General features: G+C 49.6%; 207 protein-coding genes across 207 annotated transcripts; 106 read left to right on the plus strand and 101 right to left on the minus strand.

The window, feature by feature from the left end:
* Positions 1-1717: 1717 nt before the first annotated feature.
* N7519_011236 (PP2C family serine/threonine-protein phosphatase) lies at positions 1718-3139 on the minus strand (the record flags this gene model as incomplete). The annotated part of the gene is made up of 1 exon (XM_057298009.1): positions 1718-3139. The coding sequence occupies one exon, from the start codon at positions 3137-3139 to the stop codon at positions 1718-1720; it is 1422 nt and encodes a 473-aa protein (XP_057145891.1).
* A 788-nt stretch (positions 3140-3927) lies between these two features.
* On the minus strand, positions 3928-6273 carry N7519_011237 (MDR family MFS transporter; the record flags this gene model as incomplete). Its single annotated transcript, XM_057298010.1, has 13 exons — positions 3928-4123; positions 4177-4352; positions 4410-4517; positions 4571-4701; positions 4758-4868; positions 4927-4933; positions 4984-5145; positions 5203-5418; positions 5465-5534; positions 5586-5600; positions 5652-5956; positions 6011-6075; positions 6123-6273. 13 exons carry the CDS (start codon positions 6271-6273, stop codon positions 3928-3930), a joined length of 1713 nt encoding a protein of 570 aa, XP_057145892.1.
* Positions 6274-6948: 675 nt separating this feature from the next.
* N7519_011238 (uncharacterized protein) lies at positions 6949-8767 on the plus strand (the record flags this gene model as incomplete). The annotated part of the gene is made up of 13 exons (XM_057298011.1): positions 6949-7076; positions 7133-7303; positions 7354-7372; positions 7422-7490; positions 7544-7665; positions 7717-7770; positions 7821-7869; positions 7918-8175; positions 8224-8363; positions 8418-8431; positions 8493-8507; positions 8555-8563; positions 8613-8767. 13 exons carry the CDS (start codon positions 6949-6951, stop codon positions 8765-8767), a joined length of 1203 nt encoding a protein of 400 aa, XP_057145893.1.
* Positions 8768-8943: 176 nt separating this feature from the next.
* N7519_011239 (uncharacterized protein) lies at positions 8944-10295 on the minus strand (the record flags this gene model as incomplete). The annotated part of the gene is made up of 6 exons (XM_057298012.1): positions 8944-9132; positions 9186-9257; positions 9314-9610; positions 9662-9898; positions 9949-10054; positions 10108-10295. The coding sequence occupies 6 exons, from the start codon at positions 10293-10295 to the stop codon at positions 8944-8946; spliced, it is 1089 nt and encodes a 362-aa protein (XP_057145894.1).
* Positions 10296-11632: 1337 nt separating this feature from the next.
* N7519_011240 (GTP cyclohydrolase II) lies at positions 11633-12957 on the plus strand (the record flags this gene model as incomplete). Its single annotated transcript, XM_057298013.1, has 3 exons — positions 11633-11751; positions 11801-12600; positions 12650-12957. The coding sequence occupies 3 exons, from the start codon at positions 11633-11635 to the stop codon at positions 12955-12957; spliced, it is 1227 nt and encodes a 408-aa protein (XP_057145895.1).
* A 44-nt stretch (positions 12958-13001) lies between these two features.
* Positions 13002-14153, minus strand: N7519_011241 (ankyrin repeat domain-containing protein; the record flags this gene model as incomplete). The annotated part of the gene is made up of 1 exon (XM_057298014.1): positions 13002-14153. One exon carries the CDS (start codon positions 14151-14153, stop codon positions 13002-13004), a length of 1152 nt encoding a protein of 383 aa, XP_057145896.1.
* Positions 14154-15145: 992 nt separating this feature from the next.
* Positions 15146-18522, minus strand: N7519_011242 (formin-binding protein HOF1; the record flags this gene model as incomplete). Its single annotated transcript, XM_057298015.1, has 7 exons — positions 15146-15315; positions 15380-15901; positions 15957-17577; positions 17627-17938; positions 17986-18272; positions 18325-18429; positions 18480-18522. 7 exons carry the CDS (start codon positions 18520-18522, stop codon positions 15146-15148), a joined length of 3060 nt encoding a protein of 1019 aa, XP_057145897.1.
* A 506-nt stretch (positions 18523-19028) lies between these two features.
* N7519_011243 (aminoglycoside phosphotransferase family protein) lies at positions 19029-19758 on the minus strand (the record flags this gene model as incomplete). The annotated part of the gene is made up of 2 exons (XM_057298016.1): positions 19029-19199; positions 19288-19758. Coding segments are annotated over 2 exons (642 nt in total), but the record flags the coding sequence as incomplete, so codon positions are not given.
* Positions 19759-20896: 1138 nt separating this feature from the next.
* On the minus strand, positions 20897-21742 carry N7519_011244 (uncharacterized protein; the record flags this gene model as incomplete). The annotated part of the gene is made up of 1 exon (XM_057298017.1): positions 20897-21742. One exon carries the CDS (start codon positions 21740-21742, stop codon positions 20897-20899), a length of 846 nt encoding a protein of 281 aa, XP_057145899.1.
* Positions 21743-22312: 570 nt separating this feature from the next.
* Positions 22313-24564, minus strand: N7519_011245 (transcription factor TFIIIC subunit TFC6; the record flags this gene model as incomplete). The annotated part of the gene is made up of 2 exons (XM_057298018.1): positions 22313-23231; positions 23261-24564. The coding sequence occupies 2 exons, from the start codon at positions 24562-24564 to the stop codon at positions 22313-22315; spliced, it is 2223 nt and encodes a 740-aa protein (XP_057145900.1).
* Positions 24565-25335: 771 nt separating this feature from the next.
* On the minus strand, positions 25336-26301 carry N7519_011246 (alpha/beta hydrolase; the record flags this gene model as incomplete). Its single annotated transcript, XM_057298019.1, has 1 exon — positions 25336-26301. One exon carries the CDS (start codon positions 26299-26301, stop codon positions 25336-25338), a length of 966 nt encoding a protein of 321 aa, XP_057145901.1.
* A 360-nt stretch (positions 26302-26661) lies between these two features.
* Positions 26662-27746, plus strand: N7519_011247 (uncharacterized protein; the record flags this gene model as incomplete). The annotated part of the gene is made up of 2 exons (XM_057298020.1): positions 26662-26715; positions 26763-27746. The coding sequence occupies 2 exons, from the start codon at positions 26662-26664 to the stop codon at positions 27744-27746; spliced, it is 1038 nt and encodes a 345-aa protein (XP_057145902.1).
* A 248-nt stretch (positions 27747-27994) lies between these two features.
* Positions 27995-28798, minus strand: N7519_011248 (dolichyl-phosphate beta-D-mannosyltransferase; the record flags this gene model as incomplete). Its single annotated transcript, XM_057298021.1, has 2 exons — positions 27995-28628; positions 28695-28798. The coding sequence occupies 2 exons, from the start codon at positions 28796-28798 to the stop codon at positions 27995-27997; spliced, it is 738 nt and encodes a 245-aa protein (XP_057145903.1).
* Positions 28799-29081: 283 nt separating this feature from the next.
* Positions 29082-30626, plus strand: N7519_011249 (uncharacterized protein; the record flags this gene model as incomplete). The annotated part of the gene is made up of 5 exons (XM_057298022.1): positions 29082-29124; positions 29184-29232; positions 29287-30169; positions 30234-30359; positions 30432-30626. The coding sequence occupies 5 exons, from the start codon at positions 29082-29084 to the stop codon at positions 30624-30626; spliced, it is 1296 nt and encodes a 431-aa protein (XP_057145904.1).
* A 192-nt stretch (positions 30627-30818) lies between these two features.
* N7519_011250 (uncharacterized protein) lies at positions 30819-31820 on the minus strand (the record flags this gene model as incomplete). Its single annotated transcript, XM_057298023.1, has 2 exons — positions 30819-31683; positions 31744-31820. 2 exons carry the CDS (start codon positions 31818-31820, stop codon positions 30819-30821), a joined length of 942 nt encoding a protein of 313 aa, XP_057145905.1.
* A 314-nt stretch (positions 31821-32134) lies between these two features.
* On the plus strand, positions 32135-33098 carry N7519_011251 (hemolysin III family protein; the record flags this gene model as incomplete). The annotated part of the gene is made up of 2 exons (XM_057298024.1): positions 32135-32779; positions 32859-33098. 2 exons carry the CDS (start codon positions 32135-32137, stop codon positions 33096-33098), a joined length of 885 nt encoding a protein of 294 aa, XP_057145906.1.
* A 1044-nt stretch (positions 33099-34142) lies between these two features.
* N7519_011252 (Zn(II)2Cys6 transcription factor domain-containing protein) lies at positions 34143-35497 on the plus strand (the record flags this gene model as incomplete). The annotated part of the gene is made up of 2 exons (XM_057298025.1): positions 34143-34496; positions 34556-35497. 2 exons carry the CDS (start codon positions 34143-34145, stop codon positions 35495-35497), a joined length of 1296 nt encoding a protein of 431 aa, XP_057145907.1.
* Positions 35498-35864: 367 nt separating this feature from the next.
* Positions 35865-37005, plus strand: N7519_011253 (SDR family NAD(P)-dependent oxidoreductase; the record flags this gene model as incomplete). Its single annotated transcript, XM_057298026.1, has 4 exons — positions 35865-36036; positions 36107-36294; positions 36360-36511; positions 36615-37005. 4 exons carry the CDS (start codon positions 35865-35867, stop codon positions 37003-37005), a joined length of 903 nt encoding a protein of 300 aa, XP_057145908.1.
* Positions 37006-38213: 1208 nt separating this feature from the next.
* N7519_011254 (serine/threonine-protein kinase) lies at positions 38214-39515 on the minus strand (the record flags this gene model as incomplete). The annotated part of the gene is made up of 2 exons (XM_057298027.1): positions 38214-38857; positions 38918-39515. 2 exons carry the CDS (start codon positions 39513-39515, stop codon positions 38214-38216), a joined length of 1242 nt encoding a protein of 413 aa, XP_057145909.1.
* A 4599-nt stretch (positions 39516-44114) lies between these two features.
* N7519_011255 (putative serine/threonine protein kinase (Prp4)) lies at positions 44115-46643 on the minus strand (the record flags this gene model as incomplete). Its single annotated transcript, XM_057298028.1, has 1 exon — positions 44115-46643. One exon carries the CDS (start codon positions 46641-46643, stop codon positions 44115-44117), a length of 2529 nt encoding a protein of 842 aa, XP_057145910.1.
* Positions 46644-47364: 721 nt separating this feature from the next.
* On the plus strand, positions 47365-47692 carry N7519_011256 (translation machinery-associated protein 7; the record flags this gene model as incomplete). Its single annotated transcript, XM_057298029.1, has 3 exons — positions 47365-47386; positions 47450-47539; positions 47595-47692. 3 exons carry the CDS (start codon positions 47365-47367, stop codon positions 47690-47692), a joined length of 210 nt encoding a protein of 69 aa, XP_057145911.1.
* A 519-nt stretch (positions 47693-48211) lies between these two features.
* On the minus strand, positions 48212-49764 carry N7519_011257 (uncharacterized protein; the record flags this gene model as incomplete). Its single annotated transcript, XM_057298030.1, has 2 exons — positions 48212-49586; positions 49637-49764. 2 exons carry the CDS (start codon positions 49762-49764, stop codon positions 48212-48214), a joined length of 1503 nt encoding a protein of 500 aa, XP_057145912.1.
* Positions 49765-50565: 801 nt separating this feature from the next.
* Positions 50566-51111, plus strand: N7519_011258 (cytochrome b5-like heme/steroid binding domain-containing protein; the record flags this gene model as incomplete). The annotated part of the gene is made up of 2 exons (XM_057298031.1): positions 50566-50802; positions 50881-51111. 2 exons carry the CDS (start codon positions 50566-50568, stop codon positions 51109-51111), a joined length of 468 nt encoding a protein of 155 aa, XP_057145913.1.
* A 1957-nt stretch (positions 51112-53068) lies between these two features.
* Positions 53069-53662, minus strand: N7519_011259 (uncharacterized protein; the record flags this gene model as incomplete). Its single annotated transcript, XM_057298032.1, has 3 exons — positions 53069-53109; positions 53146-53363; positions 53478-53662. The coding sequence occupies 3 exons, from the start codon at positions 53660-53662 to the stop codon at positions 53069-53071; spliced, it is 444 nt and encodes a 147-aa protein (XP_057145914.1).
* Positions 53663-54521: 859 nt separating this feature from the next.
* ish1 (double-strand break repair enhancer MSC1) lies at positions 54522-56268 on the minus strand (the record flags this gene model as incomplete). Its single annotated transcript, XM_057298033.1, has 5 exons — positions 54522-54996; positions 55053-55832; positions 55881-56028; positions 56080-56130; positions 56184-56268. 5 exons carry the CDS (start codon positions 56266-56268, stop codon positions 54522-54524), a joined length of 1539 nt encoding a protein of 512 aa, XP_057145915.1.
* Positions 56269-56866: 598 nt separating this feature from the next.
* On the minus strand, positions 56867-61177 carry N7519_011261 (WD40 repeat domain-containing protein; the record flags this gene model as incomplete). Its single annotated transcript, XM_057298034.1, has 3 exons — positions 56867-59065; positions 59118-60702; positions 60762-61177. 3 exons carry the CDS (start codon positions 61175-61177, stop codon positions 56867-56869), a joined length of 4200 nt encoding a protein of 1399 aa, XP_057145916.1.
* A 1007-nt stretch (positions 61178-62184) lies between these two features.
* N7519_011262 (PQ-loop repeat-containing protein) lies at positions 62185-63256 on the plus strand (the record flags this gene model as incomplete). Its single annotated transcript, XM_057298035.1, has 3 exons — positions 62185-62252; positions 62307-62564; positions 62662-63256. The coding sequence occupies 3 exons, from the start codon at positions 62185-62187 to the stop codon at positions 63254-63256; spliced, it is 921 nt and encodes a 306-aa protein (XP_057145917.1).
* A 222-nt stretch (positions 63257-63478) lies between these two features.
* Positions 63479-64440, minus strand: N7519_011263 (nuclear transport factor 2 family protein; the record flags this gene model as incomplete). Its single annotated transcript, XM_057298036.1, has 6 exons — positions 63479-63645; positions 63708-63806; positions 63882-63953; positions 64030-64094; positions 64244-64261; positions 64434-64440. The coding sequence occupies 6 exons, from the start codon at positions 64438-64440 to the stop codon at positions 63529-63531; spliced, it is 378 nt and encodes a 125-aa protein (XP_057145918.1). The 3' UTR covers positions 63479-63528.
* Positions 64441-64772: 332 nt separating this feature from the next.
* Positions 64773-67119, minus strand: N7519_011264 (SWAP/Surp domain-containing protein; the record flags this gene model as incomplete). The annotated part of the gene is made up of 2 exons (XM_057298037.1): positions 64773-66714; positions 66767-67119. 2 exons carry the CDS (start codon positions 67117-67119, stop codon positions 64773-64775), a joined length of 2295 nt encoding a protein of 764 aa, XP_057145919.1.
* Positions 67120-68678: 1559 nt separating this feature from the next.
* On the minus strand, positions 68679-69838 carry N7519_011265 (uncharacterized protein; the record flags this gene model as incomplete). The annotated part of the gene is made up of 4 exons (XM_057298038.1): positions 68679-68954; positions 68981-69106; positions 69276-69319; positions 69802-69838. The coding sequence occupies 4 exons, from the start codon at positions 69836-69838 to the stop codon at positions 68679-68681; spliced, it is 483 nt and encodes a 160-aa protein (XP_057145920.1).
* Positions 69839-71527: 1689 nt separating this feature from the next.
* Positions 71528-73610, plus strand: N7519_011266 (uncharacterized protein; the record flags this gene model as incomplete). The annotated part of the gene is made up of 2 exons (XM_057298039.1): positions 71528-72626; positions 72655-73610. The coding sequence occupies 2 exons, from the start codon at positions 71528-71530 to the stop codon at positions 73608-73610; spliced, it is 2055 nt and encodes a 684-aa protein (XP_057145921.1).
* An 812-nt stretch (positions 73611-74422) lies between these two features.
* N7519_011267 (uncharacterized protein) lies at positions 74423-74757 on the minus strand (the record flags this gene model as incomplete). Its single annotated transcript, XM_057298040.1, is given in 2 exon segments — positions 74423-74630; positions 74648-74757. The coding sequence occupies 2 exon segments, from the start codon at positions 74755-74757 to the stop codon at positions 74423-74425; spliced, it is 318 nt and encodes a 105-aa protein (XP_057145922.1).
* A 112-nt stretch (positions 74758-74869) lies between these two features.
* Positions 74870-81941, plus strand: N7519_011268 (CCR4-NOT core subunit CDC39; the record flags this gene model as incomplete). Its single annotated transcript, XM_057298041.1, has 6 exons — positions 74870-75526; positions 75577-75901; positions 75952-78324; positions 78347-79767; positions 79794-81824; positions 81876-81941. 6 exons carry the CDS (start codon positions 74870-74872, stop codon positions 81939-81941), a joined length of 6873 nt encoding a protein of 2290 aa, XP_057145923.1.
* Positions 81942-82540: 599 nt separating this feature from the next.
* On the plus strand, positions 82541-82999 carry N7519_011269 (uncharacterized protein; the record flags this gene model as incomplete). Its single annotated transcript, XM_057298042.1, has 1 exon — positions 82541-82999. The coding sequence occupies one exon, from the start codon at positions 82541-82543 to the stop codon at positions 82997-82999; it is 459 nt and encodes a 152-aa protein (XP_057145924.1).
* A 656-nt stretch (positions 83000-83655) lies between these two features.
* On the plus strand, positions 83656-84867 carry N7519_011270 (seipin; the record flags this gene model as incomplete). The annotated part of the gene is made up of 4 exons (XM_057298043.1): positions 83656-83721; positions 83769-83953; positions 84009-84461; positions 84516-84867. 4 exons carry the CDS (start codon positions 83656-83658, stop codon positions 84865-84867), a joined length of 1056 nt encoding a protein of 351 aa, XP_057145925.1.
* A 147-nt stretch (positions 84868-85014) lies between these two features.
* N7519_011271 (uncharacterized protein) lies at positions 85015-87538 on the plus strand (the record flags this gene model as incomplete). The annotated part of the gene is made up of 4 exons (XM_057298044.1): positions 85015-85026; positions 85076-85980; positions 86031-86090; positions 86260-87538. 4 exons carry the CDS (start codon positions 85015-85017, stop codon positions 87536-87538), a joined length of 2256 nt encoding a protein of 751 aa, XP_057145926.1.
* Positions 87539-87718: 180 nt separating this feature from the next.
* Positions 87719-88933, minus strand: N7519_011272 (DUF453 domain protein; the record flags this gene model as incomplete). The annotated part of the gene is made up of 1 exon (XM_057298045.1): positions 87719-88933. One exon carries the CDS (start codon positions 88931-88933, stop codon positions 87719-87721), a length of 1215 nt encoding a protein of 404 aa, XP_057145927.1.
* Positions 88934-89160: 227 nt separating this feature from the next.
* N7519_011273 (uncharacterized protein) lies at positions 89161-90377 on the minus strand (the record flags this gene model as incomplete). The annotated part of the gene is made up of 4 exons (XM_057298046.1): positions 89161-89252; positions 89306-89593; positions 89646-89935; positions 89986-90377. The coding sequence occupies 4 exons, from the start codon at positions 90375-90377 to the stop codon at positions 89161-89163; spliced, it is 1062 nt and encodes a 353-aa protein (XP_057145928.1).
* A 341-nt stretch (positions 90378-90718) lies between these two features.
* pex14 (putative peroxisomal membrane anchor protein (Pex14)) lies at positions 90719-92068 on the minus strand (the record flags this gene model as incomplete). Its single annotated transcript, XM_057298047.1, has 5 exons — positions 90719-91450; positions 91503-91587; positions 91641-91899; positions 91921-91960; positions 92036-92068. 5 exons carry the CDS (start codon positions 92066-92068, stop codon positions 90719-90721), a joined length of 1149 nt encoding a protein of 382 aa, XP_057145929.1.
* Positions 92069-92446: 378 nt separating this feature from the next.
* On the plus strand, positions 92447-94705 carry N7519_011275 (kinetochore-associated Ndc80 complex subunit NDC80; the record flags this gene model as incomplete). Its single annotated transcript, XM_057298048.1, has 3 exons — positions 92447-92491; positions 92547-93360; positions 93411-94705. 3 exons carry the CDS (start codon positions 92447-92449, stop codon positions 94703-94705), a joined length of 2154 nt encoding a protein of 717 aa, XP_057145930.1.
* Positions 94706-97064: 2359 nt separating this feature from the next.
* On the plus strand, positions 97065-97688 carry N7519_011276 (uncharacterized protein; the record flags this gene model as incomplete). Its single annotated transcript, XM_057298049.1, has 2 exons — positions 97065-97136; positions 97200-97688. The coding sequence occupies 2 exons, from the start codon at positions 97065-97067 to the stop codon at positions 97686-97688; spliced, it is 561 nt and encodes a 186-aa protein (XP_057145931.1).
* Positions 97689-99898: 2210 nt separating this feature from the next.
* Positions 99899-102994, plus strand: N7519_011277 (uncharacterized protein; the record flags this gene model as incomplete). Its single annotated transcript, XM_057298050.1, has 1 exon — positions 99899-102994. One exon carries the CDS (start codon positions 99899-99901, stop codon positions 102992-102994), a length of 3096 nt encoding a protein of 1031 aa, XP_057145932.1.
* Positions 102995-103762: 768 nt separating this feature from the next.
* N7519_011278 (Zn(II)2Cys6 transcription factor) lies at positions 103763-106526 on the minus strand (the record flags this gene model as incomplete). The annotated part of the gene is made up of 4 exons (XM_057298051.1): positions 103763-105110; positions 105164-105894; positions 105947-106058; positions 106141-106526. The coding sequence occupies 4 exons, from the start codon at positions 106524-106526 to the stop codon at positions 103763-103765; spliced, it is 2577 nt and encodes an 858-aa protein (XP_057145933.1).
* A 666-nt stretch (positions 106527-107192) lies between these two features.
* N7519_011279 (uncharacterized protein) lies at positions 107193-108701 on the minus strand (the record flags this gene model as incomplete). Its single annotated transcript, XM_057298052.1, has 3 exons — positions 107193-107441; positions 107491-108256; positions 108313-108701. The coding sequence occupies 3 exons, from the start codon at positions 108699-108701 to the stop codon at positions 107193-107195; spliced, it is 1404 nt and encodes a 467-aa protein (XP_057145934.1).
* A 4095-nt stretch (positions 108702-112796) lies between these two features.
* Positions 112797-113465, plus strand: N7519_011280 (glutathione S-transferase family protein; the record flags this gene model as incomplete). Its single annotated transcript, XM_057298053.1, has 1 exon — positions 112797-113465. The coding sequence occupies one exon, from the start codon at positions 112797-112799 to the stop codon at positions 113463-113465; it is 669 nt and encodes a 222-aa protein (XP_057145935.1).
* Positions 113466-114011: 546 nt separating this feature from the next.
* N7519_011281 (adenosine deaminase family protein) lies at positions 114012-115109 on the minus strand (the record flags this gene model as incomplete). Its single annotated transcript, XM_057298054.1, has 1 exon — positions 114012-115109. The coding sequence occupies one exon, from the start codon at positions 115107-115109 to the stop codon at positions 114012-114014; it is 1098 nt and encodes a 365-aa protein (XP_057145936.1).
* Positions 115110-115451: 342 nt separating this feature from the next.
* On the plus strand, positions 115452-117056 carry N7519_011282 (uncharacterized protein; the record flags this gene model as incomplete). Its single annotated transcript, XM_057298055.1, has 4 exons — positions 115452-115625; positions 115675-115983; positions 116033-116657; positions 116698-117056. 4 exons carry the CDS (start codon positions 115452-115454, stop codon positions 117054-117056), a joined length of 1467 nt encoding a protein of 488 aa, XP_057145937.1.
* A 168-nt stretch (positions 117057-117224) lies between these two features.
* On the minus strand, positions 117225-118358 carry N7519_011283 (class I SAM-dependent methyltransferase; the record flags this gene model as incomplete). Its single annotated transcript, XM_057298056.1, has 2 exons — positions 117225-118206; positions 118258-118358. 2 exons carry the CDS (start codon positions 118356-118358, stop codon positions 117225-117227), a joined length of 1083 nt encoding a protein of 360 aa, XP_057145938.1.
* Positions 118359-118706: 348 nt separating this feature from the next.
* Positions 118707-120188, plus strand: N7519_011284 (NAD(P)/FAD-dependent oxidoreductase; the record flags this gene model as incomplete). Its single annotated transcript, XM_057298057.1, has 3 exons — positions 118707-118755; positions 118851-119826; positions 119897-120188. The coding sequence occupies 3 exons, from the start codon at positions 118707-118709 to the stop codon at positions 120186-120188; spliced, it is 1317 nt and encodes a 438-aa protein (XP_057145939.1).
* A 589-nt stretch (positions 120189-120777) lies between these two features.
* N7519_011285 (TBP family protein) lies at positions 120778-121769 on the minus strand (the record flags this gene model as incomplete). Its single annotated transcript, XM_057298058.1, has 4 exons — positions 120778-120794; positions 120850-121264; positions 121343-121430; positions 121492-121769. 4 exons carry the CDS (start codon positions 121767-121769, stop codon positions 120778-120780), a joined length of 798 nt encoding a protein of 265 aa, XP_057145940.1.
* A 2380-nt stretch (positions 121770-124149) lies between these two features.
* Positions 124150-126182, plus strand: N7519_011286 (electron-transferring-flavoprotein dehydrogenase; the record flags this gene model as incomplete). Its single annotated transcript, XM_057298059.1, has 3 exons — positions 124150-124444; positions 124506-126024; positions 126083-126182. The coding sequence occupies 3 exons, from the start codon at positions 124150-124152 to the stop codon at positions 126180-126182; spliced, it is 1914 nt and encodes a 637-aa protein (XP_057145941.1).
* A 317-nt stretch (positions 126183-126499) lies between these two features.
* Positions 126500-126832, plus strand: N7519_011287 (uncharacterized protein; the record flags this gene model as incomplete). Its single annotated transcript, XM_057298060.1, is given in 2 exon segments — positions 126500-126528; positions 126544-126832. 2 exon segments carry the CDS (start codon positions 126500-126502, stop codon positions 126830-126832), a joined length of 318 nt encoding a protein of 105 aa, XP_057145942.1.
* Positions 126833-126863: 31 nt separating this feature from the next.
* Positions 126864-128666, plus strand: N7519_011288 (uncharacterized protein; the record flags this gene model as incomplete). The annotated part of the gene is made up of 6 exons (XM_057298061.1): positions 126864-126915; positions 127198-127326; positions 127448-127605; positions 127990-128063; positions 128122-128218; positions 128274-128666. 6 exons carry the CDS (start codon positions 126864-126866, stop codon positions 128664-128666), a joined length of 903 nt encoding a protein of 300 aa, XP_057145943.1.
* Positions 128667-129822: 1156 nt separating this feature from the next.
* Positions 129823-130467, plus strand: N7519_011289 (uncharacterized protein; the record flags this gene model as incomplete). Its single annotated transcript, XM_057298062.1, has 2 exons — positions 129823-130018; positions 130334-130467. The coding sequence occupies 2 exons, from the start codon at positions 129823-129825 to the stop codon at positions 130465-130467; spliced, it is 330 nt and encodes a 109-aa protein (XP_057145944.1).
* Positions 130468-130471: 4 nt separating this feature from the next.
* N7519_011290 (AGC family serine/threonine-protein kinase) lies at positions 130472-132196 on the plus strand (the record flags this gene model as incomplete). Its single annotated transcript, XM_057298063.1, has 1 exon — positions 130472-132196. One exon carries the CDS (start codon positions 130472-130474, stop codon positions 132194-132196), a length of 1725 nt encoding a protein of 574 aa, XP_057145945.1.
* Positions 132197-132936: 740 nt separating this feature from the next.
* On the minus strand, positions 132937-133847 carry N7519_011291 (uncharacterized protein; the record flags this gene model as incomplete). Its single annotated transcript, XM_057298064.1, has 2 exons — positions 132937-133322; positions 133382-133847. 2 exons carry the CDS (start codon positions 133845-133847, stop codon positions 132937-132939), a joined length of 852 nt encoding a protein of 283 aa, XP_057145946.1.
* A 904-nt stretch (positions 133848-134751) lies between these two features.
* On the plus strand, positions 134752-135462 carry N7519_011292 (uncharacterized protein; the record flags this gene model as incomplete). The annotated part of the gene is made up of 3 exons (XM_057298065.1): positions 134752-134833; positions 134901-135161; positions 135224-135462. 3 exons carry the CDS (start codon positions 134752-134754, stop codon positions 135460-135462), a joined length of 582 nt encoding a protein of 193 aa, XP_057145947.1.
* Positions 135463-136326: 864 nt separating this feature from the next.
* On the minus strand, positions 136327-137832 carry N7519_011293 (uncharacterized protein; the record flags this gene model as incomplete). Its single annotated transcript, XM_057298066.1, has 1 exon — positions 136327-137832. One exon carries the CDS (start codon positions 137830-137832, stop codon positions 136327-136329), a length of 1506 nt encoding a protein of 501 aa, XP_057145948.1.
* Positions 137833-138472: 640 nt separating this feature from the next.
* N7519_011294 (ELL-associated factor) lies at positions 138473-139666 on the minus strand (the record flags this gene model as incomplete). The annotated part of the gene is made up of 1 exon (XM_057298067.1): positions 138473-139666. One exon carries the CDS (start codon positions 139664-139666, stop codon positions 138473-138475), a length of 1194 nt encoding a protein of 397 aa, XP_057145949.1.
* A 673-nt stretch (positions 139667-140339) lies between these two features.
* N7519_011295 (carbohydrate-binding module family 48 protein) lies at positions 140340-142160 on the minus strand (the record flags this gene model as incomplete). The annotated part of the gene is given in 5 exon segments (XM_057298068.1): positions 140340-140547; positions 140558-141411; positions 141428-141667; positions 141906-142038; positions 142138-142160. 5 exon segments carry the CDS (start codon positions 142158-142160, stop codon positions 140340-140342), a joined length of 1458 nt encoding a protein of 485 aa, XP_057145950.1.
* Positions 142161-143576: 1416 nt separating this feature from the next.
* Positions 143577-144819, plus strand: N7519_011296 (cyclic nucleotide-binding domain-containing protein; the record flags this gene model as incomplete). The annotated part of the gene is made up of 2 exons (XM_057298069.1): positions 143577-143753; positions 143803-144819. The coding sequence occupies 2 exons, from the start codon at positions 143577-143579 to the stop codon at positions 144817-144819; spliced, it is 1194 nt and encodes a 397-aa protein (XP_057145951.1).
* A 546-nt stretch (positions 144820-145365) lies between these two features.
* Positions 145366-146583, minus strand: N7519_011297 (uncharacterized protein; the record flags this gene model as incomplete). The annotated part of the gene is made up of 3 exons (XM_057298070.1): positions 145366-145658; positions 145884-146213; positions 146529-146583. 3 exons carry the CDS (start codon positions 146581-146583, stop codon positions 145366-145368), a joined length of 678 nt encoding a protein of 225 aa, XP_057145952.1.
* A 466-nt stretch (positions 146584-147049) lies between these two features.
* Positions 147050-150708, plus strand: N7519_011298 (forkhead domain protein; the record flags this gene model as incomplete). Its single annotated transcript, XM_057298071.1, has 2 exons — positions 147050-148446; positions 148518-150708. 2 exons carry the CDS (start codon positions 147050-147052, stop codon positions 150706-150708), a joined length of 3588 nt encoding a protein of 1195 aa, XP_057145953.1.
* A 1256-nt stretch (positions 150709-151964) lies between these two features.
* On the minus strand, positions 151965-153980 carry lcb2 (putative serine palmitoyltransferase 2; the record flags this gene model as incomplete). Its single annotated transcript, XM_057298072.1, has 1 exon — positions 151965-153980. The coding sequence occupies one exon, from the start codon at positions 153978-153980 to the stop codon at positions 151965-151967; it is 2016 nt and encodes a 671-aa protein (XP_057145954.1).
* A 1493-nt stretch (positions 153981-155473) lies between these two features.
* On the plus strand, positions 155474-157630 carry N7519_011300 (acetoacetate--CoA ligase family protein; the record flags this gene model as incomplete). The annotated part of the gene is made up of 2 exons (XM_057298073.1): positions 155474-155701; positions 155777-157630. The coding sequence occupies 2 exons, from the start codon at positions 155474-155476 to the stop codon at positions 157628-157630; spliced, it is 2082 nt and encodes a 693-aa protein (XP_057145955.1).
* A 499-nt stretch (positions 157631-158129) lies between these two features.
* N7519_011301 (uncharacterized protein) lies at positions 158130-158892 on the minus strand (the record flags this gene model as incomplete). The annotated part of the gene is made up of 2 exons (XM_057298074.1): positions 158130-158381; positions 158470-158892. The coding sequence occupies 2 exons, from the start codon at positions 158890-158892 to the stop codon at positions 158130-158132; spliced, it is 675 nt and encodes a 224-aa protein (XP_057145956.1).
* A 592-nt stretch (positions 158893-159484) lies between these two features.
* On the plus strand, positions 159485-160243 carry N7519_011302 (uncharacterized protein; the record flags this gene model as incomplete). The annotated part of the gene is made up of 1 exon (XM_057298075.1): positions 159485-160243. One exon carries the CDS (start codon positions 159485-159487, stop codon positions 160241-160243), a length of 759 nt encoding a protein of 252 aa, XP_057145957.1.
* Positions 160244-161080: 837 nt separating this feature from the next.
* N7519_011303 (mitochondrial-processing protease subunit alpha) lies at positions 161081-162902 on the plus strand (the record flags this gene model as incomplete). The annotated part of the gene is made up of 2 exons (XM_057298076.1): positions 161081-161182; positions 161253-162902. The coding sequence occupies 2 exons, from the start codon at positions 161081-161083 to the stop codon at positions 162900-162902; spliced, it is 1752 nt and encodes a 583-aa protein (XP_057145958.1).
* Positions 162903-163163: 261 nt separating this feature from the next.
* Positions 163164-164267, plus strand: N7519_011304 (mitochondrial import receptor subunit TOM22; the record flags this gene model as incomplete). Its single annotated transcript, XM_057298077.1, has 3 exons — positions 163164-163407; positions 163637-163926; positions 164175-164267. 3 exons carry the CDS (start codon positions 163164-163166, stop codon positions 164223-164225), a joined length of 585 nt encoding a protein of 194 aa, XP_057145959.1. The 3' UTR covers positions 164226-164267.
* A 725-nt stretch (positions 164268-164992) lies between these two features.
* On the minus strand, positions 164993-167153 carry N7519_011305 (uncharacterized protein; the record flags this gene model as incomplete). The annotated part of the gene is made up of 5 exons (XM_057298078.1): positions 164993-165007; positions 165061-165313; positions 165381-166197; positions 166246-166863; positions 166916-167153. The coding sequence occupies 5 exons, from the start codon at positions 167151-167153 to the stop codon at positions 164993-164995; spliced, it is 1941 nt and encodes a 646-aa protein (XP_057145960.1).
* Positions 167154-167820: 667 nt separating this feature from the next.
* N7519_011306 (uncharacterized protein) lies at positions 167821-168831 on the plus strand (the record flags this gene model as incomplete). Its single annotated transcript, XM_057298079.1, has 1 exon — positions 167821-168831. One exon carries the CDS (start codon positions 167821-167823, stop codon positions 168829-168831), a length of 1011 nt encoding a protein of 336 aa, XP_057145961.1.
* A 1226-nt stretch (positions 168832-170057) lies between these two features.
* On the plus strand, positions 170058-171801 carry N7519_011307 (putative MFS sugar transporter; the record flags this gene model as incomplete). Its single annotated transcript, XM_057298080.1, has 4 exons — positions 170058-170095; positions 170146-170486; positions 170544-170781; positions 170835-171801. 4 exons carry the CDS (start codon positions 170058-170060, stop codon positions 171799-171801), a joined length of 1584 nt encoding a protein of 527 aa, XP_057145962.1.
* A 471-nt stretch (positions 171802-172272) lies between these two features.
* Positions 172273-173415, minus strand: N7519_011308 (lipase family protein; the record flags this gene model as incomplete). The annotated part of the gene is made up of 6 exons (XM_057298081.1): positions 172273-172431; positions 172502-172546; positions 172598-172971; positions 173027-173090; positions 173139-173266; positions 173325-173415. 6 exons carry the CDS (start codon positions 173413-173415, stop codon positions 172273-172275), a joined length of 861 nt encoding a protein of 286 aa, XP_057145963.1.
* A 3226-nt stretch (positions 173416-176641) lies between these two features.
* On the plus strand, positions 176642-178006 carry N7519_011309 (TauD/TfdA family dioxygenase; the record flags this gene model as incomplete). Its single annotated transcript, XM_057298082.1, has 5 exons — positions 176642-176900; positions 176949-177435; positions 177488-177577; positions 177615-177794; positions 177856-178006. The coding sequence occupies 5 exons, from the start codon at positions 176642-176644 to the stop codon at positions 178004-178006; spliced, it is 1167 nt and encodes a 388-aa protein (XP_057145964.1).
* Positions 178007-178663: 657 nt separating this feature from the next.
* N7519_011310 (uncharacterized protein) lies at positions 178664-180339 on the plus strand (the record flags this gene model as incomplete). Its single annotated transcript, XM_057298083.1, has 7 exons — positions 178664-178915; positions 178965-179007; positions 179069-179164; positions 179216-179316; positions 179367-179638; positions 179698-180223; positions 180286-180339. 7 exons carry the CDS (start codon positions 178664-178666, stop codon positions 180337-180339), a joined length of 1344 nt encoding a protein of 447 aa, XP_057145965.1.
* Positions 180340-180957: 618 nt separating this feature from the next.
* N7519_011311 (uncharacterized protein) lies at positions 180958-181284 on the plus strand (the record flags this gene model as incomplete). Its single annotated transcript, XM_057298084.1, has 1 exon — positions 180958-181284. The coding sequence occupies one exon, from the start codon at positions 180958-180960 to the stop codon at positions 181282-181284; it is 327 nt and encodes a 108-aa protein (XP_057145966.1).
* A 710-nt stretch (positions 181285-181994) lies between these two features.
* On the plus strand, positions 181995-184364 carry N7519_011312 (uncharacterized protein; the record flags this gene model as incomplete). The annotated part of the gene is made up of 4 exons (XM_057298085.1): positions 181995-182019; positions 182091-182360; positions 182422-182500; positions 182561-184364. 4 exons carry the CDS (start codon positions 181995-181997, stop codon positions 184362-184364), a joined length of 2178 nt encoding a protein of 725 aa, XP_057145967.1.
* Positions 184365-185266: 902 nt separating this feature from the next.
* On the plus strand, positions 185267-185866 carry N7519_011313 (uncharacterized protein; the record flags this gene model as incomplete). The annotated part of the gene is made up of 1 exon (XM_057298086.1): positions 185267-185866. The coding sequence occupies one exon, from the start codon at positions 185267-185269 to the stop codon at positions 185864-185866; it is 600 nt and encodes a 199-aa protein (XP_057145968.1).
* A 709-nt stretch (positions 185867-186575) lies between these two features.
* Positions 186576-188900, minus strand: N7519_011314 (DUF3405 domain-containing protein; the record flags this gene model as incomplete). The annotated part of the gene is made up of 1 exon (XM_057298087.1): positions 186576-188900. The coding sequence occupies one exon, from the start codon at positions 188898-188900 to the stop codon at positions 186576-186578; it is 2325 nt and encodes a 774-aa protein (XP_057145969.1).
* A 728-nt stretch (positions 188901-189628) lies between these two features.
* Positions 189629-190678, minus strand: N7519_011315 (Fic family protein; the record flags this gene model as incomplete). The annotated part of the gene is made up of 1 exon (XM_057298088.1): positions 189629-190678. One exon carries the CDS (start codon positions 190676-190678, stop codon positions 189629-189631), a length of 1050 nt encoding a protein of 349 aa, XP_057145970.1.
* A 994-nt stretch (positions 190679-191672) lies between these two features.
* On the plus strand, positions 191673-193193 carry N7519_011316 (Aminoglycoside phosphotransferase; the record flags this gene model as incomplete). Its single annotated transcript, XM_057298089.1, has 3 exons — positions 191673-191768; positions 191822-192209; positions 192268-193193. 3 exons carry the CDS (start codon positions 191673-191675, stop codon positions 193191-193193), a joined length of 1410 nt encoding a protein of 469 aa, XP_057145971.1.
* Positions 193194-193880: 687 nt separating this feature from the next.
* On the minus strand, positions 193881-194672 carry arfA (putative ADP-ribosylation factor; the record flags this gene model as incomplete). Its single annotated transcript, XM_057298090.1, has 4 exons — positions 193881-193973; positions 194030-194095; positions 194162-194406; positions 194525-194672. The coding sequence occupies 4 exons, from the start codon at positions 194670-194672 to the stop codon at positions 193881-193883; spliced, it is 552 nt and encodes a 183-aa protein (XP_057145972.1).
* A 655-nt stretch (positions 194673-195327) lies between these two features.
* N7519_011318 (uncharacterized protein) lies at positions 195328-197487 on the minus strand (the record flags this gene model as incomplete). Its single annotated transcript, XM_057298091.1, has 8 exons — positions 195328-195651; positions 195703-196098; positions 196158-196483; positions 196548-196661; positions 196715-197003; positions 197060-197099; positions 197151-197179; positions 197245-197487. The coding sequence occupies 8 exons, from the start codon at positions 197485-197487 to the stop codon at positions 195328-195330; spliced, it is 1761 nt and encodes a 586-aa protein (XP_057145973.1).
* A 1080-nt stretch (positions 197488-198567) lies between these two features.
* On the minus strand, positions 198568-201137 carry N7519_011319 (uncharacterized protein; the record flags this gene model as incomplete). The annotated part of the gene is made up of 2 exons (XM_057298092.1): positions 198568-200968; positions 201013-201137. 2 exons carry the CDS (start codon positions 201135-201137, stop codon positions 198568-198570), a joined length of 2526 nt encoding a protein of 841 aa, XP_057145974.1.
* Positions 201138-201348: 211 nt separating this feature from the next.
* On the plus strand, positions 201349-202508 carry N7519_011320 (60S ribosomal uL1 domain-containing protein; the record flags this gene model as incomplete). Its single annotated transcript, XM_057298093.1, has 4 exons — positions 201349-201368; positions 201471-201586; positions 201651-201828; positions 201944-202508. 4 exons carry the CDS (start codon positions 201349-201351, stop codon positions 202413-202415), a joined length of 786 nt encoding a protein of 261 aa, XP_057145975.1. The 3' UTR covers positions 202416-202508.
* Positions 202509-202647: 139 nt separating this feature from the next.
* N7519_011321 (uncharacterized protein) lies at positions 202648-203916 on the minus strand (the record flags this gene model as incomplete). Its single annotated transcript, XM_057298094.1, has 1 exon — positions 202648-203916. One exon carries the CDS (start codon positions 203914-203916, stop codon positions 202648-202650), a length of 1269 nt encoding a protein of 422 aa, XP_057145976.1.
* Positions 203917-204154: 238 nt separating this feature from the next.
* On the plus strand, positions 204155-205525 carry N7519_011322 (putative proline-rich, actin-associated protein Vrp1; the record flags this gene model as incomplete). Its single annotated transcript, XM_057298095.1, has 2 exons — positions 204155-204193; positions 204350-205525. 2 exons carry the CDS (start codon positions 204155-204157, stop codon positions 205523-205525), a joined length of 1215 nt encoding a protein of 404 aa, XP_057145977.1.
* Positions 205526-206283: 758 nt separating this feature from the next.
* Positions 206284-206665, plus strand: N7519_011323 (U6 snRNA-associated Sm-like protein LSm8; the record flags this gene model as incomplete). Its single annotated transcript, XM_057298096.1, has 2 exons — positions 206284-206308; positions 206394-206665. 2 exons carry the CDS (start codon positions 206284-206286, stop codon positions 206663-206665), a joined length of 297 nt encoding a protein of 98 aa, XP_057145978.1.
* A 1371-nt stretch (positions 206666-208036) lies between these two features.
* N7519_011324 (uncharacterized protein) lies at positions 208037-209119 on the plus strand (the record flags this gene model as incomplete). Its single annotated transcript, XM_057298097.1, has 1 exon — positions 208037-209119. The coding sequence occupies one exon, from the start codon at positions 208037-208039 to the stop codon at positions 209117-209119; it is 1083 nt and encodes a 360-aa protein (XP_057145979.1).
* A 1311-nt stretch (positions 209120-210430) lies between these two features.
* On the minus strand, positions 210431-211688 carry N7519_011325 (protein ERV29; the record flags this gene model as incomplete). Its single annotated transcript, XM_057298098.1, has 5 exons — positions 210431-210503; positions 210557-210621; positions 210675-211168; positions 211278-211390; positions 211522-211688. 5 exons carry the CDS (start codon positions 211686-211688, stop codon positions 210431-210433), a joined length of 912 nt encoding a protein of 303 aa, XP_057145980.1.
* Positions 211689-212321: 633 nt separating this feature from the next.
* On the minus strand, positions 212322-213495 carry N7519_011326 (uncharacterized protein; the record flags this gene model as incomplete). The annotated part of the gene is made up of 4 exons (XM_057298099.1): positions 212322-212588; positions 212671-212940; positions 212982-213294; positions 213344-213495. The coding sequence occupies 4 exons, from the start codon at positions 213493-213495 to the stop codon at positions 212322-212324; spliced, it is 1002 nt and encodes a 333-aa protein (XP_057145981.1).
* Positions 213496-216237: 2742 nt separating this feature from the next.
* N7519_011327 (alpha/beta hydrolase) lies at positions 216238-216902 on the plus strand (the record flags this gene model as incomplete). Its single annotated transcript, XM_057298100.1, has 2 exons — positions 216238-216532; positions 216583-216902. 2 exons carry the CDS (start codon positions 216238-216240, stop codon positions 216900-216902), a joined length of 615 nt encoding a protein of 204 aa, XP_057145982.1.
* Positions 216903-217314: 412 nt separating this feature from the next.
* N7519_011328 (putative nucleoside hydrolase) lies at positions 217315-218903 on the plus strand (the record flags this gene model as incomplete). The annotated part of the gene is made up of 6 exons (XM_057298101.1): positions 217315-217374; positions 217427-217530; positions 217581-217750; positions 217802-217836; positions 217912-218211; positions 218274-218903. The coding sequence occupies exons 1-6, from the start codon at positions 217342-217344 to the stop codon at positions 218901-218903; spliced, it is 1272 nt and encodes a 423-aa protein (XP_057145983.1). The 5' UTR covers positions 217315-217341.
* Positions 218904-219799: 896 nt separating this feature from the next.
* Positions 219800-220189, plus strand: N7519_011329 (uncharacterized protein; the record flags this gene model as incomplete). Its single annotated transcript, XM_057298102.1, has 2 exons — positions 219800-220080; positions 220132-220189. 2 exons carry the CDS (start codon positions 219800-219802, stop codon positions 220187-220189), a joined length of 339 nt encoding a protein of 112 aa, XP_057145984.1.
* A 993-nt stretch (positions 220190-221182) lies between these two features.
* Positions 221183-222314, plus strand: N7519_011330 (uncharacterized protein; the record flags this gene model as incomplete). Its single annotated transcript, XM_057298103.1, has 2 exons — positions 221183-221728; positions 221784-222314. The coding sequence occupies 2 exons, from the start codon at positions 221183-221185 to the stop codon at positions 222312-222314; spliced, it is 1077 nt and encodes a 358-aa protein (XP_057145985.1).
* A 522-nt stretch (positions 222315-222836) lies between these two features.
* N7519_011331 (uncharacterized protein) lies at positions 222837-224788 on the plus strand (the record flags this gene model as incomplete). Its single annotated transcript, XM_057298104.1, is given in 3 exon segments — positions 222837-223661; positions 223740-223990; positions 224002-224788. The coding sequence occupies 3 exon segments, from the start codon at positions 222837-222839 to the stop codon at positions 224786-224788; spliced, it is 1863 nt and encodes a 620-aa protein (XP_057145986.1).
* A 370-nt stretch (positions 224789-225158) lies between these two features.
* On the plus strand, positions 225159-225818 carry N7519_011332 (uncharacterized protein; the record flags this gene model as incomplete). Its single annotated transcript, XM_057298105.1, has 2 exons — positions 225159-225504; positions 225583-225818. 2 exons carry the CDS (start codon positions 225159-225161, stop codon positions 225816-225818), a joined length of 582 nt encoding a protein of 193 aa, XP_057145987.1.
* Positions 225819-226007: 189 nt separating this feature from the next.
* N7519_011333 (uncharacterized protein) lies at positions 226008-228298 on the minus strand (the record flags this gene model as incomplete). The annotated part of the gene is made up of 4 exons (XM_057298106.1): positions 226008-226830; positions 226889-227861; positions 227914-228168; positions 228226-228298. 4 exons carry the CDS (start codon positions 228296-228298, stop codon positions 226008-226010), a joined length of 2124 nt encoding a protein of 707 aa, XP_057145988.1.
* Positions 228299-228724: 426 nt separating this feature from the next.
* N7519_011334 (MFS multidrug transporter) lies at positions 228725-233695 on the minus strand (the record flags this gene model as incomplete). Its single annotated transcript, XM_057298107.1, has 14 exons — positions 228725-229278; positions 229330-229377; positions 229433-229675; positions 229730-229859; positions 229918-230331; positions 230388-230526; positions 230588-230632; positions 231252-231777; positions 231831-232094; positions 232183-232302; positions 232360-232940; positions 233001-233095; positions 233146-233416; positions 233475-233695. The coding sequence occupies 14 exons, from the start codon at positions 233693-233695 to the stop codon at positions 228725-228727; spliced, it is 3651 nt and encodes a 1216-aa protein (XP_057145989.1).
* A 980-nt stretch (positions 233696-234675) lies between these two features.
* Positions 234676-236777, minus strand: N7519_011335 (putative flavin-binding monooxygenase; the record flags this gene model as incomplete). The annotated part of the gene is made up of 5 exons (XM_057298108.1): positions 234676-234810; positions 234869-235322; positions 235401-235936; positions 235999-236105; positions 236162-236777. 5 exons carry the CDS (start codon positions 236775-236777, stop codon positions 234676-234678), a joined length of 1848 nt encoding a protein of 615 aa, XP_057145990.1.
* A 1389-nt stretch (positions 236778-238166) lies between these two features.
* Positions 238167-240880, plus strand: N7519_011336 (uncharacterized protein; the record flags this gene model as incomplete). Its single annotated transcript, XM_057298109.1, has 4 exons — positions 238167-238349; positions 238399-239585; positions 240320-240553; positions 240574-240880. 4 exons carry the CDS (start codon positions 238167-238169, stop codon positions 240878-240880), a joined length of 1911 nt encoding a protein of 636 aa, XP_057145991.1.
* Positions 240881-240909: 29 nt separating this feature from the next.
* Positions 240910-241358, plus strand: N7519_011337 (uncharacterized protein; the record flags this gene model as incomplete). Its single annotated transcript, XM_057298110.1, is given in 2 exon segments — positions 240910-241016; positions 241034-241358. The coding sequence occupies 2 exon segments, from the start codon at positions 240910-240912 to the stop codon at positions 241356-241358; spliced, it is 432 nt and encodes a 143-aa protein (XP_057145992.1).
* A 143-nt stretch (positions 241359-241501) lies between these two features.
* Positions 241502-242668, minus strand: N7519_011338 (Gfo/Idh/MocA family protein; the record flags this gene model as incomplete). Its single annotated transcript, XM_057298111.1, has 2 exons — positions 241502-242562; positions 242632-242668. The coding sequence occupies 2 exons, from the start codon at positions 242666-242668 to the stop codon at positions 241502-241504; spliced, it is 1098 nt and encodes a 365-aa protein (XP_057145993.1).
* A 537-nt stretch (positions 242669-243205) lies between these two features.
* N7519_011339 (uncharacterized protein) lies at positions 243206-243820 on the minus strand (the record flags this gene model as incomplete). Its single annotated transcript, XM_057298112.1, has 1 exon — positions 243206-243820. One exon carries the CDS (start codon positions 243818-243820, stop codon positions 243206-243208), a length of 615 nt encoding a protein of 204 aa, XP_057145994.1.
* Positions 243821-245032: 1212 nt separating this feature from the next.
* Positions 245033-245968, plus strand: N7519_011340 (uncharacterized protein; the record flags this gene model as incomplete). Its single annotated transcript, XM_057298113.1, has 1 exon — positions 245033-245968. One exon carries the CDS (start codon positions 245033-245035, stop codon positions 245966-245968), a length of 936 nt encoding a protein of 311 aa, XP_057145995.1.
* Positions 245969-246835: 867 nt separating this feature from the next.
* N7519_011341 (CFEM domain-containing protein) lies at positions 246836-247338 on the minus strand (the record flags this gene model as incomplete). The annotated part of the gene is made up of 3 exons (XM_057298114.1): positions 246836-247008; positions 247070-247205; positions 247258-247338. 3 exons carry the CDS (start codon positions 247336-247338, stop codon positions 246836-246838), a joined length of 390 nt encoding a protein of 129 aa, XP_057145996.1.
* Positions 247339-248589: 1251 nt separating this feature from the next.
* On the plus strand, positions 248590-250276 carry N7519_011342 (cytochrome P450; the record flags this gene model as incomplete). The annotated part of the gene is made up of 2 exons (XM_057298115.1): positions 248590-249649; positions 249708-250276. 2 exons carry the CDS (start codon positions 248590-248592, stop codon positions 250274-250276), a joined length of 1629 nt encoding a protein of 542 aa, XP_057145997.1.
* Positions 250277-250493: 217 nt separating this feature from the next.
* On the minus strand, positions 250494-251486 carry N7519_011343 (uncharacterized protein; the record flags this gene model as incomplete). Its single annotated transcript, XM_057298116.1, has 1 exon — positions 250494-251486. The coding sequence occupies one exon, from the start codon at positions 251484-251486 to the stop codon at positions 250494-250496; it is 993 nt and encodes a 330-aa protein (XP_057145998.1).
* Positions 251487-251785: 299 nt separating this feature from the next.
* Positions 251786-253271, plus strand: N7519_011344 (FAD-binding oxidoreductase; the record flags this gene model as incomplete). The annotated part of the gene is made up of 4 exons (XM_057298117.1): positions 251786-252286; positions 252307-252685; positions 252777-253123; positions 253152-253271. The coding sequence occupies 4 exons, from the start codon at positions 251786-251788 to the stop codon at positions 253269-253271; spliced, it is 1347 nt and encodes a 448-aa protein (XP_057145999.1).
* A 547-nt stretch (positions 253272-253818) lies between these two features.
* On the minus strand, positions 253819-254742 carry N7519_011345 (uncharacterized protein; the record flags this gene model as incomplete). The annotated part of the gene is made up of 1 exon (XM_057298118.1): positions 253819-254742. The coding sequence occupies one exon, from the start codon at positions 254740-254742 to the stop codon at positions 253819-253821; it is 924 nt and encodes a 307-aa protein (XP_057146000.1).
* A 688-nt stretch (positions 254743-255430) lies between these two features.
* On the minus strand, positions 255431-256810 carry N7519_011346 (Zn(II)2Cys6 transcription factor; the record flags this gene model as incomplete). The annotated part of the gene is made up of 1 exon (XM_057298119.1): positions 255431-256810. The coding sequence occupies one exon, from the start codon at positions 256808-256810 to the stop codon at positions 255431-255433; it is 1380 nt and encodes a 459-aa protein (XP_057146001.1).
* A 990-nt stretch (positions 256811-257800) lies between these two features.
* N7519_011347 (sterol desaturase family protein) lies at positions 257801-258847 on the plus strand (the record flags this gene model as incomplete). Its single annotated transcript, XM_057298120.1, has 1 exon — positions 257801-258847. The coding sequence occupies one exon, from the start codon at positions 257801-257803 to the stop codon at positions 258845-258847; it is 1047 nt and encodes a 348-aa protein (XP_057146002.1).
* A 360-nt stretch (positions 258848-259207) lies between these two features.
* On the minus strand, positions 259208-259843 carry N7519_011348 (PaaI family thioesterase; the record flags this gene model as incomplete). Its single annotated transcript, XM_057298121.1, has 1 exon — positions 259208-259843. The coding sequence occupies one exon, from the start codon at positions 259841-259843 to the stop codon at positions 259208-259210; it is 636 nt and encodes a 211-aa protein (XP_057146003.1).
* A 957-nt stretch (positions 259844-260800) lies between these two features.
* On the minus strand, positions 260801-261598 carry N7519_011349 (uncharacterized protein; the record flags this gene model as incomplete). The annotated part of the gene is made up of 1 exon (XM_057298122.1): positions 260801-261598. The coding sequence occupies one exon, from the start codon at positions 261596-261598 to the stop codon at positions 260801-260803; it is 798 nt and encodes a 265-aa protein (XP_057146004.1).
* Positions 261599-261696: 98 nt separating this feature from the next.
* On the minus strand, positions 261697-262335 carry N7519_011350 (uncharacterized protein; the record flags this gene model as incomplete). Its single annotated transcript, XM_057298123.1, has 1 exon — positions 261697-262335. The coding sequence occupies one exon, from the start codon at positions 262333-262335 to the stop codon at positions 261697-261699; it is 639 nt and encodes a 212-aa protein (XP_057146005.1).
* A 76-nt stretch (positions 262336-262411) lies between these two features.
* N7519_011351 (CLASP family protein) lies at positions 262412-264910 on the minus strand (the record flags this gene model as incomplete). Its single annotated transcript, XM_057298124.1, has 3 exons — positions 262412-263948; positions 264119-264220; positions 264279-264910. 3 exons carry the CDS (start codon positions 264908-264910, stop codon positions 262412-262414), a joined length of 2271 nt encoding a protein of 756 aa, XP_057146006.1.
* A 1437-nt stretch (positions 264911-266347) lies between these two features.
* N7519_011352 (basic secretory family protein) lies at positions 266348-267403 on the plus strand (the record flags this gene model as incomplete). Its single annotated transcript, XM_057298125.1, has 1 exon — positions 266348-267403. The coding sequence occupies one exon, from the start codon at positions 266348-266350 to the stop codon at positions 267401-267403; it is 1056 nt and encodes a 351-aa protein (XP_057146007.1).
* Positions 267404-267784: 381 nt separating this feature from the next.
* On the minus strand, positions 267785-268995 carry N7519_011353 (mitochondrial 54S ribosomal protein mL44; the record flags this gene model as incomplete). Its single annotated transcript, XM_057298126.1, has 3 exons — positions 267785-268233; positions 268283-268797; positions 268901-268995. 3 exons carry the CDS (start codon positions 268993-268995, stop codon positions 267785-267787), a joined length of 1059 nt encoding a protein of 352 aa, XP_057146008.1.
* A 284-nt stretch (positions 268996-269279) lies between these two features.
* Positions 269280-269666, plus strand: N7519_011354 (uncharacterized protein; the record flags this gene model as incomplete). Its single annotated transcript, XM_057298127.1, has 3 exons — positions 269280-269302; positions 269359-269541; positions 269609-269666. 3 exons carry the CDS (start codon positions 269280-269282, stop codon positions 269664-269666), a joined length of 264 nt encoding a protein of 87 aa, XP_057146009.1.
* A 120-nt stretch (positions 269667-269786) lies between these two features.
* On the minus strand, positions 269787-271085 carry N7519_011355 (ribokinase family protein; the record flags this gene model as incomplete). The annotated part of the gene is made up of 3 exons (XM_057298128.1): positions 269787-270649; positions 270705-270965; positions 271025-271085. The coding sequence occupies 3 exons, from the start codon at positions 271083-271085 to the stop codon at positions 269787-269789; spliced, it is 1185 nt and encodes a 394-aa protein (XP_057146010.1).
* A 377-nt stretch (positions 271086-271462) lies between these two features.
* On the plus strand, positions 271463-273292 carry capA (adenylate cyclase-binding protein; the record flags this gene model as incomplete). The annotated part of the gene is made up of 5 exons (XM_057298129.1): positions 271463-271509; positions 271629-271700; positions 271769-271883; positions 271947-272248; positions 272308-273292. The coding sequence occupies 5 exons, from the start codon at positions 271463-271465 to the stop codon at positions 273290-273292; spliced, it is 1521 nt and encodes a 506-aa protein (XP_057146011.1).
* An 808-nt stretch (positions 273293-274100) lies between these two features.
* N7519_011357 (uncharacterized protein) lies at positions 274101-276543 on the minus strand (the record flags this gene model as incomplete). Its single annotated transcript, XM_057298130.1, has 2 exons — positions 274101-276156; positions 276251-276543. 2 exons carry the CDS (start codon positions 276541-276543, stop codon positions 274101-274103), a joined length of 2349 nt encoding a protein of 782 aa, XP_057146012.1.
* An 837-nt stretch (positions 276544-277380) lies between these two features.
* On the plus strand, positions 277381-278061 carry N7519_011358 (uncharacterized protein; the record flags this gene model as incomplete). The annotated part of the gene is given in 3 exon segments (XM_057298131.1): positions 277381-277507; positions 277564-277765; positions 277782-278061. The coding sequence occupies 3 exon segments, from the start codon at positions 277381-277383 to the stop codon at positions 278059-278061; spliced, it is 609 nt and encodes a 202-aa protein (XP_057146013.1).
* A 123-nt stretch (positions 278062-278184) lies between these two features.
* N7519_011359 (exocyst subunit SEC5) lies at positions 278185-281344 on the minus strand (the record flags this gene model as incomplete). The annotated part of the gene is made up of 4 exons (XM_057298132.1): positions 278185-278625; positions 278697-278936; positions 278986-279936; positions 280028-281344. 4 exons carry the CDS (start codon positions 281342-281344, stop codon positions 278185-278187), a joined length of 2949 nt encoding a protein of 982 aa, XP_057146014.1.
* A 180-nt stretch (positions 281345-281524) lies between these two features.
* On the plus strand, positions 281525-283213 carry N7519_011360 (isocitrate dehydrogenase (NAD(+)) IDH2; the record flags this gene model as incomplete). The annotated part of the gene is made up of 6 exons (XM_057298133.1): positions 281525-281740; positions 281810-281875; positions 282007-282093; positions 282150-282272; positions 282342-283061; positions 283124-283213. The coding sequence occupies 6 exons, from the start codon at positions 281525-281527 to the stop codon at positions 283193-283195; spliced, it is 1284 nt and encodes a 427-aa protein (XP_057146015.1). The 3' UTR covers positions 283196-283213.
* A 295-nt stretch (positions 283214-283508) lies between these two features.
* Positions 283509-284563, minus strand: N7519_011361 (EAF7 family protein; the record flags this gene model as incomplete). Its single annotated transcript, XM_057298134.1, has 4 exons — positions 283509-283834; positions 283899-284100; positions 284164-284309; positions 284368-284563. 4 exons carry the CDS (start codon positions 284561-284563, stop codon positions 283509-283511), a joined length of 870 nt encoding a protein of 289 aa, XP_057146016.1.
* A 195-nt stretch (positions 284564-284758) lies between these two features.
* On the plus strand, positions 284759-287676 carry N7519_011362 (tubulin gamma complex associated family protein; the record flags this gene model as incomplete). The annotated part of the gene is made up of 2 exons (XM_057298135.1): positions 284759-284876; positions 284933-287676. 2 exons carry the CDS (start codon positions 284759-284761, stop codon positions 287674-287676), a joined length of 2862 nt encoding a protein of 953 aa, XP_057146017.1.
* Positions 287677-287957: 281 nt separating this feature from the next.
* niaD (nitrate reductase NiaD) lies at positions 287958-290902 on the minus strand (the record flags this gene model as incomplete). The annotated part of the gene is made up of 8 exons (XM_057298136.1): positions 287958-288441; positions 288512-288848; positions 288902-289525; positions 289581-289804; positions 289855-290090; positions 290162-290420; positions 290483-290582; positions 290641-290902. 8 exons carry the CDS (start codon positions 290900-290902, stop codon positions 287958-287960), a joined length of 2526 nt encoding a protein of 841 aa, XP_057146018.1.
* Positions 290903-291556: 654 nt separating this feature from the next.
* Positions 291557-295258, plus strand: niiA (nitrite reductase niiA; the record flags this gene model as incomplete). Its single annotated transcript, XM_057298137.1, has 9 exons — positions 291557-291684; positions 291745-291892; positions 291956-292495; positions 292554-292636; positions 292687-293212; positions 293280-293466; positions 293520-293992; positions 294048-294205; positions 294256-295258. The coding sequence occupies 9 exons, from the start codon at positions 291557-291559 to the stop codon at positions 295256-295258; spliced, it is 3246 nt and encodes a 1081-aa protein (XP_057146019.1).
* A 668-nt stretch (positions 295259-295926) lies between these two features.
* On the plus strand, positions 295927-296424 carry N7519_011365 (uncharacterized protein; the record flags this gene model as incomplete). Its single annotated transcript, XM_057298138.1, has 1 exon — positions 295927-296424. The coding sequence occupies one exon, from the start codon at positions 295927-295929 to the stop codon at positions 296422-296424; it is 498 nt and encodes a 165-aa protein (XP_057146020.1).
* A 1761-nt stretch (positions 296425-298185) lies between these two features.
* Positions 298186-299907, plus strand: N7519_011366 (uncharacterized protein; the record flags this gene model as incomplete). The annotated part of the gene is made up of 1 exon (XM_057298139.1): positions 298186-299907. One exon carries the CDS (start codon positions 298186-298188, stop codon positions 299905-299907), a length of 1722 nt encoding a protein of 573 aa, XP_057146021.1.
* A 315-nt stretch (positions 299908-300222) lies between these two features.
* N7519_011367 (uncharacterized protein) lies at positions 300223-300408 on the plus strand (the record flags this gene model as incomplete). The annotated part of the gene is made up of 1 exon (XM_057298140.1): positions 300223-300408. One exon carries the CDS (start codon positions 300223-300225, stop codon positions 300406-300408), a length of 186 nt encoding a protein of 61 aa, XP_057146022.1.
* Positions 300409-302047: 1639 nt separating this feature from the next.
* Positions 302048-303823, plus strand: N7519_011368 (MFS transporter; the record flags this gene model as incomplete). Its single annotated transcript, XM_057298141.1, has 5 exons — positions 302048-302221; positions 302294-302373; positions 302428-302703; positions 302762-303582; positions 303642-303823. 5 exons carry the CDS (start codon positions 302048-302050, stop codon positions 303821-303823), a joined length of 1533 nt encoding a protein of 510 aa, XP_057146023.1.
* Positions 303824-304096: 273 nt separating this feature from the next.
* N7519_011369 (uncharacterized protein) lies at positions 304097-304914 on the minus strand (the record flags this gene model as incomplete). The annotated part of the gene is made up of 4 exons (XM_057298142.1): positions 304097-304167; positions 304226-304490; positions 304564-304681; positions 304718-304914. 4 exons carry the CDS (start codon positions 304912-304914, stop codon positions 304097-304099), a joined length of 651 nt encoding a protein of 216 aa, XP_057146024.1.
* Positions 304915-305809: 895 nt separating this feature from the next.
* On the minus strand, positions 305810-306665 carry N7519_011370 (uncharacterized protein; the record flags this gene model as incomplete). The annotated part of the gene is made up of 3 exons (XM_057298143.1): positions 305810-305976; positions 306076-306366; positions 306473-306665. 3 exons carry the CDS (start codon positions 306663-306665, stop codon positions 305810-305812), a joined length of 651 nt encoding a protein of 216 aa, XP_057146025.1.
* A 1342-nt stretch (positions 306666-308007) lies between these two features.
* N7519_011371 (uncharacterized protein) lies at positions 308008-308699 on the plus strand (the record flags this gene model as incomplete). Its single annotated transcript, XM_057298144.1, has 2 exons — positions 308008-308167; positions 308218-308699. 2 exons carry the CDS (start codon positions 308008-308010, stop codon positions 308697-308699), a joined length of 642 nt encoding a protein of 213 aa, XP_057146026.1.
* A 2063-nt stretch (positions 308700-310762) lies between these two features.
* On the minus strand, positions 310763-311406 carry N7519_011372 (uncharacterized protein; the record flags this gene model as incomplete). Its single annotated transcript, XM_057298145.1, has 3 exons — positions 310763-310899; positions 310979-311266; positions 311397-311406. 3 exons carry the CDS (start codon positions 311404-311406, stop codon positions 310763-310765), a joined length of 435 nt encoding a protein of 144 aa, XP_057146027.1.
* Positions 311407-311712: 306 nt separating this feature from the next.
* On the plus strand, positions 311713-312572 carry N7519_011373 (uncharacterized protein; the record flags this gene model as incomplete). Its single annotated transcript, XM_057298146.1, has 2 exons — positions 311713-311878; positions 311953-312572. The coding sequence occupies 2 exons, from the start codon at positions 311713-311715 to the stop codon at positions 312570-312572; spliced, it is 786 nt and encodes a 261-aa protein (XP_057146028.1).
* Positions 312573-312646: 74 nt separating this feature from the next.
* Positions 312647-313697, minus strand: N7519_011374 (uncharacterized protein; the record flags this gene model as incomplete). The annotated part of the gene is made up of 2 exons (XM_057298147.1): positions 312647-313558; positions 313644-313697. The coding sequence occupies 2 exons, from the start codon at positions 313695-313697 to the stop codon at positions 312647-312649; spliced, it is 966 nt and encodes a 321-aa protein (XP_057146029.1).
* Positions 313698-315659: 1962 nt separating this feature from the next.
* On the plus strand, positions 315660-316164 carry N7519_011375 (L-rhamnose mutarotase; the record flags this gene model as incomplete). The annotated part of the gene is made up of 3 exons (XM_057298148.1): positions 315660-315795; positions 315881-316017; positions 316081-316164. The coding sequence occupies 3 exons, from the start codon at positions 315660-315662 to the stop codon at positions 316162-316164; spliced, it is 357 nt and encodes a 118-aa protein (XP_057146030.1).
* Positions 316165-316230: 66 nt separating this feature from the next.
* N7519_011376 (phosphoglycerate mutase) lies at positions 316231-317074 on the minus strand (the record flags this gene model as incomplete). The annotated part of the gene is made up of 2 exons (XM_057298149.1): positions 316231-316957; positions 317019-317074. 2 exons carry the CDS (start codon positions 317072-317074, stop codon positions 316231-316233), a joined length of 783 nt encoding a protein of 260 aa, XP_057146031.1.
* Positions 317075-317616: 542 nt separating this feature from the next.
* On the minus strand, positions 317617-319036 carry N7519_011377 (uncharacterized protein; the record flags this gene model as incomplete). Its single annotated transcript, XM_057298150.1, has 5 exons — positions 317617-318032; positions 318095-318162; positions 318229-318602; positions 318706-318810; positions 318875-319036. Coding segments are annotated over 5 exons (1125 nt in total), but the record flags the coding sequence as incomplete, so codon positions are not given.
* Positions 319037-320005: 969 nt separating this feature from the next.
* On the plus strand, positions 320006-321049 carry N7519_011378 (alpha/beta fold hydrolase; the record flags this gene model as incomplete). The annotated part of the gene is made up of 1 exon (XM_057298151.1): positions 320006-321049. One exon carries the CDS (start codon positions 320006-320008, stop codon positions 321047-321049), a length of 1044 nt encoding a protein of 347 aa, XP_057146033.1.
* Positions 321050-322394: 1345 nt separating this feature from the next.
* On the plus strand, positions 322395-323409 carry N7519_011379 (uncharacterized protein; the record flags this gene model as incomplete). The annotated part of the gene is made up of 5 exons (XM_057298152.1): positions 322395-322529; positions 322586-322701; positions 322755-322931; positions 322992-323068; positions 323252-323409. 5 exons carry the CDS (start codon positions 322395-322397, stop codon positions 323407-323409), a joined length of 663 nt encoding a protein of 220 aa, XP_057146034.1.
* A 272-nt stretch (positions 323410-323681) lies between these two features.
* On the minus strand, positions 323682-325023 carry N7519_011380 (uncharacterized protein; the record flags this gene model as incomplete). The annotated part of the gene is made up of 2 exons (XM_057298153.1): positions 323682-324586; positions 324651-325023. The coding sequence occupies 2 exons, from the start codon at positions 325021-325023 to the stop codon at positions 323682-323684; spliced, it is 1278 nt and encodes a 425-aa protein (XP_057146035.1).
* Positions 325024-325200: 177 nt separating this feature from the next.
* Positions 325201-325386, plus strand: N7519_011381 (uncharacterized protein; the record flags this gene model as incomplete). Its single annotated transcript, XM_057298154.1, has 1 exon — positions 325201-325386. The coding sequence occupies one exon, from the start codon at positions 325201-325203 to the stop codon at positions 325384-325386; it is 186 nt and encodes a 61-aa protein (XP_057146036.1).
* Positions 325387-325764: 378 nt separating this feature from the next.
* N7519_011382 (uncharacterized protein) lies at positions 325765-326103 on the plus strand (the record flags this gene model as incomplete). Its single annotated transcript, XM_057298155.1, has 1 exon — positions 325765-326103. The coding sequence occupies one exon, from the start codon at positions 325765-325767 to the stop codon at positions 326101-326103; it is 339 nt and encodes a 112-aa protein (XP_057146037.1).
* A 299-nt stretch (positions 326104-326402) lies between these two features.
* On the minus strand, positions 326403-326666 carry N7519_011383 (uncharacterized protein; the record flags this gene model as incomplete). Its single annotated transcript, XM_057298156.1, has 1 exon — positions 326403-326666. One exon carries the CDS (start codon positions 326664-326666, stop codon positions 326403-326405), a length of 264 nt encoding a protein of 87 aa, XP_057146038.1.
* Positions 326667-327520: 854 nt separating this feature from the next.
* Positions 327521-328666, plus strand: N7519_011384 (uncharacterized protein; the record flags this gene model as incomplete). Its single annotated transcript, XM_057298157.1, has 4 exons — positions 327521-328057; positions 328118-328304; positions 328357-328470; positions 328524-328666. 4 exons carry the CDS (start codon positions 327521-327523, stop codon positions 328664-328666), a joined length of 981 nt encoding a protein of 326 aa, XP_057146039.1.
* A 1731-nt stretch (positions 328667-330397) lies between these two features.
* N7519_011385 (uncharacterized protein) lies at positions 330398-331495 on the plus strand (the record flags this gene model as incomplete). The annotated part of the gene is made up of 1 exon (XM_057298158.1): positions 330398-331495. The coding sequence occupies one exon, from the start codon at positions 330398-330400 to the stop codon at positions 331493-331495; it is 1098 nt and encodes a 365-aa protein (XP_057146040.1).
* Positions 331496-331671: 176 nt separating this feature from the next.
* On the minus strand, positions 331672-332320 carry N7519_011386 (uncharacterized protein; the record flags this gene model as incomplete). The annotated part of the gene is made up of 2 exons (XM_057298159.1): positions 331672-331795; positions 331863-332320. The coding sequence occupies 2 exons, from the start codon at positions 332318-332320 to the stop codon at positions 331672-331674; spliced, it is 582 nt and encodes a 193-aa protein (XP_057146041.1).
* A 668-nt stretch (positions 332321-332988) lies between these two features.
* Positions 332989-334111, minus strand: N7519_011387 (60S ribosomal protein uL18; the record flags this gene model as incomplete). Its single annotated transcript, XM_057298160.1, has 4 exons — positions 332989-333621; positions 333674-333851; positions 333922-333959; positions 334109-334111. 4 exons carry the CDS (start codon positions 334109-334111, stop codon positions 332989-332991), a joined length of 852 nt encoding a protein of 283 aa, XP_057146042.1.
* Positions 334112-334416: 305 nt separating this feature from the next.
* N7519_011388 (HAD family hydrolase) lies at positions 334417-335253 on the minus strand (the record flags this gene model as incomplete). Its single annotated transcript, XM_057298161.1, has 2 exons — positions 334417-335142; positions 335200-335253. 2 exons carry the CDS (start codon positions 335251-335253, stop codon positions 334417-334419), a joined length of 780 nt encoding a protein of 259 aa, XP_057146043.1.
* Positions 335254-335977: 724 nt separating this feature from the next.
* Positions 335978-336641, plus strand: N7519_011389 (kinetochore subunit FTA4 family protein; the record flags this gene model as incomplete). Its single annotated transcript, XM_057298162.1, has 3 exons — positions 335978-336144; positions 336202-336264; positions 336332-336641. 3 exons carry the CDS (start codon positions 335978-335980, stop codon positions 336639-336641), a joined length of 540 nt encoding a protein of 179 aa, XP_057146044.1.
* Positions 336642-337149: 508 nt separating this feature from the next.
* N7519_011390 (uncharacterized protein) lies at positions 337150-338153 on the plus strand (the record flags this gene model as incomplete). The annotated part of the gene is made up of 3 exons (XM_057298163.1): positions 337150-337938; positions 337996-338050; positions 338104-338153. 3 exons carry the CDS (start codon positions 337150-337152, stop codon positions 338151-338153), a joined length of 894 nt encoding a protein of 297 aa, XP_057146045.1.
* A 32-nt stretch (positions 338154-338185) lies between these two features.
* N7519_011391 (uncharacterized protein) lies at positions 338186-338557 on the plus strand (the record flags this gene model as incomplete). Its single annotated transcript, XM_057298164.1, has 1 exon — positions 338186-338557. The coding sequence occupies one exon, from the start codon at positions 338186-338188 to the stop codon at positions 338555-338557; it is 372 nt and encodes a 123-aa protein (XP_057146046.1).
* A 942-nt stretch (positions 338558-339499) lies between these two features.
* Positions 339500-343213, plus strand: N7519_011392 (putative cell wall biogenesis protein Mhp1; the record flags this gene model as incomplete). The annotated part of the gene is made up of 3 exons (XM_057298165.1): positions 339500-339523; positions 339672-342713; positions 342734-343213. 3 exons carry the CDS (start codon positions 339500-339502, stop codon positions 343211-343213), a joined length of 3546 nt encoding a protein of 1181 aa, XP_057146047.1.
* A 547-nt stretch (positions 343214-343760) lies between these two features.
* On the plus strand, positions 343761-346103 carry N7519_011393 (ATP-binding cassette long-chain fatty acid transporter PXA2; the record flags this gene model as incomplete). The annotated part of the gene is made up of 5 exons (XM_057298166.1): positions 343761-344267; positions 344362-344998; positions 345048-345259; positions 345340-345944; positions 346028-346103. 5 exons carry the CDS (start codon positions 343761-343763, stop codon positions 346101-346103), a joined length of 2037 nt encoding a protein of 678 aa, XP_057146048.1.
* Positions 346104-346546: 443 nt separating this feature from the next.
* On the plus strand, positions 346547-347790 carry N7519_011394 (uncharacterized protein; the record flags this gene model as incomplete). The annotated part of the gene is made up of 4 exons (XM_057298167.1): positions 346547-346604; positions 346723-347049; positions 347201-347589; positions 347680-347790. The coding sequence occupies 4 exons, from the start codon at positions 346547-346549 to the stop codon at positions 347788-347790; spliced, it is 885 nt and encodes a 294-aa protein (XP_057146049.1).
* Positions 347791-348203: 413 nt separating this feature from the next.
* Positions 348204-351269, minus strand: glpV (glycogen phosphorylase; the record flags this gene model as incomplete). The annotated part of the gene is made up of 9 exons (XM_057298168.1): positions 348204-348611; positions 348673-348864; positions 348927-350437; positions 350486-350563; positions 350613-350716; positions 350779-350840; positions 350894-350929; positions 350990-351002; positions 351061-351269. 9 exons carry the CDS (start codon positions 351267-351269, stop codon positions 348204-348206), a joined length of 2613 nt encoding a protein of 870 aa, XP_057146050.1.
* A 1794-nt stretch (positions 351270-353063) lies between these two features.
* On the plus strand, positions 353064-354116 carry N7519_011396 (uncharacterized protein; the record flags this gene model as incomplete). Its single annotated transcript, XM_057298169.1, is given in 4 exon segments — positions 353064-353165; positions 353223-353458; positions 353542-353813; positions 353833-354116. 4 exon segments carry the CDS (start codon positions 353064-353066, stop codon positions 354114-354116), a joined length of 894 nt encoding a protein of 297 aa, XP_057146051.1.
* Positions 354117-355343: 1227 nt separating this feature from the next.
* Positions 355344-356739, minus strand: gpaB (guanine nucleotide-binding protein subunit alpha gpaB; the record flags this gene model as incomplete). Its single annotated transcript, XM_057298170.1, has 6 exons — positions 355344-355463; positions 355537-355775; positions 355830-355959; positions 356016-356144; positions 356203-356548; positions 356613-356739. The coding sequence occupies 6 exons, from the start codon at positions 356737-356739 to the stop codon at positions 355364-355366; spliced, it is 1071 nt and encodes a 356-aa protein (XP_057146052.1). The 3' UTR covers positions 355344-355363.
* A 2805-nt stretch (positions 356740-359544) lies between these two features.
* On the plus strand, positions 359545-361141 carry sakA (mitogen-activated protein kinase HOG1; the record flags this gene model as incomplete). Its single annotated transcript, XM_057298171.1, has 9 exons — positions 359545-359600; positions 359687-359734; positions 359805-359934; positions 359987-360030; positions 360087-360186; positions 360241-360597; positions 360653-360731; positions 360790-360973; positions 361033-361141. 9 exons carry the CDS (start codon positions 359545-359547, stop codon positions 361139-361141), a joined length of 1107 nt encoding a protein of 368 aa, XP_057146053.1.
* A 606-nt stretch (positions 361142-361747) lies between these two features.
* Positions 361748-364574, plus strand: N7519_011399 (uncharacterized protein; the record flags this gene model as incomplete). Its single annotated transcript, XM_057298172.1, has 5 exons — positions 361748-361806; positions 361907-362011; positions 362128-362370; positions 362489-362516; positions 362568-364574. The coding sequence occupies 5 exons, from the start codon at positions 361748-361750 to the stop codon at positions 364572-364574; spliced, it is 2442 nt and encodes an 813-aa protein (XP_057146054.1).
* A 779-nt stretch (positions 364575-365353) lies between these two features.
* culA (cullin culA) lies at positions 365354-368045 on the minus strand (the record flags this gene model as incomplete). The annotated part of the gene is made up of 5 exons (XM_057298173.1): positions 365354-365542; positions 365603-367634; positions 367695-367711; positions 367791-367860; positions 367927-368045. The coding sequence occupies 5 exons, from the start codon at positions 368043-368045 to the stop codon at positions 365354-365356; spliced, it is 2427 nt and encodes an 808-aa protein (XP_057146055.1).
* Positions 368046-370130: 2085 nt separating this feature from the next.
* On the plus strand, positions 370131-370940 carry N7519_011401 (questin oxidase family protein; the record flags this gene model as incomplete). Its single annotated transcript, XM_057298174.1, has 3 exons — positions 370131-370284; positions 370333-370454; positions 370542-370940. The coding sequence occupies 3 exons, from the start codon at positions 370131-370133 to the stop codon at positions 370938-370940; spliced, it is 675 nt and encodes a 224-aa protein (XP_057146056.1).
* A 61-nt stretch (positions 370941-371001) lies between these two features.
* N7519_011402 (uncharacterized protein) lies at positions 371002-371959 on the plus strand (the record flags this gene model as incomplete). The annotated part of the gene is made up of 2 exons (XM_057298175.1): positions 371002-371052; positions 371141-371959. 2 exons carry the CDS (start codon positions 371002-371004, stop codon positions 371957-371959), a joined length of 870 nt encoding a protein of 289 aa, XP_057146057.1.
* Positions 371960-372924: 965 nt separating this feature from the next.
* Positions 372925-373791, plus strand: N7519_011403 (uncharacterized protein; the record flags this gene model as incomplete). Its single annotated transcript, XM_057298176.1, has 3 exons — positions 372925-373219; positions 373248-373459; positions 373519-373791. 3 exons carry the CDS (start codon positions 372925-372927, stop codon positions 373789-373791), a joined length of 780 nt encoding a protein of 259 aa, XP_057146058.1.
* A 604-nt stretch (positions 373792-374395) lies between these two features.
* On the plus strand, positions 374396-375280 carry N7519_011404 (aminoglycoside phosphotransferase family protein; the record flags this gene model as incomplete). The annotated part of the gene is made up of 1 exon (XM_057298177.1): positions 374396-375280. The coding sequence occupies one exon, from the start codon at positions 374396-374398 to the stop codon at positions 375278-375280; it is 885 nt and encodes a 294-aa protein (XP_057146059.1).
* Positions 375281-375970: 690 nt separating this feature from the next.
* N7519_011405 (cupin domain-containing protein) lies at positions 375971-376507 on the plus strand (the record flags this gene model as incomplete). Its single annotated transcript, XM_057298178.1, has 1 exon — positions 375971-376507. One exon carries the CDS (start codon positions 375971-375973, stop codon positions 376505-376507), a length of 537 nt encoding a protein of 178 aa, XP_057146060.1.
* Positions 376508-376599: 92 nt separating this feature from the next.
* On the minus strand, positions 376600-377829 carry N7519_011406 (phospholipase D regulator; the record flags this gene model as incomplete). The annotated part of the gene is made up of 3 exons (XM_057298179.1): positions 376600-376624; positions 376681-377548; positions 377607-377829. The coding sequence occupies 3 exons, from the start codon at positions 377827-377829 to the stop codon at positions 376600-376602; spliced, it is 1116 nt and encodes a 371-aa protein (XP_057146061.1).
* A 347-nt stretch (positions 377830-378176) lies between these two features.
* N7519_011407 (mitochondrial K+-H+ exchange-related family protein) lies at positions 378177-379118 on the plus strand (the record flags this gene model as incomplete). The annotated part of the gene is made up of 4 exons (XM_057298180.1): positions 378177-378476; positions 378539-378612; positions 378665-378720; positions 378772-379118. The coding sequence occupies 4 exons, from the start codon at positions 378177-378179 to the stop codon at positions 379116-379118; spliced, it is 777 nt and encodes a 258-aa protein (XP_057146062.1).
* A 283-nt stretch (positions 379119-379401) lies between these two features.
* end3 (cytoskeletal adaptor protein SagA) lies at positions 379402-380743 on the plus strand (the record flags this gene model as incomplete). The annotated part of the gene is made up of 3 exons (XM_057298181.1): positions 379402-379641; positions 379708-379942; positions 380004-380743. 3 exons carry the CDS (start codon positions 379402-379404, stop codon positions 380741-380743), a joined length of 1215 nt encoding a protein of 404 aa, XP_057146063.1.
* A 1307-nt stretch (positions 380744-382050) lies between these two features.
* N7519_011409 (putative SNF2 family helicase/ATPase PasG) lies at positions 382051-384866 on the minus strand (the record flags this gene model as incomplete). Its single annotated transcript, XM_057298182.1, has 4 exons — positions 382051-382901; positions 382953-383700; positions 383752-384576; positions 384642-384866. 4 exons carry the CDS (start codon positions 384864-384866, stop codon positions 382051-382053), a joined length of 2649 nt encoding a protein of 882 aa, XP_057146064.1.
* Positions 384867-384975: 109 nt separating this feature from the next.
* N7519_011410 (uncharacterized protein) lies at positions 384976-385294 on the minus strand (the record flags this gene model as incomplete). The annotated part of the gene is made up of 2 exons (XM_057298183.1): positions 384976-385202; positions 385255-385294. 2 exons carry the CDS (start codon positions 385292-385294, stop codon positions 384976-384978), a joined length of 267 nt encoding a protein of 88 aa, XP_057146065.1.
* Positions 385295-385342: 48 nt separating this feature from the next.
* On the minus strand, positions 385343-387372 carry N7519_011411 (uncharacterized protein; the record flags this gene model as incomplete). The annotated part of the gene is made up of 2 exons (XM_057298184.1): positions 385343-386749; positions 386809-387372. The coding sequence occupies 2 exons, from the start codon at positions 387370-387372 to the stop codon at positions 385343-385345; spliced, it is 1971 nt and encodes a 656-aa protein (XP_057146066.1).
* Positions 387373-388134: 762 nt separating this feature from the next.
* On the minus strand, positions 388135-389158 carry N7519_011412 (dual specificity protein phosphatase family protein; the record flags this gene model as incomplete). Its single annotated transcript, XM_057298185.1, has 2 exons — positions 388135-388263; positions 388319-389158. The coding sequence occupies 2 exons, from the start codon at positions 389156-389158 to the stop codon at positions 388135-388137; spliced, it is 969 nt and encodes a 322-aa protein (XP_057146067.1).
* Positions 389159-390038: 880 nt separating this feature from the next.
* N7519_011413 (alpha/beta hydrolase) lies at positions 390039-391784 on the plus strand (the record flags this gene model as incomplete). Its single annotated transcript, XM_057298186.1, has 1 exon — positions 390039-391784. One exon carries the CDS (start codon positions 390039-390041, stop codon positions 391782-391784), a length of 1746 nt encoding a protein of 581 aa, XP_057146068.1.
* Positions 391785-392607: 823 nt separating this feature from the next.
* On the minus strand, positions 392608-395336 carry N7519_011414 (putative cell wall proline rich protein; the record flags this gene model as incomplete). The annotated part of the gene is given in 2 exon segments (XM_057298187.1): positions 392608-393393; positions 393411-395336. The coding sequence occupies 2 exon segments, from the start codon at positions 395334-395336 to the stop codon at positions 392608-392610; spliced, it is 2712 nt and encodes a 903-aa protein (XP_057146069.1).
* A 2453-nt stretch (positions 395337-397789) lies between these two features.
* Positions 397790-399230, minus strand: N7519_011415 (phosphotransferase family protein; the record flags this gene model as incomplete). Its single annotated transcript, XM_057298188.1, has 3 exons — positions 397790-398526; positions 398675-399080; positions 399135-399230. 3 exons carry the CDS (start codon positions 399228-399230, stop codon positions 397790-397792), a joined length of 1239 nt encoding a protein of 412 aa, XP_057146070.1.
* A 1312-nt stretch (positions 399231-400542) lies between these two features.
* On the minus strand, positions 400543-402018 carry N7519_011416 (DMT family transporter; the record flags this gene model as incomplete). Its single annotated transcript, XM_057298189.1, has 3 exons — positions 400543-400802; positions 400859-401604; positions 401696-402018. 3 exons carry the CDS (start codon positions 402016-402018, stop codon positions 400543-400545), a joined length of 1329 nt encoding a protein of 442 aa, XP_057146071.1.
* A 798-nt stretch (positions 402019-402816) lies between these two features.
* N7519_011417 (aldo/keto reductase family protein) lies at positions 402817-403930 on the minus strand (the record flags this gene model as incomplete). Its single annotated transcript, XM_057298190.1, has 3 exons — positions 402817-403147; positions 403288-403327; positions 403396-403930. 3 exons carry the CDS (start codon positions 403928-403930, stop codon positions 402817-402819), a joined length of 906 nt encoding a protein of 301 aa, XP_057146072.1.
* A 418-nt stretch (positions 403931-404348) lies between these two features.
* Positions 404349-405263, plus strand: N7519_011418 (aspartate/glutamate racemase family protein; the record flags this gene model as incomplete). Its single annotated transcript, XM_057298191.1, has 1 exon — positions 404349-405263. One exon carries the CDS (start codon positions 404349-404351, stop codon positions 405261-405263), a length of 915 nt encoding a protein of 304 aa, XP_057146073.1.
* Positions 405264-405548: 285 nt separating this feature from the next.
* Positions 405549-407253, plus strand: N7519_011419 (gamma-tubulin mipA; the record flags this gene model as incomplete). The annotated part of the gene is made up of 4 exons (XM_057298192.1): positions 405549-405681; positions 405793-405911; positions 405989-406042; positions 406102-407253. 4 exons carry the CDS (start codon positions 405549-405551, stop codon positions 407251-407253), a joined length of 1458 nt encoding a protein of 485 aa, XP_057146074.1.
* Positions 407254-408959: 1706 nt separating this feature from the next.
* On the plus strand, positions 408960-409178 carry N7519_011420 (uncharacterized protein; the record flags this gene model as incomplete). Its single annotated transcript, XM_057298193.1, has 1 exon — positions 408960-409178. The coding sequence occupies one exon, from the start codon at positions 408960-408962 to the stop codon at positions 409176-409178; it is 219 nt and encodes a 72-aa protein (XP_057146075.1).
* An 801-nt stretch (positions 409179-409979) lies between these two features.
* N7519_011421 (DUF1754 domain-containing protein) lies at positions 409980-410554 on the minus strand (the record flags this gene model as incomplete). The annotated part of the gene is made up of 3 exons (XM_057298194.1): positions 409980-410001; positions 410075-410172; positions 410279-410554. The coding sequence occupies 3 exons, from the start codon at positions 410552-410554 to the stop codon at positions 409980-409982; spliced, it is 396 nt and encodes a 131-aa protein (XP_057146076.1).
* A 1225-nt stretch (positions 410555-411779) lies between these two features.
* N7519_011422 (uncharacterized protein) lies at positions 411780-412765 on the minus strand (the record flags this gene model as incomplete). Its single annotated transcript, XM_057298195.1, has 3 exons — positions 411780-411938; positions 412005-412406; positions 412577-412765. The coding sequence occupies 3 exons, from the start codon at positions 412763-412765 to the stop codon at positions 411780-411782; spliced, it is 750 nt and encodes a 249-aa protein (XP_057146077.1).
* Positions 412766-413272: 507 nt separating this feature from the next.
* N7519_011423 (uncharacterized protein) lies at positions 413273-414139 on the plus strand (the record flags this gene model as incomplete). The annotated part of the gene is made up of 1 exon (XM_057298196.1): positions 413273-414139. One exon carries the CDS (start codon positions 413273-413275, stop codon positions 414137-414139), a length of 867 nt encoding a protein of 288 aa, XP_057146078.1.
* Positions 414140-416008: 1869 nt separating this feature from the next.
* On the plus strand, positions 416009-417235 carry N7519_011424 (uncharacterized protein; the record flags this gene model as incomplete). The annotated part of the gene is made up of 2 exons (XM_057298197.1): positions 416009-416110; positions 416168-417235. The coding sequence occupies 2 exons, from the start codon at positions 416009-416011 to the stop codon at positions 417233-417235; spliced, it is 1170 nt and encodes a 389-aa protein (XP_057146079.1).
* A 450-nt stretch (positions 417236-417685) lies between these two features.
* N7519_011425 (serine/threonine-protein phosphatase 2A activator) lies at positions 417686-418945 on the minus strand (the record flags this gene model as incomplete). Its single annotated transcript, XM_057298198.1, has 1 exon — positions 417686-418945. The coding sequence occupies one exon, from the start codon at positions 418943-418945 to the stop codon at positions 417686-417688; it is 1260 nt and encodes a 419-aa protein (XP_057146080.1).
* Positions 418946-419552: 607 nt separating this feature from the next.
* N7519_011426 (uncharacterized protein) lies at positions 419553-420506 on the plus strand (the record flags this gene model as incomplete). The annotated part of the gene is made up of 3 exons (XM_057298199.1): positions 419553-419800; positions 419829-419998; positions 420070-420506. 3 exons carry the CDS (start codon positions 419553-419555, stop codon positions 420504-420506), a joined length of 855 nt encoding a protein of 284 aa, XP_057146081.1.
* Positions 420507-421098: 592 nt separating this feature from the next.
* Positions 421099-422663, minus strand: N7519_011427 (actin-related protein 2; the record flags this gene model as incomplete). The annotated part of the gene is made up of 7 exons (XM_057298200.1): positions 421099-421185; positions 421243-421299; positions 421378-421943; positions 422001-422226; positions 422331-422474; positions 422536-422582; positions 422645-422663. The coding sequence occupies 7 exons, from the start codon at positions 422661-422663 to the stop codon at positions 421099-421101; spliced, it is 1146 nt and encodes a 381-aa protein (XP_057146082.1).
* Positions 422664-423382: 719 nt separating this feature from the next.
* N7519_011428 (NAD(P)-dependent oxidoreductase) lies at positions 423383-424498 on the plus strand (the record flags this gene model as incomplete). The annotated part of the gene is made up of 4 exons (XM_057298201.1): positions 423383-423400; positions 423463-423651; positions 423708-424177; positions 424240-424498. 4 exons carry the CDS (start codon positions 423383-423385, stop codon positions 424496-424498), a joined length of 936 nt encoding a protein of 311 aa, XP_057146083.1.
* Positions 424499-424836: 338 nt separating this feature from the next.
* On the minus strand, positions 424837-426502 carry N7519_011429 (bZIP transcription factor; the record flags this gene model as incomplete). The annotated part of the gene is made up of 2 exons (XM_057298202.1): positions 424837-425978; positions 426028-426502. The coding sequence occupies 2 exons, from the start codon at positions 426500-426502 to the stop codon at positions 424837-424839; spliced, it is 1617 nt and encodes a 538-aa protein (XP_057146084.1).
* A 638-nt stretch (positions 426503-427140) lies between these two features.
* N7519_011430 (GTP cyclohydrolase II) lies at positions 427141-428203 on the minus strand (the record flags this gene model as incomplete). The annotated part of the gene is made up of 3 exons (XM_057298203.1): positions 427141-427776; positions 427815-428114; positions 428162-428203. 3 exons carry the CDS (start codon positions 428201-428203, stop codon positions 427141-427143), a joined length of 978 nt encoding a protein of 325 aa, XP_057146085.1.
* Positions 428204-429159: 956 nt separating this feature from the next.
* Positions 429160-430346, minus strand: N7519_011431 (SAGA-associated factor 29 family protein; the record flags this gene model as incomplete). The annotated part of the gene is made up of 4 exons (XM_057298204.1): positions 429160-429442; positions 429511-429680; positions 429733-430034; positions 430172-430346. The coding sequence occupies 4 exons, from the start codon at positions 430344-430346 to the stop codon at positions 429160-429162; spliced, it is 930 nt and encodes a 309-aa protein (XP_057146086.1).
* A 605-nt stretch (positions 430347-430951) lies between these two features.
* On the plus strand, positions 430952-432556 carry pmi1 (mannose-6-phosphate isomerase pmi1; the record flags this gene model as incomplete). Its single annotated transcript, XM_057298205.1, has 5 exons — positions 430952-430982; positions 431039-431059; positions 431114-431205; positions 431259-431496; positions 431562-432556. The coding sequence occupies 5 exons, from the start codon at positions 430952-430954 to the stop codon at positions 432554-432556; spliced, it is 1377 nt and encodes a 458-aa protein (XP_057146087.1).
* Positions 432557-433166: 610 nt separating this feature from the next.
* Positions 433167-434459, minus strand: N7519_011433 (NO-inducible flavohemoprotein; the record flags this gene model as incomplete). The annotated part of the gene is made up of 1 exon (XM_057298206.1): positions 433167-434459. One exon carries the CDS (start codon positions 434457-434459, stop codon positions 433167-433169), a length of 1293 nt encoding a protein of 430 aa, XP_057146088.1.
* Positions 434460-436096: 1637 nt separating this feature from the next.
* On the plus strand, positions 436097-437566 carry N7519_011434 (tetratricopeptide repeat protein; the record flags this gene model as incomplete). Its single annotated transcript, XM_057298207.1, has 4 exons — positions 436097-436404; positions 436506-437006; positions 437066-437298; positions 437367-437566. 4 exons carry the CDS (start codon positions 436097-436099, stop codon positions 437564-437566), a joined length of 1242 nt encoding a protein of 413 aa, XP_057146089.1.
* A 287-nt stretch (positions 437567-437853) lies between these two features.
* Positions 437854-439730, minus strand: N7519_011435 (PLP-dependent transferase; the record flags this gene model as incomplete). The annotated part of the gene is made up of 3 exons (XM_057298208.1): positions 437854-439474; positions 439532-439626; positions 439683-439730. 3 exons carry the CDS (start codon positions 439728-439730, stop codon positions 437854-437856), a joined length of 1764 nt encoding a protein of 587 aa, XP_057146090.1.
* Positions 439731-440531: 801 nt separating this feature from the next.
* N7519_011436 (type I polyketide synthase) lies at positions 440532-449248 on the minus strand (the record flags this gene model as incomplete). Its single annotated transcript, XM_057298209.1, has 13 exons — positions 440532-441371; positions 441435-441755; positions 441814-444082; positions 444159-445381; positions 445492-446118; positions 446270-446742; positions 446850-447555; positions 447608-447765; positions 447825-447905; positions 448077-448419; positions 448492-448760; positions 448831-448975; positions 449045-449248. The coding sequence occupies 13 exons, from the start codon at positions 449246-449248 to the stop codon at positions 440532-440534; spliced, it is 7659 nt and encodes a 2552-aa protein (XP_057146091.1).
* Positions 449249-450971: 1723 nt separating this feature from the next.
* On the plus strand, positions 450972-452564 carry N7519_011437 (trichothecene c-15 hydroxylase protein; the record flags this gene model as incomplete). The annotated part of the gene is made up of 3 exons (XM_057298210.1): positions 450972-452003; positions 452074-452252; positions 452366-452564. 3 exons carry the CDS (start codon positions 450972-450974, stop codon positions 452562-452564), a joined length of 1410 nt encoding a protein of 469 aa, XP_057146092.1.
* A 643-nt stretch (positions 452565-453207) lies between these two features.
* N7519_011438 (uncharacterized protein) lies at positions 453208-454158 on the minus strand (the record flags this gene model as incomplete). The annotated part of the gene is made up of 1 exon (XM_057298211.1): positions 453208-454158. The coding sequence occupies one exon, from the start codon at positions 454156-454158 to the stop codon at positions 453208-453210; it is 951 nt and encodes a 316-aa protein (XP_057146093.1).
* Positions 454159-454460: 302 nt separating this feature from the next.
* N7519_011439 (uncharacterized protein) lies at positions 454461-454869 on the plus strand (the record flags this gene model as incomplete). Its single annotated transcript, XM_057298212.1, has 2 exons — positions 454461-454522; positions 454578-454869. 2 exons carry the CDS (start codon positions 454461-454463, stop codon positions 454867-454869), a joined length of 354 nt encoding a protein of 117 aa, XP_057146094.1.
* A 694-nt stretch (positions 454870-455563) lies between these two features.
* Positions 455564-456844, plus strand: N7519_011440 (putative 6-hexanolactone hydrolase; the record flags this gene model as incomplete). The annotated part of the gene is made up of 3 exons (XM_057298213.1): positions 455564-455769; positions 455858-456003; positions 456132-456844. The coding sequence occupies 3 exons, from the start codon at positions 455564-455566 to the stop codon at positions 456842-456844; spliced, it is 1065 nt and encodes a 354-aa protein (XP_057146095.1).
* A 210-nt stretch (positions 456845-457054) lies between these two features.
* Positions 457055-458216, minus strand: N7519_011441 (putative Coatomer subunit epsilon; the record flags this gene model as incomplete). Its single annotated transcript, XM_057298214.1, has 6 exons — positions 457055-457163; positions 457235-457473; positions 457548-457683; positions 457755-457889; positions 457948-458134; positions 458192-458216. The coding sequence occupies 6 exons, from the start codon at positions 458214-458216 to the stop codon at positions 457055-457057; spliced, it is 831 nt and encodes a 276-aa protein (XP_057146096.1).
* A 1170-nt stretch (positions 458217-459386) lies between these two features.
* Positions 459387-460049, minus strand: N7519_011442 (uncharacterized protein; the record flags this gene model as incomplete). The annotated part of the gene is made up of 2 exons (XM_057298215.1): positions 459387-459909; positions 459961-460049. The coding sequence occupies 2 exons, from the start codon at positions 460047-460049 to the stop codon at positions 459387-459389; spliced, it is 612 nt and encodes a 203-aa protein (XP_057146097.1).
* Between the last annotated feature and the right edge of the window lie 1170 nt (positions 460050-461219).

The following is a 461219-nucleotide window of genomic DNA, read 5'->3' on the forward strand; positions in this document are numbered from 1 at the left end:
CTTGCGGCTCTGTATAGTCACGGCATGTTAGTTTAATATCATAACATCTTGTGGTTTTAAATGCTGGCATAGGTCTTACCACGGCCTTCTGTTTTGGCTTTCTTCAGGCTTAATCGGCTGAGACCTGCTCTTACCCGCGTGTAGCAGTTCTTGATCCAGCAGCCGACTACATCAAATACGCCAGACCTAGCAGGATAATGATACTTTTAGCATCATATTCTTACGATCATCCTGTTCATATTGTTCAGTGGTCATACATACTTCTTCAAGATAGCGCATGTCAACATGAACAACAGTATAACAATGAGTGATAGAAAAGTTATCAATAAATATCCGGCAGCCACCTCTGATGTTGAATCAGACTTGTCATTAGGAGCAGGAGCCATTCTTGGCAAATATAAAAATATCAGTGAAAGTGAGGTAGAGTGTGTCTTGAGGGCAGCCAAATCTATACATACTCTACGCCAGGTTTGCGTCAGCATGACCCATAGACCTATGTACATAATATCGGTAGTCCGGCCAGATTGATTCTAATTGAAACATGTTAGGGGTCATCATTGAAATACTGGTCTAACAATAACCTGGAAAGAGTGCTGGTTGACAAACCATTCAAATCTACCTAGGTAGTTGGGGACGTAGGTAGCTTCATGTGACTTTGATCACCGGGGTACTGGTACTGTTATGGAGCTGATTTTAGCACTCATTTCCCAGTTAAAGACACCTACTAGTCTACTCTTAACGCTGCTTTCAAAAGTGAGCTAGACGATTTAGCCTGAGTTTTCGTGTCTATAGAGCCATCACGGTAGCATCACATTCAGTATAACATCAAACTAGGAAAGCTAAGATAGAATGACCAAGCCAAGCAATATAGAAACGCCATTCCATTGTTTCTTGGTCCATTCTTATTCCTTCCCATTCTTCCAGACCAAATAACAGTCTTGTTATTCTTTATAGACGGGCAAGGGCTCCTCGAGATTGCTGTCGTCATAGCCTGGCGGACCTTCTCGGCGACCAGGTCTCATATATTCCATCCTGATAGCTCGCATCTCAATAGACTCTGAGCAAAGAAATTGCTAATTAGTGACTTGAAAGTACTTTGTCTAGATGGGGCTTACCAGGTGTGGTTTGCTGCTCGTCGGTGCCTTGAGGCGGTGTTTTTCGAACAAAAATGAAGCGGTATAACTTTCTAAACTCACTTATTATTAGACGGGGAGTCCCACAAATAGGATTGACAAGACTGGATTCCAAGGCCTGGTTAGTGTCTCTCCTTAATAGGAACTGGGAAACACGTTATCATCATCGCCCACGACTTACCAAGAATTTCCTCATCCGAACAAATACCCCAACACATACAGCGCCCGCATTTTGCAACAAGGACCATTATTAGGAACGGTATTGCGAGAAATACGGGAGGGCCGAAAAGTATGGATATTGTCACCCAAAAAAAGATCATGCTTTCTGAGGGAGCATCTGAGCGAGTGCGCAAAACAGCGCCTCCATTGCTCTGTGGCGTCTGTGTAATCAGGTGGGCAATAGAAGGCATTTTTGGCACTGTCCTTCTGTTCTTGTGATAAAAGTAGTTGAAAATATGTGACACATCAGTGGCAGCGGGCGTAATTATCTGTAATTATCTTTTGTCCTCCGTCGCCCGAAAAGGTTCGGAGGTACATAGTTTAGAGCTACACTTCTAAGTTCACATCAACCAAGAACTCGATATTTACTCTTCGGTATTAAAGAAAACAACTTGCACAGTGATATCGTCCCGTATCCTTCGAGAGAAAGGAGGGTCAAAGGCAAGCCGGCCTGCTATCAACTCGTGGTGATTTCCACCAAGGGAGTTGCGCATCAGATGTACTGCAGCATTATCATCTTGGGTTGTTGTTCTCTCTTCCTCAAACTTCCAGTTCACATCTGTCCAGAATCTGCCAAAGTCAAATTCTCGGTCTGTTGGCTCTGGTTTGCTCTTTTTCTCCGTAGTTTGTGGTTCCAACCAGTTCCCAACCAAATCAACACCCTGTTTACTGGAGAGGTAATCCCATAGTCCATCCGTTGCCATAATCAAGAACGATGGTTTGTTAGGATCGATCTTAGTGCTTGTCACAACCGGCTCGGCAGTCAAGTATGGGGGTGTGCGGACATCGTAACGTGGCGTCAGCGGTGACGGACCATTGAATTTCTGCTTCATTTCCTTTTGGAAATCCAGAGACCACTTCAAGAGACTGTCACCAAATGCTCGTGAGACCATGAGTCCAAGCACCCGTCCTCCTTTGGCTATGTTTTCCTCGCCAGGGTGCTCCTTGGAAATGCGGGTGATCTCTTCTTTGTTACTACCAGTTTGGTCGACTGACAAGGGAATGGCTTCCCACTTGCCGTCTGGGCCTTTTTGCCCCAGAACCGCTCTCGAGTCGCCAGTACACGCAACGTGGAGAGTGCTTGTGATAGGGTCATACAGAGATAACAACGCGCACGAACCAGCGTAAGCAGGAGCCAGTTTCTTAACCTTGTCTTGGAAGGATTCTTTGCTCTTAGATGTGTCCGGTGCAGTCTTGATGATGGAGTTGTCGAGGTCCACGAATCCTTTCATTATAGCTCGCTGGATCGACTCATTTGGCACCAGTTCGTCGTTTGAGGCTGGTTTAGCTTCGGACAATCTGCGTCGCACGAAAGGCAGCAGTTGCTTGGTCAACAGGTCCGCTGTCTGCCAACCTGAATGTCCATCGAAAACAGCCCAGGAAATCCATTGATCATCCTCATTCCACGGCGAAGAAAGTTGGCCATGAATAAACCGGTCCTCGCAGGGGCTATTGGATGCCAATTGAGCGCCATCGTATCTCTTGACGCCCGTAATATTCCTAACATGGAAAGAGTATGCCTCTTTCGATATCATATGCGTGACATCCTCTTTGGAGGGGCCCGGCTCAGGGACCAAGTGCTCCGCTGGCGGACTCTCGAGGCGGGGCACTTCATCCCTTGTAGCGGTCAACCACCACATGCCGGGTGCGCTGATCAAACCAGCAGTCGCGATGTAAATTTTCCAGTTTGAAGACAAGTTCTTTGTTGAAATGGGACGTTTGCTATGTGCCCGTACGATGGACGTGGTCACGCGCCCCAGACGCGGTCGCGCGAGACATGATAACATGGTGGCTAGTGGCGTAGAAGAAGGTAAAGCCAGAGAGGACTTTGAAGTCACTTGAAGTTTGCGCCAGCTTTCGTCAAGGCGGTAAGATTACGAGACTCTTTGCTGTACTCAGAGTGGAATAGGGGTAAGCCGAGCACTCCAAGGCACCTAGCCGGCTCTGTCTGAAATAGCCACATAGTCACCAAACCCCTGATTAACTCTTGGTTTGCTTGAACGGAACGTATTTAATTAGGTAAAGAGAGAATCGAGTGTTGCAATGTTTTCAGAAAAGAATAAATGGATTCACGGAGTTAACACTATATATATCCTCTAGTCCCACCCTACTCAATGTTTTCATCCCTATTTTGAGATTTGAGAATAACCTCATCGTCTCTCTGCAAGAAAAAACAGAAAAGATGCCCATAACTCATACAGGATAACTCATACAGGATATGAGTATTTTGCATGTTCCTTTCTTTCAATTGTTCTTCCTCACCGCACAATACCAAATTCAACGTTGCTAACCGATAACATTCCATATATCTTCAGGTCGAGTACAACACCAGAACTTCAATGCTGCAACACACTGATTCCACAATTCGTGTAGATTTTGGATTTTCGACAGGCACCTATACTGTTGAAAAGCCCTATGTATCGGACACGGGATTTACCAAAAATGCAGCCCTCGCTATAAGAGCCTTATTTTCCGACTCTTCAATTTCTAGAGTTGTATCACAAGGACATCCAGTGGTCCACTGTTTTGGGACAGTGCCCATTGAAACACCTTACTTTTAGCTGGACTAGAGTGGTCAAGTTTTTTCCGCCATAGGCGGTTGCCCGTCGGAGGTCATTAGCCGCTCTCCTGTCACGTCACCGCGCGGCATATTGCTTTCTGTTTCTGTTTCCGGCTTCTTCTTGATGTTGATATTCGAGATGAAGAGTGCGAATGCCAGCGAGAGAACGTTCGCTGGAACGCCGATGATGTAGACAACCGAGAGGGACTTGCTACAGGCAGGCGTTAGATCATAATCCACGGCGAGGAGCGCGGGCAGACTCACACATACGCACGCACGACTTTAGGGACCAGTGCCTCTGGAACCGCGGTATAGATCGATAGCGGGGACTGCTCTATTACTGCAAAAGGCGCGTCTGGCGCGTACTCGCGCAGATTTCGCGCGAGTTCGGACGAGAAAGTGGCTTCGGCGATGGCGAGACCAATCGTGCCACCGAGGAACTGCAAGATAAAGATCAATTATGAGCAGCAGGAATAAGCTATACGTGTGATACGTACCTGGCAGAAGTTCACCATACCGGTAGCCTGACTGATCAGCTTTGGTGTGTCATCGAACTCAGCCTGCATGGCAAACAGGATGTTCTGCAGAGTAGTGCCGATGCAGATCTGGTATATGGCTAGCATCAGAAGGACTATATGACATACGAGAAAGTGCTTACGCCGACGAGGATCTGGTAGCCGATCACAGCCTCATTTGAGGGCAACGCGGTCACAGTGTACATTAGTCCAGAACCGATGGCGCCAATCACCGGCCCGCCGACCAAGAACTGCCAATAGCGGCCGTAGCGACCTGTTGTCAAGAAAATCTATTAGTTGTCCGGCACCAACGGAAAACATGACACATACCGACGAGTTGTCCAGACACCACAATCGAGATGACGACTGAGAGCATGAGCGGGAGTAGGTCCACGCCACTTTTCGTCGCCGAATGGTGTCGGCCTGCCTGATAGTAGATCGCTGTGTACTGTGGTCAGCCGATAATATATGGGGACGGTGAAGTTAGAACCCGACGCACGAATATACTATAGAGGATGTCAGTGGTTGTAACACAAGAGATGTATATGAAACGCACGTATGTGAAGATCAAGTAGATGAAGCGGTTGAAGATCGCAAAGGAGCAGATTGAGTAAATAGACAGGCTCTTGAAGATTGCCAACGGAACCATAGCCCCATCCCCCATATATCGCTCCCAAAAGATGAACACAACTGTCAGCACAGGTGCAAGAACAAGGCACTAGTGCAAGTCAATTAGCAGTCCTTCCACAAATGCGGTATGCTTCGGAATACGTACTGCAATAACTTCTGCACTTCTCCATGCCTTTTCGTTTCCGCCCCACTGGAGGCCTAGAACAAGACTTGTGACGGCACCCAGACTGAGTATAGCGCCAATCCAGTCCAAGGCAGCCGTGCGCCACAACATGGTCTTAAATGAGCGATCATAGCCTTCGGATCCGAGCGGTGGTGGAGCGTCAAGGAGCAATATAATCGCTACAATAGACACGCCGCCCTGGGAGGAATTAGCAAGTGGCAAATAGCAACTGTGGCTGACGTACAATGGGTAAGTTAATATAGAAACACCACCGCCAGGTAACATGGTCCGTGAGAGCACCACCTACAAGGGGCCTGATAACGTTAGTTCAGTTGCGATGTGAACGAAGAAACATTTTCTCTTACCCAATGATTGAGGCACTGAAATACGATTAGCAGTCTATATATCAGGTTTCAAAAGCCGCAACGTACAATGCAAATACTGATTCGAAAAGGCTGAACAACATGGGTCGATCCTCTAATCGGGTAGCCTGAGCCATCACTTGGAGGATACCAGTGAGAATGCCGCCGGCACCGACACCAGAGAGCGCACGTCCGCCGATAAGTGTGTTGACATCCTGGGCGGCACCACACAAGGCTGATCCAACCTCAAAAATTACCACAGCTGCTAGAAGCACATATTTGGCTGGGTAGAGGCGAAGGACTTGGGCGAAGAAGAGGATGAAAGTGGTCTGCGTGAGGACGAACGAGGCGGCGACCCAGCCTTGTTGTGAGAACTACCGAGCGTCGTATATAAGTCCACGAACATGTGTCTTTCCTACATAACTAACCGCATTGAAGTCTGACGCTATGCGCGGTAGAGCAGTTGATAAAATAGTCTGGTCCAGCGCGATTACTACAATATTCAGTCGCGCGCCCGAAGATCAGGTTTAGTAAACGTACATAACAGGGCCAGTAGCATTGCTCCAAATGCAATGGACAATTTCTTGCCTGTCAACAGATGGCTATCGCCCACGCTCGGTAATACCACAATAGGTGCATCGTTTGTGTCGAGCTTAGAGGGGTGGGAACGCGTAGCATCATCGCCAGCCATGGTGGCTTACAAGTTGGCGTACTTATGGGAGAGATGGAAGGTGGGAACCTTGGGAAGGCCAGAAACGTGAAAAGTGACGAGGTTCGAGAAGCGAAGTGTGAGCACATGATAGGGACGTGAGCCTCCAGCCCAGGTGGAGCACCGACGGGCTCGCGAAACCCACAATGCGGAGAGACCCGTTTGAGTGGGTCCCTGCCAAGAACCTTGGAAGGAGCGAACCGCGGTCAGAAGAGCCCTGAGACCTCACATAGCCAGGGACCGGGATTACCATCTTGGAACTGATAAGCAGGTTCAGCCATATAGATGGATCAAAATAATACTGTATGTAATGTACCTGCCCCGTAATGTATGTAGTGTCGCCAAGATCTCACTACATACATTATGTAGCTCATCTCGGCCAAGCCGACACGGGAAAACAAAGAAAGTCCACAGGTACTTCGTACTTGCTAATCCCGGCCAATCTCACTCTGCAGGCTGCCTATAATGGTAGGCAAAGATGTAACAGTAACATAGTTGGCTATGCTTCGCCTAGAGTCATCGTACCCCACAAAAGGCTACAAGGTGGTAAAGAGTTAGGGCGGAGCGGTTTCGTTGTGTCCAAAAGTACATACGTGTATGTGTATCATGTTGTAAGAACCCTGTGAGAATGCTTGTTGCCTCCGGCGTTATAACGGGATGGATACCACACTGTCCTCGCAAGATCCCACAAACAAGCACTACCTAATACCAGATGTTGCCCCTTCGCACGACTGCAATGCCTCTAAAAAGGCTAAGCCACAAGATTGGTCCTCGTCTAATACACAGTAAGTAAGAAACCCCGATTCATGTATTATCGCGCTCACGCTGGCTTGTAGCTCAGCGACACAGGTCACCACTGGCCTTTGCCTTCGACATCGTTCGTGGCCCGCTCCGCCGTGGCAGCAAATATCACTGACCATAAACAGGATGGCGTGTTAATCCACGGACCCTCCGTACTTCCGGAGGCAAAGCGCGCCCTTGCAATACTAAACGGTGACAATAAGCAAGGAATGTAAGTTAAAAGTCATACGAAACGTGAACGAATACTGAGCATCGCGACAGCAAGATTCCATACATCATGGTGCAGTGGTACAGTCCTCTTGATTTACGTTTACTAAGACTGACGCTAGATGACGAACGGAGGGGGGTCGACCGAAGCAGACCGTGTTGCGAGGTTGAGCGCAGAGTTGGGCACCCAAGTGAGCGTCATTCCCGCACTTGTAGCCGAAGTGGGTATTTAATTGTCTTTCAGGTGCATCCAAACCAGATGGTCCAGTCACATACCGTACTCCGCTCGCTTGCACACAAGTACGCTGAAGAGCCAGTGCTCGTCCTGGGTGGTATCAACGAGGCAGTCCGTAAGGTGGCGGAAGGGTGAGTTCGTCCAGTCATACACATAATACAGTCACACTAAGCCTGCACTAGGTACGGCTTTAAGAAGAGTTATAGTGCTCTCGACGTTCTCGCGTCGAATCCGAGGTACGATGACCCGAGTAATAAACTGCAGACACCAATAACCGAGCATGTAGTGTATTCCCGTTCCATCGGATAACACCCGAAGAGCTCATGGCTGCTAAGGTTGGTTTCTGATTCTCTACCTGGAAGTCCAACTTACAGCTTTGTCAGCCCTTCGACCTCCCGAATACGGCCTTCCGCGCCGTCTTTGTCTTCTGCGACTCCCGCAACTGGGGTCTTGACATTCAAGTCATGATCGACGTGCTTCGTGCGCGAGGTGGGGTTATTGGGGCGCCTTACCGTGTCAAAGGAGACCCTCCCGTGGTCGAACTTGTATTCTGTAACCCAGACCTGCTCTGGCGAAATGACTTTCCGCAACATCGCTTCGCGCAAGGTGTCTTCAAGGAGTCATTCCAATCTGTGCACAAAGTGGGTGTCTTAACTTTGACACCATAGCGCACGTCTGACTATGTGTAGTTGATGACGGGGGAGACATACCCATACAAACAATTTGGCAAGCCAACTCCAGAGACGTACGACTTTGCAAAAGAGCTGTTGCTAGCCCATGCTACTGAGCTAGGTGGGCCCAAAGTACCTGGAGCGCCCGAGACGAGCGTGTAAGTTCCCGTCCAAGCATCATCTTGATCTCTGATACTAAAGTCCCTTCTCAGCTATATGGTCGGCGGTGAGTTAGCTGATGACTGACACGCCTTGTACTTCACTCACATCGCTTTTCCTTCTGCCAGATAATCCCGAGTCAGGTTAGTGATCCCGTTCCCTTTTTAGTGCTATCCTAACTTGAACACAGACATAGCTGGTAAGACCGCCAAAAATACCTGATCTATCGCCGTCTTACTTATTAACAGGTGCCAACGCCGCAAACTGGTCGTCGATCCTAGTGCACACTGGCGTGTACGACCCTTCACTCGGCCTTCCGCCTACTAGTAAACCTACGATCGAGCTTCAGAATGTGGAAGAAGCGGTTAAATGGGCTATGCAGCGTGAAGGGATGGAGATCTAGACCAAGGCAAAGTTGCGCAAGGATCGCGATTACATAGGCACTTATCATGGCATATATTTGAGCTTTCGTCAATTGGACGACACATATAACATCATTCTCTATGAAATATATCTTCAAAGTGTCTCACTCCTGTGGAGCAAACGACTACCGAGAGACTAAAGAGGCCTAATTAGGTACTAACTAAGATCCTTCATATACTGCTCTGCATCATGCCCCATCGCATTAATGACCACACGTGCGGAGTCGAAGGCGCGCTGTTTCGCATTGCGAAGGTCACGGTCGGGGAACATACCATGCGCGACGTCGAAGTCGTAAGGCTTGATAGCGGATATGATACCAGCAATGGCATTAGGAGTAAGAGGAATCTATGAAAGTGGTCAACGACACCCTTTTTTTTTAGTGATTTTCTAGTACTAACTGTATTGACATGCGACCATAGGAAGGCGTAATATGCCGTTCCAGGCTTGCGGTTGATATCCCAGAGGGCCGACTGCATTTAAGGAGTCAGATGTCAAGTTGAGTAGGACCGAAGAAAAAGACACTTACGCGCGTCACATGCAAGCTATCAGACACGAACATGCTCTTTTTGTAATGTAAGACAGAGCTGCCCGGAAAGTGGCCACCAGTCTTGATGCGCATGGCACCCGAGCCAGGTAGAAGCTCAAACTCCTTCTCCCTAACGAACCGCCTCACTCCGTGCACGTCCGGCCGAGACACGAGCTCTGCCTCCTCAGCAGAGAGGAAGACAGGTGCATTATTGAAGGCTCGGGACCAGGTAAGGTGAGTCGTCCAGAAGTGGGGGTGCGAGATGGAGATGGCATCCACACCACCCAGCGCGTTGATCTATTCGAAGTTATTGACAAAGCACATATTCACAAGAAAAGGTTAGCTTACCTCCTTCACTGTGGCGTCATCGATATAGGCAAGACAGTCCCAGAGAATGTTGCCCTTTGGTGTCCTAATCAAGAAGCATCGCTGGCCAATGCCAAGGATCGACTGGGTCTGGATAGTATAGATGTGCGGTTCATTTGGGTATTGCTGGCGAATGATGTTTTTGAACTTGCCGCTTGTTTGAGCCTGACCGAGCGTCGTCCATGCCTGGCCCGTTGCGGGGACAGACTCCCGAGGATCCTAGTACATGCATTAGGATGTGCTAGGCCTGTATCTCGTATGTAGCTCACGTTGCAAATGTGGCATTCATTCAGTCCGTCAGCTGCCTTCGCATCGTGCTGTGTACCGCACTGATTACAGACGAGAAGCTCGTCATCTTCATGCAGCCGCGTCAGACTGCAGCAAAGGTCATTAGTTTATTAAATGTAAGTAGGGGTGAATGTGCTCACGCCTTATCTATTACATCTTGACGCGATGCAGCAGTGTTGTGATTGCGAGTGATTGCGGCTGAGCCGCGACGAACCGTAAGAGTGCGGGTTCGAGGGATTGCTACTGTGCTCAGCGTTGCAATTCGTGCCACCGGCCTGCATATGGTCAACTGTCTAGAAAGCTGGAGAACAATTGTTAAAGTCCGCATCTTGCTTCCAAGTAGACAAAGGCGTGGAGAGTATAACAAGTAGTGGAGATCTTCTCTTCAGCCGAACGATTAGGGCAGTGCTCCTAATAGTGCAGAGATATTTAGAGTTTTAGGCCAGACTAGATCCACAACGATTTATCAATTCAATTTGTTCAAGGCAAAAGCGCTTACTAGCGCAAGTCCACCAAGGCCCCTCGGCGAAGTCCCTACAATATGTGTTTCAGGCCCCCCCGTTTCAACCCCACACTTCAGACTGCATACAATGGCGCATAAAGATGTAACAGTAATAGTATCCTTGATTATGCAAATACTTTACTGTTAATTTATCTAGCCAGGGCTAAACTTCGCATGTAAGACAAGTAGTAAAGACATTTCTTGTCAGCTAATACATTAAAGCGGTTTCTATTTCCTTGATAACTGTAGTCAATTCCCATCATTTATCACACATAGAATCTATATTGTTGTAATGCCGGGCGTAAGATTCGTGCCAAGACTGTTGATCTCGCTCACGCAGGGTACTTCACACAATCTTCACGTGTTGCATTGCAGGCTGGCCCTGTAAGCTGACCTACTTGTACCGTAAACCTGACCTGCCTATAAGCCGACGGAATCCGGTACATGGCTTAAAAACTAGTGAGGATGGAGTAGTGGGATAGATTTATGAGGTAGAGATCAACATAGATATGGAGCTAATCTCAAGAGATAAGGAAGCGAGACAAAACCACATCATCATTACTCTTAATACAGGGAAGAGTTACTATGCCACCCTTTAAGAACTCCCAGCTTTCAAATTTGAGATCCGGCCCTTTATTAGTCGAGAAATCCGGTCGTAATGCCCACTGACTACCTAGGTGCCTAGGGCTATGGTGTATCACGTGGGATCCCCAAAAATAAACTTCCAATGTTCCAAGGTTGCTCCCGAGGTCAGCCTCGGGGCCCCGCAAAATGCGGCTTGCGAGTTTAACGCTAACCCTAATTGGGGTTTCCGGGTTATCCATGGATCTCGCTGATATAAAGTACTTCAAACGATCTCTATCACGTTACTCGCAGCCCCGCTTTGCAAATCTGACTTGTATATCTGACCTGCATATCACCCTAGACTGGATTCGACGCAGCATCGTTTCTATAGGGTTCCAAAGTAGTGTGGTATTTTATGGGCGGAAATAATTTCATTGCTAAAGGATTCATCTGCAAGTGACCAGAAATTGCAATTCCATATGCCTAGTATAGCCATTTTGTTCAAACAATGTCACATATTATAATAAGTCAGATCCCCAATGAGTCAGTTAGTGCATAGAACAACTGGAGCCCTGCACTCTCAAGTCAATATACTCGCCATGCTCGCACAACGCTGCCTAAAAGCACCTACCTTGACAGCCCGCACCATTACCAAAGCCAGATGCTCAGCGCCTAAGCTAAGCCTTTGCTGTGTGTCCACCACTCGCGAGGCTATTCCGTGAGCTCACTGATAACCCGTGGATTGGCACCTACTGACATCTTGACAGACGCTCGTTGCTAGGGAGCAATGTCAAGAATGATAGGCGAGCCTATACCAGCATCAGCCCTCCCAAATCTGCTGCGGCCATAGATCCCTCCTCTCAACTTGACCCTACTACACAACCCGAAGTCCACGTCAAGTGTGTCGCGCGTGCCCGTATCCCCACACCCCATGGCCCGGCCTTCCTGCATCTTTACCACAACAACCGCGATGCAAAGGAGCACTTGGCCATAGTGATTGACTCTGCTCAGTTCTCCGATGGGCCGATGATCGCTCCCGCCATCCGCAGTGCCTCTTTAGACTCGGCGTGGGAAGAAGAGACCGCTATGGAACGGCTTATCCGTGGTGCATACACCGGCCGCCTCACGGAGAATGTGCGTACGCCCTCTGCCCCACAGTCAGACGTCTCCAGCACGATCGCCGCTGCCATTCCTCCTCCACTCGTGCGCATTCACTCCGAATGCTACACTGGCGAAACAATTGGCAGCATGCGCTGTGATTGCGGCGAACAGCTCGACGAAGCCATGAGGCAAATAGCTCAGCCAATTACTATCTCAACCGCTCCAGGTGTCTCACAGACCATACCCGGTCGCGGCGCGGTCATCTACCTACGCCAGGAGGGCCGTGGCATCGGTCTTGCGGCCAAGCTGCGCGCGTACAACCTCCAAGACATGGGGCACGACACGCTTTCGGCAAATTTGATGCTCGGTCATGGTGCTGACGAGCGCAGCTACGAGGTTGCTGCGGCCATCCTGGGTGACTTAGGCGTGACTGGGCCTCTCGGCAGCACTGCGAACAATAGCCAAGGTAAGTTGTCTTATGACATACAATGTTAGACTCTCATGGATTTTTGTAGCAAAAGGCATCCGTCTCCTGACGAATAATCCGGCGAAAGTGCAAGCCATGTCTGCTGCGGGAATCAACATCCTCGAGCGCGTTGAGATGGTCCCACGGAGCTGGAAATGCGATCACGACCATGACCACTCCAAATCGAATGCGCTGCATAGCACGCGCGAGGCGGCTGCTACTATGATTGGCGCCGGCGCGGCGCGCGGCGCAGACCTCGACAAGTATATCAAGGCCAAGGTTGAAAAGATGGGTCACATGCTGTCCGTGCCTCCAAGCGCTAAATCTATTCGAAACCCACTGCAGAGACGAGGGTGACCAGATGCACATTGGACTGCATAAGGACTGAGAGAAGAGTGTAATTAGAGACTGTCGTCATATGTCTGTTCTATTATCGGAACAGCTTCCATCACATTGATCCCAAGACCCTTCTTGTATCTCTCGGATATCTGCCACCGTACGTAATTGACCACGTCGTTCTTCTGCGGCAGATCTTCATAGGAGAATTCCGACAGAGAAAATTTATCCCTCTCCGCCGCCAGAACAAAGTCTGCTCTAGCTGGAAGTACACCCTTTGCTAGCAGAAGTTTCGCAATTTCGAAGTGGTCAAAGAATAAGGCAAACCCTATGGTTCCGTAAAATGACGAGTCTAACCCAGGATATATCATTTGCCATGATAGATGCGGGTTCGCTCCCTTGTCAATTAGCGATTCGACCATCTCATAATTCCCGTGGATGATCGCCATGAACAATGCCTGAGAGCCGAAAACATCTACCTCTAAGGCATTATATTTGACCAAAAGTTCATAGAGGTCCTTGTCATTTCGGCGGACTATATCGCACAGGGCCCCGTCAGAAACAAGCCGGATGCCGTGCTTCAGTAGAAGCTCGACGACTTGTCGCTGATTGGTATAGATGGCGTTCGCGATTGGGCACGGGTTTTCCCAATAGCCTGGTTGCGCCCCCTCCTTGAGAAGACGGGGGATTATAGAGTCGTAACCCGAGGCAACAGCAGCACCTAAGGCGGAGAACGGCCCATATCCAGCTGGGTCTAAGGGGGCCTTATAATCGATCATCAGCTCGACAAGCTCGTGATCACGAGAGTGGATAGCCCAGTGAAGGGCTGTACGTCGCTGAGCTGGTGAACAGGCCTGGCCAGGTCGTGTTTCCGAAAGCATAGTTTTGAGGGTGAGTATATGTCTTCCCTGAGCGGCAAATAGCAAAGGGTTTTGGGGGTCTTTTGAGAGACCAATTGTCTCTGCTGTAGTCTCAAATCCAGCTATATTTCCACCGGCATTGAGTAGTATTGCCGCCAGATTAGTATAGCCATTCCTCGCGGCCCAAAGTAAAGCTGAGGTTTGATGATACTTAATATTGCGTTGGCATAAGAAAACCTGAAGGCGGCGGTATAAACTGCGGTTGGTTTGCGTAAGAGAGTTGATATCTTTCTCGTTCGGCAAGTCCTCTGCAACGAGAAAAAGCAATTCGGAAAGCAGCTGGTCTAAACGCGCCATAGTGCGTTGTTGAATATTTAGCTGAAGCCGAAGAGAGTGGAAGAGATGGCAATCTTGATTTAACGCAGAATTTGCAAGATATCGGAAGATCGGTGCAAACACCTGGGTCTGTCTAGGGTACAGGGCTCAGAGGTGATAAGAGAGAAGAGCAGTGTGAACACGGAAAGAACGTAGATGAGAGAGAGCCCTGGAGAGCGATAGTGGATTAAGACATCTCTCAACTGTGCACCGATTCCAAAAGCGGCCATGGTACCCCTGGGACGTACCTGCACTATAAAGCTAAACTTAGAGTTTATCACATTCAATAGGAGGGTACGTCAGATATAGAGCCCACATACCTAGATACATGTACTATAAGAGCTCATCGTCAAACACACATACGAGACTGTCTTCAAGTCATTCAAGCTACTGCTGTTGTGATCCATATGGCTACTGCTTACATATATCATGGGAAATACATCGTAGAAACGAGAGCATCAATTAGAACAAAGCAAGTCGTATCCTGCATAACAGTTGAACGAGCGTCCAAAGATAGACCAAAAGAAACCACGAAGAACGGGGCAAGGGAAGGGGGAATAAGGAAATGAAAAGACCGCGGGATGCTAAGGTCTTCATGGGCCGAGATTGCCCATCATACAATTTCGTTCGAACAGATCTCTGTTGAGAGAAGGGGAGGGAAAAAGAAAAGAAAAGAATCCAACAAATTCACACGAAGCACATAGTAGAAATTCCCAGGACACACACGCTAAACTTTCCAAAAACATCCGCAAGAACAGAATAATAAGATTAAACAGGCTGTTCGATCATGTCAAGATGGGACTGTAGCATCATGTCGAGAATGAAAGAAAAATAGAAGTAGAGTTAGAAAGAAATCGTCAATGTGCAAAGAAAGTAGACGAAAGGCATGGTATCTACGTGAGAACATGAGGAAGAGCATCACCGTCAGGACGAAGGTTCTGAGGGTCGTGACGGGTCGTGAGATCAATGGGGTATTAGATGATTTGCAGATAGTTGCTTGGCACGAGACCAGGGTGGCCACGGCCGTTGGTGACTTCGGCCTCCCACCACCCGTCATCCTGCAGGCGGATAACAGAAAGGACATCGCCCTTGCCAAAGCTGAGCTCTTCGGGAATGGCGGCATTGTAGGTGTACATGGCACGAGCTGTGGGGTTGAAATCGGGTTAGATACTAAGAACGTATTGTCGGGAGGGGATATAAATGCTTACCGAAATGCAAGATTGGTCGTCCATCACGGCTAAATTTGCGTCCAGGCTCTGCAACAGCCATAGTACGGCTCCGCGATCGGCCAATAGGCGGTCCGTCACCATAAGTCGATGAGGGACGGCTGCTTCCTCGAACTGAGCCAGCGTACCCACCGGGACTGCTGGAACCGTACATATCGTGGGTTCCAGACAACTGCAGCTCCATGCCTCCAGCGCTAGAAGGACGAGCTTGCTGCCTGAACTGGGGCTGCGGGGATACAGCACGGTGGCTCATAGCAGGCGACGCCCTCCGAGCAAAGTCGTTTGGAGAGTAGGGTGGATCTTGTGTACGACGCGGAGTAGGCGATTGGCTGTATTGACTTCGCATGCTGTTAGACTGATAACTACTCGGACTAGGGCTCGGGCCCCTGCCACTGTTCTGGCTCATCCGGGTATCCACACGGGGAGAAGCGACCTGAGGGCTGACGCTCCGTCTCGGCGCTGGTGCTGGTGATCTAGCTCGGGGGGGCTTCTTGGGTTTGACCGCTATGTCTGGACCCCATGCTGTTGTTTTGTCCTCGAAGCATGCTCTGGGTTTGACCAGTATACTGCTGAGTTGTCTTGTTCATTTGCTTTGCTGTGAAGGCCGGTTGAGGTGCGCCAAGTCGCTTGACTGTGGGATCATTGTATGCTGGTGGCGGAGCAGCGACGCTGGCATTGCTGCCACCATAGGTGGAAGAATGTGCCGATGGAGTGGGTGTAGAGATGCCATGATATCTATCTGCTGACACCCGTGTCGCGGACTGCTTCCCGCTTGTCTTGAGATCTGCTAGAGCCCGCGCAATAGGATCCAAGTCATCTTCAGATGCCTGGTTTGTCTGTGATCCCTTCTGGGGTGAGCTCTTTTCTGGGGATGCAACGTCAAAGACATTGTTGCCGACATTGAGCTGGAAATTGGCTCGAGGATCGACAGGCTCCGGGCTATCGGAGACACGGCCCGAGGGGCCTGCCGGAGGCCTGACTGGGCTGACTTGTTTGGTCGGGCTACCCTGGTTGGGCGGACTCACTTGCTTGGTAGGGCTCACTTGCTTTGGCGGGCTCATTTGCTTGGGTGGGCTCACTTGCTTAGGCGGGCTCACTTGCTTGGCCGGGCTATTAACTTGTTTGGGCGGACTCATTTGTTTCGTCGGACTGATTTGCTTTGTTGGCGAATCCCAACCACGGCGAGAGACGGATTGGGGTGAAACAGCGGGCTGTGAGGAGATGGCTTGCTGCGAAGAAATAACCGGCCTTTCTTTGTCATGGCGACTCTTGCGCCGGAAGGGGCTGTTGCTAAAGAAAGCGCTCTTCTTTTTTGGTGACTTGTCATCTCCGGAACTTGGCACCGGGGCGCTGCTTGGTGGCTTTACTACAGACTTCTTGGTAGGGGTTTCCTCAACACTGGAGATAGACGTTGGGTTCGAAACTTCACTCTGAGAGTCACGGCTAGACGGACGATATGCGCTGGTCGCTGAGCTTCGCTCTGAGGGTGGCCCGGCCCGACAGAACATGGTCATACCATCTGTGGGGTACGCGTTGTGCGGAACCGCGCCAATCTCTCCATGTTGTTCAGGATCATAGTTCGGGGGCGGTGCGCCACCACGGCGGAAATCTAGAGGCGCGGGTTGCTCAGGTTGTGGCTGAAGCGGCGGTTGCTGTTGCAGGGGAGGCTGTTGACGTGTGAGAGGCTGCTGCTGCATGAGAGGCTGCTGTTGCATAAGAGGCTGCTGTTGCATAGGAGGCTGCTGCCGCATGATGGGCTGCTGCTGCATGACAGGCTGATGCTGGGTAGGAAGCTGCTGATGCATGAACTGCTGCTGTTGAGGGTGTGGCTGCTGTTGTGAGGGCAGCGGTTGTTGCTGAGGCGGCGGCGCGTTGTTAACGGCAGGAGGAGAAGGATGTCCCATTTGAGCCGCGAGGTCCGAGTGTGGGTCATGATGTGAATCGAATGTTGAGGGTTGAGGGGAGGATGTGCGGAATGCAGGGTTCATGGTGCGCTGGAACTGGGCCACCGAATAGCCGTCGGCTTCGTCTATATCAGAGCTCGAGTCATCATCCTTGGCGAAGTTGATGAATCGGGGAGGGTCTGGGATCTCCTGGCCAGTTCCTTGCTCCTTAATGAAATAGATAATATCCTTCTCCACTTCACAGTTCTCCAAAGAGAGACGGACTTTCTCGCACGACTATATATCGAATTAGTATTGAAATTAAGACCGGGCAGGATAAACATACGGCATCATCGCTGACACAAACAGTTGAAGCAATGTTCGCGTAGGTCCACAGACTGCTCTTTGTGAAGTCCAGACGCTCTTCTTCCAAATCTTGAAATTTATCGCATGCTGACTTCCACTCCTTATTCCAACGTCCAGTTGTCTCCTCGAGCTGTTTGACGGCCGCTTCATATTCCTGGCTATTTGATGCCAACTGGATCTGGGTCTTCTCCAGCTTTTGCTTGTTCTTGCGCTCCTCCTGGCCCATGACCATGTGGCCCTGCGCGAGGTATCCCTTGATGCGGAGACAGTCCTGTTCATAGCGATCACGCGTCTGTAGAATCAGTATTTTACCTCTTGCCATTCCATGAGTTTACTCACTTTGTTGACAAGCTGTGTCTGTTGCATTTTGGTCTTGTGTAAGCGCTCAATACACTGTTGAATAATTTTTCGTCGCTCCTTAATGCCACTAGCAAAAGCAGCAAGTGGCTCCTCCAATTCGGTCTTCATTTGTGCTGCAATGGCGGCGTGTGCCTTAGCAATGGCTTCAGTTTCGCCGCGAACCACGTCGAGTGAGGCTCGGAGTGACCCTATCTCGCGTGATCCCAGCGACTTGCGACATAGAGCTTGGAGTTTCCGTGCGTATTCATCTTCGATAGAGGCTCGAACTATAAAGGTGTTAGAATTTGATTTTATCGCGGTCGCATGCACGCCACGTACTGCTGTAGAAAACCTTCAGTTCGTCATTTGTGACCTTTGAACCATGCACGCGGTCCAACATTGGTTGAAGTCCTGCGTCATCTTTGCCCCAAAAATTGTTCGCAACTAGAATAATTGTCAGCGTGTGCAAGGATAATTAGTGTGGTACCACATACAAGACATGGAGACCGTAGGTCCATCTGCCACTGTCCCCGGCATTGTTATCGATGTCAAGCCTCGGCCAGCCTTTGCGCATGCGATTGAAGTGTGTTGAAATCAGAGGTACAAAGAAAAGAATAAGAACAATAATACTAAAGAATTGACAAAAGAAAAGATCATTGGAGGTCATGAAGTGTCCGAGTTGAATGTGAGAGGGATGATGCGCTGTTTACGGCCGCGTCTCTCGGGGCAACCACCGCGCGGCCCCCGATGCACCTGCCTTACATAAGCTCTTTATCTGCATGCCTACCTAGGTAGGTATCGAAAAAGGCCTAGCATTGTCAATATGATCATGGATCCTGATAATCTGGCTGTTATTAATTGTGCTATAATACAAACAGCGTTACAAGAAATGCTGCCATCTGCTCGATTCCACTATCTAGACTTCGTCTTTTTCCATTCCATGAACCATTCTGCAAATCGAGGGTAACCACGATCTTGGAGTTTCATTCTGAGTCGCTTTCTCCATTCGATCTCATCAATACCTGGGATTGGCGGACAAAAGTTTAGTCCCCGAGATACAGAAGGTTTCGTCGAGATCCAGAAACGCGGGTTCCAGCGCACTCCCAGTCAATAATTGCCGCGAGTCTCTGATTGTAAATAAGTATATTCCCTGGCCCTAGATCGGGGTGATATAGGTGGAACCTCTCTTCAATCTCCGGGTTCGGGTGGAGATCCTCCCGAAAAGAAGTATTCCTTGCTTTCACACACACTTAGCGGCTCTAGTGAATCCTTCCCCGAGTGAGCAAGGTAAGGTTATAATACTGGACCCCCAGATACATTTTGGAGTCGCTCCGAGGTGATAGAAGCGAGTCTCTCGCATGAATAAACAACCTCATTCAAAATTGAGTCTTGCTGGGTAGCGGACATAGTCCCCCAAGCATCCCTTAACGTTATACCCGGAACTCTTTTTAACACTAAGAAAGATCGCTCCCTATCCACCCAAGAATTGATGACTTCAGGTATAGGTACCTGGGGTGCCATTTTTTGAACGAATTTGATAGTTTCACTTTCTGAAGTGGTATCGGAGCTCCAGTGATGGACTTTGCAGATATCATTATTTCCAATAGCCCATACTGCCGACAGGGTGTCTCCCGTATGGATTAAACGGACCTCGTGCGAATCTGCAGGCGTAGCGTCGGGTGACTGCTCAGATGGTGCGGGTTGCTCAGATGCGGGTTGAAGAATATACCAGTTCTCTCCGTCTCTCCAGGCAGATGTGCATGTGTCGTCTGGTTCTGCAACTCGATGGCAATGGACTGTGCAGCCAAGACGCCAAGTGGAAGGAGATATTTGCACAACAGAATCCTGAATAGGCACTAATGCTGACATAAGAGCGGATAAGTATTTTTTATTGACCGGATTTGAAGTGTTGTAACAAATAAAAGTGGAAGCACTTGAGGTTGGATTCTGAAGGGAGACGTGTTAGACCATGAAATACTGCATTGCTTGTTCGACTGACATAGCGCTCTGGCCCCGCATTTCCCCACAATGTGATGAGTGATGAGACTAGTGGTGTGGGTAAGCGAACTTCGAGGCCTCTTCGAGGCTTACAGGACCCAAAAACTGCCGCGGAAGGGTGCAGATATCCAATCATTACTGGGTACGGAGTACACTCTGCCATCCTATCCACCGTGGACCGAGTGCTCAATAGATGCATCTGATCAGTCTCTGAGTGATCCAACCTCAATCAGTGAGCATTGGCCCTCACTGATGCATCACGTAATGACTCTGAACGCCATCATAAAAGCGGTGGCAGCTCAGATAGGAAAGCTCCGGCAGAGGAAATATGGTACTTATAGGTACCTAGGTAACCTTCCAAGTTGCGGAAAAGATATATTCTTGAAGGACTAAGTACGATACGAGAAATACTGTCATAAATGTATCCATTTCATTTTGTTATTCTCGGTGCATCGTGCAACCATTCTATGTAATTTGGGGACCCATCAAATATTGAAATCCAGTCTATGTAGGCCAAGCCAACGCGAAAACAACCCAGTCCCATATCCACAAAAAGTAAAAGACACATGAAGAAGTGTAGCAATTTCAAAATCGCTTCCGGTAAAAACGCCAGTCAAATATGCATCCCCAAAGCCGTAATGGGGATAAATCAAGTCATTCGCAATCGTTTCCTTTTCGTTGTTGCGATCATATCGTGCCATAAATCAAGGATTTCATCAGTTCATGGAAGGCTTGCTCGTGCTCCATTGTAAGCAGCTAAATCCGTCACCTGATGTTATCTTAGTAGGCCACGGGAGTGGCCGACGCCGAGAAGGTGCTGGAGACAGGCGAAGAGACACTGGAAGAGCCCCAGCTGCGGACACCACGGGCCACAAGAGTGGAAGATACAGAAGGTGTGGCAACAGAGGAGGCACTAGGGACGGAAGAGTACCAGCCATATTGTCCGCGGGCAGCTAAGAGGAGCAGCCGAAGTAGGGACGCTCGAGCTGGAGGGAGTGCCGGAGGGAGACACATAGAAGCCGCGAGCCACAAGGGGAGTCGCCGAGACAGAGGGGGTAGCAACAGAGGAGTACCAGCCACGAGCAACAAGGGGAGTCGCCGAGGAAGATGGGGTGGCGACAGAAGAGTACCAGCCACGAGCGACGAGAGGAGTGGCAGTGACGGAAGCGCTCAAGCTGGAAGAGGGTGAGACCGAAACAGAAGAGTACATATCAACGAAACCGCGAGCCACGAGCGAAGTAGGCGAAGCGGTAGGGGTGGCGACAGAGGGAGTACCAGAAGCAGAAGAGTACCAGCCACGAGCATAGAGAGACTCAGCGGCAGACGCGGTGGGGTACACCCTGGCATACAGCGAAGCAGAGGAGCTAGAGTACTCGCGAGCAAAGAGAGCGGGCTGACCAGCGGCTCTCAGGCCCCGGCGGAAGAAAGAGGAAGAGCCCGGGGTTGGAAGAAGACTAAGGATCTCCAAGCATGGAGTAGAGCTAGCCACAGCAGTCGAGGAGGGGGCCACGCTCGAAGGGGTAGCAGTCACAGTGACAGTGACAGGCACTGGGTTGGAACCGGGAGCAGTGACAGTGGAGGTTTCGAAGACAGTGTCGACTTCACGTGCAACAGAGCTGGAAGAGGTGTCTTCATCAGCATTGACCACGGAGTAGGTTGCGCGGCGAGCGAGGTCCTCGTTCTCGGGATTGGTGAAAGGCGCCGCGAAGGTCACGCTAATAGAGCAAAGGGCGAGGAGTGCAGCAGAAGAGAAATACATGATGACAGGAGGCAATTGAAGCCTGCAATAATAATTGAAAAGAGAAAGGCGCTTGAAATTGAAGACCGAAATGTAAACAAAGGAATGGAGATATGAGTGGTATAGATTTAGATGGGAGATGGAGAATTAAGAATGAGAACAGAAGGACCCAAGTCCAGGTTTAAAAGTCATACGAAAAATATCTACTATCACGGCGAAGTGTACTTCTATTGGGCCAAAAATAGGCGGCTGGGATCGACGGTGGCTGGGTTAGCGGCAGTCCAGCCAGGCTTTTATGTTTTTAATTTATTTTTAATTGGATTCTGCGGATGTTGATTGGGTGGATACAGATCTGATTGAACCCACATGGCCCATCTGCCAACCACGATGTTGTGGTGGGGTTTCCACGGCGACATTAAGTAAGCAATTGGTGTGGCTGGGGGCTGGGGGTCCACTGTGACACGGTATATTTCGTTTCACTGTCGCCTAGTTTCTTTTCATAGATCAACTATGATGTCTCCATGACCCTGATCGACAGGACGATCTAGGCAGATGTCCCGTCATCAACAATCCTGTCCTGACTGCCGCCAACTAGATGGCAAGATCTTCGACTCTCACCAGCCCACATCCCAGCGCAGCGCTGGCCCACGCTGCACACGGGCGGTTGGGGTTCCACCCGAGGGCTGTGACATGGGTGTTTTCTTCGAAGATCGTCGAGGTCCCCATACCATTGACGGGGTTGGTCTCGAACAGCTTGTTCTTTGCCAGCTTCTGGTTCTCTGCCCTGTATCCGTCATGAAACCGACTGGTTCCCATAGTGTCCGTCTTGGAAGTGGGAATCCATTCATGTGTGAACCATATCTGCTGCCAGATTTGCTCCTTGTTGTAAACCACTCGTCGGAAGGGATTTGTTCCTACGACCTCACCAGCGGCACTGCCAAACAGCGCACAGGGGTGATGATTGCTACATTGCGCCATGGCTGAGATGGTGCTGCTGAGCCGCGCAATGGTGGTGGTGGTAAAAAATCGTCGGATTGGAATTACGCGAGCGAATTCGTTTTCATCGCCGGCAACAACGGACTGGCAGATGGGAGAATAGCTGATGAAGGGGGAGGCCCCTCGCATGCGGCCCGTCGAGGCCATTTCACTGGTGGGATCGAGAACCGACCACATCCGCGTTTCACCGTCCATAGAAATAGTGATGACCAGTTGGGGATGGGCTGGGTATGCCGATGTGATATCGAGTACGTAGGTCGCGTGGAGTGGCCGATAGAAATAAGGTAGAGTTTCAGACGCAGAGGAAGGTTCGATGTTCCAGATAGCCACAAAGCCGTTACCACATCCCACTGCAAGGTCACTAGGGGATAGCCAAGTGACACATGTGCAAACCGTTGATGGCGGTCTTGCCTCAAATGCAGGCGATTCGATTTTCACTATATCTTGCACATTAGCGGGACTCGTGAAAATCACTCCAAAGGGAGACTCACGAAATTCTGTTTCCTGTGACCCTCTATCTGCTTTTATATCCAAAACTCTGACACATCCATCTCCCCAAACTGTCGCGAGTAAACCGATAGATTCTTTTTTTCTTCTTCTTTGTCCTCCGCTCGTTCGGTCCGGGGCAAAGTACACCATACCATGCGTCTCAGGTCTCCCCAGTCTGCACACAACACTTGTCGAAGCCGGGGTTTGGAATCCATATCGAGGGTCATTGTAGGTGTCTCGCTCGGTTTGCCTTTGAACTCCCAAATCTGCAGAGCGCTAGGGAAAGGCTCTGAGGGTTGAAATGATGAGATAGGCTCACTATCTTCGGATTTGTACTGGTTTTTCTGGTCTTCTGTGATCGGCGCCGCGATAGCAAGATACTGTGTCAGACCATTCTGGTTTGGAGCCCAAGCCATGCAATGTGCCTTGTGACCGATGTTTAACATCCAACCTTCTCGAATCCTTTTGGTCCCAGTTCCTGATCCGTCTGTTTTGGAAGCTGGTTCTTCCCAGGCTTTTCCAAAGTCGAAAGTCTCATGATAGCCCAGTTCGAAGAGTTGTTGATTATCATGCGGTCCCAATAAAACCCCGTGCTTTCGCGTATTGGGCTGAGGCAGGTAATTTTGGAAAGCCATTGACTCCTCAATCGTCTCAATGCGCTGCCTTTTCCGGAATCTTTCGCCAATGTCCCGGTCATAGTACCAGTCCCACCCACGGGTGCTTTCTTTCATAACATCATCTGGGTGAACACCAAATGTGGGCCCATATAGATATTCAGGCTTCTTATCCCTCTCCTCCAAGGTGAAGCGAGAGGGGAAAACAGCATCTATGCCCTTGTTCCATCGCATTCGGAAGTGGACGGCTGGCATCAGATCTCGATTGTCGGAACCGAAAGTGAGAGTGTAATAGGTGATTTTAGACAAATGATCTCTGGGTTCAATAATACCACGGATGTGCGTCTCTTCAGCGGATGGTACAACTGTACCATCAGCTCTTCGCTTCCTGGAGCTTGCGTCGTGTTGGTACGACGTAGAGCGCCCTTGTCTTGGAGTATTCTCGATGTCGTCGATCTCCATTTCGTCAAAGTCGGAGACATTGGCTTCTGATCCTACATCCTCTTCTAGTTCATCTTCTGGCTCCTCTTCCTCGATTCCCTCATCGGGTTCTTCGCCTGAGCCAGCAACAAATTCATTATCTGAGGCTGAATCTTCTGTCGGGGTGCGCTTCTTCTTCCCCTTGCCGGAGCTTTCCATTTTGATGGAGTCCTCATCATCACTGATCCCAGCTGCCTTAAATGGATCATCAACGTAGACTGCCCTTGGACCTTTCAAGCGGCCAGATCTGCGGCCGGAAGGCATGTTGCTTAGATAGGTCGCGTTCGTTAACGGCAGCCAATAACAGTAGTGTACAAGCGTAAAGTGTGTCAGGTTGCCCAAAGCTCAGTAATATAGTTTTTACTGAGCAAGCAATGCAGCAGCGATCTTGTGTATTGGAACGTCCACTATTTGATTTGAGAAATAGAGAAGCTTCAGCAATACACGAAGGTCAAGGGCGGTGGCGCTAGCCCCAACATGGCTAGCCTTATTGCCTTGTATTTCAGGCACCAACGGACCAAACCCTCATCTTAAATCACTCATCTTAACTCGACATCATTTTACTATCAAAAGGAAGAGATATTGTAATTCAGAATGACTTCCGGTCTATCTATTCAGGTTTACTAGCCATTTGTCGTGAAGTTGCCCAAGATCGAGGCTCACCAACAGTTCGCTTGATCAAAATGCCTTCCTAGGTACGGGGTAGTGTGGCACTAGTCCCTTCTCTTGTGTCTTTGCAGAAACTGAGACTATATTAACATCTCACAGCAGTAAACGAGTCCAGAGACTGCTTTTCCTATAGTTTGACAATATTGGAGTGATATCGCTGTCTGACCGCCAGTACCATCAGTCACTCTGTGATTGCAACAGAGACTGTCCGGGATGCTACAGCATCGCTGTCCCCGAACGAAACGCGATTCATAGACAATGGATTGAGTGGAGCAAAGGACATCGTATGATATTATACAACAGAATAGTGGAGTAGGGACGCCCTTTGTCCTAAATCAATGGCGCATCTAGGCTCTTTCCATCACGCTATGAGCTCTCAGGAATCAGTTCTGAGAGGATCTCGTCCAGATGCCTATGGACCGTGAAATGTGTATCGCCTTCGAAGACCCTGAAGGATGGCTTGTTAGAAAGAAGTTTGACATAGTATTCGGTCATAGGCAGCGGCGAATTCCAATCTTTCTCTGCATGCCAGATGTGGAGGTTGTTGTAAGTAATGTCGCCAAACTTAATGCCCCAGTCTTGTGACAATAGCTTCGCCTCGTACGCAGCGGGGCCAGTGCCCTGTGCAAACGGCTCAAATATTATGCGCAGCAATTGAGCTCTTCGTTCCTCGACCGATTCGTCATGTTGGTCCCTGTCCTTTAGCAGGTAGTCATTTATTCTCCGAGTTGCCATTTGTGTGTTCAGCCCATTTCTAAGAATCCACACCACAAAGGCCAACGAACCACGTAGTCCAGCCGGCCAGTGTTCCGCCGCTAGCATTGACACACGATAGATCCAAGGCATATGGTGGGCACCAGCCCTCCAGTCGCCCGCTCCGGCAAGTATACCGACTGCGGACATCATGTCTTCGGGAAGCATCCGCGCGCACGCTAATGCATAGGGCCCACCACCAGAGCCGCCCATGATTGCAAAACGCGAGAGGCTGAGATGGTGAGCGAGTGCTTGAACATCGGCGGGCCAGTCCATGATGCGCCGGTTGGGTTGGACTGTGGAGAGACCAAAGCCTGGGCGCTCTGGGGCAATCACACGAATTTTGCGTTGGCGAAAGATATGGTCTAGAGCAGAGGCCTCAAGGCGACATTGGGGATAGCCATGCATGAACATCAGTGGATAGCCTGTTTCACAGCCATATTCGGCATAGCCTAGGGTCCTCCCGTCCGATAACCGCATGGTTTGATCGATCCGCGAGCTTGTAGTTCCGATGTGTCGGCATTTTGTAGATCGCTGGATGCTTCTCATAGAAAAGCGCGTTTTTGCGGTCGGATTCATGGCTGAAAAATGAGTGAAAACCCACTTTACTAGGCAGAGGGGTTTTGAATGTCAGACAGTCAGACATCCGAGGTACATCGTATAGGGTTCACGCAGATCGTCCTTGGCGACATTGTGAACGTGGCTAAGCCTAAAACGTGTAGTATGAGCCGCTTTACGGAGTATTTCGAAGGTCGCAGAGCAAACTTAATTGGCATACTGTAAGCAAAAATATAAATACATATGTAAAGTGGTCAAGTTCGTGAGATCAGAGAGGGCCAATGTAGGGCAAATATGGCCGACCCCGCCTGCAAATGATAACGTCAACTACTGATCACCCACATTCACCCTTACCTTGTCAACAACCACCACGATTCAATCATGTCCTCACACGCTAGTCGCGGGCCGTCCCACGGTGGTGTCCTCCACGAATATGTATACACTACGCTATTCATTCTCTATGCCAAGCTAACCCCCCGCAGGCTCCCAAACTTGTGGCTTTTGAGTTCACCCCACCAACTGATGGGATCAACAAGATAAACAGCCTTATCTTCGTGGGCGGACTGACAGATGGATTGTGCACTGTTCCCTATGTCTCTAAGCTAGCCAACGCTCTGGAAAACACCGAATGGTCAGTCTTCTCTGTCCTCCTCTCGTCCTCCTATTCCGGATGGGGAGTCGGAAGCCTTGATCGCGATGTAGAAGAAATCGGACAATGCGTGCGGTTCATTCGCGATCTCAAGGCGTCGCGTCAACCGGGCGCAATGACAAAGGCCGGAAAGATTGCGATCATGGGACACTCAACTGGAAGTCAGGACGTGCTCCACTATCTTTATTCGCCCAACCCCGTGCCGCAAAAGGAGTTTGATTTTGGCCTTCAGCATATGGTCCGCCCAGAGCTCGATGGTGCAATTCTCCAGGCGCCTGTCTCTGATAGAGAGAGTCTGCTGGCTATTATCGAATCTTCTTCACAGCCCGATGAGCTTAGAAAGATCTACGATCAGCTTGTGAGCTCTGCCCAGGAGCAACCATACACAGCAGACAAGAAGGACTCAATTCTCCCAATGAATCTGACTGCGAAGCTTTCTTATCCGGCCGATGCACCTCTCAGTGCCAGGAGATTCTTGAGTCTAGTGAGCCCACATAGCCCCGACAACCCATCTGATGACGACCTGTTCAGCTCCGACTTGAGCGATAAGCGTTTGCAAGAGACATTTGGGATGGTGGGCACCCAGGGCATGGTCAAATCAAAGCTATTGGCCTTGTATTCTGGTAAAGATGAGTATTGCCCGCATTGGGTGGACAAGGAAAAGCTACTGCAGAGATGGCAGCAAGCCACCGAAGCAGGAGGCGCCAAGTGGGATGCGGAAAACAGCGGGGTCGTTCCTGGAGCCAGCCACAACGTTCGCGACGAGGGCCAGCAGGACCTGATTGATCGAGTTCTACGATACCTCCAGACCCTCTGAGCTCTGGAGGTTGATGATATTGAAGCATAGAGATATGAAACCAGAAGACAAGAGAACGTTGAATTGATATCGACAATAAATAGATCATTCAAACACCACCCAGAAGTGCACGGATTCGGCATAACAGAGGTCAGAAAAGGGTATATCACAGCACGGGCAGTAGGCAAGTCCACACATGGTACCATGTTGGATTTGAGGCAAAGATGAATCGAAGCATTGGGGCACCCAAGTTCAATGGAAAGACCCGATTAGACCTTAACCCACAAACTCAACACGCCCTTGAGGTAGTCGACAATCTCCGATCCACCTAGCTTGCTCTCGCCATATACACGGTCGACGAAGGTAATCGGACACTCAGACACCTTGTAGCCCATTGCCTTAGCACGGACCATCATTTCCATCTGGAAGCTGTAGCCCTTGCTCTCGGTATTGAGGATAACCTTCTCCAGCACTGACTTCTTGTACAGCCGGAAGCTACCAGTCAAGTCACTCACACCGGGCATCAACATGACGTCCGCGATGAGATTGGCAGTGCGCGAAGTGAACTTGCGGAACAGATCCCAGCCGTAGACACCACCCTTGATATCTCCACGGCTCGCATATCTGGTTCCGGTCACAATGTCGGCGTCGCTCTCTTTTTGAATTCGGATCATCTCAGGGATGAACTTGGGGTGGTGGCTGAAGTCAGCGTCCATGATGATGACAAAGTTGCCGGTGGTGTGTTTCAAGCCATGGACGTAAGCTGTACCCAGACCGAGTTTGCCCTGGCGGGGCTTAAGGACGATGTGTTCGGGGCCATAGAGTTTCTGGAGCTGCTTCGCGATCTCGAGGGTGCCATCAGGGGATCCGTCGTCGACGATAATAACCTCCCAATCCAACTTCCTATAATTGAAAAAAAAAAGATGTTAGCCCCCACTGCGCTTGGATTATACCAGTATAAGCGCATACTCCTGGTTGAAGGTCCTCTGGATCAGCCAGACGATGATAGGGAGGTTCCTCCGCTCATTGTAGGTGGGAAGAATGACCGAGTACTTGTTCTTGGCCGCCGCCATTGTGATAACCCACAAGTCAATTAATAAAGTATGGAGTGTTAAAAGATCGGAGCGAAGATCATATAAAAAGAAAAAGCGAAAAAAAGAAAAGTAGGGAACGTATGGCTGACAGCTTGTTGCATTCGGCAACGCCAGATCGCGGCCAAGTCGCCAGATCCGGAAGCCACCGCCCTGGCAGAATCCGATAGCTTATCGGGTGTTTTGCTTCGACTTCAATGGTAGAATACTTACATACTCTGCTTTTCATTCTAATTGCACTCAGAAACAGCTAAAAGCTATAGAGATGGATTCAGTACCAGACAAGCACATTCGGAACATCTCCAGGTGTAAGCGCTCACTCCATTCCCATTACATTTCGACCGTCCCTTACTGATTGCCTATGCAGCTTCTCGGCCCCGCAGCTCAACAAGAGGTCCTTTAGATGCATCAGATGAGTGAGCATGGTACCTTGGTTTCCACCTCTATATCTTTTCTCTTACATGATCCAGCCCTCTCGCTCTCCCCGAAACACCCATCTCGCCTATCAAACGCAAATCAATGCTTGCTGCCGACGACACCTTTTCTGGGGCATCCTTCTACGAGTTGGATCCGCTTGCGCCAGATGACCTACCTGAAACTCTAGAAAAAGACCTCTCGTTTCTACTCCACCATGGCAACTTCCATACACTCTCTCATCTTGACATCCCTCCGCCATTGCGATCCGAATTCCTTATCCTCAATCCAGGGGAACCCTTATCAACTTCTCTAGGCACCCTCGAAAAGCTATTAGCTGAAGGTCGATTTCTCATTGCCGCTCATTTTTCTGCTTCGATCTTGACCTCGTCATTGATATCTCCAACGGATATAAAGATCATATTCTCCCTTTTCTACACACGCTTAGCCTGCTTGGATCTGTCGGGCAATACAGTTCTCGCAGCGCAGGAATCGAAAGCCCTGGAGGATCTGAGTTCGACATTCTATTACATCGACCTGAAGCTTGAATCAGCTGCAGCTGATAATGATAAAGACCCAGAACATGAACAAGATCCTCGTCATATTGTTCCATGGCCGCTTCGCGTGCTGGCCGTGAGACTCCAAAGTATAGGGTTTGGTGATTCTCGCCGAAGCATTGGTGGCTTGTACGAGATCGGTCTGGAAGCACGCCGAGAGATCATGAGAAGTGAAGCTACTGAAGCTGAGCGAGAATTATGGAAGCAGCGATTGGCAGATCTTGGAGTTAGGAGCGTGAATGCGCTTATAGAGATGGGTGATTTTGATGCAGCCAGGAGATCACTTGATAGCCTCCGGGTGTCTGGGGCAGAGTCAAACATCACAAAGTTGAGGAAAGCGCTTTTGCTTTTGCGGATTGGCGATCTGGACGCAGCAAGCCAGGTATTTGGTGACGCTAATGAGACGAAAGAGGCTGCGTTATTGAAGCCTCTGATAAGCATGTCAGATGGTCGCTTTGCCGATGCAGCGGCTGAGTGGCGCATTCTCGGGGGAGGATAAGACAAGGACGGATGGGGCTCTGGTAGCTCAAAATCTGGCTGTGTGTCTTCTGTACATTGGACAACTGGATGAGGTATTTGATCCCTATATTCCATATACCTACTTGAAAGGTCATCTGAACCTTTAACTGATTGTTTGTTTCTAGTCTCGTCAGCTCCTTGAGGCCCAGGTCTCATCCAACCATTCGTTTGGTAGTTTGATTTTCAACCTGTCGACGGTCTACGAGCTTTGTACCGACAGTGCAACTCGCATGAAGGGTCAGCTGGCTGATACACTATCAAAACAGCCTATCGTCGGACAGACGAATTTAGACCGGCCAAACTCAGACCTGAAGTTATAACGCTTGAATTGAAAAATCACCCCTCCCTGGGGGGCATTGAATTCAACCTGTCTGCACACGATCTAAATAATAATTAATACTCCGTGAATGATATCCGTCTGCTAATGATACGACGTTTTTCCAACCAACGCCATGCAATGAAACGAACGCCATGAATGCTCTTGTCCAAAGAAAGTCTAGCCCGGGATGTACTCAGGCATTCGATGCGCTTGGCTCAGGCTTGGGAGGGGCCCTCTGCTTCAGTCGTTTGATGATAATCCTATCACCTTCCCGTTCCCAGCGGAGCTTCTCTTGCTCAACCAATTTCTCCCATGTCCAACTCTGTTCGTCTCCTGTGCAGCCACCCAAAATCCAGCTGATATGCACGCTGAGATAGGCACTACCCACAGCCTTGAGCGCATGCCTGCGAACTCGGTCTGCGGCCCAATTCATCACTGCGCGGATGTGAGAATCCACACTGTTGTGTAATTGCCAGAACACGACCCAATTATCGTGCATCAAGGCAGCCAAAACCTTATCCACTGTCTGTGACTGATAGGAATGCTCCTTCCGCGCCCGAGCACGCAGTTCAAACGCCGCTCTCATATCTCCCTGGCGACAGGCATAATCAAGAATCAAGTATGTGACCAGCTCACTGGCTTCAGCGCCGGGTAGTGGGTGAGATGTGGAGTGTAGTTTATCCAGAACGTATCGTAGGGAGGGGAAGTATGACGGTGGGTGATGCGCGAGAATGGACAGGCGAATAGAGAAGACATGGACTCGCTGTGAGAATTCTGCGGGTGTAGTCGTAGCTGTTGCCAGAACGGCTTCGCGCAGCTTCCGAAGGGAGAGAAGGAGTGTGGATAGCTCTGTTGATGGTGGCGGGACACCCTTCTGTGCGGGGTTTAATTTCAAGGGCGACCGGGAAGCGGGCGGGTTTGAAGTCGCATCGTTTGAAGGACTTGTTGGAAGGGAGCCTAATGCTGCATCGAGGTCTTTGGAGTGATTGGCACAAAATCGCATATATCGATCGACTATTTTGTCGAAGTACTGCGTCTGAGTCTTATAGTCCAACAGTCTGCGAATGTTAGCATGTTAGCCTGATTAGCATTACTTCGGAGGAGCATCTCAAGCGCACTTCTTATCCCCCTTTGACACAAATCCAACATTTTCCAGAGAGTCGGATACTGGGCGTAAGCGACTCATCTTTTCCATGTGTCGACATGCGTTGACATGGTGTGTATGTATGATATCAACCGTCATTTGGACCTGGGGAGGGTTGATATGATGTTTGTCTTGTTTGTTTCCTCTTCCCCCAACGGCGATTTCCCTCAACTGCCCAACGGCTGGGAATTCCTCTCATTCTTTTCTATATCTTTTCTGTATTTACTTCTACTTTATCTACTTTTATTGTCTTTTTCTTTTTGTATGCATTCTATCTGCTGACTTGTCTTACTTGGTCTATTGCGTTGGTCAACTCCAAAACTGGTTTCTGTAACTCATTGCATACTTGCATATCACATGTGATTATGCCTCGCCAGCGTCGCCCTATTGAGCACCAGAAAGTGCCCTCAGGTGGTCAGAGTCAGACTACAGAGATGGCTGCTGTCGGGGAGGAGGCTCAGATATTGGTAAAACAACTCCTGCATTGGGACGATTTACCCCACTGGCAACGCGACAACCATCACATCCATACTGGATATCGGCCAGCCTCGTCGTCATTTTTAAGTTCATTTCAATCGCTGGGTTACGTTCACAATGAGACGGTCAATATCTACACCCACCTCTTGCCAGCTGTGATTGCCGCCCCCGCTGCATATTGGCTCTACCACTTGCTTTCTCCGCGTTACCGGGATGCAGCCGATTCTGATATCCTCGCTTTTTCCTGTTTCTTCGCGGGGGCTGCCTTCTGTCTTGGCATGTCCGCAACCTATCACACCATTTCAAACCATTCACCTGTGGTTGCACGCATTGGAAATGCACTCGACTATATCGGTATCGTGGGACTTATTGTGGGGAGCTTTGTACCTAGTGTCTTCTACGGATTTTACTGTGTACCCGAACTCCAGCACAGATACTGGACCATGATCTGTACCATTGGGCTAGGTTGCGTGATTGTATCCGCTTCTCTCCCGGTTCCGCACACCTCGCTGGCGGCCGTTCCGCGCTACCATGTTCGTTGGGATGGGCTTGTCTGCTGTCTTTCCCGTACTCCATGGAGTTTCCGTCTTTGGGCTCGATCGCATGCAACAGCAGATCGGTTTGAACTGGCTCGTTTTCCAGGGTTTCTTGTATATACTTGGGGCCGGGATCTATGCGGCCCGGGTACCTGAGCGACTTATGCCCGGGAAATTCGACATTGTGGGGAGTTCGCATCAAATCTTCCACGTGCTAGTGGTCTGCGCAGCAGTAGCTCACCTGACAGGGTTGTTGAAGGCTTTCGATTATCGGCACAGCGGAGCTGCCGAGACCTGTCAGATTCCACGCGGCTGAGTTGGGGTCTGGCGCAACACAAGTTCGAGGTTGGACAACATGCTCATGGCATTTTTTTTTGAGGTAGCATGGAATGAAATGTTCACTTGTAGCGTAAGTGGCGCGGCTTATCAAGGATCTCTCTCAAGGGTCAAAGGTCCCCCTGCTGACGATGACTCGAATTAGTATGTGCAACAATGACACAATGACGAAGAAATGAATGAAGCGGTGAGCGCATACTTCACTTACAGGGACTAGACCCGGTCAGCCGATTGAAAAAAGGAGCCCTTTTTTTTGCTTCTATTTCACATGGTGCCTAGCGTTGTCCATTTGAGACTATTGTACTTGTGTTCCATTGAGGAAAGCAAGGCACCAGTGGCATAAGAGACCAACAGCCCTTGTTAGTAAAAGGTTTATTGGGTTTCCAATAACCACGAAACTTAACCCCGAAATTGGCGTTTACGATGTTGCATCAGGGTGTGACGACTAACAAAAGAACCCCTAGCCAGTTTCTCTTGGGGGACCCTGTTTTCTCCTATCACGAGCAGTGTTCGAAAATAGCGAACGCTTTCAATCAACATTCCTTTTGCCAGATCAGGTTGGATCAGATTGATGGATTTTGAGGGAAGATGCTTCTTTTTAACCTCGGAATACCGGTGCCAGTTGGCGTCCCATGCGTGGTGGATCAGATGGAAGCATCTGGGGTTTCACAGCGGCTGACCTCTATATGCGGCTGCCGTCGGTACTGAGTTTGAATGCCAGAGTGACATTCTTACTCCCTGAAGCTTGAGCTTGTTTATATATCATAGGAGTGGGTGTAGAGGGGGGGTGGTGAAGCGTCTACATCATTGGACATGGTATTATTGTATTGAACCTGGATTTCTATTTCTAATTTCCCCTTTTCTTTTCCTTTTTCCCCTTTTTCCTTTCCATCTATATCCATATATCACCGAACCCCGGGGCTATAGGTAGCCGTCATTGATATCGTGTTGGGAGATCCTACTAGCTTCTTTCGTATTTCCCATTCCCCAACTCCCCCCGTCCACGATCAGCACCAAACAGACAATGCTTGCAGAGTCCAATGGTAGTCCATATGCCGGCGGAGATACACCTAAACTCCGAACTGCGTGCGAAAACTGCAGGCAATCCAAGGTGAAATGCAACCTGTCTGGCAAGAGTGTCTGTACTCGTTGCCTGCGCCACGGCCTACAGTGCCAATACGGATTTGCAAATCGATCAGGCAAACCAAAGGGTAGCAAAAACAGAGCTACTCTCCGCAAACTAGGTCAGTTACAAGAAGAGAAGCCTACGATGCGTGGATTCCGCGGTAGTCGGCTTGTTGCTTCTGTGGCCGACATGGAACCTCTAGTTGGGAATAGCTACGGCAATCATATTCCTGACCCAGCAATTGACAACGACGTAAGTTTTACCTTCCACTTAACGATTCGGCACATTTATAATAATGTGCCGTTCTACAGGTCTGCTTGATATCAAATCAGCCGGGCTTCTGGGAAAGTCCCCGAAGCTTCGGCAACGCAACAACCCTAGAGTCATCCGTCTGCCCTGGGCAGTTGACGACAGTTGAGAGCTCTCCATTCACAGATCTCGTGGACCCGTGTCCTGCTCTCCCAGCTGGTCTGGGATATCCACATACACCCGTGACGCCGACATTTCTGTCCGGGGAACTCGCTGACGGGATGACCAGTCCATGTCTAGCCGGTTCCGTGGCTTCGCCGTATCCAATTCCACCATGCGAGTGTGTGGATATGCAGCTATTCCACATGAACCGGCTAAACCATCTACTCGCTGGATCAATGCCCCTGAGGCTCGATCACAGTCTGCAGACCATCAAATGCACATTTTGCGCCTGTCAGATGTTCCTGCAGTGCACTAAATGCGCAAAAGACAGCGCAAATCTACTGCTGACTATCTCGGTACTCAATCTCACCCTCCAGCTCTTTGAGTACTGGGTTTCGCGGGAGACGTCTCGCGCACCGCGGCCAGAACACGGGGTCGATATCCGCTACGGATACTATGAGATCTGCCACGAGGAAAACAGGCAGATACGCAATTTTCTACTCCGTGGCCTGTTGTTACAGTGCCGGGATGTGTTGCTGGCTCTGAAAAGCACCGCTAATGCTACCGAAGTTCAGATTCCCAAATTGGGCGACCATGAAGGTCCAGGTCCATCAGAACCGAAACTATCAGATGAGCACAGCAGCCAGCACTGGGCTCCTTCGGAGCATGTCGGCTTACTTCCTGACTTGGATACCGATATTCAGAGTGGTACACCCAGAAGTGAAGGGCTGCTTCCCATCATCGCAGGTTACGAAGCTACTGTGTCGGCGTTCTTACAATCGACTTCATGGGGTGAGTGTATCTGTGGATCTGGACTTGTGACGCATGACGAGTCTCTTTGAATTATACCCACATATGGGAGGTCAACTGTTTTTCTGTCGCTACTGTACGTTAGGGAGTGAATGTAGAGAGCGGAGAAGCCAGAATTGGATTCAGCTGGACAGTAAACGCAGATCGGCTATATTAACAGAAAATTGAAAAACATATCGCCTATATACGATATAATACTAAGAAAAGGAACTATGTATATGAAAATAAATTGGACTCATAAATCCCCATCCCTCGACTGTCACATCGATGTATACCCCACACAATCTCGGTCCGCGGTGAGCCTCGGCGATCCAAGAGCCGAGAGATCTGTTGTATAAGACCTCCCCCTCTTACAAAGCCCAACAACATTCACCCTTGTTTTATTCCATCATTTTAAAAATGGCTCCCTCTGACCGTCTCACTCAGGTGAATGAGCACCTTAACTACCCAGCCGGTCTGCTGGCAGGCCAAGTAGCCATCATTACCGGCGCAGGCCAAGGCATCGGCGCCGAAGCAGCACGACTATTCGCAAACGAAGGCGCAAAGGTCGTAGTCGCTGATATCGACGCCAGTACGAGACCCATAATTACACATTGACATCGTGTCCCTTTACAGTACCCACATATCTAACAAACAAACAGAAAAGGCCAACGCCGTCGCTGACGCGATCAACTCCGCAAAGGCCGGCCGCGCCCTCGCCGTCGTCGGCGATGTCCTCGATAGCAACTACATCACCGAGCTGGTAAAGAAAACTGCCGAGTTCGGCAATGGCAAAATCCACATTATCGTGAACAATGCCGGGTTCACATGGGATGGTGTTATTCACAAGGTGAGACGGTCTCGGCTTTAACATATACCAGCTAGCAGTGCACTAACAATCCAAATTCCCCACAGATGACAGACAAGCAATGGGAGACCATGCTAGCAGTTCACAACACCGCACCTTTCCAGCTCGTGCGCGCCGCAGCGCCCTACTTCCGGGTGAAAGACCAAGAGCCGCGCGTAGTGATCAACATCAGCAGCACGAGCGGAGTCCACGGCAATGCGTAAGTACCCGAAGTCCCAGCCCCAGTCCCCACTCTTTATCTTTGTCTACGCCCAACACTAAGTATCAAATTCTAATACATATGTACTAACCGGGCAAAACAGAGGCCAGGCCAATTACGCAGTAGCGAAGGCCGGTGTTGTCGGCCTGACCCGTACAATCGCCAAAGAATGGGGTCCATCCTTTGGCGTGCGGTCGAATACTATCGCCTTCGGCTTCGTGACGACCCGTCTGACGGCCGCGAAGGAAGAGGGCGCTTTCATCACTACGCCTGACGGTACGAAGGTCGCACTGGGAATTCCAGGCAAGCAGCTTGCGACTAAGAAGGGCTCCGACAACCAGGAGAAGAAGGCTGCTCCTACTTACCCTGATATTCCGCTGGGCAGACCTGCGACTCCGGAGGAGGCTGCGCGGGCAATTCTGGGTGTTGCGTCGCCGTGGTTCTCTTACGTTAATGGAGAGACGATTCGGGTTACTGGTGGGCGGAATATGTAGATCCTGTAGTAGCGGTGTGTATATATCCGGGTCCGGAGCTGAATATATACGAAATGAATGTATTGAATGGTACAGATCCGCTCTATTGAAGTCCGTGTATATATATCGTCGTTTTGACCTCGGGACGTTGGGATGTTCTATGTCACCCTATTGCATATATATGTCCGTGGACCACGAGCTGCACAGGGTTGATACTGTAAAACCTCATCCAACTCACCGCAGACCCATCTACCGTCGACTCGGAATGGATCTGTCCCGTCTAGCGTGCCACTTGGGCAGCCAGCGGTTTCACGGTGGCGCGGGCCCATCACACACAACGAAACACAAAACATCATCCCATGCCCAATCGAGTCTCGGCCGTTGTCGGACGGCGCAACGTTGCACGACAGTATACAAGAGGTTCCGGTTGGATCTTTTTGAAGCTGGTTAACTTTACAACGTTCGCAGGTGGAATGTGGAAATAGGCAGTAGAATGCAGTGGTGTAGATTGTAAAATGTCTCATGCCACACCGAGGTATCATATCGTAAGAATCAATGAAAGGGAACAAGACGTCCCGAAATGTTCCGCCAATGCGAACGAAAAAGTCTATGCACATATGAGTTGAAGAGAACTGAGATCACCCTTAGGTCGTCAAACAAAAAGCCTCCCCCCCAAAAAAATAAACAGAGAAGAATCAAAAAGCGTCAACGCCGTGTAAAAATGTCCAAATACACCAATCCAAAAAGATATAAGACCCCGTATTTCATCAGCCCTCCCAGGGGCGTATCTTCAAATCATGCTTCCCAGTGTAGTATCACGCCAGAAAAATGGAAACGTAAAAGGAAACCTCCAGGTATGTGTGGGAATATTAAAACAATAAGAAAGGAGACCCGATCGCAAGGGAGACACAGGACTGTGGTCAAACGGTCCATGCAAGGTCACAGTCGCTAAGCCAGGGAAGTGCCGTGGTCCAGACGGGGAAAAAAAAAATCAGTAAAGAAATATGTCCAAAGGAAAAAGAAAGCTGGTGGCCGAGTCCAGTGGATCATGATCAACGCGATCAACTTTTTTTGTGTTCGGCAGCTTCTAGGGAGTCCGCTTGGTGGAGGGAGGAGAGAAGAGAGTAAGGGACCCGAGATGTGTGAAAGGAGACACCCACAGAGCATTCGATCGAGGTATGGTGTAAAGAGAAGAGCGTCAAGTCATGCAGCTGCGAGGCAAGGAGCAATTAGACAGGAACCTCGAAGCCCTGTAGGTTGGGGTGAATGAGGCCATAAGCAAAGGGATCCGCGGGAAAGAAGGGCTCCGCGCAGACAGAAGGGAAGACCGGCTTGCAATCGGGGACCTGCTGGGAGACTGCAGGCGACATGGTATCGAAATCCGAGTAGTCCTCGGTGATAGCCGAACCGTCCGAAGCAGCAGACTGGGAGAAAGCCGAGTATTGCGCAGAGTCCAACGACGAGCCAGAGGTCTGGGCATACAGGGGTTCCATGGGGCCCATAAACATTGGCATCTGGGGCTGGGGAATGTAGTCGATCTGCTCCGGCACCCAGGGGGTTTGGACCATGGGATTCTCCGTGAAGCGGGGACACTCCAGAATGAGCTGGCGCAGCTCTGGGATGGAGATCCGCTTGATTGGGTCAAGCTCAAAGACGCGGCTCAATATACTAACCATCTCGGAAGAGAGGGGCAGAATAGTCTTCAAGAAGAATGGGTCCTTGAGGTAGGCCTGGAATGTGGAATCCTCGACCGAGGCACGTTTCCATGGGTTGCGACCGCAGGTTAGATTGACAAGAATCACGCCCAGACTCCAGACGTCGTTGGCCGCGGACATGTAGCAGGACAAGGGTCGGGCGTTGGATTGTTGGCATTCTATAAACATATCAAGTTAGCCACCAAGCCATAACAGAAAGAGGATAGTTGAGCGCTTACCAGGTGACATATAGAATGTGGAACCGCATCCAAAGTCCGTCGTATAATAATCTGTCGTCGCCAGGCCAAAGTCGGCAAGCTTGACGGTCATTCCATTTTCGGTAACAAGGACATTCTCAGGCTTGAGGTCCCGGTGGTAGATCCCAAGAGAATGGCAAAATTGTACAGCGTCCAGGATCTGGAGGAACACACTCTTGGCCAGGAAGTCATTGCCGACAAAGTTTCCCTTATCGGTAATGTTAGAGAACAGGTCTCCTTCTGGGCAATACTCCATAACGACGTAGGTACAATCCACGGAATCCATGATGCGGACTAAGCGAACCACGTTGCAGTGTTGGCTGGCCAGGTGATGAAGTTTAATCTCGCGCTGTTGGTACCTGAGTTGGCGGGCATCCAGACCGTCCTTGCAGAGAACCTTGACGGCATAGACTTCGTTGGTGTGAATGTCCACGGCAGTGTAAACGACGCCGTAGGCTCCGACACCCAGGACTCTGGTGAGTTCCAGCCGGTTGGCTAATACTAGTCCTAGGCGATCCTCGGGAGCATAGCGGCGGGGAGCCGGTGATGGTGGCGGCGTTGGTAGCATGGCCGGGTACATTATCCTTGGGGGTTGTATAGAGGGGATCCAATGGTCCTCTCCCGGGATGAGACGAGGAAAGAGTGAGAGAAGGAGGGCGCAAAGGGAGTCTGATCCAGGGAGATTATAACAAGAAGCCTAAATCCACGGATATTCAAAAGGCATCCATTCCAATCCAATGGGGGTTTCAAGATGGTCCGATCTAGGTCCGTTTGGTCCGGTCTGGTTGTGTTTGATAGAGTCGAGAAGGAGAGTTGTTGCACAAGGAACCAGAAGCAAGAACAACAAATTAATAAATAAAGAAAAACAAATTAAAAACAAAACAAAACAAAAAGAGGCAAGACCGTGGATATATAGAAGGAGATGTGAAATATACAAAGTCGTCAAAGTAGAGAGAGAAGGAAGATTATTATAGAAGGGATATCAGGCAGATGGCCGCCTCGTGGTTCGAGAGACAATAATAAAACAAAAGGGAAAGCGCGCTAGTCAAAAAGGAAATTATGTTAAATCCCGAAAGGGGAAGGATCGAATGGAATCTAAAAAAGAAATGAATAAATTAAAAATATATAAAATATATATAAAAAAACAAAAATAATCTATGATGCGTACAATATGGAGTGGCACTAGAAGAAATTATTAGAAAACAAAATAATTATAGGCCATGTGTACGAAGCGGTGTGCATGCCCGAGTGTGGTTAGACCAATTATAATGACTCGGTGTGTCTTTCCTGCAGCCGCCACAACCGATGATTGGACCATGGGTCATAACGATCGACTAGAACCTTGGAAACTGCAGAGTCTCCTATTTCCCTTTTTTTTCCCCCACTGCAACTGCCACTCTAAGGTTTCTTCCGTTCTAGGCCTAGTGTGGCAATGCACTCTGTCCACGTATCCTAACCCCTGTTCTCCCCAACGGTGTTTCTGCCTTGAAACCTCCTGACACACATTTGCCAACGCACCCGCCACTCGCATTCTGCCAATAAGCTCATGGCCCAGCCCCGCAAAGCGATGGCATTCTGAATCTGATCTTCCAAGGTTGGTGCCATATTATTTTATTATTTTTTTTACCATGGATCGAGGATGTTTGAATGCAGCGTGGCTGTCCTTTTTCCGTCGATGATAATGTATGATTATAATCTTATATGACAACCTAGGTATTAAGATATATACGACCCTCTCGAAACATCTCTTGACTTCCTACACCGTCCTTTGCACAGACGCCCAACTTTATCCCGAACCCCACCTGGCCCCCTCCCACCCCCGTTCTAGGCTGACTCGGGTTTAGACAGGACACTAAGGAAGTCAAGAGTGAGGCGATGATGGAGGGGCGCTATGGCCAACCATTTGTTCGAACTGTTCGTTTTTCGAGAAACTCCCCTAAGAGCAGCTGAGTGGGGGGGTTGGCGCTTCCCTGCTGACTAGTTCTGCACGGGCCATACACTTCATCCTTCTTCTCCTGGCGCTAATGTACCTTGACTATCTGGGACATCTACAATGAAAACTCGTATTATTATTGGCGTTGCCGTGGACTTACTATTCCTGTTGCCGTGTTTCCTTCTTGACGTTGGTCGTCTGTTGGTGGCTGGGCTAGTCTTTTTTGTCTGTCAGCACATAGCAAATACAACGTAGGTACTCCGTATGTTGTAGTTGGTGCACTCCATACAGCCCAGAGGCGAAAATAGCCCCTGCAAACATAAAGTTGCCTTGCCGAGTCTTCAATCTCACTACTTTTCCTTTGTCTGTATCTCACCACTTGCGTCATAGACAGGCAAGGGCCATGTACTGATCCGAGTCTGACTTATTCGAACTGTATTCCCGCCCCCAATCATCCTGGGCAAACTATGTTGTATGTTGTATAGCCAAGGTGTGAAGTGTGCCAGTACTCTGGTACGGAGTCATTACAACTCTCTCTACTGGTACTATATTGCGGTGAGCAAGACAAGAATGCAACTCAAATCAATATCCTACCCCAAAGCTCCCTAGATCGACCCTGCAAACCCGCAGTCAGTCCAATCACCTGATAGAGATTGGGGTTACGATTCATCACATCCGTTGTCGGTTCTCAGGACCCGAAACCTGTCCATGCATAGGTGCTGTACAAGAGCTACTAGTCCCATGTACATCTATGTACTCCGTACTCTGTATGTCGTACAAGGTGTAGAATATCCTGACTTGTGTGATATGATATGTGCCATATGTGATAGACGCCCGTTCCCCTTTGTGTACCGTGCCTTGCCTCCGAGCACAACGATGAATGTACCCCAGGATTGGCAATGCAGCTGGCTCGTCCAAAGATCAACAAATTTTCTCGTTTCTCGCTCGGAACCGGGCCGTTACTTTTTGCTTTTTTGCTTTTTCTTATGGTTCTGCGACCGGCAGATGTTGTGTTCAGTGTGAACTGTTGTATCGCTTTTGGTTTCGGCCTTTTGTTTCGGGGTCTACACCGCTAGTGATCTCAGGTCTGTGAGTAACTATATTGTATGTACAATATTATATTGTATACTTCATACTGTACTCCATACTACTGTGTGAGAGAATATTGTACAGAGTACGGATAGAAGCATGTATCTTTACATTGTAAAGCGGCCAACTTATTGGAAACAGATTACTCTATCCACAACGCAATGAGATTCAGCTGCGACCGCCACAGATCATCCATATCCCGTGCCCAAAAACCACATTTCCCTTTACAAACTATCATCTCCTTTACGGAGTATCCTTCCAAGGATTGTTTATCTTTGCCTCTGAACGCCGGACTCCTGTAGATGAATCGGTGCCCTGCAGGTGGCGGGACCCACAATATAAACACAACTCGACATCATGATTACTTGGTCTTAGTATGGCGCGAACATCCATGTCTAGTCCCGATCAATAGACCAATAGATCAACAAACCTGACGAAAGGAGGTCGGAGATTAAACGCCCGCTCTAGTCCTGATTTTTGCGGTCGCGGATTCTTTTGCCACGGGGCAATGCTCGTCTTGGATTTCGTGTACAAGCATATATGGCATTTTGACTCGTTCGGCCAGTGGATGTGGATTTCATACCCAGGCTCGTGGCAAGGGGCTCCTTTCTTCCGTTGATCGCCGTCGCCTTCTGGAACACTCCACTTCAACTCAATGATCCGATGGACCACACGTAATTGTATGAATGTGATCATAATTATGATGACGGTCGAAAAGTGAATGTGCTTCATATCATGGATTGATATGATGATGACTATGGTGTACATCGTATATCGAGTACGTGGGCTTGAAAGCAAACTAAACCATAAATCGACCGTAACAAACGCTAGAAAAACAATATCTTCTACTAGTTCATAACTAGCCAGCCCAAAAGCAAATCCAAGACAAAAAGAAAAAGAAAAAACGATCCTATCGGCACCTATCGGCACCCCAAGCCCAAGAAGCCAGCCGCACCATCCTCCCATTTGCCAACAATGAGCTCGATATGTCTTTCATCAATAGCCACCAACAGCCACCGACAGCCACCGGGAAACACGAGCGCAATCGAGGACTCCCGCCTTTGCCGCCCCTAGGAGAACAGACCCGCGGAAGGAGGCAATAATCCAGTCTAGTGTCCTGTGCTCCGTACTCCATACTTCAACATGCATGGCAGCAAAAGCATCGTGCCAATCGGATATTCTAGCATTTACCATCTGCCATCCCTCTACTCCGTACTCCCGTGGTCGAGGTAAGATAGACTTAGTCTCTTTCCCGAATCCAAGGCTCCCTTTCTACCCCCACAACCCAAAAATGAGAACCGAGCCCAAGAAGACTCGAAGGTTCCGGCTATTTATTACTGAACCGCGGATGTGGGCGGAACTAAGACTGAGTTTGGCAAAGAGGCGATCTAGAACTCTTCGTACAGAACACGGGGTCTTTGGTTCCATGGGTTTTGTCCGGTTTTGAGTTGAGTGTTGCCGTCTTTGGACTGGGGCTGGGCTTGAAGGTTTGGGGTTCTTTGTTTATGGGATATTGGGATCATACGATATTGTGGAGTTGTAGCTCGATTAGTTCCAGATCTATGTTACCAGGGTCTTGGGTTCGATAGGGGGCTAAAGCCGAAGGGGGCCGGGGCCGGGGGCCGGGGGCTGGGGCTTGTGTGTTTGTTTCTTTGTTCGTGATAGTGATGAATTAGATTCAGGATCGAGTTATCGCGCGCTACCGATGTGCTGGGTGTTGCAATTGGCGGCCAGGGGTTTGTTTTTGGCAAGAGCTGGTGGTCAATGTGGGACTACGGGATGATGCACGGAGTAACTCCGGATGGGTTTCTTTGTTGGCTACACTGAGCTATGTCTATGCTCTAATAAAAGGTTGGACAAATCCCAAGCCACCCCCAGTTTCGGTAGGAGCTTTGGGCGAGGATGGACAGGGGTTGATGAGTTGTAGGAATGTTACATACAACAAACATATGAACTTGATTTGAAAAGTTAAATGCTAAGTGACTGTCGCAGTCTGCATATTGACATTCGAAAAAACCACATAGATGAACTCTCCCCGGTAGCGCCGACCTTCCCAGCCGAGCTATGCCATTCCAGGACCAGGGTTGGACACCCTGGTAGACTCAGAGAAATCAAGATGAAATCCATGCAGTACAAACCCTTCATCACGCAACTTAGTTACACCCTAGGCGCCAGGAAGGGGTGTTTCAAAGCCTCTGCTGGCGTGATCCGTTTCTCAGGATTAAGACTCAAACACCGGTCGAGTAAGTCCAAGAACATTGTCAGCTCTTTGACCTCAGCATCGGGCATTCCGCGTGTTCCTTGTGGCATGAGGCGTGTTTTCAAGTCGCGCGTCGGTTTCTTGAAGTCCACAATCTTGGTGTGAAGACGGCCGGTGATCTTGTCTTCCTCCACGCTGTGGAAGTTTAGCATTTCATCAAAGTGATGAGGGGCCAGGGATCCGCGGCGAAGAAGCTTCGGCGGGTATTTGCCCCTGCACTCCATGATGGAGCGAAGCATCTGGTTGTTGTTTCGGCCAGTGAAAAGAATTTTGCCCGTGTACAGCTCAAAGAGGGTACAGCCAATGGACCAGACATCGATGGCGTAGTCGAAGGGGATACCTAGGATGATCTCCGGTGCACGGTAGAAACGACTGACGAGGTAAGGCGTAATCTCATTATCAGAGGCCGGCGACGCCGAACCCAGGTCACAAACTTTCAGAATGTTGCGTTGCTCGTTCACAAGAAGATTATCCGGTTTGAGATCTGCATGCAGGATGTTACACCGGCGAAGGAGACACAGCCCAAGGAAAATCTGTTGGCCATAGGCCCGAACAGCGCGCAGGTTCAAGCCAACATCCCTGCCGAACTTTTTCAGGATCTCACGCAGGTCCATACTAAGGTTCTCAAACACCATGCACAAGTGGCCCTTGTGATCGAAGTAGCGGTCGAACTTGATGAGGTGCATTTTATTTTGCGGGTCAGCTTCGTGTAGTTGTTCCAGGATGCCAATCTCCTTCATGCCGGCCTTGCGCATGATGGCGTTCTGGCGAATTATCTTGATTGCAACCAGACTTCCTGTCTGGGTGTCAGTTGCACGTACGACAGACGAGAACATTCCCTTGCCAAGGTTTTGATGGACATGGTATCGTCCGTTGATCAGCTCTCCGAGTCGAACGGCGTAATAGCCTTCCGAATCATCCCAGTTATCCATCATGCTGACGTCTAGTTCCTTGCCCTGCGGTACAGCTGTGGCCGAAGCATGCGCCGGCTTGACGTCAGGTGCTTCCTCGGCGAACATGTCATCGTCGTCTTCTGCAAACATGTCGAACACCTCGGTCTTTGGCGGTGGCGCTGGGGCAGCATCGGGGAGGAGAATATCCTGCTTGGCAGCCTTGGTTTCGTCGTATGCTGCAGAGGAAACGTCGTCCTTTCCATTCTGTACATCGCCATGTTTCTGTCTTTCTTTCTTCGTATCAAGAGTTGGATCGTAATCAGCAGCAGAGGGAGCATCCTTATCAGTATCGATAACAGGCGCATTGAAGACCATGTCCATGTCTTTTCCAATACTAAAACCAGCGAATGCCTCCCCGGGTTGCTCGAAGGGGGATGCCCGTGGAGAATCTGTTGAGTTCACAGGCGTCAGTTTCGTTAATACCAAGCTAAGCTTTTCTGAGCGAAACCCACCAGATGTCTCCTTTGCACTAGTTGGCTCAGTGCTAGGCGTGGATGAATCCGTTTCAACGTCACCGACATTTAGTGCTTTGAGATGCAGTGGGGTCGCCTGGCTTCGGTGTTTCGCCCGAATGGCTTCACGGCGTTTCCGGCGAGCTTCAAGTGCGTCAATTTCGTTAACGGGCTCAGCGAGCTCCGGCTCTTGCGCAACCTCTGGGTTAGGGGTGGATTCTCTGGGACAGAGGTCAGTCACGAATTCTTCCTCGTCAGTAACAGAACAAACATACTCGTCAGCCACATGGGCTTGAAGATTAGAAGAAGCCTGCACCTGATTCTTTCGTGTTTCAGCACCAAGCTTCACGTCCGGAGCGACGACCGAAGCCTTTCCTCGTTCCCTCACCAACTGTTCAGAGGACAAGGGCCTTCCAGTATCCACCGAAGGCCCGGGATTAACCACGTTTGAATCAAGTTCATCGCCTGAATACTGCTTGGGTTTTCTCGATTCACGGTAAGGGGATCGGCTGCGACTGCGGGTGCGTTGCCGCTTGTCCTTGTGTCGGTCATGTCGGTCGTAATCATCAGTGTATCTTAGCGGTTCTCCATGGGACTCTTCGCGATCATAATCGTAGTATGAGTTCGGGCGCCTGTTAGGAGCGGGTCTGTCACGGCGTCTGTCGTCGTACCTAGACCTGTAGCGTCTCGGGGGCTCATGGCGGGGTCGCCGGTCGTAACCACCATCATAGGACTCGGGAAGGTCGTCGTAACCGCGTTTTTGGGTCTTATTCTCTCTGTACGGGGAGCGAGAGCGGGATCTCGATAGGGACCTGGTCCGCGACCTCAGCCGGAGTGGCGATCGAGTGCCTTTCAACGACGCGGGAGATCTGGGGGCAGAGGATGGGCTATCTCTGGTGGGACGGTCAACGCTGGTGCCATTAAGAGGAGGTTTTGACGCAGTTGCCTTCGTCTCTGGGCCTGATTCGATGATCTCACCCTCAGAGGGGACCGATGGGGACCTCGACCTGGGATGCGACATGGTCGCTAACGCTCGAGGGATTCAAACAAGACGCGGGGACAATGCTCGTCTCTTGGGTTCACTTCTCTCGGCTATTGGAGGAAGCTTCAAGAATAAGGCTCAGTTAGCAAAAGCTCCAGCGACAATAAGTCTGCTCAGGGTTTGTGAAGTCCAACCGGCTGTAAAAGGCCTGCCTTCACACCAAAGCCTTGGAAAAGTGATTAAAATCCCAGGCACATTGCTTGCTGAGGAAACAGGCTTGATAAAAGCACGTGCACAGGATATCGATGACAACAGGAGATGGAAGAGAACATTCGAAGCCATAGCGGATGCGATGGTCGAGATAAGGCAGAATCGGCGCTTGTCCGGTTGTAGTAGGCGGTCGGTCTAAATTCTGCCGGTTTCCTGCGCTTGGCGGAGAACATTTTCTTTCGGGACTCCACTCGTAACCATTTACAGTATAGCCCCAAGTATTTCGAATACCAAGCCCATAAATAGCCTGATTCCTACATATGTATGTAGCATAATGAGTGTGTATGTGCCTGAAATAATACAAAATACTGTACCGCTAGTAACGTTCCCGAGAAATTGCCCCTACTTTGCCCCAGCCCAGGCCATAGTGGTGGCCAATAAGCACCACTCATGTAATATTTTTTTCCTCGTCGTCAACGCCGTCAAGTCACCCCGCCATACATATTAAACTCCTCTCAAACCCCTCTCCTAGTTACTTTATTCAGACAAAATGGGTGGTATCGGCAGAGAAGGTTCGGGTTACCTCGAATTCCAGTATTCTCGAAACCCAGTTACTAAAATTTCATGATTTACAGGTGGAAAGGCCAAGCCCTTGAAGGCTGCCAAGAAGGAGAAGAAGGAGCTCGATGAGGATGAGATCGCTCACCAGGCCAAGCTCAAGGCTGGTATGGCTTTTTGAACACCCTATTCAGAGCGCCACTAACTGATGAACTTCTTTAGATGCCAAGGCCCGCAAGGAGTTGCAGGAGGCGGCCAAGGGCAAGAAGGGTCCTCTCAACACCGGCCAGCAAGGCATCAAGAAGTCCGGCAAGAAATAAGCGGATCGAATACTCCTCGACGGATCACTTGCCGACAATCCCCACAACGAGCCTTGACACCAGGTTTCTTGAGTCCACATTCACGACCTACACGAGCCATGTTCAATGAGAGCGGAGGATGGGTGGCTTCGAATGTGTGATCGCGACAGCATCACTGCACTCATGGTTCGTTCCTATGGGTCTTTTGTATATGTTTAGCCACCAATACCATTTCGCGCTTGATCGCATTTTCATACATACGAGTTTCCTAGTATGATCGATTTCGTTGGGGAAAAAAACATTATGAGATTAATCGAACCAAAATACATCAACATAAACCGCCATATTCCGAATAATGTGGGTATCATCCTGCGATGCAGGGGAATCAAACGCTCAAAACACAACCATCATGCCCCAAATTCGGAAAAAGAAGAAGCAAACAGGAAACTATCAAGTCCACAGTAGCATTAGAGATGAGATCAAGATCAGCCGCGCATAGAGCATAGACCAAATCGCAATCCAACAGCCATCAAACCGCCACTAACTAGTGACTCGCTTCACCCAGAGATTATTGCCATCGCCAGAATTCTCCTTCTCGTCCAGGCGGCGCCACGCTCGAGAAATCTTCATACCAAGATCGTGCTCCTCCTTCTTGATATCTGCAATCTCGTCTTCTATGCTCTTGATGCTCTTCTGGGCCTCGGCTTTAGCAGCCAGATCATACACAGCCGATGTAGGCTGAATGACCTTATTCAATTCGAGAACCAACGCCTCCAGACTAAATCTGCGCTGAGTCAGGTCATCCTTCTTGGCCTCCATTGCTTCAATGCGGCCCTTCGCATCTAGTGGCACCTCAGGTGGAGGCGAAGGCGACTGCACGGCCGTCTGCGCGGCCTGCGCGACCTGGGATGGAGTGGGCTTTCGCACGGGTTTGGTCGAGTCGGGCTGCTTTTTCGATGTCGGCACCCCAGTTGGGACTGGGCGACGTCGGGCCATGATAGAGGATGTGGATACGTCGTCTGTAGACCGAGTTTCGAGGTGCATGCTCTCTCGCGGGCTTGCGTCTTGGCTGCCGGGTTCAGTGGCTGTGTGTGTAGTTGCACTGAAACGGCTCCTGGGCTCATGGCTGAGCATCATGTCGCCGAAATCGTCGTCGAACTTGAGTATTGGTTTGTCGTCCTTGGGCAGGCGGCTTGGAGCGTTCTCTGTTGCCGGTCTCCGGGGTAATGATACTGGACCACCGGCGGTGATAGTGGTTACAGTTGTAGGAGCGAAGCTAAAGTTATCGAGTTGAGGACTCGCCTTTCGCGCGTCGTTGCCGTTGCGCTTGCTGGAATGCTCTTCCACTGGGAACCCACGTGACGACGATCTACTTCTGGGTTCCTTTTTCGAAACATCTTCGGGCTTTGAGAAACTGCTGATCCGGTGTCGAGCTGCATTGAGGGTCTTCTTAGGATTGAATCCCTGGCCCCAGTTTAGTAGATTGGACGCATGGGCCCCGGAGGGTTTGAGGAAAGACGTGTTACGGGGATCAACCTGGCTAGCTCTACCAACATCACTCGAGGTCGGCTCGCCCGAAAAGTTATCCCAGCGTGTCGGTTTGCCGGAGATAAATCGCCTAGAGTCCTGGTCATGCTGGGGAGGCTGGACGGGTTGGACAGGCTGAACACGGGAATGAGAAGGTGTGTCAACATCTATCTTGGGAATAGGAGATGGCGATGATAAGGTCCCTGTCTCCTGTCGCGCATAATCAGAGAATTGGTCTCCGTCGCCAATGGGCGAGACACAGAAACTACTTTGGCTTGCCCGCCTCTGAGCTTCAAGCATTGGCGAAACAGCAGGCGAGACTTTGGAGTGTTTGTTATTGAGATCACCACACGGGACGGGATCGGGTTGCAATGGTGAATGCAATTCGCTGATTCTCATTAGTTATGTTATTCAACACGTAACAAACATAAGACTTACTCAGGCAGAGCGGGCAATGTTGCGACCATATCATGCACAGGGTCTGATGTGGTGGGTGGATTGCCGCTCAATATGGGGCCGCTGATCGAAGGCCGTTTGGGCTTGTGGAATGGTCTTTTAGACCACATATCGATTTTCTCACGTTCTAGACGTGACAGAAGGTTGGTTTTGGTCGGAAATGAAAGCGCTGAATCCACGCAAAACGATGAGCAAATTTAAGTCACAAAAGAAGGGATGGAAGGAACGAAAAGAGGCAAAGGAGTGTAAAATCTGGAAGGGGCTCTGTTTTCTAGGCCACGGTGTACAGCCTAACACGGAAGCCTGTGGAATATACAGAATAAGAACGCGAAAATTATACAAATAGAAATGGTTCGAACAGCTAAGCAGAAGCAAAGAAAGGAGAACTAAATAAGGAACTCAATGATTAAAAATAACATAAAATAACATGGCATCCGCTAATAGAAGTGGGCAGATTAAAACGGGGGCGATAGTCCAGTGGAGTTGAAACATTTCAGGGACTGCTTGGGCGTTTTACGTTTTATTTTTGAAGTCCGAGAGCCTAGTCTTTAATTAATTCACACGTGAGAGAAATAGGTAGGTAGATAAATTCCTAAATATAACCTGAAGAAGAAGAATGAAAGAGAAATGTCCATGTAATGGCCAATCACGTGGAGCGGGGGGGATATGTTGATGGTCGATGTCATCCCGAGATTCCGGACTTTCCACCTGCTCTCTCCAAGATAATTACAATCTGCCACAATGGGTATACGCATACTTGTCCCACGTTGCTCATGGTCTGAACATCCGCTAATCTAGAAAATACAGATTCCGCCCCACAGGCTGAAGTGTTCGTGTCCCCGGATCTCAACCGACCTCATACGCACGGATGATGAGACACCAACCCAACTAACCCCTCACTACCCAACAGGATGTCTATCGCCTCACCCATCAACCTGATCTTAGTCTCCCTCTTTGGAGTCTTGGTGTACTGGCACTTCCGTCCCAAGGCGCCAATCACTCTTCCCCGTGCTCCACCGCCAACCGTCTTCAAGACCTACACCCCCAAAACACTTATTGAGTTTAACGGCGAGGAAGGCCGTCCCGTTTACCTGTCCGTCCGTGGCCGCGTCTTCGATGTCAGCCCTGGCCGGAATTTCTATGGGCCGGTATGTTCTTGTACTTGGAATTGGGGAAACGCTAGTAAAGCCCCGTTGGAACCGAAGCTGACGATACAATTGGAATAGGGCGGACCTTACGAGAACTTTGCTGGCCGGGACGCCTCGCGTGGCTTGGCTTTCCAGAGCTTCGACGAAGAGATGCTGACCAAAGACCTGTCAGCGCCGTTGGATGATCTGAAGGATTTGGATGCGGAGCAGCTGGAGAACCTACAGTCGTGGGAAGACCGCTTTTCGGAGAAGTACCTGGTCGTTGGCAAGTTGGTGGCTGAGGGTGACCCTGAGGCTCCTAAATCGTGACCGCGCAGCAAAAGCATCTAGGGGATACATATTAAGAAGGGTGTGTACGACAATGACCGATATCTCACCTACAATGACCAGCGTGAGCTTCGAAAACACAAGGGATATGTGATTTATTTCTTCTTTTAGCATCAATTCAAAAGCGCCGCTGCCGAATCTCGGGTTTATTTGGAATATTATCTTTGGTCCGCGAATTGTGACCCAGCTGGCCAAGTTCTGCTACTAGCATTGACACTCGATATTACTACAGCTAAAACAGTGATCTTCCTAGTATTGGCCAAGATTTATATATATCCTAGAAGTAAATCATCATACATCATCGCCAGGATCAAATGCCCCGAAAGAAGTGGGAACACACGGATTCCAAGGTGTACAACTGGTGAACTTGGAAGTGATTTGATTGGATGAGACGGGGATCTGGGGAGGACGGGAGGCTGTAGATCATCAAATCACGTGCTTATAGGTAGGTATACATCCATTTGTTCACTGGATTATACAGTCTGCTGCTCATTACATATGTAACTTTTCAGGATACTAATAGTTGATATAGACACTCCAAGGATACTAACACCCCCTGTTTGAAAATTTTCAGTATTGCCTTTCTAATTAGGATTCTTCCAGCGGTTCTGCCACTCCATTGATTCTAGTTTGCATAGTAAACAATTGCGTGTTTGGTTGATTCCAGTGCTGATCTACTGAAATCCCCACTCTCCCAGCTCTGGCACATAGGACCAGAGAGCCGCTGGTCCTCTTTCAACCGACCCTGTTGGATCTTCGTGTCTTCATGTCTTCATGTCTTCATGGTACTTCATCACTTTAAGGAATGTGCCGAGTGTGGAACAGCTCTCACCACTATTGCAATTTCTCTTACTGAATGACGAGGGTCAGCCCTATTTGAAAAGTGTAGGAATGGTAGATTGATTACTCGAAACTATGTACATAAGATGGATATATACTAATTCCTTAACAACGCCCCTCAGCGGTATTAGCTTACCATCGCCGAGTTTGGCGGAATTCTCCGCTGAACAAAGATAGAAGATAGCCTCATATTTGCGGATAGTCGTTGTGAAGCCATGGATCCTGCAGTAGCTCCTTCGCCGTACTTCGCTCTTCGGGTTTCCATTTGATCATCCGGTTGACGAAGCTAATAAACATCCTCTTTTCTTTCCCCATTAAACTTGGAGAGGGTGCTTTCAAAGCTAAAGTTACTAGGGACAAGGTCTTCCCTTTTGAGTGTTCCTGAAATGCAGTGTTAGTTATATATAAGATATTTAATTGACTCACTTACCAGCAGGCGTATAGAACATCGATGTCCTCTTGCCGCGGCGAATAAAGTCTTTAGGGGCAGGACCTAAAAGTGACGTTATATACGAAAGATGCGTTTCGTCATCATAGTCTTCAACGGTACGTGGATCAACTGATTCAAACAGTGTTCGTCCTTCTAGAAAATCCCATAGCTTCATTCAATAGTTAGTTGTCTGCGCTAGCATATCGGAGGGGGACACTGTGTACCATAACTCCTAGGCTCCATATATCAGCACTATACGTGTACCCTCTATCAAGGATGACCTCTAGCGCACGATATACCTCCGCCTGGATACAGCCATCCTGAAGAATATTACCTTTGACTGCTAGGTCAAAGTCGACGACTTCAATCAGTCCGATATTGTCCTTCAGCGGTCCATAGTTCTTACGAGACTGATAGATGATACGTCCATCATTGCAATGCTTCTAAAGTAATGGGTTTTCAAACTCATCTCGAGCATCCCGGGATAAGAGTTCACGATCTTCCAGTCGTACCATGATGTTATCCGGCTTTAAGTCTGTTGCTTCTGAATGAGAACCATATTATTGACTAATACAAAAAAATATAAAATATAAAAAATAAATAAGAATTCTTACCGGTATGAATGATGTGACATTCAGTGTGGAGATAATCAAGCGCTTGGAGTATTTCTTAGAGGATTATTTTGAAAATCTCCGGTGGCATCACGCCATCTTGCCATCGTTAGCAGTATTTTCCTAGTGACTCACGTAAAGGTTCGAAGACGAGACATATATGACTCCCTGAGGTCCCCTGGACAGAAAAAGAGTCAAGTAATTTTCGAACGAAACCCCAGCCCTCGTGGTGACGGTTCGCTTTCGTAATATGTCGTAGAACCTCTAGCTCAATACCACTAGCAGTTTTCCGGGCGTGGGAATTATTAGAGTTAATTTTAAGAGCCATATATCGCTCGTTCGACCAACGCCACCTAAACTGTTTATATACCTTAAAATGTGATTAGACTAATACGAACTAGTGAAGGTCCCTTGCAAGCCATACACTCGATCTGCTTCCGTGGCCAAGCTTGGTCGCGATTTAATACCGGTCATTAAGGATTTCACCAATCCGCGGATAAAAATAGGCTGGTTCGTAGTAGGGAGAGTTCTCCTCTTCAACCAGTAAGGACGCGTCAATTCGGGATGGAAGGGCGGACGAAAATGCCCAGGGCGACTGGCGAAACGCCTTGAAGGGATGAATGAAGAAGGTATTAGGAAGATTCCGCGTCATTATTCTGCACAAAGCCAAAAAGATTGGTGCTGGTTCATATGGCCTTTATGGGGAGAAGGGTGTAGTCCGAACTTCGAGCTTTGAATATGGCTTCATGTTTATAGAGGCAGATCAGGTGATAAAAGGGGATCAACATAGGGCCGATCATAGAAATCATAGAAGGTACTCTAGGGCTGAGGTGGTTCGGGGGCTACCTAGGTATGTCTTTTACTATTGAAAACTGACTGCCAAGAGTGGCTCTTCCCAATTAGGTTAGACAACTGTGACAATAGGGTTTACCGTTTTTATTAGACTAAGAGTACTAGGCTGCTATATATACGCTAGTACGGGGACGTAGACTGTCCACTATAGTAGTATCACTATATACAGGTCTCTATAGTGACCGAGTACGTATACCTATATGATCTTATAAAGGTCTACGTATATGACAGGGCATAAAAAACACTTCCACTGCAGCATCCAATTGCATCATATGTAAACTTACTAGGAATATTGGAAGGCATGAGCGTCGTGGTAAAAGAAACTAGTATATATTGTACTATGGTTCTGAGACACATACTCCGTAATAAGGGCCTAACAGTACTATACTTCTCTGCTCTATTTCTCTGCGTCCCTCATCCATTACACGTACTTGTTCTACTTGCCTACAGTACCTACGTAGTCTACAAGAATCCATCTCAAGCTTTTCCATCTTGGAAATAGAAGACTATTGATAATCTACAATAGAAACCATGTAACTAAAAATGTTACAATCCAAATGTCATAATCTTCGTAGCTTAAAAGATATCACAAAACCAATGGTGCATTCCCACTTTGTTGCAGAAGAAAACAGGAAAGGTCTGAATATGAAAAGAGTACTTCAAAGTTCTCCACGCAGTCTCTCTGTGTGCTCGGAGACCTTCTTCTGGACCTTTTCAGCAGCTTCAGTGCCTTGGGCGCGGCCACTAGCAGCGCCGATCTTCAACTGATCCAAAACCCACTGCAAAGTATCCATGATCCTGGCATAGATGGTAGCTTGCGGACTTGCGGTGCCGTACTTAAAGTACTGGGCGTTGCGTCGGGCCGCAGCGCGGAGCTCGTTGATGCTCGAACCCTGATAGGTAGGAACGCCGTAGCTGTCCAGGTAACTCTTGAGTTCGGATTGCGACCATTGGTCGAAAGTGGTATCCTTGGCTCTGCCAGTCGCCTGCGCGAGGGCAGCAGTCGCAGAAGCGTACTGTTCGCCGCCAGCCTTGGAAGCCTTGGCGTAGGAGTCCTGGGCATTCTTAACAAGTTCTTCGCGTGAGGCATCAGCCTGCTGGGCCGCCTTGTGGTTCACGGCGGACAAGTAGTTCCTGGGAACGAAAGGTAAGCTAGTGAGATCATAATCAAAAGACAGATATGTACTTACACCAGATGTTCCCTATCCCAAGTATCGAAGTTGTACTGATTCCATCCACTGGCAGCCTTGTGCGCGTTGGCGCGGACCTTAGCAACAAGTTCATCGCGCTTGGTGTTCTGAGGGACGGGGATTCCTCGGGCATCAAGGAAGGCCTTCAGGCGAGAGTCAGACCAGCCATTCAACGCAGTCTCGAAAGCATCCTCGATCTTCAGCTTGGCATAATCGGTAGCGCGCGCATATTCGTTCCCAGCCTTGGTGGTAGCAGCGCCAAACGCATCCTCCACAGCGGAGGAGGCACTCGAGACCTGGCCAGAAAGATAGTTACGGTTCTTCCGTGCTAGAGCAATGAGTTCATTGCGCTTCGAGCCCTGAGGCACCTTGACATTGTGCGCGTCAAGGAATTCCTTCAGCTTCGAATCGGACCAGGCGTTGAAAAGCTGATCACTCAGAGTCTCCTTGGCAGCCTCGGCCTCAGCGGATGCAGATGCAGCAATGCTCTGGGACTGCAAACTGATAATGCGCGAGTTGCGGCGAACAGATGCAATGAGCTTGTCACGTTCGGACGGCTGGGGAACCGGCCATCCACGCTCGTCGAGCCATTGCTTGAGATCCGAGTCCGACCACTCCTCATACAGCCAGTCTCCGGGATAGGAAGCCGTTTGGCCAACCTTGGTGGCGATCTTCTCATAGTTCTCACGCGCGGTCTTGATCAAGAGGTCTCGCCTGCGGGGCTGGGGGGCAGGAATGCCATGGCGATCGAGGAATGCCTTCAACTGAGAGTCAGACCATCTATATCGGTCAGCTTTCATTCAAAATAGGGAAATGCGATCACCCTACGTATCAAAGACCCATTCTCTGGCATGGTGGAGCTCGTGATTGATGTCATCGGCAGCTTGTCCAAGGGGCTTCTGCACTTTGCTATCCCAGTTGGTCTTGACCAGGTTCTCCAGGTCGCGGCGGTCAGCAGGGCTGGGGTAGGGGATATCTGCATGAAGTGTGAGTATACGAGGTTGTTAGAAGGAGAAGTCCTACATACTATGGTCCGAGAGCCATCGCTCGAGCTCAGATTCATGCCACCTGTTGTAGACTGTTGATGGTATTAGCTTGCGAAAGGGAATTTCTGTACCCAAGACAACATACTAGCCTTGCTCCACCAACTGGAAGCTGCCACTACTTCAGTGGAAGCGAGCAAGCAGATGAGGCCAGTGGCCAAATTCAACTTCATCGTGTGTTGTGTTGGACAAAATGATAAAAGTATTTTGGGGTCTAGCAAGAATGAAGTATGAATGTACTAGTGAAGAGAGTATGAATGGAAGATTTTAAAGAGAGCTGTGAAAGCAAGGAAGGGCGGATGATTGCGCAGTGACGTAGTTGGGGAATTTGCCTTGGATTGAGCTGGAGTGCATGAATCATCAGTCCATTCTATTCCGCCCTGCTCTGGAACATTTGCCAAGATAGTCTCTGTGATTATTCAATAGAATATGGATACATAGATATTTATATTATGCCACTTTGTATCTATAATGCTCTCCTGCTCTATATCGTACCTAATCTATATGGATTACCTGATATGGTTTAGTGTGTCATTTTGGGTTTAGCGTGTTTGTTCCCTTTGCCATCCCTGCGCCTATAAAGTCACCTCTCGCGACTTCTTCCCTTTTACTTGCACTTATACGCTATTCGGGGGCATTTTCAACACCCCATATTGCAGAGCTCTGCTTCAGCTTACAAATTACTACATAATATGCACCAGAATATATACCTGACCTGCAAAGAAGCAACTTGGTATAAGAGACTCCCATCTAACTTCATTCACAAGACCACTAAGGACAGAATTTTATAAACAAAACCCTTCCTGATCCATACCCAAGCACAAGGACATTGCCATGGATCGTGAAGCAGCTGGGTCGGTACTCCAGAGGCAGCCATAATACCTTTAGGCGGTTGAAGGTCACCCAGCTTGACTTTAATATGGAAATCTCCACAGCATTCTCAGGGGAAATGGAAGTGTCCCAATACTCAGGATGAATGTCCACATACCCAAAACTAGTCTTTAAATATGAGCCATCTCCAGAGAACCTTACTCTGCGGGTATATCCCACAGACCTCCAAACCTGTTTTTGGTCTTCCGTGGCAATATCCAGGAGTGAGAGGTCCCGTCTATCCTCACCGATCAAGCAAGCGGCGATGAAACGGCCATTTGGAGAGAACGCCATATCGAAAGCTTCCATTGGACGGCATTGAAATGTTTTCTCCAAAGAGCCAGTTGTGGTGTTCCAAAGAGTGAGGGTGTGATCCCTTGAAGAAGTAGCTAGAAGCTGGCTGTTTGGCGAAAATGATAGAGGCCCCCAAAGGTGATCTGGATGTCCATCCAGAGTATGTCTCAGGCGCAGAGAGCCTGTCTCCGTGTCTACGTCCCAAAGCTGAATAGTGTCCCCCGAATGGGAGGCTAAAAAGCGGCTACAGGGAGAGAAGGTCAACTCGCGAACCTTACACGGCTTGTCTGTAGAATTCGGGCCCTGAAAGATGGGAATGGGCTCAATTGCAGACTTCGAAATTCTCCATAGTTTGATCTTGTCGATTGAAATAGAGGCGAGAACTTTGCCACTGGGCGCCAACGCAGCACATGGTCGACGTACACTAAGCGCCAATGGTTGCTTTTGGGATATACTGCCTATCTTCGGGTTCCATAGTGCAGCTGTTCCATCATCCGAGCAACTGACCAAGATCTCACCATCAGCAGAGAATGTTAATGAAGAAACCCTGCTTGAATGACCGTCAGAATACTGTTCCGGTTTTGGTACACCTGCACCAACATGCCAAATCTTAACTATTTTGTCAGCCGAGGCAGACGCAAGGAATTGACCGTTCGGGGAGAAAACCATAGATACAACACTGCCAGCGTGTGCACCAAAAGGAGCATGCGCAATACCCGTGGACATGTCCAACATCATGACTTGTGATTGGTCCCTTGCAAGGGCCAAGAATTTGCCATCAGGAGAGAATGCTTGATCATAATTGCGATATCTGCCTTCGAAGTCCTTCGTGAGAAGACCTGTGTCAGGATCCCAGAATGCTAATGAAAGTCCAGGTAACACAGTCACGAGAACGTTCTCAGTGGGTGAGAAGATTCCGCCAATTATCCGATGCGGAAGAATCTTCTCTGCATCGGTCGCGATATTCCAGATCCTGAATGTGAAATCCTTGCACTGTATCCCAAGAAACTGGCCAGTGTGAGAGAACGAGAGATGTGTTATTCTCTTTGTGTGGCCTTCCAGAGTCTTCTGAATACTTCCGGAAGCAATGTCCCACAACTTCAGTGAGCCATTCACTGATGCAAACGCTAAAAGCTGACTATTAGGGGAGAATGCTACACAATCAACATCTCCTAAGTTGTCGGCTGTTTCCTGCACAAAGCGATCTCCGATCAAGTCCCAGAGGAAGATTGCAGGGTGACCAGGCTCACAGGCAGGAGAAACCAAGAAGCGGCCGTCAGGAGAGAAAATCGGACGGCAAGGGGAGCACCGTGGATGGCTAAGCGTCCGCTGCAATGTACCTGCGGCGGGATCCCAAAGCTTAATAGTGCGATCAAAAGCGACGGACGCGAGGAGTTGGCCGTTTGGTGAAAAAGAAACCAAAGAAACGTCCTCTATATCCTGTGGATGCCGTTCCAAAGACTGCTTCAAGACTCCCGTCATGGCGTCCCGAAGCTTGATACTGCCATCATGGGCACCATATGCTAAGGTCCGGCTATCCGGAGAGAAGGATATTGGGAAAACCCGCCCTGAGAAGTCATCAAAAGACTGAACGTCTGCGCTCCAATTCGCTTCAACGCCTGAGACATCGGAAATCCACGTAGGAAGATACTTAGCGAAGGCCTTTCGTATAATCGAGTCTCTCGGAGCAAAGAGAAGACCCGAGCAATAAAGCTGGAGAGGGGCTTCATTTGCTATGACGGCATTCCTGGACGCAAATCGTCTGGCATCCTGTAAATACTCAGAAAGCTCACGGGAAATGTGGCTCTGCCTTGGTCAGTTTCGTCATGGATACATATCGAATAGCCAGGAAACTCACATCCACCCAAGAGTTTAGGAGGTCAATGATTCCTACCACTTCATGTGCAAGACCCAAGATCCCCATTGCCTCCATCCAGTGGAGGAAATGTGTCTTCAAGAAGGCAAAAATGTCCCGCAATGACTCCGGGTCGTCACCATGCGTGGAATGGTAGGCCCAGAAACGACACGAGTACTGAACCTCAGGAGGAAGGCAACGGCTGATAAGTGAAGTGTCAATCTCAGATCTTTGGGTCCCATCATGTTCAAGTCCACAGATGTTCTTTCGTAAACTTGAACAGGCCAAAAGGCACCTTATCGCCAATTTAGAGTGTGACGCCTTGCCATCTATCGCGAATGGAGTCTTCTCACACGTCTGTGGATCAAGGAGAAAATCTCTGAATGATAGGTGGAAAAGTCTCACCGGCATGTTTTCATTTTGCGGGATGCTCAGCACCGAGTTCAACGCGCTCAACCTCAGTTTGACGACACGTTCGGAAATACCAAGAAGCGCAGAAATCGAGATAACAGACAGAGGACTTTCAAGGATGATGATTGTACCGACCACGTCCTTAAACTCTTGTATAAGCTGCTTCTTTTGTTTGTCATTTTGGTTGAGAAGAAGTCGACTGAACACAGGGAGGTATGTTCCATCGAGACTAGCGGTCTCCCCTTGGCTAGCAAGGATCTCTTCGAGGCTGTCTATAGGGTCCCATTGGAGATCATCAAGTATACGACACATAGTAGCAGCAAAAATGAAGAGCGGAACAGATATTTTCCAAAGCTGTTGTGTTTTGATGTCTCCAGGCCAGTCATCAGATAATAAGCGCTCCTTTCGAATTTGGGCTAGTCGATGCTTCAGAAACAACAATATATCGTGTGCGATGACATCTTCCGGTAACTCATGGAGGATGAGGTTCTTGTAGTCCTCATTACCTATATTGGAAAACCCAACACGAATTGGCAGCTCCGGTCTACTGGTCAAGAAGACTCGAATCTGCACCGTTTTCGGCTCTCGAAGCTGTGGTATCAATTGAAGAATTGTCCGTATATCATTCTCTGATTCACACTCGTCTAGAGCATCAATCACGATCACCAATATCCGGTCTTCACTCGAGCTCTCGAGTCCTAGTAATGGTTCAAGCAGAAGCTTGTTGAATTGTTGCTTGAGCCCTCTCGTCGCAATAACAGGGTCTTCCTGGACTGCTTTTCGAATCGCGGGAGTCAATTCCGGAAGCATGTTCATGATTTGTTGCGTCAATGTCGTAAATAACATCGTCGCATTTCCTCGGTCCCCTTCACCTCTTTTGAAGAAGAAGCTTGCGCCCAGCTGCTTATTTTGTTTGAAAGACCGGGCTACTGTACGGGATATGGTCGATTTTCCAGTTCCAGCCATTCCGCTCAACCAGAAGATGCAATTGCCTTGTGGCGATGCTGCCCATGTTGCGATTTGTTGTCGGAGATCTGTTCTGGTCCCTTCAAGACACTCGTCTTCGTGTTGATCCATATAAGAATCAAATTCAGCCCCATGGGCGACGGGCAGCTTTTTTAGATCCATGTTTTTATCAATCAAGCTAGTCGTTCCAGCCATATCAGTAATGATTACCCTGGTAGATGAACGAGGTCAGCTTCATCATAAGAAACACTCAACGCAGCTAACACCCACATCTGATCGGCCTGCAGCGACAAAGAAAATGACGACTTATATCTCTCAATATGACCCATCACTTTTTCGACTTCTGAGCGCTTCAACGGCCATTTCAAGGCTCGAAACCCCAGCTTCCTCATCGCCTTTTTGCCCTTTCCCATATTAATTTTTCCTTCAAGGGCTTCTAGTGTCGAAAGACAAGTGCGGATCTCATCTTTCAACGCTGATGTTATAGACAACCTTGAATTCGGATTATCAAGCGCGTCCGCAAGCTTCTCGAGAACACTGACGAGACCCTGGATCGTCTGTTGGAGAGCAATGATGTCGGACCTAGCATCCTTCACATCTTGGATATAACCTCCACATAGCTTGGAAATAGCTCCAGCCAGCTGAATAATTCCAATAATACTGGCTGCCACTGAGAGGCCGTCCATTATGCGTTATGGAGGAGAGACCAATCTAGTGCATTATTGACCTGAGGCGGGGTAGTTATGGCCCCAATAATAAATATCATGAAGAATTACTTTCCACGCGCTAACCCAATCAGTATCAGCTCACTGTTCCTGAGAACACCTTGGAAGAGATAGTTATGTGTAACAAAAAGCTCAGCAACTCTTCGAACGGATTAAGGTTGGGAGAAGTCTTTACTATCTTTCTGCTATATATATCCGCCGGCCGCTCGCAGCGACTCCCAGACTCTGCGTTTTCAACTTTTAACATGTATACATTTTATAACCTTGTGTCTAGTTAATATATAGCCTTTGTCTGCTTTATTCCTTTCCACTCCACCTAGAGCACTATGTTTAAGAAGCAAGGATGCAACCTTGGAATATATTTCAAACAGTATCACCTCTCTTGGTTGGAAGGCAGATTTTCCACTACTCTTCAGTTAAACAGGAAACTTATTGGCAGCTTATTATGAAGACATTATTTATATGGAGCGCCTTCTAGAAAAGCTGATAGATAAGTCTATATATGTAGAGCTAAGATATCCTCGGTTACATCATGATATTATAAGCAAAAAAGCAATAAATAACACTTCCAAGGTTCTATATATGCACATGCCATGCTCATGTTCTTATCTACATACATATTTACATATTCTTGTATGTATCTACTAGTACGATGCACATGAGGCCCTTATGTACTAGTATAGTTCCAACCTTGGAAGGTATTTGACGCTAATCCGAACTAGGGATAGTGCATAATATTGACACCCTCTATCCAGACAGGGAGGGGTGCCCAACGAGGTACTCAAGTTTACAATACCTTGGGAATGCCTTCTTTTGTCTTTGGAAATAACAATCTCCCTCTCATGTTGATGAAGTAGAGAGAGAAACATCCGGTGTGACGACCTGGTGATCAGCTGTTGTCACGACCTCGGGAGCTCCCGCCCCCGACCTCCTCATCTGAGCTTCATACAATTTGTAAAGACACAACAATGGTCCCATTAACACCCTACTGCCGCGAGCTGGCCTCGCCAGGCATCTTCCAAACTGTGCTATCTGTGTACGTGTTCCTCAGAACTAAAACCAATAATCCCCAATCACTGACGTACCATAGCCTGATTATCCTCGGCATCCTCTGCTCATACCTCCCCCAACACATCCGCATCATCGCACGACGAAGCTCCTTCGGCATCTCCCCATACTTCATCCTCCTAGGAGTAACATCAGGGACATCGGCATTTGCCAATATCCTGGTATTCCCGTCCACCGCGCAAGATGTCGCCTGCTGCCAGGAGATCAGCGGGATTGCATGCTTCGCAGGACTACTGGGCGTCTTCCAGGTGGCCATGCAATGGCTCTGTTTCTTTTCCATGTGAGTCGAACGAAGCGCTCAAATGATTTCCGAGTCGATTCCGAATTCCCGACCGAACACCCCACACCCACACCCAGGCTTGTCTAACCATATCTAGTCTTTTGCTGTTCGTGATCTACTTCCCGCGCGCCACTTCCCCCACAGACCCAGTGAGCCCTGTGTCTTCCACCAATGGACCGACGTACCGCACCGCGCTCGCCATAACGGGGGCATGTGTACTGCACGCGCTCGTCACGATCATCATTTCCGTAGCGTTCAAGCTGCGCCAGCCGGCTGCTGTGGCGGCCTGGGCGAACTTCCTCGGTGTCCTTGCTGCGATCCTCGCGTCGATCCAGTACTTCCCGCAGATCTACACTACGTTCCGGCTGCGTTGTGTGGGGAGCTTGAGTATCCCCATGATGTGCATCCAGACGCCGGGAAGTCTTATCTGGGCTGGTAGCCTAGCTGCCCGCAAGGGTTGGAGTGGCTGGAGTATTTGGGGCGTGCTGGTTGTCACGGCCTGCTTGCAGGGTACCTTGTTGGCGATGGCAATCTATTTTGAGTACTTTGGACCCAACAACAAGCGAGAAGTTGGGCAGCTGGCTGGTCAGAATGGGGTGCTCAATGGATCGGCCTCTGCTGGTGAGAGCGCCCATCAAGAACCTGGCCATGAGGAGCGACCATCTGAAGAGACACCACTGCTTCAGAGCTAGTGAAGTGCGCTTAACAGATTTGCTGCGTGTTGCTTTTATATAGTGCTATTTCGTAGTTTGATGGAAACGAAATCCTATACAGTTCTAGAATGATCGGTGATCCAAAAAAATAAATTCTTAATAAATCGTTCCATGGGCATATCGCAAGTCGAGGGGTGTCACTTGCGACAAAACGACAGATATTTAACCCGGTCGCCTCCAAGGCATATCCTCTTCATGAGAAACACATCCTCCTGTCATGGCGTCGTGGTATTTGTTTCGGGGCCCATAATTTACTGGGCGCTGTAGATCAGACGGAAGACGTCGTTGAGCACGAAGTAGCTTCCGGCACCATCGGGCTGCAGCTTGAAGCACTGGGTGTAGTTCATGGGCTTCTGCTCCTCGTCGACCTGTTGATAGAGAAATTGTCGTTAGCTAAGAAAAGAGAAGAAGCTATGGGCATTCAACATACCAGGAGGGCGCCGGTAACAAGCACAACGATGCCATCTCCACTGGAGGGCTGGGCGTCGAAGGTGGCAATCTGGTGCTGAACCTTCTGGAAGGGCAGGCCCTAGAGTCACAAAATCAGTATTGGAATATTTCTTTCATATTGACCCCCATGGGCCAGGATTTGGGGCTGACGAACGCCGAGCTTCTCAGTGATGGCACCGACACCCTGGACCGAGCTGGTCTCGAAGGTAAGCATAGACTGGTCACGCTATTGGTTGATAATTGCTGTTAGTACACAATCACATATCGTTGGCCTGTAAGAATATCTCGGGAGCGGGGCTTACGTAGAGACCAGCCAGGCCAGCGCGGTTTGTGTCAAAGGTCTGGTAGTAGAACTGCACAAACTGTTCTGTGCAGGTTGATCACAAGTTAGAACACGACTCTTTGTGTATAATATGACACCCATCTAATGGAGAATCATTTCCACCCAGGATGACAGGTTTGTTGAGAACAGGCGCATTTCTAGATCCGAACTAGGAAAGTATGGGGATAACGTACGAGCGACGGTGTTGAAGTCTGTATAAATTGCCAAGGTGGTTAGTCAATTTCTCATCTTTATTCACATTGTTTCCTTCGTTTCCCATCGCATTGCGCAACATAGTCACAACTGCTGTCTGAGATCCAAACGATCAGGCCCCTCCATCGTATTTGAGAGGAGCATATATGAGCCAAGGAGAGAAAGACATACCAGCCATTTTGACTAAGTTGTAGAATTTGGAATAAAAGAAAGAAAAAGGTGATGCGATTGTGTTTGAAGGGTACAGAGAGTTGAGCGCGAAGGGAGAAAGGTATTTGTTGATGAGGGGTTGTGGGGCAGGAAATGTTCTGCCGATGATGCCTGGCTGCCTTATGTTGTTATTGAAGAGCCTCCCCTTGACAGGTCTTTTAACTACTACAACTGTCTCTATTTATACAAGAGAAAACATATTAAATAATCATTCATGGTTCATTCCTATTCATTACAAGTATCATTCAGGTATCGTTCCGATGCTATCCATAATTGGTACAATTACAATCATGCCCAACCTTACTCCGAATCCGAGGCGAACATGTCTTCAGCTTTGGGCCGTGGCTTCCGGCGCCGTGTTTCTGGCTCCTGCTGCCCAGCTGATTGTTCAGATTTGTCAGATGGAGTTGGGTGCTGAGGTGGGTGCTGAGCTAGCTGCTGGGTGACCTCGGTTTGGGTATCTTCAACGCCCGATGACGGCGCCTTGAGCATGGGCTCCCCGTCAACATTCTTCAAATCACAGATTTCCATTGCGGTCCCATCCTTTCCATTCACTGATTCGTCCACTGCGTAGACAGAGGTAGATGACTTGTTCTCATTCGCAGGGTGAGTAGGGTCAACCTTTCCACCACGCTCGTCATCAACTGTCTTCCATCGACTCTTGCTTTTGGCAAATGCAACAGCATTTTGCTCTGCCTGGGTCTTCTCCGTCTCCTTTTGCTTCTGTAATTCTGCCTCTGTAAGCGGTGGCCTTTCAAACACTTGGGTGAAATGTTCCTGGTTTGATTGCGTAAAACAACACCACCCTTCCCACTGATGTAAAAGGGTGCCAACACTGCGCTTCCACTTTTCTGCTTTCATTCGTCCCCATTTCATGTCCTTATCGAGTCGGCCAAGGTGTTCAAACACCTTGCGTGAGCGGAGGGCGTTTTCGAACAGCTGGCGGTATCGCCATGCATGGCGGACGCCACTAGTTGCCGACGCCGAGAGAATATCGGAGATGATGTAGAGACCGACCAGCTTGGCCGAGGACATATCCAGTTGTTCGTCGGATGGGGTTGCATTGTCGGTATCTGTAATCGCTAGTCTAGCAGCACTTGTTTCCAAGTCCAGATTTGGGTTGGCGCCGGTGTAAGCTAGTGGGCGAAAAACGTTGCGAATAGCCATGTCGACAACCTCAGGCGCCCCAATTGCCGCGTGATTGATGGCGAAGGCTGTGACTCGCGAGATATCTCCACGTCGGAGCTTCGCATGGGTCGTCGGAAGTCGTGCAAAAAGATGAGTAAGCTTGGCCATCTTCAAGGGGTTCAAGAAGTTAGGTTCATCGCTGTGGGAGTTGGATCCGTCCGGAGGTGCTCCACCAAGGTTGCGCCTTTCATGTTCTCCATCTGAATCTTCTTCGTCAGACGAGTCGTAGTCGGGGTGTGAGACAAGTTGGTCCATGCGAGTGGCGTTCTCAAACTTAAGATGCTGTTTGGGGGGTAACCAGAGCGGAGCACCTTCAAATATCATCGCCGGCTTATCGATGTTCTTTTTCTTGGGGTCTGTGATGATCTGCCACAGTTTCCACCGGTAGTAGACACCACCTGGCGACCTCGGATCAAACAGCCAGGCCCACTTTTCGTCCATCTGGACTTCTGGCCGACTCATCAACAATGCCTCAAATCCAGGACCTTGTTTCACGAGTTGCTCAATAGTCATGTGTATCTGTCTTAACTGTCTTATGTCTGTCGGTAGCTCCACCTGCACCTGCATGGTTGGGCCACTTCTACCAACGCTTGGTCCATACGAGCTTGGGGGTGCAAATCCCCCGCGATGTGGCCCTGGGGGTGGAGCTCGGCTCAAGCTTGTGCCGGAACTTTGTGGAATTTCTTTGGCGCCAAACGGATGAGAAGTAGTAGTCGACGAGAGGCCGGAGGGCAGATGCATGTTTGAATTCATTGCGGTAGAGGAAAGATGTCGGCAGAGGGTCAGATAGTAACCCCAGCCAAGATATTTGTTTTGCAGCGTGCTGACAGCTGTTTCGATATTAGAGGCGGGCGAGTCGCTTGCGAGGGTAACGAGCGCAGAAGAGGACTCCCGATGGGTTGGCAATTGTCCGGGTGGGGTGATAATCTTGACATTGTCCACAGTCAGGTTCGAGGGGATCAATGCCTTGATCACAGATGGAGATGTCCCCGGAGGAAGCGATGCGAGGTACAAGGTGGGTTTGGGAGCTGCCCTCTCCTCCTCCTCAAGTGCTCTGTCGGCTTCAGATGAAGTAAGCATGTTTTCAAATTTGAGATGGTCGCGACGGGGAGGGGGGGAAAGTTTCGTGAGAACGTTTGTGTGAGAGTGAAGGCGGCGGGGGCCCTAAGGGTCCATGGCCACTGCCGCGTGAAGAGGAAGCTGCGAAATGACGCCTGGGAGGACCACCCCCCCGGCCTCTAAATGTATTTGATCCTCCATCCAATGACTGGGGCACGACTGAATCATCCTCTTCGAACGACTTCACAAATTCTTCATAGACTGCAGCTGTCTCTGCTTTTTCCCGGGCGCGTTTGGCCTCCGCTTCGGCCTTCTGACGCTCAAAAAGTGATTTCTTTGGAAGCGCGGAGAGTTTCGCCGAGACGTCGGGGAAGCTCTTCCCCTTCGACTCGTCTGGCATGATGAGAATCAGCGGTAACTGCAATGAAACTAGCCAGTCTCAAATACAAGCAGGACGAAGTTATTTGAGAAAAATCAGACGGATAGTAGTTCTAGAAGAGCTGTAAGAGTAAACCTCTTGATCTCCGGATAACTTAACTAGGCTATAGTAGGCGGTCGGGCTTCATCCAATCACCGGGCGTTGTCTATTGGCACGTGCACGGCAGTATACTTCGCGCTAGTGTAGGCGGTGTGAGCTTAGGAGGTCATATAAACCGGGTTTATAGTCACTATGGGCACCCCTAAGTACCCCTAAGTACCCGGGTACAGTTCATCTGGCATGATGAGAATCAGCTGTAACTGCATGGAACTAGTCTGTCTCGAATACAAGCAGGATGAAGGTATTCGGGGAAAATCTGACCGATAGTGGTTCTAGAAGAGCTATAAGAGTAAACCTCTTGATCCCCGGATAACTCAATTTCGCTATAGCAGACGGTTAGGCTTCAGTAATCACGAGGCTAGTAGCATATGATTTATCGCTAGAATAGGCGGTGGATACCCTTATAGTCGAGTGAGATATGTAGGGCTTACAAGGACGTAGGACCTACGTTCATAGTCACTATAGGCACCAGTATGTACCTATAGGTACTATATTAGTGTATTTGGTATCAGCCTGCATATAGCACTTGCTCTATCATGGAGTACTCTGCTCCGACAAGATTCTCCGATGATGCTGAATACGGCAGACCCTGCGGTACTGGAAGTTCAAGAACAGTTCGCAGAAAGTCCATAGTAGCCGCCTCGCTGGCGGTTACACAGTGTAATGAGGAGGCCTGGCAATAGGAATAGGAATCCGCGCGATCACTTCACGGCTATTATTTACTCGTGGGAGAAACACTTTGTTAGTTAAAGCCTCACTCTACAAACTTAAAAATACCAGGGCAATAGCCTTGTGGTACTACTTAGCTGGCGATCCGTTGGAGTTTTGTTGGTCGTATCGACATATCGTTCAAATAAACGATCGGTCTCGTTGAATCTAGCTGCCGTTTGATAATTGTGATTAAATTAATAATAGACCTAACTAGGTACATCCATCGTCGTAATGTGTTTTGAAAGAATTCCTCGCGGAGTGTTGGGTTGGTGGATAAGTGATGGGAGGAATAGACCCATGGAATAGATGATATGCTTCTAGCAACAGCGAGTGTCTGGAGAAACTTTACCATTGGGAAATCAAAATATGCTTCCTGTGGGTTTACTTATGAGTCGACCGAAGGTGGGAATAGATGAGGTTCGCTCCATGCATGCCAGATAGCGCCGAAGACTGCCAAGCCCATAACCGGTACCTATAGGTCCTCTTGGAATCGTGGTTCCTATGTCAAATCAAGGAATTTGTGTTCTGTGCTAATACAGGAATGGCTGGGTATACAGACAGAATCGAGATGTTTGAGTCTCAATTTACACCGAGTCACAGGTTTTACATTCTTCTAGAACAAGGAATATGCGTAAGTACATTTGGAGAATTCTTACGCTGATAATAGATTGACAGAGTAGCCTAACATTTCCTTGATTCTTCAATTTGTCTCATCGCGCATTCGGCCTCGTCTCCTCAACTGTCTCGATTGTTGCAGTTGTAGACTTACTTTGAGCACGCTCCTCTAGCACAACATCCTTCCCCACGGAAATTATGACATTAAGCTCAGTGTTCCGGTGGCTATCCATGGCATCTTTATTAGAGACGTTCACGTAAACGGGAAAAGCCAATGCGAGAACAAAGCCTATCATTCGGATTCCATGGCAATGTGAGCATTCTTGTTTGTCTGCAGAGTGCACAACGTTAGTACTTGAAACTTGGAAACCCTAAAATCCAGGATGCGCAAACAAACCACAATAGCCATCATAGGAGGAAAGACCATGCCACCTGAGATGGCTGCAACAAGTAGAGAGCCACCGCGCATCGTGTGGCGACCAAGGCCACGAAGAGCTAGAGAGAGAATGGTTGCAAAGCAGCACTGTTGATAAATCTCGTTAACGACAGGGCTCAGTTTACTGATTCATCATGTACTCACCGACTTAAAACATAGAACAAGGATAACCATCGCCACTGAAGTATAGCCCCTTGTGGTCATGGCGGCCACCGAGAAGACTGCACAGAGAATTAAGTATACTGTCAGCATATACCGAGGCTTGAATGCTTTCGTCATCATCAATCCAGTAGCCACGAACTGTTGAACGCATAGAAGCCCTGCGCAATGGCAAGCAAGTCGGCTAGGAAAGCATAGTTAGCCTTCATTATATAGACATAGCCTTCTCTGTGTCACCTACGATGGGCTCCTTGGATTATCAACGAAAATAGAGGTCGGAAACAAGGTAGTCTTTATATCTAAACCCCGGATTTTCCCCAGCTTTGCAAGGAGCTGTTTGAAATATCCGGTCGACTATGGCTCATGCGGTAGGGTCAATTATTGGTCAAATATTAGATCGCCCGATGGATGGCCGTTAAGACTATGGACGGAGGTTCTAGAGGGAAATCAAGAAAGCGAAATTTCTTTTGCGTCCTTGCAGACACTCGAGTAAAGTGGAAGACCTTCTATACATCTGATATCTAGTACAACATATGTGTTGCGCGATAGAGTTGGATCTACATCGGATCATCGCCCCTACTCCACAAACTGGGGCCCTTGGTGGACCAGCTCGAATGTCTCACGGAATGCAGCAATGGGCTCCGCGACGCAGTGTGTCATGCTGATCGACCGGTCTGGATGCCCAGAAGAGCGTATAAACGCGATTATTGATAATATGGAATGCCTTATTAGCGTGTATATATTGACTTTGTAGATCTATAAATCATATTTCATCTTCTTATATCCTATCACAACATTTGGGTCAGATTCCTTTTTTTTCAGGAATAGCTGATTTGGGCTTCACCTTCCTCGCTGCATATGTTATGTAATTCTTTGATGGAGGAACCTTGATTGATTTAGGCGTGATTAAGGCTTGTATAATCTACCTAGGTACGACGTATTTAGTAGGTAGGGCACCAATAATCGTTCCGGTATTTACGCAATATCAAGTCTACATCTATGGAGTTCTATGATATTTGCTGATATAAAGAAAGGAGAATATGGAGAACTCTTTGGCAACGAGTAATTGGCCCAGTTGCAAGTGAGTTGCATAAAACATAAAATATTGACATTCTACAACAACGATCTATGTTGTAGATGCAAGTCATGAACTGAAATGCCCGTACATAAGGGCAAAGCGGAAACTAAAACCGTGTCAGATGGAGCCAGAGGCCCGTTACGCAACTCCGAGAGGGGCTGGACCTTGAAACGGTTGATCCTTACGGCCATTCCTCGGGCGAACGCCTGTGTCGAGACCGGAATATCATACTCTTCTCGGTAGGAGAGAGAGGCCTTCCATGGATATGATAGTCTCCAAGCCCTACAACCAAGGTACCAGTGGACGAATCAATTTTTGAGATCAAGAAATAGGTCCATCATCTATTCAAACGTGCAACATACTTTCCAGCAACATCTGTGAATAGTGTCCTAGGCGACCATCAGCTCGCATTCAAGTCACCATCATAGGTGAACAATTTTGCATTTTTTCGGATTACGATTATTCAAGATATTGGGTTCGAGATATCCGCTCTGGTGTCTGAACGCCCGGATTCACTTGAAATTGTTTTTTTTTTTTCCTCGCGAACCCGGCCTCGAGGTCACAGTTGTCCAGTTCGTGGATTTCAGCTCCAAAGACATAAAGAGGTTTGATATTCTCGCGTTGCGTGGCGAGACAAAGGAAACGTCGCAAATTCGATGCTGAAGCAAATAACATTGGAAAGTCTAGAATTAGAAGCTGGAATCTGTATTCGGTAAATGAGTGACGGAGAGAGCAGAGAATATCAAAATAGCACAATATTGCATGAGGAGAGTGGCGAAGCCAATTCAGGCCCACCGCAGACGGGATGGGCTCGCTAGTTGGTCGCCCTAGTCGTAGTAGCGTAGAGGAGTCGCAGACATGGAGTAGATCATAGTACATTATATGAAGAGTACGGAGTAACCAAGAGGATATTTTAAAGAAAGAAAGGGGAAAAAACAGAAAGTAAAGAAAGCAAAGAAAGCAAAGGAAAAGTGCAAATCAGAAAAAAGCCAAGAATTTCAGTTGGTCCGAGTGGTTGACTTCTCTTCCCCCCGACTCCCCTCAGTAAACTCGTCACACTAAAGTCTCAAACTCCTCCCTTCCCTTCCCCAACTTGACTTTCTCATCCATCTCTCTCAACTGTAATCAACTCCATCCTTCCAAGGTTACTCCTTAATATCTCGAAACTCTACTATATCTGCTTCCCCATTCCTCGCCCTATCTTCGCCGGGTAGCGAAACGGATTGATCAAACAACAAGGTGGCCCGACAGGGCTGCCAGACCGATAGGAAATGTCTGGTCATATCTCATCGGAGCATTCTCGCTCTAATTCACGATCCTCTCACACTCCACGACCCTCGGGGGAATCGACCCCTCGCCACTCCTTCGGTCGCACCTCCACCCCCAATCCAAATGTCTTCGCCGACGAATACTCACTAGAAACCATTGACTCCGACCGCATCGAACGCCCCAACAGCCCTTCTTCCATCGCATCCTCCTCTACTCTTCGTGAAAACAACCAGTCAAGGACCACTAGCACGGCCCCGACCGAGAATGAGAACCCTTTTGGCGATGACGCTCGGGTGTCCTTCGATGAACCTCATCGGTCAAGTCTGCCCCAAAAGGGGTACGCTTTCGCCAACAACCGTAATTCTACTTCCTCCCTCAACTCGACGCCTTCTATGATCCAGCGAAATCAAAGTGTTTCTTCTCGTTTCTCGATTCCCCGTGCTCTCAGCCCCTACACCGGAGCGACTGGACCCAGCCATCCATATGGTATGTATCCACAAGTTGGGGTTAGCCGGTCGCCCAGCGTAGGTAGTACTTCGACGATACGCCCAATCGAACGTCCTCTTGAAGAATCAACTGGTCCACAGCACCCCTACGCGATGTACTCGCAGAATGTGGTCGAGGAAGGAATGGATGATGATATCATCCCAGTCGGATTTCCAGGCCACAACCCACCATATCAACCGCCCGCTGGTCGCCCGGCTGATGATGTGGGTGATATCATTGGACCGGATGGTCACGCAGAGCCGCTACCACCTTATTCGCGATATCCAACTGGTGTCGTACCCAAACCTCCAGGGGCCGAGACGGCTGCCGATCTCAACACACCGCCGGAAGAACAGCGACTCAACAATGAAAGCCCAAGAGTGCCACCGGTTTCAGAAACCTCATCAAGGGCTTTGGTGGCTGACCATTCCGGCGATGCGAACGATGGTGGGAACGAGGAGGAAAGAGTCGCTGCGACCACAGGCATCATGGCCTTCGAAGAGAAGCTCAAACGCAAGGGGAAAAAGACCGCATGCTGTGGCCTGCCAGTGTGGACGTTGGTCCTCATTGCAACTGTTATGCTCATTGGAGGGTGTATTGGAGGTGTCATTGGTGGTGTTCTGGGAAACCAAGAAAGCTGCAGACGCCGCAAAGAAAGAAGACCAAGAAGCTCAAAAATCAAGTGGCTTGCCGATTATAACGGTCACTGCAACTCCCCAGATGGATGCGTCCTTGATATCTACCCCCACAAATATCAAAGAAATCCCAACCGGCCACTTTATGGTCCCTTCCGGTTATCAGAATGGATCGGGACTTTGTGTGGACGAGTCGAACTACGGCAAAGCCTGGAAATGCTTGCAAGCGCCTAGCAAAGTTGGCATTTCTATCGGCGAATCCCAAGGTCACCATTCCATTGTTTTCGACCACGGTACTCCAACCCCGACGTTTACATATGGTGCCCAGGCGCCATATTGGTCTGCTTCACCTACACAAGCTTTGAGTATGGCCATTGATACCACTGATATTGGCATGGGCCCTGCTCTGTTCTTCCTTTCGCCGTTCGACAAGCTGGTTATTGTCCCAGACGATACATTCTCTAACACCATTTCCAAGCGCGCGTGGGTGGAAGACGGGTGGGCAAATGCAAACGCCTACAAGAATCTAAAGCAGACTGCAGAAGTCGGGGACAAGCCGTGGTTCTGTTGGTGGAATAACACGATGATGGAGTTCTTCTTGTACGTTAACCAGTCGACGTCATATTCCTTGAGCGCCACCGCTTCCACCAACAGCAACATGCCAGCGAGCACAGCTGGCTCAACCCTTGACTCCAAACGCGACGACTCCATCCCCGATTACCCACGGAGGATCAAGATGGAGGAGCGCCGAGACGACCCATCACGCGAACCTCCCTACTGTCAGCAAATGCAAATTCGCAAAAACGGGGGTTTGGCGCTTCTCTCGGGCAACATCATCAACATCAAAGAGAATGAGCCCACACCGACCACTACCTACACCAATTATAAAGGTGGCACTGCCCAGACATACACTGCCCAGGCATCTTACGCCAGCCCGTGCTACTGTGTGTCTCTGACAGACTAGCCGGGCTCAACCTGAAACAATATCATTTATTCATTGTGGTCCCTCCTGCCGTGGACCTAGGCGTTGGCGTTGGACTGGCCAGCGAATTGGTCTCAAACTCATGTGCACATGATCGTCTTCCTTCTTGACTGTGTGATTTTATCTTTCTTTCGTCCCCGCAAGTTATTGGCCTTGTGGCATGTTTCATTTCTTGCATTATCCGTGACCATGCGTCCCCCTTCTTATTTTGCCCACTGTCATTGCGGTATGACATGATCCTCATTACTTTGCGAGTTATTCTTTCCATCTTTTCTGGGTTATATTTGCTCTATCTGTTGATCGGCCCTTCTTCTGGTTTCAACTGGCGTTCATAGGATTGGTGTGGTTCAGGTACTGCGATATGCTTGATCATATATCGTTCTCATCTACTATCTTCTTAGGATGTTACGTTGAATTTTATCCTGTCTTAGCACTTGATGGAGAACAGTTCTATCATCATCTCCCCCAATCATATTGCAAGATAGATGATATATCTTGGTTACGTACGTACATATTTAGGTACCCTATGTAAGATGACATAGCGTATTGGATATCAATGGGAATTTCCGCCCATGAATCTCTGAACAAGGACCTTTATGTATATGAGAGTGGAAGCCGATATACACCATACTCTAATATAGCCAGGATATTCTCAGACTACCTTCCGTATCGTAGGTTTTTTTTCATTAGGGTAGGTAGACATAGCCTTCACGGACCCGTGCAGCGACGTGTGGGTGGACCCCCGGGCCGCCAAATTAGATGACTCAGCTGCGCATCACGTGCCCATAAAGGCGTCACACGTGACCATCTTGCAACACCAGCATGCAGGTTGGAAAACGGTGGGCAATGACTAGTAAGGGAAGCAAAAACCGCACGATCATCAAGCCTAAAACGGTGTAAAGCTCAAGCAACCCTTTGATAATTGAAATACGGCAGGGTGTGTCTTGTATCGCACCCTGGTGCCTGATTGGGAGCTCCCACTCGACACCTGAGGCAGGCACACTTCCGACAACTCGCACCTTGCACCCCATTCCTCTTGTAACCTCTCCATCTCATCGTTCCCCCATCCATTCCTCTCCCACAGTGTCATCTTCTTTTTCCCGATACCCTCCTTCTCTCGATATCGCATGATCTCGCGTCTATTTCATTGATCTGCTTTATCGATTTCCCCCCGTTTATTGCGCCTGTGTCTCTTAAAAATCTGTCTTTGGACCTCCAGATCAAATGATCGCGTCTCCTAGATGACCTTCCCTCCCCCTCACCCTTCCGCCCAATCGTCGATTGCTTCTGGCACCGATAAATCTTCTTCGACCAGGACCGATATTGGTGCCTGGGGTCGGTCCGTGTCGCAGTCCGGCGCACGTCGTGGGTTGACTCCACTCGCGACCAACATATCCTCCGCCGCTCCCCCCACGGCTTCCCGGGGCTTGGACGCAGGCCTTGGGGTTTCGACACCGTCTTCTTTCTCCGCCGTGCTGAGCTCTGCCAGGGGTCTCTCCGGTGGAAGTCCCAAACACACATCTTCGCCCTTCACATCATTGCAATCTGGCTCGCAACAGCACGCAACAACCCTCTCATCTCCTAAATTCCGAGCTCACACCCCTTCCATAGGGTCCCATTTGGCCTCTGCTACAGGCTCCACCCCGGGTGGAGGAGGTACTGGGGGAGGAGGTGGTGGGCCGGGATCTTCCAGAGGCGTCTTCTCGCCGCTCTCGTCCGGAACAACCGTGAATTCTCCCACAGGCTTCGCTTCTGACAAGCCGGGCTCCACAGCTGCCCACTCGAGTCAATCGTCGCTCACCAAAATCTCCATTGCCCAGGTATTCCTGTTGCTGGATTCCATTACAGAGAAAGAAGGAAAAGAGAAGTGGGAGACAAAGGCTGCCCAAATACACAAGGTTGGTGGTGCTGCCACATATCTTCATCTACTCGATTCTAACAACCGCAGCTTGTGACATCGAACGGAATGGAGGTTTTTTCCAAATACTTTCGCCGCCTCCTAACAGGAAATGCGCCCCAAATCTTCCCGGGCGTCAACAAGTCCGTTGAGAATGCGGGCAACTACCCTCTCCTTGTCCAGGAGCTGCAGAAAGTGTCCTCGGACATGGAGCAGTCTCAGAAAATCGCAGAGACAGTAGATACTTCTGAAGGAGATATCTTCCGCGACTTCGACCTGTCTACTTTCTTGGATCATTTCCGACTCGACCCAGTCGTCAAGGTTGCACTTGCCTTGGCCTTTAAGCTAACTAGCAAGTCAGACCTTCGTGCTAAAGGTATGTTTGCTTCTTTCTGTCTCTGGATTAGTTCTAACCACACCCGTTAGCCGATGCCATCCTCTCGAATTCCATTGCCCCTTTCTTGCAGAGCTTGGCGAGTCCTACCGAAGTGACCAAGGATTACTCTAACTCCTTCCTTGGCATGACGATTGAACGTTTCATCTTATACCCTCCCCGCAACTTTACCGACGATGTCAAGGCGAAGCTGGTTTACGCCGCCAATCTGCGATACCAAAAACTTGGCTTGGATATGCCATTCGAAGTTTCCTCTGCCCTACAGATGTTCAATTTTGTCAACCCTCAATATGTCCTGGTGCGACAACTTCACGCCAAGGGACCTCGTGCTACTGCAAATATCGAGACGATAAGTGAAGTGCTTAATTCAGACCCGAAGAACTGGAGTGAAGAACATCTAGCCAGCGCCCTTCTCTTCATGATCTTGTCGCAATATTGGGAACAATTCTCGCTAGAGACATTCTTAAGTGCATATAACGACAAGCCAATCAATTGGCCCCTAGTGTTCCGCCACTTCGATCGTGAGGGCCTCCGAGTGGATCCGAAGCAATTCACCAAATTGTACAGCGTTCTTTCCGCCATGTCGGTCGACGACTCGTCTTTGGATGTTCAAAAGCTTTGGGGTGGAGACTGGGAGCATCGTGATACACAGATGTCATTCCTGACAGCTTTTGTGGCCTCTCGGATCGACCCATTGCAGATCACCAATCTTCGCGCAACCTTCCCCGCTGACTTCTTCGAGGACGCACCTGATATCGTCAAATTGCAAGGCGAGCGTGCGGCAAAGTCACCTCTTCGGTCCATGGACGCTATGAAGGCAATTTTCGACCTTGCCTTGTTCTCCCAGGCTTCGTGGGCTGCGACAGAAAGCCAGCTCCTTATAAAAGCGGTTGTTCAATATGATCTGCCTGTTTTCCTCGTTTCTGCTCTAGCTATTCCGCAGCCGTGGTCCAGTGTCCAGCAGAGCTTCGTGCTGCGCACATTCATTGTCTTCATCTCAAAGCAAGAGGATGGGTATCAGCTTGCTCTCCACGGCGCCTGGCGACAAGATCGACAGTGGGTAGCAGAGCAGCTTTTCACCACTTTCACTCAGGATCCCACGTCCACCGCTGTGATCTACGAGCACGCCGCTGCGTACGGGTGGCTCGATTATCTCCTTGGGTTCACCAACGGTCTTGCCCTCGATCTCGCCTGTTACTCCCACCGCAAGAGTCCCTTTGACCTTGAGCAGTGGGTTCGGAATGCCGCTCAGAAAGGCGCCATTGATATGGGTGGTCTGCTTTCTAAGTTCCTGCGAATCAAGGCTGAGGACGAATTGCACGTCCAGCGGAAGGAACAGTCTGCTCACCAAATGGTCAGCCTCGCGGTCAAAACTGTTTATACGCTTTTGTCTGTGTTGGAGGAATACGTCGGGGACCGCGAAAATCTCACACCTGTCCAGCGCATTTGCATTCAGACATACCCTCGCCTGATCAACTACGGTGAAGGATTCGATGATATCATCGACGCCAATGGCGAGAACGGTAACACGTTGCCCGACTCAATTGACAAGCAGATGCAAGAGCTCTTTGGTAAAATGTACCACGAGGAACTCTCGCTGCGTGAGATGCTGGAGTTGATGCGAAAATACAAGTCTTCGCGCGATCCCACAGAACAAGATCTGTTCGCCTGTATGGTGCACGGCCTGGTCGACGAATATCATTGCTACCACGAGTACCCGCTAGAGGCTCTGACCAAGACCGCGGTCATGTTTGGTGGCATCATCAACTTCCGTCTTGTTGACGGCATCACTCTGAAGGTCGGCCTCGGTATGATCCTCGAGGCTGTCCGCGAGCATGAACCCCACGACCCGATGTACAAGTTCGGCGTGGAAGCGATTGAGCAGTTGATCAACCGTCTTCCCGAGTGGGCTGGTTTCTGCCACCTGCTCTTCCAAATCCCCTCTCTTCAAGGCACCCCCATCTACCAAAAGGCAGAGGAGGTGCTCCGTGAACAAGGAAACCAGATCGGCGAGGCGGAGACAGGACCCTTCGATGGACTCGCTTCTGTACCTCTCACTAATGGCAATTCTGTCGGCTCCCCCATCGGCGATGGCTCCGTGCGCAAGTTCCGTTCTATTCAACTTGATCCACCTCTTCGATCTGAACTCTACGAAGACCCGGATGAAGACATTCAAGACAAGATTCTTTTCGTTCTTAACAATGTTTCCGAACAGAACATTGACGAGAAACTTGAGGATCTGCGAGAAGTTTTGCGTGACCAACACCACCAGTGGTTCGCCGCATACCTGGTGGAAGAACGTGCCAAGTTGCAGCCCAATTTCCAGCAGCTCTATCTTGACCTTCTTGGGCGCATTGGCGACAAGATCCTCTGGGCCGAGGTCCTGCGGGGAGACCTATGTCAGCGTCGCTAAGTTGATTAACTCAGAAGGCACCTTAAGCTCGTCTACCGATCGCGGCCACTTGAAGAACCTCGGTGCTTGGCTTGGTTCGCTGACTATTGCTAAAGACAAACCTATTAAGCACAAGAACATCTACTTCAAGGGCCTACTTCTGGAAGGCTATGACACCCAACGCCTCATGGTTACGATCCCCTTCACCTGTAAAGTTCTTGTGCAGGCTACCAAATCCACGGTCTTCAAGCCCCCCAACCCCTGGCTGATGGATATTTTGGGCCTGTTGTTGGAGCTTTATCATTTCGCCGAATTGAAGCTCAATCTCAAGTTCGAGATCGAAGTCCTCTGTAAGGACCTTGATCTTGACCACAAGACAATTGAGCCTGCAATCGTCATTCGCGATCGCGCTGCTCATGTCGAGGAACCGCTGCCTACTGTTAACGCCCCAGAGGGTCTTACTGAGCCATTTGAGGACTTGTCCCTCGGCGCTATCAACCCAGCCATCCGGAACGAGAGGTTGTCTCCGGCAGCCATCATGTCAACACTGCCGAGCCTTGACAAGATTCTTGTTCTGCCCTCCTCGGCCAGCAGCATGGTCGATCCCAGCATTCTCAAACAGATTGTGCACACCGCTGTCGAGCGGGCCATTGCCGAGATCATTACTCCTGTCGTTGAGCGCTCTGTTACCATTGCGTCCATTTCCACCGTACAGCTTGTCTCCAAGGACTTTGCTATGGAACCTGATGAAGAACGCGTGCGCCATGCCGCGGGCATTATGGTCCGACAACTTGCCGGTAGCTTGGCACTCGTCACCTGCAAAGAGCCTCTGAAGGTTAGCATGACTAACTACATCCGCATGATTCAGCAAGACTACTCCGAGCAACCTATGCCCGAGGGCTTGATTCTTATGTGTGTGAACGATAACCTGGATGCTGCCTGTGGCATTGTCGAGAAAGCTGCAGAAGAAAAGTCGTTGCCTGAGATCGAGAAGGTGATTGAGCCTCAATTGGAGGCTCGTCGTCGCCATCAGGCCAGCCGCTCTAACGACCCCTTCATTGATCCTTCAATGAACCGCTGGGGATTGTTCATTCCGGAACCTTACCGGCAAGCGCCTGGTGGTCTAAACAAGGAGCAACTCGCCATCTACGAAGAGTTTGCCCGTCAATCTCGCGGGCCGGCGCCATCCACTGATGCATCGGCCGGTCGTCAACTCCCCGACGTGCTTGGGGAATCCTACCCTGCTATTCCAAACCTTTCCACCCCGGCTGAACAGCCCGCCATTCCTCACAGAACTCCCCAGGCGCAGCCTGCTATCTCTCAAATGCCCCCCGTTCAGACCAACGGGTTCCTCGACGCCCAAAGCCCCCGGGAAGAGTGGAAAGCCTTGTCTCCGACCTCCAGCAGTCTGCTCGCAGCGCTCCTGAAGAACACGTCAAGGATCTTGGCAGAGACAGTGCGGTTCTTCAAGAATACAACCAGGCACTGCGTACCATCCTCCACTCAACGAATGGAGAGGAGCTGGCACGACTGACCTCTTTGAAAGTTTGCACCCTTCTGTATTCCCAGCCCCATGGTTCTCTTGAGATTGAAGTTCTCGTGCACCTTCTTGCCAAGCTGTGCGATATGTCCAGTCTCATTGCTCGGTACACGTGGGCACTGCTCTCCGAAGTTGATGATGAGCACATGTTCAATGTGCCGGTCACCGTTGCTCTCATTGACGCAGGCCTCCTGGACATCCGCCGGGTCGATACGAACCTGACCCGACTCATTCTATCCAGGAATGTTCCCGCTTTGGAGTTGCTGGGCAGCCTGATGGACCGCGTTCTCTTCAATGAAGAACCCTCTGCCCTTCGATCAGACTTCTCCGGCAGTCTAGATGCCATGAGCCAATGGCTTGCTGAGGATGCAAGCGTTGCTCCCGGTCTCGAAATCGTGCGAAAGCTGCGCGAGTCTGGTATTCCCGAGGTCGTCAACTCTCTCCTTGGCGACCAAGCCAGGTCCAAGCGAGACCAAATGGAGTACATCTTCAGCGAGTGGATCGGTATCTACAAGGCCCCCGGTGCGACTGACCGCACATTCCACTCTTTCCTTCAGGACCTCCACAACCGCCAAGTGATGAACAACCAGGAGGACTCCGCACTATTCTTCCGTCTCAGCATCGACATTTGCGTCGCCATGTTTGAGCATGAGTCTCAGAACCCCAACGGCAGCCTTGACGAGGCCTTCCTCTACATCGATGCCCTCGCTAAGCTCGTGATTCTTCTCATCAGATTCCAGGGCGAGAGCGCTGGCGCCGTCAAAGCCAATAAGGCTACGTACTTCAACTCCATTCTGTCTCTCTTGGTCCTGGTTCTCAATCACCACCAGGTCATGAGAGGAGAAGCTTTCAACCAGCGTGTATTCTTCCGTCTCTTCTCAAGCATTCTGTGTGAGTATTCTATGAATGGCCTCCAGCACACGGAGCAGCACCAGGGAATGATCTTCGCCTTGGCCAACAAATTCCTCTCCTTCCAGCCCCGTTACGTGCCTGGGTTTGTTTATGGCTGGCTTTGCTTGGTCTCCCACCGGGTGTTCATGTCTGACATGCTCAACATGCCCGATCGTGCAGGATGGGCTCCTTACTGCGAAATCATGCAAGCATTGCTGTCCTACATGGGCGAGCAACTAAAGGCTGCCAACATTACATACGTTGCTAAAGATCTTTACAAGGGCGTTCTCCGTATCTTGTTGATTCTGCACCACGATTTCCCCGAGTTCGTGGCTGAGAACCATTTCCAGTTCTGCAATGTGATCCCGGCTCATTGCGCTCAGCTCCGTAACCTTGTCCTCAGTGCATACCCCTCGTCATTCCAGAAACTTCCTGATCCTTTCCGCGAAGGCTTGAAGGTCGAGCGCATCGAGGAGATGCGGGAAATTCCCAAGATTGCCGGTGATATCGTTGCTCCTTTGCAGGCTGCCAACATCAAAGACATCGTTGACGGTGTGCTCCAAAACGAGAGCATCTCCGACCCTGCTGTTCGGCAGCTATGCGACGCCATTCTCAACCCCGAATCCAAGGACACTGGCCTCTTCTTTGTCCCCGTCGAGGTGGATGTTGTCCTTGTTAACGCGCTTGTCTTGTATATTGGTCAACAAGCTGCAGTGGAGCATGCATCCAAGGGCAACACCCGCAGCGCCTTTGAGAACTCGACTCACGCAGCTCTTCTGGAGAAGATCGCCCAAGTTCTGCGACCTGAAAGTCGCTACTACTTGCTTAGTGCAATGGCCAACCAGCTCCGCTACCCCAACAGCCACACCTACTTCTTCAGCTTCACGATTCTCCGTCTGTTTGGCGTGGACTACTCTGAGCAGGATGACTCGGATATCCGCCAGCAAATCATTCGTGTGTTGTTGGAGCGGCTGATTGTCCACCGCCCGCATCCGTGGGGTCTAATCATCACCCTGCAGGAGCTCCTCCAGAACCGGAGCTACTCATTCTTCCGTCTCCCCTTTATTCAGGCGGCACCTGAGGTAAGCTTATCACCAGTCTTTCACAATCTCGCGATACTAACTCTTCCTCAGATTGGCCGTCTTTTCGACGCTCTTCTCCAGCACATCCAACAACAGAGCCCTCGCCCCATTGCCTAGGCTTCTCTCGGCTTCTCATCCTCATCCTCTTCTTCCATATCTCTCCTCTAGTTCTTTCTCTGGTAACTCGGGCGGTACAGGAGTACTTCGTTGCATGTAATTTTCACGGGGTTCTCTTCCGCGATTGCTTTTGCGTTTTTTTTTTGCCATTTTTATCTTATCAGTTTCATGTTACGGCAGGGGTTAGCCGTGGTGATGGCATGCATATTTATTTTTCTCTTACGATTTCCGCATGACTTGAGGTTCCATGATATTTTTTTTTCGCGTCTCATGCTGCCCGCGACCTGTAATGATAAGACTGTAAAAGCTGGAGTTGACGGCGTCGTCATTATCTGCATAGGGCAATGCCAATTTACTATTCTAATGGTCATTGTAGCTTCATTTTGGGCCTTCCGTTCGGCTTCTTTTAGCATAATGGACTGCATCTCCTTCTGTCACTTGTCATCTTGGCGAGGTCTACTAGCAATTGTGATACTCATCCTGACACGTGACCCTAGGCATCCCTTTAGTTTCATTTTTGGTGGGAGATGTCCTTTTAGCAACCAACCCTTCTCCCCCTGGAATATTCCCTCTTGAAAAATCAGCAATTTGTCCTACAAATGGATTCGCCTTCCAGCTTAAGCCGAGCCAATTCCTTTATTGCGGCTGGTACAGTCTCGATAATCTATGCCGTTGACAATAATAATGTCATCAAAATCCGTCCCACAGCAGGGGAATTCGAACGTCAAGCTTACGAGATTGAAATTCGCTCTTATAAACGACTTGGACACCATAAACGCATCGCATCTTGCGAGGTGACCGAGGAAGGTCTCATACTAAAACGTGGAACTTGTCTTCGCGGCATGCTCCAGAGTGTTGGCGAATCTGCTATTCCTTGGCCCGTAAAGCTTCAGTGGGCGCTAGAAGCTGCAGAAGGCCTCTCGTATATCCATAGTAAGGGGATCATCCATGCAGACGTTGGCTGTCACAACATCATCGTGGATAATGCCAAACATATCAGGTTTATTGACTTCGCTGGCTCCGGTATCGACGGTGAAGCCCCCCTTAGTCTGCTATGAGTGGTGTAGCTTTAATCCTGGCATTGAAATTGGCATATTCTCAGATATATTTGCTTTGGGGTCAATGCTGTTCGAGCTTGAAACAGGTTGCGTCCCCTACCATGAGCTGGAAAGGACTCTGGAAAAGGGAGAGCTAGTGACAGCTGTTGAGGAGTACTTCCTACAGCAGGAGTTCCCACCTGTGAAGAGTTTAGCCTTCGGATCCGTCATTGCTGGTTGCTGGAATGGTAAATACACTTCAATTGATGAAGTCCATCGAGATATTGCATTGCTGTGAGAATTGAGGAAGGGTTGCACATGACGAGGCTAGCATATCACATTTTTCATATTCATGGAGCTTGCTTAGGCCACTTATCCCTACACTTGGTGAGCACTTAGTGAGCAAATTAGGGCGCTTAGATGATGATTAGTGAGTGGATTAGGGTGCGTAGGGGATGATTAGGTGATTCTCTGTGAGCAGATCACGTTGATTATATCCATGGATAATAGCCCGTGATCGAGCCAGGCATTATCCGGTACTCTCTACATACATGCACATATGTTGTATGTATGTAGTTGTATGGTTGAACAGACCTCGGTGCAGATAACGGAGATAACAGGATAAGCCTCATGGAACCTCAACTTCCAAGGCTGTTTCTGCCAACTATTCCGCCACAATGGCCGACTCAGAATTTGGTGACGAGTCAGAATATGGTCCATCTTCCACCAGGGCAGTCATCATGGTGCGTGCATTGATGCAAGTTTCTCAGTTGTAACTGACACAAGACAGGACGCGGTCCTCGCGCCATTCCGCGCGCTGGTATCGAAGTCCGCATTACGGCTATACCTGAACACGCTGCTGTTCATGGGCGCCGCAACGTTCCTAATTGGCATCTCCGCAATTGCCTATGGGGTCTTCTATTTCAAATTCATTCCCACGGTTGGGCTTGAGCGCGAAGTCCATCTACAATTCGGGTACGATATCATTCCCCACAACCAGATACACCCAGCTCAACTAACTTGCGCACAGCAATGGCAATCCGTGGGGTACAGCACACTTCGACTCGGAATTTGTGGCTCTGCAGCCCTACGACGTATCCGTGACGCTCGAGCTGCCACGCACGCCCTCAAACCTCGATACAGGCAACTTCATGCTCGACCTCACCCTCTTCTCTTCCCGCCCCGCATCGGCTCTCCTGCCCGGTCCAAATAACGCGCCCATTTCGCAGGCCCGTCGCCCTGCTATAATGACCTATGCTTCGCCGCTGGTGGATGTTGCCCGAAGAGTAGCGCGTATGCCGCTGTATGTTGTTGGCTTGCGCCGGGAGTCGGAGACGCTGGAGGTACCGATGATGGAACTGCTTGAGTTTACGAAAGGAACGCAGAATTTGCCGCAGAGTCTCCGGTTGGAGATTCAAAGTGACTCAAAGATGCAAATTTATACTGCTCGGGTGGAGTTCCGTGCTAGGCTTACGGGGCTTAGGTAGGTCTTCTTGGGGAATAAGATGCTTGTGAGGTATGGCTAACAGATGGGCAGATGGCTTATGTATCGCTGGAAGATTACTTCTTTTGTTGTCTTCAGCTCTCTGTTCTGGTCTGTCTCTGTGCTCTCTGCTGGCTTGACGTGGCTGGCGATGACTTGGGTTTTGGGGGCTATGCCTAAGAATGAGATCAAGGAGGAACCGGAAGACTCTATTAAAGAAGAGTCTGGGGACGGGGATACTTCCGATGAATCTTCCGATGTCAAAAAGGAGGAGCCGGAGGAGCATGAAAGATTGCTTTCTAGTTATCCGGCCGATGGTGATGAGGTTGGGACGGGGTCTGGACTAGAGAGCGTGGAAGCTCGTGGAGTACAGAGACGGCGAAGTCATTTGACACAAACAGACTGAAGTGATTTTGATTCTAGCTAGTTGATTATATGTAATGTCCTTATGATATAGTGTGAATGATATTGTGGATCATCTGGGCCGATTGCGACAAAAGCGGGGGGAACTTTCTTCCCCTCCATTCTTCACATCTCAACCACTCCGCCCTCAATGCATATCCTGGTAAGTACATATAGTTCTTACATCAATTTCGAGGCTCATCTCCATTTAGGTCACCAACGACGACGGTCCTCCGTCAAACCAGTCATCGCCGTACGTGCATTCGCTCGTCCACTCGCTCCAGTCCGCCGGCCACACGGTTTCGGTCATTCTCCCGCACCAGCAGCGATCATGGATCGGTAAAGCGCACATCGTAGGCGCATCCGTCAAACCTACCTACTTCCGGCCTGGCACACTCCACCAAGAAGATGGGACAATACACCGGCTGCCCCGGGGAAGTGATGGTGAACCAGACGAAGGCGACGAATGGGTTCTGATCGACTCGACTCCCGCGAGCTGTGTCCAGATCGGTCTATATCACTACTTCAAAGAACGTGGCCCTATCGATGTTATTGTCTCCGGTCCAAACTATGGTCGCAACACAACCGCACTGTTCGCATTGTCCAGTGGAACCATTGGCGCGGCGATGGAAGGTGCTTGCTGCGGCAAGCGCTCAATTGCTCTGTCATATGCTTTCAGCTCTCGAAACCACGACCCTGTTATCATCGCTGAGGCTGCGGGCCATTCAGTCAAGCTGATTGAGCATCTTTGCGCAAACTGGGCAGACGGGGTGCACCTCTATAGCGTCAATGTTCCCCTCGAACCTGGCGTCAGCGAGAATAAGGTTTTATATACCAATATGCTGCAGAATACGTGGACATCTGGGAGTTGTTTCCAGGCCGTCGACCCCACATCTGCAGACGACCCTGATTTGCAAGAAAAGCAGCTTCGCAACGAAGGCGAGGTGGCAGGAAAGAAGCCGGATCAGACTGTCGGTAACAGCGAGAAGTCATCCAGTGGACCCCGGATCCAGCACAAGCATTTCAAGTGGGCGCCTAGTTTCCAGGACGTTTACCGAAGTGTGGAGGAAAGTGAGCCTGGCAATGATGGCTGGACAGTTAAGGAGCAAATGACCAGGTTTGTCCAATGCCCTTTTTTTACTGCTGAACACCGACTGACTTTTACAGTGTCACGCCTCTTAAGGCCAATTTCATGCTCGCACCCGGTATTTCGGGGGAGATTAAGCTGTGAGTGAAGACGTTTGACGCGATGGGGGCATGGTATGGAGGGTTCTATCCGAAATCTACATGTTGCACGCACTTTAGATATCTGGCTTAGCTGTTAGATATCATGTCCCCTCCCCTTTGATTGGCTTTTCTTCAAGTATTGGTTTTCTGATAGACGGAGACTTTGTAGATCGGCCAATCAGCCTTCATTGTACTCCCTCGTCGACTGCGATGACCCCTACGTGCAAGAAATGGTCGACCGGGCATTGAATCGCCGCCTGGGAAGTGCCTCCAAGCGTGTGTCTTCTGTGTCCGAACTACCGGACTCTTCTGCACCGCTTTTCCAGTACCGCGAATATGAGCGCCTCGACTTCGATCATATCATGTCCAGACCCTCGACGTCTCTTTCCAGCGCATACATCATCCGGAAAGCTTTGATTCGCAAGCACTATCTCTCAAACACAGTGGCCAATTGGATCTCAAAACACCCAGATAGCGTCCTGCGACGCCACTTCAAGCCCGCCTTCGACTTCGAACTCGACTATGCCGAATTCCTCGACGACGCCCTGCTAGAAGCATACGAGCTGAACGAAAGCCTAGCCAAGAACGAAGAGCGCCCCGACTCCGAAAAAGAATGGTGGATCCTCAAGCCCGGCATGAGCGACCGAGGCCAGGGAATCCGCATCTTCAACAGCGAAGACCAGCTACGCGAGATCTTCGAGGAGTGGGAAGAAGACTCTGACGACGAGAGCGGATCCGAGACAAACGCGGACGACGCCGAAGGCGATGTCAGCACCGCCCTAGACACAGGCATCGTCACTTCACAGCTCCGCCACTTCCTCGCACAGCCCTATATCGACCCTCCCCTCCTCCTTCCATCATCCTCGAACCGCAAATTCCACATCCGCACCTACGTCCTCGCATCGGGCTCACTCAAGGTCTACGTCTTCAAGGAGATGCTCGCGCTCTTTGCTGCTAAGGCCTACTGCCCTCCGCACGAAGAAGACGACGTCGCCGACCTCGCACGCCATCTGACTAACACCTGTTTCCAGGAAGGCGGCAGCTCGAATGAAGGCAGTGTGCGCCGCTTCTGGGACCTGGACCATCACGTCCCCGGTCTCAGTGCAGACTGGAAGGAGAAGATCTTTGGGCAGATCTGCTCGGTGACGGGTGAGGTGTTTGAGGCTGCGGCCCGGGGTATGATGATTCATTTCCAGACTCTGCCTAATGCGTTTGAGCTGTTTGGTGTTGATTTCCTCGTTGATGCTAATGGGGATGTGTGGCTGCTGGAGCTCAATGCATACCCGGATTTCGCGCAGACTGGCGAGGATCTGAAGGAGGCTGTTGTTGGCCGCTTGTTTGAGGAGGTGGTTGATGTTGCTGTCAAGCCGTTCTTTGGTCTGGGTGATGGGGCTGGTACTGATGATATGAAACTGGTTGCTGATATTGATCTCGGGAGACATGCTTAAAGCTGGGGTTAGAATAGATGATGTAGATATACCACTTGTGATGTACAAGAATAAAAGTTTTGATTTGGATATCTCATATAATCAGGTCTTTTCCCTTCTCTTCACGGCGCTTGGTCTATCCAGTTATCTACATAGTCTTCTTGCCAACTATACTGTACAATTAAGATCCCGTTCTCTCGTTCAGGTATCATTCTTCCAGTAAATACGCCCCTCGAACAAACGACGCGCTGTGCGAAAGACAGTGGCAGAAGTCAACGCTCCATCTACATCGAAGTTGGCACCAACCAGCAGATTCCCACTGGCATGACCAATAGTAATGCCAGCACTATCGACAGGATCCTCATCCACAACGCCAGCCACCGTACTCTGCGGTACGCGAGCAGCAGCAGCAAGAGCCAAAGCGACAGTAATCGGGACCGCCCTATGCGGCTGTCCAACAGAAAGCGCACGAGCTAAAAGATCAACATCAGCAGACGTCTGTCTCTGCTCGATATCCCTGGAACCAGTCGTAGAAGGAGCAGCCACGACACAAATCTTAGGCACACTACCGGGCACCGCCGCAGTCTCATCTGCAATGCCCATTTTAACGCCCGCCTGCCGACGAATGGAGTCCAAGCGCGGCAGCAAATCCGGATGAGCAGTGATCTCATCAGGAGTCAGATTCCCACTCACGGCGAGATCAACCGCCTGCACAAAGACACACGGATTCCCGACGTCGATGCACGTAGCTCTGATTCCGTCAAAGATGTCGACGACCTTACCGGTAGGCAGGAGTTTACCCGTGACAGAGCCGGCGGGATTGATAAAGTCCAGCTGGACACGGGCAGCTGTACCAGCGACACCGTCTATGGCGAAGTTACCGCTAGCGGCGGCTTCGCCGTCGACAAGGGGGAAGGACGAATGGATGATTTTGCCGGTGTTGGTGTTGTGGATGCGTACCGAGGCTGAATCCGGGCTGGGATTTTGTAGCGGGAACACGTGTGCATCGACGGCGAAGGGGCCGACGGCAGCGCTCATGTTCCCGCAATTACTGGAATAGTCGACGTCGGTGTTCTTGATTCCGAGGGAGATGAAGGTGTAATCCACGTCGGCTTCATCGTGCGTCGATGCGCCTACTACGCAGACCTTCGAGAGGCTGGATAGTCCGCCCCCTAATCCGTCTAGTTGTCGGCCATGGGGATCTGGACTTCCGATTACACTGCGGAATATTGGGGCCCAGTCTTTTCTGTTCGGGGGCAGGTCTTCCTGCTTGAAGAAGACTGCGCGGGAGGTGCCGCCGCGGTAGTATGCTGCTGGTAGGGAGTGTTGCTTTTTGGTCTGAAGATATCGCCGGCTACCGGGTGCTAGTGGGGTCAATGTTGACCGGCATGGTAGGCGAGATAGTTGTTTGAACATGCTGGGTTTATAGTGACTCGCCCATTGTGTAAGGGAGATCGTGTTTGGTCTAAATACCTCGGAGTCACTCCGATAGCGGTGTCGGATCGTTCCGATGAAGCGGGTGGGCCGATTGGGAGAGCATGTATAGAGGTGTAGATCATATTTATATTATTGTTCTATGGACATAAGTAGAACACACAAGCGTATTCAAGTGAGAAGGCGCGTGGGCACGACCTTTCTAATTTTCAGCCGAATCGCTGCTTCGCCAGAGCTTGCAAGAAGCTCATAGTCTCCTGCTCCTTCTGTCGATATGCCTGCGCTCGTTCTTCGCGCTCCGCTGTACGTGCACGAAGAATTTCCTCCTCCGGATCTCACGCTCGTTCTTCTTACGTTGGTCTTTCTCCTTTTCCCGTTTCAATGCGGAAAGCTCATTGTCCCCGCCCAGTAAATCTTCATCCCGAGCTGCCTCGGGCGAACCACCGCGCGCATCCGCGAATGCACGATTGCTCGCAGCAGCTTCTCGCCGTTTCTCGAGCTGTCTCTCCCGTGTGCCCGGCTCAGCCCGCGGCGCAACCTCGTCTTCGAGATGGCGCAATGCAGATTTATGCGCACGAATTTCGGCGCGATACTGATCGCGGGACTCGCCGCGGGCAGCGATGGCATCTTCAATAGCCGATTCTGGCGGGAAGTCAGCATTCTGGTCATATTCGGGGGAAGTAGAAAAGCGTACCTCTTTTTAGCTCAAGATCTTGCATAGTTGGGATTGCAGGGCCCGCTTGTGGGCCGCCTCTCCCGGAGCCAGCTTGTGGCAGAGTAGGCCCGTACTCGTCATCATCATCCTCATCGTCATCGCCTACTGGTGGTTCTTGTCGAGCCTCGCCAGCCGCTCGCTGGCCTTGCGTATAATCAGGCGATTCGCGTCCACCTCTCGGGCCAGCTGCTGCTTCTTCTTCTGCACTTTTGCGTGCCTTGGCGAGCGTAGCGGGATCATACCATCCCTCCGCGAGCTCTCCACGGTTCCTGCGATGTCAGTAATTATCGCGCCAAGAAGAGAACACCCTCAGACCTACCATTTCTGCGTAAAGCTCTTCCACCGCCCTTTCACCTCATCTTCACTCAAGTCTTCAATATATTTCCCTTTTTGAATATCCAAGTACATGCCAAACATGGGCTCATAAACCTTCAGGTCGCGCCCTGAGAGCTCGCGCGCTTGGAAAGGGAGCACGACCGGTTTGGTTGGAGCATCTCGGTGCCGTCGCTCGTGGTGCCCACGGTCTTTGTCTTCGGCACGGCGGTGGTGACGGTCTGATCTGTGTCTGTCTGATCGGTGCGGAGAGCGTGACCGCGAGCTCTCCCGGTGCCGGTGGCGGTGGGAATGGCTGTGACGGCTGCGGTGATGGCGGCTTGAGGTTGGAGCAGAGGGAGACACAGCTCGGTGCGATGAGCGAGTTGGCGAAGGCATTTTTTGGCTGGTTTCCTTCGTCGTTGAACGGTTCTGGAAAGTCTGGAGGAATTTGTCTTCTGGGGGTGATAAGGAAAGACAAGCACTGAGGTCGGCTTATCAGTTCGGCCATCTGATTTCCCAGATTGTCCCCGGGTTTTCGATTCTAACGATTCCAACACATTCTTCATTTAGTTTTGTTGTTATTTAACTATGCTGTTTCTGGCAATCAACTTATACAGAAAGAAATACGGCTGTATTATGGAACAATTATTTCATCCAAGAAAAGACCTTCATTGTGATAAATACATCTAGGCGAAGAGGTATACAACGGTTAATAATTCAGCAAACCCAGTTCAACTTTAGCTGGCAGGAGCGCTTTGCTCCACGCTCGGGCTTGCGGTGTTTTCAGCAGGTGTGGCAGGTGTACTCGACTGCGAATTGGCCTTAGACCGGTTGGCCGCGGCCATTTGCCATGCCGGGATGGAGGCGGACCGACCAAGCTGCGAGAGTGGGTTGGGGCTCTGGCTTGTGCTCGCTGGGGCAGCAGCTTGAGTCGGCTCCTGTTCGGCTGGTGTCACAGTAGCAGCCAAACTGTTAGTGGCCGCAGGAGGAGCAGGAGTGGCGGGGGTCTCTTCCGGTGTCGGGCGAGGAGTACTGGGGATGGGAGAAGATCCAACGGTTCTGCCAGCGACAGGGCTAGCTCCGCTACCACCAAGTCGGTTGCCCAGCAAGGTCTTCAAGCTCTTGAGCTCAGTTCCGAGCTCCTTCAGTCGGTTCTCATTGCCTTCCCGGGCACCTTCGAGGGCCTTGGGAATGGCATCCTTCAATGACTTCACCTCGTCGCTAATGCGACGAGTCTCATCATCTCTTCGGCGGGATGAGTTCTTGAGATCAGCAACAAGATTCTCCACATCCTTGAGAGCCCCATCCAAGCGCTCAGTGCGGGCTTCCTCGGCGGTCTTCAATGCAGCAGTGTCGGTCGATAATTGTTCGATCAGAGTAAAAGCACGTGAAAACTGCTCATCGATGTTTTCCTTATCTTGCTCCAGCTGAGGAGGGGTCGGTGGGGCGATCAGAGGTGCGATATAACGCTGGATGGATTGATCAGCGCCATTAGTTTTGGAAGAGGGGGCAACTAGGTACCTTTGTGACGGTATACAACCCATAACCAACTCCACCCATCACTGTTGCCATAATAAACCAGTCACGCCAATCTCTCTTGGGTGGCCTTTTCATGTGATTAGTCTCTAGCACAGTGCCACGATCGATAGTCAAACGTACTCAGGAGGCGGCTGCCATTGATTATATGGAGGATAGCCATATCCTTGAGGCGGCTGTGGTTGCCGGTAAGGAACTGGCTGTGAGGAGTAGCTGGGCGCTGGGGATGCTGAAGCTGTAGCTGTAGCTGCGGCCGCGGCCGATGGGTCTTCGCCCACTCGCGATAAGGCAATGTCCACTTCCTCTTGAGTCAAGTTCTTAGATTGAAGGAATGAAACCCTCTTTTCAATGGGTGAAGATGCAACCGATGGGTCCTGGAGGACTAGATAAAGTCAGCGGTCACCACACATCAAGTTGTGTGCCTCGTAGTCCATACAGGTAACCTAGTGGACACATGAGTTAGCGGTAGCCCCGAAAGCGGATGATAATAGACATTAATGTCTCAATAGACAACTTACAGCTGAAGCAATCAGCTCCTCACGTGGAGCCATTATGATTGATGTCGACTACCAGTGAAGTGTAGGAGAGATGAAAGGAGAGAGGTGCGCTCACATCGGCAATCGCCATTTGGACCTCGGAACTCGCCCCAACGCCAAGACTTCCCCAGACCGGGAGTCTCGTGATTATCGGCGAGACTGTTTTTCCTTTTACCATACACCGCCTACCTCATTTGAAAGTGGCACGCATTTGTTTACATCGGCCGCCTCGTGCCTGCCAAACAACAGATCAAACCCCCTCCTTTTGGATTTTGTGGTGTTGCGCAACCCACTGGACTTTTGCATTTTTTGTCAAGGCCACAATCATATCCAAAATCCGCTTGGCAAAAGAAGCACCTTATCTATTGCCGCCTTGGCGGCTTGTGTATCACCATGTCGCAAGATACTGGGCTTTTCAGTATTAAGCGCCCCCGAGAAGTATAGATCCCTCTATCTAGCGCAAGACTTAAGGCTAATTTATATTGCGATCAAGACTCTCGGGAGTGTGCAGAATTTCTCCGCCATCCCCCAACCGCAGTCGGCATTGAAGCGCGCAAGCTCGATCGGATTTCAAAACGCCCCGTACAGCTCTCAGAACCACCGCACTTCCTTGATGGGCTCCACTGGTCGCCCGCAGCAGCCTAATTTTACGCGCATGTCAATTGGTGGACCATATGGCGCTGATGCCGGTCTTTCGTCGGTTCGCCGATCAGTGTCGAGTAACATGTTCAATGGCCCCAGTGCCAGTCGGCAGAGTTTCGCGCCAGGGTCTCTTTCCTCCAACCCTGCGCCCCCTCAAAACCCGCAGCGCAGAAGCAGTGTATTTTCGCGACCATCCACGGGAGGAGGACCGATGGGACATCAATCGTTCTTCACTCAAGTTCCCACCGTCGCCGGTGTTCCCAGAGACCCGCGCCCTCTCAGGGACCGATCTTTCCAGGCACGTATTGGCCAGGAACTGTTGGAGTATTTGACTATTCATGGGTTTGAGTTGGAAATGAAACATTCATTGGGGCAGAACACTCTTCGCTCACCGACCCAAAAGGATTTCAACTTTATCTTCCAGTGGCTCTATCATCGGATCGATCCAGGATACAAATTCCAAAAATCAATGGACTCCGAAGTACCGCCAATCCTGAAACAACTAAGGTACCCGTATGAGAAGGGCATTACAAAGTCACAAATTGCAGCCGTTGGTGGCCAGAACTGGTCGACCTTCCTCGGGATGCTACATTGGTTGATGCAGTTGGCACAAATGATGGATCGCTATCAGTCCGGCGAGTATGATGATGCCTGCGCCGAGGCGGGTGTGGATGTCTCCGGAGATCGTATTGTTTTTTCCGCTTCCTCACTCAAGCCTACCACGATTGGTTGCAGGGTGGCGAAGACGAGGATGATGACACCGCAGAGAAGCGGTTGATTCCTCACGTTGAAAACATGTCGCGAGAATTCGCTCTTGGCAACGAGCGGTACGTGCAGGAAATGGAGGCACTAGAGGCGGAAAACCGGGCTCTTCGCGACCAGATCGAAGAAGTGGAGAAGAGTGCTCCCGACATCGCCAAGTTGGATAAACACTTCCGCATCTTGGAGGACGACAAGAGGAAATTTGAGGATTATAACCAGAACGTCAAAGGCAAAATTGAAAAATACGAGACTCGCATCAAATTCCTCGACGCGGAGATCCAAAAGACCGATACCGATCTCCAGGCCACTGAAGCTGAGCGTTCTGATCTCCAGGCAAGTGTTGACCGCCAAGGCATCACTATCCAGGATATCGACCGCATGAACTCGGAGCGAGAACGCCTGCAGAAGAATCTCGAAGATACCGTGGCTCGCCTCGAAGAGGCCCATGCCCGTGTCATGGAGAAGGAAGCGGAAGCTAGCCAGAAACTGGAAGATCTGGAACAGATTGTGAAAGCTTACAATACTCTTGGATACCAGACTAGCTTGATTCCCGCGGGTGCCGAGAACGCCAAGGGCCAAGACTATGAGCTTCGTCTAAATATCACTGAGAGCAATTTCTCCGCGAGCCAGATTGGTGGCCCTCCCAGCCGAATTTCTCCCGAGGGTGATCGCCTATTGGCGGAGTCTTTCACTGGCTACCACCCGGCGCATTTGCTCAGTTTGGATCTACGGGGCTCTGTCCGAAACAGCCTGCAATCACTCCGGAAAGAGATCAATGAACGACGGAAGCAAGGGATCGATGACGACCTTGAGCGTCGTAATCTACTGGATAACATCAAAGAGGCAATGGATGAGAAAAGGAGCGAGGTTGAAGCCCTGGAGCATCGCCGCCGGGCAGCAGAGGAAGAGTTTGAACGAACAAAGGAAATCACGACTACTCAGAAGCTTGCCTCGGATGCCCAAATTGAGAAGATGGAGAAAGAGTTGGCGAAGATGCGCGCTACGCTCAGTGACAGTGTACAGTTGATGGAGCAGCGCGAGATGAACACCAATATCGAATACGAACAACTGACGCTTCGGGCAAATTCTCTCCGAGAAGAGTTGCACACTAACGTCGAAACAATGCTTAATGACGTGATTCGCTTCAAGGTACATGTTCAAAAAGGTCTTGAGGACTACGAGAGCTTTGTTGTCGATGAAGTGGAGCAAGAGCTTGGAGGTGAAGGGGTCATTGAAGAGGAGCTTTGAAGTTATTTTGTCACGATTTGACGATTTGGTGTTCAATTTAATTGTGTTGGTTTCATGTACAATACCCCCCGGATCAGTTCAGGACGCGCAATGCACATATTGTTTTATTTTAATGTCTTTCCTTTTTGTAAACACCAGGGCGCCACGGATCTTCACCCGCATCTTGGGAGTGAAATTGGGAGCGTCTAGTTATTCCAATGAATACCATTAGGGAACGTGACCATGGTTTCCTGGAGACAGATAGATTACCCTTCAGGGCTGGGAACATCGCTTGCAGCTTCAAAGCCCGGGCCTACCTAGGTAGGAAGATATGGTTCCCACAAGATAATGGACGCTGCGGGTTCTGTAAAGAGGCCGCTGGCTATATTTCATACTAACAAATACAACAATCATACCTGGGTAGGAACATTGAAGAGGATATGTACACTCCAGTTATTAGCATCCTTGTCTTTAGTCCATTAAGTGGACCTACATCCATTGTAATGAGATACATTCAACCATTGACCTACCAATCATTGCCGAGATTGAAGCGTCGATGTCCTTACATATGTAGTATACGAACAGATGCGATCAGTAGTTCGAAGGAACGCTTCGGGGTCAAGTTTTTAGAAGCAGAGAATATGAAATTCGCTGCAGCCAACGGCGAGGTTTCCAAACCAAAGATTCCAAATTTGTCGATCCAGAGACCCAGAAAAAATATATGGATTCTGTCCCTGGGGCTTGTAGAAAACTACTATCACTCGCACCACCCGAGAAGACGACGGTCAGTGGGCGGGTCAAAGAAACGGATTACTTTGGAAACTTGAATAGCACGCCTTACATCAACGGTGTTCTCTCAACGCCAGATATCAATCCGGTTATTTCCGGCCATTCAAGGATCAGGAACAGATGAAGCATGAAGTACTAGAGAGACCGGCCCAAACACAATCACCGCATTACATTCGCTTATTGCGAGAAATGGTCAATCGCACCCTTAGGAACCATTGAACTATCTTTACCCATAGAGATCTGCAGCCAAAGAATATATCTTATTGACTGGAATTTGTCCGGCTGGTACCCCGAGTACTGGGATTATTGAAACTCAACATTGTATTGTCAAAGACAACCGAGCTCATCCCAGACATATTTGTTCAGAACCCGGTGGAATATCTCATGATGCAAGTCGTATACTCGTCGATCTTTTACTGATGTTGCATTATGTCCATGTCGATAAAGTGATATAGGATACAATGGCAGCGGAGTCCGGAGCATATACTCTAAACCCTGGCGATTTTCACATGTAAGATTGCTATGATAGAGACACGATGTTACATTGTGTCTGCACATCTACGTAGGTGTGTGATTAACTCTCCCAATTGCATTCGCGTCGTTTTCCATGTAAGCTTTGGCTACTGCATGGCATGATTTCCGTGTGGTCGTTCTTCGAAAGTGGCTGGCAAGTAAGACTTTAACAGATCTATTATAATGTACTCCGTAAATAGTTCTTGCTTATCGAAAGGATTAGGCGATACGGGCCCCACAATATAGATTGCTATAGAGTGTTCCATAAAAAGCTATCTATACGAAGTATAGAATTTGTTCTAGACTGGAAAAGGCATACTCCGTACAATGTAAGGATTTATGTCTGGTCATATTTACTCCGTATGTACCACACCTATTTACAGCAATGATGATCATAAAAGAAATCATTCTACGGAGTACTCTGGGCAAAATAAATCCCACAAGTTATATTCTTAAAATGCTACAATGATATAGAATGTTGTCCAGGTGTATCTTCTAGACAGCCTTGGCGCGGGATGCCGCCTTTAGGGCTCCGCCAATCTCCATGTAGGCGAGGCACACCTCCTTCGTCAGATACATAAGTGATCGACAGGAGCGATGTGCAGAACAAGGTGGAGAACTATCATTCGCCCGTTTTATCCGTCTGGTTTTTGTCTGAAACAACTTGCTCCGCACAGTATACGGCCATCCCGTCTATCTGTACCGGAGTCCCTGGTTCCACTGCAATATGTTATCCTCCGGGTGATAGGGCTATTTTCCCATCCATGAAGATCCCTCCTGCTCAAATTCTTTCGCCACAGCATGAGACTGACTCCCCTGCAGATCTGTCTCCTCACGGAACACAAGGTGTTTCGGCGGTCTTTTGGCGGCCTTTTGACGGATTTTGACTCCCAACAATGAAACCCAAGGGTATATAACTAGCTGGAAGTTCCTACTCTCGAGGAATTTTTTTTTACCCCCAGTGCTGTGCACCTTCATTCCTTTCAAAAGCTTCAGGTCTTCTTTACATTGTTACCTCTAGCATCCATTCATTTCCCATTTCCACCTTTAAGTATCCAACAACTCTCAACACTTCAGTATGAAGTTCACCGCTGCCTTTGGCGTTGCTGCCCTATTCATGGCCCCGTCTGCCGCGGCCTGGAAGCTGCCTGTGAGTATCTACATCAGAATGAATCCTTATAGATCTCGTTCTTTGCTGACATTGTCTCCCCAGCACGCCAACGCCTTGGCTGCTACTCCTACCAGTTCTCCTAGTGGATTCCCATCCGGAACTCCTACTGGAACCCCATCTGGAACTCCCTCTGTCACTCCATCCGGAACCCCAACTGGATGGCCCACCGGATGGCCTACTGGATGGCCTATTCCGTGGCCTACTGGATTCTCCTTTGCCCGCCGAGCACCTGGTCACGGACCTGGTATCAAGGGACCCGGGCACCCCGGGCACGCAGGACACGTTCATGAATTCCCACACGCCGGCTTCACCAGCGCTCCTAGCGGCACTCCTTCCTGCACTCCTACGGGCACTCCTAGCGGCTCGCCTTCTGGGTTCCCTTCGTCTACCGGCGTCCCCTGTGGATCCCCTTCGTCTACTGGTGTCCCGTCCTCCAGTGGTTCCTTCGCCATTTTCCCTATCCCGGCCCCGACTGCTGCTGGTGAGCAGGGAGGCTTCGCTCGTCGTCATGCTCGTCAGATGTTGTTTTAGATTCTGCCCTTTGCAGCTTCGCTAGTGTGAAATGTGAGATAATCATTACTGTGTTTTCCGTGGCTGCTGGATCAGCTATAGAGAAGAGGTTGTTGCTATTTTGGAGATTTTCCCCGGGTTTCATGTAGAGTGATAGAGTAAAATGGTAAACACATAGAATTCATAATAGCATTAGGGAGTAGACTTGCAAAGTATAGCCATCCCCACATAACCCCAAAGGATCTGATACGCACGCCTCAAGAAACAGTGTCTTTAGCCCGGCGCACACCAAATTTCTTTTCCTTTTCGCATTTGAAATTAAAGGAGGGAGTTGGCATCAATCGAAAACCGCTATATGATCCAATTATGGTCCTATGGCCGAAAATAATGGTATAGCAGGCCATGGTCATCTCAGCTGCAGTTTCCTATAATCAATTTCTTATTTTAGGCTATTTATGGTTACTTAAGACTAAACTAAGCCCCCACCGGAGGCCCCTTAGTACCCCTGTTTTACCTTCCACGTCGGTTCTTTTTTACTTTTCCCTAGCAAATCCTTGTTCCTGAGATGTCTTGTTATTCGCCCGAAGCCAAAATCTATCACATTTATTACTAGCTGCATCGTCAGGCGGGACGGATTCGGACAAACTGCCGTTGAGATGCTGGCGGAGCTGTGAGGCCAGTTCACTTCTAGTATGGATTTTCGTGTTTCTAATTCTCTCGTTTGGACATCAGAACTTCGGAGGTTGCTCGGGAGATACATGGTAACGGTGTGTCTGCTTGTACGGAGGATTCATGGAGTTTTACCGGATCGTCGCCTTCCTTTGCTGTCCATGTCACGGACAAAGCCCCTATGACAAAACTTCATTGCGCTTCGTGGCATAAATCTGCCATGTCGGAATTTGTGGGGTATTTTCGATGCTAACATTCCGTGGGACTAGCTAATCTTTCTACATTCTTTGCCAATTCATAGGTGGATAGACTAATAGAACCTCCTTCATCTCTCCAGCACTCTTTGGTAGACCCCAAGATACCTAGGTATGCTTGATGTACTTTTATAGCAATGGTTATCTCTAAGCTCCGCGAAGAACTTCCAACGATCTTTGCTCCCAAGTATCCACCATTGCTAGCTCACAGTGACCTATGTTAGATGAACATCATTGTCAATCCCGAAGCAGGCAGTATGGTGTAACTGGGATTGTTGGGATGAGGCAAAGGTGTTGCCATTTGAAATGTCTCTCTGGGAATTTACAACATGCTCGGCACCATGAACTCAAGTGGTTGCAATCTAAGTGAGGCAAAGGCCACTAAAAGAAGACCTGATGCTCGGCCGGTCTCCATGAGATTTCTTCCTGTCAATAGTCGTCAGGCGGACAACAAGTCATGGTCTTGAAGCTGTACGGAGTAGGCTCTTCCTATATAGGTAATTTCTGTTCACGGTACATTCATTGTTGTTTTGCCCTACACCACAGAGGCGTGTTAAAGCGAAGTGGATAAAGCTCTCGACCAGTAAGGATGTCGGTAGATGCTGATAGTAATGGCGTTCTTAATCTAGGTAGTCCTGCCTGTAACAGTCGCCGTAGAACCCTCAATGCTCAGACCTCATATATCGCGTGACTCAGAGCTCACTGAGCAGGCAACGTACTAATTATACATATTATTAAATCCAAATAAGAATATAAGAATATCCTACAACCCAATCCCTCGATAGACATACGTTGGAGGTATAAGGAACTCCGCATTCTGTGCCCTCCGATTGGCTCATAGCTCGACGCTGACTCAGCAGTTCCTGATCTCCAAAATTCTCGAAACAACATTTACCATCTCCCTCACTTTTGGTCTTCATTTGCCCTTGTTGGTACGGGGTTCAATTGAATATCGCGAATATCCCGCTATGTACCTGTGAAAATCGACATGTATCACGCCAATCCCGTACCCATCGAGATTGCGAAACCTATACACCCGCCTTTGAGCCTCGTTGCGGTACCATGAGCAGGTGCTTGCGCCCCGGCATCCTGCCATTCGGTCGCAGGCCAGCTGCTTCACGTCTCCGTTTCCTCCCATATCGATCCGCGTCTCCTTTCTCCCGGCCGACTTGGACTCAGTTTACCCGGAAAACTCGCAATGACCAAAGAGAAATTAATTTCCCAGACGAAGTTCTTTTTCTACGCCGATACAATTTAATCAAACACCCTCGCCTCAGGCATGACCAGAAGAGGCATATTGACGAATGGATGCCAGTGCTGAGGGATTGTATTCCACCAAAAGTTGCCAAACCACCAGACGTCGCCCAACCTGCAGGACAGCCCAGGCGGCTTCGACCACTCCGCGAATCTGAACATGAGCTTGATCGGACCCATGCTCTACTGGGGTGCCTATGGGATGGGAGGATACATTTTGAATTTCAACTCCTTGCGCATCTCGGATTTGCGCACCATGAGTGGTCTAATGTGCAGGCTCTTTTAAACAGCATGATAGACACCTATGAGTTGCTAGCTCCTCATATGCCTCCTAAGCACCCTTCGGCTGGGCTTGATTGGAACAGACCGTTTCGCGTGCGTCGCGCAGATGAGTCAACATCCGACTTGGTGTCCCCCCTCACCTCAGAGATCTCCCTCAGCAAGCTGACGGGAGGCACAAAATCTGCATCCCCTTGGAAATGGTCTCGTCTGGAACCTCTCTCATCAGATAACATTTCTCTTGATACTCTGACGGTGGAACCTGCACCGAGATTCTTCGGAGAGAGAATTTTGGCTGAAGTACTCGCGAACCTCGGCTCTCTCGTTTTGTATGCTGCACGCAGTCGGTCAGATGATTCAAAGCATGCGATGTCCTGTGTATACCGAACCCTTGCCCGATTGCACCATGCAGGCATGATCTCTGACAGAGTTTACCAATATCCGAAACCAGATGCCAGCCAGATTGTGTTCCGTCCGCCAGGGCTCCATTTTTTGTCCAATTCCATAATGAGCGTTTTGTCCGACGCGGCGTGGCATGAGCATGAAACAGCGGTGGCCGCTGCGGCCGCTGATGCAGGAGAGCAGTCACCTTTCATTCCTTACACACCGGGAATTCGAGAGCTGGGCCCGGAGATCTGGCTCGAGCTCATTCTATGGTGTTGTGTGGAGCATGGATTTTGCAAAACTGGCACACTACTCGTGCATCAAATGACCCGGCTTAGCGAATGGAAAGCTGAGAGTTGGGCGCCTCTAATAAAAGACCTTAATATAGTACAAAAAACCAATGTCAGTATGGAGCAATCCTGGCGTCGGCCAGGCCAAATCGAGAAGTCCCCGACACTCAGGGGCCAGGAAAAAGCACCATTCAATGGACTTGGATTCCGAACTATCAGCTCTGAGGTGGTTGCATCGCTGCGGAGCGGCTTGGCGAACAAGGCCTATGTCGGAATGGGGGACCGTGGATATCTTCCTGAGGATCTCACCAATTTATCAGCCCCTCTGACTAAACTTATCGATCCTCCCGTTTCCAGCCGTGAGGAGCTTCGGCCAACAAACAGGTTCACCAATTGGCATATTGTACGGATATTGGAATCCGGCTGTTTAAAGCCGTCCTCGGATCCTGTTTCCTTCGAAGATCTCCTAAGGTCCCAGAACAATGTTGTTCCTCCGTGGGAAGGGAACGAGTTGAGCCTGGCACAAGTCTTGGATGGGAAAACGCGGGCGCAGTTCTACGATGAATCTGCCGCTATGACTGGCCTGGTCGAGTTCAATCTCAATTATTATGCTCGGGACAAGCAAAGCGGACGCCTTTTCCACGAATATGCTTGGCTTCAAAACATTGCCGATGCAAGCAAGGCACAGCACATCCAAAAGTTCTTTGAACGGATGAGCAAAGCCAGCGATGAAGAGGCTTCCTTGCTGTTTGATTTCAAATCTTTCGAACCTCAAGATATTTCCCAATCGTCTATCCCGCAGTTGTCGTGCGCAACTTTTGCTAATCTCCTTGACGTGGCGACAACAACCCACGCGTTTGACTTTGGCCATCAACTACTCCTGGACAATGACATTGATGGCCCTCCCATCCCTCAAAGCGCATATAGCAACCAGGCCTTGGCGCCATCTATTCTTCGATTTTCAAGTGCCACTTCTAATGTCGAGCTCGGTGAGCGTGTCATCGCGTCGCTCGCGGTCCCTCTTTCTGTGAACACCATTAAATCGTTGATCAACTTCAGCGTTGCACGAAAAGATTGGAACCGCGTGGTGCTGATGCTCAACTTCCTGACCGAGCACAGGGCTAAATCCTGGGGTTACATCAATATCGGCGCACTGGCAAGTGCCGTAATTCGGCTCGATGCCACCGTCAAGCATAAGACATCTACCGGCACCTTGACTCAGGCAGATACAGAAGACCTAGATCAGGCCACAAACATCTTGCTCCGCCTTTTCCGCGGCGAATGGCATGCTAAACATACTCGGGAGAGAGTCAGGAACTTCCAGCTTCGAACACTCTCTCGTATGCACCGCGTGCTCTCCGCCATCCCAGGTCCTCTACCGGACATCCTCAAACGAGTAGAGGCACCCAAGGAAATCACCGGACACCACAAAGCCACTTTGATCCCCCCAACCACCTTCCACGAGATCTTCGCCGCCGTCGTGGAAACGCAGGGCGCTATCGTCGGCAAGCAGCTCTGGGACAAAGTCTGTGTCGACTGGGTATCTCCCAAGCGCCAGCTCCAGTCTCCAGGCGGTGTTGCCCGGCTGCTGTTCAGCGATGAGCGGGCCAATTCACACGGTTCCCCAGGATGGGACCCAGATTATGTGAACCATGTCCGGAGCAAAGCCACGATAGCAGACCTTAACACCGTCCGCATCCTCGCACGAAGTGCCGTCCGGGAATATGCTGCATGCGTGCAACAAACAACGGACCAACAACCCCATAGCCCTAGCCCCAGTATACCCCAAACCAACACCACCTCTTCCTCTTCCTCCTCTACCTCCTTCGTCTACGACCCCACCACTCCATATACACCCTCCATCTCCCGCAAGGAATACCCCTACCAATTAAAGTCTGGCAAAATGCCACAAACAGAGCTCGAGTCCATTCTCGACTTCTGTCTCGAGACCTTCCTCAAATTCGGTCTCCCCGAAGACCAAGTCGACATCGAGATCCCTGGCCACATGCGCCGCATGCAGCTCAGAAAGGTCTTTTCTTCGCCTACACGCAGGCCTGTTAGGATGCGGATCAAGTACAACAGGTCCGATCCGTTCATGAGATCTCACTGGCCGAAGGAATTGGCGGAGACTTTGCCGAAGCCGGAACTGCCGTCGGAGTCAGAGCCGAAGTGGCCTTACGATAATCCCAAGATCTAGGATGTGGGAGAGACTTTCCTCCTGGGTCCTGTCTTGTATGTTTTTTTATTTCAAAGTAAAAACTATTCTCGAATGTATATACTACTTTTCTTCTTTACCATGGACCTTAGAAGGCCGTGTAATTGAGACAGGACGGTTCTTCGGATTGGATATTCGTTCTACACTGCTTATTGCACTTAAAAGGAATATGCTGCAAACAAACGCGATGGATCTGGTATCAGAAGTCCAGGTGCTAGGATTCAACTGATTCAACGCCAATAAACGCCCCAATGCCAACTAAAAACCAATCCCTAACGCCCAAAGCCCCTTGTGAGTCCAGCTCTTGATTGAGGCACCAAGGTATTGTTATATCGGTGGGCCATTATACACATGTGTAATGCAGAGATGTTCGCGGTAGATCAAAAGGGGAAAGGTTCATAAAATAGGGGGGAAAGAGAAATGGCATCACACCACATACGCATTAAGTGGATATGGAAATAGTAAAACACGGGTATGAGAAGAGAACGAGAGATGAAAAGATAAGAGGTAGGAATAGGTAAAATAGGGTCCTTAGGTATATTGTTAGGAAGCAGATGTTGCATCCATATGGAGACGGGATATGATAACGGGTAAAGCCCTGGAGAGCAATAATTGGGAATACCAGCCAAAAGAACAGGATGGTAAATAAGACACTCGCATGCTTTTGTCGTGTTCGTGCATGTTGTTCTCGTATACAAGGCATTCACGAGTATGGGTGATAATTGCATTTAACATTCCCAGTTCTCATCGTCATTGGAATGAGGGAAGAAAGAACGCATAAACTCCCCTGGTGATAGGATCATAGGGGAAGTACGAGTCCTGGGCCTCGGCGGTCAACGAGCTCGTCAGATCCGCGATCGTTATGCTGGGGTAGGTGTAGTGGTCTTCAGCGGGCGGTCCATCCGGAGCAGACACCGAGAGATCTTCTTGTAGAGGGGCCCAGTAATCGCCAGCAGTAGCAGAGTGAGCCATGGGCTGTCCGTGTGCGGGCTCCGAACTGATAGTGCTTCTAGGCTCTGGGGTGTACGGGTAGGAAGGCATGTCGCTGACGTCGTACTTCATGCCCTGGGCCAGTTTGCGGAGGCTGAGGTCGCAGAGCTGCCAGGCGCGTCGGGAGGCGATGCTCTGCCCGGACATTGCGAAGAGCCAGTGGACTGCCTTCTTAGACAGGATGATGAAGTTCTTCTCCTCTTCTGGCATGTGGACAGTGCCGAAGGATAGCTCGAGAAGGAGAACGGTCGCCGCTTGCATGAGATAGTGGAGGATACACCACCACGGAGCAATCCGGTACAGCTGGAGAGCATCCGGTTCATCAGGAATCAGATCTAGCATACACCGTGCAGAGTCCAGGGTCACCACTGCCATTTCGTGACTGAAGGAAGGGTTCGTGCCCTTTCGGCGCGCGTCACGCCGGCAGAGACAGGGACGGCCTAGTGTGATCCGCGCACTGTAGTAATGCAACGCTAAGTTCAGTTTGCAGCGAAGGATATCCGGCCCTTTATCTTCCTTGTCTGTGAAGTCAAGCCCGGGTGGAAGGTTGGATTTCCATGTCTCGGTTCGGGACTTGAGTTCACCAATCCGGCTCTCGATCTGTGCCCATGGCACCATCACGCAGTCCACTGAATAGACTTTGTTGACAATTTCTTGCGCGACAACTGCCAAGTCGCAATAGTAGAGGTAAAAGAGCCCGTAGTTGACAGGCAGGCTTTTGAGCCATTTGGTATCTCGTGCTCGAGTGTGGTGACTGCCATCCTTACCATTTGCCGGGTGGAGCGGCATTTGTCTAATACATGCACTTGCCATGACGTTATTGATCCGTTCGTCTCGTAGTGTAGTGTCTGTGAGTACTTCGAAGGCAGTGGGCTCTTGTAGCTGTTCTTCTTCAAACGGAAGCGGGAAAGGCGAGGTGCACACCCCGTCCTGGATACAAGTTGGGCGCCCAGTCATTATTCCAAGCATGTGCTCAAACATATACAGACACCACCAGACTCGGTAACGGGCTTCTTTCGAAATATCGGGGGTAGCCGGACTGCTGCTTTTCATGTTGATGCCAAGTGTGATTGCAGACCGCACTGCCAAAGCTGATATTCTCCACGCCCTACTTACGTGTTATTGCCCGCTCAAATTTGGAGAAGAGGTTCTTGAACTCACCGGTTCATTTGATCAGAAGCGAGAAGGTAGAAGGCAATCAAGCCCTCCACCTGGACTTGCTGGAGATCGGGATGGCTGAAGAGGACATCGCCGTTCATACTAAGGATCCTAGCCCTGGTTAGATATACCAAATGGTCCTTCTCGTTCCCACGCCATGGTGCGTCGATGAGATGGCCATATTTAGCCCCGATTGCGAATATCATGTTCAATATCGCGAGCCACTTGTCACCGGGTCGGGCAGCGCTATCGAAAAATGTCCGGTACTGTGCGGAGAAAAGGGGTTTGTTGATGATGGGGTAGAACGGATGCACGGTAGTCAAATAAGTCTCGAACATATGATCTGCCACCTCTCGAGGAGGCATGGCATATAGCTGTACCGGTCCGGGCACAGAAATCTCCAAGTCATCAAGATGATAATTGACCGCATGCAGAGATACTGCATTATCAGTCTTTGGATCCTGGCCAGGCTCCAGGCTTCCCGGAAGACCTTTGGCACGTTGTTCTGCCTCTCTATGGAGCCGTTGCATCCAGGTAATTTCCGAGTTCTTCCCCATATAACCAGTTGCTCTGGTATGTTCTGATCGATTGATGTCCTCTTCTACTCGATCAATCGCCTCAAGAGACCCAATAGACGAAGGCGAGGATGGTTCATCATTTTCCGGGACGTCATCCTGAGGGGTTAGTGATTGAGATTGGGAATTATGTGACGAATAATCCATGTCCGGGCCATGCTATAGTTGCGATTGTTAGCGCCACTCCGGTATTCCGAAAAGTAGAACAAACCTTGTCCAGCAAGCTCCTGATCCGCTCCGCGACACTGGAGTCAACAATACCACTCAAATCCTTCAGAAGATTCTCATATTCTTGCGCTTTCTCCGAGACAGTCTCCACTTGTCTGTAATCAGTCGGTCAGCATGCTTGCTCACGATTGAGTATTGTTCTAAAAAGAAAAGCATTATAGCCACAGATACACGTACTTTTTCAGTCTCTCACTCCAACCCTCAGGGTAGTTACACGTAGCCCTCAGCTCACGACATTGGCGACAAACCGGGGTGTCACCACTGCATTTCGTCTTGCGCTGCCTGCAGGATGCACAAGCGCGAGGCACTCGTCGATTATGGCGCGGGGCAGTTGCGACGCGTTGACGAGGAATGGCAACTTTAGTTTGTGCGGCAAGGGTCTTACTCGACCTAATGGGGGGTGTATTGGGGCTTTGGGCGCCTATCGTTGACCCTGTGTCTGCGACGGAGAGAGGGCGGAATCTGGCGGGGGCGAGGTCTGCTGTTGGTTGCTCGGCAGGCGCTTCGTTTTGAGGAATAACGTTGTCATAGTTTGCATGCGGGTGCGATTTTTCGACCGTCATTGTCGCAGAAGCCCTGTGTACGTCAACGAGAGTGTGTTTGGTGGTTCTCAAGCTCGCAATTGCGGTCCTGCGGCGCTATGCGGTATAGAGTTGCGACGAATGATAGGGCTGAATTTGCTGTCGAGAGATGGGATATATGTACAAGGAAGTTTTTGAGGCCCATTCATAGCAGTACGAATTTGTACCTCGGAAGTGGAAATACTGTAGAAATGTGAGGATGAAGTCGCCCAGGTGGCGGAATATGCGTAATCGGTCCATGGGGGACCCGTGGACCATCCACGGATGATAAGTTGCCCACTTTCCTAATTGGGCAACTGACTAATCAAGAACGCGTTTTCTCTTCTTCAGATGCAAAATGATGAATTTATGGGAAGAAACGCTAGTTATTTTGACACTTTTGGGTAAAGCCATTCCTCCAGTCGTGAATATCCTCCCAATCTACCCATCCAGGGTAAGTAAACCAAAAAACATATGTATATATACAAGAGAAAATAGGCATTAGCGAGGAAAAAGTAAGAGGGTGCGCCGAGAAGACAATGAACATATACAAGCGAGGTAAATAGATAAGGGAAAATGGCGGGTCGCAGCCCAGCCAAGAGTGGAGAGAAGGGGATGAACGAGAGGAAATATAAACCGAGATAAGTGGACTCGGTGGTCGAGGATAGTTTAGAATTCGCCAAACATCTCGTCGAGCTCATCGACTTCCACCATCTCTGGGTTCTGCAACTCTCTCCAGGATTCGAAGACGGACCCCGAGTTCAAAGAAACGGGCCGAGGAGTAAGGGTGAGCCTCTCGTGTGATTCCGTCAGGTCCGACATCTTCAGATCGACGTCCGGAAGGCCGCTGTTCAACATATCAAGCGAGCGCTTGAGGGTCGAAACAGGCGCGGCATCTGGATCTTCGGGAAGGCTGATCTGGGGGGGCAATCGGAGCGCCGGCAAGCTCCTCACCGTCCACACCGACATCTGTCAAAGCGCTCGTGCCAGACGAGACAGACGATGCAATGGAGGTGAGGGAGGGGGAGGGGGAGGTGCCGAACAGGGCAGTTGCGGCAGCCTCGTCCAGATCCTGGGCCATCTGGTCGGCGGGCATGTGAGAGAAGTAGTCACTATACTCTTCTTCAGACATGCCATCACCGTGCATAGACGGAGACACTGAACCACCATTCATAGGAGATTCAGAGATGCTCATATCGCGGTCCTCCGAGGCGCTCAGGCTCTCGGAAAGGATGGACTGGCTACGGCTCGACTCGGCTTTTTCCTCGGATGCGCGCTCACGCACGGCGCTGGCAGTTTGTGTAAACTCCTTCTCGTCGCCCTCCAGGGGCGGAGAAGCCGCGCGATGCGAGTTCATGAGACGCGTCAAATTACTAGCGTTGGGGAAGTGATCAGAAGAACCATGGCTAGTGGAGGTATTCAAATCACCATGCTCCTCGAAATCGGGAGAAGACAAGTCCACTTCGGGACTGGGGCTACGTTCCCGCACCATCGCGTCTTCCTCATCCTCGAGACTGGAAACACTGGGCGTGATGTGCTTGCTACCCACGGCGGATGCCAGATCGTCTGTCTCAGGAATGGGTTGGTGGGGAAACGTAGTAAGATAGTAGTACACTTTGCGCGGATGAATTAAAATAAGCTCCTTAGCCATAGGACACGGCGCGAGGGCCGTCCAAGGACGCTTCATATAGGCGGCTAACCGCGATGAGAGGAGCGCAGCGGGATTGGCGGAACTATTACAGGACATGTTAGTTATTGTGTTTCAAGAAGTCCCGATAGGGATACATACTTTGCGACATTGACATTTAGTGTGACCAGGACTGCGGCCAGTTCCTTCACAAGATGAGGGCGATTCCCGGTCTTCTCCAGTTGGTTAATTACAGCGACAACGATATCGTCGTTAATTCCTTCTGTGTCGATCTTGGGAGCAGGCGCTCCATCCATAGGCGAGGGAGGGGGTGTAATCTCAAGCAGTCCATGTCGGCCAGCGCGCGCAATAGTTTTTGGGTCGGATGGCTCGGGTGATAATGAAGTTGAACCATGCGATCTCTTGACTTTTTTTGTGGGTTGCTCGTCGGTATGCACTTTTGAGATAGAGGGAGAGCGACGAGTGGAATTTGGCAGCTGAATGCCCAAGGATGGGAGAGATAGTGACTTGCGACGAGTGTTGTACGGCATTGCGAGGAAAGTGAGAACAAAGATCAAGAATCAAAGGAGAGTAAGACACAAGGATATAATAGAAAAAGAAGCAAAAAGGATATAATAATAAACAGAATAATAAGAATAATAATAAAAAAAAGATTCTAAGATATTGGGGGGTGTTTAGTAGAAAGGGGGATGAGAAGGATAAACGGGGGGATCATCAAGATGCGACAAGAAGAGCTGTTTGGATGGCAAATTACCAACGGGGGCCTGAGGAATCTGCGGAAAAAAGTGGAAAATTGGAAAAAAAAAATTGAAGTGTAAATTACCGTATGGTATTTATGCCTTTAAATTTGGCAGCCTCCCGAATTGGTGTGACGATGATTGGTTGGACTGGGGCTTGTTTTTATTTTCCTTTCCTCTCACTCTTTAAGAATGTACATAGGAATGCCTATCTGTCCTTTTTTTTTATAGAAACTACCCAAGTACTCTGTACTCCGCACTATGTAAATAGTCCTACATTTGATCAAATATACTTCCAGTCCCTTTCTCACCGCCATGTTAAGACACGGGAATCAACATGCGACATGCGACACGCACAGGCAAAAAGCGAACAATCCCTAGGCGGTGGAGATCAACCCATTCCTTTTCAGGCCTTAGTATGATAATCCATAGTTCTTCCATTCTATCTTCGGTCTTAGCGCATACCAGAAGACTTCGGTGGGGTCGTGGCCATGTGTTCTATGACCCGAATAGGTCCAATTTTGGTGCTCCATCAACCTTGGCGTCTCCATCTACCCAACAACTCTAGTGGTTTCTCTATCCCGCATACATCGGATTCCGCTAATCACAACCCGATTCTTTGAATAATAAGAAGACCTACGGATCCATTGATTGGTAGTTGCACAGTGGATGTCGAATAATAGTAAAACTCGGAACCTTCCTGCTGCATGGATATGTACATTCAAAGTTGGTACCTGTGTAGGTAGATTATGTATTCGATCTGTCATCTGTTGGTTGCTAGGGTACCGAGGGGCACACCGCCGTTGATATATCAAAATATATGAATTTATACGAACTAATGTTGTAAATATGCAAGTACATACTAACTAAGCATGAACACACACGACATCCAATCCATTAAGCCTCGTAAACAAGCCTAATAACTTTGACCAAAAGAAAAAAGAAAAAAGTTGACAAGGCTTAAGCCGAGCCCTTCGGTCGGAAACACCGAGACCCAAAACAGCTCCCTAGCGCAACCGTTTACAAACAGAAAAAGAAAAAAAGGAAAAAGATATGAAGCAACCACTTAAACCTTGGAAGTCGACTAGGCCCCACTCCTGAGTGGATCTCAGGGACCCAATCGACGGGACAGCAATCAATCAGAGTCGGTGTATTGTATTGTACATGACGCTAGTAAGGGATGCTCACATTAGCGTCTCGGGGAGAAAAGGAGCGTTTGCCACCGATGATGCAGCTGAGACACTTGTTTTTATTCTATCTTATTTAGATCTATCGACTTTTTTAACATTTTAGATATCCAAAAAGTCAAACTTGCCGTAGCTGTCAAAAAGTGATGATGCCATGGGAAATAATATTCTATGTAGGTTTGTATGTACGTGTATATGATGACATCTTTCTCCTTACCTAGGTACCCTCTTTACTTTTGGTGATATGATGATTGGACGGGAGGATATTATTGTTTATCCTCCGTACAAAGTACTCCGTATATTGTACATCATATTGTACATCATATTGTACATCATATATTGTACATCATATATTGTACATCATAGCCCAATCTCCTTTAGGATACCTCGCATCCAGCAAGGGGTTTACATAGTACTGGGTACGAGCATTGCTGCCTAGGTGTGATGATGTAGTCTCGGTACTTAGTATTGAGGGAAACATCATTCCTTGAATTTAACCCTGCCATCTGTACGGAGTACTTTTGTACTCCGCATATTGTTGAGTATATAGTGACATATGTCGCATCTACTCTCTGGTGATCTCCGTTTTCATGACATCGACCACTCCGGCCCAGGGATGGGACCATCAACCATGGAAATAGCCAGCCCATTGTTACACCGGCCGAAGGGAACAATTGCTTTAGCGGGAGGTATATCTGATCGCATCTGATCTTATTCAACGTTGAATTATAAGGTTACCCCTTTAAGATGAGAATATTGAGAATGTTGTCAGACTGTACCTACATTGTACAGTATGCAGGTGCACGGGAATTCTCCGCACCTCCACAGCCGCAGGCACTACATAATGCCCACTTCTACTTTTATGTTTACATTACTATCTACAGAGTGTCTATTAAAAAATATATATATATCAGACTGAGAATAATCTTACAATATATATTGCATGGGTATGGAATGTTTTTTTTTCTAGTAACATTAATACCCGATATAGTATCTCAATCTAAACGGAACACATCCAACTCTACGGAGTAGATCTACCAATGAAAGTACATCTCGGTAACAGATGCATCAATATCCAAACCTTACCTGAAGCCATTACCCTTGGTTCCAACTTCCCCGCCACATAAGGACCAACCACCGGGGACCATTGCATCAAACAAAGAACAGATGCATCCAAACACGGAATAACCCTGCAAAAGATCTACACCTTGCATATAAATCATTGATGGTGATTACTAGCAAAACCTGTTTTAATGCGGGACAGTATCGACATTATCATCAGCCAATATCACCCGTGGAAAAAAGTGCCGAGTGGCTAGCGTATACTATGTTGTATGTCGCTCTACCGGATTCTAGGCCGTCGCGATTTTCCCAATCGGGGTGCTGCCGCTTTATAAGGGTGCTTAAGGGTCCTATCACTAAGTATTTCACAGCATAAGGCGGTTACTAGGTACTCAGGTAGGAAGTGAACACCCAGGATATACTCGGTTAGCACCCAAGTCGTGGGTACCAACAGACTGCGCCCAGTGCAGGTTTCATACCAGCTCCTTGGCACTTGATACGGCGGGAAATGAGATTAATGGGTCATTGAAGACGATAAGGCGAGAGGGAATAACACGGATCCAGAGGTATAATTCCGCATTGCTACGAGAAGAAACTACTAATGCGTGAGATATCCATGGATAGCCAAAAGGAGAAAATGCAGAGCGGGATAAACAACCCATATTATAAGAACAATAGCCCCGCATTAGGAAGTACATATGTAACGGGAAGACGGGAAGAAGGGTTTCTCTTGTCAACGCACCTGCCCTTCATATAAAGGATTCGATACTTTCGAATGAAGGAGCTGAAGTTCTTGTAGCTGGCTGCCATTCACTGGTTATTGTCTTCTTGAACCAGTCAAGAAACTTTTTTGATATTCTGATATTTGAGACCAAAGGTCTTTGAGACGGGCCGTGCACACAAACTAGACGATTGGCAAAAGTAGTGAGCACATCCTAAGACCGACCCTGTACCTAGGTAGGAGATGTCAGCTTACTTGATACTTGCAACTGCTTCCTGTCAATTTTCATTCCGTGTCTGGGGCACCAGAGACGGACATCATTCCCACAATTTCGAGTAAATCCGACTTCTAAGGTCACTATACAATATAGAAAGATTCTCGATGAGAGCGCTGGGGGTATCAGATCGTCGAATGTCTTTAATCAATTCGCTATTCATTATGATGATATCAAAAGTTATGAAATTGACAATTTTGTACAATACTAAACCCGTTTGCTCTGATTTTGGTTGGACTTCTGTAGGAAATGGTACGATAGTAAGAGAACATCCAGTTTTAGGAGTATTTATCTACTAGGCGACATCTTTTGAAAAAGATTTGGGGAATTGAACTGACCGACTGGATATCCGTAATTATCGCCGATTTCACAATTAGCCATGTATGCTTTCACTCTGCTCGTTCAAATTCCTCAAATTCCCATTATCAACCCGAAGACCGCTACGGGGATAAGACCCACCATTTCGGCGACTACTCTCTCCAAGGCTGTTTTCTATGAAATGGCTTAGAAATTCATTTCAATTTTGCTTACGGCCTATCTGAATTAGATTTCCTTCATAAATTATTATAAATAACATCCTTTTCTCCAGGGTGATTGTTTATCCAAACTTCCTTCACACTATCCCGAGGTCCTAAACCAATACGATGAAAGCAATCACCCTCTACTCCCATGCAATCGGCCCAAACCCGTGGAAAGTGGCCATTGTTCTCTCATCTCTTGGCCTTCCCTACGAGACTATTTTTGTCGACTTCAAAGACGTCAAACTCCCGCCATATATCGATCTCAACCCAAACGGCCGCCTCCCTACCATCATCGATCCCAACAACGGAACTCAGCTTTGGGAGTCCGGAGCAATTGTCCACTATCTCATTGAAACCTACGACCATGATCACAAGATCAGTTACGATAGCACCCCCGAGCGATTCCTCACCCAACAGTGGCTTCACTTCCAGGCGTCTGGTCAAGGCCCATACTATGGCCAACTAGGCTGGTTCGTTCGCCAAACTGAGAACCAAAACGTTGCTATTGAGCGTTATACCAATGAGGTTCGCAGGGTGACTGGAGTTCTGGATAAAGCCCTCTCCGGACGACAGTGGCTGGTGGGAGACAAGTGTACTTTTGCGGACCTGGCTTTTGTGCCGTGGCAGAATATGGTCGGCATGATCATTCAAGACAAAGATGTGGAGCAGGATTTTGCACGTTCATTTTCCAATGCCCAGGCATGGATGGAGCGCATGAAGCAAATGCCCGCGGTGATCAAGGTCTTGCAAGATAAAGACAACGCCATGGCTGAGATGATGAAAACCAATTAATATACCTGGTTAGGCACCTATAAGAAATATCTAAGTAGATCTATAGTAGTAGTTGAACAAAGATTGCATAGTTATCCAACCCCATGCGGTTTGATAGATGTGGATATTTTGAAGTATACCAAAGCTCGTATGGACTATGATCCTACTCTAAGAAACGGTCCATGCATTTTACACTAGAGCTGTAGTCAAACTTGCAAGGAAGTGGAAACGCAACGTACTACCTACATATGCTACCTATCCACTTCATAGACAAAATGGATCTCGGGGATATCGACCCACAATGTCGGCGACCTTGGCATTATAAACTCCCTACTTTCCGTTTTTGCCCCTGATACTTCTGACTGAAAATATCATAGTCATGCCTTCTTATTATGCCGAGGGTGACTTTGTATACAGTGTGTATGTCTTCTCTTACCCTGGCCCTTCGAAGGGATATGCAGGCTACCACAACTACATATATATCCGTGCACGTACGTATAATATACATAGCAGCCTATTCTTAATATATGGAGAGAAGAAGTTTCCAACAATCCCCTAGACAAGCCTTTATTCACAGACATCAACACCATCAAGTTCCTCATAGATAGCCCTTTTGATATCTTCCTCAGCCCAGCACATATCAACCGCATTCCTCACAAGCTGCACCATCTCCCTCCGACTAAACCCACAATAAGTATAGACTTTCTGTAAATTCCCATCAATCCAAACATCATGCATCAAAGTCGGATCATCACTATTAATACAAACCTTCACCCCCCTCTCCACCAACCTCCGAATCTTCGGAAACAAAACCTCAGTCGCCGTCCTCCGATGATAAGCATGCGGGCACAAAGTCAACCCAATCCCTCTATCCACCAACCCCCGCCACAACTCCTCACAATCCTCTGCATCCAACCCATGATCAATTCTCTCCGCTCCCCGACCCCCACAAACCTCAAAAATAGCCTCAGCCACATGCTGCCGCGTATCCTTCTGCCCAAAATCACAGTGCATAGTAACATGCAATCCATCCGCGCGCGCCAACGCAAACCCCTCCTCAAAAAGCATCGGCGGCCTCTCGTAAGCATTACTCGCTAACCCAACGGCATGAAACAGGCCCTTCCCGCCATCAACAGTCCCAGCAGCCCACGGCCTCGCCTCACGGTAAGCATCCAGACCCTGCTCGACAGGCTCGTCGCGCAAGAAGCACAGTATCCACCGTGAATGCACACCCAGCTGTGCGGCAGCATCGTGTTGCGCGCGCAGATAGCCGTCCATAACGGCTGCCGCGGGGATTCCGCGGCGAGTATGCGCCTGTAGATCGAAGAAGGGTTCCGTGTAGCGCACATTCATGGAGGCGCATCGGCGTAGGTAGGCCATGGCTAGATCGTAGAAGTCGGTTTCTGTATGGAGAGCTTCGCATCCGGCGAAATAGGCTTCGAGGAAGGTTGGGATGCCTGGTTGGCGGCCGTTTAGCTCGGGTCGGTGGTTGAGGGTTACTGCGTAGGAGGCTTGCAGCTCTGCGAAGGTGGTGTACGGGAGGGGGATATTGTTGCGGTGGGAGAGGTCCCAGCGGAGAGAAGGTGTTAGGGTGCCTTCGATGTGGACGTGGAGTTCCACCTTAGGGAGATTGGCTATGAACGGGGTGATTGTGAGGCCGTTCATGGTTACTGCCTAGGTGAGGTTTCACCACTTTATTTGGCTAAATAAAATGAAAGTTCTCCGTGGGAAGACGTTAACACTCAGAAGAGGGGTATGGGGTAGAAGAATAGCTCCGAGAAACTGCTCCGTACTCCGTACTCACTGCGACGGTATCACTTAGCTCCAGCCCTAAAGGACTTGGCTTCATCGTCCAATTGGCGAGGGATTCCTGCATTGATAACATGCAGGGTTTTGACCAATGAGAGGTGCGGGGAAAGATAACAGGGTATACGACCTTATAAAAAGAATTCAGGTTGTCTTGAATGGGATTCTCGGCATCCTCTTTTCTTTTTACTAGAAGTGGCCATGGACATAGCTACTTCTGAGGGAGAACGATGTACCGACCATGATATGGCAAAAAGGGTACTGAGGAAGATTGACAGACGATTGATACCACTGCTCTTCACAACATATATGTTCAATTTCATGGACAAAACCATCTTGTCGAGCGCGTCTGTCTTCGGGTTAAGGGACGATACTGTAAGAACATGTCCAGAGAAACAATGACCATAACTAAGACCATTTCTAGGCATTGGTTGGCCAGCAGTACAGCTGGGTATCATCGGTCTTCTACTTTGGCTACCTGGGATGGGTATATCCAACAACTTTACTTATTGCTCGTCTGCCCGCTGCCAAATATTTGACGGCCAACACGCTATTCTGGGGTGCTGTGGTGGCCCTTACTGCAGCCTGCACCAACTTCGGCGGTCTCGTAACAGTCCGCTTCTTGCTTGGAGTTGCTGAAGCAACCATCACGCCGGCGTTTATGTTTATCACATCGACCTGGTACACCCGCGACGAGATTCCTACCAGGACAGGTCTGTGGTTTGCTGGAAACGTATGTTGTTTCCTGCCGATATCTCGAATAAAAGCTTATCTTTACACAGAGTGTTGGTGGTATTATTTCAAGCCTTCTCGCCTACGGGCTGGGTCACATCAAAGATCACGTTGGGCCATGGAGGTGGATGTTCATCGTTCTCGGGTGGGGGACATTCCTCTGGGGATTCGCTGTTTGGACTCTACTACCAGACTCAATCTCCAAAGCCAAATTCCTATCGGAAGAGGAACGGCAGTTCGCAAGCAACAGAGCTGTCGTTGCAGGCACAGGCACGACAGAGAAGACCACTTGGAGATGGGGCCAGGTCGTTGAATGCCTGACGGATCCAAAGACATGGCTTATATTCGGGCTGGAGCTTTGTACGCAAATCCCCAACGGAGGGACGCAGAACTTTGCCAATCTGGTGATTGTCTCATTCGGGTTCACTAACCTGCAGTCGACGCTGCTCACCATCCCTTACTCGCTCATCACCGTGGCTACAATCACCGGAACGGGCTGGTTGGCCGGTCGTTTCCGCCAACTGAACTGTTTACTTATCGTAGCTGTTGTGCTCCCTTGCGTCGTAGGCAGCGCGATCATCTACTCCCGCGCGCATATCGTCTTGGGCGTGCAACTTTTTCGGATATTTCCTCTTATCGACTGGACCTGCAGCAATGCCGCTCGCTATGTCGCTGGTGCAGGCCAATTACCGTGGAGTCACTAAGAAAATGACAGTCACGGCAATGCTATTCCTGGCTTACTGCGCTGGGAACATTTCTGGGCCTCAGTTCTTTCTCAGTGAGGAGGCCCCGACTTATAACACTGCTTTCCGCACGATTATGATTTGCTATGCCCTAGCTGTCATCTTGGCACTGCTTCTGCGCTCCTACCTGCAGTGGACTAATGCTCGCCGTGTGCGTCTGGAGGGGTTTGAGGGTAGTGCTGGAAACGCAGGTGCTGTTGGTGGGAAGGGGCTGGATGCTGCTCGCGATTCGACGAATGTGGCGGATATGGTGAACCGAGTGCAGCTAGTATCTGATGACTATGAGGATATCACGGACTGGAACACACCAGGATTCAGGTATCGTTACTAAAAAGGCATGACGGGAGTTCAAATGGGACGTACAGGCCAGTCATGTTTTGCTATATAGTTGAGCAAAAAGAGGATAGTCTATCCCTGAATCCCATTTCTATCACGCCAAATAATCATACACATCTCCAGATTATGTTACATCCAAGCGGCTCCTGCCAAAGCCACAAGATCAGGACCGAGCCTTCTCGGTACTCTGCTTCGGTCTCAACACATAACGCCACGTAGTCCCCAGATGCCAACGCTTCTCCTCCACAATCTCCAAGCCACTCTCACGCACAATATCCCCAATATCACGGTTCCACCAACAACCATGCCGATCCGCATGAGCCGGAGCAAGATTATCCAAAATCCGATTAAGCCAATCATAATAAGAACGCCCATGCTCAAGCAACAAGATCCGCCCACTCGCAGGGTCCGTAACAGACCCCAGATGTCGCAGCGTAGCAACAGGATCCGGCATCGAGCAAAGACCCATAGTCTGCACAACGGTATCAAAGTAAACCGGCGCCTCCTGCATCTTCACCCCAGAACGCCCGAGATCAGATGGCTCAACTTTACCCGCATCACAAGCCCGGAACACCGCCGGGAACGCAGGATACAGTTTCTCGAACTTCTCCTTCGTGATAGCCACCATCTGCGGACTAAGATCGACAAATGTAACCGAGCGACAACCCAAAACCGCAGCGTGGCCATCGGCATCCAATCCGCGACGCTCGCCGAGCTCGTAGAATGGCAGATTGCGCCCCGTGCCGCAGCTGACTTCGAGTACGTGTCCGCGTGCCTGTCGGATTAGATCCCGCCGCTTCTTGCCGAGCCCCATTGCCTTTTCGGAGAGCTCGACGTCTGCGTCGAAGGTTGCCGCTGTTGTGTTGTAGCGGTCTGAGACATCGCGTGGCACGTTCAGAGTTTGTGCTTTGCTTACTTCGCGCGTGTATGACGCGTACAGGTAGCCGCAGTACGTGCTAATAGTGAGCGCTGAGATGCCCAGGAAGGTTAGGGCTCTGGGTGGGATGCCATGGCTTGGTTTTGCTGTGGTTCCAGCATTGGGGGTCTCGGGTTGAGTGCTCTGTGGGTTTGGGCGCTCTTGGTGGTGTTGGCGAGGCGGAGTTGCCTGTCGCCGTTTTATGGCCACTGGCTTTGGGCTTTTGGGACTGAGGGAGATATTAGTTTGAGTGGCTGATTGGGGAGATTTGGTTCCATACCTCGGCTTTGGGGGTCGAGGTGCTTTGCTTGATGCACTGCGGCAGGGTGGGACGGGCCACTTTGCAACTAATGGCACTCTGCGCAATTGATTTACGTTCATTATGATGTTTTGAACTAGCAGAATGAACTGCCGAGGGCTTTTCTGCAGGGCTTGTGCATATATGGTTTGATGCGAGCAAAGATTGAGTGCTTACGCGACAGGGTTGTTCGCACCCCGCAATACCAAGAGTAGATGGAGCCTCCAAGAAAGGAAACTGAACTGATCAATGTATAGTCGTAAGCTCAATTGTATTCCATTCCGTATAGATCGGAGTGGCGATATCGACCAGTGAAGAAGAAAAGTTGGGAGGTGGAGCGAGGCCGTTATCGGCGTGGACTGTTATCAAATTGGAGAAATCCCCCGGATCTCCAATTATTTGGTGTTAAACTCCCACACATAATTTTGAAAATGGCATTGCCGCCCAGGATCCTGATTGTCGGAGGGGGTGTGTTTGGATGTGAGTATCAGCAATCTCTTGGAACCCCTAGCACTAGTCTACACTGTCACACTACATATTTTATACCAATTTCCACACCTGCTAACATTCCCCAGTATCCACCGCCCTCTCCCTGTCAAAGCGACACCCAGAATCCAAAGTAACAGTAGTAGAGTCCTCACCAACAATCCCCAACCCCCACGGGTCATCCGTTGACACGTCCCGGATCGTGCGAGCCGACTATGCCAACGCAGCATACTCCAAGCTCGCCGCAGCAGCCATCCACCGCTGGCGCAGCACAGACTGGGGCCGCGACGGCCGGTACACGCAGAACGGCCTGCTACTCGTGTACCCAGAAGACAGCGCCAGCGCCAAGGAGTACGCACGCAAGAGCTACGCCAACGTGCGCCAGATCGAGGGCGACAATGTCACCTTCCTACCCACCCAAGCGGACGTCCTCAGCGTCGTCCCCGCCTACGGCTCGACCCTTGATGTCGCCGGCGGCTACGTGAACTGGGGGTCTGGATGGTCCGATGCTGCGGCTAGCGTGCGCTATGCTAAGACCCTCCTCGACACCGAAGGGAAGGTTATCTTCCGCACTGGTGATGTCGAGCGTGTGCTATACGACACGAATGGCGCGAAGCCTAAAGCTACCGGTGTCGTCTTGACGGACGGGTCGACCGTCGAGGCGGATCTGGTTGTGCTGGCGACTGGCGCGTGGACGCCGAAACTGGTGGACCTGCGTGGTCGGGCTGTTGCGACCGGTCAGGCCATTGCTTATATGCGGATCTCTGACGAGGAGCAGCGTGAGTTGGAGAATTTGCCTACGATTTTGAACTTTGCGACGGGGATCTTCATTATCCCGCCCCGGGATAATCTGCTGAAGATTGCGCGACATGCTTATGGGTATCGCAATCCGGTTGAGGTGCCGGTTCCTGGGGCTTCGGGCTCGATGGTGGTTAGTCTGCCTGAAAAGGGGGTTCCTGTGCCGCTTGAAGGACAGGATGCGTTCCGGTTTGCGTTGAGACAGCTTTTGCCGCGGTTTGCGGAGAGGGAGTTCGTTGATACTAGGATTTGTTGGTATACTGATACGTGAGTTTGGTCCTTCGGTTGCCAGCTGCGAGTTGGATGGTTGTTGTTGGTGCTAATTTTGTTTGAACAGGCCCACGGGTGACTTCATTGTTTCTTACCACCCTGACCATGAGGGTCTTTTCCTTGCTACCGGTGGTAGTGGCCATGGGTTCAAGTTTTTCCCTGTTATTGGAGACAAGATTGTTGATGCCCTGGAGGGCACACTTGATTCCGAGTTGAGTAAGATGTGGAAGTGGCCTGAGGCTGCTGTGCCGGACGAAGAGGACTTCGACGGCGACGGTAGTCGGTCTGGGGAGAGGAGAGCGATCTTGAAAGACGAGTTGGCGAAGACAAAGAAGGCTTCACGGAGCAGTATGCTTTAGGATGTAGACCTTGGTGGTTGTGATGTATATAACATGGAGATTGCATGTACAAAGGCATTTACACTATGAACCAAGCGCAAGCAAAAGATCCTGAGGCTTAGAGCTGCGAACTACATCTACTAGAGCATATAAAGGAAATTTTTTTTTCAAGACATTTTCATTTGACTACTCAAAGGTAGTATCACGGCAAAAGCCGGTCCAGCAAGCCCATATAGGGAAAGCAAGGACGGAACTGAATCTAGCAGACTGCCTTGGGTCACCATGAAATTTTTTTTGGGCCTGTGGGAATAGAATCCTCCACAGATGAAACCGTAGAACGATAAATGATTAAATCGAGGCAGTCATCGACCGGCGCACAACCGCCTCACTGCGGTGTGCAGCAATCTAATTGTGTGGAAGAACGCGAAAGTGTGAGGAAAACCGGGGATCATCCGAATCGCTAAAAACGCCCAACTATGCTTGCATGAAAAGAGTCGTAAGAACGGAAGGAAAAGCAAGGTACAGGCAGACCGAAGCCAACTGTCCTAGCGAAGGGAAAAAGCAATGTTAATACAGGGTTGAAATGCATAGTGATCTCTCTGGCACTTTCTTAGACCTTGCGGAAATCTGGGAGCATGAGTTAGTAAGGTTTAATGGTAGCAAATCCAGAAAGACAGCATACCAGAAAGTACAGGGTAGATCAGCTCGAAAGCCTGGTAGATCTCCTCGCGGACTTTAGCACCAGTCAGTACAATCTTGCCACTGACGAAGATCAAAAGAACGATCTTGGGCTTCATCATGCGATAGATCAGACCAGGGAACAACTCAGGCTCGTAGGAACTGAAGTTGTGATGACGAGAGGCCAACCCCTCCAGACGGATGGGGAACTTGATGTCGCAAGAGCCGACGATGTTCTGGATCTTGAAATCGGTAAACTTGGCGTTGAAACCAAGCTTCTGGATAATACGCGCATACTTGCGCGAAGCCAGCTTCGAATCATCCTCGGACTTGGCACCGGTGACGACCATCTTGCCAGAGGCGAAGATAAGAGCGGTGGTCTTAGGTTCACGGATACGCATGATCACGGCAGCGAAACGCTAATGAGAGAACCAAGTTCAGCCACATTGTTCCCTGATGGGTGCCCTCTCAGAGCAATGTGAGGAGTTGATAAATACCTTTGGGTTGTACTCGGCGTTGCGTGCGTGCAACGCGATGGTCTTCAGATCAAGGCGGCAGTCAAGGTTGACAGTAGCAACGATGTTCCTTTTGGAATAACTAGTTCAGCCATTCTGGTCACCCAGAAAAACGTCCAGAGTATACTCACTGCAAGGTAGGGACAATGCCACTGCTTCCCGTGGTTGCGCCAGGGGTCGCGGCGGGGGTTGCAGGAGAAGCGGGAGTCACCCCGGTGCCATTAATGGCATTTCCTCCGGCCTGCTGGACATTCATACCATTTCCGCCCTGTGCGCCCTGTGCCATGGCCTCCTTCTCAGAGTTGGGAGGGGTCAGATCCCCAGCGCCACCAGGGAAAGACAGCGACGAGGTAGCAGTGAAGGCACGAGCCTGCTGCGCATTGGAGGGATGGGTTGTCAGAGAATCCATTTTGATGGAATACTCGATTTGCGACAAGGGATAAAGATGGAACTATGATAAGGAGATGTGAGCTTCAGTCGCGAAAAGTCGCGGGAGATGAAAGTGACGCGTTCGCGGAGGAGGGGAAAGAGAATAAGCACGTGAGAGGGGAGAAGCCATCAACGCAGGGAAAGAGCATCCACAAGGAAGGAGTCCTTCGAAGGAAGGTGCAAAGGACAGAAAAGGAAGGAGGCTCTTTCTTACCTGGGAGATGGACAACTCAATGTATCCCCCTACGAGGTGTTCGCACGTAACCTCTCGTGAATCAGGCACGAGATAGTGTAGGCAACGAAACCAACGCAGTCGACTTGGTGAACGAATCAAGAAAAAAATCACACTGAAGTGTTTTTCCAAGATAGGCGCGACGGCGATATTATGGACGGGAAGGACGGCAAATTTTTTTTTCTTTCGAAATGTTTTCTTTTGCGCTGTTTTTGTAAAATGGGATTGTCTATCTGCGCGATCTGAAAAAAAGAGAGAGTGGTGAAGCGAAACCTGAGGCTCGACTTCTATGGTGATTAGGTCCGTGGACAAAAAAACCTTTTTTTTCCCCTAAAAAAAAAATAGAATCAAGGGTCCAGAGAATAATCAAAGATCTGGGTGAGATAGATCTGATTAGTAAGGAGAAAGCCAGCAGATATCAAGATCTTGATGATCGGGCTTTTTGAGGAGGAGCGGAGGGAAGAAGAATTTCCGAAATAAGATCCGCCAAGACCGAGACAAAATTCCCAAGGTAAATTGGGGGGAGGTTGGGCCTTTATATAGTGCTGAGTCACAGCCCGGTCAGGGGAGGCTGGGCCGCCGGTGGCGCTAAAAGCGGCAAGACTTTTCTCCCTTCAACCTTGGCTTCATTGCCCGCTAGCGGCTCTGGGAAACCACATCGCCAACCAATCACAGCTACGCAACATCTCTAGTGACTTTTATTCGCCCAACGCACTCCGCTAATATCTCTGTGTCGGCCCCTGACTGGTTCAAACACCCTTGCTTTATCCTCCGGTGCCATGGTTGCAGGCGCTGGGTTTGCCAGTCCGCGCTCCTCCTGCAGCTGATAGTCCATCCGTCCCACGCCAGTCCAATCATCGTCATCGACTAGCCTCGGTCACTCCATGTACGACGCGCTATCCTCTTGCCGCTTTAACGGATGGCAACTGAACAAAAATTCTGATTTTTTTGCCTTGTTTCTTCCCCTACCTCTCTGACCTCACCGCACCAGGGGAATCAAGTATAGTCACTATGATATAGCGGATATTATTGGTATACTAACTTTGAAAGGAAGAGATATTGCTCACAGCTTATATTTGATTCGACTATCCTTTTTTTCTTTTTTTGGATTTCAAAAGAGCGACTCTCCCCAGAGATTTTGATTTGGACAGGTGGCCGTTTCGATTCTGCCTCAACAGGCGGTGGCGTCCAGTGTCGATCCACTGTCCGCCAAGGCTGGATGAATCTCATGGCATGCAATCCGGCGATGATCGGTCATTTCTTAGCTTGTTCGGTTCTATTATTTACAATATAGATCTACCAACTATAGTTCTTGAAACTCTGTTATTCCGGATAACCCCTCAAATCACATCATGGTATTATTTTTGCATTTTCTAGAGGATTCCGGTATGCTGGTATGGTATAGTATGCTGAATACCATACCCGAAGCGTCACCGCCGTCACATTCCGCGAAATGCAGTAATAATACGGACGGGAAACTGCAGTCTGGTCTGCCCTGATCGGGGTTTGACACCCTTAGAGCAGTTAATATGACTCGAGTATTTAAGGTTGTTTTCTGGCATATGAATATGCAGGATAAGTCTGGAGCTGTCAACATTGGAATATTTCGTTATCACAAGTGAAGCCAAGCATGTGATGCATGTGATCAGTACAAACTACAGAGTATCTATGCCGTATTAAACATGAGGCGCTTAGATGTGATGAGAATTGAGCCAATACTATACTACATACGGAATCCTCCATATTAATTTTGAAATACTATACATTAACAAAAACATCCCCAGGCTAAAAGTCAGGTTCCATCAAGCTGCGGATGATACATAGGACCCTGGCTAGAGGCTACTTCCGCTTTGGGACACCCATCCATCCATTTCTGCCTCAGGCCTCAATGTTGGATAATCGCCGAGTTTGCTATTGGCCGAGCGAGCTGAGCCGAGGGTAGGCGGTTTTTCGGCGTTTTGTCACTTCCACTCAAAATTCGGGTACTCGAGGACGCTGGGTACATTCGGGATCTACGACCTAAATATCTTGAGTCTCCGCATTCACCCTTTCGATCTGGTTATGCCGATTGCTTGTCGCTACTAGTAATCCTGGTCTCAGCCTCCGATCTCCGATCTCACATACCGCGATGGCATCAAAAGGTGCCGTCTTGCCTCTATTGAGGCGAGAGATTCGATCCTCCCGATTCTCACGAGCTACCTCCTCCATCTCCGCCATTGCTACACCAGCTCGCCAGTCAGCCAGTCCCTTCACAACTACCGGGCGACGTCTAGCTCGGCGAACGGCATTATTCACCGCGCCAACCCAGACACGAGCCTTTTCGCAATCGCTGTCAAGGCGCTTCACCGACGAGAATGGCGACTTCGATCCTCGCACATTGGAGCGGGAGTCCGACGACGTGGATGTGTGCATCGTTGGCGGTGGTACGTTCGTCCGCGTTGGCTTCTCCCGAAAGCAATCTAACTAGGCTTTGATTCACTGCAGGTCCCGCCGGTCTCGCCGCCGCAATTCGCTTGAAGCAGCTTGCCAACGAGGCAGGCAACGAAGAGTTCCGAGTTATTCTACTAGAGAAGGCTGGTGAATTGGGCGCCCATATTGTCTCAGGGAACGTTTTGCAACCAACCGCTCTCAATGAGCTGTTCCCCGACTGGCTGTCCGAGGACAACCCTTCGCGCTTTGAGGGTGCAACCCCCGCCAAAAGTGACAAGATGCGTTTCCTGACGAAGAATGGCTCGTACCCGCTGCCCACGCCCCCACAGATGCACAACGAAGGGAACTATATCGTCAGTCTGAATGAGCTTACCAAGTGGTTGGGAGAGCGTGCGGAAGAGGTTGGTGTGGAGGTGTACCCTGGTTTCGCAGCCAGTGAGATGGTCTATAGCTCAGATGGCTCAGTCAAGGGCGTTGCGACCAATGATCTGGGACTCGCTCGGGATGGCAAGCCCAAGGAGACATTTGAGAGAGGAATGGAGTTCCATGCCCGCGTCACGCTTCTTGCTGAGGGCTGCCACGGCAGCTTGACCAAGCAGGTGATGAAGAAGTACGATCTTCGACGAGACAGCCAGCCCCAGACATATGGTCTTGGAATTAAGGAAGTCTGGGAGATTCAGCCCGAGAAGTTCCGATCAGGCGAAATTACCCACTCGCTGGGATACCCTCTTCCCAAGGACACGTACGGTGGAGCTTGGATGTACCACTTTGGGGACAACATGGTGAGTATCGGTCTGGTGGTAGGATTGGACTACCCGAACCCATGGCTTTCGCCATACGGGGAATTCCAGAAGATGAAACATCACCCCATGTTCAAGGAGGTTCTCGAGGGCGGCAAGTGCATTTCTTACGGGGCCCGAGCACTCAATGAGGGTGGTTTCCAGTCGATCCCCAAGTGCGCATTCCCTGGAGGTGCCTTGATTGGTGACACGGCTGGCTTTTTAAACGTCCCGAAAATCAAGGGTACCCACACCGCAATGAAATCGGGCATGTTAGCCGCTGAGGCTGCATTCTCGGCGCTTAAGGGTGAGAACCAAGGAACCGTCTTCTTGTTTGACTACGAGAAATCTCTGCGCGATTCATCCATTTGGAAAGAACTCTCCGAGGTCCGTAACATCCGGCCCTCATTCAATACCCCACTGGGCTTCTTCGGTGGACTTCTCTACTCCGGCCTGGAGGCCTACGTGTTCAAGGGCCGAGTGCCATGGACGCTCAGCCACCACGGCACTGACGCAGCGGCTACCAAGCCTGCCTCTCAATACGAAAAGATCGTTTACCCCAAGCCGGACGGAGAGCTCAGTTTCGATATTTTGACCAGCGTGAGCCGGACCGGCACCAACCACGAGGAGGACCAACCGGTTCATCTCCAGGTGGAGGACTTGGATAAACACACGGACCTTGCATGGCCTGTTTACAAGGGTGTAGAAAACCGGTTCTGCCCTGCCGGTGTCTACGAGTATGTGGAGGACCCTAGCAAAAAGGACGGGGTCCGATTCCAGATCAACTCACAAAAGTAAGTGTCTACTGCCATCTGAGTCACCTTATATACACATATACTAATCATTTACCAGCTGCATTCACTGCAAGACTTGCGATATCAAGGTGCCTACACAAGATATTAACTGGCAGACGCCTCAAGGTGGAGAGGGACCTAAATACGTGATGACGTGATATCAGGACGTCGGGATAGGCTCTTATAATCAGGGGATTTAATAAAGAATGGATATTAGGGGGGAAAAGAAACCCTTGGAATGTATATAGATGCCCCAAATAGGCAAAAAAGCATATGAACCAAAAAAAGACCCCATGGGGTTGGCAGAACCGTGGAATGCCAGTGGAGAGAGTCCACGAGGGATAAGGCTTACTTCCCCTTTTGAACTATGTAGGATCTATGTATTTATTCCAACATGTATTCAACATACTATATACTACATTTTATAAATATAATTCTTGAATTGGTTTATCATCTTTTCCCTTCTCTATTTTCTATGGTGGAACCACGTGGATCACGAAAAAAGTGAGGCGGCCAAAGTTTCAAGTCCACCGTCCACCTTCCACCGCCAGACGGTACTTTCTCTCTTTTCTTCCCCTCTCGCTTCTCTCTTCTGTATCTTTTGTATTTGTTTTGCTGTTCGGCTGCCCGGCTGCTCGGCTGTTCTACTTTGCAGTACACCTGCTCTCTGATCGTGTGTCGTTTGTCGGGTTACACCTTACACGCTTTCCTGCAGCAGCGCCGCAGTTCACCACTTCTCTCTGCATTCCCGCCTTTTCGATCTCTCCCATATTCTCTGGCATTTCCTCTAGCCAGATTTTTTTTCTAATATCCCATCAATCGATTATTTCAGACCAGCCATGACTGAGGTGTCCTCAACCCGCCTTTATCTTGGGAACCTTCCCCGCAACGGTATGCTGGCACCTGACCGTCCCTCTTCCCTGAGCTTTAGAGAACACACGCACCACCATGCATGATCCGGTCGCTTCGCTGGTTCCCAGAGTCCCATGGGCTCCGATCCCTCATATGCTCATGTGGAATGCCACCCTCGGCCCACCCTTTGCAGGGTGAGCAAATGAGAGCTTCAGCTACCCACATGGAACAGCTTTCGCCGCGGATGGCCGTCTAACCGGTGCTTTTGGAGTCACCATTTGAAAAGTGATCCGCTAATCTCTTTCTTATTTCTTATCACAGTGACTAAGAGTGACATCGAGGAACATTTCAGCAGCCATGGCTCCGGTAAGATCACGGAGATCAAGTTGATGAATGGTTTTGGCTTCATCGAATATGACGACCAGCTGGATGCCAGAGATATTGTGCCCGGTAAGAACGGCTCATGATATTCCATTTATTTACACAGACTTGCTAACATTATTTTCCTGCAGCATTCCGTATGCCCCCATGACTTGTCCACCGAATGACCTCTCGCTTATCAATACCACAGACGGCAGTGAGTTCAAAGGCGAGCGACTTACCGTTCAGTTCGCGCGCGGTCCTCGCCGCAAGGAGGCCTTAGGCCCGCCAGACCGCAATGCTCTTCCTCGTCCACGTCGCACTATCTTCCGCATGCAGATTTCCGGTCTTCCAGAAACAAGTTGGCAGGTTAGCAGCCCAAGTCCATTCCTTTCCGGAGTTCCTGACATAGATTCCTCAACCCCGTCTCTCTACTCAGCCCACACATGCTTCCAGTCCATTGTCCTTGAGGCCATCGGTTGAACCAAGGATCCTGGTGTACTAACCTCTAGCACTCCTCTTCTTCTATGGCTTTTCCCTTTGCCTTGAGAGTTGAGAAGTGCTCCTTGATCTGCGTACTCACCAAGCATTGTTGTCAGACCCCATGGAGCCTTTCCTGGGACTTTTGGATGCTGATATAAGACCATTCTGGATACACCTCCTCGGACTGGACATGGAGTGCTTACATCCTTCTCTCCACATTTGCCGGACACCTTACCTTTCCTGGATCTGGACTCACCATGCATTCAATAGGACTTGAAAGACTTCGCCCGCCAGTCTGGACTGGACGTTGTTTACTCTGAGACTGGCCGAGAACAGGGCCGAGGGTGGGTAAACCATTGTATTCCGCATGAGACCCTTCCAATCCATTGACTTTTGACCAAGGTTTGTGGAATTTGAAACCGCCAACGACCTGAAGACCGCCGTGGAAAAACTGGACCAGCGAGAGTTCAAGGGCTCCGTCGTATCCTGTGTCGCCGATGTAAGCGCCCAACCTGGCTCGGACCTGGAGGAACCCCCGTCTCACCAACTCCCAGATTCAAAGCTTTGAGGAACGCCCCATGCGTGACCCCTACCGGTCTCGTTCCCCACCACGTCGCCCCTACCCTGCCACCATGGAGGAGTACGACCGCCGGATCCCTCCCCCACGTGGCTACAGTCCTCGGGAGCACTACCGTGAGCGGTCACCGATTCCTATCCGCCGCGATCCCTACTATGAACGGGATGGCTATGCCCGCCGGACTCCCCCTCGTCCTCGGATGGAAGACTACCCACCCCCACGTCGTCCCTACGAAGACCCGTATGAGGCTCGACCTCCCCCACCTCCTCGCCACTATGATGATCCCTACCTAGCTGCCCGGGGTTATGGTCGTCCTCGCTCTCCGCCGAGAGGCGAGTATGTGCCTTACGACCGTCCTCGCTACTGGTAGATGGCGCCGGGTCGTCGTTGATTGGATTTACTGCATATTCTTCCGTTCTACCATCATTTTTTGACCTCCTTCGCCAAATACCCGCAACGTCTCATACTGATTTCATGGTGTCATGATCTTTTTTCCACCTGCCGAGGTTTCGTTCAGCGTGTTCTCGCGGCCGGGGGCTTCCATTTCTCCCTGGCGACTGGACAGGCCGAGTTCTCAATCGTTTCTTTTTCCTTCCTAGTGGTTTTGGGATGGCGGGAAGCTAGGTGGTCATCGCCCTTTAGTCTTTCTTGTCCGTCCTGGACTATTGTATGTGTGTTAGCATCTGAAAATCTTAGTTTTTTTTTCCTTTGGTCTGTTTCCTCTCCTGTAATATTCCCGAGATCCCGTCGCTCTATGTCCTGGCATGGCCTTCCCCTAAATAGCTGGTTGGGTGACAGTAGTTCAAGAGTTGTCTTTATTTCTGTCATTCTCTATGTTGAAACTGAGATATATATTGAGATGGTAGTTATGCTCCCACCAAACCCCAATACTAGCCCTTATAACTAAAAGAAGTATATACAATATCCCACAAGGTACTTCCAGTACTTCCTATTTAGTCAACGGATATAAACCAAAATGCGGAAATGCCTGTCCATAGCAGTGGTTTCTACCAAGGCCGAGCAGCCAAGTGCTCTCACTTTTGTCCAGCGGTCTGGTGTAGAGATTACTCGCTTGAAGTATTTGTGCAAGAGTCGCTAAGTGCCATGGAAGTGGTTTTCATGTTATACTGGAGGCTGCAGTATACAGATCGACAGTCATACGAAATTGGTGGCTGTTGTATTGAGGCTGATGGGGGTTGTCTTAGGCAGATCTGTAGAACCACTTGGTAATATATCGGACTAGCCAAAGCAGAAGAGACTGTAATATCATCCAATATCATGGTAATATCAAGATAACATCAAGATAACATCAAGATAATACCAACCTTGGAAGTAGATTCGATCAATAAGATCATGTTAATGTCAGCATCTGACACGTGAAATCCCAATTGGGATTAGTGGCTTCAGCCCCCGGATCTGCGCCTGAAATCTGATTTTCTGCAAGATCTCGCGGTTTTCTTGCTTTGTTTCACTTCCTGGGGAAGAAAAAACTGTTAATCTCTTATTTGCCAAAATCTCCATCCTCTATGTGCCTATCTGTGCCTCCGTCTTCGCTCGCTTTGATTTCGCTCACTGGCTTCCTAGCCAACCTTGATCCATATCCATCCCTTCTGAACGACTCGCCTGCTCCTGACATTTCCCTGCCGGCACACCCAGTGCTTTCTCCTTTCGCGTTGGCCTTCGACTTCTCGGCCAGCGAGGTGACTTGGCTAGGGGTCCCGGGTCCGTCCTGAAGAAGGGCGGACGATAAACCTGCTCGAGAGATTCACTGGTCTATTGACTAGCTCGGGCACTCAAGGAAAACAGTGCTTTGGTACAATAACTCTGCAAGCTGAAGTACGTCTCTTTGATCTGCGTTCAATTTGCTATTTTTGTTTCATTTTTTCCCCAATTTCTTTTACGTTTTACCTTGGCGAATTAGTGGGGGCGTGAAAACCCTCACCTGCCCCTCCATTCTTTCTTTACGGTCGATAATCTAAAGATCGAGGGGACTGAGACTAACTAGGTTTCTCCATGTGAACAGTGACTGCGAGATAGGTATTCTGAATACCTTGCTACCACCCTTTACGACCGAGGTCAATTGTCGACCCTGCGGTTATCGCCGGCGCTTACACCTAAATCCGGGATATTTCGCTTCACTCGCGGAGCTATCACAGGTGATACAAAAATAGCATAATGCCTTCCTCGACCACCGACGACCTGTCGGTCGGGGATGTGTTCGCTCCGCAGGCCGATAGCGAGCAGTCCGTCATTGACATCCCAGCCAATCACCGTCGCCCCAATGCACACATGGGCACTATGCCACCCCCGGAGCAGACAAAGGGTTTCAATGGGTTTGCAAACCAGGCTCTTAGCGATAACAAGCAGCGACGGAAGAAGAAGAATAACCAATTCGGCCCAGCGTGCGCAACCGTTCGCGGTTTCACTCTGGCATCCGGCGACGAGGAATCGGACTTCTCCGCTGCGAGCTCACGTACACCCTCTCGACCTCCCACTGCGCTTGATGGCGCTAGCCCACTGGCACAGGCGTCCACAGGTCATGGTGTCAGTGCGCTGAAGCTTCAACTCAGCACTCTGAATCTGTCTGAGAACGCAGCTGGCAGCGGGCTTGTCTCCCAGACCCCCAGTGTTGCCAGTGTCTACTCCGACAGCGACCAAACTGAGATTCTGACCAGCTATGAAATCCCTTTGGATCAGGACTTCGTTAGTTCTGACGCAGTGCAACCAGAGACACTGGACGACCGCAACACGGATGTCACAGGCATGAATTCAGAGTTGCGCAATCAATTGTGCCGCAAGATGACCGCGGAGGACTTTGTGCCTATCCTATGTCTGGGCAAGGGCTCATTCGGAACCGTGTTGCTGGTGCGACACGTCGTCACAGGCAAGCTGTATGCCCAGAAACAATTCCGGAAGGCTTCCATCACTGTCCACAAAAAGCTAGTCGAGCAGACAAAGACAGAGCGCACAATCCTGGAAAGTGTCAACCGCCACCCCTTTGTTGTCAAGCTATTCTATGCTTTCCAAGACCATGAGAAACTCTATTTGATCCTGGAGTACGCGCAAGGCGGCGAACTCTTCCACCACCTAGCCATGGAACGCATGTTCGAAGAAGACGCGGCAGCCTTCTACATGGCAGAGATGGTACTTGCACTGGCACACCTGCACCAAAACGTCGGCGTTCTCTACCGCGACCTGAAGCCCGAGAACTGCCTCCTCGATGCGCAAGGCCACCTCCTGCTCACCGATTTCGGCCTCAGCAAGATCTCGCTCAGCGATGACGACCGCTGCAACTCCCTTCTGGGCACAATCGACTACATGGCACCAGAAGTGATCCAAGGCAAGCCATACGGCAAAGCATGCGACTGGTGGTCCCTCGGCGCACTGGGCTACGACCTCCTCACCGGCTCGCCCCCATTCCGCGGAAACAACCACGCCAAGCTACAAGAGAAGATCGTCAAGCAAAAGCTCGTGCTCCCCTACTTCCTCGGGCCCGATGCAAAGGACCTCCTCACCCGTCTTCTCCGCAAAGAACCCTCCAAGCGCCTCGGCTACCACATGCAGAAGGACCTGCAGATAATCAAGAAGCATCGCTTCTTCCGCAAAATCGATTGGGCTGCCCTCGAGCGTCGCGAGCTCGACCCGCCTATCCAGCCTGTTGTCACGGACCCTGCACTCGCCGAGAACTTCTCTGTCGATTTCACCCATCTCCCGCTCAGCCCGACGGTTACTACCGCCGGTTTCGACGAGTACTATGGGAAGGGACAGGATTTCCCGGCTGGCAAGGAAACGGAAGGCAACGAGGTTGGTGCTGAGAGTAACCCGTTCGGTGGGTTTAGCTATGTTGCTTCGAGCAGCTTGCTGGATCATGGGTTGGGGGTTATGACTGCTGGATATTGAATTGTGGTTGAGAATTTACTGGGGAGAATTGAGAAGGCAAATATTCACGTTAAGGAGTCCCGGCGTTGTCGGTTTTCGTACATTTGCATGTCATGCATTACACAGGTGTCTTGGTACATGTATCATTTTGCTGCTGAGTGACTTCAACGTTGTCTTGTCCTGAAGCAATATAATACAGTAGGACCTCACCGCAACCAATAGTACTTCGCGTCGCATATCTGTTCTTTACATGTGAGTTTCGGCCTTGCTCCCTAATCGGCATAGTTTATGGTTAAGACTACGACGGTATCTGATCGTCTTCGATCCCCTAAATTATCATTCTGTAACTATTCTGAGTGTAGAGCTTGAGATATACCCGGATGCAAATCAATGGGGGAAAAAGACAACCCCTTTGCGCCACCTTCTCGCCTAGTACAGTGGCATAAGAAAAGGCGAAAAGTAAAATATTGGGTATGCCAGGCTTGCTCTCGACGAGCAGAGCCGCAAAATATCTAGATCCATATGCAGTATCAAGATAGGGAAGTACCCTACCGCATGCCACCCTGCATCAATTGCTGGCGTAACAGCATGATCTGGCTTCTTTCCATGGGAGACAAAGTGTGGGAAAGGGCAATAAGCTGCGGACCGGGTTCAACACATCACTTTGTAGGCTGTTCGTTTCATGCGAAACGTACCCGGAGTGGGAGACACGAGGAGTTAGGTTAGTCAGGTTTGCGCAGAAGTAGCAGAAATACCACCGATCAGCCATTTTGACGTTGGGGGACGTTGGAGGAATCAGGTGGGAATCTGATGGAAGGTTTCCCACCTTTGGGGCCATAGCCGAGCTTGCGGTACTTTGCTTTTAGGGCTTCGAGCTTCAGGAAACTTTTGGGCAAGAGGTCCCTTGCCGTTTCATAAGTTATAAGGCCGTCTCGGATCTGCTGTCTGAGATAACAGACCTTCTTCCTGGTGTTGTAGAGAATGACTCTGTCGAAGAAGTCGATGAAGAATTGATCCTCGTCTGGAAGGCATGCAAGAACATCGCGGAGGAGACCCAGCAGGTAGGCATATTGGATTAGAAAGTAGGAGGAAATTTGACCGTTCAGCTCCTCGTCGGCATGGCGCTGAGCAACAGCGTCAATAATTGCTACCGAAGAAGAATTGTTAGCGTTAAGTTTCTTTAGATATACCCATAAGAAAACGCACCTCGAAGATAAACTAGCTTGAAGGGGAAACGGTAACCCGTGTCCGGAACGAGAAACGTGGTTGTAGTGAAAGATTCTGGACTCAAATCGAGATGCCAAAAGGTTGCTGGTATTATAATGGTGCTTGTGGCCCAGTACCTATCGGGACCGTCGTCAGGATCGGCTTCGTGAGGTACAAACCGATAGCCAGGCCAACCTGTCGAGCTTTCCTTGGTTGCATCACTGAAGAACCGAAGATGTGTCTGGGGCAGCTCGTCAAACCCATGTGAGGCCAGAGCAGTCCTGGCCAACTCCAGTTGGTCGTCCGCAACCGCGAAGTACATGTCAGTCAGGAGTAAGGGACCGCCGAGGGCCATAACGACGAGATCTCCAACCACGCAGTATCTCACGCCAGCCGCTTCAAGAACTTGCATAGGTGGCGAGATAGTTGGCTGCAAGCGAGTGAATCGCACATTGTAGTCGCCCATGATGTTTGGGATACTGAGTTTCATCGATGGATAATTGCAAGGTTCCAAGGTTATCATGTCGTGATGAGACAGCCCGGAAAAACAATCTGACTCACAAAGTCAACCAACCTTGGAAGGTAAAGTACGAATCAAGAAGCAACATTGTTCAGCGAGCTGTCTCTAGTATAGGTAAAACGAAGCTTTTAGGCCCCTACAAATATAGTTATGCATCTGCAATTTTCAAGGGAATTTACTAGCTCTGGCTGGCATATATGAAAATGAGGCTTTTTCTCCCATACAAATCTCTACATCTCCAATTTTCGAGGTGGTTTACAAGTCTCCATATAGACTACCGTTGAGTGGACTCCTCTGCGGTATTGTAAAATAATCCGGCGTACTCAAGGAGGATTGCTGGTTGCAAGCCATTTTTGACATCCCATCCTACATCGATGCCTAATCATAGTGGCAGACTGAGCGCTTTTGCGTGTCGATACAGGCCTCTATAAAATGGCCCTGCTTTGCTAGTTTGAATACCAAGAGTTTCTTCGTCCTCCATCTCCCTGGGAGCATATAGGCTCGAGAGACATAAGAAAGGAGATAGAAGTGAGAGAGAAGTGAATTGGGGGAGGGGAAGGGGGTTGTGAGTTAGGAAGGTACGAGGGACGACAAACACAGTTCCCAATTAGGGAAGTTGAGAGCCAACCTTGGAAGTATACCCAAGTTCTCGTTCTCTTCTCCTTCAGCTGCGAACAACCCACGGCTGTTGAATCTCATCCAACTCTTCCTGTTCAGGAATCAGAGCAAATCATTCCATCCACTGTGCAGCCGAGGTAAGTTAAGGATATTGGATCTCATAAACCCCAAGGCAAAAGGCTAAATTATTCATCCTGCAACCTGAACAGCAGTTATACCTCGATCCGTCACCATGTCCTCGCTGATTGAAGAGAATGACAAGAGCCGAGCTATCCATCTCCGCGTTGATGAACTAGGCGTTGCCTCAAAGACCGGTTCATACTGATTTTGGTGGCGCGGCGATGGTACTTCTAGGGAGCCAGCGTCCAACAAGTGATGTAGACATCCTTGTTCCAAGCTGCGAAGATACCGCCGCTCTGTTTTCTTTCCTCGCGGCAGATAAATCCTTCTCTAACGAAAGCGGCCAGCTCCGATTCCAGCATTCCGGCTTCTCGCCTTCACTGGACATTCTGACCATTGCTGTTGAGGCCATTACCTTCGAACAAGCCCGCCCTTATTGCCTCAATGTCGAGGAAGTGAAGGTCTTGAGACCTGACTACAGCCTGGCGATGAAGGTCCAGTGCTTTTGCCTACGACAAGATGGTAAGAACGGCAAAAGGAAAAGAGCGGGCGACCTCGCTGACATCAGATTTCTATGCAGTGAGATGGTCAAAGATCGGAGCTCATAAGCGATGACTGTGCCGAAAAGTTCAAGTTTGGTTATTACCATTTGCTTGAGCTCCGTCAAGAACTCGGAGCAGAGCACATCGCAAATTTTATCAGGGTCGGTGGCAGAAAGCTAATGCTCCCATGGAACCAGAACTCGGAAGATCAGAAGGAATACTTCTCCTGCTTCGCTGAGCCGGGTGCCGATCCGTTCACTGTGGAGCTCGAGGAGAGATGAGGGATGGAAAGTGCAGCGAATGGAAACGATGACTACATATCTGGGGGGTCACGGTTCGGGGGATTGTTGATGGAAGGGTTTAGGAAGGGTCCCACATGAATTTGTTTTTAGCCTTACGAGGGGAGTCGCAGGTTCACATGGTAGCTACTCCGCAGAGTGGCACGTGTAATGTACGATATGGGAGCCACTCTGCTCGAATGATTGTTGCCGAAGACATACGGCGCTTCCACTGGATCTGCACGTCACTAGCCACTCTAACAGCGCCCTTATGGGATATTACTAGCCGTAACCTCGCCTCTCATACGTACTCCACCCCTCAGCCTTGCCTATACTAGTATTATTACGTAGGTAATAATAAGATAGGATTCAAAGTTATCAGTGCTGAGACTATTCGTTACGGCTGACTGCCTGCGCAATCCCCTAGGGAGTTCTTCAGGAACAGTGGAAACAGAAGAAAGTAGAGACAGAGAATCTAGAATCTCTCTATAGGTATAGGTAGAGCGCCCGTCAACGGGCACTTAGATTGTCATCCATGGATAGGTGGCCAGCCCTAAATGCCCTAGGGCCAATAGGAACCAAGGGAAATATGGGGCACCCAGGTACTCAAAAAGTCTTGCTTACATCATCACATATAATCCCCGTTTCGACTTGGAATTGGGATTACATCTTTTGACATTGGATCTTCATAGAATGCTTCGTCTACGGTAGTAAAATCAGGACAAAGGTAAAGTTGGTAGATTAAGCAAAAGAGAAATTTCATTCTCCGTGGATTTCATTCTCACTCATAAGTAGTATTTCCCCAATTTCAATGTCCACGCTTCCACAACGGCGACTTGATGAAACCCAAATCATAGATCTCAGGTCTTAGATCTCGCCTTCCTCACTTCCAGCACGATCATCATCGTCAGCCTCGCCCTCTTCTCTCTCCTCTCCCTGGGAGTCTAATTTACTCCGATAATCCACATCCGCCATAGACGGGGGAGCAGGTCGAGGGGGATGCGCGACTGGAATGACATGTTGCTGTTTTTCATGGAGTTCGCCTTCTTCGCTGGACTCTTCTTTCGGAGGAGGGTGTGCGGAGGATTCCGGTTCCGACCCCGGCTTCTCCTTCTCCGCCTTGATTGACAAGGAACTGAAATGAGGCGTGGCTTTTGTTTGGGATAGTGCGGCTGCGGGGACGCGCGGGCGGGAGGGTGCTGGAGGGTGTGGTTTTTGGACGGTGGGGAGGGTTGCTTCGTTGGAGGGGGTTATGGTTCGCTGGCGCTTAGGGGATCGAGTGCTGTCGCCGTTCCCGTTGAGGGTTGAAGGGGGTTTGTTTTGTGGGGAGGGTGGGCGAGGGTGTGATTCTGTGTTGTTGTGAGAGTCGGGTTCGCGCGAGCGTTTGCGGCCATTTGGCGCCGTGTCTGAGGTGACGGTGAGGGCTGGAGGGGTGGAGGTTGATTGTTGCTCTGAGGCGGATTTTGTCGGGTCTGTGTCGAAGATGCGGGTTGGGTCGTTGGGGTGGGAGGTTGAGTCTGAAAGTGCGAATTCCGGGTAGCCCTTGCTGAGGCTTTGCTGGACACGCTCGTAGATCTTGACGATGAAGGTGCAGGCGCGGATGAGGTCGTCGAGGCGGACGTCGATCTGCTCCCACCAGGGTCGGCCTTCGGCGTCATCGGGGAAGGCAACTTTACAGTGGCGAGCTGCGGCGTACAGGGCTGCGGCGGCGATGACGCGGGGTGGAAATTGGAGACAGAGGACGGTGTAGGTTGAGTCGTTAAGGAAGGAGTAGGTGGAGTGTCGCAAAGCTCTGTTGTCGCCGACACCCAGGAAGACAGAGTAGTCCCAGAGAATGCGGTACGGGGACTCGACTTGTAGGTCAAAGCAGAGGTATTCAAGCATGACGCTCTCGTTCTGCAGAATCAGGTCTCGCCATTTCCAGTAATCTTTGGACTGCTCGTCGACAATCAGGTTCGGCTGTTTCATGGCGACGCGGCAGCATGCGATGACGAAGTCTTTCATGCGGCGCATGGCCTCGTCCACTTTGAACGCGACGAACAGGGCCACCGCGGCGATCACTTTCGGGTGCATCAGATCAGACCCCATCTCCGGATATTGGCCCATCAACGAATAGCGCATGAGGAAGCGGTGCATATACACCGTGGCGGTCATTGATGTTTGCGGTGGCATCTTCAACATCACGCTCACTTGCCAAATGAACTCGACTGCGCGGTGCCGAATGTAGTCTTCTTTCCCGCGTTCGATCTTATCAATGCGCGATGGCGTGCGCTCGAATTCCTCCTCGGTGAATAACCATTTCTGCTGCTCCGCTTCCAACACAGGGTTCGGCAGGCCGGGGATTCGTCGCTTCGGCGGTGCTGAGGAAGCCATGGTTGTGCGAGGTGAAGAGGGGGAAAGACGAATAAGATCGACGAGGGGTGGTTCACACAATGGCGGCAGAGATGAAGCGCATTCGGCGCGCCTGATAAGGAATAGCTCGCGCGAGGGCTAACAATAATCGTTATCGTTCCGAACGTCACAGTCGTTTGGCCAAATCTAGCATGGCGGAGCTTTCTATCGCATCGCGGATATGGTAGTGCACGGCGGGAGATGTTCGGAGAATTGGAGAAGGGGAGTCAGGGATAAGCAATATATAAACAACAGAGCGGTGCCTAAATATCAAGCACTATCAGATAACCTGCAAGGCGGCAAGGATCTCCGTATTGACGCAGTCGACAAGGGAAGCTTTTAGTCGGAACAATGGTTTTCCGAGAGGAAGTATTTATCCGCCTCAATGTATGAGATGCGAGTTATTACAATAAACAGTCATTATACTATATGGATCCATCAATGGAGGAAAGAAATGAAGTTTAAAACGTTCTCATGTAAATCCCATTGGTCATTGCTATGCAATTACACTCCTTGAAACAATCCCTATAACAATTACGATTGGTATCTAGTACTCTGGAAACAAAGTCCGTCCTGGCGCCACGCTGATAGATGCAATAAACAATCAACCCCAAACAGGCATTTACTCCTCCTCACTAACCTCGCTCTCATCATCGCTGGGAACATATTGTCTGGTCGTGGTCTGACTGTAATGGTGGTTCCGAGCCTCCTCTTCACGAGCACTTTCTTCGAAAGCGGCTTCCATCTCCGCCGCCAAAGCATCATCATCTTCCACTTCGTCATCTTGAGCCGTGTCCGTATGTGTTGAGACAGGTGGAGCTGTATTGCCGACCGGGGAGGGTAAACTAAACTCCCCGATGTCTTCATCCCCGTCGTCCTCTGCTGGGGTGTTATTGGACGAGAAGTACGTCCGGTCAACGAGTGGGCGCGGAGGTGGAGATCCCATATCAATAATAAGATCTCCATCAACAATGATGTTCGATCCGGGAGACTGCCCAGCTTGTTGTGATCCCGTGCCTGCATCGGACGGCGACGAGCGAGAGTCCTCATGGTCAGGTGGGTCGGGATAGCTGACAGGTTCGCTTGGCTTCGTGGGCGGATGTGGTTTGGCTGGTGGTTTGGCTGGTGGTTTCTTCTGTCGCAGCGGGTTTGTTTGTGTTTTGGTTTGAGGCGCAGATCGAGGCGCAGGTCTGGCAGCCGGGATCAAGGGTGTACTGCCCCTGCTGGTGGCAAGTTCTGGGGTGCTGTGGCCTGAGGGTGGCTTGTCATCCTCCCGGCGATTCTTCGGGAGGAAATGTCGGAAGTCGTAAGGATTGCTCTCGTCGGCCGGTCCCTCGTCCTCACTGGTGCTCCCTCCGGGGCGGTCTTCTCCCGAGGTTGCTGGCTCATCCTCTTCCTTTATCTGCAGTTGTTCGTATTGCTCGCGGACTTGCTTTTCCGTCTTTCCTGGAGCCGACCGTAGGTTAAAGTTCAAGGTTGTCGAGACTGGCTCCAGAACAAAGACTTTCCGCTCCGGGTCGAAGATCAGAACCAGGCTGCGCTCACCCGATGGGTCCTCGCTGCCTTTGTATAAATAGGTTAATGTTTGATCGGCGTTCGGGGCCTTATCAGTAACGGCGAGGTCATAGAGGCCGTCCGATCGGGAGTGATTGATGGTCGAACGTTGCTGTGGGGTAGCGGACTTGGATTTGTGGTTGTAGTTGACGTTGATCAGCCGGCTCGTGTTTGGGTTCCGAGCAAGCCTCTCCCCCAGCACAATTGGGTATTCGGCCTGCTTTGTCGGGTCGATCATGGCGGACAATGTGGGGGCAGCCATATTTGTGCTCACGCGTAGTGAAGTGGCCCCCAAAATCAAAGTGGTTCGTACAATGCAGAGGATAAGGGAGGAACCTTGGAATATGGGAGAAGAAGATTGGAAATCCCCAAAGTCGGGGAAAGGTTGAGGTGGAGAAGAGCGGAATTAGGAAATGGCCTTCCAAGGTTCTCCCCACTCATATGACAAGGCAGTTTATACAACATAGAATCTTCGATTGGTTAAAACCGCTTCTTTCTTCCGTTCTTAGCAAGAATTCTAGGATTCTATCGGGATTGGATATCTCATGTTTCATGTTTCACGTTGAATCAACATGCTTATACTCCGAGTTCTGTACTACATTTTACGCAGGCTTCAGCTCCGACTTCGGCCCAGATATAAATACAACATTGAAGACATAAGAGTACTAATATTCTAACAATTAAAAGCATAAAGCAAAGTACTTCCATTAGACGATAATTACTAGCTGAGGCATAAACAAAAAAGCGGCTTGCAGGAATACAATGCAGGAATACAATGCAGTAAAGCAGGGCAGGAGGAGGTATCCAGAAACAAAGAACATGAGGCATCGGAGAAAAAGCAGAATATCTGTCAGCTTCTACAGCCAAGACTATACCACCCAGGACTGGAATCAAAGAACAGATTCCAATGTCGGAAATTTAACATGTCCAAGTGTTTACTTAAGCTTCTCCTTGAGCCTGCCGAAGAAGCCACTCAGGCGGTGCTTCTTCTTCTTGTCAACAGTAGAAGCACCTTCAGTGCTTTGGGACTGTTTGGCAGACTGCTCTGCGGGCTTTGCGGTCGAAGTAGCAGGTGTCTCCGTAGACTCAGCCCCAGTCGTTACAGTGGGACCGGGGGGGGTTTGGGGTCGAAGTAGTAGGTGTCTGAGCAGACGCAACTCCTGTCGTCACAGTGGGACCTCCGGGTTCCGCAGTCGTGGAGCCAGTGGTTTCAGGAGCCGAGGTTTCGGCAGTAGGAGTAGCCTTAGGGCCAGTTGTGACAGTAGGCCCACTGGACTCAGTGTTCTTCAGTGCCGAAGATGGGGTAGCAGCAACATTGCGGCCGGCCGGAGGGGTCGAAAGCGGCGACACATCTGCCGAGTCTACACCAGTACCAGCAGTGAGATGGGGCGCAACAGGCTGGGTGGCCGCAGTGACAGTAGGCGCCGGAGCACCGGCAGACTCTGCAACGGGGACCTTCTTGTGCAGTTCCTCCTCGATAGCATGCTTCTCATCTACCGCTTCCTGGTTCGCAGCAGCCTCCGGGTCCTTGTGGGCCTCGGACAATGAGTCCTTCACCAACTGAGGGACCTCTTCGACGGGCTTGTCGCCGTTAGTTTGCTTGTCCTTCGACTCTAGTGGCACACCAGCAGCTAGTGCTGCCGTGGTCGAGTTAGGGCCAGCAGACTGGATGTGGTATCCGGGATCGGTCATCGCTGCCTGCTGCGCTGGACCGCCGGTATAAGTCGGCTCGGTCGCACTGGTTGCGGCGCGTTGCGCGGGTCCACCGATCGGAAGGCTGGACTCAGGAATCATGTTGTTCGTGACTGGGGGGATGGCAAATGCGAAAGCGCCAGGGTCAGTGTCGGTATTCTGGGTCCCAGCGCCAAGAGGGAGAGTTTGGCCCTTCTCATATGACTCTTTATCCAAAGTGACATTCGAGTCAACAGTGTTGTTGTGAAGTGTGTTGTGATGAGGGACTTTCTCGCCCGGCTTCAGGCTGACGGGGTTGCCATAAACCCCCGGAAGCTGGGATGGGATCCACGGAAAAGGTCTGTTCGGATTCCTGTCCCGGAGTCTCTGGGAAGCTACCAGGAAGATCCCCATTGGGCTCCTTGGGAACGTTGGCAGCGAGAGCCGCGGTTGTAGAATCGGGGGTCACGCCAGACATGGGTGCGAAGTCGGACTTGATCTCTTCAGGTAGAAGCACGTTGTTGATGTTGTTATTCCCGTCGTCTTCCTCACGGACGTTGGGATCTGTAGTCCAAATACCGTCGACAACGAACTTTTTTTTTTAAACAATTTTCAGTCAGCACAAAAATAAGTCTTGAAATCTTGGAACCTTGGGGATTCCCGGGAGTTGCGACTTTATAAACGGGGGGAAAGCGGCACAGATGACGTCAGTGGAAAATCCCCTGTTGCCTAAGGCTCACCGCCAAATCTACAGAGGGGAAAAGGTCGAAAAGGTCCAAGGGCAAAGGCAAGAAGGTGCGAGAAAATAAAAAGGAATTGTAAGCCCATACCTTGTAGTGAATCTTTTGTACAGGAGATATAGTCACTTCCTTGACGAATATGTCGCCCATCCGGTCCAGTTTCACTGTCTTACCCCAATCATCGAAAGTGCCTGTAACGAACACCTCGCTCGCCTTGTGAGGCCTGCAAGTAACCGTCTCAGCATTGTCCCACGAGGAATTCAAGGGGTACCGAGATACCGAGAACTCTAGGTAGAGGGATCAAGTTGGAAGCTTGACTTACCACTGAAATGTAAAAGTACCCATATTGGTTCCGAGGGAGAATTGGAAGAGATTTGGAAAGAAGGTAGGGAAAAAGGTTCGGAGTACCGGAGTAGTGAATTTGGATTAAACCAGTGGGGGGGTGACACAGACCAGTACCTGACCCTGGAGGACTTAGCGCTATATAATTCACCTGCATCCAACTAGTACTCCGTAGATAAGAGTCCTATTGCCCATATATCAAGGGGCTGGGGCGAACCGTGGTCTATGTGATCTAGACTTTCCGTTTATGTGACGCCATGTCAGAGCTTTGGGTTATATAGTAACCTACCTAGGTAGGTTATGCACTTAATACTAGGTAGTTTATAGCTCTAGCTGAGCTATGGCACTTCGAAGGTTAGTATAATACGAGAACATTATATAATAGGAGAACATTAACTACATTATAATAATTGACTTTCCAGAGATTACCTAGGTAACTTGGAACTGAAGCTTTAAAGTTTCCAAGAAATTGTTCTGCAGATATTTTCAAGAGAAAAATTATTAAAAGGTGACATTTGCAAGGCGAGTCTATGACATATGTGACCTGGGCCACTTCTTCCCGTTGCCACTTGGGTGGCGATGCAATTCTAGAAGACACTTAGAAGGCTTAAAAGCTTCCTTTTTTTTTTTTACTTTCTTAATGCTCAATCTTATTACTATACCACATTTAAATAATTATGGGATGTCGATCACTATTGCTCCATACATCCATAGCACATAATAGAATACCACATAGTCCAACATAGTACATATAGTCCATAACTAGTACTATGTAGTGAAATTCAATGTTTGAAGCATGATCGACGAAGCTCAGACCAACTTTAGTGTGTCTCTACCCCTCATCTTTCCAATTTCAATTCTCCAGTTCAATTATTTCCAATATCTCCCCCTTTGCCTTCAACTCTCTTTTACAAGTAAAGCTGTAAAGCTTGGAAGCTTCCGGACTCAGCTTCCTTTTAGCAAAGACACAGGTAATTTCCCGGTTTCACTTGCTTTTGCTATTTTCTTTTCATTTGCAATATTCACATTTTATTTTCCGAGACATGAGAAAGAAAGAGAAAAAGAGACAAGAGACAAAAGGAAAAAAAAGAAGAGAGAGAGAGTGAGAGAGTGAGTGAGACAGAGAAGGACAGAAGAGGTCATGCAGTATCCCTACAATTAGACTCCAACCAATAATTCCCCACTGTCTGCCCCTCCGTTGCTTCCTCATTACTCTTCTTACCCTTTTCTACCTCAACTTTCTCTTTTTGCTACATTTCCTACATTTTCCTTCTCCTTTCCTCAATCTCATCTACTTAAATTCATTCCTTTCTAATACCTACAGATATCATCTCTGTTTCGCCCATCCCACATCCAGCCCACTCAGCTTCAACCCCGGAGTTGCGGCCTCTCTGGCCCTCGACCCCTCCAAACGCCATCATGGCACAGAACTCTGCTCCTGATTCGACCCCGGTCATCAACACCAGAACTGGCGACAAATCTGCCGGCACCCCCAAAATCTCCGAGGACGACGAGTTCGAGGTGACGTCACCAACCAACCTGACATTCCGACAGTCTAACTCGGGTGCTGTGCCCCCGGAACTGCTCTGTTCGGAGGTAGTGCATCCACCGAAGGAGGATCACAAACGGGAGGATCGTTATTCAGCCGGAGTCCCTTCCAGGATCCCGAGGGGAGGAGGACGAGCAGGAGGGGAGCTGGCCCCCCTTCCCGGGACGATCCGCAGAGCAAGGGTTCCCTACCAACTACGCGCTTGGTCGTCGGACATCTGTCTCAGCGGAATCTTTAAATCCCACTGAAGCTGGTTCAGATAGCTGGTCGCCTCCTCACCACCCAAAGACCGAAGAGCAGGTCTCCCGGCTTAAGAGCGCCGTCAGTAGCAACTTCCTCTTCTCCCATCTCGACGATGATCAATCCTTGACTGTTCTCAACGCTCTCGTTGAGAAGCCCATTCCTGCGAAGGATATCAAGGTTATCTCCCAAGGTGATGCCGGCGATTACTTCTACATTGTGGAAAAAGGAAACTTTGACGTCTATATCCACCCCTCTGGCGCCGTGCAGCCTGGCCCTGATGGCTTGGGCAACAAGGTCGCCAGCATTGGACCCGGAGGATCTTTCGGCGAGTTAGCTCTGATGTACAATGCCCCGCGTGCTGCGACAGTTATCTCCACCGAGCCGAAGAGCACCTTGTGGGCCCTTGACCGCATCACCTTCCGCCGCATCCTAATGGACTCGGCATTCCAACGCCGTCGTATGTACGAGGCTTTCCTGGAGGAAGTCCCGCTGCTTTCTTCTCTAAAGCCATATGAGCGCTCGAAGATCGCGGATGCTCTGGACACCATCAAGTACACGGCTAATTCCACCATCATCCACGAAGGCGATCCCGGAGATGCTTTCTATCTTTTGGAGTCGGGTGAAGCCGAGGCTACCAAGAACGGCGTCTCAGGACCCGTCAAGAACTATCGCCGAGGTGATTACTTCGGCGAGCTTGCATTGCTAGACGACAAGCCACGTCAGGCTAGCATTACCACCAAGACGGATGTGAAGGTGGCGCGGTTGGGCCGGGACGGATTTAAGCGGCTTCTCGGTCCTGTGGAGGGAATGATGAGAGGGGCCGAGTACGAACTGGATTCGAAGAGGTCTCCTGTTTCCAAGGCAGCATGATATGATTACAATGAAATTGAATCTTGGGGATTTTGAGTCAGGAAATTAGACTCCTCGTTGGCGAGATCCAACCAATTGTCATCTGTCATTTTGTCGAGTTTCAAAACTCATCTGCTATCCCAATAACTGATGATCTACTTTTTCCCCCATGTTCATTATTTGTCTCCCATCTCCTCGTTCCCCAGCAAACTTTCCACTCTTTACGACTATTTGACTTGTATCTACAACTTCTTGTCTCTTCTATGCGTGCCATCTGTGACAGGGACCTACTGTCGTCCTTGTTCATATTTTCTTTTGCTACTGTGTTATCCAACTCGATTGGACCCTTCAATACTTAGGTATGATCCAGCAGAATGATTAGAATTTGTGCTTGATAAATTCCCAAATGCATGTGTATATAACCCAAACGCCCAGCCCTGGAGGGCATTCCCAGTCGAAATCGCGTGGGAGCCTGCCCACTACGATTATGCTATGTTCCATATGTCTATGTAAAATACTGCCCCTCGCCAACCTTGGAACTCCCCAAATGCAATCAACACCAGTATATCACCTCGGAACAACCAAATCACTCCTCAATACCCACTTCTCCCCTCCAGTAACTTCGGCCCCCTCATGTATCATACATTGATCTCCATGTCGGTGCAACAGTGCCATCCCAACCTCCGGCGCAACAGCTATCGGCTCGGGATCACGGTTCGCGCGCGTCGGCTCCGGGTAGAAGATAGTTTCGCCGCCTGTGCAGGACGTCAGATAGACCAGCAGAGTCCAAGTTGTGCGAGCGGGTGTTGCTTTTGAGCGCGAGTTCGGTGGGGGAAGGGTAATGTTGTTGGCCTCGTCGTCTGTAGGTTAACGGGTGTTAGTGCTAGTTCTAGCTTGGATGTATGTGTAGCTCCTATGCATAGGAACTGTTATAATCCAAATCAGCCCAGGACCAAGAGCTTACAATGTTGTCCAAAAAAACTGTCCAGCAGAGTATCGATAAATGCGAATATTAGGATTCAACCCCAACGGCTCCCCGCCCCAGAGTTGACGTGCCCGTGCAGCAAGGGCAGACGAGCTAGTACTCTCATCTTCTTCTGCGTGGTCGTACCCATACTCGTCTTCTTCGAAGCGCGTCGTGACAAGCTCCTTCAGCGCTGTTGTGCTCCATAGCATCTCCGCGAACCGTGCATCGTCGATCTGGAATCGGTCGTTGACGCGTAATGCCTCGTCTTTCTTTGGGATTCCCGGTGTTGTTGTTAGTGGTAGCGAGGCGAGGAATGAGGCGTAGGTTTTGCAGAGGGTGCCTGAGAGGAAGTTGCGGATTAGGTAGATTTGGTCGGGGAGGAGGGGGGTCAGGGTTAGATCGGCGGCGGGGGAGGGGGGCGGAGGGGAGGCCAGTTTGGGGTTGTGGTCTTTGGTTGAGGTTTTGGATCGGGCTTTTTGAATTTCGGGGCCATTTTGGGTTTTGGTAGGTGAAGGTACAAGGTGTAAGTAGAGGTGAAGGTAGAGTAGAAAGGGTTGAGGTTTATCGCGATAAAGATGATCCTTACAGGTATAGACAATATTGGAAGGCTACATATGTAATCTTCTACATATATACAACAATGTGTAATATGTGTACATATATACTCCGCTTCCCCAGAATATGTAGTATCATACACCCCTTGCATATACACTTGATATGAATTGAATTTGCCCAAAGTACATATGTACCTGTAAATAATTACTATGGTTTCCCCTCACCTCATTAAACCTTGGAATATCAAAGAGGTCCAAGGCCATAGACGATAGACCGAGAAAATATGAGATAATAGAACAAGAGCAATCATACTCCTTTGCAACCAACTCCAACATATACATATGTAGATCTAGGCTCTTTAAAACAAGATCGGTGAGGAACTGCAGTCTACTCCGTACCAAATAGGTGGATCAAGTCGGAGAGAATATGGATTTGGGCGGGGCGGGAAAGAAAATTTGTCCCGGAAGAGGATCATCGGCGCTTTTCCAACCAACCTTTCCAGATTCATATTTGCTGAATCCCTCAAGTCAAACCGATATTTTGAGAACCGAAGAAAAAGACCAACGAAAAGGAAAAAAAGAGAGAGAAAAAAAAAAAGAACATGGCTCAGCGGTGACTACGGCCATCTGCAGCGACCAAATCGGCCACCGCTCACCGCCCGGTCTGAAGTTGAGAACTTCCCTTCTTATTGGAACTTCATTCCTCTCCCTTCCCCAGCACCAGCCTGTCATGTCGTCGCAGACTATGACTGCGCCAGCCGTGGGCCATCGACCGCCTGACCCAGGCCCCGATAGCCCCATATACGACTATGGCGGCTCACCAGACACTGCACCCCCTAGCAATCCTCGAGAGGACTCCGCAATCCGCGCCATGCAGAATAATTCTGCCCCGTCAACTCCCAACGGGATGTCCGCCCCGGACGTCGCAATCAAAACTGAATACTCGGACAGTCACGACTTTTCAACTGCGCAACATCAACAAGATGCAAATACCCAAAATGCCGCAAGTGCGCTCCTAGCACAACTTCTTGGAAATCAGCCAGCCGCAAACTCCACCCCTACCACGATACAACCTGCACAACAGGACGAGGATCAGGATATCCGCATGGATATCAAGATGGACGACTCGATTTCCCCGTCATACAACATGCCAGCTCAAACCCACGCGCCCATCGACCCGAGCTTACACCGAGACACAGGCTCAACATCTCGCGAGATCCAGGATTTGCTAAGTGGGAAAGCTTTAGGTGATGGGCACATGGGGACAAACCCTGCACACCAGGGTACGAACCATACGGGATTTAACTCATCTGATGCTGTGGGAAGCTTGTCCGACCCCATGAACCCGAAATTGGACGCTGAGCAGCCCTCCCTCCTTCCGCCCTTGGATTTTTCCGCCGCCCCGAAAAATGCCTTTGAAGCTCTTCACCAAAACGAACTGCTCACAGCCGCCTTCCTTTCGCAAAACGCCGATCTGTCAGCCCTGGGATATCAAGATGTGGCGGCCTCAATTGCTGGATCGGAACCTAAGATCCAAGCATTTGCCAAGTTGGAGTTTGATGATGGGCATTTTTACGTCAATACCTACTCATTCATCCTAGGGCGAGACGTGCGCGCCGCACGCGCCGCCCATCACCGAGAGTTCCAGTACCGGCAGGCCGTGCGAAGCACTCGGGCGAAGAGTTCAAGTGGAGGAAATACATCCCACACCCCGAACCGTATGAAGCGGGAGGAAAGCGCTGCCATGATGGGTAGTGTTGTCAGTGATCGGGGAGGTATTATGGGGTTTGATCCAGATATACCCCCGCATCTTCCGAACAATATGAACGTGAGCCGACGATCATCAAAATCATCCTTTGACGAGGCTGTCGTACCATTGCATGCAAACCCGGCTCAACTACAATCGACAACCGACTACAATGCGCTTGCCATGCAATCTTTGCAAGATGGAAACGGAGATGCAAAGCCGGTTGATGCGCTAGCTTTGCTCCCATCCCCTGATTCTTGCCCACCATTCCCATTCACCCCCCAACGACCGTTGACGGCAGTGCCGCAGGCCATCGAGGGATTTCTCGGAGACATGTCCGGATCTCATACAACTTTGACCGTAACTTGTTTGAAATGGAGGTAATGGGACGTAATGGAGCGTTCATTGGGGCTGATTGGCTATCGCCCGGACAAGTTCGTCCGTTACATAGCGGCGACTACATCCAAATTGGAGGTGTGCGTATCCGGTTTTTGCTGCCAGACGTCCCCATTGGCGAAACTGGAGCCGACCGCATGGAAGAAAAATTGGCAGAGAATGGCGAAGAGGAGGAAGAGAAAGATGCCCGTGCTTCGATCGAAGTGGATGACGACGTTGATGAATCTGAGAGACTCGGAAGTGAGAGCGGCGAGAGCAGGGAACCTTCCAAGAAGATCATCCTCAAGACAAAGGATTCTAAATCGGCTCAAGCAATGGATTCTATCGAGAATGGGGATAACGATTCGCAGCCGGCCCGCCGCCGGGGACCAGGACGTCCTCCCAAAGATGGGATCATGTCTAAGCGCGAGCGAGCTGAGCTTGCCCGGGAGCAGAAAATTGCAGCTAAGCGCGAAGCCAACGGAGGTATCACGCCACCCCCACTCAAAGTGCCCAAGGCCGGAAAGACAGTTGCCAAAGAATCTGTCGTTCCCGAGTCGCCAACAAACAAACCGTCCGAGAAGCGGAAGTACACCAAGAGAAAGAAGCCGGATGGTACACCAATGGATTCTCCCCTTCCCTCAACGGAAGGCGGCCAAATGTCTGCAGAGCCTCCACAAGAATATGTCAAACCCCCACCGGTCAAAAAACGCAAACCATCACGATCACCATCCCCCAATTATCCTCCGGAGTCTGCTTACAATGCCGAGGATTTGGCGAAGCCACCGTACAACTACGCCGTTCTCATCTTTGATGCTCTGACGGAAGCCGGAACGCCAATGACGTTGAAGCAGATCTATCGTGCGCTGAAACTGAAATATCCGTACTTCCGCTTCAAGTGTGAGACTGAGGGCTGGACATCCAGTGTACGGCACAACCTGAACGGCAATGGGCATTTGTTCATGCACGCAGAGCGAGATGGCAAGGGTTGGTCATGGCAACTTATTCCCGGCGCGTCGGTTGAGAAGGAAAAGAAGCGACGCCCTTCGCCGCCGCCGCAGGTGTCCCACCCTCCTGCACCTGCTCCCCAGCAGTACATGCCTCAGATGTCCCATTCTTATGCACCACCTCAGGGCCCACCACAGGTGCCAAATCCGCCACAGCATTTCCAATTCCCTTCTATACCGCCTGCTCCTTTCCCGGCATCTGTTAACGTGGGAGGACCTCCACGAGCCAGTCCCTACCCACCTCAATCGAAGGCCCCTGCACCTACACCCGCCGCTCCTCCTGCTCCACGGGTTCAAGCTCCTGCTCCGCCCCCGCCACAGGCTGCGACACCGGCACCGGCAGCGGCACCTCCGCCGGTGCCTACACCTGCCCCTGTCTCTGCTCCTACCCCGTCTCCAGCGCCAACACCTACTCCGGCTGCTATGCCCGCGTCTGCACCCGCACCCGCACCCGCGTCAGTACCGGCGGCACCGGTGTCGACACCGGCACCAGCACCAGTTCCAACACCAGTGCCACCTATAAACCCAGCTGCATCATTCCCCATCCCCAGTCAACTCCGCAACAACCTCCCAGCTGCATTCGCGGCGACAATCCCTTCAACCTACACTTCGCCCTACGCATCTGCCCCTGCTCCGACAGGCGGCCAGCAGCAACAGTTGCAGACCCCACGACCCCCTCACGGACCCCCCTCAGCATCATTCCCTTACTCCCAACAAAAGCCGCCATCCTCTCAACCTCCTCACAACAACCCGCAGCCTCGGGCCTACCCTCCATCTGGTGGAACACAATTCCAACACCAGCCTCAGCATCCGCGTCCACATCAGCCACCAGTCCAACCCCAGTCGCAGCCGCTGTCGCATCCTCCTCAGCAGCAACATCCGCTACCTCACCACCAGCATCAGCCGCAGCATCAACATCAACACCCACACCAACATCAGCACCAGCAGCATCCGCCTCCAGGCCTCCCGGCCCATTCTCACCATCAACAACAGCAACACCCTGTTCAGCAGAACCCTGCACCAGGGCCACCAGAGTCATCCTCGTTCATTGATAGAGCGAACAAGGCAATCGATGACTTTGAAGCTGTTCTCATGGAAGACTACGAGGACAAGAACTACATCCGGGAAGTCCTGCGGAGTGCGCGCGCACGGGTGTTGGGCGATGCGCCAGAAAGCTCCTTCCCAGGCGGCGAGCCAAAGGACGAAGCCGTCATCATGGACGTGCTACGCAATTTGGTCGGAAGTCTGAAAGAAGAGTGAATGGCTTCAATGTTCCTGGAGATTTTACATCTACTGGTGGAGGGAATGGTTTTCCCCCCTGACGACTTATCGAGTATACGAGTCTTACGGTTTTGCTTTCTTCTCTTTTCTCTCTTTTCTTCTTTTCCCCATTCAATTTATCCTTTTTCAAATTGTTGTTTGCGACATGTCTGGATTCTTTGAATCTTAATGATATCCCTCTGTTTTTGCTGACAGGCGTTTTCTTGCGTCTTGTCTTTTTTTTTTTTGTCGCGCTTAAAATCTTCTCTTCCCTGTTCTCCTTTTTCTCGGCTCTTCACAGCCCACTGTTTCGGAGGTGCAGAGGGACTTCCATCTTCTGGAATGATCCCGTCTTGCTTTTGTTCTTTTTGTTTTCATCCTGGCGTGACCCGTCGGATATAAAAGCGTAAAAGCTCATGATAGAAATACCATTCACCTTGATCGGACTAGATACATGTATATATACTCCTTCAGCACATGGATAGATAGATATTGTATTATTTATCAATAGCGTTGCTGTTTACCAAGCAACGGCTTACACAGCTGCTATATTGTTCCTGGCGGCATTGGCTGTACCTCCGTACTAGCAAGGCAATCTAGGATACGATGTTCGAAGTTATTCTCTTGGACGGGGTGAATTTCATTTGTGGTTTCAATCTCGCACTTGAACTCGTAGGGATATGGACTTCATTTTGTATGGAAGCAGGCAGGGATGAGGAATGTGTGACCGTAAACATAAGTGATCTGGCAGGTGAGTACCTCCCTATATCCAGCCTTAGGTCCTAACAATTGATCCGAAATACTACCTAGGTATAGTAAAATACATTAAAAAGCCAATAGGGGGAACAATATTAGGCAATATCTTAAGAATAAGAACAGTGAAGTAAGAAAGTAACATGAAATATTGTATGCAAACAGGAAGCAATAGGATCATAGGAAACGGGGCATATTCATTCGTTCGAATAACTCATGACCGTTTTGGTTCTTTTTGTTTTCTCCGAGTTCCCCTTTTCTTTCTAGTCTGAGCGAGTTCACTCACTTTTATGTGCCTTAGGAGCAAAGTCCAGCGAAAGTCACAATCGTAGCAACTCAGAGCGAAGATCGAGGGGACATGTGCAATTAAGACCCCGGCACAGTGTGACCAGCAACAACCGTGCTTGTGGAAAAAAACGATCCCGACGGAAGACACATCTTGAAGCCTAGCGAACTCAAGACAACGTCATGTCAACCGGCAGAAGAAAGAAGCCAATCTAGTACTAGTACAAGGGATTCTTGACATCCTGGACTCCGCGTCGGATGACATCCTCGACGCGCCAACGGGGAGGAGAAATATTGTCCGAGCGCCTGCGGTGCCATTCCTTTTCCAGCTCTGGTGGAGGAGCCGGCTGTTCGGCAGCAGGCAGTGCACCACCCGCGATACCAGTAGAGAATTTCAACTGGAGGACATTGCCAATTTCATCGCAAGCGGTCAGCACACGGTCAAGATCCTCCTTGGTGTGGGCAGCAGAGACACAGAAACGAGCACGGGACGAGACCAGCGGAGTGGCCGGGTAACCAACAACAACGACGGAGATCTTTCGCCGGAGCATCTCGTGAGAGAATGCAGGCATCTTAGCAGGGTTAAAGAGAAGGACTGGAACGATTGGTGAATCGTCGTGGCCATACACTATAAAGCCAAGACGCTTCAATCCGAGACGGAGATACCGCGAGTTAAAAGCCAATCGCTGCAATCGCTCCTCGCCCTGACCGGGAACGAGCTCACCGTTGATGATCCGCAGAGCAGAAGAGATCTGGGCAAGAACTGCAGGCGCAGGAGACTCTCCGTAGTAGACACCGGGGTTGGTGGCACGAAGTGCGTCGATCATCACCTTGTCTGCCGCAATGTAGCCACCGTTGGCACCGAATGACTTGGTCAGTGTGCCCATCAGGATATCCACCTCGGAAGTATCGATACTGAAGTAGTCACAAACACCACGTCCCTTGGGACCAATGGCTCCGATGGAGTGGGCCTCATCAACGAACAGGTTGAACTTGTACCGGCGCTTCAATTGCACAAGGCCAGGAAGGTTACACATGGAACCTTCCATGGAGTAGAGTCCCTCGACCACGACTAGAATCTTCTTCCAGGGACGGTGAGTACGGGGTTGTCCCTGGGAGATAGCCTCTCGAAGTTTCAATTCCAGGTCCTTCATGTCATTGTGCTTGAACATAGCAATGGAGGCCCCGGAGAGACGCGCACCGAAACGGATCGACGCGTGGTTCAGTTCGTCGGAGATGAGAAGACATCCCTTCGAGACCAAGGCGGGGAAGATGGTTGCGTTGGTGCCGAAGCCCATGGAGAAAATCATCGACGATTCTTTGCCCACAAACCTGGCAACCAGATCCTCTACTTCCACGTGCAAATCCTGTGTGCCGGACTCTGCGCGCGTGCTGGGTGCTGCAATGCCATACTTCTTGATGGAGTCTTCCGCAATATCCGCACAAGGGCCATCCGACTGAGCGAAACCCAGGTAGTTGTACGAGCTCAGATTGAGGGTGTCGGTAGTGGTACCTGTCAGGTAGAAGTGCTGGTTGTGGTCATCCGTGGCCCGATCGATAAGAGTAATGGTGCGGCCGGGAACGCCAGTCACGGGGCGCTCGAAGCAGTCGTTGATGCGCAATTTCAAACGACGCACATAGAAGTTGTCGAAATCGCTGTTGAGAGCACCATAGCCATTGCGAGGCTTGAGATGGCGGTAGTGTTCCTCGCGGAATCGCTTGCCAAAGAAATCACGGACATGTCCGAAAGCGATTAGGATTAAGTAACTGATATAGGTGGTGAGCAGGTAATAATACGGCGGCTCGTCCATCACCGGCTCGGGGAAGACACCACCAGGGTGTCGACTGGAGTATCGGTGGCTGGGATGACCGATCGGACCAAACTGGGCATGTTGCTTGGCCAGCCGACGAGCCTCCTCAGGGGACGGAGGCTGGAAGAGTGTGGTAGGCAGCTCGTCCATATTGGGATTATCCGCAGTGGCTGTTGAAAGAGAGATTGTCGGTAGGGACAGTGAGGCCAGGCTTATCGGCGGAGAAGAATTGCTAGGTTGCGGATGCCCACTCTGTACAGTTTCCGTCTTTGACTTTGGCGAGGCCGAGAATAACTGAGAAAGGCGATTGGACTTGACCGTGGGGGCCTTGATGGAGATACCGCCCTTTCCCGAAGAAGGTGAAAAGGACGGCGGGTTGGTAGAGGTGTCGTTGGAAGAGTTACTGCTAAATCGACGAGGCATCGCAGGAGGAAACAGCGTAAAGTTTCCGGCACGGGTCTTATTTTTGTGCACGTCAAGATCGAGGGGCGCTTTGGGTTGGCGTCCGGATTGACGAATTTAAGGCAGGGGCTACCGGAAGGGTAGATAATTGACGTGTTCGAGTAGGCTGTGCTTCTTGGGGGACTTCGGTCTTGGTCGATAACCTCAATGTGTTCAATCTGGAAACCGCAGCCAATTAGTTGATGGTTCTAGACCAGGCATCCACGCGACACCCCTGAGCCACGCTCCGTTCCCAAATAAACCATACCCAGGAACTTTCCAGGTCATAAGTTCCACAGGATCGAGACGTACCACAAGGTTGATTCAAGGTAGGTAGAAGCCGAATACTCCGAAAGGGCTTAAAAATTGCGGGCACGTGGAAGGCAAGAGACACGAAGGGGCAAAGAGCCCTACGTTCAGATGACGAAGTGACCAATGTTGCCCTACAAAGATGATGAAGCACCAAAACGAGTATATGGAAGAAACAAGAAGGAGAGTCTGAGAAGATAAATAAGAGAGCGTGTGTTTCCCTAAGCCCATCGACCCATGCGACCTCCTGGTATTAATTAAAAACAGATGCAGTACGGTGATAATACAGTGATAAATAGGTATGATTGGTTTATCTTTCCTGGAAAGGAGGTAATATTACCACATCAATACTAAAGGTTTTTTTTTTCCCGCACTAAAATTTCGGGCCCGAAAAGGCCCAAAGGCCAGAAGATAAGAGGAGAAGTCGTATTCGTATGTATTCCAATGCACATCGGATTTATGAATTGTATAATCTGATGCATCATGATGTATACCTAGGTATACTCCGTACAACATACTGGGGAACAAAAGATGAGAAAAAAGGGGCATTTCATCCTCCGGTATATCCGACTCAAAACCGTTTGGACCAAATAGACATATTGTAGTCACATCATGTCGACTTCTTCAAGGTCTGTGACACCTACATCACGAGATGTGACGTTGAAGTATCTACGGAGTAGCCTAGGAAGGCTTTATGAAAACGGCAAGATGCCTGAGGCAGCAAATGTCACTTTCTAATGTGACATCTGGAGTAATTGGAATATACAATATACGCATACCAGAGGAGCTTTCAATTCGTTAAAATTCACATTCACGTCCAGGACTTTTTATATGAGAAATTCCTGTAGCCGCGGAGATCGGCAACTTAATACCCGATCATTCCCGCTCCCGCCTGGGGTATTTGCACTGAACTTCCAATGACTTCCAAGATTCTTGCCTTGTTCAAGCTTTGACCCCTGTGAACATCTGAAGCCCTATCAGATTCTTCAAATCTGTTGGGAATATTGAAGTCTATTGCCACATTATTGGGGTTCTACCAAGTGTGACAATTATATTGAATCTTTCAATCTCAACCTAACAACAGTCTACAGGCTACATACATACTCCACCACTCCCTCAATTTCCCCTGCCTTACTCTGTGACTGTTTCTACAAACACCATTAGGTATGCCTCATATCGACGTAAACGTCGTGCCAGAGGCCAAGAAGCTCTGGCGGCCCTCTTCTCCTGAGACAACCCAGATCTATGATTTCATGATTAAAGTGAACAAGAAGTACGGCTTGTCACTGAATGACTACGACACACTCTGGAAATGGAGTGTCTCTGAACCAGCCCAGTTCTGGGAGGAAATCTGGCACTATACAAAGATCAACGCCCACAATCCATACCAACACGTGAGTAATTTCCATTTCGAGCCTGGATCCACCATCCTGGACATGAGATATCCGATCCTAATCCGATCTACATAGGTCCTTGATTCAAAGGATGTACTATTTCCTAGACCTTCATTCTTCCAAGGGAGCACTTTGAACTTCGCCGAGAATCTGTTGTATCCCGCCACCTCGCCGGATGAAGATTCCGTAGCAGTGATTGGCGCCACTGAAGCAGCCCGCGAATTCGTCTCGTGGAAGGAGCTACGGGAGCGAGTTCGACTGTGCGCAAATGCTCTGAAAGAAGCAGGTCTGAAGACCGGCGATCGGGTCGCTGGCTTCGTGGGCAATCATGCTAATACCGTCGTGGCAATGTTGGCCGCTGCTTCAATCGGGGCCTTTTGGACTGGCGTGTCACCTGACACTGGTGTGCATGCCGTTTTGGAGCGCTTGAAGCAGATCCAACCTAAGATCCTCTTTGCGGACAATGGATCCTTCTACAATGGCAAGGTGCATAGCTCACATGCCAAAGTACGGGAGATTGTCTCTGAATTGCCGGACCTTGAGCTTTTGGTGCTTCTTATTACTACCCCGGAACTTGAACTTAACCTAGATGACCTTCGACCTGCAAATGGAAAAGCAAAAGTTTATGGTGATTTCGTGTCCGAGGTCAAGAACTCTCAGGCGCCATTAGAGTTTGCAAGCTTGAGACCAGATCATCCCGTCTATATCCTGTACTCGTCCGGTACAACAGGGGCTCCCAAACCTATCGTCCATGGGTCTCTGGGCACATTGTTGCAACACAAGAAAGAACATCTTCTTCACTGCGACATTCGACCAGGTGATCGCTTGTTCTACTTCACAACGACAACCTGGATGATGTGGCACTGGCTGGTGTCGGGCTTGGCCAGCGGAGCAACAATCGTCCTGTACGATGGCTCACCCTTCCGACCCTTTGATGCTGAAGGCGGGAAGGGAGAAATGGCCATGCCGCGGCTGATCGAAGAGCTTCAAATTACCCATTTCGGTACATCAGCCAAATATCTCTCTCTCCTCGAACAAGCCGCTTTGAACCCGCGCAAGCATGCCCATAGACCAGTGTCGTTGAAGACCCTAAGGGCCATCTTCAGTACTGGATCCCCGTTGGCACCATCAACATTCGAATACGTTTATTCCTCTTTCCACCACGACATCATGCTTGGTTCCATCACCGGTGGCACAGATATCCTCTCTCTGTTCGCTTCCGGCTGCCCCATTCTCCCAGTTTACAAAGGAGAAATCCAATGTCGCTCGTTGGGGATGGACATCTCAGTGTTTGACTATTCTGGCAAGGACATTAGTGCAACAGGTGAACCCGGTGATCTTGTCTGCGTCACACCCTTCCCCGCCCAACCAGTCATGTTCTGGCCCCCGGGACCAACAGGCTTGGAGAAGTATCGGAAAAGTTACTTCGATGTGTTTGGGTCCTCAGTCTGGCACCATGGAGACTACGTGCGCTTGAACCCACAAACCGGAGGTGTGGTCATGCTAGGCCGCAGCGACGGCGTCCTGAAGCCATCCGGAGTGCGATTTGGAAGTGCCGAGATATACAATATTCTACTTAAGCATTTCGCCGAAGATGTGGAAGACTCCCTTTGCATTGGTCGGAGGCGAGATGGCGTTGACACCGATGAGACGGTCGTTCTGTTTGTCCGACTTGCTTCTGGCAACGAGTCCGGTATGCCGGCGGATCTCGCGGCACGCATTCAGTCCACTATTCGGAAGGAGCTTAGCCCCCGCCATGTGCCTGGAATTATCGATGCATGTCCCGAGATTCCGGTGACTTCAAATGGCAAGAAGGTCGAAAATGCTGTGAAGCAGATTTTGTGCGGGCTTAACATCAAGATTGGTGCGAGTGTTGCGAATGCTTCATGTCTTGATTGGTATAGAAACTGGGCTTCGGAAAACCCCTAGTTATTGAATTCTTTATTACATAGAAAAATTGATGATTCATTGTTATTTGCTACATATTAATGTCATCAAAATTCCACATCCACATGTCCATGAGTATGTATTCGAGCCCTATAAGGTCTTGGCCGTGACGGCAGTTGAGCTAACTGACAGAAATCAGGTGTAAAGTGAGCGTACTGTACCAATCACAATGTGTAAATTCTCTAACTAAAATGAACACTTATAGAGCGCATCAGAATATCACTTACAGCAATCTTGATATTATTAAGTGCTAAAATGATCTCTGAACTTCGAACTTCCCCATGCTTTGTCTCCTTCGCTCGCTGTCAGGATGTATGTTGTTTCTTTCACTCTGCACTGCCCGGCTAATGTGCCTCTAATTCCACTACTGATTATAACTGGGACAGCATTCTACATACACACAGGGGCAGGTTATTTCCTAATCTTGCCTCATAACATTGTTCTTTCTTTTCTTCCTCCTTTTCCGACTTCCACCCTCCCCCTATTGCTTTCGAGCGGCCATTGCTGGCTTCTGCCCTATGACAAGATGGAAATATGAATAAAGCCGCCGATCCTTTTGCTGTAATTCCTCCTGCACCCGATTAATCAGGGCATCAGTGTCTTCCTTTGACCAGCCCAATGTCTTGGTGAATAGACGTAGCGTGTATCCCTCCAGCGCGCACTGCATCTGGTACACATAGAAACTCCCAATGCTTTTCAGATTTGGGTCGTCACTCCACTTGCCAAAGGGAACCTAGTGGCAGGCACTCAAAAGTCAGCTGCTTAGGCTACAATACACACGGATTATCTTTGAATTGTTGTTCCATTTTAGGCTCACCTACTCTGAGTACCTGTTCGTCGACTTGCACAAAGCCAGCTGAGTGCATCAGCTCCTTCTGCTCGGCTGCCACGTTGATTTGCTTGTCAAACTTAGCCGCTGCCTCGTGTATCAGCGCCTCCCACTCCCTTAGTGCCACTAGCCGGGCTTCATCCTGAGCGTTATCAGTAAAGAAGCGCAGGCCATTCTCCCACACCTCTAACCACCCCCCGGGGAGAAGATGCCGGAACGCGTTAGCGTAGAACCTATTATAGTCGGTAATAACCCCGCCTAGCGACTGCGCATGGATCAAATGAAATGCCTGTTTTGTAGTAAACGGCCAATCGCCCTCAAGCTCGTGGTGTTCGAAATACGGGAGATCTGGAGACATATCAGTCGGGTCCACGCCCGTTAAGCGCGGGGCAGTATGATGCCGGTCTAGCGCCATGATCGTCCAGGAGCCGCTACGGGTAGCGAACTCGAGGAACTTATGGTTTTTCTTGACCGGGTCTAGGGGGGGCAATAAAGGTTCTGCCGTCTAGAAGATGATGCCAGGTTGTGCTGATCATCGCGTGTGCTGTGGTAGCGTTTTCGTCGTCTGGAAAGGGGAATTCGGCCTTGAAGTCATAATAGCGGCAAGTGGCAGAGCTCTTGCAAGGGTGTCATGTCTCCAACAAAAGCAGTGTAGTCCCCAAATTTTCGTATGTGTGGTTATTGCGTGCAGTCAGCCAATTCGATTCCAGTTTTCCTTTTCGGGAAATCGGGAATCTAGCCCTCAACTCGGGTATATATAATCGGGGTTGCTACCCGTAGCCCGTGGACGACTTCGGGTACTAACTTGCAGGGATCGTGACTTGGAAGTTCTAAAACCGATTAAGTCCGAAGTGGGATGCATCCTATAACTCCGTTAAGACCTTAAGACCTATTCTTTGTTTGTGATATTTGATATCAGGTATCAGTTGACCACCCATTGCCTTCCCATCAACATCGACAAATACATTACAACATTTTTCATCCCTTCAAATACAAACATTCCCACAATGGCCGCCGTCACTAAGCCCTTGGTTCTGATCACCGGTGCAAACCAGGGCCTGGGATTGGCGACAGCACAACAGCTTGCCAGCACTGGCCAATATAATCTTCTTGTTGCCGCCCGCTCTCAGGAAAAAGCCGAAGGTGCAGTCAAGCAACTACGAGGGTCTGGCACTGGGTCTTTGACGCCTATTGTTATCGATCTTGACCAAGACGAATCCATCACTGCCGCAGCGAAGTTCGTTGAAGAGCGATTCGGATCGCTGGATATCCTCATCAACAACGCTGGCATCAACAGATCGTCTGACCCAAATGCTACTCTACGCGAGAGCTACCGAGCTGTGTTTGAAACAAATGTTTTCGGCGTGGCAGTGATGACAGCAGCTTTCCTACCACTCCTGCGCGCATCGAAGTACCATGACCGACGTATTGTCAACGTGACGAGCGGCCTTGGTCAAATTGGCATCGCGTACTCGCCAACTTCAGAGTACAGTGCTAAGATGTGGGAGCTGCCCATCTACCGCAGTAGCAAGTCTGCGATCAATATGATTAGTGCTGTTGATGCTGTCAGTCTCGAGAAGGAGAACATTCTCGCTGTTCTAGCTGCCCCAGGCTTCTGTCGCACCAACTTTGGAGGTGGTCAGGGCGTCAAATCGGCAGAGGAGGGGGCTCGACCTATTGTGCGGGCTGCTACAGAGGGTTCGCCAAAAGAACTATTTGGAAAGCTTGTGGACGACGAGAACACGCTGGTCGAGTTCGGCTGGTAGATTACATTGTCATGGGGACTGTGAGCGATGAGACTGCGGCATCAAGCTACTCAACAAGACCGAAACAAAGAGTAGAAAGTGCTGCCTTTGGGACGGGATTGGGACCAAATATCGACAGCGAGAGGCCGACGCAAAGCTCGCCTGGCGCGGTAGATGCGCACAGGAGCCATTTTGGTCGCTTCTATGGACCCATCTCGCAGCATCATTAAATATATGGACAGAGAAATATTCAGTTTGCGGCGGTAACGCGGGCACCGAGGAAACTCCCTTTCTGGAATCTGAAATCCTCATTCAAACTGTTGGTATCCCAGAATAGTGTTCAATTAGTTTTGGGCGCGGATTCATTCATCCCTTTAAGACTGCGAGACTCTTCGCCGTTTGTTTGTTCCATGATCTGGAGTTGGATTAACTTGGAGTGGGATAAGGTCGGGTCTGCAACTCCGAAGTCCTGTAAGATTCTATATCCACATGTCCATGAATGAGCATGGATGTATTCGAGCCCTGCAGGGTCTTGGGCCTGGGGTAAGCGGACTACCTGAGACACCTGGGCAGCCCTGCTGCGTCTAGACACGAATGATGACAAAAATAAATGAAACACGGCCTCTTCTTAGAAACATTTATAATTTGATCGTAAAAGGTTTATCCACTTCAAACTGATATGTCAAAGAAGAACATCTGGCCATCATTCGACGGATTAGCTAAGCATTTCGGATCGAGGCTCCATTACGATTCTTCGCCGACAATCCGTCCGAGCTACATCACCTCTTCCGGATATATTCGGTGCACCAAGAAATCCCGAATTGACCAGGCTGTCGGATTTGTACAGAAATAACCATCATGCGCCGCACAGCATTGCGGGCCATTGAGGCCGCGAAGCCATTGACACGAGCTCCTCGCGCCGTGTCAAGAAGCCTCTCTACCATCAATGACTCGGCCAAGGTAAGAAAGGCTTGTTAGCTACTGCAAAATAGCATTATTGTTAACTGACAAATTGTTCGTTTATCCACAGGATCCCGCCGAGCTAGAACAAATCACCACACTTCCAAATGGAGTTCGCGTCGCCACGGAATCATTACCGGGTCCCTTCGCTGGTGTCGGAGTCTACGTCGATGCCGGATCTCGTTACGAAGACGAGAGCCTACGCGGAGTCAGCCACATTATGGACCGTTTAGCGTTCAAGTCAACCAAGGCGCGCACCGGAGATGAAATGCTCGAGATTCTTGAGTCCCTAGGCGGGAACATCCAGTGTGCCTCATCTCGGGAATCGTTGATGTACCAGTCTGCCAGTTTCAACTCCGCAGTCCCTACCACGCTCGGTTTACTTGCGGAGACCATCCGCGATCCCCTCATCACCGAAGAGGAAGTTATCCAGCAGCTCGCAACAGCGGAGTACGAAATCGGCGAGATTTGGGCGAAACCGGAACTCATCCTTCCGGAATTGGTTCACATGACTGCCTATGCCAACAACACTCTTGGAAACCCGCTATTGTGTCCGGAAGAACGGTTAGGCGAAATCAACAAGGCAGTTGTGGAGCGGTATAGGGAGCTCTTCTTCAACCCGGATCGCATGGTGGTTGCGTTTGCCGGAGTGCCACACGGGGAGGCTGTTAAGCTCACGGAGCAGTACTTTGGCGACATGAAGTCGAGGGACATCAACAAAGCCAAGGGTCCTGTACTGTCAGGCAGTGGAATCGAAACCACACTGTCTGATTCTCAAGCGGCCGCCCGCGAGGGCCAGGTGCCGACCGTTCCTTCCTTCACACCCTCATCGACAATCAGCAGCCCGGCTGCTTCCCAAAAAACACACACTTCGCTCTTGTCGAAGCTTCCATTCCTCAAGAACCTCTCTTCCAAGGACTCTACAGTAGAGCCTCTTCACTCATCCCTGGTTGAGCCATCTGCGCTAAACCTCCGCCAACCTGCTCATTATACGGGTGGCTTCATTGCCCTCCCCTCGATTCCTCCGCCAGCGAGCCCCATGCTTCCTCGCCTGAGTCACATCCACCTTGCATTTGAGGCTCTCCCCATCTCCTCGCCTGATATCTATGCTCTCGCTACTCTCCAGACCCTCCTTGGTGGTGGTGGCTCATTCTCGGCCGGTGGCCCTGGAAAGGGTATGTACTCGCGACTCTACACTAATGTGCTAAACCAGCACGGCTGGGTCGAGAGCTGCATTGCTTTCAATCACAGCTACACGGATAGTGGAATTTTCGGAATCTCCGCATCCTGCAGCCCGACCCGGATCACGGAGATGGTCGAGGTCATGTGCCGTGAGTTGCAGTCCCTGACTTTGGACACTGGCTACAGCTCGCTGCAAGCACAGGAAGTCAACCGTGCGAAGAACCAGCTCCGTTCCTCGCTGCTCATGAACCTAGAGTCTCGCATGGTCGAGCTTGAGGATCTCGGGCGCCAGGTGCAGGTCCACGGCCGCAAGGTCAGTGTTCGGGAGATGTGTGAGCAAATTGAGGCCCTCACTGTCGAGGACCTCCGCCGTGTGGCTCGCCAAGTCTTTGGTGGCCAGGTCCACAATGAGGGCAAGGGCACTGGTAAGCCTACTGTTGTGCTGCAGGAGGGCGAGTTGGAAGGCTACAAGCTCCGGAAATTCCCCTGGGAGGAGATTCAAGAACGGATTTCCCGGTGGAAGCTTGGCCGATGGTAAATAGATGATTCTATGCCTCTGGACTTGCGTGAATGTGTCGAACATAAAGGTCATGTGGTGAAGTGGTCGCATCTAAAGGATAATCTGTAATTATAGACTATGGCCAGCATTTCGCCTCTGTAGAATACACCTCTCTTTTAAACAGACTTTATATGAACAACCTAGCATTTCTAAATTCGCATTTCTCATTTCTATTCTTTCACCTTTTCTATGTATTCTCCATTTCATATTTCCACCAACTCCAGTTCATATCAAAAGCAAATGACATCGTTGTCGGTGGGTCCAAGCTCCTCGCCGCTTTTCGGCAAAAAAGTCGGAGCGAAACCAGAGCGTCCTTCCATCATTCAACCATCACCTTTAACTAGATCCCTTTCGTTATTCTCATCCAAATCGCCCAAAATGGTCAAGCTTACTGAAGTCGAAGATGAGCACTTCACCGATAAGCCCGCTGCCCCCAAGCACGACGCTCTCCTGGTCTCTGATGATGAGGACTACTCAGACACTGGTTAGTACCGCTCGAACACCCGTACCCAGACGGAACTCGCATCGCGCCATTGTCATTTGCAGGGGGGATTGCTCTGATGGGAGGATATACTACTCCCTGGATTTCCTCCTGTCGTCTCAGTCCCCAATCCCAATCCCTCAACCACGCGACCTCGAAACCCCAGAATAAACACATCAATCGCGAATAACCATCAAGAACATTATCTGACATGGAAATCAATGAACAACAGACTCCGAAATCTCCGACGACGAGGATGTCGAGCTCGAGGCCGAGTCGCTCTACGAGCGTGTCGCCGCTCTGAAAGACATGGTTCCCCCCTCCGCCCGCCGCACCGTCTGCAGCACCGTCTCTTCCATCACAGACCTCACCAAGGCCACCTTTTCATTCAGTGGAAAGGCCCTCTGGGTTATCAGCACCAGTGCTTTCCTGCTCGGTGTGCCATTCGCCTTGGCCTACGCCGAGGAGGAGCAGTACATCCAGATGGAGCGCGAGCAGGGAATGATCAAGGGAGCTAACGAGGTATGTGTCTTGTGTTTTCTTCTGGTTTCGTTTTCTTGGTTTTATCGGAATTGCAACATCTATTTTGAATCCCGGTTCTTGCTGTCATTGGCACTTTTGACACCGTGTACATTGCCTCGGGTATTCGCATCTCGGCAATCTTCAAAATTCTTTTTTTCCCTTAACACCATCATCCCATGTCATTCTCGTGCTTTTCACCGGCTTCCCAGTCTTTGAAATATTATACTGATTATGATTCCTACTCGCAGATGCTCACCCCCGGCTCCGAACCTGAGAAGGTGGCTCAACCCACTCTGTAAATTAATACCAATTCGGAAAGCAGAGAGATTGACTAAGGATCCAGCGACGCGATTATCGACGTTGAGGGTGTGCTGCAAATAGCATACCCAAGCGGATATCGGCGTGATTCTATTAAGTCCTGGGATTTCCAACCTATCTTGGACAGATCTCAAGAATCAGGACTAAAAGCACTCGGAAGGAGTTGGTTTCCGATTCTCTTCTTGTCTTGTCTTGTTCGGATCTTTGTTATACTTCTTGTTTTTTTTACTTCCTTTTTTTCATCTCCTCGCATCTCTCATGCTTTCTGACATTTTGGCTCCGGCAGCTTATGCATGCATGTATTTGTACAACCCCAATCATCTTTCTTCCTGTTTCTCTATACACCTTTTTTTTCTCTTCCCATGTGCATGTCCAGGTAATGAAAACGGATGGTTTTGGTTATCTTTGCATTGTGTAGTCCTAGATTTCTTACAGGGGCTGGTCAAAGGAGGCCTATAGGCATTGGATAAGATATTAAGTATGCTCTTGGAAAATAGTTCCTTGAAATAGCCAGCATGCTACCTACTGCTATGCCGAGCATGACTGCACATGACTGGGGAATGTGCAAACAAAGACAAGAAAAAGGGTATCATTGTGCAAGGTCGAGCACCGGAGAAGGAAAGTGAAGTGACAAAACTAGGTAGTTACAAGGGTCGTAGTCTTCATGGAAGTTCATGATTAAGCCATTCGAGGACCCCTGGACATGTAGTGGCCCTCGGGTGAACTGGCTCTGGATATGATCATTTCATCATCCGTAGATAGACTGGAGGACAATTAGCATGTGGAAGGACTTAAACAAAACACACAAGAACATACCTCTTTCTCGCGAGCAGACTTGAGATTAATGTGGAAGTCACGCCAAAGCTTATCGACTTCACCAGTTCCAGTCATGCTATCGAGGACATCATTTGCATTTCGCGTCTTCCGCTTGACGCTCATATCATTTCGTCTGAGGATCTCGTCGTCATCCATGTGGCCCGTACGCTCAAGGTAATCGATGACCCATTCATTAAGATGGTAACGCCAATGGGTGAGGGTGTGGGCGAGCTGGGCTCTCGCCTTGCATTGTCTGTCGAAACAAAAGCAAACGGTTAGAGGGTGAGCTCGATTGAAATGACTGTCCAAGCCGAACTTACTTTCCTAGGTAATACCGGACATTTTCCGGAGGAATGACATGGCCATCCCGGTCGCGATCCTTCCCATCGTTGTGCTTGGAATCCTCATCACTGTCGTCGCTATCATCATTGTCGTCTTCCAGCGGCTCCAGCGTCTGCAAGGAATACGCCTTCCCGTAGAGCTTTATATCACTAGAAGCGGGATGTCCAGAGCGCCTGCACGCATCGCAGGGATGGTTCTCCTCTGTTGGGAAGGCGGAGATGTCTATGTGTGGCCGGGCCTGGAGGGCATAGACGAAACTGGGGTTCCAAACGGAGGAGATCAGCTGTGAACCAGCCCGACCCTTGACTTCATCTTCTAGCTTCATGAATGCCATCTTGTACATGTCGTCAGAGCGAGGGAAGGCCGGGTTCAGTTTATTTTGAACCATCCAGCCGATCACGTCGCGGAAGTATTCCTTCGGCTGCTTATATGCATGTCGGGTGAACTCGAAGGGAATCTCCTCAGTGGGCACGCCGAGGTCGTTCACCTCGTCTTCCAGGACGAAGTCGTCTTCGTACCGATCAAGATTCTCATTGGGGTCGATGTTTGATTCTATGTCGCTGTCATCGTCGTGATGACGCCAGAGACCACGGCCAGAGGGACTGCCATCGCTGCCAGGTCGTTTAATCTCTTGCACATCGGAATTATATTTGTCCTCATCATCGTCTTCCTCTTCTTCGTCGTCCTCCTCATCTTTCACTCCAGCCCGTCTGCGACGGAGGGCTTCAAGGTGCTTCATTCTCTTGTCTCGGGCAGATTCGACATTCCGGCCGCGAGTTCGGCTTTTCTTAACAACTGCACATGACAGGCATTAGCATAAATAAACGAGCCTCGTTCGCTAACTGGTTCCTACCTGAATCCTGAAGATCCTCCAAATCCTCTGCGATATCAAGTCGGTCCTGTTTCGAGATGTGGCGGGGGTGGTGGGAGCCTTGGGAGTTTCTTTCTCCTGTCCACGGCGGAGCCTCTTCACTGGCGAAGAAGCCAATGGTTCGTCCGAGTCATCATCGTCACTTTTGGACATAGCGGCTGGCCTTGCTACCCTGCGCCTCTTGGCGGTCGAAGGGGCCACTGACTCGTTTGAATCATCGTCGCTGAGTATCACAGGTGAGCTTGAAGCATTACCACCTCGGGTAGACCTGCGCCGTTTGGCGACCGAGGAGGCCACAGGCTCGTCCGAGTCGCTATCAATTGGTGAGCTTGCGGCCTTTCGCTTGAGTGTTCGCCGCGGCCGAGATAGCTCCTCCGAATCAGAATCGTTTTTGTTCTCAGTCTGTGCCTTTGAGAATTGTAATGACCTCTGTGATTTGCGCGAACGGGATTTCTTCGCATCTTGGGGTTCATCGGGCTTTGCTAGGTCGAGGTTATCGGGTTGCGCGGCTTGCTTTCTCTTCTGGGAGGCAGGCATGATAGGTTCATCTAAGGATTCATCGCCCGATTGATCTTCTATAAACAGTTTGTCTTTTGGATCTTAGCTTTCTGGTTGTGTTGAGGATAGATAGCATCAGCGTACTGGCGGGTTTATCATTGGACCTCTTCTTGGCGGGGAGCTTTGGCCGTTTCTTCTCGGGCGAAGTTTCCGGCTTGCTTTTGAGAGACTTTGGAGGACGGTATGTGCCCAAACTTGGGTTGTCGTATGTGAGTGTTGCATATCGGCTGCTTTGTTCGGGGCTGACATCCGCTGAAGGCGAAGCGGTTGTAGCGGCAAAGGCAAGTCGCGTCTGCTTTTTCTTGGATTTGCGGGGTGGCATGGCGAGAGGTCAAGATGGCAGATCAGGATGGATAAGATGGCAGATTGTTGGGCTCATATAGCTAGGTATGTCATGGCAAACTCAAAGCAAAGGAATATGTTCAAAGAAGTCTGAATGAAGCTTGAATCTGTCACATCAGAGTTCAATCTGTCAGATCAGAGCGGGACCGTCACTGTCGCGGATCGCGTTTGGGAAATTCACGAGAGCACGTGATATGTATGCTATGCTGCAGTGACAATTGGACATTTGGATTGTTATGATAAGGACATCTGGAGACCATTAAAAGGACCACTAGAAAGGCCCCTAGAAAGACATATAAAAAGGCATATAAAAAGACTATCGGAGAAGGCTACCTAGGGAGACTAGGCCAACCTTGGAAGGGGTATCTCCCTTTTTACCTCTGTAGTTGCTAGAGGTATTTTCTGTAACCTTGGATTAAGAAGTACCGGCGATATATATCGGAAAGGTGTTCGCGTTTTACCGGCTTGCGCCTTTGTATACATCTGAAAAGACATCGAAAAATGTATATAATGTCTCTAACATCATCCTGGATAATAAACAAGCTGCTGCCTGATTAATTCAACCTTGACTCCTTCACTTCCACTCATTCTTCTGCACTCGCCCCGGGTTTTCGACTATAAACGGCCGCCCGCCTCATTTTGTGACAATGGGCGATGCCTTGCGCCCAGGTGATGATGGATTCAACCAGGTCATTCACGAGAGTCTCGGGACATGGACTTCGTATTTAGCTACCGAGAAAAAAGAACACCAACTCCCCCGGCAAGCCATAAACATGAGACCTCTCGTCAGCCAAACCCCGCCTTTTCTCGGTGATGGATTTGCTTCGTTCAATGAGACAATTTCGTTCGCTTGTGAGGAGAAGGAATCAGCACAGGGGAAGGACAATTTCTTCGTCAAAGGCAAGTCAACTTGGAGGACTTCTAAAGGAATCTGTGACCCACAGCCAAAAGTCCTGCCTAACCAGCTTCTATTAGCAGTTGGAAGTCGAGTAAATGTGGAATTGTCTGAAGATTCTCCTCTCTCAGACTGGCCCGGAGTTCAGGGACTTTCGGGCTATGACGAGGGAAACTATTTATCAATCCTTTACTTTGCATGGGCCTATATAATATCTACTCGATGGGCTGAGCTGCTTAGTCGCTCTGCTGACCACGAATGTCATATGAGCTACACTGCGGATAGCGATAGCATGGAGGGCCTATTGCTGGAGTGGGACAACCAATCTATGGTTGAAATTGCCATCGGTGATGATGCTTCTGAGGAGGAAGTCCTCTGGTGGCGCACTATCTTGTGTTCTGACGATGGCTGGGATGCGACCGCTAAGTACAATGGCCATGTTTATTTATCGCCATGGTCGATCTCGGCAAAGAAGAAGGGATTTACCTTAGCTACCAAGAACTTTTTGGGCGCCAAATCAGAGGCCCCATCGTCAGGGGCCGCTCTCAACTACCTCTCTCGTTTCTGTGTTCACCACCGGCTTTACGCTCAGTGCTTAGTCGCTCCTACTGGGGTACTCTACATTCCATTCCTTAGGGGGAGAATAACATCACTCCCGCTTGTAAGACAAGCTTCTCGACCGGAACCGACACAGCGTGTTAAAGATTCGCCTGTTTCCATTCCAGATCTTCTTATTGAGTATGACGAATTGCTTCCTTCCTAAGTATATGACGTTAAGCTCTAATACGTGGGGTTTGCGTTCTGTTCTATGCAGTACCTCTCTCAATCCAGCCCTGGAGATATTAAGTGTAACTTTGTTAGCGCCTGGCTGAATCCGGCTTTTGCGATGATCGATTCGATCTCTTCCAGGAAGAACGAATTACCCGCCTTTTTGACCAATCGAAATCCTCTACTCGACACCTTCAATACAGACATACAGTCGATTTTAGCGGGTCGTGAACGTTACTGTGCACCGGACAGAGACCGGCTTTGGCAAATTGCCGCAGACCACCGTACGTTTTGGGGTGAGTCAATGTCGACGTGTTTATCGGTTGGCTGGTATAGTTTTTTTTTTATGATTCTCTCGTACGATCTAATGTATAATACTTAATACTTAATACTTAATATTTAACCAATAATATTCTTCAAGAACAGGTAGGTACATCTTACTAACTAGACGAGATACCAAAAGGCCGTAATATCAATAGGCATATAAGAAGCAATAAAGGTTGCCTACTCTACTCCGTACATCTCTTGGCATAAGAAACCAGCCCTCTCTCCCTAAGAGTATCACCTAAAAGTATCACGGAAGCCCAGTCGCTTATCTTTTGCTTGTTTAGTTTAGCTCAAATGTCTTAAGTCTAATGTGATCCTTCACCATTTACCCTATTGGTGGACTTGACTTTCTCCCCAGCCATTTGTCCTCCAGCCCACCGATTCGTGGAAACTCCACCCACTTCATCTCGCTGGAACAAAAAGCTTGAAAAATATCCTCGAACCCCAGAGATCCCCATTACCCCAGGTCCGGCCCGCGCATGTGATAAGGTCTCAAGCCAATGAGAAACGGAATAGCCATGAGATACACGTTGCCCCATGTGCCATTGACTCCCGACCCCCCAACACCCAGCGATCCTGAGTGGACTCCCCGTTATCTAAAGTGTCAAAATACTCTTAGCACATCCGGGGTTTGTTGATTCTGGGGATGGTCTGATCCACCTTGTCTTTGCTCACATGGGGGTTTCAGTTTTCCCCGGAATGTGCCCTAATTGTCTCTTGTACTTTATATACCGGCGGTCTCCGCCCACTCAGGTGCCCCCCTAGTTCATCTTAACTGTTCTTTCATTATTCGAGGGCTACTGTCACAGCCCGATTCTTTAAATACATTAGAGTGTGGTAGTATCTGGGGAAAGATCTTCGACCTCACTGTTACCTTAATCCCCTCCCATCAAAATGGGTCTTTTAATGAGCCGCAAGAGAGCGTACAATTGGTCGGTGCAGCAATCTACTCTACTGAATATACTCTGACTCAACTTTCTAGGTACATCTCTTGTGTTGCAGCATCATGCATGGTGCTCTACGGCTACGATGCATCTGTCTTCAACTCCGTCCAAGGTTCCAAGAACTGGCTGGCTTGGATGAACAACCCAAACGCGAACACAATCGGCTCAATTAATACTGCATACACGGTCGGCGCGATCTTTGGTGGTTTCTTCCTGGGAGGACCCTGTGCAGATTTCCTAGGCCGCAAGCTTGGAATGGGCATTGGCTGTCTTTTGGTCATTGTTGCTACCTTCATGCAAACCTTCACTCCACGACACAATCTTGCTTGCTTCCTTGCGGGTAGATGTATTATCGGTATCGGTCAGGGTATTGCATTGAGTAAGTCTTGTTGTTCGCGTGGTTTCAGTGACATGAACTGATGGAGCTACTTTGCAGCTGCTGGCCCTATCTACATTGGTGAACTGGCTCCGCCAGAGATCCGTGGTAAGATCATGACTTTCTGGCAGATGTTCTACTCTGTTGGATCGTTCATCTGTTTCTGGATCAACTTTGCCTGCACCAAGAATGTTCCCAAGCTTGGTGAGTGGGATTGGAAGTTGGTTGTCATTTTCCAGCTTTTGGTCCCTACAATGATCCTTGCCCTCCTGCCGACCATCCCCGGCAGCCCTCGTTGGTAAGTCCCTTTTGGTGACTCTTATTAGTTCTGAAAATACTGATTATCACCAGGTATATCCAGAGAGGCAACAATATCGAGAGGGCTCGTGAAGCCCTGCAAAGAGTTCGTGATACCGAGGAGGAAGTCGAGAAAGAGCTGCTGGAGATCCGCGAGGCCATCGAATACGAGAAGGAAGCCATCTCTGGCAATTACTCTGCTCTCTGGAAGGACAAGTCTCTCCGCAAGCGTATGGCTCTGGCTCTGGTTCTCAATGCCGGTCAACAGGTCACCGGACAAGGCTCGCTCAACTCATACTCTACCAAGATCTACCAGAAGGTGTTTACCAGCGACAGCAAGATTGCCCTGATCAACGCTCTGAACGCCACCTTTGGAATTCTCTTCACCCTGAACGCCGTCTGGATTATTGATCGTTTCGGAAGAAAGTTCCTCTTGATTGTCGGTGGTATCGGTATGGGTCTCTGCATGATTATCGTCGCTGCCGTCGAAACAGAAACACCACAGCTCCCCAACGGAGCCAAGTCAGAACCTGTCGGTATATCGATTGTGTTCCTTATGTTCTTGTTCATCTTCTTCTGTAAGTCATCTACTCACTATTCCCCCGTTAATGAAACTCCACTAACATTATTTCCCAGACAAACCATCTTGGGGCGCAACGGTATGGATTTGGACGTCCGAGATTTTCTCAATGAATGTCCGTGCCCAGGCTGTGGGCATGGCGTCGCAGACGCAGAACATCGCCAATGCCATCGTCCAGCAATTCTTTCCCTTTTCCTCGCTAACGAGGGCTTTTACGCTTTCTATATGTTTGCCGGTATCAACTTCCTACTCGCAGTCTTTGTTTGGTTCCTCGTTCCAGAAACCAAGCAGGTTCCCCTTGAGGAGATCGATATTCTGTTTGGTGGTGCCAACCACGTTGCCCAGGGAGAGGAGGTGCTGGCACACCACAAGGGGGCTCAGATGAACCAAGAAGAAAATGAGAAGCCTGGTGCTGTTAATGTGGAGCATGCTCGGAACTAGGTGATTTGCGTTTCATACCATGTGAGGTGTTTTGTCTGAAAATATTATAAATGATACTGTTTAGCAAGCAAGCTTTAATGCAGGTGCTCCGTGCCCTATCTATAAAGCCCGTTTAGTCAGACACACCTAGGCGGAGCTACCCCTTAGATGTGATTGATAGAGGCTGAAGCCTCTAGCAGGCAAAGTTCAGTACAGCAGAATATTGTGAAATACTAGATTCGTATGTGAGTGTATACATGGGGCAAAACCAATGATCATTGACTAGTAACAGAAGCAGTAATACATTCGATGATGCTAGTCATGTTGAATGGCCAACTATCAAGTACAGGTAACCTAGCCAAATTAGCAGTCCCGTTTTCCTTCGCCAGCGAGAGAGGACAAACCGGACTGCCTAAGTGCAGGCGCAAGCCAATCCAAAATAACTTGTTCAACAAGCGCTCCAAAAGCCTTTCATGGTAGTCCTCTTGCACCTCACAGGATAGAGCGGCATCCAGCAACGCCCATTCCAATACCAAAGCTCTGGAAGTGACCAGCAGTGACACCGTACATGCCATTTCCAGCAGAGCAAGCACGGTCGCGCTGTCCATCGCACTTGCGAGTGGTGGCCCGGAGTCCAGAGCTATAGATTTCCTACATAGATTGCGCGTAAGTGACTGCGTCTATACCCATACAGGAATTCAAATATAACGGGATTACTTACGGTTCCATAGTGCTTGAAGTTGAGAGGAAGGCCCACATACATGTTCTGGATGTATGGTTAGTAGGTGGCTGGAATATCACAATTCATAAAACTTACAGGAACACCATCGGCAATGTTGTTACCACGGTACATGGTACCCTTAGCCTGCGAGGAGGCAAAGCTGGCCCAGGCATCATTACCAATAGGGAAAGCAGCCAAAGCATAGCTGGTGATCTGCTTCTCGGGGAAGTTCTGGGCCAGCGCCACGTGCGAAATATATGTCAAGGAGCCACCCAGAGAGTGTCCAGTCGCCTCCAAGGTGTAGTCCGGATACTTTGCGATAAGGGACTTTACTTCGGAGATGACATCGTCGTGCACAGCCTTCCAAGGGCGGTCGATACCGCTCATGATCTTCACTCCAGAGGGGAAGTCGACGCCAGAGAAGGACGGCGTGACGAGGTTGGTGCTGATGTCGTTGATGATATCGGTCACTATAGGAGTTAGTAATGGAAATCCTGTGGCATATGGAATCACCATGAGTCTCACTAGAAGTCGAGCCCTTCATGACGACAGCGATCGTCTTCTTCTCCGACGAGTATCCAACATATCCCTAGTCAAATCAGTTTGGTTCTGGTTGACAATGAATTGCATTGCTTACTTGTGCATCAGTCAAGGTATCATGGAGTTTCTTGGTGATGGTGATATCAAAAGCCGTGCCGGTACAGCCACTGTACGCAGCGGAGGAAAGCTGGGCTGCGCGTTGAAGGGGATCCCAGAACGACGTGTCTTCAATTGAGGTTAGTAAATGCCATAGAAACTAATGGTTGCAATCGGGCTACTATACCAATGCTTGCTCTTTCTTCCAGCAGAGGCGCAGCGAAAGCCTGGGAGACCAGGGCAACTCCGGCCAGAACAGTTCGGGTATCAAACAACATTTTGAATAGAAGGATATATAGAAAAGACGGACTTGTGAATGGTTATTGAACAAGAGAAACTGAATGTGCTGAGTGTCTGCTGGAGAAAGGACATCTCAGCTGGCCATCCTCCTCTTTAAATACTTCTAGTACCCTTTCGATGTTTCATTCTCATCATCTGTGCGCCCTACATATTCCGAAATCCATGCCCGATACATGACCACGAGATTTGAATCGGAGGTCTTTTCTGAATCAGGAAGTGGGCGTGCCAGTCTAAAACTGACTAACGTATGGGGGATGCCTAGGTATGCACACCTACGGGGAAATCTCCGTTCCGGCACTTGAGACCTTGGCCAGGTGGAGCCGAAGAGAACGACAATTCCAGAACCTTGTCATACTTGGAAGCAATCGTGTGTATTGATCTCTGAAGACGACCAAATTACGGGGGATGATAACCCAATGCTTCGAATTTGCTTTGCAGACGTATATGAATTGCAGAATGAAGAATGATTGGTCCACCACACGTGGCTACCAATTTTCAAGGCGTTGAAGGAGCTATCCTAATCCGGTTGGAAAGTTGAGGCTAAATCGTTCGTGTGGGGTTGCTGGATCTCCAAAACGAGTCATTACTCTCGAATCAGCCTCGGTCGATTGGCAAATATCAAAGCTTTGGCTGGTGCCCAACTCGGGTGACTCGGGTGTTGAGAATCCCTAGACTCAACAGGTGCCACGCATCAGACATCACTTGCGGAATATTGGATAGATTGAGATTGATACGGGACTTAGAGAAGCCGAAATTCAGCCGATCCCATTTTGAGACATAACAATTGGACAAATCCAACTGCCACGCTACCTTAGGGCTGTGAGGCCTGAAACGACGAATGGGACTTTTGGACCGGTGGAGACTCGACTTTGCATAGATGAAACCTCACTTTAAACCTTGGCGGGAAGATCGAGTCTGAATCTGTGTCTGTCCAATTGGACTTGATGGTTCACACCCAAGGCCAATCGGTAGTTGACAGTTCGGCAGTTGGGGACCGAGGCTCCTCTCACATATGTAGATATATTGCATATCTGCAGGAATTTATATTAAAAATACGGGGTTGATGTCCGTGACGACAGATCACCTGGGCCTGGGATGAGGTAAAATTTTATCTCTCAGTGTTGCATAGGTTCCTCCTACTCTCAATAGCAACAAATGAATACCGATCAATTATTTAGCCATAAATTCAAAGGTTCGAGGACAAGTCTTCTAGTTGAGGTAACGTTCTCTACCTAGAATCCTCTGCAAAGGGAAAAACGTGAGTAGAGCAGTAAGCTAGCGTTACCGATTTGCGGGATTTCTTAGCTGATTGCATATTGTGTGTACCTAGGTATGGGGTGCAGATGGTCTTAACGCTCCGTGTCTATGTGGCTCTAGTCCTCGCAGATCTGTCGACCACAATGCTGGGGTTATGCGGGGTCTAGAGGGATGTGGCATCTCAAAATATTCTAAAGACCGAGGCTGTTGCAGTTTATGCCGGTAGTTGATACTATGTGTCCGGCGCTTTGAAGATGCGGGGAAGTGTTAACCAAAATAGTTAAGCGATATTGGAAGTTCAGGGCTTTGACTATCTTAATTGCCTTTTCCGAAATGCTTTCTTCTTTCTGTTTAAAGCCAATATTTGAGAGTTGTCCCACGTAAAGATGTTTACTTTGAATACTTCATACTTGTTGTTTGCACACTGGAGTTTCAAGAGACACGTGTATAGGGATATGCGCATAGAGAGTTTATTTTAACCGATCTTGATATCGTAGCGAAGACCACAATCCTCTCCACTTCTAACATTCGAAAAAGTCTCGACGGCCTAGATTCCAGTACGTGTAACAATGCCGTCCCGTCTCAGTCTCTGCGTGTTGGGATTGTTGAGTAAATGAGGTCTGGAGATTATGCATTCGTGAACATGACATAGGTCCAGATTTCTTTACCATACCGATAAAAATCGATACTAGTAATGTCCTCCACTGGGTTTCGAACTGCATTCAATTCGTTTTGTTTGGCAAGGATGAAAGTCTTGAGTTCCGGCACCTCCATAAGCTCCGAAAACATTATATGCAAAGCATAAAATGGTGGTATTCCTCCGTTGAGATCTGACAATATTTGATACCGGCATTCGAGAGCACTGACGAACTGCTCGCTTGTTGAGAACTCGCTTCGTGTCGTTGTATGGAAGTCCGTCATTGCGATCTTCAACGCACAGTGTCTCTCGCCCTCCATATGCTTCTTGAGCTCTTCCATGAACTCATCAGCAAAGCCAGTACGATTGCCACGAGCATAGACCTCGTACAAAAGGTCTCTGTCCAAACTATTCGCCAGCCAGCTTCTCACTTGCTTCGACAGCGTCTCCCACTTCTGGCCATCTGGATTGTTTCTCATTGGCCAGGGGATAGACTTGTTGATCAAGTTGTGGAGATTGTGGGTTTGGAGGATCCTTTCCGCCTTGTCAATCCACATGTCCAATTCCTCTCTTTCATAGGCGGGGTGATGTTGTAGAGGGTAAAACTTCCGATTTCTGGAATGCCAACTGCCTGATCGGTAACAATGACATCGTCCTCTTCGTGCCAATTGTTGTTGTCGGCGGATTGGGTTTTGGGGACTTGGGCTGCTCCAGCCATGTTGGAAAGAATACAGTGCTTTCTAGCACTTGGCCAAAGAAAGTTGATGAAAAAGATAGATATAGCACTGCCGAGTGCTATTCTTGACGAAACTTGATGAAATCAGGGGTAGGCTTCACAACCTGTTGAGGGTTCCCAGGAGAGAGGAGGAAGGAAGGAAGAAATCATCATTCAAACTAGTAAGAGCAAGGTATTTATACCTTCAATGTTGCTATCTAGCAAACAAATCTGCAGAATCAGGCATGGGAGATCAGCTCATCTCAACTATTATCTACTATATTGCAATACAATAATGTACCTGCAATGACCCGGAGGGTACCTAGGTAGGAAATTGTGCTGGTATAAGATTGATAATTATGAAGCTGACTGGGCCATGATGTACTGCTGTGAAGACTTTCTAATGCTGTTCAGCTGTTGAAGTGTTGATCTCGCGCTTTGCGGGGTCAATGTCGTGACAGCCAACACATTCTGAGTAACAGTACATGGCGCAATCACAAGCCCTGAACACGCAAAGCTGATAAATCTGCGTCACTTAAATGACATTTCGTATCTGACATCTGCTGTTTCTTTGCTTGCCTACCGCATAACCAACATGTCCGCCGTTCAGACCATCACTGTGCCCACCCAGCCCGATATTCAGTACCACCCTGAATATGAAAAGTACAAGGAGCGTACTCGTCGTCGAAAGGAGACCGAGACCCTGCAGTCCACTTTGCCTGAGAACTTCCCGGAGAAGTTGGTATCGCCACTGGTCTGGGAAGGAAAAGACGTTGAGAAACGGGACGACTGGGTTTATCAGTTGAGCGATGATCAGCTGGATGAACTCGACGCTGCGTTGACGAGCTTCAAAGGTGGGTAATGACGTCCACAATGTTCATACACCATTGCTAACCTAACAGCACTCAATCTTTCCTTGGGACATATCAACCAGTCGACTTTCCCTCTACCTACCCTTCGCCCTGCTCTCCGAGACCTTTCGAAAGAGATTCACACCGGTCGAGGATTCGTCGTTCTCCGGGGTTTACGTATCGACGATTACTCCCGAGAAGACAACATCATCATCTACGTCGGTGTATCTTCTCACATTGGCAATATCCGAGGACGTCAGCAGGAAGCGCGGCTGGCAGATGGCAGTTCACCCGTGATATCCCATATCAAAGACCTCACTAGAAATACCGAGAAGAAGCTCATCGGAGCCCCTTCAAATACGGCTGATAAGCAGGTTTTCCATACTGACGCGGGCGATATAATCTCACTCCTCTGTCTGAACCGAGCCGCAGAGGGAGGAGAAAGTTACCTTTCTAGCAGCTGGCATGTGTATAACATCCTGGCTAAGGAAAGACCCGATCTTATTCACACTCTGTCCCAGGATTGGCCAGTCGATGGGTAAGAATCACTAACCGCCAAGGGAACGTACCTGCAAATTAACACTGTTCAGCTTCAATAACCCGGCCAGGCCTTACAGCCTCCGCCCACTTCTATACCACCAACCTGCCACTGCCACCACCCCTGAAAGGGTCCTAATTCAGTACGCAAGACGATACTTCACTGGTTTCCTGGCTCAGCCCCGGTCGAAGGATATCCCCCCCTATCACGGAAGCGCAAGCCGAGGCGCTCGATGCTTTACACTTCTTGGCGGAAGAGCACAGTGCCGCTTTGGATTTCCAGAAAGGCGATGTGCAGTATGTGAATAATCTTAGCATTTTCCATGCGCGGAATGGCTTCAAAGATGAGCCCGGTAAAGAGTACGTTCTTCTTCCGCATGTGCTTCGTTTTATGTGTACGCTGACAGTTTGGTTGTATTAGGCGTCATTTGTTGAGACTCTGGCTTCGAGACCCTGAGAATGCATGGGAAACACCTCGGGAACTCCAGGAACGCTGGGATATAGTCTACAAAGACGTTGTCGAGGATAAGCAGGCGTTCCCATTGGAGCCGACTATTCGCAAGAATGTCTGATCATGGTAATCATGATAAGATCGAGTCCTCGTCATATTTAGCTTAGCATTTGAATTCAATATTCGGCTATATTTATATCGGTTATTCCGCCATCATGCTGATTGTATTCAGGAGTCTCCTGCACGGCAAGACGCGGTATCATTCCGGGTACCGTTCCGTCATCATAAATAGGATCGGCTTCACTGGCCACAGACTTGACATTCCAACGCCACGTCAAATCCTAAATTGCAAACAAATACCCGCTGACGAACGGATTTAATATTCCAGACCTCGATCTAGATTCCTCTAACTCAGTTAATAGGCTCGCAAGCGTCTAGCCTTCAGCAAACCTGCGATCACATACTCGGTATAGACCAAGCTAAGCTTAAATACGAGCCTGGCCACCAAGCTACGTACCTTGCTAACACTAAGCTGGGCTTTCTTGGCATTCCAGGGAGCGGAATGAAATACCGACTGCGATCGAAGAATGCGGAATGAATCAACGCAACATAGTGCGGGTTCACAGTGCGGGTTTATAGTGCGGGGCCCCGGATTTCCCCAGACGCGACTATGTATATAGCGACTCTAAATTATTTAAAAGGAGCTTTGGCTCCACCATATCCCTGGATCATCCCGGTGGTCTCAGATTAATTCGAGGCCCTTCTGAAAATATCCAAGATGGACCAGGAAAAAATATCCCAGGAGACAGTCGAGGATGTCAAGTCCACGGATTCCGTGCCAGACATAGATCCAGCGGCCGAGAAACGACTCCTACTAAAACTCGATATTCATGTCGTGCCAATTCTCATGTTTCTATTCCTACTCGCCTTCCTTGATCGGATCAATATCGGTAACGCGCGAATTCAGGGCCTCGAAAAGGATTTGGGGATGAAGGGACATGATTACAATATCGCGCTATTCATCTTCTTCGTTCCCTATATCTCTTTTCGAGGTTCCTAGCAATCTAATTTTGAAAAAGGTCCCGCCCTCTTGGTGGTTGAGTGGGATCATGTTTTGTTGGGGTATGTTGGGAATCGATATACATGCAGGTTAACGAATTGGGACTGACCTCGACGATATTAGGTGTTGTCACAACATGCCAAGGCGTTGTAAAGGGCTTTGGTGGCCTCGTTGCATGTCGATTCTTGTTGGGTTTGTTTGAGGCTGGGTTGATGCCAGGTTGGATAGCCCTTTGTCCCTTGATGCACAAGTGCTAATGGTACAATGCAGGCTGCATCTATTTGATTGCTATGTACTATAAGCGCCACGAGTTACAGTGGCGATTCAATATCTTCTTCAGCGCTAGTATTCTGGCTGGTGCAGTCAGCGGAGTATGTACGGCCTTGCATGAAGATTTCATTCTATACTAATTCTTTCCTAGCTTCTTGCATACGCAATAGCCAAGATGGATGGCATCGGAGGATACAGCGGCTGGCGCTGGATCTTCATCATCGAAGGTCTACTTACAGTATGCACTGGAATTGCTGCCAAGTTCCTTGTCGTCGACTGGCCCGAAACGTCTACTTTCCTAAACGAGGAGGAGCGTGCTCTGCTGCTTCGGCGTCTATCGGAAGACCGCGGCGAAGCACAAATGAATCGCTTTGACAAGCCGGCAATCAAGCGCACATTCTCAGATGTCAAGATTTATCTTGGGTAAGCTTGAGTCCCTATATCCCATGAAAAGGTTTCCACTAACAATGAGTCACTTCTAGTGCTATTATGTACTTTGGGATTGTCAATACAGGCTATGCAACGTCATTCTTCACCCCCACCATCCTCCGCCAGCTCGGCTGGACATCTGTCCGAGCTCAAGTGATGAGTATCCCAATCTACATTGTCGCGACAGTAATCGCACTAGCTACAGCCTTTATTAGCGACCGACTGCGCCACCGATTCACCTTCACATTGCTGGGATGTGTCATCGCCACCATTGGGTATGTTATTCTCATCTGTCAGGAGTCAGTGCCAGTTGCTGCCCGATACTTCGCCCTATTCGCAATCACGGGCGGAGGATATATGACGCAGCCGATCTTGTTGGGCTGGGTGAGTAACAACATGGCTGGGCATTACAAGCAATCTATCGCTTCAGCCATGCAGATCGGCTTTGGTAACTGTGGCGGTCTGGTCGCTAGTAATGTGTTCTTTGACTCGGAAGCTCCAACCTACAGAACCGGGTTCGGTACCAGTCTAGGGATGGTCTGGATCTGTGGTGTGGCATGTATTGTCTTCTTTGGTTATGTATATCGTGAAAATCGGCTGCGGGAGCAAGGTAAGAGGGATCATCGGTACCATTGGCACAGGAGGAGTTGGAGAATGCTGGGGATGATCATCCCAGTTTCCGGTTTACTTATTAAGTATGAAAATTGAACTGGTTCTGAAATAGTTGTAAACCAGTCTAGATGTATAGAAGTATAGATGTCTAGTGTAATATAATTCTGTCACCTGCTCTTTTTATACTTTCCACGCCTTATGATCAACCTTGGTTACTTTATTTTATTCGATTTTCTTCGATTTCTATTCGTTCCCATTTGTTCAAAAGTACCATCTTCCCTGGGACACTTTGCGCCAAGACCATTGCGAAGACCAACGTCTCCCAGTATGACGTAGACCCGTGAACGCTTCAGAATTTTGTTGGCCATTGTATGTGGATGGCATCCATATTTTCCAAGTGAGCCCCAATAGTCGATCAGCCTTAGTACATGTGCATCTGCCGATCATGACCCACGAAGTATCTGTGGGGGAAGTATAGCGAACTACTGCGTGTTAAATGGGGATGGATCACTGGGGATCCAATGATACTTACAGGACATGTCTCGCGGGTCCCGCGGAGTTAGATATGCCCAGAGTAATAATTTAGCTCTAGGGCTATATATATTGTACATACTTGCTCAAAATCCCATCCCTCTCCCCAATCCCCCCCATCTTAAATAGTCTCAGATGCATCGAACTCCCCCAACCCAATATCGCGAACAATGTCAAGAACACTGTCTCCGCGCAAGAAGCCCGTTCAATCCGTGACTTCCGACTATCCATGGAGATCCGACAACCCATTCGGTCCTCCTCAAGTACAGCGGTCCGTCCCTAGCGGTATCAAACGACTCCGAGACACCCTCTCAAAGCTGTCGCCATCCGCCTTTGCAGAAAAGGACCTCCTCCGAAAGAAGAGCCAGTACAAAACCCCTCTAACAGAGAGAAACGTCGACACCTTGGTCACCGAGCAAGAATGCAATGCAGCCTACAAGCCCAATCTACACTCGCCCGAGATCCAAGTCACTGAATGGTTACAGCGAGTCTCGTGAGTCTGAAAGTACCATTCGCATACGGACCGGAATGGAAACTAGCACGAGTACGAGCACGAGGATGTGAACGTCAATGCGAATAAAGAGTTCCGCTAGGCTATTCTCGAACTTTCTCGACCTCTTCCCCCTCCCCCCAAGTACGGGGAAACTCAATCCTGGTTCTAAAGCCTTTTTCCGACCAGAACCCCCGTCATGGTTGCTCCATGGGGAATTTGAACCCCTGTTGAGGTTATGCTTGGCGTTAACGTCATGATTTGCTGGTATGCATGCCGAAAGCGTTATGTTCCGCCTTTTTGGTTGGAATTTAAAGGAGTGTACAAGGTACAAAGTACATCGATGTATACATGTATACATGTCTAAATAATGTGTGGGTTATAAAAGGTTACGATGTGGGTATAGCGGCGATGGAGTTTACAGTCCATCTTCTACTTTTATTATTATTGTGAACTTAGTACATATGTAACTAATTGTTATACACTGTAATACATCAAATTCAAAAGATCCTTTATATTCAAATAGTAGAACTAGTTTTATATCAAAATAGAAGGAGACGCGAGTTGTTTCCCAAGTGGATATAAGCGGGGTAAGTCTAGCGACAACTCGAGTCTGCCTTGTATGACTTCCAACATTAGTATATGGAAAGATACACACCAAAGGAGATGCAATAGGTCTCTCTATACATTCCTAGGCATATCACCTCCAATCCCAGGATGTCAAAGAAAGTAGCAATAATCGGTGAGTCAACCCCGCACAAGTCTACCTAAGTATATCCCCGTATCCGAGCTCACATTGACATCCCATCCCAGGTGCCGGCCCCTCAGGCCTAGTCACAGCCAAAACCCTTCTTCATAATTTCCCCGGGACATTCTCTCCAATCATCTTCGACAGCCAAAACAAAGTCGGAGGTCTGTGGTCAAGTCACCTTCATCCCCCCAATCAGGTCAATGGCCCCCCGGTTACACTAGACCCTCGAATGAGGACCAACCTCAGCCGCTTCACGGTTGCTTTTTCGGATCTTGCCTGGGAGTCGGTGATCCCTAACGCGGATATTCCGATTTTTTCCTCAGGCCAGACAGGTTGGAGAATACCTGGCCTGTTATGCAGAGCGGTATATCCCAACCCATGTGCTCAGGCTAGGGTGTAGAGTGGTACGAACGATACGGAAGGTTGAGGATGAAGGTGATCCGAAATGGAATGTTCATTGGGTTCAGGAGGGGTATGTTGGAATTTGCTTGTGTATATATCGAGGTGGACGTTGACTAACAGCCATATATAGTGCCGAGCATGATGGAGTGTCTTCAGAAGATTTCGACCTGATTGTCATCGCCTCCGGATATTTTGCCCAACAGTATATTCCAGATATACCAGGTCTAGAGCAATTCCAAGGCCGAATCGTCCACAGCTCTTCGCTCCATTATGAACGAGAGCAGCTGTTTTTTAACGAAACCAAAGATGTCAATGACCAGATCCTTGTCATTGGCGGCAGCATGTCAGGCGTCGAAGCCGCATCTGCTGTGGCTCTCCGCCAATCCTCATCTACACTCTCGACAAACAGAATCCCACATACCCAAGAGACAAAAGTGCATCATATACATTCAAGACCTTTCTGGGCCTTACCAACTTATCTGCCCCACGAGTCTCCCGACGGAAGTCCGTCGTTTTTACCGTTGGATTTGGCCATGTACGACCTAGGCCGCCGACCCCCGGGCCCAATAGACTACGCCTTGGGTCCCATCCCAGAAGAAAAAGCAGTCAAAACGAACAGTTACTTCCACTCCTTGCTTGGGAGTGACTACGAGAAATATGCGCATATGCACTCACATCGTGCCGAACAATCCAGAACCCAGCCACCATGGGTCGCCACAGGCAATGAGTACGCCGAGTTCGTCCGCTGTGGAGTGATACAAACCTCGATGGGCCGGGTAACTTCTGTGAATCCTGACCCAGATACTAAAAAAGCTTCTGTTCAGTACGAAGGGCCCGACGGGAAAATGAAGACGATCGACAATGTGGCGGCGATAGTCATGGCCACCGGATTCATGCCGTACAAGTCCCTGTCATTGCTACCAGATGAAGTATTGACAGCACTCGAATATTCCAAGATGGATCCCTTCTCACCGTTAATTCTGGACAAGGGAGGTACCGTCCGCTCAGAAATCCCCGACGTCGGATTCGTCGGATTTTACCGCGGCCCGTACTGGGGCGTGATGGAGATGCAAGCAAGGTTCCTCGGGAAACTCTGGGGTGGAGAGAACAACGGCATGGTCTGTGAGACAGACAACCAGAAACAAAGTCTTCGCAGTCTCAGATTGGCACACCCAGATCTAGCCCGCGGCCAGTTCCCCATGGGCGACTATGTGGGATTGATGGAATCGTTCGCCAAGGATCTGGAGATTAGTCGCTCAGCATTGGAATCGGGCGATGGTCGGTCTGGGCCTGCTGTTCCAGCGAGGTATATTTATGGCGATACCCCAACGCCAGGTATAGAGAGCGAGGCGGAGAGGACTCTCCGTGCATTGCGCGACGCTCTTCTCCCTGGCCACGAGACAGCACAGAAGGCCGCAGCGTCGGCTATCTTTCGGGCTCTGCATGGGACTTGGAAATCTTCTGTGCAGACAGTAGGTGCGACTAGATGTGAGACATCTGGGACTTTAGCCTTTTACCCGCGGTATCCGACTAGCACGGCATATGATAGGGAATATGTATGCGTGGAGACCGGACGGGAACAGCCTAAGCAAGAGAAAGTGTGGTTCATGCGGTTGGCAGAAGCGGGAGATATTGCCACTCCCCGAATTGGGGTATGGTCTGGCTTGGCGGATAAGCTGTCGGTCGATCGACTTGTCCAGGTCTGGGAGTTGATGCCTCTTTACCGGGAGACGAAAGAGGGGTGTTCTATTCCTGGGGAGTATGTTATCTCCGCCAAGAGTGTTGATCTGGGTTCTGGGGTCGAGTATTTGTATACTTTCCATTTCAAAGGGGTTTCTATCTCGTCCTGGGAATGCGTGGGTAGTTTGGAGGATAAGGATATAGTAAGCAAAGGGAAGTGGGAGCTGACTTCCTATTCCTATGTGAGATACTGATGGAGTTGGGATCAGAGATTTTGAGTACTGCATATTGGAGACTAGGAGAGGGATGCCGAGCTTCCGGTCGAACAGGATAGACATAGCCGGATAAAAGAGTGAAGACTCGGAAATAGAGGAAAAGCTTAATTGTGCAAAGGTTAATATACGATATACTACATAACTACATAAGAGATAGAAGAGATGTTCCTGTCTATGCATACCCGCGATGTTCTAGACCAATGTAACCGTCACTCTATCACTCTTCTATATTTTCTATTGCAACGGCAAAAGACTTTAATCTAAGAGACATCTAGAATTAACCTTTTTTTGACAGTTGACAGTTCAAGAGACAGCTGGATCTACACAGATATTTCCCCAATTGGCAGGTCAAAGAGAAGAAACTCCTCGTGGCGTTCCCGGGGTAGATCCATGGTATATGGATACCTCGGCTTGAAGAAGAACGAGTCTAGGCTGATCTGTTTGGACGAGAGGCAAAGGAGTTATGATCCCGACCAATGACTGTGTAGATTGAGGCTTGGTTCGGTCCGGGGTGGATGGATATGTTCTATGATATCTGAGACTTCGGCTGGTGGTTTCTACTTCGGCTTCATTACTCCGTACATCTCTATATATTCCATATATTCCCTATATTCTACATGTTCTTGGTTCTTTTTCTAAAAACATAGCCATCCCAAGGACTGCAGTCCAATCAAACCTGCAATTCCAATCAAAAGAACCCAAGTTAGGGTTGTGAAGGCAATACTTCTACATTCGCCACACCCTCCTCTCAACTATACACCACATACAACATATACAATTTCGATCAAACCCTCAAACCCTCAAACCCTCAAAACCACACATATCACCATACCACCAACCAAACCAACACACCAACACACAAACACACAAACACACCAATAATGTCCCCAAGCAAAACCTCAACACCACTAGACCCAATCTCCACCTGGCGCGCCTGTCAAACCCTCACAATAATCTACACAAACCTACTAAACCGACAAATCCGGCGACGGTGGCTCCTCGAACAAAAATGCATGCAAAACAGACCCCTCCGCGAACGCTTCCGACCCGTGATCTTCCTCGAACCCATCCCAACCCTACGCAAACCCAACACAAAAACAAAAGAAACCAACCCTTTCAACGAAACCACAATGGAAAAACTCCGCACGCGAGTCGCGCTGCTCCGCGCGCGCGTCGAAAAGGGAAAAGAACTCGCTTCTGAGATCGAGCGTCGCATGGTGCAGGATCCGCCCATTCGCTTTCCGACGCATTTCTGTCATACTTGTGTTGAGGATGGGGAGAGGGTTGGGGTTTTGCTTACGACGTGTGGACATCGGGTTTGTAGGACTTGTATTGAATATGGGGTTGATGAGAATGGGGTTTATGAGTGTAGTATTTGTTTTGCGCCGACGGGTTTCGTGGCGCGTAGTCCTGTCGTGTTTGTTAAGGATTATCCTGGGGAGGTTGTGCCGATTTTGAAGGAGGGGGAGGTTGTGGTTTGATGGAGATGAGGAAGGAGAGGGAGAGGGAGTGGGAAGTTGTCTTGGATGTTAACTTAAGGTTGGCGTTGGGTTATATTTGCATCTTATATGGGCATGTGTATTTCTAGCGATATCTCACGTTCTACTTAATATCAGAACTCATAATGAAACCAAAAGTATGAATTATGTGCAAGGGACAATTTATAACCAAAATAGCCCTCTCAGGCTGGAAGAAGTCCATCTTGTCCTTCTCGTCCAGTCCAAGTCAAAACCAAAAACAAAAATTCTTTCAGAACACAATCTAACCTCTATTGACTAGACCAGGGAAAATCCAGAATGCATCGTGAGCCATAAGCTATCCAGGCCATGGCAACGCCTTTTTCGCACCGAAATTGAGAAACGGGAATCCAAAACGTGGGGACACTATGCCCGGGGAATGAGGGGGGTCATTATACAGTAATTATGAGAATGCAAAGCAAATAAGCATCTACCCCAAAAGCGTGCATGAATCCTGGAGATGACAGGAAGAGAAGATGGTGTGAGGGACAACGCCCACGACACGAATTGCAGCAGCAATTCCGAGAGAAATCATATATAATCCGTCTGTCATCAGCGGTCCTCTGCTTTCTCTCCACCGTCAATGACCATATTGACTTCTTTGACGGGATGCAACAGCATAGGAGGAAGACACATGCGGCCCTCGCCAGCCAGCTCCTGCTGCTCACCGCCGTCATTGTCGACACGGCAGACCAAGCCAGCGGCGCCAGATATTCGGCGAGAAGCCCGCCGAGTAGAACCAGGTCGTACCACGGAAGTTGTGTTCACGATCGCCGAAGATAGACGTGCGAGCGCCACCAGAGGCTCCGTTGCGACCGGCATTGAACACTGATTCCAGATAACGGGTCGGCCAGCGGCGGTCGATGTAGACAGCGTGCGGGACAAAGACAGCCTTGAAGCCATGGTGCAGTGCCGTGGTCGCGGGCCACATCTCCGAGAACATGCTGTGGCGCTTGAGGCTGCATTCGCGGTGCATGGTGGTGAGCAGCTTGCGGGAGATTCGCGACGCGGTGATGATCGCGGTACGTCGTGGTGGCATGCCATTCTCTCTGTTGTAGCCTGTCACGTCATCGCGCAGCAGCCAGGTCGTGCCCTCGGGGTCGTAGAGCGGATTGAACACGACAAGGTCGGCGTCCTCACCCACACCCCATTGGTACTGGTCCTTATCCATGCTGGTGGGTGGAATGCCCTCACCCTCGACCTCAAAGATGTCCCGTTCGTCGGGGCGCTCGGGGCCCCAAATAGACTTGTCACCCTTTTGGTGCATTGCGCCTCGCGTGTTGCCTCCCGCGTTGGCAGCGCTCCATATGTTGTTAGCCGAGTTGGTACCGCTTTCGGTCTGCACGCGGACCATCTGCCGGAAGTCTTCCCATGAGCCGTGGACGGACGGAACATAGAAGCGAGCATTGCGCTCCCATAGACCCTTTCGTGGCTGCTTTTTCGCCCACTCGCCGACCTTGTCGAAGAGGTGGTACCATTGACCCGTGTAACGCGCATCCATCTCCCAGTTCCAGAAGTAATCGTACTCGGGATGTTGGAAGGCGAAGTACTGCATGGGCATGTACGTGCTGCGGTAGACACCGTGGATTGGCAAACCGCGAGTCAGAGTCTCCTCCAATCCGGGATACATCAGGGCCATCTGCGGCTCGGACCAGAGAGTTCCCATGCCGCGGAACTCCTGTGGCAGCGCGTCATCGAGCACACGCTGGTATGTCTCGTCATCCGACCAGATCTGCAGGTTGGTATCCTTGACATGAACCAAGAAGTGAACAGTATACTCGCCACCGGACATAAGCGAGAGCTCTGAGATGATAGAGCGCATATACATAATGTCCTCCGGGGTATAATTGAAATCGTGCCATGTGCGAATAACCACTGCAGTACGCGGCAGACGCTCAGATCCAACCTTGGGCGGTTCCTTGCGGCTATCTTCCACAGGCGGGATGTTCACTTTGGGAACACCCACAGGCATAGAAACAAAGCGGTTGAGACGCGGCTCCGGCAGCTCGGTAAAGCGATGGCGGTTAGCCGAGTGACAGCGATGTTGCGCAGCAGCCCAGTCCACATGCCGGAAATCCACTGGCGGGACATCCTCCCACACGCGGTCGGCGCCGTCACGATGGCCCTCCATGCCCGCGCCGATGCCGCCTTTCTTGGCCCCGTATCCCAACCCGTATGGACCCAATCGACCAAACCGATCAAAGCACATGTCGTCCCGAATACCCAACATCGTATTCGAGCCTAGCGCTGGATCCGGGAAGCCCTTTGGCACTCCGGGGTAGCTTTGGATAGGCGGAACCCGTAGCGAGTTCTCCTCGTTGAGGAAACACTCGAGCTTTTCGCCGTATTTCGCTATATAATCCGGCGACTGGTAGTCAGGATAAGGATCGAACACCTTACTCAACATGTTTGGGTGTAAATCCCTCCTGGTCACTTTGTTGGCTTCCTGCTCCTGCTCCTGCTCCTGCTCCTTCTGCTCGTCGCTTTCGTCAGTCCGCATAGCCAGATCCTCAGAGCCATCGCCGGGGTACTCAGGCACATTTTCAGAGCGTGGAACCAAGGAAGAGATACCGCCCTCGTAGCGACTGAGGAACGGGAAGCTCTCCCATTGTGGCGGCTTCGGGGCGCCGACCTTGGGCAGTTCGACGGCGACTTGTGAAACGGAGGAGGAGATGGTAAAGCGGAAGAGGGTGAGGACGAAGAGGACGAGGGCAACGAAAAGAGCGAGGCAGAGCCAGCGCATGATCCGCTGGGGCACGCGAAAGCCAACGCTAGCGTGGGGGCGGCGAAGACTGCCGCCAGCTACGATGGGCGGCGGGTAGGAGTCCGCGACATTGTTATCGTCCAGCGACTCGTCGTCAGAATCGGGGTCATCGCTCAGGTGGTGATGATATGTGTGGCGCCCGGTGGTGGGTTGTTTTTCGATGTCTGTATCTCGTGAATTATAGGGTGATGGGGACTTGTAGGCTGCGGAGGGCCTCCTAGCCTGGACGGTCATGATTCCAGACAAGGTGTCAACATTGAATGAGTGGGGTAATTGTCCAAAATCACTCAATCACCAACCCATCTATTTAATAAGTGTAATGATAGAACAATCGGTCAAGTATTGCCCAGATCAGGGGTGAATGTTGGAGGTAGGGAGTGGCACGCGATGCGCTGTGTTGTTGATCGTCGGCCAGGCAATGGGCCTTTGAGTTGGTGTCGCTTTGCGGAGGTCAGAGGTGAAAAGGTGAAAACAGTGGGAAACAGCAGAAAATAGTATAATAGTATAATTTTGCCTAAGACTAGACAATATTCCAATCCTCCGTAAACAAAAAAAAAGATCAACAGACCAGGGTCCAAGTATTTTCCCAGTAATTTCTGCAGTTAAAGTGCCAAGACAGTTGGCGCTGCCCAAAACAGAGGGATTACGCAGTCTCCAAATGGACTGGTCTAAGCCCTAGATCAGCCCTGTAATTTTCCTTTTCCCCTTTTTTTCTATTTTTATCTATCTTGTATAGGCATCTTTAATAGCCTTTTTTATAGGCCTTCTATACAACTCTGCTTATATATGCTAGATTTGGATGGATAGAATATAAACAATGCCGCATAAGCGACTATTCTTCTGTAGTTCACACATATTCATAACTCTATACAGCATACTCCAGGCTCCTTGGCTCGTGACATCCTGCAAAGAAGAAAGATTGAAAATACTTGAACCATAGCCAATCCACCAGTTCCTAGACTTCATTGTGCCACAGCACTAACCAACTCGGTCATACTCTTCTTCACATGACCTAAAACATAACTGGCCAGCTCTTTGTACAGCTTGGGCTTCTCTTCTTCCTCGGCATCTTCGTATAATTTTTCAAGAGCTCCTCCGTTCATAGCGATTTCCATATAGATCGATCGATCATCTTCGTCTACCCCAATACAAGCAATGAAGGCCCCGAACTTTAGCAATATCGAGTTGAGAATCAAACGGCACATTCGGCCGTTACCATCAATAAATGGGTGAATATTCACGAATATGTGCGTATACTTCGAGGCCAAGGCGATAGGGTCGATTGTCCCATTTGTCGTAGCTTCTTTCAGGTCACACTTGAGCTCGTGGAACATGGACTTCGTTTTATATGGGACCAGGGAGGGATGAGGAAATGCATGTAGGCCCGCACTCACTTCGTGTGATCGGTACACGCCACTATATTCCATCCAGAGGGTAGTCTCGGCGTCAACTTTGTAGGTCAGGATGCGATGGGCGTCGAGGATGATTTGCTCGCTCAGGTCCTGGCCACGGATGCACAGCTGGTCGATCATAAATGCTGCAGCTTTGGCATGTTGTACTACCTCCTGTCGACTACGCAGGACAGCCGAAGTGTCTGCAGGAAGGTTTTGGCTTATGAGACTCTCCTTGAGTGACAAGTACTCTTGGTCTTGCTCTTCAATCTCCTCGGGAACCTCTTTACCGCAGAAGATGGCGAGACAGAGTTTGAGAGTAATTTCTGAGTTACTTCCAGCTTTCTCGATCTTATTTGAGCCGTACACCATCCATGCGAGTGAGTGCAGAATATGGTTCACGAATGCCGCTTCTTGGCGAGGTGTGAGTCCAGTTTTAAATACATTGGACAGCTCATTTGCAAGGGTGGCCATCTCGCGGAAGACCGTATCGGGGTTGAAATCTTCGTGACCGATCTTTGACTCATAGGAGTCCTCCATGGCCACGGTAAAACAAGTCTCGACTCCGCGTAGAGCATGAGCAAACATGGTTCCTTGATCGAGGTGAAGTGTAGATATCATTGAATAGATGTGAGTTTTGAAGAAGAAGCGTAGTGATGATGAGCAGAACAACTACGGAGTACATGTATAGATGATGTGGACCTGTCATTCAAGTACCTACATGTATGGGTCCATGGATGAAAGTACCAAGGTAATGTTCTGATGGAAAGAGCCTCGGAAGGCACGCGATATATAGGGAAAGAACTACCTAGGTACCTACTAGTACATTTTAGGAACATTATACAGCCAACATAACCTTCCAAGGTTGGAAGGTGCCTTCCTTAGTGCCTTCCAAGGTTTTTCCCCGATGCTTTTATTGGGGCCTGGGGTCCCAGCCCTGGATGGGACGCTTGGGCTCAGTCAGCAGCTTGGACTCAGCAGCTTGGACTTCCAAGCTAACCCCTTCCAACATCGCACTTTCGCATGGCACTCTCCCGGGCCATTCGACAAGATGGCAATGCGAATTTTTTCTAGGATTTCTTGGGCCAATTGGAAAACCAACATACACGCGTTTTCTTACTCTCGACCTCAACATATGAGCTTCTTCGCGTCATCTCGCCTCAGGCAACACTACGTACCTCACTCTCCTGGGCTCTATACTGAAACCAAGAACGGCAAAGGTAATCATGTCATAGTAGAAAGCACATTATCCCGCTCAGTTACGCTAAATAGCTGATTACTTCTCTTCTAGACGAGAAGATAACTGAGGAAGATCTGCACCGATACACCAGACACCGATGGCTGTAAGCTACCTACGCCTGACGTTCTGGGTTAAGACAATGCTTATAGCTTGACTCAAATTTCAAGGTTTAATGAAGCAAAAGAACTCTCTGATCGTTACGTGGAATTCGACCTACAGCAACTGGTTCGGGTTGCCGTCGGTGTTTGCGAGGGAGCTCAATCCTGTGCGTTACTATCCTTCGGGATTCGCAACATACATATTCTAATATCCACGATAGGCACCAAAGTCACAAAATGTCCAGAAGGCCTACATAATAAAGCATTCATTTTGACAATGGATAATGGTTGCGAGGTTTTCGCAAAGCTCCCAAATCCCAACGCCGGGGCTACTCGTTTCACAATTGCATCCGAGATCGCCACGCGCAAGTTAGTAAGACTGCCGACTCATCTTTGCTATGTCCAATTCCATAACCAGATCTACAGCTTTCCGACGTGTTGAACGTCCCTGTCCCTCGAGTCCTAGCATGGTCCTTTGACGCGTCAAGTACTCCTGTCGGGGCTGAGTATATCATTGAAGAAAAAGCGCCCGGTGCTCGTCTCGGCTCTGTTTGGAGTCAATGGCCTCGAAGTTCGAAGCTCCAATTGATCACGCAAGTGGTTGATATTCAGAACACTTTAGCCGGCGTGAATTTCGGTATGCACGGCTGTATTTACTTCAAGGATGATCTTCGCTTCCTAGGCGAGGAACCTAAAGAAGCCAACATTCAGTCTGATACGACCGACATCCCTGATATATTTGCCATTGGACCTCTCACTACCAGCGAATTGTGGAACGGGGTAAGGAGTGGCATGGATTTGGATCGTGGTCCCTGTAAGTCAAAGAGTCGACAGGCTAGTGTAAAGCCGCTAATCCTTTACCAAAAATATAGGGAAGGATCCCAGTGACTATATTCGCGCATTAGGGCGCAACGAGATTGCGTATATCAAGTCACATGCAATTCCTCGGATGAACTATCATCGGTCACTAAAAACCAAGGAAGATCCCGAGGACGGCCTTGCTCTTCTGGACAAATATATGAAAGTCGCTCCTTATCTTACTCCTCAGCCTACCAACGGAGCAGCGTCCGAGGGAGCACCGTCTAACAACGTTCTAATGCACCCCGATCTTCATCTGGACAACATCTTCGTCGATCCAGAGACCCTGCAAATCACACGTATTGTGGATTGGCAATCGGCACGTGTTGCGCCGTTATTCTATCACGCCGATGTTCCGAGGATGTGTGCCCACCGTGGACCTCTCCCGGAAGGCTGGGCCGTCCCCGAAAGACCAGAAGACTTTGGTATCCTAAGTGCGGAAGAACAACGCAAGATCGACGATGATCTGGAAAGCCAGATCCTCCACAAATACTACGAGGCCCAGGTGTATAGACGATCACCTCGTTACTGGTCTGTCCTCAAAGATATGAGGATCCCTATCTTCCGAAAACCAGTTTGGCTTGTCACGGGAGCGTGGGAGAACCGCGATCTATTTTTCCTTCGCGAATCACTCATGTCGCTCTTTGCGCATTGGGAAGAGCTTGTCCCAGGTGTACCATGTCCGATTAATTTTACCATTGAGGATGTCGAGCTTCACTCCGAGGAAGAAGAGAATATAAATGGTGTTGGGGAGATGCTGAGATTGTTCCGAGATGAATCCGTGCTCCCGGTTGATGGCATGGTGGAGCCCAAAGACTATGATATCGCCCAGAAAAACAGCCGGGAATTGAAAGACACCTTCATCGGACTGGCGAAAGATGACGAAGAGAGAGAATTATTCACGAGACTCTGGCCGTACCAGGAACCCGCCGATACTTAGTGTTCATAAGTCTACTTCGACAATCAGAGCTGTGTATGTTTATATTTTCAGGTAGTTATATGCTTTTGTCCTATAGATCCAGGGCACTCCATCTGTCCGCATTAGCCCTAGTTATCCTACTGCAATGCATATTGCACATGTCCCACCATAATCTCAGCACTATATACTCTCGGCATAAGACCAAATAAAAACAACCGTATAGATGGCTGCCAAAGCCTAGTTCGGGCTGAGTCGGGTTCAGGTACCATCACGTGATAAACTACAACATTCCTAAAACGGCCAAGATAGGAAAGCAGACAGAAAGCAGGTGGAAAGTATCGAAATCTCTGCTCATTTGTTCCTCTTGTTCTCTCTCTCCTTGCCCAATATGAGATTCTGAGATTTTACAATTTTGAGTACTTATACAGATCTCTCGGGGTTCCAAGGCAGAGAAGTAATTTTGGAGCGACGCCGGAGAGAAGAAAAACAAATGAGGCTAATAGCATAGCGTAGAGGAAAAAGAGACGTTTGAAGAGAGAACATCAAAAGAAGTAGCGAACCAGTTGCAGAACCCCTTTCCTTGCAGAGATCAATGTCATGTGTGGCCAAAGAACTCCCCGCCATTCATCATCATCAATCCATCATTTGCAGATTTCGGTATTCTCCTTCACCCAGCTACACGTCCGATTCAAATTTGCATTATAAACCTTAATCGCGGTTGGTTTTCCGGAGAGCATCGGCGAGCCACTCCAGACCTTCGTACAGACCGTCACCAGTAGTGGCGCAGGTAGATTGGATGAACTGGACCGATCGTTAGTGAATCTGTACATATCTCATACATCGAGGATGTCACTTACCCAAGCACGACGGGTAAGGCTCTGGAGACCAAGCTGCTGCGTGATCTCGGCGGGGCTCATAGCGTTCTAGACAAAAGCGGGGGAGGTCAGCATGAGATTCATCAAAACATTTTCTCCGATCCAGGTCCTTACGGGCAAATCCTGCTTGTTGGCGAACACCAGGAGGAGAGCATCACGGAGCTCGTCCTCGTTCAACATGCGCTGCAACTCCTCACGGGCCTCGACGATACGATCCCGATCGTTGCTGTCAACCACGAAGATGATACCCTGGGTGTTCTGGAAGTAGTGGCGCCACAGAGGACGAATCTTATCCTGACCACCGACATCCCACACGGTGAACTGAATGTTCTTGTATTCGACAGTCTCGACGTTGAATCCTGCACTAGGCGTCAGTTTCCGGGAAGGGGGGGGGCTTCAACGGTTCCCACGCGGCTTATGAAATTGCGAAGAGCGCATCACGGTGTCGCCGGTGGAAGGGTCGGGGAGCGGACTAACCGATCGTGGGGATGGTGGTGACGATTTCACCGAGCTTGAGCTTGTACAGGATGGTGGTCTTACCGGCGGCGTCAAGACCGACCATCAGGATGCGCATCTCCTTGCGGCCCCATAGCCGGTCGAACAACCGCGAGAAAGTAATACCCATATTGTCGGTAGCGAGATAAACCTCGGATCCTGGGGAGGAGTGGATAGGTCAGAGAGATATATCGAGGGATGTGGGTGAAAGGGGAAAAGCGGAGGGGTTGGAAAACGTGTTGTGGACTTGTCGGTCAGAGATCCAGGGGGGGCAAATCTGGGCACGAGCCAGTTAAACCTGCATCACTTACCGGCAGAAAAAAGGTATAAGTTTTTTTTGGATTGAGAAGGTAAAGAGATGCAAGTTCAGGGGAATTATCGAAAGAAGTCAGAAGGGGAAATTCAAAGGTTTCGTTTTTGTTTTGAATACGCAGAAATACGCTGACCGATGGCGGTGGGCGTAGTCTTCGTCACCCGTTTTTGACTTGGAAGAACACGCAACAGTTCGAGAAAATGAGGAGAGGAGATACAAAAAGAACTTATGATTCTACGACTTTTTCGGGATATATATGGTATAACTTATGATAATAGTTCTGCCTATATAGACTATGGAAATGTATATATCTCCTTGGAAGAGGACACGGTGTTGGCCCCGTAAGTGAAATACCAAACCTTGAAAGTCCGGGCGAAGACCCTCAACGGTCCCACCGTGTCTGATAGGCCGATAGGCACCCTTTCTTTGGTGCGTCATATGTTTTCAATTCAATGCTTTCAATGTTTTTCTCTTATTCCCGTCGTCGTGACATTTTCTGGCGAGAATTCCGGAAGAATGTTCGTACCATTGACCGATAAATCGTCTTCCCTTCGACGGTATCGCTGGCGTAACCGAAAACGGTCAAGAGCAAGACGGAAGCAACGAAGATCACTGCGAAACTGACCCAGTAATCCGTCTTGGTGTACCCATTCTTCACGCCAATGAGTTCCGTCGAGAAGTATGCACTCATCAAGCTAACTGGCAGGAACAAAATGGTTGCCTTGGCCAGCAAGATAGTGATCCGAGTGAGCTTCTCAACAGCCTGTGAGTCCTTGAGCGCAATCAAGTTGAAATTCTAGGCCACGTCAGCAGGGATTCTCCGAATAGAGACCGGCAAAGCGCTTACCAGGAACGTCAAGGACTCTTTCTCATTGAGGCAGTTCTCAATCTCGCTCAAACAATACAGGTTGATACGATCGACCAACCGTTCGAAGCGCGCCACAGCCGTCGAGCTCAGCTGCACCCCGACCGATTTCTCTGTTGTGTTGTGGAAACTGGAATTGCTCACGACACTCGACTGGCGCATATCCACGAACTCCATATCGCCAAAGGTGGCTCCATACGAGATTGCGGCTGGTTGAGCCGAACGCGCTTCGTCGCGGAGCATGCGTTGCCGTTGCAGGAGTCGCCGCATGATAAGCTCATAGCTCTGATACAATCGTTTGAGAACGGCGAGTCGCCGACCCAGCCAGTGCAACTCGTTTACCAAATCCACCACCGGACGCTCGAGCATTTGGCCTCTCTGCGCGGAGTTAGCCATAAACAGACACACATCAAACTGGCTACAAGAACGATACTAACCAAGTTCTCCAAAGCAACACCATACTTGTGTTCTCGCTTTGCGATGAGCCCATAACTCGACACCCAGTCGTCGAAGATATAGTAGAAGAGCAAACTCGGTCCATCCTCCTGCTTGATATTGGCTTGATCCGGTCCGAGGTCACTAAAATGTCGCACGCGGATGGTGATTAAGGACTCGCTCTCGGACATGGCAAAGTGCTGTCTCGAAACGCCAGCGAAAATAAAGCGGATATTCCGACGCACGATGTCGAGGACTGGCTTGGCTTCGTCTATCGGCACTCCCTTTCGTCTTGGGAATGGGTTCTCTTGGATTGAGATTATTGTGCCTGCAAACAAGTCAACGGCTGCACTCGAGGTCCGAGAATGCGCGTGTCGCCGCGCGGCTCATACCATCATCGCACTGCACCAGCCAGGTCCAAAGCCGTTTTCCATCCGGGAGATCTTTGCCATTCGGTTGTGATAGTGTGGGGATCACAAACAACGTATTATAGCCGATACACGTGTCTGATGGGTTGTTTAACGTTTATGCTCACTCAAATTTGGTGTGGTATACTCACATCGAGGACCGTGGTCTACAGAAGAGAAGTGCCAGATTTGATCCGTGACTTGTGCAAAGGTGAGATTCTTGAAGGATGCCGACTCGCGGGACCTATCTTGCTCGGTGAGATGCTTGAGTGCATTCTCCGGGTCATCCACTTCATGCTGGAATGACGGCGCAACACTGGGCGATTGCGAAGTCCTTTTTGTTGGTACTGGTGTAGTAGCTTTGGCTTCAGGATGATGCACTGGCTCTGTGCACATCATCCCCTGTAGTCGTTCCGACACCCCGTAGTGTTTGGTAATCGCCTGGGAATGGTCAGTCTATACTGCTGCTCATATGTGAATGAAATTGAACATCCTACCCTTATGCTTTCCTTCTGCTCCTCTGGCGCCCATATATTACTATGATCGCGTCAGTATACACTCAACTACATCTGAGAACTTAGCTCTTACATCCACCGTGTACCGAAGCATTTGTCTCTCTGTATCATGTCAGACCTTGGATATTGGATAGAATTCAACCAAGCTGAATGTGAAAATGACATACCGGTTTACTCAGCAATAGTTTCAGTTCATTGGTACCCAGATCAGATGCACACCATGCCTCTTCGTTGCCAAAATCGAGCACAAAATTCTGAGTAAGAGGATCCTGTAGGCGACGCATAGCAGTGTAAAACTGCGTTTTATCGTCGATATTCTTAAATCTTTCCACAAGCGAGCCCTCATCGTCAAGACTTGCGTAGTAATCCTGAGGCGCAGTTGACTCGCGCGAATCTGTTGTATAAGACATGATGAAAGCAAACTTGTTTTCCAGACGCTGGATCAGGAGGAAATGACTTGTATATAAGTCGGGGAAATATTAATAGCCAATAGTCGAAAGATCAGCTGTCAAGTCAGGAGGGGGTATATCACCCGGGCATTAGGTCAAGCGACGGGAATCATAGAAACAACCTTAACCAGATAATGGAAACCCGGGATATATCACAGAAAAGAATAAACAGAAAGCCAAGTTTAAATATCTTAACCTCACCGGGGCGCAGCCTTAGTTAAATACTACAAAATGGCCAACCCTGGTGACCAGTCATCTGAGGCTGACACTGCCGCCCGTCACGTTTAAGCGCTGCGATCACCTGCAGCCCCCGCTCATGTCAAGTATTGTTTCATCTGGCGAGATTCGTCCTAAAATAGAAAAATAAGTATAGTAACTTCCTCTTTGCTCACTTTGTGGGTTGCTGTTATGTATCCGTCTACTTAGCAAAAGCTTGTATTTCGGTCAACGGACTATATCGGACTATATATATTGTGCGAGGTCAGAAGAAGATAATGACGATTGTTGAAGATCTTTCTAGTATATATGCATCCAATAATTAATACACGTAAGCTAGCTTGCGAACCTTGGAAAATGACTTTATTTATCAGTTGGACTATTATGCGCCTGGTTAATAAGTAACTCGTGCCTGTGGCTGATCTACATATGGATAAAATACAGGGTTCGTCAATCTCTGCCTATTCGGTATGTACTAATTATATGTATGTATTACCATAACTCGATGCAGAGCATTGTACTTTTCCGGGAAAAAAAAAGAAAAGAAAAGAAAAAGGCTGTGGACTTTAAACAGGTAATCAATGGTAGTGCTACTACGCGGAGATGAATCCCAACGCTGGATGGAATTTGATTGTAGCAACTAGTAATGTACCTATGTTGTATTACACCGGATGTGGGTATTCTGACATAGCCTGGTTTGTTATTCGAGTGCCTTACATGAGATCTCATTTCACCATGGCAATTACCATATCTGGGTATGCGAATTGTTGAAGCTAGGAGCGAAGCTGCTCCGAAAAAGAAGTCGTAATGCCATGTGCCACTAGCCTAAGCTATTGGGATCCCAGTCATGAGCGAGGCGAGAACCTTTGGCTCCAAAACCTCTTCAATGTCAAACCAATAGCGAAACTCGTCAGACATGCCCTTATCAGAATCAATCTCATCCTGGATTGGCTTTTTGTTCTTGCAGAAAACCCTCAGCTCCTTGCATGCCACATCTCCATTCTTCTGCAGATACTCCTGCATGATATCGCCACAGTTCTTGACAATTTGACTGTGAATCTGAGTGCCAGTCTTGACAGAAAGTCCCATTGCACGCGCATCTTGTGCTGAGCCTCGCGCAATGTGATGGACTAGAAGCCCAATGATTCCGGTGTGATATTCATCGGGCATACAGCTAGTCGGCACAAATTGGTCAAAATTGCGGTGCTCTTTCGCTTTGATCAGACTCAGCAGCTCCAGGGAGCGCTTGTGCATGCCGAAGTAGTTGAACAAGAGTAAAGGCTCCTCTTCGAACAACTTCCTTTTCAGAAGCATGAGAAGTTGCAGGGTGCCGAAGTTGCGGGTATGGGACCACTTCTGTTGAAACATGATGTCCGGATTGGAGGACTGAAGCTCCTTGCTGGTCACCTTGAGACTCGGTTCCTGCGAAAGTATATCCAGAACAGTGCCAATGTTTCTAATGCCGTCAACGCCAGCGACGTATTGGTCCCGGAACAAGTTCGCGACCGTCGTTGTTGGCGTCAGTACTCTGGGTTTCTTTTTGTCAGAGCGATGAAGATATTCTCTGTTGCGGGAATTCCTGGCAAACCTGGCAACGGAAGAGATGCCTGTGGCCAATTCAAGCCTATTCAAAGACTCGGTAACATTCTTTGGACGAGAACCAATGAATATATGAGACTCGCCATGAATCTTAACGAAAGCCTCCATATCAGGCCAGCTCAAGTCCTTATGCGATTCGGTCTTCGCAAGATTGTACAAGAAAGCCAGTTGCAGAACATCATACCATTGACTCACAAGCTGTTGGCCAATAGACTGCATCCGGGTATTGACATGAAACAAGACTAAGCCGCAGAGAATGGCATGCTGGGAGAAAAGCACATGTTTTTCTGGTTCAATATCGCCTGGCTTCGAGATACCTTTTCGTCTCAGTTCTGATAATGGATCCCGGATGATCCATGAAACCACGGCTAAGTGTATAGCTTTGATTTCTTCATCACCCTCCTTAGGCCAAAATCTGAGCGGCGGGTGCGGTTTGGAAACCTGCAAGTACTCATCAATGGTTTTCTGAATACGCAGCCCAGACACCCGAAGGTCTCCAAATGCACCCAAAGTGCTGTAACGCATGATGTGGTGAACATCAAGGAGGACCTGAGAAGCGAAACAAAGCCATGGAGTAACCTTTTTCGTCTTGAAAAGCTCAACAAGACCTGCAGTAATTGCATCCCGGGCAAGCATATGAATACCAGACATATGAATCAGAAAGAACTCCGGCAGTAGCTGGAGAAGGATGAGGTAGTCTTCGTTGAATTTCTGGCCCACGGACATTCCCTCTCTGTTCGCCTTGGGATCGTAAGTACCAGAACAACCTTTCTTGAAGACTGGTATATGGTTATCCTGCAGCACACCTATGAACGATTCCAGTATGGTCCGTGTTGGCAAGTAGTACCAGTAGGCTACATCGGAAATTTCTTTGCCGTATGGCAGACCGGTTTCAGAAGATGGGGTCACATCGATTCCACTGTTGTGACAAGCGAGATTAAAGACCAGCTTCTGAAGACCATCAACATATGAAGGGGCGGAAGCACTCCAGTCATCAATCACCTCCTGCACAAGATCTCGTGCAAGTTGCAAAGCACTATCGGTCACAACGGCAGCGTTCATAAGGTCGATCTTCTTGTCTCGGTATTCTGACCAGGTATGAGAGATAAAAGCCCGCATTTTGTACAAATCCTGGAACAAGCAGTATGCCTTGAATAATATGACGCGGCACTGTGAGTCCGTTGCCTCATCCTCGTCATTGTCAACCAGCTCCGCCTTCACAACATTCTTCAATTCGGGGGATTTCCGCTGTCCCTGTTGAGGCTCTTGTGGTTCCTCAACGGCGAGTACAGAAAATTTGTTGACAAACATGTCGAGGTTGGTGTCGCCACCTCCAGCCTCAGGGATTGGAGATTGTTCGTTATCTCTGTTGAAAGGGTTGTTCATCTTCGATTCCAGGGTCTCACAGACTTTCTCCAGCGCAGAGATAAAATGTGCGTGTCGCTTGTTATCCTCGGAGTCACCTTGCCCCAGAAACCAAGAAGTGACGTGTTTCCTCAATTTGATCGCTCGTTTGACGATGATGATAACTGGTTTAGGCACAGTGAGAGCAGACTCGGCCACAACATCAGCCAGCAATTGAAGATCCTTAACAGTGATTTTGTATTGAAGTGAATCTGAAGGATTTCTGGCCTTAGTTTTGCTCTTGCCTTCCCCTTGTTTAAAGTGGACGCGGTAGAAGTGAGGCCGGGCGGTTGGTAGCCACATTTGTCGGCTGCGTTAAGGAGCCAAGTTGCGAAGCTGTTGGTGTCATCCTTGTAGCGAGTGTAGCTGCTTTGCAAGGATTTGGGCAACATGATGACTTGTAGCACCCAAATTCCTCAGTTGCTGAGATTGGGGGGTAAATGTACAAGTCATGTTTCATGAGTATCTGCACCCAGTACTTCGGAAGCCATCCATTTTTTGCCGGAAGAACTTTTATTCATTCTCATGCTATGCGGCTATATATATAGATATGTGTGTATATATAATATGGTATACTAGCAGTAATAGACAGGGCGGAAGTACATGAAACATGATATCGATTTGTATGTATCTATGGATGCCTTAGGCGACAAGATATGTCATCAAAGGAAAATTTAGGGCACAGCTAAGCCCAATTCAGACTAGCGCTAACCCACACCCACAAGCGGAGAAATTCACGGCCCTCACAATTTCTTTTCTCAAGCATTCAGCGCAGAGCCATACCATAAGAATTTCAACTTCTTTTGGAAGACTGTAGCAATCATGTCTAAGATCACAGTCGGTACGTTTCAACTCATGCTATTACCTACAGGATCTTGCCACTAACTGCTATTGTCTCCTTACAGCCGGAGTGCGCCAGAATGTCGAGAACCTTCTCAACTACTCTCTCAATGAGAAGAAGCGTAACTTCAACGAGACCGTCGAGCTTCAGATCGGTCTGAAGAACTACGACCCCCAGCGTGACAAGCGTTTCTCTGGCACCATCAAGCTGCCTACCGTCCCCCGCCCCAACATGGCCATCTGGTGCGTTTCCCCTCGACAACCCCTCCCGCGGCGCAGACTTTTACATCGGTGATGCGCAACGGCGAGGGTCATCTACAAGTCAAATGAACTCGGAGCTAACAGACTAAACTTACAGTATTCTTGGTGACCAGCACGATCTTGACCGTGCTAAGCACCACAACATCGATGCCATGTCCGTTGACGATCTCAAGAAGCTCAACAAGAACAAGAAGCTCATCAAGAAGCTTGCTCGCAAGTACGATGCCTTCCTTGCTTCCGAGGGTCTGATCAAGCAGATTCCCCGTCTCCTCGGTCCCGGTCTGTCCAAGGCCGGAAAGTTCCCTACCCCCGTCTCCCACGCTGAGGACATGGCCGCCAAGGTCACCGACGTCAAGTCCACCATCAAGTTCCAGCTCAAGAAGGTTCTGTGCCTCGGTGTTGCCATCGGTCACGTCTCTATGGAGAAGGAGGCCCTTGTTGCCAACCTGATGCTCGCCATCAACTACCTTGTCTCCCTCCTCAAGAAGGGCTGGCAGAACGTTGGCAGTCTTGTCATCAAGGCTTCCATGTCTCCTCCCACCGTGTCTACTAGATTATCTGTCGCTTAACTGCGCCGGTGTTTTCTAGTTTGGGCCTGAGAACTGGGTTTATGTCATAGTCTCACGACTGAAAATAAAAATGAAGCTCATGATCGGTCTCAATTTGCTACCTCGATATCGTAATTACTTCTAATAGAAGTATACGGAGTAATGTAGTTGTAGATATATTTTAGAGTTGTACTTTACATTGATCATTATGTGTGAAACAAGAGACTATTTATGATACATGCAGGGAATCAATTTACTCCATGCCTTCCATCAACTCGGTTTTATCCAGAATCATGCCCCGCATGCCAATGAACTCACGGAGACTTTCCCACTCCTCGCCAACTTCCTCACCTCTCATATAAGGATCCTTGAAACCCCACGCGACAGCAACTCTATCCATGGCAGCACGCTCTTCCTCGCGCAACCACCGTTGTCGCAGAGGGATACCAGGAATCCAGACCACACGCTCCATCTGATCGTTAGCCGTAGTAATGGCTAAGATGCCCATGGAGGATGTACCGCCAACATAAGCCAGAGTAGCGGCGAACGCAATCCCAGTCGCTACATTCGGATCCATTGTATTCTGGAATGTTGCGGCCCATGACGCGAGAGCATAGCAAGCAGCCGGGGCAGCTGCAAGGCCGGTTAGAGGGACACCGGCTTTCTTGAAGATTTTCGCGCGGTGGAAGGCGGGGGCGCAGAAAGTGTTATCGATGATGGCTAGCACGAGCGAGAGGTTTTTCTGTGCAATGGCAACCCCAAGAGCCATGTTAGCCAACTCCGCCGGAACGGCGCTGTTGACACTCTTGGGATTCGCCTTCAGCAACTTTACCGGAGAGCTGCCCTCCTCTGGGACAGGCTTGTAGGCATAAAGGTGGAAGATCTCGGGGAAATGCTCAGCCCGTCGCAGCAGAGTCAGGGTCTCGGTGCAGGAGGCCAGCGCTTCAGGCGAAATGAAGACCTTCTCGTCCTTCATAATTTCAATGACAATTTGTGAGACTGCATCTGCCAGTCGTGGGTCTGAGTGCTGTGAGGGTTGTGGTTTGCCTTTGTTCTTCGCCGCGGTTTGCTTCTCTTCCAGGTCCAGTAAAGAAGAGATCGCGTTGCCCTCGCCTTTTGAGGACCCCTCGCTTTGATCCCGTTCCCGCGAGACGAGGGACTCAGCGACTCGCTGGCATCTTTGGAGTAATTCTACTACCACCTCGCTGGAGGCTGCAGCGTTTGATTGGTGCACGGCAGATGCATCCCGTGCAATCTCTTTGATTACAGCCTCTGGGCTCGTCTTGGTTGTTGCAGCGGAAGCATATCGGCGGGAAATAAGTAGAGGAGAGTCCAATACCAATCTATCGGTTCGTTTCCAGGGCTGTAAACGGAGATTGGAGGCCGTAGCCCGGCTTGCGCGCGCGGGTAGACGCGCGATAGGGAGGCCACGACGGGGTGCTGAAGTCGAGAATTGACATAATTGACAGATTGGGCCCTGTGGCCGGGAGCCTTTACTGGCTGTTAGAGCAACTCTTTTCATGGCTGTGGTGATGGGTGACGTTGCGAGGCAGCTGTATTTTTTTTCGATGGCAGAGTCCAGGCGGAGACTTCGCCCCGACGCTGTCCACTTCCCCGTACTCGCACCCTGACGTCTTCTTACTTCTCTGCCTAACAACTCCATGTTCCCTTTTATTCTGGGAACACACCATTCCGACCTGATTGTTTTCTGAATTATATGCAACTGTCTATCTGATAAACCCATTATTTGATCCCTAACCATGCCACCTCCTCCCCACCGCCGCCGCCGCCGCCGGGAGGTTTGGGCGGTCCTCCCCCGCCGCCCCCTCCAGGTAGCCTCCCAAGCAGACCTCCTAAAGGGCAGGCCAAGGACAGGGTAGGTAAATGCGATGCTTCAATTTCACTGCCACAAGCAGCTTGTCGCCCAAGGAACTCGGTAGCTAACCTATGGATAGGGCGCACTTCTTTCTGATATCCATAAGGGCGCGAAGCTGAAGAAGGCTGTCACCAATGATCGATCAGCACCTCAAATCGGAAGCTCAGGAGGCGTCTCAGCAGCCCCTCCCGTCGCGGGTGCGCCACCTGTTCCTGGCGCGAGGCCGCCTCCAAGCGGACTTGCACCGCCCGTACCATCCGGCCCAGCCGCGAATCGATTACGAAGTAACAGCGAAGGAGTTTCTGGGACAGATGGTGCAGCCAGTGCAACGCCACCTCAATTAGGTGGTCTATTTGCTGGTGGGATGCCCAAACTACGCAGCCGTGGAGGTGTCGATACAGGTGCCAATCGAGACTCGCCATATATCTCTGATTCCGAAGGTGCACCTCGACCACCCGCTGCGGCAGCTCCCAAGCCTCCAACAGCTCCCCGGCCTCCTGGGACCAGGCCGCCTCCCCGTCCATCATCAACCGATTCACCGCCTGCACCACCGGTCAATTCCTTGGTTGCCGGCTTGAAGAAGCCTCCCCCGAGACCTGCTTCACGACCCTCATCTGCAGTTTCAGCGTCAGCTACAAAGGCCCCTGAAGTGCCACCTCCACGCGCACCTCCTCCCCCTCCAGCACCGGGCAAGCTTCCACCACCGCCTACATCAAGAAAGCCGTCCGGACCCCCACCACCTCCCCCATCAGCCCCCGCGACTCGGGCACCTCCTCCCCCACCGGCTGCTTCTAGATCGACACCACCCCCTCCCCCATCAGTAGCCCCGCCTTCAATTGCTGCGCAGGCTGCCCGTTCCGCCCTGGGACATTCTTCGCCTTCGGCACCTCCCCCGCCACCCCCATCAGCTGCCCCAGGTGCTCCTCCACCACCGCCTCCAACTTCACTTCCTGCAGCTCCGCCAAGTGAGCCGCCATCCCGACCACCCCCTGTTTCCTCTCGCCCTGTCTCCCACGAACCTATTGCATCGCTGGACCCTAGCGCTTATACACTTTCCAATGGTGGATCGCCTGGACCAAGCTCACGAAGCCCTTCAACACATGGACATGGCGCAGTCCGAATAGAAGACCCGCGATTCAAATTCCAAAGCGATGGGCTGCTCCCCAAACCACGCCAATTTATCGGTGGAGAACGCCGATATCGTGCTGGGAGAGGCAGCAGTGTTCCTTTGGATCTGAGTGCATTGCAAGGCTGATTGGAGTGCATGGGAAATTGCGGGCGATATCGTGCACACATAGTGAATTGCTACATAAATCCTTTTACGTTAGAGTCATCTATGTAGCTCATTGTCACTGTAGCCAAGTTTGTACAAAAGAATGTCCTTTTCTTATAAGACTCATCTCCTTTCATCAAACAGTATAAAATGATGTGGTATCCACCTCTCCCATAAGCTTCAGCACGTGATCCAAATCGGGGATGTCAATCGATTTATCGTGGAAAACGACCATGAAGCACCAAGACACGTGCTGCCACCAATCCCTTCGCTATCAGTCGATATCACCGACTCGCGTTCTCCAGCATTTTATTGTTATCGTCCAGGAGTATTCTCGCAATCTTCACTTGATATTCGACAAACAACATCGACCCGCTTTGCGCCATTGCCATCATTTAACATTCAATTGGCCTCGAACTCTCAACGGAGCTCCTACAGCTTTGGGTTTCTCTCGGCCAGCTTGAGGATTTTCAGCAAGTCAATTGCCACGCTACGACCAACCGCGACCAATCCGGCTCTTTACCTCGGCGAACACGTTTTGCGCGAAGTGACGGACTCCGAAGTTGGACGAGGATCCACGAACCCTCCCTGATCACGCAAAGCAAAAGAGCTACTCCAAGCTTAGTGACGGGACCACCGAGCTCGAGACACAGCTCGATCCCGACTCAGCGGTGTATCTACCTGTACCTGATCAACCGCAAAATTGACATACCCTTGACCTCGTTACACTCTCATCCAACATGTCTCTCCACTTTTACGTCAATAGTGAGTTTTGCAGTTAGCTGAGATGCCTTGCACATCCAATCTCAGGGGTATGTAGACCAAGTGCTGACCAACCTCGACTGAATAGAAAAAGTCCTCATCCTCACCGTTGACGGCCGCACACTCATCGGCGATCTTCTGTCAACCGACCAAACGACCAATCTTGTGCTCGCCAATACCGTTGAACGCATCATCCGCACCCCAGAAGACGACGAGCCCTCCACCGAAATTGAGCATGGGCTGTACCTGATCCGCGGTGACAATGTCGTGGTATGCGGTGAAATAGACGAAAAAATGGACGGAGACATCGACTGGTCCAAGGTGAAGGGCGAGGTAATCCGAGACACGAAGAATGCATGAGCGGGGATTTTTTGCACGGTGCTATTTTCCATTGTCATTTTTCGGGCGTTTTGGGGAAAACCATTTGCATGCGATACAACGATTCAGCAAGCCGATCTATCCTGGAGTTTGCCAGCGTTGCGTGGCCCTTTACTATTGAATTCGCCGTTGCAGGCTTGGCCCTTGGCCCTACAACGATGCGCAGATACGCTGTTGAATGTCGATCCGCCATGCTTTGATTACTTTCCGTTGCGAACCTACGAACTTCCCAAGCTGTCGATGTTGCTTTGACATCTTTGTGCAATGATGCAATGGCCAAAGCATATAGGAGGGGCTGCACATGGGGGGGTTTGCCATCAACTCGGCATTCTTGCCCCTCGAATGACTTTGCGGGGGGGGGGAAGAGCACAGACGAGGCTGGGCACCAAGACAGTGAATTTACAGGAGGATTCTAACTACTTGCCTCTCCCAAGTATGAAATGTCGAGGACCCCTACGTTCTTCGATCCAGAGCGGAATGTGAATTTACATCAGAGCAGTATGATTCGATATAGGTGGAATTACCATTCCGACTTTCTACATTCTCCTTTAAAAAAAGGAGTAATTAGGAGTAATTTCGTACCGTTTGCAGCCACATTCCTCGACTCCACGCGGGAAGATGCCAAGGCTACCTCGTTCGTATGGATTACGGAGTACCCTCGTAGAAAGAAAGAAAGAATCCCATAAAGAGAGGATATACTCCGTAGGTTGTAGCGAACGTAGGCAGTCATGTTACAGACGTACAGGCATAGTCAGTCAGGTCTGTAACTATGATTTTGTATGTTGTACTTGCTGGTCTCTCAAGCCCCCCCCTGGGGACTTGGCGCAGCAAGTTAGGAGGCTACATGCTGTGGCAATGTGATGTGTACAAGGGTATTTAAAAGATTCAAAAGAACAAGAGTAAAACTATTCAAACAAATTGTTCATACAACATATATCTTTACATATATGTATACCCAGCTCAGGCCGCAAGCAGTAATATCGAAAAGCCTAAAGGCGAAACAGGCAGAAACCACCGCCCCCCTCAGAATCCTCAGATCTCCCCTAATTGCCATTTCATCCTTTTTCTTACTTTCTCTCCCAACTATTTTTTACCCTCTCTTGGCTCTACAGATCGCTGGGCGATCTCCAATTCCTACGTCTTCCTTTCTATCCCCCTTTCCGCTGTTTCCCCCCTTTATCCCGCTCAGCCCTTCATGTGTCCGATAGTATCACTACAACACAACGAGCGAATACCGGGTCAATTCTACCAGTTCTCCCGGGCTGATAGCCCGTCTTGAATGACGGTGTACAACTCCTAGCCACAAAAGCCCCAATAAACCGATATTCCCCACTCACCCCCCCCGCGCCAGCCATGTGGCTCTATCGGGGCGCCCAGTCCGCAGTCTTCTACTATGCCAGTTGCACCCCCTGCGCCGAAAATATCGATCGTCGGAAACGTAGAAAGGATGCTACCCGGATCCAACGGGAGAAGGAGAAGGAGCGACGCAACAACGAAATCGTCACCGACCAACCCCGTCCATTCGCCCAACCAACCCCTTTCAGCACCAATGTAGGCTGGCGGGAGGAAATCTCCCTAGGCCCTGGTCCCCCAGCCCGTCGAGGTGGTCACCGCAATGTCCAACGAACGGATAGCTGGAATACCGACCAGAGCTCACAACTCAAGAAAGACAAGACTGGTGGCCTGATGCATCCACTCGGCGAGAAGTGGAAGTCGATGCGCTACCAACGGGAAGATGAGCCTCTTTGGGGACAGCAGGAAGTCCGCGGATCGTCCATTGGATTCTCTGGACGCGGTCGCGCAGACCCGAATGAAACCTCCAAGTACTACATCCCCCGCGTGCCGCCGGTGAACGATCTCCACCCGCCCATTGTTAGTGGGCCGTGTAGCCGCGCCGAAACCAGATGGATGCTCCAGCCACCACCAAGTGCCCGGGTGATGGCCGGTAAAGCAGACGTTACTTCGCCGATTCGTGGTAGCGCCTGCGGACTTGATACCATATCCCGGGCTCCTAAGAATGTTGTGATCAGGGAGACCGAGACTGAAAGAATCAACGAGACTGGTGACGGCGCTGTCGATGACACCACTCAGAACCATCAACCTCGACCATCGCTGACTCGACTCCGTATCGACTCCGATGGTCCGGATCCAGAATCACATTCTCGAACTGACTCTATGTTCTCCACAACAAACTCGGACTCTCCGAGTCTTGAATGGAAATACCCTGACACACCGGCATCCCGCCCTCAATCGAAAGCCACAGATGACACTGACAAGTTCTACCGTCCACATATCTCGAAGACCCTATCCACAATGCACCGGGACAACAAGAAGGTCCACATGCTACACCTAGAGATCAATGACGACAACCGCGACGATATTGGCCTGGGTCAATTACAGCCCATCCGCCCATGGCGTTGGAGCATGGACATCTAAAATCCTTTCGAACACAAAGTCCACAACACTCATCCTCGAAAAACCTCTTATCCCTCTTCCATTCTATACGGCGTTTGAAGCATTAAGACCAGCCAGCATTTGCTTTTTCTGTCTTCTATTTTTCCTCGACCTGATCCCTCAAAGCAAACACCCACCCTCTTGCTGTCGGGACCTCATATCCGACACAGGCATGTACCTGGCTGGTCCAGTAGAAAAGCGAAATGCCTTACATCGCCTGCAAAAGTTCCTCTGTTAATTCAGCGCAACAAGAGCACGGGCGAGTTCATCGCGACAGCACTCCTTCCTATCATTTCATGTTTCTTTTCCTTGTCTTTTGCTTGTTTCAGCACTTTGTGGCCCTCCAGACTTTTTTTCTTCTTCTATTCTTCTCTCTCCTTCATTCCTAGATATTATCACTTTCTTGTACCATAATCACTCCCTCCCAGTACATAGCGTTTGACCAGCAATGAATTTTTTTCATCCTTTTAGACATTGAATCACTAGAATACAACGTAAATAACGCAAGTAGATTACAATGCTTTCGACTCGATCATCCTTAGACGGCTCCTCCAGAAGCTGCAGTCTCAATCTAGATCTGGGCCGTGATGGTCTCAGCATATGTGAATACACATTGTATAAAACTGGATATACGCAACATATCTCTAATAGATCATAGGTCCCCTATACAGCAGGACATAAAAAGTGTCCGGCGTATACTAATCACTAAGTAAGATCTTACGAAAGTATGTATTGGGTCCTAAGAATAGCCAAAGAGATATATAGAGGGGTAGCTTTCAAGCTCCGCTGACTACTTATTATGTGTCATTCGACACAGCTATTGTAGATTACTATTGTTGCATACAAGGCAAAGGATTATGCAGATATGCCTCGCATTCAGCGTTAGATTTTCGATTCAACTTGTCTTCGTGATAGATGCAATTCAAATGCACATCAAAAACATCGTATGCAGAGGACATGTGGTTTTGGTCTCGATGAAACAAGAGATCGGACACAAAAGTTCGAGATAGAACAGCTCAAAAAGAAAAGACGCAAAAGAGAGTCGATCGTTGGATCTCCTCGGCGTTTCAAAAATATCCCAAATGCAAACAACGCCCAACCCGGCCACGCATAGCCTCTGTAAACCAGCCAAGGGTTTGAGGGGGCCCGTATCGAAATGCTCGGAGCCCGCGGAGCACCAGCCAGACCGCCCCTTTGTTAATTCCTGTCCCTCTTCGTTGTGTTTGCTAGGTGGATGCAGATGCCGGGAGATATATAGAGAGAAGGGAAATCGCGTTTCGATTCACTTCTACTCTAGTAGACCTTCTTCTTCTCGTCCATGCTCAATTGGCCGGGGCCCATGTTGACGAGTAGGACCAGACCACCACTGTAAAAATTATTAGCGTTGAAGATGTTCACTGTTTGGGAAAGGAGACGTACACAATCGACAAGATTTGGAAGAAGTCGTACTTGGCGAAATCCTTTTGCGGGTGGTGGGCATGCAGCTAGACAAATCATCAGCAACGGAAGATAATAATCGATTGTTCAAAAAACATACCGTCCAGAAGTTGTTCACAAACACGTTGAACAGACTCAACAGGACCACAAGAATGATGGCGCTCCACTTGGCCTTGAAGCCAACAACGACCATGACGCAAGCGACGAGACCAAACAAGCTAACCAGAATGCGCCAGAAGCTCCACTCGCCGGAGAAAACGAATCCAACAAAGAGGAAGATCAGCAAAACACGACCAGCGAACTGGACATACATCTTGCGGTCCTTCTCATCGAGCTGGGGCAGACCGGCCGGGACGAACTTCTTGCGCACCCACGAATCAGACAGGACCATGAGCAGACCACCGACAACACTCAGATTGCGAAGGAAGAAGTTCAAGTCGAAGATGAGACCGTATCCAAGACCCTGTGTGATGACGACGCCGAGCAATCCCGCGACGGCGAATTCGGTGCGCTTGCGGGCGATGACCAGAGTCGAACAAACAGCCATGGCGACGACATTAACGATAAGGAAAGTGTGCGTAATTCCCCACGGAACTAAAGCCAGCACGAGAAAAGCGCGTTAGACAACGAAATAGACGTAGCGTGGGACCCTCGGCCCTAGGTCGCGCGGATCAGGGTCCCGAGAGTAAGGGTGTTATCTTACTCTTCCGGAAATCACGAAGGTAGAGTAGTTGATCGCTCCATTGTGTGAGGATGCGCAGCGAGTCTTCGATGAAGGTCACTACAATCAGGAATCGGCCGATGGCGGGGAGGTAGCTAGAGCGAAAGAACAGGGTGTTAGTGTATGGCTCGAATCCCCTTGTTTTGAGCTCTCTCGCGACTTCGACCACAACACGGGAGGAAAAAGAAGATCAAAACAAAGAGTGGCACTGGAACATGGCACATACGGCTTCACTGGGTCGGCCAAAGTGTCCAACCAATCCTCAATCTTGCTGGTCTGCTCACGGATTGCGTCCAGCGGACTTGGGTCGCTGGTGGCATCTGCGCTACCGGGCCCGCCAAATGGGTTCTGGTGGCCGAGGTTGTAGCCCGCAGTGCCACGAATTTGGGCCATGACGGGAAAATAAAACTAAAAAGAAAGGAGATTGAGGAGAAGAAGAAATCGGAGTTGAGATCTCACGAGTTGGGGAAGAAGAATTCAAAGACAGGAGCAAATACCAAGGAGTTGTATACAAAGCAACTTCAGGCCACGATAACCGGAACTAGCCGCTAAACCGCTTTTGGAATAGTGACGACACAGGACTTGATGATGATCTATATACTATTGAAGATTCAAAGCTCTACATTCTTGTTTATTCTTTTCTAGATCAAGCATTTTAGACCAAGCATTGGTTATGATTTCATTGCAATACATATTTTGCCAGTTAGACTAACAAAGAGAAAAAAAAAGAGAACTTGCAAAAAAACACAGCGTCAGATCCATACCCGCAATTCTGCTTTTGTTTCCGCAGTGCAGTTCTTCCTCCTTGCACAACTTGCAAGGGAATGTACCAATTCCGCTCCTAATGCGTGGTGGCAATCTCCCAGGGCCCGCTTGTAGTTAAGGGGAGGGAGAGTGCTCAAATGATGTGACACCCCCAGAACGCCAAAAACAAAAAAAAAAGAAGACACAAACAAAAAAAGGGTAATAAATACAGTTCAAGATGAAGAGAGAATGGGAGAAAGACTTCATGACAGAGGAAACTGCTCACGCAGCCCAGTCAGAGTCCAGTGGGTGGCCCTTCTCACGCGAGCGCAAGATGTCAGGGAGATAGGTAGGGGTCACCGTCACACGGGGCTCAACAGGGGCAGGAGCAACAGGGGTGGACTGGTTCTCCGAGGCACTGGTTTCGCTGACACTCTCATCAGACTTGGCACCCTTCTTCTTGGGCTGCTTCTTGGAGACAGTGGTCCATTCGTCATCGCCCTTGGCAGCTCCCAAGAGGCGCATCTGCTCCTCCTCTGAGGGGAGGTTCTGAGCCCACTTAGTAGGAGCGGGGGCAGCAGGGGGACTCAAAGGTATCCAGGAGGCCCTGAGAGGCGGAGGTGGCAGGGACGGCGGGGGCGGGGTGGGATCCGCCATTGCCGTTGGTCTTCACTGGAGCAGCGTTTCCCTTAGTCTGCCATGCGTTGGCAGCGGGGGCGGTTGATCGGGCAGCCTCACGGCGCTCAGCCTCGCGAGCGGTGTGCAGCTGCTTCTCAAGCAGCTTCTTGCGCTCAACTTCAGCCTCCTGAACTTGCTGCTTGCGGGCCTCGTTCTTGAGACGCTGCTGGCGCTGCTTCTTGGTCTCCACCTCCTTAAAAGCCTGAGGCTTCTGCTTCTTGGTCTGGCTCTCAACATTGCCAGTGACGCGGAGCACAGATGCACCGGGGCGGGGGCCTCCAGCATGTCGGAAACATATCCGGCCGAGGGGACAGTGGCGTTCACCGAGGGAGATCCGGCGGAAGACAGATCGTCGTCAGCCTCAGCGCCAGTGGTCGAGGAGGCACGGGTGTCGCTGACGTCGAGCTGCGCGGCCTTCTTCTTGTTCTTCTTCTGGCTCTTGGTGGGAGCGGGCTTGGTGGGAGCAGGCTGGGCGGGAGCGTTGGTCTTGAGACCGGCCATGCGGCGGGCCATCTCCTTGCGATCGATTTCCTCATCTGGCTTCTCATCCTCGGTGGTGGGGGGGCGAGACGACGGTCTGCACCTCCGGCTTCTTGGCGGCAACCGGCTCGGGGGCAGGCTTAGACTTGCGCTTCGACTTCTTGGGTGCTACGGTGGTCTCTGTTTTCTCCACGGCAGTTCGAATCACGTTGGCCTTGGGGGTTGTGCCATTGGTGTAGTACCAGCCGAGGCCACCAGCCACGACCAGCAAGATCGCCCAGCTAATGTAGGGATTCATGTTCACGGAGCTGTGCACTCATAAGTCAGTACCATCAACGTTGTCAAGGTAATTTCGAGCATAGAACTTACTGTCCGAGTAAAACCTGCGTAGGCGGAGGATGAGGCGTCGAGAGGGGACGGATCAAAGTTGCCGGATGAGAGGGTAGGACAATTGCGCACGCGCACTTTGAAATTGACACGCGCACCGGAAGCCGAGACGATTGCGCTCAGCTACAGAAGCTTTCTGTCTCCGGAGGGTGGAGATTCCAAGGCGTCGGTCAATTGACCGGAGTGCGCTTGGATGGGAAGAATGCGGGTGACAATGCCGCGTACAGGAGTAATAGGAATAGCGCAATAGCGCAAAAGGAAACAAGAGAAGAGGTTGAAGAGAGTAGGAAGAGAAAGGAGGAAAGACGAGGAGTAGAGGAAAGGGCAACCGTGGCAGATCCACTTCGTACCGTGACGGTAATGGTAAGTTACCAAGCCCTTGGCTTTGGAGTAATTGCACATATTCTGTGCCTTGTCTACTTGGCGTCTCTGTTTTTTTTCCTACATTATTGATGGGTTTTACCATATATCATCTCAATGTTCACTGGGGTTTCAACTTGGAGGAACTTGGCGATGAAGAATGCGATGTTACGGTATGGAGATCTGAGCATTGACTGCCGTACTGCAAGCTGTCATCATATATTTGTATTCGTACAATTACTCCGTACCTGGGGAACAGTGCTCTGGCTAATATCATTGAAAGCTAACTAGGTAATAGTTCCAATATTGAGACACACTTTCACTGAACAGGCCACGTCTCCGCCTCTGTTTTCTCCCTCTAAACCGATTTATATCTTACTAGCGCGTTCTGGGTCGTAAAGGACCTCCTGAGCATATATTTTTTTTGGTTTGATTAATCGACTCTTCCGGGAGCCGGAAAGCTTGGAGATTGCCGATCCGGCTCTCTTCAAATGTTCTTTCACCCCTTATAGGATCCCTCAGGCGGAAAAGAGTTGTGTAAGTTGTGTATCGGTCACGGACAACCCGGCCGAATTGATGGTCCAAGTGTATTTGACGCCCTAGGCATGTTGAATCTTGGCCAGTCTAAGACCTGCAGTGTGCAGCGGCACGTTGAAAGAAAGGCCGGGATTGGTTCGACGGCCATGCACTCCTTAAAATGCAATCTGAATATCTAAGTCTTCGGCATATCAGACTAATTTCTTATTCCTTTATGTCCGATTGGCCATACCCCTGATATTATTCTTTGTTCTTATTATTGCCTTCTGTTCCACTATTTTCCAGGATTCCCCACGCTATATGATTCCTTTGACCTGCTGCCTATTAAGACCTTGGGAACCTTGGAAGCCATTGTGATGGTAATAGCCCCTCAACTGGTTTCGATTGTCGTAAAAGATATATCCGAAAGATACCAACTATATAGACCTTACAGGAATATCGTCCGAGAAATATGTCTACGACTTGGGTGTTGAGTTATGCAGATATATAAAGTGCATGTGATGGAGGTAAAAGCTCGAACAATTATGAGGTTGAGATGAAGAAGTGAACTAGTCTACTTCGCATATATTGAAAGTCACTTCCAAGTCTCTTGATTGGCATGGAATTATAGCAGCACTGAGTGAAAGGGTGGTAAATTAGAAATAGCAATGTCGCAGGGGTAATAGATGGAGCGGGGCATAATCGTGACACCGCCTTCACCAAACATGAGCCCCACCGGATCCCATTTTCTCACTGGATCCCAGATTCGCAAGATTAGGTACCTTTTGTATGGAGTCGCCATACAAAGGGTACTTAAGTATAACGTAAGTATAACATCAATTCTCTCAACATTAAAAAGGGTGAGAGATATAATAAGACATATATACAATGTAAATAGTGCCCTGATTATATGCTATTTTATTATAGTAAGAAATTCCTAGTATGTAATATAAGAGTACGTACTGTGTCTTTATGCGATGTTTATACGTGGCTTTTTCTACAAAAGTGCACTGTCCACTTCTATATAATGTATTTAGAATTTATTTTAGTAGTAGATTGATTTAAATAGACTCATATTAAGCTTCGCCATTTTATTTTCCTTTACCTATTATAAGACTTGAGTTATGCTTACATTATGGTTAAGTACCTTTTGTATAGAGTCGCCATACAGAAGATACTTAATTCGCAAATCTGGGATCCGGTGAGAAAATGGGATCCGGCGGGGCTCACCAACACCGGGTAGGTGTTTCGGTGTCACGATTATTCGAACGACATCCCCAGGGCGGGTCCACGGGTGTCAGAATTGCTTACATACGCTTCAGAATCCATAAATCTTTCTTAAACAGTCCGAAGATCTTATATTGAACTATCGCAAAAAGGAAAATCTTTCTGATATTCGGGTCCCTCAAAGCCCTTGCAAGGCCCAAGTCAATATAACGTTCCCTAGAACCAATATAGACGGTGACTATGCATCAAAACAAAGAACTCACAGCTAGCGTATCGGCGAGAGTCGCCGAGGTTGAGGCGTCAACCGCATCTGACCTTACTCCCAAGGCTATAGCAGCTCGAGGGAAAGAGATCACTGGGCTGAGAATTTTCAGACCAGGGTAGAGGAGCTCTTTTTAGCAATGAACACCGACCAGCCAACCGGAGGCGTGGACATGACATATGGAAATGGGAATCCCCAGCATCTACGCTTTTGGAAGCCCAAATCCTCCAACGCCCCGCCCCGATCATCCTCTTTGTTCATGGTTGCAGTTGGCAATCAGGGACATATATGGACTCGACTGGGTCGGCCAAAGTTGCTCATTTGACCAGCCAGGGCTATGCCTTTGTCACTGACAAATGTACACTCGTCCCATCTGTGACCGTGGAGGAGCAAGTGCAGGTGGCCGACTCGCTAGGTTACCTAGTCAGAAATGCGGCCAGACTAGACTTTGATCCCCAACGAATCATCCTGATGGGATACAGTTCCGGTGCACACGTTGTTACGTTACTAGGGACTGACGGAATATATCTGGAGAAGGCAGGAATCGATATCCATACCGTGCGGGCTGCCATCTTTCTCGACGGTTCAAATTACAACGCAGTAGCGGAGATCACCGATAGCCGGGGCCGATAGCAGACAGCACAATTAAAGGTCTCGGCACTGATCCGAGACAGCTGCAGGCTATGTCACCTACTTACCATGCCCGCGCGCCAAATGCAGGCGCTTTTCTGCTCCTCTATGTCCACAGACAAGGTGATGTCCGCCAGGCTGTCGAGCTATCGGCGGCGCTGGAAGCTGCAGGTACCGATGGCGCTTTGCACGTGTTCGAGGGCGAAGGTTTTGAGGGCCACATGCAAATGCTTCTACGGCTTGGCGATCCCACCTATCCTGCGACCTTGGTTATGGATAACTGGCTCAAGGTGCATGTTCCAGTAACAATTTCAAGTACCTGATCATTTCCATCCCTTCAAAAGTGCTCTCCACAGCAGATATTGGCGGGCAGGTACTATATTGTTACCAGTAGACATTTATCCCGAGCCTAGGCATTCATCTGCCATTTGGTGGGGCACAGTTGTGTTGATAACGGGGGCTGGGGTTGGCACTCCGGGGGCCGTCGGTCACCGGAATTTCGGGCCCAAGCCTGGACTAGCATGTATTTCTTCATTATACGCATATACCATGATCAGCATCGCTTAGCACCGGACTCTGCAACGTAAATATCATTTCAGTAACAGTGGGGTCGGTAATATAAGCGTTGAAAGTGTTTAATATATGATTTGCCTCCACCTGCAGGGCTACGAGGGGTTTTACGAAACCCCCGCAGCCCGATAACCGTCGATAAGCTCCCACTTCTGTCACTCTTCCAACATTTGAAGGTCAACAACATTCACCATGGGAAAGAAAATTATCATTGACACCGATCCGGTATGCTACCTCGTAATCCATTGTCATAGCTTTGATATTGACCGTAGCACAGGGCATTGACGATATCCTCGCCCTTTTGCTGGCTCTGTCCGCCACCCCAGAGGAGGTAGAGGTTCTCCTCATCTCGTTGACATTCGGTAACATCGAGGTGCAGAAGTAAGGGATCATTCTATTTGGAAAATTGCATTGACTGACCCGATATCCAGCTGTCTCCGAAATGCAGTGTCAATGTTCCACATCATCGAGCGGGAGATGCAGTGGCGTCGCGATAACGGCCGGCCCGAAGGCTTTGGCAGCTTGAAAGCTTGCCGTCCTATATTGGCTGTTGGTGCAGCAGATCCCCTTGCAGATCAGAAAATGCTTGCAGACTATTTCCGTATGTATTGCTCTACCATACTCTAGACACGGTTTACTGACAAACCCGCAGATGGGATCGACGGACTTGGTGGTATCCACGCAACGGTGTGTGAAGCTCTGTATAACACCGGGCCTTTGCTATGGCCTAGAACAAAGCGAAATATGCTGACTTCTGAATAGCACCCGCATCTCACTGCTAGTAAGGCGTGGGTGCACCTCTTCGCTAAAACTATAGAGGGCGAGGGAATTGAGCCTGTCGAGGACTGCACAGGCCCTAACGACCACGCATTCACCCCATCCAAGCGTCCGGCATATAAGGAGATTCTCCGCGCGCTTCGTGATAATGAGCCAGACACAGTGACTCTGGTAGCAGTGGGTCCGCTCACTAATCTGGCTGTAGCTGCAGCAGAAGATCCCGAGACATTCCTCCGCGTGAAAGAGGTGGTCGTCATGGGCGGTGCTATCAACGAGCCAGGAAATGTGAGCTAAGCCTTTTCCAGACCTGAGAAATATCGAGACAGATTGGCTGACATTGTTAATAGGTGACACCAACGGGCGAGTTCAACGCCTACGCAGACGCAGTGGCAGCTGCGCGTATCTTCGCACTCACCTCGCCCAACCCGCACACGACAGTCCCACCCACAAAGAACGACCGACTCCCACCGTACCCCAAAACCCTCAGCCGGCAACTGACTCTGCGCCTTTTCCCGCTGGACATTACGCTCCGCCACAATCTATCTCGCGGCCAGTTCCGGGAGGCCATTACGCCTCTTCTGGATGCCGGCTCTCCGCTTGCCGAGTGGGTGCATGCCTTCATGGGACACACCTTCAGGACACTGGAGCGCCTGCACCCTGGGCATGTCGGTGACGATGCTATGCTGAGTCTGCACGACCCTGTGTGCGTCTGGTACGCTATGACATCCGAAGACCCGAAGTGGGTTTACTCGGCGAACTCCCCTGAGGATATCCGAATCGACACCTGTGGACAATGGACTCGGGGTATGTGCGTTATCGACCGCCGCAACCGTCACCGCATCGAAGGTGAGGAGGAGAGCTCGAGTGACCATGGTCTCTGGCTGAGTGGCCGCGCTGGCAATCGTATCTGGCGGATGGATGGGTCTCCTGGGGAGGAGAACTTTGGTAATGTCATCATTGAGAGGCTCTTCAAGTAATTTCCGTTTGATAGATAAAGCGGAACGCATCTGGTAGGTATAGACGCATATAGCTGTTGATTTACTATAGAGACTGGAATCTGCTTTCTCTTCTTGGACTCCGGGAGTATTACCCAAACCACTCGAGCATTGCTTGCCGTGGCCGATCTATATTTTGGTACACGAATGCTAGTGAACCATTGGCTAAATAGCAAGAGCTAGTAATGCGCCAAAATACCTCTCAGCCATGCCATCTGGGGAAGTTGGTCCGTACTCCTGTCATGTCAAGCCATACATAACGCCTATCCACTATAACGCCGGACGAAGCCAAGCGTGACGCCAGGGCTCTCTTCTATTTTCTCCCTTTGAGTATGATTGGGTTAATGACCGGAGATAGTCACCCGCTGGAATGTAGGACTATGTGAAGTGTTGGCAGAACTACGCCAAGGCGCGCAAGACATGCCCTATTGCACCCGTGTGAGTAACTGCGATCCACTAATCAACAGCCAAGCCTTGGACTATATTGTACCTAAATCACCAGAGTACTTGGCTCTGTTCAATACGTGAAGTCACAATATAGGTGTCAAATTGTGACGGGAGGCGGGGACCCCAAAATCCACAGGAATGTGGAATGCCATGGCCTGGAGATCGACCGTGGCACTTACCACTATAGTCCTACCAAACTCGCCGACATGCAACATTGTACAATCCAGGAGGCCTTTCCCCAGGATGTTCGGGGATTGACAGCCACCCCCCAGATGACTGAAGCCGTCAAGACGTTTCTATATAAGACGAGCCCGGGACCCAGGGATAAGACTCTCATAGCAACTGACCTCACCTTGAATCTCAGCATCAGATCAATTCCCACACCTTTCTAGCTTAATTCTTATTCTTCATATTCTTCTCCACTTACCACCATGCAGCTCACAACCCTCTTCACCGTCTGCGTGGCTGCCCTGACCACCACCACTGCTGCAATGCCCCATCTCTCCGGGGCGTACCACGGTGCCCGCATCGCTGTCCGTGTCCCTGGCAATGCAACTTCCCACAATGCCACTGCAACGGGTACACGGGGCAAAGCTCCCCTGTCGACGGGATCGTCTCATAAGAATCGCGTTAATGTCAACCGTTGCCATGAGCTGTGCTCTTTGCAGTCTCAGGCTTGCTCGATTGCTGTACCGGATGATGATAAGTTCTGGTGAGTGTCGTCGACCTTCTTTTGTGAATTGTGCTAATATTTAGCTTTTAGCTGGTCTGTTTACTTGCAATGCACAGAGAAGTGCAACCCTGAGAATTTCTACAAATAAAATCGGAGGGAATTGGAGGGAAGTATATGGACGAAGGAGATTATTGAGTGTTATGGACCATGTGATATGAATGAAGGATCTTGTTTTTTTAATAAAAGTGAATTGAATGTTTTTATTACAGTTTCTCGTTATGTCTTACACATCAAGGATAAGACCGATTTCACCCGGGGATACACCGTATAAAGTAGACTATAAAAATGGAAAGGCTAATAGGCTTTCTACCGGTAGGCCAATAGCTGTGGCAGTCGCAGATCAAATTGAAACATCGGGGGTTTCTAAACTTGCCCAGATAAAATATGAGCTCTCTGAGATAAGGATCGTCACTGGGCCTGGGCAGCTTCCAATGTCTCTGGTACCCACAATTGGACTGAGAGTCCGGAGATGAAGCACGTGCCATGTGTGAGAGAGGAAGGGGCACTCGGGGATACGGATGAAATGCCCTCTTATGTTAGAAGGATTGGAAGTTCCAAGTTGGACTCTCAACTTGTAACCGTGGCTTAAGACAGAATTAGGCTTTTCAAGCCAATAGAGAAGATATAAATGTTACAGCCGCAAAAAGTGCACATGCCCAGATATGCTCTGGAAGCATAAAGGTGAGTCCGTGTAATGGAGAGAGCCTTGGAGAAGGGCTGTCCTCCAATTAATACACGTGCTGGGCTACCTCAATTGAAGTAATGAGTACCAAGTACATTATAGTAGGCCCCTATTCCTACCTTAATTTAAGTATTCAGTACCTACCAATAAGCTCCCCAGGCCCCACTCTTTACTCCAGCAAATGCCCGTTGTTCCCTGGAGCACGAGTCTCCACTGGACCAATCAGCATCGCCAATTATGGCTCGTGGGCACAACCTTTGGAAGCACGCGACACTATCTATAACCTGGCCCTGGAGGACGTTCACGGTTATATAGTCTGCACCCCTTGCTGTACAACTCTACACGAATCTATTTACTTCCCCTCTCTCCATTCAATTTTTTATATATAACAACCTTGGAATGTCACGACTTCCAACCCCAGCCATGTCGGGCGGATTCACTATCAAAGATAAGCCCGACGGCGATACCTTCACATTACCTCCTGCTGCATTGAGCAATGCCAGTCGGAGGTCCTCCCGATCAGACCCTTCCTATGTCCCAGCATCCCCGACCTCCCCAGAGCTCTCTGGTCGCCGTACAAGTCACACCTCACGGTCGGGTACATCTATCAAACGCCCACTCGAGGACTTTGATTTGCCTCCGCCCCCAACTAGAACTCGCAAGATCATCCAGATGAAGCCAAAGTCGCCTTCAAAAGCTCCCAAGACAAGGGAAACTGCCAAGGGTTCACAGAGTTCAGAAGACCCAGTTCCCAACCCCACATCGAACTCTAAGAGAAAGCAGCCAAGTGCGACTAGTGCTGCAGGACGCAAGATCGCCCGCAAGACCGCACACAGTTTAATTGAGCGTCGACGACGGTCCAAGATGAACGAGGAGTTTGGAACGTTGAAGGATATGATTCCAGCATGCACCGGGCAGGAAATGCACAAACTGGCCATTCTTCAGGTATGACATCCACATTCCTTTTGGGAATCTTGCATTATACTAACCATCCCGATAGGCAAGCATTGACTATGTCAATTACCTTGAGAAATGTATCCGCGACATGAAGACTGGAGGATCAACCCACACTCCTGCCGCACCGCCCTCACCGACATCCCCAGAGTTCATCGCAGAAACAGGCGAGCCCATGCAAAGAGATAACTCCTCTACTTATTCATACTCCACCTCTGCGTCACCGGAGTTGTACACTGCTCCCACAGAATTTCCTGATACATCCCCATCTTTCTCTCCCCGCACTCAAGTCCCCTCAGCCAATATCCCACAGGATGCTTCATCTATCCTTCCTAGCCCGGCACTGGGCCCGATATGGGCATCCAATGAAAAGATGCAAGAGTTCCAGGGTGTTGATCACGAGGCTTCAGCTGCCTTGCTTATGTTGACTCAGGACCGGAGAGGGACTGCTGATTCGATCAGTGAGAATTTCCCTGGGAGCACGACACTGTCAAATTCCTTGGAAGAGTCTCCAGCTGTGTCTTCTGAGGGACAAAGGAGGAAGGGCATGAGTGTCCGCGATCTTCTTATCTCATAATCTCACGGTTTTTGTGTTTCGGTTTTCATTGGGCGGAGAATTGGCGCTCTTGATGCTTCTGGAAATGGTCCAGAGGCCTTTTTATTAGCGTTGTCTATATTTAGCATCTGTTTTAAGGGTACTCGGCGCATATGTCGATTAGTGTGTCTGTTTTGTTACTTGGTCGATGAAGGTGGGATATTGGATCCACCTCGGGGGACACGATGTGAACAGAAGATTGAATAAAATTGAATCACAAAGATCTTGAGGCTATTCTATTCACAATGTAACCACTGATTTACCTAGGTAGGATATGAGTTGTCTTGATGAACAGTTGCCAGTCGAGGAGAGGCCCCACAATTTCGGACTATCGGCAATTCACGAACGACCGAACACCGAACTTGCGTCACCAGATCGAGGCTAGATCATTGATACCTAGGTATATCGCAGAAGCCAGGATCTGATAAAGAAATTCTCCTCGACCTTATTACCCAGACCCTTCAATCTGCGCTGGCTTTCCTATCGCTGCACCAGGACAGGACCATGAGCCAACGCCGATACAACGTAGAACGATCATGTCTACGCTGCCATGCGCACAAGATCAAATGCGACAAGAACTCACCATGCGGCAAATGCATGCGGCTGAATATAGCCTGCCAGTATCCAGGTCCCAGTCGTGTCAAGCGCCAATCCCCAAAGAAGAGCACAGGCGATGTTGCGGCACGGCTGGAGCAACTTGAACAGTTAATTGCGGCGATGATCAAGGAACGCTCGACCAGGAATAGTCAAAACCAAGACCCAAGTACGGTCTTACCCGGCCGATCCGCTGCAGCAGACCGCCCTACCCACCAAGGGTTCCTAGACAAAGACGGCCGGTATATCAATGAGCCTCTCCTCTCGCGGGTGCTGGAGAAGGAGCAGGAACTGAAGTCCGCAATTGGATCACCCATTGGCGCAACAAGTCCGCGTCGACCACCGGCCTTAAGGGCAGATGGCCTCTTCACGAACCCGCTGTCACCTCAGCTTGACATCCAGGAGCTATATCCGAGTCAGTGGCAGGCAGTTTTGCTCTGGCAGGCATTTCTCAGTTGTGTAGAGCCCTTGGTGAAGGTCATTCATGTTCCAACGGCGCAGTCACGTATTTTTGCTGCGATTAACCGACCTGAGAGTGTGCGTGCTGATGTACGTGCTTTGCTCTTCGCTATTTGTTTTGCCGCTACAACAACGTTTCTTTCGGATGATCCTCATAATGAAGTCCTGCATGCCAATCTGCGGCGGTATCAACATGGGATGGAATTGTCTTTGTATCACTCCGAGTTTTTGGATGCTCCGACCCTTACTTCGTTGCAAGCGATGGTAATATATCAGGTGAGATAATGCTTCTTCAAGTAACCTTGAATCAATATTTCCTATGCCTGGCATCGCTGACATACACTTTCCTTCTAGGCGTGCTTTCGGTTTAGCAATAGCGGCCGGTCTGGCTGGACATTACATGGCGTAACTATTCGAGCCGCGCAGTCCATTGGACTCCAGCGCGACGGGAAAAACTTCAAACTCTCACAATTGGAATGCGAGCAACGGCGACGAACCTGGGGACATATCCAATCGGCCGATACCCGAGTGGCGGAAGATCATGGGCTCAGCGTCCCGGAAAACGACTACGGCGACACCGAACTCCCGCTGAATATCGACGACCAGTGCTTATCAGAGACGAACTCCGCCCAGCCGTATCGCAGAACCGATGGACCGAGACCACATTCTCTCTAATCGTAATAGAAATCAATCGGGGACGGCCGGCTTTACATCGAAGCTTAGTGGGAGCAGCCGATCCAGAGCGACTCATCGCCGAGTTTAGAGGCGCAATAGAGGAGAAATACCTACGCCACAGCGACCCAGACATCCCGATCCAGCGCTTCGGCTTCCTCCTCGGACGGCTGCTCCTCACAAAGACCGAAGTGTGCCTCCGACAAAAACAACTGCAGTCACAGGGGCCGGCGGCCTGCTCACTCGACCACAACCTTGTCCAAGAGACACTGGCACAGGCCTGCTATGGCATGGAAATTGGTCTCGAGATGCACAATAGTGAATTACTGCGTGGCTTCCGTTGGCTGATGATGACTTTCACACAATATCACCTCTTCACCTTCATTCTCTGGACTCTGTGTGTTTATCCAACCGGCCCGCATGTCGAACGAGCCTGGCGCGCTATCGATATGCAGTTTGCTCTGATTGATGACCCCTCTTGGCCGGACCCCGGACCTAAGTGGCCGATGATTGTGCAGTTGCGTGACAAGGCGCGGCGTATTCGTCAGACGCACGATTCTGCGGAACAGAGTCAGCAAATCGTCCACGATAGTTGTGCTGCTTGTGCTGATGGGGTGGGGACTGGGGATCCTCGGCTTGAGGCAGGCTTTGATATCGATAGTTGGGATCCCAACTTTGTCGACTTTTCCGATTGGAATAGCCTGGCTCAGAATCTTTCCCTGTTAAGCTGACGATGTCTTCAGACCGGTTCATAGTCCATGTGTGTGTACATACTGAAGCCGATGGACATCACATACTGTGACGAAATCATATAGACGAGTTCGTTCCCTGCATATGTGCCTTTGTCTTAAGGCGCCTGCTTTACCGTATGATTTGTTTCCTTCCGTACAGTTGCAAGGCGGTATCTTCTCAAAGAGAACATTGCCTGATCACTTTACCGCGCCCTCCACCGCTTCTTGAATCAATGCAGAATCTGTTCTACACATGTAACAACAACACGCGACGCGTGACGCGATGTATCTCAGAAAATATAACAACCCGTACAGGGACTTAACCTCCGTCCTTCTTCTCATGACTTCACATCCTTCTGCAACTGCAAATATGCCTTCACCTGAGCAGGCAGATAACTTGCGTCTCCTACTGGATGCAACTCATGGCCTACCAACCTACCGACTAGAGGCTATCCTGCATGATATCATCAAGCAGAGTCCGGAAGGCCGCAAAATAGCCTCCGAATGGCTACTAGAAGATAAGGTTGAAGCAAAGTACAACCCAATTGTCCCCAGCTCTACTGCTCCTGGCGCTTCTGCCCTACCCTCCAAGCATGAGTCCATCTCCGAAGCTATGGCCAAGGACCCGATGCCCCCCCAGATCGAAAACTGCATCTACTGCATGGCGGATTTTGATGTCGCCCAAAACTCGGAGACAAGCTGCAAATATCATGTTGGTATGTATATCCATATCCCATAAACACATCTATTTACATGGCCAGATGGGAACGTAACTAATCCATGACACCTGACAGAGGAAGATGTTGTTGACGAAGAGTTTTTCAAGGATGAAATTGCTGGTGGACTTGATGTCGACAATAAGGAGTATCGCATAGTTTGGCCGGATAAGTTTTACTATCCTTGCTGTGGAAGGGACTTGATGGATGAGCAGTGTCAGATTGGTTGGCATAAGGCTGCGGACCCGGGTGACCGTCCTCGCAAGCGATTTACTCGAAAGACATGGTCTGAAGTTGATGGAGCTTTCATCTGAAGTTTGGGATGTGTCCCTGGGGTTTGATGCCAGCTTGTGGTTATTCCATTCTCATGTAGGCTGTTTGGTCTATTTTGCTTCCAATATGTATGTATGACTCTCGAGCCATCAACAAGCCAATAAGCCAATTCATTTCATCCTCATTGTGATAAATATTCTCAATTAACCAGGCCCAGCCCGAGTCATTTACTAAACATGATTACTGCAACGGGCAGTCCGGAAGATCCTCCTCGGAAGACCACCCTCCGGACTCTCACCTTCAGGCAAACCATCTCGCCTCCGCTGCTCCCGCCGCTGCTCCTCAGCATCTACAAACCGTCGCATCCGCCTTGCATCCGGCTGCTCACCTGGCTGAAGACGGAGCATTTCATTAGCCATGGCGGCTACCTGCCATTGACCCTGACGGCGCATGTCGCGCTGAAACTCGGAGAGAAAGAATGTGCGGAGGACGTTATCCGCGGGACTCCGTTCCGCGTGTGGTGTCGGTGAGGGCATAGATGGGGCTGCTGGTGCGGCTGTTGATTCGACTGCAGTCGAAGATGTCATAGCAGACGTTACTGGCACTCCCGGGTTGAGCTTTACATGGTCTATCACCGCACGAAGGAGGTTCCACCGCATCTCACTGTGTTTCTGCCAGATGAATCGCTGCCATGGGATAGTTGGACCGACATATACCATGTTCGGGTGCTCGCTTGCTAATGGCCAGTAGTCTTCGAGTTCTGATGTCTGCGATGCTAGTAGGGAATAGAGATCACTCCATACAAGGCTCCCGAGAATTCGCATCTGGCCGTTGAAGCCTGGAGACTCGTCAGGTCGTGAAATACCCTCCTGTGGGTCAAAATCCGGATCAATGGCCAGAAGGAACCCGGAGAAGTCACCAGGGATGAGCTGGGATGTTGCGGGACTGTAGGAATTGGTGGTATATGAGGCAAAGGATGCGGAGTCAACGACGAGGAAAGCACGATTTTGTATGTTTGACCAGTCCTCGTCATCTTTTATGTTCTTGAAGTGCCTGATTGGCTTGTTAGCTTGAAAATGCACGAAAGAAAGACAGGGAAAGGTACGCTCACTGCTTAGATGCATCGATGTCGCTCTCTGAAAAACCCAATTCCTTCCCATCCAGCCAGTGGAGTTTTAGATGCTCCTTGATAGTACTGCTTCCTGTTTGACCTTTGCCCCAATCGGAAACATGCGCTTCCACTTTGCGAACGAATTCGGTCCATTCAGACTCCGTCTGCCCATAAGTCAACCGATACACAGCGAACCCATACTTTTCGTCCTTTCCCTTCTCCTTCCCAGATTTCATCTCTGAAGCGCAAGCAGTAATCCAAGGCTCGCGCGAAACAGGTTCAAGAGGTGCACCACGCACCTCTTTTCTCAATTTGTTCAGACCTTCGATCTGGCTTAGGGATGTCGCGTGGTACGACTCTCCAGACGAAAGAAATGAACCTGTCCGCGCTGCTGCATTACAAGACATCGCTTCTCGAGTAAGGAGGCTCAAACGCTCATGGTACGCTTTACTTCTCGCCAGCAGATTCGCCGCATGAAGTGTCGCGGGACCATTTCGCGGCGGAGCCGAGTACCCTTTGTAACCGTTCATGGGGATCATGATGGTAAAATCCGCATTGCCGATGATTTCCGTCACCATGTGCAGCGAATCAGTAATTTTCCACTGCACAGCATCAGGCTCGTGTAATGGGCCGCCATCAACCCCCGGTGGCCGATATTCCAAGAGAGCCTGCAGCAATGGGGCCCGCAGGGTATTGGCATGCACGGTGACCCATCTATGCGCGCGCTCGGTCATCATCTCGAAATGCGCGGTCATGTACTGTGTCCAGAGACCCGCGACACTAACGCGCTCTTTACCTTGCTCTTCTCTACGCTTGTTGAGAACAGTGTCGAGCGCTGTCCAATGGTCGTAGATGTGATTGAACGTGTCGCGTAGATACAATCGCACGGTTGGCACATTCAAATACTGGAATACGGCGATCACGGCCGATAGATGCTGACAAGCGAAATCGAAATATTCTGGCCGGTCGAGGCCTTTTTCTTGCCAGAGCTGCTCGCTCAGGGGGGATAATGCCTTCCCATAGACGGGACTTGAGGGACTGGATGTTCTTTCCGACCAGACAGAGACGGCTTGAATCTCGGTCGGATCCGATGCGCGCCATGACACTCGCCATTATGGGCTCCCCATCTGTGTCAGGGGGAATGTTTTGGTCATGTTCGAAGAAGGAGGCTTCCTCCACTGACAGGCGCTCGCTGTTGGGTTGACTACCATTTGGTAGGGGCTTACCGAACGCAAATTCTAGGAAATGTGCGATGGTTTGAGGCTCAAGGATGCGATCGACTTGATCGGCGGTGTCCGGTTAGTACTAATATTGACGTGGAGAATTGGGGCGCGAACCAACTGGTAGGTTCTGTGCCTTGCAATGAGCGATTGTTACTGAAGTGCCTTCAGCTGGAATATGTGAGTACATTGCGAATGCAGAATAAAGCAAGAATCCCAAGAATCCCAAGAATCCCAAGAATCCCAAGAATATTAAGAAAACCAGGACGCGGTCTCGGACCCTTTGAAAGTGGAGCGAAACGATTTTCAAGCAAGGCAACTCGACGTTCTGGTTGGTGTTCCATTTTAGCGTGGCTATTAGATCGAAATCTCGATGGGGTTTGGATTGTATTTTCTTTCTTTTGGTAGTATTCTATGACATTGACCCCTTATATGGTCAAATGTTGCCTGATATAAGAAAAAAGGGGAAATAATAACTGGGGGTATACGGCACAGAGTACTTATGTACTTGTATAGACTGTAAATCGTAATCTTCATTATAAATTAGCTATCAAGTCATTATTTCATACTTATTTCTTATAAACCAGAACCCCGAAAGCAAAATCAAGAACCGCTTTTATACATGCGCAGGTGTATTCAACCCACTAGCCCTGAGTTTCTCCTCCAAAATCAGCCTCTGACAGAAGGGACTTCTCTCCCGAATCCAAGGCCCCCAGCGCATCAAAGCAAAAGGAATGGGTATGCAAGCAAAACTAACAAACGCAAGGAGGGAAGTAGCCCAAGAAACCCCAAAAGATTCATAGAGCGGATCAGCAGCCAGCGGGAAGAGCGCTCCAGCAATGCTCCGTAAAATAACGGAAGCGGCCAGTGCGCTGGCAGAGTAGATCTTGTATGCATCGGTCACGTAGGTAAGAAGTGAGATGAAGATGGTCTGGAATCCATACCCGAAGATGAACCCTGACATCACGGGTGCTGCCCAGTGGACGGTGGACTTAGCTGTCCAGGCGAGCCAGAACATGCTTACTGTTAGGCATGGCCCGGCGATGCAGCACATGGGGAGTCGGTGGTACTCTGGGCTGGAAGTCCAGGCTTTGTTGAGCTTTTTGGCTTTTTCGTAGATTATGTCGTAGTAGAGGGCGACGAAGCCGGAAGATGCAGCGCCGACGCCAACTGTGATGGGTTAGTTGTGTTTGGAAATATAAACGGGGTGAGTAGACGTACTTGGGATGTATGTGAGGGAAGTTTGCTCGACGGTGAAGTTATAGACACCTGTTAATCTATGTTAGTATTGGATATGATATGGGAATTCCTGGTGGAGCATTACCTCCAAAGATGATGGGATAAGCCTGGAAGTAAAAGAAGACCAGACTATATGCGAGGGCAATATAGATGGATGTTGAGGTGATGATAGGCTCAAAGAAGAGCATCGCGATGGGACGAGTGATAATCTCCATCGGAGTGAATCTCGAGTCCAGGTTGAGCTCCTGACGAGAGAAGTATCGATTGGATCCCGAATCCTTTCTCAATTTGGCAGATTGTCGCTTCAAGAGTGCCGGACCAAAAGTTTCTATTTTGATTCGAGATTAGCTGATGCCACAGTTAGGCCAAGTGATAACCATACCAGACGTGAAGAGCAGAGCCAACCAGGTAACGCCCGTCAGAATGAGGTCGATTCTAAAAGTCCATCTCCAACCGTACTTGACCGAGCATCCAGAGATAATTGGGCCTAGAATGGGACCAAAACTGCAGGCCTGGGAGGTATCAGTACTATTCAAACATACCATCCCGTGGAGGTAATTGATCACATACCGACATATACATCGCCATCGCACGACCACGACTTCGCAGATCGAAGAACAAGTCCGCATAAATGCCACCGACAACCGTCTGAGGAGCAGCCCCTGCAAGACCACAAATAGTCCGAAAGACAAGAAGAGAAGACCAATTTGGCGCCAGAGCGCAGCCAAGTGTAGCGAGGACAAAAACAGTGAAAGACCAGAGGAGAACGGGTTTCCGTCCAATTGTTTCACTCAATGGACTGAACAGCAGGGGGCCAATCACATAGCCAATCAGAAAGACGGCAGTTGGTAAGACCTTTTGCTGGTCTCCGGACTCGTGGAAGTCCTGCATGATAGCGGGGACTGCATTGCTAGGAAGTGCGGAAGATATGCCGCTATTGAGGACAATAAATAGCCCCACAACTGCATTGTAGAATTTTTTGCTCTATTTGATTCGTTAGTGGATATCCTTCATATAGATGTATATAGATATGTGCGTACAAAGGCCCAGTTTGGTGGGTTTTTGGGTGAGTCCTCCTGAAACTCGACAAGTAGTTCATTTTGAGACAGTTCAACTATTTGGTATTCACCATTTGAATTTTGATTATTCTCCGTTGAAGCAAGAGACCTCTTGTCAGAACTCTCATTCTTGTCTAAACCATGTTTAGAACAGACCCGGAAATATCAGAGGTTGAGCTCACCTGAAGAAAGGATGGCGGCTATCTGAGCCGTTAAGGATTTCGTTTCTGACGCCATATTGCACCATCAAATAAGTGGGGTAAGCTAGAACAAAAAGGAAGAAGATAGGAAGTTTGTTTTTTTATATTTTGATTCTGAAGAACTCCGGTAGATGAGGGCTGAAGCGCTATATAAGCCACATAAGAATATTTCTGTTCCCATTGCAACCGGCGGACCCAGAGTGAAAACCCTGACGATTCTTTGAGTCACCATGGCTAGAACCTGTTGATCCTGCATAATACCTCTATCTATCATGTCAGAGTATGTAATAAGCCAATGGGAGACTGGTATACTTCAATTTCTTTTGCACGGGAAACCGGGGCCGGTACGGGGCCGGGTCTTAGGGCAATCCCGCCGACGGCGCCGGGTAGGATCCGGCCATGGATGGCTGCCCCTATGCACAAATTGATTGCTAAGATGAATTTTCAGTGGAGATCTAGACTGGCGTGACTAAAAACATGTGAAAAAAGCATACTGGCTTGCGCGTTGCGGCCCAATTTATTGTTCGCTGGGGACAAGTATCAGGGTTGATCTACAAGGCTAGAACTTGGTCCTCGCGAGAATCACTCATAAGTTTGGACACTGGCATTGGAATGATCTAAGACTTCATTAGGTATTTATTGTTACTGTGGCATCGCTGGCATCATAGGCAAGAAATCAAAGATATCGTTCTGCCCCTCCTCAAACAGACCAAAAGAATCTGCAATGGAGTTCGATACAGTCCAGTTGGGTGCTTCCATCGTGCCGGATAGCCGAGATACGGGCGCTCTGGCCACCGCAGATGGGTCGCTGCTTGGCATTGAGACCATATTTGGATCTTTATCGCCCTGAATAGCCGGGCCAGTTCTGTAGCGGAGATCGTCGAGGGGACCCACTCCTGATGGAGGCGGGCCGTTGATCATGGGGTTACCAGTTCCCTCGAATGGTGGACCCTCACTTTGAGGCAGGATGGGTACATCTGTACTGTGATTGCTCTGCGGACGCTGACTCGCAATCAAGGCGCGTGCATAGTTCACGAAGATGGAGACAGTCCGGTGGATATCGGGATATGGGGGTTGTTTGAGGAAATCGCAGATTCTTTCTGCTCTTTCAAGTAGGAGACTTTGATTGATCAAATTCGGCCGCCATCTGGCGACCCGAAGAGCAAATGTTGCTAAGCCTATATTAGCAAATTGTATGTGGTGACTGAGGAAATGATCAACTTACTGACGAAAGCGATGGTGAGAGCCGGATACGTTGGCGCCCAGGGTAATTGACAGCGATAGGCTGGCTCGTTGATCAAAAAGCCTAATTGGTCCATGATTGTTGTCACAAGGGACTGCCACAGATTCATCACATCCTGGTCGAGGATTTCGGAGCTTGAATCCGTGTACGTCGGTTCTAATTTCTGAATTCGTGCGAGTGAAGCACAGAAAACAAAAATCCTGGCGTAGTGAAGCATAAGCTTGAGGCTGCTGCGTTGAAACGCCCCTATATGAAAACCATTGTCTTCAAGGTTTGTTCAAGTTAGAATTAATCCAGATGACGGGTGTACTCCAAGCGAGAAAGGTCAGCGTACTTTCATGGATCTCATCCCACGTCGTCCACCAGGTTTGCAATCTTGTCATTATGGCCGGTAGTTCTGTAGACACAATATCGCCAATAGTTGAGGTGTTGTCAATAATCACACGAGAATTACCTGCCATACGTTAGACATTTGACAGATGAATCACAAGCGCAGTTTTGTTCGCGTTACCTCGAAGTTGATGAAGCTCAATAATACACACAGTACGCATATCAAAGGGCAGGGAGAGTGGATAGTCAAGGAATTTGCGCAGCTTTACCACGTCGACTTCGGCAATGCGTGATTTGCGTCCCGTGCCAGATGCGACATCCAACTCCAATATGAAAGTGATTAACCAGGTTCTTGTTTTCCACACTAGTTCACGTTCAGCCATGGAAGCCGAGAGTGAACTTCGGGGTACATTCTCTTGTGACAACAAAGTGTCCAAAGATTTCTCCAATCCAGAATCCAAGGCGGTGCGAAGAATAAGGGCTATAGAGAACCATGTCTTTTCGGAGTAGGCAGCTAGGAGAATCATTCCTTGGACTGTCTCCAGTTTAGTGGGTCGCTCAAAGAAACTGTCTTCGGCTAAACGCTGTGCCTCATCTTGTAGAACCCGTTGCATATGCGTGTCTCCGCGCAGATCTGTCACCGCGCGACTAGCTAGATAGATAATTACGGTAAAACAAAACAAGGATCTTGAACGGACAGAGTCGAATGTGTCTCTGATCGGATCAAAAAGAGGGAGAAAGTTTTTCGATCCGCCCGTAAATCTGTAGCAGAAGAGTTAGACTTGATATGGCTGCATTTTCATTTGGCTGTTAGTACCATACCTCTCATACATGACACGAGCAAGCTCCTCACTGACGATTCCTCTAGCGACAATATCTCCTCTAGAGTCACCCTTGGCTGAATTTTCCATGAAGATCTTGGTCTATTAGATCGATACCAATTGTTTAAAAGGTATGACTGACTCACATCATTAGTGTCTAGCAAATTCACAGACATAGAGTGTACCGCTGATGCAGGCGCGATCATTTCATTAGGGCTGAGCTGCTGAGATTCCGGTCCATTCGCATCAGACGTATAAGATCGCTGGAGACTGCTTAATCCAGTCGAATCAGGTAAAGAATCAATCGGAGTGTCAAATCCACCATCTTGCACAGTGGCAGGTGAGAACCCCTGATCTCTTGATGCCGGAGTGTGATATCCGGTCCTAGGGTCCAGCGGTGAAGCAGTGTTTTGGTTTCTTTGGCAGTATATTAGCTTATTGGATTCATATGCAGGATCAATAATTCAGTTGTCACCTTGCGGGGGTTGTTGTTTTCCGCCGACGATCATTCCGTCGCCGGCCATCTTCGATCGGATCCAGAATGCAGTCCCGGCCGCTCGAGCGACAACGGAAACAAGGGACTTGGCTACGCGCATCGCATCGCATCTTTTGCCTTCTGCACCATCGGCATGCTTTAAAGAAGCGAACCGGTACATTTTCCGCTCGGTAGACGATTTCCGACCCTCTTTCGCTCATTTCTGTGGCTTTGCATGCGATTATAATAACAAAACGCTAGCAAAATAAGCCCTGTAGTAATATACGCGAAGACTAGCCAATGTGTATCGAGCGTAGGCTGTGGCTTAGTCCGAATGCCTGTCAAATGCCTGATGGGGATATGTTTGCCGGTTAACGAAAAGCCGGTCACGTGTCCGGTTATCTCTTCTCTTTCAGGAAGGTCAACAACAACGCCTTGTGTGGCTGATTGAAGACGAAATTATCCAAAATTTGCCCCAATAACTGCTGTTGGCTCATCTGTGCATAATTTCAGGCACAGAAGAATTTCCCGCCTAAAGAAGAGAACGACGGGCCCCTGGCGGATCAACCCGAGGCAGGGAGGACAGCTAGATGCCATTGCGATGAGAACATCATTGAGAGGGTGATCCAAGTGTCTACTCTCCTTTGCAGTCTCCCTTCCCTCTCTTCACAATCCTCGGTTTACAAAGTGCCTCTTATTGTTATTAGTCTACCTATCGTGAGTGCTGTTCCCTCAGGCCAATATGCCTGTTGCTCATAGTGCACCTCTTGTTTGCTGCATTTTTATTACCCTGAGGACCCCTACGCCTACGTCGCTCACGGATCGAGATGCAAGGATTAGTGAAATCAGCAGATGATAAACATTCTGGGGCGGCGCTTCTATTCACAATAGAAGTTTTATGAGACCCAAAAGATGATGATATTGCAATACATTCCTGACTTTAACAACAGGATAGAAGAATATATTTTTATGGTGCACAGCCACCCCCAGAAATACAAGATGTCATTCGTGATGCTTTCACGGGAGATACATATGAGGAGGAGCTAGAAACTGAGAGGCTATTGTGGTACGACACGCCGTTTGGAATATGACACATCGTCGGAGTGTATGCATACATCAGAATCTGCATAGTTATATATTACTGTTCCAAATTGCAGTTTAGACAAGCAAAGCCATGTACGAGCGAAGTTCCTGTCTGCGTCTACTGTCGTACACCTTTTGATATTCCGGACTCGACAGCCTTGATTTGAAGCGCCAAGAACTTGGAGTAGATCCGGCACAAGGCGAGGTTTCCGCCGAAGTACCAGAAGCCCGGATGGCCACTGGGGCGCCACATCTGAACAGTATAATTAGCATATAACCCAAAAAGATCACCAATGAACATGACGACTTACAGCTTGAAGCTCTCCTTCTGCATCTAGATCCCAAACGTCCGTACACCGATCAGCGACCTTGTCACCTAGGACTTTTCTCACTGTCGTGCGCATATTATCGTATCCAGTAGCAAGGACAACAACATCCGCTGGAAGAGAGTCGCCGTTCGCCAAAAGCAGCTCGCGATTCCCAAAGCCATTGATACCGCCCGGGCTGTGATTGACCTTGATCTTGCCATCGATGATAAGCTGACTGCATCCGACATCGATATAATAACCTCCGCCGCGCGTAAAGTATGCGCGTGAAATTCCAGCCCCATCTATCCCGAAATCAAGTTCAAAGCCAGCGCGACGGAGGCCGTCTAGTGTCTCCTTTTCGGCGTCGGCAATTCGCTTCGTCATGTGCACATTCAAAGCAAATTGAACGGGCCAGGGAAGACTCTCGCAGGCGATATCGCATTCTTCAGTTGGTGGACTGCACGGTTCGTGTTAGTATTATGTGAATCTCGGAATGGGAGGTAAGAAAGAGATGGGAAACACGTTGGAATCGTACCCGCCATCCTCATGCATTCCACTGTGCATCATAAAGACACCCTTATCGGCGGTTATAACATATGTCCCACTGCGCTGCAGCATGGTGACATCTGCACCGTTCTCATAATAGTTCTGCGCGATGTCATGACCGCTGTTACCAGTCCCGACGACGACAACCTTCTTGCCACGAACATCACTTTCCGACGCATCGCGGTGCTGGCTGCCATGGTACACATTACCCTGGAAAGATTCTTGTCCCGGGAAGGAGGGAACCTTAGCCTCGCCTGAATGTCCTGTACACCATACAAGGTGACGAGGCCGGAGGGTGCGTTGGGACCCATCGCCACGAGCGAGGACAACCGCCCACTGGCCTGCAGCTTCGTCGTACTCGGCTGAAACGATTGATGTCTGCATCCAGATATTCAACTCCATAATGCTGGCGTATGCTTCAAACCAGTCACCCAGCTTATCTTTCGGCGTAAATTGTGGCCAATTTTGCGGGAAGGGCAGATAGGCCATGTGTGTGAATTCGGCCGGATCGTGCGTGACAAGTGTCTGCATCAAAAAATCAGTATTTCTCTCCATAGCATAAATCAAGTTCCTCCAATGTCATTTACCCGGTACCGGTTACGCCAGTTATCCCCAACGCGCTCATTTTTGTCGACGATCAAGCACGACACGCCGAGGCTCTGCAAACGCGCACCCATATTCAATCCCGCTTGTCCTATTGACTAGTTAGCATTCCAATAATAGACACTAATCTTAACAGAAATTCCTTACCAGCCCCAACAACCAAAGTAGTGGGCTCCTCATCCAAAAATTCCTTCTGGCGATTCCTGCGCTCGATCCATGTGCCCCCAGCCAGACCACCAGTCATCGACTCTGTCGTCCCTTCAGCCCGTCGCTTTCCGAGGGGCTCCTGAGCCGAGCTGAGCTCCTGCAACGACGTATACATAGCATAAGCCTTCCAAACCCCATCCTCCGCCTGCGTCAGGCGCAGCATGCCAGTTCCAGTACCAACAGCAGTCTCGAAGAAGAACATGGAAGACACCCAGTTCAACCCGTCAACAACCTGCTCTAATCGTGGCTGGAACTTGCCCGTGTCCTGGAGTTTAAATTTGGACAGTTGTGCCTTGGTCTGTTGCTTGCATAGGAAGTTTTGAATCTCAGTGGCTGTGTGTACGGTGCGCATGTCCCAGTCTAGCGCCAGCATGTCGCGCCACCAGGACTCATCGTGGAATAGCTCCTTGATGTTCAAGTTCTCTGAACGGGAGAGCTGGGCTTCGAGGGCCGAGAGCCATTGCTGGGCGATGCTTCGCGGGTCGGAGGGTACGTCGGAGGGCGTCTTGGGCAGTCGGATAATGTGTGGGTTCCCACCGGTTAATGTCGTTGCCATTTTGAGGACGGTTCGGAGATTTCCTCGGCCGACTTGAACGGGCGTTACGGCGGTATAATTCGGGCAGCGATGTAGAACGGTGCTTTCTGCTTCAATTGCGGACCCTTGTTGGCAGTTCTTATACCCTCTGTGTTCCCCTCTATTTCCATGTTGCCGGATTAGCCTGTCACAGGCAACTAAGCCGAGTTCCACGGCGTGCCTCCGAGCGAGGGGCAGTTGGAGGCGTGGAGTACAATTCAATATCCAGGTGGAGTCGCCTAACGTCAGTCACCCCGGCCTCCTCCCCGAGATTCTGGGGCAGATCGGAAGAATGAACCCCGAGCTGACCATTGAGGCAGGTTAGCCGACCGGACCAGCCCCAACAGGAAAATCTGGCGATGGGTTCTAGAAACTTGCTGAATCTGGTATCTGCAGGCTCACTTTACTCTTCTGGGATATCCATATGGTAGACCCTACTCAGACAGCATCTCTAACCCCTTTGGGGTTTTAGCTCTTCGCTCAGTTTGCAATACGAGTGCCATTTTCTATAGCATGGCAATTGTTAAAAAACACAGCCTGCGATCACCCCAGCCACATGGTACTTGCATACTCGACACTTCTATATTTATCCCCTTGTCAGCTACTTGCTGTTAAAAGACATAATAACGTCCCTTCTTTTGAAGCAACCTCCACGCCTAACGAATTTCGTGAAGTGAGTGATACCAACCCCTTGGTTCCTCAATTTCCATAGGTTTTGAGCTTCTCGACATTCCCGGAAGTGTTCCATGAACTCGTCGGAGGAGTACACTTTGTCCCGTAGAATATAAGTATTAGACCGAACCCCTTGATGACCTAACATGCCAGCTCAGCTGATAAGTGGCCTAAATTAGCGCATAGTAACACCAATACATCATAATACCCTTAGCCAGGTGACGATCCTATTTGGCTCTTGCATGAGATAGAAAACAAAGTACGATATTTACCAGTAGCTTGCATATGCTGCAATGCTGAGGTGCGGTGGCAAATGCAAGACCCTGCATATGTAGCTAGAATTCTACTCCGTACATAGCAGAAAGATTGAGCATGCATTAGTAAATTTGCACATTGAGAATCATGGGAAATGACATTCCTGTTTAACCACAGCTTTCCTAGAGGAGGAATTGTTCAGCCAATTTAAATGGCAGTACTACGTATGTGCCACTCGAAGCCAAAATGGGTAAATCTTGGATAATTTCAAACTCAAATTTCTGGAAGATTGTTGACTGACACATTTACTCCGATCACATTGTTACTGTGCGGCGCATCGCTTTGGTCACGAGTATATGTACTGCACTCGCCCAATCAAGAAAGGGTCTCATCCTTATTCCGTTCCTTTTTCTTAGAGCCTTCCTCGCCGCTCCCTGTCTGAAAATGGAGGGCCCCGATTTGGGCTCTTCAAAGTATGCTTGCAAGAGTATCAGCTCTTTAGGGAATTACAGTACCATCTATACGGGCTTGGTCGTCGATGACGTGCTAGATTCGTCTATTTTGAAAGGGAAACTTACCGAGCTGGTTGGATTATGGCCAATACTTGGCGGTGGTTTGATCAAAGATGTGAGTCCGTCTCCCCATTACTACGGCCTGCTTATATATCTCCCCTAAGACAAAACCATGGTCCTTCACCTGTGGCTCTACGGTCGATTATGCCAGCAGGGCTATTGACCAACCACTGGCTACCCATCTTCCAATTTATCACGAACAGCATAGAAAAGAGCCGAGCATCATGGAAAGCTCTGAACTATCCGCAGTTGATGAACAATTTATATTCAATGTCTCTTCCAATCCCGTGAATAGTTTCCGCCTTCGTGTTACTCTCCTACAGGATGCTACTTTGCTCTGTTTTGGAATATCACACCATATATGCGACGGCAATGATTGTTGGGAAGTGGTCAAAGCATTTTGTGACCTATTGTCTAATAGGCCAATTTCTTCATTTGCTCTTCCGCCTGACACTGGGGGTGTTCGAATGTCTGATCTGGTGAAAGTCAAAAATGAGTGTTCCGAAGCCGAATCGATTCTCCACTACCAAAGACATGCGCAGCATTATGACAATGGAATATTCAATCTGGCAGTGACTGTGTGGCGCGTGCTGCTGACAATTCTTGCTGTGAAGTTCGGATTCCTTGCGGAGCTCGCAGCCAAGTTTATCTATATTCCAGGCGCATGGGTTGACGAACTGCGGGTCAAATCACAGGCGGAGCTGAAAGACTGCTCTCCTGATATTCAACTCACACGAAACGATGTTATCGCTGCATGGTATCTGAAATCCGTCTATTCCCCTCAACCAACAACCATGTCCGCTGATCCAGTGGACTACTTTGGGATTATCAACCTTCGCCGCTTTATTGAGCCCCCAAAGTCCGGAACATACTACATTCGTTGTAGTATTGGCGCCTTTCGGTGTTTTTTCTCTGTTCAGCAGCTGAAAGAAGAGTCGGTTGCTGAGATTGCACGGAATATACGTCTCGCAACACTGCAATATACATCCACCGAATCCGTCCGCCAGGGTCTTCGATTCTCAGAAGATCATGCATCCAAATCTCTCACTTTAGCGCTGCGTGGCACTATGAGCCTAGGGGTTGCTGTGGTATCTCACTGGACAACATTCGATTATGTTGGCCTTGATTTCTCCGGCGCCAGCCTTAATGGAAAAAAAGCGTCAGTCATATTTGTCAACCCCATGGTTGTAAACAACTGGCACCTCACGATAGCACCTGTGGCTATCGTCATGAAGAACGGGTCTGGAGGCTACTGGATGCGCGCTACGAATACATCAACTGGCTGGGAATGGTTCGGCCAATCTAACAGCATGGAAAGTCTGCTTCCTACCTAGTGATCGGAGGTTTGTCTTGGTTGTTTGCAAATCATAGTTCTACTAGCATGTTTTCTTTCATCTGAAATGCTCCAAATGAGAAAATTGCCGTGTAGCCTGTTGAAGCCTGAGGCAACCACATCAAACATCCCTCTCTCTCTCTCCAGTGTTTCCTTTCTCTCCGGATCATTTTCATTGCAAATGAATACATTTCCCCTACCGCGGCTATGTTGCCCCCGAAATGTTGCTACATGAATAATAACAATCAAGCTTTTCCTGCAGGGCGCAGCTATACAGGATTGTGGGGACCGATCCAAGACATCTAAACCCTCATCGACTGGTGGATGGTGAATCTCGGAGCATTGTAGGGTCAGTCAAGGATGATCCGCTAAGCTGATGAGAGGACTGCCCGCTACCTTTCCGAAAATGAGGCTTGTTTGGCCCCAACACAGCCGGGGGCCATCGCAAATTGTGATTTAACAGTTAAGTCGAAGGTATGCTCCATTTAACCCAGAGTTCTTCAACGGCCCGTGTGGTCCTGTGAAATGACAAGCTTGTAGGAGAGTGATGCCTCAAACATCTCTCTCTCCTTCATGGTTCGCAAGAGGAGCATTTGATTAACGGGGAGGGACATATCCCGCTGGACAGTGAGTGTCAGACAAACTTTCGCAGGTCTGCCTTGCCATCAATATTGACAAGCTTCTCATTGCAGGCATCCTTCCATCGTGGACCAAAAGACATACCAACTGGTCAGCGAATGCGATACCCCGGACTGTGAAGCGGCAGATAACGATCCACAGGGTTCTCCAACCCCGACCACTGCCGACCAAGAAGAAATAGATTACCGGGTTGCTACTTTGCACATTGGGAGTGGCACTGGCGCTACTCGCCCATGTTATTCTCACGGTCAAATTGGCGCTTCTGGTGGCTATGGATGGGGTTCCTCGTCGGCCGTTATCTACGAAGGCACATGCCACCAGGCAATCAAATCGCGACCGGCCTCCATATTCTTATCAACATCATTGTGTTGACTTTGGCCACCACAAGCAGCTACGGCAATCAAGTCCTGGCAGCACCGTCGCGCGCAAGAATCAATGTTGCCCACGCTCAACGGGTGTGGGTATCGATCGGGTCCTCCAGTTTTACGAACGTCTGGTATGCGCTCATGTGGCGCAAGACACTATGGCTCTTGGTTCTTGGGATCATTCGTTATACCATACCCAGTTTTACCCAATGGGTTATCTGGGAGTTATTGCTACAGTGTTGGCTGTGAACGTGCCCAGGCTGTCATCACGGTAGTCTATGTGGTCTCCAACAACACTCTCACTCGAATGTGCCGCTGAATACGACGGTTTCGGCGTTCGAGTCTCATTTCCCCTGGAGAACAACGCTCAACATACTACCTTTCTGTGCCATACCGGTACAGTGTGCCATTTCTCGTGCTATCCACTCTTGCCCATGGCTCACTGTGGTCGTGGCGATTCTTGATGTTTCGGAGGTTCAAATCGGCCGCCATGCCGATTGCAATGAACTCCAGCGCGGTCATCAGTGCAGCTTGCCATCCACCCTCAGACGATGTTGATGCCGCGGAGAAGCCTGTGATGTGGGGACAGGCTGAAACGGAAATTGCGAGTCTTCGTACGTTCCTTGGGCTGGTGTCGCGGAGATCGAGACAAGATGCTGCCGTACTACCTTCACGTCGAAAGACGTTGCCGAGCCAAGTCCTCAATTTGTGTACTACAAGAATATAAGAAGAGGAAGTCAATGCACTTTTGTCCCCTTCAAATTATTACAGAATCTGATATGCTTTATTGTCGGAGTTCACTACCAAGTCCGCATGGCCCCTTGAGAGACCAACACCCGAAGCTGATAAAGAGGCAAATCCAGAGTCTCATCACTCTCCAGGATAGACTGTGTTGCCCTGTCGTCGGATTTCGTCCATGATCTCCATCATATACAGTGTTTCGGCCCACGGCATAATCCTGCTCTCCTTCCGGCCTTCAAGGATATCAAGTGCCGTTCGTTCCGCCTCATGGACAAAGCCACGGCCCAGGGTTGGAAACTCATATTTCTTCCCTTGACACATCTCCCTCGGGAAAAACGCACGATCTGGATTCCCTTCTTGCTTGCTCCACACAGTAAAGGATTCCGGCGCAGATGGCGTCCTCCCTTCAATCTCAACATACCCATCGGTCCCGTGTACAACAGCAAACACTTCACCAGGAGCACCGAGAGCTTTAGTTGTTGAAGTGACAATACCCTGCTTTCCAGTTTTGGGATACCGCAGAATTGTACTGGTGGTCACTTCAACTCCTTCCTCGTGTGTTTGTGCGGCCATAATTCGCGGCATCTCTGCTTGATCAGGTGTACTCCCTCCCAGGGCCATTCTCGCCCAAGTAAGCGAATAAACCCCAATATCCAGCAATGACCCCGCTCCCAATTCAAGGTTGCGGTATCGGGAGGTTGGTGGAAGTGAGGCGATATCAACACCAGACGCAAAATCCGAGAACACCCGGAAGACATCCCCAATGACCATTTCTTCGTGGAGCAATCGCTTGAGCTCGGTAAAAAGTGGTCGATGCCGGAGCCACATTGCCTCTGCGACATAGACATTCTTTTCGCGGGCGGCATTGAATATCTCCTTCGCTTGTTTGGCATTCAGGGTAAAGGATTTCTCGCACAAGACATTCTTGCCTGCAGAGATTGCCTCCATGCAATCGCGATAATGAAACCCGTGGGGAGTTCCGATATATACGATATCAACTTCCGAATCGCGGTAGACTTCTTCATAAGAGCTATAGACCTTTGGGTTCTGTTTCGGGCAGTATGTTCTCGCAAATTCTTGGCCCTTTTCAATACTTGAAGTGCCAATAGCTTGGATAACATGCTCTACTTTGCCCTCTGGCCAGTCGAGAACCAGGTCTTCCACAAACCATTGGGATATCATTCCGGTAGCTTATGAGAGGTGTTAGTTTACATCCACAATCAACACCGAGAACCCTCGGAAATGAACCCAGAACTTACTAATGATACCCCAACGAACCTTGGGTAAGCAAGACATGATGTATATGTCTTTAGCAGCGGAATGTTGCAAGAAAGAATGTCTAATATATTGTAGAAGACGGAAAGAGATGCGATTTGCCACGATGTTCTGGGGTTCGTAGACAGCTCTTTTATTGGAATTCAGCACTACATCTGGAAATCAAAACCCGAACCCCTCCTATGATTTAAACTAATACGTGGAGCTCCCAGAAAGAACGAGTTCGTCTCTTGCCCGAACTCCCGTGAACCCCTCATGTTGTCTGAAGCCTCGGGAACCAAAATCCGCATGAGAAACGGACAATAACCGATAAACAATGACATCAAATTGTTCTTGTTCTCATTTACTTCACTACTTTATTTTATCGCTACTTATGTTGTATGGTTATGGGGAGAGTACTATTTATGCACTGTAGATTTTAGGTTAGGACAAATTGGCATTCTTTTGGGTCTATTTCAACAGCACTAGGCACCTCTTGGATCGCGCATCAAATATAAGAGAAAAGACAAAAGACCAGTAAATGACTACCCATACTTACCACTAGAGATTAACTGATCTCTACATCTCACCAGGGAACCAAGACTCGACCCCAAGCTTAATGATAAAAGCCCCTTTAACAATTACCTCGGGCGGCGCATCAAGCATCCACCTCCAGAGATCCTCCAGAGCCTCCTGATCACGCTTCTTCTCCTTAGGGTTAACAGCATAAAGCTTATACATATCAAGGTTGTTGGGCTTCCGAATCCACATGACACGGACTGGTGAGGCAGGAAGATCTAAAGTGCGCGAAGTATTCCCGTGGATCTCCCAGCTCTTAGAGAACTGTCTCCACTGTGGGCGGAACATCTCGAATGTATCTTTCCACTCGGGATCGATATTACTATCCGCAAGAAGAGCACACATGCTCCAAACTAAGTGGGTCGCGCTGACATACTTCTCGAGGTAACCGACAAGACCGGGCTGAACCCCGTTCTCTCGGTGGATCTGGAAACGGAACTGGTTAAGAGTCGTCTCAGGTGCAGGGTCTGGGAAGTAGCAAAGGAGATTACCAGGGGGAGACCCTGTACGGTACATCTGACGGTACATGTCCTCTTCGGGCTCGAAGGCTTCCGCTGCCTCGAGTGGGAAACGCTCATTGGGAGCCTTGTCCTTGCCGGACTTCCAGAACTTCATGGTTGCAAGTTGTATGGCACTGTTGAGTTGTTAGTAATTGTTAGGATGTATGAGAAGAATGCTGGTAAGTACGATAGTCGGAATTGGGGTTGATGAGGTATAATCTTCGAGGCGAACAGGACGCTTTATATAGTCAGGACAGACTATATACATACTTTGGCTCCTTATGTCTGAACGTTTTACTTCGTCCCAATAATTGTCTTTGTCGTCTTTGTATCTAGACTTTTGAGCACAATACCTTTGTACACGAGGAGTTTTCCTCTTTGTTTATAACGAGCAAGCATACCAAGCCTTTTGAAATGGGCAACAAAGAGCCTCTTTGTATGTCATGCTAGCGTGGTTTATATGTGCCGGTGGGCTGTACTACAGAAACAGAGAAGGCACTGCCGCTAACAATGACATGTACTATGCCTAGTACCATAGAAATCCCCAGGTTTTGGACTCTCTTTCTACTTTAACCGGCTAAAAGCAGAAGTCATACTATATATCCACACATTTGGAGTATAAACCATCTTAGGGAACCTAGTTCTACAATGGTATCTCCTTTCCATTGTACTGATTTAGACCTTGCACGTTTTCCCACCCAGGTAAATGGATGTTGGAAAAGCGACCATTGCCATCCTGACCAGTCTTGTAAAAGATATATAAGACAGAGCTCACACCGACGCCGAAGATCAGTCTCCAGCCACTAGAATCTGGTCATTAGTTTATTCCAAAAACTGTGGAATTCACCCACTTACGCCAGGGCTGACGCAGAATACTATAAATCCTTCATTTTCTAGTTCACTGACATAGACCAACGTAAGCATGTTCAATGCAGCCTTGGTGATCTTATAGGAAGGAACAGTCACAACGCGCTTGCTGTGTTGCAGAGATATAGAACCCAGAGTAGTGGAGCTGCAGAATATGTTAACGGTTATATCCTAATGAGATCCATCCAGGAAATGACTGACATGCCCAGTGTTCATCTCCTTTCCTAATGGTCTTCGGATTATAGAAGTTCCAGTTATTCCTTCCGAAGTTCCAAGGTTTCCATCTATGAAATCTTGGTTCGCCCCACTATGCCCCACCGTACCGGCCTGAAGCGGGGCTAGCGGAAAGACATTCACCGTTTCTATCAACATCTCGTTCCTTTATGTTAGTTCTAAGTGTTTCCAAGTGTCTTGTCTCATAATTTCTCACGATATTTATTAGCCCTTCATTTCACTCACAATGCAGCCGTTTCAGCTCACCCTCTCCAACAATGGCACCGTGACAGGTCTCCAATCTATCCCACCATTATCGGCACTGTCTGCTGATAACCGTCCCTTGATTGTTGGACTCCACGGCGGAGGCTATGATAGTCAATATTTCGATGCCACTCCCAAGTATTCTGCCTCCTTGGCGAGTATTGCATTCGGGGTGCCTTTTGTGTCCATCGATCGTCCTTCTTATGGAGGAACCAGCTCGATTCTGCCCATTCCAGAGGGATCTGACTTCCCCCAAGAGACTGGTATCTGGTTGCACCGCTACATCCTGCCGGAAATTTGGACCGAGATTGGCGTACCCAACAAATGCAACTGTGTCGTCCTCTTTTGCCATAGCCTAGGGGGCATGGGAGGGATAGTCGCCGCAGCTTTGCACGCTCAAGACGATACACCGTTATACCCACTTGGTGGTATGATTTCAAGTGGCTTGGGCAACAATCAGCCTGAATCGATGAAGAATTTTACCCCATCTTTCTTGCCTGTTGATGCCGAGCACGGATTATTTCCTGTGAATGACAAAGATGCTGTGATGTTCAAACCAGGGACTGTTTCCCCAGAGGTTTTGGAGCAAAGTGAACGCCTCAATGCCGTGTCTCCATATGCGGAAACTCCTCACTTTGCACCTGTGTGGCTCCCCGAATGGAAAGAGAAGTGGGCGGCGCATGTGTTAGTGCCCGTGATGTTTGCTCTTGTGGAGGATGATCCCTTTTTTGTTAGTTCGGAGGAAGAACTTGAGGCCTGCGCGCAGGCGTTCAAGAATAGTCCTCGTGTTGATAAGAGTTTGATTAGAAGTGCGCCTCATTGCATCGAGCTAAGCCACTGGTCGCAAGGGTGGTATGCTCGAGGCTTTGGTTTCGCGCTGGAATGTTCTGCCAGTTTGGCGAATGACGGGACATCCTAGCCAGGGTGCTTGAAGAGGGGCGGGCGGTCTAATAGCCTAGCACGATCTACGCACACCACCTTCCCTGTCAACCATTTCCTTCGTAGCGTCTCTCTTCATTTGCATTTTACTTGAGGTCTGTGCTGGTTTTGTGGATGACTAGATATGTTTCTGAATAATTCTTATATACAGACATGCCTCAGAACGTCACACAAGTAACATTTATCATGTTGAAAATCCTAGTTAATTCCTATTAACACTGCCCTTTTCCATTATGCAACGCTAACCCTAATTGGGGTTTTGCAATGCAGATCCTAGGCATGCAGGATCTGCACCCAGACTCCTGCTAGAAGAAGCCTGGATTCCTTGGCTATATGCAGGTTGGTCATGACATTGCTGTCTTCAGTACGGAGTATACATGTCATTATCTCACTGCATCAGCGCCTAGGCATTTCAATTGAGCCTGCTTTCAGTCAGTTTTTGCTTCTTCTTGTTGTTGTTGATTCTCACCGCTTCCTGTTGATTCTTTCTAATCTGTCATCTGTATTCAACATATCATTCTCGCCCACCCTGCCACTTCCTCTGTGGGTAGTTCTCGCCCCTATCTACCAGCTCGACTGCATTATCCTTATGCCCGTCAGCAGTCGTAAATGTATCCTTACGTGTGACAGACTTCTGGGTCCTATTGCTGCCCGAAAGGGGAGTATTGTTGTAATTGTAATTGTAAGAGGGATTGGTGCTACCGAATATTGTGGGGAGGACTCGGCGGAGGGTGGAAAGTAGGGCGGGCATGTAGCAGCACATAATCGGAACGTTACACTCGATCACACTGTACGTTGCTACCATGACGTTGTTGTCTTGTATACGCTGGTTAGCTCGAGCTCGAAATTAAAGTAAACGCTGAGAAGGGTAGGGCTCGGCCTTGTATGTCATGTTTGACGTCGTAGAGTACTTCAGCAGACCCGAGAACCGGACAATACTAATAACTGTGATACTATCGACGGCAAGACTCTTGTCACGGACCGGCCACTGGCAGAGCGTAGCCGTGGCATTTTGGGACTCTGAAGATAGTGAGTTGTCTAGGTCAGAGAATAGTACGAGGGTTAGAATCCTAGGGCATACGAAGTCCTTCAATCACGGTGCAGGCCCTCAGTGAGCAAGCCTCGACATTGGCCACCAATGTATTGTCAGCGCATATGCACTCGGCGTCCGTCGCGGTACAGCTTGAATCCTTGAGACTCTTGGCGAGACAGTTGGCCTGGCGGTCATTATCAGCCGTGTCTTGTTTTCGCCATCGAGCACTTTCATACCGCGCATTCTGGCATGTTCTGGGCGCCAGCGCTGGCCGCGAAGGCCGCGAAGGCAAACGTTAGCCATGTTGCCAACCGCATTGTGACTCCTCCGTCACTCGATTGGAAGTTCTGTAATGAATACACGCACACAGACACCGGAGGAAAGCAGAGGGAATAAGGACTCGAATAAGTGCCTGGGATCCCGTCTCTTTGCTATATGTACGTCTATCTGTTTCCAACAGCAGAGGAGGATTCGACGGCGGCTTCACGTTAGAACTTGGTCTTAACCACCGTTTAGCCTCAGGTTTGAATGGCCAGCCACTGAATCTTTACAATTTCTTTTCTTTTCTTTCTTTTCTTTGGGGGGTGGGGTTGGGGGGGGGGGGGGATATTCTAGCCATCCTGCCCTCGGATAGGTAAAATTGGAATCCACCTGGACAGGCTCACGTATGACAGCTAGCGGCCCGTGTGTGGGCCGTTTCTCCGACTCCCCGGCAACTCCAAGGAATGGGTAATTTTACGTTAAAGGGCTTAGTGCTCCTATTTCAGCGAATAGGAAGGTTAACCGTGAACTGGGACCAGAGCTAGCCAAAGAGGAAGACCGGAGACCGTTAGCCTAGCCCTAACCTTCCAAGAATGGAAGTAAGCAGACTACTTACCTAGGTAGGTACTATCAAAAGTACCTTACTGCTGTTGACCAGGCTAATACAAATAGTGCTAGTGTCGGCACTTGGCAGGTGCCGAAAACAGGGAATCATCCTCCATCCCTAACGAAAGCAATCACTCTGAATATTAATTCCTTCTCCACATAAGATGGAACAATAATACCAGTCAGTCATCCATGCCTGCCCACTCACTGATACCAGGCCCGCTTTCCAGCCGTGTCCCCCCTACCGCTAATGTATACTAACGTGTTGGAGTGGGGATTGGAAGCCAACAGCGAGCCGTGTAAGAGGATCACAAGGATCGCACGATGCACTCACGCCTCTTCACGCATGGGACACGGTCCACCATCAGGTGTGTCTTACTTCTCCTAGCCCTGATGGGCCAGTATCCCCCACCCTGACTACGAGACCAGTATGGTGCTGCTGTTGAAGGATCCAAAAAGCCTTCCGGGCGATCCTAATCAGCCTAATGAGCCCAATGAGCCCAATGAGCATGTAGATAATTGCGCGCACTCGTTGGCCCCCTGCACAATGATACTACCCCACCATACGCTACAGACCCGGCGGAGAGAAAGAGACACCGTACGTAATCTGGCCTGCTTGGTCTGCTCGCCGCCGTCCCTGCATACCGTCGCACTGGCAGTCACAGTCGCACCCCTTCACCTCGTCCCACAGCTCCAGCAAAATGCCCGGCTTCGCAACCTATCTACTCGGCGCTCTCAGCGCGATCGTAATCGCCCGCCTTGTCCTCTCACTCGTCAAACGCCCCTCGCTGCCCCTACCACCAGGACCCAAACCCGCCCTTCTAATTGGAAATATTCACCAGCTGCCCAAGAGCCTCCAGTGGCTGGAGCTCTACCACTGGAGCAAGAAATATGGCCCCGTCATGCACCTCAGCATGGGCGGGCAGCCTCTCATCATCCTCTCCACCCACCAGGCCGCACACGATCTCCTCAACCGCCGCAGCTCGCGATACTCAGACCGCCCACGCATGGTCATGGCCGGCGAGCTGGTCACTAAGGGCATGCACATACTCCTCCGACCATACAACGACCAGTACAGGCTCCACCAGAAGATGGAGGCCCCACTCCTAAACCTACGCGCCTCGAGCAAGTACCGCGCGCTACAGGACCTCGAGTCGCAGCAACTGCTATGGGACGTGCTGAGCGAGTGGGACGAGTTCGGCGAGAAGGGCGTAGACTTCCACCACCACTTCGAGCGCGCAATGGCTAGCACCATCTACTGTCTGAACTACGGCTACCGGCTACAAACAGGATACGAGAAGGAGTTGATGGATGGGAAGCGTGTGCAGGCGGAGTTCGCGCGCACCGGGCAGGTGGGCGCGTACATTGTCGACTCGTTCCCGTCGCTGAATTACCTGCCTAGATTTCTGGCGCCGTGGAAGAAGGAGGGCGAAGAGCTGTTTGAGCTGGAGCGCCAGCTGCATGTTGGGAACTTGAAGAAGGGGCTGAGTAACCGCACGTGGAACTGGGCGAAGCATATGAAAGACTCGCCGGAGGCTGCAGGAATGCCAGAGATTGAGCTCGCTTTTAATCTGGGGATTCTTGCTGATGCTGGTTTAGATACTTCAACTGTTGCGCTGGACTGGTTTATCGTTGCTTGGATTACGTCGGGCTCGCGTGGCTGGGTGAAGAAGGCGCAACAGCTGCTGGACGAGGTTGTCGGTAAGAACCGCCTACCTAGCTTTGAAGACCGCCCCAAACTGGCCTATATCGACGCTATTGGTGAGTTTCACTTTTGATTCGAATAATGGACAAGATCTGACAGTATATGACATGACAGCCAGCGAGACCCTCCGCTGGCGCCCTGTCGTTGTTCAGGGCGTGCCACACTTCACCAAGGTTGAGGACGAGTACATGGGGTACCACATCCCCGCCAACTCAACTGTCCTTCCCAACGCATTTGCCATCACCCGCGATGAGGCTGTCTTCGGCGAGGACGTCGACAACTTCATCCCGGAGCGGTGGCTCGCCGAGGAATCCGACAAGGAGCACATCGACATCTGTGGCTTTAACACGTCTGCCCTCAAGGACCTACCGCATACGGGCTTCGGGTTCGGGCGCAGAGTCTGTACGGGCCGTCTCATCGCGCGCAATCAGCTGTTCATCCAGATGGCGCGAGTGCTGTGGTCATTTGATGTCGAGGCTGGCGTCGTGGACGAGGCCACGGGCGCAAGACACAAGGTCCATGATATGGACTGTACGGAGGGCTTTATCACCCAGCCCAAGCCGTTTAGGTCTGTGATGCGTCCGAGGGGGGAGTGGGTGCGTGATGCGATCCTGAAGGCGGGCACCACGCATAACCTGGATCACTCGGCCATTTTGGAGGCGGCAAAGATTGAAAAGACCTGAGAATGGATAATTTTCCTTTTTCCTTCCATGGTGTATGTTTACACAGCGGTCTAAAATAACAAGTTAAGCCCATGGTTCTCCCTGGATTTGGCTCATGCTATATACCAAAACTGAGCGCCCGGGGCCGACAACCACAGATGTAAGCGACCTTGTCGGTCGACCTACAAGCCTACAAGCACAATATGAATGCAGGCCTGGGTCATTTCTACGAAACTATTCATTCGAGCCAGGCCTTCAGAATGTCCTGGACTGCATTCCACAACCACTCATCCCTCAGCTTTGCTGAATGATCAAACCCATGCTCCCCGTCCCGTACGATGAGTTTGAAGTTCAGTTCAGGATCAGTCTCAGCAAGCTTTCTCGCCAGCCCATAGCTTTGTTCTACCGGCGCCACAGTATCATCCTTTGCATGTAGCACGAGAACTCCGCCTCTTGGAAAGCGAGCGCCCTGGTCCAGCTTCTTGAGGGGGTACGGGGCTATTGTGTTGTCAGGAAAGAAACTGCCCAGTCGTCCAAGTTGGCAGAGCGAGAACATCAATTCCAGCCGTTCATTACCAGCCCCGGATGATACAATCACCGGCTTTTGCGTGAGTGTTTCCTGTCGTTTAACCTCTTCCATGTGGCGCTCAAGGCAGTCTCGGGGGAAGGTCGGCATGTTAAACACCGGTCTTTCTTGCCCGTTGCAAAAGTACGGACTCTTGAAGTCCACCACGGGATACACCGCGTTGATGGCGCGAATCTCGGACGGGTGGTTGAGGCCCATCTGTAAGCTAAGATATCCACCGGCACTATCACCGACGCACATAATCCGGCTCAGGTCTGGTTGGATGGTTCCTTGTGTCTGCTGCTTGAGGAAAGCGGGCAGGGCTTGGTGTATCCACTTCCAGTTGTCCTCAACGTCTTCAAGGATTTCCATAACAGAGGACTCAGGAAGCAGTCGGTAGTCCGGGGACACAATGATGGCTGAGTTCTCTTTGGCCAGCTCAAGATACCAAGGGTTGAAAAAGCCGGGATAGAGGCTGTAACCGCCAACCAGGCCCCCGCCATGATAGCGGAGGAGGACTGGACAAGTGCGCAATTGTTGGGATAACTCATTCAGGCTCTTGGGGTAGAGCAGGTTGACCGTGAGCTCATGATTGTGTACTGTCTTGTAGGTGGCAGTCAGAATGACGAAGTCATCGAAACGTGACATGTCGGTTTCGAGGTCCATGATGTAAGCAAAGTGCCGGTCCACATGTGTTGACCTTGGAAGATTGGCATCACAGCATGGCCCCTGTAGTCTTCTTATAGCTCTTTGTCGGTAAAATTTAGTCAATGGAATCTCTAAGTTTCAGATATCGCATTCTGACCTAAAAAGGAAACTCAGGTGGATCCAAATTGATCTTTAAGCTCGCATCGGTGTGGGTCTTGCATTTCCGAGTGAATTATTTCCGAGTGAATTGACGTCACGAAATGTACTAGTTCACCAGGTACATTATGCCCAGGTGTTCTTCCTGACACAGATCAAAAATGGCAATGACAGAAGCATCCCTAGTACCTATCTTGAGGCGTCTCATTCCTGGCCTGTCGATTTACACTTCGGGCAATTCCAACTTCCAAGATTGCCTTAAGTTTTATAACCATGCCTTGGACGAGCAACCTTTGGTCTGTGTTAAACCTGTAATAGACCAGGAGGTTGCCCAGGTGATTCAATTTTGCAACACAAGTGGTATCCCATTTTGCGTTCGCTCCGGCGGCCATGACTTTTTCGGTCGCTCTTTGATTAAGGGTGGCGTTCTTATCGACATGCGCGCAATCGATTCAATTATAGTTGAACCAGGTCGAGCCAGTGCGCGAGTCGGCGGGGGTGTGATTGCCGGCACCCTGCAAGAAACACTTGGCTCCCAGGGCCTGTTCACCCCGACTGGACAGACAAATACTGTGGGATATGTTTCATGGGCTTGTGGTGGGGGATATGGCTTCTACGTTGGAACCTACGGTTTCGGGGTCGACCAGATCCTCGGGGCTAGGGTGGTCCTGGCAGGGGACAGATTGTTAACACCGATCAAGATCCGGAATTGCTCTGGGCGCTACGAGGCGCCGGCGCAGGCACATTCGGCATTGTGACCGAGCTTCGAGTGAAGGTCTACCCGGCACCCGACTTGTATGCTGGGCTCCTTGCTTTCCCCTTAAGCGATGCTGCGGCTGTTATGGACCGAATCGACAAGCTCTTAGATAAGGACTTCCCCGATGAATTTAGCGGAGACGCTATTGCCGCGCATCCTGAAATGATTCCGATGCCACTATCCGAGCCTTGCTTGGTTCTGTTTTGGTGCTGGACTGTGACCAACGAGGGCCTTGCACCAGCAAAAAGATTCCTCGACCAGATGGTCCAGGTCGGCAAGGTTTTGGGAAATACAGTCACGGAGAGTAAGTACTGCGACATGCATCCAGGCTATGACCAGCCGAACCCGTTCCTGAAAGGCAGATAGTCAAGCTGACTTGCACGCTCGGTCTCCAGCTACCCCAACCGCCTATGGCGCAGGAGATACATCATCACCCACTTTCGTTCGCAGTCGGAACGTTGACCGGATGCAACACAAAGTCGGCGCCATCCTTGCACAGCAGCCTCCTCCCTATCCGATGTCCATAGTCATCTTTCACAATAACCATGGGAAGGGGGTTCGGGATGGAATCGCGGATGAAGTCGGGGCGGCCTTTGCGAATCGATACAAACATGTCATTCTTGGGTTCCATGGTGGCACAAAATCTGGATCTGCTGACGCCCAGGACGTTTCCGACGCGGCCACATGGGTCACAGAACTGAGAGATGCGATTGATAAGGGACGAGCTTGCCTTGCAAGGAGGGTTCCCTAGCTTCTTTCCTCCTGAACAGGTGGATGTAGAACAGTTCTTCGGGGCAGAGGGGGCGGCAAGACTGCGGCGTCTGAAAGCACGGCTGGACCCGGACAATATATTTTGCCATGCACTGCCGGGTCTCGGGCAGGCTAAATAGGGAGAGAGAGCCGAGCGTTTCCTTATCTAAAAGTGGGCAATCTTATAGACGGCCTGAATGGATATAGGATTGCAAATAAAGTTTAGGAGTTCCTCTACTATTGACAATAGTAAGTGGTATCTAGCAAATGCTATAGACTGGGAGCTAGTTCTAGCTTCCCTATCAAAGATGGCTGAAGATCAGGAATCTTAGAACAGGGAAAGCATAGAATCTGATTCTTCATGATCAATTCTATTGTTACTTAGAGTACTCAGATTGTTCTCTCTTTGACAAGTTACAATCCCTACCGTTGCGGGTTCTACCATTGCTTCTACTACGGCCGTTTTGTTTCAAATTGGAATTGGGTTGACAATATCCAGTACTTCGCACAGTGATACAACCTTCCGATACTTCAAATAAGCAATTTATCATTCATCCAATAAACACTAGACGAAAGATGAGGCATACGTGCTATAGCAACCTGGATGGTTTGCTCGGGTTTGATCATAAGGAACAAGCACTTTATAGTGGCGTATAAACAATCCAATTCGACGATACCAAGATTACTTCATTTGTTTTCACCAGCTTCAGATTGGTCCAGGAACTCTTCGACACTGGTGGCGCGCAACCCTTGGAGGACCCCGGTACCCCATTCCAACGCCTTCCCCTTGGGGTTATGATTCGCATTCGTAAATCCCAGAATCCTCATCTGGTGGATGGCTACAAGGGCATCATTCGCCTTCAGTCCTTCATGAATAGCATTGAGAACCTCCACAAAGGTGACCGGGTTAGATTTCCAGGCTGGATCGCGGGTCCTAATCAGCTGGAAAAGGTCTCTGTAGGTCAGAGTCTGCCCAGCCAAGTGCGTAACTGGCGGCAGATCAGCACCGGTGCTGATGCTATCCCGCAACACAGCCAGAACCGCCCGCGCTGCATCTGCAGTAGATGTCAAAGTCACCTTTTGCAGGCCATCGGCATATATGTCGAAAACTTTAGTGCTATGGTTCATCGCCCATGCGAGTCCGATCTCGCGAAGCGGGTTCTTCCCCGTAGGCAGAACATATTCCATGAACCAGCCGTGGCAGATCATCGTCCACTTGATATCATTTTGGGACCGTAGTTTGTTGCGAACAACCTCGTGCGTGGCAGCGCTGAACATCGGCTGATCTGGGAAATCCTCGATGTTGATGTTCCATTCAGAAGGGATGAAGTGTTTGCACTTGCGCGACTGGCGGCATGCTTCGAGGATATTGGAGTGTGCGGAAATGTAGAACTCGTTGGGGCCGCTGAGGGTTGACACAACCGCGTCGCAATCATCGAGGTTTTTCTTCAAATCGTCGACGGAGTAATCGGTGAGGCGAATCTCGGCTTTGAGGTGTTTGAGGCTCGGTTTCACGGTACTAGTGAGAACCACAACTTCGTCCTCTGATTTGCAAAATTCTGTTGCAAGGCAAAGGCCAACTTCGCCAGCACCAATAAGAGCAATCTTCATTGTTGCTGAAACGTATGTAGGAGGGGAAATGGAGGCACGTCAAGTAGTAAGTGAGACGGGAGTTCGTCGAGTTGACTAGAGGAGTCTGGAAAGTAGAATCAGACTTGTGAACTTTGGCAAGCTATATAGGTTAGTGTGGATCTGTTCGGTGTACCTCCGAGCTACTGTAGCCACAGGTCCGTAATATACTGACAAAGGTTCTGTCACAGTGGAGTGTATCATCAGGCCTATCGTACATGTTATTAATATGTGTTTTAGCCTGTAGATGTAGTTTATGTCATAAGGATAACAAATGTTAACTCCTGCATAAGTGAGCAGAAATGGACCAGGGCTCTATTGCAATTGACGTGAGTTGTTGACATTGAATACATAGCAACATGTCCACAGATATTACTGTTGTTGATTTATTTTGTCTTAGCCTTTCCCTAATGACGAACGCCTCGCGATGCAGCCGAAAGAGGAAGGCAGAGTGGGTCAGGGCCGTTTGGCAGAGGGTCCACGGGTGTCGCATTCTAACTAAATGGGTAGGCGCAGTGGGCCTAGCCTGGATCAGTGACCAATTAGGCTGATATTTTGTGAAATTAAGTTTTTAGGTACTTTCCAGAGATCGTATCACGTGAAAATGCAGTATATCGTTGGGTTATAAGGTTATACTAATATATATTTACAGAATCAGCTGTTGGTATCGTCATCCCAGAAGCAGTCGCCATCCCTTGTGTAGCATGTGGTGCAACCAGGAAGATGAACTGCCGTTATCACGCAAAATCCAGAGTTCCTCGAGGAGTTGAACGACGTGGAGATTTACAGGCAGCCGGTTAAGGGAGTACACGGCTCGTAATCTCTGCAAAACCTGATTTCGCAGACAGCAATCCGTCCTTTTCAGCTCTGACCCAGCGGTCAAGAGTGGAAGTGACTGGAAGTTCAAATAGTTCGAGGTCATGGGAATCTCGAGAAGATGATGCACAGTTTCTACAGCATAATTATGGATCAAGCCCTCCAAGCTAAGATCCTTCAAATCCAGATTAGAAAAGTATCCACTGCATCGACAGGTTCGGTAGAGAAATATGAGGCCATGCTTGCGTAAAGCCTCATATAAGTGCTCCAAGGAAGAGTTGGCGGAGCACGCGTTCCACTTCAAGAGCTGCTGTTCCAATATGGCCTCCCGAATGGGATTGCATCGCGGCGAATGCAGGACCTGCCGACAGTGACGACCCACATTCATCAATATAAAGAGAAGTTCTGTGCCATACCCGTACATTGGGTGATGCCAGCGGCCCATTCTTTGAACCGCGATGGACAAGTTCAGTATGTTGAACTCCGGTTCTTCGTTTGGATCCACAAGAAACGCAGTGCACATCTCCCAGTAGAGATACATCCCGAAACACAACCGGGACAGGTCGTCATGCTCAAAAAGATGAGACGAGTGCTGGAGTAATTTGTTGATCAAAATGCGTGCTGCGAATAAGTGTTGCTTTCCAAAATCTGCCATGTCGTCATCGGCTCCGTGCGACAGTGCCAGTAGCATAGCAGTAAGTAGCGATGCTTGTGGTGCAGTCTTTGGCCCGTCTATTTCCTTCCGGAAGGATGCTAGGGCTTTACCTCTCTCCTCAAGGGCAATTACGGATGCCTGTGCAGAAAAGTATTGTTCATGACAGGCGCTGATTGACTGGATTATATGCATCAACGCGCATGATTTTGTAATATAGCCCAATATGGGAAATGAATAGGGGTTGTCATCCGGGTCAAGCACCAGTATCTGGCTCACTCTTTCGAGCCAATATTGGAGGAGCCGTCGATTGATGATAGCGTCCATCGGTGACGAGACCCAGTATGTCTCGTATTGCCACGGCGTCAGGCGGGGGGTCGAGGAGCAAATCAGACCCTGCCGTCGGCAACGGAGGCATACTGGGAAGGTCTCATCACATTTCACTCGCTTTGTTTTGCATTGTCGACAACCGAGTTTGCTCTTCGCTCTCCGCCTCAAATTGGGCAGCTCCTGGTGTGTCCTCCGTGCTTCATGTTCTGGCATGCAGTTGACTGGCTGAAAACGCACACGGAAAGAAGACATTCTTGTGTCCGCTGAAGTATATTGAAACCCGACCGCCGACTTCTCACACCCGCGATGGAAAGTGACCCGGACAAGTCGGTTAATCACGGCGACTCGCCTGTGGAGCAGAATTCTGCCGCTGGATATCTTCCAAGGTTAATTTATGCTTAGTAAGATGTCTTGCATTGCCCAAAAAGGCAGGTCAAGTGGGTCATGGGAGAAAGATTAAGGCGAACGACATCGAGCATTAAAGTGCTGCCATAAAGATTGATTGGGACCAAGCGAACACAAGCATTTGACACTGGAAACGTCAAAAGCAATTCTAGGAGCTGTGTATCCCCTGGGGATTACTCTCTATAGCTCTTGGGACTATTTCCCATTTTTGGGAAACTAAAATTCCTAGGATCTTCACCCTCAGTTCCTAGATGAACGTGAAATTGGCTTTGAGAACACATTGGATCTATGTAAACTGTCTACAATGTTTTTCTTCCAAGATTGCCACCTCGGGAGGGGAAGGGTCAGGGTGACAACAACTGTGAACTGTATAATGCCAACCTTGGAATATTTAACCCATTGTGGACTTAATAAGCTTGTAATTGTTAGTATAACTACTATGTAACTATACAGTCATGGGGTATGCTTAGCATTCCCCTCGGCATCTGATGCTCTGATCAACATAACGGAAAATTATATCCACCATCTTTGGCTTCGTAAATACGCATGGTCGGCAGTAAGTTGCACATCAACTAGCCTTTATATCATTTCCCATTTGCTATTATTACACTGTCCAGGCCGAAAGATCATTAATCAGTAAAAAGCATTATAAGTAGGGAAGTGATCCGCGTACCCACACCTCGGTTTCACGTCGAGTCTTCTTTTGTTGGCAAGTTGACCCCTCTTCCCATGTATTTCAAAATTTGAAAATGGATATAAAATTCATCCAGAGTGCGAGGGGTGACAGATGTACTTTTCATTCTTTTGCCCATAATCCTTCACCATTGTTACCTTAGGATGGCTACCGCAATGCGTAACCCAAAGGACTCAATGACGTCCACCTGGCGTTCATGGGATCGCTCACAGTGGAATGCCGGTCACTGGCTTCTGGAGGTCCTAAACGTGCACCACCTTGAACTTGATCAAGAAGTCCCGGTTCATCAGAAGACGGAAAAGGTCCCTTATGCACCAGAGCTGCAGTTTCATCGCTGGGTCCTTATCCACGCTAGTCTCCCACTCCTCCTTCATCAACTCTATATCAAATACTTCGGTCACCCTTCAGCCTTGCTGGCGTTTGTTTTCTACAGCCTAGCCTTGGAATTCATTGCCGTGCACGAAACACACGTCCTCCGCCGCGTCGGCCACAATATCGGCTTCTTCGACGGGGACAAGCATGCTCGCGACGGTGTACCCGACGTGGGTGTCGGGAAGACCGTGAAGTCTCTCCTGTCCGTTATCGCATTCCGTCCGATGTTGGCCGTCTTCCTCGCCTATCGCGTCGACGAAGGCCCATCATCCATCCGATGGGGATGGCTCATCTTCGAGACCGGCGTGTATGCTCTCGTGCTCGACTTCTGGTATTATATCTTTCACCGCTCCGCGCACGAGACCGAACACCTCTGGAGATTCCACCGCACCCACCACCTGACCAAACACCCTAATCCTCTCTTAACTGCGTATGCGGACACGGTGCAAGAGTTTATTGACATCGTCGGCACGCCTCTCGTCACGTACGGCACAATGAAGCTGATGGGGTTTCCCCTAGGCTTCTATGAGTTGTGGATATGCCAGCAATACGTGGTGTTCACGGAGGTTTTGGGCCACAGCGGCTTGCGTATGCTCGCCACGGCGGTGAATCCCTGGACGTGGCTGCTAAGGTTGTGCGATATGGAGCTTGTTATTGAGGATCATGATCTTCATCATCGCAAGGGCTGGAGGAACAGTCATAATTACGGTAAACAAACCCGGGTGTGGGATCGGCTGTTCAACACGTCTATTCCTCGTGTGGAGGGGCACCGGGACAATATTGACTATGTCAACACGGCGAAAATTCCTTTGCTGTAATATCCAGGACTACCCCCTTTAAGCGCGGATGTTGCTCGATTGGGTTTCTTCATCGAGATATTCAAGGCAATCCCCGTTCTGCTATCGGCGAGGACCCTGGAAGGCAAGGGTGGATATAAAAAGAAACGGAGTAATTCACAATAAAGATATGAATTGAATGTCTGGATTTTTCATTATTCATAGGAAGAGTCCCGAGAGCGTAGCCGGAGAGGTTCAGTCAGGCAGTCCGTTCATAGTGAAAAGGCAGCTCCGCAGATGCTGCCGTACCAGTCTTGCATTCCACAGCTGGAAGACTAGATGTGACTGACTATATCATGGCTAGCAGCAAGTTGTATTTTCATACGTCCATTGCATGGATCTCTATAGCGCAGGTTTCAGCCCTATGTACAGTGATTTCGCCTCCGCTTTCAGCAAACCGTCTTGGTCCAGAAGCTGTGCCTCAAGGAACCACTTCCTACCTTCCTTCCGCCTCACCCACGTTTTAATGACAACCGCACTCGGAGTACGCACAGGGGAGCGGTATGACACTTCAAGACTCGCTGTCAATAGATGCCCGCCTTCTTCTGAGACGAAGACCCGGTAGGACTCGGCACAGAGACCTAATGTCTCATCAAACAGAGCTGCCAGCACTCCTCCGTGTGCGGTATCGATGTAACCGTTCACCCCGGACTCAATTTGGCAAAATGTAATGAAAAATGGATTTTCTGCGCTTTGTGACAGCTCTGTGCCGTCTCCGTCTGTCGGTGGGCTATGCAGGGAACCTGGCCTTTGCATGAAAGCCAGAGCCCTTGGGATGGTGTCGTGCGACTTGATTGCTCTGTTGAAGAACTTGTCGGATAAGTCACCCTTGTCGTATCTTGAGACGAAGGGAACGGGCTGGTAGAGACTCGTGTTGTCCATGTAGGGACGGGCGAAAGGCATGTTGGCGAAGAAATCGACATCTTCCTGGGAGACTTGGAGCTTGGTGATCAGCTCTTTATAGGCGTGATTATACATGGCAGTTTGAAAAGATTGATAAGGTAGAATGATTGAGATTGGTCGCAAATTAGTAAATATATATTTGCTTTATGACTCCTTGCCGAACAACCGCGGCTCCGGCTCCTGCGGGGGGGGGAGCTCTCAGCCCTGGTGATCATGTCTGACAGACCCTATGCGATGTGCGTCTGCATAGCATTCTATAATGTTCGTTTCAACAGGCCCACTGGCATACTATTAATATCTCCCTCAGGGAGATATTGGAGATATTACGATCCATCTGCTTTGCGAAGCCGCGCACCTTCGGGTGTTCGGGACTATTACCTGCACTAAAGACTACCTAGGTAGAGACCCCTCTTCTAGAACGACTACCTATTAAATAGGTCGCTACGAGGCCTATATTAAACACCGGATAGTGGAGTTTAGCTATTTATAACCCAGAGAGAGCAAACACTCTATATGGCTCTGCATATACGGCTTCTCTTTTCCTTCCCTTTGGAAACATCAAAGCAGTTCTCAATTCAACACCCATCCACCCTTCAGCATCATGCGGTCGGTTGTCAGGGGCCAAGTAATTTGTATCCAAGGACACCAAGCCCCCCGTGCGCCCGCCGCCAATCATGGACCGCAGTGGAGGAGACAACCTCAGACTGGTCAGGACTACGTCGCTGCCTGTTCCTGAGACCGCATGACTCTTTTCCAGTGAGAACGGCAAACAGCTTGGTTATCGCTGACTGCCTCGATGGCAATGACTGTCGCTTTTGCATCAGTGGCGCTGAGTGACGGCTGAACAACCGAGAATATCGAAATGCTATATACCGGAAAGGAAATAAACATACAAGCAATGGATTTTCAAAATAAAATGTATGGAACAAGAACCTATGTACACCGGAAATCCCACGGCCTGACACGCCACCACGCTACCGAGAGTTATTAAACACATACGCATGTAGTCCTGAGCCGATAAGAAATAAACAATTACTGAGTCCGTCGGGCCATGAAGTAGGTCAGAAGGTTAAGGGATCCCTCACGAGGAGGCTGGGTGACTTTTTGTACTCGCTCGGATCCAAAGGTGATGTTCAAGAACGTGCAGAGCTCAGTGGCATTCTTTCTGACACCGGGGCGCGGGTGCCCGAGTTGTTGCATCACCACAGCACCGATGCGAGCCAGAAGCTCATCGTCGATGTCGATACCGGGACGCGATAGTGACTGCTGGATAGTACTCAAGCCCATGATGGTGGACCGGTACGTCTCGTCATTTTCTGCGTCAGCTCCGAGATCCAGTCCCTGCAGGACACCGATTATCGCCGTCTGAGGCAGGGTCAAAAACACCAGTTTGTCTGCGACTTCCTCTAGGCAAGTGACAAAGTGGGAAGTGGATTCGTAGTGGCGGCGGACCCGGATAATAGCTGCCATGGCACGAGTGTCATAGGGGTGGAAATGCTCGCGGGTTCGTAGAAGCATGGAACGGATAGTGGCCAAAACCTGTGTTTTCACGTCATGATCCTTGCGGTTGGAAGGGATCGCTTCCAGTTCCGCAAATAGAGCTTCCAGCAATGTATTGTAGTCCTGGTTTTGAGACACAATCTCGTCGCCGTGGTATTGGATAAGTCCCTGTAGCTTCCTATATCCCGATGGCTCCATGGTCCTCGAAACAATACGAGCGAGGCCTTTGCGGATCATTTCCTTGGCATTCACCGGGTCCTTCGAACGCGGGCTAGGGCTGCGGTGACGATCAGCCCACTTTCGAGTGCGTCGTGTGGAATCATCAGACATTGTTGATTGAGACAACGTCGACTGGGAGAGCGATTGAGGTATTGACTCAAACGATCTCTGTCTCGCTTCTGGCGAACGCGGTGTAGCTTCGTTTGCCGTCACTTCTTCGAGGGCACTCGGCTTAGCTGCAGACCGGGGGGCGGGGGCAAGTCTACAGTCTTGGTCAGGCGAGGAGTCGCATTCTCATTATTGCCATCCGCCCCGTTCGTCCCCGCATGAGGCTCTTGGGGAAGCACGACATCAATATCCATGATATTAGAAGCCGCTGGCTGAACACGGCCCCTCGTCGGTGATGGACTTGGCTGAAGCGGTGCTCGGCGTGTTGGAGATGGAGTCCGAACTTCAAAGTTCAGGCCAGATTCCTGCATAGGTGCCAAATCTGGTGTAGGCTTCCTAGTCGAAGCGACCACCGGCGCAGAGATATCCTCGGGGATGGGTTGAGTCTCTGCTTGGCCATGTTCGGGTTGATCAGAGCGACTAGGCGACGGCTTTGAAGGGGTGGGATTACCCGCAGAGGCGGCGTACCCAAGAGTCTCATTTTTGTCTCCAGTGGGCGTGGTAGGATCTTCGTAGATCACCATTGACTCCGGCCGGGGTTTGACAGCAGATACAGGACCAGAACCAAATTCTAGATCTGGATGCTGGCGAACAGGAGACACAGGCGCCGGGGAAACTGCAAGATCTGGTTCAGGGATAGAGGGTGAAGGTGCAGTAATAACAGGTTCTTCCAGCATCATTGGTTCTGATTCTTCGAGAGGAACTGAATCGGCATGAGGCCCATGCGGTGCTGAGTACAGAAGAGGCTGTGATGCATTAAGGGGAGGACTTTCCAACTCGGTTGAGGGAGGGGATTGTTGGTCCTCCGATGCACTGAGGTAATTTCCGTGACGGGGGGGTCCTCGCAGATGGCTGATTGGCCAGGCTTTCGTTCGAGTCACTACGAGCACGGCTCGCGGCGGCCATAAGATCGTTATGAGACTTGGACTTGGACAAATCAAGTTTCTTCGGCCTGCCCTTTGCGGTAGCAGCTTGTGCCGGTTCACGCGGGCGGGTTCGAGGTGCCGTTAGAGGCGCTTGTGACGTAGGTGTTGATGGTTTGGATCTCGCAGCCCTGGGGGAAGTGGTCGCTTGTCGGGTAGATTGGGTAGTACTAGACTGGGCTCGTGACTCAGGGCGAAGAGCATAGGGGTCTGCCGTTGCAGGACGACTAATTTCCGCCCGTCGGGGCTTCATGCCGGGTCTCATAGGCGCAGAAGATAGAGATGAGAGGGGGGCGCCAGTGGGTACACTCCGAGTGGACTTGGAGGAAGGAGCAGGTTGCTTCGCCTCAGCAAAGGTTGGCTGAGCCGATTCGGGTCGAGAAGGCATCTGGGCCCTCTTTCGAGCAGCAATAGCTTCTTGTAAAGCGGAGCGACTCTTGGCGGGGCTCTTTGCAGGCAATGCAGGTGCACCTTTTGACGGGGGGTTGGGGTTTGATGAATCCTTTTCCAGCAAGTTCCGCGACTTGGGGTCGAGCGTGTCTGCTATCACATTGGCTCGCTCCGGCCACACACCGTAGAACGTCCAGAAGGTGCTCCGGGATGCTTCGCGCACACCAGGGTTCGCATCCCCCAATCCTTTCGTGATCGACTTCTCGATGAGATCAAGACCTCCATTATGTTCAACTGCGCTTTTATGATGAGCCTGGCGGATGATCAAAGCTTTTAGCCACCCTGTGGCGAACAGACGCACTCCAACATTTTTATCATGGACCGCGAAAGAGACATGCTGCAGGATGCGAATGCTAAATGAAACATTTTGAATGACGACGTCGACAGTGGCATTTCCGTGTTGAGCGGCGATCTTTTTCAACGAGGAGCAAAGCTTCAACAGGTTCTGCATGATAATCTCGACCATTGAATCAATTCTAGGGCCACATGTTCGGGCAATATCTTGGACCAAAAGACAGGCGTTGGTAGACATTGTGGTTCGTAGAGAGTTCAGAACCTTCAAGATGCCGTCAAGGAGTGTCTTTACTGCATTGATATAGGTCTGCGAGAAGTCGTGTGGCGCGTTGCCTCGAGTCAGTCTGCGGAACAGAATTACATTCTTTTCACGCTTTAACCAATTCTCCTCGGATTCTTTCCCTTCGAACCAGGGCAGCATATCGCGCACAAGGTCATCGACGTCCCTCGCCGAAGCAATATCGAACGGTTCCAGGCCATCTTCGTCTGGCAACGATTGCTGGGATGCTGGTGTCGGAGCCGGTGTGCGTGGTCGGTTGACAATCGGTGGCTCTGCAGGTGCGGGAGGAGGCTGTCGGCCGCTCACGATGAGCTCCAGAAGCTGGGCGGCTCTTTGCAGGCTCCATCTCTGCAATCAAGTTAGAACCAGCGCAAAACTTAAAGTATACAAATAGAATAAAAGTACTAACCATCGTCAGTCTGTTCCATGGCATGCGAACGCGACGACATCACCGAAATCGAGCGTTCAGCTCGGGAGATTGGACGGGTAGAGGATGCAGTCTCGGGTTCAACAGACCCTAAGCCAATGCCCGAAAGGATAGCATTCGCGATAGATTTCCTCACACTGCGTGCCGCCATTTGCTTCTGCAGGTCAGACTTCGCTCTTGCGGGGCCGTTTCTGAGTTTGGTCAGAAGGCATTCAATGAATGTAATAGTTGGGGAGTAGCTTCACTCACCGGAACAGATCGATCACGACCAACTTCGCCGTGTCTCTAACAGCGCTGTCGGCGTCCTCTAAGCACGAAACCAGGGAAGGAACATATTGGCGGAATAACAAACCGTGGTTCTTCGTCATCTGCAGGTCGAGATTAGCAGCTAAGACAAACAAGCCTTGCAGGATGCATAAACCTACATTTGCCAACCAAAGCATGCTCATTTCTTTCGCCCGATGATTTTTCCCAACCAGGGCAACTTCCAGAACATGATATTCGACTTCGTTGCCTGCAAATGGCCACAGTTCGGTGAAAATGGATGCCGCCTGAGCTCTTATACGTTCTTTGGGGTCATTCAGTCGCTCTAGAAGAATAGGGTACAAGCTATGGGCCTGGTGGACAATCCATTGTTGTTGTTCTTGGATTGCAAGGCGCTTCAGGAGGTGGCCAAGTGTGGAGAACCCCGCCCCGAGAACAGAGTAGTGTTGGGAGCCGACGGCGAGGCGCAATGTTTCGAAAATGGGGCGAATTGCTCCTTCTGGAACATTTTTCTGTTTGATATCGGACTTCACACTAGAAAGGTAGGCGATCTTTGAATCAACAGACAGGTTGGGGTTCTTAAAAGCCGCCTGAAGTTCTGCTGCCTTCGCCTCCATTCTCAACACCGAGCGATGGATCTCAACTCGGGTCAGACACCGAAGGGAATGGACAGAAGAATGCGTGTGTATGTAGTGGACGATCCAGGGGGCTCAAAATGCGGCACGGCCAATATCGGATAGGAGGACGGACTCGGGTCTCGATTTGTCACTAGCCATGACAGAAGTTAGCAGCAGATTCTGCCAGCGCAAGAGAGTAGTGGTTATAAAAGGCAGAGTGATTGCGATTGCGATAAAGAAAAAGATAGCATGGACGCGTGTGTGGGCAGTGAGAGCATCGGATGATTATGGGATGGGATCGTCGCAAAAGGGCAGCATATCGGGTATAGACGAATCGCGAGGAGCACAAGGGTTCGGAAGAGGAGAGGGTAACAACTTGGAACATACAGAATCCGACGAAATAGCGACAAAGACGAATGTGAGGAAGAGCGCAAAGTGACCTCGATATGGTGGGGATGTTGAAAAGCGGACGGAGGGAAAACAAGGATAAGCGCGTGACGATAAGCGCGAGGGATATAGAGGGATATTAAAAGGGGTTGCCCTTAGGTCCTTAGGTCCTTTTTGATTGGAAATCGCTGTTTCCTAAAAGCCATCTAACCTAGGTATGTTTACACCTCTCTACTCCTATCTTACATGGCAAGGTTGTGCCCAAAAGGATGTTAACAGCCCAACACTGTGGTTTGTTTATTAATTTGGGATCACTCGTCGCATGGGCAACCCAACAGCGTCATGTTTACAACATCTCAATGTCAATATTTAGATGGAAAATTTTCAGAATAGTGTTTGTTGTGTATGTTAACTCCGTATTTGCCTATTGTGTTGCCCAAAAAAAAATCGTAGCAAAATGGGAAATAAAGCCATAGTAAAAGACTGGGAGCTGTTTACTACAAAGGATGTCTAACACGCGTTAAAATATCAATATAAGACCCAACTGACATGCAGTCAATGACATCTTACTCCATACATATCTTTCACTCCAATCAATATGAATCAAAGCGTCCTAGCACCCCACGAGATCGCCAAAGTGGAGCATGGCGCCTGTTCAGGACCACCAGCGCTGACACAGTGTGTATATGAGGGGTCCACGGGTGCTATAGAGTAGATTGGAGCTTTCGAGTTTATATCTGTGGATGACAGCCTTTATAGGAGTTCATATTGTTTTATATATGCGATATATTTGGTATCCATGGATACCTACATGAATATATATGTAACTAGGAACTCATACGTATGTTATTTAGCCCCAGGATGAATGCCTACCTACATGTACTTACCTACCTGGGTATCTAGGTACCGACCTAGTCAGCGTAACGTTGGCTCTTACCGAGAACCCCCCGCCCTCACCAAGCATTCCATACACCTCAGACCAATATAGACAGTTAAAGGACTTGAACCAAAAGACCATTCCCAATTGATGTCAACCAAACCAAATACACTATGACGAGCTCCGCCCCCGCACCTCATCCCTCCGCAATCCCGAAAGGCAACACCCAGGAGCAAGAGCCGCAGGCCTCGAGCAGCAAAGAAAAGCAAACAGACGTAACATCCAATCTCACCCCACAAATGCCCCGGCCAAAGCTCCGCCTTCATGTGGAAGACCTACGCCATCCAGCCTCAAGCGCCTTCCTCGCCTTCATTCCAGACGTCGCAGCAACACTCGACAGAGCCCTAGCGAACATCATCAAATACCTATATACTTCACCCCCAAAGTCCAAGAACCCGCACCAGCCCACCTTCACGCCCAGCATCCCACCAACAAGATCCGTAACAGTCTTCCTCCGCGATTACAGCGGCGTAGCCTACACGACAGGCACAGAGCTTGACGATGCGCACAAGGAAATCCACGTCTCGCTCCCGTACATCCAGCATTGTACATCCGGCCCATCTGCCAAAGATGACCCGCTCCACGAGCTAGTCGGGGTCTTGACCCACGAGCTCGTGCATTGCTATCAGCACACCGCGCCGCCTAGCTCCCATGAAAACAGTGACGGGGACATCCCCCGTCCGCCAGGCGGACTAATCGAGGGCATAGCCGATTTCGTGCGGCTTAAGGCTGGCCTGGAACCGCCGCACTGGAAGCGTCCTCTATCTGCTGCGGAACGGCCGCCAAAGTGGGATATGGGGTATCAGCATACGGCGTATTTTCTGGCGTGGCTTGAAGATGTTAGGGTTGGGAGGGGCGCTGTGGGGATGTTGAATGATCGGCTTTTGAGAGTTGGGTATGTTGGTGAAGGGGAGGGCGAGGACGCGGACAAACAGGGTACCGGGTTCTGGAAGGGTCTTTTCGGGGTTAGGGTTGGGGAGCTGTGGGAAGAGTATGGGCGGTATCTGGATAATCCTACAGAGGTGGGTGTCGGAAGGAGCAGTGGGAACTGGGAGGATGAGATTCTTAACCCTGAGTTATGGGATGGACGTAACGTCCAGATGAATAAGATCGGTAGTTCCAGTCGATGGTCAACTAGAGATATACAACTAGCAAGATCGAAAGACTAGAGCTTCCATTAACATTCATTTTGTATGCATTCAATAGATGTCTGTGAGCGGCTCTATATTTGGATGGCAGGGCCAAAACGAAGGCCATGGCATGCCTAGTTTTGCCCGATGTCTAACTGGAGAAGAGTAGAACAGAGGGAAAGAAAACAATAAGGGAAATTTCGAAAAAGACACCAGATGAATCGAAGGGATTGGAATACCCATAATGTACAGGATCCAGTCATGCAGAAGACAGGATAGATGACTCTTTTTACCGCCGGCCAGCTTCCCATGCGAAAGAATAGCACACCGGAAAAAGAAAAGCGAGATGACAAAAAAAAAGGGACATGAAATAATATGTTACTGTGCCTTGAACCAAGGCATCCCATTGCACCAAATACCTTAAACAATGACCTCGCCCAGGTCAACGTGGACCGGCTTCCACGGCAAAGCGGATGGCTCCTCCATTGAACTGGGGACGCGCACGGAAAGCGGGCTGTAGAGGTACCAACCCTTGAGCGCAGCAACAGCAGCACGCTCGCGGGCCTCCATCAGACTGGCGCCAGCGCCCTCCCCAAGTTTGTCCTGGCCAGAGAAGATACCGACCACAAAGACGGGGTGTCTGCTCTTACGACCTGTCTCACTAATGACCTTAGCGACTGGACGCTCGAAGCTCTCGCGAGCGCACAACCGTGTCAGGTCACGGGCTGGCGCCTGGAAGTTGAACAATTCTGAGATGTTGAGGTGTCGTGAAAGGAAGTGTTGCTCGAAGAATCGCTTGGCAGCGGCGCGGCCAGCGTGCAGGTAGATGGCGCCCATAACAGCTCGGACGAACTCAGCGCTCGCTTGCTCTGTGGTGACACCTGCTGGAGAGTGCTTGGCCCCCCTTGAGCGGGTCACCGAATTCATCATCATAGAAAATCTTAGAAGTGACCGTTTTCCTCCAGTTCTTCTGCGCTTCATATGGGCGTGCTGTCGGGTGGGTCGGGCCTGAGGGAAGCTCGGTGCCAGGCTCGAGCCTCTGGAACTGCAACAGACCGGGATCGACCTCTCCACCGGGCAACGCAGCCAGGTCAACACCCCATTCTCGTGCCATCGCAGCAAGGGTCTTAGGCCCAACGTATGCATACATCGCGGCAAAGATCACGGTCAAGGGCAGGCGAGGGTAGGTGCAAATAAGGTGCTCGGTTGCGTAGTAGGAAAGGAGGTCGTGACCGAGTGTGGCCAGCGAGGCATTGTTGAAATTCGGGTTCGGATCTGCTGATGTATCGACTAGTGTCCGTGCAAGTGTCTCGATAGGTAATCTGGAGGGTAGGTAGAGTCGAGCGTGGAGAGCGGCAAGTTTTGCAGATTGTCGAGCTGCTTCGACTGGGGGGAGAGGGATATTGGAGCTGCGAGTGGCGGGTGTGGGAGTCCTTGACAATTTGAGCCAATTGCTCATCCAAAGGTGATGATTCCTCAAAAATCGCTGTGGTCTGGTCATCACGGGTTTGGACCGGGGGAGCGGTCGATTGGTACCGTTGCCCGTAGATGTGTTGGTGCAGACGGTTAACAGTCCGAGCCCGCGGCGAAAGGACTGAACTGCTCCATCTTTGGAGTTGCAGTCTCTTCATTTGGGCGATTGTGGTATTCGGAGGGCCGTAAAAGAAATTATACAATGGACTGGAGGGAGAATCGCGACGCAATCAATTAGCATACCATCAACGAGAGAGAAGAGAAATTGTCGCGGCAGTCACGGGATGGCCAAGTCGTGTGAGGTCGCGCTAAACCCAATATAGGGTTAGCGGCTTGGCATTAGACCTGCGACCACGGCCCTTTCGGCTTCCACCTTCGAGAACTACCAGCCGTACGCTCGCTGTATTTTTCAAACAAACCCTTCAATTGCATCTTCGTCACAATGGGTGGAGGTGGAAAGATCCCGTATGCGCCCGTCCTTTTGATAACCCCACCAAGCGCTAATGGATCCGATCTGGCAGGTACCCCAAGGAAGTCTGGTCCCCCTCTGGTGGTTGGTACGCCCAGCCAGCTAACTGGAGGGCCAACACTGCAATCATGGGCGCCTTTGTGATTGGTGTCGCTGCTGTCGCCTTCAGCATCAGCGCTGATCGGGAATATCGCGACAAGATGCCCGAGCCCGGCCGTTTCTTCCCCAGCCGATAGTCCGTCACCCGAACCCCATGTCACTCGGTATATCTTATGCTGACCTTTACGTTTCTCCATTTATAGCTGGAGCAGGCAAATTCGGGAACACGAGCAGCAACAAGCCGCGAAGAACGATTCATAAAGAAGGTCCGGTTGTAGGCGGATTTTCAGCAGGACAGAACCTTTTCTTTTTGTTTTTCCTACTATTTGATCACTTGTGTGCTGTACGACAATAAAAGGGCGTTCCTCATTCGGCCATTGGTCAATTGACCAACAGATGTCTCTGAGGAGACTCTTCAAGTGTCCTCAATAATCGCTGCGTGTACAGGCGGACACGTTCCGTGAATTCAGTCTGATTCCACAATTCCTTTCCGTTTCCATCAACATCGATCTGCGGCACACCAATTTGCTCGACCACAAAGCCAGCTGCCACGGTTGCGCAGATGAGCGCCATAGGATAATGTTGGTAATCACCCCAAGACTCAATGGCTTTATTCCAAGTTTTAGAGTTTGATAGAACAGAGCCAATGACCTGGAATGGCTCTCGGCCGGCAGTCACCATGCCCTGGGCTAGAGCACCAAGGAAAGAGTTGCCCGCACCCGTGGGGTCGATCACAGTCGTAGCACCCGAGGCATCGGGTTGGTGATATGCGGGGAGCCAAATCTTGCCAGACTTTGAGTAGGCGTAGCTACCCTCCTTTCCTGCCCTGATAACCAGCATACCATTTCCGTCGGGGCCAATGCCGGAGTCTGTAATCCTTTGGACTAACTGCTGGCCTAGTTGGCTCTCCTCAGTCCAACCTGGATGATCGAACATCATGCCGAGCTCCATGTGGTTAGGACTCACCACATCCACGACTTTATTTGCGGCGAAGAACTTATCCTGTTCTTCTGGGGTGCAGAGATCCGGGACTGGCTCCCAGACGAAGATAGGACGCTTGAAAGCATGAGCGGCAGGCGGCGCTTTCCCTGCCTTTTGCAATTCATCTCGTCGCTGCAGAATATCCTGCACTATAGAAATACAACGAGACGCAGAACAAACCATATGGAATGTCTTGGACCACACCTGTGAATCGGACAACATTTCAGGCTCGAGTCTCAATTTCGGAGTCAGGTATTTGAAGTCTGCCCGGTCAGGTCAGCGCGTGCATTCCTTCAAGAGATATCACCGGAAACTTACCTCGTTTCTCGTCGGGGTGATACCCGTTCCAGGCCCTCGTTGTTAGCCTGCTAGGGTCCTCTCTAAAAACGCAAGCTGTGTTCCATGACTTGATTACATCAAGCGTCTCAGCAGGAAAATCGGAGCCAACATCCACGATCCAGCTCACGGATCGTGCATACTTCGAGCCTGAGACCAAGCGGGCGCCCACGACTGCAAATGATGCTGCGCCTCCGATGATATTCTTGACACCGGGTCTTGTATCCCCGAAATCAATGTCATCTGAATAACGATGCAGCTGTGAGTCTACATCCCACTTTGAGGGGCGAAGTAAACCATACCAATTATGAACATTCCCAAGGTGCAGAACTCGACCTCAATGGGCTGATCTTGGGTCACCATATTTGCAGCTAAGGCTATGTATAGATACCACAAAGAAGATGGTTGTTCAGAGAGACAAAGAATCGAACATTGAGATGTTAGAGAGTTCAAATGTTTCGACTATTTACGGGTTGTAACAGATTTACCAAATTTACCCCGCAACGTCATTTCCGCCTGCAGATTCCGCTGTAACATACCATACCACGTCTAGGTCATCTGCGGACCTCAGGAGCTCCGTCTTCTTTTCACTCCTTATCATCCCGTTCTTTTTGGAACTCGAGGGCCTAAATCTTAATAGCAGGAGATTTTGCTTTTTGACAGTCCCCGTATATCAACCTATTCAAATCACCCTCTTTTCACCTTTCCACTGCGACCGTTGGAGCTACGTGTTGCCTATCATGGCGTCCGGCGGCCATATGCATAATTTCACCACCCTCATCAAGCGGTATGTATCTTTGGTGCTAGAAGTGTCTGACCTATGGCCTCTTATTTTTGGTTTAAGGCCCGCTAAGCTGTTTGAATCCTAAATCTGCCACACTTAACTGACATTGGACTCATCTACAGGCTCGAGGCAGCGACCTCACGCTTGGAGGATATGGCGATGTCATTCGATGACTCTAGCGCATCAAAGTCCTTGTCCGGCTCTCCCTCTTCAGCGCCCACTATTCCACCGCCCCCTAAGGCCTCCCCTTCCCCGCCCGCAGCCCTGCGGCGGCCCCGGTTCCGCCGCAGATCCAGGACTTTGATGCTTTGATCAAGGGAGATGTTCAGAACTTTGTCAACCTAGGAGAGAAGATTGGTGGTCTTGTTGCTGAGCAAGTATGTTTTTGCGGAATTGGGGAGAACTTGGTCTGCCGGAGTAATTGCTGACTCGATCTATAGTCCAAAGCTGTCCTTCAAGCCTTCCAAGCCGAACGCACCTATCTCTTCGTTGTCACAAAGGCCAAGAAGCCTGATACCCAGCCCCCGGAGTTAATGACGGATCTGCACAAAGCATCTGATAGCATTAACAACATTCGCGAATCAAACAGAGCATCGCCGTTATTCAACCACCTGAGCGCTGTTGCGGAGGGTATTGTCGCCCTTGCTTGGTTCTTTGAGAGCAAGCCCGCGGAGTTTGTCACGGACATGATCGGTGGCATCGAATACTACGGAAATAAGGTGCTGAAGGAGTACAAGGACAAGTGAGCACTCCTGTTACTGACGTTTTGAAGGAATCCCATGGATGTTGACAGCTTGATAGGGACAAGGCGCATGTCGAATACATCAAAGCCTACTATCAAAACTTCAAGGCTCTTGCAGAGTACCTGAAGAAGCACTTCCCCCAGGGTCTTACGTGGAACAATGAGTCTGGCATTGATGCCTTGGAAGCTTTGAAGCAGGCCAAGGGAGGACCTGCTCCAGTCAGCGGCGGTACGCCTCCTCCTCCTCCCCCTCCTCCCCCTGTCCCAGCTCTCAACGTCCCCGGTGGTGGCGCTCCCTCCCCACCTCCGCCTCCTGGTATTCCCCCTGCTCCGGCCCCCGCCGCACCGGCACCAGACATGGGTGCTGTCTTCAACCAGCTCAACCAGGGCGAAGGTATCACCGCCAGCCTCCGCAAGGTCGACAAATCGGAGATGACACACAAGAACCCCAACCTGCGTGCCGGATCAATCGTTCCGGATTCCGAGGGCTCCAGCGCCGCGCGCGGCAAGTCACCAGCACCTAGCAAAAAGCCTAAGCCCGAAAACATGCGCGCGCGCAAGCCGCCCCGCAAGGAGCTCGAGGGCAGCAAGTGGCTCATCGAGAACTTTGATGCCCCTGGCGAGATCATCGAGATCCCCGCGCAGCAGAACCAGTCCATCCTCATCAGCCGCTGCAACAAGACCATCATCAAGGTCACAAACAAGGCCAACGCCATCGCCATCGACAACTGCGTTGGTCTCTCGCTCATCGTGGACTCTCTCGTCAGCAGTCTTGACATCATCAAGTGCCCCAAGTTTGCTGTGCAGATCGACGGCACGGTCCCCACTTTGCTGATGGATCAGGTCGATGGTGCTGCCGTCTACCTTGGCCAGCAGAGCCTCAGCACTGAGGTCTTTACTAGCAAGTGCTCCGCTGTTAACATCAACCTTCCGCCACCGGAGGGCACCGACGGAGACACCAAGGAGTGCCCTCTGCCTGAGCAGTTCAAGAGCTACATCAAGAACGGCGTGCTGGTGAGCGAGATTGTCGAGCATGCTGGTTAATCTAAGCTCGTTGGTTGAAGAGGACTAGGAAAGTATATTTTCCTGGACTCGAAGGAATTGTAATATGTCATGTCGGCCGGGTATAGTCCTCTTCCTGGGTCAACTGGTGGCTTGACACTTGTTATTTGGATAATTTAGTTGCTGTATCTAGCGCTCTGTAGATATAAATTGCAGTAACTCAAACTCGCCTGTTCTTACACATTTCACAAAACCTTACTTGATTTCATCAAGATTCTTGAATGTGGCAGCTTCTAGATATATATATCTGTTGTTCATATACGCTGTTGGCAGACACAAACGCCAAAATCGCGCAGCAACGCAAATCACATGGCGAAATTTATATAACCAATTCAAATTCACCAAGGTAACCTAACTAACATACGAACTTAGTATAAACGCCAAAACCACACTGAGAGGCGAGGAGATGCCAAAAATAAATAGAGGAAGTGGTATAGAGCCAACGACCCATGCGCCTGGGCTCCCCAGTATATCCATAAAGCACAAACAATGAAAGCAGATCAACTGGACGTCCAAGTGGCAATGAAAAGAAATACACACATCGCTTGGGTGTCGACCAGGATGCATAAAAAAATACTCGGCGCTATTATGTGGGTTAGTATAAACAAGGGATCGGCTGCAAACCAGTGCGCCTCTTCTCATGCTGTTCTGTGCTGTTCTCTGAGGATGGTGTAGACAGGGAAATGAGGATATATGTCAAAGTCAGGTCAAATACACGGGCAAGATAGGTGATGTTACTGCTATACTGAATGGCGAGGTAGACGTTCTGGGAGTATTGCACTGGGCTCGTTCACCGAGGGCGGTGGTTGTGAGTGGGAGATGGTCGATCATAAAAGCCCAATTTGCGCGGATGTCGTTCATCTACTGTGGCCTCCGGCCTGTGCACATCGAGGCCTCGGAGTCTCTTGGCGAGCAGGCTCTCGCCGCCTTCTGGGCTGTTTGGATTTGAGAGGCGAGCGTGACGTCCGTAATCGTCGTTGCCCCTCGCGAGGTCGTTGTACCGAGATGCACCATGCGAGGGAGGGGTATTTTCAGGGCCACCCGTAACATCCATGGGTCTTGGCACATCTAGCTGTGAGGGGAACTCGCTTGGAGATGATATATGAGGGTTGAGGTGAGGGATTGCTCCCTGGCCCACACTCCGTCTGCGGGAAGATTGTTCCATCCGCAGGCGCGTATTTGCGCCCGCATTACTCGAGATGGAAGACTCCCGGGAGGGCTTGTACGGAGTGTACCGAGGCTCGGGGATTTGTATCTCATTCCGTAGTTTCTCCTTGCCGTCCGGGACGCGGTTTGCAAACACCACGCGAATGGTCGAATGTAGGTAGAAGCGACCGCGTGCGGGACAGCAGATATTTAGATGAATGAGGTATCGCAAAGTGGGTTTGTCCTGAGGGTCTTCTGTGGGATTCAAAGAAGCTTCAGGGCGATCAGTTCCAAAATTCTTCCGTGCACTGAGCGGCATATCGATGATCGGACCTGCCGAATAACTGCGTTGCCGAATAAAGGTTTTTGTGCCAGGTTCCATATCACTGAGGTCGTATGGAACTAGGAAAAGCTTAACCGCAGTCTTGTGCGGGTTTTTGATTATGATTTGCAGTTGACCTTGTTGCGGAATCCGGTAAGAGCCCCCTGGGGGACATTTGGGCGATTCTGACCTGCGATTCTTCTTTTCCCGGCGGCGTAGTGATTCAGCACCACAGGTAGGGCTATCATTTGCCCCACCCGTGGCGGGAGTGCCTTCACGGGGTCCTGCAGGACTCGGATGTCGCCTGCGACGTCGAGTAGGATTGGGATTCTCCTTTGGTAGGGAATTTTCCAGGTCAATTTGTCCCACATATGGACTCGGATTGTCGTCTGAAATCGACCGGCCGAACCCTGAAGTCGGATAGCTGTAGAAAACCACGGGAAATGGCACTGTAACATGTGGCGGACATTTGAGATGACCTTTACATTGTCCCTTGCCGAGGACACCGATCTGAGCCATGAAATCCAGCGGCTTGGAAGGATTCATGGACATTCTTCCGCGCAATATTGACTCTTCGTAAGACCCTACCAGCGGTGCGTGCGTATTTGACGAGAGGTCAGAGACAAAAGACGGCCTTCTTACCCGCGATGGTGGGATCTGCCCACCAGGCGACGGTGCCAGTTGAAGACTATATGCTGAAGTCAATGACCGGCGAGGCAAAGAGTTTTGATTGGCGAAGACATCCTGCCGGCCGGGTGGAGATGGACTGGTAAGGTCGGGAATTCGATTGTTTGGCAGGGAGAATTGGAGATTCCCAAAGGTCTCAGGTGGCAAAGTACGGCGACGGTTCTTTCTCTCCAAAGACTCCGAGACGTCCACATGGTCAACACGGGGCGAAAAGTCCAAGTCGGTATTATTTGCTTGGTGTACCAGAGGGCTGGTAGGAGCTTTCAGAACATAGCTTGATGAGAATGAGCCCACCGACGGTGCACGAGCACGAGCATTCACAATAACATCGGACTGCGAATTCTCATTCGAGGTGCTTGTTTTTGGCAAACCGGGTGGCAAAGCCGGTGCTCCAAACCAAGGAGTAGTGGGAGAGGAGCTTAAATGAGCAAAGGGAGAAGCCGAGCTCGGCTTCGTATAGGGAGATCGAGGAGCGTGTGAGTCATGGGGATCTGTGGCGCCTTCCCCTGAAATCACCCGAGTGCAACGCTGACCGAGGTCTCTGGATATCGGCCGGCGATCCCAGTTCCTCTGTCGGTTTAATGTGATGTTCTTGGTTAAGAGTGCGGTCTTCATGCTCTTTTGCTGCTGTTTGTGGCTGGCCGTTTGAGGTTCTCGAGATGAATAAATCATTGTTGTCCTTATCCGGGGACTATTGGCATGTCAGTCTATATATACTTAAGAGATTCGTCGGACTATGAAAGAAAAGATAAGGACAACAAGACAAAACCACAGCAAGGAAAGACTTGAGAGAGATCCAGATACCACAAAGAGGTCCACATACCATGTGTTGGAGTCTCCAAGGCGAAGATTCTTTGATACGGTGTATCAACTCCTCCCGATCATTCGCCCACGACTTGGGCGGGTTCAACGCCGTCGAATGCATATAGTCGGTTTCCATTTCGGTAGCAGCTATCTCACGGTCATTGAGGTCATTTAGCTGGGGCTGCGAGGACCCTGTGGTCGGCTGTTCACGATTGCCATGGTCGGGTGACCATAGATAATGGCGCCGCCGATCCGGATCACGAAATAGGGGCATGGTGGCGTGATAAGGACAGACTATAATGCCTGAAACGGTAAAGGGGACATTTCAGGAGCCCACAGAGGTAGCACCTTTTGAAACTAGAGCCGAGCTGTGCCTTTGTGGGGGGGTCCAAGTTGGATGCGGTGTACCGAGATGATTCGGGTATATGCCGTCAGTGATTTTACTGAAGAAGATAGCGGTTATATAAAAGAAAGTATGTATGTCACACTTGTGGGCTTGGCTTTTGCTGTCTTAAAAGTATGAATGCCCAGTTTATGCCTCAAAAATGGTGAAAATGTTGAGTAGGGGAAGAAAGTATTGAGCAGATCGTGCATTGTGTCGTTGAATGGGGTGGACACCCGTCGATCTCGGAGATCCGGACTGAGAACGTCATGTGATGGACCAGTGACGTTGTGTTGCAGTTGGGTACTCCAGGGCGATATTATTGTATCTTGGATAAATTGCATTCTTTTGGGTCTCAATAAAGAAATCAAGGCCCAATGCCCGAAACACCTGAGAGATGTTGGGGAGAAATAGCGAAAAGAAGGCAGACAATGCGCAGATCAGCAAAAATGAGAATAAATCGATGATAATGCCAGGTATATTGAGCATGTAGACATTCTAGACGATATTAGAAAGGATCGTAAATACTTCCCCTTATCATCTCAAATCTGTTAGAACCAAAGTCGAGAAGGGAAAACCCGTTGTATATTGTCCGAAAAGTTCATACTTGCTAGTGGCCGAGACCGATGTTCCGTGCGGAGATCGCCACTTTTTTTTCTTCTTCTCCGACAGTCTTTCGATTTCAACACACATCGGGGTAAAACACATCTGTTTTGCTTGAATATCGACATGGCACCTAAACGTACCCACGACGGTGATGCTGCTCCAGCTTCAAAGGGCGAGCCCGCGATCAAGAAGCGCAAGGGTTTTAGCGTTGGACCCGCAAACCTCCCAGATGGCACATATCGTCGCAAGAGTAAGCATGCCCGAAAACCATGGCTTGAACGAAACTGACAAAATGATTAACAACAGCTCAAAAAATAAAAAATGACTTGATTCACAAAGCCAAAGTGAAAAAGGCCTATGCCAAGATCAAGGCCGAAGAGCTTGCCAAAGCGCCTAAGAAATCCGTGTACGATACCGCCGAGGGGGAAGAAATCGAAACTGGCAAAAACAAGGAAGAGGCTGGCGAAGAAACCCCAACTCTGGAACTCCATCCGGATCGCATAGCCATGTTGAACGAGCCCGAGGCCGAGCCGGCACCTGCACCTGAGACCAGAGCGGCGCCCACGAGGCGATGGCAAACAGAGGGAGCGCCGGCCAAAGCCTTCTGCATTCACAAAGGAGATGGAAATTGCAGAGAAGCGGAGGAAAGCGGAGGAAGCACGACGGAAGGATCGCGAGGCCAAACAAAATGAGCGTGAGGCACTGCTGCGCGCGAAGCGGCCGGACCAGTTTGGGAAGAGGAGATTAGGTAGGGAGAGCAACGTGTTGCTCAGTCGCGTGCAACGGATGGTTGGTCAGAATTAGAGAGGAAAGGCAAGAGCTACACATGCATGGTGTGGACTATGTTTCCATGATACCCGGGATATGAAAAAAGTTATTATTCAAAGCATTCAATATACGATTCTTTAATAGCACTGCTTGCTAAACCTATGTCGAGGTCGCTGCGGAAGACTTGGAGCCACCATTTGCACCTCCGCCGCTTCTCGGCTTTTTGAAACAAGCAAACTCGCCCTTAGTCCGATCTCTGAGTCGTTTCAGGATAACCCGCATTTCTCCTAGTTCGGCCTTCAGTTTTGTGCGAGCTTCGTTTGTGGTACGACAATCCAGTTCGACGTAGATCTGGCTTTGCACATTCGATGCCTCCTCGGTTATGTACGGGCTAAGAGTCTGTGCAATGAACTCGGTATCCAAGGTAGCTTGCATCAAAGCTGGCAGCGAGAAGGAGGACCGAGCACGGAAGGCATCAAGCAGCGAGGAAGAAATTTGAGAAAGGAGATGTGTCAATACAGTGGCCAGCAGCGAGGAAGGTGAACTTGATGGAGCGCGACTAGCAGCTGATGACACGGTAGACGGAATAGTTGTGGAGATCTCGGTGTGGACAAGCACCATGGTCAGCATGGCGTTGTAGACGTATGGGCGAACTTGTCCGGCCTGTCAACGGACGGCTCCCAATCTGGAGATGCAATGCCAGTGGTGATAGTTTTGTTTAATGAGGCAGTAGTCGGGGTGATATATGATTGGAATAGCCTGGCTTCAATCTGGCTCAGCACGTCCCGGACAGTCTTCGCCTCTTCCGTCAGCTTGACCGAGAAGGATGTCTCAAAGTTCGAGATAAGTTGTGGGACATGGTCAGCCTGTAGAGCCTTGAGGTTTGAAAGCGTGAGAAGGATTCGAACATTCTGTTCTGTGGTCAGTATGCGGACATCATATTGAACAGGACCGACTTACCCGATTCCAAGAATCGACTGAATCAGCCGAGAGGACCGACAAAGCAGCGTCAGTCGCTTGACTTGTCATTGCTGGTCGAGCAATAATCCATTCGTTTTCCTCATCTACCGTTGACAGGTGCTCTGCGTTTTCGACCAGCCCGCTCAACGCTTTGTAAACACTCGATACGAACTGAGAGCGGACCATTTGAAGCAGTTTCGCAGGCGGCGGAGTGACAACATCCACGGAACCTGGCTTCGCCATAGCTTCCGAAATGTAAAGGATCTTTTGCATGCCCCCAAGGATAGCACTCTCGAAAGCCACAAAGAACCCGGGCATCTTAGTCAAATCACGCTTCTCCGAATCGCGTGTCCAGTCTTCCAACATTTTGCATACCTCTGCATCTTTACTCCAGGCAGCACACGCCACGCGTGCACATCGTTCCCGGGAAATGCTGACAAGGGTCTTGAGGAGGTCATACGTTTTTCCAGAGCCGCCAATCGGCCTTAGGGCTGCCATTTCGCTCGCAGCGGTGCCCACAGTGATGAGGAATTTACTTAAGTAGTGCACTCCACTAAGCGAATTGGAAAATGGTGGCCAGAATGCGAAATCCTCCCAGTGCTCTCCAAGCTTTGGGGGAGGATATGGTAGGTTCTTCGGATCCAGCTTGAAGCGGGACTCTGTCGGAGTGATACCCCTCGACTCTGGAGTTGATGGACTTGCTGGAATCGGCGAGAAGAGTATGGAGATATCTTCGGTTGGGGGTTCCGTGAAGAGCGCCACGACGCTCTCTCGAATAATATTGACCAACACCGCAATACCTTCCTCTAACTCCTTAATATTGTCATCGGAAAGACGGTGATGCTTGCGACTCTCCCCTTCAAACCCGGCAGGCAAAAGCCGTTGTCGATTGCCATCAACGAATGATTGTGCGACTTCCCAGAAATCCAACACCTCGCCCAGCAAACCAGTCTGCGAGGACAGAAGTCGGGTTAGGAACGTTTGTATGCATTCCCACAGCTCAATGACTTGATCGGTGCTCTAGCCTCTCTGGCATTTCCACCGCACCATCACGAGGTGCCAGGCGGAGATAGGATGCTGTAGCCTGTGGATTTGGTCTTTCTCCACCAGCAAGTCTTCTTCTTAAAATTTCAATTTCGACCTTGCATCGTTCACAGAAGCCGGTGATCTTTGTTTTTAAGAATTCGACACGACTCTGAAGCCATGTCCAGATAGGGTTGTCCTCGACACCGAGTTCTAACAAGGCCCCGATCAACTCCATGTGTTCTTCCACGGGCCCTAAGGCGGTGCTTGTGGTTGAAGTGGTGGGGGCATCGGCAAGACGTCTCCAGAGATCACGCTTAAAGTCGTGGATTTGTTGGTCAACATCCATCCACATCCGGCCCATGGCCAGAATGGTGTGTGTCTCAGAGTCGTTCAGTTGCCGGCGAGAACTGGATGCCTGCTCCGCGATATTCTTAGCCCGATTTGCGAGCGTTCTCGCTTTGGTATACTGCCCAAAGACAGCATCGTAATCGCGCTGCTGGATTGACTTGGATAAATGGCTTCCAATTTCATAGACCTCGCGGTGTTTCTCCATCGTTTCCACCACCGACTTCAGTACCTTCTCTCGTTCCCGACCCCCAAGAGCTGGCCCCCACACCTCTTCGGCCTTGACAGAAGCCTCGACCAAAGGACCCCTAATACCCTTCAAGCCGAACTCGCTCTCCTTGACAAGAGCGGTCTTCTTGGCAGCCATTGGGGCAGGAGATATGCTCCGTTGGTGACCTGAGTAGCTCCGGAAATGCCCCGACCTGCGTGGACTCAGACGCGGTTCCTTATCAACGCCCTGGTTCCTCATCTCGGTATAGACGCTATCGATAGTTGCCTTAGCACGAACGAAGCGCTCAAAGTTGGCTTCCACCAGTACTTTCAGCGACGCTGACTTCTGGTCGATTGAATGTGACAGGTTATCCAGGCCGCTCATCAGCGATTCCATAGAGGCCGAGTGATGCGCTTGTGATAGGAATAGTGCGGGCGAGAATGATGTCGATGACAGTAGGAACCGTGATTTGCCTTCTTCCTCCAAGGGCACTCCTCGCTGCTTGAGAATCCGGAGAACGCTGTCACTTGTACCCAAGGGGTCGGGCTCGTCTTCCCGCGCATTGTCTCTGCTTTCCTTCCCTCTTCGTGAACCAAAGTTGCTTCTCCAATCACTGGGACTGCGTTCGAGGGCTATGTATCGTGATTTGCGTGGACGGGAGTCTGTTCGCTGAACCGGCTGTTCTTCTGGCTCATCGGCCACGTCTAATGATGCCGGCCATTCCTCGGGGAACTTGGAGGGTAGGTTGTAGTGGCTTGCGACGTCGAGGTCAGCCATGATTGCCAAGTGGAGCGTAGGAGCTAGGACGAATTGAAATGCAAAATAGAATCATAAGCTCTCTGCAGGTGACCGAGATCTGATAGCAGAACCCTAATCAAATGCTGAGACCCTATGGTAGTCAAGAGTGGACACCAGGCAAAAGAGTGGACTCGGGCCGTGGGGGAAATGAAACCACCAATGCGGTCTGAGGGCCGGTCGGATCGGTACGGCGCCGAGAGATTTGATTCTTCTCCCCTTCTCCTTCTTCCATTCCTCCCCCTCACCACCTCTAATCTTCTCCCAAAGAAATTGAAGGGATCTTTCAAGATGATCGCTGCCCGGAACTTCTCTGTTGCTCGCCAGTGCATGCGCCCGTCCCGCGTGGCCCCCCGATTTGCTGCTCCTATCGCGCAGGTACCAACCCCCTCTGGATACTCAATCGCTATTGAAGCTCAATTGACTAAATTTCGACCTTTTAAATAGGTCCGCTTCTACGCTAGCCCTGCACAGGAAGCTGTTGCCAAGTTCAAGGGTCAGAAGGGTCCTGATGTACGTTTTTCTCCCACCGAACCCGTTTTTTCATCTATGCCGGTGCCAGCCGCGCACCCACCGACCATTTCGAGAACCATCACCACGTGTATAATTACGGCAATGCTAATTGATCTGCTTTTTTGAAATAGGGCAAGTACACTGTTACTCTGATTGAGGGTGACGGTATTGGTCCTGAGATCTCTCAGTCCATCAAGGACATCTTCGAGGCCGCAAAGGTAGCGATTTCTCAACATATGAACTCTTCATGATCGAAATACTAAGTCAATTACAGGCCCCCATCAAGTGGGAGTCCGTTGATGTCACCCCTATCCTGAAGGATGGCAAGACCGCCATTCCCGACGATGCCATTGCCAGTGTGCGCCGCAACTACGTCGCCCTCAAGGGTCCTCTCGCTGTATGTTCCAGCTTCAAATTGCCCGTATATATCACGTCTGGACTGCGATACTAAACTTCCCTTTTCCAGACCCCCGTTGGCAAGGGTCACGTCTCCCTGAACCTGACTCTCCGCCGTACTTTCAACCTGTTCGCCAACCTGCGTCCTTGCCGCTCCATTGCTGGCTACAAGACTCCCTACGACAACGTCGACACTGTTCTCATCCGTGAGAACACCGAGGGTGAATACTCCGGTATTGAGCACGTTGTCGTTGACGGTGTCGTGCAGAGCATCAAGCTCATCACCCGCGAAGCTTCTGAGCGTGTCCTCCGCTTCGCCTTCCAGTACGCGCAGTCCATCAACAAGAAGAAGGTCCGCGTTGTCCACAAGGCCACCATCATGAAGATGTCCGACGGTCTGTTCCTCAACACCGCTCGTGAGATCGCCAAGGAATTCCCCGATATCGAGTTCGACGCTGAGCTGCTGGACAACTCATGCCTGCGTATCGTCACCGACCCCACCCCTTACAACGACAAGGTCCTCGTCATGCCCAACCTGTACGGTGACATTCTGTCCGACATGTGCGCCGGTCTGATCGGTGGTCTCGGTCTCACTCCCTCCGGTAACATTGGTGACGAGTGCTCCATCTTCGAGGCCGTCCACGGCTCCGCCCCCGATATTGCTGGCAAGAGCCTCGCCAACCCCACTGCTTTGCTTCTCAGCAGTATCATGATGCTGCAGCACATGGGTCTCCACGACCACGCTAACCGCATCCAGAAGGCTACCTTCGACACTCTCGCCGAGGGCAAGGTGAGTTTTTATATCCATTCCCTACAGTTACCGCACGTTACTGACCCATGACCTTTATTTAGACCCTCACCGGTGATCTTGGCGGCAACTCCAAGACCCACGAGTACGCTGGGGCTATCATCAAGCGCTTGTAAACCAAGCGCTGTTAAGACTCCTTGTACTATGACCCCCCTGATCTATTCCCTTTGTACCCTTCGAACGACATTAGACCTATAGCGATCGAAATATACCTATTTTTGGTTACCTGGAGGCGCCTGATTCAAACAACCTCAACCATCTTGGTCGTATATTGGTAGATCTGTATCGTAGATTGATCGGTTCTGCTAATGTAGCAATAAAGTACAAGATGCCTGCATAGTCATACACATAACTATAACAAAAGAAAACGCCATCCCCGAAACTCCACAGGTATCAAAGTCCGAACCCCATATCGACAACTTGGCTATGTTAACGCCGTCGGGCAGTCCTGCGTGTCGCAGTGCCAGTCGAAGGCCTCTTATCTTTGGCTTTCGATCGAGATGTCTGCGCTCGGGTGCTCCGTGGACCACCTTTCTCGCCCTCGTCCTCATCTTCGTCAGTATTGCCCTCAGAGCCCTCCTCGCCTTCCTCGTCATCCTCATCATTCGCACCAGTGTCTTCCGAATCGCCCCCTTCATCTGATCCCTTTCCTTGACTCCCTGGACCGATTTCCACTTGCAACCGAGTTGAGCGTGTTCCACGTGTGGAGGGACGGGATTTGCGACCTCGAGACGGGGCAGGAGAAGACCGTGGTTCTGGGGTGGGCAAGACGTCAGTTTATGAGTTGTAGACCAGACTGTAATTCATATCACTCCTTACCGTCTGTATCCGCGACTGTGCTTCCTCGCCGCGATCCGCCTGCGCGACTGGCACGGCTGGTGACGGGTGATAATGACTCTTCCATCGCAAGCCGCCTTTCAAACATCATATCGCCGTACTCGTCATACGGAAGCTCAAACGAGCAATACATCTCGCCAGATCCTTCATCGTCTTCATTGACATCGGTGATCACGGAATCTTCCTATAAAGGTAACGCTAATCAGCAAATTGAACCAGCACAGACAAAACATCGATGACGGCTTACCCGCTCGTCAAGAGCCTCCAAATTGTATAATGAGCCGAGCTTTTTCCAAATCCCTGGAATCCGCATATGCTCCGCCGTCGAGGGTGCGTATCCTTGGCTCTTTAGGTAATCTGAGATTGCGAGCATCCGAAAGTGTTTGTGTATGCCTATGGGGCCAGACGGTTAGCTGCGTTGTCGACTCAATAGAGGTGGGATTGAACTCACCGACTGGCTTCCATTTTATGATCGCTTTGAGTAGCGCAGTTTCTTGCTCATCTGTCCAGGGATCTGTGATGAGGTCGTAGTCTGTGTCTGACTTGTCGGCGCTGTCGCTTGACAGTGTATTTGCGCTCGACTCCGCCATGGTATCGTCTTGGGGCGTGGGCGAGTGCGCACGCTTGGTCTTCTTTTTTGGAGGCATTGTAGCTTAGATGCAATATCCGAGAACCACGGGAAGTAGGAAGGATTGAATTGGAGAGGGGAGATAATGAGCTTCGAGCAGGGCGAGGGCACTTTCTGTTATCAAGGGTCTGTGCACGGCGATAGCCATCTCCGTCGCGGGACCTTGGGAACTTGTACGCGTCAAACGTCTTGCTCATCTGAGCATGGTCTCACTATGGATTATGACCACGAGCTGGATCCTTTCTCCAGTGAAAGCCTCTGGAGACTCTCCAAATTCAGCATAGAAGCTCTACAGCCATTGGAATCGCTACCATGGAACACTACTCTAAGTGGTAAGCGTCAACCGCAGATTTCCTAGAACCTTCAATAACACATCTTTTCTCTATAGACGATGCTACGTCTTGCTTCGAGTTATTCCCACAGCCCTCGGATAAGATTGACCCTGTATGGAAGCTGGATCTTTTCCCAACCGGCTTGGAAAAGCCCGAATCATTTACCGACTCGATCATCAATCCCTCAATAGACGGCGAGTCTGATGCCACGGGTGACTCTTTGAAAGACATCTCAGGCGATGATAACGACATATGGAGCTTGGATTTACTTCAGGAAGACCCTGGTCAACTACCTCCGCCGAAATCATGGGAAAGGTATCAGCACAGGTCTTTCCGAGAGCCCGTGTCTGTCTACTTTAGTGAATCTGGGGCAAAGGGTTTCGATGCAGCTTTGGAACAGCAAAAGGCTGCAAAAACAAATGGTGTACCAAATCGAATGGTTCGAACAGATGTGTTCATTCGATCACTGCTTCGTCTCGGGCTTGGCTGGAGTTCTGCGTTCTTTAGCTACGATCAACGCACCAACCAATTTGAAAGATACTTGAAGGATATCTCTGTCTCTGGTATTAGCCCATTGGCATTGGAAAATGCGATCGAATATGTGGTACAATGTGGTACCAACATGCAGCGCATGCGGTTGTTTGCGCAAGACCCGCCAGCCAAATGCAGAGAACTTCCTGCTTTGGTCACGTTAAGCAGCACAGTTGTGATAATAATCTTCAACCTTGAACAACAGATTTCAGATCATTCGAAAAAAATTGGCTCGCTCTTACAAGTAAAGGCACTCTTCCATCGATGCGGGGATTTGGTAGGTGTCCTGGCAGATATTGTTGATGCTGCGCAAAGGGCTGTCTCGGACGCACAAGTCATGTCGATTGTGACGGAGCGTGCAGCCATTTTTGCCCAGAATTTTGGCTGGATGGAGAACCTTTTGCATGAGATTGTGATTCGAGTGACTCGGCCATGGTTCAAATTCATCGAGACTTGGATTGGGCTTAGACCCGAAGACACAGATCTCAAAGAATCCATGACAAGCGGCAAAACCTTCGTCCGACTGGAAACTCAGGATCCTGGCAAGTTCAAGACTGGGCAAGCACGAATCGACCACATATATCTAGCGGATCATATGCCGTCATTCATCCCGGCCGATCAAGCACGTTCCATCTTTGAAAGTGGAAGAAGCCTCCAACTCTTGAAACGATCCCATCCTCGTCATCCCATCGCGCAGCGTGATGTTCTCTTGCGAACCGGTGGTCTTCATCTGCATTGTGCGACTACCTGGGCTGGTATTGAGCAGATTCAAACCAAAGCTCAAGAGTACGAGTCAAGGCTCCGCGCTGAAATCAAGAAATATCATAAAGGTGATACGGGTTTGCACGATTCACCATCAAACGTGGCCACGCAGTATGTCGATCAGACGACCAGCACAGAAGTTACAACGGCAGCCTTTGAACTCTTCGATATAGATGATGAAAAAAGCACTTCAGGCCCGGTCACAGATCACAAGGCTCTTTCAAAAGACCATCTGAAGCAACTACTCGATAAAGCCCGAGGATTTGAAACTGAAAACAACACCAATGAAGGAAGCTACCTTGGTCCTGAATTGGCATCCGGCCTCCATCTATCTCTTGCACCCATTCTTTCGTCACAGGCCCTTCTCATCGACTACTCTTGCCTGCACCTTCTCTTCAAAGAGAATCGAATTCGCCATCATCTGAACATGCAATGGCGTTTCCAGTTGCTAGGAGAGGGATCGTTTGTCGCCCGCCTTTCTAATTCCCTATTCGACCCGGAAATGGAAAGTGGCGAGCGGAAGGCTGGCAAAATTCGCAGTGGTGTTGACACTGGTCTACGCCTTGGCAGCCGTGACACATGGCCACCAGCTAGTTCAGAGTTGCGACTCGTGCTGATTGGCTTGCTGGGAGATTGTTACTTTGGCAGCGCAAATACAGAGGATGATGAGAAGACCCACGTTCAACAGGATAACGAGTTGCCGGGTGGCCTGAGCTTCGGCATTCGAGAATTGACCGACAAAGAAATCGAACGATGTAAAAATCCGAATGCAATAGAGGCTTTGGACTTCCTTCGTCTGCAGTACACGCCACCAGAAGTCCTTGGATCCCTCATTACTGCGCGCTCTTTGGATAAGTATGATCGTCTCTTCAAGCATTTGCTTTGGTTACTCCGCATGGTTTCTGTCGTCAAAGGACTTATTCGTGATTCTACTTCTCGAGTGTCTCTATCAGGAGACACACACAATGTATACCAGAAGTTTAGAGTGGATGCCCAGCACTTTGTGCTAGCGGTCAGTGATTACTGCTTCCACGTCGGCATTGGGTCCATCTGGCAGCGCTTCCAAGACACACTTACCAAAATCGAGAACTGCCTTAACCGCGGCGACATCGACGGTACGATTGAAGCGGCGCACTCGGTACCACGGCTTCGAGACTACCACGAAGACATCCTTGACCAGATGCTGTTCGCGTTATTCCTCAGCAAGCGCCATGCGCAGGCGGCCAAACTACTTGAATCCATTTTCGGCACTATTCTCGGCTTCAGCCATCTTTCTAGAGCAGATGGAATCGGGATGCGCAACGAAAGTGAAGGAGCTGTTCTTCATCTGTATCAGTCCTTTAGAAAACAGACCTCTGCCTTTGTCAACTACCTTCGCAGCCTGGAGTCCGGAAAGGCCACTTCGAAATCTATGGCAAAGTCAGGGGAATTCTTCTCTTCGCGGACCGACCCGATCAGTGTCTTTGAGCATCTACGGGTGCGACTAGACATCAAGAACTACTATTGATCGAAGGAAGCAGTCCCTACACTCAAATGTGTAAAGAACAACCTACTGGATCTTAGGTGGAACGTTTGCTACTCAGATTTATCCAGACTGTTTGGATACGTTATGATTCATGATTGATGAGATTACTTCAAAATTCACTTCGTTTCTATGTAAATGAAAGTCCAATGTCTTTATACCCTTCCGTCTCGCGTGTCTCATATCAATTACCATTGTACAAGTCAAACTCCACAAACGCCCCAAGCTCTAATGCGCAAAATAGATATCCCAAGCCCGCACCAAACCTAGAAGAAGTGAAGATCCGGCTCGGCCCAACCTTGGGCAAGAAGAATTTCGCGAGCAGACTTCTCCATAGGCCCAGGCCCACAGACCAGAACCATACTCTGCTCTTCTGGAGCCGCGTACTCCGCGAGGAGTTCCTTAGAAATGCGTCCCCGACGACCAGTCCACGTATCAGACCCTTTAGTCAACGTGTGCACGACAGTGCATTTCCGAGAATCGGTCTCGACATAAGCATCAAGGTCAGAACGACACAAGATATCTTCCTCCTGCCTGTTTCCGTCTAGCACAACACACGTCGTGGGATCTTGCGTGTCTTGCATAACAGCTCGCAAAACCTGGAAGACTGGTGTGATGCCAGTTCCTCCACAGATCATCTTGAAAGAGCGGACATGGCGCTCTTTACCGCTGATGGAAACCCGGCCGTTGCCGAGATATTCAAACCGGCCTGTTGGGCCCTTGCAGTCGATCTTTGAGCCTAGGGGGAAGCTTGTCGAGAGCCATGGTCATTTTTCCTCCTGGAATGCTTTCCGTTGGGAAGTAGATCTTCACGAGTAACTCCATCTTGCCTATCAGGTTTGTGTCTGACATGGGCGTATAGGATCTGATAATCGCTTCGTTATTGGATGGATCTTGGACTTTGATCATCAAATGCTGGCCGATCGGTAGGCCGAGAGTCTGCTTCTCATGTTCCAGGTCGAATACGAAGAGACGCGTATCCCAGGATACATCCTTCTTCTCCGTGAGGGTGGCTTTTGTCCATTTCCGCGACTGAAGGAACACTGCGCGTGCCTCATCAGAACCAGCAGTTGAATCGTCTTCCAGCGCTCCGAGGGATGCCTTGTCTAATGTGCCAATATGGTAATCCGGCATCATTGCCTTCGCAGTTTCACTGTCTGGGAGGGAGTTAGCGGTGCAATAGTCTGATGGTATTTTAACTGTGACTCACGGATTGCAAGGAAATCCTCCGATACATCCAAACCAGCAGAAGATGTAATACTGATGGCTCCTCCAGGATGGCCTTCGAGGAAGGCTGTGCCATCATATACTTCGCCATTAACAACAAACCAGGGTTTCTCGCTGCTGCTATTAGCCTTTAACTCTTGCAGATCGATTTGTCTGTTCACGCCATCTTTCTTCATGTTTATCTCCTTCACAGGCTCCGGTTCGAAGGGCTCCTCGCCTTCAACCCTTTCACCCCAGTTACCATTGAGCAAGTCACCACCCGTCTTCTTGACTCTTTCCATCCACCCGCCTGCTTTGGCTGGATGTGTGGGATGTTCAAATTTCAACGTATTCCCTTGTTTCGTGATTGCCACTCTGAACCATGGGTTATTCATCATGCCCAAGACAGACCAGTACATGTCACGCGGCATGGCGCTCAATGCCTCATCCACTGCACGAACTAGAATTGCATCGCTGGTCTCAAGGTCTGCCACTGGGACGTCCAACGACCAGAAAGACCAACAGAAAGATGCCTCCCTCCACCACATGTCTACCTTGCCGCCGAACAGCTCGCCGTCAAAGTCGCGGTATTTATCTTCTGCGTATTCGATCTCAGAGAGGCGCCATGCTAGAGGACCAGAGATGTTAGCCACGTTCCATCCTTGGGTCCAGGGTATAAATACATTTGCCTCTGTCTAGCGAAACTTCAACTTTTGTTATCCTCCGGCCACCGCCGGCGTATGCATATCCTTTGACTGTATACGTGGGTCCCGCCGTGGACAGGTCAATTTCTTCCTCGTGTTGGGGATACACAGCCACCGAATTCACGTTGAGTTCATAAATGGCATATCGCTCATCGGTCCACCACTTGCGATTCTCGGCGGACATCTCCGGTGTCACCATGGTCCTGGCACTGTTAGCACAAGCCACTGCATGACCGTCCAACGTGACACTTACGGGAGCACTCGATTATCATTGATATGATACCAGTTATCACTTGGGGCATCGGTCAGAATCAACTTCTTTAGCCACTTCACGCTCCGGCCTCCGATTTGACCAGGCACCACTGCCCTCAAGGGACGGCCATGGTCTGGCCGGAGGTCTTCGCCATTCATCTTATGTGCCAACATGATTCCTCGGTTTGGGTCCATGGCCCAGTTCAATTTGACCGAGGTTCCGTAGAATCCATTCGGCTATGGGATGTGTCAGTTTCGATTCGAGGATGGTTCCTGACATATCCAGGGCCAATGTAGGGAAGTCTCACCAGTTTATCAGCACCCTCCATGCAGACATACTTTGCTTGTCGAAGTGGCTTTGCACTGCGCAGAATATCCGCCATCATAGGCCCTGTGAATAGCGCCGTCGATAAACCAGCCGCACCCCATGAGAAGCCCTTTGACTTCCGGACTGTGTTCTGTTCTTTGCGTCTGTTGCCCGCACAGACGAGTGTGATTGGTGCGGTGATCTGGTCATATTTCTGAAGCACTTCGCGGAAGTTCAGGACTAATGGCTTCTCCACCAACCTGGTTCATCAATCAGTTTCCTGGGACACGAAGCCTGCAAGAGTAATCTCAATAGAACTCACCCTTCTATACTAATTTCCCAATTCGGGATATCCTCATCACGGACCTGTGGCACTGGCCCGTGGTTCCGAACATAGAACAGTTCCGGGGATGTGAGAAACCCTTGGGTATTGGTTTAGCTTGTCGGCTTCGGTATACCACATGGGAATGGATACCATACCTTCTTTGTACAATGCTGTCAATGGGGGCTCCACATTGAATGGATGAACTCCCGTCAGCCGAATCAGTCGTGGATCTCGAGGTACATGGTTATCCGGTGTGCCTTTGTCCAGATCCAAGATGTCGACGGGGTTCTTTGACGGTGGAGGGAGTGGAATATCGGGCTCTCCTGGAGTTGGGATGATATCCTCGACTGTGATCTGGGCATTTTTGAAAGAGATTGTTTCGGGTTCTGTTATCGTTTGCGTGGTTATGCTGGCCATGTTGACACGAGGCTTCTACGCTGCTCTGTGCTATCAAACTGTTGGTATATAATGAAAACTGTTGAAATTGCTTCTCGAAGTAAGACAAATAACTTGATAAAAAACTGAGTAGAATAAATCGGAACAGTCTTTACGTCCAAATACCCACATTTCACTGCAAATAGCAGTATGTACCCAGGCCGAAAGCCCTCAGCCCCATTCCAATATCACCATCAGAGTATGAGCACTTTTCAGATCTCCGCGGATCCTAAACCCCCCACATTCCTAGAATATCATCGAGTCAAAGCAATTGGACCCATGTATGTACCCATGTACCCATGTAGGTAATCTTCATTCTTATCTCCAGACGTTAAGATAAGCAAAACCCTAACACAACCTAATCGGACCAATCACAGCCGACATAAAACCACTCATCTCCGCGGAGATTCCACCCAACTTCTCAACCGACTTATCCGAGTTATCTCCTGATGAAATGCACTCCTGTTTCTTCCGACATGCTCTGATTAGCCTTAATTCGTACGACTCACATCGTAGTGTCACAGACGTAGTATCAGAGTGGAATGAGGTATTTATTTTTCTTAAAATTAGAATGAGTGCCGTGTTCCGTAGCCATTGCTAGTATTATACTCATCTTCACATTGTTTAGTCTCAGCCATGCCTGTGATGCCTGTGCTGGATGGATTACGATATGGGGAGCCAGTGGATGGCAGTCCTAGTCCCAACCATATCCAGCGCCAGAAGATTGTAATAGTTGGGCTTGGAATGGTGGCTATTTCACTCATGTAAGGGGATTCCAACAACGGACAGGAAAGAATTCCTCTAACAATCTTGGGAACAAACAGCGAGAAGATTATCAAACAGGATACGGAAAGAAAATACGACATCGTCGTCATCGGCGAAGAGTCCCACGTAGCATACAACCGTGTCGGACTTTCGACGTTTTTCGAACATCGCAAGATCGAGGATCTATACCTCAATCCAGCGGAATGGGTGAGTCCTCGATTATTCAAGAGCGACAGAGAAAAATAAGACCTAATAAATAACGCTCCATAGTACGACTCGTTCAAAGAACGAGCATTCAACTACCACCTCAACACACGAGTAACAGCAATCAATCCCGCGGAGAAAACAGTCCAAACATCCACCGGTGTCACAACATCTTATGACATCCTCGTCCTCGCAACAGGCTCCGATGCCACCCTCCCAACACACACACCCGGCTACGATGCCAAGGGCGTCTTTGTATATCGGACCATCTCAGATCTAGAACGCCTTATCGACTTCGCGGCCCAGCATAAAGGCCAAACGGCCGTTACAGTCGGGGGTGGACTGCTAGGCTTAGAAGCTGCGAAGGCGATGACAGATCTAGAGGACTTCGGAAATGTCAAATTGATCGATCGGAATAAATGGGTGCTGGCGCGACAACTCGATGGAGATGCCGGGACGTTGGTAACTCGCAAGATTAGGGAGTTAGGACTTGATGTTCTCCACCAGAAGCGGGTGAAGATTGTTCATACAGACGACGAAAATAATGTGATCGGAATTACATTCGAGGATGGCGAAAGGATCGACTGCTGCTGTATTTGTTTTGCGGTATGTGTCCTTCTTTCTCGCCTCCACTCTGCTGATAAATGTGCTGACTGGGTTGTAGATTGGAGTTCAACCTCGAGATGAGCTGGGTCGAGACATTGGAATCCAGTGTGGTGAGCGCGGTGGATTCGTGATCGATGAAAGGTTCGTCTATCGGTAGTCCTGGATCATCAGTTCCCAACTAACCTTCATAGTCTGCAAACCTCGATCCCAGATATATACGCCGTCGGAGAATGCGCAAGCTGGGAGAACCAGACATTCGGAATCATTGCCCCGGGAATTGAAATGGCCGATGTGCTCGCCTTCAACCTGACCAACCCGGATAAACAGCCCAAGAGTTTCACACGGCCGGATCTCAGCACAAAGCTGAAGCTGCTCGGGGTTGATGTCGCTAGTTTCGGTGACTTTTTTGCCGACAGGGACGGGCCAAAGTTCCTTCCCGGTCGTCGACCTTCCATTGCCCCTGGCTTGGGAGGGGATACTTCACGAGAGGAACCTCCTGTCAAGGCCTTGACATATAAGGACCCCTTCAGTGGAGTGTATAAGAAGTATTTGTTCACCATGGACGGCAAATTCTTGCTTGGTGGGATGATGATTGGAGATACCAAAGACTATCTGAAGCTGAATCAGATGGTTAAGCTACAGAAAGAACTCGAGGGTTCCCCCGAGTCAATTCATCCTTGGTGCACAGAATGGTGGGGAGGAAAATGCGGACGACCTGTGAGTATCGTTAGCACTGCTATTTGGAATATATTCTAACCCATTCTACAGTGATGACAGCACCCAGATCTGTTCATGCCACAATGTCACCAAGGGAGACGTGGTAGATAATGTGAAGAACGGCACATGCACAACAATTGCACAGGTCAAGTCTTGCACGAAAGCAGGAACAGGCTGTGGTGGTTGCATGCCTCTTGTTCAGTCAATTTTCAACAAGACAATGCTCGAAATGGGACAAGAGGTATCAAACAACCGTAAGTAATATCAGCTTTCCAGGACTAGCTCTTTTCACCACTAACATGTTTAGTGTGCTCACATATCCCCTACTCCCGAGCCGATCTATACAATATTGTTGCGATCAAGCAACTGAAATCCTTCGTCGATATCATGAAAGAAGTCGGGAAGAATCCAGAATCTCTCGGCTGCGAACTCTGCAAGCCCGCTATTGCATCCATTCTATCCAGTCTGTTCAATCCGCACATCATGGACAAGGGAGTCAACGACTTGCAGGAAACAAACGACAAGTTCCTTGCCAACATCCAAAGAAACGGCACATTCTCTGTGGTACCCCGAATCCCAGGTGGTGAAATCACAGCCGATAAGCTCATTGCTATTGGTTCCGTAGCCAAGAAATACGGCCTTTATTGCAAAATCACCGGTGCCCAGCGCATCGACATGTTTGGTGCGAAGAAGCAGGATCTTCTGAATATCTGGACGGAACTCGTAGATGCGGGTATGGAGAGTGGACACGCCTATGCAAAGGCTCTTCGAGCAATCAAGGTACGTTAGGTCAATTATCTTTTCAAGAGACGACCAGCTGACAGTGAACATTCAGAGTTGCGTTGGAACCACATGGTGTCGTTTCGGTGTGGGTGACAGTGTCGGCATGGCAATTCGACTGGAAGAGCGATACAAGAGTATTCGTGCGCCACACAAGTTCAAGGGAGCTGTATCTGGCTGCGTGCGAGAATGTGCCGAGGCCCAAAACAAAGAGTGAGTGCAAATGGACCCCACTGGTACAATCGCAGAACTAACGGCTGCAGCTTCGGACTTATTGCCACGGAAACCGGGTTCAACATCTTTGTTGGAGGCAACGGAGGTGCAAAACCCAGACACGCCGAACTCCTCGCTACAGATGTACCACCGGAGATGGTGATGCCTATAATCGACCGCTACTTGATCTTCTACATCCGCACCGCCGACAAACTGCAGCGAACAGCACGATGGATCGAGAATCTCCCCGGCGGGATCAAGTACCTCAAAGAAGTGATCGTGGATGACAAACTCGGAATCTGCGCCGACATGGAAAGGCAAATGCACGAACTAGTCGATAGTTACTTCTGCGAGTGGACCGAGACCGTCAAAGATCCCAAGCGCCGAAAAGTCTTCCAACAATTCTCCAACACAGACGAAACCGTCGAGACGGTAGAAGTCATCCAAGAACGATCTCAGCAACGACCCACATACTGGCCCAAGGATACTGCCGAGCGCGAGGATTTCAAAGGCCACAAGTGGTCAAGTGTCTCCTGGCAGCCGGTTGTCCGAGCAGATCATTTCTCCGACGAGCCGCCTCAAGTCTCATCGGCGAATGTCAAGCGCGGAGATACACAGCTTGCTGTCTTCAAGATCAAGGGCAAGTTCTATGCGACGCAGCAGATGTGTCCACACAAGCGAGCTTTTGTTCTTTCTGATGGTCTTGTTGGTGATGACGATGCTGGGAAATATTGGGTGTCGTGTCCGTATCACAAGCGCAACTTTGAGCTCAACGGTGAGCAGGCGGGTCGGTGCTCAAATGATGAGAGTATGAATATTGCTACGTTCCCTGTTGAGGAGAGGGATGATGGCTGGGTATATCTCAAGCTTCCGCCGATTGAGGAGTTGGATTCGGTCCTGGGGACGGAGAAGTGGAAAGTTCGTAAGGGTGAGGCGGAGGATCCTTTCCATAAGGTTGATAAGAAGTTTAAGGGTATGAAGGGGAAGAAGGTGGCTGATGGTTTCTTGACTCGTGCACCAGCGGTGCAGCCAGCTAAGTCGATTGACTGGTGATGTGCATGTCTGTTTCTTTGTCATTTTGCGGCGGGACAGGTTGGCGTATGGGAGATAATTAATGACCTTATGAGTTCACTTTAGAATGTATGTGATTTACATTTCTTTGTTTTCTCGCCTCAAAGCGATGGAAGATCATATCTTTTGTAAACATTGTCAAAGAAGCTAGTATATATTGTTAAATATCTCTTTTAATCTCGCCCTTTTAACTTGCCTTACTATGAAATTGTTCTTATTTTTTCTTCTCACTTCTCACTTCTCACTTAAGCTCTGTATAGGTTCTTACACTCTATTTTCCGAGCTATCTCTCTTATTTATATGAGTTATCAAGGATGCTGCTAAGTCCTACCTAAATTGCTCTCTATGTTGTAGAACCGGAAACTATATAATATATAGTCACGAAAGGAGAGCGTCCTTTCCACCGTTCCCTCTTGTTAAGGTGAGGTGACAGTCGCACCTTCCTCGTGAAAATGCGCCTTCCCTCTTCGTAGAGGAACTGCTATTTAAGATCCTTCGAATCTTCTTTCTTGCTTCAACATTCTCGCACATCTCCACGAGTCATACGCATCCCCATTCCAACCAGACAAGGTACCATATCCTACATATCTTTCACTCCGAGCACCAACCAGTGAGTTACGCCCCTTCATTCCATTCAATGCCTTTCAAGCATGAAGTTGGCAAGGGAAAAGTGGGTGATGGTCAGCGGCTTACGGCCAGAGCGACGACCAGCTCGAGCGTCTAGCCCAACCATGATTTCCGGGTCGTTCTCACGCACGATTTCGCCGAAGAAACTCCCAAGAGGGCTCTCGGATTATAGAATCTGTGCAGGTTTTAATTGCATCCACCTACCCATCACAGTGGCTCGCCGTGCAACTCTGGGAAATGGAGACCAGGATGCGATACCGGATGAAAGTACCGACACAATCTGGACGATTAGGGGCGGATACGAAGAAACACTGGAAAGAATAGCCGGCGCCTTTCTATTCTCGACTGCCAGAGCCGCCGAGCCCTTCTTCACAAAGGAGATTGTTAAGAGGGTTATTCAAAATGATGTTCCCAATGGGCAGTTTATAATAGGGTTTGATAAACTGACACCATGGATCGGTAAACATATCCAGATGAAACAATATTTTCGATTGATCACCTGCGAGCCGGCGAATCGGTGAAGACTGAGGTCAACGATGAGATACCGAGGAGAGTCAATGGTGGTGGACCGTATGGGATTTGTCGACACAGAATTTTCCCCAAGACACTTGCCCACTGAAGAGCGTTGGGTACAAAGATTGTTCTTTAAACCCCGGGGGTGTCTAACTGCCTATATCATCAACTATCACTTTCTTCTTACTTCTCGTTGAGATCATCTTTCACTAGCCTCTCCACTACGATCATTTTGTTAGAATATACAGGGTAGATGGGGTCAGCGCAATGGCTCGCAGGGTTCACACCATATTCAAATTATATCTAGTCAGTCCGTCTCAACGCATCAATCCCAACCTGGCACCCGAGGAATATGGCAAGTAATGATCTTGCCAATATGACGAGCAGACGCCTCCGCCAGATCCAGTCGTTCGAAACCTAGATGAGGAAAATGGAGACGACGAGGAGATGAAGATGATACAATGTGTTATTGTATTGGTGACAGATTTTTGTGGAGAACTATGTAAAAAAGGGAAGAACACCCCCCACGATCAATGGCACATATATCAGTAGTGGTCAAGGTCTTTTCGCACTACGCTCACTTGTACGGAAGTCTGAGGTATTTTGTTTCCAGGTGAGGTCTGAAATATTTGACTAGGTAGCTGGTTGTTTTGTCGCAAACCCTGGTTACAGGTCAATGTGTTATAGCTTTCGCAGTTCGAAGTCGGAACCCAGGAACTGGAACCTAACAATCTGCTACCATGAGCTCTGTTGGATGCCTGGATGCCTCAGGCATCACAATGTAGATAGAACCCATAGTCTCTGTCTCTCTCTCTCTTTCTCCTCTTCGTCCACCCCGAATACATACATTGTTTCTCATACTGATTCCACACTGTATCTGTATTCCATGAAGCTCACGTCTATATTGCTTCATGGAACAAAGAAAACAAAGACACAAAGCCTAGAAAGTTCTAGCGAAAGAGGAGACCAATGGAGGCTGAAAGAGTTCATTGCTTCTACCACCTGATGAAGTTGCATGATAGTAGCTCCAAAATATGAATTGATGTCTCGATCCAACGCTTCGATTCGACAAAATTGGTTCAAGGCGGCACGGCACGTCCAGAGGCAATATTCGTTGCCGATGCCAACTGGCTTTGTCGGCCCCTTTATCCTGCATGAGCTCGAGTCAGGCATCCTCGCCTACTGCAAAGTGCGACTGGATGGAAGAAAAGTAAATAACATAAATGACGGGACGGGACAGGTGTAATTCCGGCTGACACATCCCGAGTTTAATCCACCTGGGCATGGACCCATCCATGGATAGCACCTTGGAAAGCGGTCTGCATGACTACCAGTATATGTTGCTTTGGGCAGAAATGGATCACAGGATTGCAGTACGCGCTCGTACTGCGAGAATCATTGAACGGGTTGATTGAAGAACTATCCTGGTGATCGTTGTTGAGAGTGTCTTAGAGCCTGAGACGCCTGTATTAGCGCGTTACCGGGTATTCCGAATTGACCTGGTTTAATACAATGTATGGAGTTGGTAGTCCCTCAATCATCCAGTTCCTTTGTAGTGGGAAACTACCACCTCTCACTCGCCACGATACCCTGAAGAGCGAAGGGAGTTCACTCGAAAGAGCCAAACTCAAATATCCAGAAATGTCTTGTCTCATCCTTCTGCTTCGCCCCACTGCAGGATCCAACGGAGAATGGATATGAGGTGCTTCCGGCAGTTCCTTTTCCTTTCCTTTTTTCCCCCCCAATCTACCTTGGCCAGTGAACGCAACATGTCCTCTTTCTCATCTGTCAAATCCTTACTTCTTGCTGGATGCCTGTCGGCATCTACCGCTTTTGCCAGTCTTCAATGGTCACCCTGTTCTTCAAATCCAGCGTTGGATTGCGCAACCCTCCGAGTGCCGCTTGAGTATGCCGAGCCGTCAGATCAGAGGTCTGCCTCTATTCCGCTTGTTCGATACAAGGCCACGGTAGCCACATCCCAGCACAAAGGCTCGCTTCTCACGAATCCTGGTGGCCCTGGTGCGTCCGGTGCCTCCTTCGTCCTGAACGGCGCTGGGAAGGCAATCTCGAATATCACCGGAGGGTCTTACGATATAATTGGGTGGGACCCACGCGGCGTGGGCTCTGCTCAACCTGTCCTGCAATGTTTTGCTAGTGCGGGAGAGGAGTACAAAGCGTCCAACGAGCTTCCATCCGCGGCAGAGGTGGCATACGGCCAATTCAGCAACCAATCCTACATGCCCTCTTACAACGCTGCGATGCAGGAGTTTGACAGTAAGACTGCACCACTTGCCGCCGCATGTGCTTCTTACAATTCGACAGCTTTGTACACGTCTAGCGCGGCTTACGTCGTTCGTGACATGGCGGCTATTGTCGATGAATTGGACGGCAAAGATGCCCCTTTGAACTACTGGGGTCTCTCTTACGGGACCATCTTTGGGGTAGAATTTATTCAGACCTACCCGGAGAGGGCGGGAAAGATCGTCCTGGATGGCGTCTTTGATGCTACAGCCAATGCTGAGACCTATGTCGCCCAGCTTCCCAATGACCAACTCTCCGTGCGGGATGCTATCAACGATATGGTGTCGTTTTGCGAACAAGCCGGCGCAGCTGGCTGTGCTCTTAGTGTCCCTCCCGCAAAGGTGACTGCCGACCTGACCACACGACTTGCTAATTTACAAGACTCACTCTATGAACATCCCATTGCGGTCTCGCAAGGGTTCTCCATCACTGTTGGCATCTTCAGCTCATTCATGTGGTCCTTTTCCCGAGTGCCGACCACTTGGCCCCTTATCTCCTCCGTTATCAGCGCCCTTGAGCAAGGAGATGCGACTCCAATGGTCGCCATCCTCAATGCAACTGCTGCCAGCCCGCCAGGCAATCCCAGTGCGCCAGACACCGGGTCTCTAGCCGAATGGCCTCTGCAATGTGTAGACAATGCGCCGTCAAGTGGCATCACATTGGCGGAGGTCGCTGCGCTAGTACTCAAAGTTTCTCTCAGCGAGGGTACCCCTTGGCTGAATGCTGATGTGACTCCCCTCTCCTTCTGCCGCAACTTTCCGGACATCCGCCCGAGAATCCCGAACTTGGGAGCCTCGAAACTCAGCAACGCAAACTCCATCCTCACTCAACGAAACGCCACAGTTCTGATTGTGAATGGTGAAAATGACCCGGTGACTCCGTTGGCCTCTGCGAAGCGTTTGCAGAGTCAACTTCCTACCGCGTCCCGGTTGGTGACCAGACGAGGCCCAGGCCATACAACAATCAGCGTTGCATCGTTAGGGCTAGTAGAGACCATCCGCACCTACTTCATCGACGGTACCCTCCCAACCAGCGCTGCTTACGACCTCAGTCAGCTGGTATTCTCCTCGGCAATTGATGCCGGGAAATTGGCCCCTGCTCCGGTGTTCAATGGGACATACAGTGATGCCGAACTGACTCTATTGAACTCCACATATAATATTTTGTTGGCGTTCCTCAGCCTGGCATAAGGAGTAAGCACATTTAGTTTGGATAGTATGTACAGTACTGTGGAATATATTGGCCCATAGAAGATAGAGATATGAGTGAGAAAGAAAAAGAGTCTTTGTGAGAGGTTTCCTCGTCTCGGCTCTTGTTGGCTTGACCAGCCCTTGAGATCTTTCCGTCCTCGCTGGTTCTAGTTCTAGTTTGTGGTACCACTTTGTCTCCGTTATCAGTGTTAGGAAGTGCAACGGGATACGGTGATATGGAGGACAGTCCGCCAGTGCCTGTTTCGACTCTTTCATTGTCGCAACCTTTAGCGAACAGTCCTGGCTGACTGGGAAATGCCCGCCGCCGCAGTTGCCGACAAGGTCGTGGAGCGATCAGGAGTATGGCTACGCCACTTCAAAATGGATGACGGAGCAAATGGTATCGGCGGCGTGTTAGCGCGGAGCCAACCTTGGAAGGCGTGGGCCCTGGGGTGCCCACAGGTCCGTGGACGGGTCCACGCCGGGGCCCCGGGCCGGTAATCTTGGGGTTATGTAAGAGCCCAGCCCCCCGCAGGGGCCAGGGCCAGTTTTGCATTATATAATCTCAGGATATTTTAAACCAGCAGAATCTTCTCTGGAAAGGCGGCAAGCAAGGTCCAGCCAATAATATTAAGACGATAATAAAAGTCACGAGGGCGGTAAGCCTTCCAAAAAGCCATCTGTAATATAAGAGCACTAAGCCTAATTAGGTAGGCTTAGCGCTCTCAACTATGTATAGAGGACAAAGCCAGTATAGAGGTTTACAAAACAGTATGGCCAATTATATTGAAGTGCCCACTAGCCTCGGGACTACAGATGCATATTGCTAGTCAGATTGTTGGTTCGAATTCCCTGTTTTCGTGACATTTTATGAGATAGTTACATATCACCAAAAATACCATAATTGTGGTACTGCCAGCTTTCTGTCAGACATTAGCAAAGTCAACAGATCCGACCTGGTATCTTAATCTCGCGTATTGTTGTACATTCAGCCAGTCGATTGGTACGTAGGTATGTATCCATGGAGACCATATATGTATGTTGGTTATTCAGCGGATGTGCAAACCTTCCTTGAATATTTCTCGCACAGTCAATGTCTAAATCTCTTATCTCAGTATATTTTGGACATAGAACTTGGTACACACTAAGATTACCCAGGGAGGCAAAAAAGACCCGTGTACACTGATTGTTAAGAAGCGCTTGCGTTACTGTACTAAAAAAAAGAAGCCCTAATTCTGAAGCCGGGGACGATACTAGATCTTAGACAGAGGTTCATCCCCAGAGACCCAGAGCCAATTGACTAGAATAACAGTGAGATTTAAGTATTTCCGCGGAGCTCAGATCGACATGCTTCAACGTAAAGACCCGCCGGGCTGAGTTCGTTCTTCGGTCCCTATCGCGGTAGGCTTGGCGTCCAATGAGGAGGCTCACGTTTATCAACGATATGAATTTTTGGCCACCGTAGAGTTAAAGGCCCACCCCAGACTCGATATAATGGTACGCCGATAAGCTTTAAATCGTCAATTGAAGGTCCGCGGAGTTACATGAAGCAGATTGATTCATATCTTCGCTGTTCGCCTCCCATCTTGGCTCTGGGCATAGTATACATCCTAGACCGTTATAGGTTCTAATGCATACCTTATCTCTATCAAAATTTCATTGCCGGGTACTGCGGAAGTTCTAGGGATGAACTCTGGGACAAAGGAGTTAAGTTTAACATTCAAGGTTCGGATGATCCTTGCTGCAGCCTTGTCCTTGCGTTGTATCAAATCAGTGATCTCAGATATAATCGATGATAACCCTTGACTAACCGTTTTCAATTGACAGCACCCGGCTATCCACGCTAATTGGACAATCCGGCACGCAGCGGGGATATCAGACTGATTGTTGTTCCATGTGTCATGACAAGATGTATCTGAGATATACAACATATGCTTCAGCAACAGAGCATAGTAAACATCTATATAGATACGAAGGTCTATTCAACTTTCCAACTTCCATCGTTCTTCTAAATCTCCAAATAACTCTTGTTTACATTTAATTAACAAGACTATATCAAGTTATCTGAGCCTTTTTATAGAATATCAGATCCTGGGCCTACCTCTACCTCAACGCTCGATTGTACAAAGAGCCTGCCAAAATGGCAACAAACTTCGTTAAACACCTCTTTCTATCACCGGAAATCAACCCAAGTACTCGCAAAGCCAAATCCATTCCCGCATTAAACCCTTTCGATCAATATGGACGGGTGTTCTTCTTCTCATGGCTTGGTTTCATGGTGGCATTCCTATCATGGTACGCCTTTCCACCGCTGGTAAGTTCATGATACAATTGCAACGAGTTTGATACACGGAAAGAATAAAATCTCTAATCCCACCTTTTCTAGTTGAGCGTGACCATCAAAAAAGACTTGAATATGACTCAAGAAGATGTCGCCAACTCAAACATCGTCGCACTTTTGGCAACGTAAGTACCAGAGGATGGAACCCGATCGAAGGAATATCTCTCTGACCGCTACAGACTACTCGTCCGATTTATTGCAGGGCCACTCTGTGATCGCTATGGCCCACGCTTGGTCTTCGTGGGGCTACTCCTATGCGGGGCCATTCCTACAGCCATGGCCGGTCTGGTCACGGGCCCCAAAGGTCTGATAGCCTTACGATTTTTCGTTGGAATTCTGGGAGGAACTTTCGTCCCATGCCAGGTCTGGTGCACTGGCTTCTTCGACAAAAGTATTGTCGGTACTGCCAATTCCCTCGCTGGAGGCTGGGGTAATGCAGGTGGAGGAATCACATAGTGAGTGTCTCCCTTTTCTTCTTTCCATCCTATGAATATACTAACAGAATCAATCTAGCTTTTTGATGCCCGCCATCTACGACTCTCTCGTCCACTCCCGCGGTCTCCCTTCTCACAAAGCATGGCGTGTCGCCTACGTCGTTCCTTTCATCATCATCACCACTATTGCCTTAGGCATGTTGTTCCTCTGCGAGGATACGCCAACTGGAAAGTGGTCTGAGAGACACCTCTGGGCGAAAGAGTCAAACAACACCACCGTGGTCGCCGACGGCAACATCGTCGACGTCAACACCGGCACTTTCTCTAGCGGAATGACGACCCCCTACAACGCCGCTACAACCGACATCGAAAAGAAAGGCGCCCAGTCACCACGGGTCCTAGATGCCGATGCATCAACAATGGGCCAGATGGACATCTTCAAACAAGAGACAGTCGTGTCCCCAACTCGCCGCGAAGCACTGAGCGTGGCCCTGAGTCTGTCCACCATGGCTCTGGCAATCCCATACGCCTGCTCATTCGGCGCAGAGCTAGCAATCAACTCGATCCTGGGATCCTACTACACAAAGAACTTCCCACACATGGGGCAAACAAAATCAGGACAGTGGGCTGCCATGTTCGGCCTGTTGAACGTCGTCTTCCGACCGGCAGGTGGTCTATTCGGAGACTTGGTTTACCGTTACACAGACAAGGTCTGGTCTAAAAAGCTTCTGATCACCTTTTTGGGTGTTGCGATGGGAGCCTTCCAGCTTGCGATCGGATTATCGAACCCGTCCACCGAGGCGGCTATGTTCGGTCTCGTCGCAGGGATGGCTTTCTTCCTTGAAGCATCTAATGGTGCCAACTTTGCTCTTGTGCCTCATGTTCACCCTTCTGCTAATGGTATGTGGCCCCTTTTTTACTCTCTAAATCGCATTTTGAAGCTAACATCTTGTCACTAGGTATTGTCTCTGGGATTGTTGGTGGCTTCGGTAATCTCGGGGGGATCATCTTTGCTATCATCTTCAGATACAACGGGTCAAGTTACGAGCGATCGATGTGGATCATCGGTGCTATATGTTTGGCGGCTAATATGGCCGTCTCCTGGATCCGTCCAGTTCCTAAGAGTCAGATGCAATCATGAGCGAGATTTACGGGCGTTTATAATTACGGATACCAATTTCAGTACACTAATGATTTTCAATGCATTTCGCTTATACAAAAGTAGAGGTTAATTAGGTCTTGACAGCCTCTGCGTAAGGGTTCTGAGCAAAACCATCATCCCTTCCATAGTAGCAGCCATGCTATCAATTCGAGCTTCAAGCCTGGTGATATCTTCCTTTTTAGCCCCGGTTGAGGCCTCAAGAGCTTCTCGAGTATTGACCAGACTAAGAAACAACGCCATTTCTGTTTGTAGTTATAGTGATGGCGACGAAGGAGATGGCGAGGGAGGTAGCCTTCGTGGCCGGGCTTTTGGACGCTCATTTTCTATATTATAATCAGAAAAATATAACCTTGGAACATAAATATGTTACTTCCAACATACCTTCCCGCGGAGAATTTTCCGGACTTCTAGGCCTTTTGTCCCTTGCTCGTTGCACTAATTCATCGGCTCTATCATCCCGCACAGAGTCGGTATGTGTCTGAGCCTTAGTAACTGCACGAGCAACGAGATCCTTTCGTCGTGCCTCTGCTACTGAATGCTCTTGTAGCGCTTCGTATATCTTGCCGGCATACTCAAAAATAGAATCTTCGGTAGCGTTCCTTTTAGGACGGCTAGTTTCCGGTACAGCAAGTATAGCGGAATGCTCCTTTTAGCCTATCAGTGACGTGCTTATGAACCGTTTGATGACTGATTTTGCGCCCAGTATCGGCCCTCCATACTTTTGCAATCGCCTCATAAAGAACGTAATTACCCTTCATGGTAGTAAACCGATCTTTAAAGTCAACGGCAATGCGGAGTAGATTGAGATCATCCTCGGTGGTAAGGGGTGAAGTTCTGCTAGTAATTTCCTAGCATTTGGACTAGCAATTCGACCAGTTGGACTGGCGGTTTGACCAGGGGTTGGCCTTCCTGGGGGGGCCGAATTGCATCTGCCAGGGGGCTGGTCGGGCGTGCCAACCCCTAATCACAGGGGGCATTGAGTCTGGTTGAGATTCAAAGGCGGTGTTCTCGTGGCCGGGAGGAGCATCGCCCGAGGAAGTTGTCCACCGGGTTTCTGTTTCGTCGGCCATAGTTGGAAGTGCGGTACTGAGGCATAGAATTTCAGACAGTCCAAAAATATCCCCAGGGCCGACCTCAGCAGCATTTGGTGAAATGCTCGTTAACGCCAAGAAATATAGAGTGAATATTGAATTGCTCTCCGCCTTCCCAATTGGCTAAACAGTGGCGTAACCGAGTCATCGCGAACCGAGACGAACCGAGCATCAGAGGTCTTCTTAGGTACATTGTTCTAACGTATTCTATAAGCGAGCTGGCCAGACAAGCGAGCTGATGTGAAGGGAAAGACATTATAGAGATAGGACTAAGGATCTAGATATATATTTGACTTCTTTATACCGAGTTGCTTTATTATTTACCGAGGGACACTTATATAATTGTCCTAAGTACCTAAAAGGGGCTCAGAAGCTAGATTAATATATTATCGTGATATATACGATTTAGGGGCGAGGAGGTACGAAAATGCCTCCCTCTTAAGGACTTGGTCTTAGCAAGAATTATTGTCTGCACAAGGAATACCATTCATTTCCCCCCATTGTTCGACTCGCCTAACCAACAGGACTAGCCAGGCAAGTATTCTTTACAAAGTACTATACAGCTAAGGAAGTTTAGGGATTGTGCTTTTTACTAAAAGGATAGTATAGCAAATAGCACTCGTATTAGAAACAGAATACTAAGATAGACCTATCCTAACTAGATTTGACTATACCAATTGCAAAATCGATGTGCCAACAGTGTCTCCCTTATTAAAAAAAGACGCATGTTTGAACATGGTTGTTATTCGTCTCTTCACGTTTAATTTCCTAAGAATTTCAACGCGAGAAGTTCGCCAATTCTTCATCACTGACCTTATGCCCGCCTCCTGAACACACATATCCACCTTCTGTCCTTTTCCATGAGTAGCCTCGCTTATTTACCCATAGCTTTGAGCTTCTCCTGGTTCTTCTGCTCGTCATTTTCCTGTTCACACGGAACGGCCTTATCAAACCTATACTGGCCAGTACCGTGATTCCAGGTCTGCTGGACATCAGGTCTTCGCCCTGAGTTCTCCCATGAGATGAGAATAGTTTGCTGTCCTGTTTAGCGGACATGTAATTAGCCAATGTCCAGGACTTTTGAGAGTTATGCCTCTAATGGAAAATAGCAGCTCGCGATCAAAGTCGCATCTGACCTACCTTCTGGGATTTTGAATGTGCCATGGGACCATCCTTTCTTCATGCATTCGTTCGCATCTTTGCCACAGTCATCTTCTCCCAGGCTTAGAGAAGACGGAATGTCAGAGGTTTTTCCAAGGAGAGTGTTGACCAGATAGACTGTAAACTGCTCATATACGTGCTGGTCACCAGTGATGGTTAGGATAGTCGGGGAATCAAATGACGGGGTCAACACGTAGGACTCCGGGTTTTTAGGTTTCTTGGACTTCTCCGTCCACTCAAGCTTAAAGGACGTCCAATCTTGAACCGTAGCTAAACAGGTTTGTGATGGTGAAATTCCAGTCTCTGTCGCGGTGCTGCTTTACCATGCTGTTAGACTAAAGGTATTTGATCATATCAAGCGGTAGTACTGCATTACCTTGTCGGTGTTGCGCATGAAGGGCATGGAGTGCATGACGGGCATTCGGTGGGTGTAATTGTTGTAGTGGTTTTTGACGTCGACGTCGACGTCGACGTTGAAGTTGTAGTTGTAGTTGAAGTTGTTTTGCAGTTGATAATAGTGGTGCAATCTGCTTCTTGTGTAAGGCTGGGAACCGTATTTGCCAGCACATGTTGTAAGCTAGCAAGGCTGCCCAAGAGAAGAATAGTGTATAAAGATACCATTTTCGCAAGTACCGCCGAGTTCAGAAGATAATTGTTTATGAGCTGATAGAGGACCGTTAGGGGGGCGGGGGGGGTAGATGACCTGCTTTTTATACTAATAACTCCCTATGTATGTGAGCCGAGCACAGGCGTTAATAGATTGGCACACACATACATGTGCTCCTTTGGAAACAAGACTAGCTTGTCTGTACACTTAGTGCCCTAAGAGAGTGGTTATGTCACTATCCAGTTCTTTGCGTAAAGTAAGTTATCCTATTATTTGAGTTTTATTTTTGTTGTATGGTTACACCACTGGGAATACTACAGGAATATTTTTACTAGACCTTTCTGTTCCTCCAAGCTACCGCTTAACGTATCATCAATTAGTATTGATGAGTTGACGGTGTTATAGTGGTGACATCAACGCAGGCTTGACGAACATAACAACAGGAGTGTATTACTCCTCTTTACGGCAAAAGCCGAGGTTAGAGAACTTCTAGATCAATACAAGCTTTTGTATGATATTGTTACCCTGAATATATTACAGTCAATTTTGCTGTAACCATCTTGACATGTTCAGTGTGGCTATTGCACAAATGTTTACTTTTTCCAATTCCTAGGATATAAAGTGCTGTACGTCATAAAAGAGTGCGAATACTCTGTTCAGCACGTCATTATCTTAGATACTACTTATTTATGAAGTGTTATGAATTCCTGGATGTTTTATCCAAGAACCCTCGTTGGCTAGATAGTTGTTGGGAGCTTGCTTCCCCCTTTCCCAATACAACTCTCTCCTCTCTGCTTCTTTGGTCCCTACACCGTAGAGCCCGACATGAAGTCATAACTACATACAGAGCTCTGGAGCAAATGTAACCCAGACCTTAGGAACGGTGTGCTTAGTCTAAGAGCAATAAGCAGCTCCCAGAGTCTAGATTAAACAGCACTTTTTCCTTGAAGTTGTTGGATTAATGATATCTACACGACTGGTTTCATAGACATTGTGGGATATTCACCAAATGACATCTTCTATTTTCCTCATTTAGTTGCACAACCAAGCAAACGATAGATTAAACTTCTGGGCTAGTAGTGTTTTGCCCTGAACATTAGGATGATGATTCAATATGCTACAACAGATCGGAGAGAACCATGAAGTGGCTAATGTAACCTTCCACGAAATTCACTTGCTGGTTGCATTGAGAGCTATCAGCAGCAAACATTATAAATTTGAAGATCTCTATACTTCTTGAAGAACATCAACCTCATTTCATTTTTCTTATATTCTGCAATCAGACTTGCGTCAATTGTTAAATCATGCATTTAGCAACTCCTCAAATTCTAGGCGTGGCCGCGCTGGCTTTCCTCACCTATCCAACGTGCGTTTCAGCGGGTGGTGTTTGCGACGAGGTGGGAAATTGTCTTCCTAAGACGGTTGTAATGGACCAATGGAAGCTAGATTGTGGTATGGTTGGTGGTGAGTCTTACCTTCGCTTACACACGACCAATCTGTTAATATCATCAAAGAGGAGTGGCAGTGTAAGGTGGCAGGTGGGCCATCTCCAGGCCCGCCGATCACTGGTACCAAAACCGGAACCCAAACTGGAACCCAGACTGGAACCCAGCCAACTGGAATAACCGGAGCGTTGGCCAAAGCGGATTTCAACACAATTTGCCCAAAGTATTCTGGTGAGGTGTTTGAAACAACCAACACCGATGGCACTTCCAGTAAATGGAAGATTCATTGCAATACCGGTGTATCACTAGCGCCCGCTGGCTGGAGGTGGAACTATCATATTTGCAAACATTCCTCTGTTATCGACTATCTGAAAGAATATGGAGAAGACAGAAATGGGTATAAAGGACTTTGGTTTGACCATCATTACGGGGACAACCCGAATGTGGGCCCAGGTTGCAATCAGATCGTCGGTATTACGTCGTTTTATCAGGGAGCTGTGCCATATGTGGACGGAATTAGCCCTAAACATTTCATCGAGCGTGTTACCTAAAGTTACGAGATTGAATGTGAAATGAGACATCCTGTGACCTAACCTATTTCTGCCTATTCTATTTTCAATTCTCTTCTTATTTCACCGACACATATCCTGTTGATTTCTACTTCTACTAGTATGGCGGAATCCCATCTCCTAGAAGTGCTCTTTGTATCCCCAGGGAAAACCTATCTGCTGAACTAGAAGGAAATGGTGTTAAACGTATCGACCTATACCTGTATAAGTGGCGCTAATTGGACTCCTTAATAAGAGATATTTGGAGGGAAAAGATAATTTCGTAGGGGACGTGGTGATTTTAAGTTAAAGTTGCGGGCGGACTAAGGCGAGAGCCGGCCCGCCTACCTGGACTTCGGGACCTCAGGTGGCAGCGGTGGAGATTTGTAGCCCAGGATTGATCCGGGACTGAAGGCGGTATTCTGTGGCAGCAATCCGGGAAGTATAAGCCGGCTCTCTCCCACCGTTACCCAGCTAGAAGTTAATACTATCTCGTTAGTCAGTTGAAACCGATTCGTAGGCCTGTGTGGCCGTCTATTCTAGTAGTTGTCTTTAAGCCTTGCCGGCGGTTCAGTTGTTAGTCTGTCACAACTTCTCAAGCGACCACGGGTTCTTGATAAATATTACATAAGCGTAAAACCCAAGCACGTGACTTCCAATGTTGCCATAGCGACGCCAGCGCCGGCAACCGAAAATCCATCTGATGACACTCTTTTTGTTGTACCTTAAGATTTTTTTCGCTAATGTGGCATAGGGATGATGGCGTATAAAAAGTACAGGTGCATTTTGCCTGATACCGACTATGCCTCGGATGATTTTCGTGAGTATCCGACATCATACATCGAAATCCTCGGAAATAAAATACAGGTGAAAATGCCCCAAAATCATATATAGTCGGGCCTAAACGCCTATGTATTTCCAATTAAGACCGTTTAAGCAGCACCGCTGAACTATTATTCTGAAAACGGAGCCGATCCAATTGGGTGGCTTCCCTATCCAAAAATGCACAAGCGGGAAGATAAGTATGGTCACAGTCACCAATCCTACTAGCGGTTTGTCGGGGAGGACAGCTATTGTCTGATTGGGATACTGATCCAGTACGGTGCAGACGCGGGAGCGCAAAGCTAGGCCTTAATGAAAGCATTGTGATATGAAAAGGCTACTAAATTTCGATTCCTTGTAGAGAATGGGGCAAGTCTGTTTGCGAAATTTCGCAGGACATCTGTCGTTTCTATGGTGATGAGATTCGGGTTCCAACCAATTATCGCTATTTGTCTGGAGCAGGGAACTGCCCCTGATATGAATTCTTGATACAAAAGCCTGTCTGCTGTGATCAGGCTCTAGCTAGCTCCTTTCTTATTTTTTGGTTTTTGTCGGGCGATCTCATAGGTATCAGATGTAATGAAAGCTTGGGGAGAAAACAACAGATTTCTTCCAATTTAAGTACAGCAATCATACATCAGGTAAAGGAATCCCAGTCCGGGAGATTCAATCAAAATTGAAAAATAAAGTTTATCTCGTTCCAGAGAATCGCTGTTATATGAGAAGAGTTCGGAATATAGATAGACATGTCTTCAGGCAAGTTTCCACCATGCTTTTTCTTCTGTCACCGCTCATATAAACGGGTAAGGAAGATAAGAGCTAGGCTAGGTAGGTAAGTAAGTAACCAGCGTTACTCTACCTACCAAATGTGCGTGGTAGTCTCATAGGACGAATACCATGATGTAGGTTCCTGCCTACTCGCCTCGCGTGTTTTTTGCCGGGCCTCATAGTAAAACGACAGTGGCAGCTTCATGAACCAGACCAACACTCCAAAAACTGCTCCCGCAGCTGCTGCGGATTTGTACTCGCAGACATGGAAACCTATTACGTCCTTTCTGAGCGAAGCACTCGTTGCTGATTTGAAAAAAAAAAAGAAAGAAAAAAAAAGAAAAAGGAAAAGGCAGATAAGATGAAATTCGTTTCTCGGGGGTGCTTACTGTAGTTCTGGGCAACACGTGCGAATGTGTAACCGCTCAGTGCATCCCAGCCTACTGCTTGTATTGAAGCCACTGGCCCTGATCGAGTTATTGTGTCAACAGCTGGGTGCTGCGAGAGTGTTCGGAGAAATGAGGATCATACATACCAGAAGCATGCAGTGCCGCTGTGCCTGCTGTCAGAGGAGCCCCGGCAGCGACGGCGGCTATAAGCAACTCATCTGGTACTGGAGACAATTTACCCAAATCAGCAGGAACATATTATTGCATGTGCACAAGTTACGAATTGATAGTCGGCAACCTTACCATCTCCTAGTGATTTCATGGCTACGATCGAGGTAGCAAGGACTGCTGACCCAAAGGAAGAGCCGGCAAACGCAATCAGCACATGGAGAAAGATGTTGTTCGAAGTCAGACCCAATAAAGCGGCTGCATTGAGGATGCCAGACTTGATCAAGCCTCCAAGAGCACCAAGGCGTAGTATTTGGGCCGTGGTCGCGTTCCCGTTAACGTGGGCGCCTGTGGCTGCTGCAGCCGCTCCAGCAGCTGCACTTATCCCCAGGTCCAGCACCGAGAGTGCAAGGTGGATTGCCACTCAGGAACAATAAGCATCTGATGACTGCCAAAGACAGAACCTTGCGATGACATACCATTGGCAACTAGGGGGTACTCTAACATCTGGTTAGCCCAAGACAGGCCTAGGGGAAAAATCCACGTGTCGAACCTGGATCCATGTTGACTGACGGGCGAGCCTTGACGAGGAATAATGTTCTGCACTGCACAAGTGAGACCTGAAGGACTACTTGCGGCTCTTATACTTATACTCGCACTCGCACTATGCACTGCCTCAATTTTTGAAGGATAAATAGTGTTTGCTTTAGGGTGTGCCAAGAGCACAGCCTGACTATCACGCTACGTCTGTGCGGTGCCCTTCTCGGATTCATTTACATCTGCAGGGATCTGCTGTATGAATACGAACTAGGTTCCCCCTCCCCCCAATCTCTCCCCTTTTTTCATTGAATATTGTTGTGTACATTCAGATGAGTCAGACCTCATATTCTGTGAAGCAGACCTCTTTTCCGACCCCTTGGGGGGTACGGTACTTCAAGCGCGTAGAGGAACGGACAGGACACTACACATCCAGTCGCAGTGAGTCACGCTATGGAAGCGGGATAAACTATTCTTGGTCCTCAAAGTCAGTCACAGGTCTGTAGTGCGCTTGTTTGGCTCCCGTTTTGAGAGAGAATCGCACAGCTCACACTCACGCTCATGATATCCAGCATCGTCATATTCATGCTATAAAGCGCATTATCCGCTTCTTTACGAAAAGCTGAAATCACCCAGGGCTGCGCGCAAAAACTTCAAAGACTGGAAGGCAAGCGTCGTGCAGCTACCGCCGGAAACTCGCCCTGCGCTGCCGCCGCAAGAGCTTACCTTCACCGAGCTCAAGCCGATGACGGACAAGCGCGGAGAGCTTCTCGTCCTCTCGTGTAGCCTTCAGCCGAGCTATCCCAATTTTGCCTTGACTTGCACGACAGAGTTCACGGACCGGCGCGAGGTGCGCAACGGGACGGTCCTCTCTAATTTGCGCGGCGCAGGCGTAGTAATATCCACGACGGCAAATTCATGGAGGATTTTGATCGAGTGGATGGGGTGGAACGGTGATATGCTTCGGGATGCGCTGGGAAGTGAAACCATGGACTCGCTGGAAGAAGTGAAAGCCGTGCGAAAAGGGGACAGCGCCGTTGCTCCAACTACGGCGCAGTTTGACAAGAAGGTCACCGTGCCTAGCGAGTATGAGGTTGATCGGATATGGTCAAAGACGAAGGGGTTCTATAATGTGGAAATTTACATTCCAAAGAGGACGTACAAACATAAACTCTTGGGCACACGTTGGTGATAACTGGTTTTTCTCCACAAGATTATGGAATCTATTGTAAATACATGTCATGTCAATTATTTCTGTGCTGAGTTCTAATCTGCCATTGATAACCTTTCGGGCATGCTAAACCGTCCCCTTGCCACCGCGGCCTCGAATCCTCCCCCTCCCCCTCCCCGCCTATAAGAATTATCACTCGGCTTCATCTTCACCTTGCCCAGCAGCAGCGACACAGATTCTATCAGCGGCCCGATGAGCATCATCATGGCGAGAACCTGCCCAAAAGTCCAGTCCGCGATGTTCGGAAGCAGTTCGTTCCTCCGGATAATCAACTCCAGCATCACCATCATATAGATGCTCGCACCCAGCTGGCCAAGCATGCGTATAAACTGGCTCCAGGCATTAGCATGCGCCGCCCCGGCGTAATCATCATACAACCCGTCGTCCGCACCCAGTTCCGATTCGCGATCATCGCTGCTGCTGCGTCCGCATCCACAGTCGAGCGCCAGGCAGCATGCCGCGCCGGACATACACGCGAGCCACATGACAAGCCCCAGCGCCAGCATGGCGAAGATCGCGACGAAGATCCAGCGGATAACGGCGTTGGTCGCCTGGATGTCCACGCCGGAAAGGACGTACTTGGTTTTGTGATTGCACTCGGGCTGGTTTCCAAAGTGTGGCGCGTTTGCGAAGACGTAGATGAAATATATGAGCGAGCCGCTGACGGCGAAAACATACAGGACGAGCAATGTCGTGGTGCGGACGACGGTTGCGGGGTAGTGGCCCTTGGGGCGGATGGAGATGCCTACGAGGCCGAGCAGGTGGAGGACGCAGAGGGCGTGGAAGAGCGCGATGCTGCCGAGTGCAGTCTGGATGACGGTTGTGAGGAGGAGCGCGAGCCCTGTTACGCCTAGGGAGGATTCGATGGAGCCGGACAGCTCGGTGGAGTGAAGGAAGAAAGAGATCAGTGGGCTCGCCAGACTGAGGACATAGATGGAAATTCGGATCTAGGTAGAGCTTGTTAGCCGATCGAGTACGTACGATGGCTCCTCTGCATAAGAGGTGTTTTATCAAGTCAGGAGATGTTCTTACGCCGATTCCAATAATGTCTGGATTAGGGTCGATTAGACATCCATCGACATCCATTTTTGGAGGGAGGCAGCCACAGAAATCGAACCAGATGAATCAAAACTGTAAGTTTTGCAGCTTATAATAACTCCATAAAAAAAGATCAGAGGGGTTATTAGGTGTGGCTCTCTGCATAAAGGAATAAAAGAACAGGCCCTGTTAGTTATAAATCGCGGTCGTGGCGAAGCAACTTGGCTGTCCGCACAGCCTAAGAGTCAAGCAATGCAGATTTTCCTCAAAACCATCCCTGTAAGGATGGGATATCTTAAACGAGTTCAACTGCGCAAGACAGGGCACCGAATATCAAAAGGTCGGTTTCTATGAAAAAGTGAGGTTAAACGTATTACAATTTGGCGACGACGGCGCTATACGGAGTACTGACAAGGCATTTGTCCGGGTGACATCCTAGAGCACCCACCATGACACGGCGTCTTCAAGTGAATATGAGGATCGGCGCACTTTCGAAAAGCTACCTGTGTCAATTGGTCAAAGGCTGACAGAGCCGGCCGGCCAAGTTCAAGGCCAAGAGACAAGCTAATCTGATAGTTCGTGTAGGCGGCAATTCTTTTGTGGCTATGTCAGGGTCGTGAGGGTCACTCTTGGCGGGTCGCGGTCCGGGTCGTCAGGGTGACCCGCGGGTCGGGGCGAGGTCTTTCATCGAGATACTTCGAAGCGGCCATTGAGCCTCACATAACAAATTTTACAAGGTGTGGTTGACTTTGCCAAGGTGATGCCCATGCATGCATCGCCATTAAGAGCGCCCAGCAAACCTTGCCAAGCAAAGAGCGGCTCTGTGTACCTTGAACCGTTCTAGCTCGACAGGCAGATCCTGCATTCTGCCTCGTAGCCTTAAACAGAAAGTTGTCGCGGACGTAGCGTTCAGATATCCCTCCCCATTTCCTATCGCTCTGCCTGCCCATTGTCTTCGGTCGCGAAGGCACGAGCAACACTAGCGCACCACGATGCAAAATAAACTTCCGCCTACTAACAGGAGACCATGGCAAATCCAACCCCTTTTACTGTTGGTGTTGGCGGCTATGGCAGCGACCGTGGCAGCTAACACTCTTTATATTTATAGCTTAACAATATACCACCAAACCTCGACGAGTTTGAGTCGTGGATGGATGACCTGTTCAATTCCGGTGACAATAAAGCCAGTTAGGTGGACCGGCCTTTATATGCTACTGAGATCCTTGAGGAAAGCGCTATTCCGGCGACAGATTCAATCCATGCTAGTACCCCTTAGCCACGCCTTAGAATATCGTCACCTAAAAACATATCTACACCTGAGCTCGATGGGCGAGCTTCCTACTATCCGACACCGTCTACCATTTGTGCCGAAACTCCCCGGATGGGAGAGCCACTCACCCTCCTAGGATTTGGAGCTACTATAGTCAGCCAAGCATCTGACACGCACGGACTAACCAGCGACCTAGGGAGATAATCGAAGACTCCGTCAATTGCTAACAGCTTAACCTAGGTTATCCTTCACTTATTACGTTCTTACAGTAGCTCACTCGAAGATACTCGAATTCGGAGGACCCTGAAGCGGAGCATCATATCCTCGCGTAGGATATTAATGGAAAAGCATAGAATTATATAAGAAAAGTCTCATTTGTATACGCTCGTATATAGATCAATATGATTGGGTACCAAAAGAGAAAGTCTTGGCTAAGTGGCCCGGGGTGTTTGCAGAATTATATTATTGACTTCCATATTGACTTTTATTTCGCGAATATATTCTTTTGTCTCAAAGCCTACTGCAAGTTATCTACACTTAGTATGTACTACTAGTAGTATCCATGGATCTACAGTATTGTGACTGTATTTGTTCAAGCCTCCATGTGGATATATGCCAAGCTTCTCGGGTTAGCGCACTCCGAGTGCGGGTTGAAGCTAAAGCGAGAGTGCCATAAAAGGCAACTTAGTTTTCTCTTACATTCTGCTCTAATTCCAATATTTTATACTAAAGATCCCATCATGGCTCACACTCAACCCCGCCGCTTCGCCCAAATCGTCCACCTCAAGCCTTCCGCTGTCGCGGCATACAAAGAATGCCACGCCAATGTCTGGCCCGAGATCCTTCAAAAGATTAAGGAGTGCAACATCGTAGACTGTAAGTTTTAATGTCAAAAATACATCTATGTATAAACATAATGTATGTTTAAATTGGCTGACATGGTGTATTTCTGTCGCTGCAGACTCGATCTACTTCGATAACGATCGGACTCTATTCGCGACCTTTAAGTATATCGGAACAGACATCGAAGCTGACATGAAGAACATGGCATCGCTGCCGAAGATGAGAGAGTGGTGGGCCATGACTGATGAGATGCAGGTATGTTGAAGATGTGACGAAAATGCAGAGATATAGACACTAATCCGAAGAACCTGGTATTAGGAGAGCCCTATTCCCGGAGCCGTGAGTAGTGCTGAGGGTCCAGGGTGGTGGAAGCCCCTGGAGGAAGTGTTTCACACAGATTGAATCTTCCGGCCATGGCGAAGATAGTTGAACTTGTACATAGCTATAGACTCGTCGTTAAACGGTCGCTTATTGGAAAAACTGATCAATCCTCTTTTGTTTCGCATCATGCGCAGCGGTTCCGATGCCGCCCTTAGTACGGCGGAGATTGGCAAGGTGTTTCTTGTCGTCAATACCCAGAACAACAAATGCGAAGTTTGGCATGACAGAAGGCAGCACGGTCCTTTCTGTCAGGTTTGGGGCGATCAATATGGTCATATAGCCAGTGTTTGACCAGACAGGCCCCTTATGAAGCGTAGTCATGTTGGTGTCACAGATTCCGGGTGCAACATCAGTGTCCGCTGGATTGAAAATCTCAATAAAATATGACCACAGCTCTTGGAGGATAATGCCGTGGGCAACGACTGCGATGTTTTGTTGGCTGTGGGGGTCACGCATCAATAGTGGGAGCAGGTGCTTGTTGAAAAAGTTTTCAGCCCTCTGTCTCATCGACGCTTTTGACTCAGGCATGACCCAGTCTCGCGGCCTTGGCGATGGAGGAGAGGTGTTCCAGAAGCGGCCTTCCATCGATCCGTAACCTTTCTCTCTCAAATTCCGAGTCAATATCGGCTGTAAGGGTGTTTTATCAGAGGGTGAGACCTGAGCATGACAGACCCCCTCGGCTGTGATTCTTGCTCGGCTTAAGTCTGAAGAGAACACCGTCGTGAATTTAGTTGAATTGGAGACGAAATAATGAGCAAGGCAATTGACCTGAGCCACCCCATGGTTGGTCAGTGCCGAGTCGGTGGTACCGGCCCTATCACAAGCAGTCAGTGTGAGTCAAGTGAGAATGTCAATGCAGGAACCTGGCTCCCTACAGGACTTTCCCAACATTGTGCACTGTTTCCGCATGGCGAATGAGATATAGCTGCATTGCAATATAAGAAGCTGGTAAAGTTAAAGCAGGGGGAAGTCCGTATTCTGGGAGACTGAGGAAGACTAGGGATTGAGATGAAGAGGGGCTTATATAAGTGAGGTGCTAGAAACAAACATTGTGGCCCTGCGGCCATCAACAAAGAATGAGAGTTCCAAAGGTGAAACAAGTGGCCATGACGCAGTAAAAACGCTAGCCCGCTTTAGGAAATATCTGTCGCCTCAGGATTCAGGCCTTATTTAGCCAGGCCCTGCAACGAATAGCATTTAGTTATGCCTACCTGCCTCATATACTGTCGGCCATAATATATATGAGTGATTTAAAAGTACACAGAGACTGCCCCATCTAACAGCCTTCCAAGGAATTTGAGGGCGCTGAAATTATCCGATTACGGCCAGAATATAAGGACATGACTTGTGGAATCGTCCCCGAACATGACCATTATCCATTGAACGGATTTAGCGAGGACCTAGAGTACGATAAGCATATCAGTATTTGTATACCTATGACCCCAAAGGTTATTCTGCCTATGTATTCATACCTAGAGACGTATTCGCCTCGACGGCGATTTTTCGTTTGGAATAAGAGACATGATATTCTGTGACCTTCGTGATGCCCGTTGCATTTTGATACTGGGCTTCGTCGCCCTGGCTAGACGGGAGGATTTGGTCTGTGCTATCCTCTGAGGGACGGGTTTGGGAATTGCTGATTTGGTTCATACTGATGCTGGGCTTCGTATCGGGCTGTGCATGAACCGAGTTCCAGTCGCTTCGAGGCTGCGAGGTGACTTGAAGTCCTGAGTTCCTGGTCGCCGAGCTTCCATATCTGTCGGTGCCGTGTTCTACGGAGAAAAAGGAGGGAAAGAGCCTAGCAAGTGGCATCCACATCATCGGCAGGCAGGCACAGGTGATCGCCACGTTTTCTTCCATCATCGTCCATACTGAGGAGGCGATATCATCTGTGGGGGTATATGTGAATGCCTGAGCAAAATCAACCCTGAGGGACTATGAGGACACTTACAGGTAGTGTCAGGACTGGTTGACGAGAAGTCCAGGGTCCGCATCCGGAGAATGCTCGTAACAGCGACACTTGGAATTCCGGGTCAGTCTTGAGTTGACGCCTCGTCTGCCGCACCAAGGTATTTAGGGGCTTACAAGGCGCCGAGGGCAAACACCCCCATCAGGGCGATTTTCCGCTTCAACACTATTTTCGACTTGTAGAGCGGATACATCGGGAGCGTCAATATGACGATATCGGTAGCGATCGAGAAGCCGGCGTTGGCGTACCAGTTGGTGGTTATGTTGATGCACGATCCTGGAATGGACTTGTTCCAGGCTCGGGCCACTGGTGTGCATTGAAATATGGAGGCGAAGAAGGCGGCCACCATGTAGAAGGTGATGATAACCAAGAGCGCGTAACAGGTGATGCGGAACCAACGCTGGATAAAGATGCGCAGATATAACAACAGGATCGACATCTTTGTCATGTTCATGGTGAGCTTGTAGAAAGCTTGACTAACGAAGAAGAGCTGGCAGGACTGAGGTTAGTAGCCCACACGGACCTAAAGGGCTAGCGATCCGTGGCCACAACATATAACTGGAGGGCTACATCGAGGGCAATCCCAAACGTACCTTTAGGGTCATTAGCTTATTCGTTGCTGTGAGATTCGCGATGTGTTGGCCAAAGCCATAGGCACAGGACCCCAGCATGAGGGCCATGACGATAACCGCAAACACCTGGTGATAGCAGTATTAGGTCTGTCTGTATGAGGCAGTTCAATCTCACGCATGAAGAACTCACGGAGGAAGCCAAAATGGTCCAGTCGTCCCAGCCCAGGCCCGACTTAGACTTGACTCGGGACCAGAGTCGGATAGCCACAAAGGCTGGCGTGGTGACAAGAAAGACTATACATGGCACTTGGATTTCCAAGGCCCTGCTTGATCCTGGAATATTTTCGGACATAGCAAATTGCTAGAGGTCGCCTAGAGTAGCTAGTATGGTCTTGTGAAACCGATTGAGGCGAAGGTCGATACATATGTACTAATCTCAAGGCCATCTCAGTTGTAAATTTTCTTCTTTTTTGTCGTCCATCTTCCCTGCATAAGCACATTCCCGCATTACCGGCGGGATAGCGTGTTAGGACACGCGTGTTATGCAGCAGAGTCACATCGACACTGACAAGGGTCCCATTCGCGGAAGTTTTCGCTGGCTTGGCATCGAGTAATATCGCGTGGGCTAATCGGAGCATTGGCCTGTTTCATCCGAGACCCTTGTCAAAAGTGGATGGCTAGGCCGCGGGGGTTGGAAGATTGGACGTGATTAATTTACGCTGCATGGCGTTAAAGGCGCTAGTTTGGGAATTGTTGGGGGCCAACTTGGGTCAGGACTGGACAGTCGGTTGATGTCAGGTACATTTGCACACTGAGCCAGTGAAAACAAAAATACTTCAGACAAATTATTACCAAGAAGAAATAATTTGCCTTTTGGATTGCTCAAGGACAAGGCCGGAATCCCTCAATCAACTGACCAATTACTCAGCACAGCGTCTCCCCGGGGCCCCGGGCCCCCCCCAACGGCACCAAGTACGTGCTAGTGAAATTTGCAGATTAGAAACACCGAGTCTTTGCGAATGAAATTGCAATTAACAGGCCCCCTATCCGATCGAAAAGCAAAACAGGAAAGGCTGCACGGAATAGTCGGCCCCTAGATAACTAACCACATATAGGTAGCAACGCGGCATCTGTGCCCCTGGCTCTGTTGCAACACTGGGATCCGCCTTTATTTACACTAAAATATTTCTCAAGCTATATATATATATGTTTGCATCGGGAGACGAACAATTAGGTCTGTTCTTCTCCTATACGATCGATAGAGACCGTGCTCTTTAAACGGCAGTCACTAAGAGAACTTGGTGCTTGTGCGAACCACATCATGAAGATCTTCTCCTTCTTCACTGCCGTCTCGGCAATTCTATCATGTACGGCTGTCGTCTCCGCGCAGTCCGACCCCGATCCGATTGGCACCATCTACGATGGCCATGTGCCAGCCAATCTATATGGATCGAGCTACCCCTACCCTTGGCCGGTGAAGCTGTTCAACTTCTACAATCAGCGCCAGAACCTTACGATGGCGTTCATGGACATCCCGGCAAGGAAACACAACAAGCATACGAAGACCGCCGTCTTGCTGCACGGTGGGAACTTCTGCGGCGTCACATGGTCCGATACGGCGCGCCAACTGTCGGCCGCGGGCTACCGAGTGATCTTGCCCGACGACATCGGCTTCTGCAAATCGAGCAAGCCACAAGGCTATTCTTACAACGTACAGCAGCAGGCGTTGAACATCCACAGCCTCCTCACTGCGCTAGGCATCGACCAAGTCACCGTAATCGGCCATTCGATGGGTGGCATGATTGCCGCTCGCTACGGTCTCATGTACCCAAACAACGTTCGACAGCTTTTCCTCGTTAATCCCCTGGGCCTGGAGGACTGGGTAGCGAAGGGTGTTCCCTATCTGTCAATCGACGCGTCGTACGAGAGCGGTGTTGTGTCGAATTTCACCACTCTCAAGGCCTATGAGCACGCCAACTACTTTCCCAATGCCCCCTGGAAGCCTGAATATGATGCCTGGGTCCACATGCTAGCCGATATCTACGCCGGCGACTATGGCTCCGAGTATTCGTATGTGATGGCTCTTGTCACCGATGCCTTACTCAGTCAACCTGTCATCTACCAGCTGCCTCTCCTGCAGACACGTACCTATCTCTTGGTAGGAGACAGCGACGTCTCGGCGCTTGGCAAAGCGTGGTCATCCCCTGCTGTCGCTGCGAAACTCGGCCATTATCATGAGCTCGGTCCTGCTGCCGCTGCCATGATCCCCAACTGCAAGCTCCACATGTTCCCCGGTCTAGGACATGCGCCCTTCCTCCAGGACCCCAAAACGTTTTACGACGTGCTGCTTTCTTGGCTGGACTAGATTGGATTTGCAATTTGCATACCATAACATTTGATACAATAGTTTCAGACGAGAACGATGTTGCGAATAATTTCCCGTCTTAGCCAGGCATCTGCGGTTGCATGCCATCAGCTAGGAACCAGCAGGGCAGATGGCAAAGGTCTTCCCGTACTAAGGGTGGAAGACTTGTGTCAACCATTGTACATAGAAGCACTTTAGAATAGCCATACTAAAAGCTAGTGACTTGCGATTTTGGTGGAACCAATTTAGAGTTCTATACTTGACCCTGAAACTCCTATTTCCAGTTGCGTCTCAGGCTACTCACTGAGTGGCTAGCTGAACACGTGCATACCTGGCATTGCTTTCAAGGTTAATGGCATCAGCAATTTATTTTCGATACGAGACCTAAAATAATACACATAGTGATAGAATAAATATAACGAGTAAGCCATCTAATGGGGAAAAGGGAAGGTCGGTCGACTGTTAACTCGCTATTTCCGCGCTCGGAAGAACCAGTATCAGTGAGCTTCTAGAGCGGAAAGATCCCTCCGAACTGTGTAAAGCTAACTTGTTATATCGTTTGCTTCGCACCGCTTCAGCAAATCAGTGGACAAAATACATTGGGCCTACACGCGATATGTCATGCCCCTTTTGCGGCGGCAGTGGCTGGCCGAGATATCCGAAGTAAGCAAGACGTTGTAGTTCGGATCCTCCAGGGGTACAAGACAGGGAAAGATGAGGTCCTTTTACTTATTAAACTGAGCCAAGGTTGCCTGAGACATGAGCCTTGAATGTGCTGAACCTAGGTTATTATGAAGGAACCTTACGAAAACGGATTCAGTCGAGGGACTTCGTTCTCGGGTTTTGCTGGTATATAGGGATCGTCTACCTCTAATTTCCTCTAGGTGCTCGTCGTATAGTTTATAGAAGTTATAAAGCTAATAACTAAAACAATTTAGCTTTTATTCTTTATATCGTCAAGTTTCCTTTCCCCCAAAGTGAGAAGTTCATATTTGAACAAAGGCATTGATATTTTGCAACACAGCTGCCGGGAGTATCAGGGCACCTGCAACTTGTAATGGGCTGTTCTCCATCAGGCCATCTACTAAATCGACATCTATGGATGGTATAGTTGTGAATTCGCCGTGAGTTTCCAGTCAATTATTCCACAGCATTTCTCTAATTTCTCTAACTCGGTCATTAATCAGTCACTTCGATGTTGTGGGATTGTTCGGCCGCAGTTTGTCAGATCTTCATCATCTTGCCTCTCATATACTTTAGATCTCAGCGACAATTCTACAGCGTTCCCGTCAAAGATCATCTATCCACTTGACTTTTTCCCCACAGCAGCCCCCAGCATCAAGCCATGGTGGATGAATTTGTTGGAGTTCTCGAGAGCTTTTTGGGGACTAAGCGGGTGAATATTAGTCTCGCTGAGAGATGGGAACAGTGCCCCCCGTCGGAGGCGAACGGAAAGCCACTGAAGCAATACCTGTCCAAGGTTTGTATTCAATTCACTCACTAATTTGGAGCAGAAACTAACTTTGTACCACGCAGAGTGCGTTCTGGTCTATGTGCTATGACTACTATCACGGATTTGACGACTTCCGATCAATATATAGCTCCAAATATGGGAAGCTTCCTTTCGAGGGTCCAGTCTTGCATTATAGATGGTAAGGTTTGATTATTATCAAGCAAAAAGAAAATCTAACACTCCATGTCTTAGGGAAATCGGCAAAGAGGTTACTCCCGACGAGTACAATACATACCGTGAAGAACTGAAAGTATTCCAGAGATGGTTTGACGAAAACATCTTCTCACAAGATCCAAACACCCTATCTGAGGCCATCATGATCATGCCATATGGCTCTGCTAACCCGAAATATCGGGATACCCCTAATGAGTCGTTCCCCGCTCCCTTGAACTTTCCATAATTTACCTGAAAACTGACTAGATGACCTAGGAGCCCATCAAGTGCTGGAACCATTGGTGAAAAGTTCATCTCTCCTGTTCTCGGAATCCCTCAGCTTGTGCTACCTTGTGAGTACTTTCAGCGCTTATCTCTTATTCTCGCTCTTCTCATTCTTGTAAATTACTCACAATCGTCGTCTTCAGTTGGACAAATGCCCTATCAATCACGAATCTCAGGCAGACTTGAGCACAGGCCGATCGGGAGCACTATTCTTGGTGTAAAAGGAAGCGATCTAATGCTCATAAAGCTAGCCGAAGCTGCATTCCGGGCAGCGTCGTGGCCTACAAGCGTCGACGTCGGAAGAGATATGTTTCCTTTAGCAGACAACGTCCGTAATGTTGCTCCCGTCGACGGGAATTCCAAGGAGCAAGGCTTGCTGCAACTGCAAGCACTGAATAGCAAGTTTTAAGGCTACTAGGAAGCGGGATTCGCACGGGTAATTCTTTAGCTCTTCCGGGTTGGAATCCTACATGATGCTTTCTATGGTCCTCTAGTTTTACATTAATTTGCAGCCCGGGAGCAAATGTCCGCATACATAGGCGATAGGCGATGCTGAGACCGAACATGCCCAGAGTCTGGATAATATTTTTCACACAACTGCCCAAGAGAAATTACCCTCATTGCCTCGCCTTGTTGATACGCATCTCACCCGCTCGCCCCCAGTCGCGCGGCGAACGGCGATCACCCGTTCCTCTGCCCGGCTAGTCGGCACTTTTCGAACTCAGGCAGAGCCCACTTCACCATCCATTCTGAATCAAGGATTTGCCTTGCAGTTGGACGACTTTCGGGCCTGAATACAAGCATTGACCGCAGCATCGAAAAAATGGCATCCCGCTCCGCCGGTTCAATAGGTGGCATGCCTTCTTCCTGCCGAGGCCCCTGCACACTGTCTTCGAATCGGTCTTCCCACGATCGATAAGACTTTCGATTTATCGGCTTCCCATCCTCAGTGAACCTACCATGTCGTCCCTCCCATTGGCACCACCATTCCGGAGGCAATATGCCAAGCGCCTCGACTTGCTCACAGGTTAAATCATCCTCACTTATAATGTACTGGTCGAAAAGTGGACTCTGGGCAATGATATTCCATATAGCGCAACCGAGTGACCATACATCCGACGGAAAGGAAATAGACTTGTGTGGTTCGAATCGAACCTCCGGTGGACGGTTTATAAGTGGGGTGTGAGACTCGTAAATTTGTTGCTTAGTAGGGGAGAAAGCCTCGCCAAAATCACCGAGCAAAATTTTAGCTTCCGGAAGACTAAGCTTATCGCTTGCTTCTCCAAACCATATAGGTATAACAGCATGCGACGGGATAGTTAGTGGGAGGGGTTTCCCATCAAAGCGTCTTATCGCCTCGGCTTGCGGCTCGCCGCACTTTTGATATAGCTCCTCGATAGTCAATGGATCCAAGTTATACGGTAGCCGGAGCAGAACGTTTCCATAGTGAAGGTCCCCGTGAACAAACCCTTGGGAATGCACATATTCGACCGCGATCACTAGTTGTGCCACTAAAGCGCGGGCAACCTCCAGTTGAAAAAGGCGATTATATGATTCATCCTTTGCCTCTGACAGGCTCATCCTGGCTGGGGTAGTCACATAGCAGACGTGCGTCCCGTTTGGGCCATGGATATTGAATGCGTCCAATACCGAAGGAATCATCGCCCTTCCTGAGACTGATACCCTGGGTCTGTTGCGAAGGAATCACCGCCCTTCCTGGGCTGGTACCCTGGCTTTGTTGCGGGCTGGAAAGTTCGGAAAGTACGTCAGGTTCGCGTGGATTCGAATCTGCAGTGCACACTTTGACTGCGACGTATCTATTGAATTTTCGGTCTTGAGCCAGCCAGACCGTTGAGTATGTACCGTGGCCGAGCTTGTGAACTACCCGATAGCGATCGTGAAATTGGTCCCCGATTGCTATGGGGTGATAGCCACCCACCCTGTAGCTTTCCAATTTCTCTACTGCCTCGATGGGCTCATAAAGATGGCAGAATGAAGCATCTTTCCCTGGCGTTTGAGACATGGAACGCAGAGTGCGGAAAAGGCCACGGGTTTGATTATGGTTATGCAGGGGCCTCGGGGCTTTGCTGGAAGCAGGATAAACGAGAGAGAAGAATAAAGGCGAGCGAAAAGGGTTAAGGGGCAATAAGGTCAGATTTTTCATGCTTTAACCAGCTCAATGCCCGTATTTGATTTCGAAATGAATATCACAAAGGTGTTATCGGGGGGTTTGTCCGAGGTTGCTCCTCAGCGCGTAAATTACTGGCCCTCGTTGGAGGTTGGAAGGAGGCGGGACCTGAGTGAGGCTGAGCATGAACCTTTTCCCGAGCGAGTTGATCACCACGGCGCCAAGTGTAACATCGCGGCTCAACAACGCTTCGAATAAGTGGGCCCAATTCTTTCGCCTTCCCTCAGCGGAGCTGCATATCCAATGAATAGAATGGGGAAATGGCTCCCAGTTTTTGCTTGGCTAGCAGCCCTTTTAATTGGGCGCATATGTGCAGTCACAGCGGTTTTATTCGATGAATGTCTACTTGCGAGGCGCCTTACCACAGGTCTGTGCCACGGCAATAGCTAGTAAACCAATGATGGATGGCAGTCTTGATCAGACTAGCCTTGGAATGTTGCTTGGATAAACCGTGTACTCCACGAAAGACATAAAAGCTGCTGGCATCCGGCTTTTATTTTTCTAATTTTCTGTCTTTCACGGGAAGACGCCAGGTTGAATTTCTACAAGTTATATATACCAACTCCAACAAGCAAGATGTCCACCGTCAACATGGTCAGATATTATTTCTACAAGGGCATGCTTCCCAAGACTGAAGAACGTACCACTAGCATCAACGGCATACGACAGAAAGATCCGTTGGGGCAGCACGTCACGCTCTGCTATAAAGATGAGAATCAGCTTCTACAGGGTACTCATGTGGCTAGCCATGGCTACGTTAAGGACGAAGTCAGCGTGGAGTTTGTTCAAGCAACGCATCACCCAGAGAAGCCCGATTCGGCAAAGAGGCAAAGAGGAACGAAAACCGTATGGCCATCGGAAGACCAGCTTGTCGCTGCTCCTGAGATTGGCTATGGACATCTTCCGAGTGAATAGAGGTGAAAGCATCTGGCATTCTCATTACCCTGGGGTGACGAATTTCTTGGGAGGATATTATGTTTCTTTTTGCCAGACAACTCATGTAAATGAACTATGTTTCCTTGGGGGCATGGATGTCAAATGAGCCCACATCCATGGATGTCGACTATCCATGCATCACCCAAATTCCCAGCCTAGAATAGAACAACAATCACATCGCCATGTCGTTAAGAGCCGGCTTTTCATGATGCCAAAATAAATAAACACAGTGAGAGTTTCGGGGGCCTCTCGCTCTGTACGGAATCTGGAAAAGGTCATTACCGCTTACTGGCGACCGCAGACTGACTGTCTTGGTGATCGTGACGGTGGCTGTGACAGCCAGATCGAGGCGTCCACAGGTATGGTTCAGGAAAAATAATCCAGAGGGTAAGCCGGGCAGATGCACCGGAGATGTTGTGGCCGGTGAGCCACTGGATGATGACGAGGTGGGTGTTGAAACTGATACCAATACCAGTGGAGCTACCAACAGGCAGCCGGTTCAGCCCAGTCAGCCCTGGCCGCCCGGTAAGATCGGGCAGCATTCCCCTGGCGCGTAGCACACCGATGGCAGCAAGAGGGCCGACGCTGAGGGAGGTCGAGGCATTCTCGGTGATACCAACTGAGCAGGAAGAGAACCGCCAGCAATATTGGAATACGTAGGTAGGTCTATGAAGTAGCGACCAGGGAAATTTATTATATAAGCTTATGGTTTAGAGAAGAATGAAGAGCGAAAAGGGTGAAAGAGCGAAAAGATTGGATTTTTCATGCTTTCCAGTTCCCATCCCTGGAGCCTGTATTTGATGAAATCAATTATCACGATTCATGGATGTTATTGTAGACGAGTCTCAGGTCGCGTAAATTCCAGGCGTGATCGGATCTTGCCACGGAGTACGCACCTTATCGTAACTTAACTTAACCACCCATTATATCTGCAATGGATACTCCTATTCCAAGGTCTGGCTTCCTTTTAGAGGTTAATTAGTAATTTGATACGTACCTAGGTATAATTTATATAGATCTAGTGTTGTTGCCGTGTTCCGTATAAATATATCTCAACTCCGAGCTTGGCCTCGTTTAGGCTTCCACCGGGAGGCCCCGACTTTACTATTGTTAACCCACTTCGCCGCGTGGAGCCCGGCCTTAACATACTTATATCGGAACGGATAATATACTATCCTAGCTCTTAAAGTAGCCTGCTAGTATCATAGCGTTAAGGCCACTTGTATAGGGAAATCTGACGCCCCAGCCGGACTTAGCGGACTTTGCGGTTCGAACTTTGTGTTATGACCGAATAACTGATAAACTCGTCTATTGCTTTTGTATAACAGTTATTTAGTCACTAGTAAATCCCATCAAACTGGGGTTCTTTCCTCTTTCCTGGATTAATTTGTCGACCATGGCTCCGTACGGTGCTGACACCACGGCCACCCAGTTGGTCAACGACTACGCCGACCTTATCAAAGACAAAGTCGTTCTGGCAACTGGTATCTCTGCAGGTTCTCTGGGCGGGTATTTCATCCAAGCCATCGCCAAGGCAGGCCCATCATGCCTTATTCTCGCCGCCCGCAACCCAGACAAAGCCCAGCAGACGGCCAACGAGGTCAGCGCTGCACAACCAAATGTGAAGACTCGCATCCTCCAATTGGATCTCGGTTTATTCAAGAACGTCCGCCAGGCGGCAGCTGAAGTCAACTCCTGGGATGATGTCCCGGTTATTGACGTGCTGGTCAACAATGCAGGCATCATGGCTCCGGAGTACAAGGTCACTGACGACGGCTTTGAATCCCAGCTGGCGACTAACCATCTTGGCCCTTTTCTGTTTACCAATCTCATTATGAAGAAGATCCTGGCCTCCGAGAGCCCCCGTGTGGTCATGGTGAGCAGCGATGGCCATCGCCTTAATCCCTTCCGGTTTGACGACTACAATTTCGATGTAAGACATGGAGCTTGAACTCCTTCTCAAGTGTACGGGTCACTAACTAAAAATACTCAGGACGGGAAGAGTTACAACAAATGGTATGCTTATGGCCAGTCAAAAACTGCCAACATGTTGATGTCCATCTCACTCGCGGAAAAACTTGGCATCAAGCATAATCTTCTCGCCTTCAGTCTTCATCCTGGTGTGATCTGGACCAATATCGCCAACCACTTGGATATGGAAACGGATTTTGATGGACTGCGTAAGTATCAATATACTCATTTCCCAATTGGAAAAATTACTTACTGGCGTAGGTGACGCCGATAAAGCTTTAGGAAACCGTGAAGGCTGGGGGGAACTCAAAGTGAAAACTCCAGATCAAGGTGTGGCGACTCACGTATACGCAGCGTTTGATCCGGGTCTGAATGGTAAAGTGAATTCCTTGTTGATGGACTGGATAAGAAGCTAAGTACTTGGATAGCCCATAACGGTGCGTATCTGATAGATTGTCGGATCGGTAATCCTCTAGCAGACACGATCAAGTCCTGGGCAACCAGCAGCCTGGAAGCGAAGAGACTTTGGCATTTGAGCAAAAAGCTTGTTGGCCAGGAGTTTGCCTACTAGCCATTCTGTAGTGGTGCAAGTCCTGGTATGAACGAAGTCTAAATGGAATGGTTGTCAAATGGCTATAAATAGTGGTCACCTACGTACTCTACTGTTCATGTACGGTAGCTTAGTGAGATATGAGGATGCATGTGTATCACCCACAACCTTTCTCCTTAGAAAAGAAACATTGGTAGGGACAATGCTTTGTTCATTTCTACTTTTCCATACTTAGTTTCACTCATTGGGGTAGCAGTTCACTAAATGTGGACCGAAAGGGCTAAGAATTATCTCCGGATTAAGATGATAAATGTTCCCAGGAGCTAGCTAAAGCATGGTCTTATAGCACTTTAGATAAATACCTCGCTTTTGCTCAAGTTATAACCTACGTAGTATACAAGAATAGTAAGCCGCTTATACAGCCTCGTTATATCTGTTTTGGTTGTCTTTTTACATGCCCGTTTTCGCTATGGATTTCCTTAGGTATCTTATGTATTTATAGGTTTCCTTCGCTTGATTAGTGCTATATCTATATGGGCAAGAAGAATTAACCGCCACGATTTGCATATCATATACTTTCCAAGTCATATGCCAGAGACCGGTTAGGACTAGTAGCTTTACATTGAACCCAAGCAATTTATAAAGTCATATGGAAATAACTAAACTTATGTCCGGGTACATTACTATTTTCTGCAGAGCAGAAACCGGTTGTCTGTACGGAGTGGACATGGACGGGATCGTCCAGCCCCAAAACGCGTCGCGTCGCGTATCTCCCCACATTTCAATTAAGTTTTGCTTCCACCTGCATCATCTTTATGACAGCCGAATGACCTATCATAGAAATATTCCTTGATGCTATACATGCTAGTGACAGTCATTCGAGGATTGAAACAAAAAGACCCGGAGATATCAGAACTGTATGCATATGCGCCCTCCAGTGCTTATATCCAGTCCACTTCGATCTGGACTTCTATGAGCCTCTAAGTATATCCCAGTTCCGATGTATGAGAAATGTCATATTATCGTTTCACCTTTTGTACCTAGCTAATCACCAATTTTGTAAGACGCGACACGTTCTCCAACTTTGCTCGCTTCGCCTTTCTTCCACAGCCTATCTTATATCTCATACCTCTTCAATATGTCGGACCAGGTCATAGACTTAACGGGTATGCCAATTATCAGAATATTCCATATGGTGTCATATGCTAATCCTCGACTCGCTAGGCCCTCACCCTGGCCCGTCACTGATCCCAACATTCCCCGAGCCATCTGCCACCACGAGCCCACCAATCCAGCATGGATTGGATGATTTGACCACCATCCATCATGGGTGTTAAACCTGTCTCAGCAGCTAGATCTTCTGCGAATCTGCGTCGCGCACAAACACTTGTACACAGAGCGGCGAGGCAATAATGCTTATTTGCGCCATGTTACTTCTGAGTTTGACAACTCGGGCTGGAACTTGAATCATGCAGGAAGTACGTGCAAGAGAAGATCCGACAATTTCCTACGATTCCTCGCAAAGTTCCTAATGGTCAAATGAGACAACTCTTGCAGGAACTTATCTCCCAGATAGAGCTTGTCGACGCGACGCTCTCTATTAGCTCCCGTCGCCCACGACCACGCCCATCCTTTCCCTTTGGGCCCCTGCATACCATCTCTGGTAGTTCTTCTGTGGACACGTGCCCTCAACATCCTTTTACGCACTCTCGTCCTGCTTCGACGGAACACTCAGACGAAGAACTCATCGCGATGAGCGAGGAGGCAGCAATGCAGTTTGACTATGATGAAGCCAAGTCTCGGTTGCTTCAGGTCTCAGACAAGACAGTTCGTGATCAGCGCTTCGAGGAATTGGACGCGGCTCGCCATGCTCGAATCCAACTCAACAGAGAATTGGAAAGGCAGGCCAAAGAAGCCGAGCTGGAAGAGGACTGGGAAACGGCCAAGTCCCTATTATCTCGCATTGAGGGCAAGGAAGGCCCTTTCCTTCTCCTGGCGTTGGAGTACAGTCGAAGACGGCCGGACTGGGGCTTGAGTGAACCGGAGGAAGTGATGGAGCAGCTTAAAAAGGAATACCCCGATCCACGCCTCGAGCAAGTTGAGCTTGATGAAAATTACGAGAATGCGAGAATGACCGGCCACCCGCAGAGGATCGGTCATTATCGTGGGCTGCTTCGTGCCAACAGACGGAAGATTGGCACCTTCTGGGAAGCACCTGATGACTATCGCAAGGTATTCCAGATGATGGCTGAAGACATGCGCGAGGCTAGTGACAAGGCCTGGTACGCAGCCCCAGCTCCACCTGGGGAGATAGAGCTTCGAGCCCAATCGCAATCTGAACCTCAACGACGGAATGTCGCCGAAGGACTCCGCCTGCTACAAAGGGCGCGAGAACAAACCGAACCTCAGCCGGATATTGACGAAGAACTCCGCTTGTTAGACAAGGCACGGGAAGAGATAGTCAAGGGGCATGACAAGGCTAAAGCTATCCTACGCCAGGGATCGACCGAAGACTCCCAAGAAGCCCTCAAAGCAGTGGAGAGAGGTGGATGGATGATGCTCGCCGACTTGGAGGAGACTGAGACTTCACTCGTGGCCCAGGCTGATGATGTGTCTGAGGAATGGACACTCGAAGCTCAAATGACATTGCTGTTTCTCATGGAAGAAGAGTCGAGAGCCAGGCTTGAGAGGGCCAGGTCCCTACTGGCTCCATACTCGCATAGCAGCCAAGCCAGGAGCCTCCGCAAGAAAATTGACCAAGCGCAGGCTAAGAAGAAACGCTATTTTCAGAGATGCAGGGATACGCTTCTCGCAGGTAGAAGACTCGAAGATGTAGAGGAAGAACAGTGACTCAAATCGTGCATCAGAGACGCTGATGACGATAGATAATGGGAATGACTGGAGTCAGAATGGATCGATGAAATACTATGTTCAATGGAAACTTGAGCAGAGCAAAATCGTGAGATCTGTAGTCTAATGTGAATGTTTTGACTCGATCTATTTCAACCAAGTCTTTCTCAAGACTGCTATAACTCCCTCACATTCAACTCCGGAGAGCCAATCTTTTCATCGCCGGGGATTCCAGACACCCCAGGCGTACCTAGCTGAGAGCGCCAATCTTCCATGGGTGGTGGGCTCCATTCCGCAGCACTATACAACCCCCGTCAGCACAAGGACGAACCGGCCATAACCAAAGCCATCAACTAGAAACGCCTACCCATGCTCCCGATCCTCAACCTCCTTCGTCCACTGCTCAGGAAGCGGCGGACGCGGCGGATCTGACGCTGTATTCAAGCCATCATGCCCAGCAGTCCTTCCCATATTGTACCGCGCATAATTTGAATCGGATTGCGGCCCTGGATTCTCTTCGTCGTTCGCGTCCGGAGCTGAATCTGGAGTCTGTGACTCGAGCGGGGTACCGGCAGCCTGGTCTTCGATGGGAACGTCAGAGCTCTCGTGAGCTATCCGACGGCCGACTGGTGTCGATGTAGCGTTTGCTCTGCTGGTTCTACCATTGTCTGAGCCCTTTGCGGAGTGCTTGCTGCTGTGCTGGTTCTGGTGGTTCTGAGGTGTTGTGCTTTCTGGTCGGTGAGGGGTTTGGCACCAAGGGCAATCGAATTTATCTGCGTAGGCGCGGTGCCAGCTTGCGTGGGTATGTTGTTGATATCTTCTCATGATGGATATGTGGATATGGCTATGTAGATGGGGGGAATATATATGTACAAGGGGTGAAATTATTATGATCTCATGATTTCGGGGACCAAAAGGCTTTTTAAAAGCGGGGATTGATGGATTGATGGTAAACAATGGAACTATCTAGTTCCCCTTTCTTTTTTTCTTTTCTTTTCTTTTTCTGCATCCTTGCTGGTTGAACAGCCAGTTGCTGTGCTGGCAATGCACTGGGGCTGGGGGCCACTTATCACAATAGTACTGGCGCTTGTGCATGGCGTCGATCTAATTTTAATTAGGCTAGTTTTTTTTTTTGGGTCTCGCACTAGCACAATGGCATGATGCAATTACAATCATACTCAACATATACTCAGGTTAAACTACGCTTTACAGATCCCAGCTACAGGCAGATGCACATGAGACAAATGAGGGAACAAGACAGATGTGGACATTGGCAGGGGAGCAGTTAGAACTGAGTAAAGAAAATTGCCTTAAATGAACACCGAACTAATTGCTCCCAAGGAAAAACCCCTTCCGATAATAAAAATAAAAAGTGGTATGTGCCATGATCCGTCAAAAAACTACATCACATGAATAAAACGCCGGCAGTAGCCCATTCCCTCAATTGAAATATTGGTAGGAACTTTTGGTCGAAAAGATAAGAAGCGAGACGCTTAAGCAGCAAGCTGGCGGATCTTCTCCTCGACGCGAGCCTTGCGCTGCTCGCGGGTGAGACGGGCGACCTTGTACTTCTTGGACTCGGCCTTCCACTCCTCCTTGGTCTTCTTGGGGCCAGCGTTCTCATCGGCCTTGAAGGGGTCCTCGCGGATGGCCTTGTGGGCATCAGCGTAGATCTCCTCGAGGTCACCAGCATCAATCTCGTTCTCGATGTACTTGACGAACTGGGACTTGTAGCGCTCCTCATCCTCATCGGCGAGGGTCTCCATGTACTCGGAGACGTGAGAGCCGTGGATGTAACCCTTGAGGGTCTCGGCGTCGAGCTCCTCGGACTCGATGTCGTAACCGGGGAAACGGCGCTCGGAGTGGGGGATGAAGATACCACCGTCGGAGGCACCCTTCATGGCAGCGAAGACGCGGTTACCGGTGGAGGTGCGGACAAGACCGACATCGAGGAAGGCCTTGAAGGGGCGGCGCTCGCCATCCTCGGTCTCGATGGCCTCGGTGAGAGTGTGCTCACCGTCAGCCTCCTCGACACCCTTGAACTGCTCGTCAAGGTTGAGCTTCTTGAGGACACGGCGGGCAAGGAGCAGACCGGTAGCGTAAGCGGCAGCCCAGTTGGTAAGACCCTGGTCGATACCGTAGCGGGGGGAGCTCGTGGGCGTAGGCAGCGGCGAGGACCTTGTCACCGGTGACCTCAGAGTAGACAATCTGGGTGACGATGTCGCGGTTGGTGAAGCGAACGACCATGCGGTACTTGGGCGCATTGTACTTGTTCTTGGCCTGGGTGATCAGGCGCTTGCGAGCATAGTAGTCGGTCTTACCCTCGCGGCGGCGACGGTACTTAGTCTGGAAGCGACTATAATTGGAAAAGTCAGCAAACGTAGGTCCCAAAAGATTTTCAAGGAATTAGAATATTTTTAACTCACCTGAAGTAGGCGTTGTTCTTGACGGTCTTGGTGAAAGGCTGTAAAGCAAGATCGCGAGTCAGCAATTAACGCTTCAGAAATTACGCCGAAGCAACTTGCAGGGACCCGGCTCCGATATGGATCGGAGAGAGAATAAAATGCAAAGGGAATACATAATGACTTTTTTTTAGCCATCAGCGATACTCACCATTTTGACGGGGTGTCGAGGGGCGCTGGGGATGGACGAAGAAGAGGAAGTGAGAAATTTCGTGGGTCGACTTTGTGCGGGATTTCGCTTAGCGTGGCTGCATCCCCCTCCAGAAAGTGAGGTCGGCGACGAGTGGGAACATCAATTTTCTTGACTATGGGGGGAAAAAAAGAGAAAAAGAACAATAAATTCGGAAAAATTGAGAAAAATTAAGAAAGTCTTCTGAATTCTTATTCTCCATCCTTTCTACATATAATACTGATATTCATCTCGAAATAACCAACTTTCTATGTACAACATACAACGCCTCACAATCGTGCCTTGTCCTCGTCCAGCAACTGAAGGCCTGTGATCTTCTCCAGCTCTTTAACCGCATCTTGGGTCTTTCCAAGTGTGACTTTGACCGTGCGCATGCCAGCTTTCTTCGCCCCCTTCAAGTTCTCGCCAATGTCATCGAAGAAAACAACGTCGTCGGGATTAGATCCGGCCAATCCTCGTCTCTTAGCTAAAGTGTCCATCTCCTGTAACGCCACCTGGTAGATTTTCGGGTCGGGCTTTCGAAGGCCTGTGTGCGCAGACGAGATAAAGAAATCAAATTGGTTCTTAACGTCAGATGCATTATTGTATTCATGTCCGTCGGGGAATATAACGGTGTTGGATAGAGCGCCCATCAGGAACTGTCCCGATTCTCTCAGTTTCTTCAGAGCTGGGTACATATATCTGTCTGGTGTGCGAGATATCCGCATCATCTCCCAGAATAGCCATTCTGCATCCACCGTCGGTAGTGGAGGGATGGTAGAACCACCTGTGCCTTGTTTCTTTTGAAGTTGTTGGTGGAATTGTTTCCATAGCTCGGGGTTTCTTAGGTCCGCGTTGAACCCCGCAAAGAAGTCGGCGTCCAGCTTGATGTCGCCTCGCTCGAGCTTGTGCCAGCTACCGTTCGGCGATGTTCGCGAGATACTGAAATTGACCCATCCTGGTGGGATGTTGTGGGCAATTTCATAGTCAAGAATAGCCTGGAACGGAGATACAACCTAGAGAATTGTCAGAAATATATGTCTTCAATGGTCCGGGTCAAGTGGTCGACTTACACACACTCCTCCAATGTCAAACAGTAGGCCCACTGGCCGCTTGATCTCTGCCATCTTGGGGCGATAATGAGGCTGCTGGCGATAATAGGGCTCACTATAAGATATACTGTATGTAAGGTCTGACTCGTAAGCCAAAGGAGTTGCGATGACCTTGGAATCGCGACGAATTGAATTACTTGGAAGGCGATCTGGGCCTACAACATAAAAGACGGTCAGATTGCCGAGGTACATACATCTCTAGACCGAGGATATACTCCACACCAAAAGACTTCATTAAATAATTATCATTTTAGAGCCATATTTAAATGATTATACTATTGTTTAACCTGTATTCTTTAAATCATTTCCCTCATTTTTCATGGTGGTTTATTACTCAAATCGGTATTGGCCATCCCGCGAAATCACATTCGTGGAGAGGCACGTGATGTCTTATCGATAAGGATGCGCTCAGAGAAGATCGCGGGACTTTTGGAGATTCAACAATGGTTCTTCTCTAACACCATTTGAATTGTGTTCGAGATGGATTCAACTCGAACTATATCTGAATTGAAATCTGCATTTATCTGGAGTCAAGTCCGCATCTTCTCCGAGAACCTTGATTTACCCGAAGACTGGCGAAACTATGCTCCTGAAACCACGGAAGGTGATCTGAGTGACAAGGTGATTGAAGAGGTTCTACACAAAGGTCAGAGCACGAATTGCAATTAAACAGCATAGTTATCTACGCATTTGTGCCCATATATACGAGATGAATATGATACTCATAGTCCTATAGTAAATGCAGCTGCTAAGCAGCACAATCGCGTTGTTTATTCCTCCCAAGCGATACACCATGTCGCCCCAACAGATTGCGAACCTGTACTGGTCGTCGGTCAGTCAAGAGGCACGTCGTGGAGATGCTTTTTCTCGAGGTATCGAAAAAACAACGGATTTGTCAAGGGAGATGTAAGATTTCATCAGCTCTATAGTAGAAGTTATGACAACACTGACTATATGGTTTAGGAACATCGCAAAGATGCCTGTTGACTTGGAAAACCAGGAAGCAAGCGAAGAGGAGCATGCAAGGTCAGTTTACAGACACATCCGGATTTTTTCCGATTGAGGTTCCACCTGCCTTACACCAGTCGCACAGATACCGGGAGCTCCGTGAGCGGCTCCTGAGCCTCGACAGTCAACGGCAGCAACGGCAACGGCGCCTTGATCAGTTGCAGCATCTTCGACGATTACTCGAGCCATTTGAAGATCCCCAAAAGGATATTCAGCCTAATCTTATTACGAATGATGGAGAACTTGTTAAGGAATTGGAGAAAATGCGCATGCTCGTAGCCAGAGTTGGGGATCGGATTGCACAGCAGAAAAAAAGCAGCGGTGTCCCTGAAACTTATAATTACTCACTTCCAGGCTCTGATCAGAGATTGGAAGCCCTGTTGGATATGCCTTGACGAAACCAAAATACCCCATGCCCCCCCATGTGCATACAATGAAGTTACTTGCGATACGACATAAATACACACTTTCGATGCCTCTAATTTATCTTATAGATGGTAGTTTCCTTGATTTTATACTTGGATTTCGAGCACGTTGCCCCGGCTACAATGTTCCAATGTCTATGTACCTTCCATCAAGGGTAAGACATAGTATAGCCTCATAGATGTCAACAAAGGGCCATAAGAAAGGCAAGTACGTGTCAATTATGACTTGCAGACCTTCAATTATAGACTTCATAGAGCACGTGCCATTGCACCGAAGATTGAAGATTTCATACTGGGCGAGGGCCAACTTTCTCTCCAAATCTCGACCGTCATTGATCCATTACACTTACACACTCGTCCTCCGCCGGTCGGAAAAAAATAGCCTTCGCCCCACCGGTATGTTGGAAAACCGACTCCCCTAGATGACCGTTTTCTGTCGATCTTCCTTGCAGCTACATAGTCGTTATTTTCTATCTGAATGAGTGCCCTCAAGAAGATGAGGGAGCTTGTTGGAATGGGGCCGTCACGTGAATCCCCCCAATCACGTGTTGACCCAACACTAGCCCCACCTGCTAGCGTGAGCTCCCAGCACAACACGATTGTCAACTGCCTAGTAGAGACCTGTGATTCTGATCAGAGCTCCTTGGACGAGATTGCCATTGTTTCAGACTCGAGTGACAGTGACGATACTGTCCCTGGTTTGAGTGCACCCGCCACCATCGAGGGCGACACTTCCCCCTCCCCTTCCAAGGCTTTCACGCGTGGGCATCGCCGTCGCTCCACGCACGTTACTCGCCGTGACCTTGAGAAGTTTCAATCGGAGGTCCTAGGCGTTCAAAACCACGCCTCTTGGTTCGACGAAGATAACGGCACAAGCACTCCGCGATCCTTCACCCCTGACGACCCTCAACTAGAGGAACTGAACCGCGCTTTTGCCGACGCCGACGTGTCTATGAACAACTCTAGTATGACTACCAACGGTACCGGATCCGGCAATTTCTCGGGTTATGCCGAAAACAGTACTAGCGCAATGAACATGCCCAACATACCTCCCCGCCAGACTCCATCCCCTTCTCCCTCTCACACTTCGGTCACCACCCAGATCAATGGCGGCGGAATGGGCGCCATGGGTGCGGCAATTCCGATGAACGCTGGCCACCAGATGGATTTGCACCACCTCTACGAGATGGTTGTGGAATTGAGCGATGTGTTGAAGAACAACCGGGATGTGACCAAAAACATCGTCGCGAATGCAGAGGAGATTGTGGTATGTGGGAACGAAGAACATTCATTGATATTGGATATTCAGCTAACACACATGTAGAAGAACGGCATTGTCGATAGCTCTAGTGCGAATGGCCAGCATGGCGACAATCTCAGTATGTTGACCCGGGGAATATTGCTTCACATCGTTTACTAACGTCTAGAACAGCCGCCCGGATTGCCGAACTCGAGCGTGCCCTGGCCAAGAAAAGCTTGTGAGTGCTGATCACAAGCACCATCGTGAGGAAAACATGAAGATGGTCCGGGAGTTTGAGAGCGCCGTGGGTATCATGGTCGAGCAAATCCGCAACTACTGCCAGAACAACAACATGCACTACCTTGCCCAGAAGAAGCATTATAATAATCTCCTCCAAGCTGAGCGCGACGCCCATCTGGAAAGCAGACTCGACCGGGACTACTGGCATGCCCAAACCATGAAATGTGCCGAAATGATCCGCACCGCCTACCGTCTCAAATGCGAAGAAGATGATGTCCCTACCCGTGTCATCACTGGTCTGCAGAATGAAGTTCGTGCCTATCGCTTTGCGCTTGGTATGGAACCCGAGAAACCTGAAGAGGAGTATGGCTGGGAATACCTCAAGAATATTCCCGGTCTGGAGTAAATAGGCGCTTGGGTGCGGAAGGACTGCGGAATGTCCCCCGATTCCCGAGGTCCGCTTGACGCCGTGATGACTATTTCTTTTTCATCGCATACCCCTCGGAGGCGTTCGTGATTTGTTTTTCTTTTCCTTTTTTTGTGTCTGCTCGGCCCTTCTCTCTCTCTTTTTTTTCCCACAGGACATGGTGTGGCGTCTTTAGGTGTTTTCATAGCGGATACCCGTAGTTATTGAGCGTTATGGTGTTCGGCACCAGTATCCTCCATTTTTTTTTAGGTCGAAACTAAAGTCCTCTTGAACATTCCCGCTCCCCCACCTCATCCACTGAAAACTCCACGATGTACAAGTGTATGTAGCCATGTATGTGTGTGTTCCGCCACCGGAGAACCGAACATTCTCCGGGACCCAATTCCCCTATTAACTTCCCCAATGAAAATACACTTCTCAACAGTTATTAGCCGTAAATTAGGTTACATACTCACGTGCCCCGATTATGTCACCCCAGTATGCTTAATTGAGGTGCATCCGGAAAGTCTCTCAATGTCACTTTTCCTATCCCCTTTTAGTAACCTCTTGCATGATTTCGCTATGCATTTCTTGCTAAAAGAAGCAATGACGTTGTGTCATTTACTGTAGTGTACTTTTAACGCATCTGGAGAGCTCTCGGTCGCAGATCATACGGCATATTCCACCATTTCCCAGCATTTCCACCTTATTCGTTGGCATCGGGCCTCTAGTGTTGAAAAGTTGTCCACCTGATTCTCCTTTGGAAACGTTTTGCGATCATCAGTGGAAAGTGGGGGACCAGCCAATTATGCGTCGTTCGATCTAGTTCTATCCAGTCTTTGCGCTCTTGATACGACGCCACACCGCTGATAAACCTTCGACGACTATCTGGGCACTGCGAAGTTACTTCATTTTGTTTCTGACTTCCGAGGGATTTTCAAAATGGAAGGAGTTCAGTCTGTGGACGTGAGCTGGCTTCATCATTCACAAAAAGGCGAGTCCCACTTTTTATGCTAGCACCTCTCCCCAGGTTATGGCAGGGTTGTTGGAGATCCGAAATCGGGACAGCTTCTGACACTCCCGAGTCTCTCCAGATCATTTGTCTCGCACCAAGTCAGTATCTGCGAGCGATAAGCCTGGCACTGAGGCCGAGCCAACGACTTCTCAATCTAAGTCGCACCGGAGATCTCGTTCCAACAGTAACCCGACACGCCCAACACCGGCCCCCTCCACATCAGAACCAAAGCAAGCTCCCCGGAACGATACAGCGCCAGTACAGGCGAAACCACCACCAGTTGAGAAGAATGAGGAGTCAAAGCCATCTACGCCATCACCAGTATCGCGGAAGACGGACCCCAAACCCATCGGACGACGAAACTCATGGATTACTAGTCTAAGCTCAAAGTTTTCGTCTGGATCTACCCCACCATCACAACCTAGTCTGAAGGCCAGTCCCGCGAGCCCGAAAACAACTTCACCCCTCGACACGCATAATCCATTTGGCGCCGCCTACTCCCCGAGGGACAAGGAGGAAGAGAGGAAAGATGACTCAAATCCCTTTACTGCGTCATCACCTAAGGGGCCCTCGTTTATCCACAATGCACTGCGCAAGTTCTCGTCCAACTCCGGTGGGTTGCCCAAGTTGAACCCCAATGACTCGATCTGTCCACGTCGCGTGATGAACATCGACCAACATCGCCACCGATGCAAGATTGCGGACTTGAACCAGGCCAAACTCAACCGAGTAGCGTTCTGTGTGGATGTTGAAATCGCGGGTATATCCCACCGGGATGACGACGAGGAGGCTCCCCCGACCAATCAATTACGGCAGCCTTTACCTGAGTCTAATAGCCACAAGTCTAAGAAGGCCGATCTCAAATTGAAGGAACAAGATGAAGCTGGAGCTTTGAAGCACCCCCAGGCTACATTGGCTGAGAAGGACAGCGCATCTCCGGCTCCTGCTCCGGCCACCGGTGATGCGAAGGACCAGTCTAGCTCTCCGACAAATACCACCAGCAAGCCATCTACTGAATCCACACCCGGCGGGGAAGGGACTGATCCAACAAGGAAACAAGAGAAGAAAAAAAGGTCTGAGGCAGAGCGGAAAGAACGGAAGGAGAGAAAGCGAAGACAGGCAGTCGCAAATGGTTCTGTTCCATTGCAACTCGATGCAGAGAATGACGAAGAGTATCCCCGAGGCCCAGCACCAGGTATCTCTCGGACCAAAACGCAAAGTCACCCGACGACCGATCCTGTCCGTATCTATCGCCGCTGTTGCCAGCTACGTGAGACGCCTGTTCTAAAAAGAGTGGTCGATGAGATCTCCAAGCCTTCATCAACACTGGCCGAGTCACCTGGCACGGTAGCAGCTTTGGATCTGAGCAATTTCCCAATGACCTCACAGGATTTGGCAACGTTCAGCGACTGGCTCGCGGTCGTTCCTGTCCGTAAACTCATTCTTGAAAATTGTGCATTGACAGATACTTCTGTGCGATCCATCCTTTCAGCCCTACTCGCCACCAAGACGATAGAGCAGATGCGCTATCGACGGAGACGATCGCGAAGGCCAGATTCTCCAGACTCATACGATCATGAACGATACGGTGTTGTGGAAAAGCTTTCTCTGAAGGACAATCCGAAGATCGGACGGGAAGGATGGCGCCACATCAGCCTTTTTATTCACCTGGCGAAATCCTTGAAAGCTATCGATTTGTCGGGCATTCCTTTCCCCCAAGGCCAGGTTGCGATCGATGGTTCTGGGACAACAGGCCAACCCCAGTCGCCTATGGCCGACGTGAGCATTGTTTTCGCGAGTGCACTAGCAGAGCGCTTTGCTGGAGATCATCTTGAAGAACTGCTTATGAGCGAGTGTTATCCTTCGGTCAACGCTGTAAAGCAGATCTGCCAGGCGACCACCAAAATGGGTCTGCGAAGACTCGGCTTTGCGAATAATGGTCTGACGAGAGACGGTCTGGAGCATGTGGCTGAGTACCTCAATGCCGGGCAGTGCGAAGGGCTGGATCTAGGTGGCAACGCTATAAAGGATGATCTCGATCTCATCACGGACGCGATTGAACCTGAAACACCGCTTTACGCGCTGAGTCTGGCGGATTGTTCCCTCAACCCGTCAGTAATTTGCCCATTGCTCCAATCGCTTGCGCAGATTCATAACCTCCGGTTCATCGATTTCTCTCACAATCGTGAATTATTCTCGTCGCGGCCCAACGCGTTGGGGGCTTTCCGTCGCTTCCTGCCGAAAATGCCGTCTTTGAAGCGCTTTCATCTCGCTGATGTCAACTTGTCACCGGATCATGTCATTGGCCTTGCTGAGGTATTACCGGAGTGCCCCAGTCTGTGTCATCTGAACATTCTGGAGAATCAGCAAATTATGGATTTGGCGTCTACCACAGACTCGGTTGCTCAGGAAGAAGCATGTGCTGTGTATGCGTCTATGATGGCAGCTGTCCGTGTTTCACGGACAATCATTGCAGTGGATATCGATGTTCCCAGCGCCGAAAACAACGAAGTTGTCAAAGCTCTAGGGTCGCAGATTGTGGCCTACTCGCTGCGGAACCTTGAAGGCGGCGCCATTGCAGAAGAGCTTTCTGACTCTACTTCTCCACTTGTGGATATCCCTGTACCAGACATCCTACAGCATATTGTCGGACACTCTGGTATTTCTGAGGAGCTTCATGATGATGAAGATGAGGCAGCTCCCGATGAGGATTATGTTATTGGTGGCACAGGTGTTGTCAAAGCATTGGGTGTTTGTCTCGGGAATTTGGACCAGCACGGTCTCGATGTTCTTGGGGAGCAATCTTTACCAGCAAGTGGTACCACAACACCCCGACGCCGCAAGTCTCGAGGTGTTCCTACCAAGCGGCCTCGCGACATGTCGAAGAATCTGCTGGAATCTGCCCGCAATATCAGAGTCCGGATCCAGTCGGCTCTTATTCGCGAAGATCGTGCTGGTAATGACGCGAATTATCGCCGCCTGCAATTTTTGGACGTGACCTTGCATAGGATGATCCAACGCTTCGAGGATGAATACCCAGAAACTCGTATTGTTCCTCAACTCCCGCCCGCTGCCCTGTCCCCGACACTATCTCCCAACACTCTGGTGATGATGATGGAAGCGGGTCTATCGCTGCTGGCGGTAATCTAAACAGCAGTCAGCTTGATGAGACTGGCGGTGATGAGGAAGACACCGACCAATATGCCGTTCGCCTTTCTCGCACTAGCTCCATGACTTCCCTCCACTCTCGGGCCATGACCTCCCAAGAAGGACACATCCACCGCATTGGCCAGAACCTCCGCCGCGATTTCCTCAAGCCGTCTCTAGTTCCTGGCGACCGTGACGAAGATTTCGACCACGAGGACAATAATTCGCATATTGCCGCTCTCCGGCAAAAGCTTGACCTTCTTCACGATGAGCAGTCTCTGTCTCAATTCGATGACTTTGACGCCGACATGGCCTTTAACCATCTCGGGACCACCGTCGATGAGCTCTATGCTGCTCAGCAGCAAGACGCTGAAGGATTCGAGCGCTTCAAGCAGTCTCAGATTGCCGCCCAGATCAACAGCGGTCTTCGTCCCAGGGATAAGGTAGAACCCAGGACCGGCTGCGACGAATCCGAGAGCAAGACCTCATCTTAAGTTTTCTTATTTTCATTTATTATCATATTGAGTCATGATCTTGGTCCCTTATGTATTCTTTTGCGAGCTTGCTTCTTATTATACCTGTACATACTCCATGTGCGCATGTCTCTCTAGGGGTATTATCTACATACTCAGCCCGGTTTTTTGTATATACGTGGCGGGCACGAGAAGGGCGGAATCCTGTTACCATTAGCATCGTTGCCACTACCTTGTTTCTGCATGACTATGTATCTACATGTGGTTATTTCAGGGCTGTATCAATCTCTATAATTAAATTCCCCCGTCTCTATATATGTTTTTTCCTTGTTAAATTGGTTATTGCGAGTACATCTAAATAATATGGTGTTGCTGCCTTAGGCCAGTAAGGTTACTTGAAAGTGGGTTCCTCGGCTGGACATCCCCAGTTTCCTGGGGTATCACATGTCACTCCGTCATGGCAATGGCCTTCTCCTCAACTCTCTCCACTCCTTCAACTCCCTCAACTCACTCAACAGCGGACATGTTTGCGGCCGAATCTGGCTGATTAGCATCTAACAGCTCCGCCATGGCCGCTCAGTCCAAACTACTACCGCCCGAACGCTCCATAAAGCAGATCCTCTCCAGCCTAACATCCCTCTACCTACGAAACCGCACCCGCATCTCACGCGCCGTATATCTCGCCCTCTTTGCTGCGCTCGCCAAACGAATCCACAATGCCATCTCCGAACAGAAAGCCGCGTCGCAACAAGTAGAGCTGCGCCGACGGCCTGGCACCAGCAGTCTAGGCGATGAGGAACAACCCCGTAAGAAGCGCGTGGAGATCAACCGAGAATTCTTCAGGAACCTGCTTCGTTTACTGAAGATTGTCATACCCGGATGGCGAAGCAAGGAGCTAAGGCTGCTGGTGAGCCACAGCGTCTTCCTGGTGCTGCGGACCGTACTTAGTTTATACGTCGCCGAGCTGGACGGAAGACTTGTGAGCAACTTAGTCCGCGGTAAAGGGAAGGATTTCTTGCTCGGTCTTGTCTGGTGGATGATCGTGGCTGTCCCCGCTACTTTCACGAATTCTATGGTAAGTCCCCGGTGATGGGACCGAGGTTTTCGGTCTCCGGTGCTGGCATGCGACCGTTCAATACATTTGCTGACTCGATGATTTACTGCGTTAGCTCTCATACCATCAATGCAAGCTTGCTCTCAGCTACCGCAAGCGTCTTACGGACTATATCCACGACAAGTACCTGTCTAACATGACTTTCTATGCCATCTCCGCCTTGGACGATCGAATAAAGAATCCCGACCAGCTCGTCACAGTCGATGTCTCTCGCTTCTCGGACAGTCTGGCAGAACTGTATTCCAATCTAGCTAAGCCCATCCTCGATATGGCTATTTATAACTACTCGCTCTCCAAGAACGTGGGAGGTGAAGGGTTATTCATCATGAGTCTGCTAGTGCAGTTGTCCGCCAACGTCATGCGTATGCTGACTCCGCCATTTGGCAAATATGTTGCCGATGAGGCCCGGCTGGAGGGCGAGTTCCGTTTCCTCCATTCACGGCTTATTGATTACAGCGAAGAAGTCGCGCTTTACCATGGCCATGAGGCCGAGAAGGACACCCTGGACAAGGGTTATTTCACCTTGATCAAGCACGTGAACCGCATTCTGCGACGGCGTCTTTACCATGGATTTATGGAGGACTTTGTGATCAAGTATTTCTGGGGAGCTTTGGGCTTAGTACTCTGTAGTGTTCCTGTCTTCTTCAAGATTCCCGGCCAGGCTACTCACAGCATGGGAGATCGCACTGAAAGTAAGTTTTTGTCCTTCGATGTCGAAGTTTATATTCTGATTACTCTCAGGCTTCGTCACAAATCGTCGAATGTTGCTTTCCTCCTCGGATGCTTTTGGCCGATTGATGTTCTCCTACAAAGAGATCTCGGAGCTGGCTGGCTACACTTCGCGTGTCTCCTCATTACTGGAGGTGATGGACGACCTCCTCGCTGGGAGGTTCGAGAAGAAGTTGGTGTCTTCCGCTTCTACAGAGGAAAATGCGGAGGTGCTGTCTGGTCGGGTACAGTCATAGAAAGTGACTCAATTGAGTTTACCGACGTACCGATCGTATCCCCAAACGGTGACGTATTGATCCGTAAGCTTTCTTTCACCGTTAACCCCGGTGATCATCTTCTGATCGTCGGACCCAACGGGTGCGGCAAGTCATCTCTCTTCCGGATCCTGGGCGGGCTCTGGCCGGTATACGGAGGCACGGTGAAGAAACCCCCTTTCCAGGATATTTTCTACATTCCCCAGCGACCATATCTGTCCCGCGGGACCCTACGACAGCAAGTGATCTACCCAGATGGAGTGCGCGAGATGCGCGCCAAGGGTGTCACTGACGCCGATCTCTACGAGGTCCTATCAGTGGTTGAGATCGCGTCCGTCGTAGACCGTCCTGGAGGCTGGGATGCAGAGGAAGAATGGCGCGATGTTCTATCCGGTGGTTTGCAGCAGCGCATTGCTATGGCTCGGTTATTCTACCACCGACCCAAGTTTGCCATTTTGGACGAGTGCACATCGTCGGTGACGCTGGAGATTGAGAAGGTCATGTATGAGACGGCCAAGAAGCTTGGCACCACACTCATGACTGTCTCGCACCGACGGAGTCTCTGGAAGTATCACCAGAAAATATTACAGTTTGACGGACAGGGCGGCTACATCTTCACCGGTCTAGACTGGGAGCGACGCTTGAAACTCGAAGAGTAAGTTTCCCCAGTTCCCGATTTCCCCGACCTTTCCGATTATCCGAATTTTCCATGCGGAACGCCTATTAACTATCTCGCAGTGAGAAGGAAGAGTTGGACTTGCAGTTACGGGCTGTTCCGGAATTGCAACGCCGAGTTGCCGAGTTAACGGCTTAGTTTCCTCAATACCATTTCATATACCATTTCATATACCATTTGACTGTTAGCGTTGAAATGTATGATGCCTCGTGAAGTCCAAGATCCACTTTCAATGATATTGGCCAATCCGATCAAAGACTTGGCCTCAGCATTCCATGGTTCCACCATTCGGCTTTTTTATATGTGGACCCTTAATGACAGCCAATCAGCGTCTGTTATATCACCATTCGAATTCTCACGATGTTCAAATGAGCCCCCTCAACGCGGCCCACACTGATGTCGTTAGATGTCCCTACGTCATATTCCTCATCTATCTTGTTTGCCACGATGCCTCGGAAGTTCGTGAATACTTAGGATCGTGACTTTGCTCTTTTGCTTCATTTTCTTTTTTAACTTGTACTCTGTATTACACTCTCTCAATATATCCGCCGTATAACACAAACCCTAAGGTCTATACCAAAATGGCTATATCGCAGACACCCCCGAACAGTCAAAAGAGAAAGATTATCATCTTCTCTGGTATGAAGCCTCCATTCGTATATGTCCCAATTCCCAGTCTAATCCCTCCAACCCCAACCACCAAGCCCTAAACTCACATAACATAACCAAAGAACACACCCAAACTAACAAACCCCAGACTTCGACGGCACAATCTTCCTACAGGATACCGGCCACATCCTAGTAGACCATCTCGGCTGCGGCGCCGCCTACCGCAACAAACTCGAAGAACAATTCAAATCCGGCGAGCGAACCTTCCGCGACATCTCAGACGACATGTGGGGATCCCTCAGCATCCCCTTCGGCGACGGCTTCGACATAATGGAAAAGAACCTCAAAATGGACCCCGGCTTCCGCGAATTCCACCAGTACTGCGTTCGGGAAGGCTTCCCCTTCAACGTGATCAGCGCAGGCCTAAAGCCCGTTCTCCAGCGCACGCTGGATATGTTCCTAGGCGAGAAAGAGGGTATGTTCCCCTTATTCGAAAAGATCTCCACCCAAACCAGCAAACCACGAATGAACCAATGCTACATCCACATCCATATCCCATTACCATCACAATATACTAATACCATTGCAGGCCTCCTCAATCGAAATCGTCGCAAACGACCTCAAAGCACCCGGCGGCATCCCCTGGAAACCCGTCTGGCGCGACAACACGGCCTCAGGCCACGACAAGGCCGCGAGCGTGAACCTAGCGCGCGTAAAAGCACAGGAAGAATGCGAGCCGGATGAGATCCCGTTGATTGTATTTATCGGCGACGGCGTCTCCGATCTCGCCGCCGCCCGTGAGGCAGATGTCCTCTTTGCTCGCCGTGGTCTCCGTCTTGAGGAGTACTGTATCGAACACGGGATCCCGTATATCCCGTTCGACAGCTTTGCTGATGTTAAGAGGGAGGTTGAGGCGATTAGTCTTGAGGACCAGAAGAAGACTGGTGGGGTTGGGAAGCCGGTGCGGTATAACCCGCGTGCGAATATGTGGAGGCGGATTTCTAGTAAGGAGGCTGTATGTGTTGACATCTTTATTTATTTATTTCTTTTTCTTTTAAAAAATGGAAGGCCGTCTCGCGGGGCCTTTCGCTAACGGTCATTGCAGGTTCCGACGCTTATGGCTACGGCTACGCCTACGCGCGATGAGAAGATGGCGCTTTGGCCGGATTATTTCTCCGAGCCTAAACAACATACTGAGCCGACGATTCAGGAGTGAGATTGCTTTCGGATTTTGACGGATTTATGGCTTGACGTTGTCATGTTTGGATATCATTTTGGTTTCGCGTTGCTTTGGCATGGAGTGGGTGTTCCAAGGTTGGTTCGATATTTTCAGTCATTACTGCCTCGAGGGTCTTCTCTTTTGGGTTTGTACACTGCTGTATATCGAGATTGGGTTGTATATATACCTAGTTCTGTCTAGACCAATTGCATATAAATTCTTATCGAATGGACTGAATACCAGATGTGGATGACTTACTCAATTAAACTTATAAAGAAATTGATATACTATTAGTGCTAAGGATATTGAACAAACCAATGCGTGGAAGCTCGCAGAACCAATGAAAAGTGCATGTGGATAACCAAACCAAATGAAGAGTGTCTTAGCACTGATGTCAAACCGCAGTCTGTTTAGTCCGTAACATCCAGAGGCTCGACATTCCAGATACTATCAGCGTACTCATTAGTAACACGATCCATAGAGAAGAATCCCATGCGCGCGACAGAGGTAATCGACTTGGCCAGCCACTCCTCCTGATTCTGGAAGGCCTCGTCGACCATCTCGTGCGTGGTGATGTAGGAGTTGAAATCGTCCGAGACGAGGTAGTAGTCACCGTGCTCTTCGATGGAGCTTGTGAGCGCAGAGAAGTCGGTCTTGTCGCCGAACATGTTGTCTTTGATTGCGTCGAAGACACGCTCCAGCTGTGGGTCCAGCTTGAAGCCCCCGTAGAAGTGTCGGTGGCGCAGGTCCTCGACGTCTTCGGCGAGATTGCCGAAGAGGAAGATGTTCTGCTCGCCGATTTCGCGGGTGATTTCGATCTGTCAGTTGTGTTAGTATTACTGGGATGGAAGCAGGTCATACAGGTGAAAAATGACTTACGTTGGCTCCATCGCAGGTGCCGATGATCAGACCGCCGTTCAGGACGAACTTCATGTTACTCGTGCCACTGCCTTCGGTGCCGGCAGTTGAGATGTGCTCGCTGATATCCGAAGCAGGACAGATAATCTCCGCCTTGCTGACGTTGTAATCCGCGATGAAGATAACCTTCAAAAGGTCGCCAACCTCCGGGTCCTTGTTCACTACATCGGCCACATTGTTGATGAGATGGATGATGGTCTTCGCCATCCAGTAACCAGGGGCTGCCTTGCCTCCGAAAATGGAAACCCGAGGCACCACCTTTTCTTCTCTTCGGCTGACATGGCTTTGATGCTCAAGTAGCGGTGGATGACTCCAAAGATGTTCAGCTGCTGGCGCTTGTACTCATGGATACGCTTTACCTGCACATCAAAGAGGGCATTGGGATTAACATCGTATCCTGTGGTGGCCTTGATGTGTCTGGCTAGGCGGAGTTTGTTCTCCCGCTTGATGACCGCCCACTCCTCGCGGAAGGCTTTGTCGTCGACAAAGACTTCTATCTTGTCAAGAAGCGTGAGGTCCTTCAAGAAGTCATAACCTCCAAGCTTCTCTGCAATCAATGCAGACAACCTGGGGTTGGCCTGGTGGAGCCAGCGTCTCGGGGTGATACCATTGGTAACATTGGTGAAACGGTCCGGTCCGTAAATCTTCACAAAGTCTTTGAAGAGAGTGCTCTTGAGCAGGTCTGAATGCAGCTCGGCCACACCGTTGACTTTGTGAGAACCAATGATGGCCAGATAGGCCATGCGCACCATCTTTGGATGCGACTCTTCAATGATAGAGACACGCGACAGGATATCCCGATCATTGGGGAATCGCTTTTCAACAGATTGCAGGAAGAACAGATTCACCTCGTAGATAATTTGCAAGTGTCGCGGAAGCAGGTTCTGCATTAGTGGGACAGACCATTTCTCCAGCGCTTCGGGAAGGACAGTGTGATTAGTATATCCAAATGTCTTTGTCACGATACTCCACGCCTCATCCCATTCCAAACCCTCTATATCAATCAAAATGCGCTGCAACTCAACGATTGCAAGGGTTGGGTGGGTGTCGTTAAGCTGGATGGCGATTTGATCAGGGAACTCGGCCCAGGCCCGTTTTGTCTTCTTGAACCGCCGAACGATGTCAAACAGCGAGGCAGCACACCAGAAGTACTGCTGCTTTAGACGCAGTTCTTTACCTTGCTCGAGGTTATCATTGGGATATAGAACAGCGGAGATTGTTTCCGCCCTCTGCTGGTCCGCCACTGCGCTTTCATAGTCTCCAGCATTGAACTTCTGGAAGTCGAACTCCCCGCTACTGGCCTTGCTAGACCATAGACGAAGGTTGTTGGTGGTCTTCGTGCCGTACCCCGGAATGGGGACATCGTACGCGATGGCTTGAACAATCTCACCATCCTCCCACGAGTTCAAGATCCTGCCATTCTCGTCCTGGTATTTTTTGACGTTACCGTAGAACTGGATGTCGACTGTGATTTCGTGTCGCGGGAATTCCCAAGGGTTGTTATCCAGCCAGTAGTCTGGAATCTCCACCTGGTAGCCGTTGATAATCTCCTGCTTGAAGATACCATAGCGGTATCGCAGGCCGTACCCCCAGGCTGGGTAGTTCAGCGTGGCCATACTGTCCATAAAGCACGCCGCTAGACGTCCCAGACCGCCGTTGCCCAACGCTGCATCGTGCTCCTGGTTGATGACGTCCTCGATGCGGAACCCAAGATCGCTCAATCCATCTGATATCATCAGCGATAATCCAGATCACAGATCATCTTGGCGCTTACCTCGAGCAACATCCTTCAAGCCAACATTCAGCATGGCATTGTCCAAAGTACGTCCCATGAGGAACTCAAGCGACAAATCTACACCAGCGGTTAGCTATTGTCTTCTGCCACGGGGCTGGACACATACAGTAGACTCGCTTCTGATCGGTGAATGTCTGACGCTGCTGAGTCCTGTTCCACTCGATGATCAACCGGTCTCTAAAAGCAAGCGCGGTGCCCGAGTACGCGGCCCTATAGAAAGCCCCCGGTCAGCAGGAATCGCTGAGGTCGAATCAAGGCCACGAAGCACATACAACTCATCGCAATTATAAAGCGAGCGAGCGAGAGTGGTTTCGACATGGCGCACGAAATATTTCTGCGAGAGGCGTTAAACCCGAAGTATCAAATGCGAATACAGGTCGGACTCACCTCGAAATCTTCCTTACTGGTGAATTCAGTAGCCGACTAAATTGGCTCGAACCATTAGTACTCCAGTCTCGAATTCCGGGTTTTGTTTCAACATACGTGCTTTCTCCAGCTGCGAGAATTGTGGTCAGTCTAGACTATAAAGTACTAAGGCAGGTGCAGGTACTCACGCCTCTCGCAGTGGCTCAGGAATGCTAGCTTCAACATTCTTAATCTCGGCAGGTCCGAATCCGGTGAATGTGCGCTTGTGCTTGGGACGACTAAATCCCGGGCCGACTGGTCCCTGGAGATCGGCGATAGGAGCTCCTACGGAAGGTCTTCGCTCCCGACGAGGTTGGGTCTCGGTCGGTGCAACCGAATCTGGGTTGGTTGTTGGCATGGTGAGAAGAGAAGGAAATGAAATTTGGAGAGAAAGTCCAGTACAGAAGGGAAACAAGGACTGAAAGTATACTTAAAAAGAGAAAAGAGGGGAAGTTCATGTAGTCATGACTTTTGAAGTGACACCGGACATTCTTTTTTTAGTTTTTCTTTTTATTATAATTGTTATAATTATTATTATACTACCTAGCTACCTACATATGTAGGTAGTTAGTACTTTTTTTAGCCTGTTTTTGGAGTACTACTGCATATAGAAATACGTCATCTATTATATCCTTGATTCTACTAACAACATACATAGGATACATAGGATGGTCCAAGCTATGTACATATGTAGGTATGTACATGTGACTATTTAAGACACATCATGCCATTTCTATTTCTCTTGCATTAAAAGACCCCAGTACCTCCAAAGTCAATATAAATCCCAGGGCACTCGAAGCCCAGCTCTTCCGGCTTCAGTTGATTGGCCAGCTATCTCTCCCGAAACCATCCACTTAGGTACCAACTACTACAACTACTAACCATTCAGCCCATATGTACATCTGTAGCCATTTCTCATTACTGTTCGATAATTATAAGCCAACCTGCGAGCTCAATGCCTACAAACCTAGATACCCCGCGAACGCCAACGCACAGACGCATTGCATGAAACGCGTACCGTGCGCCGAGGCCCCAGTGCCTGCCTGCATTACACGACGATATAGGCTTGTGGGAGGTTCTAGCCCAGACCTTGGAGACTCTATTATCAGGAAGATCAGTAGTGGGGGTTGTTGCTGTGATGTGGGTGGCTGTGTGGTGAGACGGGGGTGTTTTAGTCTACACGGGGATTGGATTTGGTTCCAAAGAGGGGTGTTGTAAGGTTTATGGGAGATATATTGGTATATTCTCTCATTCCTCGTAGATATGTAGAGCTGTAGAGCTGTAGAGCTGTAGAGCTGCTTCTTCTACCCTTTTTACCTCTCCGAACTAAATATCGACCCATAGGAGCTACAGTCTGGCTATCCAAACATAAGAACTTACGTCTGCCATCTATGCTAAGCGAAATATTACAGAATAAACCTTGCTGAGATCTCCTTACTGCAATTCCTGCTCAGTTTCTGTCCGCGGCGCGTGTCTGGTTAACAAGACCGTGCTATGCAAACGTAGAGTAATTTTCAGACATTAATAACGACAGTGCCACTGAGATCGAAAATGGGTATTCATACAGTTGAGGCTGGAAAAGAACTTAAAGGAAGTAGAACGTAAGCTAGGTATGTTGCCCAGGCCCTGCGCAAGTTGAATACTATTCCATCTATCCACAAGGTATGCATACGCCCTTGGGAGTTTTGGTCTGGAAGAACCAGCAGAATTTGCAGGTATATCTAGGTACAAAGGTTTAGCCCAATATTTCGGAGGTCCCACTGCACCCCAAGGGACTTGTCATGTTCAATTGGATGTAAGAGTTTGATGAGATTCAGAGAGACATGAGAAAGTGCTTTTGCATCCGTTGGATCCTCAACTACCGCCCCGAACAGCGTAATGCAAGCGGATAGAAGGTAGCATAGAATAGTCTTGATTCACAAGATTAAACAAATTAAACAAGCAGAAAATGAAAGGCGTCCAAATAGCGGCCAGATCCCAACTTGGAAGGTTTCCGCCAGATCCGGTCCAACCAGAATAATCCTTGGCATCGTTTTGTTTCTAAATATCTATGAATTCTGATATCATAGTCTTGCAATATAAATAATGGGCTCGCAGTTGTAGATTAAATCGTCCTTCGCTTCATCAAGACTATCTCAGCATCTCAATCACAATGGCCATCATCGCAGTCGCCGGTGATACAGGCAAGCTCGGACGGGCAATCGTGGAGGCTCTGAAAACCACCAGCAACACCATCTATATTCTGGCTAGACAGGTGTGGTATTCGATTCGGAGGTTTTGGCCATTTCACTGAGTCATTGAACTTCTCTAGGAAAACAAGGTTCTCTCCGACGAACTCGGTATCACCATCATACCGGCTCAGTATTCAAACATAGAGTCCCTCACCAAGCTCCCAGAAGACAACAAGATAGACACTATTGTTTCTGCCATTATAGTCGTCGATTATGATGCTAGCAGCTCGCAGCTGAACCTTATCGCGGCAGCTGATCAATCCTCGAGCACAAAGCGTTTCATTCCCAGCGAGTACGGCATTGCTTACACTGAAGAGTAAGCACGGTCCCGAGGCTGGCATCAACAAGCTGATATCTGACCTTTTATATAGACATGCAACCTTGTTCCCTATCATGAAGGGCAAAGGTGACTAACGGCTTCTTCATGGACTACTACGGTCTACCGCGTGTAAAAAGCTACCTCCAACCCTTCGTTTTCGCTCTCGACATGGCACAGAACGGGGCTGCTATCCCAGGCTCGGGCAACACTCCCGTAGTGTTCACTCATACTTTCGATGCGGCGAGGTTCGTTACTACCCTGACCAGCCAAGCTAATTGGCCTAAGCAGAGCGTCATCATTGGAGACAAAAAGACATGGAACGAGGCTCTCGCCATTGCGGAAGAAATCAAAGGTTCGTCACTCCAATACAGGCGTGCTTGATGGCGTTCTCACCGTGAATTCAGGCACCAAATTCAACGTCGCGTACGATGACGTGGGAAAACTGAGCACTTTCCAAGTTACCGAGCTTCCATCGCATTCTGCTTTGTACCCATTCTTGCCCAAGGAGCAGCTCCAATATATCCTGGCTGTTTTTGGCCGCTGGATGGATGCGGGAGATTTCGATCTGCCCGAAATTGACACGCTTAATAGCCGGTTCCCGGAGATTCAACCACGCACCCTTCGCCAGGTTATGGAGGAGGGTTGGAAGGCCTGATCCTCGTTTTGCTTTGGATATTCTGGCAAGCTGAGAATTTCCCAAGCGGGGAGATTGCATCGATATGGTTGTGTGCGGCCAAAGTATCTTAATCTATGACATGTTGACATTGATATAATACGTTCCTTGTCCTACCGCTCACACCTGCCAGGCATCTGTGTTTATGTTCCTTGGGCAATTTACTTGGGCAAAAAGAAGGAATAAAAGCAGTCTCGAATGGAAGAATCGATATATCGAGGCTCAGCTATACATAAATAAGCCCGGGCCACGTCCCAATCCCAACTCCGTTCAACCCGACAAGGGCTCCGGAGAATCGCGACCTGACACAGGGCCCATGCTCAGCAATCCCGGTGTCGGTCTATGCAGAAAGATAGATAAGAGTCCTCGGGAGGTTGAAACAAGAACGCTGAACCACAACCTGGTAACAAAGAACAAAAGCAAAAGAAATCGAAAAGCATCAGACGTGGAAGCGCTTGGAATCGCGGGTTAGCAGTGAGTTGTAATGGGAGAAAAGAAGAAGAGAAGACACACAAGACAAACAGAGAGGAATTAGCGGGAGTAGATGTAGATATCAGAGTAGGACATGGCAATGTTGAAAATAGGAAAACCACCATGGGATGCATGAGGAACTGGAAACAGACCTCGGGGCAAGGCAAAGAAAAGATATAACATATAGTGAAGGCAACCAAGGGAAAGGCCCATTGGGCTGGAGCGTACCCATGAGGATTATCGAGGACATGAAAATTGGGAAGTCCCGGAAAGTATTCAATCCCACTACCGGGGTTGTTGCCCGGTGGTATTGTCGGGTCATACGCTCATTCCGGGACTTTATCAAGACAAGGCACATGAAACAGAAACAGTAGCATAGTTGACTGCCCGAACATGCTACTGACACCTTTATGGAACATATACCCATGTTTAATAGAGGAAAACCACATTAAGTACCAAATGGGATACACCCAGACCAGAGCCAGCGCCTGGAAAAATCAGCCGAGAAAGCCATAAAGGCGCCATCAACGCCTGCAGCTGGTCAAAAGCAAAAGAGAAAAGAAAAGACGAAAAGGGTATGGTACGAGTGGTCGTTGGAGAACTGTTCAGGCAGTCTCCTAAAGAGGGGAATCAAGGAACACCGAGAGCGACGTTGAGAAAAGAGACGGTGTTTGGTCGTGGGGTTAAATTGAGAGGGAAATTGCGTAAGCGCACTTGAGGACACGGTATGTCTGGGTCCTCGGGGTATATTCCAGCGGCTATAGAATACCCGAGTCTTTCAAGGCGTTCTGCAGGATAGTCTCTTTGACTGCTGCGAAGACCAACCGGATATTCGAGGTATCAGTCGCTTGGGTGAGACTAAAAGGGAAGGGGAAAAAGTCAAAAATCACGGTGCGTGGGAAGTGGCAATGTTAGGATCATGTAAACTCACTGTGGGTACAGGTTCAAGTGTGCTCGATTCACCTGGTTGAATCGCCAGAGCAGGTACTTGGCAGCACGGTGCACATCGTTGCCGCCAGAGTAATCGGGGAAGTAGTTGCTCAATGGTGATCGAGGCAGCTTCAAGCGGAACAAATCAACTTTGTTCAGGAAAAGGATGATACTTGTCCGCATGAACCACCGAGAGTTGACCACGGAGTCGAAGAGAACCAAACTTTCCATCATACGATTCTGCAAGGTTTGTCAGCTCCGGTATTAGGATACCCGTGTCTTGAGAGCTCATACCTGATTGCTTTCTTCCAGGAGTACTTGATCATATTCACTAAGCGCAACGCAAAAGATAATGGACGTCACGTTTTCGAAGCAATGGATCCACTTCTTCCGCTCACTGCGCTGGCCGCCCACATCAAACATGCTGTGGCTGGTTAGAGATATTCCAAATCGTGAGTGTCGAAGACTGTTTTGACGTACTGTATGCTCAATTGGCCCATTGTGAAGCGTGTCTCATAGATACCGGTGGTCTTCGTTCTCGCTCGGAGCACATCTGAAACATCCGGGACGTAATCGGGGGCCGTTATTCGTTTCGCTTCCTCGAAGAAACTGGTCGCGGGTTAAGACTTGGCCTTGGCCTTGGGTCAGGGGAAAGGATGGAACTTACTATGGTGCCGAGTCCATAAGATAAAACTCATTCTGATGTTCCAAAACTGTTGATGTACACGGATCATTCCAGAGATATGTAATGGCATCCCCGATTTTCGAATCGAGCGGAGTGGTGGGATCCGGATCCACGTTGTACTCTTCCAGAAATGAGATGTAGTCCTGTACCTTCTGGCTGGACGGTTCGAGTTGGAGGTAATGATATGCTCCGATGAGGGCCTTTGCGCAATCCAGAAGATTCTTGTAAACGGTCAATCGATACAGTTGAAGTTCTTCCATAGTGTAACCATTTTGGTGGATGATCTTCATCTGTTTTACGATCGTTGATTTGCCGCTTTCTCCAGATCCTACGTGAGTTTGAAGTCAGCCAACCATCGTTTCTCTTCTCCAAGCGAACAGCAGAATACATACCCAAAAGAAGGATCTTGCATTCTCTCCGTAGCCGCCTAGAATCCTCTTCTAGCTTGCGATCGATCTGTTGGCTTCGCTTCTTCTGTTCCGCGTCCCCTGTGGACTCAGAGCTGAAACACATCCCCATTGTGGAATCTTTAGTGACCCAGACCAGCAGGGATAAGATTCATCAACCACGCGCAGGAGCAAAATGTGCCGGTCAAGACGGCCGGAGCCTTCGCTTGCGAAGACTGCCAAGCGCCACGCACGGGGAAGGATCAGCGCAACCAGGGATCAAATGTAGAAATTGCGACGAGCGATATCGGAACCAATGTCAGTGGGATCAAGGTCGGAGAAGATGTCAAGGCGAAAGGTTGAGGTTGAAGGAGTTGCGACGAGGAAGGAGAGCGTTGAGTTCGGGTATAGCGGTTCGGACGGGGAGGGCGGGAGATGGGTAAACGCGGAGTATCAGGGGGTGAGTTCGGATGAGATATAGAGCTTCAAAGAGGAATAAAGAGAAAGTGTAAGAGTAGAGTGATAATCAAAGTGTCAAGAGGTTAAAGAATCAGTCAGTGCGACCATCGTCATGCTGGGGGGAGTGGAGATGACTTGGGGGAGAAAGGGTAAGAAATGTAAGAAACATGTACGGAGCTTACATTTGGTAATTAATGTTATTTTATTTTTTTTTCTTTTCCCCCTTCTTTTTGTTATATACAATAATACGGAGTACATATGTAGGTCATTATATCCTATTTTGCATTTTGAGCTTATTATATTTGTCGTTATATTTGTGCATTTACCTTATATACCTTAGTACATAATGTAGCTAGCTAGCTATGTACCGTATAGGTATAACCGGGGCAGTTTGGGGCACGTTCTGTCAGATTTCTGTAGGGTATAGATTTCTGTACAATATAGGGTATGACCTAGTATTAAATTCCCTATAATTTTAGCCCGATATAACCACGAATTTTAATACTCCTATACGGAGTTAGAGAACGTTAAGCGACAGAAAACAGCCCCGGGGGTTCTAATTTAACGGGGCGCCACAAGATGACCGTCTGTGCGATCATGCATTTTTATCATATATCAATTGCTTAGAGGTTCGATCTTTTTTTTCTATATTTAAAGATATATAGACTCACTGCAAATCTTTGATTCAAATCTCTGATCAGGAGTTCTGTACTCCGTTTCATACTCTTTCAACCCACTTCTGGAGCTTTAAAGTGGAGAGTGACGCAAAATTGGGGCGCCTCAGGCAGGGCGGGGTTGTGCTCTCGGTGTGTATCTGAATCTGACATCTACATTTGTACGTACTACACCTGGGTACTGCCCCATTATATATCCATAATATATGGATTATTATGTTTAAATATGCTATTAATTTGCTTACAGCATAGATGAACTGGTGCTGCTTTCCGGGATCGTCCACTTCTCTCCGATATGCGGTGAAGGGCACTGACCCTCTCCCCTTATAGCAAAGTCAATTCAGCCTTGTGAATAGATGTACAGGGGGGCAAGACTCAAGGCTCAGTACGGAGTAAAGGGCTTATTGATTTTGATTTTATTAATAGGTATCATGAAGTAGGGGTAATCGTCAAGCCACGGAGAGTCATTACATATATATATATTCGGGATTTCGTGTGTACGAACGTGCACTCCCCTATTAGATACATACAAAACCGTGAAAGGTATCTCTAGAGTTTAAAATGAGCTGCATTCCTGTCCAACCATAACCACACCATTCAAAGGTCTTTGTTGCATGTCTTTGTTGCGTATCTGCAGTTGCATTTCCGCAGTAGCGTGGCAGAGGCATTGTCTCACATGTCCCAGCCGCCGAATTCACACATCAGACGATGACAGAATCCAAGTAACCCCGTTGAAACTAATATCCAAGCCAAGGTCTTGGTCCAATTTCCTCCCGGGTTGTATTATACATGGTCATTACGGTTGGGTGCAGATCTTGGGTCATTGATATAGTATGTACGATGTAGTGGGGATTTGGGAGATAGCGTTAAGCTAACAAAACCACATCATGAAATATCAGAACTGGCTTAATTCGGAGGAGGGACATTTTATATACTGGAGGGATGTGCTCTAGTTCTAGACCTCCAGGGCAGCAGGCCCTCTTGTACAGTAATGTCATCGGGAAAGTCTACCGGACCTATAAGAGCATCAGAGAGGAAGCTATGGTAGAGCTTGTATAAATGTAGACTTGATAAATCTCAATGTTTATCACGTTTATCATGTTTACCATGTTTATCATGTCTGCTTTAAGAAGATTGAAGGTGAGGGGCTGTACTCTGACCTGCCAAGGTTCTAAATAGAGGCCCAAGATCTCTTCCTATACTGGCCTCACAAGCGAGTTAAGCGCAGATTTAAAGAATTAAAAATGTGTATAGTAGATAAAACCTTATCGGATTCATCTGTATACACAAGTTCTACAGTCCATATCGACAATATCAAAGAGCAATGCTGTTCAAGGGAAACCTCTTCCGGGATAAGACCGGGGTCTGGGCCGCGTGGGTTGTGGAGCCACAACCTTGGAAGTTCACACAATCAACGGGCATGGAATAGGATGTTAATATTGTATGATGGTTGGAGAATGAATGAATGAATGAATGAATTGAATCATTGGATATTCTAGAAATTCTAAATAAAACAAGAGCTCCCATCTACATAGAACCTAATAAACTCCATCTTAATATACTGCGCAGGTGGGCTTGCTGAGTCATCCACATAAAACCTCCAACGTCATCGGCCTTGTTTTCTGCGCTTTTCACCCAGTCCCTTCCCCACACCTGTTGCCAACACTGCTTTCTTCGCGACCCCTTTCTTTCTTTCTTTTGAAAGACTTCATCTTCTCTCTCTTTCGTATTTGATCTTGAAAATCTTTATTGTAAATCTCTCTCTTTCTCGTTCATTCTGCATTTACCCCCCCCCACCTTCCATCATGGCGGAATTCGTACGTGCCCAGATTTTCGGCACCACCTTTGAGATCACCAGCCGGTTCGCAATGCCCTGCTCCTATATATTTACTGTGGGCGCTTTAGAAGGCGCCTTCAGGGGAATGTTGGTGCTAACTTGATATCCAGGTATACGGAACTGCAGCCGGTGGGAATGGGTGCCTTCGGACTGGTCTGGTATGTTGCATTCTATGTCGCACAAGATATTCCCAAACCCAAGTACATACTAACCAGGCCAATACAACAGTTCTGCCAAAGACCAATTGACCGCACAGCCAGTCGCAGTTAAAAAAATCATGAAGCCCTTCAGTACTCCCGTTCTGTCCAAGCGAACCTACCGGGAGCTGAAGCTGCTCAAACATCTCCGTCACGAGAACGTCCGTACTCCGTCAAATAATTGGACTAGGCTTATTTGCTGATACTCCGCAGATTATCAGCTTGAGTGACATTTTCATTTCGCCTTTGGAAGATATGTATGTTCCCCCTTATCTACAAGGCGGGGTTGGATAGCGTATACTAATGACCACAGCTACTTCGTCACCGAACTTCTGGGAACTGACCTCCACCGACTTCTTACTTCGCGACCTCTTGAAAAGCAATTCATTCAGTACTTCTTATACCAGATTCTGGTAAGATTTCCACGGGAATAATATCCGAGGCGCCAGAATCTGACCTTTTGATAGCGTGGCTTGAAATACGTTCACTCCGCCGGTGTGGTCCACCGGGATCTGAAACCCAGTAACATTCTGATTAACGAAAACTGCGATCTGAAAATCTGTGACTTTGGTCTTGCCCGCATCCAGGACCCCCAAATGACCGGATATGTCTCAACACGATACTACCGCGCGCCCGAGATCATGCTCACCTGGCAAAAGTATGATGTCGAGGTAGACATCTGGAGTGCGGGCTGTATCTTCGCCGAGATGTTGGAAGGAAAGCCGCTGTTCCCCGGAAAGGACCATGTCAACCAGTTTTCGATCATTACGGAGCTACTTGGGACTCCCCCAGATGATGTGATCCAGACCATCTGTAGCGAGAACGTGAGTAATTATTCTTCGGCGACAGACGAAAACACGCTAATATACGATGGTTCAGACCCTCCGATTCGTCAAGTCACTACCAAAGCGCGAGCGCCAACCCCTCGCAAATAAATTCAAGAACGCCGACGCCGATGGTACGTGATATTTGAGCCGACTGTCAAGGTTATACCCACGCTAACCTGTCTCTTTTAGCGGTTGACCTGCTCGAGCGGATGCTGGTTTTCAACCCAAAGCAACGCATTCAAGCTTCCGAAGCATTAGCGCATGAGTACCTGGCGCCCTACCATGACCCGACCGACGAGCCTGTCTCACAAGAGAAGTTCGATTGGTCGTTCAATGATGCCGATCTGCCCGTAGATACTTGGAAGATCATGATGTACGTGCTTGATTTGTTACCCTGCCACGATTCTTTTAACTAATCCTTCACCACTACAGGTATTCGGAAATTCTCGACTTCCATAACATTGAACAAGGCAATGAGGCTGGTGAAGCCTTGGTACAGGGCGCAGTGCAGGGCAACGCTACTGGACAGGCATTCGCATGATGGCTTGACGCGAAATTCCCCCAAGAAACGCTCTTCTGCCATTGAATTCCAGTCTCAGAATTTGACGTCTGGCCCTATTTCTGTTCAAGGTGCTACGAAGCTGGCGTGTTCATCGTGCTTTTTATTTTATTTTTTTTTTTCATTTCCTACTTTGTTCTTTTTTGTCTTCCTGGAAATCATTGTCCATAGCTCTTTCGGCGTCGTCAAGAATTGGTTGGTGATTAGGAGAAACCATACGGGGCATCTGATTTAGTTCAGCGATGGAGCACCTCATAACCTTTAATCCTTTGAAATATCTACGCAATCTAAGCTACTTTTCCAATGTGTATCGTTTAGTTATTTTTTCCCCAGTTAGCCCTGGAGACATTGATGTTTTGATGCCCCCCGATATTGGCGGGGCTATTCACCGCCCGCTGCGATAACCGTATCAGCGATGTTCCCCTGTTTGCGACGATCATACTCTCATGGGAAACCTACATCGAGGTTTTGGAGGAGAAGCACCTCTTTTCTACATATTGCAAGCCATTCATTCAAATTATTCATTCTCAGCATTTTGATTGCATTTCTCACAGCCGAACCGGATCTCCTGTTGCAAGGTTCGGCGCAATGGCTGTCCAGCATAAACAAGACCCAATCGTCTTGGTCATAGATTTCCACCATGCACGGTGAGCCACAAGACACTCAAGACCCCCGGGCTCGTAATTTCAAATGAAGACAAAGAGGGGCCCGTAGTGGAACCTGGCTAACTGAGACATACGCCGGCAGCGGCCCCGAGATTGAACATTGCATTGCCGACGAAGGAACCGACCCAGCAACCGAGAATGACTGGTCTCTGCTCCCATTCATGGCCCTATCTGACGGAGCACATCTGTACGAAAACCTTGTCCCCAACAAGCATTTCCTTCCCTCCCCTTCTTGGTCCCCTCTGGCGCAATTCCGCGACGAGGGCCGACTTGCGCCAGACCAACTAACCCGTCGGATTTCAGGTCGACCGAGGAATTCTCATACTTCACCCTCTGTCGAAAGGAAACCTCCACCACACCCGCAACCTCCCTCTTCGGTATCGCTTGCTCCCGCCAGATCGATTCGAGTCTGCTTATCAACCGCCCGCCCGATGTGACTCGGTCAACGGTACAAAAGGCCGTTGTGGTTGTGACAGATACTCCGCAGCGAGTAGGCCAATTGCGCGAGAAGCTCTCCGTAGTGACTTCGGCTTGGTTCGCGCAACGGTATGTGGGATATATTTGCTCTGGCAGACTATTCGTTTCCTCGATGCGCTGTCATGGGGTCTGGATAAGTCAGGCTCAGAACGAGGACAAGTGGCTGATTGAGCGCTCTTCTTAATAGTGACTTCACGGATGTTGATATCTTGAAGGTATGTACTAGCTGTGGCGATGTATAGAAGAGGATACTGACATGGATCCAGAAATTTCGTGAGGGCCTGGCGATTGCTCTACTGAATGATGGCCCAAAAGATCAGAACTTGGGTAAGGGCATCATCCGTTCCGATATATGTGACAATTTGCTAATTTATGAAGGCCTTTCGCTTCGGGAGATGATTCACGAATTCAAATTTCAGACTTTGGTTCTTTTCAAGGCACTACTGTTGCAGCCTAAGATGCTTTTCTTCGGGACGCGCTGTGAACGCCTGTGCATGATTCAGTTCTCGCTTATATCTTTAATACCCGGTCTCATCAATAGCTTGCAGGACTGCGCGGATCCTGCCTTTGACACCTATTCTCAAACTGTTGAGAAGCCAACGTCTCTCAAGACGAGTGACAGAAGTTCTTTATTGGCATACATGGGGCTCCCATTGCAAATCTTCGGAAAGGGAAGCATGTTTGGACCCTATACACCTCTCCAGCTGCTGGATCTGCTGGCAGATGATGGCACAAAATCATATGTGGTTGGCTCAACAAACTCGCTACTTCTCCAGCAAAAGGACCGGTACAGTGATATCTTAATTAACCTTGACGAAGATAGTATCGTCATAAATTCTCCTTCCCTTCGCACTGCCCTGGTCCTTTCCGCGGCCGATAGGCGCTGGATTGACCTGCTCACACAAATTGTCAATGACACTTGGGACGAGGAACATCCTTCACAACCCAAGACACTTGGATTTATGGGCTCAGAAGAATTCATTCGACTACAGTTCGAAGAATACTTGCTGGCATTATTATCGTCCATGAAATACCACGAGGAGCTCTACCCAAGCGATGTCGGAGAATCGGGGCATCTCAGCAGAACCCAGCTGCAAAACCTCAACATTGAAGGTGACCCTGCCATCGACTTCAATACGGACTTCCTGGCCCAGTGGAAAAACACATCTAATTACGCCCTGTTTTCGCGTCTCACCTCGGATGCGCTCCTATTTTCCATCACTGAGCCACGACATCCAAGCGCCGGCGGCCTGACGATGGAAGATATCCAGAGACGACTCTCGCAACAGGTAGCAGACCTGCACCTTGATGAGCGTGTCCGCGAAGGCCGCGAGGCCCTGAACCGCCACTTCGCAACCGGACAAAAGAAAGTGAGCGCAGCATTCAACAGCTTCTGGTCCGATCTGGAGACAATGCGCGAAGCGCAGCGCAAACGCGCCGAAGAGAGATCCGCGTCCCAGTCGCAACGCACCTCCATCGACAAAGAAACACCAACATCACCAACCCCCTCGTCCCAGGATTCCACCGATGGCTCCTGGTTCGCGGGCCGGCAAAGGCCATCCGTCGACATGACACAGGCCCAGGCCTCCGTGAGCGTAGCCAGCCAAAAAGCCGGCTCCTACCTCAGCTCGTGGAGCACGTGGGCGAGCGAAAAGCGCCGCGAATGGCAGGAGAAGCGCGTCACCTCCCCAAGTCCGAGTGCCACTCCCAACGCCGAATTGACTTCGCCATCCACTCCGGTCTTGTCGGTCGTTACCGAAACAGCTGAGCTGGACCGCGGCCGCCGCCGTTCCATCCAGCATCATAGCGAAGGCAACGAAACCCCCGAGGGTGGTCTTAGTCGCAGCGCCAGCCGAAGAAAGAGATGGAGTAATATCCTGCTCAAACGCAACAGCGGCGAGTTTCAGCGTCGCGATGATGTCTCGACATCCGATTCTGTCGATACCCCTTTCCCCAAGTCTCCTCTGTCGCAGGGGTTCCCGGCTTATGCGGATGATGCGGAGCACAAGCACACCCAGGATCCTATCCAGGATGGAAAGACTGCTGAGCGGGATGCCGTTGATGCAGATGGATTCTCCTCTGTGGCTCTCACGCCAAGTGAAGGCCTGGGGTTGAGTTTGAAGACTGAGGAAAGTGGTTCTCAGACTCAAAAGGGAGCCACACCTTCGAACAGTGCAGAGGTAGATACACGGCCTGAGGACTTGGTGACGGCACCCCCTGTCAAAGAGGAGGTGCATCCAGCCCAGAGCAAAGACTCGTCTGGTACGAACTAATTTGGGAGTGGCGGTTGATTTGCATTTTTCGCATCTAGGGTGATTCAGCACTTCACGGACTTTCTTCTGTCTTTCTTGTTGTCTCTAGTTTTGCATAGCATATCTATTCTAGCATGGTTCTCACATGTTGATTATACATAAGTATACACTGGGTCTGAGCAGACTACGCACATCGATCCACTGAATGAAAGGTTGGAGTGAAATCGTTCGATTTTCGTCAGCGTCATTTTTATATCTGTCTCGTGGTTGTCTGATTCACATAGGGCTACAAGAATTATACCTTCTAATTGCAGGCCCTAAAATATTAGTGTTGGCACGACAATTCGACTAAACCTTTGTATACTGGTATGTCTTTCTACGAGACCAGTCTCTATCATTCGGAGCAGAACAGAATCATCAATTTATTATATGTTAGTATTTCCAGAGAAGAAAAGAGCCAGAGAGCAAAGAGCAAAGAAAACAGGTCATCATTTGTTTGTCGTCTCAGCGCTATGAAGAAACATAAAATAAGTCGCCGAAACAATGAGAAGAAATTCCTGCTCCTATCAGCCTGATTCCATCCGCTAGCTATCCATTTTCCTATCATGGACCAGCAGGAGTCCCATTCCCCTTTGCCTTTGCTTTTCCATCGCCGATGGCATAGAAGGACAAGAAAGGGATATTGGAAGCCACTGGTCGGAAAGAGACAGTAGCAAAAGCGGAGAGCAACAAGAAAAAGGAAATAGAAGCAAGTCGGTTGTGCAATATTGGAGGGAGAGAGGGGAGGGGTTTAAGTTGATTTAGGCAATGTATGAGATTTCATCGCCGTCCATGCGCTCAATATAGTCCTTCTCCATGAGGGCTTCAATGTTCTTCTTGATGTCGGGGATTTTAGGCGGGAAGCGGGACTTGACCTGCTGAATAACCTCCTGGACAAGCTGGACGTGCTTCATCTTCTTGCGTGACTTCATGATTCGAACAATGGCGGACTACAACAAGGTTAGGACAAATGGACTTGGTATGGGTTGGTGATTAGCTAGGAGACGTACCTGGAGCAGAAGCTTCCTGTCCTCTTCTATCGTTTTGTGCGTGTCGTCGGCCTCGACCTTTTGCTCAGACTTGATCTGAATGTTGAGGTTGACTTTGACCTTCTTATTTTTGAAGTTGTAGTTCAATGTGAAAGAGGTAGAGGGCTCAGGCTTAGCGCCCTCGGGGCTGGCGACAAGGACCTTTGCCTTGAGCAGGATGCTAAGGTTGGGATCGAGGATTTCGGTAGCCAGGGTAGTGGCCTTTTCGATCTCCTCGTAGGTCAAGGTGTCAGCTTCGTTGAAAAGGAGAAGAATGCCCATCTGGTAGGTCGACACCTGGAAGGTGTAGGGCACTTTGGCGTTTTTGATATAGTTAGCCTTGATTTCGCCCTTGCAAAGTTGCCACAGCCATGTCAACTTGCGGCCGCTGTGCTTATCAAAGTAAAATTTCTGGAACAGCTCGGCGGTCCTGACGATCTCCGGTGGCGCAAGGAATGGTGTGGTCGGAGCGTTGAGGGGCCAGAAGCCAGTTCCCAGTATTTGGAAGTGGGCATCGGTCATTCTCTTTCGGTCATCATCATCCAGCACTTTGTCCTGCCAGACCTTATAGTTGTTGTTAAGATCCTTGGAGATTTGCATGTCCTGGAACATCCGTTGCAGCTTGTTGGTGTATTCGAAACCACACGCCTCCTTCAGCTTGCTGATCATACTTGTTTCAGCATCATCAGAAACAGAGCTCACATGAACCAGACGTTTGGCCAGGTTCTTGGAATAGAACTTCTGGAAGACGTCTTTGTCTTCGATGTACTTGAAGACTGTCATAATTTGCACCAGCATCTCTTCAAGCTCCGACTCTTCAGCCGACTTGGATCCTTTCTTGAGTAGTGAGTCCGTGTATTTTGCCAGCAGTTCAGGAGACTTAGAAGAGCTCGTCTTGCAGATGCGGTTTCGATTGACAAACTCTCGGCAGGCGTTATCAAGAGAACGCACGAACTCGGCCTCGCCATTGAAGGCCTCATCGACCAGGCTTTGGTATCGGGTGTGAACTTGCAGTAGAGCGTCGACGTACAACTTGGGTTCGAGTGTTTCGCCCTCCGAAGCAACCTTTTCGACAGCAGCCAGACCGGCCCGTCTCACGTGGTTTTCAAAGGTCGTGCGCAGAGGATCCAAGCCGTCCTTGATCCGTGACAAGAGGCGATACATACGAGCAAGATCCTCCTGGCGTTCGTTATCCAGCAATACTTGGAACTCGTCGCGAAGCAAAGTCGAGTGGGCGGTGACGAGAACAGACAGACAGGTATCGGTCAAGCTCTTGGTGACATCCGGGTGCAAATACAAACCGACTCGGAGCTTCTCCTCCTCCAGACGAGCTTCTGCCTTCTTCATATACTCCACCACGCTATTTTCGGCCACGAACTGCCGTGACTCATTTTCGTAATAGGTTTTGGTGGCACGAATGAACGGCAGCTGGAAGTACTGCCGATAGACATCCAGTGTTGACTTGGAGCTATCGTTTTCATCCAGGCCCAGTGACACGAAGGAGTCCACAATAGATTTGATTTGTGACTGTTCGATGGTTTCGCCATTCCGTTGCTTCTCGATCAGGTTCAGAACAGCGTCCATGACCTTCTCATGGACTTTTTCGAAAAAGTCCCCTTTCCATTTGACCAAGTGCAGGGTGTAAACATCGTAGACATTTTTCTTACCCTCGTCGATCTCGCGCTTAACCCAGTGACGATTGAGGTAGCGGAAAAGGTGGTTCACGTACTTGGCGGCGGTCGTGTAGCGGTACCATTCGCGGATGTAGAAGCCAAGCAAGCCTTCCTCGGTGTGGCTCTGTGATTGTTTGAAAACCTTACTCAGATGGCAGGAGAGGTATTCGCCGAGTAATTTGTAAAGCTCCTCGCCGAGCAAATGGGCTTGGGTCCAGGTCAGCTCGAATCGAGAAGCCGAGGGTGCGGCATGAAGGGAAGAAAACCAACCCCCGCGTTGTCCTTGTAGGCCTTGACCGCTAGAGACGGCTTTTTGGGATGTGCAAAAATTGTGAACAGCCCTAGTATCGAAATGTGAGCGCGGTTCTCGTCAGAAAGGTAGGGTCGAATCTTGAACACACGTGTAGAGACCCATGTACTAGACAAAAACAGCGAGTCAGCTTCTATTTCCAAACACGATCACTGGAAGGTGGTGACTTGTTCGATGTTTCACTCACAGTCTTCATATCGATACCGGAGTCAAGGTTGAGCATGACGCTCTCGATTCCTGCTTCTAAGAACGACCAACTAACCCACAGTTAGCTCACGCCATACCGCCGTGTGAAAGCTTATTCTAAATCATTGTCTGCTCACGTTGAATCAAGGTCGTCCTTGTGAGGAACCGGCGGCATCGCGAGAGACATCGCGGTTGCAGGGGAGTCGAGTGGGATGCGGAAGAAAGTGAGTGGTCGAGGCCGAGGGTCCTGCTCCATTAGTCAGTAACGCACTTTTAACTCTCAATAGTAACCGGCAAGTTACACATCATGGGTCTTACCTCAAGACGGTTGTAGCGCCACAAGGCACGCCTCAAAGATCTTCGGGTGATCAAGTGAGGGTAGGCGCTTAGGAGGGGTAGGGCGGCGTTGCAAAAGCGGGGTTTGGGCAGTCGAAGAAAACAAGCAAGAAGATACCCTCCTCGGGAACTTCAAAGGCAGAAATTGGAAAAGATATTAGGCAGAAGGGGAGCAGAGAAGTGATGAGGCTGAGAAGGACCAGAGCGTGGGGATGGCATTGTTGCCGCAGGCGGTGAGGTGGCGGAGCTTTCCCGCCAAATCTACATCATCGCCTTTGTTGCAACACTTTCAAATGTTTTGAAGCGAATCCGGACAGGTTAGATCCATTATTATTTCTTTAACAAACAGTAATTTAGGGTACAATTATATACTTTTGCTTCTTTACAATAAACCTGTTTCTATCCTTTGCGGTATCACAACATCTGTCTTTAGTGGCACTTCATAGATGTATATAGATGTATATTTCTGACTCCTAATATCACGGACTTTGCATATCAAACCCTCCTAGACATAAAGCAAGACTTGAATGTAAAACAAGTACTGTTCGGAACCTTAGGGACAAATAGGAAATATTAGGCTAAAACCTTGAGATCTTCAAATTTCCTAATTAGGTCTAGTCTTCTGTTTTATACATATGAGTGTAGATATATGACGACATATACATATTTTGAGATCGATGCCTACTAGTAGTAAATTGCGTTTACCAGTAGGCGCATTGATTATACGTCTTAACCATAACTCATGGAAAGAAGTAAAAGCCAGGTGAATGGATTTAGGACAGATATGAAAACTGTATTAAGGTACCATATTGCCATATTGTAGGTACCTCTATCAAGTGTATTTTCTATCTGACTGCGTCACTTTTATGAGGATACTCTTTTGAATAGGGCCCCTTTCTTTGTTTTTCCCGTTTCCTTTCCTTTCCAGTGTTCTCATGGAAGTCACAGATCTTGGGCACCCCAGATCCAAGTTGCCGCATCTATAAGCTCCTGCTTTTGAAGTTGAATATCGGTCTCTTTAGAATAGTAAGGGGTTCGACAAAATCTGGTCAAAAGGGGATCATCACAGGGTGTTAGAAGATACGAAATTATCGCCAGTCTCCTCCATCACATAGGATTGAGTGACATAGGGGCGTTGGATATTGGAATCCCATCCCTAGTTATCGATTGGGCCAGGGGCTTCTTACGGTTGACCTTGACGGTGATAGCCATACTCACTTCGCCTCTAGCGAGATCCACCCACATTCCTGCGTCATTGCGCAATCTCATTTCAGGTCTGAAACTCCCACCTGAGTTCAATGTGTATGGATTTTGTTTTCAGGTTTTCTGTGGGTTACTTACATAGTGATGGCCATATTGGCTTTGCCTCTGGACAAAGAGTAGTCGACCATGCAGTATGCTTGACCACGCAGGACGTTGAATAGTCTGATGTATCTAGCTCAAAATGACGTAGGGGGGCATTACGTGTAAGTATCGTCTAATGCTCTCTTTGGGTGTCTTTTTGGATGTCTCAAGGTCTCTTCATATGTATTTCTTTTTTTTTAATGATGTCTATCCTCTTGGTGTTGTAACCTTCTAAGAGGATAACTAATCAGAGCACGGAGTACATTAAGACCATATCTACAACCGAGGGTTATCTTTCTCTGGTAAGAACAGTGTATTTTGTGGTGAACTTCTCCAATAGCAAAGGGCCCCAAGTCCCGCAAACTTGGTCAACTATAGGAAGCCATTTCGTGCTTGAAGGAGGACATCGTCGCCTGAATAGGTAGGAAACCCGAGATCCGAACCCGAAGATCCGAAAACCTAAAACCTAAAAGTTTGAAAGCCGAAAGCCTAAGTCCTGATACCCGAGAAGCGCCAATCAGAATGCAACGTCCGTCAGTAGCTGGAGGTAAACGTCACTAAGTCGTTGAGATGCTAACGACCTAAGAAGCATTTAAGGGCCGACTTGGAGCCTGAACTGATTTGCTTGACACCAAATTAACTTAGCCAGGGACCTTTCGCAATGGCTACCTCGACAAAGATCTGGCTGACACCAGAAAATGCCGGCGTCTTCAGCTCTCCCAGTTTGAGCTCGGCCTCCGCACGCAAAGTGAGCGAGGTTCTCCAGCATGATATGGAAAACCACCATATCTACCTCAATGAAATCCAATTCCAGTGTGATTCATGTGTTATACTCATATTGAATAGCAGGTGCTAATGCGTAGTATATCGTATGCTGCATTTTATGCTCACTATTTGGGCTCTTAGGGCAACCCCCGAAACCATTCAGTTACAATATGAGCGAGAAGACAAGCGCCAACGTCCTGCTTATCTGCGGGATGAGAAAGTGATTACCTCTTTTTGCGGCAAAGACGAGTTCATGAAGCATATGTTCCAAGAGGAACACTACTCAAATTACCTGGCGTTCTTCTAGCGCGAGATTGATGCGAAAGGTATTTCGGCCGTTCTGAGGGAGTATTTGTTCAGTGGTGATAAACTTGTAGAATCATTGCTTTCTCGGATGTGTGCAGGTCCGGTTCACCCCATCATTCACCTTGGATTTGGCATCGAGTTTCAACAACCTGCCATCGTTGCGCAAGCCCTTGCGCAAGCGTCAGTTCATCAAGACTACCTAGCCGACCGTTTCTTTAACCCCCGCTGCAAAGGCGGCAGCCGCTCACTCAGGGCCGTCAAAATCTATCAAGCAAATCATGAAAGAAATGCGCGCAGACCAAACTGTCAAGAGCACACCGACGTTTTCGAAGATGGAATCCAGCGTGCCAGCGATGAAGTCATTCAACACTGCAGCAAATGGACTGTGTTGTACTTTTAGGGCGTTGTGCTTTCAATACTTTAACCCCGCTCACCGCATTTCCTGGACATCAAGAATCAACATGGCATCGATTAACCTGCCTCAGCCGCACCTCAATGAATCGATACGGGAAGTCGATAAAACATCCTGGCTAATCTCAAACACTCTCCTTCTTAATCGCACTTCGTCGCCACCCCCGGATAATATTCCAACCGACCAAGCATGCTGGAGCGACAGCAATGGGGGGGCATTTTTTCCTCTCCACTGCACCTGACCCTCTTCCGGATTCCAAGCCCCTTATAGAAGGCTCATCTTCTATCACGAGAGTCCACGCAGTGGACAACCAGGCGGCGGTTTGGAGGGCAGGCGAAGCTTTCATTAAAGCGCATCGCATGGACTATCCTGATGTAACCAGAGAGCATGTTACTCTGCAATTCCTTAAAGACCAACAGCCCCATGGCTTTGAATTTCCGAATGTACTCTATCATTTTGAGACCGACTCGCGATACTTCCTCGTCGTCTCGAGGGTTCCCGGCCAGCTCCTTCATGAGGCTTGGCCCAATATGGACGAGACTCTTCGCCGGTATTACGTCGGCAAGGTAGCAAATGTTTGCAATTACTTAGCAGCATGGAAGGGCGACATCATTAGTGGTGTAGACGGAGACCAGCTATTCGAGCGTTATTTCATCAAAGGCAACAGCAAGATGGCGGATGCCCTTGCTCCACAACAACTTCTGAAGAATTGTACCGAGATGTGTATGGATGACTCTACACTTGTCTTCTATCATTGCGATCTTGGCCCTACGAACCTCCTTGTCAACGTCTCCACAGGCTCGCTAGGCATCATTGATTGGGAGCTCGCTGGCTATGCCCCTATCGAATGGGTCAGAACAAAATTTCGACTCTCTGCAGGAATGGATTTCAATTATGGAGATGAGGAGTCTAAGAAGGATTGGCGCCGTAAGGTTGCCCAGCATCTGGAAAAGATGGGCTACAGCGATGTTGTGGATGCATGGTGGAAGTTTCAGGATAGCTCGTAGACCATAATGTCGAAGATATCAAAGCTCCCAAGCTTTGATATTGTCCCTTCATGAGCTCCTGGGAGTAGCTGTGGCTACTTCCTAGGAGCCCCAAGGGTCCTGCATACTGCCATTTCTTTCTTATATACGCCTGTCTAGGCAGCATGAATAAACTTCAGTGTTTATGGCATATCTCAGTATTTCTCGTTTCGGCATAGACCACATGTATTTCAATGAGATCTTTGTACAGAATATCGTATGATCGATAAATTTGTAAGGCTAAGCATAATATGTTTTATGTTTTGTAGTAGTTACTATAGATGGTTATGAGACTTCTAATTTCCAACCGAATAAAAAAAGAATTAAATAAAAAGCGAAATATTCAAACATGAGTAATTGGCATTGGCTTGAAGTCAACAAATTCTTCCCTCCATTCTATGGGCCTTACTTCCTCCACAAAACCTCTCCAGTATGGTACTGCCGCCGACTATAGGGTAACCAGTCCTACTATATTTCCCAACATGCCTATACTCCGCCTTCTTTACATTCCGCCACAAATTTGGCCATAGCATCAACTTAAGCTTCTTAGCCATATCGGATTCTGTGTGGGTGACCTATATCTTTATGGGGGACCAAGCTAAAGTGTCTCGTTGCGGTAGTTTTGATAATTAATCCCTCGGGCCAGTTCACGAACGCCTTTCAGGTTCGAGACTTGGACGGCGACGAGCACGAATAGTCCCATGACAACGTCCGCCTAGTTAGAAGCCCTGGAGTACCTGGCAGATCAGTTAATTTAGCACATAATAATCCGAGCTATGCCTATATAGGAAGGTAACGGTGTGGAATAATATACACGTGATATAGTCACGTGGAGCAAAATATAGACAATGTCCACTATATCATATGCAGATTTTCCACCTACACCTCGCAATAGACGACCTCGAGTGGAGCGTACAGCCACAGTACTCCTCAGCACCCAATCCCCTATGGCTCAAAGCCTGGGGTCGTCGTCCGAAGGCGTGCTGCCAGCGGAGCCACCACAGCCAGCGATCCCGACACCTCCATTACCACATCGCTGCGAACCATCTGGAGCGGCACATGTGGAAGACATAATGGACAGGCCAATGCCATCTGTTGAGGTGTCTTCTCCTACAATCGTAGTCGGTAGTGATAATGTTATCGCTCGGGCTAAAGTGGTCATTGAAGATCTTGCTGAAGAAGCAAAACGCCGGCTCACTGATTTTTTATGGACCCTCGACCCTAAGAGCTGCGTAATATGGCGTCGATAATTGAGGAAAACCGCCATCAGGCAGGAGTCACTATGCGGACTCCAACGACTCAAGATCACGCTCAGTATCTATCACAGCGCAGCGAGATTTTGCAGCCGATATTTGTATACGGTGTTTCCGGCAATGGGCAAAAGCAATTCGCAACGACGAAGATATTGTCGACTGCGTTACAGATAAACTGAGGCGGAAGAAGTGTGAATCATGTTCCGCGCGACGGATTGCATGCGAATATGTATGTATACCCTTTTACGGTACAGATACGATATAGATATAGCTAACAACATAATATAGATCCCGTATGATGGGGTGAAGGACCTCCGAATCCTTAAGACACGAATGGATCATGCACATGCCGCCGACCTTCCGAAAGCACGCCAACAATTCGTGGAACAATACTGGGTACTCGATGGCTATATATTCAACCACCCTATTGCTGCGGAAATCAACCGGAAACCGAAAGCGACGGCCAATAAAAGGGCTCAACGCCAAGCACGTCGGAGTATTGAGAGACCAGACCATGAACTGCGGAGCCAGACAGAGGTAAAGATTGAGGACTCCTCTTGAAAGACTGGGCGAAGACATATCGAGTATAACTTATAATAAGCGAGGACAATTAGTACAATAACGTCGCGTAATGGTAAGTGTCTGATATAATATATTAGTATAAAGGGTACTCTAATAGTACATGTAGTATATACAAGAACCAACCCTATACATACCAAAACCCCAAAAACCCGGGATAAGTTAGCTTTTTATTCTTCACTGGTTTTTTTCTATCTCAATACATTGATTCATCTTTGCTGAATTCACGTATTCATTTTTCTCATGCTTACAGTTTTCATTTACCTTCCTACCTTCCATCCCCTATACCCTCCAAGAAGCGTTATATATTGGTGCATCCACCTATTCAAATCATTCCTCCTTCCGTAGAATCTTTCCGTAAGTTGCCTATCACCTCTAGCCAAGCGAAGTCTTTTAATAGAGAACAGCCGCATACATAAGCCCCCCGGTCGCCTCCAGGGCTGAACGGCACCATGCATATTTGTATCCATGGACCTGATTGGACAGTCTGACAAGGAGCGGTGAATAGAGATAATCAAATACCAATGAACACCCATATCTCTTCGGCAACCCCCGTGACTCTGTCACCCCCATCTCTATCCCCATCATGGCCGAGGATTCACCCAGTGGCTGCGTTGCATGTGGATGGACGCCCGAGCAGCAAGACCAATGCTTTTATTCGAGCCATGTCAAACTCTTTTATGGTGCAAGCAGACGGGGGGTATGGTCGATTGGGACTGATGTGATTATGAAAGAACGCCCCGACGAAGGCCCAAAGACCGAAGTGGATACACTAAATCACCTTGCAAACTACCCTGATATCCCAGCTCCAAAGGTTTTGCGTGACTGGGTCGATAGTAACCGGCGATACTTTGTACTTCAAGAACGGATACAAGGGCAAACGCTTGAGCAGGCTTGGCCTTTATTGTCAGAATCCCAGAGAACAGCTATCGCGGACCAAGTGATTGAAGTTCGCAACCAGCTACGATCTATCATCTCGAGATCTATACAAAGTGTGGATCAGAGTCCTTGCTATCCGGGGTTACTTTTCTCTGACCGCGAGCCTCATGGACCTTTTCACTCTGACCTCGAACTCTGGGACGCGATAAGCCGCACCCTCCACACAGTCCCTCGACGAGCCTTAGAAAATCTGAAAAAAAGACTCCCTAGGTGTGAGCCCTATGTCCTCACGCATTGCGACCTCAACTTGGGTAATATCATGGTTAAAGATGGTGGTGCTTTAGCTGGGATACTTGATTGGGAATTTGCTGCCTATTATCCTATATGGTATGAATATGTTTCAGCCTCTTGGGGATGGACTGAGGAGGATGCCGAATGGAAAAAGCTGCTTCAGGAGCGTTTGGATATACATGGCGATGGGCATACCGACGCAAAGAATTTCTGGAAGGATTTGCGTCTTTTGAGAAAGTACCCGAATTTGGATGAAAAGGGCCGTGAAGTCTTTGAGAAGTTGTGCTTAGATGAACGGTAGAATTAATATAACTACATATTTTGTTCCCCGAGGCCCGTCACGAGCCTAGGTCTCAGTCCTGTCGACCCCTTGATTCCTATAATAGAGACTATATTTTACATAACACGGATAGAACTTCGCCTGATGTATATTGCAAGAAACTGCAAAGCATGCTAACATATAGGATTTGCAAAATGCGAAGGTATGTCATATATTCGCACCGTGCCTATCGATACTGGGGCAAGGTTGTCACGGAAGATATGGCAAGTTCTGCCTGTTACCATCAAGAGAATACACCTCAGTAATACTGAGTAGTGGGGAACAGGCCAAAACCCGCTGTAGATCCATTGGTCCACCCGGGATAATTCAACCTCGATCGTGTGAACCATGCCCTTAGTGATGTTGATATCCAATTCTCATGGACATTAGGGTACGATCTTAAGGAACCAACTGGTAGAGGTCGAGAATCAGCTACGTTTTGCTTGAAAGTCTGTGGGAAAAGAGCGTTCCAAAATCATTTCACGCTATCTTTTTATATAACCTTGATTATCTTATTAACCTATATACCCGTGGACCTCTACTTTTATACAGACTCCCCGCCAATGACGTCACTTGCCCGAAGTATTACAGTCGGTTGATGTCTATAAACCAACGTAACTTCTCCAAGGCTTTGTCCATGCAAAAACAAATCAAAATACCAAATCACTCGCAATGGCCATTACTCCACTGTCAAACACTCGAGTGACCACCCGCCAGATCCCCGAGTGGCACCATATACCGAACACTTCGATCCAATCCAAGCCGCTCATGATATACCACGGAGCCTTCAATTCCACACCCACGGAGCTCGAGGAGCACCTGGAGGGAGTAGGCGAGGTTGTTCCTCAATGGGTATATAGCATGTACCGCCAAACCCACTTCCACACCACAACGCAAGAGGTGCTCGGGGTCGTTTCAGGGAGCGCGCGTCTTTGTTTTGGGGGCGAGGAGAACCCGGAGCGATTCGAGCCGACGGTTCAGCGCGGTGATTTGGTCATTGTGCCTGCAGGCGTGGGTCATCGACTCTTAGAGGACCTGCACGGGAACCAGGAAAAGTTCCAAATGGTCGGCGCATATCCACACGGGAAACAGTGGGATATGTGTTATGGGAAGCCAGAAGAGGAAGCAAAGGTGCAGAGAATCAAGGATGTGGCTTGGTTCCGTCAAGATCCGTTGTATGGCGCTGACGGTCCTGCCTTGCACGTCTAGCTAAAATTGCGCTTGCGCAAAATCAAGTCTCGCTTAAATGGTATATTTAATCAACAGCCAAAAAGTTCATGAAACACAACAACACCCCGATATCACTGTGTTACTCTTTCAACGAGCCTAGTAGAACTGTTAGAAAGCGGAGCGACCAGGCCAAGTATAGACAAGAGGCTTACCTGAGAACACTGATCGAGAATGTCATGAGCCAAGCCAAGAGCGCAACTAGCAATACGGAAGCAAGTGCCTTTTGTCTCGTACATATACCACCATTTCGAGGATCGATAATTTGGTTGACCTCCGCTTCGGTGCAGGATCCTGTCACCTCGGAAAGTGAAGCAAATGCCAAACTAAGATTGGCAGAATCGAAGACAATGAAGAAGATATCCAGGAGGATGAGACGTGCTTTAGCCGAGGGAGAACGCAGACCCAAGGGCTTTGACGTGTATTCATCGAAGGTGATGTATAAGAGGTAAACCAGCGCGACTGCATCGACGATGATTGCCATCAATGCAGATGGGCCTTGAGGGTGATTCCCTTCATCAGACATGTGCTGAATTGACCCACCTAGAGCTAGTGCAGAGAGGGAGAAGCACCAAACAGTCATTCGAAGGATCAGCGGTACGATCGGGCTTCGCAGGAGCGTGTTCTTGAAACGCGTGATCCAGACTTCCCTTCGGCCTCCGCTGTGTAGCGGATACTCCGGACTATCGCCCTCCAAGTGTTTTCCTCGCCATGGTTGCAAGAAATCACCGTGATTCTCATTCAGCCATTCTGACGTGACTTGCTGTTCCTCTCTACCGGGCTCTCGGGGGTATTGGATGGCTCGTGAGAATGTCACCCAGCGCGATTCACGGTTGACGAGAGGAGAGTCATCCTCAAATAGGCCGTCGTTGATCGAGTGAGGAGGTTGGGGCTTCGAGGACGAGTAGGGTGAGTGGTTGTGCTGAGCGACAAATGCGTCGTTTGGTTGGGAAGGGAGTAAGCGATCAGTTGCCGTAGCTTCATCTCCCTGCTCCTCGGGCTCATCGACCGACCGAATCCAGGCTATAAAGACTCGTTATTAGTGATTGACCCTCGAAACGACCTTTGAATGGGACCATACCAGGAAGAGTTCGTAAAGCGGAGCGTTGGGAGTACGCGATTTCTTCTGCTGTTTGACCGTCTGTACGCGCAAGTGATTGCTCGGATGTTTTATTGCGAACAGCAGACTCAGTATCAACGCTAAGCGGGTCTGGCAGCGGTGATGATTCTGGGATGGTCGGGAACTTCTCTGCCGGCTTCTCACCAAAGACTCGCCCTGAAGCGCTGTCTTTGGGGCTGTCCATGGTACAGGAGATAACTTGAGACCTGAAACTCAGGAGTCGCGGGAAACTTCAATGCACAGTTTGCCCGCGAATCCCCAAGTATAAGTACAAGTATAAGTATGTTCAGGGATGACCTCCCTAAGACGAAAGTAGACCTCGGGAGATGACGTCTCGATTGATCGGACGTGGATCGGCTTACTCCATCCCTTTTTCACCCACTCGAAAAAAAAAAGACAAAAAAAAATTCCAATGGACTATTTGTTGTGAAATCTTTTATTTCTCTTTATCCCGAATCATTTGATATCTATCAATTATCTTCCCTATCTTCCCCGCGATCGAGCGATTGTCGATTGTCTCAGACATCCACCATGCGCCTGTTCCTGATCCCGATCTCGACAAAACGAGTCCTCGTATATGCGCGACCCCTTCGCAAGGATTTAGCGAAAGAGCTTTCAATCCTTGACAGGATCACAACAAAGGCGGCTGAAACATGGGCGAAATGGGAGGAAGCCGACAAAGGATGGAAGATGCACCTTGTTAGCTGGGGCAATCGGGTCCAGCAACGGATACCATACGAAGAATGGGCCCTTAAAAGCATTCCTTCATTCAAAACCCAGCAGCAAATTAATGGAGATCATGGAAAGACCAAGATTGATGTGTTGTTCCCGGTAACGCGGTGCGATTGGAGCGAATTCAAAATGTGCTGCGCACGATCGCCACAGAGCGACAGGAGCTTCATCAGAAGAAGATGAGGTGGAGCTTAATACTTGCACCGATTACAGCCCCTTTTGGGTTGGTACCAGTGTATGTGAATGGCAGCCTTCTCCGGTGATATGATTATACTAATAAAGAACAGGGTCCCGAATATTCCCTTTTTCTATGTGGCATACCGGGGCTGGTCCCATTGGCGCGGTTAGTTTGGTCTTCTACACGGGAATGGCCCATAAACTGACGGGACTACAGCATTGAATGGCTCAAAACATCTCGAATTTCTCGTTGAAAAGAATCTCCTCAACCCTGTCTCATTACCGGAGCTAGAACAACTTTATGCCAAACGCGCATCTGGAGCACTTGAAGACACCACCGCCGGGGCATCATATTCGGAGGTTGCCGATGGCATAGAGCAGAGCGAAGATCGGGTCCTGTTGAAGATGTCTGATGCCAAGAAGTTGGCTACGATCCTGGAAGCACCGGAGCTTGCGTTGGAAGCTGAACGAGCCATTATCCAAGTCCGTGAGCAGCTCAAGGCTGCAGCAAAGGCTGAAAAGGAGAAGAAAGACGAGAAGAAAGATGAGAAGAAGGATTCATAATGCCGAAGATTTAATCACTACGTTCTGTGGACAGGAGATATCAAGTTCTCCTACCCAATAGAGGGAGACCACATATCATAATGCAGGGAGGACATCTGATTCCAATAGATAACCATATAGACCATAATTATTATAGAAACTCCAATATCAATACTATAAACAAGAAAGAATTACATTGTGAGTCCAATGACCTCAGAGCCCCTGACGGAAGTAGGTAAATCCGAGTCTCTCCCCCATTGTTCCCACCTCATCCTCCACACCATTCATCGGAGCTCCATACATCATGGCTACTAAAAAGATTGAGCAATGGGAGATTGAGCGATATTGGGAGATTTTTGCCTCATTATCAAATGGCCAAAAACACCTTAACAGCTCCCAAGCCGCCTCCGTGCTGAGGAACAGCCGGCTGCGGGATGACCAGCTCGAGAAGGTCTGGGACATTGCCGATGTCGACGGAGACGGAGAGCTGGATTTTGAGGAGTTCTGTGTTGCGATGCGCCTAGTTTTCGACCTGGTCAACGGCGTAAGTGATCCACCTTCATGGATCATTTAATAAATCACTCTAACACACCTTCTTATCTGCAAACAGGAACTACAGGAGGTCCCAAATGTCCTGCCAGATTGGCTAGTCCCAGAGTCCAAATCACATCTCGTCCATGCGACCCGCGCGATAAGCGGCGGACAAGAGCGGTTCGAGCGGATAGAAGACGAGGACGACTCCCTCGGTCTGAAGGACGGCTTTGATTGGTATATGAAGCCCGACGACAAGAACAAGTACACCGAGATCTACGACGCCAACCGGAATGCGCGCGGCCAAGTAGAATGTAAGTAACCCGTGCAATGCGCTGTGGGCGTCTAGAAAACTCCCCCGCTGACCACCCCCAGACCAACAATTAGAACCACTCTACGAATCGCTCGACGTCCCCGACACCGACATTCGATCCGCCTGGAACCTGGTCAACCCTTCCGCATCATCCGCAATCAACAAAGACGCAACGCTCGCCTTCCTGCACATACTGAACTACCGCCACGAAGGTTTCCGCATCCCACGCACCATCCCCGCGTCGCTGCGCGCGTCATTCGAGCACAACCAAATCGATTACCAAGTCGACAAGGCACGACCTGCACAGCGCTACGGTGTAGACGGCGATACCGAAACACGCACAGGCCGCAAGGCCAAGTTCGGCGATACCTACCTCGGCCGTCTGGGCGTCGGTGGCAAGGGCTCGTACCAGCCCAAGGGAACAGATTTCAGCGACACAATCCAGGACGAGGAGTGGGAGAAGGTGCGGCTACGCCGCGAGCTCGCGGAGTTGGAGAAGAAGCTGAGTTCCGCCAAGAAGGCCTCCGAATCTAGGCGGGACGGGGGGCGCAATGATGGCCGGCCCAACTGGGTTCTAATTAAGAAGGAGGCACTCTCACTCTTGGAGTACAAGGAGCGGGAGCTGCGTGAGCTGCGTGAAGGTACTGGCCGTGCTAAGGACGGTCAGGACTTGGAGCGTCTTCGGGAGGATGTCAAGACTGTTGGGGATCAGGTGGAGGGGTTGAAGAGCCATCTGGCTCAACGGCATGATGTCCTTTCGGACCTGCGCAGGCAGATTGAGGATGAGAAAGCTCGGCGGTGATTGATCACTGTGTGAATATGGACTAGCGAAATCGTTGGCCTAGTCCTTTTTGTTGCTACTTTTCTTTCCATGGCTCCTTTCGCTGCATATATGTCCTACCTTCTTGATTCTCGCGACTATCATGTACAGCCATTTCTTGTTAGGGAGCTTCAGGCGTCAAATGGATATTATTTGCATTTTTATTTCCAACTAGTGCATGGGTTATTGGATTAACATATGATACAACAGCGAGGGATCATGGTCTATGTACCTCTAGGGCTGGCGTGTAGCAATCACCTAAACGAGTCATCTATCCCACCCTATACGTTAACGCCAATCAAACCGACCAGCCTGGAATTTCTAGTCGGGCTTTCCTTCTCCGGCCCGAAAGGGTACTTAAGTAACCTTGGAAGGCACTAGAGTCACTAGTAGTATTGCCAAAAAAGAAATAAAATAAAATAAAATAAAAAAGTCATCGCCCGGGGGCGATCCGGCAACTCGAGATCAAACGGCACTCGAGCTGAGGATGAGCAGGTTCCAAACAAGCGGGACGCCAATCGTCACCAACGACAACCGCTTGGCCAAATCCCCGCTCATCCAAACATTCATACGGGGCAGTGCAATATATCATGCGAAATGAAATCATTAACAGGAATTGTTCCTTCAAGGGGTTTACTACAGTGAGCACACCCCTCCCTCAGCCCTAATGCTCTAATGACTCCTTTATAGATCGCATTTGCAGCATTCGCCGAGCTGTCAGGTCCTAGTCTACGGCAGGAAGGTCATCATAAGTCTTGATTGTTTCCCAATAGTACATACCAGAGGGATCAAATAGTGAGGCGTAGAGGTATAAGCTGCACAGAAAAGGCCGCGCACATTCAGGTATCACAAGCTCAGATGAGGGATTACATGTATGCCCCCGCACATCTCGACCTCAGCTGGACTCTCCTGCACGCAGTACAGAGCCGATATTGATGCGGCCCAGATGTTAACCCGGTTGAGGCTCAAAGTTTAGTACCCACTTCCGGGCCCACCTGGGCACTTCTAATTTTAGGTTAAATGGATATTCTTTGCTTTTTATTATTTTTGAGTGCATGGAACATCGAAATAATTTAACATATGATACAATAGCAAGGAATCATGGTCTAGTATCTACCTGACCAAAAGGAAACGTCAGGTCTAGCAAAAGTCACTGATCCCACCTGTATCTCAACGCCAATCAAACTAGCCAGCCCACCATTATTGTTACAATCCAGTAGCCACTGGACATCATCCAGCACGTAGCTTGGATGGAAGAAAAGAAATCAAGTAGACAGCCATTGAACATCTCAGGAGAGGATGCTCTCACCCGGATCCCGCTTCGTTTCAACTGCAATAAACGCAGCCCCTTTCGTGTCCAAGCCCTTCTCAGCACGCAGATAAGCCTCCTCGGAGCGATCGGTCAAGATGTCAAGATCTTCACTCGACAAGATAGACGCTGGGTCGGCGCCAGCCTCGAACCGTTCGAATTCGTTCTCGCCAAGAGCCTTGCGCAGTTCGTCGATATCCTGGGAATTCGCACTGGGGTCGAGCAAGGAGCGGAATTTGCCTTTCTGGATCACCAGACGTTCGAGGCGGCGCTTGGAATCTGCTTTCTCAAGGAGTGTCTGCTCAACGGTACCCTTCGTCGCCAATCTGTAGATGATCACTGGCTTGGTCTGGCCAATGCGGTGGGCTCGATCCTGCGCCTGCAGATCCTGCTGGGGGTTCCAGTCAGAATCGAAGATAATGACGGTGTCGGCGGCGGTAAGATTGATCCCTTGGCCACCAGCTCGGGTGCTCAGGAGGAACAGCTTGTGACTCTTCTTGGTGTTGAAATTCTTGATCTGAGCTTGGCGCTCTGATTGTGCAATAGCGCCGTCGATTCGGCAACAATCCCAGGAGCGGAGTGTTGTTGCCCACTCTTCAATGATATCGAGCTGGGTTTTAAATTGTGAGAAAATTAAAATCTTATGGCCCTTCTTAAGCAAACACGCGACCAAGCGGTCCAACAAAAGCATCTTTCCAGAGGCGGAGACGAGTGTTTCGTCTACCGAAGAGGACTCGTCCATCCAGGGCCAGTAGAAGTTATGAGGAGAGTTGCAGGCAAGGCGAGCCTGTAGGACCGGGTTCTGCATCTTTTTTTGGCCAATCTCTTTCTCTGTAAGACAATATTAGCAAAGTACTAGAAAAGGATTCGGAAGTGACGTACTGGCAAGCTTCAGGTTCGCAGCTTGCTGCATCTCTTCAAGCTCGGTATCGCTGGGCTCGATCTTCTTTTCCTCTTCTTCAATTCCCAGCTCGAGTTTCCGAAGGTGCTCATCAAATTCTCCTTCGCTTAGATCATTGTAACTCTGACGAGCGCTGCGCCCGCGACGGCGGCTAGAAGTACTTCCATTGCGAGCCGGCGTGGACATCCCGCTGGACCTGGCGCTCTTAACTGGCGTTGTATCGTCACTGCCACTCCGTTTGCGCTTCATACTTTGCGAACGTGTAGAGCTGCCGCTCTTACTCTCCAGACGCTCCAGAGCCTTTCCCTCAAGGTATTGGCGCCCTGTACCATTGATAATCTCTCGATAGAGATCTTTTTGCTCAGGCGTCAGAGGGGCGTACAAAATGTATTCCCGCTTCTTGGGAAGCGTGTGCTCCACATCAGTTTTTAGACGTCGAAGAAGGAAGGGCTTTAAAATGGCATGCATGCTGGTAACCAAGTTACGCTTGCGCTTCTCAACAAGGTCTGCCTGGCCCTTGTTGTCCAGGACAGACGAAAAGTCGAACCATGACTCAAATGAGTTCAGGTCATTGAAAACTTCAGGAAGCAGGAAATGTAAAAGTGACCACAACTCAGAGATGTTGTTTTGGAGTGGTGTTCCCGTGATCAACAGCCGATTTGCCGAGTTGTAGGTCAAAAGCTCCTTGATAAGCTTGCAATTCATATTCTTAAGGCGATGGCCCTCATCCTATAGATCGATTAGCGTCTTGTGAATGAAAAAGAACTGAAGCAAACGTACAACAACGATATAACGCCATTGGTACTGAGCCAAAAACTTTCGGTCATTCATGCAGATTTCATAGGATGTGCACACCACCGGGAAGTCCATGTCTCCCTGGTTTTTCAGTTTCATGAACTTGCTGCGCATGGCAGCTCGCTCATCCTTTGAGCCGTGATACAAGACGGTTTTGATTCCCGGGGTCCATCGGGCGAACTCATCTACCCAATTGCTCACCGTGCTCAGCGGTGCTGCAATCAAAAACGGTCCGGAAACCTGTTTCTCCTTTAAGAAAGCAATCATCGAGATCGCTTGAACAGTCTTCCCGAGGCCCATCTCATCGGCAAGGATGCCACAAAGTCCATTCATCCATAAAGTCTTGAGCCATTCGAGGCCCTCGAGCTGGTATGTTCGCATTTTGCCACCACTCACAAGTGTTGGCTGCTGTGTCGCGACTAACTCCTGCTCACCAAGAGCTGTGGGGTTTGCTTCATAGTCATCGGCAGCCTGCTCAAGGGCTTGTTGCACTGAGGGATTATCTTCAGTCACTTGCACGTCGGCCTTTTTGAAGTAACTAGAAATAGAGCTGCCATTGGCGGCGGCGGTTGCCCGCTTAGGCCGACCCCTGCCCGGTCCCGTGGCTTTTTCGTTGGCGCCCTTCCCTCCAGTGGATGTGTTCTCCCCAGTCGCATCTTGGGTTGGCCTAGTTCGAGTGGTTCGGCGAGCAGGTTCGGGAGGAGAAGTTTTTTTCTGACTCATGGCAGCTTGTTCGCGCTGCTTGATCGCCGCCAAGCGTGCGTCCTCCTGCTGCTTCTTCATTTTATCTGACATGATAGCAACGAAGACCTGCAGTTACGAGAAGACATCAGACTACTGTAATCAGGTAGGACGAGGATGGACTGGACACGTACGGAGCTAGTTTTCAAAAGGTGCATTAAGGCCTTAGCCTTACTGTCCATCCCCTCGACGTCTTCTGAATCGGTCGAGTCTGCCTTGGAGTTTTCGTCTTTATCATGAGAAGACCTCGAGTCTTCAGCCTCAGTCGGGGCCGTGAGTGGCGATGAAGGAACGACCGACTCCGGGGCCATAGTTCCCGCACGGGAATCCGTGGGAGTCGCTGTATCTTCGGTAGACATTTCGTCTAATACAATTGAGTAATGAAGTAGAGGGAGTGAATGATCTAAAGCGAGTGCTAGATGGACGGGGATGGTACGTCATTCACAGGGGGAACAAGTTTTCGCAACGTCAAGTTGCGCTGGGGACAAAGGGTAAACGAATGTGATACCCAAGACCGGGTGTAGACGAGTTTCCAACAAACAGATACTCGTAGCTTAAATGAACGCTGTGCACGATCGGACGTCGATTCGTGATATATCGGAGAACATCTCGAAGTACGAGTGCGCGACGCGGCATTTTCGCGTTCGACGCACGGACCAGGTTTAGATTAGTCGTCCAAACTACACCGACTCGGACTTGATTTCAACTTCATTGGAAACTATCATACATTAATAGTATTGTACAAACGGTTCATGTAACAAGGTCGATATGAAGGAGATGGTCTCATATCCTTGGATTCTTGATTGTTCCCTCAATATTCGATGGTTGTATCCCTCTACTGCGAAGAGGACGAAGCGTCTGTCGGCACCAGCATCACATCATCCATGGATATCTCCGTGATCGAACTGATATCAGTGGAACTCGGTTGCTCATCAGGCTGTTCTTCCTCGTGCTGCTCGGGCTCGCTTTCTTCGGGCATCATAATAGGCTCGAAGCAGACGAATTCATCCATGAGGCGGTCAACACTCATCTTTGTCATTCCACGGTACGCGCGGGCGAAGAAATTCGAAGGCATGTTTTCTTCAACTGGCTGGGTCATGGGAAGAGACTGAAGTTTTCCACGTGCGGGACTGATTCCAACACCAACACCATTAACCCGAAGGTTTGGCTGGTAGTTGTACCGACGGCGCATTGCCTCAGCCTCAGCCTCTACTCTCTCAAGCTTGGCCTCTTGTATGTTTCTTTGATACTTGAAATGGCTGTCTGATGGGTTGGAACCTGCCGGAGACCAGTTTCCAGTGAGGACTCTGCTGAAAGGTCTGGCAGGTTTCTTGAAAACGGGCTGGGTCATACCCCCATTCCGTGGTCCCTTAGACGGCGTTTCTGGTGGAAACTCCGGCAGAAGTGACTCTGTCATGGTGGTCCCTTGTGTCTGAGAGGATAATCCTTGGGGTGTGAGACCGGCTTGCTTGTATGGTTGGATCTGCGCGGCGTTGCGTGGACCGACGTTCACCTTGACCATTCTACCGAGTCGGGGCTTTGTGGTGTCCCACGACAAGTCTGGGTTCCGTTCATAATACTTTCCCCAGTCCACTATGGGATCCGGATCGGTGTTGCGTCGAAATAAATCCTTTGGGTTCATTGTGCCGTTCGTACCAATGCTTTGAATGAATGTGCTCTTGACACTACTGGTTTCGTCCTTAACAGAATCGATTGGGGTCTCCATCTCATTGGGAGGCGGAGTGACTCTCAGGTTCTCTTTCCATTCAAACTTGTCGGGTTCGTGGGAGTTCTCGGATTCTCGCAGCACCACCAGGTGGTCTCCCCAATCGCCAGCATATCTTCGAGGTAGCCCGTGTTGATGCAAGTACTGTCTGGCTTTTAGGACCTCATGAGCTTGGCACATCAACAGGTCGGTGTACTTGGTGAACACCAGGTTCCGGTTGGTATCTCGAGCGATCCTCTTTAGCACTAGCTGAGGTGGCGGCTTGAAACGCTTCAGTTTGCTGTTATCAATCTCCACGAGTACCTTGCGCTGTTTGCGCCGCATTTCCTCCAGTCGCTTGTTCTCCCGGTGGATTTGCTTGTTGCGGATGCTTATGACCTCCATGAGCTGTTTTCGATCGTCTGGCCCAAGTTCAAGAAGGTCGCAAACACGTCTCCAGCTATGGTATCTCATTGTGTTTTCGACGATTTCGACTTGCATAGCCTTGTGCAGATCTTTCCATTTCGGGTTGGGGATCTAAAACGACGGCTTACATCAGAATTGTACTAACACAGCAAAAGTCACGATATACTTACCGCATCAATGAGCACCTGAGTCGCATCTGGCAGTTCATCATCGTCACTATCCGTGGAAGTGTTCATATCCTCAGAACTCAGAGCTGCATTCATACCAGTCATGCGCGCCACTTTAATGTTCCTCGCGTACACCGGATTGTCCATGTTGTTACTGACGAGGTGATTCTCCAACTGATTGATCGGGACTCCGTCCATCCCAGATGGAGGCAATGGACCGGCTGTCGTTGACCCATCACCGTGGAGATCAGGCGCAACTTGGCTGCCCTGCATGTTCCGTTGGCTGTCACCATCACCGCGATTTTGCGCGGAGGTGGTGGAGTCACGACCTGGCTGTGGTCTGCTCAAACTTGGAAACGCAGCTGGTGGGAGATTGGGGTTGAATGGCACAGTGTTGAGCCTGCGCCTCTTTTGTGGGCGCGGTCTGCCTGATTCCCCAAGCTCCATGGAGTCGTCAAAGGAGTCATCGTATCCGTGGCGCAGCGAGATCCGTGATGGTGTTTCGTATTCGTCTTCGCCATATCGCTGCGGCGCGCGGATACTGTCACGCAGTCGCATGCCGCTCATTTTGGCGGCGCGTTGGGGTGAGGCGTGAGGTGTGGGACGAGGTGTGGTGCGTGGTGCGCTTTGTGGTTTGTGTGGGCGTATCGGTCGTAGGTACGTGTTAAAGGTCAATGGGGGAGCATGCGCTTCATCATAGGGGCTCGATAGTCGATCGTGGTAGGGTGATCGCAAGATGATAATGATGTCGCGCGAGATGAAAGAAGAGAAGAGAAGGGAGGATCGGGATGGATTTGAGGTCGCGCAAAGCCAAGGTAAGACTCGAGCTCTCAAATTGAAAAGGAAAACACAAGGCAGCGACAAATTGGGTCGAGAGTCGACAAGGTGGGTTCAAACGTAGGGTCAGATGCTTGAGGGCATCAACCAACTTGAGCGCGACTCGACACTTGCCAAATTCTGGTATTGCCCCCATCATTTATTTCTCTATACAAAATGTAGACACATGCTATGTTGAAACTTTCCCATGTTTATGATCTTACGAATATGAGGATACAAAGGTGTAATGGCCAGTGGATGGCCTAGATGTCGGGAAGATAGTAGAAATGAGCAACTGCAGCTGGGTATTTGCATCCAAGAACCATGAAGCAATAAAGCAGGCAAATAGAGCGTGCAAAAAGAAAAGCAAAAAGAAAAAGCAAAAAGCCACCCTACTCTAAACAATGGAAATATTCCCTTCATCTCCTTTCATCTTCCAGTAAATCCGTCTCCCTCCCCATCTCCATAGCATGACATTGCCATCCCGAGTCCTACCAAAAACTTCGGTTCACCCTAGACCACGCGGTCCTGGAAGGGAGCATGCGGCTTTCGCTCGTAGAAGGGGTCCTCATCCATGTCCATGTCCATTTCACCCTCCCCTATGGCAAGAGCATCATCCCTATGATCTTGGAAACTTCGCTTCTTCGTGAGGAGTGGTGGTAGAGGTGGGGGGAGCAAGAGTCGAAGCCCCACAGACAGTCATTCGTTTAGCACGCTCAACATCACGTTTCGCAGAGAGAATGGACTCGAAAGCCGTGAGAATGTATTTCATAGGGTCCTCGATTGAGACACAGAAACGACGCTGCTGAACCATATGTGTAGCTTCAACAGTCTCAATATTGAGCATGACCATGATGTAGGCAATGACGACACCGGCCGAGCGTTCATTCCCGGATTCACAGAAGACAAGGACCTTCCTCTTCGGTTGTTGGCCGTTTGACACCATTCCATCGGGTTCCATATCCACACCAGCCAAATGATCATTGATGCGGCGGATAGCGCGCGGAAATGCAGAAATCAGCTCTTGATTATCAAGGACATCCACCGTGTCCGCCATAATACCGACCTCGGCTGCTGCCTTTTCGCCGGAGACGAGGCGTGCATGGGCCGAGTGCCGACTTCGAATAGCAAGAAGTAGCGTGAACCCTTGGCTGCGGATGTAATCGGCATCTCGTAGACATGACGAAGGACCAAGAGATAAGAATGGAAGGATGGGCTGGGCTTGGCGGCGCATATCGTAGCTCCATTGCGAAGGGTTGAAGCGGCGGGTGAACCCGCCTAGGTCGACACGGCTGAAGAATCCCGGGCAAACAAAGTCTCCCTCTGCAAAGTCGTGGGAATCACGGTTGAAAATCTTCTGGTCGACGACTACAGTGTCATCGTTGCCTGTGTCCGTCAACCCGTAATAGGTTGAACTGGGGCCGCGTGTAGAGTTTGGATATCGCGGCGTAGCTGCGTACTCTTGTGTGCGGACATAATGAGATTGGTCATTATGGGACATGGGCACTTCTTCTCTCCGTGAATTGCCGTTAGACATTGTGTTTTTACAGGAGTCTTCACTATGACACCTGTGGAGCGCAAGAAGTATCAAGTATCGATGTATTGGCTTATTGGAATGAACATCAAATATGTCGTAACTCCAAGCAGAAAGAAGGCATAAATTAGATCGAGGTGAGAGTGCAAGGCACACGACACTGGTAGTGGAGACGCAGGGAATGGATGTGACAGGTTGAAAAACCCTAGCAGAGTCGCTGGAAGTCCCTTCAGATGCACGGTTTGAACAAAAGCGGCAGTGTCACAAATACCAGGACTGTAATGACTTTAATAACCTCAATAATTTCACGCGTGAATTGCTTCAAGATGGTTGCAGATCCAAGTGTATGGGAGGAGAGCTCAGGTCCACCCGTGGACAGAGCTCCCGCGTTGAGATTAGGTAAGATGGATTCCCCGGGCACCGGCTTCTAGGGCTGGACCTGGGCAATTGCCTTGTCTTCACTCTCCGGGATTTTCGATCAATATCTGGTTCTGTATTCAAGCTCATGGACTCTTACAAGGAATACACATGGATATAGTACTATATAGGTGGAAGAATCATGGCATCATCTCTGTCCTTTGTATATATATCATCAAATGCATCCTTTTGATCCCTTAATATTGTCTTTCAAGATGTCAATATTCATATTTCTTCCATCTCCTATATCATGACTAGAGTAGCCTTGTGTTACTGCATCAACCAGAGCCCAATCAGGAGCATCAGCGCGAAAACAAGCTACATGGCTCCCCTGTACTTGTGAACCCCGAACTCCGAGCCCCGACCACACCCCCACATTTATATGCAGTCTCAGAACTGAGACACTCCCATGGGCATTCTCGCATGTTAGTGTATTCAATTACTAAACCAGATCTACAGGTCAGACATGGAGGAAAAGCTTTTAACAGGGGCTGTTACCACAGAGCGGGAGAGACGATATGCAAGCTTTAGGAACTGCGCCCTCCCATCAATATGGACACTCTGTGCATTATTCGTTGTCTGCAATTACTACAACCTAAACCCCAAATCATATCCCTCGCACAGTTCAAAGACCCTTAAATACAGCGGCGAGCACATAACCTGGGAACCATGCGGCGACCTGCACAGCAAACCACTCGAATGCAGCAGCATCGAAGTCCCGATAGACCAATTCGCAGCAGAGAGACCAAACTCAGCAAAACCGAAAGGCTTCACAATCCCACTCGTCCGCCTACGTAGTAAAAACGCAACACAGAACCTCCTCCTAAACCCCGGCGGCCCAGGAGCCAGCGGTTTCGACCTTCTATACCGCCGGGGCGACCAGCTCAAGAGCATACTGGGCGAGGGCTTCCACTTACTAACATTCGATCCGCGCGGCGTGAACAGTTCAACGCCCACAGCGTCCTGTTACCCAGATGCCAAGACGCGACAAGAGCAGTCGCATATTCGAGCTCGCAATGCCGCAGCTGATAGCCCCGAGATCTACGCATGGGCACAGAACTTCGCAAAAGCATGTCCGGAGACAATGGGCGACTATGCGCCGTACATCAACACCCCACAGACAGCAGCGGATATGAATAGCATCCTTGATGCGGTGGGCCAGCCAGATATGGTATACTGGGGCTTCAGCTACGGTACTCTTCTCGGGCAGACGTACGCGGGGCTCTTCCCCGAACGATCGAAGCGCGTGGTTATCGACGGGGTCGTGAACCAGTTCGAGTGGTACGAGGGTGTGGACCTATCCGGGGACCTCATCGACACGGATAACGTGCTCGATGGCTTCTTCGAAGAATGCATGAAAGCAGACGCTGGCAGCTGCGCGCTCGCCTCGCTGGCAACATCAAAAGAAGAATTGCGCGAAACAGTCTTCTCGTTTATGGACCAGCTGCGTCACCAGCCACTCGACGTGTACGTCAACAACACCGTCTACGGAATCTTAACCTACGAAAAAGTCTGGTACAACGGCGTCTTCGCAGCATTATACAAGCCTCCACTGTGGTCATCCCTCGCGCAGAATCTCTACAGTCTCCTCCAAGGAAATGCAACACCCGCTTTCCTTGCCTACAACATTGCAGCCGAACAGAACGACGAGTCCGCTGAGTTCGTCCAGCTGAACGACGGCCGCACAGGCCCATCCCACTGGCCCCAGGGCAAAGACCAGCTCCTGGCGCAGATCGCACCCTGGCTCAACCAGAGTCTCTTCAGCACCGTATTTCTCGCATCATATTACCAGAAACAGCAGTGGGCGGTGCCAAGGACGCATCCATACGTGCCGCGGCGAGACGTGGAGACTGCGCATCCGCTGTTGATCCTATCGACTACCTATGACCCCGTGTGCCCGCTTGTCTCGGCGCGCCGGGCTAATGATGCTTTTGCTGGATCGCGGCTTGTGGAGGTTGAGGGGTATGGACATTGTTCTGTGGCTGTGGCTTCGCTCTGCGTTGCGAAGCATCTGCGTACGTTCTTGCATGAGGGGAAGCTTCCTGATGCGTATACGCGTTGTAAGGTTGATTCTGCTTATTTTGGTTCCTCCGATGAGAATGGGGGCATGGCTGCTCAGACGTACTTTGAGGACCCGGAGGATCAGAAGATTCACCTGGCGCAAGTGGAACTTATGGTGGGATGGGAGTTTACTCGGCCGGTGATGTGGTAGTTCCCCAATTTATAGCTCTGTATTCTGGAATGATGACCTTTTGTCTCGAGATCTACAGGATGATATTATAGCATAGGGAGTGCCCAGAGAGAGACAAGTATATATAAGCCTTGATCCGCGATTATTCGCTAATTCATGTAAGAAGTCGAGCCTAGAACTATGTTGTAAGCTTACAAAATCTATCACAAATCTTACAAGGACCATAGTATGTTGTAATTGAAGAGAGTGGTTTCATTATCCGCTATTTGTGGAATCGGACAGAGACAAATTCTTGACAAATGCCACACCACCTGAGCAGTGTAGACACAACAGCCACACAATAGATACACAGACAGCCATGTCCCAGATATGAAAAAGGGGACCCAATGGATGTACCAATGGGGACGAATGATATTCCAGGCTAAGGGCCTTGAGCAAAATCGAAACAAAAATGGTAAGAGGAAAGCCCGTAGAGGAGCAACGATCGTAGAGAAAGTCAATAAATCCGTGCGTCACTCACACCGGAACATAAGGATTGACAAGAAAAATGATAGTTCATACTCAAGACAATTACGCCTTGAGAGATAAAGAAATTCGTAATGAGCGTCTTGGTGGAAGACGCAGAAATAGAACCGCCGATGAAGATGGAGAAAAACAATCCACAGGAAAGCTGAACGGAACACCAATATGTACAAATCGGGTAAAAGAAGACGCCCACGCTGTCGAAAGTGGGAAGAAAAAAGCAGGGGGAGTAATGTGATGTCTCAAAACTGCCAGGATGTCGCTATGCCGAGGTTGCGCCGTAAATCGAAGTAAAATATATCAAAAGCAACGCGCACCGCGCCTATGACTGTGGCCGTTCATTTACTGGTGCGGCCTCATTGGATGACTTTTCCTTGTCCTTAGGTTTCCAGAAGTGCATCATTCGGCTGAGACGGTGGCCCTTCTTCTTTGTTTTGTCGGATGCGTTGCTAGGGGGTTTCTCCTCCTGGTTGAGCTTGCTCCGCTCAGAATGGGGACCACCGACTAGCTTGGAAAGGCTGGCTAGACTAGAGCGTTTGGAGGCGTTAGCCTGGCTGGTGCGTCGGGTACCAGCAGCTGAGAAGGATGCCGCGCGGTCGGTAGAAAGACGTGCGCGGGGAAAGAAAGAAGCCGCCGAGAAGCGATTCAGAGTGTTGGTCATAGTTGACGCACTGCTGGTCAAAGATGGAACATCTTCAACCGATGCATACTGATATTCCGCCGAAGGAAGGTGATGATACGAGTGACTGGAAAAGTTCCGGTCCGTCATCGAGGATGCCGCAGTTGACCGCGGAGCATCCGGAGACGGGAAAGACGAGTCAGACGGCGAAACCCCTGGTTGTAACGCGAATGGTGGAATGCTAGGCAGCAGCTCAATGGGTGAGGTCGCAGGTCGCTTGTCCACAGCTAAGAATCGAGGAGAAATGTCGGGACTGGGAGGTCCAATCACTTTATGTGCAGGTTCTTCCGTCTTCAAAATGTCCACAGGGGTTCGAGGCTTGCTGGTGAACGGATTGCTGGCATTATGTACCTGCTCAAGGGCACCTCTTTCCTCCGGCTGTTCTTGGTTCAGACGCTTATCGCCTTGTTGAATACCCAAGCCAGCATTCTGAGAGGAGATGCTACCGGCAGGGGACGGGTCAGGGTATCACTAGTGCCAGAGGTATTGTTGCTGTGAATAGATTTCTGATCTTCCTCCGATGACGAGAAAACTGCGTTGTCGATCGGTGGCGGGTTTACCGGAAGCCGCTCGCCCTTGGGTGACTGGGAAGCAGCCAAGAAAGCATCCTCTTCCTCCTCGTCGAACACATCGGGGGTTTCGACTGCCGAGGTTGGACCCAAACGGAATGCGCCTAGAGCAGACCGGTCGAATGGTTGCATCGCCGGAGCACTTTCGGTGCGCCGATGGTATCGCATCTCTGGGCCAACAAATTCACCCCGTCTTCCGCCGCTGTACATCCGCTGAGTTGCTATCGAAAAGTTGTTGTTGGACGCACCCTGCGTGGCGGGTCGCATATCCGGAGTGTTGAAGGGACCAAGCGCCGCATCTAGGTCGATGATGGGGCTACTCAGTACATTGTCATGCGGGCCGACACCCTGTTCATAGAAACTCCTCGGTTTCCACGAGGTCTCTAGAGATTGTGCAGACAAAGAACTGCCATCGGTTTGACAATTATTTTGGATGGGCTCAAGGGCAGAAGAAGGCATCGTCGGATTGGTCGCAGTTCGGATGACAACGACGTCGTCATTATCAAAATCAACATCTAAAACAGATCCTGTCCCCGAGTTGGTCCGAGTAAGAGCAGGGGGACGAGCTGCAGGAACGCGAGGTACAGGCGGCGGCTGTTCTGTGTCAGCCTTCGCATGGCGCTTACTCTTGCCCTTACTCTTGGTTCGAGTTAGAATGTGACCGGCCCAAGAGCGAACACGTTTCTGCTTCTTCTTTTTCGACTTGAGAGGGGATTTGTTAGATGATTTTTCTGTCGCTTCATCGCCAGATGTATCGGAACCATCGTCCGAGAATGAAGCCCGGCAGTTGTCTGTCGACTGAATATCCTCGGGCGAGAGAGTAGAATCAAGATGCGGTGTCGATTTGCTCTTTCGAGAGCGCGAGTGCCCAGCGGCTGAGTGCGAACGTTTGATAGATAATCCCGAGTCGTCATCCATCTGCATAAAATCCATAACCAAAGAGGCATCGGCAGTTTTGGGTCGAGGTTTTGGGCTGTATTCAGGTCTTGGCGTTATCCGGTCCGGGAAAGTAGGCTTCTCCACCTGTTGCTGTATCTTGATTGTGGCCATACTATCCGAGGTACCATGTGAAACAGTAGGTACTGGTCGTTCAGAATCCGATGCGTCGTTGTTCACGGCCATTTCCACTTGAATAGCAGCCGGGATGGGAGGGACAGGAGGGAATCGCGGAGAAGCAGGGGGTGTGGGGCGGCCGAGGCTAATAGCAGATTGAGAGAGTGGTCGCGAAGGAACATCTGATGCAGATTTGTGGCTAGGGTCTGCCGGCGTACAAGGCGCAGTTCCGGCCGCAGAATTAGGACCGAGTGCCTTGGTGATGGCATTCAAGTCGACATTAGAGATCGCAGCCGAACGGCGATGGGCATGGTTCCGTCGTCCAGGAACCCTGCCAACACCAGGTCCTGGAGGAGGAATAGGTTGATCTGCCATAGAAGACGCCCGTTTGTGACCTGGTCCAACTGTTTCCGGTGTTACCAAATGGTCGGTTCCAACAAACTCGCTTGGTCGCCGACGGTGTCCGCCCGCGCGAGGATTCGACAAGGATGGCGCCGAGAGGTGTGAGGACTGCTGTTCTGATCCGGGATTAAAAGAGAACGCGGGCAATGCGGCCCGTTCCCGGCGCTCAGGGGTCTCAGATTTGGCGTTAGAGGCGTCGGGATCCCGCGCTGGAAAGACAAATGGTGGATTAGGCAATGGTGCGCGCATGTGTTGGCGATGATCGGGGCTGGCGTTGGACTGATCCGAGGTATCGAAATGTGACGGGAAGCCCGCCTGGGACTGCGGAGGAAGTGAAATCGAAGCCATGATTGAAGGCTAGGGGAAAAAAACCGAAAAACAAAAACAAAAGGATATGGTAGTAAGAAAATTTCGCGGAGTGACGAAAGCCCGATAAGATCCAGATGGGGCAAAGACCTCCAGACCGACTTCCCTTCAGCGAGAAAGCCTAGGAATCTGGAGGTCAACTTTAAGCACGTTGGGCGAGGGTCATTGAATCCGCGCCAGGCAGAAAGGAACGAGTGAAATCAAATCGAAGCTACCACCAGCGATATCCAAATGGGAAAAATGAACGGACGGCCACGACGAAGGCCAAAGAGGGGAGGGTGGAAAAGGTTGGTCGTAGAGAGGTTGAAGAGAAGAAGAAGCCAAAGAGAACAACAAATCCAGGAGGGGAAGATGGGATGGGGCTGTATCTTGATTACCGTACACGGTATCACCCGTTGTCATCCGGGGAGGCAAACCAATCAACGTCGATTTTTGGAGGGATGAACCAGATTACATACTAAGACAGGGCTTGAAAGTCTATGTAGATAGGAGTTGCCTATTCCTCTCTCAACTAGTATGTACAATATAGGTAGAAGACAGTGAAGTTAATCCCCTGTCCTCCGCACTTTAGTTCTCTCCCCTGAAGGAAATAAGATATGATACACAATACAGTATTCCAGGTACACATGACACCTCGGGGAAGATGCCAGATTAGGTGACATCTGGCTGTCAAAAGCCAAAAAGAACAGAGAAAAGAAGGTTTTCTCATAAGGAATGTGACCTTCCCCTACACCCTCACTGTCGAACAATCCTACTTCCAAGTAGAGGACGTCATGACTTAGTTGCCACCATAATACGAAGTATCCGTATTTACTTCCAAGGTTAGGGTTCCTAAGGCCCATCGAAAGTGGTTCATACTTGCATCCACCGTACCTTGTACAGCCTGTAAAAAAGGCACCTATTTCAATCCTGGGGTCCTCAAGGCACCAATCAACAGGGAGGCACATCCGGAGAGAGAGAAGCGGGTATCATCACTGCCAATCATTGACCTGAATGACCATCCAAATCTCGCTTGACTTGGTGGGTCCCGGAGGGATAGCGTGCGCCACGCTGGGGGGCTGCAAGTCAAGGGGATAAGATCCATGTCGGGGAGAGGTGTTTATTGCCGAGCCAAGGCTGGGCCTTGGAAGAATGTGTGAACATGAATTCTTATGGCTTGCCGAAGTCACATTTCTTATGTGGATGTCTGGAGATTGTTAGAGTTGAAACCGACTTGATCTTCTCATTGCTTGTCTTGGCTGCGGAGTCAGATCGGATATAAATAGTGGCGCCAGACATTTCTTAGCGCCATTTGGCAGGGGGTGAAAGGTACCTACCTCCAAGACAAACGGACACTCCTAGCGCTGTGAGCGCTGTGAGACATTATTTCACCCCTAGCGTTCGGTGGACCAGTTTCTTTGTTTAACCCAATAACAATGGCGGCTTTGACGTGGGTTTGAGGGCTTGGGTCTTGGGGGCTGATCGTCATGAAATCAATTGGGGCGGCAACGGCAGATCCTGGCTTTGAATCTGGACATTGCCTGCATATGCATTTGTACCACGCCTTTAAAAGTTGATCTGTCGAGTTGTTCGCGCTTGTTTTCTCACCGTTCTTCTCTACTCATACAACATATGTACTAATTGATACATCATTCAGGTCAAAACTCTAACAACCCGATATGTACACTGTACAATGCACAGGGATAGTGATCATTGAAGGTTAATTTGCGCAGTGGATCTGATTCGCCATAATGCAATTGCCAAGTCAAAACCTTAGGGGGAAATTAACGCACAGTGTACATCGTACATGTAATGTCGTATACTTAAGTGTGAGGGTACAATGTTGTACCTAGGGACCTGGGGAGATTTGAATCTCTAAAGTCCGGATATGCGGGATGCCGATATCCACGGGAAACCCATCTGCCTTCCAAGGTTCCATGGAAGGAAAAGCTCACTCGGACCCGAATCAAAAGAAGAGCCCACTCGGACATACCCGAATCAAAAGAGAAAAAATAAATTTGATGATGTCACAGGCAGACTTTTGGTCGAGAGGGACCGGTTCATCCACGATAAATTGACGGCAGAACCATGGAACTTCCATAATCTGGGGCAACCCAATCGAGCCAAAGTTCCCCAAATGGTCTCATATGTACTGGAAGGCTTCATATGTGGTTTTTTGACTCGCGTGTATGGATCTTACTATCGTATTGAGCAAGCATAGCATGTGTGAGAAAAAAAGGAAGTTCTATACGTCAGAAAGTCTGGTCGCTAATTCGAATGCTATACTCCGTAGGTATGTAAACCACAACCTGGGGAGCATTCGGGTCCGTCAACATGATTATTCTCGCTCCCATAAACAAAGCTTCTGCGCCGAGCATCTTTTTAGAGATACCAAGCGCTACAACACTAATTCGTAAGACTTCTCTCTCTGTTCTCTTGGTAGACATACCCGATTCCTATTGATAGGGCCATACTTTTGCGTGTAATTCCCGCTGGCGCTCGTTCTCAGCCAAGTCAATAAACAGGCGCCTGGAATAATCATTCAACTCCATAGCATGCTCATAATACTCCCGGCGTACCATACCGCCCAGCGGAATAAGCCCTGTGTCTTGTAGCTCGTGTAGGACCGTCGAAATCCCGTCCAGAAGGTCCATCTCATGTTGGTGTTTTAACAGCTCTTCTTCGCTGAAATGAACTGGGCATGGTACTTCCTCGTATCCCATGTCACTCCAACGAGCGGGGACTGCGATCAATGCATAGCGTAGAGAGAATAAGTCTTCTCGGAGCCAGCATCCAGGGACCAAAACAAATGAATTTGTCTTAGCCGTGAGGAGGTGATCCGAGAGAACTTCCCATCGGGGAGGATCGCTTTTCTTGTCCGCATTGTAGTAATGGTCCAGAAGCTTTCTCTCATGATTGCTTTGATCTGAATGCGATGAGCTAGATAGCTCAAGCATCTGCGGATAAGATCGTTGCAGAGATATCGGACAAACAGAAGTATGTTGCCAGTCTATTATGCAAGTGACTCGGTTGGTCTTTGGGTCGACGAATACGTTATCAAGATGCACGTCTGGATGAGAAATCCTGTTGGGCTGCTCGATATTTGAAGAAGCTGCCAAATATGGAGCAAGGGCCAAGAAGTGGTGCTTGATAAGGGTGATGTAATCATTTGGTGTCTCCAGGGCTCCGGAGACTCCATAGATCGATGAAAATTGATTCTTTGCCTCGCATAAGAGCTAGCCCATTCAATTTCATTCTTTCCAAGGGCCGCAGCGTAATCAGCAACGCTCCCCCCAAGCTCGCATTGGCCGGCAGAAGGATATTTCATCTTGGGAACGTACATGGGCCTCTGTCCAAATCTATTGCTGCTTTTTCCCGTTCCAGAGCTTCGGATTGGCCGAAGGTCCGATCACGAACACTGGCTCTTGGCCGTTTTGACCCGTCGCCGATTCCAAAAAAACCATGCCGTGAGTCAAGAGCCTCATAATCTAAGGATCTTGATTTAAGATCTTTCTCGTAGTATAGGCAACCGTGCTTCGGGAAAGAAATAGACGCAATTTTCTTCTCCATATCCACGACCTGGTCCACGACATCCAATTGTGCTGCCATTGTGAGATTGGCCCAGACATTTCCAAGAGGCTGACCGGTAGCCTTTTCTTCGAGAATATACTCGGCACCTACTGGATTGCATGCCTCGGCCGACCAATCATAGATGCGAGGGATAGGTATGCCCATTTTGTCACGCAACTTTGTATTCCATTAGCTCCTCCTTGGATACCGTGGTGAAAGGCTTCAACATACAAAGTGGAGTGTCACGACTTCTGATGCAATTGTGTAAAAAGCTGGTCCCGCATTTGGGTTTGGCAATCGAGCCACGATCTCCAGGCCATTGCTCATGGTCAGGAGAAATGCTTAAATTGCCCTTCCACACATTTAAGTAGCTTCACACCTGTGTCACGATGTTTAGCCGAGAAATTTGCAGAAAAGACAACATACAACCTATTTTCATCATTGCCCGCGGCTTTGACAGAAATGTTTAGAAGGGCTTGCAAATTGAATTTTCGGTAGCGTATCGCGAGCTTCTCAGACTTTCCGCTCCTAAAAAGGCCAGACAGCTCCAAACAAACCTAGAAATGACGTACAGCCACCGACAACGCTGATACCGGTACAAGTCGGCCACATCGATAGGTTCCTCTACCAGCATAATCAGTAGTCGACCTGACCTACGGGAGTTTGAGAATCACCTGATCCATCCTCGAGTGCTCTCCAAAGAGATGTTGGAGTTGATTGCATCTTGAGAGTCCGTGTCGGATAATTGGAGACGGTCATGAAACTCCGAAAAGAACCCGGAATGCGATTCCGACAGGAGACATTCATTGCTGCATGGTGTCGAAAAGATTGTCATACAAGGGGAGTATTCAACAGTTGCAAAGCTGACCGGGAAAAGGTATTTCCAGATGCGTGGCACGCTTTGAATTCGCGAAAGAAATCGACTGCCCGCCGCGGGTGTCACGGGGAAGGATGATCCGAACTGGTGAAGTAGCGTGTGAGTCCTGTATCGGCCATAGAGCGCTTCCAAAGTTGTATCATTATTCGCCCAAGAAAACGAGCGAGGCCTAAAGATAGTGCGAACGACGACGCATCAGGATGTAAAATTGCATTAAAATGCCAAGCTATCAAGAGATAGTTTCAGGAGAGTGTTATCGCTGAGAGAACCCACAAGAGCGTGAGCCGAGGCAGCAATCGCACGACGGTATTGTCCTGGTCCTGCACCGTTGTAGAGCCTTGCAGGCTTTCAGAACACGCTAAGCATCGTCACTGAGATGTTCTCGAAGTCTCTAAGAAGAAAGATGGCCAACTCTCAAAGCCAATAGTAACGTTAGGGCGAATTCGGCCGGTGGTCTCAATCGACTCGCTTTCTCAAGGGCTTCGGTGCATTAAGTTCGTGAAGCTCAAGGGACAAGTTCAGTCGGACATACCCGAGTCAAGAGGGAGGCTGAACCAACATAATCTGGGGCAATCTAGCCAAAGTTTCCCCGAACGCACTCGCACATCTACAAATTTTTGCATACAATGTAGGGATCTTACTATCATCTGAACAAGTATACCTAGGTAGCGTGTAGGGGAAAAAAAGGGAAGTTTTATACGTCAGAAAGTCTGCTCACTAATTCAAATGCTGTATGTAAGCCACCCCAAAAAAACAATGCACCTATGCATCACTGTCAGACTCAAGCTCATCGCTTTCTAGATGCTTCCTCCGCTCCTCGTTCATCTCTCTATATGTGCTGAAGCTCAGCATGAAAAATGCCACCGTGATCAAAATGCCTCCAATAATAGAGGCCATAGACAACGAGTCTCCAGTTCGGAACCAGTCCACCAGAGCGACAAGGAAAATGGTAAGGAGAGCGGCTACTGATGATAGAACGGGCGATGTGAGGGAAATCAGCACAAGGAAAGAGCCCGAGAACGCTATCTTGGTGTTAGCCCTCTGCCTCTGTGCCGAGAAGGCTGGGATTGGTACTTACTAGCATTGGCACCCACGGAAATGAGCAGCATCCATCCTGCCTCGCCAGTCGGCCATTCAAACGTCTCCCACCCTATCCAGTGCAAAAATGGCAGCGGTATCCATAGTACTAACAGGGTAAAGACCCCAATTAGACTCCCAAAGGTATTGGCAAAGATCGTACCCCGGCCAGGGCTGGTACCTTCCGGAGGGCAGGCAAAGCGTTTATAGAGCACCTCGTAAAGCCCATAGAGAATACTTCCAACGCCGATAACGATGTTCCCGAGCAATCTGTTCTGCGCCCCGCTGTCATCCGTGCCTCCCTTTGAGGTCTTCTTATTGGCCCCATCTCCATAAGCAACGACCATAACGCCAATGGTAGCTACGGCCACGGAGAAGACCTTGTCAACCCGCAGTTTCTCGTTCAAAAGCGGAATCGAAAAGGCATATGCGAAGAAAGCCGAGCAGTTGTAGATTGCCGTCAGATCGCTGGGAGTGGTCATGTTGACTGCCACGTACCATGATCCGCCGGCGACTGTGAGAGCAGTAGTCACAAAGGCGGTGGTCGTCAACATGTAGCGGACTGGAGATCGATTGGATGCGCGAGTGGTGAGGTGCACTTCCTGGGATTCTACCATCTGCGCAGTGGTGCGAAGGAAAAAGACGTGGCGCCGCCAGAAAGCATCCCAGGTGAGCTTCCGCTTCTGTAACCGAAGGATACCTAGCTGGACTAGCCAAAGCAAGGACCATGAACCGTGGGTCATATAGCTGCATAGGGAGAGTGAGATGGTAAGCGTTTACATTCCGGGAAACAGGTTTCGCATGGGCATGTCGCTGGCGTCTTTGCGCTCGGACTTACAGCATGCAATACGGCTTCTTCCAGTGCAATTCATTTTGAATGTATGAAGCGGTTTCGGTCTGGACCACGAAGCTGACCAAACTGAGTAAGAGGAATCCAGATGCAACCAAGTATTTCTTGCGGGTTGCTCGGGCAGCGTCGTGTTCCGGACTTTTACTCCGGATTGTTGGCCTCCTGGTCTCATGCAGCATTGGCTGGCCTTCCGGGTCGGCATTCACGAAGCTCGAGTGGGAACGGGACCGGCGATGGTGGTCATGCTTCAGGAGGGGTTGTTGCGAGCGGCCATCTGTTGGTCGGTGTAATGGGGGGCGATTGGAAGCCATTTCGTCGTCAGAGTCGAAGTCGTGGACCGCGTCTGGGCGTGAGATAACCCGCGGCTCTGAGAGCTCAATACTATGCGAAGCCACAACGGCGATGGTGAGGGAAGGTGCTAGTCGGATTTAACTACCTCGACATGAATACCGCCGTCAGGGGTGTTCTTGTCCGATTTACTGCACTTGTGGGAGAAAATAGGGATAAGGAGCCAAGGCGTGGACCATCGAATGGCCACCCATCAAGTTGATGTAGATAACGTGGCTAGAATTGATTTCCCCGGAAAAGGCTACCCTTGAAGCCTATTCCCACGTGTTCAATAGATGCTGCGCAGGCGCTCACAGAATACATGCGACTCGGTACCGATCGGATATAGTTGTCGCTCGAACGGTAGGTTCAATCCAGTAACGATTATTGTATCAGATGTGAACCAAAGGGCAGAATGTATCAAATAGAATCATTCAGGTCGAAGACGATCGGAAATCCAATGAGGCGTGACAGAATGACCGCCTTCAGGTGCCATTATCCACTTGTGGACCCCTGTAACTACATCACGTGATTTACACTAGGCGCACGCTATGCCAGACTTGAGTTAGCGTGTGCAATTACGTCATTCGGCTATTTTAGGAGCAGGAAATGGCCCCCGGGGTTCTGAAATTAGTATCAGAAGACTTGGGCTCCAGAGCATGATAGAAATGTTGGGACGTATTAGATAGCATCAGGATTCCTCGAATTCTCATTGGTTTTCACTAGCTAGCATTTATGTATGTGCCAAATCTGATGGACAACCCTTAACATGTCCCTTTACCTTATTCCTTAGGCCCAAACACCGCCTTCTGAGTATCATAAGTATACTTCAGATCAAGGTGCCAGTAATTGGGAGAGTTGGACTTGGCGACCAGCCAAGCCTGGTCCAAAGCCTGCACAACCTCTTCTGGGAGCGGTCCCTTCTGGAGATCGGCAAGGTTAGTCTCAAGCTGTGCGAAGCTACTAACTCCCACCAAAACTCCGTCACGACCGCCATTCTCCATTCTCAGAGCAGAGTGATGGCGGACCCAGCGTAGAGCCGTCTCTAGAAGTGTGAGACCATGTTTCTCTACGACAGGCTCAATGATACTCAGAGCTTCGAAGGTGGCATCTCTGAAGTAACGTTTGCGATAGTTGGATCCGGTAGAGCTGGAGTCGCTGTATCTGCCTTCCGCAGGATATCTTGGGATTTGTATTTTCCCGAGAAAAGACCACCGGCCAGTGGGTTGTAGATGACTATATCGAGACCGTACCGGTGGCAGGCGGGAACGAGTTCAGTCTCGATGTTGCGTGCTACCAATTGTGTCAGCTGAGTGGCCCTGACCTTAGGTATCAAAAGGAAGAGAAAGAACACTACATACTAATCGCATTATACATGGCCTGGTAAATGGTGGGGCGGACCCATCCCCTCTCAGCACAGAGGATGCAAATCTCAGCCACTTCAAAGGCTGTAAAGTTGCTCAGACCGAGCTGTACGAACTTGCCCTCCTTGTGCAGCTGGTTAACAGCCTCGAGAGTTTCAGCGAATGGAGTGGCGCGATCTGCTGCGTGCAGATAGAAGATATCGACTGTGTCGGTCTGCAACTCCTTCAGGGAAAGCTCCAATTTCTCACGGACGACCTCCGGCTTGTGAAAGCCGGGCTGGTTTGGGTACCATTTTGTGGCCAGAGTCAGCCCACGCGACTTCCAGTTCGCCTTGGCTGTGAATGCCTCCTGTTCCCCGTCGATGTAAATACGGGCAGTATCAACTTCGTTGAACCCTTGCTGCTGGAAGTAATCAAGGCATTTGTTGAACTCATCCAGTGAGGTGATCCGGGCACCCTTGGCCTCGGTTGGGCCAAAGGTCATCAACCCGAGAATAACTCTGGGCTGGGGGTTCTGTGCGATCAGAGGCATGATGTGAATTGAGACTTGTTCAGCGTATGTGAGGTGTTGAAGGTAAGATGGCGTGCGAGGACGGCGGGGCTGCTGGGTGGAGTGGTTCTCGTATATTAGACTCTAGCGCGAGGGGTACAATGAATTTGTAAGCCATAGTCGACTGATAACCTTGAAACGACTTATTGGAAGAGCCTTGCAAGGATAGATTAAGAGAGAACATCGCCTCCTTCGGTAACTAATATCCGAAGCCACAAAGTCGTTCACCTTTTGAAGAAGTGGTCCGCCAAGCTCTTAGGAGATATATGGTGGGGTTGCGGAGGATCCCGATAACAGATAACGGAGCTCATCGCAGTCTCCGCGGGTATTCATTTCTTCCCCGAAGAGCAAGGAGCTGTCCTTCCTGTCAGTCTATTCAATTCACCTCTTTCTTCCAAATATGAGTCCCGCTCTTGAGCCAAGATATGGCACGAACGACATTGTTCAGCTGGATCCGAGGAAAGGCGAACGGGACTATAGCATATTGATCATCAACCCCAATACCTCAACGCACATGACTGAAGCCCTGAAGCCCATATTGGCCAGCATGAACTACCAAGATGTGCACTTTGAGTACTTCACTGCTCCAGACTCCACCGTGGAGGTTGACGGATTCGAGATTGGACCAATTGCAAGCATCAACAATGCCAAAGAATCATGCAATTCGGCATTGAATTGCTGGCCCGTACGGGAGTTTATCGGCCATTACGATGCCTTTCTTGTAGCGTGCTACTCCGCGCATCCGTTCGTCGGGAGGCTCAGGGAGGACATCAGGGCAACCGAAGAAGCAAGCTCGACAAGAAACAAATATGTCACTGGAATCTTTGAAGCATCCATCACCGCTGCGCTCTCCTTGGTTAGTGGTTTCGCATTGCAAGATCCAATCGATCCAACAGAGAGGCTACTCAAGTACCAAGAGAAGGGCAGCTTTGGTATCGTGACCACTGGCTCCGCATGGAAGGAGGAGCTCACCAATGCGGTCCAGGGAGCGCTGGGTTACGATTATGAGGACGGGACCTCCATGCACTTTGCAGGAGTCGAGACCACCGGCCTGACAGCAGTTGAACTGCACACCACAGAACCAGAGGAAGTGAGACGGCGGATCATCGACGCTACCCGTAACCTGCTTCGCAACTCGGAATCTCGTGTTAAGGTTGTCTGTCTGGGCTGCGCAGGTATGGCTGGCATGGAGGAAGCCGTGCGGGAGGGCTGTATTCAGGAATATGGACACCCAGAAGGCCAACGTGTACGCATTGTCGATGGGGTAGTTGCCGGTGCTGGAAACCTCATCACGGCGTTGAAGGCAGGATTCTGAGTGATTTAGTGGTCTAGGGCGACGGTTTAGTGAATTAAATCACTTGGAGACGATATAACAAAATTTTAGCATAGCTTGCCAACTTGGAAAGTATTTAAACCTCAGTTTTAGCCAGTCCTCATTCTTGCATAAATTTATTTTACAGGTCATTAAAATGTTGATGTCCAACCTTACACATGAGGTAGCAATAGCTTCTGCCTGAGGCAACAATATCGGCCAAAAAGTTCCCCGCGTGAACGCGATACGCGTTAACGAGCAGCAACACTCGACTCCTGCGAAGGAAAGATGCCAAGGTTTGTTGATACTTCCGACTCAATCATAATTGATGGTGCTCAATCTAGTTTGGATATCGATGCTAATATTGGTGGAAATTGCAGAGAAATCATCACAATCCAAGCCGGCCAGTGCGGCAACAACGGTATGTGGCTCAACTCCGCGATCCATTCCACGAGACCCTTGATCTTATTCTTTTAAATGAAGCACGAAAAAAAAATATACGTCTAGGTTGGCTAACATTTGTTCTATCCAGTTGGCAGTCAGTTCTGGCAGCAGCTGTGCCAGGAGCACGGGATCAGCGCAGATGGAAACTTGGAAGAGCATGCGACTGACGGAGCGGCTGGTGATCGCAAGGATGTCTTCTTCTACCAGGTGCGTACAGGAACCTTGGAATAGCCCATCACCAGTTTGGTGTCATGACAAGAACACTGGCTAACAGACGTGGACAGAGTGACGACACCAGGTACATCCCTCGAGCGATTCTTCTCGACTTAGAGCCAAGGGTATGCTATCCTTCACCGAGCATAGCGACACACGATTATTAACGCACAATTGTCTCCAGGTCCTCAACGCTATCCAGACTGGCCCCTACAAGAATATCTACAACCCTGAGAACTTCTTCATCGGACAACAAGGTATCGGAGCTGGAAACAATTGGGGTACCGGATATGCTGCGGGCGAGGGCGTGCAAGAGGAGATTTTTGATATGATTGACCGCGAAGCAGACGGAAGTGACTCATTAGAGGGATTTATGCTGCTACATTCGATCGCAGGAGGAACAGGCTCTGGACTGGGAAGTTTCATCCTAGAACGCATGAACGATCGATTCCCGAAGAAGCTCATCCAAACCTACTCCGTCTTCCCCGACACGCAGTCCGATGTCGTCGTCAACCCTTACAACAGCTTGCTTGCCATGCGGCGATTGACCCAAGATGCCGACTCCGTGGTCGTCCTGGACAATGGTGCTCTATCACGAATTGTCGCTGATCGGCTCCACATTCAAGAGCCCTCGTTCCACCAAACCAACCAGCTTGTGTCAACTGTTATGTCTGCATCTACAACGACGCTACGATACCCTGGGTACATGCACAACGACTTGGCCGGGATCATCGCCTCGCTCATCCCCACGCCACGCAGCCACTTCCTTCTCACATCATACACACCCTTCACGGGCGCCAACATCGAGCAAGCCAGGACAGTGCGAAAGACAACCGTACTAGACGTTATGCGTCGTCTTCTACAGCCCAAGAACCGCATGGTCTCCGTCAACCCCAGCAAGTCCAGCTGCTACATCAGTATCCTCAACATCATCCAGGGCGAAGCCGACCCGACCGACGTGCACAAGTCATTGCTGCGCATCCGAGAGCGCCGCCTCGCTTCTTTCATCCCCTGGGGCCCTGCCAGTATCCAGGTTGCTCTCACGAAGAAGTCCCCGTATATTGAGGAAACCGGGCACCGCGTCAGCGGGCTGATGCTGGCTAACCATACCTCCGTCGCGACACTCTTCAAGCGCATCGTGAAACACTACGACATGCTCCGCAAGCGCAATGCCTTCTTAGATTCATACAAGAAGGAAGCGCCATTTGCTGACGGACTTGGCGAATTTGACGAGGCACGGGCGGTTGTGATGGATCTGATCGGCGAGTACGAGGCAGCTGAGCGAGAGGACTACTTGGACCCAGATGCCGGTAAGGCAAACGAACTTGGAGTATGATTTGACATTCGAAGATTTTCATTTCTAACCCTTCTTTTCTTTTCTTTTTCCTTTTTGCTATTTGAGCAGGGCAAGGGGGTTTGAGCGCATCATCGGTGTCTGTGCCGGCGTCCACGGGTTTTTATTCACATTTACATTTTTGCTTTCTTTTTTTTTTTTTTTGCCCTTTTGTCTCTCCCCATCCTCAAACCTTACCAGTGGACATATCACGAAACCAATCCACGCTAGTCGCTATTTAAAATTGGCCACGAACACGTAGCCCGTATAGAGCGTGTCAACGTGGTATGATTCTGATTTTTACCGTTTAGCGTATGTCTACGAGGGATCCGTGAGCAGATACGGAGTGGTGTACATATTACATATTACATAGGGCGATGGGGTGGAGATGTGGAGAGAGACGGTGAAATTGGGTAGCGGGATCGGCCCTCACTTCAGGCCTAACCCGGGAAATGTATACGGAGTACAAAAGGCATCGCACCTCCGTACTCTGTACTGCGTACGGAGTCTGCAGTCCTGCATATGCTGTTACCGATGCAATAGCTCCACGCGGATCATCCGTTGTGCTTAGGCGGCCTTGGCTCAGGCGACTCGTCGATTTGTCTCGAAGACAGTTCACTCGTTGCAGAGGTCATAGCTCCTTTCGTCCACTTGCATGAGCTTTTTTTCCTTCTCCCTTTTGCATTGGATTGAGTTGTATCATTGGGCACTATGTATTCTGTATGTCTGTATGATAAAGGACAGTGCCTGGAGTACCGCATTAGGAGAAGTCCGGGTGAACATCTTGCCACCTTGGTGGCGCGAGACGGAAGCGATAATTTTTGGGTTCTCTTCCCAAGTCTAATTCAACTCTAGTTAGTAACTAGTTAGTACGGAGTAGTCAGGAGTTAGTTAAGTTAGGAGTTAGTTGAGATATATTAGTTTTCCATCGTACACCTGACTCCTGAATCATCACGTGAAATTGAATGCACGGGCAATTCAACATTCCGATCATTGGGCCCGAGACCAGATGCTTGGGTGATACGTCCGCGTGGTAAAGTCAAAAAAAGAATTTTTTGGGGAAAGAAACAAGAAGAAAGAAAGGGAAAAAAAAACCTTTAAAAAATCTTTAACTATATACAATATAGGTAGGTAGTATGAAGTATACCCAGTACAAAGATAGGGGGGTCTTAATTTCCAAGGATATAGTTTCTTTAAAATGGCCTAACTGGGCCAAATATCATAAATAATCTTATAATCATGTTAGTAATCTCCAATATCTGAACCAATTAATTCTAATAATTTCATTTAAATCCCTAAAATTCCAACTAAAATTCCCTAAAATCCGCTAAAATCCCAATTGCCTTAGCCCCATATTCTGGGATCTCCACTTTCTTGATTCCGTCACTGTCGCCTCACTGAGTCAGCCCCGTCTCTGGTTAGAAGTCTGTTTCTTTGGCTTTCTCCCGTGTCTTCCGACTTGTACCCTATATATAGGTTGGTCGTGCTAGTCCAACTTTCCCTTCCTCCCCCTTTTACAACTTTCCAACTTCCAACAACTCGGATTCTCTATTTCCCCGCTCATCTCCGCACTTGAACCCGGCGCTTATCTCAAACCTCAGTGTCTCGCCTACTACTTCTACTCCCTATTTCTCTTTCTCTCTTCCGCAGAAGTACCTCTATATCTTTCTCCCTCTCCAAACCACCCTCTACCACACAACCCAACCACAATGCCTCCCCGCAAGCCCCGTTGCAACTTCAAGGAGTGCAAGGAAGCCGCCCAGCGCATCGTCGGTGACTGCAGCTTCTGCGCCGGCCACTTCTGCTCCAAGCACCGCATGCTAGAAGCCCACTCCTGCACCGGACTGGAGGACTGCAAGAAAGAATCACACGCCCGAAATGCCGATAAGCTGAACAGCGAACGGACCGTCGTTGTCAAGGGCGTATGAGAAAGGAGACCACAATCGGAATGAGAAATAGCCGTTTCTTCGCTATTCTCTCGGCTGGACAAAGGGGCCCGGATGGTGCCATCCCCTGAGGATGACTTGCCTAGTCTCTGCAGGCTCGGGCCATCTCGCCTCCTTCCCCCCCCTATCTTATCTGCCCGCCTCGGCCGACCTGGTGCCATCCCTGCTTGGCTTGGCTTCGATTCGGTTCGATTCGACCCGATTCCTCCCTTTCTTGCGTGCCTCTGCGGTGATCTTGGATTTAGCGCGGTGTTTCGTTTTACTCTCTTTCCTCTGCTCGGATTTCCGGGATTGGGTTTCGTCTTTCTTTTGGTTCACGATCTATATCTAGATCGGATTCTGTTTTTGGCTACGGCTACGGTTTATTTGGGATGAGTCTGCGGGATTCATTTGCATGGCGTTGTTTTGGTGTTGACATGTTTTGGTCTTTCTGACATTTTGGTCATTTATTATTTATCATCTATTCATTGATGCCACTGTTGCAGTCTCGCATTTTGGGCATGTCTTCTTTTTTTCGGGGACCGCTAAATAGAGCTCTTTGGGGTCATTTTAGCCATGAACTATACATATCTTCGAAATTTTGTGTCCCTTCTTATCACAGGACGTATATTATACCTCTGTAGTACTTCCCGTGGCTTATGGATAACCAGAAACACGGATGGTTGCCAGCCATTAGTACAGTTAGAACAGAACATGGAAAGATTAGGTACAAGTACAGATATGGTATTCTTGAACTAAGATTGTTGATCGCATGAGACCCATTTGAAACACCGTAGGATCCATTTAGCCCGGTCCAATCTTCGGCCTGTATAACAAGTCAGCTTATAGTCCTTCAATGCCCAAAGAAAATGAACAAATGCTTAAAGAGGAAGACATACATATCATGATGTTCACTCAGCCGACTCAGGTACTTATTCAACTCCTCCACACGCTCCTTATGAGTTTTAACACCTTCGCGCTGGAGGCGCTCATGCAACTGTCCCAAAAAGTGAGTTCTCTGTCCAACAAAGCCGAAGTAGAAACGTCCCGGCCCGACAAAAAGACAAAAGGGGGGGGGGAAGGGAGAAAGAAAGATAACATACCCGTTTCCGCCGAATCTCCTCAGCTCTCTTTTCGGCCTCAGTCTTCCCAGGCGCATCCCTCTCCCTCTCTCTATCTTCCCCAGATCTAACATCCTCATCCTTCTCACTTCCAGGCCGCTCCGTGTCCGGCGTTGACTCTGACTTGGACTGTGTCGCTTCTCCCTCCTCCTTCTTCTTCGTGCTCTTCTTCTTTTTCTTCTCTATCCGCCCTCCGCTGACTTTACTCCCCTTCAGCTTGAGCTTGCCGCCGCCGACGGAGTACTCATCGCCCGCCATGCTTGCGGCGCTGGCTTGGGGGATGCGTAGGATGTGGCTATTCGGGTTACGCTCTTTTGGCGGTGTGGCGTGTCGGTCGTAGCGTTCGTTATCGGGTCCAGTGGAGATGATAGCGTGCGCGGCGTGCGGAGTAAGATGAGGGGGCTTGGTCGGTCTGTCTTGTGTGTTGGCGTGGATGTGGGGGGTTCGTTACTTTTTTTTCGGAATTCGAGTGCGACGCTTGACTGAGGGGATAGTATTATTTGGTTTTTTGGGTGTTGTGGTGTTGATTGAAAATGGAGGGTTCTCTTGTCGCGGTTTGAGGTTGGATTCGGGCCAATCAGAGGCGGTGGCGGGTTAACGGTTCTCTACATCGGACATCTACGAGGGTTTAAGGGATATCACGACAAATGGTTTTTCGTCCTACGGAAAATAATCATATACCTGGGCATAAGCTTATATGCTTTCCATGTAAGTTTATAAAATTGCTCTGGTTCAATAAAAAAGATAAGATACTAGTACTAACCGATCTCTAGAATATGACCTCTTGTGTTGGATGGTAGGAACTGAGGCGAACTAATACCACAACCTTACAGGTAGAACATTCGATAGTAAAATGAGTGTGATTTTTAAAAAGTAGGAGAGCTGCTCAGCTATTGAACCTATACAGGCTTATAAAGTAGTGCCAAGTCCTAAGTGCTACCTTAGGTGGCTACTATATAAAGAAAGTAAACATATAACCTTGGAAATGTTAGGACGGGATAGGTGTAAGCCACCATATAGGTCCTCTCGTAGCGAATACTCATCTTAAGTAACTTCCTGTAAATACATACATGCACAGTTTATAGGTGTATGGACTACATATCAACTGGGTTAGATATAACGGTACTTACTACTAGATACTAAGACTATTAGACTATCTTCGATCTACACAAGAAGTGCCCGATGCCATTTTCTAGGGCCCTGCATACCCTCTCCCTGCGCAAAGTTAGCCCTGTCAATCAAGATACCAGTTACAAATCGTGTCTTGAGCTCCGCCCATCTCATCAGAAGTCTTAAACCGCACGCCGTAGGGCCGCACATCCTTGTCAATTGGAGCAAGCTGGCACGAGTGCGCACAGCAAAATGCAATTTCTGATCGGCAGTTGTCGATGATAGTTGCTGCATAACCTGTGTTAACTGTAATGGGAGTAATATGCAGGTTTGCAAGCTGAGGTGTAAGGAAGCACAAGTCCTGAACGTTCGACTATTTTGCTGGGGCTTTGGTATCTTGGGATATTAGGTCGGCAGATAATGACTGGTGACTTCCATAATGTGATCCTTCTGTGTATGTCTGAACACCGGAAAGGAGTTGATCCCAGTAGTATTTCGTATTTGGCGGTAGACCTTTCTTCTGATCTTCTTCCTGTAAAGTTTGTCAGCCTCTCTTGAATTGGCAAAATGAAGCAACAAGTTGCCTGCGGAGACAAACAAGCATCCATCCGAAACTTTCAATAACTTCAGTTTCAAACTCAATCCGGTTGCGTTCCTTCTTTCCAATGTATGCGTCGTTAGGATAAACAATCGCAACGACAAAATCAATCCAGATAACCCTCTCGAGGTCACCAGGAACAATGAGGATGTTCTTCGGGTATGGATCATTATGCTCAACTAAAGCCACATGGATTTGCCGAATGCCATTGACAGCTTTCTGCATACGTTCCTTTGTATAAGTCACGCAGTTCATTACCAAAGGCTTTGGTAGGTACTCGATCAGAATGGCACGTGGAAGACCTTTGTCATGCCGAAAGGCGTCAAGATGAGGAGCACAGTCGCCTGGGTGGATAGCGAGCATAAAACCATAGAAATTTGGCACGACACCAGCATCGCATAGCTTGGACCGTGTTTAAGAGTGCAATATGCTCTAATCTCGCAGCGAGAGCGGTCCAAATCTCGAATACGATCGTCGGCGTACCCAGGATCTCCCTTATTGTGGAACTGCATCGTACCACGATCAGAAAAACGAACACAGGTTTGGGAATATGCACATCTGAAGGTACATACCACTTTCAAGACCCGTGGCTTGCCGTAGTAGCTGACATGAAATATGGATGACGGCCCCGAGACATTTAAAGTCTCCTCAAACTCCATCTTCGCAAAATCGATGTCAATCTTGAAGCTCTTGTCGAAGTCCACCTCATCACGATAGATGGTGTCCTCCTTCCTCACTGATCCGACAAAAGTGTCTGACATGGATGAAAGAAGAGAAATAAGAAGGATAGGCAAGCTCCCTTTAAGCGGGCTGTCTATGAAGAGATTGCCACCTGCTAGCCACTCGTACGGGCAAAAATGTGAGATGAGGTGTCTATGTACATAGATGTTGCTCAATAGCGTTGAACAACAAACCCCTGTGGGAATTCACTCTGAAAGCGGTCAATATATGTATGTTGTAACTGGGCAAGTATCTACCTACCTACCTAGATAGGTAGTCATTCTACACGTGACTAAACTAGGCATGGTCCCTGATCTAAGCCCGTGCTAACATTCGTCTACTTAGTGAGCCTGAACCTGAGCTTATAAAAGCGGCAGCTCAAATAGGAAGCGGGTAAGTCCGGTACATATAGATACATTATGTACACCCGTGGACATTATGAGGTAACCCAACCACATCACTACCTAGCTAAACCTTTTTCCGCATCCTAAGTCATCTGCTCCTTCCTGGGTACTCTACTCATAGGAAAGCAAAGATATTTCAAAACAATGGCTGGATCTAAATGCGTCAGATATGGAAGGGACGTGGAAGACTTCCTGGCCGACCTGCCTCCTTCCACAAACAGATACACCTACGAAGGGAAAGAACGATTCGAGGAAATTGCAAACATTGAATATCACCGCCTAGAACGCTCGTTACGCCATCTCCAGTCTGAACCATTTGATGACTCTCTTGACATATCAGAATACTTTGTTATCATCATCGATCCGCCCTCGTTTCGGAGAGACTTTTCCCTCAAGCTAAACGTTGGTGTTCGTCAGTTCTATAACCCGGCCCTACATATTCTGATCCTCAGAATGGTTCTGCCCGAACATTCTCAGGTTGCCGGGATATTTCACGATACAGTAATGGACGCTTTGCGACCCATGGGGCTCGATAAAGAAGCAATTCACAGATATGGAGGGACGAGCATCGGCGTCGGCGGCGGAATCACAAAACAGCCGCATTGGGGCTGGGGCCCCAGGTGGTCACCTGGTGTCGCGAAAAGGCTCTCGGTAGTCGTTGAGGTTGGCCTTTCAGCCGAAACGAAGCTGCGCAGCGACGCAAGAATGTGGGTGGATCCCACCAGCGGCGAAGCGAACATGGCCATCACCATCAAAGTCAACCGCCAGAATCCCATAATCAAAATCGAGACGTGGGAATGGGATTCCAATGCCCGGTGCCCCTATACCAGGCAATCCTGTGTGATAGAGAAGACTGGCGATGATATTACAGTCTCTAAACACCCTCTAACGATACCCTTCCACTACGTTTTCCGACGAACCCCTAAAAATCCTGAAGAGACTGATATCAGACTGCAAAAGCAGGACCTTGTAGTAATTGGAACTGGGGCCTGGGCGATGCAAGAGCTGTGACTCTTATGACGAGATCACCTGGACAGGCACTCAAGGATCAACTTCGGCCTGGGATATGCAAGTCTAGTGACTTTCATGAGAATGATGGAAGAGAGAGGGAAAAGTCCCAATCAACTCTGAATATCCGGCTTATAAAATAAGGATATCAATGTTCGGTGAGTCACCTTTCACTCTCACCTCACTCTCACTTCACTTTCACTTTCACTTCACTTCACTTCACTTCACTTTGACCCTTGCCTCACTCCCACCCTCACCTCTTTCACATCCATTAATCACTCGGCATGTATAATGTTAACCGACCCAGATCACAAAGTCCGAGCCTGGAAGCCCTTGCGTGCCTCCAAATTCCTCACAATCTTTGTATTTCTCCCGACTCCACTAAGATCGTCTACTCACTACAATATACTATATCACTAGGCCTTGAAACCTGCCTAGAGAAGTTTGCTATAGGACATTCTATACTCGATGTTAATGCAACATGTTCAACGAGAGAGATATTCTAGTCAGAAAGGATACTGCGTATCGAGTTCACTGGTGCCGCTTAAATACATATGTACCCAAACAAACACGTAGATATCAGTTAGGACTACCGTTTACTCCTTGAAGCAGAAACCCTTAATCTTTGGCTCTTGGATTCGACTCGCGCCATTCCATTTAAGATCAAGTCCATCATTCGAATCTTAGCTTCAACGCCCTCTCTCCAGCGGAACAACCCACACTTAATTAATTTTGTTATTTCGGAAGCTTTGTTATGAGAATGACGTGCGTGTGCCCTTGATGCAGGCTATTGCTTTTTACTGGGCGTGTGTCCTCAACGGTCTGCCCGTCGAGGTGGTGAATTATCTTCGAGAAGGACATTCCAAGGTTGGATTACCGAGAGGAAACATGGTAATTTCTGGAAGCGAATGAGGCAGTTTTATGATATGTACTTGCAATAAGCGTTACAATAGTCCTTTTGCTATGATGACTCTTGTAGGTCATGTTATACCTGCGGCCGTGTGCAGCAAGGCTCAAACTACCTAGATGTTGACAAGATCAGTGAAAGTCTAAAGTGCATTTACAACATGATATACATTGGCTCACCAGCTTGGATGTTGGACCCATACATTTCATCAAAAACAGGTTTAATCTAGAGTTTCGAGGACTCGCTTAAAACCGACGCCCAAATACCACCTTGGCCGGCAATTCAATACCCCAAGGTGGCGTAGTTATTAAGCCACCAGAGATATCTAGGTGATATTCGGCACGCACTACTTCTGTTATGGTGCGGGTGCATCGCCCGTGGCGTAATTGGGCGCCCCTCCGTGATGGTGAAGAGTTGTAATTTATTGTGGCGGCGAAAACGAGGGGAATGCTATCTTAGAAATTCTGGGGCCTTGGACGAAAGTCAGTAAGCAGACATACATACTTGGATAATTGACAGTTTCTCCAGGTCGTTCACCTCGTCAAAGCACCTTTTCGTAATTGGAATATACACACAATGCTTAGAACGCGCGAATGCCATGAGGAAGCTGAAATGCCGCTTATCTTTGCCGATTATTCGATCAGTATATCAGAGGGAAGCGGGGATTTATCGGCTTTTCTTGTCTCTCAGTACATCCCTTTGCCCTAGCGGCTGTCGGGCAATTATCGGACTACACGCTACAAAAGAAAAGATGACTGTGAATATATATACTGACACTGCCAAGATAACGCCATTATACGTTCAGACATTCAAGCCGATGATAATGCTGCCATGAATGGCCGGTAAAATCGAACAGAAATCATGGGGAAATACATATATAAAAGGGTGATGTTGCGCTCGATTTCAGAGTCGAGCAGCTTACACTTATCTCTGGACGTCTGGGAGAGAACAAGAGAACACTAAAGATGAAGGCATCATCCATTCTGTCTCTGGCAGGTCTGTTGTCCTCAGTCAATGCTCATGGATACCTGACGATTCCTTCAAGTCGTACTCGGCTTGGATTCGAGGTATTTTCTCAGATGACGAATCCATGGAAGTATACTAGACTGACCTGAGCTTATTAGGCTGGCATTGATACCTGCCCCGAATGCTCCATCCTTGAACCAGTCTCTGCTTGGCCTGACCTGGAAGAAGCACAAGTTGGTCGGAGTGGACCATGTGGCTATAATGCCCGAGTTAGTGTTGACTATAACCAGCCCGCCGCTCACTGGGGCAACTCTGTAGTCGCAACATATACTGGACACCAGATCGTCGAAGTGGAATGGTGTGTCGATAACAACGGTGACCATGGTGGCATGTTTACCTACGGTATCTGCCAGAACCAAACACTAGTTGACTTGTTCCTCGATCCCAATTACCTCCCAACAAATGCCGAGAAACAAGCTGCCGAAGACTGTTTCCTGGAGGGTGAGCTGAAATGCACAGATGTCCCTGGACAGACCTGTGGATACAGTCCTGACTGCACCGCTGATAAACCATGCTGGCGCAACGACTGGTTCACCTGTAATGCTTTCAACGCTGGCAGCCGACGGGGCTGTCAGGGCGTGGATGGTGCGCCATTGAACTCCTGCAAGACAACTATCGGCGGTGGCTACACCGTTACGAAGAAAATAAAGATCCCAGACTACGACTCGGCGCACACTTTGCTGCGCTTCCGATGGAACTCCTTCCAGACGGCTCAGGTCTATCTTGGCTGTGCCGATATTTCTATTGCGGGTTCGGGGTCAGGACCGGGTTCGACTACCTCTATGACTTCTACAAGTAAGACGAGCACCACAACGTCGACAGCAACTACTACATCATGTGCTACTACTGCCACCACCGTCCCGGTAACTTTCAAGGGGCTGGTGGCAACGGTATATGGTCAGAATGTCTTCCTCACTGGGTCAATCAGCCAGTTGGGTTCCTGGTCTACCTCGTTGGCAATCGCTCTGTCTGCGGACTCATACACATCGTCGAACCCATTGTGGACTGCTAGTATTGACCTTCCCGCTGGTGCCACTTTCGAGTACAAGTTCTTCAAGAAGGGGTCGGACGGTAGTATTACCTGGGAAAGTAACCCTAATCGGAGCTATACTGTACCGACAGGCTGCTCCGGTACTACAGGTAGTGCAAGTGGAACCTGGAGGTAGAGGGCATCCGGGGTTGGAAGACCGTGGAAAGAGAGATTGCGTACTTTAGGAGGGCTGTTGTGATGGATATGTACATAGTGGACAGATTGAAATCGACAGGACTTGATCAAGCGGCATCTGAAGATAAGCATCGACATCTGGATATATGACCTAGCTTGTTCTCAGATCACCCATATATTATAATCACCATATTATACGGGGTGCTTCCCTCGATGTCCAGGGCTGCAGATTAATTGGGTTGTACCTGCCAAATGACATTGATTCCGTGATCTCGGGACTACTGAGGATACCTCTCGGTATACTATACAGGGCAGTAAGTATTAGGAGTGGAAATAGATTACTTGAGTACTAGACGCATATGAAGATTATCGGTTTTATCATTTCCTGATAAGCATTGCTAGTCATATTTATTCATTATTTTGTTGGCACGTCCCGAATTCCTATAAGACCTTAATCAAAAGGAATTGGGCGCAGATTCGATCCACCCATGCGCTTACGCATCTCAGCGCCCGCAGCCACGGTACTGGGTACCTTGATGCCGCAACAATCACCGAACCAGTCTGCGCTGTCATGAGGGTGGTCGTGGCCATGGGCATGGTCATGCGCATCATGCTCAAGATCTCCCTCAGAAGGATCAGTCATGCCTTCAGCAGCAGGCAGGAGACTCCCGAACAAGAAATGTTGCATGATGGGAAGTTTTCCCAGCACCTCTTTAACAAACATCTTCTTCATGCCGCTTTCAACCTTGGTCCAATTCTTAGAACCAGAGATATCGTCCAGCATAGGGCTATGCCAACGCAGTCCCTTCACAGTCTTGACACTATCGACCCATCGGACCTGATCCAGATAGAGATACTTATCACCCTCTTCATCCAAGGTAGCCGTGTTGTGAATACCCAAAGGAGTGATATACGGGTGTCCGACAAGCTGACTAGCACCGAACAAGAAAGGCAGGAAATGGTAGTCATCCAAACCCCAGACACCGTGCGATCCAGCAGGCTCAAGATAGTAAGCTGATTGAATCTCACGCATGAGATGCATGTATTCGACATAGACCTTGATCACGACAGCGGGGAAGTCACTTGCGGGAAGAAGACCGAGCTGATACAGACATAACAGCCACATCATGAAGTTGAGTTCGTGACCGGAGCCGTAGTCAATCCGCTCTCGTGAGCCCAGGCAGTTGATCAGATATGTCGAAACTTCGTCGGTTGCGCCAGCGTCTTTCAGCCCCAGAATGTTGGCGTGCCATGATGCGCTCTGGGCGCTTACATCGTCGCACAATGCTCGGAAGGCGGGGTTGCCGAATCGTGACCCACCCTGGTCGATTGGCGGGTTTTTGGCTACAAGGGAGCGTATCTGAGCGACGATTGAGAGGACCTTGGAGATGGATTCGGATTGAGGTTTATTCTGGAGGTCGGGGATAGAATGCCCCCGCACAGAATCACTTAGCCCGAAGACGAAGGCGAGAACAAGGTTGTGGGTTGGGGATGAGAGGAAGAGTTCATGGTCTTTAGGGGATAGGATGCGGCGAACTGGTTGCCGGAACTGGTGGTCGGAAAGGTCTGGCGGCGAGGGGAGAGGAGGGGTTGTTGGAGTAAGGTCTCGGGAATTGGAGGGTTTTCGGCGGGCATTTGACCGCAACTCAGATAGCTTTTTGGAGAGATCGACCTTCCCCGTAGGAGATGGTAAGGATGTCTGTGATGCCATTCTGTTTGTTGAGTGAGGAGGAAGGAAATTGATAAGTCGGATAAGTCGATAAGTCGATAAAGAGCATGAGGCAGAACTGACCGCCTGCCTTAAACAGAAGATGACGCAACTTGCCAGAAGGCGGAAGATAATGAGATGTTAGTTGTAGAATTGTATGTGAAGACAAAAGCAAATGCCCGACTGAAGTAAATGTCTCCATATGTATATCTGATATCCATACCAACATGTCAAGCTTTACAAGTAGCACTGACACTTCGGACAAAGGCTTGGCCGTCTAGAGTGGAGCATGTGATCGCTTCCCCGGATTGGTCAGGTGACTGAGATCATCACATTGTGGCACGCTTTTGCTCGAGGTCACATTATATGCCACATGATGGCCGCAGCACCCCAAGAAGAGGAGTAGGAAAAGGAAATGCAGATAGCAAGGCTTTAACATATCAGACACAGCTACTGTTTCCCACTGTGAAAATCCGGTCTCAAACAGGTACTTTTCATCCTCTATTGACATAAAACAACCCGCCGCTTCAGACCTGCATAAACTTGGTCCCTGGCGACCTCGTATTGGACAATATTTCCCAGGGACAGATCAGCAGACAAGCACGCCATAATGAACACATTCGACTCATCGGCGCCGCCTCCGACAGGTCCAAGGACCTCTGGAGGAGCCAAAGACAACCAGTCATCATCACGTTCGCACACAGATTCAGCCCTGTCATCATCCTTCGGCAGCACCCGGTCCCACTCAAACTCCTCGTCCCGAAAAAATGCGCGTAACCAGAACCCACTTCAGAACCCATCCCAGTCCAATGAGTCAACCCCAATCAACACAGCCGGTCCCGCGGAGCGGAACTATCAGTCCACAGAGGGAACACCCCCCTCCCAGCTCAAAGACGCCCCCCCTAAACAACGAGAACGGTGCCAATGGCGCCCAACCAATCTACCAAGCCCCGGTGCCCGAACCCAAACAGACTTGGTATGGCCGACTTGCAGATCAATACGGCAGCCTCGAGCTAGACAACAAAGGCAGTGTAGCCCGCGACCACCTCGCATTAGGTACGATATGCGCAGCCTATTTTTGGAAATCCCCGCAGGAACCCTTCTAACACACACTTCCTCTCCAACAGAACGAACCTTCCTAGCCTGGATGCGCACATCCTTAGCCTTCGCTTCAATCGGCATCGCAGTAACACAACTCTTCCGCCTGAACAGCGCTACCCCGAAGACACAAGCCCAATCCTTTGACCTATCATCCGGCTCACACGGTGACATCCTCGCACCACACCTCGCCTCGGCTGGCTACGATTCAGCCGAGTTTCACATTACTGCATCCGCCCGTCTTCGTAGCGTGGGTAAACCTCTCGGCTCGACTTTCATCGGAGTGTCAATCCTTATCCTTGCTGTTGGCTTCCACCGCTACTTCCAGAGTCAGTATTGGATTATTCGGGGGAAGTTCCCCGCTAGTCGGGGCAGTGTGGCACTTACGGGGCTTGTGGCTGCTTCGCTGATTGTTGCTACGCTTGCGGTTATCTTGGCGGTTTCGCCGGGGGCTGTTGAGACCTAGTTTGGCGGTTGGGTGCCGACTGGTCTCTCTTTTTCTCTGTTTACATTACTCCTTCTTCTGTGATAGTCCTCATTCGTTTTGTTGCGTTTTGCGTGCAGCATTTTGCATTTTCGGGTTTCTTGAGTTCATATGTACGTTCCTTCCAAGAATGTGGGTGGCCATTTTTGATAGCGAGATAATGGAGGAACAGGTGCATATGGGTATCTTTGTGTCTCGCTATACTGATGTTGACGATAGATTGTATGCAATCATGAGTTCAACTATACTTAGGTAGTTCATACATGTAGATAAACTACAAAGCTAGCATACAACGAAAAGCCGATAGAAATATTTCGTTCTTTTCTGTCATGAAGGTACCGCACACACCCGCGCCAGACCAGTCTAGGCACAATATTGGAAGCAGGCGAGAAGACAGGGGAAACTACAAGGTGGACGGGAGTGTATCGACAATGATGTGGGGGAGGTGGAGGCACAAAAGGAAAGAGGATAGGGGAAAAGACCCGGGCAACATGGCTTGCAAACAATGCGAAGCAGGAAATCAGAGAAGGAAAAACAAAAGGAGCAGACCAAGAACCGCCTAAATACAATCCCTTCAACGAGGGCCGAGCTTGTCCAGGGCGCGGGCACCCTGTTCCTGCCACTCTTGCTTGCTCACCCACATGTCGTCCTTGTCGGCAATCTGAGGAAAATAGTATTAGCAAGGGCCATTGTCAGATGAGAAAAGAAGGAGACTAACCAAGTTGGCGAGCACGGCACCACCCAGGAACACCATGTGTCTCCGGCGCGGGGGGGTCTTCGATGCGGACCTTGAATTTCTGGGAAATCGTTAGCCAACTTAAATTCATACTTTTCCGGGGGTTCTTCGACGTACGTTCAGGCGTTCAGGGTCGCCGCCCAATACCCGCGTGAGCCAGAGCTGCTTCAATTCCTTCTCCAAACGAGAGGGCAAACCGGGGTACATGCTGCTACCACCGCTGAGCACGATGGCCTTGTATAGACTAGAGCGAACATCGACATCGGCGCCCTGGATACAGTTGAAGAGCATTTCAGCCATACCGGGCTGGTCAACGTCAACCAAGTGCGGCTGGAAAAGGCACTCCGGGGCCTCGAAGCGCTCGCTGCCGACGCGGATGACACGACCGTCGGGCAGGGTGTACGATTCGACAAGAACAGTGGTGTCTTCGGAAAGCTTTTTGTCCAACTCGAGGTCGTAAGAGACGTAAGCCAGCTTCTCCTTGATCTGACGGACGGTCTCGAAGTCGGCGGTTCGGTTCAGCGCATAGCCGCGGCGCAGGAGGAGAGCAATCAGGTTGCGAGTGACGTCGCGGCCGGCGACGTCCAGGCGGCGAATGTGGTGGTTGAGTACGGTCGACTCGTACACGGGGATAATGTGTGTCACACCGTCACCGGAATCCACAACCACACCGCTGCTCAGACCTATAGCATGACATCAGTATTGGTCCCGAACTCACGCTCTTGTCTTCTATCACGTACCCTGGGCATACAGTGCCAGCACCGCCTGGATCGCCACATAGACACCACCAAACCCGTATCCTTCTAGCATCACCTCGGCCATCTTCTCGCGGTTCTTGAGAGGGTTCATTGGCGGCTCCGTGAGGAGAATCTTGCGATCCGTGGGGTCGATCTTCATCTTCTCGTAAAAGGTGTAGTTCCATAGATGTTGCATGTCGTCCCATTTCTTGACAATTCCATTCTCCATCTAAAGTAGTGCGGGTTAGACATCGATAAGACACTCCTCTGGTTTGCGGAGAGGGCGGGGTAGAATGACCAGGCGAGGGCAAGACTCCCCGACATAGAACATACAGGATAGCTGATTTGGAGCATTGACCGTGCAGCAGCGGCTTCATCACCGCACATGATATCCTTGACCACGATGTCGCCGCCCTGCTCCTCCGTTCGCAAGATGGGCCGCCCCACTATCGAGGGAAACTGGTGCTCTGGGAAGTTCTGACGAGGGAATATAAATTAGAGAAGAGCAAAAAGGGGGTGTAGCGGTTGTGCGACATACCTGGGCGGCATAGCCGACCTTGAGGAAACCGGTTCCTCCATCGAGGACTGCGGAGTAGCTTGTTAGCTTGGAGCTGGGACACGGTAGCCTGGGGGGAATCAGTGTGTACCAATGGGCATTTCCGCCATCTTGGGGGAATTGGGGATTCGACGGTCGGGAGTAGGGGTACCGTCAGAGACTAAGATTTTATTCGGACACTCCCAAGATAAGCGGAACTAGGAGGGTTCAGGGGAGAGCGGAGGTGTTGGGGATGTCTGAAGTCGAGCCCACGACGGACGGAGCATCATAACTTACGTGACCGTACCGTACCTGATATTCCCCCCACAACTGGGGGCGAGCCGCAGCCATGACGGTATGTGACCGCATCAACGCATTCTTCGACCAGACAAGCTCAGAGACGATGAATTAGGGTGTAAATAAAGCTTTTGACGGCCAGATAAGTGGTGTGATAGTGCTGAAATCAATATATGCATAGGTTATAGCACATGTGGAACGCCTCGCATTAAGGGGTATACACGTGGGCTTGATTACAAGGGCACACCAAGCATAGAATATGAGTAAAGGGACGAATGATAGATTCACAGTAATAAGTCAATCGGCCCGCTCTAATTTGAAGACAAGCAGAAGCCGTTGATAGTAAAGAGCTTCCTGTCGGCCGACTCCGATATCCTCGGGGAAACACGCGCTCCACCATTTCTGTCGTCTCTAGACTCATACAAAGATCACGCTGCCCTACTCAGGTAGAATCCGCATTGTCAAATTTCGCTCGAATCCTTTACTGATCCTTGAGCCTGTGGTCTATAGATAACACTCTTAAATCTACACCCGAGGTAAACAGCGAGCAACAATGCCACAAATCGGCTGGGTAGGCAAACCCCTAGATCACCCACGGGTTTGAACAAAAGAACTAACAAACAACACACATAGTATGGGCTCGGGTCCATGGGCCTAGCAATGGCTTCCAATCTCCAGCGCCACCTAGCCACGAAGAAGGCCTTGGGCCTGATGTACTCGAACCGCACGATGGCGCGCGGATCACCCCTGCAAGCGCTGGGAGCAATCGCAGAACCCAATTTCGAGAAAATGGTGTCTCAATGTGGAATCATTTTCACCATGGTAAGCCGATTTAACTGGGAAAGTACCTAGCAATGCAAATCTAAACCCTCTCCTAGGTCTCGAATGACTCAGTGCTTCAAAGCTTGCTATCCACGGCCATGAGTTCAAGCCAGTCCCTGAAGGACAAGATCTTCGTCGACTGCTCAACAGTGCACCCCGTGACGGTAAGATCGGCTGTCTCGCAGCTAAAAAGCAAGGATGCATCGTACGTAGCAGCGCCGGTCTTCGGCGGGAACCCAATCGCCGTGGATGGCAAGCTTGTTTTTGCCATTGGTGGTCCTAAAAGTGCAACCGAGGCCGTCAAACCTCTGATCCAAGATGTGATGGGTCGGCGCGTGATTGATTGCGGCGAGGATGCTACAAAGTCTTCGCTTTTGAAAATCGCGGGTAACATTGTTACTGTCAATATGATGGAGGCTGTTGGTGAGGCTCAGGTCTTTGCTGAGAAGACCGGTCTTGGAACTGGTCCCATGGAGGAGCTCATTGGTGAGGCTTTTGGTCCTGTTGCTGGAGGGTATTCAAAGAGGTGCGTCATAATGTTGTTTCGGTGCTGGCGTGACGGCTCTTCATACTTATCCTTGTTTCCAGATTGACTACCGGGGCTTATGCGCCGCCTTTGGACTCACGTCCTGGCTTTGGGGTTTCCCTCGCTATTAAGGATGCTAGACATGCCATGTCGATGGCTCAGGAGCAGGGAGTTGAGCTTCCTGGCCTTGAGGTTGCTCGGGCTAACATGGAGACCGCAAGAGAATATGGCGGGGAGTGTCTGGACAGCAGTGCGATGTACGGGACTCTGCGCCAGAAAGCTGGTCTGGAGTTCTGGAACGAGAAGAGCAGGAGAGAGTAAAACCAAAATCATCGGTCCCATAAGATATAGTGTAATTATTGATATGAAGATTTGTATTTGTTTAAATGCCCAGACCGAAATGATACCTACAAGCATCATCTATACACTCATCACCAGGCGAGGTGACCTGTGGCCCATCTCATACCATGCCTCTGCCCTTGTATTGGGACTCCGCCCAAGAAAAATCATACACTTGCACCAAAAAATAAATAAATAAATAAACAATTTAACTGCTAAAAGCTAGGATTTCCTTTTCGACAAAATGAGTCGAGGAATTGAAAAAATATTAACCAAGATCAACTTGATAGAGTTGGAACAGTTGTTGGAATGATGCCCGCTCAAGTGGCTGTGTAGCCGCTTGGTGAGTGTGTTCCATATGAGGTGTTGCGCTGTGTTTTCGGCTTGATTCGTACGGTGTCTGCCAGAGAGGGGTAACACTCTGCAAAGGAGGGCCCCAAAGACCAATTGGACAGATTCCTCATATGCCGCTCGAAGACGGGGTTGATGACCAGCTCCTCCGAGTCGCTGGCTGACAACAAACAGTCCGTATCCTCGTACGGCCAATTGACGCTGAGATCACGAGTATATGGGATGAACCAGTTCTCAAAGGGGTAGTCCTGATAATTCGTAACGATCCTGTCACGCATTCCTGGCCAGGGAGCGTAATCCATCCAAGCAGGGTGCGGATGGAGGAGCTGTGTTGGGCGCGGGGTTAGCCACTCTGGGAGTCGCTCATAATTCTCCTGCGTAGGGTAAATCTGCCAGCGCATGAGGAGGAACATGACGTAGAGCACGGCAACCTGCTCTGGCAGAGAGGATATATCGGGAAAGGTGCGCAGGATATCTGTGAAGACTTTTGAGACAGGATGGGAGTAGACACTCCTCTCCGGATTCAGCAGCGATGAGACACTCGGGTACGGAGGCCCAGCTAATTTTTGTCTAGGGATGCCTTGAGCCGCCTCACGTTGCCGGCTATAAAGGAATTCCAGAAGAATGTTGTCCAAAGGACATGTCGCTGTTAAGTTTCGTATCGGAGCGGCGAATGCGGGTGGCGCAGGCTCAGAGGTAGTAGTCAAGGGATGTGGGTATATTGAAGACGAAGGGTTCAGCTGCTGACAGCGGAGGTTTTCTGAGCTGCTGCGATGAAGCCGGTCGAGTTTGGGAACAGTTTGCGAATCGGCTAGGAGGAAATTAAACCCTAGACGCTCCTCGGTGCCAAGGTCCAGGCCATGTGTGATATTATGGCGTTGCGAGTCCCATGCGCCACGGAGTGAGGCTGGCAGAGCGCCTCCATTGGTACTGTTTCGGCGACTCCCGAGCGTGGGTGCAGAATGAGTCGGAGACGGCGTATCTAGGCTGGCAAGAGACTCGGCGTAGGATTTCTCGCCTGGAATGGGGGTGAGGTGATCGGTGTCAGGCAATGGGGATGCATGCGAAGGGGGCGGAATGGGCTTGGTTGTAGCTAAAGAAGGAGATGCGCCTATATTTATCAGCTCGAGACTTGGATTTCATTTGAATGCACAACTGACCTGGTAGTTCTGGTTTAGCTATCAATGGTTGGAGAATGTCCATTGCCGCCTTTAGCCCTTGGCGGAGCTCTGCGTTCTCCGACCGAATCGTCGCATTCTCGCGTAGGGCTGCTTGAAGATCAAGGTAGGGTTTTTGTGACGACAGGTCTCGGACCTGTTGCTCCAGAGCCTCTATGTGGCCCTTGGTCCTTTCTCGAATTGCGCGCTGCGCTTGGCGGTCGTTGGCCCGCTTTTTTGCTAACTGATCGGGGGTGAGATTGGCAACACCTCTTGATGACATGCTGTTCAGCTTGCGCTTGCGTCCCGATGTCGTGCCATTATCCAAGACTCCTGCCGCATCTATCGACGTCGCACGAGAAGGAATAGGCGAGTCTTCGGGTCTGCTGAGGGGGGTAGGTTGTGAACGGTCAGGCAAGTCGGGCAGGTCGGGCGAACGCGCCACATGCTCATCGGCGTTTGTAGCGCGGGTGGCCATGGCCTTGCACACGCGCTAATTGAGCTTGGCCATTCAGGTTGGGAAAAATGTGGAATGGAAGTTGAGGAGCAGCTCCGAAGTAAGAGGTGATTTTGTTGAGTAGGCAATAGGTAAGGGTGCTATGTGGGTCAAGAATGTTCGAAGTCCATAACGTTTAGACTTACGGGAGGCAGACGCTTATCAGCCCTAGAGATCCAGTGGACTCATAGGAATCAACGGACCATCTGTTCCAAATATTATATATCTAAGGACAAAAACTCCAATTTCTAGAAGTTGTCGATGAACATGAAGCATTGAGTAGCAACCATAAAAAAAAAAATGAATATACAGAGTATATCAACGCCATATACAACCTTAGGACAAGCCCAAAGGACCAGATTATGCACAAAGAAAAATATTCGGTCGTGTCGATCATATACAAAGGCTTTTGTAAGTTCCAATGCAAGAAAGAAGGCATAAGCCAGATGGAGAAGGGGAATGATGATGGGGCAAAAGTTCAAAACGACAAGCTCAAGGATTATTGGATCATATGGCCCATTTTCGAGATCTATCAAAGTCGGTGTATTAGTATCAACTCCAACCAGGCAATGGTTTGAAAACATACCTTCGTATTAAGATAGCCTTCAATTTCAGAGCTCTTAATTCCTCTCTGACCGCCAGTCCGCCATGCCAATGGGATCATCGGCACCCGCTCTTTTACAAGAACTTCCCGGTTTAGGGCCCTCGATAGCACGGACTTTATCGGGGTTATTGGTAAGTAGACGAATTCCTTCGGGGATGGCATCCACGCCACAACCGAGATCTTCCAATATGGCGGTAGCCAGTCCATAGCTTCGGGCGTCAGCAGGATGGCGGAGCAAAAGGTTTGCCTCAACGGTATCCGACCCAAGATCCTGGAGATTGTATGCCTTCAACTTCTCTCCAAGACCGATTCCACGACCCTCCTGACGCAGGTAAACAATAACACCGCCTGTCGAATGTGACGAGAGGGACTGGACCTCTGGCGGCGCATCAGAGGCAAGATCCTCGACGGGGAAAGACATCAGGCGCGCCGCCTCATCCAGCTGCTCGCCGCAATCGCATCGCGCCGACCATGCCGTTTCTCCAGTATAACACTCCGAATGGATGCGCACCAGTGGCGGCTCGACTTGCTTTGGCGTCGAGGCAGACCCAGCCTGATCGTCATCATACCGGCTGCTGACTCGGCCCGGGTGCAATTTCCCAACGTACGCGCCGCGGATCATTCGGTCCATCTCGGTCTCCCCGGCGGAACGCTGTCTAAGCTCCGGCTACGAATATTGTTTCCGAATACAATGGCCAAATGCTCTTTTCCGTCCAAGTCATTGTGGTAGAGGTGCAGGAACATTTCCGCTCCATTGGTTGTTGGGATTCGCGCCCGCACAATACATTCCACTGCTGGAAGTTTCGGCAGTAATTTGGGACCTTTAGCTTCCTGGCTCTTATGGTGGACATCTGCTGCCTGGGTTTGGTGGAGGATTGCGGTGGGATTTAAATCCAAGTTCAATGTCCCACCGGGGGTTGCAGGTGGGGTGAATGCGGGCGACAGGAATGAGTCTGGTAAGGCCGGGGTGTGTTCGCCCGCGACACTTCCCTGACTCGAATCATCTGATTGTCCATCTGGTCTGCTCGGCAGCGAACGCGGGCGAGATTCGGTGAGGCATGGGCCGGTAGGTCGGTCATTGCGACAGAGAGGCGGGGTATTCGGAAGGTGTGACGCGTTAGGCTCGCTGCAAAGATCTAGTGTGCAGGGGTAGGAATTGAATGGCGCAGATGCATCAAGCTGACGAAAATATAAAACAAAGTGTGTTAAATGGAAAGTTTTTGATCGCGAAGTAGATTATGCCCCGGCTATGCTCCCTCGGCATGAGGAGAAGAAAGCTGAGTCATCTCTATGTCACGGCTTACTCTAGCACATTCTCTCGGCCCTTGGTCCAGCCAGGAGATCGGGCCAAGAAGTTCTAACATTGTTAAGCCTTAGGGATTTGATCAGATTATAATTACACGTGGCTTTTTAATGGCCAGGAGTCAATGCATTGAATATTGTCCTCATTTTGCTTTTATCAATCTAACAACTTCCTATGTTGAAGCCGACATCGGAAAGAAAAAGGATGAACAATCACAGCAATTGAGCACGTCACCATATTTGAAGTGGCATAGATATTAGCGAGATAGGAGTGCCTATCACCAATCCTCTGGCCATCTCCAGAGGCTTGGAAGATATATTACTTGTCATACTTGCCCGTGTCGTACATGTTCGTCGAGAATGAAATGTAGTTGCCATCGGTCATCGCCAGGCTCGCCTCAGTGTGGTGGTCATTGGGCACTGTTTCGGTCCAGAAGTTGCATTGTATGGGCCGTTCGGGGCGACGGCATCAGAGTTGAGCTTCTGCAGCATGATGGTAGTAGGTATCTAACTACCTGTCATCCGTAGATCCCTCGGGCGACTAAGCCAAGAACAGAAATTACCTACAACATAGGTATCGTTCGTAGTTTCAAAATAAAAGAGTTTGTTCGTTCTAACTAAAGTATCTAGTCAAGATGAAAGCACCCCATATCCATGGTAGGCCTTCGAACTCCAGATAGCGCCGCGCTTAAATGGTATCATCATCACATCAGATCGTAGAAACAGTTTGGGATTACTTGCCCAGAATATCCAGCACAAATCGCCGGTCAACCTCCATCTCTTTATCGTCCTCTTCGCCCTCAAACTTGAGGCGATAGACGTCCTTCCTGGCCCCCATCACTTCCGCGCGATAGAAAGTGGTGGTGTCCGGGTATCGCGCGAGGACCTGCTTGCCAACCGGGTACGTAGACAAGTGGGCGCTGAGCTGAGGAATGGGAATAAGAGAGGCAGCGGTAGTCCTGTAAACCGCCCCTTGCTCGCCATTCTCATTCGGCTCGGGATCCTGCACATCATATCTGAATCAGACATGACGCGTCAGTCAATGTAAATCGAGACCAAACGCAAACGACCTAACATCACTTACCGTTTCTTCGGTCCGTCGCCACTGACAGCCTTGATTATGCATTGGATCCCCTCGCCCTCGACACCTTGTTTATTCTTGTTGTGTTTGAAGACAACCTCAGCCCCAACCACCAGTAAGCCGCTCCGTTCTGCGGCAGTGCCCTTGGTCCCCTCTGACGGGCCTTCCTCGATCTTGACCATGACGTTATCCTGACGACTCCCTTCACGGGCTTGCGTGCTCGACGAGACGCTTCCGCTGCGTGGGACGGTCCCCCTTTGAGCGAGCGGTCTTGTCAGCCCCCGAGGCACTGGGGGAGTCGGTCACCGAACCTTCGATTTCGTTTCTTTTCTTGCGAGACTTGTTGAAGGATGCGGACCTATTCGGAGGTGCTTCGGCTTCAGATGCTTTGCGTAATGCAGTGAGCAGTTCTAGGTTTTTGATTACATCGCATGGCTCGTCCTGCATGATCGAGCGCTCGTCTTCGCTGAGCTTCTGGCTCAGGCGGAGCCAGCTGTCGAGTTGGTCGTGTTCAGCCATGGTTGGTTCTGGTTGGGAGAGAAACGTTAGTATATTATTAGTATATGCGATCAGCCATGAGGTTGAAGTTGTTCGGATTAATCGCAAGCGAAGTGCGTATCGGATTGTGGTATAGAGCTGAGGGGTCTAGTGCGGGGGTACTCACGGTTGCCATCATGCGCGATCTTGTCTACCAAAGCTTTAATCTGCGCGGATAATGAATTCTGCTGATCGAACTTCTCCTTAGATTTCCGAATATCCTGGCAGATCTTGGTCCAGAGCTCCAATTCCTCATTGTTGCCAAACCCGTTGTCTCTGGGTCGGGGGCGGTTGCGGGACATTCTCGGGCGGTCTATCGACAGGGTAGTGTAACCAATGTGCAAAGAGTATGGACAGCTTCCTGCTGACCAGAACCCCTGGGTAATGAGATCTCCAGGTTCGAAGCAACAAGTTGTTGATTTGAAGGTTGGAGATGCGGTGATAAGGGCTCCGACCTCCGGGCGGTCGGGGTTGATACGCTAAACTACTTTGGGACAGGGCATTGTACCCAGGTAAATCGATTGACGTTGACAGTTGTATAATGTACCTTCTCGTCATCTCTATGGGTGTTTGTGATCTACTCTGGGAGACTTGGACCTTATCGGACCTATTTGAACTATATTGTCCCGATGCGGCTATAGATTTTGGCTATAACTGGTAGGATGTTTGCGGAAGTCCCTCGTGAGGAATCCGTGACAGATTAGGATACTCCGTAAATCCCAGAAACAAAAAGCCGGGAATGGGAGTGAAACCAGACCAATATTTCCTATAAAGCTCTGAACGTGTGTCATAAGATATCATATAAGAAGACCCTGTCCGACATCTCTCACCGGAGGCTTGGCGGGCAATTTCCAATACAAAGTCGCTGGTTGCCCCTCCGCTTTTTTCCCCAAACATCCATTTCAATATGCAGGTCCCACTACTTCGGCTGCAATGCGGTAAGGTTTGAGATGCCAAAGTAGACGGGAAATGGCTAACATATCTCTTCCTTTAGGCGTCAACAGCTATGACTGGGGTAAGCTAATACAACTTGCGACATTGTGTTCCCCGCACTGACATCTCGTCATAGGCAAGGTCGGCAAAGAGTCGGCAGCGGCAAAGTATGCGGCCACAACAGCCGCCCCGGATTTTGCGATTGAGGCCGACAAGCCCTATGCCGAAGTAAGTGGGAGCTTGAGAGGAAACATTGGACCCAATAGGCTCATAATTCATAGCTCTGGATGGGCACACATCCGTCTCTTCCCTCTAAAGATGTCGAGACCCAGCGTACCCTCCTCGAAATGGTCCAGGATAACCAGGCCCTGCTCTCGACGAATATCAGTGAACGATTTGGAGGCAAACTCCCATTCCTGTTCAAGGTGCTTTCTATCCGTAAAGCGCTCAGTATCCAGGCCCACCCCAACAAGAAACTCGCGGAGCAACTCCATGCCCGCGACCCAAAGAACTATCCCGGTAAGTGGTACTTGGGATGACACTCAATTGGTGAGCATCCGGAAAGATAGCTAACCGGTTCTAAGATGATAATCACAAGCCCGAGATGACCATTGCCATCACTCCGTTCGAAGGTGTGTGTGGCTTCCGTCCGCTCGCCGAGATTACGCATTTCCTCCAGGCAGTGAAGCCTCTGCGCACCCTGGTTGGCGACCAGGCGGCGAATGAGTTTGAGCAGAACGTCAAGGGCAACGAGAACTCAGATGACCCTGCTATCATCCAAAAGAACAAGGAAGCGCTACGCTCCCTCTTCACCACCCTGATGGAGTCCTCATCCGAGAAGATAGAGACAGCGTGCAAGGATCTTATCGCAGCCGCAGACAACAACCCCGACAGTTTTGCAACTCTGGCAGGTGAGGTGGAGACGAACCCTACCAACCCCGCCGAGCTGGCTGCGCTTGCCAAGCGTCTGAACGGACAGTTCCCGAACGACATTGGCTCATTCATCTTCTTCTTCCTCAACTTCGTCAAGCTGCAGCCTGGCGAGGGTATGTTCCTGAAGGCAGATGACATCCACGCGTACATCTCCGGTGACATCATCGAGTGCATGGCGTCCTCCGACAACGTGGTGCGAGCGGGTTTCACCCCGAAATTCAAGGACGTCGACACCCTCACCAAGATGCTGACCTACTCCTACGCACCAATCGAAGAGCAGAAGATTCAGGCAACAGACTACCCGTATGCCATTCTGAACGCCACTGCTTACTCCAGCGCCTCGTCCGCGATTCTCTACGACCCTCCTATCGACGAGTTCAGCGTTGTCAAGACCGACTTGAACCGGACTGGCGCCAAGGCGACGTTTGACGGGATCGAAGGCCCCAGTATCTTCATTTGCACACATGGCAAGGGCAAGATTACTGTTGGCAATAAGACCGAGGAGGTCCAGGAGGGCTACGTTTTCTTCGTCGGCGCTACTGCTGAATGTGTGGTTGAAAACACTGGCAGCGGTGAGGACGACGATGATGTCTTTACGACCTACAAGGCATTTTGTGAATTGGGCCCGACTGGTGAGGCAAACTAGGTCAACGATAACTAAGTTGTCATATTCTAATCCGTGGCGTCAAGATGAAACACCCCGTTCTGGGATCGGCGCAAACCTGTGAAGCACATGGGAGATAGAGATAATATTCTGGTGTGAAATAACAACATAACAAACAACAAAATTACCAAAAGAATGAACTGACCAACTTGAAAGCGCTCGGGCTGTGCCACGACCCAAGGTCTCAGAAAATATTACACTAATGGGCTGCTAAATGGCCTGACCTTTGCACCAATGGGGCATGGGAATTACTTCCAAGGTTGTTTGTTAAGTTCCAAGTCAGATTTCGCTTCATCAGTTTGTTGGTTCTCTTTGCCCCAATATATAAAAGCATTGTTATAGAATGGCACAAGTGAGCCAAGGGGGTTACGCTCAGACATCTCAGGCGCTAACTGATGTTGGTAATATCATCTTTCATATTGATTTGGAAACTCTGTCCAGCGCTATTTGCATGGCACAGACATCCATCACAACACCATATTAGGTAAAATACAGGGACCCGGACATACATATTCCACCAATATGCCCGTGGAACAATAAGAGAGTAGTAGTAAGGACCCCGGTCATCTAGGTCCATCTGTCCATCAATCAATCACTCACTCGGAGATCCAAATACCTCCATATGAATGCGTTTAGGGTCCACACCTAAAGCCTCCAGATCCTTGCTTTGAGCGTGCATGAACGGCTGAGGCCCGCAAATATAATAATCTGCATCCGGGAGAACAGCCTTGTCTTTGATTCTCGTCAAATCCACCCGGCCTACGTGATCATAGTCTACTCCCTGCACGTCATTCTCGCCAGCGTCTTCATAGAACACCATGCGACTAACTGACGGGTTTTCGGCCACGATCTGGATAAGATCATTCTTCATGGCGTGGACGCGGCCATTTCGTGCCGCATGGATGAAGACGACTCGCCGTGCTTGGCCCTGCTGGCTGATGATGGTTTTCAACATAGACATCATGGGCGTGAGTCCCACCCCTCCACTGATCAGGACAGCGGGGGTAGTGGCGTTAATGTCGAGAACGAAATCGCCGAAAGGCATGCTCAAGTCCAACTCTGCACCTTCCGGCAGCGACTCGTGAAGAACATTTGAGATCTGGCCAGCCGGCTTAGAATCCCTCGCGAACTCTCGTTTGACAGAAATTCGGAAGTGGTTTTTGTTCGGCACGTCAGACAGGCTGTACTGACGGGGCTGGTAGGAGCCTAGTTCGGGAACATAGCAGCGCACGCTGACAAACTGTCCGGGTTGATACGATGGTAGAGCGCCCTTATCCACCGGAGTGAGATAAAAGGAAATGATTTCGTCACTTTCCGGGATTTTCTTCGAGATGAAGAACTTCCGCCATCCTTTCCACCCACCGGGTGTCTTCGCACCTTGCTGGTAGAGACCTTCCTCGAAGTTGATGAAAATATCCGCAAGTTGCTGGTAGGCTGCCTTCCACGCATCGAGCACTTGCTCGTTAGCGGCAGGTCCTAGGACATCTTTGATTGCGGCGAGCAAGTGTTCGCCGACAATGGGGTACTGAGCAGGCGTGACCCCTAAGCTGGCATGTTTGTGTCCAATGCGAGAAACAGCTGTGCTTAGGGCTTCGGGATGGTCAATGTTAACCGCATATGCCCACACAGCATGTGCCAAAGCTGCGGGTTGCTCGCCAGTTGTTTGGTGAACGGTATTGAAGATATTCTTGAGTTCGGGATTTTTCTCTAGCATGCGCTTATAAAAGAGTGTGGTGATCGTGACTCCATACTCCTCAAGGGCGGGAATGGTGGACTTCACAATCTGCTTTTGTTGTGCTGTGAGCCCCCTTCGTGGCACCGAGGCATAAGCCCTTTGGGCTAGCGACTGGAGCACTGGACGCCGGAAAATGATTCGTGCAGACATATTGAGAATGCTGCAGACAACACTGATTCCAACTTGAAGAGGTTTTATTTGAGCCGACTGGAAATTTTCAGGTTCTCTCGGCGAGAGGTGTCATCGAACCTTATTATATACCTGCATGCATATGTACATAGTAGGACTAGTTTCCGAAAGTATACATGCTAAGATCGGAGTCTAGTCCTTTCAGGGTATATGTGGAGTAATACGGCTGATTTTACCCCCAGACAATTGCCCGTTACGTTGGGTCTACGCGGGTATATTCCGCCCGACCTGAAGACGTCATTCATTTTGTCTAGGTAGCTTACATATATAGTCGACAAGTAATAGTGACCCGCCCGCAAGGATTCAAGGGCGAATTTGCACATAAGAGCGCTTCTCCGACTATCTCCGCGGAGAACTATATACCGGAAGAGGTTGAATGGATGATTCATCGCAGGGATTTATTTTGGGTCGTTAATCAAGGACCAACGTAAGTCTTATTTTTGTTCTTTTACCTACCTGAAGTAAAATTCCGTCGCTCTCTGAGAGGAGCTAAGTGTCGTTGTCCTTAATGGACACGAGGCTACGCTGACGAGAGATAACCCCCTTAAAGCTTTTATAGGCGAGGGAGTTCGGATATTCTCTAGAAATGTCAAACGTTAGAAGCTTATTTCACGTAATTGTATGTAACTTTGAGAAAGTCTACCGCGATATGGACGTTGTTAGCCCTCCTAGGCAGTTTATGCGGGCTATCAGTGTTCCCCAGGTGGTTCCACAGTGTTGGTATAAAGAGGATAGTTTCTAGGATATATACATTCGTAGACCGAGCCATATTTCGCCTTCAAAAAGGTCCACAGGTGCTGTTGGATATTTGAATGTGACTGGGGAACCGAGACCTGGTATATAACTGGGTACCCTTATAGATGCTCAGTGAGCGGGTTTAATGATTTGTGTAATACTTAGGGTCGTGCGCAGTTTTACTTGGCGATCAAAAAGCGGCAAGGGTGAGTACTAAACACGAAAGGGAAAACCATGTTTCGCAGCACAAAATCCGGTATGTAGGCGCTAAGCGCACGATCCTCTCGGCGTCTTTTTTATAGCCCTAACTCAACCGCGACAGGTGTTTGATCCATCGGATCACTTACTTGAATGAAATACTACGTATGTAGTAATTGTTGGGCAGTGATCACATTTGACAGGATGAGTGAGGCCTGGATTATTGTTGGATCTTAACAGAGGGGCGCTTGATTAAACATGTCCTTCACACATCGGGGGCAGTGGATTTTCAGGGCATCCTATGGTTACCATCAGAACCTATGAGGGATCCGGGACAGTGTTTCGAGGCCTGCCTTCTGATTGACTTATGTTGGCTGAACATTGTTCTCTACGTTGGACGGGTATATACTATGGCTCATAGGAGTCTAGGGGTTCAGACAAACCGGCAGATGCCATTTATGAGCCTTGTTATCTGCGCGTGACGTGAATATACGTTGATTGATTATAGTCTCATCAAAATAATCAATGTAAACCCCTCTAATTCTCGTGTCACTCTAATATTTAAGACCTCTCTTGCTGTTTCTTTGCAGAACAGATCATTCATCGCCGGCGGATCGTCTCTCTTATTCTTGACTCTCATAATCTTGGTCTACAGTAAGCCCACGATGAGCCTTGCCCATGAAAAATCTCCTATCGCGGCCATTGAAAGCGCCCTGAGAAGCGCCCGAGTCAGATATTCGCTGATTACACCGGAAGAAAAACAACTCCTTGTTTCCAATGCATCCACGCATTTTCTAAGCCAATTCCGTTCTAATCCATCCCTGCATGTTCCGGAGGAACTCGATCTCCAAAGAGCACCAGACTCCGCTAGTTCCCCCTCAAGCATTGACGCGATCAAATCGGATTTGGTATACAATGCTCTACTGGTACGTAAATTCTACTACCGCGCAGAAACAACGAATCGAGAAAATAGGTTCCAGATTCCCCTCGAATTTCTGATCATGCTGGATGAAGCAGCAAGGGGAGCACCTTCCACACCATCTGAATGACATCTCGAATGCTGACAATATCAAGGCTAGCATACAGGGACCGCGAGTTCGATTTGGGACTCACCCTGCTAGAAACTAGCTCCGAGATATTTTCTCGCTTCTGGTCTGACGTTACCGGAGAGAAGAACGCGAAAGATGAGGAACGAACCAGGACGATGTTCCTGCGTGCAAGCATTCGGATTGCAATTAATGATTTTGACACGGCACTCCAGCACATCCAAGGCGCGATAGAATACCTTGACCAAGGAGTGGTCTTTCCCTCTGAGGTATACAAGGGACGAGAGTGGCTCCTTTGGGGTTGCAAAGCGGAAGCGTTGGATGGCAAGGGCTGCTATGACCAGGCCGAAACTCACTATCGAAAGGCCCTCAGTCTCATGCCAGATAATGTCAAGCACACCAAATACCACGTGGGCTTGGGAAGGTGCCTACTTTCACAAGGAAAGACGAAGGAGGGGAGATTGTACCTTCAGAGCTTTCTCATAGAGCTGGAGAAGAAATATGACGTGGATAACAAAGATTGCCCTCTGTAGGTGGTATATGATCTTGTTTGTGGCTCCTGATCTTCTAACTGACGGGTATCATCAGTGTTGGTTTTACCCTTTACTGGCTAGGGAACTCATGCTTCGACGCCGGCCATCTCTTAGAAGCAATCGAACTCCATGAGCGGGCTGTTCTGTGCTTGAAGTCATCGTTGGGCGAAACCCACTCCATTTTGGAATGGCAAGCTACGAACTTGATATGGATTATTACAGTCGCATCATTACCCCATCTTTTGGTGTTGAGTCTTCAGTTGTCGAGCCCACTCTCAAATCTGCGCTGTATGTCTATGAGTCTCACTACGGCTGTGAATACCGACGTGCTAACTCAAATATTAATTGGTATGCAGTGACTACCTCGAGACAGCGACGAAGGTATTTGGTTCCGCGAATGATAAAGAGTATCGGGAGGCTGAGCTTACAGGCGTCTCGGGCCAAATCTGCCTTATACAGACGGGGTCTTGCTGAAGGAAGAAGCGAATCTGGAATTCACAAAGGCCACCGGGATGGTCGTAAAAGCACATTAATGGTCGACCTGTGGTTTAGCTAGGGCAGCAGTACACGGTTTGAGGTTTGAGGTCTTGTCTGACTTTGTTGATTTTGTGATTTTGTCATTTTGCGATGAAAGTGTAAATTGTTTATAGTATTTATTGATTCAACATGCCCCCTAATATGAAGCCGAAGCAATAGGTGTATATAGAGTCGACTGTATATATTGTGAGCATTGAGGAGACCTGGTGAAAATCTCAAAAGCCGCTCCCAATCTATCATAGGTATGTGACATAGCCTTGAAAACGTCTGCGTACCTATTACACGTACTTAACATTTAAACATTAATCAACGACCAACTGCCTCGGCAGCTTCCAATGCAATCGCAAACCGTGACTTCAGATCCTCCTCATCCTCAACACCAACGCTAATGCGAAGCAGATCCGCTGGCACGCCGAACCCTGCCGCCCAATCAAACTCCCGATAGTGTGCTAGAAGAACATACGGTGAAGTCAAGGTAAAGTTTGTACCGAGACTAGGTCCTTTCGCAGTCTCGATGCGATCAAAAAATGCAACCGCATGATCCTTTTTGTGAAAAGTAAACGATAACAAGCCACCATACCCGCCAGCTGGTGTACGACAATCATCATAAAACTGCCTGGTAGGAGAATACTTAGGGTAGTATACTTCCTTAACAAGAGCATGCCCTTGAAGAACATTGCAGATAGCTTCGGCATTGTCGTTGATTTTCTTGATCCGAGTCACAAAGTCACGGCTATTGCGCTCCATGAACATAACGTCCTCAGCCCAATAGTTGTCCTCGTAGTCTGCTTCGAAAGCACTCTTCAATTGCTGATAGTACCTGCCTTCGGGGTTCAAGATCGCACTGCCACCCATAACATTGCAGTCTCCCGAGAAAATCTTCGTGAGACTGCTGACAACCACATCTGCATGTGGAAGGACATGAACGTTGATGGAGTTTCCAATCGTCTCATCAACAACAACGGCGAAGTCATAGGCATCGGCCAACTTTTTGATTCGCTTCAAGTCGGGGCATTTCAACATGGGATTTCCGGGGAACTCGCAGAAGAGGGCCAGGTATCGCTCGCCACCCTTCAGGCGGGTTTCCAAGTCATCCAGTTCTTCCGATGAGCCGTGCCCGTAGAAAAGACATCCGGGGCCGAATTTTTCTAGGATTTTGAGCGTGTCAACGTAGGGGAAACCAAATGATATACTCTTCAGTTGACCTCTGCACTCCATCAACATCCGGTGAGTGTTGAAAATGGAGTTCATCCCACAAGGATAGAGATAAACGTCATCGTCGGAAAGTCCCTTTACTCCACGCGAGTCTGAGGTTGTCTTGCTTGGTTCGACTGCAAGGTCCACTTCGCCCACCAAAGAGCCAGCTATGCGTCGACGGATTGCTGACTTGGCGTTATCGACAAGTGATATATCCAAGTTTCGACCAAAACGCTCCTCCAAAAATTGCGTACTTTCGACTCTTTCTGGGGCGACTTTGTTTTCTTCTGAAAAGGCCTGGTATACAGATCCTGCTTGGTATCTCTTGGGGCCTTTTTTCTGATTTATGATTGGCTGCGGCGATGTGGAATCTGCCAACCTGCCATCCAAGAAGAGTGAATGACAAAATTCAGCATGTCTGCTTGAGATACCGTCACCGGCGTGTTGCCAATATTGCTTGGCTATAGGGAAGAGGTCTTTGTTGAAGATTACAGCTGATACCGAGGGCGAGATCTTCGCCATGATCTTTGAAACCTCTCTGGTTTTATCGAGGAACAGATCAATGATCTTGACCTCTCCTGCGAGGCCGGACTCCGCTTTGGCCTCAATGAAGGTGCGACATCTCTGTGCGGTCTTGCTGGATGGAAACAGCATAGCCTGCCGGTCTGAGGTGCTATATCTGGAAATAATGTCATCTGCAAATGCCACAATGGATCTGTGGATGAAGAACCTGGTCATAAGGTCAGTATAAGACTTATTTCAATGCCTGGAATGAGGAATAGAATACCGTGGATAACCATTTGGTAGTTTGTCCATAACCCGGCTGGCACCCTCCTCATAATCCACATTATCAGTCCATGTGGGCAAAGACATGCTCACAGCCTATGGAGAGTGTTAGTCAAACCCCACCAAAGCGCCAAAATAAACACAAAACTTACATGCGCTGTGAGGGATGGAATTGAGTCGCCAAGCTCTATACTTGACATCCTGAAATAGTTCAATTGTCTAGAGTATGAGGTCGGTGTCTTCGTATACGCCACTTGCCAAGGGATGGTTCAAGAGGCTCGATCGGGGTGTTTTAACTTGAAACGATTGCACACTCGGAAATTGCCACGTCACTTCAGGCACCGATACCCAATTGATCACCTGGGCATGCAATCAGCCTTATTAGTCAGCGTATCACATAACCTTCCAAGGTTGGAAACTACCTACCTAGGTAGGTACCTACCTACCTAATACCTACCTACCTAGGCAGGTACTACTGTGGGGGAATACCAGACAAGTACACATACGTGACCCCATTGGTACATCCATGGAACCTTCCAACCTTGGAACCTTGGAAGGGTTTCGACCCTGATTACGTGTTCAGGCATCCCTGCCCAGGTGGGCAGGTGCAAATCTACCTACTCAGGTAGGTAGAGCTTCTTTCCGGCTCCATTTCCTGGTATATGACGGAGATTACATCCATTACCGCCTAATGACTATCATCTTCACTCGTGGTGCACCTTCAGATCGAGTTCTCATTGGCATGTTCCAGCTTCCATCTTTACTCGAGATCCATTACGCATATATAGTCCGTCGTTAGCTTCCTTGGCGAACGACAGCGGAATCTTCTTCACAGAAAGCATCCTAATATCGAAGTTCCATGTCGAGAACAGGATCATTCACGTGAACCTTGTTATTCACTGAAAGGTTCCTAACATTGATCTGAGTACTATACTAGGTCTAGACAAAGATATTGGCGAAGAGACGAAGGCAAGCTGGCGGAAGCATAGAAGGCAACTCCCTCAAAGCGTCGCCTTCCCAACAACCACTTCACCCACAGACTTAATCGATTTCCCACCCATCATATCAAACACTGTCATATCAGCCGCAAAGACCTTACGCATCCAGCTTCGTAGCTCTACAGCCATGAGCGAGTCTATGCCATAGTCCGGCAACGTCTTCTCCGGATCCACGTCGTCCGCGGTGACGCCCAGCGCCCGCGCCACCTTGGCTCCCAAGGCGGCTGCCACGACAGCGCTACGCTCCTCTGCGCTACCCGCTTGCTGGAACAGCAGTGAGGGATCCGCCTCCTCCGCGACATCAGCGTGAGCGCGTGCGGTATCCTGGTGCCGCGAGTTGTTGAAGCCCGCGAAAAGCGGCCGCAGAGTTGCCGGAACGGGCTCTTCGCCCCGTGCCTTATAGTCCTCGGCGGTTCGGGCGCCAATGACCAGCTGGCTGTGCGTCTCGTCGAGAGACGGCAGCGCCGGGTCACAGTAGTGGTCAAGGATCTCGAGGAACTCCTTCGTCTCGATGGGCACCAGCTTACGTGCGTTGGCCCGGATCACCTGGTTGTCCGCGCTGCGCTGGGATACATAGCCGACGGATCGCATGTAGCCGATGTCGAAGGAAACGGATCCACGGAGGCCCTGGGCGGAGCGGGAGCGTGCGAGGGTGTCTTGGAAGACACAACCCGCTGCGTAGTTGCTCTGCGATGGATTTGCATAAATTCCCATGACAGAGGACAGCATGATAAAGAAGTCCATGTCCTTGGGCAGGAGCTGGTGAAGGTTCCAACTAGTATGGACCTTGGACTTGATGTTGAGGGACCATTGACTGTGGGTCATGTTTTCGAAAATCGCATCCTGGTGGGAAATATATCAGTTTCTGATCGAGATGGGTTGGGGACAAGGGCTCGTGGAACATACATGGAGGACCATCGCAGCATTGATGCAGCCCTTGACTGGAGGCATCGTGGTCGCACACTCTTGCAATACGGCTGCCAGGTCACTGGCCGACGACACATCGCAACACGGTGCCACTATTTGTACGCCTCGGCTGGTGAGTTGATTGAGGAATTCCGTAGCCTCTTGAGAGGAAGCCCCAGAGCGTGAGGGCACAATCAAATGCCGGGCCCCTTTGTCCACCATCCATCCGAGAATGGCCATGCCTATACCTCCGAATCCACCTGCGACGACGTATGAAGCATCTTGACCGAAGTTCCATGTACTGTTAAGAGTAGTATACCTCTGTTCAAGGTGGTCAATGATTTGATTCGCATTGTCTGGGGGTTCTTGTTGGACTTACTGGGACGATTTCCTCCGGAGACAAGTTGATGACAATGCGGCCTATATTTGTGCCACTTTGCATGAGTCGGAACGCTTGCTCAACTTGAGATGCTCCAAAAACTTGCAAAGGTGCCGCGGCGCTAATCTCTCCACCCGCGACCAGAGCAATGGCTTTCTCGGCCAGCTGGCGTGTAAGCTTATGGTCGGTTTGAGCAATGTGAAGCACATCCACAGCCGTGAAACTGACATTCTTGGCGAACCCGGACATTGGAAGAGACGAGTTGGCTCGGATATCTGCCTTGCCGATCTCGACGAAATGACCGTATGGCGCAACGCATTCCCAACTCGCCTGAAGGCTTTCACCGGACAAGGAATTAATAACGACATCTACCCCCTTTCCGTCGGTCACCCGCATAATACCTGGAGCAAAGGATGTGTTGCGACTATAGAAGATGTGCTCTGTTGGAATCTTGAATCGTTCAACAAGGAGGGCCTTCTTCTCGGCAGAGCCCACCGTCGCAAACACCTCGGCACCAAGCATCTGAGAAATAGCCACCATCATTTGCCCTGTGCCTCCAGCCGCTGCGTGGATGAGTACCTTATCTCCCGGACGTACTCGAGCGACATTAACAAGTGAGTGGTATGCCGTTATACCTGGGATAAGGACAGCAACTGCTTCGCTGAACGACAGCTCATCAGGCATCCTGCACACCAGGTGGGCAGGCGCCCGAATATGACTGCGCATGCAACCTGGCACGGTAGTAAGTACTCGGTCGCCGACTTGGAAGTCAGAACAGTCTGCTCCGACGCGCACTACCGTTCCCGCACACTCGAGACCGATTTCCTCATCCGCGCTGAGGCGGCCCAGAGCGATGAGAATGTCACGGAAGCCCACTCCCCACGCTGCCGCCTCGATCTCTACCTCGTCACCGCCAAGGCTCAGAGGAGTCTTGTCCTCGACGAAGCGGATGGTATCCAGCAGACCTGGCGTGCCGACATCGAGAGCCAGCCGCACACCGGTCTTCCAAGGTTCGTCTCGCTCTTGTGGGTGAATTCGATCCAACTGCTCATTTTGGAGATCGACTGCGCGCTCAAGGCGTCCAATGGTGAGCTGGCCTCCAGAAACGATGAATTCCTCCTCGGAACATGGTGACTGCTCTGCAAAACAGCGGTGACGAAGCTCTGACACGAAGCGAGCGTCGTCATTGCCTATGACCGGCGACTCAAACGCCAGCGTCACTATGTGTTTGCCGCTTTCTTCCGAGCGCATTGTGCGCAAGAATCCTACAGCAAGGGCGTAGTGCGGATCGAAATCATTTTGCGGTGCCGTCACCCATAGCAAGTTCTCCGTGCGGGCGAATAGCGCTTTCAGTGCTGCAAAGTTTGCTTCGGAGATGGATGCTAGAAGTGACGAGCCTACTTCTAGGAAGGAAATAACGACGTCTTTGGAAGGTGCAACCCAATCACTGTTGGCAAGACCGGTCAGGTGGATCGCTTCCGTAGATGGGATATAACGGCCTAGCTCAGACGCGAGTGACTGTTGCACCAGCGAGTCAGGGTCCATCAGCAGCCATGTCTTGGGCTCAGTCTGGGTGATAGTTGGGTCCGGGGCTGGTGATATAGCCTCTGAAAAGATAGTGCTGCACATATGGCAAGCTTCGCTTGGGTAGTCCCAGAGGCTGGCGTCAATACCCGAGAACCCTGTATCCCGTAGAACCTTGTCCCACTGATGTTCAGTCGCCAGCGGGCCTTGTTGGCGCCACTCCTCGGTTCCCAAAAGCCAGCCTTCAAGGCAGCCAAATCCGACGTTGAAGCACGCAGAGTCCGGAACAACACCCTCTTGGAATACAAGGCGGCCACCTGGCCTGAGCAGCTTGCGTGCGTTGCTCAGAGTCCGCTCCAAGTTCGAAGTTGCATGGAACACATTTGTAGCAATGACCATATCATAGCCTCCAAGCTCGAAACCCTGGGAACCGACATCCCGCTCAAGATCAAGCGTCTTGAAGAATATCCTGCCCTCGAGCTCAGCGAACTCGTCGCGTGCTGCCTCGAAGAAGGCTGGGGAGATGTCGGTGTACATGAACTCGTAAAAGGCTGCGCGGCCCATTTTCTCCTCAGAGCTTCGAAGTGAGGCAATGACCGGCCGTGTCATGGCACCCGTGCCCGCACCGACCTCGATAATGCGTAGGGCAGGACGCTCGTGAGCCGCCAACTCAATGAAATCGAAGAGACGGCGATCCCGCACATAGGTGCGAGAAAGGTAGCCGTAAATCTTCTCGGCAGCCTTGCTGTCGAATAACAAGCTCAGGGGGTCCGTCCCCCCCGCGCAAAAGAGATGGCAAGGCATGCCCAATAAGAGAAAACATGTGGAAACCGGGCTCGGCTGCCTCACACTCTGTGAGGCGGTGGCCAAGCTCCTCATCAGTGAGGACATCGTCGTCCCTGGAGCTCCCATAGCGCTGTTCCAGCAGAGTAGCATATTTCTGCATCTGAACGGGTGCTCGTTGCCGCTCCTCTGGTGTCACCACTCGCAATGCTTTGCGGGCTGCGGTCCGCATTGCGAGCTCCATCTTTGGTACCAGCGTGACCAGATTGGCCAGTGTCGCCTCATCAGTCGTGCCCGGGCTGGCGGCATCAAAATATTTCTGCAGTGTCTTACCGTGCAGTGAGCTCAGCTGTGGCTTCCACGCAATCTGATAGAGAGATTTGCCCGCTTGCTCGACCATCGACGCGTTGGGCCGCGACACCTCGGCCATGACGATCTTTTCAACAGAGAACAAGGGAATTCCATCATCAGTTACACCGTAGGCAGAGGCACCGAACTGTCCCGTCTTGCCGTTGAGGTCCTTGGTGAAGCTTCCCACGTCGACCGATTTTGTGGCCTTGTCCCAGACGTTGGCTGAAATCCACATATTTGCCACACTGTGTGCCATCATGGTTGGACATGTTGTTTCGGACAGGCCCTTTGAGATCTGGGCGAGATTTGCCTGTACACAAGAATCCAGGACGGCAGGGTGGACGGGACTGTCGAGTATCTGATAATGTTGTGATGCTGAGGCAATGTTGACGTTTGCAGAAAAAGTGCCCTGGCCATCCCATTCAAGCCTGGTCAGGTTTTGGAAGGAAGTCTTGAATTCAAGTCCAATATACTCCTTGTTGAAGGAATAGAAGCTGTCTGGGCGTATCGTTTTAGTGCAGGCCGAGGCCGCCTCTGCCACGCGTTGCCGAACTCGCTTGACTGATTGACGTTGTTCGCGGCCCCCATCGACGGCATCAGTTGACGTGGGCTCATATTGGACACGAATTCTCGCGTTGAAGCATTCTGTCCAGCAATCTTCACGATAGGCGAATATCCGGGTCTCGTACCAGGTTGTGTTCCTGTCTTGACCATTTGTTGTGGGCAGAACGTGAAGCTCAGTTTCTGTCGAGTCTTGGAAGCTCTCTCCAATGACAATGGGTGACAGAAATTGGGCTTCTTTGACCAAATAGGCAGCTATGACACCGTCCGCCTCGGTCGCCATCTGTTTCACGGCCTCGATTGCCATCACAACCATACCTGTGCCTGGGCATACAGCCACACCGTCGACCTATGAAAGCATTAGACAATTGAAAGGTTATTCTAGGCGCGGCGTGAAAGAAAACACGTAGGATAGAGGAGAAGAAGGTGGCTGTCGCGAAGGTACATCGGAGTACTTACACAATGATCACCGAGCCAAGGGTGTGTCTCGACGCTCAGCCAGTTTCGCCATCTTGGTCGAAGTTCATTCCAGTCCGGGGCGCGTCGTCCGAGTAGGTACCCGGGTGATGGTTTTCTCAGTCGGTAGTCTCTGGCAATTCTAGACTCGCTCCAATAGCGTCGGCTGTGGTCAAATGGATACCTAGGGCAGTCGATGAGCCATGGAAGTTTGCCACTTGCCTGGTTGTTTGCAGCTGTCACCGATACCGAGTGTCCGTAACAGAACAAGGAACCGATTGCAGACAGAACGGTCGGCACGCCTGGTTTCGACCGCTCCAGGATAGCGTGGTGACGAAGCGAAGGTACGGTGTCCTTCAATGGCCTGCGCAGGGCTGGATGTGGGCCAATTTCAACCAAGTCTTTGATTTCACCTGCTTCTGGGGCCTGGCTAGCAAGGCACTGCACAGCGTCCGCAAAGCGAACAGGAGACACAAGGTTGTCGACCCAGTAGCCCGGCATCGAAAGTAGCTTTGTGGCGATAGCGCTGCCAGTAACAGAGCTCACCATGACACTTTCCAGGGACTGTGTCTTGCCCGATTCCAACTCACCAAGCAAAGTACGATACTCTGTGGCAATGGCACGCATGGCCTGTGAAATGTTGAGTTAGCTAAAATCCTCAGACACAAGAGGAGTCCCTTAGTCTAAACTCATTATTGGCACTGTGATCAGCCAAAGATAGAGCTCAGATATATTTTGGCGCTGTGTAGCTAATCAAAAGGAGATTGCCTGAGGTACGTACCGGTGAGTGATATGCCACTCCTGTGGGCACAGTCTTCGCAAAGATATCCTGTTTGTCCAGGTAGTTTTGAAGGACCCTGACGGACTCGACTGGACCTGACATAGTAACGTTTGTCGGGCTGTTGACGCATGCAACGTAGACCGCATTGTCCCCGTTCGCCAGGCCAAGCTTCTCGAGAAGACTGGGGATCTCGGGCTCGACCAGGTTGGCGGACATCATGGCGCCCGGAGTAGCAGTGGTTGCAGCCAGCTTCCCAGCTAGCTGCCCTCTGAAATAGGCCACCTTGCAAGCCGATCGCTGGGACAGGGCACCGATGGCATAAGCGGCGGCGATCTCTCCACTTGAGTGCCCGACTACCCCTGTAGGGGAGACGCCAAAGCTGCGAAGTAAGTCCACCAGAGCAATTTGAAGCGCTGTACATAATGGCTGGCTGAAATAGGGAAGATGGATGTCTTTCTCGCGGCGCAGAGCATCTATTAATGCAAATTAGTAGGCGTAACCCCAAGGCTTGTGTGTATTTGCCCATGGCTTTTGTAGACCAATGGTAATGGAAAAGACAAATGACGAATCTCCAACTCACCTAGGAGGGACCATTCAGCACCAAGGCTGGCAAATATCTGATCTGCTTCTCGAAGGCTCGATTCAAAGACGGGATACTGCAATAAATCAAGGCCCATTCCGGCATATTGAGCTCCTTGACCGGTAAAGATGAAGCCAATTGACGACTTCGTCGAAGAAGCCCGGACAGGGGCCGTAGGCGTGATTGTGCCATATACGCCATCTACTACCGCAGATGTACGCCAGGGCATGATGCTGCGTCTCGCCGCCAGAGTGTATGCCAGTTGGTTGAGCTTGGATTGATCATCAATGATATGTGTTTGATGATAGCTCTGGTAAGCTTGTAGCATACGATCGGTAGCCGCAGCGTCAGCGGCAGACCAGACGAGAAGCCTAGGGGTTGATCGTTCCTCCGAGTCCACGTCAGTAGAGGCTCCATTGAGATGTCCGTTAGTGATAGAGCCGTTAGTGACAGAGCCGTTAGTGACAGAGCCGTTAGTGACAGAGCCGTTAGAGACAGAGCCGTTAGTGACAGAGCCGTTAGTGACAGCCCCGTTAACGGGACCTGGAGGTGTGTCGCAGTGGTGGAAACCAGACAATCCATGCTCTTTGAGGTAATTCATGGCGTCATCAAGGATGATGTGTGCGTTCGCTCCTCCCACACCAAATGAGTTGATGGAAATTCTTCGCAAACCATTCGTTGGCCAAGGGATAGATTGGGTTGGAATCTGATAAAATATCAGGCAAAGATCTCTGTCGGCTGAATCTAGGGCAACTTACCTGCAGGTTGTAGGAATCGGCATCAATGCTGGGGTTCAATTTCTCGAAAAGAGCAACGGGTGGAATGATGCCTTTTTCTAACATCAAAATGCCCTTCACGATAGCTGCTAGGCCACTTCCACCTTCAATATGGCCGATATTTGCTTTCACGGACCCCCCTGGGAGAGAAATCCTTCTCAGCGATAGTATTACCTAAGAGATTTCGAGGAAAACTCACACGAAAAGGGGCTCTTGTGGGGATCGGGAGGAGCGAAAAGACATTTCCAATCGCCGAAATCTCGATTGGGTCCCCTACTGGCTGTGTATCTTGTTAGCATCGACTGGATATATTCTCGGCTCCAGAATGGTTGTGTCAAGGGCTCGACCACTTTTCCCAGTCACGTACAGTTCCTGTCCCTGTAGAACGGCAATAGTCATGTCAGCGCACCATTTGTCATGCTAAGTGGGCAGGGATTGTAGTTGCACGAACCATGAGCTTCAACATATCTCGTTTGTTCGAAACCCAGCCCCGCTTTCCTGTAAGCATCACGAATGAGCGCCTCCTGCGCCTCAGCACTCGGCTGTGTGAGGATGGGTGTACGCCCATCGTGATTTGACGCTGTGGATCGTACAACCGCGCGTATAATATCACCATTATTGAGGGCATCCGACAGCGGCTTGATGACCAGTGCCACCACGCCTTCACCTCTGGCATAGCCGTTGGCCCGCTGATCAAAGCTGAAGGAGCGGCCATCGGGCGACAGGAAGTTCATGTTGGCCAGCAAGACAGAGTTTTCCGGACTCAGCATTACGTTTATGCCCATGACGAGTGCCTGGTTAAATGTTCGACATCAGAATTGGAGTTTAGATGGGGTAATATGACTTGGACTAAACGACCAACTTACAGCGGAAGCATTGCCGGTCTGGATTGATTGACAGGCCTGGTCCATTGCAATCATGCTTCCCGAACAAGCCGTGTCAATATGCATGCTTGGGCCACGGAGGTTGAAGTACCAACTGATGCGGTTGGGAAGAATCGAAGGTGTGGTGCCCATTGCAGCCTGCAGCGGTGCCGCATCAGGGTCCTTGGCCATGATTCGGGTATAGTCGTCAGCAAAGGTTGCGGAGAATACGGCAATGCGGCTCGCGCGAAGGCCCTCGGCCGCCATTCCCGCTACAGCAAACATTAGCAGCTGAAGTTGCGATGGTCTCATCAAGAATCTTATCTGGCAAAGGTGTCTCACCGTTCTCGAAGGCATGATATGCGGCCTCCAGCGCCCAGCGCTGTTGAGGGTCCATGGACGAAGCCTCTTTGGCTGTGATGGAGAAGAAGGGGGCATCAAAGACAGCGGGATCTTGATTCACAGAATGCATCCCTCTAGCGGGGAGCTGTCTCACGTGTCGAGTTAGTATCGTTGCATGGATGCGTGTTGCTTCAATCTCGGGCCAATAGCATACCATGTTTGGCTCTTTTGGACCATTCTTATAGACGCCGTCCACGCAAGTCCGATCTGCCGGCCAATCGGTTGACAGATTCTTCCTCTTTTCTAAGACCTGCCAAAAACTTGTCTCGTCGACAGCATCCTGGGGCAGCTTGAAGGACAGTCCGACAATGGCCAGCGGCTCGGCCGAGTAGCTTGAGGTGTGACGGTCGCTGGTCATGGCAGGATTTGATGGACTATGATGGCAAGAGTTGCCAGTTTTATACAGATGCTCAATGTATTCAAACAATGCTCGTTGCTGAGATGCGATGTCCCAAATGAGCGGGAGGAGCAAGCAGCTTTATCTACAGAGCCGTGTAGAACCACGAGAACTACGCAGTATATATAGGCGCCTGGCCGTGCTTTTTTCATCGGTGATCCCACTCAGACCCCTGTCCGTCCCAGTAGTTGTTCCAATGTTGGCAGTGCAATCCTGCGTTCCAGATTGTCCACATTATGAGATTGGGGGAGGGGTACAATGATCGATGTTCCAAGGTTAGTAGCTCACGAAGCTTGAAAAAACAACGCTCCGTAGGTGCAATTGGGTCAGGAAAATCCACTAAGCCCTGGCTACAATGCATTAGGGGTGGGGGTTGCCGCGAAATTGGGTGGCCTGAACGTGTACCCAGGGGCCACTAGGGGCCAAGTCATATGGGGCTTTTCATGCGATCGCTGTTGAAGAGTAAGCGACCGCCAAATAACAAAAAATAACGCAGTGGATATATCAGCATACCACGAGGGCTGCATCTACTCTATAACAAGGATGTGCTCCGATGCGGGTTTCAGCCTCATCAAGTCTCAGCCCTCACATTCTCGCCTAGGAATAGATCTTTCGTAGGAATATGATATAACATCCCCACGCTCTTAATTGAAATTTATGCCAATATCGAAGTCCTTTCGTTGCGGATCTTCTCTAGCGCTATACCTTATCTTATTCTCGAACTTGACTAGCCCCCAATTAACATACCTTCTCAGCCGGTGATAGGATGGGGCTCCTAAAATCTGACATAATATCGCCACTTTCCTTATTGAAATTGATGCAGATGTCGGAATCCTCCCGTTACGGATCATCTCTAGCGCTATGCGTTATCTTGTTCTCGAACTTGACTGGCCCCAACCAACATACCTTCTCGGCAAGTGATAGGATAGAGCTCCTAAAATCTAACACCTTATAGAAATCCGATGTAACATTCTCCCTTTCCTAATTGAAATTGATGCGGATGTCGGAATCCTCCCGTTGCGGATCATCTGTAGCACTGTGAGTCATCTTGTTCTAGAACTTGACTGGCCCCCAACAGACATACATTCTCTGCCGGTGATAGGATGCAGCTCCCAAAATCGAATATCTGGCTATATAAAAGTCCGTGCCGTGCGGCGTAATCAGGGATCGGCCCGCAGATCCGCCCCACATATTATGTGGGTTGTGGGGCATGGAAGGAACCTTGGAGGAAGGGCCGGTGATAGTTGGTGATCTCAGTGTCAGCCACTCAACCTTGGAAGTGCTTCAGCAGGCATATCGACCCTCCAATCATCGGCGAGAGAAGTAAGCCTGCCAAAGACTTAACAATCACCCTTTTCCAGTTCTGAAATCTGGCTATTCCATCTTCTTCGAGTTCCTTCCACTCTAGAACGAGCACAATGTCGATGACAATGGACATCAGACAAATATGGGCTGGTCATAGTCTTACCGAAGTCATTCTCGTCTTTCTTCTTCTAGTAAGTCTTATTCTTTCCGGTACTTGACCTTTTTCAGTATGCTGAACTCCAGGGGGTTGTAGCTGCCGACTGCTCTGATCTGCTCCTGGTGTTATAATATCTTTCTTCACCCACTACGCAACTATCCAGGGCCCAAACTATGGGCAGCTTCAGGAATACCTTATGCTCGACACTTTGTACGAGGTCAGATGCATGTGAAGATGTTAGAGCTTCATAGACGCTACGGCCCTGTCATTCGCGTCGAGCCTAACAAGCTGGTTTACCATCACGCCGAGGCTGTAAGCCACATCTGGAACCGTCGCCGACCCCAGGACAGTCGGCCTGCCTTGATCAATGCTTTGAATCCAAACAACCTCTTATGTGGCCCACCAGATAAGCATACGCGCTACCGACGTGCCCTTCTTCCTGGGTTCTCTAAGCAAGCCAAGTTGGCTCGAGGCGGCATTATCCAAAAATATGCTGGTCTATTAGTTGCCAGATTGAAGGAGCATTCGACACCCATCCACCCCTTTAACATTACGACATGGATCCACAAGGCCCAAGGTGATATGGTGAGTGAGTTGACCTACGGCGAGAATATCGGATGTTTGCAATCAGATTCCGAATCTCCTCTCCTTGCAGCACTGCTGGACTGGGATGTGTTGACGGCATACGGTGTTGCAATATTGTCCTTCCTCCCCACAAAACTACTCTCTCTCATGGTTTCTTTGACACCCTCCGGGCTGGAGGGCGGTATGCTCTCCGAGTTGACCCGGCTGTCCAAAGAACGGACCCTTGAACGTATGGATTCGGCTCCAACTGAGTACACCGACTTTGTCTCGTCAATCTGGAAGGATGAAGAGTTCGACAAGAATGATGCTGATCCAAGAGACGACAGCCTTTCTGTGTCCGCTGCTCGCTCTACACCATTGACGATTGAGGAGATACACAGCAATATCAAGATCTTCACCGTCGGTGCATTAGGGACCATGACGCACCTGCTTGCGGCCACAATCTTCTATCTGGCGACGAACCCGGAAAGTATGACCCGACTGGCGAGCGAGATACGCACTGCCTTTGCTGCCGAAGATGATATCGACCTTGACGGCGCCATGACTTTACCCTATCTAAATGCCGTGATTCACGAGTCAATGCGGATGCGGCCACCTACACCTATGCTATTCCCAAGGGAAATCGCCGCCGGAGGCGACTTGGTTCTAGACAAGTTCATTCCAGAAGGGGTAAGTGCGATGCTACACGCTGCTCTTAGTATGTACAGAGAGTACCCTAACAGTCACGATATTATCTCAGACCGTTGTCGAAGCCTGGTTTGCGGCCTTGTATCGAGACGAAAAGCACTTTGTTGATGCTAATAGCTTCATCCCGGAGCGATGGCTGGACGGTGACGATAAAAACGAGCGTTTTGCCAATGACAGGAGGGATGTGTTCATGCCCTTTGGAACTGGGCCACGGGTTTGTCCCGGAAAAGTGTACGTACTCCCTTGGGCTCCCTCTCTCTTTACTGTCTTTCTGCCTTTCAACCATCTCCACCGTGTCGTGGGGCTTGCAAAGCATGGCTAGAGTTACTGACTCTATTCAACAGTCTTGCCAATAGTGCTATTCGCTTCTTTATAGCGCGTCTGGTCTGGGCCTTCAATTTTAGAATCGCGGACCAGAGTCGCGACTGGTACCAGAAAAGTAAGCCTCGTGTGTTATGGTCTCAGCCAGATCTCTACGTACACCTGATTCCGAGAGCTGAAGGGAACGAAAGGCTCCCGGCGGGAAAGCCTTGGGCTACCTAAATCGAGATGTGAATCGCCCCGAGGTGAATATTTTTCTTCTAGTCACCTATGGATCTATGGCACAAGCTAGTAAAGAGGCGTAGCACTACCTTCAGTACTTTATGTAACACATACTATAGGAAGAAGTGAGGAGATCTTTAAAAATGAGCGCCTTCGTGGGTAGAAACTCTTGATTAGGTAAAGGGTATCCGATAATATATATGTCGTTTAGAAGGCTGGAAGCTACTATTAGGTGATTAGATAGGATACTCTACTATAGCGCAATTAAGTGTGGCTATTCGCTGGCGCGAGTATAAATACTGATAGTAGGAAAGGTTCGGCTCTCGACATCCAGTAGGGAGGGGAGTTCTCTATAAGCCTTATTATTCACTAGGAGGATGGCTTCTGAGACGGCCAAAATCGTATTGCGTCCTAAATATACGTATCTTCAGAACAAACGCAACATATCCATATGAAGTATATGAGTCGAGTCTCAGCCGCTCCCTAGGCCCCGGGGTTAAAATGTAGCATACTTTATATCGAAACATTCGAATGTTTCCAAATCCCTTCGCTAATGGACCGATTATCTGACCAGGTGTATATTTAGCACGCCGTTTAGCATTTTATATATTCAAACCCAATGCGCATAAGATCACGATATAGATCAAATGAAGCAGTACCCTGTCTCGTCCATGGTAACAGAGCTTGCCCCCCACAGGCGCAGCATCCCGAGGATCCTCTCCTTCCACTCAGGATCCCTCCCCATCTCTCTCATCAAAAGATCATATCGATACAACAACTCAAAGCACATGTTCAGGTAGTCCTTCATATCCCTCCTCTCATCATCACTTTCAAGGCTCAATGGGTCCCACGACGGGATCCCAGAACTACCAGGGATGCCCTTTGCATTCCAAAACAACCGATGTGGTATATTCTGAGCTGGATAATCAAAATCAGCCAATCCCCAACCAATAAACCTTCTGAACGGCTGTGTCTCCGTCAGACAACCTGTATCATTCACAGATCCTGGTTTTGCATTGGCTTTGACAGAAGCAGCAATATTCAGCAGCATATAAATTTCCAGAGCCACGTCAGCAACATGTGTCACACCGAAGCTGTGACCCCAGCTTAGATGGTTTAGATCTGCTAGTGGGATTTTCTTGTGGTTTGCCAGACGTAGCAGAGCGAGCATCTCATTCGAGATAATGAGCATTTTTACTGCATCGGCTAGATGCGCAGTGGAGGTGTCATACGGGGCTTGATTGATCCAGTAGTCGACATCCTGAAACTCCTCACACAGTGGATTCGATACCGCGGAGTTGGTCTCGTGTGGTCCAAGGTGGTACTTCTCTTCGATGGCGGGTAGAATAGACGAGTCATATAGAGGGCCGGATGTTGGTAGAGCGGCAGGACGTGGGTATTTGGCTCGCTCTGTGGTTGAGAACTCCTCAATTGTGGAAATAAGAGTCCGCGTGAAATGGTTGAACTCGCGGGATTGACGATCAGCTAAGCGATCATGGATGATGAAATCGTTTTCACGTATGCATGGGTTGTCCTTTATGAAGGAAAAGTGAGATGACACTGTATTCCAGGGGATCTTGTGATCTAGGTGCATGGTGATCTCAGCGTAAACAACTTTATGTTTACGACCTGGCCTCTACGTGACATCGCGGGCAAGTGGGTCGGCAACCTTCCAGGAACCAGAAGTCGCTGACTAAGTCTTCTGGTTCTCCAGGGCTCCAAGGCTGCCCGTGCCCAGGTGCCCAGGTGGGTAACGTAATGCGAGCTGCGCATATAAGCTACCTATTCTGACCTGAGCCCGGAGCTCTCGTTAGCCTCACAAGGGGCGAAGGCATAAGCCGGGACCAGCCTCGTAGTCTTACGGGACTGGCTGGGTCATCGTGGAGGGTATCCATCATGGCCATGAGAAGGATCTACCAGGCGGTGCTCATCTCACAGATGCTCTACGGATTTCTTTTGTCACAAACTGCCCGCGCACTTCCACGTTCAAGAAGAATATAGAATCTATTCAAGGCCATCTGGCGCTGGAGATTGGGAAGTGGTGCTAACGCTAGATGATGGGCCTTACAGCATCAAGCCGTACAAAGACCATCGATCGTACCCTCTTTCGCTGGATCGGCAAGAAGATGGCAATACGGTGGTCAAGTTCCTCTTCTCGGGTGAGAAGACGGACAACGTGTTTGAACTGAGCCCGGTTTTCTTTGAGAATTGGTACCGGTACCAGGATGATGTGGTTGTCAATGGGGCTAAGACTGACCTGATGCAGCTGTTTTTCATATGTCCTCCTTCCATTCCTATCCCTTAAATGCTTCGGTTTCATGTCTGACTCACGGATACAGACATTTGACGCCGACGGATCGTACATCTCCCTCCCGTGGTGGGTTCCTTGTGGGCAGACCGCCTCGTCCTGGGACGATGGGTGGGCGGTTTACTGGGCTATCAGCCTTTCTATCGTAAATGGACCTCAGATTGGAATTTGGCTTGCCAAAAGATGGAATCTTCATTCTTTCAACGTCGGTTGGCCGATCGCTCAAAAAAAATGGATTGATATGGCAATTGATTCACCAACTGTCCGTCTCATAAGATAGTCCTCAAATTACTATGTCTTCGATTACAACATGAACTATCCGGTGTTACTATCTACTACGAAATTGTCTTGAGAATCTCCTCCACATTTGCAAATGCTAGTTCTTCCTTTGTCACCTTCCAGAGCTGTTCCGAATCCCAATCCCATGACCGATCAATCTCGCAGACAAAATCTCTATGGAAATGCCATGGACACGCCAAACTTGGCCCTAAGATGATACCTTGGAGACATCCATCTATCCACGGATGGAACCCCTGTAGATCGGAGCAACGCCAATCAGCGCCCAGCGGCTTCGGGTCCTGCAGGCCCCACAGCCGAGGGAATAGAGCGGGGGAAGAGAAGCTATAAAGCCGACGCTCGGCTCAGCTCACTTTCCCCTACCCAAGAGCTTCAATCACTCGAAATCATAACCATGTCGTCCAACCAAGATGTCCCCCAGCTCGGGCTCTGGGAAAAAGCAGATATCCCATTCCTGCACCTGTCAATGTACGCCAGCATGGTGTATGCTGCCATTACTGGTGTTTTCCGGGGTAAAGCCAGCCCCAAGCGCTATGATCACCATGTCCTGTCAGCTGTGATTCGGAAAATCGTTGATCGGAGATCGGATCGGCAGACACAGTATGTTATTCTCTCTGGACGATTCTTCTGCACATGACTCCCAATAATACAATAAAACTGGACAAGGCATTGACCTATCGTCGAACAGATATCTCAGCCTCCCAACTTCAGCAGCCTACGAAAGTGTCATGAAAAAGCGCGGTCTCCAACCCGAGACCATTACACTCCCTCACAACACAGAGGGCCATTGGATCGGAAACAAGAATGCCAAGAACGTGATCGTCTACTACCACGGTGCGTCCCGATCTCGTGTAACATGGAGAAATCCGTCCACGGGTACCTGCAGAGCCAAAACCTAATCCCAACACCAAATATATCCCCAAATAACGAAAATAACAAGCAAAATACTAATAAAGAAACAGGCGGCGGTTTCGCCATGCCCGCCATCCCAGCCTACTTCGAATTCTGGCTCGATATACTACAAGCCCTGAATGAGACCGGCCACGATCTAGCCGTGTTCTTCCCGCGGTACACGCTAACTCCACACGCAACATACCCAACCCAGCTCCGCCAAGCCGTCGAAGCCCTGCGCTACATCATCAACGAGACGGGTCGCTCACCAGCCAATGTGATTATCGGCGGGGACTCCGCAGGCGGGAATCTTACCGCAGCGACACTGCTGCACCTTTCTCACCCGCACTCGGAGATCGAGCCGCTGGTGCTGTCGGCGCCCTTGGCGGGTGTCTTTGCGTATGCGCCCTGGATTAACTTCAGTACGGAGTGGCCGTCGATGAAGGATAATCTGTGGAAGGATATTATTACGCCGGACGTTTTGACGAGGTGGTCTGCTTCTTACCGCGCGGAGAAGCCGGCGGATAATTGGAATGAGCCGCTTAATGCGCCGGCAGAGTGGTGGGATGGTGCGAAGACGGAGAGGATTTTGGTTCTTGCTGGTGGGGACGAGATCTTGCTTTCACCTATTCAGGAGTTTGTGAAGAAGATTAAGTCGGTATTTGAGGAGGTTACCTTTGTCGTTGGGTATGATGAGTCGCATGATGCGCCGTTTTATACTATGGTTAAGGAGGAGACTCAGACTGGTTCCGAGTTGCGGCAGTGGTTGGCTGCTCGGCTGTGATTTATTTGCTGCCACATTGCTGCGGAGCAGAAGGACAGGTTCGATAGAGACAGGTCTTATTGTTTCCTATGCTCGTACCAATTACAAGTGGGAAATCCAAATACCAGTTGCAGGAATGAGAGGTCATGTCTTTTCATAAACAAGCAGGATAGGCTCCCCTGACTCGGATTAAACAAAACAACAAATATATGGAACAGCAGATAGATTATTCTACGTGGAGACCTTGGCGGAGAACTTGGCCGCCGCAGTATCGAAGAACTCGCTCTTCTCCTGGATGTCAGTGAGAAGGGAGTGCGAGGGCTGGACTTGCTGTAACCGGCTAGACGAGAGATAAAAGTTAGCAACAAATCCATTACATCGTTCAAACGGAGCCGCCGCAGGATGACATACGACTCCAGTTCCTCGGTCTGCTTCCCAGCCAACACATTCAAAACAATGCTATTGGCAATCAATTCCACGTCGGTAGGGTATTTCTCTAGAGCGGCGGTGAGGGCGGCCTCAGCCTCGGGCAGACGACCGAGGTGGATCTCAGCGATAGCCTGGCCGACTATAGCTAGCGGTGCGGAGGTACTGGGTGCGGAGGCGAGCTCCTCGTAGACGTAGAACGCAGATTGGTACTTCTCTCCGCCCTGTACATCAGAAAGATCAAAGTCAGCACTCATACACCATTGAGCAGGTGATTATAGGTTTCGCATCAACATACGACTCTCAAGCCAACCCACGACTCGGCAACGTTGACGAGTAGCGAATCCTGACCCCAGCGCTTGGCAGCCTGAACCTCCTTAAGGGCGAGATCGGTCCGGTTTTGTTGGAGGTGAATCTGGACGATGAGGGAGACACTAAAATACAGACAGATTATCAGATCAATGCCTCCGGTATATCGCAGTTTACTTGCGACGGGGTAACTCACGCCTCAAGGTTACCCTGGTGCTTGGACAGCAGCGCCAGCGCCTCCTCGCTGTGGTCCTGGGCCTGCAGCACGGTAGCAGCAAGGATCTGCACGGTGTTGTTTTCGGGGGTAGTTCTCTGCGAGTTCTTGTGCGAGCTGCAAGGCAGCGTCTGTCTTGCCGGTGGACTGCAGGGCGAGGGCCCTGACAGCCGACAGGTCGGGGCTGTCCTCCTCGATGGAGGGCTCGGCGAGGCTTTCGTCGAATTGACCAAGCGCAATCTGGGCGCGGAGTCTGAGGACTTGGGCAGGGAGTTTGTTCTCTGGGGAGAGCGCGGAGGTCTCGAAGTCGATCACACTCTGGTATTGGCCCGAGTGGAAGGCGCTGTGGATGTTGAGGAGCTCTGCGGGGAAGTTGAATTAGCGCTGGTCGGAGCTGGAGAAACGGATGGAAGACTTACCGCCCTCTGCAGAAAAGGGATCCATGTTGGCTGTTGTGGAAGAATTGGTTCAAGGGGAATGGGTGTTGTTGATGATGCCTTGTGGCCGCAGTTGTTCACGGTGGCTTTATGGTGGAGAGGCAACTCTGCCGAGATAACATGGGGCAGGTGGGCCGACCGCCTTCGATCTATGCATTTCCATCATCGGCACTTCATCAACAAGACTTCATCTACAAACCTATGAATTATTTCTATGTTTTTACACTTGACATTGAAATAGTTAAAAAAATTATTCATTCCCACAAATACTAAAGAGCTATCAACACGGGACAGGTGTCGACATCCCATGAAACATCTCGCGTCCTGCTTCAACTGGCTCCAGCGCTAGATACATATATATTGTCCACAATCTCCTCACTGGTAATAACCCGCGCTGCTTCGTACGTATGCAGGGTAATGTTAAGCGCATCGACGGTGCGTACGATTGTAGGGGCAGTCACCAGCCCGCAGTGACGAAACAAGCAATCTGGTGATATGTACATAAGTTGGGGCCTCGTTAAAACCAACTGGGTTAAAACCCTTTGGGATAAATCCCCCAGTTCGAAAGAGTACCCCAGTCATCTCACTGGCACGGTTGATCGGCACAGCGACAACAAACAATAACATGCATGGGGTACATGATCCGAGACAGATCAAGTACCTTTATCCATAAGTCCATCCATCGTCCAGTGGCTCGGCGGCCATTCTTCATCTGGCCTCCATTTCTTACTCCAAGTCTTCATTTATTCATGTCCATTGGCGCTTGATCATATCCAGAGCCTGGACGCGGTTCGAAATCTTCTCAACACAAGATTGATCTTGTTCAAGAAGGCAGTAGTGGCAAGTAGGCCTGGAGTCCTAATCTCATTGAGTGCCTCCAGGGCTCTTTGATGCAGCTAGTATAAGCCTCTTCGTCTTTGAGTACGGCGATCTTAGCATCAAGTTATATGCAGTTAACTGCAGTGAGATTTGAGAAACTCGAGACGCCTTTATGAGCTTCTCTCAGATATATTCCCCCGGGTGTTAGAAAATGTGATCAGGCGAGACGCAAGTAAGGTGACCGAGCAAGTTGTGGGAATGGTTATGAGGGATCTTATAGTGCCTAGGGGAACTCCCACACTTCCATTAGGAAGAGTAGTGGGAGTCAATGGAGTTCATGTCGGTGATGGCGGCAATATCACCGGGCAATCTTTATCTTCAAAGCCTGGCATGCTTTGCGGGCTTTGCTCGATACGACTCGCGCAACCACGAGAGGCAACCACTGGGGATCGCGGTTGGTTGACGAAGACGACGACAGAGATGGGGCCGCACAGCTAGCTGCAGGGGATTCCTCGGACGGTTGTGGTAGAGCTCCACAGAATGGGAGAAAGCAGTTTTCGTACTCCGAGTCAGTGGTAGTCGTGGTCAGCGAAACCGAGTCTGCTTCTTCGTTGCAGAAATCGGCCAATGTCGGCATTCGGTCAGATTGGCCAATTCGATTGTACAGCTCATGAAGAGCTGCCATGCTAAGGAATCTCGGGAATGGCGGTTCGTGCTCCAGCTTTAATGGACTTAGGGCTTGTAGGTTGAAGGAGGAACGAGACAACTGCGGAGATGGCTCTTGTTCTGACAGAGATGTTTGGTCATGGTGGCAGGTGTCGTGGTGGGTGTCGTTGTGGGTGTCGTTGTGGGTGGTCACCACTTGATGGACTTGGAGTGTCCTGTAGATTATGTTGGTATATATTGCAAGACACATAGATATCAATGCTTACCTTGGATCAATGCTTCCGTTGTCCCCATAAATGGCATCGAGCCAGTTGGAGACCTCGGCCTGTTCGTAGTAGGTTTGCACGGAAGTCATCGTGCGTTGTTGTATATAGTCTTCGATGATTCTTGTAAAAAGGCCTCGACGGGGCTGGAGGTGGTTTTGGTGGTGTATCAATTTCCCAGTGTAAATCGAGTATTCAATATACTATATAGTAAAGGCCAACTGAGGTATACTTGAAATGGATTGGATAGATACCCGATGGAAGGATGATATAATAGTCACGGGAAGTAGATGAAGAAGTAAGAAATAAAAAGGAGAGAAATGGATTCAAGGGCCGTATATATAGTCTGTTATTCGAAAGCTAATAAGCCTTCCTTAGAGCCGACGTCGAGTTAAATAGAACATCGAAGAGTACTTTTCCTATAATAGAGGTAAAATTAGGGCTTCAACCATGGTTGCCAGACCGAAAGCCGTTTCGGCGATGGAAAGAGCCTCAGCATCGCAATGAGTCAAGTACGTCTCAAAAGCAGGCGCGACCCAAACTTTCCTCTATAAACAACGTTGGAAGAATATAGAAATGGCACTTTCCCTGATATAGATATGCCGGTATACCCGTGGACATCATAGTGATGGTTGAAAACGGCGAGCGCTGTAGTTACGTGATATATCACCGCTAGGAGTGAAGAGTAGAACTTCATGTGAAATGTAGAGTAAGGTCTAGTCATCTTCATACAAGTACGGCCCCATCACTACAGTCGTTGGTCTAAGTGCAGGCACCAACCTGATGAATCACGCTGTGCAGGCCATTTTCGTTGTGCGGAACTCGAAATGGTGCGAACATATTCAAATAAACAAGTAGTGCATCACATTTACTACGTCTATGACTGCTTCCTTTCCCTTGCCGTCCATGTCTAATACAGACAGAACTTCCTGTCTCCTTCCCTCCAATCTACAACATCCATCCTACATAACGTAGAGACATCAAGAATACACTGAATTCAACAAAATAAGCGTCGTGGGATAGGCATCTACGGTAGCCATAGCAAATACCTTTCAATGTAATAGTCGGATATCTAAGCAGGTATGTGGTGTTGGTATGTCTTGGAATACCAAAAGATCATCCCCTCGTAATAACTACATATGTAAGATGGTTAGATACCGCTACCACCACTCTGGGGGAGTGTGACGTGTCTTACCAAGGATACTTCAAAGCTATGCTTAAGAAAAATGGCGTCGGACTCCTGCGTTTATGAACAACCGCTG

Source organism: Penicillium mononematosum (assembly GCF_028829835.1).
Source record: "Penicillium mononematosum strain IBT 11891 chromosome Unknown utg000005l:1.0-9366267.0:1.0-9372171.0, whole genome shotgun sequence".
NCBI lineage: Eukaryota > Fungi > Ascomycota > Eurotiomycetes > Eurotiales > Aspergillaceae > Penicillium > Penicillium mononematosum.